The sequence below is a fragment of the Orcinus orca genome, chromosome 13 (genome assembly GCF_937001465.1).
Source record: "Orcinus orca chromosome 13, mOrcOrc1.1, whole genome shotgun sequence".
In the NCBI taxonomy this organism is placed as follows: Eukaryota; Metazoa; Chordata; class Mammalia; order Artiodactyla; family Delphinidae; genus Orcinus; species Orcinus orca.
In genome coordinates, this window is record NC_064571.1 from 7,229,010 (window position 1) to 7,685,597 (window position 456,588).

The 456,588-nt window shown below is 39.2% G+C and overlaps 9 protein-coding genes, 1 long non-coding RNA gene, 1 other non-coding gene and 1 pseudogene across 72 annotated transcripts; 7 read left to right on the top strand and 5 right to left on the bottom strand.

The window, feature by feature from the left end:
* The first annotated feature begins 2,054 nt into the window (after positions 1-2,054).
* On the top strand, positions 2,055-86,307 carry REV1 (REV1 DNA directed polymerase). Of its 8 annotated transcripts, none has more exons than XM_033401797.2 (24): positions 2,057-2,274; positions 10,607-10,678; positions 25,843-25,903; positions 27,237-27,363; positions 40,091-40,259; positions 47,133-47,285; positions 50,025-50,728; positions 52,884-52,991; positions 54,477-54,593; positions 59,045-59,153; positions 64,283-64,411; positions 66,884-67,038; positions 69,224-69,343; positions 74,608-74,828; positions 75,101-75,273; positions 79,781-79,883; positions 81,186-81,348; positions 81,578-81,783; positions 82,977-83,210; positions 83,898-84,018; positions 84,644-84,864; positions 84,972-85,128; positions 85,412-85,514; positions 85,898-86,307. In XM_033401797.2, exons 3-24 carry the CDS (start codon positions 25,853-25,855, stop codon positions 86,007-86,009), a joined length of 3,756 nt encoding a protein of 1,251 aa, XP_033257688.1. In that variant the 5' UTR covers positions 2,057-2,274; positions 10,607-10,678; positions 25,843-25,852; the 3' UTR covers positions 86,010-86,307. The 8 variants fall into 8 exon arrangements, 7 of the variants coding, with proteins under 7 accessions (XP_033257688.1, XP_033257690.1, XP_049552161.1 ...); XM_033401799.2 differs by having other exon boundaries at positions 59,048-59,153; XR_004475639.2 differs by lacking the exon at positions 85,898-86,307 and having other exon boundaries at positions 2,055-2,274; positions 84,997-85,128.
* Positions 86,308-86,500: 193 nt separating this feature from the next.
* Positions 86,501-155,814, bottom strand: EIF5B (eukaryotic translation initiation factor 5B). Of its 8 annotated transcripts, none has more exons than XM_033401790.2 (26): positions 154,055-154,294; positions 149,624-149,674; positions 138,378-138,412; positions 131,620-131,745; positions 131,434-131,518; positions 130,088-130,763; positions 128,766-128,983; positions 128,207-128,357; positions 121,865-121,960; positions 121,070-121,159; positions 119,409-119,483; positions 114,879-115,162; positions 105,651-105,758; positions 105,363-105,473; positions 102,922-102,989; positions 102,217-102,358; positions 95,083-95,214; positions 94,487-94,669; positions 94,181-94,342; positions 93,540-93,671; positions 92,263-92,394; positions 92,079-92,155; positions 91,793-91,957; positions 90,218-90,356; positions 88,332-88,493; positions 86,501-88,005 (listed from the first exon to the last, which is right to left on the bottom strand). In XM_033401790.2, exons 1-26 carry the CDS (start codon positions 154,277-154,279, stop codon positions 87,898-87,900), a joined length of 3,933 nt encoding a protein of 1,310 aa, XP_033257681.1. In that variant the 5' UTR covers positions 154,280-154,294; the 3' UTR covers positions 86,501-87,897. The 8 variants fall into 8 exon arrangements, with proteins under 8 accessions (XP_033257681.1, XP_033257680.1, XP_033257686.1 ...); XM_033401789.2 differs by having other exon boundaries at positions 114,879-115,165; XM_033401795.2 differs by lacking the exon at positions 149,624-149,674 and adding an exon at positions 134,129-134,172 and having other exon boundaries at positions 114,879-115,165; positions 154,055-154,147.
* Positions 155,244-167,810, top strand: TXNDC9 (thioredoxin domain containing 9). Of its 3 annotated transcripts, none has more exons than XM_033401806.2 (5): positions 155,244-155,388; positions 158,414-158,632; positions 160,381-160,499; positions 163,198-163,452; positions 165,792-167,810. In XM_033401806.2, exons 2-5 carry the CDS (start codon positions 158,444-158,446, stop codon positions 165,907-165,909), a joined length of 681 nt encoding a protein of 226 aa, XP_033257697.1. In that variant the 5' UTR covers positions 155,244-155,388; positions 158,414-158,443; the 3' UTR covers positions 165,910-167,810. The 3 variants fall into 3 exon arrangements, with proteins under 3 accessions (XP_033257697.1, XP_004277803.1, XP_049552174.1); XM_004277755.4 differs by having other exon boundaries at positions 155,249-155,406; XM_049696217.1 differs by lacking the exon at positions 155,244-155,388 and adding an exon at positions 155,634-155,651.
* Positions 164,499-287,532, bottom strand: MRPL30 (mitochondrial ribosomal protein L30). 26 transcript variants are annotated; one of them, XR_007470974.1, is made up of 19 exons: positions 273,865-274,011; positions 269,427-269,504; positions 267,913-267,993; positions 258,257-258,403; positions 257,975-258,048; positions 257,713-257,896; positions 245,743-245,822; positions 242,848-245,602; positions 227,832-227,975; positions 222,687-224,955; positions 221,214-221,508; positions 219,907-220,198; positions 211,726-211,891; positions 210,105-210,999; positions 207,228-207,442; positions 204,708-204,793; positions 197,848-198,061; positions 191,638-191,750; positions 164,499-165,359 (listed from the first exon to the last, which is right to left on the bottom strand). XR_007470974.1 is itself a non-coding variant. In XM_012535957.3 (6 exons), the coding sequence occupies exons 1-6, from the start codon at positions 273,937-273,939 to the stop codon at positions 257,764-257,766; spliced, it is 588 nt and encodes a 195-aa protein (XP_012391411.2). In that variant the 5' UTR covers positions 273,940-274,011; the 3' UTR covers positions 257,674-257,763. The 26 variants fall into 26 exon arrangements, 1 of the variants encoding a protein (XP_012391411.2); XR_007470973.1 differs by lacking the exon at positions 191,638-191,750; XR_007470971.1 differs by lacking the exons at positions 164,499-165,359; positions 191,638-191,750; positions 197,848-198,061 and having other exon boundaries at positions 204,210-204,793; positions 242,848-244,680; positions 245,501-245,602.
* Positions 175,946-176,052, top strand: LOC117195840 (U6 spliceosomal RNA). The gene has a single exon (XR_004475716.1). It is a non-coding gene; the product is annotated as a U6 spliceosomal RNA (small nuclear RNA).
* Positions 209,140-216,038, top strand: LYG1 (lysozyme g1). Its single transcript, XM_033401807.2, has 4 exons — positions 209,140-209,267; positions 212,117-212,183; positions 215,248-215,415; positions 215,572-216,038. Exons 2-4 carry the CDS (start codon positions 212,141-212,143, stop codon positions 215,670-215,672), a joined length of 312 nt encoding a protein of 103 aa, XP_033257698.1. The 5' UTR covers positions 209,140-209,267; positions 212,117-212,140; the 3' UTR covers positions 215,673-216,038.
* Positions 236,836-242,816, top strand: LYG2 (lysozyme g2). The gene is given in 8 exon segments (XM_049696231.1): positions 236,836-237,023; positions 238,287-238,434; positions 239,350-239,356; positions 239,429-239,485; positions 239,488-239,628; positions 240,510-240,644; positions 242,011-242,068; positions 242,070-242,816. Coding segments are annotated over 8 exon segments (792 nt in total). The 3' UTR covers positions 242,128-242,816.
* Positions 274,331-284,927, top strand: MITD1 (microtubule interacting and trafficking domain containing 1). Of its 3 annotated transcripts, XM_033401805.2 has the most exons (8): positions 274,426-274,564; positions 277,076-277,127; positions 280,591-280,692; positions 282,315-282,451; positions 282,535-282,621; positions 283,673-283,788; positions 284,540-284,600; positions 284,702-284,927. In XM_033401805.2, the coding sequence occupies exons 3-8, from the start codon at positions 280,644-280,646 to the stop codon at positions 284,795-284,797; spliced, it is 546 nt and encodes a 181-aa protein (XP_033257696.1). In that variant the 5' UTR covers positions 274,426-274,564; positions 277,076-277,127; positions 280,591-280,643; the 3' UTR covers positions 284,798-284,927. The 3 variants fall into 3 exon arrangements, 2 of the variants coding, with proteins under 2 accessions (XP_004277805.1, XP_033257696.1); XM_004277757.3 differs by lacking the exon at positions 277,076-277,127 and having other exon boundaries at positions 274,338-274,564; XR_007470967.1 differs by lacking the exons at positions 277,076-277,127; positions 284,540-284,600; positions 284,702-284,927 and adding an exon at positions 283,182-283,420 and having other exon boundaries at positions 274,331-274,564.
* A 4,772-nt stretch (positions 287,533-292,304) lies between the features above and the next one.
* On the bottom strand, positions 292,305-316,169 carry LIPT1 (lipoyltransferase 1). Of its 3 annotated transcripts, none has more exons than XM_049696216.1 (2): positions 316,056-316,169; positions 292,305-293,529 (listed from the first exon to the last, which is right to left on the bottom strand). In XM_049696216.1, exon 2 carries the CDS (start codon positions 293,526-293,528, stop codon positions 292,407-292,409), a length of 1,122 nt encoding a protein of 373 aa, XP_049552173.1. In that variant the 5' UTR covers position 293,529; positions 316,056-316,169; the 3' UTR covers positions 292,305-292,406. The 3 variants fall into 3 exon arrangements, with proteins under 3 accessions (XP_049552173.1, XP_033257694.1, XP_004277806.1); XM_033401803.2 differs by lacking the exon at positions 316,056-316,169 and adding an exon at positions 298,514-298,658; XM_004277758.4 differs by lacking the exon at positions 316,056-316,169 and adding an exon at positions 293,725-295,546.
* Positions 303,178-316,170, bottom strand: C13H2orf15 (chromosome 13 C2orf15 homolog). Of its 2 annotated transcripts, none has more exons than XR_004475659.2 (2): positions 316,056-316,170; positions 303,178-304,337 (listed from the first exon to the last, which is right to left on the bottom strand). It is a non-coding gene; the product is annotated as a chromosome 13 C2orf15 homolog (long non-coding RNA). The 2 variants fall into 2 exon arrangements; XR_007470990.1 differs by having other exon boundaries at positions 303,178-304,340; positions 316,056-316,164.
* Positions 316,171-317,263: 1,093 nt separating this feature from the next.
* Positions 317,264-423,332, top strand: TSGA10 (testis specific 10). 16 transcript variants are annotated; one of them, XM_033401817.2, is made up of 20 exons: positions 317,264-317,333; positions 329,491-329,619; positions 339,512-339,727; positions 347,006-347,071; positions 348,098-348,265; positions 348,841-348,996; positions 354,608-354,778; positions 354,868-354,945; positions 356,112-356,263; positions 379,435-379,550; positions 382,211-382,365; positions 386,309-386,364; positions 387,490-387,658; positions 391,229-391,339; positions 394,860-395,045; positions 403,051-403,260; positions 415,348-415,550; positions 417,750-417,854; positions 418,032-418,181; positions 422,644-423,332. In XM_033401817.2, exons 5-20 carry the CDS (start codon positions 348,215-348,217, stop codon positions 422,666-422,668), a joined length of 2,094 nt encoding a protein of 697 aa, XP_033257708.1. In that variant the 5' UTR covers positions 317,264-317,333; positions 329,491-329,619; positions 339,512-339,727; positions 347,006-347,071; positions 348,098-348,214; the 3' UTR covers positions 422,669-423,332. The 16 variants fall into 16 exon arrangements, with proteins under 16 accessions (XP_033257708.1, XP_049552170.1, XP_033257700.2 ...); XM_049696213.1 differs by having other exon boundaries at positions 317,277-317,333; positions 329,491-329,577; XM_033401809.2 differs by lacking the exon at positions 317,264-317,333 and adding an exon at positions 317,444-317,593.
* LOC101284103 (60S ribosomal protein L13a-like) lies at positions 323,475-324,142 on the bottom strand (annotated as a pseudogene).
* Positions 423,333-456,588: the final 33,256 nt, after the last annotated feature.

Below are 456,588 nucleotides of genomic sequence, written 5' to 3' on the forward strand. Positions count from 1 at the left end.
CCCCATGTGTGGGAGTCCAGAGTAGACATCTCAGCTGCTTTACCCAAAGGTCAGGCCAACTCCCCTTAGCCTGGGAAAGACAGTCCTCATGAGAATAAATGGAAGTAAATAAATGAGTGAATGAATGTAGGTGATAACAGAATATTCTAGAATGGGCGAAAAGAAAACTTTAGCAAAGATTCTGGGGTTTATTCTTTATCTCTCTTTTTATCCTATTGTATCTAGAGAGCAACCTGATTTTTTTTTTCCCTTATCAGAGCCTGCCTACTAATTTGCACTAAAATGCAGTTAATACTGTCTTACTATATTCTGTAAAGGTGTTGCCAAGGTCAGTTAGCTCAGCGTCTGTGTTTCTTTCTTGAGAAAATAAAGAAAACAACAATAACAACAACAAGAACCTTTGACTCAAATAGGAGTGTGAAAAAATTGAAATACGACGGTATTTTTTCCAGTAGAGTCCACAGATCGTTCTTCAATTTGAAAATCGAGTTTTGCCATTTCATGTTAGTGAAATACTGACATTTAGAGAGATGCATTAAAAAAACATAATTAAGGGCTTCCCTGGTGGCGCAGTGGTTGAGAGTCCGCCTGCCGATGCAGGAGACACGGGTTCATGCCCCGGTCCGCGAACATCCCACATGCCGCGGAGCGGCTGGGCCTGTGAGCCATGGCCGCTGAGCCTGCGCTTCCGGAGCCTGTGCTCCGCAACGGGAGAGGTCACAACAGTGAGAGGCCCGCGTACCGCAAAAAACAAAAACAAACCAAAAAAAAACCCCATAATTAATAAGGGGCTGCCACTGTTTTTCTGTGGCATCTCAGCAGATGATACCCTGATGTTGCAGCTGGCAACTGTTTGTGAGTCTATTGAAATGACGCTGTTTGTATTAAATTATGACGTTTCAGAAAAGCATGCAACGTGATTTTGTAGGGTTAGAGACAAGAATACTGAGGTTGAAGTGCATTTATAGAAGTCTATAAAGTGGCAAAAACGAAGGGGCTCGAAAAAAGAAACAAAGTCATTTGAATATTCTCTAAATTACCAGTAAACGAGCCTCAGCTCTGCAAAATCAATTTTGAAACGAGTACTAATTGTTTACTACGCACTTGCAAGTCTCTCAGGTAAGGGAAAAAGGGGGAAAAGTGTCAAGCCTTTGCAGGGAGGTTCGCTTCATGTTTGTGCATTACAACAATAAAGACTATTATAATAGCGATGTGGGATCTCCAGGCAAACCGACATTGCCAAGAAGGGGAAAATGGTCCTTAGGGAACAATTGTCTTTTGCCAGAAGGCCCTCAATTAAAATTGCATTTAAGCACGCATAATGTATGTTTTTTTGTTTGTTTTTACAGTAGTAGCAAATTGCTTTCGCGTGTTATCCCAGTGCTGCATGTGAGATGGGACACCTGCCGCAGGTTTACGAATATCCAGGTGCAATGGAGGGCGGGACTCATCGCGCAGGGAATGATGTTCACGCCCCAGAGCTGGCAACGCTTAAACCCCGCGGCGCAGCGTTCATTCCCACTAACCTCTGTGGGCCTTGATTCCCGGTCGCTCCCTGACACAGCAAAGTGTCAGTTCACGTGTGTCCCTTCCTCCACTAGATGTCACTGTAAGTCAACCGCTCGTGGCGGGGGACCTGGGTGTTTTACGGATCTTTCAGGGTTATTAAGCATGGTGGGTCCCTGAACTAGTGTCCTCCCGGACTGGGGAGTGCAGCGCGGGGCCGGGACTCGCAGAGATGAGGACAGCGCATCAACCCTAGCGGGAGGCTCGCAGGTCTCGGGGTGCAAAGCGGGCGCCGCGCTCCTCTCCGCCCCGCGAGCGAGACGGTCACGTGCAGCGGAGGCGCTGACTCCCGAGGGCGGGCCTGGGAGGGGCGCCGCGCCCGCGGTTCGGGGTCGCCCGGGGTAGGAGCGAGGTGGGCGCTTGCGCAGCGCGAGCCGGGGCCGGGACCGCCGTGGGCGGGGAAGGGCGGGGAGGAGCCTGGGAGCGCGCCGGCCCGCCGGAGGGGGAGGGGCGGGGCGGAGCCGCGGCGCGCGCGCCCGTTGGAGGGGGAGGGACAGAGCAGCCACCGGGCGCGCTCAGGGCGGCCGCCGCGAGCTTGGGGCGAACGTGGACCGCGGCGCGGCGGTGTGACTCCTTACCCGGCCCTTCTCCCCGCCCCCGGCGAGGGCACCGTGCGGCGGCAGCGGCGGTGGCGGCGGCGGCGCCGGGGCCAGCGAGGCCGGAGGAGGCGGCCGTGCCCGGGCATGGTGGTCTGGGGCAACGCGAAAGGTGAGCGACCCCCGGGCCGGCGGCGGGGATGGGGGCGGGGTGGGACCGGCCTCGCGTCGCCGGGCGGCGGCCCGAGCGCGGGCGGCCTCAGGCGGGGCGGGGGCGGCGCGCCGGCCCGGCTCCCGCGGCCCTTGGTTCGCGGCCTGGGCGGCCCGCGGCGCCCGGAGCGCGGCCGCTGCCGGGTTATGTAACGCGTGACCTCCCCTTCCCCCTCCGCCATGGCGCAGCCGGCCCGCCGCCCGCGCTCGGCCGCCCGCTGAGGCGCCGCGCCGACGACTCGCGCCCGCGGCCCTGCTCGCCGGCCCCGCTCGGACCGCGCCATTCATTCATGCGCGCGGGCTGCCGGCCGGGGCCACGCGCTGGATGCTCCGCCCGGCCTCTCGCCGCGGCGTCTTCCCCGTGACCCCGCATCCCCCCACCCCTTGCCCCGCGTCGGATCCCGGCATCGGTGTCGGACTATCCGAAGGCAATTTTTACTCACTTATTTTTTCCTTGTTACTTATCTGTTCACTGATATGCAGAGCTCCTTTCCCCAACTGTCCTGGCAAGTGCCCGTTTCCCACTTCACTCCTTGTGAAAATGATTCAGCACCTGTGCAGACGGAAAGGGCCCTTTCCTTATGTTTCCCTGCTCTTTCTACCGAAACCCAGTTTGTAAAGAAATACCTTAGTGTATCACTCATTAGTTGACCCCCCACCCACCTGATTTAAAAGAAAAAAATTGCAGGTGGTGTAAGCCTGCTGTTTCTATCTTCTACATCTTTTCAGGTCACGTCCAGCATAGAAATGGTATCATTTAAGTGAAAATAACAAGACTAGCACATATCATCAAAGGGCTTGTAACTAACTGGTAAGGACTTGATGTAGCGATTCTTAATTCTGTTTGTCTCCCCGGCCTCTCCACTATCGTCTTCCAGAATTAGCCATTTCCGCTTTAGGGTAGGACATAGAATAACCTTGGTTCTTCCTGTGGACTTCGCGGTAACCCGTCCTGTGGGGTATACCGTTTACCTGCTTTGCAGACTTCCATCTCAGCTTTCCCACGTAGCCTTGTCTTAGCCGGAGCAGGTACTGCGGGCGTGTAGTTCCCTCCCTGTACTTCCTAGACTCTTGGAAGCGCACCTAGCGTCCCTCTTTTTCCAGCGATCCTTCCCTGGTCTAGAAGGATCTCCATTCACTTCTTAGGCTGTTTTTTTGCCACTTCTCATGTGTTATGATGATTATCTTTTTATCCGTATCCTCTTTTTCTCTATCTCCAGGTCTTTTGTGGGCAGAATCTGTACCAAACTTGTCATAGAACATTACTCCTATTTCATGGTAAACAATACGTATTTAAGTTTTTTTTTTTTAAGGCAGGAATCACTCTTTTAGGACTAATTTCTTTGAAACCTCAAGTAGTAAATATGTTTTCAAAATAATGTGTTTGAATATGTAAGATCACTCCATTTTCTCCAACCCCAACTTCAAAACTCAGATTCTGTGTAAGAGAAAGAAACCCGTCCCCACCAGCAACAAGCTAGTCACTAATAAGAGAGACTACATGTAATGTATATTTTATAGTCCTTTCTTTCATAGCTGCTGTAGTAGGAAGATAAGAACTTCAGAGTTAGATGTAGATTTAAATTCTAGCTCTACCCATTACTAGCTGTGTTCTTGGACAATTTAAGTTACTAATATCTCTGATTTTTTTCTCATTTGTATAACGAAGATATTTCCTACCTTGGGTAACTGAGGATTAAATGAGCTCTTAAATGTAAGGCATCTAGTGAGTCCCTGGTACACAGTGGTGCTCCGTAAATACAGATTCCCTTTGGTATACCTTTTTATTGCAGTTCACAGTCTAGAATGAGCTGGGATGTGCTGAGACAAAGCATAAGAAAGCTAATCACAAGAGGTGATAGGTACCTCTTCTTGTCTCCAAATAAATGAACAAGCCCTAAACTAAGGAGCAGTAAAGCTCTTTCTGCTTCTCAAGAATGTATGAGTGTATGTGACATATTGTAATAAATCCTGGAGTGTATTAAATAGAACATTTATAAATGAAGGAAATACCTTTTAATCTTACTTTCCTTCTATAACAGCTCCCACTAAAGCATTAACATGGATATTAAAAAGAATCTATGGGACATGAGGAAGGAGGAATATTAAAAAAGTCTTTTTCAGGGGCAATTAGGTTGCATGCTCTCCTTTTTAGTATCTCATCTACTTATGAACAGTACGGGAATCCTAGTCTGAGTTCAAGTATGTCTCCCTTAGACTGTTGCAACAGTGCCTTCCCCGGTGTCCCTATTTCTGTCGCTCCCTTCCCAACTGATCCCCACATAACAGAATGATCTTTTTAAACACTTTTTTAAATCTTTTTAAATAAATCATATTGTCACTCTCTTGGTGAAAACCCTCCAAAAGCTTCCTTTTACCCTTAGAATTGAATCAGAACTTTTTGCCGTTTCTCGAACAAACCGAACTGTTCCTCTCTTGGGGGTGTTACGCTTGCTGTTCTTTTAGTTGGGCCACCCCTTCCTCCTGGTGGCTATCTTGCTCAGATGTCATCACATCAGAGTGATCTCTTTTCTGATCCCTACAATAGAAGCCAGCCCCTCTCTCTGTCACTTTTGATTCATTTTGCTTTATTTCTCTTCACAGCATTTATTACGAGGCAGAGATACACTCTTCACTCACTTACCCATTTCTCCCATAAGACTTGTTTGTTCCAAAGCCTCTCCCCCCCTGGAGGGCAGAGGCCTTGTCTGACTTGTTCATGACCCTGTCTCTGGTGCTTAGAAGGGTGCTTGGCACATAGTAGGCTCTCAGTAAAACTTAAGTGAATTAAGTGAATGAGTGGTATAGTTAATTTAAACATTAGTTCTGGAGGCAGACAGCCAGGGTCAGAATCCTGGCTCCTACCATTTACTGATTGTGTGGCCTTGGGCTAGTTAATATCTTTTGGTGCCTTAGTTTGCTCATCTGTAAGATGGGACAGTAATACCTACTTTTTACGATTATGGTAAGAAATAATTGAGTTAATGTATATAAAGTTCTTAGAACAGGGTTATTTCACAGTTTTGAAAACCAGTACTTGAAATTAGCTTGGAGTATTCACTTAGGACTTCGTGTTTTTGTGTGAGATTAAAAATGCAAGCATTGAATTTTATCTTTACTACTTTTACTGAATTTTTCTGGCCACCAAAGTTATATTTATGGAACTCCTTTTTAAAATAAATACATTTTGTGGATGTCTAGAACGGATTAAAAAATAAACTGCTAAGAATGGTGACCGGTATTCGGTCTTAATGTGTAAGTCAGCTTTTTTTTATTTATTTATTTTTTTTGCGGTACGCAGGCCTCTCATTGTTGTGGCCTCTCCCGTTGCGGAGCACAGGCTCCGGAAGCACAGGCTCAGCGGCCATGGCTCACGGGCCCAGCCGCTCCACGGCATGTGGGATCTTCCCGGACCGGGGCACGAACCCGTGTCCCCTGCATCAGCAGGCGGACTCTCAGCCACTGTGCCACCAAGAAAGCCCTAAGTCAGCTTTTTTATTCTTAGATCTGTGGAAGATGCTAAGAGTGATTATCTCAACAGCTGCCCACGGGAGTGGCTTTTATATATTTCCCTTTGAAGTTCAGCTAGAGATGTAATTGTGGTGATGAAAGGACTTGCTGGAGGCTGAAGACAGGAAAATCCTTGAGATACAGTTGAAGTATGAGTCCTGTAGTAGTTGGGAAAGGAAAGATGTTTTACCATCTTTAGTGTGTTCAATTTCTGCCTTCTTTCATTATGGGTTGCCCACCCCCAAACTGTATTCGTAGAAACTAAGCTGCCTGTGGTGATTGCCCTTGCATAATACCAGTTATCTTTACTTAGTCCACTGGTCCTTAGTAAAATGCCTCTTTGTAGGAGCATTGTTTTATTTCATTTCTCAGTCTGAACTTTAGTCAATAGGATCCTAAACTTCGGGCCTTAAACTTAAAAAAAAAAAAATCACAATACTGCTCTGTGTAACATTTGTCACAAAGTTTAATAATAATTGCTAAATCATTAAATATTTACTGTTGTGTCAGGCTCTTTGCTTAGTGCAGGGTCTCATTTAATCTTCACAACCACTGGGTCAGGTGGACACAGTTTTAAAGAAACAGATTTAGAGAGATGATGCTAATTGGGCAGGTCACACAGGTGAGAAGGAAGCCAGGATTTCAGTCTGCTTCCACCTGATTCCATAACCCAAGGTCACATCCACTTTGCTATGAGGCAGGTCGAAACAAGGTTTCTGTTTGGAAACTTGCGTTGTGTTTCATCACGTTATTTGTATGTGTTGTTCTTCTTTACTACTGGCAGTTTTATAGTTTTATGGCTGTTTTTTCTTTTCTTTTTCTGTCTTGTTTTTTGGCTCTGACTACGACAGATCTTCCACAACTTAGAATGGAATTACTTTCAATTAAACCCATCGTAAGTTAAAAATGTTGTAAGTAAAAATGCATTTAATACACTTAACCTACTGGACATCATAGGTTAGACTAGCCTACCTTAAACGTGCTCAGAACACTTACATTAGCCTATAGTTGGGCAAAATCAAGTAAGACAAAGCCTATTTTATAATAAAGTGTTGAACATCTCGTGTAACTTATTTAATACTCTACTGAAAGTGAAAAACGGAATGGTTGTAAGTGTATCAGTGGTTCCTCCTCCGGGTCGCGTGGCTGACTGGAAGCTGTAGTGCTGCTCCTGCCCAGCATCACAAGAGAGTACTGTACCGATATCTCTGGCTCCAGAAGAGATCAAAAGTCAAAGCACGGTTTCTGTTGGACGTGTATCACTTTGGCACCACCATAAAGCCGAAAAATTGTAAATCGAAGCATCGTAAGTTAGGAACCATATACTATATACTACTATATACTACTATATATACTACTACTACATATACTACTATACTTAAATGTCTATTTTTTATGAGTGTGAAACATTTTAATAGGTTGATGATATGCAAAATCATTTTTTCCTTATTAAATCATTAAAAATAAGTCAGCATCACGTGTGTCGCGGTAGGTCAGCTTTGTAATTAGTTTGAAAAGGTTTTGCATATAAATAGAGGTGATGCCTCAGATTTAGGAAAACATGAATGTATTTAAATTTGCTTAAGGCTAAAAGAAATTTCAGGTAGCAAGTAAATACATGTGTTTCTGCCGATCATGGAGCGAATCTTTATTATTTTTGTTTTTAGTAAGGAAGGACTCATTGGTGTGGAGCGTTTTTACACAATGCTAAGTTTTAATGATTTTTGACATCTACTTGTGACACTTCAAAAATATGAAGAATATCTAAATTATGAGTTGTTGACTTCTCAACACTTAAGTAGATTCAGAATGCCAGTGCTAGGATGAACCCTATAGATTCTGTAGGCCATGCCCCTGTATTTTCCCTGAGGAAAAATGAGACCCAGAGAATCATCTGATGATCGAGGAGAAACAGGACCAGAATCTAGGGTTTTGTGGGGTGGGTTTGTTTGTTTTAATACTGTAAAGCCATTTTTTCCTCTGCTACACTAAACTGCCCCCTTCATCATGCAGGGTAAGACCAGCGTATGCTTAGTATCTTATGTTCAAGAGGGTAGAGAATTGAGCGATATATTCATGTAAACTTGTGATTTAAAGTCATGAGGTTTTTTTTTTAATCATTGGATTTAAAGTAATAGAAACGATTCTGTAATGTAGTTAGAAATTATGCTTTCTCATTCTCGTAGGCCGGTAACTGTCTTATGCACATAGGATGGTTTGACAAGCTTTTTAAAGACCTGATCTTTAAAGATCAGATCTTGTGGCTTTATCCTTAAATTAAAAGATTAGTTAGGGATGGGCAAAAAAGTTGGTTGTGATGTGAACAGTTTTTACTTGAGCCCAGTATCTGAGTAACCAAAATGTTGTCTATTGCTTTCAGTCATGCCTGATCAGAACCAAGACTAAAACGAGCTCTTGGTAAGTTTAGTCAGAAAATAGTAGCTGAATTTTACATTTTCTAAACTCCATCATTTCTACACTTGAGATTGCTAATATGTTTTTATCATTTAGGCACTAGTCTTAGTTACATAATTGAAATTATGATTTAGATTCCTTACTCTTAAATGCTTTTCATCAAATTTCTCAATTTTATCTTACAATAAGCTGTATTTCTAGATGACTTACTGCCTATTTAAGCCTTTTTAATATAAATTTATTTATTTATTTTTGGCTGCGTTGGGTCTTCGTTACTGCACGCAGGCTTCTCTAGTTGTGGCGAGCGGGACTACTCTTTGTTGTGGTGCGTGGGCTTCTCGTTGCAGTGGCTTCTCTTGTTGCAGAGCACAGGCTCTAGGCATGCGGGCTTCAGTAGTTGTGGCACACGGACTCCGTAGTTGTGGCTCGCGGGCTCTAGAGTGCAGGCTCAGTAGTTGTGGCGCATGGGCTTAACTACTCCGAAGCATGTGGTATCTTCTGAGACCAGGGATCAAACCCGTGTCCCCTGAATTGGCAGATTCTTAACCACTGCGCCACCAGGAAAATCCCTATTTTAAGCCTTTTTAAAAATTTAAGCTGGACGATCCTGAATTTTAAAAATATTTTAACAATTTCTTCTTTAACATTTTTGAGAGCATAACCAGAAAAGTCCCTTACTTTTTCTAATGCTTTATGCCTTAAAAAGTGCTTTTGCTTGACTTTTTCTCATTCAGCTCCCATAGAGTCCTGAGAAGAGAGGTAGGGCAGTATCTCCTATTTTATAGGCACAGTGTGATTCTGGCATTAACCACCCAGTGTTAGAACAGACATCACAGGTTAAGGGCACAGTCCACCAGACTCCCCTTACTTCAGGTGCCAGCTGCAGGCTCCAGGGCTTCCAGGCCACTGCACTTCTCACCAACTGGCCACATAATTGGGAGTTCCCACAGCCCCCTCAGACTTGATAATTTGTTAGAGTGACTCACAGAACTCAGGAATGGGCTGTACTTAGAATTATCGTTTTATTATAAGGGATACAAACCAGAACCTGCCAAAGGAAGAGATATGCAAAGAGAGGTCTGGGAGGGTCCCAAACATGATGCTTCCATGTGCTCAGGACACATCATCCTCCTGTATTGGTTTATGATTACCAACCAGGGACGTTCACCCAAGCCTCAGGGTCCAGAGTTTTTATTGGATTTTTATTACATTGGCACGATTGATTGAATCATGGGCCACAAGGTCGAATTTCATCTCCAAACCCCTTCCTTTTCCAGGAGGTCAGGCTGATAGCATATGGCTCAAAGCCAACCCTCTAATCACTTGGTTGGCCTTTCCAGCATGGCTAGCCCCATCTTGAAATGAGGGGCTTACTGGGAGTCACCTGTTAATAAAAAGATGTGTCCTAGGGGTCCACCATGGATAACAAGGAGACTCCTATCAGTTGTGAAATTCCAAGGGTTTAGAGTCTCCCAAGAACCGGGGACAAAGGCCAGCCAGCCACCCTGTTCATTAGAGAACAGTAGCTGAGGAGGTGAGAACAGATGCACAATTGTTACAGTTCAAACTAGAACACACCTCTGTAGTGGTAGCTCGGAGATCTCCAGTATACTAAAGATTGGAGCAGGTTGCATTTCAGTATATTTATGTATGTAGAAAGGTTGCCTTCTGTTGAAAATTATAGCGTTTTTTTTATCGGTATAATAGTATTTGAAACCTGGGTTGATGTTCATTTGAGTGAAATATTTTATTTATGTAAATTGTGTTGTAGGTAGGGTTATAAACTACATACTTTTTGGTATTTTTTTAAAAGCACAATAATTTCGGCTCAAAAAGTTTGATTTTGGTATTTCTTTTTGAGTTTGTAATTTTAGGCTTAGGTTATTACTACTGTTAACTGAAAGGAAATCTAAACTTAGGTGGAGGTGTTGATAATGTATTTGTTGTTAGAGCTGTAAAAATGTTGTAGTAACTTAGTTGCCACTTTGAATTTTAGATCCTGAGTTGAAGTTACTAGCTGTTCAAGTTTACAGTGTTGAAGGTTAATAATGTTTTTTTGCATATCGTTTATGCCCAGTAGAAAATCTTACTTCCGATTGTCACTTAAAGGTTATTACATTCTCTTGGAGCTCACTGAGTGTTTCTCAGAATTAGCGTCTATTAATTCAGGCATAGAGTGCATTAAGAAGTGTCTGTTGAAGAATGTAGCATCTCCTTAGAATGTCATATCATCCTAAAAAGTAGTGGGTTTTTTGTTGTTGTTGCTTTTAATCTATGATGGGGGGTTCTTGGCATGAAGCGAGGGAAGCGAGGCCAGAAGGTAATGCAGTGGCAGTTTCTTCAACATTCTACTCTGTTTTCACTTGCAGTTACACTTACCATAAGGATTTGTGAGAAAAGAGATGCGTGACAGATGGAACTGATAGCAGATCTAGAAAAGAGTGAGTTTGACCATATTTTTTGAATTGCAGTTACTCAGAAGGATTTGTTTTTAGTTATACGCCACCATGTATGCCGGTTTACCTTGTGAGTTTGGAGATCTAATGCATTGTGCGGATGCAATACATGTGATGGGGACTGCTGCCGAGACAAGTTAATAAATCTTGGTGTAGATGAGGCTGGGGAGCCAGAACCTTTCCCATCAGTGTGCAGCCATCCCATCCCCCATCATTTATATGCACAAGTTCACACTTCCTTTCCTGACTTTCACAAAGGAGGGTTCAAACTTCTTAGTATGATATTCGGGACATTCCCTCAGCTACCTTGTTAGTTCATCTATCACTGTCTCTGTGTCAGCCCCAGAATGTTGCCTTAAACATCTTTTTCTCTTTTGTTTTTGCTCGTGAATTTCCTTCTTCTTGAATTCACCCCCTCACTCCCCTCTGCCCGTTCAAATCCTACTTATTGCCCTCAGCTCAGATCCACCTTTTCAGTGAAGCCTTCTTGGATCTCTTCTCCAAGGGGAGCTTTACTGCTGTCTTCTGTGTGGTCTGTTGTGTTTTGTCGGTGCCTCTAATGTTGGCTCCTGACTGTAGTCCTATGCACATCTTTCTTCTCTAACAGGTAGCTTTGGATTGCGGTTTACACTTTACTCATCTTGAAAACTGAAAATTACAGTAAATACTCCGTGAATATGGAGTAACCTGTTAGATCAGACCTGGGATTTGCGGGGAGAGGGAGTGGGAGGCAAAGGACAGGAGACATCTCCCTCCCAGACCAACTGGGGAGTTGCCTTTATGCCTGTTGTGAAATTCTTTCTACTAGTGCACATTGTAACAGCATTCTTTCTACATAGTATACTGTCTCATTACCTCTGAACTTCTCCGGTCCTTGTCTCTGTTCTTGGTGACCACTCTAGGTACACCACAGGCAGAATTGGTGGTTCTCAAAGTATGTGCCTCACGCCAGCAGCATCGGCATTACCTGGGAACTTTTTAGAAATACAAATTCCCAGCCCCACTCCTGACCTACAAAATGAGAAACTTGGAGTTGGGGCCCAGCAGTCGGTTTTAACACATTATTGACCAGAGACGTATCAGTACATTTTTAGAGAGTGATGCAATTAACATCACCATGCGAAGTTGTTGGAGCTTAAAATTGATCAAAGGTTCATTATACAACTTAAGACTGTCATTATGATTCACATTTTGCTCCTTTAGGTTTTTGTTCCAACCTTGTGTATATTATAAACATAAAATTTTCAAAAATGACATATTGCAAAATTTTGAGTGAAGAATTTTTCAGTGAATTTTATGCAGACACATTCTCTGATTGTCCGAGCAACGTATATACTAATGTCTCAGAAGATGATAGTTCTTCAGAATATAGTTCTGATTCAGACGATGTGAATATTAGAGCAACAAAAAGACAAAAAAACCTTAGTGATTGATTCTGATACAGAAAGTGAAAATGAAGCTCACGATGCTGGAGAATGCTCCTTTTCTTCCACAGAAGAGTGGATTGAAGACAACATTTCACAAAAATTAGAAGACTTTACAGGTGTGTCGGGTGTAACTATTGAATGTAATAACGCACAAAATGTTAGTGAGATAACAGAATTAATTTTTGGCCAGCCAAAATAAAAACTGCCGGGCACAGGCATTAGATTCTGCAAAAATCCCCTGGTCAGTAATGAGTTTAACAAGCCCTCTAAGTGATACTGGTGAAGACTCAAGAATGAGAACCGCTGCTCAGGATACAGCCCCCTCTTCTTTGATGTTACCTCCTTTATTCTCCAGCTGAGTTCTGTCCCTGTTTACTTGTGCTGTGGCCTTTGGAGTCTTTGATTTATTGCAACCTTGAACTTTTCTTCAGTTAACCCTTTGGCTTTCCTATGAGACTGTGCTGCCTCTCCTTAGTGAAGATCACTGGCTTTTTACTCCTTATAGATTCTTTCTTTATCATATCATCTCCAGAATAGTCTTTTCTTTTCCTCTGTAGCCTGATCCCTACTTTTGGACATGCTGACTTTGAGATGCATGTGGGACATCCTGGTGGAGATACTTAATGAGCGATAGGAGTTCATGAAGGTGAGGGAAGGTGTTGGGAAGCCAGTTCATCTTGCCGCACCCTGGAAAGCCAGAGAAGGAGGTTCTTTGTACTTTATTAAAATGGTGTCTTCATTTCCGTTCCCATCTATGGAAATCTATAATTACAGGGAAGAAAATTATTAGTGATTCTTTTAGAACGCCTCCTTCCGCTTGTTTTCAAATGACTGATTTTGTTAGATCAGTCATTTGCAGTGGGGGAGGGGTGCGTATTTTCATTGTTACGAATAACCAAGAGGATAAGAGAGAAATTTGTTATATTAAATTGTTTGGGATAGAACATTTGCTTTTAATAAGATCAGCCTCAAACTGGGACATTACAGATGTTATGCATTTTCAGTTTTAATACAGGTTTCCCCTGCTACCTGGACGTAGAGTGTTCCTGTGAAACCTTTCTTAAGCCGAAATGGCCAAAAGCAAAGAAACCATTACCGTAGGACTCATCTTGCTAGCGGATGCACAGAATAAACCAAGATAAAGCACAGATGCTCACAGTGACACAGTCCAAAACCATGGGGGCTTGATGCTGAGGTGCTGAGCAAGGTTCCTGGGCAAGGACTGGGCGGTACCAAGGTGCTTGGGGAGGACGCTCCCTCTGCAGCAGCCTGCTGTAAGACAGGCTGAATGCTGCTTTTGCTTTGCCCTTTTTGTTTTGTAAAAGTGAAAATCTTCTTGGGGTTTCTTTTGGTTAGCGGAAACGGGGACTAATGTAGGTCTTCCATAAGAGCGAAGTGGTGTGAAGTAAGCTTTTGAAAAGTGGAGGATGCCTGTGTATCTAGACATTTTTCTTATGTATCTTATTGCTTGTCTCTCCTTTTATTTCTGCGTCGTTTATTGAAATAACTGACTCTAAGTCATAATATGAAGACAGTGAAATGCACTTAGGTTCATTAGGGTGCAGGCTAACCAGGTACCAGGGTGCAAGGCTGTGACAGAGACTTGAGAGCGCAGTGATGCAGAGAGTGAAGTAGCTCTCTCCGCTGTGATGGGGGTGGCGGTTCACAGCTGATGAACTACTGCTTGTTTTAGGTCATTCGGGGCCCAGGTTCCTTCTGTTTGCTTAGCCATCCGCTAGGGTATTGTCCTTATTCTCTTGGTTGAAGCCAAGTTACCTCACAGCTGCATTCCAAAAAAAGTAAACAACTTCCTTTAAGGATAGATGGCACAGAATTTTGTATACGTTACTCTGTTCGCATCTCGTTGGCCAGAACTTAATCACGTGGCCACTCCTGATTTAAAGGAGCTGAGGAAATGTAGCCTCTTGGCAACCCTGCTCCCCACTAAGAGGGGGTGGGAGAGGTGTTCTTTTACTAAAAGAAAGGGAGACTGAACACTAGGGGACAGTTGTCATTCTGCCACTCCAGAGTTTGGGGATCCCCAAGACCACCCTCACGTTCAGTAATTCACTAGAAGGACTCAGAGCTCTTGAAAGCTGTTGTGCTTGTGGTTATGATTTATTACAGTGAAAGGTTACAGGTTAAAACCAGCCAAAGAGAGGCATGGGGCACACAGGAGAGGTCCACGTGTGGAACTTTGAGTTGTCCTCACCACAGGAATCTGGGATGGAGGTGACTTCTGTTAATGACAACTGACAATGCCCATGAAGTATTGCCAACCAGGGGAGCTCGCCTAAGCCTTAGTGTCCAGGGTTTGTATTGGAGTTTGGTCAAATAGATGAGGTTGACCTTCTGTCTCCAGCCTCTCAGAAGGTTGGTAGTGCATGGTCCGAAGCTTCCACCGTATATCACAAATCACATTGTTAGACTATCTGGAGTGACTCTTAGCCCCTAGATAAACAGACATTTGTCAGGCAGGGCGTTCCGAGAGCAAAGGCCAGACCCCTCTTTGAGCAGGGTTAATTCTTCACTGTATAGCCACATCTGTGCATAGCCTTTGAGTTTTTTTTAACAGAGTAGCATAATATGTGTACTTTCATCTTAAAAGCCTTTTTAAAAAATGGATAGATATATAGAATCATACATTTAAAAAACTGCAAGAGACTAGGGTTTGTCAGGTCCACCTCTATCCACAAATGAAAGAGCTAAGATCTGACTGCTTAAAAGGTCAGTTAAAGTTGGTAGTGTCTCTGGGTCTCTACTTCTCATGAATATGGACGTGTACAGTTGGGGTCTAGATGCAAGCTGTCTGTTGGACCTGTTTCCTCCTTAGTCCTTCTGTCACGTGTATGGCAGCTACTGTTTCTGACCCAGACAGGTGCTAGGGTCAAAGCATCTGTTTTGTTGAATTGTATTAGGCTGGTTCAATTCAGTAGGAGTGTTCTTTTCAGGAGTTTATTATACTGATAGCATTGTTCGTTTCTCCACTGAAGATTTGGAGACATAGGTTTGTACAAGGTAAGTGTGATTTTGTACCACAAACCAGCCGTGCAGCCTTATCAGATATTTTATCTTAGCCCTTCCATCGTAGAAGGCGCCTATGTGCAAAATAGCTAGTATTTGCCCTGCCTACTCCATGGATGTGTTGTCAAGATAAATACGATATGTAAGGACCCCTTGGAAAAATAAAAGCACTATGGAAATGTAAGATATAGTGGTGTGTTGAAATTTTTAAAATTTAAATGTTAAAAATTTAAGGAGTACTGAAAAAAAGGAAATGTAAAGTGTCAGTCAACAGGTGAATTTTTTAAAAGAAGGTGGGAATATGGTAATTTTCCCTTCCCTTTTTCTGTTTCCTGCATTTTCTCAGTTTTCTGCAGTAAACATATAGTGCTTTTATAAATCGAGAAGGAAAAACTATTTTTGAAAAGGAACACTTAACAAGACTGAATACCGAAAACACTCAGAGCAGTGTATAAACACAAATCATGAATTTGGAGGGTAATAGAGAATGCCTCAAGAAAAGATAGATCAGACTCAGTTCTAGAAAAGGCTTCAGTACCCACATGTATAATTTGTTGTTTAGAGAGTGCTGTGTATGTTGTAGCCCCTTTTATTTGGTGGGTTAAAGTTCTTTGAAGTCTGTGTTTGTTTGGTGTTGATCAAAATGGTATCATATAGTACAGGAATTGTTTAACTGTGCATAAAAAATTGATAATAGGAAAATGCTTCAGTATACTGAAGGTGAAGAGACCAAGTTAAAAAAATTTTTTTAAGGGTTCTATTACACTAGGAATAATGTTTGGTCTAAATATTTTGACATTTTATTTTTATATGTTTTTCAAAGGTATTTTAAATACATGAAATACATGCTGTATTATGATATAAACTTGTCAGCTAGGTTTAGAATCTCTAAAAACCAGTATATGGTGAAGACAAAAGATTGTTACAAAGGCACAATAATGCCCTTCACACCGGTGTCTGATTGTTGTTTTTAATACCTTGGTGAAAGTCTCTTCAAAGTCAAAACCTGACTACTATGTAGGTGGGTCTAGAAGAAGGTTCTGATTCCCTGGGTTTTGAGATTCAAGAATCTCCATTGTGCTCTAATAACTTCAGTGGTCTGAGAACTATAGCCTTAGACAATGATGGTCTCTAAGGTTGAACCAAAACAAAACCTCAAAACAGCTGTTTATCTGGTATTGAAGCCTTCAGCATTTAAGGACAGATGAGAGCCCAGTGGAGCAGCTTTGTTAAACTTTGTCAGTGACTGTGTCCTAGCACTTCGTTTACTTTGTCACTCATGAGGAGGATACTTGGCCCTAGTAAATTCGTTTTGCACATGGCCTCCCACTGCCCTCCCCAGGAAAAAATCCCAGATGTGCTATACAAGTGTCCTGGAGAAGGACAGCCTGCTTCTGAGCTTTGTATCCTAAGTGGACATCCCGGTTACCCCCTTCCCTGCAGCTAACCAGTCCCTGTGAACCCAGTTGCCAGTGTCAGAGTCCTTTTTTTAAACTTTCTTTATTTTTAAAAATACATTTTAAAAAGTTTTAGTTGTGGTAAAATGCATATAACATACAATTTACCATCTTCACCATTTTTAAGTGTGGCATTAAGTATGTTCACACTGTTGTGTAACCATCACCACCATCTGTCTTCCCAGAATGCTTTTCACCTTGCATAACTGAAACTGTACCTGTTAAACAGTAGCTCCCTGCCCTCCCAGCCCCTGGCAGCCACCCTTCTGCTTTCTGTCTCTGTGAATCTTACCACTGTAGATACCTTATATAGGCGGAATAATATGGCATTTGTCTTTTTGTGACTGGCGTATTTCACTTAGCATAATGCCCTCGAGGTCCATCCATGTTGCAGCATTTGTTGGAATTACCTTCCTTTTTTTTTTTGAATTTTATTTTATTTATTTTTTTAGTACTACCTTCCTTTTTAAGGCTGAATATTGTTCCACTTTATGTATATACCGCACTTTGTCTATCCATTCATCCATCTGTGGACACTTGGGTTGCTTCTGTCTTTTGGCATTTGGGAATAATGCTGCTGTGAACATGGGTGTACAAATATCTTGAGACCTTGCTTTCAAGCCTTTTGGGTGTGTACCCAGAAGTGGAATTGCTGGATCATACGGCAGTGCTATTTCTAATTTTTTGAGGAACCACCATAGCATTTTCCATAATGGCTACACCATTTTACATTCCCACCAACAGTGCACAAGAGTTCCAGTTTTTTCACATGCACGTTAACACTTATTTTGTTTTTTTTGGGTTTTTTTTGATTGTAGCCATCCTAATGGGTATGAGATGTTATCTCGTGGTTTCAATTTGCATTTCTCTAATGGTTAGTGATGCTAAGCATCTTTTCATAGGCTTAATGCCCATTTGTATATTTTCTTTAAAGAGATGTCTATTTAAATTTTGTGTCCATTTTTTAATCAGTGTATTTGTTTTTCATTAAGTTGTAGCACTTCTTTATATATTCTGGATATTAGTCCCTTTTCAGGTAGATGTTTTAAAATATCTCCTCTCATTCTGTGAGTTGCCTTTTGCTCAGTTGATTGTGCCTTTTTGATACACATTATAAAATTTTGGTATGGTCCAATTTATTTTTTTCCTTTGTTGCCTATGCTTTGGTGTCATCCAAGAAATCATTGCCAAATCCAATGTCATGAAGCTTTCTCCTATGTTTTCTTCTAAGAGCTTCATAGTTTTAGGTCTTACATTTAGGTCTTTGATCCATTTTCAGTTAATTTTTGTATATGGTGTACGTTAAGGGTCCAACTTTATTCTTTTGCCTGTGGATATTCAGTTTTCCCAACTTCATTTGTCAAAAAGACGGTGCTTTCCCCCATTGAATGGTCCTAGAGAAGTCCTTTTAAATACACAGGTCCCTGGGATGGGTCATACCTTAAGCCAGTTATTAAGCAGTTTCTTAATTGTTAGCAGAGAATTGACAGCTAACTAAGGTAGAGAAGGAGGCCCTGAAGAAGGAAAAAAGAGGTGTTGAGCAGCGATGTGGTGGGAGCTGCAAGTAAACTTGCTTTATTGTGGCCTTGCCTGGTGATGGTCTGTGTGGCTGCGCGTGCTTTTCTCTGCATTTGTGGAGCATTCATGGATGAGTATGCTACCATAATATGCACATTCATTCTTCCATTGTGTATTCATTTCTGTATTCCAGTTCATTCAGCAACTATTTCTTTTTTTCCTGATAAATTTTTTTTCTTGTTTACTTTTATTTTTTTTAACATTTTGAAGAGTGTGGCCCATTTATTTATTTATTTATTTATTAACATCTTTATTGGAGAATTGCTTTACAATGGTGTGTTAGTTTCTGCTGTATAACATAGTGAATCAGCTACACATATACATATATCCCCATATCTCCTCCCTCTTGCATCTCCCTCCCACCCTCCCTATCCCACCCCTCTAGGTGGTCACAAAGCACTGAGCTGATCTCCCTGGGCTATGCAGCTGCTTCCCACTAGCTATCTGTTTTACATTTGGTGGTGTATATATGTCCATGCCACTCTCTCACTTCGTCCCAGCTTGCCCTTCCCCCTCCCCGTGTCCTCAAGTCCATTCTCTACGTCTGCATCTTTATTCCTGTCCTGCCTCTAGGTTCTTCAGAACCTTTTTTTTTTTTAGATTCCATATATAGTTGTTAGCATATGGTATTTGTTTTTCTCTTTCTGACTTACTTCACTCTATGACAGACTCTAGGTCCACCCACCTCACTACAAATAACTCAATTTCGTTTCTTTTTATGGCTGAGTAATATTCCATTGTATATATGTGCTGCATGTTCTTTATCCATTCATTTGTCGATGGACACTTAGGTTGCTTCCATGTCCTGGCTGTTGTAAATAGAGCTGCAGTGAACATTGGGGTGCATGTATCTTTTTCAGTTATGGTTTTCTCAGGGTATATGCCCAGTAGTGGGATTGCTGGGTCATATGGTAGTTCTATTTTCAGTTTTTTAAGGAACCTCCATACTCTTCTGCATAGTGGCTGTATCAATTTACATTCCCACCAACAGTCAGCAACTATTTCTTAAGTAACTGTTAAATGAAGATAAGATAAACCCATACATGTACATATGACTAGATTAATGAGACTGAATAAAAGCCACTCACTTTCATTACTTAATTAATAGTCAATATACTTGAGAGTTATGAATATGAAAGCAACAGATTAACACTGACGAATATGTATTTGGGCATTTTCTGGGTATGTAGTGGGAATTTTTCTGGTGTGTGATGAACTGTTCAGAACCTTACAATGTTAATAATTCTATTACAAATAGATAAATAGGACTTTAGCATGAAAATGATTTCTCTTGGTGATTAGTATCATTCTGTGGGGAGATATTAAAATCTACCAGTAATCATAGTAAAGAAGACAGAATGAAGTTCTTTTTAGTGGGATTTGACTAACCTCTTAAGATGCACATTGGAAGTCCAGAGTGAACTGGTGACAGTGCGTGCCAGCAAATATGAAATTGAGTTGTGGGAAAGTGTGCATCAATAATTTCCATATAGTTTTTAGTAAGCAGGATCTTCCTGGCACTCTTCATAGCATTTTGAACATCCCTGTGGAGAGCATGAGAGAGTCAGGAAATCTTTTGCATTGTGGGCACCCAGGGCCCCTGGGCTCACAGAGCTGCTCTCCTGTTTGCCTTGCACTTGTCTCCTCTGGCAGCTGCTGTTCTGTGTAGACATGGGGGGGCGGGGTGGGACTGCAATGATGCCTCTCATGTGGTGTCTTTCTAATTTCATTACTTGAGGCCTAATAGGTATAGGTGCGTTTAGCTTAGTACCTTTCAAGGGCTGGGACATATCCAGCACATTTTGTAGAGTCACATATAGGAACACAGAACAGAGCCGAAGTCTTTAGACTTAGTTTTTAGTTCATTAGTTTTGGTTTCAGTCTTTTTTTTTTTAATTAATTAATTTATGGCTGCATCGGGTCTTAGTTGCAGCACACAGCATCTTTAGTTGCAGCGCGCGGGCTCCAGAGCGCGTGGGCTCAGTAGTTGCGTTGCACGGGCTCTCTAGTTGCCCCACGGCATGTGGGATCTTAGTTCCCTGACCAGGGATTGAACCGTCGTCCCCTGCATTGCAAGACGATTCTTAACCACTGGACCGCCCGGGAAGTCCCTCAGTCTTTTTCAATTTGAGCTTTTTCTTTTAAGACTACCTTAATCAGACCCCAAGTAATCTGAAACTTATAAAAGGAGGGTTGCTAAAGTTGCAGTGGGTTTAGGGAGTGGAACCGTCCCTGCTTGCTGTTTTTACCCCCAACTCTTGTTTCCTCCCGCACATCCACCCTGACTACAGTTCACAGCCCGTGGGATTCCGAGGAGCACTAAGCAGACTTTGTTTTGTAGCTGAGGAGTCCACGGTGCTTTTGGACTCATCCCAGGTCATGTAGCCAGGCAGCACAGTTGGGCTGGCATTAGAGCCCAGGTCTTGAGTCACTGAATCTATTGTGTTGTAGACCAGAGGTAGCTTATTTAAAATAACAACGTTTGTATTTTATAGTCTTCAAACGGTTTCCACATAGGTGGTCTCATTTGATTTTCACTCTGTGGCCTAGCAAGGTAGATTTGTATAGTAGTAGCTAATGTTTATTCAGGGACTACCCTAAATACTAGTAGGAATCAGGGTACTTTTGCATACATGAATTCATTTATTCATTTTTTTAAACTAATTTTTAAAAACCCAGAAATTGGCTTCTACATTAATGCTTGGATAAGACGAGGTTAGTAGGTTATCTTAGGTTATGAATTACCGTCTCTGAAATGTTTATCACTTTCCTCAAGGCCATCTCGCACTGTGGAACTAGACTGGGAACCCAGTCTGCAAGAGTTTCATCTGAAAACTAGAAGGCAATTTTTATTTGCAAGTCTGGCTTGATAATTGGATGGCTGTTGTTAAAGGGCATTCTCTTTTTAGTGAGCAGGGTTAGTCAAGAGGACACATTGTAATTCGGAACATTGTGTGGGGTTATGGTTGTAACCCTAACCCTAACTGAACTATCTAGCATCTGCTGTTGGACAGAAGAAAGTTACACAACTGATGTCATCCAGCAGTGACAGGGCTGATGAATTGCTACTCCTAATATTCAGCAAAGACCAGTTTTACAGTTAGGTTTTTACCCCTAATCCATTGTCATAGGCCATCTTAATCTACATATAGATTATTTAAATGGATTTGATAGGACAAGCTGCCTTAAATCTTCTCTGGGATAAATTTTTAAAAATATAAATAAACATGTAGAACATCAAAGTTGTTACATAATCAAATTTCTGAAATTGAAGTACATTACTAAAGTATGTGAATATAGTAGTTTTAATTTTTTATGTTTAGTTTCTGAAAATAGTTCTTCAGTATGTCTTGTGTAGAGCACCAAGGGCAACTCTAGTAGTCAACTACCCAAATGTCTGATAGTGAGAGAGCCGGATAAGATAGTAATTGAGGGCTTCCCTGGTGGCGCAGTGGTTGAGAGTCCGCCTGCGGATGCAGGGAACACGGGTTCATGCCCCGGTCCGGGAAGATCCCACATGCCGCGGAGAGGCTGGGCCCGTGAGCCATGGCCGTTGAGCCTTCGCGTCCAGAGCCTGTGATCCGCAACGGGAGAGGCCACAGCAGTGAGAGGCCCGCGTACCGCAAAAAAAAAAAAAAAAAAGATAGTAATTGAGACTCAGAGAGATGGAGATTTACCAGAGATTAATGAAGCTAGTTAGAGGCAGAGCCTGGATTAGAAATAAATCCCTCACCCCTAGTCTTTTATTCATAATCTTTTGATTCACGTATGCTGTGTATTATGCTACAAACAATAACAGATTGATTGTCATTGTAGTTTTATTCAGTCCGTTTTTAACATTGATTTATCCAGATGTTTATTGTTTACCTTGTTGGGTTTTTTTTCTGTATTTTTGATGGTTCATCCAAGAGAATTTTCCTTCTATCTAAGGGATATCCTTTAGAATTTCCTTTAGACAAGTTTGCTGGTGGCATTAACCTCTTTTTATTTGCCTGAAAGTGCCTTTATTTCATCTTTCTTGATTGAATATTTCTCTGGGTTTAGAATTCTAAGTTAGTAATCATATTCTTTCAGCACTGTTGTCTTCTGGCTCTGTTGTTTCTGTTGAAAAGACAGCTGTCTGTTTAATTGCTGCTCCTTTGAGTATTTTGATGGAATCTCTGATTTTCCTACCCATGGCAGCTTTTAAGATTTTTTTTTCTGTCTTCAGTTTTTCATAGTTTTACTATTATATGTCTAGATATAGATTCTATTTTTTCCTGTTTGGGGCTCATTGGGCTTCTTGAATTTGTGGCTTGATATCTTTAATCAGTTTTAGACTGTTTTAGTCATTATTTCTTTAAATATAACTTCTGTTTTTCTCCTTTTTCCCTCCAGTTTATTTAAATTAGTCTTTCTCGTGTATCCCCGGTGTCTCTTCTCCCATCCATATTCTCCATCCTTTTGTGATTTATCTGGACATTTTCTTCTGACTTATTCCAGTTATGTTTTTTTTTTTTTTTTGCGGTACGTGGACCTCTCACTGTTGTGGCCTCTCCTGTTGCGGAGCACAGGCTCCAGATGCGCAGGCTCAGTGGCCATGACTCATGGGCCCAGCCGCTCTGCGGCATGTGGGATCTTCCTGGACCAGGGCACGAACCCGTGTCCCCTGCATCGGCAGGCGGCCTCTCAGCCACTCAACCAGGGAAGCCCCCAGTTATGCTTTTATTTGTTTTTTGGTTTTTTTTGGTTTTATCTATTTATTAAGTTCTTAATTTCTAATATTGTATCTTTCAATTCTAGAGTCACCGTTTAGTTATTTCTAATATTTTCCAGTTCTTTACTGATATACTGAAATTTGTCTTTTCCCTCTTTGAGCCAGGGTAAGCTTGATTAATTTAAAGTCTACCTTAAATTCCGTATCTGGAGTCTCTGTAGGTCTGTCTGTTGTTGTTTCTTTTTTCTGTTGGTTCATGTGATCTTTCTTTGTGTGCCTGGTGATTTTTATTTGTGTACTAGATACTATATTTGCAAACTCATTTGTAGAAATATATGAAGTTTAGGAAGTTGTCTCATCCTCAGAGGATCCACATTTCCTTCTGCCAGGTGCCATGGGGCACTCATGGGGCAGCCTGGGGTCACCTGGATCTGCTTTCGGAGACTGAGATGACCTGGGGCAGGATACTCTGGTCGGCCTGCCTCCAGTTTACTCTGATCCTGGGGTCCTACGCCCAGGTGTGAGAGCTGTGTCCTAGGAAGAGAGCCCTAGCTGTCGTTGCCTTAGCTCTGTGTTTGTTCTCAGCCACTCCTTGAGAATTGCCAGATTTCTCAGAGGGAAAGGGTCTCCCAGTTTGGGGAGATGATGTGAGGTGGCAGGTCTCCTCTGTCATCTGCTGAATCTTGGCTCAGTGATTTTTCATCGTTTGCTAGGCCTTCTGTGTCTTGAGGCAGTTTTTTAAAACTATGTTTTGTCTAGCTTTCCTCCTCCTCAGCGGGAGGGTAGGTCCAAATTACCTAGTTCACTGTTTGTTATGGGATTTTCTCAAAAGTAGAATTTGAATGTGTAAAATGAAATATGTTTATTTCTTTTTTCCTTTTCTTGATCGTAATTGAATCCTGCACCAATAGGAGTTTGCTGTACATAGGTCAAATTATATTCTTTGAAATTGGATGAAATTACATCTTCAGTCCTTCATTCCTTTCACTTTTCAAAACTTTAAACATTTGGCTGGGATAGCTCTTTTACTTTGGAAGGGGGAAGAACCTTTAAAACTTTTTTTAAAAAATGATTTTGTTTCATACTGGTCTACCCTCATTAAACTATGGATAAAGATTTTCATATTGGCCTTTTGCAATAGGTACCTGGTAGATCTTAAATAAATGAGGCTTTTAAGTAGATGGCCAGATGAATTAAACTTTTTAAATGTATTTTGTTCTTTAATTTATGTTCATTTAGCAGATTAATAGTTGCAGATAATTTTTGTGAGTGTGCATTCTTTTTTTTTTTTTTTTTTTTTTTTGCTGTACGCGGGCCTCTCACTGTTGTGGCCTCTCCCGTTGAGGAGCACAGGCTCCGGACGCGCAGGCTCAGCGGCCATGGCTCACGGGCCCAGCCGCTCCGCGGCATGTGGGATCTTCCTGGACCGGGGCACGAACCCGTGTCCCCCGCATCTGCAGGCGGACTCTCAACCACTGCGCCACCAGGGAAGCCCGTGAGTGTGCATTCTTAATGTACAGTGGCCAGAATACCCACACTCTTTACTTGTAAGAGCAGATGTGCAGAGTCATAGTTTATACTGAAGTCAAGAACTGTGTGTTAACACATTTCCCAGACTCCTTTAAGATAAGGGAGAGGTCTTGAGGAACTGGACAAAGTGAGCCTCTTGAAAACAGAAGAAGTATTGAACAGCACTGATGGCAGTCCTGGGACTCAGGGTGAACACATTGGGTAGCCATGCCCTTACCTTCGTCAAACTTAAAAAGGCAAAACAAAGCAAAGCAGCCCTTCTCTCCGCCAGCATCCACAGCACCTGATCAGGGTTAATCACTTTGCCTCCTGTTCTCAGCCCTTTCCACCTGCCCCTTGTCTCTCTGTTGGACTCAACTCTGACTCTCTCTGCATGTCTTTCAGTCACCTATTAAGAGTAGACAGTAAAAATTCATAGTTAATATAAAGTCAGCAAGGAGAAATTATAAATCCTGTATATACTAAGAATAGAAATATTTGAAAGAAAATATCTGCTGATGTGTGTGGATAAAGTGTGGCTATCTTAAGATGTTATTCAATAAAAGATTTTTTTAAAGCATATCAAAGCCAGTTTATCTTGGATAACGTATAAGCCTTCTCCAGTGGTGTATGGTAACCCTTTGATATTAACCTATATAATTATTAGAAGAAAAATACTTAATTGGAGATCATATTAATTTTGTGAAGAATAATGCAGCCATGTCCCAAGATGTAGCCATTTGGGTTAGAAGAATTTGACTTCACAAGGAATTTCATATAATGCCTGCTTTGATTTATACCTTGTTCACCACTAAGCCAGCTGACACTTGAGATGAGCCATTTTGGTGGCTTCATGGTATAGTTGGTCATGTGTTGCCTTAAGGAGAATGCCAGAGTTACCAATTTATTATTGGTGATAGTCTTTCTGCATCATGTCCCCTAGTTGCTTTGATTGACTTCTTTTAGGATTTTTGCATAATAGATGAATTACACTATGACTGTACTCTTAAGTGTGCAGTATGTGATAGCAAAGACAGAATTTAAGAGCCATATTATAGGGCAGTGCATGAAGGAAAATGTTTTCTTAGGTTCCATTAACATTAATGTTAAGTAAGCACAGTATGTTAGTTGGATTTGGTGATGTTTTACGTAAGATGGTGTTAGGATTGATGGCCAGAAATGCATAAAAGTTTTTCCTGTTATAATTAAAATTTAAAATAGTTATAATTAAAACCTGATACTTAGCTGTAAGGAGTTCTGGGGGGAACAAATTTCACTTGTGAAGCCAGAGAATGATATGCTTTGGAAAAAGTTTCCTCAGTATGATATTTTGAACTTTTATGAATTGAACATTTGAATTTATTTTAATTTCTCATTTTTCTTGATGTTGAAATAAGATATCAATTAGTAGTACCTTTTGTCACGAAATTGATATATTTCTTTCTTCCCCTAATACAGAAGCTCCACCATGAGACGAGGTGGATGGAGGAAGCGAGCTGAGGATGACTGGGAAAAATGGGTGTGTTTTAAAAGAATAAAAATAATTATATTGAACTGTCTAGGTATTTTTCATTCTTCTTTTAGTTTATAATGTGGTTGAAGGCATTTTCTAAATTGTAAATCACTTTAGACACCAACTCTGTGTTTTCACAGTGTATTGAAAGCTTAAACTTTGAGAAATTTTGTCCTGAGGAAATAAATGTTCTGGTGCACAGAATTTATTGTATGATAATTTTATTGCAGCATTGTTAATAATACTGAAAAACATTAAAACGTAGATATCCAGTAATAGGGGATTATCTCTATACCGTGGAACAGTGTACACCCATCATTTAGCTGTATATTTCTTAAGCTGGCAAGATGGCCTTAACTAAAAGGGTGTATTATAAAGGACTGTTATTACATATGATCCTATTTGTGTAAAACCTCTGTGTTCTGAGGCACAGAAATAACTTTGAAAGTAAGATCCCAAAATGTTAGCAATGAATGGGATCATAGCTAATTTAAATTTTCTTAAAATTTTGACAGCATGTAATATTTGAGTAATCAAAAACAATGAAGTCATTTCCATTTTGGAAAAAAATATATACCACTTCTAGACACCTACAGCTTTATTCTAAAAACCTTATTGATAAAGTAAAATTGATAGTCTTAATCGATTAACCTTAATTATTTCGACGTTCAAGAAAGGTGTGGCTGAATTCATAGATTTGTCAAGGTCTTTAGCAAAAATAATAATGTTTTTATATTCTTTTTGAGGTTGGTGTTATGAATATTAGTAGTACTACCAGATAGATTGATTAGATCCAGAATTTAGCCACTGAATCACTTATTGTATTCTTATCTACATGTATGGAAGCCTTTACTGGTTTGTCAAACTGCTTCATTTTACTTGAATTTATTAATCTTAAGCTTCACATACACAGAAGATAGTGGAAGCCAGTCAAAATATATTCTTACTGACCACTTGTCAAATTTTTAATTGATTTAAGCTTTGGTATAACTTTTGCTTGATTTTGTAGATAAGAACAATATTTTGTGGCATTACACTTATTAACCTTGACTTACCTTTTCCCTCTTTTAACGGAACTTTTACCATTGTAACAATGTGATAGAATTATTAAACATTGAGTTGACAGAGGGAAAAACTCTCCCTTGACCTGCCTGTTTTATTGCCTTGCATTATGGTTCATGTTTATCATTATACCTTATGTCATCCTTATACCTTGGTTACTAGCACAGAGTAAGGCCTTTTTATTATTTTTTTTTTAATATAAATTTCTTTCTAAAAAGGGGAGGGTGGGAAGAAAAATAAAACTTTTGTGATTAGCTTACCTTTTCTTTAATTCTAGGGTGGGTATATGGCTGCCAAGGTCCAGAAACTGGAGCAACAGTTTCGATCAGATGCTGCTATACAGAAGGACGGAGCTTCATCTACAATTTTTAGTGGCGTCGCCATCTATGTTAATGGATATACAGGTTGAGTACTCTTTACCTTTTAGGTACCCCATTTTGGCATGTACTTTTATTAGGATTGGGAGCGATTTGTTTTAAATTCTGTTTTTAATTATTTATTTTGTATATAAAAAAGGTAAAAGTAAAACCCTCTGCTTAGATACCCCTCCTTCATGTTTCCTTTCCCTCCTCCTGTGCCTGCCATTGTCTTATTTTAAATTTTAACAAAGCAGATAGTTTTTTAAAGTCAAGTGAGTTTTAAAATGAAAAATTAGGATCCTCCTGCTTAAACAACTCGTTACACGTATGGGGCTTGTCAACTGTGAGCTTCAAAGAGGGGGATCTGGTAGGGCCACTTCATTGGTGAATCTTCAGCTGTAATTATCCAGAGGTCCTTTTGGGCTGGTGGAGGAGGGGGTGGAGTGTGTGTGTCAGATTTCCCAGACTCTTGCCTAGAGAAGGGTGTAAACCCAGCTGCTGGCATCCTGGTTGCCAGGAGGGAAGGAGAGGGCCAGGAATCTCACTGTTTAGGGAGTAGAGTGCCATTTAATCTCCCTGCTGTGTTCTTTCCTCCTCTCCATCCCTTCTCCCCTCCTGCTGTGCCTGTTGTCATCGAGTCCAGTATCTGGAAGGGACAGGATCGTGTTTCATTGTGAGTTGGAGAGGAGTTCTGGAATTCTAATTCACAGTTTCAGCCGTGAGCTTCCTGTTTTACAACCTGTCCACAAGCCCACTCTTGGAGGTGCCCAGTGCCTCTGTTTTCACGAGTTTCTCTTGGTTTCACTGGCACCAAGCAGTGTCTTCTGGGTCTCCACACAGCCAGCTCATCTTTCAGATCTTATCTTTCTCTGATCTGCCCCGTCAGTTACCACTTGTCTGTTGGCTGTCAGATTTTACTGCCAAAGTTTTCTTTTTATTCTCTTGAGGATTCCTCTCCTCTTAAGATCATTTTCTTGTGTTTTTTGAGGTGAATGGCTATAAATATTTGTGTTGGTCGGTTAACGGTATTTCCTCCCCACTTCTCAGTCGGCTGATACCCGCTCGTTTTTAGGGTCTCCGTTTAGCACTCCCCCTCGGTTGTCTGATTGTCTTGCTACTGGTGGGGGTGGCTTCTCAAGGTTCTGTGGGGCTCTGGCTCCTTGTATTTATTCACATCTTGGCATTTATTACATCTTATTGTAGTTGCCTGTTTACTAGACAAGAGCAAGAGCTTCATTTCCACATTTTCATTACTGTTGTGTCCTTGGTGCCTCTACAGTGATGGGTATAACCACTCAGGGGGTACTTGTTGATTAAAGTTAAGTTTTAATTTGGCTGATACAGTTGCCTGGTTGAGTTTTAGCAGGTGTGATTGACAATTTAGTCTAAGAATGTTATCTTAAAACGAATGGTGGTGCAACTTTGGGAAAATTCACATGCACCTTTTCTACTTAGGCATCTTAGAACGTTCAAGCTCCACAGACCTTCCTGAGATGCATGATAAAAGATTAAAGGTGTTAAGAAATAAACATTGCTTGTTACATCAGCAAGTTTCGGAAGTCCCCAGTTTTCGAGGGCACCCTTATTTACATAAGAGGAAGAAAAATAGATTCTTTGTGTGAGGGAGAAAAAAATGAATATTGTAGTAATCATTACCATGGTTGAGAATCTGGAATTCTAATTTACTTTCATCACTAATTTTTATGTGACTGTAAGACATTTTCTCTTTTGGACCTATTATTATCCCTATCCTTTTCTTTAAGGTAGAGATAATATTAATTTTTATTCTTGTTATTGTTAGGATTACATTGTAATTCTTTAAGTAAAGTTCCTTTATGTTGAATTTCATAGGGACATGCAAGTTGTGGTGGTACAATTTTTTAGAAAAATTTTCACTTTTAGTGACTACTTTTGAAGCTTTATAGATAAAACAGAATCTAACAGTCTCTGTGATAAATCAGCATGAAAAGAATAGTGCTTTAGATGCAGGGAGACAGGTGGGGAATCCTGTGTTGTTGTTGGTTCTTACTCGTGCTCCCCATAGACTTTAACTGATGTTCCAAGTTTTCTTAATTCCTTTAAAGCTCCTAGTTCTGCCATCTGAACTTCTCTTTGGTAACCCACATCCCTTCCAACACAGTTAACTTTGAACTTGAGTTTAGAGATAAGATTCCCCCATCTTCTGGCTACTCTGCCTCTGTTAACCCATTCTCTCATCTCTCTTTTTCTCCCAAACAGCATCTTTTCCTTTCGAAGGTTAATAACTTCTTTGCCTTCTAATTAATTTTTAATTAAAAAAAAATTTTGACTGTAGAACCACATGCAGAAAAAATAGAGACCATGAACCTTTGCCCAGTTTCCCCCAATGTAACATCTTATAGAGCGGGGGTCCCCAACTTCCGGGGCCGCAGACCGATAACCCGTCCGCAGCCTGTTAGGAACCGGCACAGCAGGAGGTGAGTGGCTGGTGCGCGAGCGAAGCTTCATCTGCCGCTCCCCATTGCTCGCGTTACCGCCCGGACCACCCCCCAGCCCACCCCTCCGTGGAAAAACCGTCTTCCACAAAACCAGTCCCTGATGCCAGAAAGGTTGGGGACCGCTGCTCTAGAAGATGGTGCTGTATCAACCAGGAAACCGACATTGATACGGTCAAGACACAGAACCTTTTCACACAAGGATCCTTCCTGCCTCCCTTGTGGAGCCATACCGACTCCCCTTCTGCTCTCAGCCTGGCAGCTACTAGTCTGGCCTCCATTCCTCTACTTTTTTCATTTCAAGAATGTTACGTAAATAGAAGATACAGTATATAACCTTCTGGGATTGGCTTTTTTACTCAGCATAATACACTGGAGAGTCATCCAAGTTGTTGTGTGTATCAGTAGTTTTTCATTTTTATTCCATGGTATGGATGTTCCACAGTTGAACTGTTCACCCATTTAAGAACTTCTGGGTTATTTCCTCTTTTTGGCTGTGAACACGTGTGTACAGGTTTTTGTGTGAACATAAAGAGTGCAATTGCTGGGTTATATAGTAGTTCCATGTTTCGTTTTTTTCTAAGAAACTGCAAAACTGTTTCCCAGTGGCTGTACTATTTACATTCCCGCTAGCAATTTATGAGTGATCCAGTTTCTGTGTCCTTGCTAGCATTTAGTGATTTTTATTTTAAAAATTTAATAGGTATGTAGTAATATCTCTTTGTGGTTTTAATTTGTATTCCAGTCGCTCCACATCCCCACCAGCATTTTGTACAGACAGGTTGGGTTTTTTGTTTGTTTTAATTTAGGTATTCTAATACATGTGTAGTGGTATCTCCTGGCGGTTTTAATTTGCATTTGCCTGATGGCTAAAGATGTTGAATATCCTTTCCTGTATTTATTTGCCACCTGTAGATCCTCTTCAGTGAAATGTCTGTACATGTCCTTTGCCTGTTTTCCAATTGGATTGTTTGGTTTTTTACTGTTGAATTTCGAGGGTTCTTTATATAATTCTAGATACTACTCCTTGTCAGATACGTGGTTTGCAGATATTATCTCCCAGTCTGTGGTTTGCCTTTCACCCTCTTCACATGGTCTTTTGCAGAACAGAAGTTTTTAATTTTGTTGGGGTCCAGTTTATCAGCCTTTCCTTTTATGGATTGTGCTTTCAAGTCAAAAGTCTTTGCTTAGTACTAGATCCCAAAGATTTTCTCCTATTTTTTCTAAAAATTTTATAAGTTTATGTTTAATTTTTAAGTTCATGGTCCATTAGAATATTTTTGTTTGTTGTTTGTGGCCTGTGGATATCCATTTGCTAGCACCATTTGTTGAGAAGGCCATTCTTCCTGCATTGGATTACTTGTGTACTTTGCCCAAAAATCAGTTGGGCATATTTGGGTGGGTATGTTTCTGGGTTCCATGTTCTATTCCATTGACATATGTATCTGTCTTTTCACCAGTACCACATGGTCTTGATTACTGTACCTCTGTACTATATAGTAAGCCATAATACTGGGTACAGTGATGATTGCCATTTTATTCTTCTTTGGAAAGGTTGTTTTAGCTATTTTCTAGGACCTGTGCTTTTCCACATAAATTTTAGAAGAAGCTTTTCTGTGTCTACAAAATAGATACCTTGCTGAAATTTTGATAGGAAGTAAATTAATCCTCTATCTCAATTTAGGGAGAATTGACATCTTTACTCTGTTAAGTTTTCCAATCTTTGGACCTTTCATCCCATTTTACTCTGTGTTAATTAATTCAACGAATATATTTTGTATGCTGCTTGCGTGTTAGGTACTATGTTTGAACAGAGATGACAGTGATGGAGAATGTGGATTTTGTGACAAAAAAGTAATCTCTGGGCATTAGACGTGAACAGAGCCAAGTGGGTGGCAACATAGAAGTAATTACCTTTGAGGGTTAGAGTGATTACTTCATAGAAGAACTGACTTTTTGAACTGGTCTTGGATAAATAAGGTGTTTTTTAGACGAAAATGGGTAAGGGCGTTCTTGTCCTAACCCTGACCTCCATTTTCACCTTTATATTCTCTAATTTTGGTCAACAGGATTATTCTGATATTTGAGATTTGTCTTTGTACTTCCTCTTTCCTGTGCTGCTGTTTGTGCTCTTGCTTCCCTCACTTCTGTGAACTGGAGTCATATTCATCCATTAAGACCCAGTTAAATTAGATTTGCCTCCTTCCTTAAACTGGTCCACAGAATATACATTTCATAGCATTATTGCTAGAAACATTTACTTTTGACACCTGAGTTTTGTCTTGTATTGCCAGGTCTTACTTATGTGCTGAGTTTGGGGGAGTCCGAAAGCCCGTTGTGTGTGGTGACACTGGCCGGATGTGGATCAGAGAGAACACTGTGGGGCCTCCATTAGCTCCTCCTCCAGGGCTTCATCCCTCGGAGCTCTGTCAGATGTTGCCTTCTCCAGGAGACTTTCCCTGACCAGCCTTATGTAAAATACATGTATCTTGCCCCCCAGTTGTTTTCTAATCCCTTATCCAGCTTCATTTCTCTTCATAGAATTTATTTTCTCCTGAACTGGTATTTATCTGACTTACTTTCTGTCAGCGCAGTGAAATAAAAGTGCTGTGGAGCACAGCCGAGAGTGCCAGGGCCTAGAAGCCTGCCCGGCACATTGTAAGATTCTCAATAAATGTTAGTTGAGCCTACAAATGAATAACAGAGTTCTGTGTTTGTACATTAAACACAAAATGTGTTTGATGTTTGAATGTTAAAATGTGTTCACTCATACACTAATTCAACTCAGTTTTCTTAAATGGGTAGTTTTTTGTTGTTTTTTTTTTTTTCGGTACGCGGGCCTCTCACGGTTGTGGCCTCTCCCGTTGCGGAGCACAGGCTCCGGACGCGCAGGCTCAGCGGCCATGGCTCACGGGCCCAGCCGCTGCGGCATGTGGGATCCTCCCGGACCGGGGCACGAACCCGTGTCCCTTGCATCGGCAGGCAGACTCTCAGCCACTGCGCCACCAGGGAAGCCCAAATGGGTAGTTTTTAAATAAGAAATGGGCCACACTCTAGGCTTACTGAATTGTAATCTCTGGGAAATAGGCCCTGGGCATGTTTATTTTGATGAAAGCTCTCCGAGTGAGCTAGTGCTTCAAATCTAGGGAGCGGTAATTGCTCTTCTGTGGAGTTGGATCAGGACAGTGAATATGGAAAGAGGCGTTCTGGTAATTTCTGCTTTTTCAGTAGGTGGATAAGAGACCAGGTCTGGTGACGTTGGCACTGCTGAAGTTTGTGGAAAAGCAGGGCAGGCTTGCGTATGATTTGCAAAATGAAACAAGGGGATATACAAGTATAACAGACTTATATCTGAAGTGGTAGGGATTTGTTTGAAAACGTAACCTTAACATTGATAATTTTCTGAGCATGTGAATATGGTGAGTTAGGAAAAGAGTCCATTTAATGCTCTAATCTAATTTTTTGAAATGGATACCTTCCAGGAATTATTTTCTACGAATATATACATAGCATCTCCTCCTATTTCCTGTGAGACTGATGGTGTGAATCCAGGGATGTAGGAATTTAACCTCCTACATGGGAGAGACTTACTGTATTAATTTCTACCACCCCCTGTAATTTTGCCTGTGTCTGATAGGTACTTGCACCTGTTAGGTACTCAAAAATGTGTTATTTAGGCTTTTGAGACGTTTCTTTGCTTTTTACTTGGTTGAGTGTATGTGGCTTTTAGTCGAATTTTGTAAGTCTGCTGTACTTAGGGAGAAGAGGGGAAGAGAGAGTAGGCATGGCTGCTGGAGAAAGAGTATTGGCCAGGGGTCAGAAGACAAAGGGGTCTGCACAATAGCTAGGTGATTGTGCACAAGTCCTCTAATTTTCCTCTATTTCCTCATCAGTAAACTATGCTAAATTATCTTTCTAATTTATAGGATTGTGAGACTCAAATGAAATAATGAAAGCTATTAACTACTGTAAGACCAAAGGAGGTATAAGCAGCCATTGGCTTACTTCTTTCTAGCATGTATGTGACACAGCCAAGATTTAATCAAGTTCTTTGGACATGCAGGATGAAACCGTACACATGATGACTGTTTTCTCAATAGAGATCTATCAAGGAAAGCTTTTGCACAAGATTTTAAAACTTTGTTTATAGAATGTGTTTTAACCACATGAGCAAAACTCTTTTATAAGCTGTGTCCAGAGACGTCACAGTGGTCTTCAGTGGCTGTTCCGATGTTATGTGATGGCGTTTGCTGTGGTGGAATTTCCCATGTGGAGCTTTTAGGCCTAAATCGTGGTCCAGTGTTTATTATGTGCCTTTTACCTTTTCTGTGCTTGCCTGTCTCTTACTTTCTGTGGTTGGTTTTAGTTAATGCTAAAATTTGATTGCATACAGAATATTCTCGAAGAATGTTCTGTAAAATTAACAGTAGGAGTATTATGGACCATGAGTGTTACAGATTTGCAAAGCTTTCTTTCCAAGATATCTGTAAGTTTTTAAAATTGCACAGTCCTATTCAGTGAGAAATACAGTTTAAGTAAAAATTATTTTTTGTTGATCCAATGTTCTTTGATGTATCTTGTGTTTTGTCAAGAAAGGATACATGTAACATAGAAAAGAAAGGTGTATATGTTGTTCAGCCTATAAGATGCATTTTAGAACCTGTTTTTAGATCTATTAAAACTTGAAAATGTTGCCGTGTTACAGTCCTCTTTTATCTGAAGTTGGTCTCCTTTATAAAATCCTCATTCAGGATGCTGAGGAGCTAAGAATTTTGGTTTAAAAGGATGTTCCATTGGGATTTTGATTTGCATTTCTCTCAAGATTAGTGATGTTGAGCATCTTTTTTTTTTTTTCTTTTTTTTTTTTTTTTTTTTGCGGTACGTGGGCCTCTAACTGTTGTGGCCTCTCCCGCTGCAGAGCACAGGCTCCGGACGCGCAGGCTCAGCAGCCATGACTCACGGGCCCAGCCGCTCCGCGGCATATGGGATCCTCCCAGACCGGGGCACGAACCCGTGTCCCCTGCATCGGCAGGCGGACCCTCAACCACTGCACCACCAGGGAAGCCCAGCATCTTTTCATATGTTGGTTGGCCATATGTATATCATCTTTAAAGAAATGTGTATTCAGGTCCTTTGCCCATTTTTAAATTGGGTTATTTTGTTGTTGTTGAGTTGAAATACTTCTTTATATATTCTAACTATTAACCCCTTATTAGATAGATGATTTGCAAATATTGTCTTCAGTTCCACAGGTTGCTTTTTTACTTCTGTTTATTGTGTCCTTTGATGCACAGAAGTTGTGAATTTTAATGTAGTCTAACTTAATCTGTTTTTCTTTTTGTTGCCTGTGCTTTTGGTGTCATATCTAAGAAATCATTTCCAAATCCAATGTCATGAAGCTTTTCCCCTGTGTTTTAAGAGTTTTATAGTTTTAGGTCTTACATTTAGGTCTTTAGTCCATTGAGTTAATTTTTGTGTATGGTATAAGATAAAGGCCCAACTTCATTCTTTTGCATGTGGATATCCAGCAAATGTGTTTTTTAATGACCTTTTCCCCCCACTGATGTTTTCTGTTCTGTCACTACATAATCAACATTTGAACATTGTACCATGACATTTTTGGTCTTCATTTGATGAAGATGCATCATTTGCACCTTAAGTTGGTTTCTGTTCTTTTCATTAGCACATGACATTTAAAGCAGTCCCTGACAGCACCAGTACCTTCATGAACAAAACCTGTGCAATGAAATCATGGTTATCCAAATTATCGAGAACATGCTTGTTTTTTGTTTTTGGTAAGGATAACATTGAAATGACTATAATCATCTCACAGAGAACTTGTGGTGCCAAGACTCTGTTGTTGAATTCCAATCTTGGAATCACCAGTGGTGAGCATTAAGTGAGATGAAGTATGGAAAGTACATGACTGGAATAGGTGCTAAATTAATGTTAATTTTCTTTCCTCAGTTCCTTTTACCTGCTTATGATTATGAAGCAGTAAATGACAGTTTTATTTTGTTCTACAAAGAGGTGGATGTTTTTTAATAAAATTGATATATATATTGGTGCTACTAGAATGAGAGTGTCTACTGACTATTTTTTGGCTGCGTTGGGCCTTCGTTGTTGCGCACGGTCTTTCTCTAGTTGCAGCGAGCGGGGACTACTCGTCGTCACTGTGTGCGGGCTTCTCATTGAGCTGGCTTCTCTTGTTGCAGAGCACAGGCTCTAGGTGCACGGGCTTCAGTAGTTGTGGCACACGGGCTCAGTAGTTGTGGCACGTGGGCTCAGTAGTTGTGGCGCACAGGCTTAGTTGCTCCTCGGTATGTGGGATCTTCCTGAACCCGTGTCCCCTGCATTGGCAGGCGATTCTTAACCACTGAGCCACCGGGGAAGTCCCCTTTGTCTGGTTTTGGTATCAGGATGATGGTGGCCTCATAAAATGAGTTCAGAAGTGTTTTTTCTTCTGCAACTTTTTGGTGTGGTTTCAGAAGGATAGGTGTTAACTCTTCTTTAATTGTTTGGTAGAATTCACCTGAGAAGCCATCTGGTCCTGGACTTCTGCTTGTTGGGAGTTTTTAAATTACTGATTCAATTTCAATACTAGTAATTGGTCTGTTCATATTTTCTATTTCTTCCTGGTTCAGTCTTGGGAGATTGTTCCTTTCTAAGAATTTGTCCATTTTTTCTAGGTTGTCCATTTATTGGCATATAGTTGCTCGCAGTAGTTTCTTAGGATCCTTTGTATTTCTCTGGTGTTGGTTGTAACTTCTCCTTTTTTCATTTCTGATTTTATTGATTTGGGCCCTCTCCCTTTTATTCTTTTTTTTGCGGTACGCGGGCCTCTCACTGTTGTGGCCTCTCCCGTTGCGGAGCACAGGCTCCGGACGTGCAGGCTCAGCGGCCATGGCTCACGGGCCTAGCCGCTCCGCGGCATGTGGGATCTGCCCGGAGTGGGGCACGAACCCGTGTCCCCTGCATCGGCAGGCAGACTCTCAACCACTGCGCCACCAGGGAAGCCCTCTCTCTTTCATTCTTGATGAGTCTGGCTAGAGGTTTATCAGTTTTGTTTATCAGCAAATGCTTTAATCTTAGGGAGAGAAAGTAAGTAAACTGTAGATTCCTGACTGGCCAGATGTTCAGTTTCCACTATTGTATGTGAAGTCATTATGATGCTCTAGTTTAGTTTCTGTGATCCCTAGCCCCTGAAAACCTTCAATTATGAATTTTGAATTAATTTTGTTTGAAAGTTGTTTTCATTTCTCTTTCCAGTGCGCTATCCAATTTGGTAGCCACTAGCCATGTGTGTTAATAAGCATTTGAAATATGACTAGTCTAAATAGAGGTGTGTTGTAAATACAAAATATATACTGTATTCTGGAGACTTAGTATGAGAAAAAGAGTGTGAGATATCCCAATTTTATATATTGATTACATGCTGAAATGGTAATATTTTGGACTTATTGAGTTAAATAAAAACATTAAAATTATTTTTTTACTATTTTTAATGAGGCAATTAGAAAAACTTATATATGTGGCTTGCATATGTGGTTAACGTATTTTTACTGAGCATCTCCAGTAGGTGCAGTCAGTAACAACAGATGGATTCTACGCTGTAAGCATTTAACAAGAAGTAATCAAACCTGGCATGTCTGTATGTGCTTTGTTAGCTTGCTTGCTTCTTCGTTTTGTAAATATATTTTATTGAAGTATAGTTGATTTACAATGTTGTTTTAATTTTTCCTATACAGCAAAGTGACTCAGTTATATATATTCTTTTCCATTTTGGTTTATCACAGCATATTGAATACAGTTTCTTGTGCTATATAGTAGGACCTTGTTGTTTATTCATCCTATATATACTGGTTTGCAATTGCAAGCTCCCAATCTTTCCTTCCCCAACCCCCCTCCCCCTTGGCAACAACAAGTCTGTTCTCTGTGTCTGTGAGTTTGTTCCTGTTTTTAAGATGTGTTCATTTGTGTTGTGTTTTAAATTCCACATAAAGTGATATTATATTTATCTTTCTCTTTCTGATTTACTTTGCTTAGTATGACAATCTCTGGGTCCATCCATGCTGCTGCAGATGGCATTATTTTGTTCTTTTTTATGGCTGAGTAATATTCCTCTGTGTGTGTGTGTGTGTGTGTGTGTGTGTGTGTGTGTGTGTGTGTGTGTGTACCACATCTCTTTATCCATTCCTCTGTTGATGGAGATTTAGGTTGTTTCCATGTCTTGGCTTTGTAAATAGTGCTGCTGTGAACATAGGGGTGCATGTATCTTTTTGAATTCTAGTTTTGTCTGGGTATATGCCCAGGAGTGGGATTGCTGGATCATATGGCAACTCTATGTTTAGTTTTTTGAGGAACCTCCATACTGTTCTCCGTAGCGGCTACACCAGTTTACATTCCCACCAGCAGTGTAAGAGGGTTCTCTTTTCTCCACATCCTCTCCAACATTTATTGTTTGTAGATTTTCTGACGATGTCCATTCTGACTGGTGTGAGGTGGTACCTCATGGTAGTTTTGATTTTAATTTCTCTAATAATTAGTGATGATGAGCATCTTTTCATGTGCCTGTTGGCCATCTCTATGTCTTCTTTGGAGAAATGAAAACTACAGGCCAATGTCTTTAATGAATATAGATGCAAAAATTCTCAACAAAATATTAGCAGACCGAATCCAACAACACAACAGATCATATACCATGACCAAGTTGGATTCATCACAGCGTCACAAGGATGGCTCACCATACACAAATCAGTCAGTGTGATACACCCCATTAACAAAAGAAAAGTCAAAAACCACGTGAGCATCTCAATAGATGCAGAAAAAGCGTCCGATAAAATTCAACATCTGTTCATGATTAAAAACTCTTACCAAAATCGGTATAGAGGGACATATTTCTTCTTCTAAAGACCAAAACTCACTGAATTAGATAGTTATTATAATAAAAGTACTTATTTAAATACTTGGACCTGTATAATTTGTGTTTAAAGAAAATCTGTTGCTTGAATAACAAAGTAGATACACAAGCCTCCTGTGGAGGCCACCCCCAGCCTCACCCCCAGGTACAGCTGTTGCTAGGAGAAGTGTGGTACAGAGTTTCCCTTAGATTAATAGGTGAAAGAAATAGAGAAGCTATTGAAAATAATTAGTTTCATGTGATACTAGTAATGCCTGTCATAACATAACTTTAGTGAGTCAGACATTTTTTTATGGGAAAGCATAAACCACATTGATTCTTGTTTAAGATATTTTTCTATAATTTTATTAAGAATAAAATAATCTGAAACAAAATTGGGGGAAAAAACAGTGCTTCTTGGTCTGCAATTCTTATTTTGTTTTGGTTAACTTTATTTTTTGGCTTTGATACAAGTTCGTATTAGGAAACGGAGTAAAATTTTTTTAACTTTTCTTATATTTTTTATTTTATTTATTAAAAAAATTTTTTTAAGCCAATCATCTTTTTACACATTTTGAAAGAAACATTTATTTATTTATTTGTTTGTTTGTTTATTTATGGCTGTGTTGGGTCTTTGTTGCTGCATGCGGGCTTTCTCTGGTTGCAGCGAGAGGGGGCTACTCTTCATTGCGATGTGTGGGCTTCTCATTGCGGTGGCTTCTCTTGTGTGGAGCACGGGCTCTAGGTGTGTGGGCTTCAGTAGTTGTGGCACGCGGGCTCAGTAGTTGTGGCTCGCGGGCTCTAGAGCGCAGGCTCAGTAGTTGTGGCGTACGGGCGTAGTTGCTCCGCGGCATGTGGGATCTTCCCAGACCAGGGCTCGAACCCGTGTCCCCTGCATTGGCAGGCAGATTCTTAATAACTGTGCCACCAGGGAAGCCCTTATATTTTTTAAATAAAAGTTTAAGTTATTAAGCTTCACAGGAGTAAAGTCTAATAAGCTCTACAGTAAGTGTGCTCATAGTAAGTATTTTTAAACATAAGATAAAAATGTCAAGGTCAATATAGCTAAATGTGGTTGAAATTTTTTAAATATTTGCTCTATTATCAGTATTTAATTCATTACTCGAGGTGCCTATCTGCTTTTCTGGGCATTGCTTGGCAGTAGATGTTTTTGTGTTGGTTGACTGTGCCTTTAGCAGCCAGGAGAGTCGGATGTGCTAAGGCAAAATAGCTCTATCACTTCGTGATTTTCCTCCCAACTTTGCTTACTGGCAACACAGCCAAGGAGAAGGTGTACCAGTGATACGTTCTTTAAATCATCCTGTTTAAGGGATTGTTCAGCTAGGGCTCTACTTTCTTCATGTAAAACTTTTAACATGTTTTATTATTAATTTTACAGATCCATCTGCTGAGGAATTGAGAAAGCTAATGATGTTGCATGGAGGCCAATATCATGTGTATTATTCCAGATCCAAAACAACACACATCATTGCCACAAATCTTCCTAATGCCAAAATTAAAGAGTTAAAGGGAGAAAAAGTAATTAGACCAGAATGGATTGTGGAAAGGTAAGTTTAATTTTTAATTAAATTAATGAGTTTTAAAAATTGTAATACTTTTTCTGTTATAAACCCTTATCTAACTTGTATTGCCTCTTGTATTGCCTCTTAAGGGTGGAGAGTAATCCATGTCTTAAGAAACACCACTGTGCTCCTTAGCCTCGCGTGATGATTCAGGTGGCCTGGGGTTTGATGTTAGTGTTCTTGCAACGTCAGCTCCCAGGAATTAAGGGAGATGACTCAAGTGAGCGGCAGGAAGCAGCGATGGGAGGGGTTGACAAAGCATGCTGTTCACTCAGCAAATATTTGTGCACCTGTTACGAGGAGGCAGTGTTCTGTGTACTTGGGAAATACATCAGTGAGCAAAACAGAGTCCCTCCCCTACCTCTTGGAGCTTACATTTTATAAGGGGAAACAGATAATAAACAGTATATAAGTAAATTTATGTCGTATGTTAAAAGTCAGTACATGCTGTGGGGGAAGAAGGAAGATCAGGATAACGTGCACCCGGAACACTAGGAGTGGGTGGCAGTTTGCAGTATTATTAGTACCTGTTTTTCAGTTAGTGTGGCTCCTTGGCTGTTGGTTTGGAATTGGCGTGTTGTAAATCAGTGCTGGCCATTCATACTAACTTCCTAAGGTTAAACATGTCATCTGGAACCTTGGTGATGAGCCAGAACTTGAGTGATTCATATATAATACATATGAGTGATTGCTAGATTTATGAAAGTTAAAAGTGAAAGTGTTTAAATCATAATTTTATGAATAGATTGTAATCAGTATATGAGAGAATGGTCAGACTGTATAATGGAGTGTTGATGAAACAAACTTAGAAATTATGTTTTTTTAAGTCAACTGCCGAGCTTTTTTCTTATCCTATATTTCATTAATTCTGACACCTTCCATTAATTTATTCAGTAGATTTCGAATTGTTAGGTTTCGGGACTTCCCTGGCGGTCCAGTGGTTAAGATTCCATGCTCCCAGTGCAGGGAGTGTGGTTCCGATCCCTGGTTGGGAAACTAAGAACCCACATGCCACGTGGCACGACCAAAAATTTTTTAAAAGGATAATTAAATAGAACTGTTCTGTTCCTCTGTATAGCAGATATAGCAGCATAGATTCGTGAGAGGCAGTGTATTATAGTGGAAAGGCTGTGCTTGAGCTCTGGAGACATACCTGGGTTCACATCCCAACTCAGCAATTCAGGGTCCCTGTGATCTTGTGTAATGGGAATAGTTACGCAGCCATTCTGAACCGTGTTTCCTCATTTGTAAAAGAAGGCTGCTGTCTACCCGCTATGGTTATGTGACAACTAGGAATAATTTGTGCAAACTACCTAGCACAATGCCTTGTGCGTTGTAGAGGCATAAGATGTAAGAAGCTACTGTTGTTATTTTATTTTTATTCCATAAGCATCACCGAGTATCAGAAAATAAATTCCAAAAGGTCAAAGTGCATTTGTCTTCCGGAAAGCCAAATATTCTTATAGATTAGGGTTTTTTTAAGCCTTGGCAGATTAAGTTGAAGGTCCATCCCTAGAACATCTTTGTGCTATGTTCCCAGGACCCAGCCACTGTCCATTCATTATATAGGATTAATGAACCTAGCTTTTAGCTGTGTGTCTTCTTAAAAGTAAATTGTGAAGTTTTCAGTATAAGAAGTTAGTATCATTCCAGAGTGTAACTGTGTGTTGTCACTTAAAGACAATCCTTTCATTGTGCCGGGGCAAGGATTTTGATCTGGGGATATTACTTTGGCTTTGGAGGGGGTGGGGGAGATCCATGGGTAAGGAAAGCGGTGGTGAAAAGAGCTCTTGCTGGGTGGGACTTGACTTGCTTAGAAAATGGTGGTCTTCATTACAGCTCTTGCTTTATACCTGCTCTTCTTTCTTGTGCTGAATGCTGCTAGAGAGATAATACAATAAAAAATGCACCTGAGACAGTTACAAGTTATAAAATACACCTTAATGGATTTTATTTTAGTTTGAAGTCAGGCTTAATTATCTGTTTTTAAATAACTGAAGTGACTTCGTTTTTTTCTTTACTTTTTTTTTTTTTTTTTTTTTTGGCGGTACGCGGGCCTCTCACCCTTGTGGCCTCTCCCATTGCGGAGCACAGGCTCCGGACGCGCAAGCTCAGCGGCCATGGCTTACGGGCCCAGCCGCTCTGCAGCATGTGGGATCTTCCCGGACCGGGGCACGAACCCACGTCCCCTGCATCAGCAGGCGGACTCTCAACCACTGTGCCACCAGGGAAGCCCCTGAAGTGACTTTGGAATCATGGTTATGTGGCTTATTTGCTTTATGTTGTATATGAGAAGGCAGGGCTAATACGGTTAACTGATTTGCCCAAGAATTCAGAACCCAGATTTTCTGACTCGTATTTGGGTCTGCTCTTTGCCATTTAATTAAATTGTTATAGGTGAGTTGACCCATGTGGAAATGGTTCAGTCTGGGCTGTACCCTAATACATGAAATAAATGCCCAGTGTCTACGATGTCATAAGCATGGGCTCCTCCACGTTAAATCACAGTGCTGTTTTCTTTCACACTCTAATCCCAGTCGTCTTCATCTTTTCTCCTTCTCAGCAGTGTTTTAATGAGATTTTATTATACTTAAAAATTTGAACATTATATTAGCCGTTTAATGGATCATACATGATATTCTCTTCTATAATTAGTTTTCCTGTTTTTAGTTTGAGCAGTTTGAAAAGTGACTACCACTTATAAGTGTGCAGGATGATTACTTTGCTTTGATTAGAATTCCCTGGTGTCTGTGTAGGTGCCATTAAACCTGAGTTAATATAGGCATGATTATGGGGTCATGACTTCTGAGAGGCAGGGGAGTCCTTTAATGAGAAGCCTGTGTGCGTTAGTTTAAGGTCTGAGATTGTTACTGAAGGCCTTGCTTTGTAAATCTTATGTTTGTATATAGTACAGTATAGTATAAGTTAGTGATTTTCAAATTTTTCTCTTAATCCTTTTCTTCAGACAATTTTACACTGAAATTTGAAGTGTGACGTAGTTACGGAAGCTGCTGTGGTTCACCTCACTGCCTCATCGGGCCCGAGCACAGCTGAAAACATGGTCCTAAGTTATTCCGAGTCCATTTTGTTCTCGTTGTTCATTTTGTGTTGAGTCTTCGGTGGCGTGGGAACCTGCCTCCTCTGGTTGGATTCTCACGGGCTCTGCTGTGAGATGAGAGGGTCCAGTTGTCGCCAACTCGGTTCTTCTCGTGGGGGGTGACTGGCTCCCAGTGAGTGTGTCCTTTCTTTCTAAGCTCCCACCTGTAACGTTAGCACGTTTGTCACACACTCGTGATGCTCTGAAGATCTCATACTTCCTATGGACTGAAACTTTGTTTCTAATTACACTCAGTGTCAATATTAGTGCTTACTCAACTCAAAAGTTGGTTGCAATTTTATCTCATGATTTTTTTCATTCCCCTTATTTTTTTGTGTGTCTTGCCTCAGTTTATTCTTCGTAGAAAATGTGTGTGATTCTAGTTTCTGGTATAGATTTGACTTAAAAAAAATTAATCTTGAGTCGTTTACTTTTTTCTCTCACAGTACTAAAGAATTCTCAAATTATTTTTACTTGGCCAATTAACCAGTACACATTTCAGTCTCCCCGCCACCCCATGACTTGTTGTAGGTAATATTTATTAGAAAATAGAGTCTTGGTCTTCAGGAGCTAAAGAATGAATATGAATAGCTTAACTCTCTCAGTATCTGTAGTAAAAATTAAAAAGCAATCTGGACCCTGAAGGATAAAGAGCAAAAAGTTATATACATATGTTCATAGCTGTTATTTCCTTTTCTGAGCTTGTGGGATCTTGGTGAGTGGTTGGAAAGTTTGGGTAATGGGAGAGGTGGTGGCAAAGCGAATTTTAATTTTGAATGCATAAAGAATAATGTTTGCTTAATGGTAGAATAATAGGCAAAAACAGCTCAGTTTGTCCTTAGCACATAAGTAGATCCTTTCTTGCCTTAAATCCACTTTTGAATGAGGAAGAAGGATAGATGCGTGAATGGATGGGCAGATGGGTATACAGTGTCAGATATGGTTTTTCTAATAGAGAACGACTGGGATGTTGACTGGAACCATACAAACATTTGATGTGCAGAATTACTTCATCTAAAGAAGATGCTATTGCTACAGTTACAATAAAAAGTTTGGAATAGAAATTTAGTGACTTTTCTTGTATCTTAATTTTTGTAAAATCTCCCAGACTCTGGTTATAACTGGCCGTGTAAATTCATTTTCAGCATAGGAAATAGGAAATGATTTAAAGAACAAAGTTCTGCTGTAGATAACTTTACTGGGGCTATAGGACAAACCAAGAGTTACAACTCCTTAAAGGAAGTGAATATCTCACATGCAATGAGTATGTGCCTGATACATTGTATAGAATGTAAGCTCTTTCATATATATCAGAATCTACTTTCAGTGTACGTGGGAAGAAAGCTCAGTATATAAAGAAACCATGTAGTAATATATTTTGGTAAAGTGAAGCTCCATTTGGTTTTGAAATATGGGTTTTGATGTTTGGCTCTGTTTGTTTGTTTTTTTTTTTTGTAAGAAGAATGGTAGAAAATATAGAATACAGCTCCTTTGTGCTTAGGATAAACAGTGAAATTAGAAAACGTTAGAAATGAATCCCTGAGAGACTTTGTAAAAGAAGATCTTTTAAAAATATACCATCAGATAATGTTTCTCTCCATATATCTGTAGATGGATAAATGGATAAGCAGGGATAATTAAGAATGTACACAGATGTATAGTGGTTTGGGCTTGAAATTAAAAGAATTTCTTGTCTAACGTTACTATAGTGCACTGGGCTTTAGTTTCTTTTACTGAGCATCTCTGAGGATGTCTGATTAGAGACTGCAGTATTTAAATTGGCTCTTATTTTATATCAGTCTCCACGGACTTAGTTATGTAAGCCTTAAGTTCTGGGTGACTGTTGTTAGGAGTCGTGTATGATCAGTTTAGAGAGCACCTGTAGCGTCTGGGTCACCCAGCAAGCTGTCAGTAGGATGGGGGAAGCCAGCATGATAATGGGGCGTGTCCTGGCTTCATTGCACGTTGGTCTTACTTCAGATGTGCAGCTGACATATTGAGCACAGTTTCAGTCTCCACTTACCCCTTAGTTACAGCTGTGCTGTGTGTCATGAAGGAGGCAGAAGGCTAACGTTAGGGGTAAGTCCCTCTGCTTCTGAGTGTGGGAGAGCAGGCAAGATAGGTAATAACTAAGAAGACAAAGGTCCATAGCCAGGCAGTTAAGACCAGTTGCTAAAGGAAGTGAAGTTAGTTTGATAAAAGAATAAAGTAAAATTCACTGTGCTCTACACCTGAAACTAACACAACATTATGTGTAAATCAACTGCACGCCAATAAAAACTTTTTAAAAAGAATGAAGTAAATTAATAGACGGTCTAATTTTAGGATTTTAATTCTAGTATTTGAATGTAATCTGTAATCTTGATAAAACTGACTTTTAGCCTGATGGTAAATTTATTTAGGTAAATGAAAATTGAAGCGTGTTGTCACTAGTATGTTCTCAACTGTCATAAATTAGTAGTTTAGCATATTTAGTAATTCCGCCTAAAGTTGAAGGCAGTTTAGGTGGGATTGTATATTGATATAATTACATAAAGGACATAGTCTATAATATGGTATAGTTTCATTTTTAGGGTATGTCATCAGTATGTTTTTCTGTATTCACAATTGTTGACTTAATATTTTAGATTGGTTTTGTTTGTTTTAAGCCAGTTCAGTCTTTTTTTTTTTTTTAAGTTCTGTGGAGTGTGCTTTGAGAAAATAAAAATGTCAAAACTCTTGGATTTGTCAGATAATAAGAAAAGTATTTTACTGTATTATTTTTCTTCTAAATAATTCAAGGATGGCTTTCTTAATATATATTTTAGGTTTAAAGCCACACATGTGCTTTGAAATATTTCCTGATACTTAAGGAGCCTGTTTTAAAATTTGGATGTTAGCCTAAGCATATTAGTTGGCTGTTTTAAAATTTGAGTTTAAAATGGTATTTTTAAAGATACAGTAACCATATGTGTAACTCAGTTTATTAGAAAGCAAAACTCAGTTTCATCGAATCAGTTTTAGTTCTGAAGTATAATAGGCATTAGGGAGTGTCAGTTAATCTAGTATTATAATACTGCTGTTCCCCTCGTTTTTACAGGTGGTGTTTGATGCATATATAGTGAGCATTTGGAAGACGATATATAGATATATATGATAGCTTCTGCCCTCTCAGAGTTCTGTCTTCAAGTGGCCTTGTCTCTGTCACTCTTACACACATAAGATAGTATAAATTATTTGTTAATCTTACAGTTGAGATTCTTTATTTTGTCCTTTTATTTTACAGTTTTTCACATTTAATAGACCTAACATGAATCTTGGGAATTGGGAATCCTCATCCAGTTCCCTTATTCTGGAAAAATTTAATATGTGAGATAGGATTTGAGAAAATCTTGATGATTCTGTGTGAATTTTGGGAGGGGGGAAAGATTGTGGTTAAATATTAAAGTCATGACGATTACAATATCGACTAGTCCAACTCTGTGCTTGAAGTTTTTCTCATCCTACTCTATAGTCTATTTTCTTTTCCTCAACATGACATGGTTGGCTACTAGTTTTTAAAATTTCAGACCTGTCTTTTCATGGGCAGAAGGTCTCATTCTTAAGTGTGTAATAAGTAAGGTTGTATTAGGACCACTAAAACAAAGGGAAAAGGAATAAACTAGGAAAAGAGATGGCATGTTGTTGGTGAAATATTCCTGTCATTGAGAACATTCATTTTTTGTGAAGCTCCTTTTCCCCAAGTATTAAACTCTTAAATTGGTGTTACTTTTTTATTTTAGCATCAAAGCTGGACGACTCCTGTCCTACATTCCATATCAGCTGTACAGCAAGCAGTCCTCCACGCAGAAAGGTCTCAACTTTAATCCTGTGTGCAAACCTGAGGACCCTGTACCAGGTCCCAGCAGCATCACCAAACAGCTCAACGACAGGGTGTAAGTTTGTCTAGGTTGGGGGAGACTACACAGCTGGTTTTTAGCAGTGAGAACGGCCCCTGCTCTGCTGAAGATAGAGACAAACATAAAAACTGGCTATTCGTCTATATTAATCCTGTTGAAGTACAGGCGTGCATGTCTTACCTAAAAATTATTTTTATCATGACAGTTTCATAAATAAAATGTAAACAAGAAAGCTTTTCCACTCTCATTAGATTCCCATGTTAAACCAATGGATCTTAAATTATTAGAAGTAAAATGTTCCATGGGTTTTCATGGCAGTAACTATTTTTGACACAAGTAATTTGCCATAGACTATTGCTTTCTCAAAAACTGAACTAACTACTCCAGCTAAAGTTTTGCTGTGTGCTATTGCATAGAAAGACAGGTAATGAAAACGTTAACACTTTTAGGTTATTTTTGAAAAATTCTAAATCAGTAACAATTCTAAATAGGTAAATATTTCATATCAATTAAAATTTAGTTGATGACCCTCAAGGTTATAGAGTTAGAGGTGAATCTAGACTTTATTCCATGTGTCTGATTTTAAAAAATATTTTGACTTAAGTTTTAATTGCAGTAATCCTGGGTAAATTGGCTTCACAGTTAATTGGTGTGTTGCCTTAACTTGTGTATCAGGTAGTAGTTCATTATCATGGTTCATTATCATTAGCCTTCCCCTTATTTATTAAATTGTTTGCTTTGGGAGTTTGATAATATTTTTTCTAAAAGACCAGGAGTCTAATTAACTTGGGATGATCCAGTGTCACTACCTTCTGTAGTTTTGTTGTCATTTGTTCTTTAACTTATAGGTTCACTTATAAGTGTATTCAGTTGTTTTTCATGTTACCTAAAACATTTAATTTTGTTTTTTTAGTACCATCAAGGTGTACAAATAATATCAGAAAAGCTTCTGAATATACAACTTCATTTTTTTCTTCACTAATAAAAGAAAATACATATGTGTGTGTTTTTTTGAAATTCTTCTTTGTGTTGATTTTAGGAAGAATTTACCTATTAGATTTAAATTATTGATCCATTTATGCTGTTGCCTAGTGAATGTATATCCACTCGTGATATATTTCTAGTACAGCTACTTTATAAATGTCCATTTGGGCTGAAACACCGTAGTGCAGAAAGAATGGGTATGAGCAGTATGTTTTCTGCCAGTGTGTGCATTTCTGTTGCATGTGTTGCTAGTAAAAAAACCTTAATATTTATGACATAGAAAACTAGATTTAAGACTTTTCTGACTTTACTTTTGTTGCTTTCTGTGTTCTTTATTTTTGGCATGTTCAGTGCATTTAATAAATTTCTTTGCAATTCCTTTATGTGACTTTTTGCTCCCTTGCTCTCAGTCTCAAGGGCCAGACTTTCTCTGACACATATCAAATAAGGTTTTCCTTCCTTCCTCTCTTAATCGTTTCCCGTTGGTCATCTTTTCCTCTTTCACTGGTGGGATCATCTTTGAGGACAGGACCTACTCAGACTTGGCTGTCAGATTCCATGAGTTGGTCAGCCAGAGCCAGAGCCAACCCAGGAATGGCTGGTGCTGTTTCGCATCCAGCTCATGCGTGGTTTGCTGTGCAGTCAGGCTGTCATGACTAATGTACCCAGTTGGTATTAGGAGCAGGAACTTTAGGTTAAACCTGGTAATGCCGTGGTAATCTCACCTGTGCCTTGGTGCTGCATGTGGCACCCTCATGTGGAGCCTGAACTGTACTTGGACTAATGCTGTGGACTTTTCTAAGTAGAATGAATTACTGCTTTGTAATTCAGATTTTTGTTTTTGTTACTTAGGTGATTCTTTTGAATGCAGATGAATCTTGTCTTTATTACAGAGCATTACCAAGCAGACATCTAGAAGAGCCAGGATGTGAATTTAATATAACGTTTGTCATAGTTACTGCATTTATAAACGTGTCATCAGGACACTTGGTCCAGATTGCCTTGGACCTACCACCCTGGCATCTAAATAATGCTTTTCTTAGAAATGAAATGCTAATTCCCTTGTCAATAGGGCGAACATCCTCATTTTTCTAGGTATGAATTTTATTGAATTAACCATACACATTGACCTTTTTTTTTACTTTTTATCTACTTGTGCAACAGTTTGACCCTGTTAATGGATTAGTGAATATAGTCTGTCAGTCATTTCCTGGGGGAAAGTAAGGAGCCTCAGGATTGTAGCAGTACTGGATTTAATGTGTTGAACAGTGCCTTACATAAAACTGAAAGTAAAAAGAGGAGTAAGAATTCAGATAAGGTTTCTTACCCATTTTTACGGGAATTAATTCATATTGTATTAATTTAGCAAATACTTACTGACTACCTAGTAAATGCCAGACACTGTGCTACAAACTGGGTATTTAAAGCTTACAGATTACAGTTAATTTATAGTGGGAAAAATAATTGAAAAGAGTTTCTTGGATTTTTCTTCAGTCTGAAAAAGATCCAATTCTATTTTCTTCTCTGTGAGTCTCTGAAATTAAACAAAAACAAAAACCTGAAAGGCTGTTAATGTGCTAGAATTTTCCTAGTTACCTTGCTCCTTCAGTTTAGCAAAGAATTATCTTTTATTAGAAGAGCAATAATGAAAAAAAAGTTTGTGGCTTAATCATTCAGATTTGGTGGAGGGAATATTAAAGTGTGTACCACTAAGATAGCGTTTAAATGGAAAATTGTTTTAGCCTGAAAGTCAGACATTATTCATTTAAACAAATTTTTTTCCTGCCCTAGAAATCACATAATTAAGAAGATTGAGACGGAAAATGAAGTCAGAGTCAATGGAGTGAACAGTTGGAATGAAGAAGATGCAGATAATGACTTGGGTTTTGTGGAGCCGGAGCCCTTCTTCCCAGGAAGGAAACAGAACGGAATTCCGCATCCCAGAGATGGCAGTGCCGTTTGCAACGGACACACTCATAGCTCTAACGGTGCCTTAAAGACACAGGACTGCTTGGTGCCCAGGGGCAGCGGTGTTGCCAGCAGCCTGTCCCCCGACCCTGCCCATGAGGAGGAAGCAGCCGAGAGGAGCGGCGGCGGCTTCAGAGACTGCGCTGAGCAACAGTCCCAGCAAAGCACCAGAAGCACAGATGCTCTGCGGAATCCGCACAGAACTAATTCCTTCTCCCTGTCACCTTTGCACAGCAACACTCGAGTCAATGGTGCTCACCACGCCACTGTTCAGGGGCCTTCAAGCACAAAGAGCACTTCTTCAGTCCCTTCACCGAGCAAGGCGGCACCCTCTGTGCCACCCAGGCCCTGCCGCTTCATCTCGGACTTCTACTCTCGCTCGAGACTGCACCACATTTCCACGTGGAAGTGCGAATTGACTGAGTTTGTCAATACCCTGCAGAGACAAAGTAGTGGTATCTTTCCAGGAAGGGAAAAGTTAAAAAAAATGAAAGCAGGCAGGTCTGCATTTGTTGTAACTGACCCAGGTAGATACTTACTAAAATCGTTTTCTTAAGAAACAATCATGCTTGATCATTTCGTTCTTAATCTGTCACCGGTATTCTCGTCAATACTAAGGTCTTGTAACATGGAAGTCTCTAGGCATAGCAGGTTATGTAAGTAACAGTGAGTATAACAGATGACAGAAAGCTTTCTTACTAAAAATTTTCTACAAAATTAGATTTGAGTGTGGCTAAGTGAACATTTTTAGGTAATTTAAATAGTAATGAGGTTGGGATTCTGAGCATTCATTCCTCCTGTAGACCTTATCAGTTGTTGAAGTTTTGAACTGTAAAATATAGCATATTTTATATTCAGTGCTTAAACTCCTGTAAGAATGAATTGGTTTGGTAAGAGTAACTGTTAATTTTTAAAAGCTTGCGTCATAATGATTTATCAGTAATTAAATAACTTTGTCATAATAGCTATTATAAGTATAGTGGTAAGCTTTTAGTGAGGTTAAGTATTTTCACATATAAGTAGGTTGGTTAATTGTATTTTGTTTTTTAAATAGTTTTCTTGTCATCAAAAACAAAACCAACAATAACAGGCTGTATTTCTGTGCCTGTCATTATAAATTGGTATCTGGTTTGAGGTTTTAGTTGCTTTTTATGGATTAAATGGGTTCCCCCTGGGGCGGGATCTCAGAGATTATCTAGTATTACCCTTTAATTTATAGCTGTGGAAACTGAGGTGCAGAGAGAAGCTCATGGTTCTCTCACAATGTGATAGAACCTCTCCATGTGGGTTTTTTCTGTTATGTTTTGCTGTGTTTGATGTATTCCAAATGCTTTTTGTTATTTATGAGATATTTCAAAATAATGTTATAGGTATTAGATTTTCCTTTTATCATGCCTTGGCCTTGTTACCTAAAGGTCGTTTAATTTTGAAAGCTTCAAAGAGCTATTACGGATCAGTTATATGAATGGGAATAAGATGAGAGATTTTTATGTTGTATGAAAGCATTCAGTAGGCATTTAGTATATACATTCTGTATGACTTGAATCTTTAAAACCATTATTTTGAGTTGTTTACATTATGTGTGTATAATACTTTTATACAGCAGACTTATAATTGTTAAGGTTTATTTTATAAATGATTTCTCGAGGGAATATAGAGGGTAGCAAGGAAGTCCCTGGCTTTGGAGTTAGGTAATAGCCTGAGTCCACATCCTGGCTCTGCCACTCTTACGATGCAGAGCATGTGAGTTCACCTCTCTGAGTCTCAGTTTCCTGTCGGCACACAAGTGATAGTACAGGCAGAAAATAGGCACAAAGGTCCGGTGCCCTGCACCTAGTGAGAACAAGGTAAACTCTTTCACACTCACAATTTGGTAAATAGAGTTGTCTCAACATTTTGGGGAGTAAATGTAAGTTTTTGGAAGCCTGTTATGAAGATTAACCTCAGTACTGTTGTTCTTAAATCTAGCAGAGGAAAATTCCTTTATGAGATCATCACTTTTTACAAGTGTGGTGGCTTATGGGGCTCTGAAATTAGACTGCCTGGGATTGAATTCCAGCTCAGCCTCTTACTGGCTGTATGACTCAAGTTATTAATCTGCAAAATGGGGATAATAAGCTTACTTCTCTCATAGTGTTGTTGTGAGAATTTAAATAAATTAATACATGTGAACCTCTTAAAACAGTGCCTGACACCTACTTACAGAGCACTCGATAACAGTAGCAGTTTTTACTGCTGTCTTACCAAGGAATGTTGTTACTGCATAGAATAGTAATCATCTAAAGTAACTTAGGTCTGTGGAACTAAATATATGAAAACATCTTTATACATTTTTATAAACCATTCAGCCCACAGAAATAACTTGGAGATAAGCATTTAGACAGACTTTTAATTGGAGACTTGTTAGAATATAGACTAGGAAAACATGATGTCTTCACAATTGATTTTAAATTCTGTTTGGAAACTAAATTTGTATCTCTGAATTATTTCTAGAGCCAAAGAAACTGAAATTTGATTTCTCTTGAGGTGATAGAAGTAATCTATTATAGAATCTGTATTTTTTTAAAACTTTATTCTGCTTGTAAGCATTTAAAAATGTAATTTCTAAAATTAACCAGACCTGATTTTTTTTAAAATATTAAAAACTAGTTTGGGGTTTGAACATTCTGTTTTTCCTTCCAGGAACTATGTCAGTATTGAGTTCACCCAGACCTCAGAGCTGTATAATGCATGTTGATATGGATTGCTTCTTTGTGTCAGTGGGTATACGAAATAGACCAGATCTCAAAGGTCTGTATTCTCGTTTATGTATTAAGAAAACTGATATACTGTTATAGACGTTTATTCTAAGGGGTCACAAAGTATTCTTTAAGAAATATTTATTCTCATTTTCCTTGGCAAAATCAGTTCCTACTTCCAAATGTTCCGGACTCCATTATCAAGAAAGAGAGGGAAATTAGAAAAGTTTTTTCCTCCCTGTAGAGGCCAGGCCTTTAGGGAAGAATATTCCTCTTCAGCTGAACATCTAAGACTAATGTAGATAGGGACCTGCTTTGGGCATTTTCTATATTTTTAATCTATATTTATGATTACGTTGTCAATAAATGGAGATTTTATGGTAGCATATGTCTTTGCACCTTGAGTCACTATGCTTTCTCTTGAATGAATAGCTTGATTAACTGTCCTGATGCTAGGGAACATTCCCACTTTTTGATTGTAGGGTAATTTTGTATTATTTACTTTATTTTTTTTTAACATCTTTATTGGGGTATAATTGCTTTACATAATTTTGTATTATTGAATATTGCTAAAATATGTTGTCATCTGTGCAGTCTTTGTTTTAATGGAAATTTTAGGTATTTGTGACCTAGTCAATACTTTTGAAAATATTTATTCTCGATTTTTGAGAGTTCTGTGTCCAAAAGAGATAGCTGTTAGTACTGTCTTCTGAGAGTGAATTTTCCCCTTAAGGAAAGCATAGAAACTGCCGGGGTTAATACTAGGGCTTTATTTTTATCACGGGCAGTTGCTGCTTCGGCTCCGATAGGAGTGTTTAGACTGTAAAGAGTTGATTTTAGCCCATGAGTGACTTTTTAATGCTTTTTTTTGTCCTCACAACAAATGCATTCAATGAAATACATGCATGTATATATATACACTATATATATACACACACATACACACACACACATGGATTATCCATGCTATTGCTTTACAAAGTTAGAGTTATCTTTTAACACAAACACATATAAGGAAATGATGCATGAAAGATATTATAACTAAACCAAAAATCTTGGGACTATATGTTCTCACCTTTGATTATATAGTAGGTCAGATTGTGATTCCTCTACATATACATTTAATTCGTTTTTTTTCTTGCTGTAAAAATAAAGGTTAGTTTAGATGTTACCTTACTTTTCTGATACCAGAAATATTAAAAATCTAGATACAGTTAGTTTTTCTTTCTCTCCCCACCCTGCCAGTCTGAATCTAGGATCTGAGTTGCCTGTTTTCTACTGTAAGAAACCAGACAAAAACCATAGAAAGCTATGATAGTGTTGCTTTTAAGTTGAATAAATGCATCAAAATTGCCATAAATAGTTTACTTTTGGGGGGGTGCAGAGAAACATCAATAGATGACTTTTGCATAGCGACTGATAATCTTCAAAGATTTTGGCTCTTTTAGGGATTAATGCCTAAGTTAAAGCTAAAGAGAGATGTCTTATTTCTTAAGTGTTAGTGTTCCTGTACTAAGCTTTTATTCTCTCCTTACAGGCAGGCCGGTGGCTGTCACAAGTAACAGAGGCACGGGGAGGGCACCTCTGCGCCCTGGCGCTAACCCCCAGTTGGAGTGGCAATGGTACCAGAATAAAATCCTGACAGGCAAAGCAGGTACAGATAACGAGCCCTCTTTGAAGTCAGAGTGCTCCTGTTGAAGACTTCTGGATTTTGCTTTGGTATTGTTGTTACAGAAATAAAAGCAGAGTTGAAATAATTAGCTTTTTCAGTCAAGGGTTTCAAGGGTGTCAGTGACATCTTAAAGCAAAATCCGAATGCAGTACAAATGAGTGGTTTAATAGTTACGCTTTGTTGAATTGGATAACGATACTTTCCTGGGAAAGAGAGAGAAGAATGTTTTAAAGGGTGTGATTAGTTTGCTTTGTATAAATTTAGATTGGGGATGAAAATCATGGACATCGTTCTGTGGAAGCCTCTCCACTTGAAAGTTAATTACTTGTTGTTTGGTCACGGATCCCAGTAAGGGCACTAAAGTTTGTGTTGCCGAAGATGTGTATGAGCCAGTGGAGTGAGAAACAGTAAGGCTTTAATTTACTGGAATGAGAAGATAAGTGCCGGCAGTCATTCCCCATATCTTTGTTGAACCTGTTTCATATGAGAAACTTTTTTCTTGCCTCTCTGGCTCTTAAATTTTGGCTATTAGTAAACAAAAATCATAAATTATACTAATCACAGTGCTGTTAAGATTTTCATGTTTCTCCCCCCCCCGCCTTCATTAAATTCCCTGAGAAATATTTACTTAGAAGTGAAATTATTTGGCGTTGATCAGTTTCCTCATGAATGTCTGGAAAGCCAAAATTTTTTTTAATTAGTTTTTCAAAAAAATGTTAATCAGGAAACAGAAATTAGATATGCAGTAGAATGGAAGGCATGCAGTTAAATTTCGTCCCAATTATTTCAGGTCTCTAGTTTTCAGTTATAAAACTTTGGGCTTATTTTAGAAATGCTCTTAATGAAATTAAGACAAAAGGAAAGCCAGTAGACATCTCTGAGAACCTTTTCGGGATTACATTCCTCTTGCTGGTTGTGTTCATCTGTTTACATGCTATAGGTACAAAGGAAAATAATTATAGATACATCTTTATGCTTCACGTGTACCTGTATTCTGCAGATTTCCTAAAGCTTTTCCCGGTCATTAAATCTTTTAAGAGAATTTTTAGGATTCTAGCGTTTTGTGTGAAGTGAGTAGATGTTGAGGTTAGGAAATACTGAGCTTGTTGAGATTTAGTTACTTTATGGTATTTGACAATATGGGTAGTTTCTTAAGTATTAGTAGTTTGGTTTGGGGGCAGGTTGGTTTTTCTTTTTGTCTTTTCTGTGTGGTATCATTTTAAAGATGAAATCTAAAATTCTGGAAAACAAATAGTAGCTTAAGGGAATGCACAGTACTTGTCACGCATTGGGCACTCAGTAAAATATTGGATGAACATTAAAGAGGGAAGAATAATACCCTGTGTATACCGTTCATAGCATCTCTCGTTACTCGGTGCTCAGAGCTCCTCCCATGGGAAGAATCTTGTGTTTGCACACGTGCCCTTACTTTACAGTCTATATCTACACATTCCTTAGAGCAGCAGAGAGCTGGTTCTCTTCTGTCTTTCCTCGCATCACAAATGATCTGACCATAAACAGTTTATAAACAGAATTCTGGCATTGGTTACTTAATTGTGTTCATCAGTGTAGCCACTGGGTTTTCATAACATTGTAATGACCTTTTATAACTCACATTCCCTCTGCCTCTAAGTGTGAGTGGTAAACCAGAAGGTATATATTAGGAGAAGTATTGAAATTTCACTTGCCATTGAAAACTGTCAAAAATAGATTTTCCTATCACTAGAAAAAATGAATATGATACTTTGTATTTTATACTCTCTCTTTAACTTGATATCATTCACTTTTATGTACGTCCTAAGCCTTTTGACCCATTAGGATCTTACCAAAATATTTGCTACATATAACATGAATAGATTGTCCTCTGTTACAGAGTTTGGTTGCAGCTAGGCTTATACTTGGAACTTGTTTTTTCCATGCTTTTGTTCCTCTTTCCTTGTTATTCTCTGATCTTTCTTTCTCTGGCTCCTATTATTAGATATGACACCAAATTTTAAAATATTGAGGAGCAGTTTAGGAATTAGAATCTTTGCCTTCTGTAAAGTAGCTTTTAAAAAAAATTCAGTTCGGATGTTTTGGATTGTATGTCTAGGCAAAGTATTAGAACAAATAGCATCTTGAGCCCTTTATCGCAACTTAGTTTCTTACCTGTCATATTCAGAGATTCTTTGTCTAATCGGACTGACGTAACCAGGGCTCTCCATCCCTGGCTTCTTTGGCAGCCGCTTCCTGAGCAGTGCTTAGCAGCGAGCCTTCTCATTGACGATCTTGAATTTGGAATCCATTTATACTCAGAATTTCATGGTTGGGGCCTTTTCTCCCTTCCTGAATTCCAGAATGCAGACGTCTCCTATCCCTTCAACAACTTCAGTGTTCAGTCTAAAGAACAACAGTTTTTAAAATCGTGTTAGTCATAGATTTATTCTCAGCGATTTCTTTTTCACAGACTTGGGTCCTGGCCTCTGATTTCTCCAACCGTTCCTCCACATTCTCCATGTGCCCGTCTAGTTTGTCGAGTTTTGATGAGCAGTTCTCTACTTTGCCCTCCAGTGAGGACAGTGTGTCCCTGCATTTCCCTGAATCTCCCATGAAGCAACTCACTCCGCTCGTGGAGGGACCACGCACCCTGCCGCGCTGTGGACCAGGTCAGCCCGCCCAGAGGAGAGAACGCGAGGTGCCACCCCAGGCAGGGCGTTGGGAGCAGGGACCACAGACACTGTTCTCACCACAAGCATGACTTTTCCGTGATTTTCAAAACAAGTTCTTAGGTTGTTTAGCCCTTCGAATGTAAGTCACCTGACTCCCCATAACTCACAAGGCATAACTCACGGGTGCACCTTTGAAAGGCAGCTGGTTGTGGCCGTTCAGGCTTCAGCTCTTCTTTTTCGGTTTAGTAGCAGCCCCTGTTGAACTGTGATACTGACAGCCCCAAAATTCTCACAGATTTTCAGCTTAGAGTAATGGGATATTTAGCCTTCCAAAACCCTTCAGAACACTGGGCTGTCTGCTCTGTGTTCTGTCTTTAATTTGTCCTGGGACAGCTTCTGTTAGTCACAGTGTATCAGAAATCATGGCTCAGATTGTACACTCTGCTGATTTTATTTTGGACGCAAGTGGAATTTGACCCCATTAACATGCCAATCCTCAGAGTTTGATTCGCACTTACACTTCGTATGCATGGGTGCCAGAATCCAGAATTGCTCGTGTGGGTTTCCTAGTTGGGTGAAAGCTGGTGATTACTGAGGTCAGACCAGGAAGAGTTGTTACAGCTCGTAGAGCCGGACACCCTGCCGTGTTTACCTGCTGGTGCTTTACTTGGCTGATTTTTTTGTGGAACATTATGTCTCTGAAATAAATAGATAAATACTGGGTTTATTAGTTACGTGTTGTTACACTGTGCTCTAAATAGATTTGTCTAGAATTAGCTGAAGTCCTGTCGTAGTCTTATTTTACTGATTGTTTGTTCAGAATAGTAGAATTATGACTGAGAATTGATGTTTTTAAAGCATATTCTTCTTGGAACTCAGTAGTATCCCAAGAGACATAGCTGAAGTTGTGTTTTCATCTGTTTCTCACTGGCTAGTGATGTCACGTGACGTGCGGTCAGTAGGCTTTCTAGACTGAGTGCCTTAATATTCTTGCGTGAATCTGTCAGTTTGGTTTGGATATTAAGACTTATTTGTGAGCTCTACTCTTTAGGCTAGAGTTGTAGTCTGTAGAGCAAGTGATAGTCTCATCTCACTTGAATGTTTTTAATCGCACATGCATTGTTAAGCCAAAAGTAGAATTTCCTGAAAGGGGGGATATGGGATAATACTGTGAAGCTCTTTTACGTGATGTGTGTTCAAAAGAAAAAGCTTAGATTTAGGATGGAACTTCTTATGGTATATGACCTTTTAAATTATTTTTTGATCAAATGACTTGTAGGAAGGAATTTGATGTTTGTTGAAAATGTTGTTAATTAGATTTAAATTTTGCAGATAGTTTTTAAGAAACAGCAAGAACATTCAGAGAAATTTACTGTATTTCCCACTAACTGCTTCCCATTCCAGAGAGCTGTGTCATCCTTTTGAGGCTGTAGGAGGGGGTTTATCTTCCTGATCACTTTTTTCATCCTTGTCTGTCTCAACAGACTTAAAGGGATATTTTATACTTATCTTTTGGTATATGGTTTTTAAAACTATTGTTAAAACAGAACTCTTTCGATTTATTATAAGTTTATGTCTGACTGCAGGTGAAGAATGTACTGGAAGCAAACCATTTTAGAGTTATAGATTTTCTTTTATTAAATAAGGGGATAAATGTCAATGGAGATAACTATATTTGGAATTTATTGAACATTTATATATGAAAGGACTGGTAAACAAATTTCTTGAATGAAAGTTAAGGAAAATCAGTTTTTAACACACAATCATTAAATTTTATTTTTAAAGCAGAAATACCAGATTCATCAATGTGGGAGAATCAAGATTCCGCACAAACAAATGGAATTGATTCTGTTTTGTCAAAGGCTGAAATCGCATCTTGTAGTTATGAAGCCAGGTATGTAGAAATTAAGGGTGTTGTAATACTTAATGAATAATTAATTTACTTAATCATTTTTATATAATCTTTTGAAGTGGATTTAGACATGCTGGTCAAGCCTATGACTTAAATGTTAGAAACATGTTATGGAAAGAAATCTTTCTAGCCTTAATCCCTTCAGTTTCCTTTTCTTTCCCTTCACAAATGCTAGATAACTTCAAATAAATACCTTAGTGTCCTGATGAACCAGTGGGTCCTATGGTGGAAACCAAAAGAAGCTGGACATTGTTGTTTTTTAAACCATTGTCTCTTGAAGTATAGAATTAAAGAATTAGATATTCTTGAATAGGGGAGGGCCTTAATGTCATCTACTCTGATCGTTCCCTTTTAGCACCAGGATCCCTTGTTATTTAAACATCCTAATAGTATTTTTTTTTTTAACTTATGTTAAAACTTGATTGCCTGTTAAGTTATAACTAAACAGTTCCATAATGGCATAACTAATCATCTCCTCACTTAAAGTTGCAGTTGTCAACCTGTTAGCACTAATCCTAATTACAACCAGCTGTTTCAGTACTAAAAAAACAGACATATGTATCATATGTTCCTCATACTTTAAAAAAATTGTTTTTTAAAAATCGATTATTATAGTTGTAAAAATGGAGTAATAATGAAGTGATTAATTTTTTTTTTTTTTTGCGGTACGCGGGCCTCTCACTGTTGCGGCCTCTCCCGTTGCGGAGCACAGGCTCCGGACGTGCAGGCTCAGTGGCCATGGCTCACAGGCCCAGCCGCTCTGCGGCATGTGGGCTCTTCCCGGACCAGGGCACGAACCTGTGTCCCCTGCATCGGCAGGCGGACTTTCAACCACTGCGCCACCAGGGAAGCCCCCTGAAGTGATTAATTTAAAAGAGTATTCTTTATTTTTTCTTTCTTTATAACTGAACACAAACATTTTTACCTTTATAGCACAGCAAGCATTTATTTACACATTGTTGGCAAGTGTTAAAGTATTTACTAATTATAGAAACAGAGTCAAGTCACATCAGCTACATTTTTCAGCCTTTTTTTTTTTAGATAGTGTCTTTATGGCTTAGTCATTCATACTTTTAAAAAATTGAGTTACAATTGACATGTAACCCTAACTGCATACAACGACTTGATATATATAACATTTTTCAGTCTTGATTTAAAGTTGGGGTTATTCAAGCAAGTCCAGTCTGAACAAAAAGTATCTCAACACAACATCATCTATCCAGAGCAGTTGGCTTAAATCTTGCCAATTATTTTATAAAAAGGATATTTAAGAAAAAAGGATTATATTCAGACATGCATAATTATTAAAAATTTTTTTATATAAATTTATTTATTTATTTTTGGCTGTGTTGGGTCTTTGTTGCTGTGTGCAGGCTTTCTCTAGTGGCGGCAAGCGGGGGCTACTCTTCGTTGTGGTGCACGGGCTTCTCATTGCAGTGGCTTCTCTTGTTGCAGAGCGCAGGCTCTAGGCGCGTGGGCTGAATTCAGTAGTTGTGGCACACGGGCTCAGTAGTGTGGCTTGTGGGCTCTGGAGTACAGGCTCAGTAGTTGTGGCGCACGGGCTTAGTTGCTCCGTGGCATGTGGGATCTTCCCGGACCAGGCCTCGAACCCTTGTCCCCTGCATTAGCAGGCGGATTCTTAACCACTGCGCCACCAGGGAAGTCCATAAAATATTTTAAATTATTTTCTGTTTATGACTTGTCAGACTTTTACTCCTGAACTAACTTCGCCTTTCTCATTGATAGAATTATGTTTTAATCTTTTTCATTGTTAGTTGTTAATGTAGCCAAGGAATTGAACCTTACTTTAATGAAAGAGATACGTCAGATCTAAATACATTTTGCATTATTATGTTTTTATTAGCACAGGCGGTTTAGAGCTGATTGTATGCTGTGCTCCGTAGGCTGGTCTTTTCCCCCTGCTGAGTTACAGGCAATGCGCTTATGATGACTGGCATCGTGTCCTGTATCTGGAGGGTGTGATGAAACCCAGAAACACATGCTCAGTCTTTGGATTTTGCTGTTGGTGAAACGGAAGCGCCGCCTTTCCATACTGCCTCTGCAGGATCTCCCTTCTCTCCCAGCGGCCCAGGTTGGACGCTGGCTGGAGAGTGAGCACCAAGGCCACCTCAAAGTTAGAAGCACTGCCAACTCCTGGTGGCTTTCAAGTCCAGTAGCCACAGATATGTCTGGGCTCGGGCCTCTGTTGGTGTTTGGATGGTGCCTTTGTATTGTACCACAGATGGCGATTGTCAGGCTGAATGTGTCACAGAATAATTGGGGTGACGATATATGAGGGCCAAATGCTGTGTAGCAAGCCATTTGAGTGTTGCTTAGAGGGCACATGTTTATTTTAAGGAGATGCAGAAAGTGATGAAAATGAATTTGTTTTAGTTGGCGAAGAAAAACATGAAACCCACAGCAATGGGGTTTTTGTCCTTTAATTGTAATTTTTCATTTTCTAGAAGGCTATTCCTGATGAAGGTCTCTTGAATACCCTTTTGTGTGTGTGTGGCTATCTAATAGTTATATTTTCCTTAAGTGAGAAGTTTTTTTTTTAAATAAGTATATTCACAGTTGGATCGGAGACATGTTTCTGGGCTTGGCGTGGGGACTGTGTTGTGGGCGTGGTCATCCCAGCTTTAGGCACTGGTGAGTTTTCAGTAGACATAGACTTTATAATAACGGGGTCAGCAGAGGATGGAACGTGAACATGAGACGGTAGAAGTCATAGGAAGGTAGAATGTGTATATGTAGGTCGGAATATGTACTCATACTTACCATAGAGAACTAGCTTTATACATAGTAAGTTAGAAGGTGAATAATGTAGACAGATAGGTAATGATACACAAATATCCTAGAATCATAAACTTTTAAGAGCAAATCATTTCTAAACCTCTGTTTTCACGTGCTTTTGTAAGGACACTTTACAGTCCTTAATTGGTATGGATGTCCTTCGGTATATTGAATTGACAGTGACAGTGATTTACTGGTTACTTTTTTTTAATATTATCTAATGCAACACCAAATACCGTTGTCTTGAGCATACAGCACGTGGAAGAAGGAGTGTGCTGCCTTCACTTTAAACCTGGGAGTAAACTGTTTCTGCAGCTTATGAAGTACTGGTAGTCTTTGCTGCCTGGGACTTCATTTGAGAGGAATAAATGTCACTGTAGTGAAGTTATTTCAAGCTGTTTTGTAATTGTCTTTACTCATTTATCTTATTTTATTTTATTTATTTATCTTATTTTATTTTTTTGGCTGTGCCGCATGGCTTGTGGGATCTTAGTTCCCCAACCAGGGATTGAACCCGGGCCCTTGGCAGTGAGAGTGATGAGTCCTAACCACTGGACCGCCAGGGAATTCCTACTCATTTATTTTATATGAAACAAGTCTAATTTTCCAACCACCAACTCAAGGTCTTTTGCTTCCCTTAGTTACGGGAAGCCTCTGAGGTTTACCCTTTTTTTGTTCATAACTCCCTTACAGTGTCTAGTGATCCCTAAACATTTCTCCATGAGATGTAGGTATGCATGAGTACATAAGTTGATGTATTACATTTTTCTAAGTAATATGTCCCTGAAATTTTTTGTGTAAGTGAAAACTTTGAAAATGAACTTATTGTAAATATAAGAGTATTGTGCTTACAGGAATTATGTAAGACATTCCTTTAAAAATGAATAATTACCTTTAATTTGTAAGTTTAGCTTTTTTACATGCTGAAGCTATGTATCTAGCATTACTGGAACGTTTCAGCTTGTTTATGCACTTCTCTGCAGACTTGTGAACTCCTTTGCACACACTTCCCTGCCTTATGAACCAGGTCCGTCACCTTGAATCTGTCCTCTCCTAGGCCAGTGCAGGTCATCCTCGTGGATGTCATGGGATACGCTTTATTCACATAGTGCCCGAGACATAAATTTTTGTTAGATGAATGAAAGCATTGTTTTCTTCACCATGATTTGTTAATCATCTCTTCCTTTACTGTCATTTTTCCCTCTTATTAGATATTTCTCATCTACTCTGGGCTTTGCAGTCTGATGATCTATTATTGTTTTTATATACATTAAAAATGCATGTCATTTTGCATTTCTTTCATCTGAATGGCTTGGCGGAGTCTTTTCCTTCTTGGCTCTCTGGTGGTCTGGGATGGGCAGGCGCCACAGGCCTCTGTGCCACAGGGCACACCTCCGTACTAAGTGAGCACTGAGTAAATATTTATTGGGTGGATGTATAAAGTAACCATTTGATGTATTTACACCTATGGGTATGTAATCTGGGGAAGCATTGCTTATTATTATCTGCTTGTGTTTTTACTGTAAGATTTTTTTTCGATTCATTGCATAGTAGTAACATGGAATTGTACTCATTATGTATAATTCCATGATTACAGTTTTGTGCTGAATGCTCCAAATTACCACAGGTAAGTGGGGCGTGGAGACACGCAAAAGATTTGAAATTTACCATTTTCAATTAGGTCCCTCAAAGTTCTGGAACCCTGGCCCCTGCCCAGAGTGATGTCCCACCATGTCCAATGCTGTTGGCATCTCAGCCACTGTGGAGCCACCGCAGGAGCTTGGAATTGGTCAATTGGGAATTGGGTGGTAATAGGATGAGTACACTGTGTCTGTCTGTCGCATAGCGCTGTTCTGTGTGGTTCTGCTGTTTATATTCTTTGTCTTTGGGGGATTGAGCCCTGGCCAAACCGGGCCCCGTGTGAGTGGAAGCAGACCGTTTTGACAGCACGCTCCTGCTCTGCGGTGGTTGTGGTATCACCGACGTGTGGTATGCTGGCATCTCTGCACAGGCGCCAGAGGTCTGAGTCTCAGGAGACGTCTTCACAGAGGCAGGAGCCAAACCTGGCCTTTGAATAACGTACTTGGGCACATCTGCACTTGTCACTTACACGCATCAGACAATCTTGTCAGTTTCCTTTTGGGGGAAAACAAACCTGTAAGTTGTCTTAATGCCTGTTTTTTACCCCTCATGAAAATGGAGTTAAATGAAAATTGTGTATCAGTGGCTTGGGGAGATACTATCAGTATTTGATACTTGATTTGGCATTTAAAAATTCCTAGTCTAACCTCCACTGTATTTTGTTCTTTCTCTAGACAAGTTGGCATTAGGAATGGAATGTTTTTCGGGCAAGCGAAACAACTTTGTCCCAGTCTTCAGGCTGTCCCTTATGATTTTCACGCGTATAAGGAAGTTGCACGAACGATGTATGAGACACTGGCCAGGTACACTGTGTGCTGCGCTCACGCTCCTGTCTGTTCCTTTACTGCTTTTACCTAATGTTGAAGAGAGAACAGTTTCCCCAGGCCTGTCGGGGTCACTTTTGCTGGACGCTCCTCTCTTCTGGGAACCTGCTCCTCTGCCTTCGGGTGTCACGGCCCCCTCTCCTCCCCACGAGCACCTCCCGGAGCAGGGCTCAGGCCTCAGGGACGTGTTTGCACGGCTGGGATTGTTCAGCTGCTCCCTGGTGGTGATGTCAGTCTGATTCTGTGCCTGCATGACTTCTCGTCAGCGGTTCCAGGTTTCCCTCCGTGGAACCAGACAGCTGAAGGATTGGAGTTTTTAACCTGGTTATTCTCTTTTATTACATTTGAATTATGGTTTTGTTTAAAATGAGAACTATACGTTAACAAGTAGAGACCTTGTCAAACCCTGTGTCCTCTAAGATCATTCGGGACGCCAGAAGTTAGCTTTCATAGAAGGTTCTAGCAGTACAGCTGGCGCTTGCACAGCTTGGGGTGGTGCGGTGCCGTCCTCCGCGCGGTGGAGGGCCACGTGCCGTGGCAGCTGCCCGCTGCGCCCGTGGCTCCTCCGTGTCGGGGATCGCGTAGCGCTCCAGTGTTTACTGCTGACAAAATCCAGGTATACATGGTCCCGTGCAGTCCAAACCAGTGTTGTTCAAGGGTCAGCTGTAGTTTCAAGGTGGGTGATTAGTTGGCTTGAGAAAAAGAGATGTAATTTTTAGAATATTTACAGTGTAGGTATATTGAATGTTAACTCAAAACTTAAAATTTTAGATAAGTATATGTCAGGCCCTGTATACTCTACAGCTGGAGTTGGCATATTTTCTCCATAAAAGGCCGGATGAGGTCGTTGTCCCAGCTGCTCAGCCCTGCCGTGGACAGTGGCAGCAGTCACAGACGAGGTGCGGGTTCGGCTCTGCTCCCTTCAGTCTTTATTCACCAAAACAGATCTCTAGACAGCAGACCAGGGTCCGCCAACCCTTGGGCTGTGTTGATGTTCTAAGGGAGGTTCTTGCCTCTATCTTCACTTCTTCCTCTCCTTTCTTAACACGTTATTTTGAACACCTGTTTATGGAGTATCTACCAAGTGCAAAACACTGTTGATGCTGCCAATCCTATGAGAGTGGAGTCAGATCCAGGCTCTGCCTTTGAGGAGCTTACTTTAGCAGGAGAGAGAAACATAGAGGGGCAGGTGAAGTTATCTGGCATCAGTCTGTGGACTTAGGGCTGAGTGACAAGCCAGTTACAATCACAGCTGTCCTTAAGACCCCAATGTGGGAATGTCAGTGTTACCAGGTGGAGAGAATGCTTTTCAAGTCCTGTCCCAAAGCTGCGGTCAGTAGCAGCGCCGCGTGTGGGCTGGGAGCAGGTGGCTGAGCTGGGTGCTGCGTGTTCTGGTTACGGAGGCCCTGGAGCGGGCAGCCAGCCTGCACCTCGGATCGGGGGGTTTGGTGGACGCTATCATATAATTTTAGTGGGTGAAGACATTGTTAGTGGCACGTGGCTGTTCTTCGGGGGAAAAAATTCCTTGTTCTCCTTCCACCTTTGGAAATCCTGCCTCTGCTTCATATTCTCCACGCCTCAGAGCAGCTTTCATATCAGGAATAGCCTTCTGCTCTTGCAGATTTCTCTCTGGAGTTAAGCCTAACAAAACACTCATTTCTTAAATGATTATTGATAGTAATTAATCTGATTCGTAACCTACAGTAAGGTGTAGTGAGAGGCGAGGCCTGGCCCTCCTGGTACTTTACCAGGTGGATTATTGACGATCCATTTCTGGTCCTGAGGCCTCTGCTGGCCTTGTGATTCACATATTTAATTAGCATCAGAGCCACGTGGTGATTCTTCTCTTCCTTTTCCTCTTCTGTGGAGAATTGAAACAGTCCTTTGTGTGAGTAGATCGTGACCAAACAGCAGCAGCAGTCAGAACCCAGAGCATTTCCACGTGCAGGGGGTGTTGCTGGCGTCCCGGACAGGCATTTGGGTGACTGGCCACCATCATATCCTGCTGTGTTCTGGGCGTTTTTGTTTAGGAGACTGTCAATTGCTTGTTTGATTTGTGTGATATTTCTGTTCCTCAAGGATTCTGGTAAATCGTGTTTGAACATTTTTGAAATGAAGTGTTGTGACAATTCCAATTCACTTACTACTTTTCAACTATTGAGAGGTTTACAACAGTATTCTCAGTATAGGGAAACTGAAATGGTCATTTCTGTTGTATTTTTGGTAGTTAATATGGAAAAAAAGAAAACATTGATTAACTTTGCAGTTAAAAGTTAAGTGACTAAATAGGGGCACTTGGGCCAGCTCAGGTAAACTGCTAATATTTTTAGCCTTTTAAGTCTTGTAAGGAAATGTCGAAGAGAGATACCATAGGAGAGCCTATTGTGCCACATGTGGCTGCTTGATGTTAAGCTGGGGCTGTGATTCGTTGCCTTTGCTCTGTGTTGGCAGCTACACACACAGCATCGAAGCTGTCAGCTGTGATGAAGCTCTGGTAGACATCACTGAAATCCTCGCAGAGACCAGGCTCACTCCTGACGAATTTGCAAATGCTGTCCGCACGGAAATCAAAGACCAGACTAAATGCGCTGCCTCTGTGGGAATCGGTTAGTAGCCAGCGTATCTTGTACTACTCATTTTCCTCAAAGCAGTGCCCTGGGATCATTGAATACCGCTTGATTTTTAGGAGTGATTTTTAGGTTTCGTTTTTATCACCGTACCGCATAGGTCTCCCACTTCTGAAACAGTTCTCGGCATGGCTCACAGTTGGGCAAAGCATGAGATGAAAGTGTTGGAAACGTAAGTAAATGATAACATCTTTGGAATAAACAAGTTGGGATATTTCTTGTTCTTCAAAAATGGGGAATATTGGATGCAATGTATGTCAGCAGTATTTTTTTCAAGTGAACAGAGGCGGTATTCAAGGCAGTGCAGTGTGAGTGGGGTTTGGAGTTCCATGCTGTTGCGTCTTGTGGTAACTCAGTTACTTTCTGAAGCTTCCTGGACCACTCAGCCAGCCCTGTCTTCACTCTCTCGGGGCCAGAAGTTGCTGTTATTGACTCGTCCACACACACCCCCCATTATCCCCTCCCCCCACCTGTTCTGTTTTGTCTCTAAGCCGTGTTTGCTTCCTCAGCCCTTCACATCATTGGTCCTCCTCTTGTCGACTCTCGCAGCTGTGTGCTCTGGAGCCCCCGCTGTCACCCTGAGCTTCCCCGTGTCCCTCCTGTCTGAGCGAGCCCAGTGCCTCTACCCATAGGAGATCTTTACTGGGCACCTGTCCCGAGAGGAGGGCAGGGCGTGCAGCCCCACGCAGGGCCTCGTGCAGGAGCGCCACGTGCAGGTCTGAAGGCAGAAGCAGGAGTGAGGGGAGATCCTCGGCCAGAGCCTCTCTTGGGGTCTGTGTGTGAGTTTGATGAGGCTCTCTTGGGGTGTCTGGGGGTGTCTGGCGTGGGTGTGAGAGGCGCACCCCCAGGAACTTGCTTGCTGTCTTTAGGGATTAACCAGCCCTGGGAGGGCAGGCCCTCCCCGTCGGAGGGATTTTTAAGATGTCAGAACGTCATAAGCTGCAGAACATACAGAGCGTGAGGAACACATTAACAGCGTCCCTCCGGTTACGAGCAGGCTGCCCTTCGGCTCCCCGGTGTGTGGCCTGCACTCCCTTCTCAGCATTCGTTTAGGACTTGCCTTCTGGAGTCCACTGTCAGGCACAGGTTTAGTTCTTTGTTGTAAATTGTATTTATTTTAAATTTACAAGTGGGATGACATGAATATGTCCTTTTAAGTTCAAGCACATAATTAAGACAAAAATCCCAAATGATGTTTCCACTTCTCAGCCCTCTTTTCTTCAGAACTCACCACTTTTATCATTTTAGTGTGCCTTTCCAGTACTTTTTCTCTTCATGAATATCTATACATTTACCCTAGGAAAACACACTGTTTTTAATGTAAGTCTCCTGTAAAACTAAGATATGTGCTTTATAGAAGTCTTCTGTAATTCGTGGAGATTTTATTCTTTACACAGAAGTTCATCTGACCCCATTTAGGTATTTCTCAGATGCCTGATACCTTCTCGGGCTCCAGTAGCCTTCTCTCTGCTCTGCGTTAGTTGTCTGTGTCCGTTCACACACCTTGGACCTCGCTGTCACTGTCTGTCTCCTTTTTTAAGACGCTCATACCCTCAATTTCTACTCCACGTGTTCTGATCATATAGTGAGACATCTGGTTCTTTGGGCTTCTCCTCCCCAAGTCCAATGGCATTTCTTTGGCCTTATTTCTACCCAGCGTGGATCCATTGGTTGGTAAAATGAGGGGCTTCCCTGGTTTTCCAGTGGTTAGGCCTTTGCGCTTCCACTGCAGGGGGCCCGGGTTGGATCCCTGGTCAGGGGACTAAGACCCCGCCAGCCAAGAACAAACAAACAGATAAACATTGGTTGGTAAAATGAACTGATGGCTGGTCATTGCCCACAGTTCCTGTAAACCTCCAATCTTAGATTAGGACTGTTTTCTCTATTCCTTTACCTGGGTAGGAGATGTTGAAATGTCACGTGTTTTGGAACAGAAGGTAACATCTGTCCAGGAACCATGCTGGTTATAATCTGTAATACTTAACAGAATTCTGCCAGTTTTGTACTGTGTTTGAAATTATCAAAGTTGCACATTATTTTCGTTCTCTTTAGAAATTTGATAGGTAACCTGTCTCTAGATGTCTTTGTTAAGAAATTTTGAAAGTAATTGTGAATATTTCTTGAATGACTTCTTTCTTTCCTTTTTTTAAAAAAAAATTTATAGGTTCTAATATTCTCCTGGCTAGAATGGCAACTAGGAAAGCGAAACCGGATGGCCAGTACCACTTAAAACCAGAAGAAGTAGATGATTTTATCAGAGGTCAGCTAGTGACTAATCTACCAGGTAAATACAAGTCGTTTCTTTTTAACTTTTATTTATTGTAAGTATTCATTAGTGCTTTTCATAGATGTATAACGTTTCTTTCTTTTTTAAAAAATGAATTAAAAATTTTTCATCTTTTATTGAGTGCCATGGGAAGCAAAATTTAGAACTCCACAGTGAATATCCTGCAGTTGATTTATCGGAACCTTAATGTAACAGTTTAGTTTTGCCTCTCATGTGTTTTACTTTAAGTATTTAAGTATTTCTCAAGTACCAAGATCAAGGAATTCTAAGAAGTCATACTTAAAAGAATATGATGAAATTGACTTTTGGTCCTTTAAATAAATCAAAATTGAAATAGTGTACTTCTAGACCCAAGGTAAAGTTTTGAAAATCGATTCCCCTATTTACAAAATTGTCCTTCCAAACTAGTGATACTTTTCTGAGTTTACTAAACAAATAGTTTTTAAAGTAGAAAATATATAAACCATATTAGGAAGAAGAAAACCTAAAATGAAGTATTGTATTTTGTTAACTCAGGCTGAAGTAAAATGCCCAAAAAGGCATACCTTTCTCACCTAATGGGCAGGATGCTTAGCCATCTTACTTTCTTGTGTAGTGTGGCTAGCTAACCTAGCGTGTAAAAACCTTTCTCTTTGGAGAAATCAAGTATAATTCATTGTAACTGGAAAATGGTTGCCATTTTGGGGCCTTGAACAGATGTAATTTTTGTGTGTAGGGCAGTTCATTTCACAATTAGTAAATATCGAGACTTGCTTTCTATGGTAGGTACCTCTTTCTAAGAAATTTCTCTAAGCCATGTAGTAATCCAGGATACCATTTCAGATCATCCTCTCCTGTTTTTATAAAGCAGCCTGCGTTAGCTTCACAAAGCTCCCAGGTGTTTGTGGTGGGAAAGTTCAAGAGAGTATACTTTTGGTGAAAGGTTTTCTTTTTATTCATTTGTTGTTAAAAGTTTAGTGGTATTTTTAGATGCATGTTCTTAAGCCTAAGAAAAGTATATCTGAACAAACTTAGAAATTTCTGTTATAGGCCAAAATTATTAAATGACCCAAATGCCATTTTATGATGGGTTAGTTCTGAAGCCTCCTGACTCCCTAGTAAATAACATCCAAGAATGTGGTAGTATCAGAAATGTGAAATATGACATTTTGATGGTCAGTTTGAGGTTAAATTTGAAGAGTAACCTTATAAAATCATGCTAGCAAATTACCTTATTAGACAACACAATTTAGGAGTTTTAATAACATGTCTTATTGCAGTTTTATATAAGAAGGAACCAGTGTATTTAAAGTGCATGTGAAATTTGAGTTCACAGTTACCATTACTTGGCATCTTTATTAGTTTGCTGAGGCTCTGCCATAACAAAACACCACAGACTGCGTGGCGTAAACAACAGCAGTTTATTCCCTCAAGAATCCTGGGGACTAGAGGTCCATGAATGCGCTGCCAGCGTGTTGGGTTTCCTCTGAGGTCTCTCTCCGTGGCGTGTAGGTGACCGTCTTCTCCCTGTGTCTTCACATGGTGTTTTCTCTTTGTGCGTCTGTGTCCTGATCTCTTCTTATGGGGACACCAGTGATATTGGATTAGGGCCCACCTATATGACCTCTTGTTACCTTAATTACCTTTACGAAGGACCTTTCTCCAGTTACAGTCACATTCTGAGGTACTGGGAATTAAGATTTCAGCATAGGTATCTTGAAGAGACACAGTTCCGTCCACAGCACCATCTTTATACTGCATCATTCTTGTAAGTTTTTTTTGTTTTGTTTTGTTTTACATAGAAACAGAGAGGTTTTAGTTTTAGTTCCTTGACCTAGTCATCTTACCTGTCACCTTCATTTGCTTCCTGGCTGGAAGGACTTTACTTTTTGAAGGGCACATGTGGGTTTATGTGTCCCGGTTGAGTTCTTAGGCACAGCTTTGAAGTTCCTAAGAGAACCTTGAAATCTGGGGGAGATGGGGGCGGCCAGGATGGGCTTCCTCTGGCGATCCCCCTGCTCCTCTCTCCGTGAGAACCAGCTTGTAGCCTGTGGCCACCCAGAATTGTTGGAGAGATTTTCATGTGTAAGACTATTGACTTTTATAAAAATCCCCAAATTTATTGTCAGGAAGATTTAGAACATTTCAGTATGTAAAACGTCAGCCTTTTCTGTTGTTACTCCTGCCCTGAGATGGTAACGCATCTCAAGTACGAGCTGCCCTCTGAAAGCAGGCTCCACACGCATGCGGGAATTCTTACAAGAAGGAAACTTGTTCATCTTTGTTAAAAATTGGTCATTTCCCAAAGATAGTTGAAAGTGAATACATGGTGACTATTAACATTTTGTGGCACGTGCTTTGAGTAAGTTCTGCTCTGTAACCAATAACCAGAAGCGGGTCCATGTTAAACGCGCCTCCCTGCTTGTCCCCCGCCAGCTGCTTCTGTCCCTGTGTGCCCTGCCCGGTGACTGAGCACACGGCGTGCCTGGCACACAGTCATTACAGCCGCGTAAAAGGGGAGCACATGCTAGTAAGTTTATGAAGGCACCCCAGAGTAGTGACTGCATGTTGTGCTAGCATACAGATTACCAGCGAGATCTGTTTAGCTAATGAAAGAAAGGACTGTCCCCAGCAACCGTTTAAATGCGGTAGCTCTTTCCACTGTTTCTGTGGCTCTTCGCAAGGCTTTCCACCCTTGCTTGTAGGACCTTCTGCCCCTTGTCCATCCTTTGCTGGGTGTGTGAACCCACTCTGAGGTTTCCAGCTCTTTCTTCTCGTGTCAGATAAGCACCGCGGCCGTGTAGGTGTACATGACCATCTACACTGTCCTGATATGGGAGCCACTAGCCAAGTGAAGCTAGAACACTTTAGGTTAAATTAATTAAAGTTAAATAAAATTAAAATTCATCTTCCCAGTTGTACTGCCCACATTGCAGTCAGTGCTCAGTTAACCACATGTGGCGGGTGCCTCCTGAATTGGGCAGCGCAGAAGAGAACAGTTCCATCACCACAGAAAGTTCTGTTGAACGGTGCTAACTTAGATGGCAAAGGTTGATTCTTTGGAACTTGACTTTTCTGCGTCTCTGGACTGTCAAGGTCCGGGTGCCGGGAGGAGGCATTCCTGGCTGTTCTTAGCCTGGGGTCATGGTTCCCCTTCAAGGACAGATGCCACATCTTCGTCCAGTGGCTTCTACTGGCAGCTTCCACGGCTTCTTCAAGGAGAAGAGAGTTTTCTTCTCTCCTTCTCAGAACCTTGGTTCTACGCTGCACATTTTCCTTCATGTTTCCCTTTCTAGGTGGCTGCACTCAATGTGACTCTCAAGACCCTGTTACTTCCTCCTTAGAGGGGCCTCCTTTCCTTAAAAACGCTCACATGAAGCAATCAAACTAGCACCCATTCGGGGTCTTGGTGCTGATTCCAAGCTAACTTTTCCCCCCTGTGCAGACGTCACAGGGGTTAGAGGTAGACCATCCATATGCCTCCATCCCCCACTCAACTTCAGGCCATTCCATTCCATTAGGTGAGCTTGTGATGGAGAGGAACCTCTCTTCTTCCCTAGAGGGCAGTTCAGTTAGATTAGGTTGATCGTGGTTAAGTTGGTGAGATTTAATGTAATAGTCTTTCTTTTGTACCTCTTAGTGAATAATAATTGTGTTCTGGTATACTCAAGAGACTCTCAAAAACCATAGGTTTTCCCCCTGCCCATCCCAGTACACACAATTAATGCAGGATTATTGCCTCTTGCTGATTTTGCAAATCAGGGAGAACAGATCGGCTGCCCAGATTTGTCAGGGAAAGAACATGATCACATCTTGAGGGTGGGGAGTTGCAGCAATGATGGAACGGAAAAAAATAGAGACAGAAAGCATTCCCTGAACACGAACAGCTGCGTAGAGCGCCTCTGGCTTTGGCCACCCTCGTATCTGATTTGTCCCTTTCGTTGGGTTCCTCCTCCCCATCTTGAAAAATACTCCAGTAGGTTTCACTTAGAATTTCGTCTTTTTGTGAATGGTCTTCGTCTGGAGGGTTCTCTTGTTGTTAACTCAGACTCTGCTATTCTTGCTTGTTCTCTGTTCTGAATTGAACTTGAAAATGGCACAAATGGGATACAGCACCCTTAACACCTTTCATCTGACTTCCATTAGGGGACAGATTTTCTTGGGTTAAACTTGTCTCGCCCACCTCTGTGGTCATAGACCTTTTGTAAAGTTGACCACCTCCCTCCTAACCGTGTGTCTGCATAACTACTCCAAGAGGTTCTCCTGGCAGAACCTGGACGAGAATGCTCCTTCCCCCACTAGGGCCACTCAGAGAACTGGAGCCAGAAGTAACAATAAAGGTGACAGATAGGCGACCCCAGACTCCACTCTGAGCCCCCTGGTAACATCCTACAGAGGGCCAGACCGCAGTCTTCCTCACTGATGGACAATACTGATCTCATGGTGTGGAGACCATTTTAATAAGAGTTTTAGTTCCCCCAGGTTACTCTTAAATCACTTTCCCAGACATGTGTACCTTCGTTAAGCTTTTGGGCACATGGAGAGCAACAGAGCTCATGAGCATCATTTGGGCGAGGCTCTAACCTTGCATCTTGCAGACGGTGACGAGGGGCTGCTGCACGCTGGCCCAGCTGCAGGACACTGACTGCCTTTCCAGGGAGATGATCTTTGTTGGTAAAAGACATCTGTCTGTCCTCCCCTCGCTGCTACTTTGCTCAGGAAGCTTCATCTCCACGTCACTTGTGCCACTTTGTCCAGTATGAGAGCAAGCGACATGTGGGCTTGGACCTCTGTCATGACTTCTTGTTCTAGTTCCCATTCAGAGAAAATGTGGCCAAACCATTGAGAAGTTTGGTCCTCACCAAAGTCATAGTAGAATCCCTAACATTCCTGAGTCTCCTAGTATGTCTGTAAGTCATACTATAGTAAACGAGTCTGTAACTTAGTTGATTTTGTAAATAAGATAGAAAACTTTTTTACTCAGTAATAAATAAAAATAACATTTTTTTGGAGAACTTACTTAGTCATACACACTTGAAAAGTTCTGGTTCACCTATAGGTAGAGTCCAAATTGAGAAGTAGCTTCTAAAAATAAGTTTACTAGTATGATTTGCACCAACCAAAAAAAAAATTCTTAATCTATGAGATGCTTCAGTTATGTCACTTCAGAATTTTAAGGGAGATTATTTTAAATTAGTTGTTTGTGCATGAATAGTTATTTCATAATGCTCAATTGTTTTTAATAGCTTATATGCAGAATTAAAGAACTGTCCCTTTCCTAGGAGTTGGACGCTCAATGGAATCCAAGTTGACATCTTTGGGAATTAGAACTTGTGGAGACTTGCAATATATGACCATGGCAAGACTCCAGAAAGAATTTGGTCCCAAAACAGGTCAGATGCTTTATAGGTTCTGCCGTGGTTTGGACGATAGACCAGTTCGAACTGAAAAGGAAAGAAAATCTGTTTCAGCTGAGATCAACTATGGAATAAGGTTTACCCAGGTACTGCTCTCTTCACAGGTTTTACCTTATATTCTTTATATTTTCACATAGTCCTGTCTCTCCAACTAGACCATAGACTCTTGATGCTTGAAATTAAGTCTTAAAACTCTTGCCGTTCCCAGAACTGGCAGAATGTTTGTTTTTAAGTAGACAAGAGCAGGGCACTAAATCATATACATGTTTAATGTTGAAAGTTAATCTACTTGAGAAGAATTGTTAGGCATGTAGGAAAATAACATGGAGGGTATTTTTTTATGTTTGTCTTTCTGTAGCCAAAAGAAGCAGAAGCTTTTCTTCTGAGTCTTTCAGAAGAAATCCAACGGCGACTTGAAGCTGCTGGCATGAAGGGTAAACGCCTGACTCTCAAAATCATGGTACGAAAGCCGGGGGCCCCTGTAGAAACTGCAAAATTTGGAGGCCATGGAATTTGTGATAACATCACCAGGTAAGCTTATCTTAAAAAGGATATTGTATACTGATGTTTCAGTGCAGGTTATTACAATTAATGGAAAATGAAAAAAAACAAGGAAGAGTATGAATAAAAATCTGCAAAACGCTGATGTTCCTGGACGTTCTGCGGAGCCAGGTCTCAGCTCAAGGCTGTCAGAACTACGTTGACTTGCCAGGTTCCAGGCCAGCCTGTCTGTGTGTCCCTGACCGGGGCAGACTGTTCTTGGGGTCTTGAGTTCAGTGCAGGGACAGAAAGGGAGGCGGTTGTGGACTTGGTGGAAGGGTCTTGCAGGGAAACGTCAGTGTAATAATTCAGAAAATGATTTCAATGAAACATGTACTTCATTTAGGGAGGTATAATTTCTTTTTGTGAAAAGATTAATCAGATTATGGTAGTCTCTGGAAACTGGTAGAAGGCATTTTAAAACCCTGTTTTTTTTATGTGAGGGCTGCTAATATAAAACTGCATGTAAGATTTGTGGCCAATATGAAAATACGTAATTTTGTATGCCATTTTATACTACACAGCACACTGGATTTCAAAGTTTTGGTTGATTGACAGATAAAATACAGTGTAGTAGTTTCTTCTTGCTGTCTGTGCATTTTAAAATATCTCACAGTTTCTTAGAACTGTATGTTGTGATGCATTCAGCAGTACCTAGGGGCTCCCTCTGTCTAAGCACAATAAGAAAATCAGCCTTCGTTTAATCCTTTTTGGAAAATCTAGGTATTCCAAAAATCTAAATATAGCATTAAGAAAAACTGGGATTTTAACTGTACTTTATTTCCCCCAATTCAAGGATAATATTCAGCTTTTTCGGTAAGCACATATCTGCTTGCTGTTATTGGTATTTGTTCATTTTTGTCCTAAACTTTTAAAAAAGTTTTATTTTGAAAAATTTAAACATGTAAGTAGAGAAAACAGTGTAATGAACCCCATGTACCCTTCACCTGATCTCCACAATTGCTGGTGGGCACCTGCACCATCGTTCCTCTCCTTCCCCCTAGTTATTTTGAAGCAAATCTCAGATACAGTATCATTTCTTCCACAGATATTAACACAGGACAGTTCAGAAATCTGCCTGCATTGCTGGCAGTAAAGTATACATTTTGCCAAGCACTTAAAATAAATATCTTTGGATGAGACATCATAAGGCATAAATAGCACGTGATTAATTGAAACAAGTGTAATTTTGTAAATGTAATAAGATGTAGATCAATTGTAAGCCATTAATTTAAGCCTAACGTTTTGGTGGTATTGTAACTGCATAAGAAATGCTTTAGGTGAGAGCTTATGAAATATTATAATACTGATCCTGTATTTCCTCTAATTCAGGGGTTGGCAAACTACTTCCTGTGGGCCACATCCAGCCTGTGGCCTGTTTTTACATGATTCATGGGAGCTAAGAATGATTTTTATATAAGAGATTGTAAAAAATGAAGAGTAGGTGAAAGAGACAACAGAGTACAAGCTGTTTTCCATCTGGCCCTTCCCAGTAGTAGTCTGGACCCGTGCTCTAGTCAAACTGAAGTCCTGTGTGGTTTAGGAAACTCGGAAGTGTATAATTACTCTGTAATCTCTTGTAATTGGCCTTAATCAAAAGCTGCATGGCAATCACGTGACTCACAGGCACATTTTGATACTGTCATCGAAACGACAAAGTTTAAGTTGCATTAAGTCAAAGAGCCACGTGTAGATTGAGATCTGTGGCTTGATTATCACTTAGGAAAATTTTTCTTACAAGTTTTCCTTTTGGGAAAAGACTTCTTCCTTCTTGGAGTTCTTTTCTGTATATGTGCTTTTAATCTGAATTGTGTGTGTGTATATATATGTATATTATATATATTTAAAAGTGATAAACGAAATTTGAAAAGGTCAAATACAGCTTCCAGTCCTTTGCACCTCTCCCCAGCTCCGAGCACCATACTTTTCAACCTTTTTGTGGTTTCTTCTGATATTTACATCCATATTTCTAGATATATACTTAAACTGCTCTTTCTGTCTTGAGTCTTGCAGAACGTTTGCCTGACTTTCTACTGTAGAAGAGGGTCTTCTCCCTTCTCTCCTCCACTGCCTGTTGCTCTTCTCCCCAGACGTGTTTCTTTCCTTTGCCCCCAGTCAGGTCGGTGGGTTTTGGTTCAGTCACGCTCCACTGTCCCATTATTATGACATGTACATAGTGTACATAGCTGGTCCATATTGTCCACTAGGATCACATTTTCTTTCCTCTTGAATATGTTTCTCCTGGAGTTAGAGTATCTCGTTTTGCTTGCTTTTTTGTGAATTTGCCACTGAGTTTATCCCCAGACTGCCTTCCACTGTGACTGTGTTTTAACACATCAGCAAGTCTGTTACTGTGATCTCTTTTCTTGGAGGCCTTTCTCTTGGGGCCCCCAGCCTGCTACTCCGGTCTGAATTTGTTTAAGTCTTGCTGAAAAGTTGGAGTCGTGGGGTGTCCCTTCTCTGTGTTGGATCCCTGTTTTCCTAGATCCCTGGTCTCATATCTTGAGAAGGAATTCATGGGTGTAAACCTGTCTATCCTCATGCCCAGTGGTTTGCTGACTTAAAGGTTATAAACATATCTTAGAAATCATTTTTCCTCATTTAAAGGCTCCATTGTCATCATCTTTTCAGGGTTACTGTTGAGAAGTTCACTGCTCTTCTGATTGCCTGGTCTTTATAGGAGATCTGCTCTTTCTGGAACTTTCAGGATCTTCTCTTTATCACAGGTGTTCTGGGATGGTATCAGTTTGTCTTCGTGCCAGGTACTTTGCCGGTATTAAATTTACCATTTCTATCAATACTAACATTTTACATTGGAGTTTTTGAATTTATTCTTTGGAAGATGCAGAATTATCTCTTACCTCTTAAAATGTTCTTCTACTCCCAGTGTCAGTCTGTTTCTCTGAGTTCCTTTTTTCCTGTTTTGGTTGCTGCCTTTTATATCAGAGATTTTCTTCAAGCATTTATCTGTCTCACAGTTCTTGGCTGTTGTATGTGAACTGCTGAAATGTTGTGGGAGCCTCTGGACTCATAGCGGGACACGCAGACCAGGGGGCTTCACTCTGGGAGGGCGGCTGGAGGGGCTTGGTCTTTGGTTACCACAACCAGCTGGCAGTGTCTGTGGTTCTTCCTGTGACATGTTCCACCCAGGGGGTGGGTGAGAAGATGGACCGGTGACAGCTAGTGTTCTGGTTACTCAGGAGGAGAGGGGTCTGGGAGGAGAAACGGGTGTACTGTGCTGCTTCCGAGCGAGGGGCCTCGCTCGTCCTCTGCTGTGCCTGACCCCCCTGTAGCTTCTCTGTGTCAACATTCCCATCTCTGGGAAGCTGTCCAGGAAGGAGGATGGCCAGCTGTGAGAGCCTGCTTCCCATGTATTCTCTCCCCCTCCTTTCAGACGTATCTGACACCTCTAATTGCTGAGCTCTTCTGAGGTTCTGTAGCATAAATTGGCTTATCTCAAAGTTGGTGCCTTGCTTTAGGCATTTAGCAGGCATTTGAGTATTCTAAATTATGGCTGACATTTTTCCTCTACTCTTGTCTTCTGTCCTTTTTCTATCTTTTAAGAGTTTACACCTTTCAAAAATAATTTCAAGTCCATTTAGTGTTGTTTTGGAAAGAAATGAAGATAAACACGTGTTTAAACCACTATGGCCCACTACAGATCTTGCTTTTAAGTTACTCTCTATTTATCTGTGTGAAATAAATTTAAGGTAATCATTAGGTAACAAACCAATGGAAATTTTTTGCAAATGATTTCCTTAAAGAAATAGGTACTTTTCATAGATAAATAGATAATGTATTCATAGTACTGAGAAAAGAGAGTAAATGTAGTCTTGGGCACCTGGTATTGCTGGCACGTTCTCTGGCCCCCTTGAGGAGTTCTTACAGATGTAGAAATTGCATATTGTAGTCTCTCTGGGTTTTAGACAGGGCGCCACCATACTTCCTTCCTCAGAGGTGTCCACACATTTCTGTATCCGCATGCCCATGTACTGGGCATATTCACATGTTGAAAACAGAGTCAGGAGAATCCGGGAGATTCATCTTTCTCTTCTGAATATTAACCATACCTCAACAAAGATAATCTTGCAACCTAAAACATCTCTGGGAATCTAAAACGTTGTATTTACTGCTCAGGCTTTAGTTGCAACATAATATGCTTATATTTGAATATACATTAACTGAAATACATTTCTTTAAAACATTCTTCTCAACTTATTTTTGGTTGACCAGCTCTCTGAAAGTCCCAATGTTCTTGACGATTTTTCTTTTCCCACTTGTTGCCAATGTAATTAATTTAGCATTATTGGCTTCCTTGAAGGAAGACTATATCTCCTGCTTTTTTAAGGATCATATTTAATACTTTAAAATTTAAACTTTTTGATAACTTGCTTTACAACTTTAACTCTTTAAACCGTTCCATACTACTGAGGTACCAGGGAATACATATGGAATGTAGCTTTTGTTCCTTTAAAAAAGTTAGTTCTATCACTTACAGGACTGTGACTCTTGACCAGGCAACGGATAGTGCAAAAATAATTGGAAGGGCTGCACTAAACATGTTTCATACAATGAAACTCAACATATCGGACATGAGAGGGGTGAGTAGTAACATATTAAAACAGGATTTTCTGTAATGTTGTTCTTATTTGAGGGTTGATCGGAGGGTGGTCATGGTGCCGTTCAGGGGGTTTATATGCAGCTTTTGCAGCTCCACTGATGAAATACAAGAGAAACTGAAAAACGACTTTCTCATCTGAGCTGGTCTCCTTATTTAAGAATTCACATTTGTTCTGAAATCTGTTTTCTGCTTAGAATAGTAAGTATCATATCTTGAATTTTTATAGTGCCTTTCTTTTAAACAACCAAAGACCTATCTTAACATGCGTTATTTGCTTCCTGCTCTGGTTCCCGCAGAAGGAGACGGGGCTGGAGGGCGTGTGAAGCTGCAAATGTTTCTTGACCTTTAAGGTTCTTTTTCATCAGAAGTTTGTTCTGATGTCTGATAAACGATGATCTAGAAGGGAGAGTTTACCATGGGCACGTGAGGATGCATGATCAGTGAGAGGGCATCAAAAATGTGAAAGCCTTCATTTTCTTAAAGATTAACCTTTGTAGGTTGTGTGTGAGTAAAGGATGGTTACTCGCTTGGTATGGGTGTTGTGGAAGGATTAAAAAGTCACTAAGCCGGCCTTCCCTGGTGGCGCAGTGGTTGAGAGTCCGCCTGCTGTTGCAGGGGACACGGTCCGGGAAGATCCCACATGCCGCGGGGCGGCTGGGCCCGTGGGCCATGGCCGCTGAGCCTGTGCGTCCGGAGCCTGTGCTCCGCAACGGGAGAGGCCCGTGTACCGCAAAAAAAAAAAAAAAGTCACTAAGCCAACAGTGATGATCCTCCTCCCTGGAGTACTGTCATGGGCAGGGGGCGGTGCTTATCTGTGCGGATACCTGCCGCGTACCCACTGCCCACCCTACCCCCACTCCCGGTTTTTATTGACAAAAATGATAGGTAAGGTTGCAAGTAGACTGTCCCCTGGTTAAATTTTGTTCAAGTTTTATTTTAAAAACTTAATTGGGACTTCCCTGGCGGTCCAGTGGTTAGGACTTGGCGCTTTCACTGCCGTGGGCCCGGGTCCAATCCCTGGTCAGGGAACTAAGAGCCCACAGGCCGCACGGCGTGGCCAAAAATAAACAAACACAAAAACTCAATCGATGACTTCAGTGGGTACAGTATTCCACTTTTTTGGAGTTCCTGATTTTGAAGAGATAATGTTTGGGTAGATTAGATACTCTAAAATTGAGAGTAGCTAGTATAGGTAGTATAGAAGTTGTTTTTGTAATAAATTGTATAAAAGGCTGTTTGAATTTAACTTTTTTCCTAGAAACCTATTTTATTCTGGTTCTAGGTTGGGATTCATGTGAATCAGTTGGTTCCGACTAATCCAAACCCCTCTGCATGTCCCAGTCGCCCGGCAGTTCAGTCAAGCCACTGTCCTGGTGGGTCACACTCTGTCCTTGACCTCCTCCAAGTTCAGAAAGCTAAGCCTACGGAAGAGGAGCACAAGGAAGGTCAGTGCTCGTCAGCGTGGTTCTCGTTTGGAGCTTATACCATCCGGAGTGGGAAGTTAGTGTACAGGTCGTCCAGCCTTGCTGCCTGTGACTCTCAGAAACACCCTGACATTCTGAATTATGATGAATCAGTAATAAAGCCTTATCTGTAATGGATTAAAGTGCACCCTTCCTCCCCTCCCTCCCCCTCAGCGAAGAGGCTATTTTACGTCATTTCCTGTGTTTTCAGTATTTCTGGCTGCTATGGATCTGGAAGTTTCATCTGCCTCTAGAACTTGCACTTTCTTGCCATCTCTGTCTTCACATCTGACATCAAGTGTCAGTCCTGTTACTACTAGCAAAGCCGAGTCCTCAGGGAAATGGAATGGTCTACATTCTCCCATCAGTTTAAAATCAAGACTTAACCTGAGTATAGAGGTCCCATCACCTTCCCAGGTATGTATTTATAGTTGTAAATATGATGTCAGTGCAAAAGTAGTTTTACAGTAGGAATGATGTTTTTAAGTTATCAGTACAGCCAAGAAAGGGAGAAAGGGCAGCTTGACAGGGTGGATCATGGTGTTAGTTCCAAATGGGAAACAAGTTCAGGGCAAGATTGTGCTTTTGCAAAGATTTGCGACTCTCGCGGGTTGTAAAACATGGATGAGAAAGCCCGTTCTGTGAACTGCCACTGTCGGCAGCCTCTGGACCTCCCTCTCACAGTTGTGATCACATGGACACAGCTCTGGTCAACAGCACGGCTTTGCTGCTCATTAGTAGAGGCCTTTTGTCAAAGGTTTCTCTTGCATGATTTGCAAACAGTTCTCTCTATAGGGTAAATGATTTTCCTAACACCAGCTATTAATTCCATTGGTGTGGTCTGTAAACGTGGTATGCTGTTGGCATTTTTGCTTCTTGGAAACTTTACATAGCACTTTAAGCTCTGTTGGGAAAATCAGTTTTCTCTGTTCCCCTAAGTGGTGGGATGTGCTGGCTGTGAGGCCAGGGAAAGGGGCGATTGAGAAATGCTTGCACTAGGTCCCTGGTGCTGGCGAGCTACCCCAAAATGGTGGCTCCTAGCGAGGTAAGACTGGCCTACCGGCGTATGGTAATTGCTTGTTTTCAAAGGGATGGATGGGCAGAGGATTCTAGTGTGTAGGCTGGAGAGTTGAGCTTCTGGAATCCCTTTTTCCTAGCTTGCTGCTCAGACGAATATAATTTATATTTGGGGGCAGACAGTCTCCTGTCTGAAAGGTAAACAAGCCTCTGACCCAGGACTCTTGACCTCATCCCAGAAATGGACATGCACCTTAGGCACTGGCCACTTCCCCTGGGCAAAGTTTAAGATTTGAGCTTGACAAGGGCCCGCCTGTCTGTTCCTGTGCAGGAGGTTCAGTGAGGAGATATGGCTGAGCTGACCCTGGGGTACCGGCCAGGGGCCTGCCCTTGTCATCTCGAGTCCACACATGACCAGCCAGGCATCAGTGGCAAAAGACCAAGATGTTTCAAAAACGTGCTGGTTTGGGGGTGGCTCTCCTAGCTTAATGATCTGCACCTTGTGTTCACTATCCATGATGTTGCAATGGAAAGGAAGGTGGGGCATGAACTCTGGAAATGCATCATCTCAGCATCTGTCTGGTGTCTTACAGCTAGATCAGTCTGTCTTGGAAGCGCTTCCACCTGATCTCCGGGAGCAGGTGGAGCAAGTGTGTGCTGCGCAGCAGGGGCAGCCGCCTGGCGACAGGAGGAGAGAGCCCGTAAACGGCTACAGCACAGGGGTGTTGCCACAGCCAGCTGGGACAGTGTTGTTACAAATACCGGAACCTCAAGAATCTAACAGCGATGGGGGAATTAATGTAATAGCCCTTCCAGCATTTTCACAGGTGAATTGAATTGAGGCCCTTCTACCATAGTGTGAATATCCTCGGCCATCTGGCTCCCAGCTCCGGGCACTTCTTTTCCTTTTCTCCTTTGCCCCTTAACCTCCCAGTGGCTGACTCCGTCCCTTGGTGGAGGAGGGATGGCCTGTCTCCGCATCACCTGCGGGACACAAACTGACAGAGCAGCCAAGTATGGACAACAGAGGGCAGAGAAGAGGGAGGCTATGGGGTGTGGGCGCTCACAGCTTCCACCCCAAAGACAGAAACACTCTGTTTCATTGGCCTGAGAAGACCCTGGGCCACACTCAAGTGCCAGGGTGAAGATGTGTAACCGTACAGTAGGGACAGTAACACAATCAGAGTTTGATGTTTAAGAAAAACATGACATGTGCACCTGTCTTCTTGCGTTTTGCTTCTCATTTCCTACTAGTGCTTCTTGCCCTGGTTGTTCTGCACAGTGTTTTTGTTTTGTTTTTTTAATTAAGTCAATTCACATTCAAAGCTGTATTCCTTATTCTCACCCTATAACCTTGTGAGGATTATTTATGAGCTTTGACACTGAGGACCTAATTCATACAGATCAGAAAAGTATGATTTGAAATAAAGTCTATTTTGTGAAAAATATAAACCAGCCGCCTATATAGATAGAGTCAGCTCAGGTTTGACTTTGAACTTTCTCTTTTCCACCAGGTGGACCCTGAGGTGTTTGCGGCCCTTCCAGCAGAGCTTCAGAAGGAGCTGAAAGCAGCCTACGATCAAAGACAAAGGCAGGGAGAAAACACCCTTCACCCGCAGCAGGCCAGCACATCCGGTAAGCTTTGCAAGTGACACGTAACAGAAGTGAAGATGTGAGACATGAAACTGTTGTTTGATTGTTGTAGTATATATATATGATGGCCCAAGTCTTTAAGCTGTTAGTCATGTTCAGTGCTCTTCACATCAGGGGAACGGAACTAGTACGCAGTACAGGTTAAGTGCTGTCAAGAGTCCTAGGTGGATTTGTATCTGTAGCTTCTTGACTTAAAAGTCTGAACAAGCTATTACCCAGAAATCTTTTGAATTGATTATCTGTCAAGCCAGTTGTCCTTTGAGACCGATCCTTCAGAGGATGTAGGTTTAAAGCCCAGAATGTGAAGATGGTTTCTGAACATGTGTCACAAATACCACATTTAAAATGAAAACAGAATACTGCCCTGCTGAACTGCTGGAAGGAATTCGCCTGTGAGTTTTCATTGACTGCTGCGAGCCCCGTATAGACTAGCAGGTCCCAAATGTCATCAGTAAGTGGCTGAGCAACCCTAGGAAATGCGGGGCCACCTCAGGGAGGCCTGTGCTGTGTGCGTGCGTGTGTTCAGGGCTGCTCTTGGGAGGAGGAAGGGGCCCGTGCTGCTCTCCAGGCATGTTGTGTTGAGGATCTTATGTCCATCTTCTTTTAGTGCCAAAGAACCCGCTACTGCAGTTAAAACCAGCAGCGGTGAAAGAAAAGAAAAGAAACAAGAAAAAAAGCTCCATCAGTCCCCCCAGAAAGATTCAGAGCCCTTTGAAAAATATGCTGCTTAACAGTCCTGCAAAAACTCTGCCAGGGGCCTGTGGCAGTCCCCAGAAGTTAGTTGATGGATTTCTAAAACATGGAGGTCCTGCCCCTGAGAAACCTCTGGTAATTTCTTTCATGCTTTTTAAACTTTGACCTTCTCCTTCCATCGGATGTTTATGTACTCGATGTTATGTAAATATAGCACTTTCTATTATTTGTTTTCTTAACAGGGAGAACTCTCTGCTTCCACTTCAGGTGTTGCTGGCCTTTCTGGTTTGCAGCCTGAGCCGTCTGCGTGTGTTAGACCCCCAGCACCCAACCTAGCTGGAGCTGTGGAATTCAGTGATGTGAAGACCTTGCTCAGAGAATGGATAACTACCATTTCAGGTTGGCCTGGCTGGTACTGAGATGTGATGTCCTATGACTACAGAACATGAACTCAGCTCTGTAGAGGAACTATTTTCCTAAATCGAATGAGCGTAAACCAGCCCCCCCCCCCCAACCTCCTGACCTCTGTGGGCAGCTCGGAAAGGTTCCTTACCACAGCCCACTCGTGTGGCAGCTCTGAGTCACTATCGTAGCACATAGTTTCCTTGGTCCCTGCAGATCGCTGCCCTTTCTCCTTCAAAAGCATAAGTTGGTCCTCATTTGAGATTTCTCCCCTCTCTAGATCCAATGGAAGAAGACATTCTGCAAGTTGTGAAATACTGCACTGATCTAATAGAGGAAAAAGATTTGGAGAAACTGGACCTAGTTATAAAATACATGAAAAGGTAACTATTCGGTGCTTTTACCCAAAGGGAAAAAAAGACAGCATGTCTGTCACCACAGCTACTGGAGGGAGGTGATGAGCCAGCTGTGCCCTTTCTGGCCATCAGTTACGGTATGGTAACTGCTCTTCAGCATTACTGAAAAGGGAAGCCCTGTATTTTGAATGCCAGAGAAAGAGGTGCCGTAACATTGACTGGGGAGCATAAAACGGTCAAAACGACGAGATGCTCCTCCTCTCAAGGTTTATAGAGTTTAAACCATAGAAGTACGTTTTTGAGTGTATTTATATAGAGACGTTAAAACCCTAAATATCAAATATATGTTAAACAAACAGATTCTTGAAGGAATGGGTCTTCCCTGATCGCTCGTCTCTCCTCACCTGCAGGTTGATGCAGCAGTCGGTGGAGTCGGTTTGGAATATGGCATTTGACTTTATTCTAGACAATGTTCAGGTGGTTTTACAGCAAACGTACGGAAGCACATTGAAAGTTACATGAACATTACCAGGGAGCCTGCTGCTCTCCGCTAGCTGTGCCATAAGTGCTTGTGAGGTATTTGCAAAGTGCATGATAGTAACGCTCTGAGTTTTATAATTTTAAATTTCTTTTTAAGCCACGTGTTTTGTACATTTCTTTTCAATAAGTGCCAAATTTGTCAGTATTGCATGTAAATAACTGTGTTAATTCTTTTACTGTAGCATAGATTCTGTTTACAAAATGTTTGTTTATAAAGTTTTATGGATTTTTACAGTGAAGTGTTTACAGTTGTTTAATAAAGAACTGTATGTATATTTTGTACAGGCTCCTTTTTGTGAATCCTTTAGGAAGCAAATCCTGAACTATTACGGCTGGACCGTTACACGCTTCATGCTAAGCTTTGAAATGCCTGAGGGGGCCCAGACTGGTGTTCTACTTGTTCCAAGCAAGGGTAAAGAAAGCTTCCAAATACTCTGATCACGCCTGACCCAAAGCATGAACACAGGAACATGTTAAGAAAATCTTCTTTACTTCTTCCAAGTGGAGGAATTTACATATTTTTGAATTAGAACACACACACAATTGAAGATTAAGTTTTTCCTGGGAAAAATTATGTCCCCCAGATGGTTTAGAGGTTTTGTCTTTGCCTCTACTGGCCCTTGAGAAACTTCAATCATAATGAAGAATGGTCCAGATTTTCAAATGTATATAAAAGTATTTTTCTATGCTATATGTTATGCCATAACACTTTAAAAATATTTTATAATTCTATGCCAGTGAATACTCAGGAACATTTTCTTCCAACACCCCACACTGACTTCATTCAACACTGCTATAAATAGGTAGTCAGATATTAGGGATCTGCCAGAAGAATTACTCTGATGCTAACAGATCTCTTACCTCAGGGACCCACTTCCCACATTCTTCAGGAAAACCATAAGAAACTAGCTTCAATCAATCAATCAGACTAATATGAAGAAACCACTATGATGCCTCTGTAACAACTCAGTGTTTACACTAAAGTCCAAACAGGTAATCAACACCCTATTGATTGTCTCATCAGAAAATGTATGCATGATGGAATTTGCTAGGACAAAATAGACCAAGATGGAGGTATAAGAATTCCTAATGTTAACATGTGCTGGTACACAAGGTATGATAGTTAATAAAAATAGTTTGAGAGAACAAGCTGCACGGGGATGGAGACTCGCAAAAGAGCAGCTACGCTGACATGAAGCCTAGCAGAGCTCGCGGGTCAACGTCTGGGTTCTTTATTGGAGTTCAGAACTGTGCTGATTACAGTGGACTCTCACGACCACACAAGCAGTAAGTAGCAGCCAGTTTTGCTTTACACCGTGGTTTCACACAAAGCAGATAAATACCAGAACACCTAATCTTCTATCTTAAAAAATTCCTAAGGGCATATGGCAGAAGAACGCATGGGGGGAAAGAAAAAAAAACCACCACTGTGGGAAGGGTATGCATAAATAAGTATTTCTTACCTCAAAAAAGTCCCAAGTATCAGAAAATCTGCAGAAGCTTGGTTAATCAAATACTGCAGTACTGATTTAATCAGTATAAAATTGAAAGAGCTTTAGATCTGTAATAAAAATCCAAATTTGGGGAAGGGCAACCTTTAAAACAGCAGCCAGTAGAGGAGGACTGGGAAAGGTGTGGACGAGTGCGCAGGCACGCCGGAGCTGTGGGGACGTGTAATCGACCACTGTCAAACCAGTGTAAGTTTCTTGGTTTCTCATGGAAAACATCTTATACGCCTATTTTTTTTCCTTCTATGCTTAATTAGTTCATCAGTTTTCAGATAGGTCCATTCCATTTTTTGCCTTGTTTTTCTTGGTAGTATTACAACATCATTTTGCATTTATTCCAATTCCTGACCCGTGTGGAAAAATTAGATGATTTCAAATACTTTCTTCAGCTCCACAATAAGCTGCCAGTCACTCTTCTGCATCTCGTCTCTGAACCAGTCTTTGAGGGCGTCGATGGACTGCCTGCTGATCTGTAAGGCCCAAGGCACACAGTGAACAAAACAATGTAACAAGTGCCAAAGAGGAGCATGTGGCCCCGGAGTTTGTTACCAGATCCTGCTCATCACAGATGGAAAGCTCAGGCAGAAACTGCCAAAGCAGAGCCTGCCTGCCTGCATTTTCTGGGAGCAGAATGCCAGCACATCTGTTTGCTGGGGATCCGACCTAGAGTCCTAGCGGGCACTCTGTCAGGAGGCCAGGCTACAGGCCAAGCCCTCAGCTCCTGAGTAAAGGCCATCAGAAGAGCCGACGGCCCCCTTTCTTAAAAGGGGCCACTTTTGCTGAGTGAGATACTTACCTTACTGACGATAATATCTGTAGCTTCAAAATGTCTTCCGTACATTTTGGGAGATTCACCAGGGATGGGTTCTATTTTGACACAGACTTCCTGTCCTTTTTTTGCAACATCCACTTGTTTATGGTTTACTTCAATACTTGTTACTATTCCAATGTCAACAAACTGTAAAGTAATAACAGAAACTACGATGTGGGCAGAGGAATCGTGGCAGTCACAGGCGCCCCAACTGGACAACTGATGTAACTGGAGCGAATGAGCCAGCTGCAGAGCCTGGGCCCTGGGCCCCTCTATCACCTTGGTCTCTGGGTCTCTCCGCAGTGTGATTTTTCTCACTGGAGAACTGGGGGTGATACCACCCCACCCCGTCTGCCTTCACAAGATGGCTGTGAGGACAAAAGGAGGTCGCTCGTGTGCTTTGGGACACGTGGAAAGTGCTCTGTCCATCCGACGTGTTTCCACCCTGCCCTTCCACATGACAGCTCCCAGAGTAAGAGAGGCCAGCAGGCACACAAGTTCTGAGTCAGAAATGAGCTTGGGGTGATGGGGATGCAGGCAGAGAGGCAGGGACCCGTTGTGTGGGCCCCGGCGGCCATGCTGAGAACTCTGCTGCTCATTCTGAGGATGCGACCTGACCTCAGTCACAGTCTGGGGAAGGCAACAACAACAACATCCCACTCTGCTGCCTGGGCAGCGAGAGTAAAAACAGGTAACCTGGTTTGGCCGAAGCCACACAGGCGATCACTGCTGTCAGTAAGTGTCCTAGCTTAGCCACTGGCAGAGAAGCATGACTCCTAGAAGCAGTGAGTCACAGCACTCGGAGGACGTCAGGTGCCGTCTCCCACTAAAGGAACCAAGTCTGGGGCAGGGAAAGTCCTAGACGAGCCTAGAGCACCTTACTGCACCACAAAGGAAGAAAGGGCCCCAAGTGCTATGTGCAAGGACACAAGGCAGCTTGAATGGGCTCCCAGTGACCAAACGCTGGATAACGGGGGTCTCAAAAAAAAACCCGGCGTGTTTCAGATACCTAATGAAAAGGCCGGGGTGGGGGATGGTTCTTTACAGAAGCGTGTGGGAAGGGGGATCACAATACTGCCACCATCCATGTCATAACTACTCAGGCGAGGACTGTCAATGGTGGTTAAAGCCGCTGGGAAGCTCACAGGGACTCTCAGTGCTCCAGGTGACTGAGTCAGTACAGCGGGCGAGGATCTGTCTCTGATGGCGATGCTGAGCTGACAGCACCTTCTCTGATCACCCAAGTTTGCACTGCGACAGTGACAACCCGTGTGACAATTCAGAGGCACGCAGGAGCACCTGTGTGCACAGTATCCTTCCCAATCATTCTAACTTGCATCTAGTCACAAGGGAACAACCAGACAAATCCAAGCTGAGAAATCATCTGTGGAACTGCTTTAAAAAGAATGGCAGACTGTTCATCATTGAGACTAAAACACTAATAACCAAATGCAGTGCACCTCGAAGGAGCCCTGGGCCAGGTCAGCAAGCAGCGTTACTAAAGACATTTGGGACAATTGGTAAAAAGTGAATGTGAACTGTGAACTACAGGATTTTATGGAATTAATGTTATTTTCTCTTAGCTATGATGCTAGAGGAAAGACATGAGTGTCCATTATACTATTTTTTAAGCTTTCCCCAGACTCAAAACACCAAAAACTTTTGAAGGGCAATAATTCTGCAACTTTCATTACCTGAAGCACTGACACCAGATGCTTGAGAATCAACACTGATTAAGGAACACTGATACTGAATTTGTATAAATTACAGGAGGTGACAAGCTCTGCTTGATTTCAGTTTTTTATCACTCTTGACTCCCAGAACTGCTTTAAGAGATGACACACTTTCTAAAAAGTACAACCAGAACTTACATTTTTGCTAGGCACGCACATGGGTGTCCCCTGCTTCACCTGGCCTGCTTCCACAGTCACACCCATCACTATCGGATCTCGAGAATTGAAAATAAACTGAGGCAGAATTTTTATCTTGCAGGGAAATACTGCTATGTGTCTAAAAGGAAAAAAGAAAACCCAAGAATTTTTAAGCTTACAAAATCACTTCGAAGCATAAAAAAGCAAATGCAGGTGAATATGAGGCTTCTTCTCCCCTCAGCTGAGGGCAGCAGGAAGGCCACACATCGGCGCTCAGGGGTCCCTAGGGTGCTGCATCCTCTCTTCATCCTCCTCCCTCCCCTCAAAGCAGCTGCATCACAGGAGCACGTTGGGCCCAGACCAAAGGCTGAGCCCCGCCCCTGAAGATGGAGCTTGAGTGCCTCGGTGGAATCCACCATCAGGTGTGTCCTGGGGCCCGTGTGACGCCTATTCTGAGGACCACACTGGTATCAAACCACATCCTCCTTTTCTCTACCACGTTCCCAAATCAGTTGATCCAAAAGGACACTATTTCTGTGCTTATGAAGCATATGCTTAGAATGCTTTAATGGTTTGTAGCATTTTCTTAATCAAACTTCAGTCTTTCCCCTTCAGGTTTCATGATCTAAAGTGAGCACACCTCAATCTAAATCCCAGTATTTACCAGTCTGCTTTTAAAATGTACTTCAGACTGAGCCGTCCCTCCCTCTGGTCACGCTGGTCTGAGCCTCCACCACGTCCTGCCTGGACTACGGGGGCCTCCGGACAGGCTCTAACCAGCAGCCCCCTAAACCCCGCCTGTGGCCTACGGGGTCCTACAGGATATGGGTGCTGCCAACTTCTCTACCGCAGCTCCTGCCACCCTCCCCGAGGGTCACTGTGGCTGCCTCCACCTCTGAACACGGCCCTGCTGGCCGGCGTTGTCCTTCCACCTGACACCTCCCGGGTGTCTGGGCGGCTCGCTTCACTCTCCCCAGCTGAGCTGCCTCCCCACCACACTATTAACCACAGCTCTCCTCGCCTTATCTAGGCCCTGCCCTACTTCATCCTGCGCTTATCCCAACTTCTCATGTGTTCTTCACTTGTCTTCCCCTAAGCTCCGAGAGGCAGGGACCTGGTCAGGTCCATTGACAAGGGCTCCCCAGCACCACAGGCTCTGTCAGGTTTGCTCGAGGAATGACACCTGCCAAGGAATGCCTCGCCTCCTTTCTCTTTCTAATTTTCCACACTCTCACGGTGTTACCTCTATTCCATGCAACCCCAGATGAGGAACTCCAGCAAGATAAAGTCCCCAGATGTAGCAACTACTCACCCATTAACGCAACCTAGGTCTGCCAAGTTAAAGAAAATTAAAAACTAAGCAGAAATGTTACAGAGAGGATTCGTTCACACACTGCTAGAGTGTCTCAGGTGGGCCAAATCTGTGGCGTATAACACACCACCTGAGGATGCAGCTTCCGGGAGACGAGCGAGTGCCATGCTTCTGTTGTTTACACACCTGGCTGGTATTTGGAAATCCTCAAATAATCAACTTTATTACCAAAGATCCAAAGTAGGTAAAAATCAGCAACTTACTTAAATTCTTCTTGTTTCTGTTTCTTGTAGTCTTGTCTATATTTCGTAAAGGCATCAAATAAATGATAAATAATTTCTGCACTAAAAATTCTAACTCCTAAACCGTCAGCCATTTCTTGCGCATCCCGTTCAATTCTCACATCAAAGGCCAAAATTACTGCATACCTAAAAGGTTAAAACACATCAAAGATCATTCAATGAAACACAGACCATGTCATAACAGTTCTACTAAAATAAAATAGATAGGCAACATAAAAGCCTTTACAGCAGAAGAGAAATTACTTACTGAGGATCATGTTCCAACATCACCGAAGCCTTCATAACATCTTTTTTATGGACTGGACCAATGTTAATTCCTGCATACTGTAAAAAGGGAGTTTCCTAGTTTAACTGCCTGTGTTGGGTAACAGGAACAGCGCCATAAACTATGCCGACCACTGACTCTCGTGGAGTCGGGTACCATTACTTACGGGCACTTCTGATGTTTTCAGAAATTCAAGTAGAGCTTCCAAAGATCCCAGTGTAGATGCCTGGACATAGACTCCTTTCTCTTCTAATTTGATAGCATTTAGTGTCTGCTTTAACTCATGGATCAGTTCATCCTTGAAAAAAGATTACATTTGACAAGGTTATAAATACACCTCTATCTCAGCAGCCTAGAATTAAACTGTTCCTGTTTTTGATTAGGTGTTCATCTGAAAATAAGAAACCAAGGCTTAGGACGGGCAAGGCATGGCAGAACCTGTACGGGAAAGGAAGGAGAGATTTGGCGGCCATAACTGAGCTGTATCCCACTTCACCTCTGTCTATGTTAGGTTTACTAATGTCGAAATATGTTTAACCTCTGCACCACTTGGCAGAGTAGATGGGTGAATGAAATGACGTGATAAATAAGAATCTTCTAAATTTAAATAGTACTACATGAATGTAATATGTTACAGTAGCCCAAAGGTATTTAATGATGAAATACCCTAATCTCAGCAGCCCTTTACTCCATCATCACTCCTTTGAAGGTGAAGAGATTTTGACCAGAAATAAGTAAAACAACCATGTCGATGCCATTAAAGATGTACAAGTCCACCCATACTCAAGACTGGCCACAGGGATGCCTGCCCTGTTCTCATAGGCCCTAAGGGGGCCGATTCCCTGGCGACAGTGACTGGGTGCTGCCTAAAGAATAATGGTCCCAGCATAGGACAAGAGCCATGTGCTGGGAACAGTGGTATCTTCTCTTTGGCAAGAGAATAAATATGTCTCAATGTTTGCTTTTGTGAAACTCCGCTGGGCTCATGTGTGCCATCTGTTCCTGAAAATAGGCAAACAGGCTTTAAAATGACTCCTAAAACCTAGTAAGAGATTATTTTAGTTCCATCTATATAGCTGAGTATCTTTAAAAAAAAAAAAAAGGAATAAACTTCTTCTAGCTTCTGGTTCATTTTTTATTTAAATAAAATGTTCTAACTTGAATATATATAAATTATCATTTATTCATTGATTTCAGGGTTAATTTCTATCATTTCTTTCTACTTACATTTGTCTTCATTGTTCTTTTTCCAGTTTCTTAAGATGCTAATTCATGATTATACAAAGTGAAATAATTTAAAAGCATCAACTGTTTGTTAAGAGACCACCAGGTAAGTCTTCACAAAGACAAAGATGCCCATTTTATTCATCATTCTTAGCGTGTGCTCTACTGACACAAGGTACAACTCAAAACAGCTTTGGAGGAAAAAATAAAATAACTTACTTTAAGAACTGGGATTTCATCTTCTTTATAAGCCACGAGGAGGGGTAAACCAGCCAATGTTTTTTCCAGGTCTTTTCCAAGAATCTTTACCCCCTGAGCTGCTTCTACTTCTTTATGCTTTTCATATTGGTTCTACAGAGATCAAAACATTTGTTATCACATTTATTTGAAAAGTGGTTAATGGTAGAAGACGATGTAAGACGATACTGTCATGACCTTGGGACAGGGCAAGATTTCTTTAAACTAGATACAAAAAGCAGTAAGTGCAAATGGAAGACTGATAAATTCAACATTAAAGTTAAATAATTCTGTTTCTCAAGCTACTACAGAATGAGTAAAAAGACAAGTCACAGAACAGAAGGTGCATACAAACCAGTAACATACTAGTAACTAGCTACCAGTGTAGAACGAAAACAATGTACTTTTGATTTTTATGAGAAACTTAGTTGGTAAACAAGGACTTTCACACATCTCTACTCTGATGGATGGTCCCTCCTGTATGAAGACACCTAAAATAAAACCAGTGAAGGGTGTGTGTTGTGTATTAAGCCAGGTGGCTCTTGAAGTGAGGAAACCACCTCAGTAGAATTTTTAAACACTGTGCAAGTCCACACGTGCCAACGCTTACCACCCTGACTTACCTTTACTCTTAACTCCTTCATAGGAGGAGGTAATAGGAGGCCTCGAATCTGAGTGACAATGGGCCCTTCTACTCCGGGAACAATAATTGTATCTCCTTCCTTCAAACGCCCGTTGATCAATATTACATCTATAGTGGTGCCCATTCCTGGGAGAGCCTTAACCTAAGAGACATTTATTGCAAAGGGAGTGAAATATAGGCTACAATGCACCATGTTGAGATTAAATCTAAATTAGTAGACATCCCCACCCAAGAACCCTATTTGGGGGTTGGTGGGGGGAGGAATAAACTGAAAAGCTGACAGTACCTCCATCACCTGTGCTCTCAGCTCTTCACAGTGTGCAAGTCTCTTATTCAACATGGTCTGAGTTAACTCGACAAGAAGGTAGATCAGACTTCCCATGCCATCACCAGTATGTGCAGAGGTAGGTACCAAGGACACAAAAGTGCGGGGATCTTTATTCTCATAAAACAAAGCTGCGTTCAACCCCTAGAGACATAAAAAGCAAAGTCATTCCCACAGGCCGAGTGGTGGAAGGAGGTCTCCAGAACAGAAATGACTAACTAGAAGCTGGATGAATAATGGCTCTTCATTCTGAAAAATCCTCAAAAACACTTAGATCATGTATATCCTGGAGGTATTAACCATATCGCAGAAAAGTAGTTTCTTTCCAAGTCAATTTGGTTTTTCAAAGTTAAACATTCAGACTACAAAGAGAGGTCTTGAAATAAAGATTTTAAAAGGAAAAGGGAGAAGGGAAAAGAATGAAAATGCTAATTGCCATTAATAGGGGAACAGAACCAGTATTAATGAAAATAGTGACTTAATTATAAAGACAATGTAAAAGAAGAAAAAATATTCTATGATATAGTCTCTTCGTAAAGAAGGGAAAGCTTTCTTACCTGCTGTGCAAATTCCACAATAATAGCCTTTGCTCGCTCCTCAAATTCATCTCTTGTATTCTTTTTCTGCTTCTTTAAAGTAGCAGCCACATCACAGTCGGGGCTCTTTTTCCAATCATACAACCTATCAATCTGGAAAAGTATTTTTCGTAAGAAACATCTCTAAAGCATTCACAACACTCAGGAAGTTAATTAAGGTTAATTTAAAAGCTCCAGAAAATTCCAAATGCATATCACACATATCTGGAAGAGTATTACTTTCATTGCACCAAAAGCCCCTCAGTCTGCTCAACCGCACCCCCTCTTAAATGTGAAGTGCCACACTGCCTACCAGCCTCCAGCCAGTTCATGGGAGGCTGCCATTTCCTGCAAAAGATGAAAAACTAGAATTATCCTGGGAACATTAACATATGTTGGAATTCCAAAATGGTTATGTTAAGTAGTATGCAGGAAAAAGGATTAATTACAGCCAAGTACCATCACCAGGAAAATGACATGAAAAATATAGAAAATAATCTATTTTCCTTCACTTTTCAAAAGATGATAAATGGGTATAAAGAAGATTATTTAAGAGTAAAACAAAAAGGCATAATATATTGGCTCATTCTAGGGTGATAATATAAAAAAGCAGACCAATCTGATTGCTATCAAAAAGGAAAATCAGTAAGTAGAAACAGACCCAGAAATGACAATGATGTTATATAATTAGCATACAAGGGCCTTAAAATAGTTATTATAAATATATTCAATGACTTTAAAGGAAAAACATGTAACTTGTAGAGCTAAAAAAAAAATATATATATATATATAATATGAAATGAAAAAAAATAAATCACTGGATGAGCTGAAGCAAATTACATATTGCCAAAGATCAGCAACCTTGAAGATAAAGCAAATAAAAACTATCCCAACCAAAGTAGGTAGAGAAAAAAGGATGGAGAAAAGAAAAATCTTCAGTCACTATGAGACAATATTAAGAGGAGTAAAGTCCTAGAATTCTATCAAACACTTAAACAAGGAAAGAGTAAGAAAAGAGAGCAGAAAAATAACTGCACAAGTAATGACCAAGAACTTTCTAAGAAAGTCAAACTCAAGTGGGATAAATATAAAGAAAACTATTATATAATCTCACTGACAAAACTCTTAAAGAAAAAGTCTTTTTAAAAGCAATCAAAAAATCCCACATTACATACTGGGGAACAAAGAATGAGTAGAGATAGAAGCCAGAAAATGAAGATGATGAAGGAAAAAAATATTTTTTAAACCTAGAATTCTATATCAAGTAAAACTATTCAGAAAATATTTTGACCTAAATGATAAATAAAAACACAGTATGTCTAAGCAGTGCTTTTAAGCATACCTTTAAATGCTTACATTAGAAAAGAAAAAAATATCTGAAATCAAATCATCTAAGCTTCCATCTTAAGAAACTGGTAAAAGAACAATGAAGACAAATGTAAGTAGAAAGAAATGATAGAAATTAACCCTGAAATCAATGAAATACAAAACAAACTAGAGAATATCAATAAAACCAAAAGCTGGTTCTTTGAAAGACACAAATTTCTACACAAATTTCTATACTGACAAAAGTAAAAAGCCTAAATAACCTAAACTTAGCTTAAATTCCATGCTGATGGTGCTTTACTAGTGAATCCTATCAAACACTTAAAGAATAATATCATTTCTACACAAACCCTTTCAGAAAACAGAGGAGGAAATACTTCTCAACTCATCTTAGGAGGCCATTACTCTAATAGCAAAACCAGACAAAAGATATTAAAAGAAATCTACATACCAAAATCACTCATGAAAATCTCCCCCCCAAAATTAGCAAATCAAACCCAGCAATATATGAAAAATATATCATGACCAAGTGGGATTTGTTCCAGTAACGCAAGGTTGGTTTAACATTTAAAAAATCAATAGTAAAGAACAAATGGTGCTGGAACAACTGGACGTCCACAGGCAAAACACTGAATACAGACACAGACCTTACACCCTTCACAAAAAAATTAACTCAGAATCGATCACCTAAGTGTAAAACACCAAACTCTAAAACTCTTAGAAGATAACAGGAGAAAACCCAGATGACCTTGGCCACAGTGATGACTACGGAGATACAACACCAAAGGCATGATCCATGAAAGAACTGATGAGCTGGACTTAATTAAAATTAAAAACTTCTGTGAAAGAGAGTCAAGAGAGTGACATTACAAAGCACAGACTAGAAGAAAATATTGGCAAAAAACCACATCTGGATAAAGGAATGGTATGTAAAGTATACAAATAACTCTCAAAATTCAACAGTAAGTAAACTAAGAATCCAATTTGAAAATGGGCCAAAATACTTAACAAAAAACACCTCACCAAAAAAGATATAAAGATGGCAAATACATACATGAAAAGATGTTTCGCACCTTTTGTCACCAGGAAGATACGAATTAAAACAAGATACCACTACACACCTATCAGAATGGCCAAAATCCTAAAGCACTTACAATAGCAAATGCTGGTGAGGATGTGGAGTGACGGGAACCCTCATTCACGACCGGAGGAAATACAACATGGTGCAGCCACTTTGGAAGACAGTTTGGCAGTTTCTTACAAAACTAAACATTCTTACCATACGGCCCAGCCATCGTGCTCGTTATTTACCCAGGAGTTGAAAACTTATGTGCACACAAAAGTCTACAGCAGCTTTATTCATAATTGTCAAGACTTGGAAACAACTAAGACGTCCTTCAGTGGGTGAATGGATAAACAAACAGGTTCATCTAGACAATGGGATTATCATTCAGTGCTAAAAGAAATGAACTATCAAGCCACAAAAAGACACGGAAGAAACTTTAATCCATATTACTAAGTGAAAAGATAATCTGAAAAGGCTACATACACACTGTAGGATTCCAGCTACATGACTACTCTGGAAAGGGCAAAACTATGGAGACAGTAGAAACATCAGTGGTTGCCAGTGGGTGGGAGGTGGGCGGATGAATAGGCAGAGCACAGAGGATTTTTAGGGCAGTGAAAAGGCTGTATAATTCTATAATGGTGGATACATATTATGATACATTTGTCCAAACCCACAGGATGCACCACACCAACAGTAAATTCTAAGGTAAACTACGGGTTCATCAATTGTAGCAAATGTACCACTTGGGTGGGTATATTGATAATGGGAAAAGCTATGAGTGTGGGGGCGCGGGGGATATATCAGAAATCTCTGTACTTTCCCCTTAATTTCTCTGTGAATTTAAACCTGCTCTAAAAAGTGACATGTTTTTTAAATAGCAACAAACTTCTCACACCCTCAACAACATGGATGAAGTCACAGAAGCATAATGTTAAATGTAAAAAGCCAGACACAAAAGAACATATTCTGTCAAATTTGATTTACATGAAGTTCAAGAAACAGGCAAAACTAACCCATGGGCACAAAATTTGGAACAGTGGTTGCTATGAGGGGCTGGGGATTGACTGGAATGGGGCATATTGGTACTTCTCGGGTGATGCAAAGTCTGATGTCTTAATTTGGGCTGTGTAACAAGGATGTATATACATTTAACAAAACTCAATTTCACACTTAAGTTCTGTGCATTTCACTGTATATAAATTTTACCTCAATTTTAAAAATAAGGATATAGCAAATTTACAGAAAGCATAAAAATATTTATGTCACAGCTTTTCCACCTGGTAATAATAATTAACCTGTTTTGAACCCTTACTTTGATCAGATACTAGTCTTAACACTTGACATGTTTTATCGCCTCTAATTCTTACAAAAATCCAGTAATGCTCTGTTTTGCAGGCAAAAAGGGGCTAATTAAGGACCCTCTTTATACAGTTTGAAGTGCCAAAGCCAGGATATGAACCCAAGATTCAAACCCTGGAAGCCAAGCTCTTAACCACTGTCCCACTCTGCTAACTCAGAGCTCCTAGGATGTAGTTTCTCTGGAGACAATAACGAAACTAGAAAGAGCAAGTGACTAAGGTAGTGCCTGCAGAGGAAGAGCAGACTGAGATCCTGTTAGACTGTCATCTTCACTAGAAACGTTCTAGGAATGAAGAGCAAATGGAGATTTCCAAGATACAACGAAGACTGCAATCTTAGGGTCACCGTGCCTGCTTAATCCAGATTTGCCCACCACTGGCAAATCCACACTCAAGTCAGAGGTCAAAAGCATAGGCCTGTAGAGAACTCCTAAGGGAGGATGTGTCTGCGTTTGAACAAAGTAACTATAACTTTAGAAAATAAATGAAGATTTGAAAATGACCTTCATAAATTAGAGAAACTGGATTAAACACAAACAGTTAAACTCCTAGAAGAAAACAAAACTAACAAAATGAAGTGGAAGGAAATGGTCTACTAGGTGTGTACACTGTATAATAAAAGACTCGGAAACTTATAAGCTCAAACTGAATTAAAGCAACCCATGAAATCTTCTCTCTCCAAAGTTAATACAGTAGTTGGAAGTAATACATGCCAAGTGCCCATTACCTACTAGGCACTCAGTAAATTCTTGTTATTGCTATTTAACAGGATTCATGACTTAGAAAAGAGAGAAAACAACCCTATCTCTGCAACTGGTACAGATCAGAGCTTAATGAGAATTGTCATCTCTCCTTTAAAAAAAAGTGACAAACTTAGAAAGGGTTCAGTTTACAAAGGTCTTCTAGTGAAGCTGTGGCTGGGAAGAAGGCTTAGTAGTCAGTCTCCTCTAGATTTGTCCAAACCCACAGAGTATACAACACCAAGAGTGAACCCCAATGAAAACGATGAACTCTGGGTGATAATGATGTGTCCAAAGGAGGTTCATCAGTTGTAACAAATGCACCTCTTTGGTGGAGGACACTGGGAACGGAGGGGGTTGTGCGTGTGTGAAGACAGGGGTATACCGGAAATCTGTACCTTCCCCTCAGTTTTGCTGTGAACCTTAAAGTGCTCTAAAAACAATAAAGTCCTGATAACAAAAAGTAAAGCCCCTCACCCCCACAGCAACAGCAATTCAGGCTGTTACCGAATAAAGGAGAAAAACCACATAAGCATATCAAGAGATGCAGAATGAGCATCTGACAAAAATCAACAACCATTCCAGACTTAAAAGAAAAAACAATACTAAGCAACCTAGGAATAGAAGGGAAATTCCTCAGTTTAATAAAGTGCATTTACATCTGACATTATACTTAATGGTAAGTATGGAGAAGAAACAAGGATGTCTGTCACCACTTTTATTCGACATTGTTCTAGAAGGTCTAGTTAGTGCAATAAGGAAGAAAAACATTTATAAATTGATAAATTGATAAAGGATACAGATAAGGGAAAAAGTGTAACAGTTTTTATTTGCAGATAACATAATCACGTATATAGAAACTCCCACCCGAGCTACAAAAGCTACTAGGCCTAATCAGTGAATTTAAAAGGTCACAAGATAATAAAACTGGAGCATATTGTCAAGACAAAGTAAAGTAAAGTAAATGTAGAGACAGACATCATGTTCACTGATTGGAAGGCTCAATTTTGTTAAAATGTCCATTCTCCCAGAATTTATCTACAAATACAACCCCAATAAAAATCCCGGAGGGAAGAAACTAACAAGCTGATTCTAAACTTTATATGGAAATTCAAGGACCCTGAAATAACCAAAACAATTTTGAAAAATAAAAAGTTGAAGAACTTAACCACCACCTGCTTTCATGACGTTATTATGAACCTGCAATAATCAAGACAGGGTAGCAGTGGCACAAGGACAGACATATAGGTCAATGGAAGAGAAGAGAAATACTAAGAACAAACATGTACCTACATGGTCAATTAATTTTCAACAAAGACTGCAAAGTAATTCAATGGGGAAAAGAATAATCTTTTCACAAGGGGTTTTTGAAGTAGATATACATTTGGAAAAAAGTTAACCTTGACCCTACCTTACACCATGCACAAAACTAACTTAAAAACATCATAGATCTAAATGCTGAGTATCTAGAAACACTGGAGAAATTTTTCATGAACTTGGGGTGGGAAAAGATTACTTATATAGAACACAAGTGACAAATTATAAAAAAAAAAAATTTCTCATAAATTGATTTTGCTAAAATTAGAAGTTTCTGCTGCTCTTCCAAAAACCTCATTAAGAAAATGAAAAACTAAGTCCTTGACTATAAGAATATATCTGCAATACACATAACTGACAAAGGACTTCTATTGACAATATAAAGAACTCTTAAAACTGAATTAAGACAACTAACAATCGAATAAAAATGAGCAAAGGATTTTGAATAGATACTTCAGAGAGACAGAGATGGAACAAGTACATGAAAAGATGTTTGATGCCATTAGTCATCATGGGAATGCAAATGAAACCAGTATACTTTGGCACTACACACTCATTAGAATGGCTACAGGTAGGGTTAAGTGTTGGCAATAATGTGCAGAAACTGGAACTCTTCCAAATTGTGGGTTAAAAAATGTAAAATGGTACAATCTCTTTGGGAAAATGTGTCATTTTCTCATAAAGTTGAACATATACCTACCATATGACCCAGCAATTCTATTCCTAAATATTTACTAAAAGTAAAGGAAAATAAACGTCTACACAAAGACTTGTGTAAAAATGTTTATAGCTGCTTCACTAATAACCTAAAATTGTAATCAATCCAAGAATCCTTCAACAGGTAAATGGATCAAGTGTTAAGATGTATTAGCCAGATGATGAAATATCACTGAATAATAAAAAGAAACAACCTATGACCTATGCAACAACACGGATAAATTTATATTAACATGAGTAGTGAAAAATGCCAGACTCAAAAGATTATACACTGTATAATTCCATTAATATGAAATTATAAAACAGGCAAAACTAGTCTATGGCAGCAGAAAGAAGGCTGGTGTGTTTCGGGGTGCAGAAGGGGCACACTGACTGTAAAAGAACATGAGGGAACATTCTGGGAATATGGAGGTAAGTCTATATTCTGAATGACGGTGGTTAAATGTGCGTATAATTTTGTCAACATACATTGAACTGTACACTTAGCGTTAAGTGCATTTTCTTACATGAAAGTTATACAACATTTTTTTAACCACAAAAAAATAAGAAGCATATTTTCACAACTTAATTTTTCAGAAGGAGAGTTTACCTTATTGAGTGCAACAATGAAGGGACATTTTTTAGATTTCAAAAGGTTGATAGATTCAATTGTCTGGGGCTCCAAACCGTGCATAATATCAACAACTAAAATGGCAATATCACAAAGAGAGCTTCCTCTGTTTCTCAGATTACTGTTGGAAAAGAAAAAGATGTATGAATAGAAATCTTGCAATTAATACTTTTATTTTAAAAACTTAAAATTTTAATTTCTTTGTAAAACCTAAACAAAAAAGAACAAAATGAAGTACATGCATTAAATTCAAGTGCCATTAGCCCTTAACTTGCCAAATGCTTATCTGACAGTGAATTGACATCAGTTGGAATGACTTAGTTCCAGAAGTTACTCCATTATTTCTGCCAATTTTACTGACCAAGTTTTTTGCGCTAAGGAACATAGCCAAGAGGTAACAGGACAAAATTCCACCTGTAATGGGTTTCATAGGAGATAGACCAGGTATGTATTAGGATTTGCTCTTTCAAAGTGGAAAAGACTTCTCTCTACAAAAAACAAGTATCCAAATAAAGTACTACTAAATCAGTGAGGCACAGATGAGGATTGGCAGTTACAGGGAGCACAGACCTCAAAACAGTACCCCAAGACTAGCGACTAGTTAGAACTCCTCACTCACTGAACTTTGAGACTTAATGGTTTCAAGCAGTTTGCCTGATGACAAAAGACACAAATCATTCTTACCTGAAAGACTCATGCCCCGGAGTGTCAATAATCAGCATTCCTGGAATCCGTAAATTCTCTCTATTAAACTAGAAAAGGTGGGGGAAAGTGGAGAGCTTAACAAAGCCAAAACAATGAAAGCTTCTTTACAAAACAATTATTCTGCCATGAAAACTTCAACATCACTTCCTTTTCCAAATGAACTGTTTTAAAACTGTTTCAACCAGCAAAGCACAACAGTTAATGTTTTCATTAATATAAAAAGGAATTTTTCAGAAAAAAAACTGAAATGAGAAAATATTCCCCTTGTTAAAGTTATATAACTGATGTAGTCTAAATCTGAACAGATTATTAGTAAGTGACATAGTAAGTGACAAATGACAGAGTAGTCATCCGAGAGTGATTATTTATAAAAAGCTGACACAGAAGAAGAGGTTCTCCGTATCTGGAAAATGTATCCGGTCCAATTTTAAAGCAATTCTAAACTCTGAAAAATATCTCAAAGCATGTTTTAAAGAAAATTTACCACATCAACTTAAAATATTAAAGAATAAGTTCATACCCTGCTTTATTCAAATACTATCCTCAACACTTGATTTTCTGGACAAAAGCACACAAATGAATGGAAACAACATTACAACAAGGCAGATATGGACGTCCTCCTTTAATCTAAAGAGTAGCACTGACCAACAAATCTCTCTCACACATACACACACAAAACTTTTTTCTTTGCTTATCTATACTTTTGTCAATCTTCAAATGATTTTCCAAAATCTTATCCAGGGATCTAGGTCAAAATGATTCAAATGCAAAACATTTCAATTTTGCATTCTGGTGGTCTTAGATCAAAATTCACCATAATTATCTCCACTTCGCTGTCTGGAATACAAACAATATAATGACAATTGCCATATAAAGGTTATCCTGAGAACTTTCATACAGGCCTAATAAAAATCATGCTTTTTAACTATGTGCTAAAATAACACCAGAGTTAGAGTCTGGAAACTGGTGGAATAAGCTGTTATAAACTCCCCAGTGACTAGCACAGAAAAGTAACAGATAGAAACAACCAAAATAAAATTTAAATTACAAATTCAGAAAACTGTAATTCAAGAAAACTGTCTTAAAATAAAGATTTTAAACTACATACTGAAATGGAACACCATGTAACTGGAAAACTGACCCAGAACAACCAAAAGCAAGATGCAAAAAGACTACATAACTTTATACGAGGATGAAAACCAGCTTGTAATCAAACTTGCAATGCTTTATGTCAGAAGAAATTGGAGTAACAGTCAAGATACTTAAGGAAAGAAAATGTGAACCAAAGATTTTACATGTAGCCAACTAACTTTCCAGGATGAAGGCCACAAAGTAACTCTTAAATATTTAAAAAACTCAAGTAATATTATTCCCATTACTCCTTCTTCAGCAATCTACCAGAAAACAAGCTGCATAAAACAATTTCAAACACACAAAACAAAAACTGAGTGATAAGCTCACAGACCCTTTCTATACACAGAACTGAGACTAAATAAGGAATGAAGAGAGATACCAGCATGTAATAATGTGCTATGTGTTACATCAGACAGCACGATGTAACCAAACACAAATAAGACTACTAGAACCTGTATCAAAAAGACTCAGAAGCCAATCACTGGGCAAAGATGGAACTATCTCAGCACAACAATAACTGAAATGGATTAAAACACGGTAAATAGGGACTTCCCTGGTTGGGCAGTGGTTAAGAATCCGCCTGCCAATGCAGGGAGCACAGGTTCAAGCCCTGGTCCAGGAAGATCCCACAAGCCGTGGAGCAACTAAGCCTGTGCACCACAACTACTGAGCCTGTGCTCTAGAGCCCGCGAGCCACAACTACTGAGCCCGTGCTCCGCAACAAGAGAAGCCACCGCAATGAGAAGCCCATGCACCACAACGAAGAGTAGCCCCCGGCTCGCTGCAACTAGAGAAAGCCCGTGAGTAGCAATGAAGACCCAACAGCCAAAAATAAAAAAAAATAAAAAGGTAAGAAAAAACACAGTAAATATGTTGAAATCCATGAGTTTATAATAATATAATAGCAAACCAAACCAATCACTCTTTATTTTAAGAGCTGGTTAATAAAGGTGAAGGATCAGGCATTTATTCTGCCTTTCCTCCACATCCCATCACTCAATGACCAAATAGTAGATGAGGACTCTATAGAAGTAATCAGATGATGGGACTGGAATATCAACATTTAGAGATTACTTCACTTCATAATAGTGACTGCCTCTTGGAGCAGGAGGGAAGGAGGACTCCTACAACATTTAATGGTTTATGTCTTTAAAGATGGCGTGTGTTAATTATGAACGGTGAGCATATGGGTCTGTTATACTATTCTGTTCTTTTTTCTGTGTTTGAAATAATTTATACGTTAATTTTTGTCAGAGATTAAAACACATGAAATACAGTGTACTTACATTTTTAATCATCTTCGTTTGTTCATTAATAGCTTCAAGAGGAACATTGGTGGCACCAATCTGCTGCGTAATACCACCTGCCTCACCATCTTGTACATGCGTGTGACGGAGCTGGGATAAGATGGCAGATTCAGATTCAAATTTCAAAATGCAAAAAGAAGCAAAAGCAATAAGAAAACAGCAGCTTGTAAACAGAACTGCCCATGTGTGCTATGGTTTCTATTAGCTTTTTATAAGGTATCATTCACTTATTCAAAAAGTTATGTATCAATGCACACATTTTCTTACTTTATCTAGAATTTTTGTCTTCCCTGTGTCCACATGTCCAAGTACACAAATAACAGGAGCTCGTAGCTTCTCTGTATTTACGTTTTTACTATGTTCAAGTCTCCGTTTCTAGGAATAAAAAAAAAAACACAAAATTAAATACTATTTCAAACACTCAGTACCATCTTCCTTTAAATTATTTTGCCTTTGCAAGGGAATGCCACAACCTGCATACAGGTTTTGCTGCTTGTTTTGCTGCTTTAACTACATGTAACTGCATTTTACAATGTGAACTTTACAACCTTTGGACAAGGAGACACCTGTTTATAAGAGATTTCTGAGCAGCACTACTAATTATGAATAAGAATGGTGTAAAGTGTTGGCTCAAACTTTCTGAACACTTTTGCACATGGTTAATTTAATGGAATATAATGAATAGAAAAAGGAATGGATCATTTTGTCACACTTACTATATAGTACAACCTCTAACTTACGTGGAGGTTTACATAGAAAGAGGTATACACTAGCATTCCAACACTTTCATTAGAACTTAAGAATTGTTAAAAATTTTAAAGCAATATATTTCAAAGCTGTATCCAGTGTACAAATGCTATGTCTTTTCAATTAGGACATGGTTACTGCAAGCTTCAGCCTGACACATCCAAATGACACTTCCTACCTTCCTAAGTAACCACTAAGCATGAGAAAGCCTGTCCTTGAACTACAATGTATTTACTGTATCATTTATTTCTAAATACTTCAGCTTTCTGAGAACCAAACAAAACACAAGCTAGCAGTTCCTCTTTAAAATGACAGCCTTTGAAGTACAGTAAAGCTGGCATTCAAATGAAATAACACTTTTCACAAAAAGTCTGAAGCAATGTCATTTACAAAACTATCACTATTTTCCATCTAAAAAACCGTTTTTCTAAGAACTCTTTCATTTCTACCACGACACTGATTCTTTCTATAGAAACTGTAATGAAAAGACATTTTGGAATGTCAAAAGTGAGACGCAAGTATTTACTAGCGAAGAGTAGTACACAACAGCGTCACAACATGTACGACTCAAAAGCAAACGGGACCTTAGTTAGAACTTGATATGGTTGAAAACTGCCTTTCTCTCCCATACTTGATGAAATGCTGAAATTTTCTGGAGGGCAATGTAGTATATATAGACCGCGACTCAGAAATTCTACCTCTAAGTATTTGCTCTGAAGCAATGACAAGTATACAGAGATGTACAGGTGTACAACAGTTTGCTCACTGGAGTATTTATAATAGCAAGAATCAGTAACCACTTAATCTTTAGTGGAGGATTTCTTAATGAGTGTTTCCAAAACCCCAGGGCTGATACCTATCTGGTTGCATAGAATCATATAGGTATCCTATCCACAATGGAGAGTCTTACTTAGGAAGTCTGTGGTGAATGTCAGAAAATTATAGTATATAGCAAGGTTTCAGAACCATGAAGTGTGTTATGGACTGAACTGTATCTTTTCCAAATTTATACACTGAAGTCCAAACCCCCAATGTGACTTATTTGGAGATAAGGCCTTTAGGAGGTAATGGAAAGGTTAAATGAGGTCCTAAGGGTGGGGCCCTAATCCAATAGAGCTGGTGTCCTTATAAAAGAAAATCAAAAATCTTTCTCAGCACTTACAGGGGAAAGGCCATGTCAGGACTCAGTAATAAGGTAGTCACCTGCAAGTAAGGAAAAGAGTCCTCACCAGAAAACAGCCCTGCTAGCTCTTGAATCTTGAACTTCTATCCTCAAAAACTGTCAGAAAATAAATTTCTGTCATTTAAGCCTCCCAGTTTGCAGTATTTTTGCAGTATTTTGTTGTGGCAGCCCAAGCAGACGGATACAAAGTTAAATTAGGATCCTTCTATAAAATGGAAGACAATATGGAGCTGTTAAAAGGTGTTGTGAGGCAGGACTTCTTAAATGATGGAATGAGGAGGCTCAGCAAGTCCTCTCCCTAAAAAGAAAAGATAAAACTAGACAAAATTGTTGAAACAGCCACTTAAAGACTCTAGAAATTGGCCAACAGCATATAACAAATTGAGAAACATTTAATTCAAGAAAATCTACTGACCATCAATAAGAGCAACTGTGGAGTTTCAGACTGGAGTTGCTCCATCACACTCCTCTCACTCCCACAGCTCCATGGGGCAGAAGTGATATGAGAGAGGGACAGGGGATTTCACACTGTAGGGCACTGCCAAAACCAGGAGTGACCCCAATGGCAAACAAAGAGATAAAACTAAAATCACAACTAGACTAAGGCCTTGATACTGGTGAGACAAGAGATAACCAGGAAGATCAGTCAGACATTTAACAGGGAGGCTTGTGGAACAAGACTGACAAACCAGGCTTTGATAAGATACTACTAATCTCCGGTGGTCCAGAAGGCTGTGCCCCTTACAAGGTTGTCAGAAGAGACAAAGAGGTCCTTGGTCCTCTAACAAGAACTTAAAAAATGAAAACAAACAAAAACAAAGAAAACAAAACTGAGAAGAGGCATCAGCAGTTGCATACAATAGAAGCCAAAGACATAACAGAATTAGTCCACCTGATTCACTAGGCAAAAAAACCAAAAAACCCAAACTACCACATTTGTAGGAGCTAACAGAATTCAGAGTGGTCAACAGAAACTACCTCTGAGAGACCCAGATTTTGGACTTATCAGACAAAGACTCAAAAACAGGGAACCATGTTGAAAGAAAAGTGTGATGATGACTCATCAAAAGAGGACATCAATAAATAGAAAAAAAATTATAATTAAAAAAAATAACTTGAACATTTTGGAGTTAAAAAGTTCCGTAACAAATTTAAAAAGTCACTGAAGGGGCTCAACAGTAGCTATAACCTGGCAGAAGAAAGAATCAAAGAACTTAAAGATAGATTAATAGAAATTAAACCGGAATGAAGAAAAATGGACAGAACCCTGAGAGATCTGCAGGATACTCTCAAGTGCACCAGTGGAGTTCCAGAAGGAGAGGAGACAGAGAAATAGGCAGAAAGAATATCTGAAGAAATAATGGCAGAAAATGTTCAAAATTCGACAAAAAACATCAATCTACACATCTAAAAAACTCAATAAACTCCAAGTAGGATAAATACAAAAGATAGCCACACCAAGACACAACCTAGTTAAATTGTTAAGAGCCAAGATCAAAAAGAAAATCTTGACAGCAAGAGAAAAATCACTCCCTGTGTAGAAGGGAACCCAAATAAGAGTTAACAGCTTAATTTTAATCATAAGCAATGGAGGCCAGAGGCAATGCAGTAACATATTCAAAGGACTAAACAAGAGAAAAAAATTGTCATGCAAGAATTCCGCATGCAGCAATATTATCTTTAAAAATGAAGGTAAAATAAAGAATTCCCAGACTTAAAAAGACTAAGGAATTCACTGCTATAAGATTAGCATGATGAGAAATATCACAGAAAGTTTATCAGGGTGAAATGAAGTGACACCAGATGGTAACGAAAAGCCACATGAAGAAAAAAAGGGTGATGGTAAAAGATGATTATATAGGTAAATATAAAACACAGTAAAAATTACCTTTTTCTATTTTCTTCTCTTAAAGGCTGATTTAAAAGATAACTTCAAAAATAATTCTAAAGTTGTATGCTTGATCTTATAACAGATAAAGATGTAACAAATATAACAAAGATCAAAGGCAAGGCGAGGGAGGTACTGGAGCTATACTGTAGCAACAAAATGACACCAGCAGAAACTCAAATTCATAGGAAGAAATAAGGAATACTAGAAACGTTAATATTTAGGCTAATATTAAAGACTATCAATATATTTTTCTCCTTTCTTCTCTGAATTCCTTTAAAAGATGTAAGATCAAATAAGACATTAATAGCACCACTGTTTTATTGGGTTTGTAACATTTATAAACATAATATATGTAACAATAATACATAATATATGTAACAATAATAGCATAAAGGAAGAAGAAAGAAATAGATCTATATTGGAACAAAATCTTTTTTTAACTAGAATTAAGCTACTAATAATAGAAAATAATAAGTTAAGATACATATTGTAATGCCTAGAGTAACCATGAAGAAAATAACTTAAAAAAAGAGAAAGACCCAAGAGACATGCAATATGTAGAAAACAAATAGCAAAATGAGAGAAGAAAATTCCATCACATCTATGACAACTTTTTTCCATTTCCTTTTTCTTTTGCCCCACCAAGTGGCTTATGGGATGTTAGTCCCCCAACCAGGGATTTAACCCAGGCCCTCAGTAGTGAAAGTGCAGAGTCCTAACCACTGGACCAGTGGGGAATTCCCCATAACAACTTTAAATGTGAATCAATTAAATGCTCTTAAAGGCACATTGTGTGACTGGATAAAACAGCAAGATTAAAGCACATGCTGTCAGCAAGAGACACTTTAGAGTCAAAGACACAGACATAAACTGAAAGCATTAAGACTGAAAAAGACATACCATGCAAATGATAACTATAAGAGAGATTCATGGCTATGTTAATAATACACAAAAAATGTTATTAGAGACGAGAGACATATCTGTATCCTCAAGAAGATATAACAATTATAACCACATACAAACCTAACAGAGACCCAAAATATATAAAGAAAAAACTGAAAACATTGAGGGGAGAAATAAAATTCAACAATAAATTTGGGAACTTCAATAGCCCACTCTCAATAATGGATAGAAAAACTATACATAAAATGAGCAAATGTATACAAAATTTGAACAGAAGTATCAACAAAACTGACCTAACTAACACCAGACCCACCAACAGCATAATCCACATTCTTCCTAAGTACACAAGAAACATTCTCCAGAAGAGACCATATGCTAGAAGATAAAACAGGTCAATTACTTTAAAATGACAGAAACTATACAAAGTATGTTCTCTGACCACAATGGTCAGAATTTAGAATTAACAGAAGGAAAATAAGGAAAATCCACAAATATTTGTAAATTATAACAATACACTTCTAAATAATGCATGATCAAAGAAGAAATAGTAAAAGTGAGATTAGAAAATCTGAGTTGAATGAAAACCAAAAGTCAAAATTTGTGGGATGCAGCTAAAGCAGTACCTTAGAGGGGAAATCTGTAATTGTAAATGCCTATATGATGTGGAGAAGAAAAGAATGGTCTCAAATCAATTATCTAAGTTGTCACCTTAAGAAATTAGCAAAAGAGGAAACTAAACCCAAAGTAGAAAGAAAATAATAAAGAACAGAATAAAAAATCAACTAAAAAGAGAACAAACAAAAATAAAGAAAAATCAATGAAACCAAAAGTTGGTTTGAGATGCTCAAAAACATGGAAAACCTTTAGCCAGACAGACCAATTAAAAAAAAAAAAAAGAGGAGACAAAGATCACCAAAATTAGAATCAAGAGGAGACACCACTACTGACCTTACAGAAACTTAAAGGACTGTAAAAGGATGCTATGAACAACTTTATGCTCACAACTTAGATGAAAAACAATAATCAGAAACTCAAAAATTACTGATAATGACTCAAGATGCAAAAGAAAATGACAATACAATAAACTGAATTAGTAATTTTAAAATCCTCCCCCCCCAAAATGCTTTATTGATGAATCCCAACAAACATTCAAAACAGGAAATAATATAATCCTTCACAAACTCTTGCAGAAAGTAGAGAAGGATGGAACACTTCCCAACTAATCCTACAAGGTTAATATTAATCTGAAATCAAAGCCAGAGAAACACATCTCAAGATAAGAATGTTACTGATCCATATCCTCATAGGTATAGATCACAAATTCCTCAACAAAATATTACAAACGACATCCAGTACCATATAAAGAGAATTATATACCATGATCAAGTGGGATTTATTTCAGGAATGCAAGGTTGGTTGAATACCAATTAACATAATACATCATATATCAATACAAAAAGGGAAAAACCCATCTCAATAAATATACAAAAAGCATCTATCATCCACTCACCAACAGAAACTCACCACAAACTAGGAAAAAAAGGGAATTTCATCAAACTGACAAAGGACATCTGTGAAAAACCCACTGCTAATATCATAGTTAATGGTGAAAATCTGAACATTTTCCCCCCAAATACTGGGAACAAGGCAAGTATGTCTGTTCTTACCACTTCTATTCAACAATGTATTGGTCTAGCCAGGGAAATAGGGCAAAAAGAGAGAAATAAGCAGCAGTAAGTTTGGAAAGGAAGAATTAAATTGTCTTTGATAGATGACATGACACTGATTACAGAAAGTCCTAAGCAATCCATGAAAAATTACTGGAATAAAAAAATTTCAGTATAGTTGCAGGATACAAAATCAATCTATAAAATCAACTGCACCTTTATACTGACAATGGAAGATTAAATGAAGTGACTCCATTCACAAGAGCATCAAAAACAATAAATATACTTGGCAATAAATTTAACAAAAGAATCATAAATCCTATACTCTGAAAACTACAAAACACTGCTGGATGAAATTTTAAGAGATATAAATAAATGGAGAGACAGCCTATTTCCATGGATTGGAAGATTTAATATTAATAAGATGGTAATTCTCCACAAAATTGATCTACAGATCCAATGCAATCTCTATCAAAGTCTGAGTAGACTTTTTGCAGAAACTGCTGACCCTAAAATCTGTATGGAAAAGCACGTGACCTAGGATAGTCAAAACTATCTGGAAAAGCAAGAATAATGTTGGAAGACTTACATTTCCCAATTTCAAAACTTACCATAAAACTATAGTAATCAAAAACAGTATGGTACTGATGTAAGAACAGATATACAAATGAATGAAACAGAACTCAAAAGTCGAAAAATAAACTCTCACATTTCTGATCACTTGATTTGTCGAAAATGACAAGGCAACACAATGGGGGAAGAGTAGTCTTTTAAACAAATGATGCTGGTTAAATTCATTAAAAAATGATGTTAGTCCCTTACATCACACCATACAAAAAAATTATCTTAACATAGAGTTAAAGATACAAGAACAAAAAGTATAAATTTTTAAGAAGAAAACACAGGGCAAAATATTCATGATCTTGGGTTAGGCAAAGATTTCTTCAATACGACACCAAAGGCATGCTCTAGTAAAAGAAAAATTTAATAAACTGGATGTTAACAAAATTAAAAATTTATGCACTTCAAAAGAAACTTAAAAAATGAAAGGAACTCTTACAACTTAATAATAAAAAGACAAATTCCAAAATTTAAAAATGGACAAAAATTTGAATAGATGTTTCAACAATGAAGATTATAGGAATGGCCAATAAACATACAAAGAAATGCTCAACATCATGGAAATGCAAATTAAAAACTGCAATAAGATATACTACTTCACATCCTTTAGAACGGTTATAATGGAAAAGCAGACAGTAACAAGTATTAGTGAGGATGTAGAGAAACTAGAACCCTCAACTGATAAAAATTTTCAGTTGCAGAGCCACTCTGAAAAATAGTTTAGTAGTTTCTGAAAAAGTTAAACACAAATTTACCATATGATTCAGCAATTTCACTCCTAGGAACATATGCAAAAGAAATAAAAACATGTTTCCATGCAAAGATTCATATAAGAATGTTTATAACAGTACTATTCATAATAGCCAAAAAAGTGGAAAGTCAAATATCCTTCAACTGGTGAATGGACAGTAATAAAATGTGGTATATTTGTGCAACAAAACACTATTTGTCAGTAAAAAGGAACAAAGTACTAACAGAGCAACAACACAGATGAATAGGCTTAAGTGAAATAAGCCAGACACAAAAGACTACATATTATAGGATTGCATTTATAATGAAGTTTCCAGAGAAGACAGCTCTCTAGAGACAGAAAAACAGATTAGTAGTTGCATGGGGCTAGGAATGGGGAATGACTGCAAACTGGCACAAGGAATGTGTCTGGGGTGATGAAAATATTCTAAAGTTGAGTTGTGGTGATGGTTGCACAACTCTGTAAATTTACAAAATGTCACTGAATTGTACACTTAAGATGGGTCAATTTTATGGTACGTAAATCATATCTCAACCAAGCTGTTTAAAAACTGTTGAGCTAAAGAAGCCCATAGCATATTGTTATGTGGAAAAAAATATGCATCCACAAAATTTATTATCTAATTATTAATGAATTTTTTTTTTAACATGAGGCTGATAAACAGATTCATTAACAAGGGTAGTTCTTGTTATCTCACTGGGGAGTGAGATAATGGGGGAACTTTTACTTTCTGATTACACCCATTCTGTTTGTTTTTAAATCATCAAACACAGTACACAAACTGTCTCTCTTACACATAGGTATACAAGGGAGTTGGCCTGAGTAGGTGCTGTGGGGAAGAAGCAGAGACACGTGCAGGAGAAGGGAGGGGATCTAGTGGGTGGAGACCAGAGATACTGCTCAACATCCTAAAATGAAGAGGACAGTCCCCCGCAGCAGAGAATTATTCAGCCCAAAAATGTCAACGGTGCTGGGGTTGAGAAACCCCAGTTTACAATAATAGACTTTGTTAGTCCTTTAGAGATTCAGAAAATCTATTCCTATCTAGACTTTACAGAAGGAAAGGCAAATACTGATATATAGGTATTAAAACAAAAATTAAAAACTAGAATTACATATGAAGAGATTAAGAAAAGGAAAGCTAAGAACAGTTTTTAGCTTTAAAATAGTTTAGCATCCTCAAAGCAAACTAAAGTAGTTTTTAGTGTATTATTTATGCTAAGCTGACATAACTAAAGAAAACTTTCTCTTGAAGCCTAGTAGAAGTAGTAGTAGAAGTCTACCTCATTAAGTAGGCCAAACAGTAAGCCGGCTAGGTATGGGAACTTGACTAAATATTGATAGAAGCCTCATTAACCCACCAGATTTAAACAACTAAAGGGATCAGATGCCTCAGAATGACTAACCTAAATACATAAGGCAAAAACTCAACTAGAGGGCATAAGCTCAGAATACCTCTGTATACCGATAAACTGTCAAAGAGCACATTAAAATTTGGAGGAAAAAAGAAAAAAAAGATGAAGCAGTCACCATTCTGTCTTAGGTAAGAGTGAGGTCCTTGGGTTAGACCACTGTTAAAGACCTATTATGTCTCCACAAAAACCAGACAAAGATACCACTCCGAGACTGTATTTTTAAAAGTGCTCCTCAATAAAAGCCTTTAGTTGTATAGTTCTAATGTTCACAGAGGAGTGGGGAGGAAAGGAGGAAAGAGAAGAGGAAAAATAAATACCTCAATCCTCCGTTTTGCTTTGTCGTAAGCCCGTTCTTCTTTAGTTCGATCATCATCAGAGTCATACTCAGATTCCGAGCTCACTTCTTTACTTGGCTTTTTAACTAATGTTTTCCCCACATCCTTCTCATCTGACATCTTTTCATCTTCTTCATCGCCTTCACTGCCTTCACTGTCTCCTTCTTCTTCCTCTTCTTCTTCACTCTCTTCGTCATCCTCCTCCTCCTCCTCTTCCTCCTCTTCCTCTTCAGGGTTTTCTTTTACTTCTATATGCACCGTGTTTCCTACTTTCAGGAAAAGAGATTTTGAAATAAATGAAAGTTAACAATGAGATTTCTATCAAGATAGAGACCTTAAAGGGAAAATAATACTGAACATGTACTAAATAAGGGAGTAAAATTTTTTTTTTTTTTGGGGGGGGGGTATGCTGGCCTCTCACTGCTGTGGCCGCTCCCATTGTGAAGCACAGGCTCCGGACGCGCAGGCTCAGCGGCCATGGCTCACAGGCCCAGCCACTCCGTGGCACGTGGAATCTTCCTGGACCGGGGCACGAACCCGTGTCCCCTGCATCGGCAGGCGGACTCTCAACCACTGCTCCACCAGGGAAGCCCAGGGAGTAACATTTTAATACAGCATTAATTCCAAATTAATGTTTTCATACATCATAAATGCAAAGTGTTTGTCTACATTGCTACAATGAAGACTGCCACTTAACAGTAAAAACCCAATGCATTAACCATACTTCAGCTAATAAACAAGAAAAACATTACTAAGCTAGGATACAAGAGAGGACAGAAACCCAAGGAGGTGGACACGATGCCTAGTACTTTGTTCCCCCTGGGGTCATTTGCGGATCCTGGAGGAGGCAGCTGAAAAGCTATGCAGCTCTTAGTGGCCCCTCAAAGCTTAGGGGTCCAGGCATTGGGAGTTCAGGCCTACCAAGGATTTCCATGGGGCGAGGGAGATGGACACTGGGTAATACCCTTATTGTGGGGTGAAATCCTGAAAAACTGTACTGTAGCAGTAAGGATAAACGAGAAGTAAACAGGGCCTCCCCATTATTGGCATATCACCTCCAGATCCTCTAAATTCCACATGTGGAATAAGATGACTCTATATTGCTAGTTCACTCAGACTCCTGGTAGATGTACATATAAATTCTCTCTGGGGGAAGAAAACACCAACCTTGACATCAAATTATTTCTACAGTTGCAAACAATTGAGGAGAAAATTAATGAACCAGAACACAGATCAGAAGAAACAATCTACAATGAACCATGGAGACTCAATAGGTAAAAAATACAGAAAAGAGGAAAAGATACAGTGATAGAGTAAGAAGGTCTATCATAGGCTTAACTAATAACCCTGAGAAGAAACAGTGGCTCTTAACACTGCAAAACTAATAAAAACATATAGGCAGAATAAATAAAAACAAAACAAACCTAGCCACATCATAATAAAACTGATGAAAACGAAAGACACATGAAAAATTTAGGCTGGCAACCTGACTTTTAAACAGCAACAATAAAAGCCAAGACAAGGGACTAATATCTTCAAAGTATTAATAAAATTACGACTAAGAATTCCTCATTCAGTTTGTCACCTTCAAGAATGAAGATGAGATAAAGATATTTTCAGAAAAGCAAAAATGGAATGTCTCAGTAACAGATTCATACTGAAGGAAATTCTAAAAGGTATTCTTCAGGCTGGAAGAAATGATCCCAAATAAAGGTCAGAGGTGCAGGAAAAAAATGAAGCACAACAAAAGCTAAGAATGTGGGTAAACTTAAATATATACTGACTGCTTTTTAAAAAAAGCTATTATGGGGTTTAAAACAGAGAATTAAAATTAATGAGAACAATGGTATATAAATTGAGAATTGGTTAAATGTTGTTTATGTATTCTTTGGTCATTACATTGCCTGGAAAGAAGATAATAGTAGACAGTGATAGTTCAAAGATCCATGTTAGGCCCAGTCGGAGGGCCAAGGAGCACTGGTCCGGGTTGGGCAGAGCGGGGGAAGGCAGGGTGCAGCCGTTGTGCGGCGTAGTCCCCCAACCTGCTGCCAGCTCTGTAGCCTGTCAGGCCCCAGCACTGTCTGCTGATCTCGGGCTGGAGCCATGGGGGTGCTTGGGGGAGGTTTAACACTAAGGGTATTCCCTATCGTGGCTTTTAAAGGTCTTCCATTTTCTCAGATTGCTTTCTTTTCATCCCTCCGTGCTGTTCCCGCACCCCTGGCAAGGACCTACCTTTCAAGGTCCCCCTCAAGTGTGCCCCTCTAGAAGTCTTTTACAGCCCCTTCCTCACCCCTCATCCAACACACTTAGGTGTCTCCTTTGGGCCCCACAGAAATGTCTGCACACCACTGTTAGGGCTTCGCTCCTTCAACAACGAAACGTGTTTATTGGCGCCTGTTATTTGCCAGGCAGAGTTTTTAAATTTCTGCATTAGTTTCTGTCTCTCATCAGATTTGAGGGCAGGAGCCATCTTGTTATGGAATCCGTAGAGGGAGAGGGGATGAGGCAGGCTTTGGAATCAGGCCCAGGCGGCTCCAGATGCAGCTCCACCACTTAAGGACAGCTGCCCGCCCTCTCACAACTTTCCTAACCCCCTCAGCCCCTCTCAGCTTTTGTGAGGATTTAAAAGGCATCTATCAGGAAGCGGGGGGCGGGGGGGGGATTACATAGAGCAGTTGCCCACCCATCCATTTATTCTTGCACAGATCCTTGTTTGAGGTGTCTAATGTGCAAAGCACTGCCACAAGCATTGCAGGGAACAGAGAAATCAAGTCCTCATCTTCTAGTGGGGCTGATGTGAGAGGAGGAGATAAGGACTGGGAGGAGGAATACTGGGTGAGAGGATGGAGAGAAAGGGGGAAAAAAACAGATCCACGTGAAAACTCTCTAGAGTAACCACTAAAAGTAAGCAGAAAAGTACAAAACTTCCAAGCTCATGAAAGGAGAAAAAATTCAAATAATCCAAAAGATGGTTAGAAAGGAGAGAAAAAGAAAAAGAACAAGAAGAACTTAAGAAGAACTTAATAAGATGATAAATATATAATCAATATACTTTATTAACTCTATCAAATGTTAGATGTAATGGGCTAAGTACTCTAGGTAAAATATAAAAATTGACAAACTGGATTTAAAACCTCAACTATATGCTGTTTAAGGATATAGAAAGTGTAATAAAGACAGAAAAAGATCATGTAAATTAAAGCTGGCATAGCTATTAATATCAGATAAGGTAGACTTTAAGGCAAAAGACATCACTAGAAATAAAACGATAAAACAGTTATTTCATCAGAAAGATATAAGATTACATTCATCTAATAACATAGCACCAAAATATATAAAGCAAAAATTAATATAACTCATGGAGAAACAGACAATCTACAAGCACGATGGGAGATTTGAACACACAACTCTCAGTGAGAGAGAAAAAGCACACCAGAAAAAAAACTCAGAACAGAACATAAGTGGTGAAAATGATCAGCAAACTTAACTAAATATAGGTAACAAGTCACCCAACTAATGCAGAATATAAACTCTTTCCAATCACATATGAAACATTCATAATAATTTACAGCCCAACAAATGGTTGGTTAAGTCGACATATTTCAAAGGACAGAACCATGTATTTTTCTGATCACAATGAAGTAACAAAGATATGTAAAGTCCTCATTTTCATAAATTAAGAAATATACTTCTGGGCTTCCCTGGTGGCACAGTGGTTGAGAGTCCGCCTGCCGATGCAGGGGACACGGGTTCGTGCCCCGGTCCGGGAAGATCCCACATGCCACGGAGCGGCTAGGCCCATGAGCCATGGCCGCTGAGCCTGTGCATCCGGAGCCTGTGCTCCGCAACGCGAGAGGCCACAACAGTGAGAGGCCCGCGTACGGCAAAAAAAAAAAAAAAAAAAAAAAAATATATATATATATATACTTCTAAACAAAGCACAGGTGAAAGTTAATATATCAAAATAGAAAATTTAAAATATCAACGTATCAGACCTTACAGAATTTGGCTAAAGCCAGGCTTAAAGAAAAATCTGTAGTTTTAAAAAACGACTGAAAAAACAGAGCCAAATATTCATTTCAAAAAGTTAGCAAAAAGCCAGCAAATTAAACCCTAAAAAAGACAGGAAGAAATGACAAAAACACTTTTTATTCATAGTGATTAGGAACTAAACAATTCGTTTGTATTATCTTTGTATTACATTCAAAGGTTCAAGAGGTTTTTTTGGTAGGCTAGCTTTAATAACTTATCCCCATTTGTAACATTATCACTCTGAGAAAAAATGTATTCTAAAGCCTAAGCAACTATCTTACAAATGACTTTCTGAAAAACCATTTATTAATAAAATCAGGATCCATATGAGGACTTAGGAACCATGGCAATGGAGAGAGCAAGACTGGTCTCTATCCCCAGGAATGTTCATACAGCTTTCATCATCGGGAGACTATTTCTTTAATATACACACCTCCAATAACCACTGGACTTATCAATGAGTGCTTACGAGCTACTCACCTGTTTCTCTCTCCTCATCACTAGCCATAGCTTCCCAATCATCCAATCCAGCATCCTCAGTTTCTTCTTCCTCTTCTGTAAATAAAATTTTCATTAAAGACACAGAATATATCTAGACAGATAAGATTGCTTTTAGAAAAATAAAATTACGTAGAAAACTATCCTGACATAAAGAAATGTTTTAGTTATGCAAAAAGTATGTACACAATTTCATTACCTTTGGAACTAGTTTTCAATATACCTACCATGTTAAATCCTCTACTATTACTAAATGCTTCACAATTTCCTCGTGTTCTGAATACACTATATTAAACTTAACGCAGATTTCACATTTGAGGTAATTAAAATATTAGCAACTCATTGAAATGTTCCTTTAGATCTTGAAAAGGGTAAATGATGGCATTCAGTTCTTGAGGATAAAAGAAATTTCACATATATCTTCTTTTTGATCTTCAACCTATACTTTATACAGAAGAATGTACTGTTTATTTTGCTTTAACCTCTACAAATACATATAAATACAACTTAAATTACATAGTTGGAGGTACAAATCTACACTTCTATTCCAGTTGAAAATAAGAACAGTACATTGTGCTTACAACCCAAAAAATAGCCAGAAAAGTATAATTTTGAATTTATAGACTTTAAACTCTCATTAACAAAAATGATTCTTTTTACTGAAATCTAATCAAGCAAAATTATTCTCAAATGAAAGGAAGATGAGATTGGGACACTGTAGTATTTTTTTCCCTGTCATAATTACTATTTGTCAACAAGTTTGGACACGCCTTCTTGAGGAGGAAATGAGTCAGAAACACATACCCCTAACTCCTCCTAAATTAGCAATTCTTTCTAGTGCTACAAATATCACCTAAAATAGGGAACTGCTGTTAAGTCTATCAATGTGAATTTCTCTAATCTCATCCTGTTAAGCTGAGGTGTGCCCAGGAAAATGATCCTTTTTATATTGAGAATAGGAGGGGAAGAAAAATAGGATCAGTTAATACCTTTCACCAGTGTGGGTCAGTCTTAACATTCTCTAAAGCTGCTCCCATTCCTGTCTTTAAACACTGGAGATTCTCCTGATTTTACAAAACATACATTTAGCCAGTCTCTGGCTCTCCTAGCAACAGCTATCTCATGAATTAGAACAATGTTTATCTTAAAGAAAAAAAAAATCCAGAGATTTTCTCCAATCTCAAAACACACACACAAAATGAGTAAGTTGAATCCTCTTACTAATTTAGTAAACAGAAGCTGACCTCTATAAAGATTTTAAAATGCCCATTTTTATGACTCTTAATAAAAGTTCTAATTAAAAATGCTTCCAATTTGCTTCTGAAGGATTAAATAAAGAACTTTAGTTCTTCTTGGTACCGCTTAAGAATTCTGACCCATAAATAAAAACATCAGAAAAAATCCAAATACCTCTCTCTATCCTCTCTAAAAAACATTTTACCAACACTATTGTAAAGAACAAAAGTGATTCAAGTCTCACCTCTACACTTTTTACAGTGGAAATGAAATGATTTAGAGAAAAGAAAGAACTATGAAGAAGGCCATCCTGCCAGACATTTGGTTTCCCCAAACTAACGATAACCAAGACAACTTATGACACATCAGTGATATTTAACAGGAATTAATTAGTCAACACTACTGACCTGGTTCAACAGGAGGTGGTGTCTCTTCTTTTTCAGGTACTCCTTGTTCCACAACTTCTACAGCAGCACTTAATTCCATTGGTTCACATACTGAAAAAAGGAACAGAAACCAAGTTAACAATACTTTTCAGTGCATAATTTCTGTTAGGATACTCTATTAAGTACTGAATAAAAACCAGTAGTACAACCTAAATTCTTTAGCAAGTTTAGAAAACATTTAAATATCAGCTATGCGTTGTTGTTTTTTTAAAGAGGAAACTAGTTTTTCTTTCTGCTCAAGAATAGAATGTAAAATTACAGAAGGTTGAGAAGGGAACAGAAAACATAAGAATGATAGTTGTGCTTTTCAGAGTTAAGAACAGTTATTCATAGCATAGGATCCACATTCTTCAAACAAAAGTACTTTTCCATTAACCTGTCATTTGAATACGTTGAGAATGATAATAACAAGAAACAAGGTACAGGAAGTAACTTTCAGTATGCAATTCTGATTTGCTGATTTCTTTTTAAGACTTCTGAGAAAAAATGTATTCTAAAGCCTAGGCAACTATCTTACAAATGACTTTCTGAAAAACCATTTATTAATAAAATCAGGATCTATATGAGGACTTAGGAACCATGGCAATGGAGAGAGCAAGACTGGTCTCTATCCCCAGGAATGTTCATACAGCTTTCATCATCGGGAGACTATTTCTTTAATATACACACCTCCAATAACCACTGGACTTATCAATGTGTGCTTACGAAAAGGCAAACAAAACTGTTTCTAAATCACAGGCTATTTTGTATGCAAACCTTTATTTTCCAGCTGCTGTGGTGTTTTTTTCTTCTTTTTATCTTCATAAATTGGCCTTTTCTTTGGCAAAGAGTCTTTTGATGGCACTTCAACACCTGAGGGATAAAAATGGAAAATTTCAGGGTTTATACTACTTGCTTGTCAACTAAGAAATACTACTTAAGAAGATAACATTTTATTCACCTCAGAGATGCATACCCTAAAATATAAAGGAACATTCATGGAAAACCCTCTTTTGTAATGTAAGGTATTTTAAAATTTATATACGTTTAAATTCCATTTTTTTGGTGTCCAGTTCTATGACTTTTGACAAATGCACGTAGTTATGCAACCACCATCATAATGAAGATGCAGAACAGTTCCATCACCCTGTGCTGCTCTGGGAAGTTAAACCCTATTCACATCCTTATGCCCCTGGCAGCTACTGATCTGTTCTCCAACCCAAAACATGTGCTCTTTCCAGAAAGTCACAGAAATAACACTTTACAGTCTGGCTATCATCATAATGGATTTGAGTCATCCTCGTTACTATATGTACCAGTACTTCATTTCTTTTTATTGCCGAACAGCATTCCATTGTATGGATGTACCACAGTTCCCTTATTCGACAGACAGCTGAAGGACATTTGAGTTCTAGTTTTTGACAATTATGAATAAAGCTGTTAGGAACACTTGCATGCAGATTTTTCTGTGAACATTTCTCTGGGGTAAATACTGTGGAGTGGGAATGATGGGACATTAAGATAAATATGTACAGTTGACTCTTGAACAACATGGGCATCAGGGCTGCCAACTCTCCGCGCAGCTGAAAATCTGCATATACCTTATAGTCAGCCCTCCGTATCCATGTTTCCTCCATATTCATGGTTCCGCATCCTCAGATTCAACCAATCACAAATTGTGTAGTTACTGTAGTATTATTGGAAAAAAATCCACCTATTAAGTAAACCCACACAGTTCAAACCCGTGTTGTTCAAGGGTCAACTGTATTTAAATTTGTAAGAAACTGCCAACTGTCTTCTAAAGTGGCTTTACAATTCTGCATTCCCACCAGTAATATATGAGAGTTCCAACTGCTCTTACCAGCATTTGGTAAAGACAGATGTTGGGTTCTTTTAAATTTACATATTCTAATAAATGTGTAGTGATATCTCACAGTGGTCTTAATTTGAATTTCCTAATGATGTCGAGCAGTCTTTCCATGTGCTTATACTGAATAGTTTCTTGGTGAAGTGTCTCTTCAAACTTTTGCCCATTTTTAAATAGGATTGTTTTTCTCATTGTTGAGTTTCGAGTTATCTTTATATATATTTTTATGCACACACACACACAGTTATCACATATGATTTTCAGGTATTTTCTTTGAATTCTCTCAATGGTGTCTTTTGCACAGCAAAAGTTTTTAACTGGACTTCAATTTTATAATTTTTTCCTTTTATGGATTATGCTTTTGAAGTTGTAACTAAGCACTCCCTGCCTAACACAAACTCACAAAGATTTTCCCCTATGTTTTCCTCTAAAAAAATTTTTTTTTTTTGTGGTATGCGGGCCTCTCACTGTTGTGGCCTCTCCCGTTGTGGAGCACAGGCTCCGGACGCACAGGCTCAGCGGCCACGGCTCACGGGCCCAGCTGCTCCGTGGCACGTGGAATCTTCCTGGACCGGGGCACGAACCCGTGTCCCCTGCATCGGCAGGCAGACTCTCAACCACTGCGCCACCAGGGAAGCCCTAAAAGTTTTTAAGTTGTATATTTTATATGTAGATCTACAATCCATTTTGAGTTAAATTTTATATAACGATTGAGATTTAGGACTAAGTTTTTTTGTTTTGAGGTTTTTTTTTTTTTACACAATGTCTAACTGTTCCACTATCACTTGTTGCAAACATCATATTTTATCTACTGAATTGTCTTTTCCTATGACAAAAAAAAAACCCTGACCATACGTAGACTCTATCTGTTCTATTGATCTATTTGTCTATCCTTTTGCCAGTATCACACTGTACTGATTACTGTTTTTACAGTTAGTCTTGAAATCAGATAGTGAGTCCTCCAAGGTCTGTTCTTTTTCAAAAATACTTTGGCCATTCTAACTCCTTTATCTTTTCATACACATTTTAGAAATAGCTTATAGATATCCACAAAATATTCTGCTGCAATTTTGATTGAGATTGCACTGAATCTACAAATCAGTTTAGGAGAACTGATATCTTAACAACATCAAATCTTCCAATCCATGAATGCAACATCTCTCCATTTACACAGGTCTTCGATTATTTTCGTCAGTGTTTTATAGTTTTCAGCATATAGATTCCACAAATACTAAGTGTTTCAATTACTTTTATGTGGGGGGTACTGTAAATGGTACCATTTTTAATTTTTACTGTTAATTGCAAGCATATAGAAATACAGTTGATATTTGCATACTGGTCTTATCTATAATCTTGTTAACCTCACTTATTAGCTGTAGGATTTTGTGGGGGGGGTAGATTCCATGGGATTTTCTATGTAGACAACTGTCATCTGTGAATAGACAGGTTTACTTCTTCCTTCCAGTCTGCATGCCTTTATTTCTCTTTCTGCCTAATTGCCTGAGTTAGGACATTCCAGTGCAATGTGCAATGATTGTGATGAGAGTGGATATCCTTGCCTAAATCACAATATTAGTGTTTATTAGTATTCAGTCATTCACCAGTAACTGAAAATTGTTGTATGTTTTTTGTAAATGTCTTATATCAGGGAAGGAAGTTCCCTTCTATTCTCAGTTTGTGAATTTTTATTATACGTGAATGGTGAATTTTGTCAAATGATTCTTTTCCATCTATTGAGATGATCATGTAGATTTTCTTCTTTAGTCTATTAATATGGTGAACTATTTATTTATTTTTAAATACTGAACCAACCCTGCATTCCCAGGATAAAACCCACTTGGTCATGATAGATTAACCCTAAATATAAATATACGCACATAAACATAAATATTTATATAGTTGACCCTTGAATAACAGGTCTGAACTACACAGATATTTATACTCAGATTTTTTTCACTAAATATGTATTATATTATAGTACTAGAAGATCCACTGCTGGTTCAATATGTGGACGTGGAACCGTGGATACAGAGGGCCGACTAGAAAATTATACACAGGTTTGTGCCTGCATGGAGAGTTGCCCCTAACCCCTAGATTGTACAAGGGTCAACTGTACTGCTGGAATCAAACTGCTAATATTTTGTGGAAAAATTCTGCATCTTTGTTCATGAGGGATATTGGTCTGCAGTTTTCCTTTCTCGTAATGTCTTTGTCTCACTATGATATAAGGGCATGCTGTCCTCATAAAATGAGTTGGGTAGTTCTGGAAGATAATGTTCATAACTAGCAATATTTCTTCCCTAAATATTTGTTAGAATTCCCAAGTGAAATCATAGAGGCCTGGAGTTTTCTTTGTTGGAAATTTTTTTTTAACTTAGATAAAATGTAAGTAGATATAGGAGTATATTTTTTAAACAGGTATAGGACTACCCAGGTTATGTATTTCTTTGCATGTTGGTTGTTTGTGTCTTTTAGGGGAATGTGTACTTGCTATATGCTTAGTAGTTACAGGCTAAAGGCTATGGAACAGACTAAAAAGGTAACCTGCTACACAATTCAGCGTAATTATCCGAAAATATCTGCAGATACACTAAGAACACATTTTGAGCTCAATTAATAAGTTTTATATTATTCTAGGTAATGAATGTGGTAAATAATATTTACCTAACAAGGCAGCTTTTAAAGATATGGTGAGACGTAGCATGTAGTATCTTTTCAATGAATGCACTTGTGGAGGGCCGTCAATGTCAGGTTAAGAAGTTTGGACACTTTTATTAACAGACAATAGGGAACCCATAAGAGGGCAAAAACTGAGCAACACTATGAAGAATAAGAAAAGAGACTAGGGCCAGAGATGCTACTTGAGAGACCATCTCTTCCAAGCCTGTCCTAAAGATTGATGCCAAGTTCACAATTTTAAATAATTTTCATCTAAACTTGTAAATACAAGTCAAGCTACTCCATAAAACAGCATTTCTGAGATTGGCAAATTACTCCCTACGTGGTCCTATCCCAATTTCTCCATGAGTGCTTCTAGCCTGTCAGATAGCCACAAGTCAAATCTGATATTTGGGTGCTAGTTGTACTCGAATTTGTTCTTTACTTTTGTTTTTTAAAAAGCTATATCCCCAACTGAGAATAAGACTTTCTGAAATCTAAGTACTGTGTTTCTCTACATTTACTGCTCCCAGCTGACCATATAATGCATAACAAAGAGCTGGTCACACAGATCAATTAAATCTCAGTTCTAGGTCCTTGGACAAGCTGTTAAAGTTTTCTGAGTCTCCATTTTTTCATCTATATGATGGGAATGAAGATATTTATGAGGAAATAATGTCAAAGGTAACATCAGGTATATACTAAATACATAATACATGGTAGCTCTTACTTTAATTATAGCATAAGCACCAAAATTACTATAATATAAAAATCTGTGGAACGTAAGGACAGGACATTAAGAGAGGTCCCAAAATATTCTTCTCAAAGGAGCAAAGACACTATTTTAAATCATCTTACCTGTCAAAAACATAAATGATTAAATGCTCAGATTATGGTCTCTAAACTAAAAGGAACCAAGGTTCCCTGGGTAAACAGTTGATTTCAAGGTCTAGAGGAGAAAATGTGCAAGATGAGCCTGGGATATCTCGTGGTGTTAGAAAGCAAGGAAGAGGTCCAAGAATACAGTAGTCAAGTGAAAAAGTCACAGGGACCAACCTGAATGACTTCCTGCTAGCCAAAGATGGTATAATTTGAGTATCAAAAACATAAATGGGGCTTCCCTGGTGGCGCAGTGGTTGGGAGTCCGCCTGCTGATGCAGGGTACGTGGGTTCATGCCCCGGTCTGGGAGGATCCCGCGTGCCGCGGAGCGGCTGGGCCCGTGAGCTATGGCCGCTGGGCCTGCACGTCCGGAGCCTGTGCTCTGCGGCGGGTGAGACCGCGGCAGTGAGAGGCCCGTGTACCGCAAAAAAAACCAAACCAAAACAAAACAAAACCATAAATGACTTTAGGAGATGAAAACATATCAATTATATAAAACTCCATTAAGATAAAATGATATACATCCAACGCAAAATTAAATTCTAAATTTAATACTAAACCTCCACTGGTCACCTTTGGAGGTTAAGGGGACATCAACTTATTATTTTACAAATTAGTAAACAAAGGGAAAGAATTAAGCATATACCCTGGTTTTCCTGCATGAACTGTATTTCAGGGAAAGCTTTTCTTTAGAGAAAGATTCTAGCTAATAAATGCAGAAAGAATGACAGACTATCACAATTCTTTAATTCCTAACAAAGTACTGGATATAGGCAATGATCACCAATTGGAATTAAAATTATTAGATGAAAAGTCAATGAAGAACTTTTCTAATGGACAAGGCTGCCAATAGCTAAACTCACTGATCAATCTTGACATCACCAGAAGGCAAGCAGATCACGTGCCTCCTCACATGAGGCACTTTAGGTGGTAAAGCACCATTAAGAAGTAGCCAAACTGCTAGATCTAAAAAATTACAAGGTATAGAGAAATAAGTTAGCCAACACCAGGAGAATGCAAATAGACAAATCCAGGATAGGAGAAATTCTAGGAAAACATCCAGTATCTTCAACAAATAAATCCATGCCAAAAATAGGGGTGGTACTGGTATCAATGAGAGACAGACATTATCAACCAAATACAACACATGAATTTAATCTGGATCCTGATTTGAACAAATCAATTATAAAAGACATTTTGGAGATAAGTGGAAAAAACTAGACATGGACAACATCAAGATATCAAGGAACTTTGTTTAATATAATAATACATACTACACTTATATTAAAAAGTAAAATGTCCTTATCTGTTACGTATACACACTAAAGTAAAATGTGAGTAAACCCATAATGGCATCTGGAATTCACTTTCAAATACTCCAGGGGAAAAAAGTGGGTGGAGGGGGGACAAAACAAGAATGGTAAATGGTGATAACTGTTGAAACTGAGTGATGTCTACACGGGGACTCATTTTACTATTTTGTATTTTCATTTACAGACATACTATCATTTACACACAAATTTTTACCACAGTATAGATGTCATCTCCCTAAATAATGAAATTATCTCACCTATTCCTTATATTATTATTGGACTTTTTCACAGCATTTTCATAGAATTCTCCTTCTGATTCAATTCTCCTTTTGACCATTATAGAGATATAACTGCATGAGAGAAGTTTCTAGAGCATTCAGTTAATTAAGAACACCACCTACCCTGAGCTTGTAGAAGTTTAAGGGTAGCTTCGGCTCTGGCTCTGGCTTCTCTCTGGGATTTAGTTAAAAGTTTCCCTTCTTTTTTCAAGCGTTCTTTTCTTTCCTTTTCTTTTTGCTTTTTCCTTTCTCTTTTTTCTTGTTCCAATCTTTCCTATAAAAGAATATGCATCAGACAAAAATTGTATTAGCTTAATGAATTACAAAATTTAAACATAAACAACCCAAATTTCTAACAAAGCTCTTGAGATACATGCAAAGTATTATGTTAGGAGCTTCCAAATGAAAGTACTTTAAATGTTGTACATAATGAGTATTAATTAGTATCACGTGAGAGTCGACTATGTGTTGGCAATGATGCACAAGCAACTCCTGTCTGTACCTGAGGAAATAAGGTAGGATTTTCTCTACCCCTTCATCTTATTATTTATATCTGAACAATAATGTAACTGAAATACCATACAACTAAGAAATTTTTAGAATTAGAAAGCTAGAGATATTTTACGAGAAGCGGATTTAAGTAAAACACCAAGTCAAAGTCAGCAGCTTCACAATGACATACCTCTTCTTTACGCTTGGCTTCCAATTCTTCAAGGCGTTTTATCCGTTCTTCCTCTTCTCTCTTCTGTCTTTCCTCTTCTTCTTTAAGCTTAGCCAGAGCTTCCTGCATAGCCTTAACTGTGGCTTTGCTAGGTCCTTTTTTCTTCTCTTTTTCTTTTTCTTCCTTTTCTCCTTTCTTTTTCTTCTTATCTTTTTTCTTTTTGTCTCCTTCATTGTCATCTACCAAAAAAGAAGAGAGGCAAAGAATATTTTTAAAAGTTGTTTCCTACGGCAATGGTAAGCAAACCCCAGAGTGCAGGAACCATAATGGGCCAGGGCTGATGCCAGCAGCAGGCTAAGGGCTTTGGATATCTAGGCCCCCTGAGCACTTGAGTAACCAGAAGAGCTCCAAACAACCCAGCTGGCCTCCTTAGAAGCCTACAATGCTGGTGCTACTCTGAGTTGTCCTGAGGGATTCAAGAAGATGTGAGGATCCTGTCATCAGGGAGAAGATATACAGTACCTAACGTATCTTCTAAATCCATGGTGTCTGAATTCATAAATTCTGTAGCTAGTTTTGCTTCTGTAAGAGGGGGATGATAAGAATGATGCCTACCTTAAGGGGACAGACATTAGAAGAATAAAATACAAAAATATAAATATATTCCAAGAACTCTATAGCATTATGCTAAAGAATTAAAGATTATGAAGCTACTTTCTTGATGGTTCTCCTCAAACATGTCCAGACAGTAAAAATTTGAGTGGTTAAAAAGCTATGTCAATTTTCCCATTAGAAGTTTTCTAGTCTAAAGAAAAATTATATAAGTCATTTGATCTTTGTTTCCATTCTGAATAAGGGGGAAATTTAACTAGAAAGCTTCTTTTTTGCTAATTGGTTCTGGTACAAAAAAGTGCCTCAGTATTGCTTAAAAGATGTTAACTAATTTCAGCATGTTACTTTTCCATTTCATAGACCAAATTAGGTTTTTAAAAACAGGAAAGAATTCAGATATTATCTCACACTGAGGCATCAAAAGGAAGAGTAAATTTTTCATTAGGCAACTTCCAGCCTTCATGAGCAGCAAAAAACTGTTTTCCACGGTGAAATTCCGTAAAAATCCTAGTGTGTGCACAAATCATTTGAAAGATATTTTATACTACATACATAAATGTTTAACAGTGAAAATCAATTAAAGGAGTACTTAGACCTAATTTTAAGTTTCTTACAATTTAGTACCTTTATAAGCAAGGACAAACAACAAAATGACTTTGGGGCATAATAATCAAAACTTAGGCTGATTATGAATCCAAGCCTTTTGCCCTTTCCTCGATATTATTACCAACCTTCTGCAGCTGTGGGAGCCTCTCCTTTCTCTTCAGAGGCAGGAGGTGCTCCAGAATCAAGAGTCACTTTGGATTTTACAGCTTCCTCTTCAGATTTCCTTTGAGATTCTTTTGGTTTACTCTGATCCTTTTTACCAGATTCTAGCTCTTCTTTTTCTTTCAGCTTCCGCAGTTTTGCCTTTTCTTCATCCCGCTTTTTTCTCTCACGCTCTTTCTTTTCTGCCTTCTTTTGAGCCATTGTCTTAATTTTGAAGGAGGAGTCGTCATCTTCATTCCCACTCTCTACATTAGGACCTGGCTTATTTTTCTGATTCTTTTTCTGTCCTTTCCTGGACTGCAAAACTTCATCTGATTCATCACCACTTTCACCAGAAGAATGTACTCTCATACAATCTTTAATTCTTTTACTGTTATCCTCATCCTCTTCTGACCCCTCCTGCTTCTTATTCGATTTTTGAGCTTTCCCTTTAGCTTTTTTGGAGAGTTTACTAAAATCATCATCATCATCACTCCCAGAGTACATTTCCATTTTGGGTTTTGCAGTCTTTTTTGATTTTGAATCTTTATCTTCCAATTCTTCACTATCATTATCTTCAAAACTTTGTTTTTTGCCTTTCTGTCCTTTCTTTTTTTTATCTTGTTTTGAGGTGAATTCATCTTCATTATTTTCTGTTGGCTAAAAAATTTCCATTGTTAGAAATATTAACAGAGTTATACTTTATTTTTTTTATTAATTGAAACTCCTCAAAGTCATGTACTTCGTTAAGTACACATGGAAAAATTATCGAAATAATTTTAAAATAAAGTTGTTTTTACAAGAATATAAAACTCAAGCAAGTACCAGAAGCTAGCCTAGGCCTCAGGTACATCTCATAATCACTGTAAATTTCAGAATCCAGGCACTCTGAAGCAAACACTAATCACCAGTCCACATTTATTACCTTCTTCAAATGGCATAAAAAGCCTAAGGGGAAAATTGAAAGAAAAAATATCCATCCCTCTCTCATTACTCTGAGGCTTATCCAATTTCAAAGGATGGAAAGAAGTATCAATAATATAGAAAACTGCGGGTAGAGTTGGGAAATGTTATATTTCCAAATGTACCAATTTTATAAATAGACAACATATCACAAAATACCTTTAGATTCCCAAATAAAGCATCTCTATATTTGTGAAAGGTTTTAAAATGCATTATTGATTCCCTAAAAACTGTTTTCCCCCTTTGGCATCAAATTTTATGGAAACTTTTAACTAACACATATATGTTGCTCAAAGGTTTCCAAAAGCAGTCCCTAAAACTGGAGCTACGAAGAAGCATAAACAGGTAACAACAATCTGTATTTCACCTTTGCTGTAGTAGTTTCTCTGTCAGCTTTGATGCCTTGAGCTTCCCAAGACAATTCTTCCAGTTCTTTCAGGATATCATCTTCACTAGAAATGGATTAAAATATATTTTGAGGTACTGAATTAGTTTAATAAGTAAATCTAGTACGAAAGCTAATAAAAATCAAATATATTTAAAATATACTTACTCAAAATCTTGCTTTTTTTTCTCCTTTTTCTTTTTCCCCTTTGCCTTTTGAGGTTCCTGTTCCTTAGCAGCACCAGCTCCTTCTATTTCTGCAGCCAAGGCATCGAGATCAATGTCATCCTTGGCACTTAAATGAAAACACAGAAGACCTAAATGTTACTCCAGAGCAAAATAATCTGTCACATTCACTTACAGAGAATTTTTTTTTTCACTTTAGCCTTTTTCATGCATTAGCAGCCCACTGAGAAAAATCACTTGGCAAGTTCTTTCATGACAACACTTGAGTTATAACTACTCATAAGCCTCTCTGTATCTGCTTCAATAAAGTTTGAGTTACACTCAAACCCAGAAAGAGTTATAATGAACAGCTCCAGGAAGAAAATCTAGGTAATCAAGAAAAGGAAATTCATGCTTGTATTCAAGTAACCCTAAAAAAGAAAAAAGAAGAAAGAAAGGAAAAGAAAAGGAAATTCACTTTTGTTGATACCAAAGTTTTTTTGTTGAGTGTCTGAATGGAATTATTTATAAAATGAAGAAAAGTTAAAAGAGAAAAAGATTCTTATTATTTGATTATCAATAACACCTAAATCTTTGGAAACCTTTGCATTTTTACTTGGAATAGCAAAAATTTTAGAGCTGAAAGGGACTTTCATCTAGTCTCTCATTTTACCAAAGGGAAAACAAGATGCACAAAGTTTGAATGCTTTCAGCAAAACATCACCACACATCCAAATCTAAATAAATTAGGAATGATTCAGTAAATAAAATACCCCAAAATCCAGAACCAAACCTGGTCACAATCTTTTACATTCCTGGTTTCATTTCTGGTTCCATCCCACAATGTCCTCCATCTACCAATATTACTTGGAGTAATAAACCAAACTAAGTTCCAGTTAAAACCTACAGAAAACAAAGGAGGTCAGTCTGAGATGTACAAGTAGAAAAGGTGTACGAATTCAAATAAATGATACAATCAGAAAACAAAGACCTCACGCAACAGAGCCTCCACTGGTGGATGCCTTGTTGTGAAGATGCTTCACTTCAATAAAGATAATTCCTAATATGATAAACATAAAGATTATGTAACAAGACACGGAGGACACAGAATTTATCCTCAAGGAGCTTCACAGAAGAGACAGAGAGAGAGAGAGAGCAAACGAGTAAAAAACCAGAAATTGCAAAATGCTAAATGCCATGAATTAAAGGAATTTAATGCTTTTACAGGTGACCAGAATTGAAATGTGTTCCCTTTTGTCCTACATTTTAGACAGTGTATTTAAGGGGGATCATAGAATACTGAACCACTGTACTGGTGGTGACTTCCCAAAGCACCAAATCCAGAATGAGAAAGTCAGACACTTCCTAGCAGAGGAGAAACCTAGACCCAAGTTACTGAAGGAGAAAAAGGAGTTAACCAGGTAAAGAGAGTGCATATATCAGACACAATGAGCACAAAAACCTAAAGGTAATACATGTATGGTGCCTCAGGAGGACTCATTAAAAGGTATCTGAATCAACTGAGAAGCTTTTTGTAGGTTACTGATTTCTTGAGCCCACTCAAGCTAGGGAACCAGAAACTGGGGGTCGGAGCTAGGCAGCGTATTTTTAGCAATCTTTCCAGGTCAGATTTGAATGGTTTTTCTTTCTTTATAAATGAAGAAACTGAGGCACAGAGAACTTGTCCAGGATCACACAAGGCAGAGATGGGATTTGAACCCAGGAAGTTCTGATTCCGAAGTCAAAGACAGTAACCCTGCTGGCATAATCAAATTTGCATTTCAGAAAGCTACCTCTGGTATAAATGATAGGGCAGAGTCCCAACTAGTCAAGCAGCAGGAAAAGGTAGGAAGCTTTTCTAGCTAATTGGGATGACAAACACACATCTGACTTGCAGCAGTGGCAGGCAAGATGAAGATATATGAGTCAGATAAATACTAAGGAGATCAATCAGCAACACAAATGACCAACTGGTTGTATATAGAAAGGGGGAGGGAAGAATCAAGGATAATTCTCAGGTCTCATCAGGTAACAGAAACCTTAGTCTGGCCCAGCATCAACCATCCGGCCCAGCAGCATGAGATCAACCAGTACCATCTCCAAAGGCAGCTCTGCCAATATTCCACACTACAGCAGATTCCGAGACAGGGCGACAAGGGAAGGTAGTTAATGATCGATGCTTGGCACCTCACCTCCAAAAACTTGCCAGTCCTCATCTGACTCTATTCACCTCATAAAAATAGTCTGTGATTTGCTATACTGCCACAGTATTCATTAACAAACATCTCCAGAATAACAAAACATTGGACTACATCTGTATGCTGCTGAGTTTGAAAAGCTCTTCTGGCTAGTAATAGAAATTAACAGCTTCTGAGTGCTTACTGTTTATCAGGAATTGTGCTGACCAATTATTAGACATACTGTATGTCATTTAATCCTCAAAACAACTCTATTAAATTAAGCTTAAAGATGATGATACTTTATAAAAGGCATCCAGCTAGAAAGTTACATACCAGGAACTCAAGCCCAAATCTGACACCAAGATTGTACTGACTTCCTAGAAAATGGGAAATACAGTAATCAAGTTTCTGAAAATTATTTGACACAGCTACAAAATATATCAATGATACAACAACATGCTTAACAGTCTTACCTACCATGGTTTCTAAAGTGTTCTTTCAATGTGTACTGAACTTCCTACCCCTGATTCAAGAGAATGTCCTAAAATGTCAACCATATTACAAAAGTTCATGAAAGTGACACATAACATCAGTTATTTAACTTGAGACTTTTATACTCTACCTACATTTCAGCCCTACTTTTCTACCTACCCATTACATACTACAGCTTAAAGATTTCAGTAAACCAAGAGTCAAATCTACAATCCAGTCATGCTGATAATGAAAGCTTTAAAACCTTTAAGGAATGTGTAAGAGTATTTTTATGTAGGTACATCTTTCTGCAGATCATTTTTCCTTTATCAAAGCTACAGTATTCTTACTAATATTTGCCCTTCCAGCCCCAATCCTTTATTCTAAACTTACTGCAGACTTCCAGAAATAAAAGGCAATTTTCTATGGTATTCAACTCAGTGTTTTCACAGGCCACATTCCTCCATCATCAGGACAGAAAAAATGTTATAACTTAATGGCCTTTAAACAGTGAAGGTATTGGGACTTCCCTGGTGGCGCAGTTGTTAAAAATCTGCCTGCCAATGCAGGGGACATGGGTTTGATCCCTGCTCCGAAAAGATCCCACATGCCACGGAGCAACTAAGCCCGTGCGCCACAACTACTGAGCCTGTGCTCTAGAGCCCTCACATCACAACTACTGAAGCCCACACGCCTAGAGCCCGTGGCTCCGCAGCAAGAGAAGCCACCGCAGTGAGAAGCCGATGCACCGCAACAAACAGTAGCCCCTGCTTGCCGCAACTAGAGAAAGCCCATGCACAGCAACAAAGACCCAATGCAGCCAGAAATAAAAATTAATTTTTTTTAAATGAAGCTATTAAAAATATTGCATATGTAGTTTTTTTAAGAAACAGCCAAACTACTTTCTAAAGTGGCTTCACCATTTAATATTCACAACAACAATGAATGGAGATGTGTATTTTTTCCACATCCAGTATTTAGTACTTTTCCACAACCAGCCGGTATTTAGCATTATGGCTACTTTTCCTTTAAGCTGTTCTAATAGATGTGTGGTGCTATCAAGGTCTTCCTTTGCATTTCCTTAAAGGCTAGTGAAGTTAAACATTTTTTGGTCTACTTTGCCATACATATACATTCCGTGAAATGTGTCTTCATATCTTTTACCCTTTTCTAATTGGATTGATTTTCTTTTAATGTTGAGTTTTGAGAACTCTTTATATGCCCTTTATGAGTCATCAGTCAGATATGTGGTTTACATATACTTTCTTCCAATTTGTAGCTTGTCTTTTCATCCACTTAACAGGGTTTTTTAACCAGAGCAAAAATTTTCAATTTTCATGAGGTACCATTTATCAAGCTTTTTCTTTATGCTTTTGGTGTCATGAAAAAGAACTCTGCACCAACTCATAGGTCCTGAAGATTTTTAACTATGTTATATTCCAAAAGTTGGGTATTTTAATGTTTTGTATTTTGATCTTTTGCCTATGGTTATCCAACTGCTCCAGCAACATTTCAACTATCCATCCTATATACATAAAATTGCTTTTGCACCTTTGTCAAAATCCACTTGGCTATACTTGTATGGGGCTATTTCTAAGTCCTCTATTCTGCTCTATTGATTTATGTCTTTCCCTCTGACACTAATAAACTGTCATGATTAAGGTAGCTACACAAAAAGTCTTGAAATCAGAGTGATTGCTTTTATTCTTCTTTTTCAGAATTGTTTTATCTATTATTAATTCCTTCAAACTTTTCAAATAAAATTTGGAATATTCTTGTGTGAATTTACAAAAAGAATCTTGCTGTAATTTTTTTAATATTATTATTTTTTTAATTTTTGGCTGTGTTGGGTCTTTGTTGCTGTGCACGGGCTTTCTCTAGTTGTGGTGAGTGGGGGCCACTCTTCATTGTGGTCCATGGGCTTCTCATTGCCGTGGCTTCTCTTGCTGCACAGCACGGGCTCTAGGAGCGTGGGCTTCAGTAGTTGCAGCACACGGGCTCAGCAGCTGTGGCACACAGGCTTAGCTGCTCCGCGGCATGTGGGAACTTCCCGGACCAGGGCTCGAACCCATGTCCCCTGCATTGGCAGGTGGATTCTTAACCACTGCGCAACCAGGGAAGTCCGTCTTGCTGTAATTTTAATAGTAACTGCATTAACGGTATGTGAATTTAAAGAAAACCAACATCTTTATTATGTTGAGTTTTTCAATCCATGAACACCATATTTCTCCATTTATTTAGATCTTCTTTGATTTCTTTCATCAGTGTTTTGCGATTTTCACAAAATTCGTATTTAATTTTTAAAGTAATCTGAAGTGGTATTTTTAATTTCTGTTTCTACATACTCATTTCTAATATACAAAATGTGACTGAATTTTTTTATGTTGATCTGGTATACTGCAACCTTGTTGAACCCACTTATTAGTTCTTTGCACTAAGCAAGGAGTTATGATTTGAAATTAAAAGTACAACCCACCCCCCAAAAAAAACTAGACTTCATCAAAATTTAGAATATTTGCTGTGCAAAAGACCATATGAAGGGAATTTAAAAAAACAAGCCACAAAGTGGAAGAAAATATCTGCAAACTACATATCTGAAAAAAAACCTAGTATCTAGACTATGTAAAGAACTCTCAAAACACATCAGTAAAAACCCAAACAATCCAATTAGAAAATGGACAAAAGGCATGAAAAGACATTTCACTAAAGAGTATTTACAGATGGCAAATAAAGGATGTTCCACATCAATAGCCATTTGGAAAATGCAAATTAAAATCACAATGGGATATCACTACACCATCAGAATGTCCTCTCCCCAAACAACAGTGGTAATAACCAGTGTTTGCTGAGGATGAAGAGGACCTGGATCACGCACACATTGCTAGTGAAAATGTAAGCTGGTACAGCCACTCTGGAAAACAGTCTATCATTTTCCTGGAAAACTAAAAATGTACTTACCATATGACCCAGCAATTGCACTCATGCACATTTATCCCAGGGTAACAAAAAATTTATCTCATGCAGAAACTTGTAGACAAATGCTTGTAGCAGCTTCATTTGCAACAGCCAAAAACTGGAAACAACCCACATGTCCTTCACAATGGGTGAATGGTTAAATAAACTGTGGTTCATCCCCATTCCATGGAATACTATTCAGCAATAAAATGGAATGAACTATTGATACATGCAACAACTTGGACGGATCGCAAGAAAATCAGACTGACTGGAAAGAAGCCAATTCCCAGAGGTTATATACATATATGATTCCACTTATAAAATTTTTTATTTTCAAAAATTCATATAAGTACAGAAAAGATTCATGGTTACTAGGGTTTAGTGAGAGGAGGTGCACAGAAAGGAGATGATTATGGTTACAAATGAACAACATGAGAGATCCTTGCAGTGATGGTCTGTATTTTGACTGTGGTAGTGAATATACAAATCTGCACATGTGATAATACTGTATAACACTAAACACAAACATACACGTGTGCTAGTGCAAGTGAAACTGGGAAAATCTGAATATGATCAGTGAACTATATCAGTGTCAATATCCAAGTTGTGATACTGTACAGTTTTACAAGATGTTATCATTAGAGGAAACCAAATAAAAGACACAGGAATCCCTCTGTATTAATTCTTACAACTGCGTGTGAATCTATAATAATCTTAAAAGTTTAATTAACAAAACTGAACACTGTTTAAAGGAGAAGGCAAACCTCAAACTGAGGAAAAAAAATGTTTGCAATACATATATCTGATGAAAGATTTGTCTATAATATATAAAAAAATTCCTATGACCCAACATTAAAGAACACAATTTTTAAATGGGCAAATGATTTCAACACTTAACCAAATGAGATATAATGATGGGAAATAAACACATGACAAGATGGTCAGTAACACTAGCTAATAAGGAAATGTAAACAAAATCACAATGAGATGCCACTACACAGCCACCAGAATGACTAAAATGAAGGGCTGATAATATTAAGTGTTGAGAGAGGATGTGGAGCAACTGGAACACACCTCAAGAGAGAATGCAAAACTGGCACAGCCACTTTGGAAAAGACAGTTTGGCAGTTTCTTCAAGTTAAACATACACACTTACCATATGACCCAGCAATCCCACTCCCAGGTATTTACCTAAGAGAAACGAAAACATATGTCCACACAAAGACTTGTACTCAAATGTTCACAGCAGCTTTATTCATAATCACAAGAAGCTGGGAAAAAAACCCTAAATATCCAACTACCAGATAATTCATAAACAAATTGTCATCTACCCACACAAAAGGATACTACTCAATGATAAAAGTAAAGAATGTTACACACACCAACATGGATGAATCTCAAGAGATTATTTCACGTGACACCCAGCCAGCCAATAAAGGCTACAATCTCTATGATTCTAGTTATAGGAATTTTTAGAAAAGTGAAAACTACAGTGACCCCCCACACACACACAAAACACAAAAGCTACAGTGATTTTTGGCCAGAAAGGACTGCCTACAAAGGGTCATGAGGGAACTTTTTGGGTTAATGGAAATATTCAGTATCATGATTGTGGTGAAAGAAGCACAACTGTATAATTTATCAAAGTTTATTAACTCCACACTTTAACTTTGTGTATTTTATGTCAATTACACCTCAAAGAAGAGAATTTAAATTTCTAGGGATACTATAAAAACGGATGAGAAGTTACAGAATGGATTTATCAGTTTACTGAAAACAGTTAAGGTTAAAATTACATATACCTAATATAAGTCATTTTACCCATTTTTATAAGTTATGAAAATAAGAATCAACATATAATATTTTTATAACACCTTAATTTCTATTAACACAATGTAATATGTAACTAAAATGACATTACTGTGAAGGAATCTTTTAAAAACATGGTATTTCTTTATTAATTGTATGTAAAAGGCATGTGATCAACTTTGGTGCTTGGCTTTTTGGAATAATCAAAAATCATGCATAAAAATAAAAAATGAGACACTTCACTTTGAGATCAATACACTAAAGCCTTTTAAATACACATAATATAACCAAAAAAAACGTTCGTTGTAAAGAAGTAAAAGAAAAATTAACCTGTTTGCAAATCTCCTCTCAACTCCAAACTGGCAAATTTTATTTATTAATGACAGACATTTTCCACTAAAAAGTTGTCTGATTTAAGTTCTACAAGAACATAGGAAATCCAACCCTTTCCCAAATTATTCCACAATTCAAAATCTCCAAGCTTCCTAGGATTCTCTCCTACCAACCCCTCTTCTCCAATGTCTCTTTATTTTTACCCTCTGAGGAGGTCTTACATCCTGGCTCAAAATTTCTCTGACACTGAGAGGTGGGGGTCTATGCCCCTCCCCTTTAATATGAGACTGTGTGACTGTTTACTCAACAGAATATGGCAGAAATGATGTTACAGTTTCTAAGCCCAGGCCTTGTACTTCCGGGCTCTTGAGACATTCACTGCCAAGCTAATGAGGATGTCCAGGCCACATAGAGAGGCCAAGGATAGGTGTTCCAGCTGACGTGCCAACCAACAGCGACTATCAACCACCAGAAGTGAGTGATGTGCAAGTGAGATAGCCTTTAAGATGACTCCATCACAGTCATCATTTACCTGCAACCACATGGAGACCTCCAAGCAAGACCAATCTGAGCTCAGTCAACCCTCAGAACCAAGAGAGACGATGATTTTTGTTGTTTTAAAGAACTAAGTTTGGGATGACCTGTTATGATACAATAATAACTGAAGCACTCACATATTTCCTTCTGTTCCTAATGGATACCAGGGCCTACAGAAGTAGAAACCACACCAGTCCTTCTTCTCTCCCCACCAACTTGACCAAAAAAATTGTTCGTAATCTATAAGTACTGAGGGAAGACATGGTGATATCTAACTCTTTGCACTTTACTTTGGTTTCTGCTCCTCCCCTGAAACAGGCTCAATAAGAACAAACAAGAGGAAAAACATAAGGAGGAATCCCATTCTTTACTCCTAACTATCCCAGCAGTGCCAGTAGCAACAAAGGAAACAGGGAAATCTAGTCCTGCCTTCTCCATAAGATGCCTTTTGGCATCTCTTTTCCTCCAACCTCCATCTCTTCTTACCCAGCACTCCTTGACAACAGTTACATATACAAACAGGAAAAACAAGACGAAAGAGGGAAAAGCCCAGCAGTCATTGCTCCTCACTAGCTCTCACCATTTGCACCACAGAACCCAACAGTTCTCACTCCCCACTCCCTCAATGGAGTTCTATCTTAAGCACCACAACCCATTAATAAATTCAGAGGTACCCAATCATGTCTTTAAAAAAAAAAAAAAAGCCCTCCGAGCTTAAAACTTCCTTATGAACTGGGTCTTGACGTCTTTAAAAGGCATGTGAAACCATACTGCATTGTACAATGCAAGCAAACAGAATGTATCTTATTACCTTCCACAAAATTCAGCCTAATTCTCCACTTTCTAAATACCTCATAGTTGAAGCGGTAAGAATACAAAAGCAAGTATAAGCGTCATCTTGTAGACCTCCAAATATATATAATCTAAGTTCACACATTTTTATGGATTCCAATGTGTTTAACTATAAAATCAGTTCAGGGCAGCTTTGTCAAACCAGAACGAGTACCCTCAAAGGGGGCAGGTGAGATGGGTTAGGAGGGGGAAACGCAGGGTTGTGGGTAATTTCAGAAGACTGAAAATTCTCCCCAGTAACTTTTATCTGTTTAATTTGTTTTAATTTTAATACGATAATAAAGATTTAAGATGAACATTCCATGAATCATATGGATAGACACTTTATCACAGTTCACTGTCATAGAATATCAACCAAAGCTTTTGTTTACAAACCTCCACTAAGTTGTTTCACATTGATGAAAAAGAGCAGAAGCAGACTTAGTATGTAAATTAAACATTTTAGCCAAGAGAAGGTGCTATAAAACAAAGGTGAAAATCATTAGTTCATACTGAAAAAGATTAGAAAAATTGAGTTCTTACTAGTATATGCATGCTGAACTCAAAAGAAGTCCATTATAGGAGGCAATACTTTCACAATAAAATAGTGATTTAGATCCTGCTACTCAAAAGAATAATTCCAAGATAAGCAGCATTAGTATCACGTCGTTAGAAATGCAAAATCTTAGGTCCCACCCAAGACTTACTATATCAAAATCCTCATTTCAACAAGACCCACAGGTGAATCACATGCACATTAAAATATGAGAAGCACTGGTTTAGAATCAACAAAACACTATCATTCACATCAATACTGCAAATTTGAACTTCAAAAATTTTTATATTTGTTACTGTTTGATATAAGTGTATTTAGGGTTTCATAACTGCCTAAGAGGTAAGTTTATACTTAGTTTTGGGCCTGAAGATATATATATAAGCAATATTAACAATTTAAGTCAACATTCTCAATTAACACCTTAAGGACACAAGTTATGTTCTAAATTAATTGATTAGACTGAGCACTTCCGACACTCACAGATAGTGAACTCATAGTCTTTGTATTCCATAAAAGTAACTCTGGTCCTTAATCACTGTTAAAGGATTCTTCCCACCTAATTTCCTTTTGTAACACCTGGCATAACCAAACAAATATTAATAAAATTTTGATGCAGGTAACCACTCTCAGGAGAGGGTACTTCTCACTTGCTGAACAACATCATCATTAGAATGGTCTGGCTGCACCTGTGTGCAGGCACTAGCTAAGCAACTGAAGATCTTGGATACTCTTCATCATCAACCCTTGCTTCTCAAGAGACAGAAACATACAGCACACTCCCATTCCTTCCAATCTGGCTTGCTCTCCTGACGGCAGATTTAATTACAAAGGGATCTGGAAGACATATGTAATAACTTTAGGAGGCAAATTTGAAATCTCAAGGGTAGCACTCCCATACTTAACCTAAACTTCACATTCTCCCTTCATCTCCTCACTGTATTATCTGTGCATATGCCTATTTGCTATATTAAAACGTAAGCTCCTTTGAGAACAGAAAACTCCTTTTTGTGTGCTCAATTCACCTCCCATTTTAAAAAATAAATTTATTTATTTTTGGCTGCACTGGGCCCTTGTTGCTGCATATGGGATTTCTCTAGTTACGGTGAGCGGGGTGGGGGGGGCGGGCTACTCCTCACTGCAGTGCGCAGGCTTCTTATTGCAGTGGCCTCTCCCGCTGTGGAGCACGAGCTCTAGGCCTCAGTAGTCATGGCACACAGGCTCAGTAGTTGTGGCACACGGGCCCAGTCGCTCCACAGCATATGGGATCTTCCCAGACCAGGGCTTGAACCCGTGTCCCCTACACCGGCAGGCAGATTCCCAACGACTGCGCCATCAGGGAAGTCCCCACCTCCCTACCTTTTACAACTAGCAACCAGCAGGGAATGTAACACATTCTTAACAGGCACTATTAAAGAAAAAGCCCTATTTTAGAATGGCAACCACAATTTTCATACAATTAGAAAGGCTCACCAGTTTCATCACTGAGGCTTAATAAAAACCTCATCTACCACCATAACAATTACTATATTTTGATCGTAGTAAAACTTCCAAATTGAATTTTCGGAAACAATAAATTCAAACACCAGTTTAAAAATCCCACTGAGAGAAAACTACAGCTACATTTTATTTACCTAACACAGACAAGGATCCTTTGTATGTGAATTTTCCAAATGAATGGAAACGTACCATTCTTTAAAATTCATATTTAAAATGTAAATCTTTCTTATAACTGATTATGTAACCCCCTGAAATATTTACAAATGTCTGGGGTTGTTTCAGTACAATGGGGAGAGGGAAGATGAGAGTGGGTAGGATGCAGATGAAACAAGGTTATCTGTGAATCAGTAATATCTGAAACTGGGTGATGGACAGGTGTGTTCATTAAACTATTCTTCTATATACGTTTGAAATTTTTTATTTAAGAAAATTTACACTATAGTAACCAAAACAATGTGGTACTGGTATAAGGATAAACATAAACATCAAAAGAATAAAACTGTCCAGAAATAAATCCATTCATCCATGGCCAATTGATTTGACAGTGGTGCCAAAACCAATCAATAGGGGAAGAAATAGTCTGTTCAACAAATGGTGCTGGGACTATATCTCCACACGTAAAAGAATAAAGTTTTGGACCCCTACCCCACACTATCTACAAAAATTAACTCAAAATGGGTTATAACCTAAATGTTAGAGCTAAAACAATAAAACTCTTAAGAAGAAAACATAGGTGAATCTTCACACCCTGGCATGACTTAACAGTAGATTTTTAGATACAATACCCAAAGCACAAGCAACAATAACAAAAATTAGGTCAGCTGGATTGTATCAAAATTTAAAAACTTTTGTAAAAATGATACTATGTCAAGACAGTGAAAAGACAACCCACATAATGGGAGAAAATATTTACAAATCATGTACCTTATAAGGATCAAGTACCCTGAATATATAAAGAACTCTTAAAACTCAAGCGAAACAAGCTAATTTAAAAATGAGTAAAGGACTTGCACAGACATTTGTCCAAAGATATACAAATGACCAATGAATACATAGAAAGATGTTCAACATCATTAGTAACCAGGGAAATGCCAATCACAATGACAATGAGACACCACTTCACAATCGCTAGGATGGCTATTAATGGAAAAAAAAGGAACAGAATTGTTGGCAAAGATATGAAGAAATCAGAACCCTTGTACATTCTGGTGGTGCTGTAAAATGGTGCAGCTGCTGTAGAAAAGTTTGGTGGTTCCTCAAAAAGTTAAACATCGGATGATCTACCACTTCCACTCCTAGATATATACTATACTCAAAAGAACTGAAAACTGGTACTCAAACATCTAGACACAAATGTTCATAGCAGCACTTTTCACAATAGCCAAAAGGTGGAAACAACTGAAACATCCATCATCAGATGAATGGATAAACATTATGTGGTATATATACACAGTGGAATATTATTCAGCCATAAAAACAAAATGAAGTACTGATATATTCTGCACATAGATGAACCTCGAAAACATGCAAAATGAAAGAACCCACACACAAAAGGTTATACATGGTATGATTCCATTTATATGAAATATCCAGAATAGGTAAATCAAAAGACAGTATATTAGTGGTTGCTAAGGGCTCAGAGGAGGACAGAAAGGGAAAGTAACTGCTTAATGGATATAGGAACTCCTTTGGGGGTGATGAAAATGTTTTGAAACTAGACAGAGAAGACTGAACAACACCGTGAATGTACTAAATCTCACAGAATTGTACATTTAAAATGGTTACTTTTATGTTATATGAATTTAGCCTCAAAAAAATTTCACAAGGGCTTCCCTGGTGGCGCAGTGGTTGGGAGTCCGCCTGCCGATGCAGGGGACGCGGGTTCGTGTCCCGGTGCGGGAGGATCCCACATGCCTTGGAGCAGCTGGGCCCGTGGGCCATGGCCCCTGAGCCTGCGCGTCCGGAGCCTGTGCTCCGCAGCGGGAGAGGCCGCAGCGGTGAGAGGCCCGCGTACCGCAAAAAAAAAAAAAAAAAATTCACAAAACTGATTACGTGTTTCATACCAACCTGAATGGGAGTAAACTAATATAATTTAGCACTTCAGTCATCATTCAGGAGTGACAAGTTTGTAGGCCTGCAAAAGAATTTTGTTCTTAAACCAAACAACACAATGCCAACTGCTACTTACAAGTCTCTCTAATAACTCCCCTCCATTCTAATTACCAATAGGCTGAGATGACCAAGTTGTGAAAATTCTAAGCTCAGAGTGAGAACGTGAAAAGAAGACTTACACAGAAAAAAAAAAAAAAAAAGAATAACTTTAGCAGATACCTATAATGAAAGTGTGACTTTTAAACATTGTGAGCTACACCACAATGAAATGCAGGGTGAACCTCCTCTGCAACCTGGTTTGAAAAGCCATTGTAGAGTTGGAAATCTGAAATATGAACTGGATATTAAATATAAGAGAATTTGTGTTAATTGCACTAGGTGGGATAAGGGTATTATGGTTACATAAGGAAACATTTAGAGAGAAAATGTCAAGATGTCTATAAAATAAAATACATAAAGCAAAAATGAGGACAAAATACTGGTAATGATTAAATCTAGGTGATGCGTATATAAGAGTTCCTTATACTATTCCTTCAACTTTTCTGTGTGCTTGAAATTTTTATAATAAAAAGTTAAAATTTTAAACTTTAATCCCAACATTTCATTTTTTAAGACTTATTAGCTACTAATATGTCTGAAAGAGAAAATCACTTCTCTTAAATTCCTAAGAGAACAATGGATAATCCAGTAAGTATGTGTCTTTTTTCCCCCCAGGTTCATTCCTGACAAGTAATGCCTTCAAGTAACATCCAACCTTAAGTAAAAGGTCACTGACCTGAAGTGGGGGATTATAAAACAAAATACCAGACAATAGTACTACTGTCCTTGTACTGTTTTACAGGACTTTAAATATTGACTTTGTATATGCAAGGTATAAGTCAAACCACTTAAAAAAAAAATAGAAACAGCATGTATAAACTCTAACCCAAGATAAGAAGGGGGAAAAATAGAAACAAAGCATTGCAGAATTGGCACAAATAAAAAACAAACCAGGATGGCTGAAATAAGATCAAATATATCATTAATCACAAGCAATGTGTAAGTAACTTTAAACTCTTAAAGGTGTTATCAAATTGGTTTAGTAAGAATTCAATTTTATGCAGTTTATCCAAAGACCTCAAACAAGTACATAGAAAGGTTAAAAGTTAAAAAAAAAAAATTAAATCCTCAACAAAACACTAGCAAACCAAATCCAAGAACATATAACAAGGATTGCACACCATGACCAACTGGGATATATCCCAGGATTGCAAATTTGGTTCAACATATGAAAATTGATTAATGTAATCCACCATATATAAATGGTATAAGACACAAAAACCACATAATCATCTCACAGATGAAGAGACAGCAATGTAACAAAATCCAACACCCATTCACGGGGCGGGGGGCGGGAGGGGGGGACACACCTAACACAATGCGAAAAACTGAAAGCTTCCCCCCCCATCCCATGATCAGAAACAAGAAAAGAATGTCCATTCTCCCCATTCAGTACAACACTGTACAGCAGGATCTAGCCAGAGCTTAAGGTAAGATAAAGAAATAAAAACCATTTAGATTGGAAAAGAAGGAGAAAACTATCTGAACTTGCAGTGGCAGGACCACGTACATAGAAAATTCTAAGGAATCCACATACACAACAAAAAAAATTCAAGCTAATATATGAGTTCAGTAAGATTGCAGAACAGATCAATATATAAAAATCAACTGTATTTAAACTGTGTACTAGCAATAAACAATCTGAAAATGAAATTAAAAAATAATTCCACTTATGATAGCATAAAAAAAATTAAATGCCTCAGAATAATTTTTTAGAAGAGTTGCAAATGTTGTACTCTGAGAACTACAAAAAATCATTGAAAGAAAACCTGAAAACCTAAATAAGTGGAAAGACATTCCATGTTCATGGATCTCAAGGCCTAACATTGGCAATACTCCCAAAATTAATCTACAGAAGAAATCCAATCTCAATCAAAATCCCAGCTGCCCCCCCCTTTTTTTTTGCAGTAATTGAGAGATTCTAATTGTAAAATCTGTATGGAAATGCAAGGAACCCAGAATAGCCAAAACAATCTCAAAAAAGAACAAAGAGAAATCACACTTCCCAATTTCAAAACTTAATACCAAAGCTGTAGTAATCAAGATAGTGTGATACTGCCATCAGGATAGACATACAGATCAATGGAACAGAACTGAGAGTCCAGAAATAAAATCCTACATATACGGTCAATTGATTTGATCAAGGAATTAGAGGAGTAATAGTCTTTTTTTTTTAAATGGTGCTGGGACGATTGAATATCCACACGCGAAGAATGAAGTTGGACCCCTACCTCACACAATATAAAAAAAATTAACCCCAAATGGCTCAAAGGTCTAAATGTAAGAATTAAAACTGTAAAACTAGAAGAAAAATAGTAAATCTTCATGACCTTAGATTTGGTGATGATTTCTTAGATCTGACACCAAAAGCACAAGCAGCCAAAGAAAAAATAGATAAATCGGGCTTTTTAGAAACTTTTGTTCTACAAACGACACCACCAAGAAAGTGAAACAACAACCTCCTATGGGAGAAAATAATGACAGCCCAGAGAATGGGAGAAAATATTTGAAAATCGTATCTGATAAAGGATTTGTATCTAGAGTATATAAAGAACTTATTCCTCAATAATAAAGAACTCAATTTTAAAATGGGCAAAGGATCTGAATAGACAGTTCTCCAAACAAGACATACAAATGTCCAATAAACACATGAAAAGATACTCAACATCTTAAGCCATCATGAAGTGCAGACCAACCAAAAGTCACAATAAGATACCACTTCACACCTACTAGAATGGCTATAATCAAAAAGTCAGATGATAACGAGTGCTGATGAGGATATAGAGAAACTGAAACTCTAACACACTGTTGGTTGGACTATAAAATGGAGCAGCAGCTTTGGCAGTTCCTGGAAAAAAAGTAAAACTACTTGGCAGTTCCTAAAAAAGTTAAACATAGAGTTACTCTACGACCCAGCAATTTCACTCCTAAGTATATACCCCAAAGAATTGAAAACACAAGTCCACACAAAAACTTATACACGGATTTTTTTAGCAGTATTATTCGTAACAGCCAAAAAGTGGAACAACCTTGAATCCATTAACTGATGTATGGACGGGTAAATAAAATGTGGCACACCCATACAATGAATTCTTAGAACATGTGATTCTAGACTTAGAAAAAATTCCAACTACTGCAGTATCATCAATCACATCTATTAGTTTCATCAGAGCTCAGTACCCGAAACCTAATGACACAAATTTAATTAACACAGTACTTATTGTATTTTCAGAGACTGTTTATATAAAGTTTACAGTACGAAGGTAGTTTCAAAAACAGAAAAAACAAACATTATTTTAAATCTCAATAGAAAGTATCTTTCTATCACCAAAGGGAGATTTGAAAACCAATGATTCTAAACAATGACTGCTACCTGGGTGAAAAGTAGGGACTCCTCTGAAAAAATATACCTGAAATTTTATATACCATGTCTGAAATGGGAAGGAATGAAACATTAAATCATCACTGTTTTCACTTTAAACAGACAGGCTATGAGACAGGCAGTTATTCAACTAAGGTTAAGTGAGAAAATTTTTTTAAAGGAATTCTGGCACTGATTGACCTATGGACAACGGCAGTCATTCTTCTATTCTCCCTCCTTTGTTAAACTGTTCCTCTTTAACAGTTGCTTCACCAGTAAAGATCCTTTGGGAAGTCTACATTTTGGAGTAGCAGGATTTCTTAAATCAGCTAGTGCAGCACAGTTTAAAAAAAAAACAAAACCACAGGTTCTGAGGTCTGGTTTGGCTTAACAGCTGAGAGGCTCTAAGCCTCAAGCACATTATGCTAAATCTGTTTCCTCTTCTATATGTTATAAAGTAGTTCTTTTATCTTTATACCTTTCCCTTCCTCCAGATTCTCAAACTGGTTACAGCATAGTTATTTCTTCTACATTAAGTGTCTTCATTATTAAAATTATGTAAATACTGTGATTACTGCTAGAGCAAGTAGTATACTGTGATTATTTCAATAGTTCAAAATACCTGATTTGAAATTTCTTAACAGTACATATTTGACACAAGGCATAAGTTAGAAAGGGAGGGAAAAAGGAGTCATTTGTGTGTCACTAACTAAAACATTTGAATGCTGCTGTAATGTCTCTAATTTTTCTCCCTGGTCTCCCGCTCTGTTATATATTATCACAAACTAATAACCAAATCGCAATTAAGGCCTCATCCTTTAATAACAGCTACTTTTAATAATAAGAGAGAGTTAAGTTGGTCAGACCATCTTGAAAAAAAGTTTTCCTACATTAACAGCAACCAAAACTATAAGACACCTAGGAATAAACCAAACAAGAAATATCCTAAAGGTTCAACCGAAGAAAATAAAGTTTTACTGATAATTAACCAAATAAAGAAGCATGTCATGTTACTAATTTGTTCATCACTACATTTCAGCACCTAGAACAACAGCTGGCACTTAACTGCTTAAACAGACAATATATTTCTTGAAGGGAATGATTCAATACCATAAAGATGTAAGTGTACCAAATAATCTAAAAACTTAATGGGACTCCCAATTAAAATCAGTCCCAACAGACTTTTAATAGACCTTGATAAACTCACCTATTACATAAGAAAATTTAAAAATCATAAGTGGGTAAAATATCAAGAGCATGAACATACCCACAAATGTCTTAAGTTGTCCTCTGAGTGCTTCTCAAACATTCTAAGCACCTGTTGGACAAACATGAATGGCAGTCAAAAGGCTTGGGAAATGTCTCACAAATGCCTAAATCTGGTTTAGGAATTCCTAAATAAACAGTTCTCAGAGTAGTTCCCCCCAACACAATTCAGAGGGTCTAAACTAATTCAAGGGGTCAAAACTATTTTCAACATAGTACTACGAGGCTATTAGCCTTTTTTTCATTCTCATTTCCTCATAACTGTACAGTGGTGTTTTCCAGAGGCCACACGATGTGTGATATTGCTACAGGTTGAATCACAAGCAGACAAGAATCAAGCTATCTTCTACTAAGCCGGATAGTAAACATTTACAAAATGTTTACCACCACTCTCTTCATAAATTTTTGAAAATGATTATTTAACAGTGTTATTTATGTTAATGTGATGTTATTTTTACTTTTAAATCAATATATTTAAAGAACTTTTCAGTTTTAATTTGTAATATGGTAAGTACTGATTGACCTAACCCACATAAACAAAAGCCTTTTGGGTTCCTTAGTAATTTAGGAGAGTAAGGGGGTCCTAGGACCAAAAAGTTTGAGAACTGCTTTTCTAACCTAAGCAGACACTCAGTTCCTCAGTTAAACAACGCTTTGCCCAACGTATAGATCAACTGCCAGATTGGAATAAACTTAGAAGGCTAAGTAAAGCACAACTAGTGGGCAAGTAACATCAAAAGTAGCTACACTGGGATCCCCTGGTGGCGCAGTGGTTGAGAGTCCGCCTGCCGATGCAGGGGACACGTGTTCGTGCCCCAGTCTGGGAAGATCCCACATGCCGCGGAGCGGCTGGGCCCATGAGCCATGGCTGCTGAGCCTGCGCGTCCGCAGCAGGAGAGGCCACAACAGTGAGAGGCCCGCATACCGCAAAAAAAAAAAAAAAAAGTAGCTACATCAGCTCCCCAGAGATCACCAGTAGAGAAGGCAGAAGAGGTTTCTATAAGCTAACAAGCTAACAAGTTTATCATCTGCTTTCTTATTCATGTATGGCAAACTACGACTTCTTCCCGTCCTTCCACATATTGATTACCTAAAGTATCAATCTAGGAACAAGGTAAACCAAGAGAACTCTCAGATTATACATCTTTTTTTCTTTTTTGATCTAATGTATGCAGATAGTTTATTATTAATTCAAATATATTCAAATGAGAAATAAGTTCCTTTGTTGAACTAGACTATTTGAACTGTTTGCCACTTGGACTACTGCCTCTCTGGGATGCTTTAGAGTACCTGCTATGCTCACAGCTCCTCTGGACAGGTTCCTTAAGCAGATCACCATGCTTTCTATCCCAGAAGAGGGACCCGATACCCTGATCATACCTGGCTAGGATGAATATCTGACACCAGGACAAAAATCTAAAACGTAGGCAGCTGTCTCAGAGATAGCCAGAACTCCCCCAAAAGGAGGAATTTTGCCAAGAATAATAGGAGCATTATGTGTAGTTAAAAACAAAGAGCTACTGTACTAACTCACCACCAGCATAGAGAATCATAGCTGAAGATACCTGTACTCAATCCTGAAAGACCTCCTAATTCCTGAATGACATCCCCACCTTCATGTCTGACTGTGAGATAGGTGAAATAATGATCTTCCTTCCCTCTATATCCTTTGTGAGGGGGTATAGATGTATTAATCCCATTTATTAAGGTAATATACCACATTCCTTACAACCTGAAAAATATAACTACCACACTTGGGGGATTAAAAAAAAAGGATCAGAATGAAGAATTGGAGGCTAATTGTGAAAAACTAGATAATCAGGATCATTTTTTCTCTGCACACATCAATAAGAGAACATTCATCGTGTTATATAAATGGAAATGGTAAGACATTGCTACAACACACAAGATCCCATAAGATATGGTCCCATTATGTAAGCTGATTACTGGGAAGGTTATAGGAAGAAATGAAAATATTGGCCTTATATTTTGTCTATATGATCTGTGAATATTGAATCCTACCCCAGTCAACTGAAAAAGGCAGGAAAACTGAACACCTATCAAAATCTCATTCTCAGAATTTCACAAGTTGAAACAAGATTCTAGAACTCAATGTTTAAACAAAGATCAGTCACTGATAAAACATATGTAATCCAAATAAAATTACTCAGATTAGATAGTAAAATCTAAATTTAAATAAACGCTGAGTGGCTAAAAATTTTAAATGACAATATAAGGATTAAAACACTCAAGTATTTTATGTTTTTTCCAAGAACTGAAAAGTGGCTCAAGGCCTTAACTTGATAGCTAATAAGCAGGTGCTCATTTCTCACCCAGTTCTTCCTGAGCAGAAACATGTCTGGCTTAGGACAGCTCAGAAGGGAAGGAGAGGTGGGAGGAGTCCACGAAGCATTAAAAAACAAACAAAAAAATTTGCTATTGGCTTATGAGAAAGTGTGTTTTTCCATTACACTGCCACCATTTTTCCTTCAATACGAGACAAAAAGTAAACACTGCAGATTTAGTCGGAAAGGAAAAAAACCCAGTAGCATTCTTTCTATACTAACAAACCAATCATTTAACAGGCTCTAGTGTTTGCAATTTAAACTTTATGTCATCCAGGAAAACCTTTATGAATTAGGAAAAGACTTTCACTTTTCTATAAAAATACACACACAAAAATAAATCTCTCCTCTGAATAGCTTTTGTCCAATGTGAAAGAGCTTGAAAAAGAAGAACTGTAGCTAAAATAACATATACATAAATATTTTTTAATCTAAAGAACAAACTTCTGTAATTCTGATCCAAACAAACCAATTGTAAAACACAAAATGAAAAAAAACCCCACAAAACATAATTTTAATTAGAATCAGTGAAAACAGAAAACTGACTAGACAATTGATAATATTTAAGAAATCACTGCCAGTATTCCTTAGGCTTAATGATGACATTGTGATTGTGTCTTATGTTGTGTTCCTGTGGTTGTTTTTTTCCCTCAAGTATTTATCTTTCAGATACACCTGAAAGATTTACACATGAAAGGATTTTGAGAGTTCTTTACCATATCCAGCAGAGATGAAACAGGGCCAGTCATGTGACAACAATGGTCGAAGCTGGGTAACTGGTACAGGAAGCTTTATTACACTCATCTCTATTTCTTGTATAAGGTCGAAGAAAAAAAGTATCCTAGGCACCAAAACATCCTGTCAAAAGCATAGAAATTTCTCTCCCACTAAATCACCCCAGAATTCTGCTTCTTTCTTCTTATTTATCTGCTTTGATTAACAATAAGTTCTATTCTTGAAACCAATTAACTTCCTCCAATAGACCTGTAACTGAAATACAAGACTCACCTTGGTGTCTTTTTAACGCCATTCATCAGATAGGTGAAGGCCAGTGAGGACACAACCCAGGATTCCAACTCACAACTGGTAATCTGATTTTAACTTCAAGACCACAAATCCGTTTTGAGTCAAAATGAACTATCACAGGTTGTTTTTGTCTTTTGAATTTCTCTTACTATCCCCAGTATTTGAACTAAGTTTGGTGAGTAGTACAGAAGGCTGAAAAGTAACAAATGTTCACTCCCAGGAAGTAAAACCCTTTCAATGAAAAGGGGTAAAGAACTCAACCGAATATGACACCCAGAAATGTTCCAATAATCTCGGGGTACGCAACTCTACATACACCCTTACGCTCCCTAGCCTCAGAAGTCTTTTAAATGGTTTAGAAAAGACCGACCCTGGTTGGTTTGTTTCATCTCCTCCTCCTTTCTTAGGGGAGGTGCTAGAGAGCAAAGAAATGACCAAAAGGCCGGAAGAAGGAACGCGAAAAGCATGGAGTCTGGACAATCAGCCCTTAAGTAATTGAAAGCTGTACCCAAATTAAATGAAGTTAAAGGGAGCTTGCTGCTACGCTCCTCCCGGTAACTCCAAGGCACCTGAGCGGCTCAGAGAGTGGGAACACCTGGCTGGAGACAGAGCGGATCCCAACTCCCTCTCTCGCCAAGAATTCATAGATACAAAGACATAAAAAGAACTCTTCCTGACCCCCAGCAAGAGTAGCGCCACGAAAACAACTCCCAACCTCCGAGCCACGCTGGCTGAGCCGGCCCCGCGAGGCCGCGAGCCCTGCCTCGCGGGGCCTCGAACCCCAAACGACTGCCCCGCTCCTCAGGCCGGACACCCCTTCTCCCGGGCCGGGCGAGGGGCAGCAAAGGGACGGAGTCTCGGCTGGGAACCCGCCCGCCGCTGAGGCCCTCCGCGCCCGCCCGGTACTGGGGTCTCGGGCCCGCGCCACCCACTGTGGGCCCCGGACGGTGCCCCGCGGGACCGCTCTCGAGCCTCGACCCCGGTCCGCCGCGCGCCCACGGGACCCGCGCGCCCCCCTCAGCCGCGCCGGCCGCCGCCGTTGAAACCCCGACACCGGCTACCTGTCTTCGCTCTTGTTTTTCTGCTTCTTTCCCATCGTGTGTCAGCGGCGCTCGTAGCCCCAGCCCCTCTATTCGGTCTCTCACAGACCCAGTGTCCCCCGACCGACTTCGGTCTCCGCTCGGCTCCGTCCCCCGCCGCGGTGCCGCCTCTCGCACCCGGCTCTCCACAGACCCGCGCACTGGGACAGGGCACATATGGTGTGAGCTCCGAGTGCGCAAGCGCATCGCCCCACCGCCTCGGCGTGTGGACGCAGGGCGCGGCTCATTGAGAGCTGCGCCTCGGGTAGAGCGTCTCCAGTTGACCCGCCCGCCAGGCAGGAGCCCGAGCGCCCCCTTTCCGCAAGCGTCAGCCGTGCACCGACGCCTGTGCGGTTTCCAGATTCTAGAACCCGGAGGTGGACAATGAGGCTGAAAATTCCACCGTCAGCCTTCTCCCTGTGGGGAACGCAGACTTGGGGAATCGGATCTCAGTTCAGGAGTGGACTTTCGGTTTCCCTTCCACCTTTAACCTCTGTCCCTTTGTACTCTCAGCTGCGTGAAGTTCAGTAAAGAACCACAATGAACCCCTGGTTAGCTGTCCAGGTGTTCCCAAGGGAGATAGAGAAATCCAGCACAACATGAGTCCATGACTTACCAAAAAAATAAATACATAAACCAAACAAACCAGAAATCATAAAACAAGGACACACCCATTAATTCTGCAAAATAGATCATAACCTTTACATTCAAAGCGAGAGCAAGTTCTAAAGATGTTTGTCAGGGAAGTCGCGAGGGAACCTATTAGGGTTGTGAAAGTGTTCTATATCCGGATCTGGACGATGACACTACGAGTGTTAACTATGTAAAAACTATGGCGTATAAGTTATATTTCAACTTTTTTTTTAAAAGGGGAAACGTTCAATAAACAGATGGAAACGAAATTGGAGTGTCACTCCTGAGGAAGACAGTAGCTATTTCATTTCTGATGTAACATTATGTCAGAGCCTAAGAACGTCAACTCCAGGCTGAGCACTAAGAAACTACAAACTCCAGCATACATCGCTTCCTCGCTCTCTGGGCTGTTTACACGGAGGGAGGGAGAGGTTGGGCCACCTCGGTTCCGGGCGGTGGGGCGGGGAAGGGTGGGGGGGAGCGCACGCGCAGAAGCGCTCACCGCACGCACGTCCCCTCCCTTCCCCCCCTCCACTTCCTGGGGCGTCGCAGATTGTATCGCGTGAGAGCCGCGGCCAATGAGGAGGCAGAAGTGACGGCCGCGCCCCAGTCCCCCGAAGCTGCTACGAGGCTGAAGCCGGAGTGGATTGCTCTTCTGGAGAAGCTGGTTCCTCACTTCTCAGGTATCACCGAGAGCTCAGGTGAGGCAGAGAGTGGTGTGAAAAAGCCGGCCATGCATCTCGGTGCTAATGGACTGCTCAGCCTCCTGCCTGGGCGGGGGAGGGGCGCGGCTCGGGCGAGGGTGTCCGCGCCGCGGAGGAAGCTTTGGCGCATGCGCCCCGGGAGGCGTTGAAGCCGGGACCACCTCAACTCTGCCCTCATCTGTCTCCGGGGGCGCAGGGAGTGGCGAGGGTACTTTTGGGAAGCGGCTGGCGTGCAGTTAAGGGTGAGGCCCCTGGTTGTTTTGGCGGGTGCATGCCGGGGGATCAAGGAAATGGTTAGGTAATTTGAGGACAAGTCCCTGCTCACCATTCAGTTGAAATGAAAAAAAGAAGCTTGTTTGGGGAATGAAGTTCCCAGGATACCTGCACCATCTCCTTTCCCCCTTTCTGAATGCGGTGACCAGCACCACCTGCCCGCAGAGCAGCCCTTGTTAATCGTTTCTCCTCCCAGTTATCCAAGACTTGAATTCTGAGCTCAGCCTATAAACCTCTAGGGATAAGCAACCGCTACGCCCCCGGTAAAGAACAGGATGTGACATGCAAGTCAATGTTTAATGTCGAGTTTTTGCCTCGTCTGGCCCCAGTCCTGAGTCACAGCCTTACGTTTTTTTCGGGAGGTAGAGAGTGTGAAATTCATTTGCTACATTTGAAATACGGCTCCTTTAAAATTTTATAGCGTTTATGAGGAAGTTACATTGTTTTTTTCCTAACCGGAAATACTTTTGAAACTTAACGATAATTTGAACAAAAGTTACGCACGTTCCTTCAACAGTTGACAAACATTTTTTGTGCATCTGCAGTGTTCTCAGCACTGCTAGCTCCAGGAATACAAGGTGAAATCGAGTATGTTTTTTAATTTATTTATTTTTGGCTGCGTTTGATCTTCGTTGCTGCATGCAGAGTTTCTCTAGTCTCGGCGAGCGGGGGCTACTCTTCGTTGCGGGGCATGGGCTTCTCACTGCGGTGGCTTCTTGTTGCGGAGCACGGGCTCTAGGCACGCAGGCTTCAGTAGTTGTAGCACGTGGGCTCCAGAGCGCAGGCTCAGTAGTTGTGGCGCACGGGCTTAGTTGCTTCGAGGCATGTGGGATCCTCCCGGACCAGGGATCCAATCCATGTCCCCTGCATTGGCAGGTGGATTCTTAACCACTGCGCCACCAGGGAAGTCCCCAGTATGCTTTTCAAAAGCTTCTTTTCATGTGTAGAAAAATGGAATCAGAAGCGAAGTTTGCAAGAAGACTATTTCTCTTCACTTCGACATTTATAGAGGGTCTGGTGGGCCAGGCTGCGTGTCTGAAGCTGGGTGAATAAGCTCACAAGTTTATTCAAATTTTTGAAAGTGCTTCAGTAGTGGTTGCAAATGTATCGCATAACTAATTGAGATGCAACAGCCTCCTGCTTTGATAGGCAAATTATAAATTGAAATTCAGGGCTACCCATAAAACATTTGATTTTCTACCAGCAACAATAATACATTTCTTCTAAAATATGTAATTGAAATAGATAACAGGGACCTACTGTATAGCACAGGGAACTCTATTCAATATTCGTAGTAACTTAAATGGGAAAAGAATTTGAAAAAGGATACGTGTATATGTATAGATGAATAACTTTGCTGTACACCTGAAATTAACATTATAAATCACTATATGCCAATATAAAATAAATATGTAATTGAGAGAGATCTTCCTTTCTAATCTGAATTAGATTTTTTTAATATTCATTTATTTATTTATGGCTGTGTTAGGTCTTAGTAGTTGCGACATGCGGGATCTTTCGTTGTGGCATGCAGGCTCTTCACTGCAGCACAGGCTTCTCTCTAGTTGTGGTGCTCAGGCTCCAGAGCATGTGGGCTTTGTAGTGTGTGGCACACAGGCTGTCTAGTTGAGGCATGTAGGCTCAGTAGTTGCAACTCGAGGGCTTAGCTGCCCCACGGCATGTGGGATCTTAGTTCCTCGACCAGGGATCGAACCCACGTCCCCTGCATTGGGAGTTGGTTTCTTTACCACTGGACCACAAGGGAAGTCCCTAGATTCTATTTTTAAACTCTTATCTTACATAGAGGTTTGATGGAAAAATCAATATTCTTTTTAATATTTGTAGTGTTATATTGTTTGACCTCAAAGTTAAGAACACTGAGTGTCAGTGAATCAATACCAGTATCAATCTTTGTGGCCTCATAGACTTTATTAGGTAATGGGAGAACAGGAATGGAAACTAAAGCTTAGGGAACATCAGGCAGAGTTCTTTACATAAGTTGTAATGAGCTCTCTTCGGAGCTAAACGAAAATCATTTAGGCAGAGATGAAAAATATGTCTTTTGCTCAACTCTGCTCTATGTTGAAGCAAAGTTTGGCGTGTATATGTGTGTGTAAAACCTCACTGCAGTTAAACTTTATCTTGTTCACAGTCATTTCTGCTTTTCTTCCCTTTTCCTTTGGTAAAGAACACTGTCAGTATACAGCACTAGGTTTAATTTCGTCATTCCTTTCTGGTCTGGCGATGGTCTTAAAGATTTGTCTTTGCTTTAGGGTAGTAAAACACAAACTAAATCAAAAGCACCTAAACTTTGGTCTAAATCGTTTTTGAGGAGTGTAACTATAATCCATTGAAAATTAAATTTTAAAACATTTAAATAAAAATTCTTAACATGACGTGCTTGGTTGTCAGCAGAACACTTTGTGGACTACAAATTATATACTTGCTAGCATTTTTGAAACTAAGAGAAAACTGTCTTATTTTTTTTTTTTTTTTGTGGTACGCGGGCCTCTCACTGTTGTGGCCTCTCCCGTTGCGGAGCATAGGCTCCGGACGCGCAGGCTCAGCGGCCGTGGCTCACGGGCGCAGCCGCTCCGCGGCACGTGGGATCCTCCCGGACCGGGGCACGAACCCGCGTCCCCTTCATCGGCAGGCGGACTCTCAACCACTGCGCCACCAGGGAAGCCCCTGTCTTATTTTTTTTCTCTAACTTTGTAAACCTTCTCCCCAGCATCAAGGCTGAACTGTACCATTTAGAAGAATGGAAGCGAATGCATCTGTTGAAATGTTTTCAAAAGTCCTAGAGAATCAGTTGCTTCAGACAACCAAGCAAGTGGAAGAACATTTGGATTCGGAAATTCAGAAACTGGATCAGATGGATGAGGATGAGTTGGAACACCTCAAAGAAAAGAGACTCAAGGCACTGAGGAGAGCTCAGCAGCAGAAACAAGTAACCTCTCTGCCCTGCTTTCTGAAATTGCTCTAACAGTATGCTTCTAACAACTTACATATACCCGTGCTGCAGTAGTCACTTGTAGTTCTTAGGGTGGTTTGACCTCAAAGTACCTAATGCCATTAAAAATTTGCCCAGAAAAAAGATTTGTTTTAAAGACACATTCAGAATTAGCCTGACCAGTGTATTAATCCACAGTCAAGTACAGGAAACACGCGCCCAGGATAATCTTCTGAGTTCAGATTTGTGTGGTTGAGGAGAGAGTGGATGAGGAAGAACCCTGGGAGGAATAGGGGTCAGTGGGTTCCCTTTCAGGTGGAGTTATGAGAAAGCCTGTCATAACTTAGCTGTGCTCAAAGCAAATGCGTCATTAAGGAGTGTATTTGACAGTTTATAAACTCTTTATGGAAGCTTTACCAAAGAAATAAGGAGAAAAATATCAGGGCCTCCGGTAGGTCTCAGCTCAGTGTAAGCCAACATGAAATGTATAGATACCAAAACTGGTGACGCAGTCTCGGCCTTGTTAGTGTAAGTCCAGGGATGGCACTCCTGCCCCTTTCTAGTTGGACCACTTCTGGAAGACTGTTCAGAGGAGGACAGCCAGAAGATGAAAAAGTCTAGAAGTCATTTCATAGGAGAAAGTCAAAAGCAAATGGAAATGCTCAATGTGAAGCAGGGAGGACATAGGCGATGTAGGATATTTGAAGGGCTGACGTGAAGGAGATTAGAATTTCTCTTTCTCATCTGAGGTCCAAGCTGGGCTCCATAGCCCACTGTTCTGGATATACTGTGATTCAGTGTGAGAAGACTTTTCTAAGAACAGAGAGTACATATACAAATGTTTTTTAAGCACACCTGCCAGACACTGTTGTAGTTATTGTCACGTTGTCCATTCACAGTAACTCAATGAGATAGTTGCTTTATGATCTCCACATTACAAATGAGGAAAGTGAGACTCAGAAAGGGCAGTGATTCAAGCCCATGCCTTCTGCCTGCAAGTCCAGTCCTCCCTTTTATTAAAACCAGCTCCTGAGAAAGGAAACAAGCTTCCAGTTGAGGGGACCAGCTTCCTGCCACAGGAAAGGTTCAAGAAGCTGAAATGTCTATCCGACATGGATGATAAGGGTTGATTTGTTGATTTGGGGAGTTGGATTAGGTGACTTGCGGGATCTTTGTTTCTGGACACCACGTGAAGACAAACACCTTTTTCTTCCCAGGACACTACCCATTGGTGGCCAGTACAGAAGAGGTTTGCTGTCTCTGAGTTAGTCATCAAAAGCAAACAGGGCTCCCGAGCTTCAGAGCTGCAGTACCCGCCCCCTCCCCAAAGACGGATTGGCTTTATCTCACAAGCATTATTTTTTAAAGCTATGTAGTAACTTAGATCAAATGCTTCTGACTTTAATAGTTTCAGTGCAAAGAAATTAAGTAGATGGTTACATTCTAAGTCTCTTTGTAGTCTAAATTTTTACTTTCGAAGTTCTAAGAAAACGTATGTTTTAAGTTACCAAGACAGATAATCATCTTAAATATGAGCCATGCTGTGGAGATAGTCACGGCCCACAGACTGTATTTGCATTGACACTAGCAACATAGGAAAGTACATCACCGAAAGGAATTCGTTTCTCTCTAAGATAAAGTCAGCTTGATTACAAAATACTATATAGTGATTTGGACATAAAATATAAAGTGATATTGAAAGAGATATTTCAAATGTGTGATATTTTCCCTTTTCTCCAAATCAGGAATGGCTTTCAAAAGGACATGGGGAATACAGAGAAATCCCTAGTGAGAGAGACTTTTTTCAAGAAGTCAAGGAGAGTAAAAAAGTGGTTTGCCATTTCTACAGAGACTCCACATTGAGGTAATTTGTTTCCCTCAGTGACTGTTCTTGAACATGATGAGATTGTTGAATAGAGATACACTGACTTAATAGAGAAATTAAGAAAAATATAAAAGGAAGTAATTCCTAAGTTGTCTCTTTGTACTAGAATTATATTAAAGTTAAGCAGTCATTAAAGATTAACTTAAAAACCAGTGTCATACAAAAGTACAAACTATAGAAGATCAATATTTCCATAGAAATGGCTATTTCCTGAACTATATTTTCACTAGCTAATTTTTAAAACATCTTAGAAATGAACACTTTAATTTTTTTATCAATGCCAAAAGAATTCTACTTTTGTCCCTACTATTATGATACAGCCACAGTGTTGGAAATGGGGCCAACACCTGAACACCAGCTTTGAATTCAGTCACTTCTCAACTTGCAATTCACCGGGAGACTGTGGCTTGACCAAGTCTTTCACCTGAAGCAGAGTTGCGGCACCAGGCATGGCTGGAAGGACAATAAAGTGATTTCTATTAGACGAACCCAGGTCTGCCAACCTCTCTTTGGAGGCAGATCCCTCAAAGTGAAAATAGCCCCAGAAGAGGTTACATCTTAAACCAGAAGACTCAAGCCTTTTTCTTTTTAGCCCCCAAATTTGAATACTTGCCAACATTTAAGTGTTGGCAAAAAAACTTTTAAATGTTGGCAACTAATCAGATTTTAGAATTTTTTTTTAAGTATCAGATAACTTGATAACAGACCTAGAATTGTATGAAAGCAATTCACTGATGCCAAGTAGCTCCTGCCCCCCTTAGACACACACTCCAACGCAGAGTCTCTGTTATTCCCTGGGATCCCAGCCCTGCCCTCTTCTCGCATTTCCAAAGCCTGCCTGGCCCTTGTCTTTACCTCATCACCCAACAACGTGGCTATTACTTAACACCTTTCAGGGACTGATTGCCTGGGATTTATTGACTAAGAAAATAAAGATGAAAGAAAATAACTGAGATGATGAAATCTCCTATAAGGGAAAGTGGGAAAGGGATTAGGAAGGTAAATAGAAGATTGATATTATTTGTCCACTTATTTATTAGATGTCTCTGCCCACTAGATTGTTAGTTTTGTGAAGGCAGAGGGTTTGCCTTTGTGTCGTGTGGCCCACTGTGCTCTGGGTTCCTAGCCATAGAGCAGCACTGACTACACATAGTAGGTACTCAGTAAGTATACTTGATGGATTTATAAACAGTGCAGCACCAGCAGTGCTTACCTTAAAACAGAACTGAAAAGTCAAGTTCTGAAATGAGTTTGAAATGAGATGATAGAGATATAGATAGGTAGATATCAAAGTTTCTAGCACATAGTACGCTAGATACTTCGTGTTGTATAAAATCCTGGAGCATTCACAATCACCGTTGGAGGTAAGCACGTATAATTCCTGTGCTTCATGCGTGGACACTAAGACTTGGAGAGATTAAGTGACCTACCTAACGTCACTCAGCTCCTAAATAATAAAAGAGGATTTGAACCCGGGTTTTAAGCCTAATGCTGTTTTAACTACACCATAACTACTACTTCTGGATTTTTAAAAAATGGATTAATTGACAAGTGGGACACAGACCTATTTAAAATAGATTCCGTATTACTCCAGTAAAACAATGGAGTTGATTTTTGTACAAATCTTCAAGAAGGTATTTCTCAAAATGATTTGTCACTTGTTTGGAACTTCATTCAAAAACAGCTTATTCCCCTACCATTTTTCACTAACATCCCATTGCTGCAGTACGTGGGTGACATATAAAAAGAATCACTCAGGTGATGATGCATCAAGGGTATAAGAAACTCCGTGGACCCAAACCTAACTCAGGAAAAACTATACCAAGAAGTACCCAAAAAGCCTACTAGTAAAACCAGCTATGAAGCGTTCGGTGTCTTAGTCATCGAAAGCAGTAGTTCTCAAACTTGGCTGGGCATGAGAATCACTTGCGTGTTTCTCAGCTCAGCTCCTAGAGAATTCTGATTCATTTGCATATTTTAAAAGTTGACTGTAATAATCACCTCTGGGTAAGAACTACTGCTCAAAAGATTATTACAGTAGTCTTTCAGAAACACTAGAGGGTTGGCCGGTTTAAAATATAATTTAAAGAAAAGATCGCTTTCCACTCTTCAGGTGGCTTAATAAAGGTTACTGCTGGTATTTTTCATACCGTAATGACCATATTTGTAGCCCTTAACCTTGATACGCTGCTCACTAACAGAGTTGCACAGTTGGAAGGGTTCCTTCTCAGTGACACCATTCAGTCTTTCTTAGTGACTTCCGAATGTGGCCCCACATGTTCCCTTCTAATTCTGAGAACTGTCTTCCCAAGTTCTGTCAAGTTCAGATTTGTCACCTATGAGATGCCAGGAAACATGCATAAGGGAAATGACAATTTTTTTATTCTTAACCATGAACATGACAGCTTTGTGAACCACTTAAGGCATAAGTTGAATACTTCGTTTTTTATAAGTATCATTAAGGGAGATCTGACTTTCTAGAATATGATATCATGAGAGGTAGAAAAAGAGGTACCTAACCTGTGAAATGGAAATGAGGTTATCTGATCGAAGCATAGGTTGGCTGCCAGATTATGAGATTCAGAAAAACTAAAAGCTTAGATGTGCCTTAATATTTATTTTGAAAAAGAAATCTGTTGTTTTTAGCTTTTGATTTTCTATGTGTTGTCACTTATAGGTGTAAAATACTAGACAGACATTTGGTGATACTGTCCAAGAAACATCTTGAGACCAAATTTTTGAAGCTGAATGTGGAAAAAGCACCTTTCCTTTGTGAGAGACTGCATATCAAAGTCATTCCCACACTAGCACTGGTGAAAGATGGGAAAACACAAGATTTTGTTGTTGGATTTTCTGACCTAGGAAATACAGATGACTTCACCACAGAAACTTTAGAATGGAGGCTGGGTTGTTCTGATATTCTCAATTACAGGTAACTTTTAGTAAACTATCAATTTGTATTAATTCACATAGCCAGTTGATTTTTTAGAGAATTTTTTTATGTTAACATTTATTTTATGGAACTAAGATCTTTAAGCTGAGATGTAGAAAAATTTTCACAAAGGAAAAGCATATTTCTTAAAGTGTACATTAGCACGATCTTACAGCAAAATCAGAGTTATAAATAAAATTGATCTTGGATCTTGGAGTCCATCTAACTATAAAAGTTTTCAAACTAACAGAGCCTATGGAATCTAATTCTCTGTTAATCTGGAAACCCAAATGACACTCCAGAAGAATTGACTCCTTCCTGATTTAAACGAGTTTAATCAAATTGATAATGACTTACATGAAAAATCTAATGTTTGAAAGTAGATATTCCTGTATCACTTGTAGAATCTGATAAAACGTATAAAATCTCATCTCTATGCTTAGCTTAAATTACTTACTCTGGGAAACAGTCTCAGAAAACCATCTGTTGATAAAATCCAACTTCCATTTTCCGCTTATCTCTTTGTCCACTTCTCTAGACAAGTAATTTATCTAATTCCACAAATCGGAGCATATCGTCTTATCTTTTGGGCCTGTTTTTGATTTGCAAAAATAACAGGTGAAATTTTCCAGTTATTCCAGTCAGAGTGCCTTTTGATAAGTAGAAACCTCGCTCATCTTTTTACTTCCCTTCCTCCTTTATCTCTGAATCTCTCCTCCACATGCATAAATCATTCCTACATTGTAGTGATTGATTTTGGAGTTTTAGGTTTTATTTTCTTAATATTAAGTAAAATGTTAATATTAAATAGAATTATTTTGAAGTGATTTCAAACTTTAAATAAGTTGGAAACTAGTACAAAGAATTCTTGAATTCTTGTATATCATTGACCCGTGTCCCTCAATTTTCAACATTTTATCTTTGCTTTATCGTTCTCTTTCTAGATATATATGAACTTTTTTTCAGAACCATTTGATTGGACGTTGTAGATATATTGTCTCTTTACTCCTAAATGTTTCTGTGTGCATTTCCTAAGAACAGGAACATTCTTATATAACCACAGTACAATTTATTAAAACACAAAATACAGTTTACAGACCTTATTCAAATTCCACCATTGTCCCAATAATGTCCTCCATACTGGAAAAATGGGTTCTGTGTACTTACTATGTATTTTTAGTTTCCATTAACCTGTAGCAACTTGTTCCCCTCCTTTGTTTTTCAATACTTTAACATTTTGGAAGAGTACAAGCTAGTTATTTTATAGAGCATTTCCCAGTTTGTTTCAAAGTTAGATTCAGATTCTGCGTGTTTTCCACAGGTGTATTATGGAAGTGATGTTGTATTCTTTCTTCTCAGTGTACCATATCAGGAGATATATGATGGTTTGTCTCATTGCTGGTGGTGATGACTGTGCACTGGTTAACCAGTTGTCCACCAAGCCAACGGGTGATTTAAGGAAGAACTTCTCCAGGCCCCACATTAACTTACTTCTTCATTTATCTGTATTAGAATGGGCTGTGGATTCTTTTATTCAGTGGGTTATAGTCTGTTGCTGTTATTATTTACTTTGAAGCTCAGATTGCCTCAAATTTGGCCAGTGAGAGCCTTTCATACTGGCTTCTGTGTCCTTTTGACACATCCCCATAATTCTTTGAGCACTTTCTTTCTGGTGCACGTAAGGTCTTTTAGGGGGCCTCGTGTTATACTCTCCATAGGAACTGGCTTTTTCTCCGAGACACCATGGTTCCTTTCAGTGGCAAATGATATTTCAGAACCAAGATCTAGCTGCTAGGAATATTTCCAGATATTTTCGAAATATTTTTCAGGCGTCATGAAAAGAGTTCCATACTAATTCTGGGTTAATGATAATGAATTCCATGAGTTTTGTTGATGTCTATAGAGATCTAAGCATTAAAAGATGTTAAATAGAATCAAACCAGTCATAACAGGCTATCAAAAATAGAGCATGGTTTTCCTGTGTCATTCTCAGGAAAGAATCTAATACAGATTCAGCATACCCAAAACAGATAAAAATAACTGATTTCCTTCTATGCTTTTTCAGTCATAAATTTTGTTGGTGCACCCCGTGAAATGTTAATCAGTAATTAATGATAAGAAAATAAAACGCTGATCTAAAGCATTTAGTAGTACATAGTAAGGTTTAAAACTGTTAACTATCAGTGTAAATAATATACCTCTTCCTTGACACCAACATTTTAAAGAAAATTTTACTCTATTCCTTGTGTTACAGTGAGGATAGATTTTTGTGCAGTTTAGTATACCAGCTGTACTAAATCATACAGAATAAGTGTTTTTCAAATTTGCTTTCTTTTTAGTGGAAATTTAATGGAGCCACCATTTCAGAGCCAAAAGAAATTTGGAACAAACTTCACAAAACTGGAAAAGAAAATTATTCGAGGCAAGAAATATGATTCTGACTCTGATGATGATTAATTCTTTGTAAATCGTCTCCTGACTTCAGAATTAGATGTGTTTTCTAAATTCTGTTGATTTCAGTACATTCGTCTCCTAATGGTCACATTCTAGAGTTTTATGCAGTTGCATCACATTGAAAAACATCTGTGATATTTTCTGTGTGGAGCTCGTGTTTAAGTTGAGGAAAACTTCTGAGTTCTAAAATTATCTGAGTCGGGTCTGGATTCTCTATTTTTGAGATTGGTTTTATCACAATATGATTCTTACATTTTTATACCATTCACAATTGTGTTTTTAATCTACTGGATTGGAAATAGAAATTCAGCACACTATTCCAGGACTAATTCTTACCTAGCATTATTTACTTTATAAAGAGGTCAAGTAACATTTACTGGTGTAACAGACTGCACTTGTAAATGATTAGAAACACTCTTTACTTCTGGAATATAAGTAACTTAAAGAACTGTATTTATTCTGTATGCCGCATGGTGTTGTTGAGTCAACTGATGGCAACAGAAAGCTTTTTCAGGTTGTGAACATACTGCCTTATTTAAAGGGTCTTGATTGCTTATATTTTAAGACATGTATTAAATCAAGAAGCACTTTCGAAATAGCAACATGAGGAGACGTACAGACCCCTCAGTGAAACAATCATAACTGGTAAATATTTTTTTAGAAATTAAAGTCTCTGGAAATTGTCATAAGAGCACACAGCAAACAGAAACATTTATCCAAGAAAATACTCAATCCTGGTAAGAATAGTGAGTCTCTGTGGTATTTGAACCATGAGCCTGCACCCTTCCTCCCCTCATCTCCCAGTCTTGGCCTACAGTTTATCCCTAGGAGGAGCAGACTGCTAGCATCTCTCATTCCCCCAAGGTCTGTGTTGCAGAAGCTCTGTTGCAAGCAGCAGTAGCAAAGAGGTCTGAGCCTGCCTTCCTCCACCCAGTCCCCACTTGTAGCACAGAATATCTACCCCAGGAATACTGTTTTCTAATCACTGTTGCCCTGGCATACTCATAAACTAGAGCAATAGTGATTAGGGTGGAGGTTCCATGGAAGGAGAGGCAAGCAGAGAAGATCAGGGGCTACCACCCACTGCTTTACTTACAGACTACTCCTAGCAAAGCCAGCTACTCTCCCCATCCCCAGTGCTGGGGGAGTAGCACAGAGGTTCTGCCCAGTGGGAGAAGCAGGCTGTAAAAACAGCTTCCATAGCATTCCCTAAAGGGACTGACTTTATTTAGAACAGAGAGAAGTTGAAGCATAAGGATGCTGCTGCAGACAAAGGAGATTTCAGGTGGGGTTGGGGGTGAAGTAAGAGGAGCCTGGGATCTCCAGGTTAGCAAAACAAGCAGAAAGGAAGGCTAGTGAGAATTTCAACAGAGAATGAAAGTGGAAGTTCAGAGTAGCCCTACAGTTGGAACAAACCTCAACAACTACAAAAACCTAAATTCAATTAGATTGAACTGTGTGGCAATTTATGTCCCAGGACATTGTCAAATAATAGAGAGGTCCACCAGCAATTAGTGGATGTTAACAGCACAGCGTGATAACAATGGAGACAGACCAACTAGAACTCTTGCAGGGACGGCAGGGAAAGAAACAGCAAGAGAGCCTTGCTAAAACTGTCCTTGGGGTTGAGGGGAGGTGTCAGCGACACTGCCTATGCCCAGGCGACGTACTGCAACATCAGAGGCCATACAATTCAGGGTAAGTGGACTTAGCCAAAATGGTCCAGCTAAGTCACTAACCATATAAGCAAACAAGCCCTGGAGAAGGGAGTATGAGTCTCCAGAACTGCTGTATTATGTAAAATGTCCAGTTTTGAACCAAAAAAATAAGATCTACAAATAAACAGGAAAGTGTGACTCATACATGGTGGGGAGAAAAGCAATAAAAAAAAATTTTTTTAAAAATTGCCTTTGAGTGGGTCCAGGTATTGGAAGCAGACAAAAACCTCAAAGCATCTCAATATATATATACATACATACACACATACACATACTAAAACCATGCTGAAGGTAAAGGAAGGTATAATATTCCTTCAAAGAATATTAATGGAGATAGAAATTATTTTTAAAGAACCAAATGGAGATCTCTGGACTTAAAAAGTATAACAACTGCAATGAAAGATTTATTAGAGGGACTCAACAGTAGCTTTGCAGTAGAAAGCCAATGTGGGGATTAATCAATATAGATAATGCAGTCAGAAGAACAGGAAAAAGAAAAAAAAAACAGCTTCAGAGAAATAGGGAACATCAACATATATGTCATGGAAGTGCCACAAAGAGGAGAAACTAGTGAGTAGAAAAGTTACTAGAAGAAACAGTGCCTAAAAATCTCAAGTTTGGTGAAAAGCATTAATCCAAGAAGGTCAGGTTCTGAAAATAAAAGGATCCACACCCGGACATACCAGAATAAAAATGTTTAAAGACAGAAGAATCTTGAAAACAGAAAGAAAAACCACTAATCATGTACAAGGAAACCACATTAACAGTTGACTTATTAGAAACAATGAGGACCTAAGGCAGTGGAAGGACATGCCAGGTGCTAAAAGGAAAAAACTCAACCAAAGAGTTTATGTCTAACGAAACAGGCTTTCAGAAATGGAGGCAAAATGACACAGATTTTAAGAACTCATTCCCAGGAAACCCACCTTACAAGAAATGCTAAATGATGTTTTTCTATCTGAAAGGAAGTGAGACCCCACAATTATTCACACCCTTACCAAAAGTCAATGCCAATTAAAATGTAAGAAATTATAAAAGACATGTAACAACTTATTTTCCCTTCTTTCGGCTGATATAAAAGCAATTGTACAAAACAATATACATATATATATAATTGTGGTGTTGCACCTATAACATATGGAAACGTATATTTGCATATAACACCATAAAGCAGGTGGGAGCAAATATTTCATACTTCAATAATGAAACAACAGAAAGCTAACAAGAAATTGTGAATTAAAAGGTTAATTAAAAAAATCTAAAAATATATTCAGCTACTTTAAAACAAAATTATAGAAAGTATTATATGTTTAACATAGTGATGCAATGTGGGTAACAAATGCTATACAGCTAAAGTAGATTCTGACAAGATGTATACTGTAAGTCCTAGGGTATCCATTAAGAAAATAATTCCCAAAATATACAGAAAAATATTATTAAAGAACATAAAATATTACACTAGAAAATATTCACTTAAACCAGAAAAAGGAGAACACAGGAACAAAGAAGATGTAACGTATAGAAGACAAAAAGGTAAAAGGACATGTAAACCCAACCATATACATAGTAACAATACATGTGAGTGAATTATTACTCATGCCTAACAATGATTAGGCAAAGGTTGTCAGACTGGATAACAAAAACAAGACTCAACTATATTCTGTCCACAGGAGACACACTTTAAAATCAAAGGTAAAACTACAATGAAAAAGCTATACCATGCAAGCACCAGTCAGAGAACTGGAGTGGCTAAACTAATAGACTTGAAAATAAAAGCTTATTACAGATAAAGAGGGTAATTTTATGATAGAAAAGAACCTGTCAGGAAGCTATAACAGCGTAAACATCTCTGCACCTCACAACAGAACTCATGTTCTTGACAGTTCTGTATTTTGCTGCAAGAATTCTGAAGCAGAACTTGATAGAATTGAGGGGAAAATAAGACTATTCAGCAATACTAGTCAGAGACATGACCCTGCCTCCCCTTTAAATAATGAATAGAAAAACTAGTTAGAAGATCCACAGGGAAATAAGACTTGAACAGCACTATAAACCAACTACTTAACACATCTATAGAACATTCACACAATAGACAATTCTCAAGATCACATGGAACATTCTCCAAGATAGACCATATGTCAGACCATAAAAAAGCCTCAATAAATTGAAAAAATATTAAAAGTCGTAAAAGGTATGTTCTCTGACCACAATGGAATGAAATAAAGACAAAACTGAGAATTTCAAAAATATGTAGAATTTAGTGAACTCTTAAATAACCAATGAGTCAAAGGGAAAGTTCACAAGATAAATTAGGAAATCCTTTGAGATATATGAAAATTAAAATGCAACATACCAAAACTTACGGGCTGCCACTAAAGCACCATTTTCAGGGAAATTAATAGCAGTAAACACCTATATTAAGATAAAAAGATCTCAAGTCAATGATCTCCCACCTTAAAATACTGGTAAATGGGAAATTTATAGTAGCAAACACATTTTAAAAAGAGGGAGACTTCCAGTTTCGGGTCCAGCATGTAAGAAGCTTGGAAGTCACCACTCCATCCTAACAAGTAAAAAGCTGAACAAACTGAAAAATCAACAACTCTTCTTACGTCCATAAGAGAAGTTAGGTCACAGGGAAAACCACTGTTCCTAAAATTAGACAGACCAACAGATAATATAGAGAATTACAATTTACTGGAGCAGCAATCTCCTTGGGAACCAGTGCCAGGGTAGGGACACCTCAACTATAGTTTGATGAATTTCTGGAGGCTCAGTGTGGACAAGTCAGACTTAAAACCTCCAGGGGAACTCATTCATCAGGGGAGGGGAGACCCTACACTTGTGAGTGTTATCTCCGGGATCTCTACTGGATTCTCAAAATGAATGTCAAAGAAAAATCCCGTCATGGTTCTGTCGGGGGGAAGGGAAAAGGAAGCATTTAGAAATATGCCAGAGCATTCTGTTCTCCTTAATAAGGTCTGGCCTTCAGACCAAAACCTAACTGCCCTGGGGAAGGGAAATACCCAACCCTAGTCCCGATTTACCATCCTGTCCCACCTAAGAGGTGAGGAGAAAAAAAGCATGAGTGAAGTTCACCATCCAGAAGCACAGGCTCACTAGAAGTCGGAGACATGATCATAGGAATAAAATGTTTTTGCTCCTCCCAAACCTTATCACAACACTACTAAAGGCCTGTTTCCAACAGTTCCTCTTACCCAGTACATCATGCTCAGCTATCAAGAAAAAATTAAATGACAACAGTAAAAAACAAAAAAAAACCCCACAATTTTAAGAAACAGAGCAAGCATAAAACCCAGACTCAGATATCACAGGGTGTCAGAATTATTAACTAGGATTTTTAAAACCATGATTATTATGTTAAGGGCTCTAATGGATAAAGTAGACAGCATACAAGAACAGGTGGGCAATGTAAGCAGAGATACCTAAAGTTTAGGAAAGAACAAAATAGATACTAGAGATCAAAAAGACTGTAACACAGATAAAGAATACTTCTGATGGACTTATTAGTAGACTAGTAGACATGGATGAGGAAAGAATATCTGAGCTTAATGATATTGCAATAGAAACCCACGAAACTGAAAAAGAGGGAAAAAAGGGGAGGAGGGCTAAAAAAAAGTAAGCAGAAAATCCAAGAACTGTGGGACACCTATAAAAGGTGTAACATAAGCATGGTGGGAATACCAGAAGGAGAAAAGAGAAAGGAACGGAAGAAATATTTGAAACAATAATGACTGAAATTTTCCCAAAAATTGATATCAGATACCAAACCATGGATCCAGGAAATCTCAGAGAACACCAAGAAGGAAAAATGCTAGACAAAACAACACAAAAACCTTCACTGAGGCCTATCATTTTCAAACTACAAAAAATCAAAGATAGAGAAAAAAATCCTGAAGGAAGCCAGAAGGAAAAAATACCTTTCACTCTTCTGTAGGTAAGTTAAGAATTACAGACTTCTCCTCAGTAATCAGGTGAACAAGAAGAGAATATAGTGAAATGAAAATGTTGGGAGAAAAAAGCCCACAAAACTAAAATGCTGTACCCTGTGGCATTACCCTTCAAAAGTGAAGGAGAGATAAAGGCCTTTTTGGACAAACAGAATTGAGGAAATATGTTGCCAGTAGACCTGCCTTGCAGTAAATGTTAAAAGTTCTTTAGAGTGAAAGAAAATAATGTAGGATGGAAAATTGGATCCAATAAGGAAAGAAGATCAGAGAAGGAATATGTAAAATAAAGACTTTTTTTTCTTAATTGTTCTAAAGATGACAATTTGTTAATAAGAGCAATACCTTATTCGTCTATGTATGCTTGTGTGTGTACACACATATGCTTGTGTATGCTTATGTGTAAGTGAAATGAATGACAGCAATGATGCAAGGGATAGAAGAGAGGAATTAGGATTATTTTGTTATTATAAGGTATTTACAGTACCTGTGAAGCAGTACAGTGTTATTTGAAATTGGATTTGGGATTAGTTGTAAACGTATATTGCAAACTCTACAGCAAACTCTTAAAAAAAATAGTATAACTAATATGCTAGGAAAGAGAAAATGGAATCATAAAATGTTCAATTAAAGCCACAAATGACAGAAAAAATGTGGAAGACAAAAATAGGGACAAAGAACAAAAAAAATAGAAAAACAAATATTATAACTATTAACCCAACTATATCAATAGTCACTTTAAAGATTAGTGGTATACATATGCCGATTAACAGAGATTGTAAGACTGGATTTTTACAAAAGACCCAACTGTGTTGTCTACAAGAAACCCACTTTAAATATAAAGACACATATAGATTAAATGTTAATCTTCAAAAAGATATACCATTCTAACACTAATCGTAAAGAAACTGAGACTAGCTATATTAATTGCAGGCAGAGCTGACTTCAGAGCAAGGAAAGTTGTCAAAGATAGAAAGGAGACTTACATAATCTAAGACATGACAATTTAATTTGCATGTGCATTGAAACATCAGAGTATGTGAGGCAAAAAATCAGACAGAACTGCAAGGAGAAATAAGTGAATCCACTATTATCATTGATGACTTTAACACTTCTCTATCAGAAATGGAGAGATCCAGCAGGCAGAAAAATCAGTAAGGACATAGTTGAACTCAACAGCACCATCAATCAATTAAGTATCATTGATATCTATAAACTACCTGATTGAACAACAGCAGATTACACACTCTTCTCACATGGAACATTCACCAAGATAGAACACATTCTGGGCCATAAAATACACCTTAACAAATTTAAAAAGTAGAGATCATATAAATGTCTGCTCTCAGACTACAGTGGAATCAAAATAGAAATCAATAACAAAAAGATAGCTGGAAAATCCCCAGAGATTAAACAACACATTCTTAATAACACATGAGTCAAAGAAGTCTCAAGAGAAATGTTTAAATATTTTCACTAAATGAAAATGAAAATACAATTTATCAAAATTTATGGGATGCACTACTATATATAAAATAGATAACCAACAAGAGCCTACTGTATAGCACAGGGAACTCTACTCAATACTCTGTAATGACCTCTATGGGAAAAGAATCTAAAAAAGTGAATATATGTATAAGTATAAATGATTCACTTTGCTGTACAATAGAAACTAACACAACTTTGTAAATCAACTATACGCCAATAAAAATTAATTTTAAAAAATGTATGGGATGCAGCAAAGGCACTGCTTAAAAGGAAACTTATAGTACTGAATGCATATATTAGAAAAGAAGGTCTAAATAAATCATGCACCTTAGGAAAGTTGGACAAGAGAAAATTAAATCCAAACAAGCAGGAAAAAAAGAAATAATAATTATTAGAGCAGAAATCAATGAAACTGGAGGTAGGAAATCAATAGAGAGAAATCAACCAAACCAAAAGCTGGCTCTTAGAAAAAAACAAATTTGATAAACCTCTAGCCAGGCTAAGAAAAAAAGAGAGGACACAAACTATTTTACAGAAATGGAAGAGGAAACATCACTACAGATTGTGGACATTAAAAGGATAATAAAGAAATAATATGAACAAATCTGTCCCTGCAAATTTGATAACCTAGGTGAAATGGACCAATTCCCTGAAAGACACAATCTGCTAAAACTCACACAAGAAATAGATAAATCTCAATAGGCCTCTTTCTATTGTATTATAAAATCAACAACTACTAATCTTCCAAAACAGAAAGCACCAGACACAGATGGGCTCACAGGTGAATTTCAGCAAACATTTAAGGAAGAAGTTACACTAATTCTATACAATCTTTTTCAGAGGATGGAATCAGAGAGAATATTTCCTAACTCATACAATGAGACCAGCATTACCTTAACGCCAAAAAAAAAAAAAAAAAGTACAAAAAAATGACAGACCAATATCTGTCATGAACATAGATGCAGAAATCCCCAACAAAATATTAGCAAATCAATCCAGCAGTGTATTAAAATAATCATACAGCACAACCAAGTGAGATTTATCCCAGGTATGCAAGACTGTTTCAATATGCAAAAATCAATGTAATCACAGGCTAAAGAATTAAAATCACATAATGATATCAATGGATACAGCAGAAAATGCATTTGACAAAATCCAACACCATTCATGATAAAAACTCTCAGGGAACTGAGATTAGAGGGGAATTTCCTCAATTTGATAAAAAATATCTACAAAAACCTACAGCTAATATCATACCTAATGGGAAGAAGTTTGAAGTTTTCCCATTAAGATCAAGAACAAGGCAAAGATGTCTGCCCCTCCCACCTTTGCTTTTCAACATCATATTGGAAGTCCTAGCAAATGCAGAAAGAAAAGAAAATATACACAGATTGAGAAGGAAGAAGTAAACTTGTGTTTATCTGTAGATGACATAATTGTGTAAAAAATCTGGAAGAATTGACAAAAACAAGCAAATGAACAAAATAAAAAACCCTCCTGGAACTAATAAAAGTTTATAGCAAAGTGCAGGATACAAGGTTAATACACAAAAGTCTATTGCCTTCCTATATACCAGCAATGAACAAGTAAAATTTGCAATTAAAGACATATAACCATTTACATTAGTGCTCAATGAAATAGGCAAATCTAATAAGGTATGTACAAGACTTGAGGAAAACTATAAAACGGATGAAAGATATCAAAGAAGAACTAAATAAATGGAGAGATATTCCATGTTCAGGATAGGGAGACTCAATACTGTTAAGATATTAGTTGATATATAGATTTATAGGTTCAACTTGATTCACGGATTCATGAATTTAATTCATAAATTCAACACAATCCAAATCAAAATCCCAAAAACTTATTTTGTGGATATTGACAAACTAATTCTCAAGTTTATATAAAGAGGAAAAAGGCTCAGAATAGCCAACACAATAATGAAGGAGAACAAAGTTGGAAGACTGATACTACGCAACTTCAAGACTTATGATAAAGCTACAGTAATCAAAACAGTGTGGTGTTGGTGGAAGAATAGACAAATCAATGGAATAGAGAGCCCAGATATAAACCCATATATGTATATGTATGTATGTGTGTGTGTGTGTGTGTGTGTGTGTGTATAGTTAACTGATCTTTGACAAAAAAAGCAGAGACAATATAATGGAGCAAAGATAATCTTTTCAACAAATGGTGCTAGAACAACTAGACATTCACATGCCACCCCCCAAAAAAACCCAAATCCAGACACAGACATTATACCTTTCACAAAGATTACCTCCAAATGGATTTGAGAACTAAATGTAAAACACAAAACTCAAACTCCTAGAAGATAATATAGGAGGAAACCTAGATGACCTTGGGTATGGTGATGATGCAACACCAAAAGCACAATCCATAAGTGAAAGAATTGATAAGCTGGCCTTCATTAAAATTAAAAATGTTTGCTCTGTGAAAACAAATGACTCTTAAAACTCAATAATAAGAAAACCAAAAACCTGAGACTTCCTGGGGCGCAGTGGTTAAGAATCCGCCTGCCAATTCAGGGGACATAGGTTCAATCCCTGGTCCAGGAAGATCCCACATACTGCAGAGCAACTAAGCCCGTGTGCCACAACTGCTGAGCCTGCGCTCTAGAGCCCACGAGCTGCAACTACTGAACCCCCGTGCCACAACTACAGAAGCCCGTGTGCCTAGAGCCTGTGCTCCACAACAAGAGGAGCCACCACAATAAGAAGCCCACACACCACAATGAAGAGTAGCCCCCACTTGCAGCAACTAGAGAAAGCCTGCATGCAGCAATGAAGACCCAATGCAGCCAAAAATAAATAAATAAAAATAAATAAATTTATTAAAAAAAAAAAAGTGCTCGCTTCGGCAGCACATATACGAAAATTGGAACGATACAGAGAAGATTAGCATGGCCCCTGCGCAAGGATGACACGCAAATTCGTGAAGCGTTCCATATTTTAAAAAAAAGAAAAGAAAAAAAGAAAACAAACAACCCAATTAAAAGATGGGTCAAACACCTGAACAGACACCTTACCCAAGAAGACATACAGATGGTAAATAAGCACACAAAAATATGTTCCACATCACATGGCATGAAGGAAACACAAATTAAAGCGATGAGATACCATTACACACCTATTAGAATGGCCAAAATCCAAAACACAGCACCAAATGCTGGCAAAGATGTAGAGCAAGCGGAACACTCTTTCATTGCTGGTAATAATACAAAAGGGTGCAGCCAGTTTGGAAGACAGTTGGGCAGTTTCTTACTAAACTAAACATACTCTTACCATATGATCCAGAAATTGCACTCCTGGTATCTACCCAAATGAGTTGAAAACTTATTTCCACACAAAAACCTGCACATGAATGGCTATAACACCTTTATTCATAATTGCTAAACTTGGAAGCAACCAAGATGTCTTCAGTAGGTGAATGGATAAATAAACTGTGGTATATTCAGACAATGGAATAGTATTTAGTGCTAAAATAAAATGAGCTATTAAGCCATGAAAAGACATGGAGGAAACTTAAATGCATGTTAGACAAAGTGAAAGAAACCAATCTGAAAAGGTTATATACTGTATGGTTTCAACTTTATATGACATTCTGGAAAAGGCAATATGGAGGCAATAAAAAGATGAGTGGTTGCCAGGGATTAAAGGGGAGGGAGGTATGAAAAGGTGAACCACAGAGGATTTTTAGGGCAGTGAAACTAGAGATCTTCCTAGACTTAACAACAGGGTTACATCCTGATATTTTCAGTTCATGGTGGGTTTAAGTCGAAAATGCATTTAATGAACCTAACCTATCTAACACCATAGCTTAGCCTAGCCGAACTTAAATGTGCTCAGGACACACATTAGTCTGCAGTTGGGCAAAATCATCTAACACAAAGCCTATTGTATAATAAAGTGTTGAGGGCTTCCCTGGTGGCGCAGTGGTTGAGAGTCCGCCTCCCGATGCAGGGGACACGGGTTCGTGCCCTGGTCTGGGAAGATCCCACATGTCGCGGAGCGGCTAGGCCTGTGAGCCATGGCCGCTGAGCCTGCGCGTCCGGAGCCTGTGCTCCGCAACGGGAGAGGCCACAACAGTGAGAGGCCCGCGTACCACAAAAAATAAATAAATAAATAAAGTGCTGACTCTTTCATACAATTTATTGAATACTGTACTGGAAGTGAAAAAAAGTGAATGATTGTATGGGTACAGATGGTTATAAGTGTATCAGTTGTTTACCCTAGTAATCATGTGCTGACTGGAGCTGTGGCTCACTCCTGCTGCCCAGCAACACCAGAGAGTACTGGCCAGCATACCACTAGCCCAGGAAAAGATCAAAATTGAAAGCTCGGTTTCTACTGAATGCTTGTTTGCTTTCGCACCATTATAAAGTCAAAAAATCATTAAGTTGAACCATCATAAGCCAGGGACGTCAGTGTTCTGTATGATACTGTAATAGTGGTACATGTCATTATACCTGTATACATTATACATTTGTCCACATCCATAGAAAGAGCAACAGTAACAATGAACCCTAATGTAAACGATGGACTTTGGGTGATAATGATGTGTCAAGGCAGGTAGGTGATCAATTGTAACAAATATGCCACTCTGGTTGGGAATGTTGATAATGGGAGGGGCTCTGCATGAGTAGGAGCATGGAATATATGAGAAATCTCTGCACTTTATACTCAATTTTCCTGTGAACCTAAAACTGCTCTTAAAAGTGTATATTTTTTTAAAAAGGGAAAATCTCACATTAATAAGCTAACTTTACATCTTAAGGAAGTCAGAAAGAAAGACAAGCTAAACCCAAATCTAGCAGAAGGAACTAATGAAGATTAAAGCAGAGACAAATAAAATAGAAATTTTTTAAAAATAGAATTGATGATACCAAAAATGGTTCTTTGAGACTATTAACCAATTTGGCAAACTGTTAGCTAGATTGAGAAAGAGAGAAAAGATGAAAATAACTAATATCAGAAATGAAAGTGGGGATATTACTACTGACCTTACAGAATTAGAAAGGATTGTAAGATATTATGAACAATTATACACCAACAAATTAGATAACCTGGAAGAAATAGACAAATTCCTAGAAAATGCACAACTTACCAAACCACCTCAATAAGATATAGAAAATCTGAACATACCTTTATTGAGTAAAGAGGTTGAATTAGTAATAAAAAGCCTTCCAGGAAAGAAAATCCAAGACCATATGGCTTTGCTGGTGAATTCTATCAAACGTTTAAAGAAGTAACACTAGTCCTTCACAAACTCTTCCAAAAAAAGAAGAGGAGGAAACAATTTCTAATGTATTCTATTAGAGGTCACATTACCCTAATACCAAAGCCAGACAAAGGTACCTAAAGTACAAAAAAAACTGCAGACCAATATCACTTATAGTTGCAAAATCCTCAATAAAATACTAGCACATGGAATTGAACCACATATCAAAAGGATTATACACCATGACCAAGTAGGATTTATTCCAGGATGCAAGGATGGTTCAACATAAGAAAATCAATATAATACACCACAGTAATAGAACAAAGGAAAAAACTCACATGATCATCTTGATGCTGAAAAAGCTTTTGAAAATATCTAACATCCTTGCAGGATAATAACACTCAGAAAACTAGGAATAGAAGGGAACTTCCTCATTATGATTCATGTAAAATCTCAAAGCTAACTTCATATTCAACGGTAAAATTTTCTCCCCTAATAGCAGGAACAAGACAAGGAAGTCCACTTTCTCATCACTGCTATTCAACATTGTACTGGATGTTCTTGCCAGAGCAATTTGGCAAGAAAAAGGAAAGGCATCAAAACTGGAAAGGAAGAATCAATCTACCTCTCTTTACAGATGATATGCTCCTATAAATGCAATATCCCAAAGAATACACAAATAGACAGAAAAAACCTACTACTAGAATAAATGATTTCAGCCAAGTTGCAGTTTACAAAACAAACACACAAACTCAGTTGTGTGTTGACAATATACTAGCAAGGAACAATCAGTAAAGCAATTAAGAAAATAACACCATTTACAATAGCATCCAAAGAATAAAATACCAGGAATAAATTTATCCAAGGAAATGAAATACTTGTACACTGAAAACTATGCAACGTCACTGAAGTAAATTGATATTTATTTTAAAAATTGAAATACTTCAAGTTCATGAATTATAATATACAATATTGTTAAGATGGCAATACTATCAAAAGCAATCTAGAGATTCAATATAATCCCTATAAAAATTCCAATGACCTTTTTTGCAAAAATGGAAAAAACCAATTCAAATTCACATGAAATTACAACTCAACAACAAAAGGCAAACAACCAATTTATAAATGGGCAAAGGACTTGAATAGATATTTCCTCAAAGAAGATACACAAATAGCCAACAAGCACATTAAATATGTTCACCATCATTAGCCATTAGGGAAATGTAAATCAAAATCACAATGAGATACCACTCATACCCACTAGAATGACTATAATTAAAATTAAAAGAGAACAAGTGCTAGGATGTGTGTGGATTGAAACCCTTGTAAATCACTGGTGAAATGTAAAATGGTGTAGCTGCCATGGAAAACAGTTTGTTGGTTCCTCAAAGCATTAAACATAGAAATGCCATATGACCCAGCAGTTGAACTCTTAAGTATATTCCCCAAATAATTAAAAACAGCTATGCAAACAAATGTAAATGCATGTTCATAGCAGTATTATTCATAACAGCCAAAAGGTGGAAACAACCCAAATGTCCGTCACTGGATGAATGGATAAACAAGTTGTGATACATGCATACAATTCAATATTACTCAGACACAAAAAAAGAATGAAGTACTAACACATGAAACAACATGGATGAACCTCAAAAGCATTATTCTAAGTGAAAGAAGACAAACACAAAGCTACATATTTTATGATTCCATTTATATGAAGTATCCAGGATAGGTAAATCCATAGAGCAGATTGGTAGTTGTGAGATGGTCGAAAAAGAGACCCTTATCTACCATTTGTTTTTCCTTTTTTTTTCTTGTATCTTTTGAACCTCTGTGTTGAATCCTTTTTGACAATTTTTTTTTTTTACTTTTTAAAAATTGAATCGTTACTGAACAAAAAATATATATAATGAAAAGGAACTATACTGGAAAACCCACTGTGATTGGGACAGAAGCTGAATATTAGGGGATTTTAGGAATGAAATGAGACAGAAGGGGAAAAGTAAGGGATATGAATAATTTTAGAAAAACTTAGAAGGGACAGGAAAGCCACTCTTCAGGTTGTCAGTAGCAGGCTGGACTGTTTTCGCTGATGAGAATCTGAGGTACCCTGCAGAAGTCAGGACAGCCTCTAACATGGACTCTGTCTTCCCCACCACTTAGCTACATAGCTTGAACATTTTCCCATATCAGTACATACAGAGCTACCTCTCTCTTTAATGAATGCAAAGTATTCTATTGTACAGATGTTTCATATGAAAATGTTTCCTAATCAGGCACATGTGAAAGAGAAAACCCTCTGGACTCCCCTCTTTTTTTAAAAAATATTTATTTATATATTTGGTTGCACCAGGTCTTAGTTGCAGCAGGCGCGCTCCTTAGTTGCGGCTTGTGGGCTCCTTAGTTGTGGTATGTGAACTCTTAGTTGCAGCATGCATGTGGGATCTAGTTCCCTGACCAGGGATTGAACCCGGGCCCCCTGCATTGGGAACACAGAGTCTTAACCACTGCGCCACCAGGGAAGTCCTGTGGACTCCCCTTTCTTTTTAACACACCCCCAAATCTTTATTTTATGAAGGACTTGCCCTGTGTCATCAGTTCCACAAGAAATAAAATGTGGACTGCTCTGGGCCAGCAACCTCAGCAATGTTCTTTTTTTTCTCTTTCATAAAAGAAGAGGAAACCAAATCTCTAAATGAGATCTCCAAGTAAAAACAAACAATATTGAGCAAAGTACCAGGTTTTCTGAGCTCATAAAATGTAAAGCACAGATTACACATTATGAAATAGCCTTGAGAGCTATCTTAACTTTTTAATTGTCTGATAAAAAACATGACTGAATATACCATTCCCACTGAGAAGTCAGAGGCTGGGAATGAAAATTCCCACTGACTGCACTCAGGACTTCAGCAGGAAGTCTGCCCATGAGCCTCTGGGAGGCTCACCTGAAGATCTTTCCACTGGGCCTGCAGGCACCCCCCAATGCCCTGAGTGCTAAACCCACACTTCCCCCCACCCCCAAGTCTGCAGGTGACTCTTTGTGTTTCTGAGTGAAACACAGAACTGGCAATGGCCAGAGTGTTCTCAGAAAAATCATACCAGGGTCTGTTGGCAAGAGAGAAACCACAAACTTGAGTGGTAGTGCCACTTTCTGGCAAACAAAGAGGTTTCCAAAGGTCAACCTGATGAGTTGTAAGAACCAGAGAAGGCATGAAAGCTTAAAAATTCCACCACAAGAGGGAATAAGGAGTGTGGAGCAGATGTACCCATACAAGGTCAGAGAAAATCTAGATATAACAGGACCAATGAACCCACCCAAAGGCAACTGGTACAGATTTGAGGGGTTCCACTACTTCAGTGCAAGAGCCACAATGCAAACCTCCAAGGAACATGAGAAATATCATCACCAAAAGAAAACAATCCTCCAAAAACTGAACTCAATGACATGGAATTTTGAGATCTAGCTGATAAAGAGTTTGAAATAGCAGTTTTGAGGAAACTCAAGTGAACTACAAAAAAACGCAGAAAGACAACTCAATGAAATGAGGAAAACACATGAAAAAATGAGAAATTTAACAAAGAGATAGAAATCATAAAAAAGGACCAAACAAATTCTGGAGCTGAAGAATTCAATGAATAAAATGAGAAATGCAATATGAAATATCTACAGCAAAGTAGACCAAATGGAAGGTAGAATAAGTGAGCTAGAGGATAGGAATTTTGAAATAATGCAGTTAGGGGAGAACAAAGAAAAAAGAATGAAGAAGAATGAAGAAAGCCTACATGATCCATGGGAATCCATCAAATGTACAAATATTAAAATAATTAGTATTTCAGAAGGAGAAGAGGGGGAGAAAGTGGTAAAAAGTTTAAAGTAATAGCTGAAAAATTCTCAAACTTTGGAAAGACTTGGGCATCCAATTCATGAAGCTAATAGATCACCCTATTTTTTCAATGAAAAAAAAAGTACTTCTGTAAGATACACTATAATGAAAATGTCAAATATCAAAGAGAATCTTAAATGCAGCCAGAAGGAAAAAAAGATTATAACCTACAAGGAACCCCCCATTAGGCTATCAGTGTATTTCTCAAAAGAAACCCTACAGACCAGGAGAGAGTGAAAATGGCATATTCAAAATGTTGGAAGAAAAAATTTCCAACCAAGATAATTTATCCAAAGTTACACTTCATACATGAAGGAAAAAATAAAGGCTTTTCTAGATAAACAAAAACTGAGGGAGTTATCACCACTAGACCTGCCTTGCAAGAAATGCTGAAAGGAATTATTCAAGCTGAAATGAAAAGATGTTAATTAGTGACATGAAAACATATGAAAGTATACAGAACACTGGTGGATATACAGTCATATTTAGAAAACTCTAATTCTGTAATAAGGTGGTATGTTAACCAGTTACCTATAGTACAAAGATTATATGAAAAGATTATTTTAAAATATATAGTTATATATTTTTGTAGCTGTATCTACTATAATTTGTTAACGAATATAAAATATAGAAAGAGGTAAATTGTGATGTCAAAAGTGTAAAGGGAGGGAGTAAAATTTTGGAACTCCTGTGTGTGATTGAAGTTAAGTTGCTATCAGCTTAAAATGAACTGCTTTATTTATGTTTTACATAAGCCTCATGGTAACCACAAAGCAAAAACCTATAGGAGATTCACAAAAGATAAAGAAAGGGGAAACAGAGCATATCACCATGGAATGACCAGCTGACAAAAGTAGGCAGAAACAAGAAAAAAAAATACATTGGAACTACAAAACTGTGAGAACTTATTAAGATGGCATTAGTAAGTCCTTACATATCAATAATTACTCTAAGTGTAAGTGGATTGAATTCACCCATCAGAAAGGTACAGAGTGGCTGGATGGATTTAAAAAAATATATGACCCAACTATAAGCTGCCTATAAGAGACCCACTTCAGGGTTAAGGACACACATAGGATCAAAATGAAGAGACAGTAAAAAGTATTCCATGCAAGTGGAAACCAAAAGAAAGCAGGGGTAGCTATCTACCCCTCTATCACACAAAACAGACTTTAAGCCAAAAGAGGTAATAAGAGATAAAGAAGGTGATCTTATATGATAAAAGGGTCAATTCATCAAGAAGATCATAAATATATATGCACCCAACATTGGAGCATCTAAATATATTAATCAAATACTGACAGATCAGACAGGAAAAACAGACAATACAATAACAGCAGCAGACTTCAATACCCCACTCTCAGCAATGGAAAGATAATCCAGACAGAAAGAAAACATTGGACTGGACTCATATATTAGATGAAATGGACCTACAAAACATTTATAGAACATTCCATCCAACAGTAGCAGAATACATATTCTACTAAAGAGCACAAGAAATATTCTCCAGGATAGATCATATGATAGGTTACAAAACAAATACTAGCAACCTTAAGAAGATTAAAATTATACCATCTTTTCAAACCACAATGGATGAAACTAGAAATAAAAAACAAGAGGACAACTGGAATGTTTATAAGCATGTGGAAACAACACATTCCTGAACAAGAAATGGGTCATAAAGAAAAAAAAATCTCAAAACAAATGAAAATGACAACACAACACATCAAAATCTATGGGATGTTACAAAAGCAGTTCTGAGAGAGAATTTTATAGTAATAAATACATATATTAAGAAGATAGGAAGCTCTCAAATAAACAACCTAACTTCACACTTCAAGGAACTAGAAAAAGAACAAGGAAGCCCAAAGATAGCAGAAGGAAGGAAATAAAGATCAGAGTGGAAAATAATGAAATAGAGAACAGAAAAGATTAACAAAACTAAGAACTCAGTTTTTGATAAGAAAAATGAAACTGAAAAACTTTTAACTAGACTAAGAGGCTATTATGAATACTTACATGCCAACAAATTGGGTACCTAGAAGAAACAGATAAATTTCTAGATACATAGAGCCAAGACAATCAGGAAATAGAAAATCTGAACAGACCAATAATGCAAGTAAGGCAATTGAATCAGTAATCAAGAGCCGTCCAACACAGACAAATATAGGACCAAATAGCTCTACTGGTGAATTCTACCAAACATATAAAGGAGAATTAATGCCAGTCCTACTCAAACTTTCAAAAAATAAAATCAAAGAAGAATCACTTCCAAACTCATTTTATGAAGCTACCATTACCCTGATACCAAAGCCAGATGACACTACAAGAAAAAACTACAAACCAACATCCCTTATAAATATACATGCAAAAATTCTCAACAAAATATTAAGAAATCTAATTCGACAACACATTAAAAGGGTGATACACCATGACCAAGTGGGATTTATCCCTGGGATGCAAGGATGGTTCAACATATGTAAATCAATAAATGTGATACACCACATTAATAAAATGAAAGATAAAAATCATGATCATCTCAATTGATGCAGAAAAAGCATTCAACAAAATACATTTTTTTCAAGATAAAATCTCCACAAATTATTTATAGAGGGTATGTACCTCAACATAATAAAGGCCATATATGACAAGCAAACAGCCAACATCATGATCAGTGGTGGAAGATTGAAAGTTTTTCCTGTGAGATCAGGAACAAGACAAGGATGCCCACACTCACCACTTTTATTCAACATAGTACTAGAAGTCCCAGCTAAAGCAATTATGCAAGAAATAAAAAGGCATTCATTGAAAAAGGAAGTGCCGAGATTGGCTCAAGATGGCGGAGTAGGACGTGCTCTCATTCCCTCCTGCGAGAGCACCGGAATCACAACTAACTGCTGAACAATCATCAACAGGAAGACACTGGAACTCACTAAAAAAGATACCCCACATCCAAAGACAAAGGAGAAGTCACAATGAGACGGTAGGAGGGGCACAATCACAATCAAATCAAATCCCATAACTGCTGGGTGGGTGACTCACAAACTGGAGAAAATTTATACCACATAAGTCCACCCACTGGAGTGAAGGTTCTGAGCCCCACATCAGGCTTCCCAACCTGGGGATCCGGCAACGGGAGGAGGAATTCCTAGAGAATCAGACTTTGAAGGCTAGTGAGATTTGATTGCAGGACTTTGACAGGACTGGGGGAAACAGAGATTCCACTCTTGAGGGGCACACACAAAGTAGTGTGTGCATCGGGACCCAGGGAAAGGAGCAGTGACCCCATAGGAGACTGAGCCAGACCTGCCTGCTAGTGTTGGAGGGTCTCCTGCAGAGGCGGGAAGTGGCTGTGTCCCACAGTGAGGACAAGGACACTGGCAGCAAAAGTTCTGGGAAGTACTCCTTGACGTGAGCCCTCCCAGTGTCTGCCATTAGCTCCACCAAACAGGCTGGGTAGGCTCCAGTGTTGGGTCACTTCAGACCAAACAACAAACAAGGAGGGAACTCAGCCCTGCCCATCAGCAGACAAGCAGATTAAAGTTTTACTGAGCTCTACCCACAAGAACAACAGCCAGCTCTACCCACCACCGGTCCCTGCCATCAGGAGACTTGCATAAACCTCTTAGATAGCCTCATCCACCAGAGGGCAGACAGGAGAAGCAAGAAGAACTACAATCCTGCAGGCTGTGAAACAAAAACCACATTCACAGAAAGACAGACAAAATGAAAAGGCAGAGGGCTATGTACCAGATGAAGGAACAAGATAAAACCCCAGAAAAACAACTAAATGAAGTGGAGATAGGCAACCTTCCAGAAAAAGAATTCAGCGTAATGACAGTGAAGATGTTTCAGGACTTTGGAAAAAGAATGGAGGCAAAGAGCGAGAAGAAGCAAGAAATGTTTAACAAAAACCTAGAAGAATTAAAGAACAGACAAACATAGATGAACAATACAATAAATAAAATGAAAACTACACTAGAAGGAATCAATAGCAGAATAACTGAGGCAGAAGAATGGATAAGTGACCTGGAAGACAGAATGGTGGAATTCACTGCTGTGGAACAGAATAAAGAAAAGACAATGAAAAGAAATGAAGACAGCCTAAGAGACCTCTGAGACAACATTAAACGCAACAACAGTCGCATTATAGGGGTCCCAGAAGGAGAAGAGAGAGAGAAAAGACCCGAGAAAATATTTGAAGAGATTATAGTCAAAAACTTGCCTAACATGGGAAAGGAAATAGCCACCCAAGTCCAGGAAGCACAGAGAGTCCCATACAGGATAAACCCAAGGAGAAACACGCGGAGACACACAATAATCAAATTGGCAAAAATTAAATACAAAGAAAAATTATTGAAAGCAGCAGGGAAAAACAACAAATAACATACAAGGGAACTTCCATAAGGTTAACAGCTGATTTCTCAGCAGAAACTCTACAAGCCAGAAGGGAGAGGCATGACATATTTAAAGGGATGAAAGGGAAGAACCTGTTACAACCAAGATTACTCTACCCGGCAAGGATCTCATTCAGACTTGATGGAGAAATCAAAAGCTTTACAGACAAGCAAAAGCTGAGAGAATTCAGCACCACCAAACCAGCTCTACAACAAATGCTAAAGGAACTTCTCTAAGTGGGAAACACAAGAGAAGAAAAGGACCTACAAAAACTAACCCCAGGGCTTCCCTGGTGGTGCAGTGGTTGAGAGTCCACCTGCTGATGCAGGGGACACAGGTTCGTGCCCTGGTCCAGGAAGATCCCACATGCGGTGGAGCGGCTGGGCCCATGAGCCATGGCTGCTGAGCCTGCGTGTCTGGAGCCTGTGCTCTGCAATGGGAGAGGCCACAACAGTGAGAGGCCTGCGTACCGCAAAAAAACAAAACAAAAAAACCCCAAAACTGTTAAGAAAATGGTAATAGGAATATACATATTGATAATTACCTTAAATGTGAATGGATTAAATGCTCCAACCAAAAGACACAGGTTTGCTGAATGGATACAAAAACAAGACCCATATATATGCTGCCTACAAGAGATCAACTTCAGACCTAGGGACACATACAGACTGAAAGTGAGGGGATGGAAAAAGATATTCCATGCAAATGAAAATCAAAAGAAAGCTGGAGTAGCAATATGCATATCAGATAAAAGGGACTTTAAAATAAAGGATGCTACAAGAGACAAGGAAGGACATTACATAATGATCAAGGGATCAATCCAAGAAGAAGATATAACAATTATAAATATATATGCACCCAACATAGGAGCACCTCAATACATAAGGCAACTGCTAACAGCTATAAAAGAGGAAATTGACAGTAACACAATAATAGTGGGGGACTTTTAACACCTCACACCAATCGACAGATCATCCAAACATAAAATTAAAAAGGAAACACAAGCTTTAAATGTCACAATAGACAAGAGAGATTTAACTGACATTTATAGGACATTCCATCCAAAAACAGCATATTACACTTTCTTCTCAAGTGCACATGGAACATCCTCCAGGACAGATCACATCTTGGGTCACAAATCAAGCCTCAGTAAATTTAAGAAAATTGAAATCATATCAAGCATCTTTTCTGACCACAACATTATGAGATTAGAAAACAATTACAGGGAGAAAAACGTAAAAAACACAAACACATGGAGGCTAAACAATACATTACTAAATAACCAAGAGATCACTGAAGAAATCAAAGAGGAAATCAAAAAATACCTAGACTTTGTTATAAAGCAGAAACTAACACACCATTGTAAAGCAATTATACTCCAATAAAGATGTTAAAAAAAATACCTAGAAACAAATGACAATGAAAATACAACGATCGAAAACCTATGGGATGCAGCAAAAGCAATTCTAAGAGGGAAGTTTATAGCAATGCAAACCTACATCAAGAAACAGGAAAAATCTCAAATAAACAAGCTAACCTTACACCTAAAGCAAGTAGAGAAGAAGAACAAGCAAAACCCAAAGTTAGCAGAAGGAAAGAAATGATCAAGATCAGAGCAGAAATAAATGAAATAGAAACTAAGAGAACAATAGCAAAGATCAATAAAACTAAAAGCTGGTTCTCTGAGAAAATAAACAAAATTGATAAAACATTAGCCAGACTCATCAAGAAAAAGAGGGAGAGGACTCAAATCAATAAAATTAGAAATGAAAAAGGAGAAGTTACAACAGACACTGCAGAAATACAAAGCATCCTAAGAGACTACTACAAGCAACTGTATGCCAATAAAATGAACAATCTGGAAGAAATGGACAAATTCTTAGAAAGGTATAGCCTTTTAAGACTGAACCAGGAAGCAATAGAAAATATATACAGACCAATCACAAGTAATGAAATTGAAACTGTGATTAAAAATCTCCCAACAGGTCTTCCCTGGTGGCACCATGGTTAAGAATCCTCCTGCCAGTGCAGGGGACACGGATTCCAGCCCTGGTCCGGGAAGATCCCACATGCCGCGGAACAGCTAAGCCCGTGCACCGCAACTACTGAGCCTGCGCTCTAGAGCCTGTGAGCCACAAATGCTGAAGCCTGCGAGCCACAACTACTGAAGCCCGCGTGCCTAGAGCCCATGCTCCATAACAAGAGAAGCCACTGCAGTGAGAAGCACGCGCACTGCAACGAAGAGTAGCCCCAGCTCGTCGCAACTAGAGAAAGCCCACACACAACAACAAAGACCCAATACAGCCAAAAATAATAAATAAAATACATAAATTTAAAAAAATCTTCCAACAAACAAAAGTCCAGGACCAGATGGCTTCATAGGTGAATTCTATCAAACATTTAGAGAAGAGCTAACACACATCCTTCTCAAACTCTTCCAAAAAATTGCAGAGGAAGGAACACTCCCAAACTCATTCCATGAGGCCACCATCACCGATACTAAAACCAGACAAAGATACTACAAAAAAAAGAAAATTACAGACCAATACCACTGATGAATATAGATGCAAATATCCTGAACAAAATACTAGCAAACAGAATCCAAAAACACATTAAAAGGATCATACACCATGATCAAGTGGGATTTATTCCAAGGATGCAAGGATTCTTCAATATATACAAATCAATCAATGTGATACACCATATTAACAAATTGAAGAATAAAAACCATATGATCATCTCAAAAGATACAGAAAAAGCTTCTGACAAAATTCAACACTGACTTATGATAAAAACTCCCCAGAAAGTGGGCATACAAGGAACCTACCTCAACATAATAAAGGCCATATATGACAAACCCACAGCAAACATCATTCTCAATGGTGGAAAACTGAAAGCATTTTCTCTAAGATCAGGAACAAGACGAGGATGTCCACTCTCACCACTGTTATTCAACATAGTTTTGGAAGTCCTAGCCATGGCAATCAGAGAAGAAAAAGAAATAAAAGGAATACATATTGGAGAAGAAGAAGTAAAACTGTCACTGTTCACAGATGACATGATATTATACATAGAGAATCCTAAAGATGCTACTAGAGCTAATCAATGAATTTGGTAAAGTTGCAGGGTACAAAATTAATGCACAGAAATCTCTTGCATTTCTATACACCAATGATGAAAAATCTGGAAGATAAATTAAGGAAACACTCCCATTTACCACTGCAACAAAAAGAATAAAATACGTAGAAGTAAACCTACCTTGTGAGACAAAAGACCTGTTTGCAGAAAATGAAAAGACACTGATGAAAGAAACCAAAGATGTTACAAACAGATGGAGAGATATACCATGTTCTTGGTTTGGAAGAATCAATACTGTGAAAATGACTATACTACCCAAAGTAATCTACAGATTCAATGCAATCCCTATCAAATTACCAATGGCCTTTTTCACAGAACTAGAACAAAAAATTTTTAAATTTGTATGGACACACAACAGACCCTGAAGAGCCAAAGCAGTTTTGAGAAAGAAAAATGGAGCTGGAGGAATCAGACTCCCTGACTTCAGACTATACTACAAAGCTACAGTAATCAAGATGATATGGTACTGGCACAAAAACAGAAATAAAGATCAATGGAACAGGATAGAAAGCCCAGAGATAACCTCACGCACCTATGGTCAACTAATCCATGACAAAGGAGGCAAGGATATACAATGGAGAGAAGACAGTCTCTTCAATAAGTGGTGCTGGGAAAACTGGACAGCTACCATGTACAAGAATGAAATTAGAACACTCCATAACACCATACATAAAAATAAACTCAAAATGGATTAGAGACCTAAATGTAAGACCGGACACTATAAAACTCTTAGAGGAAAACATAGGAAGAACACTCTGACATAAATCACAGCAAGATCTTCTTTGATCCACCTCCCAGAGTAATGGAAATAAAAACAAAAATAAACAAATGGGACCTAATGAAACTTAAAATCTTTTGCAAAGCAAAGAAAACTACAAACAAGACAAAAAGACAACCCTCAGAATGGGAGAAAATATTTGCAAATGAATCAAGGGACAAGGGATTAATCTCCAAAATATATAAACAGCTCATGCAGCTCAATATTAAAAAAACAAACAACCCAATCCAAAAATAGGCAGAAGACTTAAACAGACATTTCTCCAAAGAGGACATACAGATGGCCAAGAAGCACATGGAAAGCTGCTCAATATCACTAATTATTAGAGAAATGCAAATCAAAACTACAACGAGGTATCACCTCACACCAGTTAGAATGGGCATCATCAGAAAATCTACAAAGAACAAATGCTGTAGAGGGTGTGGAGAAAAGGGAACACTCTTGCACTGTTGGTGGGAATGTAAATCGATACAGCCACTATGGAGAACAGTATGGAGGTTCCTTAAAAAACTAAAAATAGAATTACCATATGATCCAGCAATCCCACTACTGGGCATATACCCAGAGAAAACCATAATTCAAAAAGACACATGCACCCCAGTGTTCATTGCAGCACCATTTACAATAGCCAGGTCATGGAAGCAACCTAAATGCCCATCAAGAGACGAATGGATATAGAAGATGTGGTACATATATACAATGGAATATTACTCAGCCATAAAAAGGAACGAAATTGGGTCATTTATAGAGATGTGGATGAATCTAGAGACTGTCATACAGAGTGTAGTAAGTCAGAAGGAGGAAAAGAAATATCGTATATTAATGCATATAGGTGGAACCTAGAAAAATGGTACAGATGAACCGGTTTGCAGGGCAGAAATTGAGACACAGATGTAGAGAACAACCATATGGACACCAAGGAGGGAAAGCGGGGCCAGGGGGCTGGTGGTGATAGTGGGATGAATTGTGATATTGGGATTGACATATATACTCTAACATGTATAAAATGGATAACTAATAAGAACCTGCTATATAAAAAATAAAATAAAATTCAAATATTCCTAAAAAAAAAGAAAAAGGAAGAAGAAAAATTGTCAATATTTATAGATGATATATATTACCTCTTATAAAGAAAATTCTGGGACTTCCCTGGCAGTCCAGTGGTTAACAATTCATGCTTCCACTGCAGGGGGCACTGGTTCGATCCCTGGTTGGGGAACCAAGATCCCGTATCCTGCAGTGTCGCCAAAAAAAAAAAAATCCTGAAGAGTCAACCAAAAAACTGTTGGAACTATATGAAATCAGTAACATTGCAGGATACAAAACAAAGAAAAAAAAAACCCAACATACAGAGATCAGTTATGTTTCCTCTGATAAAGGAAATCAAAGATTATTCAAAGAATGGAAAGATATCCCATGCTCTTGGATTGGAAGAATTAATATAGTTAAAATGGCATACTACCCAAAGCAATCTACAGATTTTTTTTAACATCTTTATTGGGGTATAATTGCTTTACAATGGTGTGTCAGTTTCTGCTTTATAACAAAGTGAATCAGTTATACATAGCAATCTACAGATTTAATGTGATCCTTATCAAGTTACCCATGACATTTTTCACAGAACTAGATCAAATAATCCTAGCATTTATATAAAACCACAAAAGACCCAGAATTGCCAAAGCAATCCTAAGGAAGAAAGGATAAAGTCTGGAGGCATAACCCTTCCAGACTTCAGAGTAATCAAGGCAGCACGGCATTGGCACAAGAGCAGACATACAGATCAATGGAACAGAATAGAGAGCCCAGAAATAAACCCAAACACCTATGGTCAATTAATCTTCGACAAAGGAGGCAAGAATATACAATGGAGAAAAGACAGTCTCTTCAGCAAGTGGTGTTGGGAAAGCTGGACAGTCACATGTAAATCAATGAAGTTAGAATACTCCCTCACACCATACACAAAAATGAACTCAAAATGGCTTAAATATAAGACGTGACACCATAAAACTCCTAGACGAGAACATGCAAAACATTCTTTGACATAAATCATAGCAATATATTCTTAGGTCCATCTACCAAGGCAGAAGAAATAAAAGAAAAAACAAATGGGACCTAATCAAACTTAGAAGCTTTTGCACAGCAAAGGAAACAAACAAAAGGATAATCTATGAACTGGGAGAAAATATTTGCAAACAATGCAACTGACAAGGACTTAATTTCCAAAATACACAAATAGCTCACACAACTCAATATCAAAAAACCAGGGCTTCCCTGGTGGCGCAGTGGTTGAGAGTCCGCTTGCCGATGCAGGGGACGTGGGTTTGTGGCCCGGTCCGGGAAGATCCCACATGCTGCGGAGCGGCTGGGCCCATGAGCCATGGCCACTGAGCCTGCGCGTCCGGAGCCTGTGCTCCGCAACAGGAGAGGCCGCAACAGTGAGAGGCCTGCATACCGCAAAACAAACAAACAAACAAACAAAAAAAAACCAAAGAACCCAATCAAAAAATGGGCAGAAGACCTCAATAGACATTTCTCCAAAGAAGACATACAGATAGCCAACAAGCACATAAAAAGATGCTTAATATCTCTAATTATTAGAGAAATGCACATCAAAACTACAGTGAGGTATCACCTCACACCAGTCAGAATGGCCATCATCAAAAAGTCTACAAATAATAAATGCTAGAGAAAAGGAAACCCTCCTACACTGTTGGTGGGAATGTAAATTGGTGCAGCCACTGTGTAAAACAGTATGGAGGTTCCGTAAAACACTAAAAATAGAATTACCATGTGACCCAGCAATCCCACTACTGGGCATAAATCCGGAGAAAACCATAATTGTAAGAGACACATGCACCCCAGTGTTCACTGCAGCACCATTTACAATAGCCACGACAGGGAAGCAACCTAAATGCCCACCAACAGATGAATGAATAAAGAAGATGTGGTGTATATATATACAATGGAATATTACTCAGACATAAAAAATGAAATAATGCCATTTGCAGCAACATGGATGGACCCAGAGATTATCATACTAAGTGAATTCAGACAGAGAAAGACAAATATTATATGAGATCGCTTATATGTGGAATCTAAAAAAAAAAAGTACAAATGAACTTATTTATGAAGCAGAAACAGACTCACAGACATGGAAAACAAACTTACGGTTACCAAAGGGGAAGGGGGGAGGGAAAAATTAGGAAGATGGGATTAACAAATATACACTACCATAAATAAATAGATAAACAAGTATTTACTGTATAGAACAGGGAACTGTATTCAACATCTTGTAATAACCTAGAATGGAAATGAATCAAAAAAAATATACACACACATCTATCTATCTCTCTCTATATAAATAAAACAAAATCACTTCACTGTACACCTGAAACTAACACAATATTGTAAATCAACTATACTTCAATAAATAATATTTAAAAATCAGTTATGTTTCTATATACTAACAATGAAATATGTGAATAAGAAATAAAGAAAATTATCCCAGTTACAACAGTATCAAAAACAATACCTAGGAATAAATTTAAGGAAATGAAAGAGCTGGACAGCAAAACCCAAGACTTTGATGAAAGAAATGGAAGACAGTGTGAAAAATGGAAAGAGATACTATGTTCATGGATCAGAAGAAATAATATTGTTAAAGTGTCCATACCACCCAAAACCATCTATAGATTTAATGCAATTCTATCAAAATTCCAATGACATATTTCACAAAAATACAAACAACAATCTTAAAATTTTTATGGAACCACATAAGACTCTGAACAGCCAAAGCAACCCTGAGAAAGAAGAAAACTGGAGGTATCACGCTTCCTTGTTTCAAACTATACTACAAAGCTATAAGAATGCTATCACGGGCTTCCCTGGTGGTGCAGTGGTTGAGAGTCCACCTGCCGATGCAGGGGACACGGGTTCGTGCCCCAGTCCGGGAAGATCCCACATGCCGCAGAGCGGCTGGGCCCGTGAGCCATGGCCGCTGAGCCTGGGCGTCCGGAGCCTGTGCTCCACAACGGGAGAGGCCACAACAGTGAGAGGCCCACGTACCGCAAAAAAAAAAAAAGAATTATATCAGTATGGTGCTAGCATAAAAAACAGACACACAGACCAATGGAATTGAATAGAGAGCTCAGAAATAACCCCCTGCATGTACGGTCAACTACTTGACAGGGGGTCTGAACACTGAGTGGGGAAAGGATAATCCCTTCAACAAATGGTATTTCAAAAACATGCAAAAAAAAATGAAATTGGATCCTCACCTTACGCAACTCACCAAAATAAACTTGAAATACTGTTAAGTCCCCTACAGATGAATCTTCAAGTTGTGAACTTTCAAAGATGGGAATGTGGGGGCTTCCCTGGTGGCGCAGTGGTTGAGAGTCCGCCTGCCGATGCAGGGGACACGGGTTCGTGCCCCAGTCTGGGAGGATCCCACATGCTGCGGAGCGGCTGGGCCCGTGAGCCATGGCCGCTGAGCCTGCGCGTCTGGAGCCTGTGCTCCGCAATGGGAGAGGCCACAGCAGTGAGAGGCCCGCGTACGGCAAAGATGGGAATGTGCCCAGAGAAAGGACGAAGAGAGACAAGAGGAAGAAGTAACTGAAGAACCGAAGAGATTCATGACACAGAAAATGGCAAGGGGATTTTCTTTATTTGAGGAGGCCCTGTTTGTTTTTGAGGCACAGGACTCCAATGTAGAACGGTATATGAAGGTTGCAGCAGCCGTTCAGAATGCAATCCAGTGCTACCATGTCATCTATGACGAGAAAAAAAAAGCTACCACTCAGACATCACTGGATTGTTTTTTCAAGAGGGCAGATGGACTTGAATCCAGCAAGGAACTAGAACATGTGCCATCCACATCTGGCGTGAGTGAAATTGCAGCTTGCCCTCCATCGCCTATTGCTGACAATCCTTCAGCTCTACCATCTCCCACCTCCTCTCCCTCCTTCACTCAGTAACTCTTGTCTGTTCCCTTGATGCCAGCCCCTGGATGCCAGCAGTTGTACTGTACTGCTGTACTTTTCAAGGTACTGCATTGTAAGATTTTAAATGTTTTATTTTTTGTGTTTGTTGTTTATGCATTATTTGCGTGAAAAGTATTAGAAACCTATTACAGTACATTACTATATAGCTGATTGTGTTAGTTGGGTACCTTTGGCTAATTTGTTGGACTTACAAACAAATTGGACTTTATGAATGTGCTCCTGGAATGGAACTTGTTTGTATGTAGGATTAAAGGCTTAAACATAAGATCTGATACTGTTAAACTCCTAGAAGAAAACATAGGGCAGAAGGTCCTTGACATTATTCTTGGCAACAATTTTTTTGAAGAGGACACCAAAAGCACAAAAAACAAAGGCAAAAGTCAAGAAGTGGGACTACATCAAATTAAAAAGCTTCTGCATAGGGGCTTCCCTGGTGGCACAGTGGTTAAGAGTCCGCCTGTCAATTCAGGGTACACGGGTTCAAGCCCTGGTCCAGGAAGATCCCACACGCCGTGGAGCAGGTAAGCCCGTGTACCACAACTACTGAGCCTGCGCTCTGGAGCCCACGAGTCACAACTACTGAGCCTGTGTGCCACAACTACTGAAGCCTGCATGCCCAGAGCCTGTGCTCCACAACAAGAGAAGCTGCCGCAATGAGAAGCCCGCTCACCACAAAGAAGAGTAGCCCCCGCTTGCCGCAACCAGAGGAAAGCCTGCGCGCAGCAATGAAGACCCAACACAGCCAAAAATAAATAAATAAATAAAAATTAAAAAATTAAAGAATAAAATAAAATAAAAAGCTTCTGCACAGCAAAAGAAACCATCAACAAAATGAAAAAATAACCTATGGAGTAGGAGAAAATATTTACAAACAATATATCAGATAAGGGGTTAATATCCAAAATATATTTAAAAAATCATACAACTCAATAACAAGAAAACAAACAGTCCAATTTAAAAAATGGGCAGAGGAACTGAATAGACATTTTTCCAAATGTCCAAAGAAGACATCTGAGTGGCCAAGAGGCACATGAAAAGGTGCTCATCTCTAATCATCAGGGAAATGCAAATCAAAATCACAATGAGGTATCACCTTATACCTGTTAAATTGGCTATCACCAAGGAGACAAGAGATAACAAATGTTGGCAAAGATGTAGAGATAAGGGGACGCTCTTACACTCTTGGTAGGAATGTAAATTGGTGCAGCCACTATGGAAAACAGTATGGAGTTTTCTCAAAAAAATAAACATAGAACTACCATATGATCCAGCAATCCCACTTCTAGGTATAGATCCAAAGGAAATGAAAACAGGGTATCAAAAACATATCTGTGCTCTCATGCTTATTGCAGCATTATTCACAATAGCCAGGATACGAAAGCCACCTAAGTGTCCGTCAATGGATAAAGAAGATGAGATATACACATATACCTTATATACTATGTATACAAACACACAATGGAATATTATTCAGCCAGGAGAAATAAGGAAATCCTGCCATTTCAACAACATGGATGGATCTTGAGGGCATTATGCTGAGAAAAGCCAGACAAATATTATAATATATGATATCGCTTACATGTGCACTCTAAAAAAGCCAAACTTATTAAAAAAAAAAAAGAGTAGAATGGTGGTTACCAAGGGCTAGTGGGTGGGGGAATCTGGGAGATGTTAAAGGGTATAATCCTGGAAGTAGAAGATGAATAAGCTCTGGTGATCTAATACACAGTACAGGGATTATAGTCAACAATTCCTTATTACATGAAAGTTCCTAAGAGACTAGATCTGAATTGTTCTTAGCACAAAAAAAGAAATACTAAGTATGTGACATGATACAGATGTTAGCTAAAACTATGGTGGTAATCAAATTGCCTCATATAATTGTATCAAATCGACACATACACCTTAAACTTACACGATATTACACATAATTGTTTGTTTGTTTGTTTTGTTTTGGTCATGTAGCATGTGGGATCTTAGTTCCCTAACCCACACCCTCAGCAGGGAAAGCACAAAGTCCTAACCACGGGACCACCGTGGAGTGGAATTCCCATAGTATACATAAATCATATCTCAAGTTTTAAAATTTAGAAATAAAAAAGAACCGGAAACAGTCGAGACAAGCCCCTTCCTCTCAGGCAAAGCCACACTCTTAGAAAGATTTCGGCAAATGACGGCTGAGAGCCCACAGAAACTCTACAGCAGTGGGGCTTTCTTTTGCTTTTTGCAGTGGTTCTTAACTTTGGTTGCATATATCAGTTTCTTGTTGCTGTTGTAAAACTTACCACACACTTGGTGGCCTAAAACAACAGAAATATATTACCTTACAGTTCCGGAGGTCAGAAGTCCGGGGCTCTCACTGCGCTCAGATTGAAGTGTCAGCAAGGCTGTGGTCTTTCTGGACGCTCTACAGGGAATCCATTTTCTTGTCTTTCCCAGCCTCTTGATGCTGCCTCATTCCTTGGCTCGGGGCCCTTTTCTCTCTGTCTTCATGAGCGTCAAGGCCTGATAGAGTCTCTGACACTGACCCGTCTGCCTCCCACTGTCACATTGAAAGACCCCTGTGAATACTGGATCCACCTGGATAATCCAGAATATTCTGCCTATTTTAAGGTCAGTTGATGAGCAACCTTAATTCCATCTGCTGCCCTGATTCCCTTCAGCTGGGTAACATACATCCAGAAAACAGGTCACAGGTTCCGGGGATTAAGATGCAGCCTTCTTTGGGAGGCCATTGTTCTGCCCACCACACCTGGGGCGCTTCAAAAAGTAATGATGCCTGGGCCCAACCCCCAGAGATTCTGAGGTAATTGGCCTGGAATATGGCACGGGCATCTTGATGTTTTTAAAGCTCTCCAAGAGGCTCTAACGACCTGCCATGGAAAGCCACTGCTCCAAAGAAATAGAATATACATGTGCATCTAGCATTGTCCTAGATGTTTTTATTATTTATATACCATTTAACCTTCCCAACAACCTGTTTTTACTTAACAACTGTTAAAGTAACCTGATTAGGCCCAAGATGGAGTGGTTCCTGCTACTTTTCTGTGTTCAGCTCTCCCGTAAAAGGAAAGGTCAGGTCACCCAATCAGTGCTTGCCTGCTCAGCACAAGTTAGCTAACCTGCTCCAAGACTTTCCTTTGCTCCATATAAGGGAATAGCCCTGCTTTTACCAATCAGCAAATGCCCAGGATAACTTCCTTGTTCCTGTTTACTTTGGTCTATAAAAATCTCTCACCTTGTACGGTTCTTCGGAGCTCCTTTCTATCTGCTAGACTGGAGACTGTCCGATTCGTGAATTGCTTCATGAATTGTTGAATAAAGCCAATTAGATCTCTCAAAATTTATGATGGTTGGATTTTTCCTTTATGACAACTAACATCTATAGGTCAGGCATTGTGATAAATTAATTGTGCTAATACTGTGGTGACATTTTACAGATATTTTCTCTCAAGCAATCCCCACAACAACCCTAGGAAACAGGTACTGTTTTTAGCCCCATTTTACAGACAAGGAAACAGACTCAGAAATTTGCCCAAGATCATGTGGCAGAAAGCAGTAGAACAAGGAGTGACTCCCAGTTCTGTCTGACTTGTTGTAATATCTGCATCATTTTGCTACTGGATAATAGAGGTAAAAGAGCATTTAGAGTTTCGACTCACAAGCAAAAGGTGTAAATCAGATATTTAACATTGAAATTCCAGGGGGGCTATAAACTGTGATGAACTCTAGAAGCTATAGATATGACCTGAGGAGTCTTGATACAGGGGGTCTGTGTTTAGAGAAGTAGAAATAGGTTCATAACCAGGTACTTTTAAATGGTCTTTAGTGTGGATGGGCCAGGTTACATTTCATGATTTATAAGCCAATACTGAGCTTAACTACTTTTTCGTGCATTTAAGATCAAACAGAAAACATATATATATACACACATATCTTTACTCCTTTAAAAATAGAGCCTCCCTGATTTTTGTTAGGGATCCACATCATAAAATCAGCCAAACTGTAGCTTAATTTCCCAGTAAAGCAACACTTATCAGCTTTTGGTAGTTTTCTTCTGGAGAATTTAGAAGATTCTCCAGGCCTTACTGGGAAGGCCCGACCCTTCTAAGTCATTTCCAAACGCCCCAGTGGCCACATTCATGGCTTATTGCTCTTTTTTTTTTTTTTTTTCCAGCACGTAGGCCTCTCACTGTTGTGGCCTCTCCTGTTGCAGAGCACAGGCTCCGGACGCGCAGGCTCAGTGGCCATGGCTCATGGGCCCAGCCGCTCCGTGGCATGTGGGATCTTCCCGGACCGGGGCACGAACCCGTGTCCCCTGCATCTTTAACACTGTGGGCACCCAAGGTTCCCCAGATCTCCATCTTTGAAGGAAAAGGGGAATGAGCGACCATGAAAACACCACCAATGGGGTTTGTGCTGTGTGGTCATGGATCATCTCTGGAGGGCCCATGGCTGCGAGGACTGGGCAAGGTGGCCAGTTAACTGAACCTGGCAGCCTTACACTGGCAGTACAGGGCACTGACCACGAGTCTGCACTGGAAATCATCCAAGCCTGGAATGCAGCTATACACAATGTGGATGGGTCCTAGCAATATAATATTAAGTGTGAAAATAAGCTTTAAAAAAGTACCTTTTAGGGCTTCCCTGGTGGCGCAGTGGTTGAGAGTCCGCCTGCCAATGCAGGGGACACGGGTTTGTGCCCCGGTCCGGGAAGATCCCACATGCCGCGGAGCGGCTGGGCCCGTGAGCCATGGCCGCTGAGCCTGTGCGTCTGGAGCCTGTGCTCCACAGCTGGAGAGGCCACAACAGTGAGAGGCCCACGTAAAAAAAAAAAAAAAAAGGTGCTTAAAAAAAGTACCTTTTGGGAATTTCCTGGCAGTCCAGTGGTTAGAACTCAGTACTTTCACTGCTGGGGCCTGAGTTTGATCCCTGGTCAGGAACTAAGATCCTGCAAGCCCCGTGGCATGGCCAAATAATAAATAAATAATAAAGTACCTTTTGGAAAATATATTAATGTGAAAAAAATTTCCTTTCTTTCAAAAGCAAGTGAATGAAGGACTTTGCTTCAGGGAAGGTAGAATAGACACTCTGCTCCCTACTTTTCCCTCTAAGTACAACTAAAAACCCTGGACCTTATATATTTTAAAAAACATTTTGCAGCAACATGGATGGAACTAGAGATTATCATACCAAGTGAAGTGAGCCAGACAAAGACAACCATCATATGATATCACTTACATGTGGAACCTAAAAAAGTGATACAAATGAAATGATCTACACAACAGAGATAGACTCACAGACACAGAAAACAATCTTATGGTTATCAAAGGAGAAAGTTGGGGGGGAGGGATAAATTAGGAAGTTAGGATTAACATATACACACCACTATACATGAAATAGATAACCAACACTGACCTACTGTATAGCACAGGGAACTATAGTCAATATCTTAACAACCTTTAAGGGAAAAGGATCTTTATATATATTCTTTTATATATATTCAGCTATATAAATATATATATGCATGTGTGTGTGTGAATCACTTTGCTGTACACCTGAAATTAACACAATATTGTAAATCAACTATACTTCAGTTAAAAAAACCAAAAAACAAACAAAAAAAAACATAAGAAAACTGTAAGGTTGAGAGAAGAAGGCAGACTGGCTCAGGACCTGAAGAATGACATGGCAGTGAGTTCCCTGGGTTTTGTTTTCTCTTGCTTTGTTTTTTTTTTTCCTTTTGTTTGTTTTTTGCTTCATATATGCTAGACTTGAAGTTGAAGAAGCCACTAACCTGGGAACACCTAAGGGCCCAGAAAAAGTCCCTCCCCTCCCCCAAGAGACCTCAACAGAAGCCTGCTGTGTCTAACCAAAGGACCAGGAAAGGAGAAGCCTAGCAGGACAGACAAACTTTAGACGATCACCGCTCAAGTCTATCCAAACACCAGAGGCAAAACTGTGGCCCCACCCCCAGCAACAGAGGCTGAACGGGGAGCTTAGACTTCCCCCCTCGCCAGGCTGTAACAAGGGGCCCCAATTCCTCCCTATGCTGTGGTGTCAGGAAGGGAGCTGGTACTTTCATCCCAAAGCAGCTAATGAATGTCCTGCTCTCATCGCAGTGTCACTGGGGACCAAGTGAGGAACCTGGACTTCCACTACCACCTGGCAGTAATAAGCACCTCTCTCCAATAGAGGTGATTCTGAGCAGGTCTAATGGAGAATCAGGACTTTACCACCCAGAGGTAATGAGGCCACCTGCACCCAATGCCAGGGGAGCAGCAGGGCACCCTTAATCTGCCCAGCTGGGGAGATGTCAACGGAGGCCTGGTTGGGAACCAACCCCCCACCCCCGCACAGCAGTAACGACACCCACTGGGTGTCAGTGGAACTGAGTAGAGAGCCTGAACTTTCACTCCCACCTAGCAGGAAAGACATGGCACCTCTCTGGGGCTTCCCTGGTGGTCCAGCGGTTAAGACTCCGAGCTTCCACTGCAGTTGGCATGGGTTCAATCCCTGGTCAGGGGAACTAAGATCCCGAATGCCACGGCATGGCCAAAAAGAAAAAAAAAAGGACATAGCACCTCTCTCTTCCCCTGTTGGACCAGTGTCAGAGGGAGCTAGCTAAAAGAGAAGGTTTAAATAAGATCCAGAGTCTCATAACATAATACCTCAAATGTCCAGGTTTCAACTAAAAATCACTCATACCCAAAACCAGTAAGATCTCCAACTGAATGAAAGAAGACAATCAGTAGATGCCCATACCCAGAAGACAGATGTTAGATTTCTCTGACAACGATTTCTAAATCCTTCAACAAACAATTACAAACACCCTTGAAACAAACAAAAAATTAGAGTCTCAGCAGATAAATAGAAAGTCTCAGCAAAAGAAAAAAAATTTAAAAGATACCAAGAATCAAATAGAAATTTTAGAATTGAACACAATTACACACTCATTTCCACAAGTCGAGTGGATGCCATAATAATATTATTTGGGGGAATCACAAGATAGAACAGCCAATCCTTGCGTCTCAGCCTAAGTTAAACTTAATTCAGAACCAGTGGATGGGAAGCCCTAGCCAGCTTTGAGCACACTCCTTTTGATGCAGACACAAGGCAGTTATTCTCAAGGGATTATCTGCAGACCATAGGACCTTCTTATTCCCTTTGGTTGCTCATGTAGCTACTATTTCAGAAGCCCTAGATGGCTTGGAATTATTGGCTGCTAATGAGGAGGGCCCAAGACTCAGGTCTTCATTTCTCAAGGCCACAAATCCTACTACTTAGAGAAGCCTCCATCTCAGATTTTCCAGGGTCACCCCGGACCTGATATTGGTGACTCCATGACCTAGGCTTCCCCCGTGATCTGATGTTGGGTAACAACCCCTGGGAGTTCCATGCTCTTCTATAGAGACTGGATAGAGCATCCAACATCCTCCATTCCTGAATGCAAATCCCCAAGGCACAGGACACAGTGGTCCATTCCCTTACCTGACCAATGGCATTCCCTGACCAATGGCAATCTCCTCAGCCTTGCCAGGGAAGCATCATACCCCTGGGATCCCAGCCACCACCGGAGGCCAATCACCTCTCTACAGCCATGGTGGGCCATTGTTCCCCACATAATAGGCAAACTTCTGTGTCCTTGACTGATGCTGAATCCCAAATCACGGTACTCCCAGAGATTCCATTAAAGAGAGGAACTCTGTCCTCTCTGGGGAGTTCCAGGACATAAAATTGTAGGCAAACAAGTCTACCTAACCTGACCTGATTAGGTCATCTGAGTCATTTCATTATTGAGGATCACAGTTTCCTCAACTGTAAAATATGGGTAATGATTACGCCTGCTTCATACATCATAAGGACACTCCTATAGCATGTGTGAAAGTATCTGATACCCTGGGGAGTGATCGACCACTGTGAGGTCTGACGGGGTGATCCCTTGGGCAGGTTTCCACATTTGGGATATTTGAGACACTGCATGAGTCACAGCATCTACGAATTTTACTGGTTCCTGAATAAGACAGTTTTATTGGTCTCACACTTCTATGCCTGTGGACAATAAAGAACTTTACTTAGAGTTACTTCATCAGTTTGTTTCAGGGTGGCTAATGGATCCTATGGAGTTTTATGGTCTGTACATGAGAGGTTGGATGTTTGCTGCAGGGGGGAACCAGCAATTTAGCCCCTTGGCCCAACAGAAGTCAGAAAAATATCAGTAAATACCTGGCAGTGAGCTTCTTGAGGGCAGAGGTTGTGTCTTATTCAACTTTTTATTCCTGGCATAAACCCAGTGGTTGGCACAATGTGGGTACTAAGTAAATACTTATTTAATGGACAGACAGAAATATTTTAAAAGGAATACGGTTGTTACTTGCTTCCTGGAATTGCTTTTCTCCATAGTCAGCCTAGGCATTTATTATTTGCCTTGTTTTTGTATTGTATTTGTTACACGGGGTCAATATTTTATTTCACACTTATTGGAGAAAAGGCATCATGTGAATATAAATAGAAAATATACAAAAGTACCTATGTCTGGTTCATAATTCAAATCCCCAATTATTCTTTTTCTTCATGTAAACTAGAAGTAATCTGAAACAAATTAAAGATCCAGCCTTCATTCATAGATCATCATACTTTCAGGCAAAAGTAGTTTCAGGTCCATGTAATAGAAGTTTTTGACAATTGAAAAGTATTTCTCTTGGAGATTTTATTAGGTGTAAGAGGAAAGCCAATAAGAGACATGCATTTACATGTCTAAATTTATATAAGTACTCGCATGTTTATAAATTGGTATTAAAACACTGCTCTTAACACACAAGGAGATTTCACAACTTAGGGATGTGCCAAGCCAAAGATTAAAAAGGAGGAATGCAAAATAGAAGATTCCCCCCCCTGAAAAAAGCAAACATGGTAGAACCTCTCAATGAACTGGGGTTTGACTATTAAGAATAAGTCAATTCTTTCTGAACCCCAGAGCTGGCAGGAGGCGTCTTGTGAGCAAGATTGATCAAAATACTCCTCTTCTTCTGGCAATCACTGACAAGAAAAGCAGCAAGGCTTTGAGCTTTCCTTTCAGCAACCAGCAGTATATTTAGACAAGGCACCTTTTTCCATCTGATAGTTTTAGGTAGTCAAACTTTTGCCATGCTGAAAATTCAATCGTATCTTTCCACTGTCACATTGACCTTAATGAAAACTAGAAGATATGGTCTTTTGCAATGAGAATGCTTGACTACATGTAGACTTCTGTTTCTGAGGATGGCATCATAGACTGTGAAAAGAAATAGAAAAAATCATCCACAAATTCTGTGTTCAATGTATGAAAAAAATCACATAGATTTTATTGTTCCTGGTGTTTTGAATAATCTATGATAAAGAGCAGTGATAAGGCTTATATGACTGTAGGGTCTCTTGAAATGAGTATGAAGGTTCTATAGGTGAACATCTGATCAGATCAGTTCCTTCGTTTTTAGAAAAACACTAACGAGAGCTTTCCAGGATGTGGAAACAGGAAAGCCCTCTTCAGCTTGCCCACTAAGTGAGTGTAGGCTGCACCTGGTATCTGTGGGGTACATTCTGTTAGACTGCACCTCAAGCCTGTGTCTGGGACCAGCCTGTGTGTCCTTCCTCAGGGGAGGGCAAGAAGAGCTGCCAGGTTTTCCCCCGGGAAATATTAGCAGAGCACAACACAGCATCTGCCCTATCCAGCCAGCCACCTCTTATAAAATGCCACAAGGAGCATTCCTGGACCCTGACGTGCACAAAAGTACATATCTGTCATTTTTTCTGCAGTGTCCAGGAGGCTTTTTGGAAAATGCCCTCTTAGGTCATGAGGATTCTTAGGGTGGGAGGAATTAGAAGTCATCGAAGAATCAGCAGGGTCCGTGAGAAGCCACTTCCCAGAGACATGAATAGCAACCAAAGACAGGAGCTCCACTCAGGACTGACAGTGGTGGAAAGGTCAAACACTGAGTAGGGCAGAGACTGAACAGAAGAGTCCAGGAAGCCCCTGACTAAAAGAGACTGTCCATAACTTCAGGACCAAATGCCACCTGGAGCAGCATCTAGGGGGAAACAGGTTTGGCTCTTAGCCTAAGCCTGGGTTCCTAGCTTGGTCCCTCCATTTGTCCCCTTCCTGGCACGGAGCTTCTAAAACCCTCAGAATTTCCTAAGTGATGAGAACCATAAAGTTGTCTTTTGCTATTTTAATGAAAGCCCCTAAGGATGGGGGCTGGTTGCCAGTGGAGCCAATCTGGTGATTTTAGGGTTGGAACTTTCAATCCCACCCCTCTACTTGGGAGGGGAGAGGGGCTGAAGCTTGAGTTCAGTCACCAATAACCAATGATTTAATCAATCCTGCCTCTGCAATGAAGCCTGCATAAAACCCAAAAGGAGAGGGTTCAGAGAGCTTCTGAGTTGGTGAACATGTGGGGATGTGGGGAGAGCAGTCCCAGAGAGGTCATGGGAGCTCTGCACCCTTTCCCCATCCCTTGCCCTACAGCCTCTCTTCCATCTGGCTGTTCCTGAGTTATATCCTTTGAAATAAATAGGTAATCTGTAAGTATAAGGTTCTCTTGAGTTCTGTGACCCATTCTAGCAAATTAATGGAACCCAAGAAGAGGTCATTGGAACTTCCGATCTACAGCTGGTAGGTCAGAAGCCCAGGTGCAACCTGGACTTACAACTGGCTTCTGAAGTTGGAGATGGGGGTGGAGGGAAGTCTTATAGGACTGAGACCTTAATCTTTGGGATCTGATACGATTTCCAGGTAGATAGTGTCAGAATTGAGTTAAATTATAGGACTCACAGAACTGCTTGGGGTGGAAAAAAACACACACCTCAGAATTGTTGTCAGAATTGCATGGGGCAGGGCAGGGAATCTCTTCAGCTGTTTCTAATATTTAGTCTCACTTAAGAACAGGCGCAACAAGCTTTCTTTTCAATACCCGCCCTCACCCCCACTCCGCCCCAGCTTCCCCACTGAGTGTCCGCCAGGTCTTTGAAAGGGAGGTTGTCCACACAGAGCAGCTGAGGACTGAATGAGCCTGAGGGCACTGGTGTGCGTCATTTCCGTGGAGCTGTTGCCAGGCAACATCCTGGCTGCCAACCAGGGAAGAAACTTCCAGGATGCTCATGTGCGTCCTCGGCACTGGGTTTGATTGGCCCTGGTGACGTGGTGTTTTTGCAGATGGGGCCAGGGCCTTCCCGAGTTTTCACACACTCTAATAAATTTGAGTTGTCGTTGGTGTGTGCTACACCTTGGTAGACAAAATAAAGAGAAAGGATTCCACTGTTTGGTAGGGACATGGTTTCTAGTGGGGTACATTATTTATCTGCTTTTTATCCCAACTCTGCCAACAACAGAGAGGAGACCAGCATTCTCACACCCTCTCCCCAAATGTAAAGTTCAGGAACTCCTGGTCTCTGGGTCTGGATCCTTGCTCAGAGTGCCCTGTCTTCTCGTAGCCTCACCATCTACGCCTTGGGGAGTGAACTAGGAAATCCCAGTCCCCAAAGTCTGAGCTGCAAATACGGAGTCAGTGACTTCCCCAAGTCATAAATATCCTTTGGTTCATTTATTCATTCTATCAACATCTACTGAATACCTCTTATGTGCCATTTAGGGGATACAGGAAAAAAGACCCAGTCCTTGCTCTCAAGATGTTTTCAGGCTGAAATACCTACCAGGCAGCATGGAAACCAACCTGGGACGCGGGGCTGGAGGACCGATCTGAACCTCGCTGGGTGAGACTGAAGATTCTTCATGCATTGACGGATTCAACAAATATTTACCGCACACACACAACGTGCTAGGCTCTGATCTGGTCTCTGAGGACTCAGTCATGAATGAAGCCGCCAAGTTCACTGCTCTCACACATTCCAGGTGTGGCAGGGCAGAGGACCCGGGAGAAGGCAGGGGCTGCAGAGGAGACAGATTAGCAACAGGTCAGCCAATGCGCAACCCATTTATTCCATGGGTTTTATTGCGATCTCATATGTGTTGGGCAGGGTGTTAGGTGCTAGGGTTGTAAAGACAAATGACACACAGTCCCTCGGGGGGGGGGACACACAATGTCCCCGAGGGCATTTCTGCCAGAGGGAGGAGCCTGTCCATAGGCAGAGAGCAAATGACGGGGCTGCTTGGGGGAGATCAAGCCATTCAGCAGAGCTGCGGCCTAGGGCGTGGTGGTTGAGGAGGCTCCTTCTTTTAATTGTGGAACTCATCCCTTGGGCAATCTGGGGCAAGGAGTCCTTCCTGGAAATTTCATATAAACCCTCTTGAAGTATCTATTGGGGTAGACATTTAGGAACAAACTGTAGGCATTAGAGGTGTATAAAAGAGCATCATTCAACCTAAGGTGTGGCTCTGCTTGCCTGAAATACACATGAAGAATAAGAGTTTCTAACATTCCAGATTCAGTTCCTTCCACCCTCCCTCCCTTCCTCCCTTCCTTCCTTCCTACCTGGCCCCATTCCCAGAAACTGGTGCAAATAAAAACAAGTGTAGGACTAGAAAATGTCAAAATGAATATAACTAGGATCTGCCCTCTGAGGTGTGGCAGGAAACAATATTGCTTAATGTTTGCAAAATGTCAGGACGTTCTTGAATAAAAGGCCCTATATAAGTTCAAAGTCTTTATAATTATTTGATGATTACTATAATTTATGATTAATTTATAATTACTATAATTACTATAATAACTATAATTTATAATTACTATAATTGATGATTACTTACTAAAGTAAGACAGTCATAAATCTCTTAGTAAGAGGGTGAGGTCAACACTTTTTGAAAGAGGCAGCAGGCCAGGGACTCTATATAAGGGGTGATGGGCCGATGGTCTCTAAGGACAAGAACTCACTGAAAACAGGTGAGCGGTGGAACTCTGCTCAGGCCTATTTAGCATGAAAAATCCAGGATATGGTGATCAACTGATAATGACTGTGTCTCTGCTGCTAAGTAAATAAGAAAAGTTGGAGTCAGAGAAAACTCAAGAACCTTGCAAGGAAAACACAAGTTATAAAAGATTATGTAGATGATAGAATGATTTTTTATTTATAATACTTATACATGTTTAGATTTCTTTTAATTTAAGTATATAGTTACTTTTGGATTTGTGAGCATGGGCGAAAGAAAGAATGGGAGAACAGAAACATGTGTGCATTTAATGGGAACTGTTATAGGCCATATGAGATGTGTTTTTTGTGAATTCAAAGCCAAAGGACAGAGGTGTTTATGTTTTTCCAGATGTAACCTCTCCCCCACCCTCAGGCTCCCTCCTATTTCATTAACCCCACCCACCTTAAGTGACGCCTCTATAACAAACTCCTATCTTCTCTGGAGGCTGTGAAAGATCTAAGGCCAACAAGTCTAACAGCTTAAACTTGGCAGAGTCAAAGGCTAGAAAGGCTTCAGGAGTCTTGCATGGAAGAGAGGCCATGGTCTCTTAGATTTGATCTTTGTTCAGAACGGGATATTCCTGGGACAGTCTTCGCACTGGGAGAGGAGCCTTCCTGGAGTTCCCAACTCTGGGAATCCCAGATGGGCAAAGTGAGGAAAGCAGGCACAGAGGTCGAAGGGAGAGAAGGAACTCCTTCCCAGGTTTCTCTCAACCAGGAAAGGATTTGCCTGCAGAGAGTGAAGAGAGGTGATCGAACCTTCCAGGCTGGCAATCCTTGCTCACAATCCAAATTCAGTAAATATATATTTTCATGGACCATGTGAAAATGCAACTCTGCAAAAAGTGAGTTTAAAAGGAGCCTTATATCTGACTCTAGAAAGTTAGATTTTTCTCAAGAAAATGTGGTCCTAGTGGCAGAAACATTTTATGTATGTGGCTGTCATTGCTGTTGTTTTCATTTAAGGGCTGTTGGTGCACAGCAGTCTGCGGGGCAATGCTAGGGTGTGTGTGAGGAGGGAGAGCATGAGGGGATATGGCTAAGATGTGATGCTACTGGAAAGGCCTTTCAGTCCATAGGGAGCAAGCAAGAAAGCTGAGTTAGCAATAAAACCAGGGTCAGGGTGACAGTACAACGTGGAGCAGAAGAGACCTGCCTGTTGTGTGTGTAGAGAGCAGTCCTCAATCCTTCCAGGACCAAGTGGGGTGGGGCACGATGGGGCAGGGCCACCTCCATCTCCCAGCACCTTAGGATGTTAACACGGCAACTTTTCCAGGCTGGTCGGAGGACCCTAAGGACCTAGGATGCCTGTGGTTCAAGGTTTGTAGGGATAATCTGGGAGAACATTCATGGAAAAGGAATGGGGGTTCTCTTGTGAGAGAATTACAAAGAACAAAGACCTTTATTTCCATCTTTTCCAGAAACATTGTTTAACTGAGGAGGAAATAGTCCATGACACCTTACAAATCTAAACACTGCTTTGAGAATTACAAAGTGCTCAGTGGAGGCAGGGTGCGTGGAGGCCACCAGGAACCTGAACTGGCCCCAAGTGGTGTTCAGGTTGTCAGTTTCCAGCGTGCCCTCCACCTTGACACCCCCATGCTGTCTGTCACAGTTTTGCTCTCCAGAAAGGGAGAAGAGGGATGCTGTGCTTGGCATCATGAACACAGTGCTGGACTGACCTGACGTTTTGATAATGGTTCCAAGTGTCTGAAGCCACAGGGCTTTGACCGGATCGGTCCTGGGTGACCGATGGACTCTCCCCACACAGACTCCAGTGACGCCTCAACACTCCCTTCTGAACATAGTCTCCTTTTTGGCACCTGGAAAGTTGGGTCACAGAGTTTGGGTTCCTTCGATACGCTACGTTGATGTCTTATTGTCCCTTCTTGCTCTTTCCTGATGTAATTGAAAAAAAACAAACAAAGTAACTCTGTGTTCCTAAGTCATTGGCACATGTATTTACACAGACTCTTTTCATTCAAGTGCTTACGCAATACAGACATTTAGCTCCATGCCTGGAAAATGAAACGAGCTTTCATGTTGCAATAAAAGCTAAGTTTTTCCACTTGTGTTTCCAAGAAGAATTTTTTTCCCCTGGAAAAGCAGTACAAAGAGTAAAATGCTCCGGGCTTTGCATCTGGTTGCAAGCAGTCCTTTTTTCGGATGGGTCCTTTCCATAAAGCCAGTGAGAAGCCTCTGTAAATATACACTTTCATGAAACTATGAGCTTTTCCTGTACCTACATGGCTCTTTCTCTGCTCTTTTTCCTGGGACGGAGTGTCCTCTCTCATTCAGTGCTAGGGGCTCAGTGGGTGATTCCTGTTAGGTGATTGAATCTGAGAGTTCCTGTAAACACAGCTAAAATGCAAAGTTCCTGTATCTTTCTGGTGTTCTGGACTGGGCACGGCATTTTCTACTCAACTAAGGGAAATCAGATAGACTATCTCAATGTTGTAGGGAAGAAAAACAAAAAGCATGGCTTTTTGTTAATTCAAATGACTTCCTTAATACCTCTTCTTCATCTTGACATATTCTCTTCCTGGGTGTTTGGAAGGAACCACCCACAATACTAACCTTCAAACAAAAGAGATGAGAAAAGCATTATGAAAGTGCCGAGTACATATTTATACACACATCCCACTTGTAATGATAGTAGTAACTCAAAAGGATCGTAGCCAAGCTCCGCTGACCAAGGGAGATGATGGGAGCAGCCAGCAGTAGAAGGGGCTCGTGGAAGGTGGAGGCTTTGGGGGCAGGTGGCTGGCTCCTCAGACATCCCCTGGGGTCAGCGGCAAGCTATTCTGGGTGGCATTTGTATATTCATTTGGTAGCTAGTGGGGGAACCAGGGCTCTTTGTACACGAGGAAGGTGATTAGAGGAATAGCTGGGATGAGAAAGTATTTGAGAGCAAGTGCTTGATGGTGACCAGTTGTCCGATCTCTTGTCTGCTGACCCCCTTATGAGTTCAATCCTGGACCCCTATCATGACCTGACTTCGTGAGGATTTGACTTTGCTGGTGGAAATAGCCTGTTTATTGGTCTCCCCAGGCTCTGGCCCAGGTTTGTTCCTGCCTAGGAGTCCTACAGAGGGAGAACGGGAAACATAGCTCAAGGTGACCAAAGGGGTCTGAGATTCCCAGGCTGGGGGCTTAGAGCAGTGGGGAATGTCTTCCAGCTCCTTCTTCTAACCAAAGCAAAGATGGCAAGGCACCCAGGAAAGCGTAACCTTTCCTCTTAACTCAAGGAAAAAGAACCCAAAGTAAGAGAAGCACTGATAAGAAATTCTACTTTTGGTATTACCTTTTGATAATGAAGAGGCTGTTGGGATAAGGCACATGCATCAGAAACTGGCTTTTCAAGATCTGCAGTCAGATCACCATATTTCTCAGTGTTGAGAATCAAAGTATCTTGGTTTCTTGAAAGAACCTGTATTTGGTAACTCGACAGTATGTTGAGTCCCTGTGGGCTGAGCAGGAGTCTCGTCATTTTTAAGCTAATTAAAAGGATGGATGGAGCACATGTCCTGCTCTGGCTTATTTCATTATGATTCAAATAATTAATTTTCTTAGTTCAGACAGGGGGACACACATTCATTCTTTTCACACTTTTCCATAGAAACACTACCTAATGTTATGACAACAATTGATATCTTCACATCTTTGAGCTAATTTCTATTTTAAAATCATTTTAGGATCCGTAGTGCCAAGTCATCAATATGTCTGTGCTGTGGCTACTTCTGGGCCTTCTTGCCTTTACTAGTGAGTGTGTTGCATTTTTCCCAAATGACCTTGGAGATGGGAAAGATAAGCATGGGAACATAGTGGTACTTCTGATACTTAAAACTGCAGTGGAAAAAAAAAATGCAGTGGAAAATGTTCTTTTCCCCCCCAAGCTGTTCAACAAATCCTGGAGTTGCTAACAGCCACTGACAAGCAGCCTCTTGCCAGGTGCCTCACAAAAGGAGGGGGCTCTGCAGAATGTGGGGTGGACTTACAGAAGCATTGCTTGGGCCAGACTGTAAATCCATACCATTGAAAAATGCTCACTGTTCCTCTATAAAAATTCTTTCACCAGAAATATTTATTGAATTTATTAACAGACCATATAATTCTACAGAAGCATTGACGTGATTTACCAATGTAAAACTAATGTAATTCAATACAAAACTAGCAACACTGGGATCAAGGAGATGGGACTCAGCTAACCACTGAGGCTGACATCGTTGCCATGCTTGAATTTCAGATTCGGTCCTAAGGTTCCTTGCAACTGGGGCAAAGAGGAAAAGGCAATTTTTTTTTTTTTTTGGACAAAGAAAAGTAGGAAGCATAGTTCCTCAAGAGAAGCAAATTTTTTCCTGGCTCTGAATTCTAAAAACTTCTCAGATAGGGCCAGCCTTACATTCATTCCTTTCTTTCTTGAACCATCCATTCAACAAATATTTTTTTAAATTTTACAAGGAATTTTGGGACTATAAGGAACTTTGGGTGAAGGAGACAAGATGGCAGAGTAGAAGGACATGAGCTCACCTCGTCTTATGGGAACACCAAAATCACAACTAACTGCTGAACAACCATCAACAAAAAAGTGCTAAAGATACCCCACATCCAAAGACAAAGAAGCCACAATGAGACAGTAGGAGGGGTGCAATCATGATAAAATCAAGTCCCATACACTCCAGGTGGGCAACCCACAAACTGGAAAATAATTATACCACAGAAGCTCTCCCACAGGAGTGAAAGTTCTGAGCTTCACATGAGGCTCTCCAGCTTGGGGTCTGGCAATGGGAGGAGGAGCTCCCAGTGAATCTGGCTTTGAAGGCCAACAGGATTTGATCACAGGAATTCCACAAGACTGGGGGAAACAGAAACTCCACTCTTGGAGGGTGCACACATGGTCTTGTGCACACCAGGACCCAGGATAAAAAGCAGTGACCTCATAAGAGACTGGACCAGACTTACTTACTAGTATTGGAGGGTCTCTTGTGGAGGTGTGGGGGGCAGCTCTGGCTCACTGCAGGGACAAGGACACTGGCAGTAGCAGTTCTGGGGAGTACTCATTGGTGTGAGCCCTCTTGGAGGCCGCCATTTTCTCACCAACACCTGGCTCCACGCTACAGCCTATAGGCTCCAGTGCTGGGATGCTTCAGGCCAAACAACTAACAGGGTGGGAACACAGGCCCACCCAACAGCAAACAGGCTGCTTAAAGTCTTCCTGAACACACAGCTGTCCAATAAACCACACCCCCTGACACATCCCTGCCCGCCAGAGGGACAAGACCAAGCTCCACCCACCAGTGGGCAAGTACCAGTCTCTCCCACCAGGAAGCCTGCACAAGCCTCTTAGACAGCCTCATCCACCAGGGGGCAGACAGCAGAAGCAAGAAAAGCTGCAACCCTGCAGCCTGTGGAGGAAACTGCAATCACAGAAAGTTAGACAAAATGAGATGGTAGAGGAATATGTTCCAGATGAAGGAACAAAATAAAACTCCAGAAGAACAACTAAGGGAAGTGGAGATAGGCAATCTACCTGAAAAAGAATTCACAGTAGTGGTAATAAAGATGATCCACAATCTTGGAAAAAGAATGGAGGCACAGATCAAGAAGATACAAGAAATGTTTAACAAAGACCTAGATGAACTGAAGAACAAACAACAGAGGTGAACAATACAATAACTGAAATGAAAAATACACTAGAAGGAATCAGTAGCAGAATAACTGAGGCAGAAGAACAGATAAGTGAGCTGGAAGACAGAATGGTGAAAATCACTGTGTTGGAATAGAATAAAGAAAAAAGAATGAAAAGAAATGAGGACAGTCTGAGATCTCTGGGACAACATCTAATGCACCAACATTCACATTATAGGGGTCCCAGAAGGAGGAGAGAGAAAGGACCTGAGAAAATATTCAAAGAGATAATAGCTGAAAACTTCCCTAACATGGAAAAGGAAATAGTCACCCAAGTCCAGGAAGTGCAGAGAGTCCCAGGCAAGATAAGCCCAAGGAGGAACATGCCAGGACACATAGTAATCAAATTGACAAAAATTAAAGACAAAGAAAAAATATTAAAAGCAACAAAGGAAAAGCAACAAATAATGTACAAGGGAACTCCCATAAGGTTTTCAGCTGATTTCTCAGCAGAAACTCTGCAGGCCAGAAGGGAGTGGCACGATATATTTAAAGTTATCAAAGGGAAGAACCTACAACCAAGAATACTCTACCCAGCAAGGCTCTCATTCAGATTCAACAGAGAAATCAAAAGCTTTACAGACAAGCAAAAGCTAACAGAATTCAGCACCACCAGACCAGATTTGCAACAAAGGCTAAAGGAACTTCTCTAGGTGGAAAAGAAAGGCCACAACTAGAAACAAAGAAATTACAAATGGAAAAGCTCACCGGTAAAGATAAACATACAGTAAAGGTAGGAAATCATCTGCACACAAATTTGATATCAAAATCAGCAATTGTGAGGACAGCACAAACGCAGGATATTGGAAATGCATCTGAAATTGAAAGACCAGCAACTTAACACAATCTTGCTTACATACAGACTGCTATATCAGCAGCACTGAAAGAGGGCATCAGACCGGTCCCTACGCTACATCTGTCACCTCTGTTTTCCAACTCTGCCTCTTACCATTACCCTGAAAACAGCTGTGAAATGTCTGCTCGTCCCTTCCTTTGCCTAAACTTGTAGCTTTACTATTTATCCTCAGGAAGATTGAAGGTGGCGATGGTTCTGCCAAAGGGCAGGAGAGAAAAAGGGAAATGAAAAAGTAGCCCTGAGCCCAGGAAGCTGCATCACCCTCTGCCTCTCTCCTTGCAGGACCCTGGCCTTCATGCCCCACCTCCTGGATCAGCAAGGCCCAGGTTTCCCAGATGACTGAGGTCCTGACTGTTAGAATCAAAGAAATCCAGAGGAGGTTTCCAACCTGGACCCCTGACCAGCACCTGAGAGCTTTGTGTAACCCATGGGTTGGTTTCCCAGCATGGAGTGAATAGGTACAAACATAATTCATTGCAGCAGATTCTCCCAAACCTCAGTTGCCTCCTAAAAAGCAACTAGGAAAGAGAACCTGAGTTAACTGCTGAGCACCCTGCCACAGCGAGGGGCTGTGGGCTTGGCATTAACCCATCTCACAAATTCCAGGTGGACTCTGTGACTACACCCGAAGCAGCCAGGACCTGAGCTGTGACTTCTGCAATGGTGTACTTGCACGAGCCAAATACTTCAGAAGACAGGGCTTCTAACGCTTCAGCTCAGACCCAAGATCATTATTGTGCAGGCAGCTTCAGCTGTTACACAGATAAAAGTAGCCAATGAGGGCTTCCCTGGTGGCACAGTGGTTGAGAGTCCACCTGCCGATGCAGGGGACACGGGTTCGTGCCCCAGTCCGGGAAGATCCCACATGCCGTGGAACGGCTGGCCCCATGAGCCATGGCCACTGAGCCTGCACGTCTGGAGCCTATGCTCCACAATGGGAGAGACCACAACAGTGAGAGGCCTGCGTATCGCAAAAAAAAAAAAGTAGCCAATGAGGCCAGTAATTCTGAATCTGAGTTTGACCCAAATGTCATCAAAATAACATGAATCACATTAAAGAATTATTATCTGCATTTTGTGGTCTGGTGTGTGCAAATAAAAGGCTGTGTCTCTTTAAAGGTATTTCCATGGATGTGAGCTGTAATGTGGACTTCTGTGAAATGAATCCTGTGTCTCATTGGCTTGCATTGTCAGACTTAGCAAATAAAAATATCGGAATCCCAGTTAAATTTGAATTCCAGATAAAAAATGATTTTTTTTTAGTGTAAGTCCCATGCAATATTTAGAACACATTTATACTAAAATATTATGTGTTGTCTATTTGAAATTCAAATATAACTGGGCATATGGTTATTTTAGGTGGCAACTCTATCACTGATTTCTTTGATAAAAATCATAGTTTCAAATTTTAATTGAAAACTTTTGATGAGAAAAAGGGTAAGAGGGTAGCCAGTCCTATCTGCTGGGGGGGGGAATAGTTTTGCAAAAGGAGGGAAGGGCACAATCTTTATAAAAATGACATAGCCACTGAGGACACGACAAAAACTGGTTAGAACCAACTAGGTCCAAGATGGCAGAAGGTTCGACTTCCAGCAGACTTTGAGCCTCATTATACGTTCATTGTAATACATTAGCTAAATGACATACCCAGGGGTGCCATGACTGTTCTGAGGCCAACCATAAAAGGCCAAAAAGTGGGCAGTGGCCCAATTCCTGGAAATCTCTGCCTTTTCTCCAAAATAATTGGAATAATCTTCTCACTCATTAGCCTATGAAATTACCCAGCCCATAAAAACTAACCACACCATATTTTGGGGTCTCTCGTCTTCTGAGATGGCCCACACTCCGTGGAGTGTGTTTCTCCCAGGGCTGCTCTCACTTTCTGAGATGACCCCCATGCCCTGTGGCCACTCTCACCTTTTGAGACGGACCACATTCTGTCTATGGAATGTGTACCTCTCTAAATAAATCTAATTATAACCTATCACTTTGCCTCTCACTGAATTCTTTCTGCGATGAGACATAAAGAACCTGAGCTTCATTAAGTCCTGAGACCAGGTGTGTGATCTCTAAAAGACAGTGGGATGGTGAAAAACTGAAAGCATTTCCACTAAGATCAGGAACAAGACAAGGATGTCCACTCTCACCACTCTTATTCAACATAGTTTTGGAAGTCCTAGACAGCAATCAGAGAAGAAAAAGAAATAAAAGGAATACAAATTGGAAAAGAAGAAATAAAACTGTCACTGTTTGCAGATAACATGATACTATACATAGAAAATCCTAAAGATACCACCAGAAAACTACTAGAACTAATCAATGAATTTGATAAGGTTGCAGGATACAAAATTAATGCACAGAAATCTCTGACATTCCTATACACTAATGATGAAAAATCTGAAAGAGAAATTAAGGAAACAATTCCATTTACCATCACAACAAAAAGAATAAAATATCTGAGAATAAACCTACCTAAGGAGGTGAAAGACTTATACTCAGAAAACTATAAGACACTGATGAAAGAAATCAAAGATGACATAAACAGATGGAGAAATATACCATGTCCTTGGACTGGAAAAATTAATACCATGAAAATGACTATACTACCCAAAGCAATCTACAGATTCAATGCAATCCCTATCAAACTACCAATGGCATTCTTCACAGAATTGTAAAAAAAAATTTACAATTTGTATGGAAACACAAAAGACCCCAAATAGCCAAAGCAATCTTGAGAAAGAAAAATGGAACTGGAGGAATTGGGCTCCCTGACTTCAAACTATACTACAAAGCTACAGTAATCAAGAAAGTATGGTACTGACACAAAAACAGAAATGTAAATCAATGGTACAGGATAGAAAGCCCAGAGATAAACCCATGCACATATGGTCACCTAATTTATGACAAAGGAGGCAAGAACATACAATGGAGAAAAGACAGCCTCTTCAATAAGTGGTGCTGGGAAAACTGGACAATGTAAAAGATTGAAATTAGAACACTCCCTAACACCATACACAAAAATAAATTCCAAATGGATTAAAGACCTAAATTTAAGACCAGACACTACAAAACTCTTAGAGGAAAACATAGGAAAAACACTCTTTGACATAAACCACAGCAAGATCTTTTTTGACCCACCTCCTAGAATAATGGAAATGAAAACAAAAATAAACAAGTGGGACCTAATTAAACTTCAGAGCTTTTGCACAGCAAAAGAAACCATAAACAAGATGAAAAGACAGCCCTCGGAATGGGAGAAAATATTTGCAAATGAAACAACAGACAAAGGATTAATCTCCAAAATATACAAACAGCTCATGCAGCTCAGTATCAAAAAAACAAACAATTCAATTAAAAAATGGGTGGAAAACGTAAATAGACATTTCAATAAAGAAGATATACAGATGGCCAAGAGGCACATGAAAAGATGCTCAACATCACTAATTATAATTATCACTTGAAATGCAAATCAAGACTACAATGAGGTTTCACCTCACACTGGTCAGAATGGCCATTATCAAAAAATCTAGAAACAATAAATGCTGGAAAGGGTGTGGTGAAAAGGGAACCCTCCTGCACTGTTGGTGGGAATGTAAATTGATATAACCAGTATGGAGAACAGTATGGAGGTTCCTTAAAAAACTACAAATAGAACTACCATATGACCCAGCAATCCCACTACTGGGCATATACCCTGAGAAAACCATAATTCAAAAAGAGACATGTACCACAATGTTCTTTGCAGCACTGTTTACAATAGCCAGGACATAGAACCAACCTAAATGTCCATCGACAGATGAATGGATAAAGAAGATGTGGTACATATATACAATGGAATATTACTCAGCCATAAAAAGAAATGAAACTGAGTTATTTGTAGTGAGGTGGATGGACCTAGAAACTGTCATACAGAGTGAAGTAAGTCAGAACAAGAAAAACAAATACCGTATGTTAACACATATATATAGAATCTAAAAAGAAAAAGGTTCTGATGAACCTAGTGTCAGGGCAGGAGTAAAGATGTAGACATAGAGAATGGACTTGAGGACATGGGGGTGGGGGGAAGCTGGGGTGAAATGAGAGTAGCGTGGACATATATACACTACCGAATGTAAAATAGTTAGCTAGTGGGAAGCAGCAGCATAGCACAGGGAGATCAGCTCAGTGCTTTGTGATGACCTAGAGGGGTGGGATGGGGAGGGTGGGAGTGAGGCTCAAGAGGGAGGGGATGTGGGGATATATGTATGTATATGGCTGATTCACTTTGTGGTACAACAGAAAATAACACAGTATTGTGAAGCAATTATACTCCAATAAAGATCTATTAAAAATATAATAACAACAATAAAAGCACCATCTATACACCTACAAAGAAAAGAAAAAAAAAAAAGACAGTGGGTTTGAGTTCCAATCTGAGTTGTGTGGTTTCAGTTTCAGGAGAGTCACTTTTAAACTTTGCAGCATTATCTTAACCCTAGGTCTCTCTGACATCTAAGTTTACCTCTTCCTCTCCTTCCCTGAACCACAATCTCCTACGTCCAATTTCCCCCAACTCAGCTAAGCTGTCCCCTTCTTTGGGGCACTTAGTTAAGACTGATACAGTCAGGCCACCGGAGAGTGATTCCTCAGTTGGAGCTGCCCTCAAGGATATTGACCACTATACTGACAAATTATTTAATTCTAGGGGTTGTACGCTATAAAAGTAATTAACATCCCATTCTATCAACACTTTACAGAGTGTCATTCTAGAACAACTATCATCATTTCAAGCAAAAACTTGTTTTGGAAGTGACTGTCTCACCATATATGAAGCACTATGTCAGAGTCTCTGCCCTCAGGAACTGTTATATCATAAATTTTGGCTGGGAATAGCAGCCAGCCACACATGTGCACAAGGTACAGATGCAGGGCGGACATCAGGTGATTGTGTAAAGTGCTTACCTTCTGTGTTAGGGGCTTGTGGAACCTGCTCATGACCATCATGACCTTGAACTCCTGGGCTGCTTCCTTCTTGTCTCCCCACCGTCTGTCTTCCAAGACCCACTTTCAAGGCTGAATGCAGTGAAGGGATCCTCACTAAGGACAATATGACTGAGAAGACCTCAGGAATACACCTTTGGAGATTTCCATTTCCCTGGCACAATGGCAATGGACTGGGAGGCACTGGTTACGAGTCCACGTGTGAACCAGTTGGGTAAAGTCCTGCAATCACCAGGGCAGCCTCACGCAGCTTCTGTATTCGGATAGGGTAGGGGGTCCCCGGAGGAAAAGAACCAGATTTCACTTTTCTTTTTTTGACATAAGAGAAACCATTCTGGCCCAAGTCATTTTGTGATCTAAGCCTGGCTGCAGTGCTTGCCCTTGAACAAGTCATGAAGCCAAGGAGGACCCTGTGGGGCTCCTGGGCACGGAACCCTTTCAAACAGCTGCTAATCAGGGAAGGGAAGGGATGCAGAGACAAGGGAGGAGCAGCCAGGAGACAACAGTGCAGCCTTGCGGCAGGTCCTGGTTCTGTCTCAAGGGATATGCATAACAGTATCTTTGAGCTCTTCTGCGTAACTAAAACCCCCCCAAAATGGAAAATGCTAACTACTTGATGAAGCATTCTTCAGAGAAGATCAGGAGACCAACTGAGGCCAGATTAAAGAAACCACAGAAGCTCAACAGGAGAAACTCAACCACAGAAGCTCACCTGAGACCAGATTAAAGGAATACAGGCCCTGCACACACCCTGATCCTTATCAGCAATCCTGTCCTTGCACCATTGCTATAAAACTCCTCACCAAACCCTCCTGGGTTGGGACACACAGTTTCAAGGGCAATAGCCGGTTCTGTCCCCCTTTGCCTGGCAAAGCAATAAAGCTATTGGCATAGCCTTTGAGGATAAGACATAAACTGGTTAGAACCATCTAGGTCCAAGATGGCGGAAGATTTGACTTCCAGTAGACCTTGAGCCTCATTATACACTGATTGCAATATTGATACATTAGCTAAGTGACACACCCACAGGTGCCAGGACAGTTCCAAGGCCCGACCATAAAAGGCCACAAAGTGGGCGGTGGCCCAATTCCTGGAAATCCCCACCCCTTCCTTCAAATAGTTGGAATAACCCTCCCACTCATTAGCCTATGAAGTTACCCAGCCCATAAAAACTAACCACCCCATATTTCGGGGCCATTCTCGCCTTTTGAGACAGACCGCATTCTGTCTACGGAATGTGTATCTCTTTAAATAAATCCACTTCTTACCTATCACTTGGGCTCTTGCTGAATTCCTTCTGGGATGAGACATAAAGAACCTGAGCTTCACTAGATCCTGAGACCAGGTGTGTGGTCTCAATTAAACGACAGTGGATTCTGGATTCGAGTCCCAGCCTGTGGGTTCAAGTCCCAATCTGAGTTTTGGTGGGTTTGAGTCCCATCTGAGTTGTGCAGTTTCAGCTTCACCATCAGTCCTTTGCAGCTCTCCCATGTTGCATCTCCCCATTTTTCACATTTTTAGCTTACTCCTTTGTTTATATGGAGCACATCCTCCAGCAGCTTCCTGAGAAAAGTGAGTGGGAGGTTAATTTTTTGAGGCTTTTCGTGTCGAAAGTACCTTTTTTTCTACTCTCACATGAATTGGTGATTTGGCCTGGCAAAAAATTCTAGTCTGGAAATAGTTTTCTTTCAGAATTTTGAAGGCATTTATCCCTTGGTCTTCTGGCTTCTAGGAGTACTCTTGAGAAGCCTGAGGTCATTTTGATTTTAATCCTTTGTATATGATATATCCCCCGTTCCCTCTAGAGTTTATAGAATCTTCTCTTTGTCACATGTTTGACATTTCACAATGATGTGCTTTGGTGAGATTCTGGTTTTGATATATGGAATATTAGCCATAAAAAAGAATGAAACCTTGCCATTTGTGACAACATGGATGGACCTACAAGGTATTATAAGAATATTAGCCATAAAAAAGAATGAAACCTTGCCATTTGTGACAACATGGATGGACCTAGAAGGTATTATAAGGGAAATAAGTCAGACAGAGAAAGACAAATACTGTATTATTTTGCTTATATGTGGAATCTAAAACAAAACAAAACAAATGAAAAAACATAACAAAACAAGAGTTATAGAAACAGAGAACAAACATGTGTTTGCCAGAGGTGGGAGGGGTAGGAGGTGGAAAGAAATAGATGAGGGAGATTAAGAGGTACAACTTCCAGCTGCAAAATAAACGAGTCGCAGGTATGAAGTGTACGGTGTGGGGAATACAGTCAATAACGATGTAATGTCTTTGTATGGTGACACAGCATAACTAGATTTATTTTGGTGATCAGTATGAAATGTATAGAAATATCAAATCACTATATTGTGTAATAAGAACTAACATAGTGTTAGTTCAATTAGGTCAATTATACTTCAAAAACAAACAAGCAAACAAACCCATAGAAAAAGAAACCAGCTTTCCAGATTTGTGGTTACCAGAGGTGGAGGTAGGGGGTGGGCTGGGGAGGGGGAACTGGATGAGGATAATCAGAAGGTCCAAACTTCCAGGTATAAGGTAAATAAATACTAGGGATATAAGGTACAGCATGAGAAACGTAATTAACACTGCCGCATGTTATATATGAAAGTTACCAAGAGTAAATTCTAAGAGTTCTTATCACAAGAAAAAAATTTTTTTCTATTTCTTTAATTCTGTACCTATATGAGATGAAGGATGTTCATTAAACTTACCGTGAGAATCACTTCATGACGTATGTAAACAAATCATTATTCTGTACACCTTAAACTTATACAGTGCTGTATGTCCACTAGATCTCAATAAAACTGGAAGAAAAAACAAACAAACGAACAACAACAACAAGAACTCAGTCCCATTCCCAGGTGATTCTAATGTGTAGCCAAGGCTGAGAATTATTGCCTCACAGATTCTCCAGAATTACCTGAACGAAATAGGATGCTGATAGGTGGTTTTGTGTAGCCATCTGAAGACTCTTAAAGTCTCCTCTCGCTTTTCAGGGCTATTTAAACCCAGATTCCTGGGACTTCCCTGGTGGTCCAGGGGTTAAGACCCTGTGCTCCCAATGCAAGCGGCACAGGTTCCATCCCGCATGCCGCGCATGGTGCAGTCAAAACAAAAACAAAAAAACACAAAACCCAGATTCCTCATTGAGGTGTGCACCACTTCTGGCTTAGCTGGGCAGATGGAGCTGAGTCCCCTTTGACTTGCTGAGTCGGCCTATCCAGCCAGGGTGAATCTATCCCGCTTCCCCCTCTGTCAGCCCCCCCTGCAGCCTTCTCTACCTGCTTTCCCATGCTGCCTTAGAGCAACCTCATGGGGACTTTTTTCTTTTTCAGATATTGAAGCAGTGCCCAATCAAAGCAACTCCACTTCTCTTATGTTTGACTTCCCTATGTGACCTGAATCTGTTTTTCTAGCACAGACCAAATAGACATTTTATACGTCCAATAACTTATTTATATTTCTTGTGATGGGGAAATGAAAAAGGGGAATACTTAAGACCCTGAGTAAAAGCTCTTTGAGAAGACAATATGAACCAGAGCCCTCAAATTTTTTGCTCCAGAGTGTGAGATAGTAAACGAGCAAAACTCCCAGTATCCCCATGTTATCAGGTCACGTGGAGTAGAATGAACCCGGCCTGAACACACGGGGCACTAACAAAACATCTCATCACGTGGGTGCTGCAAAGAGCCAGGCTGTTCCTCCATGAGTTCCCACCCTCCCAGAAAACAGTGGAGGCTGCTGGAATTGATAAAAGGAACTTGGTTAATGGCTTCACCTCAGGCATCTGACAGCATAATCATGCACTCTTTTGTGTTGTTTCTCCCTACAGCCTAGAAGCTCTGAATAACTCAAAAGAAGGATTTGTTCTTATTTCTGGGGAAAAAAGAAAAAAACCAGGACATATGTACAGGCACATAAAGGAATTACTTTATGTTGCAAACACAAATGAAACTTTAGAGAATAAAGCTAGATGGGGGACTTCCCTGGTGGTCCAGTGGTTAGGATTCTGCGCTTTCACGGCCACGGCCTGGGTTCAATTCCTGGTCGGGAAACTGAGATCCCGCAAGCCGTGCAGCGCGGCCCAACAAACAAAATCTAGGTGGGACTGGGTTGTGACTTTCTGCGATCTTGAAAGCAGGTAGCGTTTTATTCTCTCCTCGTGGTCCCAGGGGAGCCAAGAACCAGTTCACCGGAGCAGAGTCACTGGTCACAGCTGGCCGGCTGCTGAGGCACAGATCAGGCCGGACACGCTGGGGAGCTGCCAAGAGGACTGGGATCCTCCCATGTCCCTGCTCCCCACCCAGTGCACGCGTGTCCCCGACACTGCATCCTCCTTCCGGCTTGCGCTGCCCACGCTGTGAACGGTGCTTTCTCAGCATCTCTATGTATAGCCTCACTGGCGGTGACCAGGTGCTTTTTATTTGACAGGGATCTCAATGTAAATTTTTGTTAACATGTAAACAGAGGTAGAATGAGACAGACGTTTAAAAGGGGGATATCTTACAAAGCAAGAAAAATGTCAGACCTGTTATTTATTGTGTCCAGGTCTTAATTTCTTTTTTTATTTTATTTTTATTTATTTATTTTTTTGCAGTACGTGGGCCTCTCACTGCTGTGGCCTCTCCCGTTGCGGAACATAGGCTCCGGACGCACAGGCCCAGCGGCCACGGTTCACGGGCCCAGCCGCTCCACGGCATGCAGGATCCTCCCGGACCGGGGCACGAACCCACGTCCCCCGCATCGGCAGGCGGACCCTCAACCACTGCGCCGCCAGGGAAGCCCCGGGTCTTAATTTCTAAAGGTGACTGAGTGATGACAGAGTGCCATCGTAAGAAAAACTGAATGGTACTTACCGTTCCCCTAGAAACAAGAGGCAGGCCCCGCAGCTCAGGGCCACGCCAGAAACGCCAGGTTTTGGTCGGGAGGCCGAAGACAAGGGCGAAGGGAGGGCCTGAGTCAAAGCCTCCAAGGGGGTTTCTGTGGGAAAGGCAGCAAGGAAGGGCAGAGGAAACAGTGTAGGATTGGCTAGTTTGCATAATTTCTGTGGGCTTTGGTCTTTAGACGTGGTCTCTAGTTGCCTGGAATCTGGCCTTGGGATAATTTAGGGCCGGGGAAAGATTGGCTCCACGTGCGTGAATTAGGTAAAGGTGGTGGTTGAGGAATAAGGGCTTGGATTGGTTGCTGTGTGTGTGAAAGGCATGCTCCCCGCCGAGCCATTTGCTTTCTCAAAGAACTGCTAGCCCTGGGAGGAGCAGTCTTTCTCTGGCCAGCAAGCTTTTTAAGATGTCAAAACGTCATAAAATACAGAAAATAGAAAACATGATTAATACACTATTCAAAACAGCCCACTGCAGACCAGCAGCATCCCCAGCATCACTGGGGAGCTTGTTGGAAATACAGATGAAGAGTGACCAGTGCACAATAAGCATGCCATGAGGGTTTGTGAATGAATAAGCCTGTAGAGGTGGTTCTCAAAGTGTAGTCCTTTGACCTACAGCCTCACAATCCCCTCCCTTATTTAAATGCAATTTCTGGGTCCTCAGTCCTGGCCTATTAAATCGGAATTTCCAGGGATGGGAACCAAGCAATTGCATTAGAGAAATGTATCGATTGATGGATTAGGTAATATTCATGAACTTCACAATTCAAGATACGAGAGGGTATATTATGAGAATTTTCTACCCATTCCTGTCCTCTAGCCACTCAACTCCTCTATCCAGAAGCAACTAATTTTACCAGTTCTTGTCTATTTCCTCAGAGATATGTTATACATATGAATAAATATTCATACAATATTCTCATGCTTTAACAATTCCCCCACAGCCAGAGGCACACTATACACACCTTAATGTAAATTATTTCTATTTAAATATAATTTACATAAAATGCTTACATACACTTTAAAGAATAATAAAATGCACACCCATCCACTTATCTCTCAGGTAAAGAACTAGAACCTCACTGCTGCTAGGGGAATCCCCAAGGAGCTTCTCCTCCATTACCGCCAGGAGGATCGTGGACTGAATTTTTGTATTAACCACTCTTCTGCTTTGCTTTTTACTTTTACAAACCATGTGTGTATCCCTAGATGATACATCATGGAGTTGGGCCTGCCTTTGAACTTTATATCAATGAAGTCATTTTGTATCCATCATTCAGTAAGTTGTTCCTTTTACTCAATATTGCTTTTGAGAAACAAACAGCTTGATGCCTATGGCTGTAATGTATTTATTTTCACTGCTGTCTGGGATTCCATTTTGTATGTATGTGACACAGTTTACTTATTAATTCCACTGATGATGGACATTTGGATTATCCAGACTTTGCTACTATGAGCAATGCTGTTACGGCCATTGTTGTACAGGCCTCCTGTTCCGCGTGTCAAGTTTCTGGAGCTATGCTGTCCAGTACAGTAGCCACTAGCCATATGTGGTTGCTAGGCACCTAAAATACAGCAAGTCCAAGTGCTGCAAGTCTAAGACTACTCACTGAAGACTTGGTATGAAAAAAATTCTAAATACTTCATTAATAATGTTTTTATATCTATTACATGTTGAAATGATTAAAAAAATTTGGATATATTGGGCTGAATTAAAATGTTATTAAAATTAATTTCAGCTGATTCTTTTTACTTTTTAAATGAGCTATTAGACAATTTAAAATTACATATATGGCTTGCATTTATTTCTACAGGACAGTGCTGATCAATAGGGTATTTATCTTGTTGTAAAATTGCTGGATTTAATACTGGGTGATGCCAAAGTGTTTTGTAAAGTAATTCTAGCCATTGCACTTTCACTGGTGATGTATGAATTCTCCTCTTGCCACATACTCCAGCATTGTCAGGATTTAAATGTTTTGCCGATCTGGTGTGTGTGAAATGTTATTACATTGTGGTTTGCGTACGCATTCCCCTGATCACTAAAGGTGTGGAACATTTTGTCATGTTCATTTATGGTTTTTCTTCTCAGCTCTTTTTCATTTTTTATTTCAGTGCATCTCTTTTTCTTTTTGATTGATAGAAATTATTTTGGGTGCTAATCCTTAATCATTTCTGTGTCATGCAATTATCTTTTTTTGTTTCTAACATTTTTTTCACTCTTTTTGATGTAAACTTTTGATTTTTTTTTTTCTGGCTGCGCCACGCGGCTTACAAAATCTCAGTGTCCCAAACAGGGATTGAACCCAGGCCACGGTAGCGAAAGAGCCGAAGGCTAACCCTAGACCACCAGGGAACTCCCTAAACTTTTGATTTTGAAGCAGTCTCAAATTTACAGAAAAGTGGCAATCTCAAATGTACAGATACTGCAAATAACTCATTTTTCCCTAAACCATTTGAAAGTTGCCAACATGATGTTTCATTATTTTTGAATATTGTAGTGTGAGGTTTTTACAAACAAGAACATTCTCCTACACAGCCACAATACAACCATCAACATGGTTATCAAGGAAACGCTGTCTGGCAGCATTTTGTCCAGTTTTTCCTTGTAATCTGAGGGTGAGATAGGCTGTAGTGGGCTTATGCCATCTGAGTAAGAACGAAAAGCCCTGAGAGCTTTTTAAAATTACATTTCGTTGTTGCTGCAGTTTACAAATGCAATTAACATATATTTTTTCATTAACATCAGATGCATAAAATAGATAAATCATAAACCTTAGTCTGTGAAACACGTCATTAGTCCATTTGTGGCCTTCCTCTATTATTTGTTTATTTTTAAAATACAATGAACACTTGTGAACCCACACCAAACTCAAATATCACCAATAACTGACAGCTACCTGTGTGTTCTCCTATTCCATCCTCTGCTTTCCTCCCAACAATTACCCTGTATGCCTCAGGGTGTACTCCTTACCTTAGAGATGTATGCTTTTTGCCTCTTTTAAAAATCATCAACTTGTCCTCTCCGGACCTTCTTTTACCTTCTTCATATCTTCATGTATCTTCTCTATTTCTACTGCTTTCAGTAGCCCTTCCATATCTTTTGTGATTCATAAGGCTGTAGAAGAAAAGTTTATTTTTCTGTTCTTAGTGCTTTTGGATGATTTCCAAGAGGAAAAGGGAACTGATGACTTAATGGAGTCATGTTCAAACTAGAAGCTGCATTTTTGAAAATCTCCTTAAGTGATTCTGATGTCAATTGAAAATGAGAGCCAATTTTGTGAAGATGATCCAGAGAAAGGTCATGTATATTGAGTCAGAAGCAGGGTGGAAGGGGAGCGGGTGGATAGCTCCACTGTGAGGTCAGTACAAGAGCAGAGCTCAAGGGAGCCTAGAGCTGACCTGACCTGGCATAGAGCACAGCTTGAAATACCCAAAAACGTCTTCTCCACAGATTCAAAAATATCCTGTGTTAGGCTACTCCTTTGCCTTAGGGCATCAAAGCCTATGTTAATAGTCATCATTTAGAACTGTGTTGTCCAACATGGTAGCCACTGGCTCCATGTGGTTATTGAGCAGTGTGGCTAGTTTGACGTGAGCTGTGTTGTGATTCTAAAATACATAGACTTAGTATTAAAAGAAGGTGGTAAAATATCTCAACTTTTATACTGGTTACATATTGAAATAATATTTTAGATGTATTGGGCTAAATAAAATATACTACAAAAATTAATCTCACCTTTTTCTTTTTACTTTTTCAATGTGGCTAATAGAAAATTTTAAATCAAAGTTGTAGCTCATGTTATATTTCTGTTGGACAGCACTGGTCTAGAAAGCCTCTGAACACAGAACTCCAAACAGGTACAATTTCCAACGGGACTGGGAGTGAGTATATCGGAGACGGTGGACAGGTAGTGAGCAGTGCCAAAATTAAAGTGGGCCTAGGTGACCCTGAAGGGGTGGTTTGTTCAGCCGGGTGTTAAATGAGGGCATTAAAGCCTGGCTGTTGGAGATAACAAAACAGGTAAATCACTGAATCCTGGAATTTCATGATTAAACAACGCTTTCAGGTTCATCTGGTCCCGTAAATGATGGGAAGGAAATCCCTGGACTCAGCATCTGAATGTTTGGGTTCTAGTCTCACCTCCACCATTTACTAGCTGGGAGGGCTTGGACAAATCATTTAATCTCTTTTCTTGTATGTATAATGGGGGAGATAAAATCTGCTTGACCTTTCTTGGAGGGTTATTTCAGGTTTTTTAACTTATTCAAAAGCCCACTTAAAATTCGGAAGCACTGTACAAATATAAGATATTAAAAAGACATTGCCTACATCACAATCCTGGCTCAGTCCAGCTCAGCAAGAGTTGTTGATAATTTTCAAAGTGGACAGTTACTTTCTAGATAATTTGGCATTGAACATATCAGCGCCTTTGTGCTTATATCTCTACAGAGAAGCAATTCCTTTCTTCAGTTTTCATATGACTAACAAAAGACTTGGACCCAGACTGCAGTGTAATAACGATTCCTATTTTTAAAAATGAGAAAAAAGGGGCTTCCCTGGTGGCGCAGTGGTTGGGAGTCCGCCTGCCGATGCGTGGGGCGCAGGTTCGTGCCCCGGTACGGGAGGATCCCACGTGCCGTGGGGGCGGCTGGGCCCGTGAGCCATGGCCGCTGAGCCTGCGCGTCCGGCAGCGCGAGAGGCCACAGCGGTGGGGAGGACCGCGTACCGCAAAAAAAAAACCCCAAAAGACGAGAAAAAAACAACCAACCTCAATTGGGAAAATGAGACTTTTCTCACCCAATTTAGAAGTCTGATAATAGGAAATTTTGGTGGAGAAGCTCCACTCATCATCCCCTGCTCTAGAGGGTAAATGTGGTGTAGCTGCTTTGAAGAGCAGCTTTATAAGATCTGGTGCAGCTGAAGATGCAATTCGGCTTATTTTCCATGACTGTACATACATACGCTTAAAACAAAATTGGTAATATTCATCAGTGCCCTTTAATAACCTGCTTACATAAAGAGCATAACAATATGTCATGAGCATTTCTTGTTGTTAAACAAGAAAACTTATTATTAAAAAGCCTCCAGCTGAGGCCTAACATGTTCCTCTCTCTCTGCACCTCAAGGGGCCTCTGGCCTGATTAAAAGTAACTGGAACCCTCTGCACACGCCATCCCAGGGTCGCACACACCTGAAGGCCCCCACTGCCAGTGAAGAGGCTGTGTGCCTGATTTATTCCTCTCACCAACCGCTCCCCACCCCCAAATAATCCTGCCCTTGATTTCGCTATTACTGAGGAGCACTTCCAGTTCCCCTAGAAATGAAAACTGCAGAAGGCAGGGAACAGGGAGTGATCAGGAACAGGGAAGGGCCAGGGCAAAGCAGGTTGAGGCTTGCACGTTGCTGGCTGGAGTCCGGGGTCAGGAGAGAAGACCAGGTGGAACAGAGGAAAGCCCCCCTGCTTTCTCCCTGTTGACGCCGAGGTTGCTGAGCCAAAGCCTAGCATTTCAGCGCCTCTGAACGTTTATGGGCTCCAACCTCAGCTACTCTGTATCTGGACCCCAGTAATCTTTCTGGCTCTCTTGTCAGTTCTAATCCTCCAGAGTGACTTTTCCAAATTTTCTCCATTTCCTTAAGCCTCTAATTCCACATAATTTTTACTCTCAGCCCACGATTTGGCCTCCTGCTTCAGAGGGATTAGGAATCATTAGAGAACTCTCAATTTTCTCTCATCGACTCTATAAATTGAACTGCATTGCTATCCAACTTCTTCCTCTCTTCCTCCTGCTACAATGGAAGGGGTGTTCCCATTCCTGCCTCAGGCCAGTCTCTATGATTTTGAACTCAAGCCTTTTACCTTACCTGATCACATAACGCTTCCATTCCCGAAAACCTCAATACCTTCTACAGGATTTAATATTCCGAGTCACTCCCAGCATAAACCCTAACAAAATGGCCTGACCCAAGTCTTTCTCCAGATGCCACCCCAGCTTTTCTCTCCATCACAGGCAGAGAGAGCAACTATGACACAGTTCTTAAAAATTCAGACTTCTCTTTTCTCCTTTTCAAACCACAAGGAAACTTCAAACAAATCTACTTCTAGATGTAGTTGAATGTGGGTACCTGACTCGACCTAGGGATGGGAGTTCTCTGATTTGTTTGTTAATCTGGGTATTACTCCGTAATACAGCTATACCACAATTGTTAATCCATTCCCCTACTGACGAATTTTTGGAGTGTTTTCAGTATTGGCCTGTTATGAAGCAAACTACTATGAACATTCTTGTACAAGTCTTTGGGAGACATTTGTTTTCACTTCTCTTGGATAAATGCCCCAAAATGGAATGGCTGGGTCATAGGGTAGATGTATGTTTAATTTCATAAGAAAGTGCTAAATAACTCTCCAAAGCAGTTATACCATTTTACAGTCCAACCAGAAATGTACAAGAGTTCTATTTGCTTTATATTCTCACCAACTTTTGACATAGGCAGTCTTTGATTTTAGTCGTTTAAGATAGTATGAAATGCTATCTCATTGTGGTTTTAATTTGTATTTCCTTGATGTCTAATGATGTTGACCACCTTTTCATGAGCTTTTTGACCATTTGTATATCTTCTTTTCTGAAATGCTGGTCACATATTTGACCCTGGAAGACCCTGGAAGTGGTGTCTTCAGCAGGATATGGCATTTTACCTACTGTATAGTAGATTAAACCCCAAACAAGAAAAGCATACGGCAGTTCAAGCCAGGCATTAAAATATCTTGAAGTTACGGGCTTCCCTGGTGGCGCAGTGGTTGAGAGTCCGCCTGCCGATGCAGGGGACACGGGTTCGTGCCCCGGTCCGGGAAGATCCCACATGCAGCGGAGCAGCTGAGCCCGTGAGCCATGGCCACTGAGCCTGCGCGTCTGGAGCCTGTGCTCCGCAACGGGAGGGGCCACAGCGGTGAGAGGCCCGCGTACTGCAAGATATATATATATATATACATATATATATATATATGTATATATATATATACATATATATATATATCTTGAGGTTAAATTAAACTTTTTAGTGAAAGTTGTGGAAGGGCTCCCTTCCACTAGCCATTGTTACCAAAGTGCCTTGCCATGCAATCTCGGGCAGCCCCTTCATTCTATAGGCCATGCAGTAGATGCCTGGGCTGTGTGTGGCTATTTCTGGTATTGTTCTTCTCCTGTCCCACCAGGCAGGTTACAGAGTTGCAGCAATAGCCCTTGATTGTCCTGCCATATTTCCTTCCTGGAGGAAATGAGGTTTTACTTGTTACTTCCTATCCTGTAAGTCAACTCTTCATTATTTTTTCTGAAGCCCCGCGGATAAATAAATGAACAAATCAACAACCAGCTAACCCATCAGGATCTGAGAGCAACCCCATCATAATAACTGGCATCTGTAGGAAGCACAGCAGTTTATAACATGCTTTCACATATATAATTTATTTTTATCTTCAAAACAAAGTCATAGGGCATCACTATCATGGCCTCATTTTACAGATGAGCCCAACTAAGGCTCAGAGAAGTTAAAGGAGTTACCCATGATAATCATCCTTGGCTGTTCTTGAGAAATGGAGAGCTGTGGCCAGCCTTCACACATGGCAACATGGTGGAAGCAACCCCATGTCTATAACCACAGACTAGTTCTGGGAGGGAGGTGAGAAGCCACCGCAATGAGAAGCCCGTGCACCACAACAAAGAGTAGCCCCCACTCACGGCAACTAGAGAAAGCCTGCGTGCAGCAACAAAGACCCAACACACCCATAAATAAATAAATAAACAAACAAATAAATAAATTGTACCTGAAAAGGATATGACTTTAAGTCTCTGTCATCAATGACTACAACTCTGTTATCAGATCAGTCTAAGGGGCGGGAGGACACTGGGGTTAGGAAATAGAGAGGCAGCACAAAGAAAACTGGAAAATTTACTGGACTTGCCAGAGGCCTTTGACTCTTGTCTCAGACCTGGACATCACTGTGCCACAATAATGAGTCCCCCAACTGTGGCCCCCACCGGGCCCCAAACTATGAGTGACAGCGACCAGAACCTGGATCGGAGAGTCTTCTGACAATTACGATTTAAAAAAAAAAGACGCTTGAGTTTTCAATTTACTATATTTGCCAGCCATTTACATTATTTGGGGAAATTTTGAGGCCACTCTTGACACGTGCAAAGTTTAAAAATTTCATTGGCAGCATTCGTGTCTGCCATGAGTCACCCAGCCTGACAGGGAAATCTGGAATTATGGCTGAGACTAACAAGCAAGCAAATGACACCTCTTTCTTTATTGTCCTTGTCAACACGAAAATGGTTGATGAATCGGGTCTTAAATTTAAGACCTGGGTTTGCATATGATAAAGGTCTTCTACTCTTCACCAATTGCAAGATAGAGAGGAAAACCAGAGAAAATTCACTTTGAAAGCCACCTTAAACACAGGATGACTTGCATGGCAGTTGTGGGTTTTGGGTATTTTTAATTTTATTTATTTTGGGGTCTGCATTCCTGCGTGAGGGCTTTCTCTAGTTGCGGCGAGTGGGGGCTACTCTTTGTTACAGCGCGCAGCCTTCTTATTGCGGAGCACGGGCTCTAGGTGTGCGGGCTTCAGTAGTTGCGGCACATGGGCTCAGCAGCTGTGGCTCGTGGGCTCTAGAGCGCAGGCTCAGTAGTTGTGGTGCACAGGCCTAGTTTCTCTGCGGCATGTGGGATCTTCCTAGACCAGGGATCGAACCAGGCCCTTGCATTGGCAGGCAGATTCATAACCACTGTGCCACCAGGGAAGCCCCGCACTTGTGCTTTGGATGAGAACAGAAACGCAGTGCAAGTTTCCACACCTCTCCACTCAACCTCCCATATTTATTCCCTCTTCTGGATCAGGATGCACTTCACTCACCAACTCCAGTAGATGGTTGGAGCCGGAGGAGACCTCAGCGATCATCTGCTCTCATCCAACTTTTTGACTCCATAAGTGGGAAAATGATGTCTACACTGGTGGTTACCCTCAGCTGGTTAGTGGCAGATCTGAGACTGTGAGCCAGGTCTCTAGACTTCCAGGCCAGGGATCTTCCTGCCATACCCCGCTTTTGGAAGACTGATCGAAGCAAGCTGTCTGTCTGGAACCGGCGTACATCTTGGCTTAAAGTCTGTTGCTGAGCCCATTTAGATGTGAGGAGTGACTAGAGTCCTCACCTCTAGTGCCAGGAACCCCAAATGTATCATGACTCACCAGAGGCTACCAGACAATTGCTATATTGTAAATTCTGAGAGGCAGATAACTGATTGGAAGGGGCAGGAGGTCAGGGGTCTGGTCACAGAGTTCCATTTGTACAGCAAGGACATTGCTTGCATATAGATTGTATTTTTATTTTGGGAAGCCTGGAGACTGATGGAGATTATAGTAGGCGACAAGGTCCCCTCAATCCCCTCCTGACAATATCAGTACAACTCACGTGCATAGTCATTTTTGGCATCCCTAGGAAGAGATGGAGAATCACTAAGTAAATTACTTTCAAATGTCAAAAATTACTAAGATCTTCACATGATAGTACTTGTACTTAACCATCCATTGTGTCAGTAGATTGTAGTCATTAAGAATTAGGTTTTAGGGAATGTAAATTGGTGCAGCCACTATGGAAAACAGTATGGAGGTTCCTCAAAAACTAAAAATAAAATTGCCATATGAGCCAGCAATCCCACTCCTGGGCATATAGCCAGAGAAAACTAAAATTCAAAAAGATACATGCACCCCGGGGCTTCCTTGGTGGTGCACTGGTTGAGAGTCCACCTGCCGATGCAGGGGACACGGGTTCATGCCCCGGTCCAGGAAGATCCCACATGCAGCGGAGTGGCTGGGCCCGTGAGCCATGGCCGCTGAGCCTGCGCGTCTAGAGCCTGTGCTCCGCAATGGGAGAGGCCACAACAGTGAGAGGCCCACTTACTGCAAAAAAAAAAAAAAAAAAGATACATGCACCCCAACGTTCACTTGCAGCACTATTTGCAACAGCCAAGACATAGAAACAACCTCGATGTCCACTGACAGATGAATGGATAAAAAAGCTGTGGTACATATATACAATGGAATACTATGCAGCCATAAAAAAGAATGAAATAAAGCCATTTGCAGCAACATGGATGGACCTAGAGATGATCATACTAAGTGAAGTAAGTCAGAAAGTGAAAGATTCACTTATATGTGGAGTCTAAAATGTGACACAGGGAATTCCCTGGTGGTCCAGGGGTTAGGACTCTGTGCTTTCACTGCCGAAGGTGGGGGTCCAATCCCTGCTTGGGGAACTAAGATGCTGCAAGCTGCCAAAATAAGTAAGTAAGTAAATAAATAAAATATGACACAAATGAACTTACCTATGAAACAGAAACAGACTCACAGACATAGAGAACAGACTGTTGGTTGCCAAGGGGGGAAGGTGCTGGGGGAGGGACGGTTGGGGTGAGCAGATGTAAGCTTTTATATATATGATGGATAAACAACAAGGTCCTACTGTAGAGCACAGGGAACTATATTCAATATCCTGTGATAAACCATAATGGAAAAGAATATATATATATGTATAACTGAATCACTTTGCTGTACAGCAGAAATTAACACATTGTAAATCAACTATACTTCAATAAAATAAAATTTTTAAAAAAGAGCTAGGCTTTAGAGTGCAACCAATCTGGGTTCAGACCTAGGCTATACTCCTTACTACTATTCTACCAGGCCTACTGTGCAAGCTCAATGCATGTTAGCTACCATTGTTATCAATAGAGAAGATATAAAGTGACAAAAAGCCACTGTGGATTCAGTTGATTCATATTCATCTGTATTTAAAAATTACAACAGCATCTACCTGAATGACTGGTAAATATCTATGACTGGAGTTATTTATTCAGGCCACAGACAATGTTTTGTGTGCAAATTAATTGATTTGAACCTGTTACAGTAATCACTCTGCTGGGTCATGGGTCCATGGTGCTAGTACCTCTGATGTTGTAGAAGAGCATGGATTTTGGATTCTCACAGTCCAGGGTCAAATCCCAGCTTCGCCATGTCCTACCTGTGCCATCTTTGACAAGTTGCTTAACTTCTCTGCGTCTCAGTGTCCTCATCTCTAAAATAAATGATAATACCTCCCTCACAAGGTTGTTGGGAAGATCAAGTGATACAATGTCCACAGCAACCTAATGGACGATGGGTGTCAAATAAATGTTCATTTGTAGTCTCACAACTTGGGCAAAGCTTCATAATCCACAACACTTTGAAAACCATTACTTAAATTGCAGAGGACAGGGACTTCCCTGGTGGCGCAGGGGTAAAGAATCCACCTGCCAATTCAGGGGACACGGGTTTGAGCCCTGGTCCAGGAAGATCCCACATGCTGCGGAGCAACTAAGCCCGTGCGACACAACTACTGAGCCTGCGCTCTAGGACTCGTAAGCCACAACTACTGAAGCCCACGTGCCTAAAGCCCATGCTCCGCAACAAGAGAAGCCACCGCAATGATAAGCCCGCACACTGCAACAAAGAGTAGCCCCCGCTCGCCGCAACGAGAGACCCAACACAGCCATAAATAAATTAATAAATATATTAAATAAATTGCAGAGAGCCTGGACATTAAGACCTTCATACCTGGAAGGACTTGTAGCCCCACTATCTGAAAACAGGGAGAAGAATAAAGTAAGCTCCACATTCAACAGTCCTATGTTTTATTATTTCTTTTATTCTCTAGGAGCATCTAAGGACAGCTTCAGCCTCTACCTAGTATCTTTCACCTAACTTAATTCTTGGTCTACTTCTCCTTCTCCCTTTCTTGAACTTTCTCCTTACCCTTAGCCTGGAAGCCCCACATAAGCCCCTGCACTGGGAGGGCCATGAGCACTGTGTCAGCGTGCTGTTGCCACTGTCACTGGTGGAAGCCTAGGTGTTCCTGAGGGCTACCCTGGAGCAGCTGGACCCATGCCAAACCCCTTCTTACAGAGCGGCACTGACCGTGGCGTTGATGGTGGTGGTGGAACAGGTCCTGATAGTCGAAGCAGGATCATCAGTGGCTCAGGACATACCCACCCTTCTTCCCTGGAATGCAAGGCTGGAGGCCACTTAAAAGGGCAGGCTGTTCTGCACACAGGAAGGCAGTCCGGGCAGAAGTGAGTGCAGTGGGGGAGAGCAGAGATCAGCTTCTGGAGGGCATGTTCTCCTAGAAGGTGTGGTTTACCCATTGCCAGGGAGCTGGGAAAGTCACTTGACTCCGGGCCTCTGTCTTCCCTGTCTCCTGCTCAGTCTCCCTCACATCTCTGTTCACTTGGTGGATGAGTGGAAGGACATGTACAGTCATGGAAATTTCTCACCCTGCTGGTAGGACCCGTGTCAGATTCCCTCCTCTCCTCTGGGAAATGCGCTTTGCCTATTTCGAAAATATCTCTTCCGCTTCCTGTTTCTGGAGCTGCACAATGTGCTCCGTCTCTTCCTTTAGACAGAAGTTTGAAGAGAGTCCATCCTTGAAGAAATTTTCCTCCTTGGCCAAATCCTTTTTTACCATTTCCTCAGGAAGTTTGGGAAACTGGCACCCATGTTCCCAGTCCCTGGCTTCGCACTGACCTCCCAAGAGCAGGCAGACACTCCTGGATCTGCTTGTCAGAGGCAGAAGTGGAGCAAGGAGCCAAGGTCACCCATTGAGATCACGTGACATGTTGCTATGGGAATCATGTGAGAGTGGAATGAACAAAGAACAGAAGGCGCAGCATTGCAGGCAAACAACCAATCCAGGAACGGCAGCTGCTAGTATTTCCTGTTTATTTATCTTTTTTAGACTAAGTATCTGTTTCTTGTTCTCAAATTTAGAAGCTGTTTGCCTAGCACAATTTTAGATACCCAGAAACAGTCCACCAAATATATGCCTCCAGTACACCTTGGGGGTTCATTAGATTAATTAATAGTGGTTAATATATGCTTTGAAATCCTTTTATTAAAAGGGCCACCTAAATCCCAAGTACCATTATAATCAGGCCTAATGAGGTCAGTGGTTTAAAGAGGGTTTTAAAGCATATATAAAGCTCCTCCCAGATCAGTGGTACAGCATGAAGGTGAGAAGAGGCAGATGAGTCTGCATGCTGGCATTTAAAAGCTCCTCCACAGCGGGAGAGCCACACTGAAGGCAGCAGATTGAAGCCAGGTGCTCGGAGATCTGCTAATGGATTCTCAAACTTAAACCTATGTTTTAGGGATAAGGCCACCACTTTGTAAAATCCTGACAGGTTGCTGCTGAGTTCGGAATACCTTCTGGTGAGCCATTCTGGGGGTCTTGGGGAGGGGCTTGGGGAGGATTAAGCCTATGGCTTTGCCGTTGGTTGAGTGATGTTCGTGAGAGCAACTCCGAGCAGTATTTTCTCGCAGGCTTCACGTGAATGATCCTTGTGCCCCGCAGGCACTTCTGGGGGCTCACGCTCCTTCACCCTTTCAATGAACCCTCGCCTGCATTCCTGCCTGTACCGTGGCTGCTATGGTACCATCATGACCATGGAGACCTCTGCTGCTACCTGTGATATCACCAGGGTAATTGCTGGCAGTGAGTGTGAAGCCAGGCAAGCATTTGGCTAGCCCCCTTTCATCATTTTCAGATTCTTTCTTAGGAAGGAGCTCAATTCTGAGAAGTTCATTATTATAGTAGTAATATCAAAATTAAAACTGAGGGAAAAACAGAATCCTGACTCCCCTATCAAGCTGCTGCTTTTCACTTTCCCTTCATCCTTTCCAAACCTGGTCGAGAGGTGTTTATTTCTACATATTGAAATGATTGCTTAATTAAAATATCAAATTCTGGCTTTGTTTGTTCGTTTGTTGTTGTGTCGACTTCAGGTTACAGCGTGAGCATTTTAAGCAACGCTCTCTGTACGTCCTCTCTTGTGTAATTCTGTTCCGAAGTCTTCTTCATGTTGTCTCAGTATTAGCATATCAGAGCTGGAAGCAACTACAAGGTCAATCTAATCCTACCTTCCCAATTGACAGATCAGACAACTGAGGCTCAGCAAGGAAGAGAGACTTCCCAAGGGCCCAGGGCTAGGTAGTGTCAGACCAAACTCAAACATAGGTTGGCTGATTTCTAGTCCAAGAATTTTCCCAATGCACCAGATGTGGCAGAAAAGAGAACAAGAAAAAGCAGAAGTGGTATCCATCTGGGGCTGAGGACCTTTCTGGGTTTATGCAATCAGAGACCAAAAAATGTCCTAAGGGGCTTCCCTGGTGGCGCAGTGGTTGAGAGTCCGCCTGCCGATGCAGGGAACACGGGTTCGTGCCCCGGTCCGGGAGGATGCCACATGCCGCGGAGCGGCTAGGCCTGTGAGCCGTGGCCGCTGAGCCTGCACGTCCGGAGCCTGTGCTCCGCAACGGGAGAGGCCACAACAGTGAGAGGCCCACGTACTGCAAAAAAAAAAAAGTTCCTAAAATGGTTGTCCCAAGCCTGTGGGCCACAGTCAGAACTGTGGCTAACTTATTAAACTTTGAAAAAGGGGTCTGTTCTGGAGTGGAGGAAACAGTTTATTTTCTATTGGTGTAGGCATCCGTAGTTTTGAAATGTTTGCTGAGATGGATTTGAAGGTCTTCAAGTCTTACAAATTCTAATCAAAGAAGTCAGGCTGAGGCACTGCATGGACCCTGCTCTCACTGCAGCCATCATTTCCAGAGAAAGCCATGGCGGAACCATCCGGCAAGACGGCTGGGACCACAAAGGACTTAAATTTGGCTTGACGCAGGTACTCAGCTAGAAACTTTCAATCGGCCCCACTTCATCCTTCCTCACAGAAGCTAACCCAAACTGGAAATGTATCTGCATTTATCCTAGGCTTCAAAACACGGGTACCTGCGTAATTTCCACTGGGATTTCTGTAACATGTCAAGATATACCAGTTATTGGATATCTTTTTTTTTAAGTATCTTATGAGTTTTGTAATGACAATTTGTAATTAATATTATGCAATGTACTTAAATTGAGAAAATCTTATAAAGGGTACTATTACAGGTATCCCTTTGAGGTTCATGAAATAGTAAATTGCATCTGTGTAGATCAAAACATTATAATGAAACCCTACTTGAACCAACTTGTCCTTTAGGCAAATTGGAGGAAGGGGACCAAATTATCAGGATATTTGCTTCCAGGTTTTCCCCTATTCTATTCTATTCTATTCCATGCCACACAGCTTGAGGGATCTTAGTTCCCCCACTAGGGATTGAACCCAGGACCCGGCAGTGAAAGCACTGAGTCCCAACCACTGGACCGTCAGGGAACTCCCCCAGGCTTTATTTTAAATTGTCTGAGAAACCGAGACTTCTAGCCTTCCAATTATTTTTGACTGCAAATATCTAGACTTTGGGTGCTCATTATTTGTCTTGAAACAACTTTTTTATTTTTTTTGAGTGCTTAACTAAAACTATGCTACATCCACTTCTCCCAAATCTTACTGTATTTCTCTGATTCTCTTTTCTGTGAAAGGACTTGTAGAATTGATTCTGCGGGAATAAAGAAAAGGGATAAGGCCAGTGTCTATGACCTTGAACATAAGGAGGAGAAATCAGGACAGCAGAAAAATGTGTTACTCCATCCAGATGTTGACATTCTTATCTGAATTTTCTAGCTTGATAAAAAAAAATCCATCGACCTGTTGGTACCTGGGACAGCAAAGAACACCGTTTGCAGGCTGTTGGGATTCTCACAGACAGAATTAAGGCAAACCAGAAAAAATTCCCCACGTGGAGTGTGGCTCAATACCTCAAAGGTAGGCCAGTGCTTTGTTTAGAAGAGCAGTGTGTGAGAGCCCAGAAGGCCCTGTGTACCTTGGGCCTCCCTGGGCCTGTGCCCACAGGGTCAGCAGTGGGCCTGGGAGGACCCCTAGTGTTCTCTGAAGCACTGAGTTCCTTGGAGTGTTCTTCATGCCCAATTTCCATTCCCCTTCTGCCAGATGTTGGGGGTTCTTGTTACATCTCATTGGTTATTGAGCCATTGAGTGATACCTTGAGAGTTAGTGTGATTGTTTAAAAGAATGTTTGCCTTCCTCTGATGGGTTTTTTTCCCCTGGTGCAAGAAGCTTTTACCCACTTTCTGAATTTTTTGAACAAATTTTCACTCTCTGAGCATCCTCAGTGACACCAGGGCTTTAGGTACCATGATGTGTCCAGGTGGAAATCCCTGCTAGGCTGATCACAGACCCCCTCAGGTTCAGCATCTCCCAGACTGAACTAACTCACTAGCCTCTCACTACAAACTTGCTTTTTCTTCTGTATTTTCTGCCTCTGTGAAAGGCACTATAACATACCCAGTCATCCCAGCCAGAAAAAAACATATTTTTTTCTTAGGTTCTCTGGTTCCTTCTCCCTTCACATCCAGCCATACCACTTCTTAGTAAGTCTGCCTCCTATAGGCCCATGGTATGTATATACCTCTCTCCTTTTATGGCCTTAATTTCAAATAAACAGTTTTACATTTTATGGCCTTAATTTCAAATAAACAGTTTCTATTTTCTATTTCAAGGTCCTTGAAGGCAGGGATCAGGACCAGGGGTCTTTATCTCTAGACATCCGAGCAGAGCACAATTATGGTAAACACATGAGTAACTACTGAAGATTAACCTTCTAGGGGATAATACACATATGCTCAAACATGCATATCGCACACATACACCTACAAAGGAATGAGTATGTCTCGAGCATCATTGTGCAGTGTGCGCTCAGTGTGGCACACATCCTGGTCATAGGAGGTGCTTAAAACATTTTATTGAATGAATGAATGAGTGAATAAATGAGTGAGTTCTTGAATGACTGAGAGAATGTTACAAGCAGTTTTAGACTGAAGATTTACTGGGGATCTAGTTTCGCCAGGCCTGCACTAAATAAGAAGCAAATCTGACTTTTGCAGCAAGAAAAACAAAAGTCTTCAGAAAAAGAGAGAGAGAAGGAAAGCAATCTGGAAGTTTTTCAGTGATTCTTGAGGAAATGGATCCTTTCAGGAGGAGAGGAAGGGGGGAAAGAGGATCTGGGACTGTCTGCTTTGGAAGATTTCCCTGGAGGGCTGACATCCCGGGAATGCTCATATCTTATTTCTGCTGAAAGTTAATCTTTCAATCTGAACCTCTGATTTCATCTCAGGTGGTCTCTCAGCCTTCAAGTCAGGAACTGAAGCCACTGCCACCCCCGCGGACATAGACTGACGTCATCAGTGATACTATAGCTTGAGCTAAATTCTATAAGAGACACGGCTTCTAGGCAAAGCTCTGTGGGTGGGCCAGGTTGGCAGGTGCTCAGATAGCCCCTCTTCGAGGGTTTGATATGGTTGTGTTGTACCCAACACTGGCAAAGGAATGGTTGCACTTATGACAGAAAATTCATTTCTCACTTTTCTTCATGCAAATAAGCATAAAAAAAGGAAAATCTACCCAGTTCACATTACGGTTCCCATGAAATATGCATAAACATATGCATAATTATTGTGCAGTAAATGTAAATGTCATAGTAAGTGACATATTCTTAAGAATAAGTCCACATATTGCAGCAAGGCCTCATTTTAGCCCATGATTTCTTTTCTTTACTTTTTTTTTTTTTTCTTGGTTATACCACATGGCATGTGGGATCTTAGTTCCCCAACCAGGGATCAAACCCATACCCCCCTGCAGTGGAAGCGTGGAGTCTTAACCACTGGACTTCCAGGGAAGTCCTAGCCCATGATTTCAATGCCCACCCACTCCCTGTCTTACCAGAATTGCTAACAAGAAGAGAGCCTGACCTGAGCCTTTGTCCTTTTCCTAGTATCTGCTCAAGCTACTAGGGCTTTGCTTGTGAGGAATGCCTGACTCCCAAGCCGGTCAACCTGGGAGGCCATGGAGAAACCAGGCTGGAATTCTAGCTCCCTGGGTACCTGAGAGCCAACTGTGGTGAAGCTGATCTTCCTCAAGGGACGTACACCGTGTCCCTCAGGCCCACACCTACCTCTTTTGTCTTCTTCCTCTTGTTTGCTGAAGATCCAGGGACTGGCTTCTTTTCTTCCCTTTTCAGTAGTTGCTGCCACACAGTCTTTCAAGAGGTCCATTCTCCACCAAACATGGCTGAAGATAAGCATATAGGAGCCAATTTTGTTATTGTTCTTTAGGTGTAAGTAAAATTAACCAGTTCTGGAAATTTTAAGCAGTAAAAGGAAATTACCGAAAGGCTATCAAAAAGCTCCCAGAGCCAATGAAAGGCTCAAGGACAAGAAGAGTAACCAGGCAGCTCTGGGGTCTGGGTAGCAGGAAGCAGTTGACCATACTTTATAGCATCCCTACTGCACGAATGAATTAGCACTCTCACTGCGTAAATGAACTCCAACGACCTTTTCTCCCATCCTTTCATCATTCTGCTTCACTTCTATAGTTCCGGGAGAGACTGATGGACTTACCTGGGATCATATACACACCTACAGGCTGGCTGCTCTGCTTTTTGGTCTTGCCCAGACCACCCACAATGGAGAAGAGACATTCTTCCAGAAGGAAACCTGATGCAGTTTGTGGCTTTACTTCCATACTCAGGAGAAAACACAAATAATATGTTGGAATGTAAAGCTCTCAAAGTCCCTGCCGATATGGCCCCTGCTGGGCCTTTAGCTCCCTTCAGAGATGTTCAATAAATGTTTCTACACATCACTTCTTTTTCTGAGGAGGAATCAAAATCATACCCACCTACCTCTGAGCCCCCTTGGAGAAAGCCAAGTAAACCCTTCCCTGCTCAATGACCTCTCAAGCCTACCTGCAGATTTCACCCAGGCAGAACTGGGACCCCTGTGTTTCACTGGGCAGAGCCTATGGTCAGATGGTTAGGCAGCCCTGCAGCATGTAGACCAGCATCTTTTATGACTGGTTGAGAACCATGCTGTACCAGTTAAATACTTTGATTATTATCTCTGCATGTGGGCAATCCAGGACATTCTTTAGATGTTCACTTTGCTCAAGAATGATTTCTTCTGTGGGAGAAATCACAGCATGTACTCCATCTAATTGCCAACTCCTTCAATGTCACTACTAAAGCAAAAAAGTACACCCAGGTGAGATAATTTCCAAATAATTTGAAAAACAAGAAATAGTATGATGACTCATACTCTGAATCTATTCCCCCAGTATTCTTTTTATGACTGAGATACCAGATGTTCTAGAGGAGAGTCAATATTTAAGGTGTCTTAGTTTGGTTCCCATAGAAGCAGACCCTGAAACAACTTCAGGTGCAGGTGGTTTATTTGAGAGGTTCAGGGAATGCTGATATGAAGTGGCTGGGGGATACAGGGAAGGGAAGAAAGCCAATAAAATGTGTGTCGTCAAGCCGGCTACCACAGTGGGCACTGGAGCTCAATCCTCCAAGCAAACACTGAGGGATTGTGCAAAACACACTGCAGAATTATTATACACAAGGGCCAAGAAGCTGGGGTATTTATACATCAACTTCTAAGAGCCATTGACTGGGGTATCTGCCTGTTGGGAGGAGAGCAGCTTAATTCTTTGCTCCTCTGGTCTTCCATGCAAATAGGTGGCACACTTTTCAGAACTTCCAAGGGAATGAGACCGTTGACACCGAGATGCAGATCCTGGCAGATGGAAATCAGCTGAGCATCCTGAAATGTCTAGGGATGTAGGAAGGCCCCTGCTTGGGTGTGGGGTGCAGAGCATCTCTTTTCTCCACTCTTCAAAACATTTCTCTTCCCTCCCTCTAGCCTAATACCCCTTAATAACTTCACGCTTTTAAAAACAAATACCTGGAACAGAGGCTGACCTCAGTCAAAGGAACACAAAGGAAGGCCTGGCCAATGAGGGAGAGAAAACACAAAAAACAAAACACAAATTAAAGTCTCAGAGGAATTATCATGCCACGTGGACATTCCTGCTGCTTGGGTTCACTCAGTAGGTTCCTCAAAAAAGCTATGCTGTTTACTTTTAGTAAGATGAAAAGTTAAAACTTGGATGAAGCTTTGAAAATGTGAAGGGCAGAAAGGGATGGGAGAGGCGTGGTTTCTGATTGTGGCTTTGAGCTTGAAGCACCTGCCTGACCCCCAGGCTCTGGCGTCCTGAGATGAGCTGCACACAGGGAGCGAGCGGAGTCTGGGTATGGACGGTTTGCTGCTCATTTCTGTTCCACCTGCTTGTCTTTCTTTGCTGGTTGTCTGGGGGTGAATGCCTACTTGACTGACAAGCTCTAATTTAAGAGCAGCAAAGAGTAGCAACCCCACTCCAGGGCTTGGCTTTGCCAAATCCATCTTGAATGTAGGAAAAATAGCTTTTCTCATTTTTAAAGAATGAAGTAAGTCGCTGTAGGCTGTTCGCTGTAATTTGAAACCGGCCAAACTATATGGAGGGTTCTAGGAGCCACGACTGTGAGCATGTCGTCTCACCTGTTTGATCACACCAAGTCGACGCCATGAAAAGCTACGGGTTTGGCTTCTCTTCGTGGCTCTACCTGGCTCCGTTCCTAACCACATCCTCTTCTATCCTGCCTAAATTTCTCTCCAACCATGTCCTTCACTCCGTCTCTCACACCCTGGTCCTTCCTTCCGCAGGATCTCTGCTCCCCCACCTGCTCCCCAGGTCGTCTGCCCCTTCTGAATTCTTGGGTCTCCACCAACCTCTCCATTGCTGAGGCTCTGCCATGGGCTTGGCGTCCCCTCCCGCTGCCTCCATTTCCCAGCCTTCTGTCACTACTTCCTGTTTCTTTCCCGCACTGCATTCTAAAATGAAGACAAAGATGTTTTACAAAGTGAACTCTTAGTTATCGTTATTATGTGTTATTTCCAACTTAAGGAATTGGAGCCAGAGAATCCGGGTTAGCATTTTCACAAGTAAAGAACAAAAATTCCTTATCACTTACATCTTTGAGGATTGTTTGAAGTTCTCTCTAAAGAGAAGAGTCCCCTGCTCGGGTGTCCTTTGAGCTTTGTGTCCACGGATCTAAAATAAAAATGATCAGATAGAACAATGTGTTTCAATATGTGTCCTTATACTTTATGAAAGTTATAAAAGCATAATAATTAGGTTAAATTTGATGATGTACACACATTTTTACTTTGATTTTCTTGCAAGAATATAATGAACTGATCTTGGGGTTGTCCTGGATTCTAGAATGTTTTGTCAGAGTATCTTAGGGGAAGAAGATACAACTTAAACGCAATACAGTTCTGAAGGTATTGTTGTGGGGTTTATGGGTGAAGAAAACACAGCTTTCCTCACAGCTGCTCAACACCATGGTGCTTACAAAGACTTTCCCCTAGGTGCAGTGCATGGGTTGTTTTAGTTTTTTGTGGTTTTTTTTGCGGTACGCGGGCCTCTCACTGTTGTGGCCTCTCCCATTGCGGAGCACAGGCTCCGGACACGCAGGCTCAGCGGCCATGGCTCACGGGCCCAGCCGCTCCGCGGCATGTGGGATCTTCCCGGACTGGGGCACGAACCCGTGTCCCCTGCATCGGCAGGTGGACTCTCAACCGCTGCGCCACCAGGGAAGCCCGGTTGTTTTAGTTTTTATCTGTCTATCTGTCTATGCTCTTATTTACAGAGTAGTGCTAAGAGGTAGGGTCTGTTCTCATTTCGTCTCATTCTCAGCATACTTTGAAGACAGGTGAGGATCATGAGGCTGTGGAGTCTGTGGATGGTTCTGGGTCTTGGGGTCTTCTTGGGGGATCTGGGGAGAGTGTCCACTCTGGAGATCTCAGGACGTCTTGACTATCATCACCAGCGAAGACCTCTGAAAGGTCCTGAGGTCCAGTACCCACAGTGAGAGCAGAGTTGGAGGGGGAAGTTGTGAGAGCCACAGGTATCTTCGGAGTATGGAAGATGCATTCTGAGAAGAGAGAAGCCTTCTGCTCAAAGAAAAGCCAAGAGCTGAAGGTTCACCCGAGAGTGCGTGCTCTGTGGGAGGTGGCTCAGCACGGGGGTGGGGGTGTGGTCAGAAGGACATGAATTAGACCAGCGTATGGAGTACATCCATTAGGGAATAAGATTAATTTACCAACATTGATCAATATTCAATGAGTGAATCCGCCTGCATACCTTTACTGATAAGACCCCTTTGTACGCAAAGCTGCTGTTGAAACAACAGGAGAGACCGATAGAGGACCTCCTTAATGGCAAAGTACATTAAATTATTAAAACTCACGATGATGAAGAAAACTGAGCCATAGCTGCTGTAGGTACGATATGGACCGTTTCGCTTAGACGTTCTTTGTTCTGTGTGCAGCTTCTTCCCTTTTCTGGGCCTGGCCTCAAAGTCTTGGCCTGTTCCCTTCTGGTGCAATGTGGGGGCCTGGAGCTGGGTCCAGAAACCTCCATGTGACCACTTTGCCGGAATTCCCAGTAGGCAAGTTCGGCCCTGAGGAGAGCAACTCTGCCCCGGCCAACACACACTCTCATTTCTCTGCCTAATTTTCAGCTGGTGTTTGAGAAGGAGGGAACTGGATGGGTGTTTTGGTGATCTACACAAGTTCGAGATTAAGGGAGCATCAGTGATAACCTCCCAAAGAGGGAAAAATGATCTCAGGTGTGAATAGTAACTATCGTGTTTGCACAGGGGCATAAACATTTTAGGCACCGGACACCCCAAGTCAGCACACAGATATGAGTCCACTTCGCAAAACTTTCAAATCAAGTCTTTCCCGTGAGATCAAATTCTTACGGACATGGCAGGGTTATGGATCTAATTCAATTGCATAATCGCTCAGGAAATGAGCCCTACTCTGGGGGCAAGCCCAGTGCTAGCAGGCGTCATCTGCCTCCCAGGTGCTAATAGTCTGGAGAGTAAGGAGGCCTACTTCCCAAACTAGGACGTCAAGGAATCTTAAAATTCATTGCTTTCCTCAACACTTTGGCAAAAGTAGGGGCCAGTCCAAGGTTCACCCCAGCAGCCTGGATTCACTGATAGCCTGGGCCTTAATATGCTAGGGGCAGAGGTCAAATGGTATAAAAAGGTTAAGTGGCTGTGTTCATGTCTGAAGGAAACATACTGTCACCATTACTAGCAATAAAAACAGTGATAGCTACTATCTCTGGGTACTGAATCAGTTGCTTTACATTTATTTCATTTAATTCCCATGATAAAAGTGCTATTATCATCCTCATTTAATGGATGAGAAAATGGATAAGACACAGCAAAATTAACTTGCCAAGTTCCCACAGCCAGTACTAGGGTTTGAACCCAGGGATGCCAGGCTCTGTAGCATGTGCCCTTAATCCCCGTGATGTCCTATGTGTGTAGTAACAGTGTTCTGTCTGCATCATGGATTCCCCAATTCCCACCTCTGCCCTCACAATTTCTAGTTGACCCCATAAGGTACGTACGTGGCTGATTAAATCTGCAGTATCTGCAGTCTGCAGTAACGCAAAGGGATCAAATGTTGGTTGGAAATTATTTCTTTCTCTGAATCTTTTCTTCCCTCATACGCCTCCTTCATTTTGTATGTAAAACAAAGGCCTACTCAGTTTCAGACATGTATAATGTGGCTAATTCTGAAATGTAAAATACAACAGCTTATAAACCCAAAGAAACCTTGTCCTCCCCCAACCCCTTCGATCAGTCACCCTGGAAACTTCCAGCATAATTTAAAACATTCTTCTTTTGGAATTGCCTAGGAAGCAATTTTAAATTATCACCCATGAAGGCAGATTACCTGTGAAGGTAGATGTGATACCTGGAAACCCCCAAAAGTTCTTTGGAGTCACATGCTGCAAAAAGCTAACACACAAAGAACCAGGTGATTAACCCGGGCAAGGTTGTTTTCATTCAAATGTAGAGGTTTAATGAGCCTGATTTAACTCAGATGGACACCACACTGGCCCAAAGGAAGAATTTCCAACCTGGTGGACTAAGTAGGATCTTCCCAGGGTGTTGACTCTGAAGAAAACATACTGAACTTTTATCATGGGAACTGAACGAGGAAATAAATATAAAGCAACTGATTCAGTGCCCAGAAACAGTAGCTATCATTGTTTTTATTGCTAGTCATGGTGACAGTATGTCTCCTTCAGTGCCCTCATGCAGATGGGCTCTTTAAAGCAGATGACATAGAGCACATACATCAAAACTTTCTTAATTGCACATCGCTACTAGTGAAGAATTTTTTTAAGGATACCCGAATATATTTGTTCATTTTACAAATTTCCTGTATCCTGATATTTTACATACGTTATGAAATATTACAAAAATATAAATTTGAAGGATTCGATGAGAAAACAAATGGAAACAGAATTTCCAGGACTTATTTCCCTCACCCCAGTGGACCACGCTCTCTCCCTTGGGTATGCAAACTCCATTTTGGAGACAGCACCCTCTCTCTTCTCCTGTCCTCCGGGGTCACTGCCTCTGAAAAGACTGAAGCAAAGGATCTTCGAAGGATGTTAGCCAACAAAGCCAGCATCCAAGAAGCTGGGAAATGGTTTTGTGTGGACTCAACGACCATTGCGGCCATCACCTCCTCCTGGGAGAGCCATGCTGGGCGGGTCCTCAGAGATGCCTGGGGAGATACAGGAAACGGATTTGGATTCGGGCTGATGCAGGTAGGACAGCAAAGCCGTGCAGGCTGGTTCAGTTGACTGTTGGATTTTGGCTGTAAAACATCACAGGAGGTTAAGGGACTGTTTTATTTTATAGCATGAAAATGATCCCAACTCGTACTCTGTGGCAGGTTTTAAGTGGGCAAAATGTGCCTTTCCAGGTCCCCTCTTTCAGGGCCTCTGCCCTGCACCTCTTCTACCCAATCCCAGCTCCCTCCCTGGGGCACCACCTCCCTCTGTGCTCCAGACAGGCTGTTGCTCCCTGAGAACCATCACTTTCCCACTTGCTTCCCCCATCAGACTGAACTGATGACCTGAGGAGAGCAGAGAGTGGCTTGGAGGTAACTTTTCTGAACAGCTGCCCCTTCCCTGGGTATTCCTGAAGACTCAAGGCCTTAATTCGATGACTGCGTTCCTTTTTTTCTTTTATTCATTTTAGTTCAGTTTTTTTCCCAGTTTTATTAAGATACAATTGACATACAACACTGTCTGTTTAAGGTGTACGGCATAATGATTTGACTTACACATACTGTGGAATGATTAAAAAGTTTAGTTAACATCCATCATCTCTTACGGATGCACACACACAAAAAAGAATTTAACGTGATGAGAATTTTTAGGATCTACTTTCTTACCAACTTTCAAAATACATCAACAGCAGTGTTAACTCTAGTCATCACATTGTACATTACTTCCCTAGTACTTGTCTTACAACTGGAAGTTTAGGCCTTTTGACCACTTTCATCCCATTCCCACTCCCCCACCTCTTGCCTATGGTAACAACAAATCTGGTCTCTTTTTCTATGACGTTTCTTTTTAGATTCCACATATGAGTGAGATCATATAGTATTAGTCTTGGTCTGACTTACTTCACTTAGCAAAATGCTGTCAAGGTCCATTCATGGTGTTGGAAATGACAGAATTTCCTTCTTTTTATGGCTGAATAATAGATATATATATTGAATATATATATAATGTATGTATGTATATATATACATGTATATGTATATCTATGCTACATTTGGTTTATCCATTCATCCATTGATAGACACTTAGGTTGTTTCCATGTCTTGGCTGTTGTTAAATAATGCTGTTATGAACGTGGGGTTACAGAATAGACCCCCAGAGACAAAGTGGTGTCTAGTTGGGGAACAAGAGCATGCTCTGGTGGGAGCTGGGGAGATGGTCCGCTAGGACTGTGGTCCAGGGGCCAGAAGGGCTCTGGTGTCAGAAACAAGCCCAGGGTTGATGGTGAACAAGGGGGAAGTGGGGAGGAGGTGGGTCTAAGGACAGAGAAGACCCTGGTAGCCAAGACGAAGAAGCCGGTGGGGATGAGTGGGAGTGAAAGAGGACAAGTGACAAGTATGAGGACACAGTGGCCAGGAGACTCCGGAGCAAAGTGGTAAGGCCAGCTGTGGGGGTGGGAATGCCAGTGAGAATGGAGGGGCCTTGGCAGAGAGGGCCCTGGCGGCAGAACAAGAGCCAGTGATGCGGTGGAAAAGTGTGGTGGGGGGCAGGGCCCGCCGGTGAGGAGGGAGACAGTGAGGGAGACCTGCCCGGAGCCTGGACGGCTGCAGTGAAGGGAAATGGGCCTGTGGAAGGCACTCCAGCAGAGGCTGGGAGACCTTGTAGTGCCCTCTGAGAAGGTGGAGGCTGGGGTTATGGGGGCTCAGAAAGAGGACCGTGAACGCTGAAGTGGGCACAGAGGATGCAGTATCTTCTCCAAGCTCCCCAAATAGCAGAATGCCAGCTTTGGAAGACAACCTGTATGTACATATATGAAAACACCTCACAGCCAGGATAACGACACACAGTGTGGTGACAGTTGCCCTTATCAAGGAGCTTGCCCGGAACTCCCTGGGGCTGCAGGGGACAGGGTACAAGCCTCAGTTAGGGCGGAACAGGGGCAAGGTCCTGGCAGGGGTAGCGGCACCTGACGGTTTCTCCTGTCCTGTTTCCTGCACCCCATTTCTCACCAAGGCTTTATCCCACATTCTCTTCCCTAGAGATTGCCCTGACATGTCAGGCCAAGCTGTCCTGAGGCCCTGGAATTGTACCAGCCTTCCTGGGAAAAAGGAACACAGAAAGCAGGGAAGTGATGGACCTCCTGCACAGAAGAGAAAGCAGGACTGGCACCGCTTTTTGTTTTTTTTTTTACAGCTTTATTGGAGTATAATTGCTTTACAATGGTGTGTCAGTTTCTGCTTTATAACAAATCCACTTGAGTTTTTTTCTGGCAAGCTCTCCAGGCTGGGAAAACAGCAGACTGGGTTACCTGTGGTGAAGGAAGGAGCAAAGAGATACTCTAAGGAGGTCGAGGCTGAGTAGAATGATCCTTAGCAGCTTAGACCCGAGAGCCACAAGAATTAGTATCGGGAGTGCAGGCTGGCCACAGACCACCAGACACACCTGGAGCTGGATAAGTTCCCTTTATTGCATCTCAGGAAAAGTCCTTTGGGGAGGACTTTAAAGGATCTGGGCTCTTATTAGATGATTTTGATGAGTGTTCAAAGAAGCATGGTTTGCTCTGGATTGGATGCTGTCAGGAAAAGAGAGATGGCTCTATGATTGGTGTCTTCATGAATCTCATCTAGAAGGTGAGAGGAATGAAGCGAGGCTAACGCTGTGTGATGAGAAGCAGCAGGCCCCACATTACCCAGAAGAGGGGACATGCCTCATTTTTCCGGCTTGAACAATGCTTGTGTTTTCGTCTGCGCTCGGATGTGATTACGGAGCGAGCTTGTCTTCGCCTTGATCCATCAGTTACAGAGCAGCTTCATCTGATGTTGGTGACCTGTGAAATTGCTTACGTTCAATAGGAAACACCTGTCAGTGCTGGGCCGGCTCCTAGACACACGGAGGCTTCCCAGGCCAGCTCCTGGCTGTCACAGCTGCTCCTCTCTGATGCCCCTCTTCAGCCAAAGGCAGACAAAGTCAGACCACAAGGCATCAATCCACGACGTCCAGATTTTCACTGGTCAAGATTTTGTCAGTTAAGACCAGGAGGATGTCCAGAGGGCATAGTCTTTGTTGGACTAGGGCCAGTTGTAGGATGCGTTGTTGAGTCACCTGATGTGCCGACGGCTGCACCGCAGCATTTAAGTTTTTGGACAGGATACACTGAGCAACTGTAACACAGGCAATGACCAGAAGCAAAAGGATCATGAGTCTTGTGACAAGACTTAAAGCCAGGGTCCCAGATTATAAAACCCAGGCCATGAAAACATGTCCCAGAATCCAGCTGGGTCTTTTAGAGAATCGGATGGATTTTTTGTTTATCCTAATATCCACAGTTGTGCTTGCCCTGTAGTTCATAAATGCAGCAAGAAGTACAAACTACCCTCCACCAGCTTAGAGGCAATCAAGGTGTTCAAAGGGGCCTTGAGCATCCTGTCCAGTCTTGTCAGAATCTTGTCGGGATTGTGTTGTTGGCAGGTAGGATGTGCAGTGGAAAAATCCTCAGTGGTATCTTGAAAATTACCCTACTAATGCTGGTTCAATACTATTGCCAATTTTTCTCTGCTTTATGGGTAATATCACTACTTTTTGATATTTTTAATATCACAATATTTGCTAAATTTCACTTTTTATCACGGTCACCTCCTTACATATAGAAAAGCATGTCAAAGCTCTTTAATTCACTTTCAATGTTATAGGGGCTCCTGTGATGGGCATTTGTTTCTAAAGCATTTCAATGTCATGGACTATCTCCAAATCATCTACCTATCCTATCAGTATATTTACTTTTGTGATTTGGCAGATCTGGGAGAGGGCATTGAATGGACACAATTTTTGAGAAAAGCTTATAATTCAAGGGTAAATTTGAGTCTGATGACACTTTTAATTTTACTTTCTAAGTATGAATAATCTACATACACAATTAAATCAGAGTTATCCAAGGGAGTCTTCAGAAGGTCAGTGCAGGGTATGCATAGTTCCCTGAGGCAAGCAATTATGGGCTGTTCCTTTGTGGGAGAGGGAAGGAGGTGGCTGGGTTTAGGGAGGGGCAGTGATGCGTGACGGAAAAGCACCAGTACTTCCTAGGTTAGGTGACTAGCTGAAAGATGCCGAGAGCTTACTGTCAATGGAAGAATCTATACAGTACAGCATGGGAAACCATTAAGATGAGTGGAGACCCCAGAACTAAACCAGCTGAAGTTTTCACACTTTTGTTGTCACTGCTGTGGTTCTTAGACAAGATGGATATATATATGTTTTGGCTACTGGAGCTAAAGAAAGACTGAAATAAGCAAAGGGTCTCTGGTGATTTCCATTTAACTGAAGCAGTTCCCTAGTGCCTGTTCAGATTTATAATAAAAGGAAAGGGGGTGGGGCAAGGGGAGGATCTGTGAATCCAGAACAATGGAGGAAACATTTGGAAGACAGTTTTATTGTACCAGTCTTTGTGTCCAAGGACTATGTTTCTTTTAACTTGAAAAACATATTCATTGAAAGATATTTAATAGACCTTACTTATATATAACTAACCTAGGAAGATCAACTCCTTTTTTAATTTGTCAGGATTGTTTTAACAGTAAGTTTGGTAGGGACTTCCCTGGTGGCGCAGTGGTTAAGAATCTGCCTGCCAACGCAGGGGACAGTTCGAGTCCGGGTCCCGGAAGATCCCACATGCCGCGGAGCAACTAAGCCCATGCGCCACAACTACTGACCCTGCACTCTAGAGCCCGTGACCCATAACTACTGAGCACATGTGCCACAGCTACTGAAGCCCGTGCGACTAGAGCCCGTGCTCCACAACAAGAGAAGCCACCACAATGAGAAGCCCACACACCACAATGAAGAGTAGCCCCTGCTCGCCGTACCTGGAGAAAGGCCGCGTGCAGCAACGAAGACCCAACGCAGCCAAAGTATAAATTAATTAATTAATTAAAAGAAAATAAGCTTGGTAGACAAAAATTCTCGCAATAGAATTGAAGTTTGGAGAACCTTTGGACAATCATTCCTATTGCCCTTACTTTTATGTGGTTAACAGCGAATCTTTATTTATGCCATCTAATGGCCACTTTAGAAAATCCACAGATAGTGCAGGCATAAAATTCATCCTAACAATTTTATTATTTTGAATCTAGGTATGATTTTGGGAAAGGCAAAATCAAGACTAGTTTTTATAGAAGACAAGATATGTGATAAGTACCCCAAAATAGGAAATAATTTGATGAAAAATACCTTAGTTTACCCAAATTCTATTTTTACTTTTATTTTACATTATTCATGCACAGATTGTAGTAATTACTAATATACATTTATATGCAAGTATTTAGGCATGTGTAAATATATTTAAGACATTTAAAGCTTATATTGAATACCTATAGATTTAAAACATAATTTATCAGTATATTAAATACAAAATGTACATATCACTAAATTTACCATGTTAATAAGCAGAAAATCATATCCATTATGTTAAATACATATTTGTATTTCTCTGTAATTACTGTGCCTGGTATAACTGTTTATATTCTCTTGAAGTGATCAACTATTTTTCTTTTCTCCAGAAAATAAAGAAAATTAGAGAACAGAGAATGAATTGTTTGGCTATTTTTTTCTCCATGAGCACTCATTTCATATCATTTTAATAATTTTGAGGGAAAAAGAAACATAATATTATTCAAAGGCATTTTCATCATTTGTTAATGGATTGCCATTCTGAGAAATAAGGGTAAAAATTTTATTTAGTGACTAATGTTTTGTATCAGTTTCTTATTTAGAAACTGTCCAGACTTCCAGTTTTAATTAATTGTTTACCAAGGTCTTAAAGCTGAGAAAAGTTTAAATGTATAAAATAGATTTTGACACATATACATAAAAAGAGAGCGACAGATGGTTTAGACAGTAACTTGGACCCTTGATATTTTTATCAAGCTGTGTGATCAAAAAGCCAGTACTTAATACTCCTCAAAGTATAGAAAGGAAGGAGAGGATATTAAATATCCTCTATATCACATAAAATCGTCTTTTATTTTTTAATGAAAAACAAGACAAATAATGTCTGCATGGAGGGTTCTTCACTTTTTTGTTCTTTTTTGCTCTAAAGTACCTCCCAAACATACAATCTTGCTCGTGTCAAAAGCTCCCTAAAATGGCCAGTGCAATTCCAACTTGTCCTTGGTGAAACTGTGACAGTTAGAATGATAAGCATACTAGTTAGTACTGTTAACAAGAAAAGATGAAGAAAACATGTGTTTGGCCTGAAAGAGGCACCATTTAGATTGAGAAGACCTTGAGAACTGGAATGGCCCTTAAAAAGAGTGCTTGGGTAACTTTTGTCTCCCCTGAGCCTGACCAAAGGCCAATGGTCACCAAGGAGTGGCCAGAAAAACCTGAAATAAAGCAATTCTCTGAGACACAAAGACAGGACAGAAGAAGTCCTTGTAAGGTTTGAAATGATGGGAGGCAAAGGAGTACCATTCTGGGGAATCCCCTGGGTGCAACTTAAGGATGGACTGACTGGGTTTGGCAGGTCGACTTTACAGAGGCCTCCCTGATCCTGGCCCCTGGTGGTCACACCTTTGTGGAATTCCCCTCTTCCTTGAGTGTGAGCTGGACCTGTAACTTGCTTCTAACCAATGGAATGCAACAGAGGAGACAGAATCTAGGCCACTGCATTTATATGATTATCTAAGAGGGTAGCACCCATCTTGCTAAAGTCTCTCACTCCAGTATTGGTTTTGAAGAAACAACTTGCCATGAATTTTATAACCACAAGGAAATGACTTCTGCCAACAACCTGGGAGAGCTTGGAAGCAGATACCTGCCCTGTTAAGGATCTGAGGAGAACCCAGCTTTGGCTGATGCCTTTTTTGAAGCCTTGTGAGACCCTAAGCAGATTAGCGGGCTAAGCTGTGCCCAGAGTCCTGACCGAGAGAAACAGCAGGGTGATGAGCATGTGTGGTTTTAAGCGGCTGAGACTGTGGTAATATGTTACGTGACAACAGAAAACAAATGCTCTAGCCTATGCTCACCTCCCTACAGGCTTTTCCTCTTCTGGGCAATTTCACTTCTAAATATCCAACTTATCATTCAGATATTTTCCTCTAGTCATGAGCAACAGGTTAAAATTACTTACCAAAACTTTATGAGACTCTTTGGGTAAAAATTAACCAATGGTCTTTTCCCCGTTTTAAACATTAATATTAGCCTAGTAAAAGAGGCAGCAAAACATTAGCAGGGGCTGCTTTTATCAATATTTATACAGCTGGCCTCAATCCAACTCCAGCAAGGACAGCTTCTGTTGAGGCATACAGGTCTCTCTCCAGTTAGACCCAGCCCTTCGAAGTTAGTGTCCTTCTGCTTTATATCCTCTCCAGGCCGTACATATACTGGATATTCAATAATTGTGGAATTGAAAGTGTGATTACCCTGAAGCTTATTAATTAATGATATCTGGCTTCACTTCACACAGCACTTCTACGTGATGCCAAAACTCTATGACAGGACAGATGCTGGGACCATAGGCAGTGAGTATGCCAATGTCACTGCTGCCTGAGCCAAATTTTACGAGACAAGGAAAATAAAGGGCAGCGAGAACTCTGAGTCCTCAGCATCAACTTCAGTTAGCTGCCACAGAATTTCCCGGTACTGAACCTCTCTTAAAATTCTTACTTCTCCCCACCCCTCAAGGTATCTGAAATAGAATAAAAGGAAATAAAACAACTTTTCCTAAATGATTTCTCCCTTCTCTTTTTTCTTTTAAATAGCAACCTCAACTGTTGGCAGAGGTTTCTAGGAATTCAAGGAACATCAATAAAGTTTAGGCCAAATGAGGTTTATAATTAGAAAACAGATACTATTTTGGGTATTGAATTTAAGGATAAAATGAAGCCAAGTCCACATACCTATTTATAGACACCACAGCACAGAGCAGCCGGTCCAGCTGCACCCAGTGTCTAATGCTTCTGGCTGAATCTCTGCTCTCCAGGGGAACAGACTAAGCTCCTTTAGGGCAGGGACCACATTCTGGTCAGCTCTGGATTTCTCCAACACATAACACACTCTTCACTCAAAGGGCCACTCATAGAATGTGATGAATTCAATTAAACGAGAAAACATTTTTTTTAAAACGTTAACGACGATTGCTAAGGTGACATCTGAACCCACATGTTCAAACATTGCCATCCTTACCCATTTTCCAGTGAAACTACTGGAGGGAAAGGGGACAGAATTAAACCAATTAATAGCACTAAAACCTCCAAGCCTACACCAAGGAAGAATCACACCATGTTTAGCCAGTGAAAATGACTAGAATTTAAAACATATTTTAATGAGAACACTTTCTCACCATCTTGAAATAGAAATGACTTGCACTTTTTACTCTGAAGCCGCGAGGCCATCAGGACTTTTTCACTTCCTGGTCCGTGGGGTTCTGAAGCCACCCCACCACCAGCTCTCCAGTGCTCTTGAGGCACGTGCTGGACATGTCCTCCTCTCTTGGGAGACCCTGCGGCAGCCTCAGGGGCTTGATTCTGTGACATAAGGGAATGCTTTTAGAGCTATACTAGGTAACACGTTTTAAGAAACTGCTGGAATAACAAACAACAAACCTTATCAAATGTTTAACCACTTTCAGTTTTGCATTCACCGAAGGGATATTCTTGTGAACTTGAGGAGTATGTGCCTACAAACAAAGGAAACAATGTTATGGATCAATTTCAAAAGCACAGATGGTCCCATGTTACAGGAAAAGGTTCAGGTGTAGGCTCATTCTGTCTAAATCAAACTTCCAAATATATTACGGGAAATCATACATTTAAACAAAAGTTTTAAAAGTGGAAAATTTAAAGCAAATTTAAACAACACTAAAGATGACTAAAATAGTTACGTACTTTCTGTAACCCAAGCATCTTTATTATATCTTTCTCCCAATATGGACGTCTTTTTGTACTTTTTATTCTGGTAACAATATGCAGTTTATGAGGCTGCTGGGGATCCCCACCATATTTTTCATGATCTTCAGGTGAAGGTTGAAAAACCTGGAAAGGAAGAATTATAAACGGTAAATTTTCAATTTCCACAGCTTCTAGGTGCTTCCTTTATTTTTTTTTCCTTAAAAAAACTTCAAACAACTACATAATGATTTCATCCCTAATAGTTTATAATCCTCACCTTCAAATTGAACATTTCTACCAGTCTGATTACTCAGGTAGATGGAGTCTAAGAATTTCATACTCTAAGAAAAATACCACACAGGTAAGGGTTTGTTTTGTTTTGCTTTTATTAAGAGAAAAGCAGGAGCAACCAGATGACACTAAAGAGTTCAAATGTCAAGAGAATATGTTGCATTATATGAGCTGGGCCTTGGGCTGCACCCCCTCCCCCATTCAAGTAGGGGGACAAACAAAAACTTACAATGACAATAACACATGAGTATTATAAAAAGTACGTATTCACTGCAACCCCGAATAAGGATGTTATGTATAAGACTATTTGTAATACTGAAATTTTTTTTTTTTTTTTTTTTGCGGTACGTGGGCCTCTCACTGTTGTGGCCTCTCCCGTTGCGGAGCACAGGCTCCGGACATGCAGGCTCAGCGGCCATGGCTCATGAGCCCAGCCGCTCCGCGGCACGTGGGATCTTCCCGGACCGGGGCACAAACCCGTATCCCCTGCATCGGCAGGCGGGCTCCCAACCACTGCGCCACCGGGGAAGCCCAATACTGAAAAATTTAAAGGCCACATCTATATTCCTCAAGAGAATAGCTAAATAAATTATGAGGCATACATTCTAAATAAAACTAAAAATAATATAACTAAATAAGATATGATGCAAATAAATCATGATGAATCCTACTGGCTATAATGCTACCATTAAAACAAATAAAGTTTACTATCTTTGTAAGTACTAACATTGAAGGTCATAATATATTGAGCAAGAAAACCAAATTTCCACACCACTGTGTAACAGGATCTTGTATTTGTTTCATCTACACCATGATGAGTGTGTATATATGATATATTCTGTAACTACTAATTCTAAGAATATGATCCTAAATTCTATTTTTTGTTTTTAACATCTTTATTAGAGTATAATTGCTTTACAATGGTGTGTTAGTTTCTGCTTTATAAGAAAGTGAATCACCTATACATATACATATATCCCCATATCTCTTCCCTCTTGCGTCTCCCTCCCACCCTCCCTATCCCACCCATCTAGGTGGTCACAAAGCACCAAGCTGATCTCCCTGTGCTATGCAGCTGCTTCCCACTAGCTATGTATTTTACATTTGGTAGTGTATATATGTCCATGCCACTCACTTCATCTCAGCTTACCCCTCCCCGTCCCCGCATCTTCAAGTCCATTCTCTATGTCTGCGTAGTTATTCCTGTCCTGCCCCTAGGTTCTTCAAAACCTTTTTTCTTTTTAGATTCCATATATATATGTTAGCATACGGTATGTGTTTATCTCTTTCTGACTTACTTCACTCTGCATGACAGTCTCTAGGTCCACCCACCTCACTACAAATAACTCAATTTCGTTTCTTTTTATGGCTGAGTAATATTCCATTGTATATATGTGCCACATCTTCTTTATCCATTCACCTATTGATGGACACTTAGGTTGCGTCAATGTTCTGGCTATTTTAAATAGAGCTGCAATGAACATTTTGGTACATGACTCTTTTTGAATTATGGTTTTCTCAGGGTATATGCTCAGTAGTGGGATTGCTGGATCATATGGTAATTCTATTTTTAGTTTTTTAAGGAACCGCCATACTGTTCTCCACAGTGACTGTATCAATTTACATTCCCACCAACAGCGCAAGATGGTTCCCTTTCCTCCACACCCTTTCCAGCATTTATTGTTTGTAGATTATTTGATGATGGCCATTCTGACTGGTGTGAGGTGATACCTCATTGTAGTTTTGATTTTCATTTCTCTAATGATTAGTGATGCTGAGCATTCTTTCTTGTGTGTGTTGGCAATCTGTATATCTTCTTTGGTCTACTTAGGTCTTCTGCCCATTTTTGGATTGGATTGCTTGTTTTTTTTGATATCACACTGCATGAGCTACTTGTATATTTTGGAGATTAATCCTTTGTCAGCTGCTTCATTTGCAAGTATTTTCTCCCATTCTGAGGGTTGCCTTTTCATCTTGTTTATATTTTCCTTTGCTGTGCAAAAGCTTTTAAGTTTCATTAGGTCCCATTTGTTTAGTTTTGTTTTTATGTCCATTTCTCTAGGAGCTGGGTCAAAAAGGATCTTGCTGTGATTTATGTCATAGAGTGTTCTATGTTTTCCTGTAAGAGTTTTATAGTGTCTGGCCTTACATTTAGGTGTTTAATCCATTTTGAGTTTATTTTTGTGTATGGTATTAGGGAGTATTCTAGTTTCATTCTTTTACATGTAGCTGTCCAGTTTTCCCAGCACCACTTATTTAAGAGGCTTTCTTTTCTCCATTGTATAGTCTCACCTCCTTTATCAAAAATAAGGTGACCATATGTGTGTGGGTTTATCTCTGGGCTTTCTATCCTGTGCCGTTGATCTATATTTCTGTTTTTGTGCCAGTACCATATTGTCTTGATTACTGTAGCTTTGTAGTATAGTCTGAGGCCCAGGAGCCTGATTCCTCCAGCTCCGTTTTTCTTTCTCAAGACTGCTTTGGCTACTCGGGGTCTTTTGTGTTTCCATACAACTTGTGAAATTTTTTGTTCTACTTCTGTGAAAAATGCCATTGGTAGTTTGATAGGGATTTCATTGAACCTGTAGATTCCTTTGAGTAGTATAGTCATTTTCACAATATTGATTCTTTCATTCCAAGAACATGGTATATCTCTCCATCTGTTTGTATCATCTTTAAATTCTTTCAACAGTGTCTTATAGTTTTCTGCATACAGGTCTTTTGTCTCCTTAGGTAGGTTTATTCCATGGTATTTTACTCTTTCTGTTGCAATGGTAAATGGGAGTGTTTCCTTAATTTCTCTTTCAGATTTTTCATCATTAGTATATAGGAATGCAAGAGATTTCTGTGCATTAATTTTGTATCGTGCTACTTTACCAAATTCATTGATTAGCTCTAGTAGTTTTCTGGTAGCATGTTTAGGATTCTCTATGTATAGTATCATGTCATCTGCAAACAGTGACAGCTTTACTTCTTTTATATTTGGATTCCTTTTATTTCTTTTTCTTCTCTGATTGCTGTGGCTAAAACTTCGAAAACTATGTTGAATAATAGTGGTGAGAGTGGACAACCTTGTCTTGTTCCTGATCTTAGGGGAAATGGTTTCAGTTTTTCACCACTGAGAACGATGTTGGCTGTGGGCTTGTCATATATGGCCTTTATTATGTTGAGGTAAGTTCCCTCTATGCCTACTTACTGGAGGATTTTTATCATAAACGGGTGTTGAGTTTTGTCAAAAGCTTTTTCTGCATCTATTGAGATGAGCATATGATCTTTATCCTTCAATTAGTTAATATGGTGTATCACACTGGTTGATTTGCATATATTGAAGAATCCTTGCATTCCCGGGATAAACCCCACTTGATCATGGTGTATGATCCTTTTAATGTACTGTTGGATTCTGTTTGCTAGTATTTTGTTGAGGATTTTTGCATCTATGTTCATCAGTGATATTGGTCTTTAATTTTCTTTTTTTGTAGTGTCTTTGTCTGGTTTTGGTATCAGGTTGATGGTGGCCTCATGGAATGAGTTTGGGAATGTTCCTTCCTCCACAATTTTTGGAAGAGTTTGAGAAGGATAGGTGTTAGCTCTTCTCTAAATGTTTGATAGAATTCACCTGTGAAGCCATCTGGTCCTGGACTTTCGTTTGTTGGAACATTTTTAATCACAGTTTCAATTTCATTACTTGTGGTTGGTCAGTTCATATTTTCTATTTCTTCCTGGTTCAGTCTTGGAAGGTTATACCTTGCTAAGAATTTGTCCATTTCTTCCAGGTTGTCCATTTTATTGGCATATAGTTGCTTGTAGCAATCTCTCATGATCCTTTGTATTTCTGCAGTGTCAGTTGTTACTTCTTTTTCATTTCTAATTCTGTTGATTTGAGTCTTTTCCCTTTTTTTCTTGATGAGTCTGGCTAATGGTTAATCAATTTTGTTTATCTTCTCAAAGAACCAGCTTTTAGTTTTACTGACATTTGCTACTGTTTCCTTCATTTCTTTTTCATTTCTTTCTGATCTGATCTTTATGATTTCTTTTCTTCTGCTAACTTTGGGGTTTTTTTGTTCTTCTTTCTCTAACTGCTTTAAGTGTAAGGTTAGGTTGTTTATTTGAGATGTTTCTTGTTTCTTGAGGTAGGATTGTATTGTTATAAACTTCCCTCTTAGAACCTCTTTTGCTGCATCCCATAGGTTTTGGGTCGTGTTTTCATTATCATTTGTTTCTAGGTATTTTTTGATTTCCTCTTTAATTTCTTCAGTGATCTCTTGGTTATTAAGTAGTGTAATGTTTAGCCTCCAAGTGTTCGTATTTTTTAGATTTCTTCTTGTAATTGACATCTAGTCTCATAGCTTTGTGGTCAGAAAAGATACTGATACAATTTCAATTTTCTTAAATTTACCAAGGCTTGATATGTGACCCAATATATGATCTATCCTGGAGAATGTGCCATGAGCACTTGAGAAGAAAGTGTATTCTGTTGTTTTTGGATGGAATGTCCTATAAATATCAACTAAGTCCATCTTGTTTAATGTATCATTTAAAGCTTGTGTTTTCTTATTTATTTTCATTTTGGATGATCTGTCCATTGGTGAGAGTGGGGTGTTAAAGTCCCCTACTATGATTGTGTTACTGTCGATTTCCCCTTTTATGGCTGTTAGTATTTGCCTTATGCATTGAGGTGCTCCTATGTTGGGTGCATAAATATTTACACTTGTTATATCTTCTTCTCGGATTGATCCGTTGATCATTATGTAGTGTTCTTCTTTGTCTCTTATAATAGTCTTTATTTTAAAGTCTATTTTGTCTGATATGAGAATTGCTACTCCAGCTTTCTTTTGATTTCCATTTGCATGGAATATCTTTTTCCATCCCCTCACTTTCAATCTGTATGTGTCCCTAGGTCTCAAGTGGGTCTCTTGTAGACAGCATATATACAGGTCTTGTTTCTGTAACCATTCAGCCAGTCTGTGTCTTTTGGTTGGAGCATTTAATCCATTTACATTTAAGATAGTTATTGATATGTATGTTCCTATTCCCATTTTCTTAATTGTTTTGGGTTTGTTATTGTAAGTCTTTTTCTTTTCTTGTGTTTCCTGCCTAGAGAAGTTCCTTTAGCATTTGTTGTAAAGCTGGTTTGGTGGTGCTGAATTCTCTTAGCTTTTGCTTGTCTGTAAAGGCTTTAATTTCTCTGTCGAATCTTAATGAGATCCTTGCTGGATAGAATAATTTTGGTTGTAGGTTTTTCCCTTTCATCACTTTAAATATGTCCTGCCAGTCCCTTCTGGCTTGCAGAGTTTCTGCTGAAAGATCAGCTGTTAACCTTATGGGGATTCCCTTGTATGTTATTTGTTGTTTTTCCTTTGCTGCTTTTTTTTCTCTTTGTATTTAATTTTTGACATTTTGATTAATTTGTGTCTTGGTGTGTTTCTCCGTGGATTTATCCTGTATGGGACTGTCTGTGCTTCCTGGAGTTGATTGACTATTTCCTTTCCCATATTAGGGAAGTTTTCAACTATAATCTCTTCAAATATTTTCTCAGTCCCTTTCTTTTTCTCTTGTTCTTCTGGGACCCCTATAATTTGAATGTTGGTGAGTTTAATGTTGTCCCAGAGGTCTCTGAGACTGTCCTCAATTCTTTTCATCCTTTTTTTCTTTATTCTGCTCTGCAGTAGCTATTTCCACTATTTTATCTTCGAGGTCACTTATCTGTTCTTCTGCCTCAGTTATTGTGCTATTGATTCCTTCTAGAGAATTTTTAATTTCATTTATTGTGCTGTTCATCTTGTTTGTTTGCTCTTTAGTTCTTCCAGGTCCTTGTTAAACGTTTCTTGTATTTTCTCTATTCTACTTCCAAGATTTTGGATCATCTTTACTATCATTATTCTGAATTCTTTTTCAGGTAGGCTGCCTATTTCCTCTTCATTTGTTTGGTCTGGTGGGTTTTCACCTTGCTCCTTCATCTGCTGTGTGTTTCTCTGTCTTCTAATTTTGCTTAACTTACTGTGTTTGGGGTCTCCTTTTTGCAGGCTACAGGTTAGTAGTTCCCATTGTTTTTGGTGTCTGCCCCCAGTGGCTAAGGTTGGTTCAGTGGGTTGTGTAGGCTTCCTGGTGGAGGGGACTGTTGCCTGTGTTCTGGTGGATGAGGCTGGATCTTGTCTTTCTGGAGGGCAGGACCATGTCCGGTGGTGTGTTTTGGGGTGTCTGTGACCTTATTATGATTTTAGGCAGCCTCTCTGCTAATGGGTGCAGTTGTGTTCCTGTCTTGCTAGTTATTTGGCATAGGGTGTCCAGCACTGTAGCTTGCTGGTTGTTGAGTGGAGCTGGGTGTTAGGTTTGAGACGGAGATCTCTGGGAGAGCTCTCGCCACTTGATATTACATGGAGCCGGGAGGTCTCTAGTGGACCAATGTCCTGAACTCGGCTCTCCCAACTCAGAGGTACAGGCATGACACCTGGCCGGAGCACGAAGGCCCTGTCAGCCACACGGCCAGTTACGTGGGGAGTTTCTTGCCTTTTGGGAAGTCTGAGGTCTTCTGCCAGCGTTCAGTAGGTGTTCTGTAGGAGTTGTTCCACATGTAGATGTATTTCTGATGTATTTGTGGGGAGGAAGGTGATCTCCACATGTTACTCCTCCACCATCTTGAAGGTCTCTCCCCTTAATTCTAAATATGATTCTAACAATTATATATACATGTGTGTATATTATATATATTTATTTATCCTTATTTGTATAAAGGTGTCAAAAACATTAGGTCAAGAGTCATACCTCTGGGGAATCAGACTGAGGAAGGCCAAAAAAAAAGATGGTACTTTAATCAAAAAGGATATTATTCAATCATTAACTTATCCACAGAGGGTTCACATTACATTGCTAAATGATGAAAGCAGCTGGAGAAGCATTATAGGCAAGATGATGCACATCTTCAAAAATATTTAACAGAAAAGTATGTGGAGGGTGTTAGCAGTATTTGCCTCCAGGTGGGTAGGATGAAGGGTATTTTTCTAGAAATTTTGATGGGGTAGGTGCACCAAAGAAAAGGAGAGAAGAATTAAAGAAATGGTGTGAGGAGCATGAAATATTCAGGAAAAGTAAGTGGTTCTGTGTGACTAAGGTAGAAAAAAATAGGAAAAGCAATGCAGGGCGAGAAGTTAAACTAAGCTTAACTATGCTTAGTCTTTAGAAATTCCCAGAATGGATATAAGGTTATTGGAGGTTTGAAGCAAAATGACATTTCAAAAATAGATTCAGAAAGAAAACTCTTTCAAATGAACTGGAGGTGGAGACTGATACAAGGAAACTCAGGAAGCACTTAGAGCCATGGTTTAAGAGTCTGAATTACAGCAGCTGTAACAGAAAGAGGCTGATTTGGGGACTTCAGGTAATAAAATAGATGGATTTGTGGTGGGTGAGGGAGAAGATAGGGTTGAGACTGACTTAGAGCTTTCTAGTCTGGGAAATCAGGTAGAGGATGGTAGCATTAACTGACATCACTAATACAGGACAAGCACTCTCTTTTAGTTTGGTTGTCTGGAGGACAACCTCATTTGTAAGACAATGAGTCTAATTTTGGATAACTTGAAATACCTACAGGTTATCTAAGCAGCAAGGTCTAGAAACTACAGGAGAATATAGGAGTAAGTTCAGAAGATAGGCAAAGAGCTGGAGATGCAAATCTCAGAGTCATATCTATAAAGTTTAAAAGTTTTCATGCTCACTACAACCAGTGATCAAAATCACTCCCCCCACATTTTAAACAAATGCTAACATCTGTATCTATCATTTCTTCCAGAAGTTTACAGTCTAAGAAACATGAAAACATGTAAGACAATGCAGTTGTGGACCATGACTTGAAAAAAAAGAGATTTCTGATAAAAGAACATCAAGCACATTAAAGGTATCTAAATAGTCAATGGTAATACTATTTTAGCTTTTAAAAAAATCAGTGGAGAATGGTGGTTACCAGGGACTAGGGGGAGAAGGTAGAGGAGTTACTGTTTAATGAGTACAGAGGTCCAGTTTTGCAAGATGAAGCATTCTGGAGATGGTGGCTGTGATGGTCACACGACAATATGAATGTACTTAATACCAGTGAAATGTACACTTAAAAATGTTTAAATTTTATGTTGCATGTATTTTACCACAGTACAAAAAAATTGGAGAAATCAAAATAAAACAGAAATCTACTGAGGGCTTAGTCAGTGTTTTCTAAAAGAATCATAGGTAGACACAAATCTAGCAGAGAAGAAGATCCAAATTAGCAATGGCTGATAGAGAAAGTGAAAACCAAGAGCCACACAGACAGTCTGAGCAGGAGGAAGAAACACTGTTTTCTCAGGACAATGTTGATATGAAAACACAAAGTATCAAGGGAAAAAGCCATAAGCAGGAATAAACAGATTCTGAGACCAAAACCCAGTACTTAAAAGGTCAGTGGCACATATTTATTTTAAATAATCATTTACATAAATCCTACTATGTTTAATTAAAAAAAATTTTTTTTATTTTTAAACTTTTTATTGGAGTACAGTTGATTAACAATGTTGTGTTAATATCACGTGCACAGCAAAGTGAATCAGTTATACATATACATATAGCCACCTCTGTTTTTAGATTCTTTTCCCATATAGGCCATTATAGAGTATTAAGTAGAGTTCCCTGTGTTATGCAGTAGGTTCTTATTAGTTATCTATTATATATAGTGTGTATATGTCAACCCCAATCTTCCAATTTATCCCTCCCACATAAATCCTATGTTTTAAACTCTACACTTCTACCTATACCCGCAAATAATTCAACATGAAAGTTTTCAATATTACAAAAATCGGTACCTTCAAAACATAATGTAACAGGGAAGAGAGAATTCTGACTCCATGTTGGTTCTGTTTCTTTTACTTTAATCTTTGCTTTTCGTTGCTTTTGTTATAGCTGTAAGCATAGATAATGGCCTGCCACAAGGAACCCTGCCCCTCTGCCTGTTAAACTAAAAGGCCTTTGTTCAGCTCACAGACAGACATTCTGACCCTGACCACCTGTGAATGGCTACAGAAAAGAAGAAATTAACACATCCCTTCCCCATGCAGGTCGAGGGAGGAGATTTTGCAAGACAAATGGCCTTTTTACTTTACTTCCTCACCTCCTCCCCCTGTCTGTTCTATAAAAGAAACTGGCATCCTGACCCCAATAAGATGGTTTTTGGGTACACTAGTCCGCCATCTTCTCGGTCTGCCGGCTTTCCAAATAAGAGTCGCTATTCCTTGCCTCAACACCTCATCTCCCGATTTACTGGCCTGCCCTGCGGTGAGCAGAATGAGCTTGGACCCAGTAACAGTAACATGTTTTTCAAAAACAGTAACGTAAAAACTTACTTTATCTGGAATTCTTGACTTCGTAAATTTGTGACGAATCCAATCTGTACGAACAAGGGGCTCCACACCTTTTGTCACCATCTAAAATATGCCATAAAACATTTGATTTTTAGAACTCTATCTAGTGCAGAAATCATAACCTACCAATTTTTAGGTGACAAAATCTGTTCTCACCTAACCTGTAATTATTAAACATTTATCTCAGCCCCCTAGCTGAATGAATACATCTCATCTTACCACTAACATGAAGAAAAACACATTAAATATAAACTTCTAGACCAGCAGCTGGCAATATTTTTCTGTAAAGAACCAGACAGTAAATATTTCCAGCTCTGGGGCTACACAGTTTCCACAGCCAAGTCTCAGCTCTGCCGCAGCAGGGCGAAAGCAGTTGTTGACAATATGTAAACAAATCGGTGTGGCTATGTTTCAATAAAACTTTTACAAAAATAGGTGGTGGGCTGAATTTGGCTTGTAGGTTGTAGTTTGTCAGTGTGCTCTAGACAACATACGATAATTCAGCTTCAGCAATACAGTGTAAAAGAAAGCCAAAATGAGTTTCCAGTTTTCTTTCTAGTCCCAAGAATGCCATCAACTCCTGTTTCCTGTCTCTTGTTCCCTTTCTACAATCTTCCAGTCGTGTTTCTCTCAGGCTGCAGAAGAAAAAGGATTCACTGCTAATCCTTCATACCAGGAAACTCCTCTGGGTGGAAAATAATCATTCCCTTCATGCCCTCCCTGTACTGCAGAGATGGTATAAACAATGGGAGAATAAGCAGGAGGGAATTGGGGGTTAGGGGGAGACTGGTGAAGGACATGGGCTTTGACATACCAGGAACATTGGGCCTCTAATCCTGCTCTGTACTTACCAGCTGTGACATATGAGATACTTATCCTCTCAGAGGGTCGGTTTCCTCAGCTATAAAAAGAAAATAATACTTACCAACCAGGATTAATCTGAGGTTAAGGTAAGTGTGTAAAGCACCTGGCATTATTATTATCTAAAGGCAGCAGCAGGTCCTATCTAGACTCTGGACCTCATGAATAGATTAGGCTGCACCACTGAAATTTCTAAAAGAAAGACTGGAAGGAAATACATGAAAGTACAAACATTAATGGTCTCTGGGAAACTGTTTCTCTTCTTTCTGCTTTTCTACATTTTTCTAATTTTCTATTACTGAAAATGGACTCTTCATAACTGAAGGAAAAAAAAATCTAAAACTTTCAAAAGATTAAGGTGGGCCATGGGGAATCAACACTAGCCATTTTTTACCAGCATTTTCTCCAGAAAAAGGTCTTTTGTGATTTCAGATCTTTAGGGATAAAACAGCAGATAAACCACAAATAAAATTAACGTTCAACATTAAAAAAGTATATATATATATATATATATATATATATATAAAGAAACTTAAAATTTTAATTTGCCTGTATGTTTTGTTAATTAGAAAAGAGAGAAAAAGTTCTTAAGGAATAGGAAAAAAAAAAGATAATTCTTGAAAAGAAATACTTACTTGTAGTCTGCCTGGGGGCCTCTGAACTATTGAGCGCAAAATCCCTGCCATGAGTGTGGTGACTGTTCTCCTTAGGGGCTGTGAGAAGTAGAAAACAGATCTGTGGGTCAGGTATGTCTTAGAAATGGATAGCTCAAACTGAAAAACTGGATGAAGTTTAACAGCAAAATCTTGATTGTTTTAATACACTAAGGACAAGAATTAAGTTACAATAGATGTTTTATTGAGAGTTCAAGAAAACCATAGGAAGTAATTATACATTAACCATATCCCATTTTCACCAAAGAGTTAAATTACACCCTAGGCTGATTCAACAAAAATAGGCAATGGAGGTTACTATCATTTAAAAAATCTTCAAGAGCGAGGGCAGATTCTATGCTTTGCTATAGAATCAAAAAAAAAAAATTAAAGAGCTGGAAGGGACTGAAGAAATCCAAACTCCCATTAGGACTGACAACGCTCTTACTTTATTTATGAGGAAAATGAATCCCAGAGAGTTCAATCATTTACCAAAGGTCATCCAGCTTTCAAGAGAGTATATGGTCTGGAACCCAAACCTCCTAATACCTAGTCCAGCATATTTTCACTAAATCATAACACCCTTCTGTTAAATAAAGCAGAATGTTCTTTTTTGCTTATTTATATTTTTAGACTATTCTTAACGAACATGCATTGCATTTATAAACTAAAGGTCATGTTTATTTAGACACAAAACAATTATAGCGTACCGACTTAAACTGAATGCAGAAAGATTAAGTTCATGAACTACATGTATATTTTGGACAGGTTACTTAATTTGTATGTTTCAATTTTTCCCCCCAGAGAACAGAAAAAAAAATAATACCTATCTTGCAAATGAATTACTCTGAAAACACCTAAAACAGTACTTGGCACATAAGAAGCCCTCAATAAATGGTAGTTTTTACTATTATAATATCATTAAATTATTACAAAGCTATAATAAGAATACCCTAACATGCCAAAATAGGGCAAGTACTGTATTTCAGTGCCCACCAGATTCTGGCTCACTCGAGCTCTGCAGGTCTTTCCTGTGGTGTGGACAAAGCAATGAAGCTACTGGAATCAATGCAAGATGTCCCATTAGAAGGGCCTGACTTCAGAAAAAGTCTCAGCAACCGAACCAGTCTCTCAAAACTAATTACGTATCAGTTTTAGAAGAGTTAACTACTATATCCTTACGCCCTGAAAACAAGAATTTTGTCTTGTTCATCTTCTACTCTCAGCATCTGGCACACCATCTGATGGACAGTAGGCACCCAGTGTTTGTTGATGAATGTCTGAATCAGTTAACGGGTTAGATCCATGGTCCGCTCAACTCAGAATTCAGAAGTACATCAGAATTTCATAACTGCCATTCTGACTTCAGACCTCAAACATTACAATACAGCAGAGCAATTTCTAGTTCACATCATCCAGTTTGCTTGGTTGGTTGTTTAGATGCCTTGTATCAAGGCTTCTTTAGAAGAGACGCTTAATCCTCCGTCCCTCCCATCAAATAGACAATGCTAAATTATTTTCTCTACCATACTCATTCCTCCCAAGTTAAGCGTTAGGTACTAACCCAACTTATTTAGCTTCACTCTTTGTTAAATCTTTCTCTTATCACTTAGATTTCAACAAGAGCCTCCTAACTGGCCTTCCTGCTTCTATTCTAACTTCCCCAAGGTCTTTTCTCCACAGCAGCAATCATCTCATTAAGTCCGAAATCAGATAATGTCAACTCCTCCGCTCAAAACCTTCCAATGAGCCAGGCTTCTCATTATCAGAGTAGGAGGTTACACACAGGCCAGAGAGGAAGGCTACAATGATCCATGTGATCCAATGACAGAGGATTAGTGTTGGAACTCATGTTTAGTTTAATATAGATATGATGGATAGAGAAATAATTATAGATACATATACACACATGGGTTAGCTCTGTTAGCCAAGAGGACCTAAAGGCAACGGCATCCCGGTAGCGATGAGCATGCCCAGTGCCCAGATCTTAGTTTCTAATGGCATTCTCTAAAAAAAAAGAACCAGGACTCCTTGGAGAAATGGCTGATTATATGGCTGTAGCAGGGAATATATAATGATGAGTCTGGAGCACCTAGTGCTAGAAAGGAACTACTCAAAAAATCAAAATGATGGGGGTATGTCAAAGGGACCAGAAGCCAAATGAAAGAGCTCCCAGTGGCTACAGCTGAAATAATATGAGCAACAAAATAAGTAACAAAGTATTGGCTTATAATCCAAAACATAAACTAACCATGAGTCCATACTGATATAAATAGATGAATAAATTAATTAATGAGGGAGAAGAAACAAATCTCCCTTACAGAAGAATTTCAAATAATTTATGTAGACACTCCCCTCTCAAAGAGGTGGAGTAAAGCTATCAACCCTGAGGCATGGGCTATGCTTAAACACTTGCTACCAGAATATAGTATAGAAAGGGGGGAAATACCGTTACATTAGAGGAACCTAACAAACACTGTGTCATCGAGGTGATCAAGATTAACATCAATTGTGATAAAAGTCAAGCTGATAGCATGTATCCTTGATATGATGGAATGAGAATGGCACTTCACCTCTATGTCTTCCTTCCAAAAACCCCTAACACTTCTCTAACAGAAAAATATCAGACGAACTCCAATTGAAGGACATCGTACAAAATACTTGACCAGTACCTCCTCAAATACCTGACTGCCTCGAAACTGTCAAGGTCATCAAAACCAAGGAAAGTCATAGTCAAACTGTCATAGTCAGGAGGAGCATTTGACAACTAAACACAATGTGGTATCTTGGATGGTATTCTGGAACAGTAAAAGGACATCAGGTAAAAACTAATAAAATCTGAATGAAGTATGACCTTTAGTTGATAACGTATCAATATTGGCTCATCAATTATAACGAATGTACCATACTAATGTAAGATGTTAGTAAAAGGGGAAACTTGGTGTGGGGGGTATGTAGGAACTCCATACTATTTTCATAACGTTTCCATAAATCTAGTTATTCCAAAATTAAAAGTTTATTTATTACAAGACTGAAAAGCTCCAATGCCTCTCCATTTCAATCAGAGTGACAGCCAGTGCTAAACCCCCGCCTTGAGGACACCACCTCCATACTCTTGGTCAATCGCTACACACACTGGCCCCGTTGCAGGTCCTGGAACCTGCCATGCAGGTATACTCCCCTGACTGGCTGTTCCCTCTACTGGAATGCCCCTGATATCCACATAGTTAACTCTCTTACATCCTTCAATTTCTGGCCTAATTCTCATCTTCTCAATGAGTTCTACCCTGACTCCGTTATTTAACATTTTGACCCACACTACAATTGTCAGCACTCCCAATCTCTCTTACTCTCCTTCATTTTCTTTCCATAGCATTTAACATCTTCTAACATAATTTAATTTTTTGTTAGGTTTGTGGTTTATTGTCTGTTCCCACCCAACAGCATGTTGGTTCCACAAGCACAAAGATTTTAAAATTTTCTTTTGTTTTAGGCTTGCTCTGTCTATTCACAGATGTATCCCAAGCATCTACCTAAAGCAGCACTGCCATGTAGCAGCCACTCAATTAATTCTTGCTGAATGAATTAAGTGTCATTTACATACTTCAGAATGTGTGACAGTCAAAAGTTGTAAGTTTCAATAAAGGTTATTCTTAATAATTAGGCACATAACTCTTGGACCTTGAAGCAATTATACTGTCTTTCACCGTACAATTAAGTTTCTCTTGCAAAGACACAAAAGCAGGAAAATAAATGCACCATATGAGAAGGATGATCCCATTTCCGTTAATTAAAAAAAAAAAAAGATGTCTGTGAATGTGTGTGTAAACAGAGAAAAACTCTGGAAGGCTATCAGAGAAACGTTAGCATACCCAGGGAGAGGAGGGCTGGCTACCAGGGCTATTTCCGCCCCTCCCCGACGTCCCACACCCCCGTAATGTCTGATAGGTTTGTTGTTGCTCTTTTACAATGACCATGCGCGTAACTGTTCTTTAAAAAAAACTAACTCCTTTTCTAAAGAGACACAATGGTAAATGGGGGGGGGGGCACTACTGAAAATGCAGAACATAGGATTTCCCTTTCAATAAATCGACATCTCTGAAGGCAAGAAATGTCTCTTGAACTCCTAATGCCTTCTAAGCAGGCGTCCGAAGTGCCTCTTGGAATAAACAAAACTAAACAAAAAACCGCGGAAAAAGCAGCTCTGGGTAGGTGGCGATCAAAACGCGGTTGCAAAATCACGGCTTTTAGTAAAACGGTAAATATTTTAACTGCCAACTTCAGAGGATTTACGTTCTAATATGCGGCAATTTTTAAATTTGGCAATTTTGTATCTCCATCAACAATTCAAGTTAGGCTGACCCCAGAGGAAAGCCGAAGTTATGCATAAAGCAGAAGCACAGAAAATGTTAAAACATACTTGAATTCCCTTTCCCGCCAGACTGCCCAGCCGAGGCGGCTCTGTCCTCGAGCTCCAGGAGGCGGGGCTCCACATGCCGCGTCCCGGGATTCCACAAACTGGGAAACGGGATCCAGCCGGCCAGTGGCTTTTCGGGAGCCCAAGGGACAGTACCTGGACGTAGTTCCATTCAGGTTACTGTGACCCGTAAACACAGAATCGAATGGAGAAAATCAATCCGCATCTGCATAGGGTTCCCAGATATGTACTCCTGGAAAAAATGCACTACTTTCGGCCACTCATTTCCCACTCACCAGCAATTCCTAAATGTCTTTCAGCCTGAAGCTCACCACTCAGGGGAACCGGAACAGAGAAAGGACCCAGAGTGCCACACTCAAATCCGGCCTTCACAGTGCACACACCCTGGCATTTTAGTTCCGGCCGAGTCCCTCCCACTCAGGCATCATAAAAAGAGAGCGCAGGCGCATTGGAGTCACGTGACCGCTCCCGGCAGCGCTGCAGACCCGACAGCCTAGGGGGAGGTTGGGGCGGAAGCGAGTTGCGGGCATTATGGCGGGGTCTCTCCAGGGCCAGGACTCTGGAAGCACAGCTGCAGTCACTGTGATAAAGCGGGCGTTGGAACTAGAGTCCGAGTCCCGGTACCCGCAGGCTCTGGTGTGTTACCGGGAGGGAATTGATATGCTCCTGCAGGTTCTGAAAGGTGAGCAGTGAGCCGGGGAGGGAGGACTAGAGGAAAAGGAGCTGCAATCTGCTGTGTCTGGGCGGGAGTGAAAGATTAAAACGCTTACTGTGCACAGCGAGAAAGCCTTAAAATACAGAACGTAGGGTAGTCTACAGGACAGGTGGACTGATTTCTTTGATATCTTTAGTAGATTAATGTTGTCAATAAAAGAGGGATTCCTATCCTAGAATTTTAAGAGACATAACCAAATGTAATAGATAAGCCTTGAAAGGACTTGGGTTTGAATGAACTGTAAAAGACGTTTTGGGATCAAGTTGGAAAGGTTGAATATGGATTGGGTAGCATTAAAATTAACATTGTTAGGCAGTATGGTATTTTTCGAAATCTGTTCTTAATTTTAGAGATGAAGCCTGAAGAAGTGTTTGGAGAAGAATTGTCATGATGTCTGAATTTGATTTTACTTTAAAAGAAAGTTGAAGCAAATATGGCAAAATGCTAACAATTTTTAAATCTAGGTGGTGGGTAATAAGGGTGTTCGTTACACCCTTTTCCTTACTTTTCTCATTAAACATTTTAATTAAAAATTTTTTTTTTTTTTTTTTGGCCGTGACCCGCAGCATGTGGGATCTTAGTTCCCGGACCAGGGATCTAACCCGCGCTCCTGTATTGGAAGCGCGGAGTCTTAACTACTGGACCGCCAGGGAAGTCCCTTCATTAAAAGTTTAAAAATATATATATATTTTTAAATTAGAAATGGGTATACTGACATTCGGTGTGAGAAATGTATAGGATTGTGAGAGGAGACAGTTAAGACTTTCTGTTACATGGTTATTCAATGTTGAGAGGTACACAGATAACCCTTAACACCCCGTACAATCCCTGGTAGGTAGTAAACACCTAGTAATTATGTATTAAATTGACTTAAGACCAGCCCCTGCTCCCCAGCCCCTGGGGCTCTTAGTCTGGCCTCAGATCTCCTCTCTGTGCTTTTTAGCCTGAGTGTTTCTGATTTGTTTCAGAAGCTTTGAGATAGTAGAGGCTGCTTTTCAATGTTCAGCACTTTTCTCAGAATGGTAAAACTCTACCTTGGGCAGGGACCATAGGATGATGATGATGACGGTGATGATGGTGATGATAATGAGAGTAACATCATTTGTAAGTGCTGAGTGCCAGGCAGTGTGCAGAGCACGTTAAAAGCATGATCTCAATTCATTCTTACAATTGCCTTATGAAGTAGGTGATGTTATCCTCATTTTACAGCATAAAAAATAAAGTTTGCTTTCCAGTTCTGCCACAATTGGTAGAGTCACAGCTGAAACCCAAGGCTTTAAAGACTCTACTATACTGACCCTCAGAAAGAGAGATGGTGTACATTGTTCGACTCTGAAGCAGCAGCATCACAGCAGTTCTGCTCCTCTGTGCTCCACTGATCCTGTGGGGCTTAGAGAGACAGTGACGTGATCTTGCAGGTTAAGATGTAAATGCAAATAACTCTAATACAGGGAAGAAGTGCCAGGAGCCATAATGACAAGTGCAACGAGGATTTAAACAGTTAACAGTCATTGGGGGATGGAAAGGTGTGGGTGGCTTTTGATAGGGGTTTTGGAGGGATGAGTAGAATTTCAGAAATTCAGCTGAAAGTGTTCCAATTCTGTCTGTACTGTTTTACCAAACAAGTGGCATAGGTCTGTAGAGAAAGAGTGAGAAGTAAAGATTAAAGGTAGACTGGGGCTTGGAGCACACTGCAGATGGCCTTGGCTGCCAGATTTTAACTCATTCCATTGACAAGGAGAAACCATTTAAAGTTTTTACAAAGGAGTGACATAATTAAAGTTGCATTTCAGGGCTCAGCTCTCTTAGGAATATGCTTTTCTCCCAAATATTTGCATGACCTACTCCCGCTCCTCTTCCAGGTCTTTACACAAATATCACCTTATTTGTGAGGACATTCTCTGACCCCCAGTGTAAAATTACAACCCCCATCCCAGGACTCCCTTATCCTTCTTCCTTGCTTTATTTTATTTAATAGCGCTTACCACAATCTAACATACATGTTTTACCAATTTATTTATTTATTTTAAATCCATTCATCTGTAAGTGAACACTTAGATTGCTTCTACCTTTTGACTATTGTGAATTTCCCATTGCTTATTTATTTATTTGGCTGCGTTGGGTCTTTGCCACTGCGCATGGGCTTTCTCTAGTTGCGACGAGCAGGGGCTACTCTTTGTTACAGTGCGCGGGCTTCTCATTGCGGTGGCTTCTCTTGTTGTGGAGCACGGCCTCTAGGCACGTGGGCTTCAGTAGTTGTGGCACGCAGGCTCAGTAGTTGTGACTCACGGGCTCTAGAGCGCAGGCTCGGTAGTTGTGGCGCATGGGCTTAGTTGCTCCGTGGCATGTGGGATCTTCCCGGGCCAGGGATTGAACCCATGTCCCCCTGCATGGCAGGCCCCCCTGCATCCCATGTGCCACCAGGGAAGTCCTACCAATTTATTTTTATTGTTGTCTTTCCTCTCATTTGAATGATAGGGGAGGACTTAACTGCTACGTCTCCAGTGCTTAGAACAATGCCTGGCATGTGGTAAGTTCTCAGTAAATATTTCTTGAGTAAATGAGTGAATATGGCAAGAGCGTAGGAGAGACATTAACCTGAAGATACTGAAGTCAAGCAGACCAACTAAGGAGCTCCTGCAGAAGTCAAGATGAGAGGTGATAAGGGCCTGAATGAACCAGGGGGGCAACACCAGTATTAGGAAAGGGAGGGGACAGTCTGGACATTGAATTACTGGCACTGGCACGTGATTAGATGTTGGAATGGGAATTGAAGATGGCTGTATGATTTCAAGCCTGGAAAACCAAGGCATGTTTGAAGAATGGGTCTATAGTATCAAACTCTGATCAAGGATGATGATTAAGAAAGGAGTACTATATTTGTAGAGGACAGGGGAAATAGAGTATATTTATAGGCAGGAGCAAAGTAACAGTAGAGCTTAAGAAAAGAGATGTTAGATAAAATGTTCTAAAGGAAGCTGAGAGGGAGGTGTATGGAAAAAATTATGTAGATGATAATCATATTGACATTTATTGAGTATTTCCTACACGCAGGTCTCTTTCATAATTAATCATCTCCACAACTCTCTAAGGTACTGTTACTCTTTCTGTGCTACAGATGAGGTTGCAGAGAGGTTGAATAACTGGCCAAGGTCACATAGGCAAAAGTGACAAAGCAAGTTTTGAACTAGAACAGCCTGACTCCAGATGCTTTGCTGTTAGCCACTTTTCATACTGCCTCTTTGTAAAGAGTCCATAAAATGCTGAATCCTGACGAAAAGTTCAAAGTTTTTGAGTTTAGAGGAACATATATCAACGTAGTGGAAGAGTATGAGTTCTCATATCACCTTAGGACAAAAAACAGGATTCTCCACAAGAGATTTATGGATGATATATGGGTGTATTAGGATTTTCTTATGCTACTGTAGTATAGGCATGAGAAAGTGGGGATCTAAATGATATTAATTTTGGCAGTAGAAGAACTTGAAAGGGAAGGATTTCAGTAATTATATGGATATCAACAAAGGGTTGGAAACAACTTAAATGCCCCTGGGTAGGAGAGTGGTTACATAAACCATGGTACAGCCAAACAATGGAGTACTATACTGCTGTAAAGAGGGTTGAGCAAAATCTTTGTGAAGTGATATGGAGTGATTCCCAGGATATATTGTTTAGTGAAAAGGACGAAGAGTAGCTATAGTATGGTAACCTGCATGTAAAAACAAAGATATAAGAAGATTTTCATGTGTCTCCTCATTTGTTGAAAAGAAACACAGGAAGGATAAAACCAGAAACTAATGAAATTAATTACTTAATATGCGGTGGGTGGGAAGAAAGGAGAAATGGAGTAGGGTAGCAGGATGAGGAGGGAGTGAATAACTTCTCTAAGTTATTCAATTGTTATACATAAGGGAGAGCGAAAGAAATAGGTAACCTAAGCATCTTTGGAAAATAGTATTTTGGCTGTATTCTGTAAAGTTAAAGACAAAGTGAACAGTATACAAACATTGTATTATTTTAATCGGTAAATTATTTTCTCACAACGGTATGGGTTAGGAATTTTCAAACTATTTTATGTCTATACTAGGCTTGAAGAAGCCAGTAAATATATTGTGGATAATAAAAGAAGTTACAGGTAAGGAAAGGAGGAAGGCTAGAATGAACCCTATGGGATCAAAGTAATCAGCATGAATTCATGGTTTTTAATATAGATACAGATGGACAGACATAGAAATAGAGTTGTATGTGTGTGTTAGTAAACCTCCACGTACTTTCTACCTGCATTGACGGAAAGGGTCTAGAGGTAGTGTTAAGACTCCCTGAGTAGCAGTGAGCACAGTTAGTACCCAAAATATGATTTCTTGATACCATTCTCCAATAAAAGGAACCAGGTCTCCTTGGAGAAATGGTTGATTCCAGGGCTGGGGCAAGGAAAATAAAACATTTTGCACCAAAAATTAAGGAAGTGCTCAAAAAATGATGGGTTATGTCAAAAGGACAAAGGAGCCAACATGATGGAACTCTTAAAGCCAACACTGATAAAATTTGAGCAAGAAAAGATTGATAGTATTGGATTACAACCCATAGAATAAAAGATATATCCATGAGTCCATATTGATATAAATCAATAGTTGAATAAGTAAGTAGATGGGAGAGCAGAGACAGCTCTTCCTTACAGTGGAATTCCAATTAATAAATTAAAGAGGAATGATGGGAATAGAAAATCACCATTTGGCAAACACTGCAGTAATAATCATTGCAGGCAAAGACCATCAACAGATGCTAAAATTAGCGGATGAAGAGTGGAGAGAGACAGGATATCTTCCCACAAGATAGGGATTCCATACAAAAGAGAAAATAGTGATTTTTGCAGTGGAGAAATCTGTGAACTCCACCTTAACCAAGTGACCAAAGTCAGCGTCACCAGGAATAAGACACATCAACATCGTGTACCCACTGAGAACGGTGCAACACTTCTGTGATTTTCTTGCTAAAAAAATGCATAACTTCAGTCTGTCTAATCATGAGAAAACACGACAGCCCCAAATGAGAGACATTCTACAAAATAACTGACCATGTACTCTTCCTAAATGTCAAGGTCATAAAAGGCAGAGACACACTAAAGGAACTGTTACAGATTGTAGGAGGCTAAAGAGACATAACAACCACATGGTATGTGGGATCCTGGACCAGAAAACGAACTTTCCTACTAACTTTCTTTAGGTTTGTAGATGAACTAATAGTGTCGTGTCAATGTTAAGTTACTTACTCTGATAATTGTACCATGGTTGTGTGATATGTTAATACTAGGGGCATCTGGGTGAAGGGATTCTGTGCCATTTTTGTAGCTTTTCCATAAATATATAGTTAATTCAAAATAAAATGTTTTAAAACTCAGGGTTTAAAAATAAAATTATAATGGAAAATAAAAGCAGTATTAAAAGGGAGGAAGGAAGGAGCCAGGAATTGATTTGGTGACTGGGGGTGGGGCTTGGAGTAAGACTTTATTGATAATGTATATTCAAAAATACCTTCCATTTTTGGGGTGGCTGGGAAAATGATTCAGCATAAACCATAAAGGGGAAGTCTGGAACAGACGCTGGTTTTGTGGAAGAAAGATAGATATTGTTTGCTCTCTTTTGATTATGCTTAGATTTCAAACTTATGGGTAATTAGGACAAAATAGTGCTCAGACTCAGTGACATCAATAAGCCACCTTTGTTTCCTCACCAGAGTTGAAGTCTCAGCAGTGAGACATGGTGTCTGAGTCCCCACTCCTAAATAAAGCTGCTTCAAGTGCTTAGTGAAAAAAATGAAGGCCCTGCATGATCAAGCTAAATTTGGGCCTATTATTTGTGCATTTTAGGACCAAGACAGACCATGCCAAAGAACAGGAAAGCCGTGGAAAACTTGGGAAATGGGAAATACTGCTTGTACCAAATAGGAAGCCTGTTTTGAAACTTGAAAGTGTATTTTTTATTTTTAATTTGTAGGCACCAAAGATGTAACAAAGAAATGTAATCTCAGAAAAAGAATTTCTGACTACATGGATAGAGCAGAAAACATAAAGAAATACTTGGATCAAGAAAAAGAAGGTAAAGAGGCTGTTTCGGAGAGTATGTGTATGTGCTCTTGTGATAAAGCCCATTTCACCCAGTGTTTCTGGCTGTGCCCTTTGGAGCTTGCAGGTCTACTCTGCATTTCCATTCGTCTGTACACAAGCTGTTCTTAACCTTTTTCTTCCCTGGTGGGGGGAAGGTGGGGCTCAGATACCCTCCTGAGAATCTGAGGACAGCTCGACGTACTGCAGAACTTTGCATGCTATTTTAAGGAGTTCATAGATCCCCGTGAAGCTTACGTGTAGACTCCAGTTTAAATAATACTACAGAGGAATACTGAATATAAATCCTGTATTTTATTTGTATTTCCCTTTATAAAATGACCGAAATATTAAAGTAGCTCAAGAAACTCCTGGGACTTCTTTGAGATTTTCGTTGTGAGTCAAGACATTTCAGGAGTTAGGTATTCCTAATGATTAGAGGTGCAGGAGGTATGGTTCCCTATTTATAACTGGTTCTCTACTCAATGAGGATCCAGTTTACAAACATATAGAAACAAATGGCCATTGCCACCTGAAGTGCACGGCTGCTGCTTTCTACAGTCAGTGGAACTACTGCCCTCAAAAAACCCAGTGCCCCCGGCCCTCAGCTGCTCTTTACTCCAGCCCTCTCCCCACCTCTTCCTGGTATTCTGTACTAGCACACACCCTGACTACCCCCATTGAGGACCTCTGTTGAGTGGGAATAAAATTGTTTCCTTCACCCCAAATTGAAATCCACAATGCAATTTCCCTCTAAAACTTGGATGAAATATAGTACCATCAGCATTGTGGTTTGAATACTGTGGGTTAAATTAACCTGTGTGGCTAGCTTGGCTTGAAAACCGATGCACGGTTGGTAACGTTCTATCTTTGGAACTATTAGGAACAGAATCCAAACTACTGGTTTTCAAACAAGGTTTAAAAGTGCAACCACCATATAAATTAGGAACTACCATTAAGGGTCATATTTTTAAAAAAAACATAAAGGTCTTCGATAACTTATTCAATAATTAGCCATTTTGGATAAACACAAACAATGGAACTACCCTGCTGACGCTGTGGCATTCTGGGCTTTGGCTTGGGTTATTAAGAAGTACTATAAATTTCTGCTTAACACAGTCTCTACAAGTTCTAAGAAAGACTCCTAGACTCCATATTATTTTGCATTTATATATTTAATACTTCAGCTATTCAGTTGCAAGACATAAAAAGACTTAAATCTGAAGAGAAGGACCAGATGGCCACTGACTCATAGCTTGTGGTTCTACTCATGGTGGCAGGAATATTAGATATCTTTATACATATGGTTCCCTCTTGAATAAACTGCCTGGTCTATAGGATTTAGTTCAAGAACCTGTTCCAAGAAATCTCTGGACTTTCCCACTTGCCCGGCCTCCATGAAGGCAAAAAATCCCACATGGAATTTACCTTTGCGGGTGTAGCATCTTGCAATGTGCCTGGCATGGAGTAGGCATTCAAAAATGTTTGCTGACTGCACGAGTTAAAAAAAAAAATTAACTTGTATCTGATGCTGATTTATTACTGGATACAAATATAGTATGTATAAAAAGAAAGGAAGTAGTCCCTGGTTTTATTATGGAAGCTTGTGTTTTGTAGCTGGAAAATATCACAAGCAAATTAAAATAGAAGAGAACGCAACAGGTTTCAGTTATGAGTCACTTTTTCAAGAATACCTGAATGAAACAGTTACGGAAGTTTGGATAGAAGATCCTTACATTAGACACACTCATCAGGTAGGTGAAATGTACTCCCGTACGATGAAACGTTATTGTTTTAAATGTACGAGTTAGTAATAACGCCTCCTAATGTCTTTCAGCTGTATAACTTCCTTCGATTTTGCGAGATGCTGGTTAAGAGACCATGTAAGATAAAAACTATTCATCTCCTCACCTCTCTGGATGAAGTAGGTATCTGAAGGCATTTACTGTCTCTTAACGTCATGAACTTTACTCAGTTGCAGGGTGTAGTTCGAGGCAAACCTGGACGTCATGCTTCAGCTAGAGCTGTTTCACTGGGAATGAACTTATTCTCTAACAACCGGCATAAAACACCTTGGGGAAAATGCTGTTGATTTCAGTATGTCATATCTTGTATTTGGCCACTTTGCTAAACTCTCTTGTTCAAGTAGTTTCTCAGTTTCTTGGATATTCTATGAGGCAATCACACTGTCTGCATTATTGACAATTTCTGTCATCTTGATTTTGATTTAAATAGGAATGCTTCTAAAGAATTCATATTTCTAGGATTAATTTGAGAAGAAGGAAGCCCCATCTGAATAACGAAACAGCACCATTAAAATACATTTTATTTATTCTTTAATTGAATATAGGTTTATTCACTTTCACTTCCTTTTACAGAAAAACTAAAGATATCTGGGTTTATTAGTAAACGAGTCCTGTGCCATGCTGAGAAATTTACTATGAAAAAACATGCATCTCTAGAAATTATAAAAAATATTTACAGGGCGCTTCCCTGGTGGCGCAGTGGTTGAGAGTCCGCCTGCCTATGCAGGGGACACGGGTTCGTGCCCCGGTCCGGGAAGATCCCACATGCCGCGGAGCGGCTGGGCCCGTGAGCCATGGCCGCTGAGCCTGTGCGTCCGGAGCCTGTGCTCCGCAACGGGAGAGACCACAACAGTGAGAAGCCCGCGTACCGCAAAAAAAAAAAATATTTACAGATTTGCCAAGCCACAGAATGCTAAGGTAATAAAACACATTTTAGCAGATAGGACAGAGTTGTGTTATGTTCACGTTAGAGAAAAAAACAATTATTTTGATAAAAACAGTTGCTCTTAAACTACTTCATCTTCTTTGGTTGCTTGTTTGCAATAATGGACAATGAAACTAGTATAGAATCTTTTCATTTTAATTCACCTATGATACACATTGCATAGTTTAGGAATAATTTAAAATATTAATAACTGAGGCAAAAAGTTGTATTTTTCCTATTAACAGGGCAGTGGGAAAGAACAGCAAAGTAGTGGCCTGGAAGAAATAAGAGAGTCACTCAGGAATCATGGAGTGCAGTTGGAATTAGAATACTCTTCTGTGATACACGACCGGGAAATTAGGTTAGTGTATGGTAATATTTTAATTTTTATGCAGTTGAAAAATACTTATTTTTATTTCTCATAATAAGTTATATATAATTACAAATAATATTCAATTTAAATATTAAAGATTTAAATAAAGCTCAGTTTTCATATCTTTTCACTTTTGAAGAAAAAAAAAATCTGGCTTATTTTGTCCTGTATGTGAGTTTCCTATTTCCTAATGGAATAAAATTTACATGTTCTGTGTCATGTGAGAAGAGGAAGTACTTTTCTGTCATTCAGCTATACACAGTGTTATGGCATTGGGATAATTTCCTTTTCTAGTGATACTAATATTTATTTAATGTGGTTTTACTTCTCATGGTCTTTTAAATATTCTAGTAGACATGACAGGACGCTGTGTCATGCCTGCCAGGGCTCCCCCTGCTTATGTCCCCCACCTCAAGGCAGGGAAACCCCTGAAACATCACCACAGTCTGCCTGAGTACGCTTGGAAGCCACTTCTTAGCAGAACTGGGAAGCTTTATCAGTAAGGTGAAATTCAGGAGGAAGGTTTAATTGAATTGTTAAACTCTTTAGCAGCTAATGGATGTTTCGTTTCACTGTAGACACAGCCCATGGGTAAACCCAGGTTTGGTTCAACTCTTGCCACTGGAGGAAGTGATTTTATTTGTTAGGGGGAAATTTAGCTGACACTTAATACATTATAATTTTGGTCATTGTATGACTTAAATGTCTGGAATGTAATATTATATACTAATTTCAATAGGTTCAACAATGGATGGATGATTAAGATCGGAAGGGGACTTGATTATTTTAAGAAACCACAGGTAGGATATAGTCTTATGAGTGACTGTGTAGCACTCTTTTTATTTTAACAAAATGGCTTTGGTCCTTTTTGTTAAAAAAATTTCTTTTCTTCTCTTCTTAGAGTCGTTTTTCCCTTGGATATTGTGATTTTGATTTAAGACCATGCCATGAAACAACAGTGGACATTTTTCATAATAAGCACACACAAAAAATATGATGGGTAGTAGCTTAATTTACATTATATGTTTCTATTTTAAATGAATATTGGATTTTTCTTTTTTTTTTACTTTGGACAGATCATTCCTGTAACGTAAGAGTTTAACAATAAACTTTTACATTTCTACTAATTTATGGATTCATTGTTCAGTTGTGTGACCAATCCTAAGTATTTTTATAAATACATTGCTCAGTAGAGTTATAGTGTTTCAAGTCATATGGTTAATTTAAACATTTTACCAGATTTTCTCTATTTGACTGTTGGAGAGTGAATCAACACGTAATGAGCACCTATTAAGAAGATGAATTAGATGCTTTAATCTTGCCCCTGGGAATGTAGGGTCCAGCAAGAAAAATCATGAATTAGAGTACTCTTAAGAGACAGATGGGCTTGTGGGTCTAACAACCAGAAAAAAATAACCACCGATAATTTCGTTACAATTAAGTGTCTTTAGCAGACATTTACCTATTTACATTTACATATATATATATATATATATATAAATGTTTGGGCATAAGAATGGACAAATAAGTCACTGAGACAGAATAAGGAATCCAGAAACACACCTGAGAGAAAGTGGATGTGTGTATGGGCACATAATAGATAATAAAGGTCTTTCAAATTAGTGGGAAACAAGTAGACTGCCAATAAAAGTTTGCAAAAGGTAACATTAGATCTCTACCTTATGCCACATAGAGAAATTATTCTAAATGGGTTAAAGAGCTAATGAAATGAAATATTCAAACACTTTTTTTTTAAAACTCCACTGAATGTACTAAGCATAATACAAAACCCAGGAATTATCAAGGAAAGTAAAGAGCACATGATCATATAAATATTTAAAACTTGAATAAAGGGAACCATAAAAAAGTTAAAAACATATGAGATCAAATTTACAACATATAGGAAAAGGGTTAATAGTCCTAACATACAAGGAAGATTGCCACATTTTCAGCAAGTTTGACCTGACCAAGGATTTGGTCCTTTGAGCAATCTCTCTCTACTGGGTTGTTCCTGCAGTACATACATTCCCATCCAGATATACCCTGTTTCTTTGTTCTTCATGAACAAATTTCTTGGAGTTCTCTATACAGTTTTTTCCCCTTTCCTCACCACCTATTCACATTTCAATTCACTTCTATCTGGCTACCCAGTCACTCCACTGAAATTGTTCTTATCAAGGTCAGCAGTGACCTCCATACCACCATATCCAATGGACACTTTTTAACCCTCGTGTTACTTGTTTCAGGAGTATTAGACCTAGCTGGCCACTCCCTTTTTTTTTTTTTGTAATTTTTTTTTTATCATTGTGTTCTGAATTCACAGCATTTTAAAATTTATTTATATTTCATTTTATTTATTTTTGGCTGCATTGGGTCTTCGTTGCTGCACACGGGCTTTCTTTAGTTACGGCGAGCGGGGGCTACTCTTCGTTGCGGCGAGCGGGCTTCTCATTGCGGTGGCTTCTCTTGTTGTGGAGCATGGGCTCTAGGCGCACAGGCTTCAGTAGTTGTGGCTCGCGGGCTCTAGAGCACAGGCTCAGTAGTTGTGGCGCACGGGCTTAGGTGCTCCACAGCATCTGGAATCTTCCCGGACCACGGCTCGAACCCATGTCCCCTGCATTGGCAGGCGGATTCGTAACCACTGTGCCATCAGGAAAGTCCCTGGCCACTCCCTTCTTGAATCTCAACTTCCATGTAACACACTTCGCTTCTCCTCCACCCTACCTTTTAAATATTGGAGTTCTCCTAAACTAGGTACTAGGTAGTAACCATTTTTTTAGTAGGAACTTGTATGGGGAGGTCTTCCCCTATAAGAATTACACTTGTGGGGCTTCCCTGGTGGCTCAGTGGTTGAGAGTCCACCTGCCGGTGCAGGGGACACATATTCGTGCCCTGGTCCGGGAAGATCCCACATGCCGCGGAGCGGCTAGGCCCATGAGCCATGGCCGCTAAGCCTGCGCGTCCGGAGCCTGTGCTCCGCAACGGGAGAGGCCACGGCATTGGGAGGCCCGTGTACCACAAAAAGAAAAAAAAAAAAAAGAATTAACACTTGTGGGAAAAAAAATAAATAAAAAAGAATTACACTTGTGGCCTGATAATTAGATGTTAATGTGGCTGCAGCTTTAGGAACTTGACCTAGTTGTGTGTACCTTCCATGTTGGCTGGGGGAGGAAGCACTATCAGGTGTGAGGAGATGGACGGGGCAGGATCTGCCAGACCAGGACTCCCACCTTCTCCCCTTTTTCAAAGGTGTGTGTTCTGTTCCAGGTGTAGTACCTGGATGGGTCTGGTTTGCAGCAGGACATCAGCATCCCAGTGGAGAATGAGTCATTCCTCCTCATACAGGGATGCAAAGTAACTCACCCGTCTTGGTGGGACGTCCCTTTACAAATCCCATTGCACACTCCCCTCCCAGGTGTGACGGGGCTTGGTGTTCTCGGCAGCATAGCACGGAGATCCACAGTGAGAGGGAAATGGCTGTCTCCTGCAATTTCCATACCTTACTGTGGGTATTGTGTGTCTAAGCAAGGGTCTCCCATGTGGCCTGTGGGGCAGCAGGCCCTACTGGTTGATCACTCAAATGTCTTAAAGCCTGGGATAGTACTTTAGTCCATCTGGCCAAGGTGGTTTTTACCTGTTAGTAATTCAATCTGCTGCTTTAATGTTTCATTCTTCCTTTCTACCGACTCTGCTGGTTGTAGCTTGTAGGAGAGACAGAACCTCCTTCAGTGTCATGTTCCTTCACCCAATCTTATGTTGACTGAAAGAAAAAGGCACAACATAAGAGTTGTTAGTTTCGGTTTTATTCGGAAAACTTAGTGAGGACTATAGCCTGGGAAGCAGCCTCTTGGTAGCCCAGAGGGGACTGCTCCCCAAGACACAGGGGAAGAAGCCAGTATATATGTGATTTTGGCTGGGGAAATGGTGCAGTGAAGTATACATCTCAGTAAAAGGTTAGTGCTGGTCATGAGGAACAGATATATTAGTTAATGATGTTAGTGCTTTTTCTATGTATGCAAAGATGCAAGAATCTGGGTTCTCTAAAAATCTTCCTGAGATATATCTATCTAAGGGGCCCGTTTTTCCAAAGCATATATGTTCTCATCCTGTTTTTCGTCCTGAATTCCTTTCAGGGTGCACCGTCAGTCAGCGACTGCAGTGGCTAATGACTTGATCCTTGTAGAGCTGGATGGTGGGCAACATTCTTTGTTCTGCACTTGCATATCGTGACCTTTAAAATGTGACTGCCCAGTCACTGTCTATTGGACAAGGGTATCCATAAATGGTACTCAGCTTCTCTAATGCCCTTACGGTGGCAGCCTGCTTTGCATGGCAACAGGGGAAAGCTTGAGTGAAGCCAGACCTGGTGGCCTCCTGGCACAGGAACAGTGGGCAGAACTGTCCTCCTAATCAGAGGTTAGGAGCCTCTGATTGCCTGGGTCCAGTTTGAAGGACAACTGGCGGTCACATCCTCTTGATGGCCTCCTCCAAAAGGTGGGCTCCACCTCCCACCAAGATTTGTAAGTTGGAGGATTCCCCAAACGTAGGGGACTTGGATGCTAAACACTTTAAACTTTAGATGAATTACACAAGTCCACAATTATCCATTTTCATGATATACGATACTATCTATATGCTGTCAACTCCTATTAAGCTAAGACTTCTCCTTGGAATTCTAATCTCACATATTCAGCTGCCTGTTTGGCATTTCACCTGGCATCTCAGAAACACACAAGCATTTCAAACATAACAGGCCCCAACTGAACTTGATACACACTCCCCCACTGCTCCCGTGTACCCCCATCCATCCAGTTGCTTAAGTAAGAAATCTAGGCGTCATTCTTGATTCCTCCCTCCCCTTCATCCTCATATGCAGACATGCAGAAAGTTCTGCAGAATCGACCTGCAAAACATGCCTTTAATCCATGTGTTCTAGGAATGCTCGTCAGATTTCCCTTTTAGAACCTGAAGCCCTTAACAGCCTTCACCTGATGTCATCCTCTCTCTCGAGAAACAAAGGGTATCAGAACATCACGGCTGCTTTATTGCACCAAGAACATCATGTCAGGATTTTTATACCTTTCTTAGAAAATAATTTTCAGTTGTTGTGACACATGTAGTGCTTAAAAACGGGCCCATGAACAACCCCTTCAAAATTGTGTTTACTTGGTATTTAATATTGCAAAAGAACAATGGGGCCTGCCCGTGAAACCTGCCTCAAATGAAGAACATTTAGCCTGGCACCTGTGTTTGTCCCAGGAGCAACTTGAAAAATCCCCTTCCCTTACCCTGCTCCCATTTTGAGATAACCAGCTGCAGCAAAACCCTGTGTGTCCACCTCCGCTCCCCACAATCCCTCAGAAACAAGGATGGGATCTGGATCCACTGAGATACATGAAAGGAGAAGATCTCCTAAGAGGACTGAAATTAACGTGATAGCCAAACACTGGGTTACGTTGTTTCAGGTGAAGATGTCTGAAGGTCTCTGAGTCCTGAAACCCCTGTTATGGGTTGAATTGTGCAAACCGCAGCCCCCCCCACCCCCCCACAAGAAATTCACACGTTGAAATCCCAGCCCCTGGTACCTCAGAATGTAACCATATTTGGAAATAAGGTCTTCAAAGAAATAAGTTAAAATGATGTCTTTAGGGTGGCCCTAATGCAATATGACTGGTGTCCTTATAAGAAATGGACATCTGGACACAGATACGCACACAGAGGAAAGACTATATGAGGGCATAGCAAGAAGGTGCCACCTGTAAACCAAGGAGACAGGCCTCAGAAGAAATCAAACCTGGGAATTCCCTGTCGGTCCAGTGGTTAGGACTTGGTGCTTTCACTGTTGGGGCCAGGGTTCAATTCCTGGTCAGGGAGCTAGGATCCCACAAGCTGCCGGGTGTGGCCAAATTAAAAAATAATTTTTTAAAAAAAGAAGATGACTTTATTTTTTCTTAAATTCCATACATATGTGTTAGCATACGGTATTTATCTTTCTCTTTCTGACTTACTTCACTCTGTATGACAGACTCTAGGTCTATCCACCTCGTTACAAATAACTCCATTTCTTTTTATGGCTGAGTAATATTCCATTGTATATATGTGCCACATTTTCTTTATCCATTCATCTGATGATGGACACTTAGGTTGTTTCCGTCTCCAGGCTATTATAAATAGAGCTGCAAGAACCTAGGGGTAAGACAGGAATAAAGACACAGACCTACTAGAGAATGGACTTGAGGATATGGTGAAGGGGAAGGGTGAGCTGCGACAAAGCAAGAGAGAGGCATGGACATATATACACTACCAAACGTAAGGTAGATAGCTAGTGGGAAGCAGCCACATAGCACAGGGAGATCAGCTTGGTGCTTTGTGACCGCCTGGAGGGGTGGGATAAGGATGGTGGGAGGGAGGGAGACGCAAGAGGGAAGAGATATGGGAACATATGTATATGTATAACTGATTCACTTTGTGATAAAGCAGAAACTAACACACCATTGTAAAGCAATTATACTCCAATAAAGATGTAAAAAAAAAAAAAGAAGAAGAAACCAAACCTGCTGTCACCTTGATCTTGGACTGAATAAATGACTGTTGTTGTTTTAAGCTACCAAGTTTTGGAGTGGTTTGTTATGTAGCAATAGATAACCGGTGAATCCGGATTACTCTCCTCCCTGCTCCACTTCTCATTCCTCAGGGCTCGGCTTCAATGTCAGGTCCCTGATCGCTCTAGCTAGGGAGCCCGTATTGTCTAACTGCCTGGACTTTTCTTTCATACTTTTCTCATTTTGTAAGCATTTACTGATTTCTTTCCCTAGTTTTAAAAGACTCAAGTCTTGACCTATTAATGGGTCATAAAGTCAATTTTTAAAAGAAATAAAATTGAATATAAAATATCAGATAAGTAAGTAGTAAAGGATAAGCATCGTATTGTGAAACTTGTTAGGTATAGGCAACATATGTGTGTGCTGGTGCACAATATAAAATACATTTTTTACTCCAGTTTTTAAAAAGTTTGAAACCACTGCTCTAAACTGTCAGTTCTTAAGCTCAGTGAGCATGTCGCTTTCACTCACCATGAACATCCAACAACTAGCAAAGTACCTGGCACAGAGTAGGCACTCAATAAACATGTAGGAACTACTGTAGAAATAAGAGGAGTATGTGAGTGAACTGTAGAGACAGGAAATGGTTGGCAGTGGTGGTACCCTTTGAAGAAGTATGACAATGAAGTGATGGAGATAACAGTAAAGCCTTGAGCAGGAGTCTTCGGGAAAGGGGAGACATGAGCGTGTCTATTCACTAAGGCTAAAGATCCAGTAAAAGTCGAGAGAGAGTTAGGCAAGATAAAGGAGATAAATAACTGATAGTACAATACAAAGCACAAACAGGCTGGAGAGGAAAAAGCCACCAGCCAATTCTCGAGCCAATTCTTTGAGATTGAATGAAATGAGAAAAGTTGAAGTAGAGAACACGGGGGGCGCTGAAGGAGCTCATTTCTGAAAGCCTCCACTCTCAAATTATAAATCAAGGTTTGTGACCAGATTAAGAGTAATGGAATTCTGAGCTTAGGAAGAGTGGGAACATTTACGAATAAGGCCTCGGAAGAATGAGGGCGAGTCAACGGGTGAGTCGAATCTGGTACCAACAGAACAAAGAAATACAAGTTGAAAACTATGTGAATTTTCTTCTATGGGGAGGGGGAAGGGTGAGCTGTGACGGGGCGAGAGAGAGTCATGGACATATACACACTAACAAACGTAGTAAGGTAGATAGCTAGTGGGAAGCGGCCGCATGGCACAGGGATATTGGCTCGGTGCTTTGTGACAGCCTGGAGGGGTGGGATAGGGAGGGTGGGAGGGAGGGAGACGCAAGAGGGAAGAGATATGGGAACATATGTATATGTATAACTGATTCACTTTGTTATAAAGCAGAAACTAACACACCATTGTAAAGTAATTATACCCCAATAAAGATGTTAAAAAAAATAAATAAATCGCTCACTCTTAAAATGAGGAAAAATTAAAAAAAAAAAATGAATTTTCTTCTAGCATTGCCTGCCATCTGGGTATAAGAGTGGAAATCAATTGTTGGGAAAAAAAAAGGGTGGCTATGATAGGTCAAGAGAAACAAATGAGAATGCTGGTAAGAAATGGAATTGAAGCAAGAGACTGAGGAAAAGTTATTGGCTTAGAAAAGTGCAATAAGCTTGATTTAATGGGAGAGGACGGAAGGATAAGGAAACAATGAAACGGGAGAATTTTAGAGTTTAAGGTATCAGAGGTGGCAAGAAGCTGGGGTTATATTCCCTAGAGGTAAGAAAGAGAACGGACTCTGAGGTCAGAGTGTCCCATATGGTGTACAACCCCAAGATGGTAACAGAGGAAGGAGGTGAAATACAAATGCAGCCAGGTATTAAAATCAATAAAGACAGAGAGAATCTTAGACATCAATGGAAAATATGGACTAGGATAGGTGATAGACAATTTCAAATAGGGAGAAGTTACTGAAGGAGACTAGATCTTTTTTATTTTAAGAGACAGACAATGCACTGTAAACATTTTTAATTCTGTCATTGAAACTGTCAATATTAAGAAATTTACTTGGAATCACATTATTCCCTTAATTTTTTCACAGAGCATATTCCATTTACTGTGTAGTTCATCATCTTCTGGACATGTTCTATGTAATATACTTGTAAGCATAGTCGTTTCAATTGGGCAAAATTTACTACCAATAAAACCTGAATTTAACTTGTCACGTATTTCCAGCGGCAACCAATGGTCAGGTGCTTCAATATTACAGATTTCAATTCTTCCATTCTTTATGTCTATGAATACTTTAATTTCCAAGTGTGAATGTTCATATAACACACTGAAGGAAGTGTTTACACTGAACTTTGGAGTTTTGCCATATATCCACTCCCAGGTCTGTAGTTCTTTGGCTCTGCTGTTTATTCCAGGAAACAGCGTCTCGTCTGTTGGGTTTATCAGGTGAATGTGATTATCGATTTGATGAGATGTAGCATACTCTGTGGCAATAGCATTTATCACTACTTCGCAGGTCAGGGTGGGATCTTTTTCCATAAGATTTTTTACTAAGGCAGGTGTGCTCGCAGTGGCAGTACTCCTGACCCCTTGGTAAGGGCTCTTCAACAAAGATGACAAGAAGGTCCCATCGGTACTGCATAGCAAAGTGCAGTGGTGATAAGCAGCGGTCTGGCCAATCCTGGAAGCTGTTCCTGAGATTTTAAACTGTCCATCAAGTAAAAGGTCAAACCTTTTGGTAGCCCGCACATCCAGCTGCGGCTGGACAGCCTTCAGAGCTTTAACAACTAATTTTAGATTTTCCATCCTATTGTACTTTTTTTTGGTTGTAAAAAAAGTCAAGTTGATGTTACCCATATCATGGTAGACTGTTCCTCCTCCACTTCTCCTCCGAGCTAGTTTTACACCTCCTTCTCTCATCAGATTCAGGTTACATTCCTGCCAAGGGTTCTGATGCCGACCAATTACAACAGAGGGAGAATTCCTCCAAAAGAAAAGAACCGGCTTGGCTTCTAGATTCATATGGTCATGGATCCAGTCTTCTACAGCCAGGTTTTGGTAAACATCATTGGAAACTGACTGTAAAATGAGCCCACTTTTAACTGTGTCTTTAAAACCAGCTGCTGGGACCTTGAGGTTACCAAGTAACTGGAAGCAATTCTTCATTGAAAATGGGATCAGCATGCTTTTAAAAATGGAAGACAAACAATGATGGAGAAAAAGAAAATTAAATTCTAGTTTGTAGCTATCAGTTCTTGGTTATTTAATCCAAACTTATTTAAGTATCCGGTCTGGTTGCTTTTCTTGCCTTTTAGCCTTATCATTAGTCTTTAGCAAAAATTGTACAACAGAGTACTCAAAGGAAATAAATGATACAAACCTCAAATTGTTTTAGTTGAAATGGAATAAGGGCACAGATTTTTCCAATAATAAAACTGAAAATACATTATGTAATATATCTCAGAGACAAACAAATTATTTTGAATTCACAGGTAATACACATTATTTGAGAAAAATGAGAAAATACAGACAAGCAAAAAGAACAAAATAAAAGAAACCATAACATGACCACCCGGAGATAATCCCAATTAACACTTTAGTGTGTACCCATTTTTTTATGTGCATGTGTAAAATACACACACACACTTTTCCCCACCAAAAGTGGAATGATACTCTTATTTCATTCAATGTTAAACATATTTTTACATCGGTTTTAATGTCGTGTTACATTCCATTGTCAAGATACACCACCGTCTACTCAACCAATCTCTTAGTTTGTAAGTTTAGACTGTCTCTAGTTTTTCTATGTTATCAACAATGTACTCATGAACATCTGTCTGGAAAGCTTTAATTATGTCCTTGTAGTACTTTAAAAATAATTCCTATTTAATTTTGAGATACATGTTTACTGGCAGCCTGTTTTATTTAGATCAATATTAAATTAGGATGGACCCCCTGAAGTCAGGGGAGAGGTGGTCAGAGTAGCAAGGTTAAATAGAAAGGCTAGGAACAATTTTATTATGTTTTGACACTTTACACATTATTTGTGTTAGCAGTGCTGATGAAAAGGCTGAAAATACTAGCTGTAATAATGAAGTATTTTGACTAGTTATGGTTGTAAAGAAACCATTCTATTCCGATTTCGTTTCTTAGAATGGTCATAATTTTCCTTTAGGTTAAAGACCTGGGAAGGACTGGGTTATTAAAGCCCAGAACTAGGCCCCATTCTCTTGTAGTTACATCCTAGATGCACAATTCCTAGGGTAACAAGTCTTCGTATTTTCATCACTCTTGATATATCTTGATAAGTTATGCTACAGAAAAGCTGAACCAATTTACACTCTTTCTATCTAGAAAGGTCAGGAGAGGTGTAACAGAGGAAGGGATACTTGAACTGAGTCTCGAAATCTGATGATTTTTACCACGTTGATGGGAGTAGCATGTTCCAGGCAAATGCAAAGACAGAGAGTCCTCCAACAGTAAGGCATGTCTTGGGGACTCCCTCCTCAAAGGAGTTCCACTACCAGTCTTCCAGCTCCACTGAAACCTTTGGCTGTGCTGTCCTAGGAAGCCTCTGCAGCCAGATGCCGTTTCTTTGGTTAAACTCTTTGTTCTTGGTTCTGTTTGACCAAATTTGATATCAGTCCCTCCTTCACTAAACAAATGTTTATGGAGTGCCTACTAGGCACAAGGTAGAATAAAGAAGGGGAGGAGACAAATTCATGTAATTCTAAAGCATTTGGCCTTTTTCTAAAAGCAGCTGGATCTAGTGAGGTGTTTTAAGTAGGAAAGTGTTAAGTCAGCCATTATACAAAACTGCTTCTGCTGGCAGTGTTGAGCATGGATTAAAAACAGATAGACTAGGGGCAGAGAGACGGTTTAACCGACCCATGCAGTTGTCCCAGTTAGAGATAATGAGGGCCTGAACGAGGGTAGCAGACACTGAGAAGGGATGGACATGAGGACATTAAGGTCACAGACTGGTCCTTGCCTTCAAGGAACTCACTATCTAGTGGGAGACACTAAAAATCAAGGAAGGTGATAATTAAAATACAGTGTCAGGGCTTCCCTGGTGGCGCAGTGGTTGGGAGTCCACCTGCTGATGCAGGGGACATGGGTTCGTGCCCCGGTCTGGGAAGATCCCACATGCCACAGAGCGGCTGGGCCCATAAGCCATGGCCACTGAGCCTGTGCGTCCAGAGCCTGTGGTCTGCAACAGGAGAGGCCACAACAGTGAGAGGCCCACGTACCACACACACAAAAAAAAAATACGGTGTCATAAGTGCTATGACAGGGTAAGTACATTAGAAGGCCATTTAACCCTCTCATCATTGGAAGTGACATTGAAGTTGAGACATAGAAGGGGTAAGGAAAAGTATTCCAACAAAGTACAGTAGCTTGGAGGAGAAGAAGACCCATTCAAAGAATTTAATTCAATTGGCTGGTATTTAAGAGTGCAGGAATGGGGAGCTGCAAGAGATAAGGAGGCAGAAGTAGAGATCAGATTATGAAGAGACTTAAAATCCAGTTAGGGACTTCCCTGGCGGTCCAGTGGTTAGGACTCTGTGCTTTCACTGCAGGGGGCACGGGTTTGATCCCTGGTCCAGGAACTAAGATCCCACAAGCCTCGGGCCTAAATTAAAAAAAAAAATCCATGTTAAATACTTGAACTTCACCCTGAGGGTGATGAGGAGGTGCTGAAGAGTTTTACAGATTTACACTTCAGAGACATCGCCTAGAGATTTAAGCAGGGAGAATCTTGATATCTGGTAATTGGTTCAGTGAGGGTGAGAGAAAGAAGTCAAGGGTCCTTTATGGTATGATTACAAGCCAGCATTCAAATCCCAACTCTGTCTCTTCCCAGCTAAGGCAGATTAGTTGACTTTTCTGTGCCGCAGATCCCTTATCTGTAATATGTGGGTAACTGACAGGACTCATATCAGGATTAAATGAACTAATACATGTAAAGTGCTTATAAGAGTGCCCAGCACATAGAAAGTACACAGGATGTTAGCTCTTTTATTAATTTTATGCATACCCTGACTTCTGGCCTGGGAAATGGGTGGAAAGAGATGACATTTCCTAGGACAGATTTCATAGGAAGAGGAGATACAGGGTGAAGATAACTGGTCCGTTTTGACTGCATTGGACTTAAGAGTCTTTGGCTACCAGCAGCCAATGGCACAGAGCTGAAGAGATGGTAACTAAGGGCTCCAGAATTGATCCAACTAATGTATTAATAGTGCTCAAAATATCTGTATTCATCCAGGCATTGTGGATACGGTGTGAGTGAAACACAGTAAAGATATTAATTCAAGAGATCTTGCATCTACTACGCAACAGGCATTGTTCTTGGCACTTGGGATTCATCAGTGAACCAAATCAAGGAAGGTGATGAGGACCATATGAAAAAGGAAAGGGAACATAGGAAATGTGTATGTGAGAGGAACTGGGCTGCTATTTAATTTATTATTTATTTATTTATTCATTCATTTATTTTGGCCACGAGGCATGCGGGATCTTTGTTCCCCTACAAGGGATCGAACCCATGCCCCCTGCAGTGGAAGCACCAAGCCTTAACCACTGAACTGCCAGGGAAGTCCCCAGGCTGCAATTTCACATAGGGTTGTCAGGCTAGGCTTCATCAAAAAAGTGACCAAAAAAGCAGACTAAGTCAGAAAGAGAAAAACAAATATCGTATATTAACGTATATATGTGGAATCTAGAAAAATGGTACAGATGACCTTATTTGCAAAGCAGAAATAGCAACAGAGATGTAGAGAACAAACGTATGGACACCAGGGGGGAAAGAGGGGGGTGGGATAGATTGGGACTGACATATATACACTACTATGTATAAAACAGATAACTAATGAGAACCAACTGTATAGCACAGGGAACTCTACTCAATGCTCTTTGGTGACCTAAATGGGAAGGAAATCCAAAAAAGAGGGGATATATGTATACATATAGCTGATTCACTTTTCTGTACAGCATAGACTAACACAACATTGTAAAGCAACTATACTCCAATTAAAAAAAAAAAAAAAGCAGACTGAAAGTCGAGGGAGTTAGGCTAAGTGCCTACTATGTGCCAGAAACTGTTCTAGGCACCTGAACACACAAACAAATAGGACCCTGTGAAGAGGTAACATTTCCTACTAAGCCTCGTAGGACAAGAAAGAATCACACAAAGAGTGAGAAAAAGTGGGAACCCAGGGATGTCTGAGAAAACCTGAATGCCAATTTATTAATTTACAAAGAGAACTATAGGCTATCAACCGGATATTCAGATCGGCCTGTCCAACTACTCTCTCATCACAAGTTTGCTTGGTGAATACTGAATCCGGACAAAAGGATGGAGTTATATGACTTCAATGTCTGGTGGAATGAGCCTTGAGGAAAGCGCCTCTAAGCTCCTGGGCTCTGGAGAGACCCCACTGTTAACGCCAGGACACCCTGTCTCTCCCAGAGGAGGCCTGGAGTCATCCGGTCAGGCGCACCTCTCTTTTACTCCATGCTTCAAAAACAGATCAGACCGCCAGCTGCATGATGTACCGTCTTTTTTTAGTTGTCAGGATACTGTCAAGTTCTGAAGGCCTGATAAAATTTTGTCTCTTTAACTTTGCATATCTCTACTCTTACCTTTTAATTATTAATTTTTTATCGTTTTTTAATCAGAGGACAATCATATTTCCATGTTCTGGGAGGGACACTTAGCTACCACCACTTTGAATTTACCAAACCTGCTTCTCCATCATCGAACAGAAAGCAAAAAATAACAGGATCTCACCTACCCTCCTAGGCAGGCCCAGCTCCTTCAAAAAATCCTCCCCAAGTTTTATCTTGCCATCTTGCCACCTGTCTTAGTACATAACTTATCCAGTCTCAGGACAGCCGTGTGCCTGTTTGATTTCGCCTTTTTGGTTCTCGGTGGGCGCGCACGGGGCTGGCACCCAACATGTCTAATTTTTTGACCCTCCCGTGTTGCGGATAATCCGTTCCTAACCGTGGAGCTACGTCTTCCCAAGCTCTGACAGGACACTTCAGGGCCTGCAGCGCCAGCCCTGCGCACCGCCCCAGGGTCTCAGGTCCCCGCCCGCTGCCTGACCTCGTGGGCCCACGCTGCCTGCCCCGCCCCGCCTTGCCACGCCTCCGGTTTCACGCACCTGAGGCTTCCGGTCGCGGCCAAGCAGCGCGCGGGCCCGTGGGGGAAGGACGCGTGCAACCCGGAGTCCCGTCCTGCTGCGCACGCAGCCGCCCCGCCCGCCGCCCCGGCCCGCGGGGGGCGGGGCACCGGAAGCGCTACGTAGGGGCGGGGCCGGGGGTTCCGGAGGGTCTTTACGACCGGCCGAGCTGGCGCCGAGCCAGAGGAGAGGCAGGGACGCCGCCCACGTTCGAATAATAGTATCAATAATATCGAAAGTCCTAGAGCCCCAGGGCAGATGGAGGTTCCCCGCGTGACAGCCCAGAGCGTTAGCGGGGAACAGGTAGGAGCGGGGTTGAGTCAGTCTGGAGGGGAGCCCGCCTGGTACCCAGAGCAGTCGGGTCGGATGTTCTTTACTGAACATCCAGGCATTGCGCGGGGCTTTGCACGTCTCATAGTCCAAAGGGCAGGCAACTCCACTTGGAAGGGGACGAAACTAAAATCGGTTTTAAAAGATAAATGGCATTTAAAGGAATAAACGCTGGTATTCCCAATACAGGGACAGGTAGGAAGGAGTGGGTCGGAGAACAAACACACTGAGCGCAATGAACGTTACCACTCGGGGTGTCCCTCGGTGCAGCTGGCAAGAAAATCCTTGTGGCTTAGCCAGATGGGAAATTCCCCCGTCAGGCAAAGTTCCAAGTAACTATAGCTGCGTAACAAACTGCCTCAAACGCCAGTGGCTTAACACAACGATTTATTCTAACATTTATATGGTCAAGGCTTGCTCACGTGGCTTCCTTCATTCAGCACAGGTTGGCTGAGCGGGGAGGTCCAGGACGGCCTTATTCACGCCTTTGGCGGCTGGTGCTGGCTGGCTGATGGGGCACCTCCGTTCAGCGCTAGCCTTGGAAGGAGCACTTTGGCCACATTCTGTTGACCAAAGCACCAGCAAAGGCAGCCCAGAGTCAAGGGGTGGAGAAATGGACCCCACCTCTTGATGAGAGGAGCCCAAAGAATTTGTGGTCATCTGTTTCAGGCTTCCACAGAAATCAATCTCTCTTTTGGCTTAGAATAGAAACCATCAAGACTTGCATCTTGGAGTAAGAAGCATCCAGTGTTCACAATTTGGTGATGCCGATACAATGACCAGGGCTCCATATAAAGCTACAATAAAGACACACAGTGGCTCCTTATTTATTTACTATTACCCTCTTGAAGTCACTCTAATTAGTCTTTCTTGGATTATGCAGGTGGGAATGGATTCTGTGCAGTTAGTCCCAGTAGTTTTCCAAGTTATCATTAAAAAGAGCCAGGCAATTCTCTTGCCCTTTGCTTATAGTACATCTTTCTAAATTCCATTTCTCTGGAATCTGACTGAGGTGGTACAATTTCCCCCCCCCCAATTTCCTACCGAAGTGTTTTTCAAGAATGGATCCGTCCTCCCTGCTCCTAGACTTCCACCCTGTGGTTATCTTAACCCCTCTCCTACTTCTTCAGCTTCTCCACTGGATCCTTCTTCTGCTGACACTCAAACACGACCTCCATCTCATCTTCCATCTCTCATGCTGTCTACTCCCCTTCAGAGTTGAGCTTCTTTGTGGAGTTGCTACACATCCAGTATCCACTTCCTCACTTCCCATTCGTTTTTTAACCTACTCCAACATAGATTCTGTCCTGGTGTTCCATCAAAAGTGCTTTTTGCAGGGTGAGCAAAATGGGTGAAGATGATCAAAATGTACAAACTTCCAGTTATAAGATAAGTAAGTCCTGGAGATGTAAATGTACAGCATGGTGACTATAAAAATACCGTACTGTATACTTGAAAGTTGCTAAGTGAATATATCTTAAAAGTTCTCATCACAAGGAAAAAAAAAAAAACTATGTGTTGATAGATGTTAACTTCTTACAGTGATCACTTTGCAATATATACGAAATCATTATGTTGCACACCTGGAACTAATATAATGGCATATGTCAATTATACATCAATTTTTAAAATTTATTTTAAAAATAATAAAATTCTTTAAATCATTAAAAAACTATTCAGGGATGATGGAGAATTAGGTCAGCTACTTACTCTCAAATGGTTGGGAGGAGAGGGAAAGGCCTTTGTACCATGCTTGCAACTTTGTTGTAAATTTGAGATTGTTTCAAAATAAAAGGAAAATAATATATGTTAGGTGTCTGGCATTGTAATAAAGACTGTGAGCACCCCACCCAGGTCCCCTTTACCCTTAATTCATCATCCATTCTCCAGCTGGTGTGAATGAAGGAGCTAGCAGGCACAGGCACACCAGAGTGATTCACCCTGCACCCCTGCCCACCAGCCTCCCCACTTTGGCTTGGAGGTGGCAACCGATGCCTGACTGGCCTAGCGCTGCAATAGTCCCACCCCTTGCCTCAAAGTGGGACAACTCTGCAGTATGATCCCTCCAGAGCACCCTGTGAGTCAGGCCATGAATTTATCTGAGTGCTCATTCTTCATTGATTCCTTCTGCTTCCCTGACTCCCTTACAGGCTTACCTTAAAGAGCACACTCTCAAAAATCATGTGCATCTGGGTCCTTGTCTCAAGCAGCTTCTAGGGAATCTCAACTAAGCCAGTTACACAACAGCTCAGTAAATGATAACTATTATTACTGGCATCAATGACAACACCATTAGATGCAATACCAATGCATGTATTATAGGTCTTATAGGTATGTTGAATCTAAGGTCTCCTAACATCCTTATTTCTCCTGAACTATATTATTTTTATATGGAAACTTTCTCATCAGAAACAACGGTAGAACTCTGAAAAATGTTCACTTTAGGATTCTTCTTGTAGAATTCTTCCATAAAACAAATAAACACCTAAGTGAGGCTGTTGTTCTGATTAAACTTATTCCATTCTACCCCTTCCAGGAAGTATTTGTGGATTTCCATTCCCAGGTGTGCTGCTAAAACTATGGCTTCGCTTGGATTTTGGGATTCCAATTCTCTGATGTCTTAGCAGCAATAGTTCTCAATCAGAGTAATTAATGCTTGCATTTGTTATCATCTCAATGACTGGATTGTGCTACAACATTTGACATCCTGCAATGCCTGGGGCATCACATACAATGAAGGACATCCCAAATTCAGTGTCCAACACACTATCAAATGTCCTGTTGGACATTCATGGAGGTGAAAAAACAGTCTGTAAATATTTGAACCAAGTCCCTATTAAAGAAAAAAGTGGTTTTGCTAAGGTCACTAGTGCCATTCATGTTGCTAGATCCAGTGGACCTTTCAAGTCCTCATCTACCATTTCAGTTGACTGCCTCCGCCTTAAAGACTTCTGTGGGCAATCTTGACATTATCCTGTCTTGGTTTTCCACCAACTCTGCCAACTCTTCAGTCCCCTTAGCCAGCTCCCCCTGCGCTGACCAGCTCCACCAACTCTGCCAACTCTTCAGTACCCTTAGGCAGCTCCCCCTGCGTTGACCAGCTCCACCAACTCTGCCAACTCTTCAGTCCCCTTAGCCAGCTCCCCCTGTGCTGCCCAGCTCCTAAGTGTTGTAGTTGCTTTATCTCACACTATACATCCACCATAAGCAACCTCTTTCGTTCCCATAGCTTTAGATACCATTCTGTATACAACTTCACAATTTGTATTTTTTCATTCCATACATAGGACTGTCTGCCTTAGAAACAGGTATGCCCAAAACCCATGCTCCCAAGCTCTTTCCCCCAGGGAACCTCCATGCATCTAGCGTTTTTTTTTTTTTTTTTAATACTAGAAATCCTTTCATTTTCCTCATTTCTCACTTTAAGACCATCAGTCTGCCCTGCCAAACTTCACCTGGACTCTGTCCCCTTCTCGATATACCTCGACCATCACCATCACCTCACTTGGACAACCATGTCCCTGCAAAAGCTATACATGTCACGTCCTCAGAGAAGTCTTCCTAGTTCCCACAATTAAAAATCAAGTGTAGGGCTTCCCTGGTGGTGCAGTGGTTGAGAGTCCGCCTGCCGATGCAGGGGACGCGGGTTCGTGCCCCGGTCCGGGAAGATCCCACGTGCCGCGGAGCGGCTGGGCCCGTGAGCCATGGCCACTGAGCCTTCGTGTCCGGAGCCTGCGCTCCGCAATGGGAGAGGCCACAACAGTGAGAGGCCCGCGTACCACAAAAAAAAAAAAAAAAAAAATCAAGTGTATGTGTTATGTCTCCTGTCTCTCTGAAATTTAACTTTTTCTTCATGGCACATCACAATTTGTATCATATAATTACTGTCTGATGTTCTACCTTCCCTGGTAGACACACAGTAAGCACTATGAAGGTAGTGGTAATTATTCACCACTGTACCCTGAGCACCAAGCACAGTGCCAGGCTAGGTGAACAAATGAATGATTTGTGTATTTTTTCTCTCCCAAAGAATTATATTCTATAAATGATAAAGAGCATTATCTTAGTGGCTTACATCCCATTCAATGTTTTTTTTTTTTTTTTTTTTTTTTAACTCTACAAATACGTGACATCTGTTTGGTTTTTTTTCTGATTTACAAAATTTTTCTTCTCCTAAAAGAAGATGCCTTTTCCTCTTTGAATATGCCTTTTTCCTTTATGAATATTAAGGAGATTACTCAATTGAGCATTAGAGATCACCAGTAAATATTAAAGTACAGGAAAATGTTCAAACCATACATAATAGAAATATTTATAGGTCACTGTTTGTCCAGACACAAATGGTTTTTAACTTCAGCTTACATTACTTGGGACAATACTGCTGTTTCAAACTACTAGATGTTTTAATAAGAATGGCAAACTGATATATACAAAACAAGAATTTTTTTTAACAACTAGGCTGTTTTATTATATTAAATATTGGTGGTATAAAATGGTAACATCTGCAAGATAAATTATTACACTTAGAAAAACTATTTTGTGAACTCTGCAATGAATTCCACGTGGGTGAAAAAAAAGTTTTAAAAGGATGATTTGAAATGTGAAATGCTTCTCAAGGTACGTAATTTACTGGTCTTTGAGTTTAGCTGCCAGTGATCTTTAACAGAACAGACATGAAAAAATGCAAGAAGATAAAGTATTCTAAAGCAAAATCCCTAACTGGAATTTCAACATACAAAATCAGTACACCAGAAATCATATGAAATACTGATGTCAAATTATTTGGGCACTGTTTTTTGGGTTTTTGATCACTTGTTAGAGAAATACATTATAATTAAAATGTTTTGGTGCCATTTAAATACTGTTACACAAAAACTCTGATTTTTTGACAAGGACAGAATGTAATACCAGAGAAATCTTCTTTGAATTTTGGAAAGCTTCTTCTCTCTAAAGCAACTTTTCTGAATATGTATCATCAAAAAGTGCAATCTACAGTGATTCATAAATAGTGAAAAATAAGCAATCGTCTTCCTTCATTTTGTTAGGTTTTCATAATAAGGTTACGTTCTCATTCAACAGGCCCTCTTAGTCAAAACCAATTTTTGGTTTCTTTGGTAACATACACAAATAACTTCATTCCACATCTATCATTTCTATTCCATCACTTTCTTTAACATACACCACTGAACCCAAGGCTTTCTCCGAAAGAGATCCTGTGCCAGTATCTTTGCTCCTTGTAAAGTTTTCTTGGTTTGTGTCTTCTAATCTTATTTTCTTGGTGTTTTGAAATAACTGAGTCACTGGTTCCAATTTGCTTTTCTCAGTGCCTTGCATTAAGTGATCATCCACTTTTGAATCCATACGCATAGCAGATACCTGAGTAGCAGATTTACTAAGAGAAAATCCCATTGGGACAGCTGAATAGAAATAGTTTGCAGGTCCCTCTTTAAGTAGTGGAGACGTTTCTTCAACTTGACTGCTTGGGGAAAAAATTGTTACAAGTGAATACAGCGGGAATTTCAACTAACTTCATGGCAATGTTTGTTTTAATGAAATTTCATGGTGATGATGCCAAAAATATAAAGTAAAATCGTCTTCCACCTCTCAGTGTTTACATTTTCTTTGTGGAAGGGTTTGCAGGTTCTACAGATTCTCCGAAAGTCTTTTTATTAAAAGGAATTTACTAGATGTTACCTTTCATCACCTTGCAGAAAATAATAGAACTTCTCTACTTAGTCCTGCCTATCATTCTTATTATCAAAAACTTTTAATTTATTATTAATGGATTAAAGAAATAATTACTGAAGGCCAAACACTCTGCTAGGTGTTCTAGGGGAAAAAAAAGCTGCCCAAACAACTGTAAACATTTACACACGTAATAATACACTATCAAAATAATGAAGGAAAAACTGACAGAAATGAAGGGAGAAATAGACAGTTCTACAATAATAGTTGGAGATTTCAAAACTGAACTGTCAATAATGGAGAGAACAACCAGACAGGACACAAGTAAGGAAATAGAGGATTTAAACCACACAATAAACTGACTAGAGCTAACAAACACATGCAATACAAAAAACCCAACAACAACAGGATACATATTCTTCTCAAGGGGACATTTTCCAGGATAGACCATATGTTAGGCCACAAATTAAGTCTCAGTAGATTTAAAAAGATGGATATCATACAAAGTATGGATATCATACAAAGTATCTTCTCTGACCACAATGGGATGAAGTCAGAAATCAACAACAGAAGTAAAACAGGAAAATTCACATATTTGTGGAAATTAAGCAGTATACTCTTAAACAACCAATGGATCAAAGAAATCACAAGGGACATTTTAAAAAATACTTAGAGATGAATATAAACAAAAACACAACATATCAAACTTACAGGATGAAGCAAAATCAGTACTAAGGGGGGAATTTATAGTTATAAATACTTGCATTAAAAAAACAAGAAAGATCTCAAATCAACAAACTTTACAGCTTAATGAACTAGAAAAAGAAGAAGAAACTAAACCCATTACTAGCAGAAGGAAGGAAACAATAAAGACTAGAGCAGAGATAAATGGAGTAGAGAACAGAAAAGCAATAGAGGATAATCAATTAAACCAAAAGTAGTTTTTGAAAAGAGCAACAAAATTGACAAACTACCTCGATGGACTGAGAAAACTCAAATTACTAAATCAGAAATGAAAGGGGACATTACTACTGATTCTACAGAAATAAAAAGTATTATAAGAGAGTGCTATGAACAACTGTATGCCAACAAATTGGATATCCTAGCTGAATGGACAAATTCCTAGAAACGCAAAACCTACCAAGACTAAGTCGATAAGAAACGAAAATCTGAATAGACCTATGACTGCTCAGACCATTCAGTGGGGGAAAGGGCAGCCTTTTCAACAAAATGTGCTGGGAAAACTGGATATCCACACGCAGAAGAATGAAGTTGGACCCTTACCTAATACCATATACAAAAACTAACGCAAGATGGATCAAAGACCTAAATGTAAGACCTAAAGCTCTAACTCTTAAAAGAAAACATAAGTCAAAATCTTCCTGATGGATTTGCAATGATTTGAATACACCACCAAAGGCAGAGGCAACAAAAGAAAAAATAGACAAGTTGGAACTTATGAGAATATATAAATTTTGTGCATTAATAGACACGAGACTATAAAGGCAACCCACAGAAGGAGAAAATATTTGCAAACCATATATACGATAAGGGACTAATACCCAGAATATACAGAGAACTGAATCTCAACAACAACAAAATAATCCAATTCAAAATTTGGCAAAGGACTTGAATAGCCATTTCTCCAGAGAAGATATATGAATGGCCAACAATTACATGAAAAAATGCCCACCATCACTAATAATTAGGGAAATTCAGATCACAGCTACCAATTAGATACAGCCTCACAACCATTAGGATAGCTACTATTAAAAAAAAAACAGAAAATAACAAGTTTTGTTGAGGATGTGGAGAAATTCAAACCTTTTTTTAAAAAAATTAATTATTTTTGGCTGCATTGGGTCTTCATTGCTGCGCACGGGCTTTCTCTAGTTGCAGCGAGTGGGGGCTACTCTTCGTTGTGCTGCACGGGCTTCTCATTGTGGTGGCTTCTCTTGTTGCAGAGCACAGGCTCTAGGCACGCAGCCTTCGGTAGTTGTGGCTTGTGGGCTCTAGAGCACAGGCTCAGGAGCTGTGGTGCATGGGCTTAGTTGCTCCGCGGCATGTGGGATCTTCCCAGACCAGGGCTCGAACCCGTGTCCCCTGCATTGGCAGGCGGATTCTTAACCACTGAGCCACCAGGGAAGCCCGAAATTCAAACCTTTATGCACTATTGGTGGGAATGTTCAATGGTACAGCTACTGTGGAAAACAGTGTGGCAGTTCCTCAAATAATTAAAAATAGAATTACCATACGATCCAGCAAACCAACTTCTGGGTCTTGAAGACATATTTGTACACCCATGTACAAATAACATAAGCTATTATTCACAATAGCTAAAATGTGGAAGCAACTCAAGTGTCCAACGATGGATCATAGGTAAGCAAAATGTTGTATATAAATATGATGAAATATTCAGCATTAAAAAGGAGGAAATTCTGCAATATGCTACAACGTGATGAACCTTGAACACATTATGCTAAGTGAAATAACTCATAAAGACAAATACTGTATGACTCTACTTACATGAGGTAGCTAGAAGTCAAAATCATAGAGACAGAAAGTAGAATGATGGTTGCCATGGGGAGGTGTTGTTTAAGGGGTATAGACTTTCAATTTTACAAGATGAAAAGAGTCTTGGAGATAAATGGTGGTGATGACAGCACAAAATTATGAATATATTTAATACACTGAACTATACACCTAAGAATGGCTAAGATGCTACATTTTATGTTACATGTATTTTACCACAATACAAAAAACTAAAGAAAAAAAAAAGATGTCCAATAAAGAAACAGTACCTTTTATTACCAATGCCCAATCTGCTTAGAGAGATGAGCATGCAACATGGAGGGAGGGGCTTGGAAAGGTTGTGAAAGGAGGGGGCCTACGTCAGGGTTGGGCTTTGAAAGATGGTCGGGAATTTGGTAAGCAGAGTTGACCAGGATGGCAGAAGGGACCAGAGCTTGTTACAGAACAGTGATCTACTGAAGAAGCTCTAGCAGCAACTTGAGATCTGGAACCCACTCCACAGCTGTGAATGAAAGCACTTACTCACCTTTTAGAATGTATTTCTTTAATATTTAGGTAATGGAGTTATCTTTTATGAGTTTACAATTCCATCCCCATCAAGCCCTAATCATTTACTGACAGAAGATTTCTAAAGATATCATCTTGAAACCTTGTTTATCCATATTCGTGATTGAATATCAGTGTTTAATCTGTAACAGAACAGAGTCCAGGGTCTACAGTAGTAACCTAAACATAGTAGTTAATCAAATGTTGTTAGTATAACAAATACCTGTTTCTTAGATTTGGAAATTGAAGATGAATTTTTTTCTCATCAAGTGAATATCCAATACTACCTTCAAATGAGTAAAAGTGAGTTTATTCTGTTATTTGGTTCCTCCTCTTTGATTATTTAAAAAGGAAACACTCCTCTCAAAAATGTATAAGTTGGGGCTTCCCTGGTGGCACAGTGGTTGAGAGTCCGCCTGCCAATGCAGGGGACACGGGTTCGTGCCCGGGTCCGGGAAGATCCCACATGCCGCGGAGCGGCTGGGCCCGTGAGCCATGGCTGCTGAACCTGTGCGTCTGGAGCCTGTGCTCTGCAATGGGAGAGGCCACAACAGTGAGAGGCCCACGTACCGCAAAAAAAAAAAAAAAAAAAAAAAGCATAAGTTGAATCTAATCATGAGGAAACAATCAGATAAACCCAAATTGAGAGACATATAAAATAAATAACCCGTACTCAAAAATGTCAATGTATGAAAGACAAAGAGAAGTTGAGGAACTGCTCCAGATTAAAGGATACTAAAGAGACATGATTTCCAAATGTAGTCAATGATCCTGAATTGGGAGGTGGGGTGGGCTGGAACGTGGAGGAAATGTACTACAAAGGCCATTTCTTGGACAATTGGACAATTTGAATATGGATGGTTTATTAGATAATAATGTTGCATCACTGTTAAATCCCCTGATTGGGATAATTGTATTGTGGTTATATTAGTGAATGTCCTTGGTCTCAGGAGATAACATGCTGACATAGGGGTAAAGGATCATATCTACAACTTGCTTTCAAATTATCTAGTGAGAGATAGATACAGAGAGAAAGTAACATATGCAAAATGTTAATGACTCTAGGTGGGAAAGGATAAAAAATTCTTCAGTATATTATTTTTGCTAAACTTCTATATGTTTAAAACTTTTTCAAAATACAAAGTTAAAAAAAAAATTAAAGGGACTTCCCTGGTGGTGCAGTGGTTAAGACTCCGCACTCCCAATGCAGGGGGCCCGGGTTCGATCCCTGGTCAGGGAACTAGATCCCACGTGCTTGCTGCAACTAACAGTTCACATGCCACAACTAAGGAGCCCATGTGCCACAACTAAGGAGCCCGCCTGCCACAACTAAGACGTGGTGCAACCAAATTTAAAAAAAATTTAAAAGAAAATACTAACAAAACTATAAAACATACCACATTTGAAATTGACAGAGGGTAAAATAATGGTAATGTATATAATTACCCACTAGCACATTAAACTTCACTCTAACAGAGGGACTGCGAAGGAATTAAATGCAATAGGTTAGATTTGGCCCTATGAGTCTCACCTTAACTTCTCTGGGATTTTGAGGACAGGAAGGGAGAAGAAGTCTATTGGGGGCCTCTTTGACCTAGTATTTCAGTTGCCATTCAAAGGAAATCTTGTATGCATATGGAAGAATAAAGATCTATAAAGAGCTAAATAAATTTGGACATACACACACAAAAAGCACAGAGACTTGCCTTACCAGATTTTAAGATATGCCACAGGGCCTTCCCTGGTGGCTCAGTGGTTGAGAGTCCGCCTACCGATGCAGGGCACACAGGTTCGTGCCCTGGTCCAGGAATATCCCACATGCCGCAGAGTGGCTGGGCCCTTGAGCCATGGCCGCTGAGGCTGCGCGTCCGGAGCCTGTGCTCCACAACGGGAGAGGCCACAACAGTGAGAGGCCCGCATACCGCAAAAAAAAAAAAAAAAAAATCTTCCAACAAACAAAAGTCCAGGACCAGATGGCTTCACAGGTGAATTCTATCAAACATTTAGAGAAGAGCTAACACCTATCCTTCTCAAACTCTTCCAAAAATTGCAGAGGAAGGAACATTCCCAAACTCATTCCATGAGGCCACCATCACCCTGATACCAAAACCAGACAAAGACACTACAAAAAAAGAAAATTAAAGACCAATATCACTGATGAACATAGATGCAAAAATCCTCAACAAAATACTAGCAAACAGAATCCAACAGTACATTAAAAGGATCATACACCATGATCAAGTGGGGTTTATCCCAGGGCTGCAAGGATTCTTCAATATATGCAAATCAACCAGTGTGATACACCATATTAACTAATTGAAGGATAAAGACCATATGCTCATCTCAATAGATGCAGAAAGAGCTTTTGACAAAATTCAACACCCATTTTTGATAAAAACTCTCCAGAAAGTGGGCATAGCGGGAACCTACCTCAACATAATAAAGGCCGTATATGACAAACCCAGAGCAAACATCATTCTCAATGGTGAAAAACTGAAAGCATTTCCTCTAAGATCAGAAACAAGAAAAGGATGTCCACTCTCACTATGATTCAACATAGTTTTGGACGTCCTAGCCACAGCAATCAGAGAAGAAAAAGAAATGAGAGGAATACAAATTGGAAAAGAAGAAGTAAAATTGTCACTGTTTGCAGATGACATGATACTATACATAGAGAATCCTAAAGATGCTACTAGAGCTAATCAATGAATTAGGTAAGGTTACAGGGTACAAAATTAATGCACAGAAATCTCTGACATTCCTATACACTAATGATGAAAAATCTGAAAGAGAAATTAAGGAAACACTCCCACTTACCACTGCAACAAAAAGAATAAAATACCTAGGAATAAACCTACCTAAGGAGACAAAAGACCTGTATGCAGAAAACTATAAGACACTGATGAAAGAAATTAAAGATGATACCAACAGATGGAGAGATATACCATGTTCTTGGATTGGAAGAATCAATATTGTGAAAATGACTATACTACCCAAAGCAATCTATAGATTCAATGCAATCCTTATCAAATTACCAGTGGCATTTTTTATGGAACTAGAACAAAAAATCTTAAAATTTGTATGGAGACACAAAAGACCCTGAATAGCCAAATCAGTCTTGAGGGGAAAAAACTGAGCTGGAGGAATCAAACTCCCTGACTTCAGACTATACTACAAAGCTACAGTAATCAAGACAATATGGTACTGGCACAAAAACAGAAATACAGATCAATGGAACAGGATAGAAAGCCCAGAGATAAAACCACGCTCCTATGGTCAACTAATCTATGACAAAGGAGGCAAGGATATACAATGGAGAAAAGACAGTCTCTTAAATAAGTGGTGCTGGGAAAACTGGACAGCTACATGTACAAGAATGAAATTAGAACACTCCATAACACCATACACAAAAATAAACTCAAAATGGATTAGAGACCTAAATGTAAGACCAGACACTATAAAACTCTTAGAGGAAAACATAGGAAGAACACTCTTTGACATCACAGCAAGATCTTTTTTGATCTACCTCCTAGAGTAATGGAAATAAAAACAAAAATAAACAAATGGGACCTAATGAAACTTCAAAGCTTTTACACAGCAAAGGAAACCATAAATAAGATGAAAAGACAACCCTCAGAATGGGAGAAAATATTTGCAAATGAATCAACGGACAAAGGATTAATCTCCAAAATATATAAACAGCTCAATATTAAAAAAACAAACAACCTATCCAAAAATGGGCAGAAGACCTAAATAGACATGTCTCCAAAAAGACATACAGATGGCCAAGAAGCACATGAAAAGCTGCTCAACATCACTACTTATTAGATAAATGCAAATCAAAACTACAATGAGGTATCACCTCACACCAGTCAGAATGGCCATCATCAGGAAATCTACAAACAACAAATGCTGTAGAGGGTGTGGAGAAAAGGGAACACTCTTGCACTGTTGGTGGGAATGTAAATCGATACAGCCACTATGGAGAACAGTATGGAGGTTCCTTAAAAAACTAAAAATAGAATTACCATATGATCCAGCAATCCCACTACTGGGCATATACCCAGAGAAAACCATAATTCAAAAAGACACATGCACCCCAATGTTCATTGCAGCACTATTTACAATAGGCAGGTCATGGAAGCAACCTAAATGCCCATCAACAGATGAATGGATAAAGAAGATGTGGTACATATATACAATGGAATATTACTCAGCTATAAAAAGGAACGAAATTGGGTCATTTGTTGAGACGTGGATGGATCTAGAGACTGTCATACAGAGTGAAGTAAGTCAGAAAGAGAAAAACAAATATTGTATATTCACGCATGTATGTGGAACCTAGAAATATGGTACAGGTGAACTGGTTTGCAGGGCAGAAATTGAGACAGAGATGTAGAGAACAAACATATGGACACCAAGGGGGAAAGCGGCGGGGCGGTGGCAGTGGTGGTGTGATGAATTGAGCGATTGGGATTGACATGTATACACTGATGTGTATGAAACTGATGACTAATAAGAACCTGCTGTATAAAAAAATAAATAAAATAAAATTCAAAAATTAAAATAAAAAAAGAAATTGTAAACAAAGTTCAGAAGACGGAGAAAGGACTGGAAGATGTGCTGTCCAAGCTGACAAGGGATTTATAGCTAAAATATAACAAGAACAACTATGAATTAACAGGGAAAAAGGAAACCCATTAGAAAAATGGGCAAAGGATACAGAGACATAATTCACCGACTGGAGAATCCCCAAAAGATAACGTGTGCATAAAGTGATGCTCAGACTTATTACAAATCAGAGAAATGCAAGTTTGCTACCATCTGAATGGCAGATAGGTGGGTAGCACCGAATATTTAGTCGAATGCAGGAAACCTTGTGCATTGCTGATGGAGTAATTTTTAATTCCTACCTCACATTCCAAATCCAATCCTTCAGTGAATCCTGTTTCTGTTTCTACCCTTGCCTATGCCTCCCCACTGTTTGTTCTTCTAACTGTATCTGGAATGAGCCTTTTAAAACATAAGCCATATCACATCCATCCTCTGCTCAACACGCTCTAGTTACTTCCCATCACAGAGTAAAGCCAAATTCTCTACCTAACAAGTCTCCAGCTGTGGTAGGCAGAAGAATGGTCCCCAAAGAAGTCCACATCCTAATCCCCACAACCTGCGAACGTTCTGTTACATGGCAAGGGGGCATTAAGGTTGCCAATCAACCTACCTTGAGGTGGGGAGATAACCCTGGGCTAATTGGTGGCTACGAATATAATCACAAGGGTCTTTATAAGTGAGGGCGAGGGGAACTCCCTGGCGGTCCAGTGGTTAGGACTTGGCACTCTCACTGCCAAGGGCCTGGGTTCAATCCCTGGTTGGGGAACTAAGATCTCAGAAGCCACTCAGTGCAGCAAAAAAAAGAAAAAAGAAGAAAAATTGAGGGAGAGACAGGAATGTCAGTGTTAGAGTGATGACTGGCCATCGCTGGCTTTGAAGATAGAAGGGGACCACAAGCTAATAAGCAAAGCGGGCAGCCTGTAGCAGCTGGAAAGGCAAGAAAACAGATGCTCCCCTAGAACCTCCAGAAGGAATGCAGCCCTGCTGACATCTCAGTATTAGCTCAGTGAGATCCGTTTTGGATTCTAACCTCCAGGACTGTAAGATAATAAATTGGTGTTGCTTAAAGCTACCACATTTGTGCCAAACTGTTACAGCAGCAATAGGAAACAGATACACCAGTAACATTCTATCATCCCAAGCTCTTCTCCTCTCCACTCTGCCCCCCACCCCATGACCTCATTACTGTTCCTTCAGGACATGCTTCAGGGACCTCTTCTGCTTCAGGGCCCAGGCACTGACAGTTCCCTCAGGCTGAAGCAATTTCTGAATTGCAAACCACTTCTGATGGGGATGATTAGTGGAGATAGCTGACTTCTGCTTCTGTCCAGGATGGAGTAACATGGACCAGATTTATCCTCATGCCTTAAACATCTTAAAAACAGACAAAACACATGAAGCAATGGTTTTTAGATACTGGACAATAGGTAGTACAGGAGAGTGATCCCTAAGAGAAAGGAGATAAGGTTAAGTCTTATAAGTGCTCAGGGCCTGGAAATTTTAGGCTTCATCACAAGGAAGGGGAATCCAAATTGAGTCTGGCCACTTCAGTGAACTGTGAAGACAGACTTCACTTCAGAGTTTGCAGAGGCCAAGATGGCTAGAATTTGTGGAGAGAGGGGAGAAGTGCAGTGAGAGAGCGAGCTCCAGAGATCTGCAGAAGATTCCCCACAGTTCTTTGGCTGAATACTGATCAGTGTATGTGTGTAAAAAAACTATTGAGCCCTGGGGAAAACAACACCAAAAAGGAGAAGGCAGAATAGTTCTTAGAGCCTACACAGGGCCAAGAATAGAGTTCTCACCAGTCAGAGTAGAAAGAACTCTTAATACACTGGTCATTGAATAGAGTCCTCAGAAAGGTATTGCCTCAGTAATGGGGTCAAATTAGCCCTAAATAAAGACTATTTTGGACCTAACAAAGCTTAAAAGCAAGCTTCTAAAGCAGGTCTGTCCAACAGGACTTTTTGCAATGATGGAAATATCCTATATGGATTGTCTAATATAGTAGCCACTAGCCACGTGTGGATGTTGGCAGGCGAGAATTCTAATACAGAACGACCGATGCAAGCTGGATGTTGGAATTTGAAATATACAGAATACAAATGAGGAACTAAACTTTAAATTTTATTTAATTTTATGAATACAAATTCAAATAGCTACATGTAGCTAGTGGTTACTATTTTCAACAGGGCAGCTCTAAAGGATCAAACTGTTTCCAAGTAAACTTGTTGCATCTCAGAAAAAAGCCTAAATATATTTAAAGAAAAACCCAAACCCAAACCTCCAGCACCCAACAATGTCAAATCTGCAACACCTGGCAGCCAATAAAAACTCACCAGGCATGAAAACAAGCAGAAGAATGTGACGCATAACCAGGAGGAAAAAAATCAGTTAATAGAAACAATGCCAAGAATGAGACAGATGATAGAATTAGTATACAACAGCTATTTTAAATATATTCCATATTTCCCAAAGCATGGGCATGATGAAGTGAGAAATGAAAGACATTTAAAAAAAATCAAACTGGAATCCAGAGATGAAAAATACAAATCGGACATGAAAAATATCATGGATGGGACTAACACTGCCAAAGGAAAGAACAGTGAGCTTGAAAATATATCAGTACAAACTATCCAATTAAAAAAAAATGAACAGAGCATCAGTTAGCTGCAGAACAGCAAAAAGCAGCTTAACATGTGTATACTTTTTTTTTAAGGGGACCAGGGAGGTACCGAGGAAGAAAAAAGGTGAAATAGAGGTTTTTGTAGCGAAGCTTGTGAAATGGAGAAACCCGATCTCGGACTTGCACAGGAGTATCTATTACAAGGGAGAGAGCTCAGGTGCTATAAAAGGATTAGGTGGGGCAGGAGGGGGCACTCAGCACTCTTTGGGTTTCCACAGAGGGAGGAAATTTTTCACTTTCTTGGGCTGAGGGAGGAAGTCAACAGTCCTTGATAGGAAAAGAAAGGAAACTCTTTACGCCCTGGTCTAGCTTTAAAACGATCTTTTCCCTACATTCTTTTTTTTTTTTTTTTTTTTTTTTTTTTTTGCGGTACGCGGGTCTCTCAGTATTGCGGCCTCTCCCGTTGCGGAGCACAGGCTCCGGACGCGCAGGCTCAGCGGCCATGGCTCACGGGCCCAGCCGCTCCGCGGCATGCGGGATCCTCCCAGACCGGGGCCAGGGAAGCCCTTCCCTACATTCTTTCCAAAGACTCTTTAGTAACATCTACGTGGCGTACATAAATGCTTAAACTCTTCTAATTTTTTCCCTAAAGGAAGTACTTTCCTACCACCTATATTAACAATCCCCTTCTCCCCACAAGCCTTCAACTCTATCTTAGAGTTTTGAGGTTTGTACATTTTTCCCCATTTCTTTTCAATAATGCTAGATCATGAGAACATTTTATTCAAAATAATCTTAGTATTTTAAGAGGAAATGAGATTATACTTTGTTTTCCCTAAAATAACTTCTCAATGGTCTTTGAGAGCTCATGCTTCTTTGTAACTTATTTTATCAGTTAGGTATAATTATATTTCACAGGAAATGTATCTCTTGGGACCTCTGACTTCTTTATCTAAAATAACAGGGACACGATTTAATTTTTTAGTATCTAGCTATACTTACAAAGTATATTATATCTGAAAATATGAGAAAATGTACTGGCACAAATAACAAATAAAATGTACTGGCATAAAAAAATCAGAGCAGAGACTGGAAAAACATATGGCACATATTTAAATGCACTTCTGTGAAATTCGTTCTAACATAAAATTTATGCCTGTCAAAATACATTGTGGGAAAAAAATGAGTACTCACCTGGCAAAAACAGGAAGCGTTAGTCTCTTGAAATGTGAGATTACTTTTGAAAGACACAGGCGAATACTATACCAAGATCATCAGAGAACAGCTATGAAAACCTAGTTTATTTCATCTGTAGGAAAAGACAGGGAGATAAAGCCACCTTTAGAGTTCAGAAGTCCTTGGGTTACTTAAGAAAAGTGGAACATGTTAAACATTAAGAAATGTTTAAAGGACAATATTTCTTTTCCAGCTGAGCTCCAAAAATTTGGCAGAATAATGCAATTCTCATTCTTTTCCCCTAAAAAGTTCATTTCTTCATTTTTAGGTAATGTGGTCAATATTAACATAGTTGGATGGCCAAAAATAATATTACACTTGGTTAACCTAAATGAGTGTTCCCAGACTGAAGCCTCCTATTTGAGAGGACAAATTTAAACGGTATTAAACAGGAGCAGAATCTGTACAATATTAAATATCAAGTGATATTTCTTTTTTTTGTTAACCATGATCAGTTTTTCTTCAAAGGGGACTTGGAGAAGGCCTGGATTGTGGAGAAGGCATACCGGTCAGGAACCTGCGCTGTCATCACTAGTTCTGTCACACCCAGATTCAACCCAGACTGGATGGTGCCTGGCGGACGGGGCTCGGGGTCCGCAGGCTCCCCAGCTGCGGGTGCTTACCGCAACAGGACGGTCTCTCCCCCGAGGCTGCAAGCAGCAGCACCCGACCCGGGAGGCTCCCCGCAAACAGGCCCCTGACTGCGGACCGAGAGCGCACCACCCTCCCAGCGCCCAAGAGCAACTCTGCGGAGTAACGAATTCACTGAACGTGGGTCCAGAATGGTACCCGATCCCTGGGGAAAATAGCACAAAAGAGCGGCAGCAAAGCAGCAGGTGTCCCAGAGCTAACTGAAGGCAGCCGGAGGTAAATGGAGCCCCGCGCATGCGCATTCCACTCAGGTGCGGCCGCCGCCCCCAGGGAGTAAGGAAAAAGTCTTGGAAAAGGGGATAGCGGCTGGTTACTAGGAGACGGGACTCTCGGAGGGGTAGTCTAGACGCTGCGTGGGCGTGCGCCTGCGCGGCGCGGATGAACCAGGAAGAGGCCTTATCCTCAAGTGCCCTGTAAGGCGGACAGGAGGACGTACGCGTCGCTACGTGCGTGGGTGTGCGCGCGCGGCTTGTAGTCCCCGCGAGAGGGAGGGTCGAGCCAGGTACGCGTGCGCACAGGGACTTGGGGCGCGCTGGACGGAAGCGGAGCAAAGGCTCCGGGGAGGTGGAGGACGAGTCCCCTCAGGTACAGAGCGTGAGGGCGGGGCCGACGGCGGCGGAGGCCGGCGCTAACCGTCCCCGCCTCCTTCCTGCCGGGTCCCGCCTCCCTCCGACTCCCGGGGCGGGGCCAGGTCGATTTGGGATGGGAAGGGAGAGGAAAGGGGCGGAGGATGGAGAACTCGAGGGGCCTGGATCCCTGATGGAGGCGGAGTCCTGGCAGTCGCCAGGATGAGCTCCGGGGAGGATGGCAGGTCCAGAAGCCCGGGGAGGGACCCGCAGCCCCAGGTAGAAGCGCGGGGATGCGCCGTGTTGGGGTAAAAAGCATCTCCTGGGCCAGAAGGCCTCTGAGAGGGCAGCTGCAGGGGGCGGGTGTGGTGGGTGTTCGGGGCTGAGGGCGACCCCTGAGGTGGGTATTGGCTGCTGGAGCCGCTGTTAGGGGCGGTAGCCGGCGGAGTTGCGGTCCAGGGAAGCCCGCCAGGAGCAAACTTTGCCCGTGTTGTCGTTTCTTGGGAGCTTAGGGTTGAGCCCAGTTCCTATGGTGACCGCCTCGCTGCCTACCGCGGCTCTCCGCTTGGTCGTTGCGGGGATTGTTCTGTTTAGAAACGCTCTGGAGTGGAGCTGAGGAATTTGGAAGCGAGAGATTTGGGAGTTCAACCTGGCTCTTCCTGACTCCCAGCCTCTCACTTTTAAGCCACTTTATAGACTTGGCGAGGTGAAGGGCCGAGACTACGTAGTCAATTGCATGAAAATCTCATATAATTACAGTAGAAATTATACACCAGAAGGGCAGGGTACGCTGGCTTTCCTTGGAAAAAGTACTTGAGGTTTAAATTGAATAACTGCGGCGATCAGGGAGCTGATACCTAAACACGCATAGGAATACACTTTTTTTTTTTCTTTAAATAAAGTCAAGGATAGCGATTTCAGGAAACGTTACATAGATGACACAGGGTCTCTGTGTTTGTTTTCCTTTTTCCATTTAAGGCCATTATATCTCACGATATTCGTTGTTTTAAATTTCCTCTAGTGGTTTTCAAAATTTCAAGCACACTTTTTTTTTGTTTTTTCCTAACCTGTAAGGAAATAAATAGAAGAATAATCGGGTTGCAACTAGAAGAAAATAGTTTAGTTATAACTATGAAAGGAAAGGGTTACATTGCTCAGATCTGCCTCCAGGATAAAACTGATTTTTGTTTGTATGTTAATTGATGAATGAGCTAAGCCATTTAGTCTTAATTAGTGGGTAGTAACTAGGAAGATACATTAATTATATATTTATTTTAAACAGTATACAGTTTAGCATTATTTAATGGCAGCTTCCAAAATAAATCTTGTTTACCTTCTGAAAAAAATCACTGCTTATGGCCCAACAGATGTAGACATTCTCTGACCTGTCTGTCTTCTTCTTCAGGTGCTTCTTTTTCCATTTGTTTTAGGATTATTTGCTTTTTTTTTTTTTTTTTTTTTTTTTGCCGTACGCGGACCTCTCACTGCTGTGGCCTCTCCCGTTGCGGAGCACAGGCACTGGACGCGCAGGCCCAGCGGTCATGGCTCACGGGCCCAGCCGCCAGCGGTCATGGCTCACGGGCCCAGCCGCTCTGCGGCATGTGGGATCTTCCCGGACCGGGGCACAAACCCGTGTCCCCTGCATCGGCAGGCGGACTCTCAACCACTGCGCCACCAGGGAAGCCCTACGATCACTTGCTTTTAAAAGTACTCCACATACAGAGGCAGTTAGAGCAGGTGGTGTTATTCATTCCCTTTTCCCATCACATGCTCCTCCTTGTTCCCTTTCATGACTTCTATGATAGCCACTTCCTTGCTTTTCCTTGTAGTTTCACCATCTTTGTATGTGACCATGCACTTCCTAGTTTGGCTTGTTTTTGAACTTTAGGTAGATGGGATTGTACTAAGTTTTCCTTTGTATTTTGCAAAGTTTGCTGTTGTAACAATGTTACTCAACATTGTTTTTACGATTGATCCTTTTTATTGCTTGTAGTTAGTTTGTTGTTTGGTGTTCCATTGTAAGAGTATACCACAATTTACCTACTGTTGGTGGACACTAGGGTTTCTATGTTTTTTGGTGAATATGAGGAACACTGCTGTGAATTTTCTTGTACACATACCCCATGATAATCTCTTGAAGTGTGCTGGTTGGTAAGGTAGTTCTGTTTGTCTTAGTCATGCTATTTATGTCAGTCTGTATTAAATTCCTTTGGTTCTGAAAAGCCTCTTGACAACAACTCTTTGACCCCCTTCTTATGTTTCCAAGAGGAACTGATAAATGATTCTTCTCCTAAGGCCATTGTTTTATGCTCCTTAAAAAGGGCAAGTTATTTCTTCACGGTACAGTCTGGATTGACGAGAACTGAGGAGCTTTGGTTTGGATGGAGTGACTGGAGAGATTATTTCTTTTTAAGAAAGGTTAAACAAGTGACCTTACTGTTTTGTTTGAAGTGAATTTCCAAAACATATATTCACTTATTTTTTATAAATACAGAACCCACCTCAAAATTATTCATAAAATTTTATGTGGTTTTCTACATCCTTCTCTTAGTGAAGCTATTGCCTCCTACTTCAAAGTGTCTTTCAGTCTAAACTTTTGGAGACAGTTTTCTAAAAAGAAAACAAGTTGACCTTTTGTGGAACCAGATTTCAAAATCCTATATAAGATACTCCAGTATTTTCAATTATTCTATCAAAATATTCAGTAGACGTTTGTTGAGCACATATTATATTTTGCTCAGCACTGATGATACTTTTTAGCATGTGATCTCAACTCCTGTTTCACTGAAAAATTAAAATTCTGCCAGGCAGGAACTTCTTCAGATTTCTACCCCTTCTTATCTAAATCGTTAGCTGACCTTGCTTTTTTCTGTCTTGTCTCAAAGGACAGTGCGCACCCTTTACCTGGGTTTTCTCTTACTAGCTTATTGGCCTTTCTCCTTTAGTTAACATTAACCCATGTCTTAGGAATCGTCATTGTGTTTATACTGGTAAGAATTTTTAACCTGGAGTACAAGAAATTTGGGGAGTTCTTGAACCCCCTGGAATTGTTTTTAAAGTTTTGTATGTGTTTGCATTTTCCTGGGGTAACGACCTAGGGCTTTTGCTTAATTCTGAAAGGGGTCCTTGATATAGAGGAAATTAAGAAGCAAGTTTTTCTCCTCTTCTGTTGGCCCTTCAACAACCCTGGTCTTTTCCCAAATTTTGTTCTTTCTTCTTACAATCATGCTTTGTAAAAGAAATCTACACTTTCTATTTCTTTTTCTTCACTACTCATTCATTTGTTTGTCCTCCTACCATTGAAACTACCTTGTTTGAATCATCAAAATTCATTATTTGGGAAATGTTTTATTGAGTACCAACTTTGTGCTGGGCACTCTTCTAGGCATTAGGGATATAACAGTGACTGGACAAGAGCCTAGATCACTTGGAGCTTACATTTGGTGGGGGGTGACGAACAATAAACAAATGAAGAAATAAGTGATATAATTTCAAATAGTGTTAAGTGTGATAACCTAATGGGCGAGTGAGTAGGAGAGAGGCTACTTTAGGTAAGAGGTTGGGGAGGATGCTCTGATATTTCAGCCAAATTGCCAAGGGTAAGAAGGAGCCATTCATGTCAAGGGCTTGGGGGTGAGAATGTTCCTGACGGAGGGAAAGCAAGGGAGGAGGCCTCAGAGTGGAATGAGATTGGCACAGTAGAGGAACAGAAAGAAAACCAATAAACCTGGGGGGTGAACAAAGAAGAGAGTAGTAGGTCTATTTAGGGAAGTGAAGGCAGGGGCCAAATCATGTAGGACCTTAAAAAGTTTGACTTTTTTTAAGAAAATTGAAATCGTATCAAGTATCTCTTCCGACCACACCGCTATCAGACTACATATCAATTACAGGAAAAAAGACTGTAAGAAATACAAACACATGGAGGCTAAACAATGCACTACCAAATAACCAAGAGATCACTGCAGAAACCAAAGAGGAAACCAAAAAAATACCTAGAAACAAATGACAATGAAAACACAACAACCCAAAACCTATGGGAGGCAGCAAAAGCAGTTCTAAGAGGGAAGTTTATAGCAATACAATCCTACCTCAAGAGACAAGAAACATCTCAAATAAACAACCTAACCTTACACCTAGAGCAATTAGAGAAAGAAGAACAAAAAAACCCCCAAAGTTAGCAGAAGGAAAGAAATCATAAAGATCAGATCAGAAATAAATGAATAAGAAATGAGGGAAACAATAGCAAAGATCAGTAAAACTAAAAGCTGGTTCTTTGAGAAGATAAACAAAATTGATAAAACATTAGCCAGACTCATCAAGAAAAAGAGGGAGAGGACTCAAATCAATAAAATTAGAAATGAAAAAGGAGAAGTTACATCAGACACTGAAGAAATACAAAGCATCCTAAGAGACTACTACAAGCAACTCTATGCCAGTAAAATGGACAACCTGGAAGAAATGGACAAATTCTTAGCAAGGTATAGCCTTTTAAGACTGAACCAGGAAGAAATAGAAAATATGAACAGACCAATCACAAGTAATGAAATTGAAACTGTGATTAAAAATCTTCCAACAAACAAAAGTCCAGGACCAGATGGCTTTACAGGTGAATTCTATCAAACATTTAGAGAAGAGCTAACACCGATCCTTCTCAAACTGTTCCAAAATATAGCAGAGGGAGGAACACTCCCAAACTCATTCTACAAGACCACCATCACCCTGATATCAAAACCAGACAAAGATGTCATAAAAAAAGAAAACTACAGGCCAATATCACTGATGAACATAGATGCAAAAGTTCACAACAAAATACTAGCAAACAGAATCCAACAGCACATTAAAAGGTTCATACACCATGATCAAGTGGGGTTTATCCCAGGAATGCAAGGGTTCTTCAATATATGCAAATCATTCAACGTGATACACCATATTAACAAACTGAAGAATAAAAACCATACGATAATCTCAATAGATGCAGAAAAAGCTTTTGACAAAATTCAACATCCATTTATGATAAAAACTCTGCAGAAAGTAGGCATAGAGGGAACCTATCTAAACATGTAATAAGGCCATATATGACAAACCCACAGTCAACATCATTCTCAATGGTGAAAAACTGAAAGCATTTCCTTTAAGATCAGGAACAAGACAAGGTTGCCCACTCTCACCACTGTTATTCAACATAGTTTTGGAAGTTTTAGCCACAGCAATCAAAGAAGAAAAAGAAGTAAACGGAATCCAAATTGGAAAAGAAGTAAAGCTGTCACTGTTTGCAGAAGACATGATACTATAAATAGAGAATCAAAAAGGTGCTACCAGAAAACTACTAGAGCTAATCAATGAATTTGGTAGAGTAGCAGGATACAAAATTAATGCACAGAAATCTCTTGCATTCCTATTACTAATGATGAAAAATCTGAAAAAGAAATTAAGGAAACACTCCCATTTACCATTGCAACAAAAAGATAAAATACCTAGGAATAAACCTACCTACAGAGACAAAAGACCTGTATGCAGAAAACTATAAGACACTGATGAGAGAAATTAAAGATGATACCAACAGATGGAGAGTTATACTGTGTTCTTGGATTGGAAGAATCAACATTGTGAAAAAGACTATACTACCCAAAGCAATCTGCAGATTCAATGCAATCCCTATCAAACTACCAAAGTCATTTTTCACAGAATTAGAACAAAAAATTTCACAATTTGTATGGAAACACAAAAGACCCCAAATAGCCAGAGCAATCTTGAGAAAGAAAAACAGAGCTGGAGGAGTCAGGCTCCCAGACTTCAGACTATACTACAAAGCTACAGTAATCAAGACAGTATGGTTCTGGCACAAAAACAGAAATAGAGATCAATTGAACAGGATAGAAAGCCCAGAGATAAACCAATGCACATATGGTCACCTCATCTTTGATAAAGGAGGCAAGGGTATACAGTGGAGGAAAGACTGCCTCTTCAATAAGTGGTGCTGGGAAAACTGGACAGCTACATGTAAAAGAATGAAGTTAGAACACTTCCTAACACCATACACAAAAATAAACTCAAAATGGATTAAAGACCTAAATGTAAGGCCAGACGCTATAAAACTCTTAAAGGAAAACATAGGCAGAACACTCTGACATAAATCACAGCAAGATTCTTTTTCTTCTTTTTTTTTTTTTAAATTAAGAATAAACAGTCAATTTTATTGGGCTCAGACTAAGAATCCATGGGTTTTGAGGACCTCTGTGAATTTGTCAATTTTCTTCTCTGTGTTCTTTTCGGCCTGCTTCCATAGCCTCGTGAGCTGCTGCTTTTTCCAGTAGTGGATCTTGGCCTTCTCCTTTCTCTTCTCCTCAAGGGTGGCTGTTACTGCCTGGTACTTCCAGCCAACCTGATGAGCCAGGGACCCTAGGTAGGCAAACTTCCACATAGGCTTCAGATGCACAACCTTGAGGGCGGTAGGAACCACCATCCTCTTTTTCTTGTCATAGGGTGGCAGGATCCCATCAAACGCCTTGAGGCAGTTTAGAGCGGCCTGGCCTTGATTGGTCTTATGGGACAGCATGCCTTGCACTGTCTGCCAGAAGATGCGGCTGGGGGCTCAGAAGTGGTAGGGGGCTGTGGGAGAGGTTGGTGTTCATCCGCTTGCAGAGGAATGCCAGGTACTTCAACTTGTTTCTATAGAAATTGCCAGAAATGTTGATGCCCTCACAGCACATAACCACCACCTTTTGACCCAGAAGCACCTGCTCGGCCATCATGGCCACCAGGCAGCCCAGGAGATGGCCTTGGCCATCAAGAACCAGGACCTGCCCCTCCGCCATCTTTGGCAGCTGCCTCCAAGATGCTTTTTGACCCACCTCCTAGAGAAATGGAAATAAAAACAAAAATAAACAAATGGGACCTAATGAAGCCTAAAAGCTTTTGCACAGCAAAGGAAAACAAAAACAAGATGAAAAGACAACCCTCAGAATGGGAGAAAATATTTGCAAACGAAGCAGCTGACAAAGGATTAATCTCCAAAATATACAAGCAGCGCAATATCAAAAAAACAAACAACCCAATCCAAAAATGGGCAGAAGACCTAAATAGACATTTCTCCAAAGAAGAAATACAGATTGCCAACAAACACATGAAAAGATGCTCAACATCACTAATCATTAGAGAAATGCAAATCAAAACTACAGTGATGTATCACCTCACACTGGTCAGAATGGCCATCATCAAGAAATCTACAAAAAATAAATACTGGAGAGGGTGTGGAGAAAAGGGAACCACCGTCTTGCAGTGTTGGTGGGAATGTAAATTTATACAGCCACTATGGAGAACAGCATGGAGGTTCCTTGAAAAACTAAAAATAGAACTACCATATGACCCAGCAATCCCACTACTGGGTATATACCCTGAGAAAACCATAATTCAAAAGAGTCATGTACCACAACATTCATTACAGTACTACTTACAATAGCCAGGACATGGAAGCAACCCAAGTGTCCATCGACAGATGAATGGATAAAGAAGATGTGGCACATATATACAGTGGAATATTACTCAGCCATAAAAAGAAACAAAATTGAGTTATTTGTAGTAAAGTGGATGGACCTAGAGACTGTCATACAGAGTGAAGTAAGTCAGAAAGAGAAAAACAAATACCGTATGCTAACACATATATATGGAACCTAAAAAAAAAATGGTTTTGATGAACCTAGGGGCAAGACAGGAATAACTACGCAGACATAAAGAATGGACTTGAGGATGCGGGGACGGGGAAGGGTAAGCTGAGATGAAGTGAGTGGCATGGACATATATACACTACCAAATGAAAAATAGATAGCTACTGGGAAGCAGCTGCATAGCACAGGGAGATCAGCTTGGTGTTTTGTGATCACCTAGAGAGGTGGGATAAGGAGGGTGGGAGGGAGAAGCAAAAGGGAGGGGATATGAGGATATACGTATGCATATAGCTGATTCACTTTGTTATACAGCAGAAACTAACACAACGCTGTAAAGCAATTATACTCCAATAAAGATGTTAAAGGAAAAAAGAAAAAAAATATATGAGCTACCTTTGTAGGCTAGAGATTAAAGTAAAAAAAAAAGTTTGACTTTTATTCTGATTTCAGTGGGAAGCCATTGGAGTGTTTTGAGCAGGATCTCATTATTTTAAAATGATTGTTTTGATTTCAGTTTGGAAAACAGGTTGCAGGGAGCAGCAGTAGAAGGAAAAAGACCAGTTAGGAGACAATTGCAGTAATCCATGTGGGAGATGATGGTGACTTGAACTAAGTAGGTGATAATAAAAGTGTACAGAAGTGGATGATGGATTGGGGATATATTTTGGAGGTAGATCCAAAGGGCTTGTTGATGGATTTGATGAGGTTCAGGAAAAGAGGAAACAAAGACAACGCCTTGGTTTTTGACTTTGATCACTGCACAAATGACAGTGACATGGGAAAGACTGGGAAGGAACATGGTGGAGGCAGGGTTGAGAGTAGAAGTGCAGGTGGGGGAATTGAGGTCTGTTTTTTTTTTTTTTTTTGTGGTACGCAGGCCTCTCACTGTTGTGGCCTCTCCCATTGCGGAGCACAGGCTCTGGACGCGTAGGCTCAGCGGCTGTGGCTCACGGGCCTAGCCGCTCCGCAGCATGTGGGATCCTCCCGGACTGGGGCACGAACCCGTGTCCCCTGCATCGGCAGGTGGACTCTCAACCACTGCGCCACCAGGGAAGCCCAAGAGGCCTGTTTTAACATGTTAAGTTGTGATGGCTTTGGACATCCAATAAACAATATAATGTGTTAAGTGCTCCAGTAGGGATATGTTCATAGTTTGGAGGGAACATGGAAAATATATGCTAAGTCTTTGGGGGGAAGTAGAAGTCAGAAATACTTTTTTGTAGTCCTGTATTCCCTTAGCATACATGTATGTGGCACGAATCATACTGTACTGTAATTTCTGATTTGTTTTGGACTTCCCTAGATTCATTGAGGCTTGAGATTGTAAGTTTTTTGTTTTTATTTTATTTTATTTTATTTATTTTATATTGGCTGCATTGGGTCTTTGTTGCTGCACGTGGGCTTTTCTCTGGTTGCGGTGAGTGGGGGCTACTCTTCGTTGCGGTGCGCAGGCTTCTTGTTGTGGTGGCTTCTCTTGTTGGGAACACGGGCTCTACGTGCGCAGGCTTCAGTAGTTGTGGCACACGGGCTCAGTAGTTGTGGCTCGCGGGCTCTAGAATGCAGGCTCAGTAGTTGTGGCGCACGGGCTTAGTTGCTCCACAGCATGTGGGATCTTCCTGGACCAGGGCTCGAACCTGTGTCTCCTGCATTGGCAGGTGGATTCTTAACCACTGTGCCACCAGGGAAGCCCCTTGAAATTGTAAGTTTTTATTTGTTTTCTATCTTTCTAGCTTCCCAATCTAATATTGGTTCATCCTTATCCTAACTGTTTATAAATTTGTTTGGTAAGTGAATAAATGTTACAATCTGATAGTATGAACTGAAACAGTGATAGTAGTGATGGAAGAAATGTGTTTGAGAGAGATTTTAGTGAAAAGATCAGTAGGACATGACGGCCAATTAAATAAGTTGAGTCAGTGAGAGGAATTAGTAATAATAGTAATTGTAAATAATAATAATATATATATAGCAGTTATTATTTATTGCCAGGCACTGTTCTAAGTGCTTTACATATAATAACTCATTTAATCCTCACAACAACTCTATGAGGCAAGTACTGTTTTCATCTCTATTTTAGAGATGAGGAAGCCATGGCCAGAGAAGTAACTTGCCTGTGGTCATGCAGCTAAGAAGGGGCAGAACAGGCATTATGAACGGAAGCAGTCTGAGGCTAAAGAACACGCTCTTAACCACTATGCTGTGTTGCTTGCCTGTTGAGAATGATTGTGATTCTAGCTTGGGTGTTTATGATGACAATTTGCTGCTTACAAAGTACTTTACTTGCGTTCTCTGAGATCTGTACAGGAACACAAGTTCCATTCAAAGCTCCATCTAGAGATCACTGGAAGGTGGAAGATATTCAGGTAGCCTGAGGTGGAGAAACTGGCATGCCAGGCATGGGCATTTCAGATACACTGATTTCTCTCCCTTTTTATTGCCTCCAAAGTTAGTGTAGGGAAAGTCGCAGCTCTAATATGATGGCTCACAATTGTCAGGTAGACTCTTGGTCTCTCTATACTTCTGATTTCTAGACTAGACTGATAGTAAACGTGACTGTTCATTTTACCAAAAAGAAGAGGGAAGGTTCCATTTTATCTGCTTTAGTACACTGCTTCATTATCAACCTCTACAAATTTGTATTGACACCTTCCTGTTAGCTAAAGAACTGTGCAGATTGATGGAATAGAGAGCTCTAGGATATTATTTGTTAAGATTCTAATAACTGTGTGAGGAAGACATATCCAGAAAAAGTAAATAGCTACATAAATTGTTCTATTACCAAGATATTTGGATGTCTCAATGAAGAGGTGATCACCGTTCGATGGAGAAGACAGAGAAAACCTCCTAGAGAATATGGAATTCAAGCTGAGCCTTAGAAGTGTCTTTACTTCAGTGGAGAAAAGAGTGAGGGCAAAGCTCATGAACAAAAGATAATATGTTTCTGAATGTATGTATAAAGAAGGTGTAGAATAGTTTGTCTTTAATAGAGGGGTTCTTGGAGGTGTCAAGTAGGAGGTAAATTTGAAGAAGTAGGAAGGGACCAGATTATGAAGAACTGTATGCTAGGCAGGTTTAGATTTTAGGTCCTTGCTATTCAAGGTATAGTCTGTGTGCTAGCCAAATAGGGATTGCTGAGCAGCTTTTTAGAAATGCAGTATTTCAGACCTACTGTGAGTAATAATCTCATTTTAACAAGATTCCCAAATGATTCGTATGTTTACTAAAATTTGAAAAGTACTGCTATAGTGAGGAGTCATTTGATTCAGTTATACTTAGTCACATGTTTATAACTAGGAACACATTTTTCAACAGAAACTATGTAAGAAGTGGTAGTTAGGATTTCAGCCTAACCCATAAAGGCCTAAAACGATTCATAGTTAGAAATGCTGTGTGAGATCTAATGCTGAAGTTCCAGGAGAGGCAGGAATTGCTGGACTGGAGAACAGAAAAAGCAGATTTGTGTCTTGTTTAGGGAAAGGGAAAAAGGGAAATAAACCTGTCGGACCGTTAAGGACTGGGTTGTACAGGGCGTTAACACAAGGTCAGTGATCCTGAGCCTTAATTTCCCAAGCACTAGATTTTGGAGCATAGCATCTGTGTTGCTTTGCTTGTAGCAAATTCTCTCTTAACGTAATGGTAGCCTTGATTCAGAGAAAGAAAAATTATTTCCTTAAATTATACAGTTTCTAAGATACATAGTCAAGTAAAAAAAGCACAGTGAAGAGTAGTATGTGTAGTATGCTAAAGTGAGAAATCTTTTAACACTGTTACTTTGCACATGTGCAAATATGTATGTAGAAAAATTCTGAGAAATGGAATTATTTGTAAAGAAGCTATGTGCATTTGTAATGTTGCTAGATTTACCCAGTTGTTCTCCATAAATACTGTGTCAATTTACACTGCCACAGAATGCTAATTTATATATCCAACTTTATGATTTTGCCAATGTGATGGTTAAAAAATGGTATCCCAGTGTTGTTTTAATTTGTATTCCTCCAAATGGTGAGATTGAATATCTTTAAATCTATTTAAAAGCCATTTCTGTGAAATATCCATATTCTTGGCCAATTTTTATATTAGGGTATTTCTTTTCCTTTTTTTAATTATAGGAATTATTTATATATTAGGGAAATTAGCCCTTTGTGATATGGGTAGCAAACCTTTTTGTTAATATACAAAAATAACAATAAACAGGTAGCTAGTGAACATCATAGCCCTGGAAGTAGACCACTTAATTTGCTGCTGACCCATATTCCCTTAGATAGAGTGGAGTATGTCTTTTTTGAAAAGCATGTTCAATACTATAGTTTCATATTTGGAAAACACACAGAAGTTTTATAATATAAAGTTTTAAGAAAGTAAACGTTGATGAAGTCCTTTTAGCTGGTGGAACAGGTTAAAAACAATTTTTTAATTGAATGTTGTTAATTTTCAAAATTATGATTGTTGTGGGAAATCACAAAGCTGTTTTAAACCTGACTGTCTCTATATTATTCCCATTCCTTCCACTAGGTTACCACCAAAGAACATGATTTTGATCTAGGGGCTCCAGTTTCTGAAGCTGAAAAACACCAGAATATTCTCCAGCTAGAACAAGAAGTGAGAAATCAAGACAAATTCATTTCTTCACTGAAGTTACAGGTTACATTTAATTTCTCTGCATATTTCCCTAAATTAATTTGGGATGGGGGCCTATATTAAAATAAGATAGAGAATAAATACCAATTCAGTGCTCATTTAAATTGTATGGGTCTAAAATCATTCCATTTTTATCTTAACCATTTTGAAACACATAGATTCAGAGTTAGTGAGTGAAAACTATATCCCAGGTGTTGTATCAGATGCTTTCAAGTACATAATCTTACTTAATCATCCCAACTTTGTGAAATTGTGATGTTATTTCCATTTTACCAATGTGGAAGCCCAAGTTCCAAGAGGGTAAAGAATTATGATATTTGACTAATGAGTGACAGAGCTAGGATTTCTCTGAACTCCCACATTAGCTAGAATTTGAATCCAGTTCTCTGAACTCCCAAGTTCATTATTGTTTCTGTTCTCCTGGTGTCTGACCTGTGGTATAGCTATTAATAAAGGCTATTAAAAGAAACTTCCTCTTCTAGGAAAATGGAGTAGACTTACTTTTCCTTACTCTTCCCAATAAGTACAGCTAAAAACCCTGAATATTATGTATAAAACAAGCATAAGAACACTCTGAAAGGTGGGAAGAAGGAAGACTGGCTAGAGACCTCAGCACACAATGAATGTTAGGACATGTTAGGGAGTTCCTGGTTTTTCTTTTTGTTCCATATATCCCAGGCAGAGTACTGGAAAAACTGGCAACCAGAAATCATGGGTGCAGATTTATAAAGGTCTCAGAAAAGCCATCCCTTTCTAGCTGAAGGACTAGAAATTGGGCAATCTAGCAAGGCAGATTACTCTTAGACAAGAACTGCCCATTTTAAGCAGACACCAGGGAAAAAAACTAGCTCCATTCCTGCCAGCAAAGGCTAAGAGCCCAGACATCCACCCTTCTCATGCTATAACAAAGAACCCCATCCTTCCCTCATCCCCCCACCCTGCCCCACAAGGCCCCCATCCCACCAGGGTGGTATCAAAGAAGGCTGAGTGGGGAACCAAGACTTTTGTGTCATTCAGGAAGTAAGGAAGTCCCCAACCCCATATTGTCAGCAGAGACCACATGGGGAGCCAAGAAGTCCACTGCCACCTGGTAGTAAGAGGTGCCCCATTTCCTCTTTGCTGGGATGATATCAGAAGAGACCTAATGCGGAGTCAGAACCTTTACCACCCTCCAACAGTAACAAGTCCACCCACCCACAGTGGCAGTGGAGGATACATGGGAGCGGTAATAAGGAGCCTCCATTCTTCCAGCTCTGGTGATATCAGCAGAGGCCTGGTGGGGAGCCCGAAGTCCCATCCCTGCCTAGCCGTCACGAGGAGCCCCACCCTTCCCAGGTGTCACAGGAGGCCTAGTGGAGAAATTGGGCTTTTACTCCCATCCAACAGTAACAAGGCAGTGTCCCCCTTTTCTTGCTGGAGCGGTGTCACAGGAAGCCTACTGAAAGATAAGAGTCAGTGTCTTAGACTATGAGGTCTCAATAAAAAAAAAGGAAAAAACACTCCTCATCCCAAAAATCAGGAAGATTTCAACCTCTATGAGAAAAGACAATCAAGAGATGCCAATACAGAAATGAATCAAATATGACAATTATCTGACAAGGATTTTAAATTAGCCATCATATAAATGCTTCAACAAGTAATTTTGAGCATGCTTGAAACAAACAGATAAAGTACAGCCAAGTGGAATTTTGGTAGCAAACAGGCTGTTGGAAATAAAAGATATAAAGTAGAGGCAAGTGGAATTTTGGTAGCAAACAAGCTGTTCTTCAGTAGGTGAATAGAATAAACAAACTGTGGTATGTAATAGAATATTATTCACTGATTAAAAGACATGAGCTATCAAGCCATAAAAAGACATGAAGGAACCTTGAAAGGATATTGTGAGGTGAAAAAAGCCAATCTGAAAAGGTTACATACTCTGTGATTCCAACTATACGACCTTCTGGGAAAGACAAAACATAGAGACATTAGAAGATCACTGGTTGCCAGGGATTTGGAGGGAGGAAGCGGTGAAGGGAGCACAGGGGATTTTTAGGGCAGTGAAACTATCCTGTGTACAGTAATGATGGATACATGTCACTGTACATTTGTAAAAACCCACAGAATCAACAACCCTAAGAGTGAACCCTAATTAAACTCTGGATTTTAGTTAATAATAATGTATAATGTTGGCTCATCAATTGTGACCAATGTACCACACTAAAACAAGATGTAAATAAGGAGAAACTGGGGTGAGTTGGAGGGGGGAGAAGGGGTATGTGGGAACTCTCTGTACTTACTGGTCAATTTTTCTGTAAACCTAAAACTGCTCTAAAAAAAAGTAAGTTCTATTAAAAAATACATGGGAGAAAAGACTTCCAAATTATGTATCTGATAAGGGATTAATATCCAGAATATATAAAGAAATCCTGTAACTCAACAACAAAAACCCCCAAAACAACGCAATTCAAAAATGGCAAAAAACTTGAATAGATGTTTCTCCAGAGAAGATATACAGATGGCCAATAAACATGAAAAGATGCTCAACATCACCAGTCATTAAGGAAATGCAAATCAAAACCACAATGAGATATCACTTCACACCAATCAGGACCACTATTATCAAAAAGCAGAAAATAACAAGTGTTGGTGAGGATGTGGAGAATCTGGAGCTCTTGTGCATTGCTAATGTAAAATGGTTTAAGCATAGTACAAAATTTTGGCAATTCCTCAAAAAGTTAAGTATAGAATTACCATGTGATCCAGCTATTCCACTCCTAGGAATATCCCCCAAAGATTAAAAGCAGGGACTCAAACAGATACTTGTACGCCAATGTTCATAACAGCATTATTTATGATAGCCAAGAGGTGGAAACAACTCAGATTCCATTGATAGATGAATGGATAAACAAAATGGGGTACGTACAAACAATGGAACATTATTCAACCTTAATTCTGAAAGGAGACTACAAGATGGAAGAGCCCTGAAAACAGTGTGCTAATTGAAATAAGCCAGGCACAGAAGGACAAATATTGTATGATTCCACTTATATGAGGTAGGAAAATTCATAGATAATTATTTAATGGGTACAGAGTTTCAGTTTGTGATGATGAAAAAGTTCTGGAAATGGATATGGGATGGTTGCACAATGTTGTGAATGTACTTAATGCCATTGAATTTTACATTTAAAAATGGTTAGAGTGGTAAATTTTATGATGTTCTATTTTACCACAATAAAAAAGTTTAAAAAAATACAGTAACTGAAATTAAAAACTCAGTGTTCTCAAACAAAAACATGAAGAGGAGGAGAAAAGAATGAATCAGTGAACATGAAGATAGAAATAAAGAAATTACCTGATCTGAACAATAGAGAGAAAATAGATTGAAAAAATGTGAACAGAGGCTCAGGGACAGGTGGGAATATAACAAAAGATCTACATTTGGATTGTTGGAGTCCCAGAAAGAGAGGTAAGAGAAGGTGGGGCTGAAAAAATATTCAAAGAAATAATGGCTAAACAGTCCCCAAATTTGGCAAAAGACATAAATGAAAGAAGGTGAGTGAAAAGCTACCAGGAGTCTCCCAAAGAAATCTACACTGAGATACTTCATATTCAAACTGAAAACTAAAGACAAAAAAAATCCTGAAAGAAACAATTCATTATTTATAGGGGAGCACCAATTCAAATGGCAGCAGGTCTGGAAATGAGATCAGAAGGAAGTGGCACAACATTTTTCAAGTGTTGGAAGAAAAGAACTGTCAACCCAGTGCATATTCTGTATTTAGAAAAGTATGAAGGGAAAAGTAAGAAATGAAGGGAAAATTAAGATATTCTCAGATGAAGAAAACTGAGAATTTGTTGCCAGCAAAGCTACCCTAAAAGAATATCTAAAGGAATTTCTCTAACAAGGAAGGAAGTGATAAAAGGAGTAGTCTTGGAAGAATAGGAAGGAAGGAGGAACAACATATAGAGCAAAAATATGGGTAAACGTGATCGAATTTCCTTTTCTACTTTTCTAAATTATGTTTGTCGAATGTAGTTCTCAGTGCATGTAGAGGAAATATTTAAGAATTATTTTATTAATAAAGGAGGGTAGAGGGACGTAAAGGGAGGTAAGGTCTCTGCACTTCACTTGAACTGGTAAAATGTAGGCTGTGATAACTTATGAACATACAATGAAACACCTAGAGCAACCACTAAAAATCTGTAAAAAGAGTTATACTCAGAATTGCTATGGATACCTCAAACTGGAATTCTAAAAAATGTTCAAGAAACCCAGAGGAAAGTGGGTAAAACAAAACAGAAAGAAAAATTAAAAAAAAAAAAACACAACAGAAAACAACAGAAAAGTCACACTTGAATCTTAACATAAAAGTAATTACATTAAATATATGTAATCTAAATACACCAATTAGAAGCTAGAAATTGGCAGAGTGGATTAAAAAACCATGACCTAGCATTATGCTGTCTATAAGAAATTCACTTCAAATATAATGATATAGCTAGGTTGAAAGGCATTCAGACCCAAATGAAGAAATAAAACTATCCCTGTTTATAGATGACATGATCTTCTTCCTGGAAAATCTCATACCATCTACAGTGTAAAAACTAGAACTAATAAATGAGTTCAAAAGGTCAGAATACAACACAAACATACTGTATTTTTGTTTTAAATTTATTTATTTATTTATTTTTTGGCTGCGTTGGATCTTTGTTGCTGTGCGCAGGCTTTCTCTAGTTGTGGTGAGCAGGGGCTATTCTTCGTTGCGGTGCACGGGCTTCTCATTGCAGTGGCTTCTCTTGTTGCAGAGCACGGGCTCTAGGTGCCTGGGCTTCAGGAGTTGTGGCTTGCGGGCTCTGGAGCACAGGCTCAGTAGTTGTGGCACACGGGCTTAGTTGCTCCGTGGCATGTGGGATCTTCCCGGATCAGGGCCCGAACCCGTGTCCCCTGCACTGGCAGGCGGATTCTTAACCACTGCACCACCAGGGAAGCCCTGTATTTTTGTATATTATCAATTAACCGGTGGAAATCTAAATTAAAAATTACATGCCATTTACAATCACTCAAATAGAAAATGGAATCCTTAGATGTAAATCTAACAAAATAAGTATGAACTCACATTCTGAAAACTACAAAATGCTAATAAGAGAAATCTAAGAAGATCTAAACAAATATTCAGGGATTGGTAACCTCAACATAGTAAGATATCAATTCTCTCCAAATCTATATCCAAGTTTAATACGATTCCCATCAAAATCCCAGCAAAGAACAATTTTGAAAAAGACCAAAGTGGAAAGAGTCATTCTCCTTGACTTAAAAACTTAATATATAGCTACAGTAATCATGACTGTATGGTATTGCTAGAGGGACAGACATAGATCAGTGATACAGAATAGAGAATCCAGAAATAGCCTTACACGAATACAGCCAAATGATTTTTTTTTTTTTTTTTTGCGGTACGCGGGCCTCTCACTGTTGTGGCCTCTCCCGTTGCGGAGCACAGGCTCCGGACGCGCAGGCTCAGTGGCCATGGCTCACGGGCCCAGCCGCTCCACGGCATGTGGGATCTTCCCAGACCGGGGCACGAACCCGTGTCCCCTGCATCGGCAGGCGGACTCTCAACCACTGCGCCACCAGGGAAGCCCGCCAAATGATTTCTGACAGAGGTGCAAATGCAATCTGATGAAGAAAGGTAGTCTTTTCAACAAAATGTGCTGGAGCAATTTGATATCTTTTAGGAACAAAAATGAGCCTAGACCTAAACCTCACACCTTATACAAAAATTAACTCAGAATAGGTCATAGATTTAAATGTAAAACATAAAACTATGAAAGTTTGAAAAGGTAACATAGGAACAAATCTTCAGGACCTTGGGCTTGCTGAAGAGTTCTTAGACATGACAGCAAAAGTGTGATTCATAAAAGAGAAAATAGATAATTTGAATTTCATCAAGATTTAAGTCTTTTACTTTGTGAAAGACCCTGTTAATAGGATGAAAAGATAAGCTACAACCCCTGTTTCTGTCAAAGGAATCGTATCTAGAACATGTGGAGAACTCTCACAACTCAACAGTAAAAAGCAAACAATCCAGTTAGAAAATGAACAAAGAATATAAAGACATATTTCACAGGAGGATGTATTGTTGACAAATAAAAAGATGTTCATCTTTTCTAAACATCAGGGAAATGCAAATTAAGACCATGATGAGATAACAATGCACACTGTTAAGAACAGTTAAAATAAAAAATAGTCGTGATACCAAATGCTGGCAAGGATGAGGAGAAACTGGATCACTGATACATTCCTGGTGGGAATGGGGAATGGTACAGCTACTCTGGAAAATAGTTTAGTTCTTAAAAAACTAAACATACATTTACCATACAGCCCAGCAATTGCACTCTTGGGAATTTATTCCAGAGAAATGAAAACTATGTCCACTCAAAAACCTGTATACAGTTATACAGTTGTTCATAGCAGCTTTATTTGTTATAGTCCCAAACTGGAAACATCTAAAACTTCCCTTAATTGGTGAATTATTAAACAAACCGTGGTAATCCATACCATGAAATATTATTCAGCAATAAGAAGGAATGAACTGTTGATCCACATAACAACTTAGATGTCAGGGGCACTGTGCTGAGTGAAAAAGCCACCGTCAACAGATAGCATACTGTGATCTCTATCACATGATTCTATTTATGTAACATTCTCAAAATGGCAAAATTATTATAGAGATCAGTGGTTGCTAAGAGTTAAGGGTGGGGAAGGAAGGCTGTGACTATACAGGAGTAACGGGAGGGTGATCTTTGTGGTGATGGAATAGTTCTGTGTCTTATTGAGGTGGTAGTTACAGCATTTTACACGCGATAAAATGGTATAGAACAATAGGCACACGTTGTACCAATGTCAAATCTCTGGGTTTGATATTTTACTGTAATTTAAGATGTAACTGTTTGGGGAAACCAGGTTAAAGGCACATGAACCTCTGTACTACGTTTGCAACTTCCTGTGAACCTTTAGTTATTTCAAAATAAAAAGTTTTTTTTTTGCAAGTTTTTTTTTTAATAAAAGCTACTTTTTGAGTACCTATTGTCTGCCAAAAATTTTACTTGAACTTTTATATCTCTCTAACTACACCCTGAAAATTGTAGGTATTCTCTCCATTTAACAGATGAAACTCAAGAAGCTTCCATTTATTTTTTTCTGAAGTCAGATGCATCTCTTAGGATCAAGAAAATATGGTAAATTGTCCGAGGTTAAGTGACTGGTGAGGAACTGCAGCAGGATTTAAACCTGTCTGCCTCAGTCCAAAGCCCACATCCTTTGTAACCTCCTCTTCTAAAGTACTTGTGTCTTGGAATTAAGTAAAAGTGGGGCTTGATGTCAAGGTGAGGGAAGTGTTCATTTATTTATTTATAATGTATTTGTTTTATTCATTTAATAATTGAGCATCATGTGCTAGATATATAATAAATGATACAGAAAGGAGAGGTATGTTGATACAGAAATTAGAGACATGATCCCTTTAAAGTCGCTTAGAACTTAGTGGAAGGGACAGGGAAACAAATGATTATAACACATCTTATAAAATACTAAGATAAAAATATATAAGAAGCTGTATGGGAGCCCAGAGAGGAAAAGCATGTAACCTTTCCTGGTGGGAGGTCAGGAAACATTTTTAGCATGTTCTTGTTGCTCAGAGACGTGGCACTGTTGAAGCCATGAACAAAGACAAAAAGATAGATAAATTGAAGTTTGTTTATCCCTATAGTTAAAAAAAAAATGCTAGTAATGAAAAGAGGTAATAAGAGTGCGGGAAAGTAAAGAAACAGTGAAAGCATGGATAAGAAGAGCAAACAGGAAATCATTGCATGGTTTCTGTACTAGTTGCTAGAGGTGAGCTGCAGATTTCTTTAAAATTACTACAGGCAAAAGCAACAAGGAAATTGTAAAGTAATTCACGGTACAAAGAATAAAAACAAACCAGGTATACAAAAGAAGCACATGTTTTTCTGAAATTGAGACCTGAGCGAAGTTTTCCCTGAGGAATCTTTTTTTTTTTGTGGTACGCGGGCCTCTCACTGTTGTGGCCTCTCCCGCTGTGGAGCACAGGCTCCAGATGCGCAGGCTCAGTGGCCATGGCTCACAGGCCTAGCCGCTCCGCGGCATGTGGGATCCTCCCGGACCAGGGCACGAACCAGTGTCCCCTGCATCAGCAGGCGGACTCTCAACCACTGTGCCACCAGGGAAGCCCCCTGAGGATTCTTATAGAGAGGGTTCTGTGATATAGTATATAACATTTTCAATAAATTTCCTAACAGGTTTTAAAATGAGTTTAGCAAGTTTCTTACAGCATGTCTAGAGCTTAGGTGTATATTGGAGATGGTGGAGAGGGCTTGGACAGGGCAGTAGGCCTGGGACCACAAATGGTATTTGTTCATCTTATTCTCAGTGTAATGAAGCACCATAAGGCTACAGGAATTACTTCAAATTTGCATTTTCAAAGAATTTTTAGCTGTAGTTGGGAGAATGCCAAAAAAGAAGAGCGTAAGAGGTATTGCTGAAATTCAGCCTGGTTGTGATAAAAGGCTCAACTACAGAAATAAGTGCATTTACAGTTTGCCTTTTTGCTTTTTAAAAAATTCTTCAGGTTTTTTTTTTGTCTCCTGGTTTTGACAATTTAAACTCTTTTCCTGTAAATCTCACAAGTTAGTGTGCCTTACAAAATACCAAAGTGAGAATTGGATTAAAATAATGGCTTTTATTGTGCTTCTTGAGTATAATAAATGTCATTGTGGTATAGTTAGTTATATATAATTCATGACCTTTAGGATATTTCTTTATATAGTGACAAATAATAAAGTTTATATTTTTAAAGAAAACTTTGTTGATTTTGATGGTTTGGAAAGAGCTCTCTCTATTTACTTGAAAAGGGCAAGGTTACAGCAAAAATAATGTTAGAACTAAGAATAATGTTACATAAGAGATTTAGCAATTTTAGATGCTCTTTAAAGACCAAGACTGTTTTTTTCTTCTGTCTTTTCACATCTTGCACACACAGTGCCTTGAATATAATAGGTGCTCAATAAATATTTGTTAAATATACAGTGAGAGACAAATCCTGTGGAAAAGGGCTTTGTGCCACCCCTTTATCTCAGATATTTCTCTTACGGCACTTAATATACTGTATATGTATTTCCACAAGTAAACAATACATTCTCTGAGGCAGATAGCTAACCTATCTTTGTATCTGTTGAATTTAACATAGTTCTTGACGTATTATCATTATTCAATCGGTATAACATATCTTTTTTCCTTTAAAGGCATTTGGATACCTTCGTGATAGAAAAGGCCCTTTTCTTCATCCATTGATGGTTTGATAGTGGGCTAGGAAAGAAAGCTGTGGTCCTCTGCATAAGTCAGCAGATACTTGATTGATTTGGTATTTAGCTTAGTCAAGTAAGTTACTGATACGTTCAAAAGGACTTTTCTAAAGAGTTAACATATTTTGATGACAGTAGTTAGAAACTTAATTCTAAAGAATGCCTAATTGATGATATTAATTATTTAAATTAAATAATTTCAAGACTGGTTTCTTTTCTGCAGATATAAATATTTGGCAATTTTTCTAATAGTTTTGTTAAATATCAACACTAAGTGTTTTTTTTGTTATTAAGCTGTAAATTGTTTTGAGAATTATAGCTATAAACCTTTAAATTTTCACTTAGTATATTTTTTTCAGATAGGTAACACAGTCACATGGTACAAAATTCAGAAAGTAAAAAAAGATATATAGTTAAGTCTCCTTGCCAGGGAAGCAAACCTCCCTTCCTGAATCTAGTCACCTAGTTGTTCTCCTCAGAGGGAAGCTAAGGAAATAGTTTAATTTGATGATTTTCTTTCTACTTGTAACAGATTGAAGATCTCAAACAGACAAATCATGGCTTGGAAGAATGTGTTAGGAAACTCTTGGATGGTAAGGAGGTGGTAAGCAGTCAAATAGAGGATTTAACCAGCCACAATGAGCATCTTTGTCAAGAACTGATTAAAATTGACCAACTAGCAGAGCAACTAGAAAAAGAGAAAAAGTCTGTGGTGGATACTGCCAACAAGGAACTTGAAGAAGCAAAGGTATTAGATTGATCACTGATCAGGTTTTTTTTTTTTAATTGAGGTATAATTGACATATAACATTATATTAGTGTACAACTAGTGTACAATTATATTCAGGTGTACAACATAATGATTCAATATTTATATGTATTGTGAAATGATCACCACAAGTCTAGGTAACATCCAACTACTGATCAGGATTTTAATTCTACTTTAAACATCATATAGTTATTAATGCAGTGGAAAAAGTGGCATTTTCATTTACATCATTTGAAAGTTTTTTAGATTTGACATTGTAATTAAATATCTATTCTAAGGATTAAATTGTTTTGTGTTTCACATTTTATTTCTTTTAAAAATTTTTACCCAAAAATTTTCCTAAGTAATATGTAGTCATAGTAAAAACTCAAAGCAATGGGAATGTTCTGTATATAGAACATTTCTCTTTCTCCCTAATCCTTTTTTCCTCTGCAGAGGTATCTACCAACAAGTATATATATATATATTTCCATTCTTCTTTTCTGTTTTCACACATATACAATTTATTATAATTATATAATTATAATTTACACATTCACACTTTTAAAAAAGGTGGGTTTTTTTTAACCAAAGCTTTTAAATTTCTATGTAGTCAAATTTGTCAATCTTTACTGAATTCTGAGTTTTGATCTTTTATTTTTTGAGGTCCCACCCCCTTTTAAAACATTTGAATGAGACTTCCCTGGTGGCGCAGTGGTTAAAAATCCACCTGCCAGTGCAGGGGACACAGGTTTGATCCCTGGCCCGGGAAGATCCCATATGCTGCAGAGCAACTAAGCCCGTGTGTCACAACTACTGGGCCTGCGCTCTAGAGCCCACAAGCCACAACTACTGAGCCCGTGTGCCTCAACTACTGAAGCCCTCGGGCCTAGAGCCCATGCTCCACAAGAGAAGCCACTGCACTGAGAAGCCTGCACACCGCAATGAAGAATAGCCCCTGCTCACCGCAACTAGAGAAAGCCCACACGCGCAGCAACAAAGACCCAATGCAGCAAAAATAAATAAAATAAATAAAAATTTAAAAATATATATTTGAATAGACTTTATTATTTTAGAGCAGTTTTAGGTTCATAACAACGTGAAGCAGAAGGTAACAGAGATTTCCCATATACTCCCTGCCCCCACACATGCCTAGTCTCCCCCATTATCCACAATCCCCCACCAAAGTGGCACATTTGTTACATTTTATGATAAAGAATTGACATATTGGGACTTCCTTGGTGGCACAGTGGTTAAGAATCCGCCTGCCAATGCAGGGGACACAGGTTCGAGCCCTGGTCTGGGAAGATCCCACATGCTGCGGAGCAACTAAGCCCATGCATCACAACTACTGAGCCTGCACTCTAGAGCCTGCAAGCCACAACTACTGAGCCCATGTGCCACAACTACTGAAGCCTGTGTGCCTAGAGCCCATGCTCCACAACAAGAGAAGCCACTGCAATGAGAAGCCCGCTCACCACAACAAAGAGTAGACCCCGCTCGCCACAACTAGAGAAAGCCCGTGCACAGCATCGAAGACCCAATGCAGCCAAAAATAAATAAATAAATAGATAAATAAATTTATTAAAAAAAAGAATTGACATATCATGATCACCCAGAGTCCATAGTTTACATTAGGGTTCACTCTTGGTGTTGTACATGCTATGGATTTGAACAAATGTAAAATGACATGTACCTACCATTATAGTATCAGAGTAATTTCACTGCCCTAAAAACCCTATCTCCACCTAAGGTTTTTTTTTTGGGGGGGGGGATACGTGGGCCTCTCACTGTTGTGGCCTCTCCCGTTGCGGACCACAGGCTCCAGATGCGCAGGCTCAGTGGCCACGGCTCGCGGGCCCAGGTGCTCTGCGGCATGTGGGATCTTCCCAGACTGGGGCTTGAATCCGTGTCCCCTGCATCGGCAGGCGGACTCTCAACCACTGCGCCACCAGGGAAGCCCTCTCCACCTAGTTTTGAACCTTGTTTAGGAAGGCCTTCTCACCTCAAGAACTACAAGAATATTTTCTACAGTTTTCTTTAAAGAATTCTTAACATGTATATTTAAAGTTTTAATCCTTCTGGAATTTCTTTTTGTTCTAGTATGAGGTATGGTTGAATAGTCCTTTCTTCAGTCACTGATTTAAAGCGCCATTTTAACAGCTACTGAATTCTTGTACGTGCATGGATATGTTTCTGGACGATTTGGTTTCATTGATTCATTTGCCATCTTCTATGCCACTACTGTATTATTTTAATAACTATAGCTTTATGATATTTTGATAAACATTTTATTTCTTGATTAAATTTTAGTACCCTACCATGACCTTTAGAAACTAGGAATTTAAACACTACTATAAAATGAAGACTTTGATTTCTCATTGTTGTCTGATGGCTTACAGGCAAGACACATGGTATATGTGAAAGCCAGAAAACAACCTGTTGAAATTTTAAGTGATAACATGTGCTTATTCATCTTGATTTTATTAATCACCAAATTAGTAAATTGTGTCTGTAAGATGGTAGTTTCCCAAAGCTAATTGTTATTACATGTTATTTCATACACATCCTTTTAATATACTCTTGGTAGCATATATAATATAATAAAGCATATATTATTATATAATATAATAAAATAAAAATATATTATTTATTATAATAATTTAATAAAGCATATTATATGGTACTCTTGGTAGCATATGATAAAGCACTTAAATGATCAGGCTATAAACCTAAGTGTTATTGAAGACATTATTTGTTACAGTAATTTGAAACCTAAGAGCCTAGTTAATGAGCACTAGGATGGTATTTGTATACATACAGTAGCCTCACGTATTTAGAGCGTGTAAAGGATAAGTCTGTATTAATGAAAAGTCTGAATAATGGAATATTTAAATACATGAAGTTTATTACTTTAATATAAGGACACAATCTTCCCGGAAGAAGATTGTGTTGCCTGGAGGAGGTCCTTAGGAGAACTATTTGAGAGAGTAGATAAGAATGATTTGTTTTTAACTTGCAAATTATTTATCTTGTAATAGTTGTTACCAAAGTATTTGAAGGGTATTTAAAAGTAACTTAACTATTTTAAACATTCTCAACAAACTTTTTTGTTTGTATTGTTTCTTTTTTAATAATAGTTATCATTCATTCACAGTTTAATGGTAAATTGAGTTCAGTCTTAATTATAAAAATTGTCAAAAAACACTGGATTGATGTTTTATTATGTCTTTTTTGTTTTCTTCTTCAAATTTAAAATTAACAGCACTCCTTCCCAGACTGTGGGAAGCCTAGTTGGCCAAATTCCCATAAAGAGAATGCCTGGTTTAGAAGTCATCAATTTTAAAGGGTTGTTAGGGTCTGTGTTCTAGAGAGAGAGTGAGTACTCTTTGAGGGTGAATCCTCTGCTATCAAAAGGAAGAATTTCAGGAATGCAGAACATCTAAAATAAAAGAGCTAGGATTTACCTAAAACTGAAAATATTAAATTCATAGATGGAAATTCTGCCTAGCTCCGAAAAGAGTGTTTCTAGGAAATAGATATCCATATATATATGATTTGGAATGTTTGGTGTATTCGAGAATTGGAAAGCTATTTGTAGAAGAGGTGGACTGTAGTCTTAGGATAGAGATAACATTGCTGATGCAGGGAAAACATTGGAAAGTTAATAAAGAGAGGACAAAATGGAAATAGGTCCTTTGTGTTGGTAAAATGCCCTGAAATGAAAACACCAACCTCAGTGAGGGGATGTTCCAGGTAGAATGGGGATTAGAAAGATGCGTGAAAGGTGCTGGGAATGTGAATACCAATGCGTGTTGTTATCATCATGAAGTCATTGGGTGTACAGTTTAGGCATCCAGTCACTGGGGAGAGATTCCTTATCTGATTTGTGAGATGAGACTTGAAACAAGAGAATTTCTAATTTGAGAGCTGAGAATGTTTGGGTCCCTGTACTATTTGAGATTATTCTTTAGATATGTGGAGGTAGAGTCTGAGGCTAAAACTGCTGTTTGTCTAGAATTGAGATAGTATTAAATTTATTTACTCAGAAGAGTTTACTTTTAGTCATATTTTTAAAGTCCACTGAGTAACTTCTTCCATCATTCATTCCATGAAAATGTTTTGAGGATTTGCTATTGTATTATCTATCACTATGTAACAAGTTACCCCTAAATCTTAATGACTTCAAACAACAAACATTTATATCTCACAGTTTTAAGGGCAGCTTAACTAAGTAGTTCTAGTTCATGGTTTCTCAGGAAATTGTAATCGAGGTGATGGCCAGGCTGCAGTCATGGCTTGATTGGTACTGGAGGATTTGCTGTTAAGATGACTTATTCAGATGGCTCTTGGCTTTTGACAGGAAGCTTAGTTCCTTGACATGTGAACCTCTCCCTAGGTTGTTTGATATATTCTTTTTTTTAAAATATAAGTTTATTTATTTATTTACTTTTGTTTGCATTGGGTCTTCGTTGCTGCGCGTGGGCTTTCTCTAGTTGCGGTGAGCGGGGGCTACTCTTCATTGCGGTGCGTGGGCTTCTCATTGAGGTGGTTTCTCTTGTGGAGCACAGGCTCTAGGCACGCGGGCTTCAGTAGTTGCGGCACGCGGGCTCAGTAGTTGTGGTTCTCAGGCCCTAGAGTGCAGGCTCAGTAGTTGTAGCTCGTGGGCTCTAGAGTGCAGGCTCAGTAGTTGTAGTGCACAGGCTTCAGTAGTTGTGGCACGTGGGCTCAGTAGTTGTGGCTTGCAGGCTGTAGAACGCAGGCTCAGTAGTTGTGGTGCACGGGCTTAGTTGCTCTGCGGCATGTGGGATCTTCCCAGACCAGAGCTCAAACCTGTGTCCCCTGCATTGGTAGGCGGATTCTTAACCACTGCACCACCAGGGAAGTCTCTTGATTTATTCTTTATGGCATCTGGCTTCCCATTGGAGCCAGTGATCCAAAAGAGACAACAAGGAAGAATTTCCAGTGCCTGTTATGATCCAGTCTCAAGAGTTACATACCGTCACTTCCACCATATCCTGTTCTTTAGAAGTGAGTCACTAAGTATAGACCACACTTAAGGGGCAGAGAAATTAAGCTCCATCTTTTGAAGGAAAGAGTATCAGAATTTTGGGACATATTTTAAAGCTTCCACAACCGTAAGCCTTCTTTGATCTTTCCTTCTTGAGTTGTTATCATTCATAACTTAATGCAGTGTTTCCCAGATTACTGAACACAAGTTTGTGAAATATGAAGAAACAGAGTTGCAATTTTACCGTTACTATTTCTTCATACAGTTTATATTTTTAATTAACATGGGGCCATTATTGGACTGGATCTCTTGTAGCTCTTGTCATTACTATTACTTTGTATGTGATTCGGTCAAAAATGCTTCAGAACCTACTATGAGGAAGACAAGGCGTAAAGCCTGTATCAGTTTCTGACCTACACCCCCAACCACACATGCTTATTCCCTCTCTCTCTCCCTGATTCATTTTTCTCTAGCACTTTCCTACTACTTTCCTCCTCCTTCCCTCTGCTGCAGCCACACTGACCTCCTTACTATTCCTTGGAATTTAGCAGACAATCTTTTGCCTTTTGCTATAGCTGAATGTTCTGCCTGGAATATTCTCCCGAATTTTTACATGGTTGACTCCCTCAGTGAGGACTTCCCTGATCACCCCCTTTAAAATTCCAGCCTATTCCTTCATAAACACTCCCAATATTCTTAAGGATATTGCTCTTTTTTCTAATGTAGTATGTAATTTATTCGTTAGGTTTATTTTTTGTTGTCTATCCAGCTGGAATGTAAGCTGTCCAAAGGCAAGGATCTTTGTCTATTTTATTCCCTTTTTAAAAATCTTAAGTATAGAACAGATGTGAGTACTCATTATATATTTTTGAATGACACAATGACTATCTGATATATACTTTACCTATTATCTTTTATTTTTCTCTTTTCAACGAGAATGTAAGCTCCATGAGGGTAGAGGTTTCTGTCTGTTTTATTCACTGCTATAGCCAGCAAATAACACAATGTCAGACACATAGTAGACACTCATTAAACAATTGTCAAATAAATGAAAGCACTGGGCTGGCATCTTTTCATTTGAGCCAGTTATAAGTTTGTTTTTCAGAGTGGAATAAGCATTAATGTTTTTATCTTTATAAAAGTAATACATATTTTTTTAATAGAAGAGTATAATGAAGAAAATAATATGTACTGTTAATCACACCTTGCTATACCTAGACATAATCTATCTTGCGCAATTTACTTATTGGTTATGTGCCATCTGTATCTAGGATATGTGTGTATGAATTTATTTTTTACAAGAATGTGTCATACTAGATAAAATTTTTGGCAGTGTGAGTTTTTATACTTAATATATATGGACATCTTTGCACAGAATTCAGTATAGATCCATTTTTTTTTACTGTCTACATAGTAGTACACATTAAAGCATTGAAAAATTATCAAAATTATCCAAAACTATATATAACCTTATCCAAACTGTATGTAAGTTATATTCTATACCATAACACCCCTTAGTATATCATAAACTAAAATATAACTGCCAGAGAAATCTTAGAACTTTGGTCTAAAGAACAAATGAGAAGGAATAATTGCAGAAAATTCAAATTTAAAATATAACAGGAGACATTTGTGATTAGAATAACAAGGGGGAGGTTTACGAATTGAGAAATCCATTAAACTAATATGCCAACTTTTAACAAAGAGATTTACAGCTTTACATAAAAACATAGTCACTATTCTCCAGGAACGTACAATCTAGTCATAGACTAGATATATGATTGCAGGTGGCTATACTGTAAGACTTTTAAGACAATGTTATAAAACTGATACAAAAAGTATTTTGTGGGTTGGATTGAACTAAACTATTAAAAGAATTCAGAGGAAAGAGCAATCACTTCTGACTATGGTGACTTGGGAAAACTTATTCTAGTCATTCTTTTGACTCTTCCGCATTATCATCTTCAAAATTATAATTAGTATTAACAGTTTGTTCCAGTTTATGAGGAGCAATTTGACAAAATAAAATCAATTAGTATTTTATACAAAACATTAGACAATTTAAAGGAACTGCTTCATTTCATTCTAGGTTCTTTTACCATCAAAAGTAGGTAAACATAAGAGTGGATTATCTTTTCTTTCATAAAGTATTCACTGTCTGCATGTTTTTATTTTTAAGCAGCTCCTGTTTTTGACGCTCTCTTTCCAGTGAAATCAGTTTAAACATTTTACACCTAAATAACAATTTTTTCTGTCTTGTTTTTCAGATTGAACTCATTTGCCAGCAAAATAATATAATAGTATTGGAAGATACAATAAAAAGACTCAGATCTGTAAGTACATTTTTCATAAATATATATTAAGGAATCATTTTTATTCTGTTAGTAGGACAGCAAAAATTGTACATATGTTTTGGCTCTCATGCATTTTGTGAACAGTAAAAAATGTTTGTTTTCTAAAATCAGCACTCTCTGCTTGATGCCCAGGGGTACTCCCATCCGTAAGAGCGATGCTATTCTTGCTCTATTTCATCATTACTTCTTTCTTTCCTAGAGCTGGAGAGAACTTTTGGTTGGTTTTATTAATGCTCTTAGCTGTTACTTGATTAAAATGACGGCTGTGAGTAATTTAATTCTCAAAATGTAAGATGTATTTGTGTACACATTTATTCCTCTTAATAATAAATATTTTAAAGTCAAATGTTGTTACTTAGTTCTGAGTAATATGTTCTCTTTAACAATGTGAAATGAAAATTGCTCTGATTAGACATTTTAGTGTTATCATTTAAAATATTTGAAACATCCTCTCTAAAATATCTGTACTTTTTTCCCAATAAAGTATTGGTAAAATAAATATTGTAAAACAAATGTTTCTAAATATATTAAAGTGAATGGAAATGCACTTGAAAGTATATACATGTATAGAATATCCAGCATTCATTTAATTTATTCATTCATTGAATGATTATTGAACAAAATTGAATGCTATGAACAGGTGCTTTAATAGTAGCATACAAGTTTCTCTAAGCAAATTAATTCCATTTTTAGGATTTGTTACTAGATCTGATACAAGAAACAATTCTGGCCTCTCTGAAATTTCTTTACTATTTTTTCTTCAAATTATTGAGTAAATGTAGGGACATTTTCAGTGAAATAAAAATACACTACATTCAGAAATGCTGGAAAAGAAAGGTGTCTAACTGCTTTTTAAAAAGTATTGATGAATTATTATTTTTTGAATTATTTTCAAAATACCAAATTTATTATTTTTAAGGATCCTGTTTGCTTTCAACTTTCATTTAGAAAATGATGCTATAGTTTAGCTTGAAATAATGGCCTAATTTTTTCCTCCTTGGCAAGATAATTTTAGAGACTGAAAAAGCACAAAATAAATCTCCTTCCAGACTTGATTCCTTTGTCAAAACTTTAGAAGCAGACAGAGAATACTACAAGAGAGAAGCTCAAAATTTGAGAAAGATGATCAGAAGTAGATCTAAAAGCCCAAGACGCCCATCTCCATCTTCCCGGGTAGGTTTTGGAAACTTATAAATACTTTGGAGTTTGTTGCTCAGTGACTTTTATTCTTTGATTTATCTAATCTGGAAATAATTCCTTTTAATTTGGCATGAATTGGTATACCAACGAGGATGGGATACAGAGCTCTCTTTGATAGCACAGTGGACCGTTGAAATTGGCCTTTATCCCCAGCATTAGTAGTGGTTGGGGGTAATCATACAAATGTGGAGCAATTTGGGATGAAGTTGTTTAAAAGAGAGGCAATTTTTAAACTTTTTTCATCATTTCATTATATCGTCATGTTTGCTTAACTAGAGATCGTGTGCTGCCATCAGTAGCACCTTTCTATCAGTAACACATGTCAAAGAATAATTTCAGATTTCTTTTTTAAAAAATTTTATTGAAGTATAGTTGATTTACAATGTTCTGTTTAATTTCTGCTGTATAGCAAAGTGACTCAGTTATACATATGTATTCTTTTTCATATTCTTTTCCATTTTGGTTTATCACAGGATATTGAATATAGTTCCCTGTGCTCTACAGAAGGACCTTGTTGTTTATTCAGATTTCTTATGTAATAATTGTAGGGTACAAAGTGTGATGTAGAGCTTTTGAAGACAACAAGAGACCGTGAAGAGCTCAAATGCATGCTGGAAAAATATGAGCGTCATTTGGCAGAAATTCAGGGTAATGTCAAGGTTCTCACATCTGAGAGAGACAAGAGCTTTTTTCTGTATGAGCAGGTAAACTTATTTATAAGTAAACAAAATACATAAATACTAACAATTCTAGAGATAGGTAATTCTTTAAGTTCTATGAGAATGCTTAAATCTGTCAATCAAATTAATCTAACATTTGGGAATTGCCTTTGTTCTTATGATATTCTTAATGAAATGTAATGTATTTGTGTATGTGTACACACACACACACACACACACACACACACGTTATCCCCGTATCCGAAAAAGCTCATATGCATGCATCGGAATAGTCTGATTTTTGGAATAAGAAATGGGGAAAGTGTTAAATGATAGGGTGTGGTGAGTTCAAGGTAAAAAATTTGGACTTGGGGGTTAAAAAATACAAACACATCACTTTGATGTACTGTCAGTCACTTTAGGAATTGCCATATAATTTAATATAGAGAGTAAAATTAGTTTGTAGTTTATCTCTATTTTTAGCTTAAGATTATATAACCCTTATTAATCAAATGGCTTCTTGACTCAACAAATAAACCCCAAACATCACCAATATAATTTATTTTAAAAATATCAAATTTTATTAAGAATTATAGCTACTAAGTGCAGGGTTCTGGACTTGCTACTCTAAAAGATAGAAAAAATAAACCAGACACTGTTTTATATGTTTGCAATCTAGTTGGGGAGATAAAATATATTATCTTGTATTTACTTTTTGTTACTTTAGCGTAAGTAGTCTAGAAGATACTGTAAGAAATAAAAGAGGTGAGTACTTTTAGTTATGGTTATCAAGATCTTTGCTAGACGATGTGGAGTTTGAGTCCTGAAGAATGAATGGGGTTTCTTTTATCTTGAAAGGGGTAAGAAAGAACATTCCAGACTAAAGGAATGGTATGAAGCAAAGGATAAAGGTGGGAAAGTCAGTACATAAATGGATCAGTTTATGACTAGAATAAAAGTATATGTCAGTGGAGTAAGGGCTTGAGAGGTAGACTAGACTAGAGCAGGAGTCTGAAAACATTTTCTGTAAAGGCCCAGATAAGAAATAGCTTGGGCTTTGCAGGCCATGTGACTTCTGACACAGCTATTCAACTCTATTGTTGTAGTGTGAAAGCAGCTATAGATAATATACAAATGAATGAGTTTGGCTGTGTTCCAGTATAATTTATTTATGAACACTGAAATTTGAGTTTCATATTCTTTTTACCTGTTGTGAAATATTCATCTTGTTTTGATTTTTTTTAACCATTTAAAAATATAAAAAACATTTTCAGCTTACAGAGTTACAAAAATAGGCAGGCTGGATTTGGCCTGTGAACTATATATAGTTTGCCAATTTCTAGACTACATGGTAGAAGCTGTTCAGAGGGCCCTATAGGAGGTTTATACTTTGCTTTCTTATAAGCAATGGACAGTCTGTTTGTTTTTTTTTTAAAGTGGAAGAAATATGATGAAATCTACATTTTTACAATTTTAATCTGGTAACAGTTCTTTATTATCTCTTACGTAATCTTTCTATGTTATCATCTTATATAACAATTTCTCCTTCAGGAGATTTGGAGGAGGGGGAAACCATGGACTCTTTTTTTTTTTTTAATTAATTAATTTATTTGTTTATATTTTTGGCTGCATTGGGTCTTTGTTGCTGAGCGTGGGCTTTCTCTAGTTGCGGTGAGCGGGAGCTACTCTTCATTGCAGTGTGTGGGCTTCTCATTGCTGTGGCTTCTCTTGTTGCTGAGCATGGGCTCCAGGCGTGTGGGCTTCAGTACGTGTGGCATGCACGCTCAGTAGTTGTGGTCCACGGGCTTAGTTGCTCTGTGGCATGTGGGATCTTCCCAGACCAGGGCTCAAACCCGTGTCGCCTGCATTGGCAGGCGGATTCTTAACCACTGCACCACCAGGGAAGTCCCCATGGACTCTTTAGAAGGCTGTTAACAGTAGTCCATGCATGAAGCATTAAGGGACTAATCTAGGGTGCGATCAGTGGAAATAGAGATAGGGACAGATGCAAAAGACACTGAAAAGGAAGACTTAACAAGATTTGATTTTAGCACAAACGAGGGACAAAAGGAGATCACTGAAGTTCTGTTTTGAATGACTGAAGAATTGTGGTAATAGAAAAAGAAACAGGAAGGTCACCAGTGGTTTGAGAGAAAAGATGTGTTTGGTTTCAGAGAGAGAGAGTAAGATGATGGCGGTACATCAGGTAGTAACTGCCATCAGGCAGTAAGAAATGTGGGACTGGAGTGGGGAGAGAGGCAAGAGCTGAGTATGTAGATTGAGAAGTCGTCTGTTTTGAGCCTTCAGAATGGATGAAGTTTCTGAATGAGAAAGCTATAAATAGAGTAACAGAGAAGTCAAGATGGAATCTTGGGAAGTTTTATTCAATTGGTAGAGGATCCTTTGAAAGAGATAAAGAAGACAGGAAACTAAGGCAGAACATTGTTATACGCCCAAGGAAGGAAGGAATCTCAAGGAGATTGTTGAAGGCAATGGCAAGTGTTGCCGAAATATCAAGAACAGGAACTGAGAAGTGTTGCCATTAGATTTGGTGAGGTCATTACGTGAAATTCTGCAGAGTGGTGGGTGTGGGAGCCAGGTTAGACTGGGGAGAGAGAGTGGGAGGTAAGGAACAGTCAAGATGTACAATCCATGGCACTAAAAAAAAAACCCTGTCAAAGGAAAAAGAGACATTTGATGGTAAATGGGGCAGCAGGATTTAGTGACAGTTTTTCAAGATATGGGAGTTGTGTGCATGGTTGAAGAAGTAGAGAAAGAGTCAGTGGAGAGGATGATATTCAAAAAAAAGTAGGATGTGAAACAAAAGTAGGATTCAGAAAGTAGGATATGAAATCATCTGTAGATATAGAATAGATTTGGAACCCGAGGATGGTTGTTGAACAAGTGTGTAAAGAGTTTGTTGGGTTGTCAGTAAGGATTGATGGGCCCTTCTGTCAGGGTAAAAGTAGCCAGGACATGGAAATGGCATATACATTTTGGAGAGAAAGACTGGAACGCTATGATATTTTTTAAACCAGTATTCTACCTGAGTTGTGCTGCATTCAAATTTATCACAAAATGGATGGAGTAAACCCACAGCCAACATCATTCTCAATGGTGAAAAACTGAAAGCATTTCCTCTAAGATCAGGAACGAGACAAGGTTGCCCACCCTTGCCACTGTCTTTCAACATAGTTTTGGAAGTTTCAGCCACGGCAATCAGAGAAGAAAAAGAAATAAAAGGAATCCAACTCAGAAAAGAAGAGATAAAACTGTCACTGTTTGCAGATGACATGATACTATACGTAGAGAATCCTAAAGATGCTACCAGAAAACTACTAGAGCTAATCAATGAATTTGGTAAAGTAGCACGATACAAAATTAATGCACAGAAATCTCTTGCATTCCTATACACTAATGATGAAAAATCTGAAAGAGAAGTTAAGGAAACACTCCCATTTACCATTGCAACAAAAAGGTAAAACACCTAGGAATAAACCTACCTACGGAGACAAAAGACCTGTATGCAGAAAACTATGAGACACTGATGAAAGAAATTAAAGATGATACAAATAGATGGAGAGATATACTATGTTCTTGGATTGGAAGAATCAGCATTGTGAAAATGGCTATACTACCCAAAGCAATCTACGGATTCAATGCAATCCCTATCAAACTACCACTGGCATTTTTTACAGAACTAGAACAAAAAATTTCACAATTTATATGGAAACACAAAAGACAACAGCTAAAGCAATCTTGAGAAAGAAAAACGGAGCTGGAGGAATCAGGCTTCTGGACTTCAGACTATACTACAAAGCTAAAGTAATCAAGACAGTATGGTACTGGCACAAAAACAGAAATAGAGATCAATGGAACAGGATAGAAAGCCCAGAGATAAACCCATGCACATATGGTCACCTTATCTTTGATAAAGGAGACAAGACTGTACAGCAGAGAAAAGATAGCCTCTTCAATAAGTGGTGCTGGGAAAACTGGACAGCTACATGTACAAGAATGAAATTAGAACAGTTCCTAACACCATACACAAAAATAAACTCAAAATGGATTCAAGGCCTAAATGTAAGGCCAGACATTATAAAACTCTTAGAGGAAAACATAAGCAGAACACTCTATGACATAAATCACAGCAAGATCCTTTTTGACCCTCATCCTAGAGAAATGGAAATAACATAAAAGTAAACAAATGGCACCTAATGAAGGTTTTGCACAGCAAAGGAAACCATAAGCAAGACGAAAAGACAACTCTCAGAATGGGAGAGAATATTTGCCAACGAAGCAACTGACAGAGGATTAATCTCCAAAATATACAAACAGCTCATGCAGCTCAATATCAAAAAAAAAAAAACAACCCAATCCAAAAATTGGCAGAAGACCTAAGTAGACACTTCTCCAAAGAAGATACATAGATTGCCAACAAACACGTGAAAGGATGCTCAACATCACTAATCATTAGAGAAATGCAAATCAAAACTACAATGAGGTATCACCTCACACCAGTCAGAATGGCCATCATCAAAAAATCTAGAAACAATAAATGCTGGAGAGGGTGTGGAGAAAAGGGAACCCTCTTGCACTGTTGGTGGGAATGTAAATTGATACAGCCACTATGGAGAACAGTATGGAGGTTCCTTAAAAATCTAAAAGTAGAACTGCCATATGACCCAGCAATCCCACTACTGAGAAAACCATAATTCAAAAAGAGACATGGTTCATTGCAACACTATTTATGATAGCCAGGACATGGAAGCAACCTAAGTGTCCACTGACAGGTGAATGGATAAAGAAGATGTGGCACATATATACAATGGAATGTTACTCAGCCATAGAAAGAAATGAAATTGAGTTATTTGCAGTGAGGTGGATGGACCTAGAGTCTGTCATACAGAGTGAAGTAAGTCAGAAGGAGAAAAACAAATACCGTATGCTAACACATATATATGGAATCTAAAAAAAAAAAATTGTTCTGAAGAACCTTGGGACAGGACAGGAATAAAGATGCGGATGTAGAGAATGGACTTGAAGACATGGGGAGGCAGAAGGGTAAGCTGGGACAAAGTGAGAGAGTGGCATGGACATATATACACTAAAATGTAAAATAGATAGCTAGTGGGAAGCAGCTGCATAGCACAGGGAGATCAGCTCAGTGCTTTGTGACCACCTAGAAGGGTGGGATAGGGAGGGTGGGAGGGAGACACAAGAGGGAGGGGATATGGGGATATATGTATACATATAGCTGTTTCACTTTGTTATACAGCAGAAACTGACACACATTGTAAAGCAATTATCCTCCAAATAAAGATGTTAAAAAAAAAAGTCTAAAAAAAAATAGATGGAGTACCATATATATTTCTTAGTAAAACACTGTCTCTTTCATTGACTGCTTCCAAATTAATTTTTTTTTAAATTTTTGGCAAAGACATTGTAAACCAAGCTTCTATTTGTAGACATTCATTTACATATGGGGGAATCATTTGCATTTATATGTGTAAACTCATTAAAGAATTATACCATTATCCTGCCGCATGCATATTAATATAGGTTTGCATTTTAACTGGCTGGATATAAGATAGCTGTATTTATTTCTGTTCTAAAGCTTGTTAAATAAAAGTCTATCTGTGTATTTAAATAATAGGCACAGGAAGAAATTGCCCGACTTCGACGAGAAATGATGAAAAGCTGTAAATCTCCTAAATCAACAACAGCACATGCCATCCTCCGGCGGGTGGAGACTGAGAGAGATGTGGCCTTCACTGATTTACGAAGAATGACCACAGAACGAGATAGTCTAAGGGAAAGGCTGAAGGTTTGGAAGAATTTTATCTATACGAGCATTTGTGAGACACCATGCAGTGACATTGAAAGCGCTCTGTTTTGTTTTTGTTTTTTAAACAGATTGCCCAAGAGACAGCATTTAATGAGAAGGCTCACTTGGAACAAAGGATAGAGGAGCTGGAGTGTACAGTTCATAATGTAAAGAAAAATCACTTTTGCACTTTCGGCTATAAACTCTCAGCGGTTCCCCCCTTTCCCCCTTTTCTGTGTTCAGAGAAGTTGGTTTTTTGTTCTTTGTTTTTTTGTGGTACACGGGCCTCTCACTGTTGTGGCCTCTTCCGTTGTGGAGCAAGCCTCCAGACACGCAAGCTCAGTGGCCATGGCTCACAGGCCCAGCTGCTCCGTGGCATGTGGGATCTTCCCAGACTGGGGCACGAATCCATGTCCCCTGCATTGGCAGGCGGACTCTCAACCACTGCGCCACCAGGGAAGCCCCGAGAAGTTGGTTTTTTATGATAGTGTTTGTAATCCTAATATATTTATGGTAGTATGTATGGTGTAAGTAGTCACTTTTTCATTATTTATTTCCTTCTAAAAAATGTGAGTGAGGTCTTTTTTTGTGTTAGGTTGCAAAGTGTGTTCTTTTAAATAAACCATTAGGGATGCATTCTAAGGGATTTTAGCAACTTTGTCATCTCCCTGTTTCATTAACGATAACATTGCCAGGGGTAGAAAAACTGGCTTATTCTACCTAAAGAGTAGCTAGGGTAGAGAAAATTATAATGAAATGGCAATTAATGAAATGTATTTAAACTGAATTTCATTGTGAAGCATCACCTTTTTACTAATCAAGGATTTGAGATGCTATGTATATATATTTGAAATGTTTTTACTATATAAATAGAATTAAGGGAATTCAACTTTCTTTTAACCAAATTTAATTGATTATATTTCTGAATTCATCTGTTTTATGTTGTTATAATGAGTTTTAGAAAAAGCAGTAGACAGGAGAAAAACATTATTTTTCATAATCCCACTTTATATATGTAATTTGTTAATGCTGAGCAACAAATAAGAAATCCTTTTGCAGATAAGCTGTGTGTGCTATAGTCCAGCTGAACCAGACTGAAAATATAGATGTGTATACTGTGATAGGCTTTATGGAAAAGCTGTGCAGTGGCTTGTCTGAGTTCCTGCTCCATGGTCGCCTTGTCCGTACAGCCTCCTGCAACGTTTAAGTCTAATCTGATCATCTCATTGTGTGAATCTTATATACCGGTTTGTACAGAGAAAGGATGTCTCTTTAGGAAGATTACTGAAACGTTTTTAGTGATGGCAGTAACTTTGTCATTCTGCTTGTATAGCTTGATGATGAACGTATGGAACAAATGTCAAATATGACTTTGATGAAGGAAACCATAACCACTGTGGAAAAAGAAATGAAATCACTAGCAAGAAAGGCAATGGATACCGAAAGTGAACTTGGCAGACAAAAAGTAGAGAATAATTCTTTGAGGTAAACTCAATTACCATTAAACAACTAATAGTTTAACTATAAATAATAGCTCTGCTTTTTGTAATGTATTTTATAGTGATAATTAAGTTATTTGTTGACTTTATTTTCTGAGAGGATTATTATGAAGCAGTCATAGACACCTTAGCAGACATTAAATGATTTCCTGAAGGTCAGTCACAGACTGGGAATGCCACACTTAACTAGTAATCTTAATCTTATATTTGCAGAAGGCCTCAATGTTTGGCTGAAATAGCTTTTACACAGCCCTCCTGTGTAAAGAGCATATTTGACTTTGGTATTTCACTGCTTAATTTATTTTTTATTTTATTTATTTAGTTTTGGCTGCATTGGGTCTTTGTTGCTGAACGCAGGCTTTCTCTAGTTGCAGCGAGCGGTAGCTACTCTTCGTTGCGGTGCGTGGGCTTCTCATTGTGGTGGCTTCTCTTGTTGTGGAGCATGGGCTCTAGGGCGTGCGGGCTTCAGTAGTTGTGGCGCGCGGACTCAGTAGTTGTGGGGCACAGGCTTAGTTGATCTGTGGCATGTGGGATCTTCCCAGACCAGGGCTCGAACCCATGTCCCCTGCATTGGCAGGTGGATTCCTAACCACTGCACCACGAGGGAAGCCCTCACTGTTTTATTTACCTTATAACTTTAGTTATGTTCTGGGATCTGAACGATATAAGAAAGCACAAAGCACCGGTTTGATAGTAGCTTAGGAAAGGGGTAGTTTAGCATGTAATAAAAGCCATAGTAGAGAAATAGGAATATGTAATAGAACTTCTATTAATTGAATGCTACGTACTGTGCTTAGCACTTCTACATATTGCAGAAAGGTAGCAGAAGATATTCCAATTGAAGCAACCTACAGGCAATGACGTAGGGGAATAAGTGTTTGAAGACCTCCATGTTAATGCTTTACTTGTAGTATCTATTGATGTGAGAAATAGACATTCTACAGATTCAGTAAGGTTGAATTTCAGTGCATCTATGAACATATGAAATATAATAGTTCATATGAGTATGAAGTATATTATTAAATCTACAGATAATATTTGGTTCATATGTGAATTCCCAGAATCCCCTCTTTGGTCTTTCACGGGTCTGTGGTGCATATATTGGAATCACTTGTCAGGACAGAGAGTCACTTAAATTTTTTCCCTTCATTTATTTTTTACTTTCCTGCTTAAAAGGATATTGCAAGCTCAGGTAAAATAAAAATAGTAATAAAATAAGAAGGACAACAAAGAAAACTTTGGAAAATAGAGAAAAGCATACAGGAAATTTAAATCACCCATGATTCCATAACCCAGGGAAAACTATTATTAATATAGATCATTTTTCTAACCAGAAATAGATCTATCTGTGTGTATAAAAGCTTTCTATGTAATTGATATCATCCTATATTAAGTTATATATTTGGCCAATTTCACTTAATTGTATACCATAAACATTTACACATGTCATTAGAAATTCTTTGAAAGCATTATCGTGGTTTATTAAAATATTCTAACAGATAAATGTACAATAAGTTAGAGGTTTTTTTGTATACAGTTTTAACAGTATTATTCAAGTTTAATTGATATATGTACAGTAAACTACACATATTTAAAGTATTCAGTGTGGTAAGTTTTGACATGTGTGTGTACCTGTAAAACCGTCACCACCCTCAAGATAGTGGCCCTATCTATCACTCCACAAAGTCTTCTTGTACTCCTCTAACCTCTCCCCTACCCTGCCCTCCCCAGGCAACCACTGATTTGGCTTCTATCATAGAGATTTGTTTGGATTTTCTAAAATGTTGTATAAGTGAAATCATACAGTATATATTCTTTTGTTGGGCTACTTTCACTCAGCATCATTATTCTGAGATTTATCCATGTTGTCACATATAATCAATAGTTTATTCCTTTTTATTACTGAGTAGTATTCCATTGTATGAATATACCACATAAATATTTCAGTTGCTTCCAGTTTAGGCCTATAACAAATAAAACTGTTATGAGTATTCTTATATGGGTCTTTGTGTGGACATATGCTTTTATTTCTCTTGGGTAAATACCTAAGACTGAGTCATATGATGGATATATGTTTAACTTTTGAAGAAACCATTAAACTGTTTTCCAGAGTGGTTGTATTATTTTATTTTACATTTGCACCAGCAGTGTGTGAGTGCTAGTTGTTACATATCCTCACCAACACTTGGTATGCAGTATCTTTATAGTTTTAGCCATCCTAATAGGTACGTATTATGATTTTGATTTGCCTTCTCTAATAACTAGTAATTTTGAGCATCCGTTCATGTCCTTATGTGCCATACATATATCTTCTTCAGTGTCTGTTCAGAACTTTTGCACACTTTTATTGAGTTTTTTATAGTATTAAGTCATAAACATCCTCTCTATATTCTAGATAAAAGTCCTTTGTTAGGTACATATATGTTTGGCAAATATTTTTTTCCCAGTCTATGGCCTGCCTTTTTATTTTCTTAAGTGTCTTTTAAAGAGGAAATGTTTTTGATTTTTGATTAAGCAAAACTTATTGATTTTTAAAAATTTATATCCAGCTTTTGTGTTCTTTTAAAGAAATGGTTGTCAAGCCTAAGATGAGATTTTTCTCCTGTGTTTTCTTCTAGCAGTTTTATAGTTTCAGTTCTTAAATTTAAATCTATGCAAGTTAATTTTTGTATATAGTACAAGGTGTAGCTCAAAGTTCAGTTTTTTTGCATATGGATATCCAATTGTTCCAGCACCATTTGTTGAAAAACTTTCCTTACTTGTCTACACTGAATTGTTTTGTACCTTTGTAGTAAGTCAATTGTCCATATATGTTTAGGTCTGTTTCTTGATTATCTATTTTGTTTGGTGGATCTATATATATCTTGATGCCAATACAACATTCCTGATTCCTTTTTTTTTTTTTTAATCCTCAAATTAGGTAATGTTAGTCCTCCAACTTTGTTCTTTCTCAAAGTTGTTTTGGCTATTCTGGTTCCTTTGCATTTTATTTTAATTTTAGAATTAGCTTCATAGTGTAAACACAAAAGCCTGCTTGGGGATTTGATTGGAATTGGGGAAAAACTCCCACTCGTGAACACTTTCCATTTCTTTATTTAGGTCTTTAATTTCCCTCTGCAATGTTTTATACATATAGATCTCTCATTTCTTTTGTAAGATTTATCCCTAAGTATTTTCCATTTTTTGATGCTGTTGTAAGTGGAATTTTAGAATTTCACTGATTGTTTATTGCTTGTATATGAAAATATCAATACGATTGTTTTTAAAAAATAAACTTTGTATTATATAACAGTTTTAGATTTACAGAAAAATTGTGAAGATAGTGAAAAGTTCCTACGTACCTCACACCCAATTTCCTCTGTTAATAACATCTTACATTAGTATGGTACATTTGTTAAAATTAATGACTCAACATTGATACACTATAATTAACTAAAGTCTGTAATTTATTCAGATTTCCTTAGTTTTTCCCTAATGTCCTTTTTCTGTTCCAGGATCCCATCCAGGATATCACATTATATTTAGTTGTCATGTCTCCTTAGGCTTCTCTTGGCAGTCTCAGACTTTCCTTGTTTTTGATGACCTTGACAGTTTTGAGGAGTACTGATCAGGTATTTTGTAGAATATCTCTCAGTTGGGGTTTGTCTGATGGTTTTCTCATGATTAGGTTGGGTAATGTTTTTGAGAGAAAGATCACAGAATTAAAGTGCCATTTTAGTATACACAGATACCCAGGGTGTCATGAGTACATCTTATTGATATGATTCATTACTGTTGATTTTGACTTTGGTTGCCTGGCTGAGGTAATGTTTGCCTTATCCAGAATGTCATATAATTGAAATCATACAGCACATAGCCTTTTCAGACTGGCTTCTTTCACTTAGTAATGTGCATTTAAGGTTCATCCATGTCTTTTCATACCTTGATACCTCATTTCTTCCCATTGAATAATATTCAGTCATATATATGTACCACATTGTGTTTATCCATGCATCTATTGAAGGTCGTCTTGGTTGCTTCCAGTTTTTGTCAGTTGTGAATAAAGCTGCTATAAACTTTCATGTGCAGGTTTTTGTGTGGACAGAAGTTTTCAGATCAGTTCAGGAAATACCTAGGAGCACAATTGCTGAATCATATATAGAAAAACTTATTTAGCTTTGTAAGAAACTGCCAAATTCTCTTCCAAAGTGACTGTAAAATTTTGCATTCCCATCAGCAGTGAAGGAGACTTTCTGTTGCTCCACATCCTTGTCAGCATTTGGTATTGTCAGACTTTTGTATTTTAGCCATTATAAGTGTGTAGTGATATCTCATTGTTTTAATTTGCAATTCTCTAATGACAAGTAATGTGGAACATCTTTTCATATTGCTATTTGCCATCTGTATATCTTTGATGAAGTGTTTATTGTTTAAATGTTCTTAACCAATTATAATTCTAATGACTTCCGCTTTAGATAAGCAGATCTCAGTTGTAAGTCTCCTAATTTGCCATACTTTTCAGTTTTTGGGGTGGTGATTTGTCTTGCAACTCACTACTCTGATATGTCCATGAAAAGTCTTTGATTCTCAGCTTTTTCATCTTTATTTCCCCCATAACAATGGGAATGATGGCTCCTAAGCTCTTTACATGTCAGGGCTAAAACCAAAAGTCCTACAATTTATTTTTATTTATCCAGTATTCTACAACGATGCTAAATATACCTTTTAGTTCTAGTAGCCTTTTTATAGATTCCATTCAATTTTCTACATAGATAATTAGATCATCTGCAAATAAAGACCCTTTTACTTGTTCAAGTTGCATGCTTTTTTTCCCTTTATTTTTCTTGCCTTATTGCACTGGCTAGAACATCCAGTGATTTGTTGAATGGAATTGGTGAAGTGGACATCCTTGTCTTGTTCCACATCTTAGGGGAAGCATTCAGACTCTCAATAGTTGGTATGATGTTAGCTTCATGTTTTTCCCAGATGTTTTCTATCATAATGAAGAGGTTTCCTTCTATTTGTGGATTACTGAGAGTGTTTTTTCAGGAATGGATGTGCTTTGTCAGATTGGTCAGGGTATTATTATACTTTTTATAAATTTCTGGTCTCAGTTAACTAATGCTTTGTTTAAAATATTTTTCAACTCTAATTTTATAAATGAGATTGGCTAATAATTTGCCAATCTTGGGGGTTTTTTAAATCAGATTTTGGTATCAAGGTAATATAAACTTTATAATAATCTTTCCAATTCATTTTGTCTTCTTTCATTATCTGGAATAATTTATTACTTCCCAGTGAAGCCAATTAGGTCTCAAGTTTTCTTTGAGGGAAGCTTTTATTTTATTTGTTTAATGGAAAAAGGGACAATCAAATTTCTTCTTATGCCTTTCAAAATATATATTTTTGTGGCATTTGTCCATTTTCCCTAAATTTTAAAACATTTTTAGAGTAATGTTGTATACAATATTCTATCAACATTTTACCGTCCACAGAATCAGTAGTGATTTGCTCTTCTTCTAGTCTGTTATTAGTCTTTTCAAAGGACCAATTTCCCTATTGTTTGTCTTATTAGTTCATTAACTTCTGTTCTTTATTATTTCCTTTCTTCTATTTTCTTTAAATTTATTTTCTATTTTTTAATTTCTTAAGGTGGATGCTTACATTTATTACTTTTAAGTCTTTTTTCTCATATAAACATTTAAGGCCATATATTCTCAAAATATTTCTTTTAATGTAAGCTATAAGTTTTGGTATGTACTTCTTTCTTTATAAAATATTTTCTAATTTCCATTATGACTTTTTATTTGATCCATTGGTTATTTATAAGTGTGATTTTAAATATCCAAAAAACATAACGAATTTTCCCTTTGTGATTGATTTCTTGCTTAATTACATTGTTTTGTTAACATACTGTTAGATTTAAAATTTCTGAAATTTGTTATTCTCTATTTTATGGTCAGTTTTTGGTAGTGATCTGTGTATACTTGAGAAATTATAAATTCTGAAATAGTTGGTGCATTGTTTTTGTCCCTTTGTAATCAGATTTGTAATCATGTTATTCAGATGTCCTATATTTGTACTAAATCTTGTGTCTCATTTACAGGAATTTCACTGAAAGAGTTGCCTGAACTTCTGGCTCCAATGTCTCACTTCTTGTTTTCTCTTGAACCTACTATAATCTGCCTTTCTCCCTCACCATCCTATCAAAACTTCTTTTCAAGGTAATATTTACTTTCATGTTGCTCAATGCAGTGGTCAGTTATCAGTCTTCATTTTATTTGACCTATCAGCAACATTTGGCAAAGTTGATCACTTACGTTCTCTTTCTCTGCTCCTTTAAACACATGTTCATTTGGCTTCTGAGATACCATGCTCATTTGATTTTCTTTTTATCTCTTGGGTTGTCCTATTCAGTCTTTCCTGATAGTTCTTCCTTATCTCCTTACCTCCAAATGTTGGAAGTGTCCCTGAGTTCAGTCCTTAGACTGCTTCTTTTTTATATCTATACTCATCCTTAGGTGATCTCATTCACTCTCATGTATTTACTCTTGACTCTCAAATGTGTATCTGTAGCCTGGACTTCTCTGTTGGACTGTAAACTTGAGTGTCCAACCACATTCTTGTCATCTTCACTAGGATGTCTAATAGGCCTCTCAAAATTAACATTTCCAAACTGGAGTTTCTCCACCCTTCCCCCTCTGACACACACAAACCCAAACCCGCTCTTTCAGTCTTCTCATCTCAGTCAATGGAAACTCCATTCATACGGAAACCTTGAAGTGATCCATGATTTCTCTTTCATATACCCATATACAATCCAGTTGATTTTGTCTGCAAAATGTATCCAAAAGCTGAGTGTTTCTCACTACCTCTATTGCAACCTTACTGTACTGAAGGATATTTTTGCTAGGTAGAGAATTCTACAGTTTGGGAATTATTTTTATTTTAACACTTTGATGATATCCTACTGTCTTCTGACTTAAATTATTTCTGCTGAGAAGTCAGCTGTCCATTTATTTTAATAGGTCAATGTCTTTATAACGCACTCACATTTATCATAGATTTCATATATATGTGTACAAAAGGCAAAGAATTATAATGAACCTATGCATAGTTAAAATACCATTGTCTCTGTTTTCCATTTTGTCAGTTCATGAGAAAAATTTTAAGTTTATCCCACATGTGAACTCCACTCGTTAGAAGTTAAGTCCTGAGCACAGTTCAGCACATGCTTAGGTTTCTATAACTCTAAACTGAGGTTCCACAGTGTTCAGGTTGAACCAGCCAGAAAGAAATGTATCTATTGCTGTTTATGTTTCATTGCTAGTGAAAAAAAAAATCTCCAGGTTTCAAAACCAATACTTATTTTCTGTGTTTCTATACTGCTTACACGAACTTTTCTTTCTAAACAGGTATATTTTAGTAGTAGAAGTTCTTCTGTTTGGATTTTGATGTCAGATAAATCAACACTTCTAAAAAGCTGGAGTGTTGTCAGAATATTTCCTAGAAGCATATCATTTTGAAAAAAAGGTCTCTATGTCTGCATTTGTACATCAAACATCTCTAGGCCCAAGAAGTTAGAATATCCCATGGAGTTGAATGATCGATAGAGTTATCTGTTACTAAAAAGTTAGTTTGGGTCTCCGTGTCCAGTGATTCTAAAACTGGTTTGGTTTAAATTTGGATATTTGAAGCTAAAAATATTTCAATATTAAAATCTAATCTAGATGACATGATATCCTAGAAAATCCAAAAGAATAAACAAAAAAATCTGGAACTAATAAACATTTATAACAAGGTTGCAGGATACAAGGTTAATATACAAAGTCAGTTGCTTCACTATTTATTAGCAATGAAGAAGTGGAATTTGAAATTAAAAGCACATTTATATGAGCACCCCCTCCAAAAGAAATACTTAAGTTAAATCTAATAAACTTTGTGTAAAATTTATATGAGGAAAACTACAAAACTGGTGAATGAAATCAAAGAAGAACTAAATAACTGAAGAGATATTCCATATTCATGGAAAGGAAAACTCAATATTGTCAAGATGTCAGCTCTTCCCAGCTTGGTCTACAGATTCAGTGCAATTCTGATCAAAATTGCAGCAAATTATTTTGTGTATATTAACAAATGGATTCTATTTTATATGGAGAGGTAAAGAATTAAAAGATACTGAAGAAACACAATTGGAGTACTGACACTACCTGACTTAGGACTTACTGTAAGACTACAGTAATCAAGACAGTGTGGTATTGGCAAAAGAACAGACAAACCAATGGAACAGAATAGAGAGCCCAGAAATAGATCCAGATAAATATAGTCAAGTGATCTTTGATAAAGGCAAAGGCAATACAATAAAGCAAAGACAGTCTTTTCAACAAATGGTACTGGAAAAACTGGACATCCATGTGCAAAAAAACCAAAACACAACAACAACAACAAAAAAAATCCCAAAACAAACAAAACCCCACCCATACACAAAGAAACAAAGAATCTAGACAGAGTCATTACACCTTTCATATTAACACAAAATGAATCATAGGCCTAAATGTAAAATGCAAAACTATGAAACATCTAGAAGATAACATAGGAGAAAACGTAGATGATCTTGGGTATGGTGATTACTTTTTAGATACAGCCCTTAAGCACAATCCATGAAATAAATAATTGATAAACTGTACTTCATTAAAATTAAAGACTTCTACTCCACACAACACAATGTCAAGTAGGTGAGAAGACAAGCCAGAGACTGGAAGAAAGTATTTGCAAAAGACACCTCTGGGGCTTCCCTGGTGGCACAGTGGTTGAGAGTCTGCCTGCCGATGCAGGGGACATGGGTTCGTGCCCCAGTCTGGGAAGATCCCATGTGACGCGGAGCGGCTGGGCCCATGAGCCATGGCCACTGAGCCTGCGCATCTGGAGCCTGTGCTCTGCAACAGGAGAGGCCACAACAGTTAGAGGCCTGTGTACCTCAAAAAAAAAAAAAAAAAAAAAGACATCTCTGATAAAAACTGCTATCCACAACTCAATTTTAAAAAGACAACTCAATTTAAAAATGGTCAGAAGAATTGAATAGACATTTTTCCAAAGAAGACATACAGATGGCTAACAGGCACATGAAAAGATGCTCAACATCACTAATCATCAGAGAAATGCAAATTAAAACCACAATGAGATATCAGCTCATACCTGTCAGAATGCTCATCATCCAAAAGACCACAAATAACAAATGTTGGGGAGGATGTGGAGAAAAGGGAACCCTTGTGCACTGGAAACGGAAATTGATGCAGCCACTATGGAAAACAGTATAGAGGTTTCTCAAGAAACTATTGATAAAAATGGAACTACCATATGACCCAGCAATTCCACTCCTGGGTATTTATCTGAAGAAAATGAAAATAATAATTTGAAAAGATACATGCAGGGGCTTCCCTGGTGGTGCAGTGGTGAAGAATCCGCCTGCCAATGCAGGGAACACGGGTTCGAGCCCTGGTCTGGGAAGATCCCACATGCCGTGGAGCAACGAAGCCCGTGTGCCACATCTACTGAGCCTGTGCTCTAGAGCCCGCATAACCCAAATACTGAAGCCCACGCACCTAGAGCCCATGCTCCGCAATAAGAGAAGCCACCACAATGAGAAGCCCTCACACTGCAACAAAGAGTAGCCCCCGCTCATCGCAACTAAAGACCACATGCAGCAATGAGGACCCAACACAGCCATAAATAAATAAATAAATAAAATTAAAAAGATAAAAAGAATGACTATAAATCAAAAAAAAAAAAAGATACATTCAGCCCAGTGTTCCTAGAATCTTTATTTACAGTTGCCAAGATAGGGAGAAAACCTGTGTCCATCAACAGGTGAATAGATAAAGAAGATGTGGTATATATATGTCTGTGTGTATATATATGTATGGGAATATATACATATATATATTCATGAATATGAATATACAATATAAGAAATTTTGCCATTTTGCCCTTTGTAACAACATGGATGGACGTGGAGGGTATTATGCTAAGTGAAATAAATCAGACTATAAATGGCATAAACCTTTAAAAATTGTGAATCACTATGTTACACACATGAAACTTATATAATATTGTACATCAACTGTACCTTAATAATAGATAGATAGGTTTTCCAAAACATACAAAGAACTTTTAAAAAACTCAACAATAAGAAATAACCCACTTAAAAAATGGGCCAAAGACCTTTACAGACATCTCACCAAAGAAGTTATACAGATGGAAAATAAGCATATAAAAGGATGTTCCACATCATATGTCATCTGGAAATTCAAATTAAAAACAACAATGAGATACCAATACATATCTATTAGAATGGCCAAAATCGGAAACACAGTAAATGCTGGTGAGGATGTGTGTCAACAGGAATTCTTATTCATTGCTGGTGGGAATTCAAAATGGTACAGTCACTCTGTAAGGCTGTTTGGCAGTTTCATACAAAACTAAACATACTCTTATCATATAAACCAGCAATCATGCTTGTTGGTATTTTTTTTTAACATCTTTATTGGGGTATAATTGCGTTACGATGGTGTGTTAGTTTCTGCTTTATAACAAAGTGAATCAGTTATACATATACATATGTTCCCATATCTCTTCCCTCTTGCATCTCCCTCCCTCCCACCCTCCCTATCCCACCCCTCCAGGCGGTCACAAAGCACCAGGCCGATGTCCCTGTACCATGCGGCTGCTTCCCACTAGCTATCTACCTTGCATTTGTTAGTGTGTATATGTCCATGACTCTCTCTTCCCCTGTCACAGCTCACCCTTCCCCCTCCCCATATCCTCAAGTCCGTTTTCCAGTAGGTCTGTGTCTTTATTCCTGTCTTACCCCTAGGTTCTTCATGACATTTTTTTCCCTTAAATTCCATATATATGTGTTAGCATACGGTATTTGTCTTTCTCTTTCTGACTTACTTCACTCTGTATGACAGACTCTAGGTCTATCCACCTCATTACAAATAGCTCAATTTCATTTCTTTTTATGGCTGAGTAATATTCCATTGTATATATGTGCCACATCTTCTTTATCCATTCATCCGATGATGGGCACTTAGGTTGTTTCCATCTCCAGGCTATTGTAAATAGAGCTGCAATGAACATTTTGGTACATGACTCTTTTTGAATTTTGGTTTTCTCAGGGTATATGCTCAGTAGTGGGATTGCTGGGTCATATGGTAGTTCTATTTGTAGTTTTTTAAGGAACCTCCATACTGTTCTCCATAGTGGCTGAACCAATTCACATTCCCACCAGCAGTGCCAGAGTGTTCCCTTTTCTCCACACCCTCTCCAGCACGTATTGTTTCTAGATTTTTTGATGATGGCCATTCTGACTGGTGTGAGATGATATCTCATTGTAGTTTTGATTTGCATTTCTCTAATGATTAGTGATGTTGAGCATTCTTTCATGTGTTTGTTGGCAATCTGTATATCTTCTTTGGAGAAATGTCTATATAGGTCTTCTGCTCGTTTTTGGATTGGATTGTTTGTTTTTTTGTTATTGAGCTGCATGAGCTGCTTGTAAATTTTGGAGATTAATCCTTTGTCAGTTGCTTCATTTGCAAATATTTTCTCCCATTCTGAGGGTTGTCTTTTCGTCTTGTTTATGGTTTCCTTTGCTGTGCAAAAGCTTTGAAGTTTCATTAGGTCCCATTTGTTTATTTTTGTTTTTATTTCCATTACTCTAGGAGGTGGGTCAGAAAGGATCTTGCTGTGATTTATGTCATAGAGTGTTCTGCCTATGTTTTCCTCTAAGAGTTTGATAGTTTCTGGCCTTACATTTAGGTCTTTAATCCATTTTGAGCTTATTTTTGTGTATGGTGTTAGGGAGTGATCTAATCTCATACTTTTACATGTATCTGTCCGGTTTTCCCAGCACCACTTATTGAAGAGGCTGTCCTTTCTCCACTGTACATTCCTGCCACCTTTATCAAAGATAAGGTGTCCATATGTGCATGGGTTTATCTCTGGGCTTTCTATCCTGTTCCATTGATCTATCTTTCTGCTTTTGTGCCAGTACCATACTGTCTTGATTACTGTAGCTTTGTAGTATAGTCTGAAGTCAGGGAGCCTGATTCCTCCAGCTCCGTTTTTCGTTCTCAAGATTGCTTTGGCTATTCGGGGTCTTTTGTGTTTCCATACAAATTGCGAAATTTTTTGTTCTAGTTCTGTGAAAAATGCCAGTGGTAGTTTGATAGGGATTGCATTGAATCTATAGATTGCTTTGGGTAGTAGAGTCATTTTCACAATGTTGATTCTTCCAATCCAAGAATAGTATATCTCTCCATCTATTTGTATCATCTTTAATTTCTTTCATCAGTGTCTTATAATTTTCTGCATACAGGTCTTTTGTCTCCTTAGGTAGGTTTATTCCTAGATATTTTATTCTTTTTGTTGCAATGGTAAATGGGAGTGTTTTCTTGATTTCAATTTCAGATTTTTCATCATTAGTATATAGGAATGCCAGAGATTTCTGTGCATTAATTTTGTATCGTGCTACTTTACCAAATTCATTGATTAGCTCTAGTAGTTTTCTGGTAGCATCTTTAGGATTCTCTATGTATAGTATCATGGCATCTGCAAACAGTGACAGCTTTACTTCTTTTCCGATTTGGATTCCTTTTATTTCCTTTTCTTCTCTGATTGCTGTGGCTAAAACTTCCAAAACTATGTTGAATAACAGTGGTGAGAGTGGGCAACCTTGTCTTCTTCCTGATCTTAGTGGAAATGCTTTCAGTTTTTCACCATTGAGGACAGTGTTGGCTGTGGGCTTGTCATATATGGCCTTTATTATGTTGAGGAAAGTTCCCTCTATGCCTACTTTCTGGAGGGTTTTTATCATAAATGGGTGTTGAATTTTGTCAAAAGCTTTCTCTGCATCTATTGAGATGATCATATGGTTTTTCTCCTTCAATTTATTAATGTGGTTTATCACATTGATAGATTTGTGTATATTGAAGAATCCTTGCATTCCTGGAATAAACCCCACTTGATCATGGTGTATGATCCTTTTAATATGCTGTTGGATTCTGTTTGCTAGTATTTTGTTGAGGATTTTTGCATCTATGTTCATCAGTGATATTGGCCTGTAGTTTTCTTTCTTTGTGACATCCTTGTCTGGTTTTGATATCAAGGTGATGGTGGCCTTGTAGAAGGAATTTGGGAGTGTTCCTCCCTCTGCTATATTTTGGAACAGTTTGAGAAGGATAGGTGTTAGCTCTTCTCTAAATGTTTGATAGAATTCACCTGTGAAGCCATCTGGTCCTCGGCTTTTGTTTGTTGGAAGATTTTTAATCACAGTTTCAATTTCATAACTTGTGGTTGGTCTGTTCATATTTTCTATTTCTTCCTGATTCAGTCTTGGCAGGTTGTGCATTTCTAAGAATTTGTCCATTTCCTCCAGGTTGTCCATTTTATTGGCATAGAGTTGCTTGTAGTAATCTCTCATGATCTTTTTTATTTCTGCAGTGTCAGTTGTTACTTCTCCTTTTTCATTTCTAATTCTATTGATTTGAGTCTTCTCCCTTTTTTTCTTGATGAGTCTGGCTAGTGGTTTATCTATTTTGTTTATCTTCTCAAAGAACCAGCTTTTACTTTTATTGATCTTTGCTATTGTTTCCTTCATTTCTTTTTCATTTATTTCTGATCTGATTTTAATGATTTCTTTCCTTCTGCTAGCTTTGGAGTTTTTTTGTTCTTCTTTCTCTAATTGCTTGAGGTGCAAGGTTAGGTTCTTTAATCGAGATGTTTCCTGCTTCTTAAGGTGGGCTTGTATTGCTATAAACTTCCCCCTTAGAACTGCTTTTGCTGCATCCCATAGGTTTTGGGTCGTTGTGTCTCCATTGTCATTTGTTTCTATGTATTTTTTATTTCCTCTTTGATTTCTTCAGTGATCACTTCATTATTAAGTAGTGTATTGTTTAGCCTCCGTGTGTTTGTATTTTTTACAGATCTTTTCCTGTAATTGATATCTAGTCTCATGGCGTTGTGGTCGGAAAAGATACTTGATACAATTTCAATTTTCTTAAATGCTTGTTGGTATTTATCCAAAGGAGTTGAAAATGTATGTCCACACAAAAACCTACATACAGTGTTTATAGCAGCTTTAGCCATAATTGTCCAAATTTGGAAACAACCAAAGTCTATTCTAGGACTCTGAGCTGGAGATGACAACTGTATGTCAGATCCCATATTAACGTCATACTGAGAACCCTCACTATCTGATTTCTGGCCAGACAAATCACCTGATAACACATTTTCCAAAATCGCTTTAAAAATCTATGATTTGGTTCTGATTCTGTCATTTTGTGAAGGAAGCATTCTGTGCAGTGAGGTTTATAATAAGTGCAGATTTCTCATCTTGAATTTTAAGTCTTAGAATCATTCTGAGGTAACAAAGCATGAATTTCAGCCTCTGCTAATCAAACTGTTGCTTGTAATATTATTTGTTAAAATGCTGAGTGGAAACTATAAAAAACGATCACCATACATTACAGCTTGGTTTTTCAGTGCTGTCGTCTGTAGAGTTTTCTATTTCACTGGTTTGAGTTTCTCTGGAGAGTCTACTTGATTATAACCAACTATGTGTAAGAGCATTATTTTGAGTGTCTCTGAATGAGTGTCTCCCTTAGAAATGACAAAAGTGTATACATCTGAGCTCTAATGGAGAGTGCAACTTGAGAACTAAATGGTAATTTGTTTTGAGAATAAGACCATACAGAGAAATCAGGGGAATCGCCCCCCATGGCAGATCCCTGATTTTTAACACCTCCTACTAAGGCTGCACAGAGGGTTGGTTTTAAGCCCCAAAATAGGCATTTGATAAAAACCATGTTAGATAGCTTAACCAAAGCCCCTTTGGGCTTCGGTAAAAGCAACTCCTAAACATATCTTGAACAACTTTCCTGAGTGCCTGTTTTCTCATATTGGAGTTAGAAGAGTCTGCAAAAGAAGCTACCAGCTTTATTTCTAAAGTTTCTATTTCTTGAATGTCTGTTTTCGGTGTGGGTTTATTGGTCAGTGATTTAAAGGTCTAATCTGAGAACTTCGGATTATGAATGTAGTTTTCCATTTTTCCTTTTTCTTATTAGGTATATTCTTGTGTTGTGCAGGGGTCTTATGGCTATTTGGGAAGATATGTGGCTGCAGTGCAGTTTAACAGGATAAGGACGGCCACAGTGTAAACCGGAAGGTTTTGCCACATCCTCCGCTTGTCTTTTCTGGACTCATTCATTATCATATGCATTGATATACTTATTATTGCAATATATTTATGGCTCTTATATTAGCATCCATTTTTTAAAGAATTTTTTAATGGAGTTGATTTACAGTATTGTGTTAGTTTCAGGTGTACAGCACAGTGAATCAGTTATATACATATACATATATATATTCCTTTTCAGATTCTTTTCCCTTATAGGTTATTACAAAATATTGAGTATAATACCCTGTGCTCTACAGTATGTCCTTGTTGGTTATCTATTTTATACATAGTAGTGTGTATATGTTAATCCCAACCTCCTAATTTATCCTTTCTCCCACCCCTCTTTCCCCTTTGGTAACCATAAGTTTGTTTTCTATGTCTGTGAATCTCTTTCTGTTTTGTAAATAAGTTCATTTGATCATTTTTTTTAGATTCCACATACAAGCGACATCATATATTTGTCTTTGTCTGGCTTACTTCACTTAATATGCTGATCTCTAGGTCCATCTATGTTGCTGCAAATGGCATTATTTCATTCTTTTTTATGGCTGAGTAATGTTCCATTGTATATATGTACCACATCTTCTTTATCCATTCATCTGTCGATGGACAATTAGGTTGCTTCCATGTCTTGGCTATTGTAAAGAGTGTGCCAGTGATCATTGGGGTACATGTATCTTTTCACAGTACGGTTTTCTCCAGATATATGTCCAGGAGTAGGATTTCAGTATCATACTGTAGCTCTATTTTTAGTTTTTTAAGGAACCTCCATTCTGTTCTCCATAGGGGCTATACCAATTTACATTCCCACCAACAGTGTAGGAGGGTTCCTCTTTCTCCACACCCTCTCCAGCATTAATTATTTGTAGACTTTTTGATGATGGCCATTCTGACTGGTGTGAGGTGATACCTCATTGTAGTTTTGATTTGCATTTCTTTAATAATTAGCGATGTTGAGCATCTTTTAATGTTCCTGTTGGACATCTGTATGTCTTTGGAGAAGTGTCTATTTAGATCTTCTTACCATTTTTTGATTGTGTTGTTTATTTTTTTGATATTGAGCAGTATGATTAGCATGCATTTTAAAAGTGTTTTACAAGAAGAAAGCTAAGAAAATAATCCGTCAGGGCCTTTGAAGGGATTCTTCTTGGACTACAGTAGAATTTAACTATATTTTAAAATATTTTATTACTGTTGATTTACTATGCATTGGTGCTTTTTTTCCCAGATGCATACTAAATGAGGGTTATCAGGTAGGATCTTGTAACAGTCAAGTATAGTGCACAGAATGTTGGTCTCCGTTGTCAAGGGCAGCTCTCCACCAAAAGCCAGATAAGTACCACTGTAAATCCTTGCTGCCCTGATCCTATAACCCAAGGACACAGTGGTGGTTCCCCTGATAGCTTCCAGGGCAGCCAAACTGTTTTCCAAAATTGTTTTACCATTTTATATTCCCACCAGCCGTGCATGAGAGTGCAGTTGCGTTATATCCTGATCAACATTTGATATCATCTGTCTTTTTACTTTAGTTATACTAGTGGGTGTGTAGTATCTGACTATAGTTTTAATTTGCTTTTCCCTAATGATCAGTGATATTGATTATCTGTTCATTTACTTATTTGCCATTCATATATCTTCTTTAGTGAAATATCTGTTCAAGTATTTGCCCATTTTTATTGGTTTGTTTATCTCTTTATCATTAACTTATAAAAGTCCTTTATAGGGTCTAGATACAAATTTTTTGTCAGATACATGTTTTGCAAATATCTTGCCCCAGTATAGAGCTTGCCTTTTTATTTTGTTATCAGTGTCTTTTGATGAGCAAAGACTTTAAATTTTGATGAAGCACAATTGAAATTATTTTTCATTTATATCATGCTTTTTGTGTTCTATTTAAGAAATCTTTGCCAAACCTAAGGTCACTAAAAATTTTTGCTGTGTTTGCTTCTAGCAGTTTTATAGTTCTACCTCTTACATAAATGTAAGGTCTGTAATCCTTTTTGAATTAATTTTTGTGTAAAGTATGAGATAAAAGTAGAGGTAGTTTTTTTGTTTGTTTTTTGTATATGGGTATCCATTAGTTATTTGTTAAGATTATCCATTCATCCACTGAATTGCCTTGGCATCTTAGTGAAAAAATTGGTTGACCACATATGTGAGTCTGTTTCGGGACTCTATTCCATCAATCTATTTCTCCATCTTTATGCTAGTATCACTCTGTCTTGATAATTGAAGCTGCATAATTAGTCTTGAAATCAAGTACTGTTAAGTCCTTCAACTTAGTTCATTTTCAAAATTGTTTTGGCTGTCCTAGATCCTTCACATTTTCATATAAATTTTAGGATCATCTTGTCAACATATACAAATTATTATTGGGATTTTGCTTAGAATTATGTGGAATCTACAGATCAGTTTTGGAAAATTAACTATGAACAATATTGAGCCTTTTGATCCATAAACAGAAAATCTCTCTCTATTTATTTAGATCTTTTAAAATTTCTCTCAACAGTGTTTTATATTTTTTCATTGTACAAATCTTGTACACCCTTTGTCATATTTATACCTAAGTATTTCACATTCTTTATGCTATTATAAATGCTTTTTAAATTTCAGTTTCCTATTGTTTTTTTGCTATTACAAGCAGACCTTGGAAATATTGCATCTTCTGTTCCAGACCACTGCAATAAAGCAAATATCACAACAAAGCAAGTCACATAAATTGTTTGGCTTCTTAGTACATATAAAAGTTATGTTTACACTATACTGTAGTCTCTTAAGTGTGCAGTACCATTATGTCTAAAAAACAATGTACACACCTCAATTTAAAAAGACTTTATTGGACTTCCCTGGTGGCACAGTGTTTAAGAATCCGCCTACCAATGCAGGGGACATGGGTTCAAGCCCTGGTCCAGGAAGATCCCACATGCCATGGAGCACCTAAGCCCATGCGCCACAACTACTGAGCCCGCGTGCTGCAACTACTGAAGCCCGTGTGCCTAGAGCCTGTGCTCTGCAACAAGAGAAGCCACTGCAATGAGAAGCCTGTGCATTGCAACAAAGAGTAGCCCCCACTCACCGCAACTAGAGAAAGCCCGCACACGGCAATGAAGACCCAACGCAGCCATAAATAAATAAATAAAATAAAAAGACTTTATTGCTAAAAAATGCTAACTATCATTTGAGCCTTTAGCAAGTCAATCTTTTTGCTGGTGGAGGGTTTGAAATATTTTGAAAATTACCAAGATGTGACACAGAGACATGAAGTGAGCAAACGCTGTTAGAAAAATGGTGTTAATAGATTTGTATGATGCAGGGTTGCCACAAACCTTCAATTTGTAAAAAAAAAAATTGCAATATCTGCAAAGTGCAGTAAAGCAAAATGCAATAAAATGAGGTATTCCTGTGTAAGAAACAAAATTGATTTTTGTGTACTGCTCTTGTATGTTGCAATCTTGCTAAAACTCACTTGTTAAGATAGTTTTTTTTGGTAGATTCAGTAGGATTTTCTACATAGATTATCATGTTGTCTGTGAATAGAGAGTTTTGCTTCTTCTTTTCCAATCTGAATGCCTGTTTCTTTTTCTTGCCTTATTTCTCTGGCTAGAACCTCTAGTATAATGTTGAATAGAAGGATGAGAACAGTCATCCTTGTTTTATTCTTAATCTTAGTGGGAAAGCATTCAACCATTCACCATTGTGATGTTTGCTGTAGACTCTTTGTAGGTGCCTATTATCAGATTGAAAAAGTTCTATTCCTAATTTGCTGAGAGTTCATATGAAGAGTGGATATTGAGTTTTGTCAGATGTCTATTTTGCATCTATTAATGTGGTCATATGGCTTTTTTTTCTTTTTTTTAGGGTGTTAATATGGTGAATAACATTAAATAATTTTAGATTGTAAACCAACCTTGCATTCCTGAGTTAACTCCACTTGGACATGATGTATTATAGTTTTTCTATATCCTTGGATTTGATTTACTAAAATTGGTTAAAACTTCTTATGTGTATGTTTGTGATTTCTCTCAAAAGCATTATATTGATAGTTTTAGCTTTTATATTATGTCTTTTGTATGTGGTGTGATGTAGGGGTCAAGATTCATTTTTTTCCCCACATGGCAATTCAGTTGTTCCAATACCAATTGTTTCTTTTCCCCATTATATTGCTTTTTGTTGAGAATTAATTGACTGAATAAATGTGAGCCTATTTCTGGGCTCTCTATTATGGTTTCTATAGTAAGTCTTAAAGTCAGGTTTGGTAAGTCTTCTAACTTTTCATCTCACGTTTTCAATTTTTTTTTTTTTTTTTTTTTTTTTGCGGTACACGGGCCTCTCACTGTTGTGGCCTCTCCCGTTGCAGAGCATAGGCTCCGGACGTGCAGGCTCAGCGGCCATGGCTCATGGGTCCAGCCGCTCAGCAGCATGTGGGATCTTCCCGGACCGGGGCACGAACCTGTGTCCCCTGCATCAGCAGGTGGACTCTCAACCACTGCGCCACCAGGGGAGCCCTCATGTTTTCAATTTATTTGTCATTTTATACTTCATTCTGAGAAATATCCTCAATTGGTCTTTCAGTTTGCTAACTCATTGATCAGCTATATTCATTCTGCTATTTACACCATCTGTTTTTTTTTTCTTTTAATTTCATCTATTACATTTCTCATACTTGTCACATCTGTTTTTCCCCTTGGTTCTTTTTTCATATTGCTGATATCTTTCTCTTTCTTTTAATATGTTTATTAGTCTAATTAAAAATTTTTGATCTGTTTCTTCTAATATATCTGCTATTGCTGGATTCTGTAATCAGTATATTTTGTTTCTTTTGAAATGACTTGTCTTTTCAAATGTCTTGTCATTTTGGTCTGTGAGCACATTTTTCCATCGAGATATAAGTTATTATGTCATACAGTCCTTTGGGGGGAACAGCCTCATTGAGTTCACACTATGGGGGATGGAAGAGTCCTAAGATGGGAGAGACACCATAAAATTGCAATAACATTTTGTCTTACATAACATCTGCTTTGTCAGTTTTTCACCTTTTGCTCCCCTGGGTGAAGCAGCAGTAGGAGGCACTCCTTAACAACCTTGGCTGCATATTGAAATCAAATAAGGAACTTTAAAAAAAATAGTGATTCCTAATTCCCACCCTGAGATTTTGTTTGTTTGTTTGTTTTGCGGTGTGTGGGCTTCTCACTGTTGTGGCCTCTCCCGTTACGGAGCACAGGCTCTGGATGCGCAGGCTCAGCGGCCATGGCTCACGGGCCCAGCCACTCCGCGGCATGTGGGATCTTCCCAGATCGGGGCATGAACCCGTGTTCCCTGCATCGGCAGGTGGACTCTCAACCACTGTGACACCAGGGAAGTCCCCCCACCCTGAGATTTTTATTTATTTATTTTAGTTGTGCAGATTGGATTTGAGAATTTGTTTTACTTCTTAAATTTAAAATAATTTAGGGTGAAAGGAAGTTGCAAAAATACAGAGAGATTCCTTCACCCAATTTCTCCCAGCTATTACATTTTATATAACTATAGTACAATATCAGAAGCAGAAATTGTCACTAGTTCAATGTGTATGTATAGTTTTGTGTACTTTTATCATTGTATTCCATGGTATGGATGTACCACAGTTTAACCATTCATCTATTGAGGGACATTTTGATTGTTTCTAGTGTTTAGCTAACACAAATAAGGTAGACCTTATGTATTTAATGTAATTATTATATGTTAGGGCTCAAGTCTCCTGTTTTATTTGTTTTTTTGTTTGTTTCTTCCCTTTGTTTTTCTTATCTCTGTTTTCTTTTTCCCACCTTTCTGTGGGTTACTTGAACATTTTTAAGAATTTCATTTGGATCTATCTTTAATACTTTTGAGTATCTCTATGTAGATGTTTTCATTGGTTGCTCTAGATATTACATTATACACACAGCCTACGGGTGTCACATTTTATCAGTTTAAATGTAGAAATCTTGTGTCCTTTTAAATACTTTTACCCTCCTCCATTTATAATTGTCTTAATAGATACAGCTTTTTTTTTTGGCTCTACCCATGATTTACATTCCCTCAAAGCTGCTGTTTATGTTTTTCATTGATGTTTCTTTAGTTTAAGATTTCATGTATTATATGAGCCATTGTTTCTTTGAATATTATGTTTATTCTCTTGTGGAATTTTTATTAGGTGAATATTGGACCTTCTCATTCTATTCTTTATGTCTCTTAAACTTTATTTTGTATTTTTTCTATCTTTTTTTTCTGTGCTCTATTATAGGTAATTTCCTCTGATCTGGCTTTTTTTTTTTTCTTTCTATCTTACTAATTGTCTCTTTAGCTGTGTCTATTTTGTTCTTAAACTTGTCATTTGATGTTGTCCTTTTAAAAGTTTTATTTCAGTGACTTCAGTTTAATTTCCTGAAGTTCTCTTTGGTTCTTTTAAAAATCTGCTGGTTCTTTTTTCTTTTCATTGTGTATTCTATTACTTATGTTATGTCTTAGTATTTAAAACTTTTTAAATTGCTATTTAATAATGCTATAATCTGAAGTTCTTTGGGATTTAATTTAGTTTGTGTGTATTTTGACTCCCACTAAGTTTGGGTTGTTTCTTAATGTGTTTTTGAGATTGAATTGTGAGCTCATTTTCAACAGACCTTTGTCTGAGGTTTAGTTTGTGCCTGAGTTGAGGACATGTCCCTCCAGAGAACTTTTATTTCCACTGAGTGTTCTAGATTATATGACCATCCTGGAACCAGATTTTATTTTGATTTCTTATCTTGAGGTTGAGAATTCCCAATGAAGACTTTTAGTTATTTTTGTTACCCTGGCCCTAGCAATGTTTGGCAAGCTGATTTCTTCTAGTCCTCTCCAGTAATAGTGTAGCCCTTAGTGGCCTTATGGTAGAGGATCTTAATTCTTTTTTTTTTTTCTTTTTTGGCCATGCCACATGGCCTGTGGGATCTTAATTCCCCAACCAGGGATCAAACCTGGGCCCTCAGCAGTGAGAACACAGAGTCTTAATCACTGGACCACCAGGGAATTCCTGGACCTTAGTTCTAATACTTGTGTTGCAGCCATCTCTGTGGCCTCATCTTCTGTTTCTGAGTTAAAAGGCAAGACTCTAGGCCACAGAGACAGGCAAACCCCAACTTTATCTAACATAACATCAGTTCATTGTCTTATTGCTCTGATTTGGCTCCAGGGGACTTCCCTTACAAATCCTTCTAAGTTTTGCTATACATTTAAAAGGATGCTTCTTACATCATATTTAGTATGTGTAAGTGTTTTGTGGTGAGAGGACTTTCAGATTATCTAGCTTCCATATTTCCAGAAATTATAGTCTGTTTACTTATTAATATTTGTTTATTGACTGTGAACTCCATGAGACCAGGGCCACTGCCCACCTAGTTCACCATAGCTTCCTCAACACCTAGTGCCTGGTACATACTAGCCACTTAATAAATGTTTGTGGACTCAATGAAATGCTATTCATTACAGATTTATTTGTAATAGTGAAAACCTGAAATGAACCTAAATGTCTAATATTAGGGGAGTACTTAAGTAAATGGTTACTGCTCATATAAGGTTTTTCAGCCAAAAAATGATAATTTGGAGGGCTGAATAATAAGACTAAAAAATATTAAAGATTAAGTGTAGGTGGAAAAAAATCAGGATTCAGTTTTGAATTTAGAATATGGTAACTTTAAAATACGTGTAGCCAAAAAAATACAAACTAATGAACACCAAAATGCTAATAGTTGCTTATGTTGGAGTGGCGGATTGAGTATCCCTTTTTATCCTTTATATTTCAAACCTCCTATAATGTGTTTTTATAATGAAAATACTAAGAAGAAAAAAATGTACATTAGTATTCTTAAAAGTTTTTAGATTTAAATACACTAAAAAGTTGATAAAACAAAATTTCAGAATTAGTTTCATTATTAAAATGTTTACAGACTTTTATATGAAAACACAGAAAAAGATCTTTCTGATACTCAACGATACCTTGCTAAGAAAAAATATGAGCTACAGCTTACTCAGGAGAAAATTATGTGCTTGGATGAAAAAATTGGTGAGTTGTTTTTTTTTCCCTGATGTTACTTTTTTTTTAAAGTCTGGTTTAAAAAAAGTTTTCTTCTCTTCAGTTATAACATAGATAAACTTAGAAATATGCCCTTAAAGTTTTTTAGTCAGAAATCATGGGAAAATATATTTTTCTTTGATAATAAAAATTTTTACTTAAATTTAGGACCATAAATACTTAGACATGGCTTCATATTTTTCAATGAAGAAATAGCTAAACAAAGCAGCAATACTTTGTAAATTTATGATGATCAATTTTGAATTTATAAGTTTTTGTATTATATGTCATGCCCATAGCAGTTGTAATGAAATACATTACATATATACTATCTATGGTGGAAAGTGTACATATATTTGGCTATATCTATGGTATCACTTGAGTTTATAAAGATTATTTTTATAAAGTCTCCTATTATTGTTTCTTACCAGTGATCTTTATGAAAATATGGTTATAACTTTAAAGTAAAATTTTGGTCAAGACTATAAAAGAGCCCATTTTAAAACAATAAATATTTTTAAGGTTTACTATTATGCAGTTCACAAATATCTGACATAAGCAATTAGGTGGGTGGAGGTGCTTTTTATTGAGACAGGAAGTATTAAAAGAAAATATAAAAGGGGAAGATTGAAGAACTCATTTCTGGATATTTTAAGTTCAAGTAAAAAGGTAGGGCAAGCAGGTAAATAGATAAGTTTGTATCTCAGATGAGAAATCTAAGCTAAAGATATACATTTGGGACACATCAGCATATAAATGATATTTTAAAACCATGAAATCACCTAGGGGAAATATAGAGAATGAGGAGAAGAGGATCCAGGACTGAGTAAGAAGAAGCCAAAGACATAGGAAGAAAACCCAGAAGTGAGTGTCATTTTGGGAAGCAAGAAAGCAACATGTTTTAAAAAGGAGGATATGATCAATTGTCAGATACTTTCAAGAAGCTAAATAAGATGAGAATGAAAAAACATTGATTGGATTGGCACATTGGAGGTTTTGGTAGCACTGACCCCCCCAAAAAGTTTGAATTACAGTGTTAGATGTGGAAGATGGGGTAGGTTGACGAATGATTGGGAAGTGAGGAGGTAGAGACAGGAGAGAATAGAAGTCTTAAGAAGTTTGGCTATTAAGAGTAGTAGAAAAATGGGGTGGTAGCTTAAGTGGGATGTGGGGTTGAGGATTTTTTTAAGCTAGGATATACTAGTTGTTTTAGAGTTTATTTTATGCCAATGGGAATGAACTCAGATAACAGAACACCCAAAACATGTGGTTTGCCTGGAAAAGGGATGTGATGTATTATATAAATCACCTTCTTGGCATATGGGATTACGTCTCTTAGTGGTGCACTGGGTGGCCCTTGGTGGGCATTTACTTAGAGGTCTAGTCACACAGAGCTTCCTTGGTAGAGCTCTAGACCAGTGGTTCTCAAACTTCAGTCTTTACCTGGAGAGCTAAACCTCACTGAGCTGGGCTCCTCGAAGTAGGATACGGCCAGGGCTTTTGTATCCTTACCAATTTCCTCAAGTGGTTCTCAAACTTTATTGTGCATTAGAATCACTTGGGAGGGGTGCTTGTTGAAACATAAATTGGTCTGCCCACTCAGAATTTCTAATTCAGTAGGACTAGGATGGGACCTAAGAATTTGTATTTCTCACAAGTTCCCAGGTGCTGCCAATGGTGCTGGTTGAGAAACCACAATTTAGAAACCACTTTTCCACACCATCTTTCAGTCCTTCAACAGTGACATTGGCTTGCCAGCGTTCTTACAAATCAAATCAGACTTCCTGGGATGATTTTTTTTCTAGGAATTTTTATAACACTACTTTAGAAAAACCAAAATACTAGAAGATATTTGACTCTGAAGATGACTTAACTGGATATTTTATTAAGATCTGTTAGTTACCAGCTTACATCCAACAGTGATTCTAAGCTAGAGGGAGGTGAAATTAGAGGGGGGAAAATTGATAGTCCACGTGCTTCATCCACACACCCTCCCTACCCCACCACACATCCTACTTTGAGAACTTGTTATAAAGAACTTTCCTTTGCTGTTCTTTTTTTAAAAAATATACTTTATTGAAGTATAGTTGATTTCCAATGTTGTGTTAATTTCTGCTGTACAGCAAAGTGATTCAGTTATACATATATTTCTCTATATATATTCTTTATCATATTCTTTTCCGTTATTTTTTTTGAATTTATTTTATTTATTTTTTTATACAGCAGATTCTTATTAGTTATCTATTTTATACATATTAGTGTATATATGTCAATCCCAATCTCCCAATTCATCCCACCACCTCCCCCCACACCTCTTTCCCTCGTTGGTGTCCATATGTTTGTTCTTTATGTCTGTGTCTCTATTTCTTCCTTGCAAACTGTACCATTTTTCTAGATTCCACATATATCCTTTGCTGTTCTAATTCAAATGTATTAATTGTGCTTTTACATTTATATCATTTAGAATTTCATGATTAACCTTCATTTTTAATCACTAACAACAAAAGCCATTATTTATTTGGGATACAGTACTTTATATTTAGTCATTGAATATAATATAGGATAATTTTCTTTGAAAAGTATTTCACTCTGCTTGAACTGGAAAAAAATTTATCTTGATTAAAACAATGCCTTTATGATTACACATTTAGATAATTTTACAAGACAAAGTATTGCCCAGCGAGAAGAAATCAGCATTCTCGGTGCAACCCTCAATGATCTGGCTAAAGAAAAGGAATGCCTGCAAGCATGTTTGGATAAAAAATCTGAGAATATTGCATCCCTTGGAGAGAGTTTGGCAATGAAAGTATGTTCTGACAACCGTGGTTTAAAAGAAATGTTTGAACTTGAATCTGAATAAAATAATAGGATTTTCTCAATTTTTTCCTAGAGAGCTAAAATTTTAAAATCTGATTTTGAAATATTTCAAGATAGTCTTAGGAAATATGTGTTCAAATTCACTAGCTAATATTTTGAAATAGATTTTTCTTTCATCACTTTATGATCAACATTCACTAACAATAACTAATTCAAATATCAAAATGTAAAGCATAATAAGAAAAAAGCAGTGAGACTGATTTCTTTTTAAAAGCACACCAGAACTTACGTTTTCAGGTAGCCACCTTGGGAGGCAATATGTGTATTTCATTAAAACCACCTTTGTAATTGTATTCAGAACTGGGGCACGTTGTTACATCATCCTTAGCCTTGAGAGTGGATCACATGGAACTGGTGAATAAAGTTAGATGATAAGCTTCATCCCACATTTCTGTTGTTCAGACAACATCAACAACAACAAAAAGGTGTTCTCAAAAAGGCAGGGATATATTGACCCCCTTTTCTAGCTCATAAGCTGATTCTGAAGGCAATTCCTAAACTGTTTTCCACAAATGTTTTAAGCAAAGGCAGCATCTCTGGCATAAGGTCTTTCCCCTCTCTAGGGGAACTAATTCATTCATTTATCCAGCCATCCATCCATTCAACAAACATTTATTGACATGTACCAGGAATTATGTTAGAAACTGAGGTTGAGTGGGCATACCTTCCAAAGGCCTATGGTATAATTCAGAGAAAGATAAAGAAAGAGCCTGTTATGATAGAATGTGCTAAGTACCATAATGACGTATGCACAATGTATGAGTGAAGTTTGTCAGAAACATACCTGATTCAGCCTGGGGGTTGGATTAGGGGAGGGAGAAGATCTAGGAAGCCTTCCACACGGTGATGGTGCCTACACTGCCCTGAAAGATGACTAGGAATTAGCCAAGAAAAGATTTAGAGAAAGGGGACAGTGAGAGAAAGAGTGATCCAGACAGGCAGAGCACTTTTTAGAGAAAGGGTGATCCAAACAAGTAGAGCAGATTATATGAAAGCCCAGTGGCTCTCATAAGAGAATTTCATGAGATTTCTTGATAGTTTAATATGTCCAGAGAATAGAGTGCAAAGGGGAGTATGGGGGGATGAAGGGGGGGGCGGTGGTAAAAGATGAGGTGGGATAGATAAGCAACAAATCAGAACTACACATGATATTGAGTTTAGTTTCCATCATCATGGACATAGAGGAACATTGAAATAATGAAAATGAAATGTTACAATTAGATCATTAAAACATTATCCTAGCCCTTGTTAATCTACATAAAAGGTGGATTGTAGGGAAATGAGAGTAGTGACAAGGACACTAGTTAGGAGTAAAATGATAAGAACTGTATTAGGAGAGTGGCAGTATCCATGAGAGAAATAGACAACTCTAGGAAGTAAGACTGACAAGATGCGCTTTCTGACTTCAGAACCAAATGAATAGTTCCTATGTGTGAAGTAGGAAACACAGGACACAGAACAAGCTTAGAGAGGAAGATTATTGACATGCCTTTGGGACATGTAGTGAAATATTCATAGGCTCTTGGATTTTAAGGTTTGGAGAGAAAATTGAAGTTAATAGATTTGGGAATCATAAGCACAATTGAAGTTATCAAAATACATGAGGTAGTAAATTTTGGCTTTTAACTTGTTGAAAAGTCTGACTCATTATAGTTAATACCTTTTAATATTTTTGAAATTTTATGGTATTTTGGGGGGTGGGATTTTGTTTCTCATTATATTCAAACCACTTTTTGAATAGTTAAACATGATTTTCTTTAGAAACAAATTACTCAATTCTTTCTGAATATCTGTTCCTTCTGTTATATCTTGTATTTCACATTTCTTCCATTCTACTAACTGTACCAATATTATCTTTTCCTTCACAAAGAATATTGAGTTGCAAGTCTATTTCAAAATTAAGAGTTTTGTATAGGATTATGAATGTAAACGCATCCATCCTATAAAAGGAAAATAACTGTTTAAAGCAGTGTTAGACATTCAAAAGAGGAAATGTTCTCTAGAGTGATATTTCAGAGCTGAATTTATAATGCCTTTCAGTGAAAAGCAGTAGTTTTATAGTTTAATCTGGAGATCACAGAAATAAATTACCAAGGAAAAGTCTATATTATAGTGAATAAGGAATTTTTACTGGTAATCATAGTTTTAAAAGATGTTCTACTACCTGCTACCAATTAAAGTTAGAAAATTCAATAGCCAGTTCACCGATTTTTGAATCATAAAAGCCAGAATTATTTGTGTAAAATTTTAGTTTGTTTCTTTTTTCTGAGTAGATTTATGACCATCCTGTCCAGGTTGAATTTTTAACAATTAACTTGAATCTATGTCACTGGTTGGACAGACGTATTGAGATTGTACAAGGAATATCAAATTGATAATGATGGCATAAATTTCAACAATTTAAGAAATAGTACTATTTGGGTCATATTAAGAGAAAAATAGGCTAAGAGGATATATTATTGGATACTATACAGTAATTTTGTTGCCCTGGATACTTTACAGTGTTCTTAGAGAGTCTTTCAAGATGAATTTCTATTGATAAAGGAAAGTCCTTTTTAGGCTTATAAGCCATGTTTAAATTTTAACCAAGGAACTTCTGTCAGAAACACTAGAAGTTCAATGAGCTTTTCAGAATTTATTTAGAAGTGTATTAAGTTATATTTCGAAAGCATGTATAAATATTCCATTTTAAGTGGTATTGTCTCTCTGAGTTTTTCTTCCATTGGCTTGTGCTTCTTAAAGGGGTTTAACAGTTTTGCTAATGGATATTTTAACCATACTTCAATACCCATTACTGCCAGATGTGGAATCTGTACCATTCTACCAGAAAGCAGAATGGGAAACCAGAGATAAAAATACCCTAGAGAGGAGCACGTGAATAAAGGAAGATCACGTACACACACACACACACACACACACACACACACACACACACACCTGTCTCTCTGATGAAAAAACAGCACTAGTTGGGAAATACAGATTTAGTTTTTCATCTTGCTACTTGGTTACTAAGGATTTGAAAATTTAAAGGGCAAAGTGAAATCTAGGTATTTAGTGAAAGAATAATTTTCCTTTTTTAGGACTAATGTTAGTGCTAAGAACCTATGTAAAGTATCTGTAACTAGTTCAGGATCAGCGAGTTTTTAAAGGAGGAGGTGTGGGAATGGTATTGATGGCCTTAAGATATTCCCCCTCATTTCAGTCTTGATTGACTCCATTAATTCTACTTCTTCACCGTACCCTTGAAAAGGAAGAATAGCAATTTATTTTTTTATACCTTTGCTCTAGGCCTAATGCTTACCTCCTTGTTAACTCACACCTAAAATTAATCATATACTTTTATAAGTAATTCCATTGGAACAGCTTTTTGAAGATGATGTTGATGACATATATATATTATACTTGGTCAAAGTTATTATTCTTAATAACTAAATTCAGTTTTACATGATTCACTTTCCTGGGTTTTATAGCATGAAGAAGTGAGGAAGTGAATCAGTCCTATTCCCAGTATAGAACACTACAATGCCAAACCATTGGTTTTCTTCCAAAAACAGGGTGCTTAAGGGGTTCTTGTGTTGCTGGATAACTGCACAAAACATCTTTTAACAGTATTTGATATAATGATATCATATCAATATACTTAAGTATAGTCTTTGCTTAAATGAGCATAATCTATTGTTTTTATCCAGTACGTATACTCACACTGATATATTAGGCTTTAGTTTTAAAGTGTAGCAAAGAAAAATAGAATATAAATGTTTAAAACCAAATGGAAATCCAAAAGGGAGGGGAAATTCTTTTAGTTTATTCAGTTTTAACAGAAATAACAGTTTAAGATAATTTTTTATTTAATACTTATATTACTTTTCAAGGAAAAGACCATTTCAGGCATGAAGAATATCATTGCTGAGATGGAACAGGCATCAAGGTAAGTCACTTATTCAACAAAAATGTGAGCACTTATTGGGGGCAAAGTACTATGTTAGGTATTGTACAAAGATAGTAAGAAACAAGGAGCTTAATGTTATATGTAAGATGATAACTCTCTAATGTTGAAAGGAGGCCTAAGTCTGTTTAGGGAAGTAAAGGGAGGATACTCTGTTTGCCAAGGAAAGCAAAGAGAAGGCATTCAAGGTAGAAAGAATAACAAAGCCACAAAGAACCACAGATCATGTTCAAGAGCCTCTTGAATGACAAGTGAGTGAGTGTGTTGGAACCCAAAGTGTAAGGGGAGAAATGAAGGAGAAGAGGCTAGGTAGGCAGGCAGAGGCCTGTGTTACAGACAAATGAGTCTGTGGGCAATGAGAAATCATTAAAGAATTTTGAGATTTTTATGCCGGAAAGATGAGCTAGACTGCAGAGGTGATGATAAATTGGTGTTGGGAGTTTGGAGGACAGGAGTGTGGTGTTTGTAAAGGAGAAAATCTAGGAAAATGCCAGGTTTCTGTCTGGGGATGAATACTGGACATGATGAACCTACGTGAGAAAAGATTTTTCTTTGAAGAGCTTTTGAGATGTCCTTATAAGTATGTCTAGTTAGCAGTTAAATATAAGGGTCTAGAGTGTGAGGGAGAGGCTGAGGCTGGGGTGATCATTTCAGAGTCATCTGGGTGTAGACAGGGTTGGGAGCCACGGATATGAATAGGAATTGTCTGAGCGAAGGGGTAGCGTGAGAAGAATCAGGAGGCTAAGGGTTAAGCTCTGAGAACCATTCATTTTTAAGAGGGCAGGAGAAGAGGAGCCTGCAGAGGAGACTAAGCCATAGCAGCTAGAGGTAGGATGAAGTCTTTCTTATACTTGAATGTCAGAAGTTTTGAAATGCTTAACAAATCATTGACTACTGTGTATATTTGGCATCCTTGTTTATAGTGAAATGTTGGCAACACAGAGGAACTGCAGTGCACTATCTCTGCAGTGTTTCTTCCTACACATTTAAATGTATTTAAAACTTCTTCAAATGTTTTCATGCTAACTGTCTATCTTCTGTCTTGTGAAAATTTGTTATTTTCTGGTAAAATGTCTCTTCTTATGTACTATTTGATTTGTGGAATAGACAGTCTACTGAAGCCCTAATTATGTGTGAACAAGACATTTCCAGAATGCGTCGGCAATTGGATGAAACAAATGATGAGCTGTCTCAAATTGCCAAGGAAAGGGATATCTTGGCTCATGAGAATGACAGTCTCCAAGAACAGTTTTCTAAAGCTAAACAAGAAAACCAGGTATACTTGTTCCTACAATCTTTTTCTCTGAGAAAAATAGGTATTTCTTCTGAGACATAACCCTCATTTCATTTTGTAGAAAAGCTCAGGCTTTGGAACTAGCCATTTTTTACCTTTATTACACAGAATATGCCACATAATTTCTAAATGAAATTTTCAGACATATAGTTTAAATATCAGAGAAAAGAGGGAACGGGGATATAATAGATTTGCATTAAACCTTAGGAAGTACTTCCTTAGTGAAGGATAAATATTTGAATAAACCAACAAATGAAGATAACCTTCCGAAATTTTTAAGAAAAGCATAGATTTATTTGATGGACTGTTACTCCGTTTGAATATGAGTATACAGACCATGATACATTATTTGGTCCTCTCTAGCACTGTGATTCTTTTTAGGAAAATTTCTCTTTTAATTACTTGCTCTCTAAGCCAGTACAGTTCAGCTTTATACAGAGCTCTCATTACCAATATCACTTTTAATTTTAACATTAAAAAATTCTACTTGGGGCTTCCCTGGTGGCGCAGTGGTTGAGAGTCCGCCTGCCGATGCAGGGGACACAGGATCGTGCCCTGGTCCAGGAAGATCCCACGTGCCGCTGAGCGGCTGGGCCCGTGAGCCATGGCCGCTGAGCCTGCGCGGCCAGAGCCTGTGCTCCGCAAGGGGAGAGGCCACAACGGTGAAAGGCCCGCGTACCACAAAAAAAAAAAAGAAAAAAGAAAAAAAAATTCTACTTGGAAACTTTCTTCCCCCTTTAAAATTTTTGGTCCAAATAATTTCCCTTGCTTTGCTATCACTCTCAATGTGTTCAGTTTGCATCATAAAAGTCTGTATTTTTTTAACTGTTAAATATTTTAATTTACATACTCAGATATAAAGATGCAAAACTTGATTAATTATTAAAAAGTTGCCTGAGGTGTTAAAGTACTTTGTTCAAAAATTAATGAATAATGGGATCCTGGAACAGAAAAAGGACATTATGTAAAAATGGAAGAAATCTGAATAAAATATGGACTTTAGTCAATAATGTATCAATATTGGTTCATGAATTGTGACAAATTTACCATACTAATATAAGATGTTAATAGTAGAGGAAGCTAAGTGTAGGGTATATGGGCACTCTCTATACTATTTTAATAACTCTTCTATAAGTCTAAAACTATTTTAAAAGAAAGTTTATTTTTTAAAAGTTAATAGCAATAAAAACAAGAGATGTGAATTTATAGGATCTACTTTGTGTGCTCTATTTATAGCTAAAGCAAATAGGCTAAAGGTAAATATAACTTATATTTATGAAAATTAGATTAAAAACTCATATTTACCACCCAGAGTTACCCACTGTTAATGTATTTTTTACTGATTTTCAATGTACTTAAAAAATTTTTATACTATCTTTTACATGAACTTTTTAATGTAGCTGGGATAAAACCACATAGCACTTTATATCATGTTTTGTTCTACATGAGAAGACAATAGAGTGGAGTGTTTAAGACCCACATGAGTTCAAGTCCCCTGCCTGGCTGTGTGATCCTATCATTTAACTTCTCTCAGTTTATCAACTGTAAAAATGGAGAGTAGATGAGAATATGCCTGGCAAGAATGTAGAGTGTCTCGCATAATCACTAGATAAATATTTTTTAACTGTTACTAGCTTACTGTAACATCATAGTTGTTTGTTACACCTTCATAAACATCTTTTATAATCAGAAGAAGAAAATTAGTATCATAACAATATACAAATGTTCAAGAATAGTTTTTTCCTTTGTTTGGGTCAGAGGGCCCAAGAGTAGAAGATGGATCCCTCTGTGGACTGCAGGTTGTTTAAAAACTCATATCATATTGCCAACAAACACATGAAAGGATGCTCAACATCACTAATCATTAGAGAAATGCAAATCAGAACTACAATGAGGTATCACCTCACACTGGTCAGAATGGCCATCATCAAAAAATCTACAAACAATAAATGCTGGAGAGAGTGTGGAGAAAAGGGAACCCTCTTGCACTGTTGGTGGGAATGCAAATTGATACAGCCACTATGGAGAACAGCATGGACGTTCCTTAAAAAACTAAAAATAGAACTCCCATATGACCCAGCAATCCCACTACTGAGCATATACCCTGAAAAAAACATAATTCAAGAAGAGTCATGTACCACAATGTTCACTGCAGCTCTATTTACAATAGCCAGGAGATGGAAGCAACCTAAGTGTCCATCGACAGATGAATGGATAAAGAAGATGTGGCACATATATACAATGGAATATTACTCAGCCATAAAAAGAAACAAAATTGAGTTATTTGTAGTGAGGTGGATGGACCTAGAGTCTGTCATACAGAATGAAGTAAGTCAGAAAGAGAAAAACAAATACCGTGTGCTAACACATATATATGGAATCTAAAAAAAAAATGGTTCCGATGAACCTAGGGGCAGGACAGGAATAAAGACGCAGATGTAGAGAGTGGACTTGAGGACACAGGGAGGGGGAAGGGTAAGCTGGGGCGAAGTGAGAGAATAGCATTGACATATATACACTACCAAATGTAAAATAAATAGCTAGTGGGAAGCAGCCGCATAGCACAGGGAGATCAGCTCGGTGCTTTGTGACCACCTAGAAGGGTGGGATAGGGAGGGTGGGAGGGAGACGCAAAAGGGAAGGGATATGGGGATATATGTATATGTATAGCTGATTCACTTTGTTATACAGCAGAAACTAACACAACATTGTAAAGCAATTGTACTCCAATAAAGATGTTAAAAAAAAGAAAAAACCCATATCATAAAAGATTTGGAAGGCAGAAACCTTAAAAAAAATTTCTTCCTCAATACCACGATTTTAAACAAATTGAGTTGTTTTTAGTGTTTTATCCTGATTTTTTTCAAATATACATTAACATTTTTCTCTGTTATTAAAAATTATTCCAAACATTTCTCATGAATTCATAGTATTCTGTGTGGTTTTACCATACTGCATCATTCACCTAATGTGAATAAATATTGTCACATAGCAAATAATGCCTTAATAAACATTCTTTTTCATTAAATTTTATAGATTGAGTTTCAAATTGAATCAAACGCTTATGAGGTTTCTTTTTTAAATTAAAAAACCTTCTAAGTGGACATGGGTATCGTGAATACCCAAGTATCCATCTCCCACCTTTAACAAAAAGTAACATATTTTTGTCTTTCTTGTTTTTATGAGCTTTTAAAAATGTCTCAGGTCATCACCAGGTAGCAGATCACAGATTTGCTTTTCTCAAATTTACATTTACTCTAATAATACATGGAAACGCCCATTCCTTACCATATCTTTGATTACTAGTAAATTTTAACTTTTTTCAAGTATTATCCACTTATGCTTCCTTTTTGTGAATTGTGTTTGGGTTCTTTGCCCATTTACTGTTTGGACTCTTGTGTTTTTCTCACTGTCTTTATATGAGCTTTATATATTAGGTATATTAATTTTTATTTATCATATTTACTGTAAATATTTAAAAATTTATGGTAGTTTTGACACAGAGCAATTTTTAATTTTTTGTAGTCAGATCTAACTGTCTTTTTCTTATAGGCACTGTCTAAAAAACTGAATGATACTCATAATGAGCTTAATGACATTAAACAGAAGGTTCAAGACACTAATTTGGAGGTTAATAAACTGAAGAATATATTACAGTCCGAAGTACGTATATATATATTTCCACCTTGGCTCGAGACACTTGAGTTTTCACTAAAGCTGTTGATTGATTGCACTCATAGGGACAGCTGAATCAAGTGCATTTCTTTAAGGCATAACCTATTTTAATGTTGACAGTTACGTGTTAACTATATATTTAGAATGTCACCAATGTCCAGAAGGGTAACTCAAGGATACAACCCTTTTATTTGCCACTTAGCCATTTTAGATAAGCAGAATCCTCCTAACTGGATGAAGAACAAGGGGCCAGAATCAAGTTGGGCTCACTTATATTTGGAAATGGTAGTTTACAGTTACAAACCTTTGACAAAAGAGGCTCCACCTGACTGTGTAGCAGATCAGAATTGATCTCTCTGTTGTGGAGCCACCTGTTTCCCAGGACCAGAGGGCAGATGGCTCTCTTCTCCATTTCTCTGTTAGTAACCAGTCGACTAGACACATGTTGACTGGTATGTCTGATATCAGATGATTCCCGATAAATTTGGGCACATGTGTGACAACCCTGGAATAAAGAGACAACTAGACCAAGGATGTTAGGTATGTCCATCTGATAAACTATTATATAAAATAGTGTTGGATTGACTCCTGTAATAGGTGTGGTGTTACCTACTTACGTAACAATCAAACCACTAATAGGAATTCCTCCCTCAAACAGTTTTCCTCATCGTATTTAACATATCATTTAATTTCAGTCCATAAACATATCTTGAGCATTTATTTATGGTGTACATAAGACCATTCAGGACTTTGAGAGGTGAGAGATTCTAAGGACTCCTGAATTGCAACCCTTGTTTTCAGGCAGTAAGGCAGCAGCCTCATGTTGCCAAATCAGGTGATTTCCTACCCTTCTTGAGTTGAAGGTGCTAGCAATGTAATGTCATAAATGGACAGAAGCTTTGGAGTCAGGTAGGTCTGACTCTTCCTCTCACTAATGCCATGGACTTCTGTAGGCCACTCAACCTCCCTCAGTCTCAGTGTCCCATCGGTAATTGGGAAGAACACCCAAGTGAGTAAGATACGCCTAGCACAGTGAGCCGTCTAAGTCTATTCTGGAATAGGGCAGAATATAAATAAAAGACTATCTGAACAACATTTAGCGTAGTAAGCTTTCAGTCGGTGTTAGACACTTTTTCTCCCTAGCCCATCGCATTACCTGAAATTCCACCATTAGGGATTGGGGCTTTTAGATTCTGGAATTGTATTTTCAGACATCACACATCAAACTCCTCTCAGCTTTTAGCATCCTCATGTGAGTTCTTTTTTGAGACTCTGTTTCACAACATAGCTGGATGGATCCAGGCACCCGCCTGAGAGAAAGGATCACGGGTCCATTTTGGTAGGGAGGTTCATTAAGGATTGTCGAGTACTTTATTCATCACCCATCCATTCAGTGTGCAGTATGCTGGGCGCTGAGGTGACAGAGTTGAAAAACTGCGAGGAAACAGAATGGCATCCCCGGCAGTGGGGACAACAAGTAGAGGGGGGAAAAGTAGGTCCTGTAGCTAGAGTGGAATGTGAAAGTGGGTGGTAATAAAGAGGTAAGAAGGATATGTCTGAACTGTGTTTTTAGGAAGCTCTCATTACAACATACACAGAAGTTATTTGAAGAATTGCCTTTTAGAAAGATTGTTCAGGAAATGTTGGAAAAAGAATAAATCAGAAGGGTAACAAAAGAGGGGGAAGAGCAGTTAGGAGAGGGGAGGGTGTAACGAGCCCAGTGGTCAACCAGAGGGAACTGGTGGGGAAGCACCAGAAAGAGGGAAAGAGATCTGCAAAGAGAGAACTGGAGAATACCAAAGATCAGTTGCACTTTCTTTATAATGTTGCCCATCTTGCACCCCACACTGCTCTGGCTGCTTTGGGCAGGTACAAAAACGGGTAAACTGGTTGCCGGCTGCTGGGAGGGAGGGCACTAAGTGGTTAGAGGGCAGAGAGACGTTTTAATGCAGGCTTTTTCGCTGCTTAAACTTGGACCCATATATTACCTAGTCACAGAGCCAAATTTAATATAAAAATGATTTCTACCTTAGAAAACTGAATTCAACATAAAAATGGTTCCTATCTTTGAGGAATCTGAGGGGTTATTGGGGAGATGGTACATCCACAGCTAATTACATAAAGCTATAAGGCTCTTTTAAGAGAATGACACACAATAAGTGCTACAGAAAGTTAAAGAGGGTAAAAATTAATGTGGGTAAAATTCAGTTTATGTATATTATATCATGTAACTCCCAAGTACATACTCTGTACAAAACTGTTGTTTTTAGTACAATAATAGAAAACACACATCAGATTCCTACCGGCACATTTGGAATATCTGAATCTTAAAAGCCAATACAGTAGTTTAGTATGTTAACTTGTTAATAACAGACTTGGCAAAGATCCTTCATATTGGTCAAGGTACAACCAGACCACAAGGTGGCAATATTAACTGAATTTCAACCAGTCTCATGATTAATCATATTTCTGAGAAAAAATCTGATTTGAAAGCTTTATACAATGCGGTGTTGTTTATTGTAATTTGCCTTATACAATTAGGTGTTGCTCATTCCAGTGTTTCTGAACTGTTTATTAACAGGTAGGAGGCAAAGAGATCTAGTGCCTTTTTAACAAATTACCAGAATTATAAATGATTTTTTAGAATGAGTTGGCCAAACCATACTACTAAAATTATATTTTTAAAAGTAGCTTCATAATTATTACTCCGTATAATGTATTATTTGAGGAGCTGATTGTTTTCCTTTAGAAATGAGATCCTACTTTAGTCAGTCCATCATGATAGAACTTTATCATGATAGGTTCTAACAGTGGTTCTATACTGTATGCCCAGTATGTACATGAATGTATATTTGTGAGTAGTGTCTATTGGCATAGGTTCCATATTTTACTTCTGAGCAACTTCAGGCAAGTTATTAGAAGAGTGAGCAAAAGTGAATTATAGAACAGTCCATGATCGAGGAAATTAAGGCTGGGGTTATGAATGAAAGGCAGGAACCAGATAGGAAGCATGCCAAACCAAGAGAATTATCAGAAGCTGACGCTTAAGATACGCAAGCAGGCAGAAGCTCTATCGCCGTAGTACAACCCAGGAGAGCAGTCAGGAACAAGGGAATTACACAGATACAAAAGGTCAGGTCGAGGCAGAAGCTCGGAAACCAGACCAGCAAGTAGTCAGCAAGCAGCTATAGGGAGGCAATGAGGATTTTGTTTGAACAGAAGCAAGTAGAAGAACATATTCATTGAGGTCTTGAAGATAAGAGTGAAAACTTTACTAGATGAGTGAGTGTGACTCAGGAGCCAGGGCAGATCCTGCTTCCATTCCCTTCTGTTAATTACAGGATGACCAATTTTCTAAACTGAGAGTAGAGATAGGAGTCCTTGAGATTGTGGTACAGTTGGTCATCGTGGCAAGTAAATTCCCAGTGGCCTGGCAAATAATGTTTAATTTGCATCACATGTTTAACATTTTACTCTCCTAAAGTAATACCTAAGATTTGCTTTTTAGGAATCTGAGAACCGGCAAATGATGGACCAACTCCGAAAAGCCAGTGAAGATGCTGAAAACTGGGAAAATAAGTGCCGTCAAGCAGAGGCAGATAACAGTACCCTCAAATTAGAACTTATCACTGCTGAGGCAGAGGGTAACAGATTAAAAGAAAAGGTAGATGCCCTCAACAGAGAGGTCGAGCAGGTAAGTTTGGTAAAATATGCTTGTAGTACATCCTGTATCATATTTAAAAGAGTTTTGTTTGGCTTTCCGTAAATTAAGTGTATAAACAAACACTTAAGTTATTTAAATATACTGAGAATTGTAGTCTGTTAACTGTTCTCCGCTCTGGTTCTCTAATCTCTTACCTACTCTACAACTAGAATAATCTTTAGCTTTTTTGAAAATTAGAAACTATATCAAGCATACAAAAACAGTGCCCTCCCCAAAAGTAATATAAAAGACCCACATATGCCCATCTCCAAAGTTGAAGGATGCTAACATTTTGCCATATTTATGAAGAATATATTTATTATTTAAATAAAGTCTCTCTTTATTTAAAAAAACAAAACATTGCAGATACAACTCCTCATCCTTTCTTCTCCTCCCTCCCTAATGGTTGGTATGTAGAACTTTCATGTCAGTTGTATAACTCTTTATCATATGTTTATACTTTTTCTACATATCTGTCACCCACAAATGATGTATTTTGTGTTTTGTGTGCTTTAAGTTTTTTTAAGTGATAATACACTGTAGGTATCTATTTGCAATTTGCCTTTTTTGCTCAATATTATAATTTTGAAATGTATCTATTTTAATACATAGAGTGTACATCTAAACAGTTGCTTCTATAGTCATTGAATAAAATATTTTATTTTTAAAATTCATTCCCATACTAAAGGACATTTAACTGTCTTCACTTTTTCTATAATAAAATGCTGCAACCAGCAGCATTTGGTAAAAGTTACTGAGGTAAATAGGCCTTTACTGTGAAGTTTTGTGTTTATCTGTCTATGAGTTAGGCTATGATTACTGTTTACTGTAGCCGTGCATGTCAGAGAGGCTAAAATTCCTTCTGGTCTCCTTCTTTGTCTCCTCTATTGTCTTTGGGTTCACTTAAGAGACTCCTTAAATAGAGTCTGAACCTTGTAGTTCTTTCAACTGTGACCTCCTGTTATTATACAGGAGCCCTGTTGATGTGGTAGTGAAGTGTAGGTGGAGGAGACGTGTTCTATTATCCTACGATTAGGTCTTAGTCTTTTAGTGGGCACGTGCCCCTGGGATGCGACCTTCACAAGCGTTTCTCAGTTTTTTTCTCCCTTAGATGAGGTAGAAAGGCTTGAGAGACTCTGCGTCAGGTACTACCATCCCTCCACATTGGTTAGGCTCTGGTACAACCATGTTGGTTATGCTGTCACAAAATCATCTCCTTTGAGGGCAGACCTTTGTCAAGAAGTACAGAATCCTGTGGGATTATTCAAAATGGTTACTTTTCCCCTCACCCTGCTAGAAGCATGAGGGGATTTTTCTCGGATATTAATCCTGAAAACCCAGTGGGCTCCAGGAGGTAAAACTAATAAAAATGTGGGGTTCTCCTCAGGCTGGGAGCCCAGGAGGATGTATCTCTCAAGCTAGTTCATGCTCAGTCTCTAGCAGGTGGTCAATTACCCTTTAAGAGTCGCTACCGGTTGCTAGCTCCAACGGCAGTTTCTCCTCCTGGTAAGCTGCAATTCTCTGTATTTACCTTTCTCTATATTTTGGGTGCAGTGATTCATTTTATGTCTTCAATTCTCTGATAGATCAAAGAGGAGTTGTTTATTGTCATATTTTCTGCTTTTTTTGTATTGTGAGCATGGGAGTGATGATCTCTAAGCTGTTTACATGTTGGAACAGAAACTGGAAGGCTGCTTGTTTATATGATTAGAGACTGGCTGGATTATTTAGTGAAATCTCTTTCTCCCCTTTCCCCTTGAAGTGTGAAGCCTCTGATGTTTCTCCTCAGAGGTGCAGCCTTGAATGCGTCCACAGTTACCCTGCAATGACAGTGGCTTTGGAAGGGCCTTTTTTGACTCTCTTCCTTTACTACACTCAGCTGTTAAGCCCAACTAATATCTGGCTATTTGCTTTATTGTTTTCAACAGTGCCCTCAAGCACAAATTGCTTCATAGACTGATTCAATTAAATTTGGGTTGTTTTACAGGGATAGCTTTTGAGGTCAATGTTTGAGTTTTTTCTGAACCCGAGAACATTCTTTTTAGCAGTCTCTTCCCCTAATTTTCGCTGGTAAACTAGCTGACCTATGGTGGAGCTTGTATCTCTTAAGAGTTTACCATTCTTTTTAAAATTTCTTTTCAACATAGCCTTGAAGTATTTTCGCTGTACCTTCCATTGTTCTTGAGAGTGCCTTAGACTTGAATTTTCCTATAGTCAGTTGTAAATGAAGTAAAGTTCCTTTGGAAGAATTTAGGAGCTTCCTGCTTTAAGGCCTCTCTCTCTCCCTGGGCAAAATCTCTGAGCCCTGGCTCTAAAGCTGGTACGGGGACAGTGGTGCAGTTCTCTTGCAGTGACGTGCCCACTTTAGGATCTGGGCACTTGGAGGGGATGGTGGGTATATGGCTGTAGCCTCTGGCCTTCTCAGCATGCCTCTCCAGGTATGGAACCTCTTCCTTATGAATAACCTGTGTCAAGGAGAATCAGAGCCACAGTGTTCTCAGTATGCCACAAACAAGATAGAACCTCCATCCCATGTGGAGAAGCTGGTCAGAATGCCTCCCAGACATTGTTGCCAGAAACTTGGCCTCTGAAATAAGTAGCTGTTGGAGTGGCATGAGAAATGCTGATAGCCTGCCTCTCCTGGGAATACACTATAGTTCTTGACTGAGTACTGAGGGGAGAGGGAGCATTGTTTTTAGCTGCACCCACCTGGAGTGGAATTTCCATCGTGCTGAGCTGGGTGTGGGGAGAGAGGGTCATACTTCAGATGCCACGGACTTTTCCTGTTTTCTCCCAGTTTTAGTTGGTTTTCTTAAAAGTGTTTCTTCATTTACTGTATGTTCTTAAGACCATTTCCAGAGACTATTTAAAGACCATTTAAGGTTGCTTTTTTATAGTTTTCACTACTTTCACTGGTTCTATGGAGCTGCTCACACTGCCGTGCCAGAAATGGAACCTTATTCTACACAGTTGATATGTTTTCATTTTATTTTATGTCAAAATAATTTTCTGATTACCCTTATATTATTTTGTGGTATTGTTTAATTTTCAGTATTTGGAGATTTTAAAAAAATACCTTTCTAGTTATTGATTTTTCAGTCTTTTACATTTATTGAGACTATGGCTAGCATATGGTCATCTTTCTGGGTTTTCCATGTACACATGAATATAACGTGTATTATTTTGTTGTTGGGTAAAATGTTCTATAAATGTCTATTGGGTCAAGTTCATCAATAGTGTTTTTCAATTCCTATCATTACTGAGTTTCTGTTTACTTGTTCTACCAATTATTGAGAGAAGAGTGTTGAATCTCCAAACATATTTGTGTATTTTTTATTTCAGTTCTGTCATGTTACTTCATGTATTTGAATCTGTGTTATATTACTTCTTAATGAATTCATCTCTTTATCCATTGTAATGCTTCTCATTCTGTAGTATACTACAAGTAAGTAAGTAAGTAATACCTTACTGTAGTATACTACAAGTAAGGTATTAATATAGCCACTTCAGACTTCTTTTAATTATTGTTTGTATGGTATATCTTTTTCCATGCTTTTGTTTTTAATCTTTCTATGTCTTTATGTTTAAAATAGTATTCCTTTAGACAGCATATGGTTGGATCTTGCTTTTTTATCCTGACTTACATCTGTCTTTTAGTTGTCTTTCGGCCATTTATATTTAATGGAATTATTAATATAGTTGTGTGTAAACCTACCATGTTATTGTTTTCTATTTGTCCCACTTATTTTTTGTTTCATTTTCACTCTTTTTCTGCCTTCTTTTGAGTATTTTTTTTTAGTGTTCCATTCTATCTCTATTATGGCCTTATGAGCTGTACATCATTATTTTTTTCTGCTGATTATTCTGGAGTATAGACCATGTATCTTTTTTTTTTTTTTTTTTTTGCGGTATGCGGGCCTCTCACTGTTGTGGCCTCTCCCGCTGCGGAGCACAGGCTCCGGACGCGCAGGCTCAGCGGCCATGGCTCACGGGCCCAGCCGCTCCACGGCATGTGGGATCTTCCCGGACCGGGGCACGAACCCGTGTCCCCTGCATCGGCAGGCGGATTCTCAACCACTGCGCCACCAGGGAAGCCCTAGACCATGTATCTTTTAATTGTCACAGTCTACCTTCAAATAATAGATTACTTCTTAGTACCCCTTTACTTCCCCCTCCCATTCTTTATCCTACTGTTCCTCCATTTTTCTTCTACATATATTGTAAACCCCATAGTACATTATTATTTTAACTTTTAATAGTTATCTTTAAAGAAATTAAAATATGAAAGACATTTTTATTCACCCACATATTTACTATTTCTCATGCTCTTCATTCCTTTGGGGAGATCCAAGTTTTCATCTACTATAATTTTCTTTTTGCTAGAAGAAGTTCCTTTAAACATTTCTTCTAAATAAAGTAACAAATAGAAAAAAATTTAACAAAAAGTAAGTAAAATAAAATAAAGTGGTAAGAGCTAAGTTCTTTTCAACTGAGGGGGAAAAAACCCGTTTTTTGTAGTACGTTGGCATTGAATTCTCTCAGGTATTGTTTGTTTTAAAAAGTATTTATTTCACCCTCATTTCTGAAGAACCTCTTTTTTTTACATGTCTTTTATGTGTTTATTTTCCTTACACACTTCCTACCCCACTGCTGATTGGTTTGGCAGTTATATGTTCTCAGTCTCTTCTTTTGGTAGTTAAAATTGTAATATGCATACTTAACAAAGTCTGTTGTTAGTATCTCCAACCTTTCTCCTAAACAATAATATATGGTCCTGAGAAAATTTGAATACTGAGCATAAAACTACTGCTTACTAGATCTTGTGCCCTCTCTCTTATTTTCTCTTTCACACAAACACACATACACCAATCTTTTATGATACTGTTGTGTACTATTTTAGTTCCACCTTGTTTTTATATTCTTAAAAATAAATCATTACTATTGTTCTTATTCTTTGTCAATCCTTATTTGTATCTACCCATATGTGTACAGAATCCTTCATTCATCGTTGCTTCTTTTTTTTGTCATGAATATATTAAAAATCATCTGCTTTAATCACTGTAAATAACTCTTGCTCAAAGAACCTTATAAATAATTGGTATGCTTGTTTCAATATCAGTGTTGTTTGTTTTTGTCATTGTTATATGACAATATTGCTATCCTTGATCCTAAAACCTTGTGATCAAATCCAGGAGGGTTGACTTTAGGTGATATTAAGGGCAATAGTGATCAGGGCCAAGAGTTTGGTATAAAACATGCTCAACCCAATTCTAAAAATCCAGTTCTCTGCAGAACTTTGGTAAAATATACTTAGCAGAATATATGTTACTGAAATTTGGGATTTCCTAAGGATACATTTTTCACTTTTTCTAAAAGGAAAACATTTTTGAAGACATTTAATATGTGTTCACATGTCTGAGTAAATTCATTTATATATTAAAACTTGTTCAAGTGTAAGGAAAAGAGATCTACTCCAGCTAGTTCAAGAAAACAGGAGTTATTGTAAAAACACAAGCGGAACATGTGGGAGAAAGGATTTCATGGGAACTCTTAAGTCCTAAATCTGCCAGGAATGGAGACTAGAGGATCGTTTTGTGATAGAAAGTAGCTCTCAAGACCTCCACAACCCAGCCAGAAAACGTTCATCTTTCCTGTTGTGCTTCACTGTGAATTTCAGGGAGGTGCATCTGCTTCTACAGAAGGACTCTGAGTTATCATTGGCATGGAACAAACATTATGTTAAAGTTTAGAATTGTGTATGGCAGGGTAAAGTCAGACTCCAAAATTGGGTGAAGCCAGACCAAAGTTTTCAGCTTCTTACAGAAGACATTTTTTTTTCTCTATCCAGAGACTAGGTCAAGATAAACTTTTGGTTGTCTCTTTGTGAGGTTGAGTGAATTTTTTTTTCCTGGAGCCTCCTTTCAAGGGTCCCAGATTATATGGAGATCTCAATTCCAACTCTCCATTAGTCCTAAATTCTTGTCTCCTAGTCTTACTTGAGTGTGTTAAGCCATTTGCCATTACTGGGTCTTCCAACCCCCAACTCTTAGCTTCAGACCTGCTCATTTGCTCCTTGCTCTGGTTTTGTTTTCTCTGTTTTTGGCATGTGAGAATTTCTCTTTCTTACCTGCAAGTTCAACTATGAACTGCAAAAATAATTTTTTATTCTGTTTTATCCAGATTTTCCTCTTAGCTTAATCAGCTATTTTACTAGAACCTGAAACGTCCAAAGCATTCTTCTCAAAACACAAAACCGATCACATAACCTACTCTGTAAGATCTGTCAATTGTAATAAAGACCTGAATTTTACATGGCTTACTAGGCTCTATTTTGTAAATTATGTACCTTTTCAACTGCACCTCCTATCACTCTTCCCTGTAGTCTCTGGGCTCTAGCCATACTAGCCTTCTCTTTGCTCTTGCTTTGCACTTAGCATCCTCTGATTTGAAAAGCCACCCTCCCCCAACACACTGTATATCTACTCACTCTTCAGATCTCAGTTCAAGTGTCATTTACTTAGAGAAGACTTTCCTGATTTCCCCGATCCCATCAGTCTAGGTCACTTTCCTGTGTTCTACACTTTTTTCTCTAGAAATATTTGCTCAATATATATTTACATATTCATGTGTATGATTATTTTATTAATGCATGATTCCCCCATAGTCTGGAAACTTCATGAGAGCAGAGACCATTTTGCTTATCATTGGATATGCATCAAGGCACATTGACTGGAACATAGAATATACTCAATAAGTATGGAATGGATGGGCGGGTGGGTGGATGGATGGATAGAAGGTTGTTTGAAGAATGAGTGAGAAATTGAGTGAGTGAGGAAGGAAGGGAGGCAGAAAGGTAGGAGTGAATTGTGGCCAAATAACTTATTCTAGGAGCAATTTTTTGTGCATTGTACTTGTAAAAACGCTTGTAAAAGCAGAAACATTTCTTTATTTGTCTCTCAGTTCTGTTAGTCTCACATAATAGCAAATACTCTGTAGGTGGCAGTGCACTTACATAAGACATTTTTCTGAAAAAAAAAGGGGCGGTTTGTGGAATTATCTTGAACATTTGAAAGCATTTATATAACTTGACTCTCATATTACAGTTTTAAAGACATGCTCTTATTTTCCATAATGTGGATGTGTTCTTGATTTATACTTGCCCGGAGTCTTTTTCCCTCAGAGGTATTAGTAAGTGCTAGAGAGTTATCAGCTCTCGTTTTATGATATTATGATCCATATCAGCATGCCATTCAAGAATTAGAAAATGGGTATTGTGAATGAAACAGTAGACAATGTTTTGTCTTTAACAATAATAATATTTATACTGTAGAATAATTGGAACTATGGCAAATATAGACAGAACTACAGGCCAAACGTGTATATCTCAACTAACTTTGGGGATGAGACTTTTCAATTGTTTTCTAAATACATTGAAAAGAATGACCAGGGACGTCTCTGGTGGCATAGTGGTTAAGAATCTGCCTGCCAATACAGGGGACACGGGTTCAATCCCTGGTCCTGGAAGATTCCACATGCCGCGGAGCAACTAAGCCCGTGCGCCACAACTACTGAGCCGGTGTGCTGCAACTACTGAAGCCCGTGTGCCTAGAGCCCGTGCTCCGCAACAAGAGAAGCCACTGCAGTGAGAAGCCCGCGCACTGCAATGAAGAGTAGCCCCCTCTCACCACAACTAGAGAAAGCCCGTGTGCAGCAACGAAGGCCCAACGCAGCCAAAAATAAATAACTTTATTTAAAAAAAAAAAAAAAAGAACGACCAGTTGACCACTTTACTCCTGGATTTTATATATAGAAATTTGAAGCCCAAATTTATCTTTCCCAGAATGTTTTGTGCACATACTATTGCCACCTATATCATCTAAAGTTCCTTATAATCTAAAAGTACTATCATTAAAATATTTGCCCCACTTTGTTTTCCATGCTGTAGGTTTTTTTCAAGTTAAAAAAATACATATATATAATAATTTTGTCCTTGCAGCACTTAAATGCAGAACGGTCTTACAAGTCTCAGATTGCTACTTTACATAAGTCTGTTGTAAAGATGGAAGAGGAGCTTCAGAAGGTTCAGTTTGAAAAAGTGTCTGCCCTTGCAGACTTGTCTTCCACAAGGGAACTTTGCATTAAACTTGACTCAAGCAAAGAACTTCTTAATCGACAGCTGATTGCTAAAGATCAAGAAATAGAAATGGTATGTATTATGTTTTTAAATGGTTCTTTTAATATTACTATAAAATTACCACCATTTTCAAAAAATGAACTATTTTTTAATAAAATATTACATCAAGCCATGCCTTTCAACTTTAGATTTTATTTTTAAAGTCCAAGAAATTAATTTATGCTGTGTTCCAAACAACTCAAGACCATAACAGAAGCTCTTCCTTTGAGTGTGTAATTTGCATTTACTTTTAGCCAAAAGAAGTATAAAACACATTGACATATCAATCAGCAAAGAACCATGAGGCTGAGGTTTATCTAGCAAAATAATAACTTTAATGATATCCTTTTAAGCAAAATTTACTATTTGGCTGAGTTCTTTTAAACTGTAATTCACTTGACTGTGTCTACCACGTGCCTGACATTGTGCTTGCCACTGTGAATATAATGTTCAAAAGATACAGTCCCCTGCCCTCAAGGGCCTCCTGGTATTGACATACAAATTATTTGGGGTGAATATTTTACTAGTAAGGAATACTCAAGTTTTCAGAGAGGGAATTCCTTTTTGGCCTATGGGTGTCAGAGAGGAGTTCACAAGGGCAAACTACTGAACTCGGAAGTGATGAGGCATCCCATTCAGAGGGAACAACCACTTAGGCAATGGTCTGAAGTTATAACTAAATTCTTGAGTGAGTAGTAAGTCATTTGCAATGGCCAGGTGGCTGAGATGCATCTGGAAAAATAGATGGAGCCTGAATCCTGAAGGGATATGTATTCAAGTTGCATAGTATAATTGAAATGTCAACACATTTTGGTTATATGTTGATACACATACACAAATACACCATAACCAAAAGGATTAGTAATCTTTAAGCTTTAAAATTATTACCCTTAGCAGAACTAAATATAAAATCGATAATGATTTATATTTATTTTTTAATCTTTTAAGGATGTTTACTACAGGTTTTGTTGCTTACTTACTAGTCTTTAAATATTTTTTCTCTTATTGTGTTAAAATACATATAACCTTTACCATCTTAACCATTTTAAAGTTCAGTGGTTTTCACATTGTTTTGCAGCCATCACCACCGTCCATGACCATAACTTCTTTCATCTTATAAATCTGAAACTCTATACCTATTAAACAATAACTCCCCGTTCTCTCCTCCCTGCAGCCCCTGGCAACCACCATTATATTTTCTGTCTTGGTGATTTTGACTACTCTAAGTAACTCACATAAGTGGAATCATACGTATTTGTCTTTGGGAGGCTGACTTATTTCACTTAGCATAATGTCCTTAAGGTTCATCTATGTTGTAGCATATTGCAGAATTTCTTTCCTTTTTTTTTAATACATCTTTATTGCAGTATAATTGCTTCATAATACTGTGTAAGTTTCTGTTGCACAGCAAAGCGAATCAGCCATATGCATACACATGTCCCCATATCCCCTCCCTCTTGAGCCTCCTTCCCATCCTCCCTATCCCAACCCTCTAGGTCATCGCAAAGCACCGAGCCGATCTCCCTGTGCTATGCTGCTGCTTCCCACCAACTATTGTACATTCAGTAGTGTATATATGTCAATGCTACTCTCACTTTGCCCCAGCTTTGCCCTCCCACCCCATGTCCTCACGTCCATTCTCTATGTCTGCCTCTTTTTTCCTTCCCTGCAACTAGGTTCATCAGTACCATTTTATTTTATTTTTTTAGGTTCCATATATATGCGTTAGTGTATGGTATTTGTTTTTCTCTTTCTGACTTACTTCACTCTGTATGACAGACTCTAGGTCCATCCACCTCACTACAAATAACTCATTTTCGTTTCTTTTTATGGCTGAGTAATATTCCATTGTATATATGTGTCACATCTTCTTTATCCATTCATCTGTTGATGGACCCTTAGGCTGGTTCCATGTCCTGGCTATTGTAAATAGAGCTGCAGTGAACATTGTGGTACATGACTCTTTTTGAATTCTGGTTTTCTCAGGGTATATGCCCAGTAGTGGGATTGCTGGGTCATATGGTAGTTCTACTTTTAGTTTTTTAAGGAACCTCCATATTGTTCTCCATAGTGGTTGTATCAGTTTACATTCCCACCAACAGTGCAGGAGGGTTCCCTTTTCACCACACCCTTTCCAGCATTTAATGTTTCTGGATTTGTTGATAATGGCCATTCTGATCCATGTGAGGAGATACCTCATAGTGGTTTTGATTTGCATTTCTCTAATAATTAGTGATGTTGAGCATCTTTTCATGTGCCTCTTGGCCATCTGTATGTTTTCCTTGGTGAAATGTCTATTTAGTTGTTCTGCCCATTTTTTAACTGGATTGTTTGTTTTTTTGATATTGAGCTGCATGAGCTATTTGTATATTTTGGAGATTAATCCTTTGTCTGTTGTTTCATTTGCAAATATTTTCTCCCATTCTGAGGGTTGTCTTTTTGTCTTGTTTATGGTTTCCTTTGCTGTGCAAAAGATTTTAAGTTTAATTAAGTCCCATTTGTTTATTTTTGTTTTTATTTCTGTTACTCTAGGAGGTGGGGTGAAAAAGATCTTGCTGTGGTTTATGTCAAAGAGTGTTTTTCCTATGTTTTCCTCTAAGAGTTTTATAGTGTCTGGTCTTACATTTAGGTCTTTAATCCATTTGGAGTTTATTTTTCTGTTTGGTGTTAGGGAATGTTCTAATTTCATTCTTTTACATGTAGCTGTCCAGTTTTCCCAGCACCACTTATTGAAGAGGCTGTCTTTTCTCCATTGTATGTTCTTGCCTCCTTTGTTGTAAATTAGGTGACCATATGTGCGTGGGTTTATCTCTGGGCATTCTGTCCTGTACCATTGATCTATATTTCTGTTTTTGTGCCAGTACCATAGTGTCTTGATTACTGTAGCTTTATGGTATAGTTTGAAGTTGGGGAGCCTGATTCCTCCAACTCTGTTTTTCTTTCTCAAGATTGCTTTGGCTATTCAGGGTCTTTTGTGTTTCCATATGAATTGTAAAATTTTTTGTTCTAATTCTGTGAAGAATGCCATTGGTAGTTTGATAGGGATTGCATTGAATCTGTAGATTGCTTTGGGTAGTATAGTCATTTTCACAGTATTGATTCTTCCAATCCAAGAACATGGTATATTTCTCCATCTGTTTATGTTATCTTTGATTTCTTTCATTGGTGTTTTACAGTTTTCTGAGTACAAGTCTTTCGCCTCCTTAGGCAGGTTTATTCCTAGGTATTTTATTCTTTTTGTTGCAATGGTAAATGGGAGTGTTTCCTTAATTTCTCTTTCTGATTTTTCGTTGTTGGTGTATAGGAATGCCAGAGATTTCTGTGCATTAATTTTGTATTCTGCAACCTTACCAAATACATTGATTACTTCTAGTAGTTTTCTGATGGCATCTCTAGTATTTTCTATGTATAGTATCATATCATCAGCAAACAGTGACAGTTTTACTTCTTCTTTTTCCAATTTGTATTCCTTTTATTTCTTTTTCTTCTCTGATTGCTATAGCTAGGACTTCCAAAACTATGTTGAATAAGAGTGGTGAGAGTGGACATCCTTGTCTTTTTCCTGATCTTAGTGGAAATGCTTTCAGTTTTTCACCATTGAGTATGATGCTTGCTGTGCATTTGTCACATATGGCCTTTATTATGTTGAGGTAGGTTCCCTCTATGCCCATTTCCTGCAGAGTTTTTATCATAAATGGGTGTTGAATTTTGTCAAAATCTTTTTCTGCATCTATTGAGATGATCATATGGTTTTATTCCTTAATTTGTTATTGTGGTATATCACATTGATTGATTTGCATATACTGAAGAATCCTTGCATCCCTGGGATAAATCCCACTTGATCATGGTATATGATCCTTTTAATGTGCTGTTGGATTCTGTTTGCTAGTATTTTGTTCAAGATTTTTGCATCTATATTCATCAGTGATATTGGTCTATAATTTTCTTTTTTTGTTATATCTTTTTCTGGTTTTGGTATCAGGGTGATGGTGGCTTCATAGAATGAATTTGGGAGTGTTTCTCCCTCTGCAATTTTTTGGAAGAGTTTGAGAAGGATGGGTGTTAGCTCTTCTCTAAATGTTTGATAGAATTCACCTGTGAAGCCCCCGGTCCTGGACTTTTGTTTGTTGGAAGATTTTTAATTACGGTTTCAATTTCATTACTTGTGATAGGTCTGTTTTTGTTTTCTAATTCTTCCTGGTTCAGTCTTGGAAAATTGTACCTTTCCAAGAATTTGTCCATTTCTTCATGGTTGTCCATTTTATTGGCATATAGTTGTTTGTAATAGTCTCTTATAATCCTTTGTACTTCTGCAGTGTCAGTTGTGATTTCTCCTCTTTCTTTTCTAATTTTATCTGTTTGTGTCCTCACCCTGTTTTTCTTGATGAGTCAGGCTAAGGGTTTATCAATTTTGTTTTTCTTCTCAAAGAACCAACTTTTAGTTTTATTGATCTTTGCTATTGTTTTCTTTGTTTCTATTTCATTTATTTCAGCTCTGATCTTTATGATTTCTTTCCTGCCACTGACTTTGGGTTTTCTTTGTTCTTTTTTCTCTAGTTGTTTCAAGGGTAGGGTTAGATTGTTCATTTGAGATTTTTCTTGTTTCTTGAGGTGAGATTGAATTGCTATAACCTTCCCTTTTAGAATTGCTTTTGCTGCATCCCATAGGTTTTGGGTCGTCATGTTTTCATTGTCATTTGTTTCTAGGTATTTTTTTATTTCTTCTTCGATTTCTTCAGTGATCTCTTGGTTATTTAGTAGTGCACTGTTTAGCCTCATGTATTAGTGTTTCTTTACAGATTTTTTCCTGTAATTGATTTCCAATCTCATAGCATTGTGGTCAGAAAAAGATGCTTGATACAACTTCAATTTTCTTTAATTTTCTGAGGCTTGATTTGTGACCCAAGATGTGATCTATCCTGGAGAATGTTCCATGTGCACTTGAGAAGAAAGTGTATTCTGCCACTTTTGGGTGGAATGTTCTATAAATATCAGTGAGATCTAGCTGGGCTATTGTGTTATTTAAAGCTTGTGTTTCCTTATTTATTTTCATTTTGGATGATCTGTCCATTGGTGTAAGTGGCGTGTTAATGTCCCCTACTATTACTGTGTTACTATCGATTTCTCCTTTCATGGTTGTTTGCATTTGCCTTATGTATTGAGGTGCTCCTATGTTGGGTGCATAAACATTTATAATTGTTATATCTTATTCTTGGATTGATCCTTTGATCATTATGTAGTGCCCCTCCTTATCTCTTGTAACAGTCTTTATTTTAAAGTCTACTTTATCTGATATGAGTATTGCTACTCCAGCTTTCCTTTGATTTCCATTTGCATGGAATATCTTTTTCCATGTGTTCACTTTCAGTCTGTATGTGTCCCTAGGTTTGAAGTGGGTCTCTTGTAGACAGCATATATATGGGTCTTGTTTTTGTATCCATCAGCCAGTCTGTGTCTTTTAGTTGGGGCATTTAATCCATTTACATTCAAGGTTATCATCGATATGTATGTTCCTATTACCATTTTCTTAATTGTTTTGGGTTTGTTTTTGTGGGGTTTTTTCTTTTGTGTTTCCCGCCTAGAGAAGTTTCTTTAGCATTCGTTTTAAAGCTGGTTTGGTGGTGCTGAATTCTCTCAGCTTTTGCTTGTCTGAAAAGCTTTTGACTTCTCCATCGAATCTGAATGAGATCCTTGCTGGGTAGAGTAATCTTGGTTGTAGGTTTTTCTCTTTCATCACTTTAAATATATCCTGCTACTCCCTTCTGGCCTGCAGAATTTCTGCTGAAAAATCAGCTGATAACCTTATGGGGATTCCTTTGTATGTTATTTTTTGGTTTTCCCTTGCTGCTTTTAATATTTTTTCTTTGAATTTAATTTTTGTTAGTTTGAATAATATGTGTCTTGGTGTGTTTTTCCTAGGGTTTATCCTGTAGGGGGCTCTCTATGCTTCCTGGATTTTGGTGACTATTTCCTTTCCCATGTTAGGGAAGTTTTCGACTATAATCTCTTCAAATATTTTCTCAGACCCTTTCTTTTCGTATTCTTCTTCTGGGACCCCTATAATTCAAATGTTGGTGTGTTTAGTGTTGTCCCAGAGGTCTCTGAGACTGTCCTCAATTCTTTTCATTCTTTTTTCTTTATTCTGCTCCTCTGCAGTTATTTCCACCATTTTGTCATCCAGCTCACTTATTCGTTCTTCTGCCTCTGTTATTCTGTTATTGATTCCTTCTAGTGTATTTTTCATTTCAGTTATTGTATTGTTCATCTCTGTTTGTTTGTTCTTTAGTTCTTCTAGATCTTTGTTAAACATTTCTTGTCTTTTCTCAATCCGTGCCTCCATTCTACTTCCGAGATTCTGAATCATCTTTACTATCATTACTCTGAATTCTTTTTCAGGTAGATTGCCTATTTCCTCTTCATTTATTTGGTCTTGTAGGTTTTTACCTTGCTGCTTCATCTGTGACATACTTTTTGCCGTCTCATTTTTTTTTTTTTTTAATGAGTGGGATTGTGTTCCTGTCTTACTGGTTATTTGGCCTGAGGCTTCCAACACTGGGGTTTGTAGGCTGGGTCTTGGTGCTGAGATGAGGAACTCTGTGAGACCTCACTCTGATGAATATTCCCTGGGGTCTGAGGTTCTCTGTTAGTCCAGTGGTTCAGACTAGGAGCTCCCACCACAGGAGCTTCAGCCTTACCCTGGGCTCGTGAACAAGATCCCTCAAGCCACATGGGGCAGCAAAAAAAAAAAAAAAAAAAAATGAGAGAGAACAATAACAAAGTAAAAAATAAAATTAGACTAGGAAACTAACAGATAGGTTAGAAAGAATATAAAAATAAAAATATAGATGAATCAACAACCAGAAGGTACATCAGTACCCCAATAGTAAAAAAGAGGAGGGAAAAGCAAAAAAAGCGGTGTGGGGAAGACCTTGGCTGTGGAGGGCAGGGCCTAAGCAAGGGTGAGGTTTGGGCAGTGGGTGGGGCCTATGCTTAGGACCCACAGGGCTGGAAAAGACCCTGGGGGCTGTGGGGGGTTGGGGCTTAGGCTCTAGGAACAGAAGAGGCCCAGGCATGCCCCCCACCCCTGGTCTTAGAAGGCAGGAAACCTTACCTGGCAGCCCAGCAGGCTTCCTGGGCTTGAGGGGGTAGGGCAAATGCCCTCCTCTCCTCTCCTGCTCTTCCCGTCTGGGAGGGCCCCTCCCACCTGCCTCTCCTGATCTCCCCGGCCTCCCTCCCTATGTCCCCAGGACCAATGAGGTGTGGGCGGCCTTGGAGGGCAGGGGACCGGCCTGGGAGCTCAGCAGGCTCCCTGGGCCCGAGTGGGCAGGGCAATCATCCTCCACTCCTCTCCTGCTCCTCCTGGATGGCCTCTCCCACCTGCATCTCCTGATCTCTCCAGCCTCCCTGCTATGCCCCCAAGGATGCATGTGGCCTGGATCGGGCTTTGGATAGGGGAAACCAGCTTGGGAGCTCAGCAGGCTCCCCGGCCCTAGTGGGCCAGGCGATGGCCCTCCGCTCCTCTCCCTCTCTTCTGGGAGAGTTCCCCCCACCTGCCTCTCCTGATCTCCCTGGCCTTAGGGGGCACGGATCCTGTCTGTCCTCCACTTCTCCTCCCCCCTCAGTCCCCCTACATCCTACTGGTTCACTTTGGGGTTCCTCCCATCTCCTTGGGTGTCAGAGTCCCCCACCAGCGGCCAGCAGGCACCCTAGTTGTGGGGAGAAGCTAACTCCACGTCTTCCCACACTGCCATCTTGACTCCACCCTCTCTTTCCTTTTTAAGGCTGAACAATATTCCATTGTGTGAATATACCACAGTTTGCTTATTTATTTGTCAGTTTGTGGACACTTGGGTTGCTTCCATGTTTTAGCTATTGTGAATAATGCTGCTATAAACATGGGGGTATAAATCTCTCTTCAAGATGCTGCTTTCATTTTGTTTGGGTCTCTACCCAGAAGTTGGATTTCTGGATCATATGGTAATCATATGGTAATTCTATTTTTAATTTTTTGAGGAATCTCCATACTGTTTTCCAAAGCAGCTGTACCATTTTACATTCCCACTGACAGTGCACAAGTGTTCCAATTTCTCTACATCCTTGCCAACACTTGTTTTTCAGCCTTTCTTTCTCTCTTTCTCTTTCTTTCTTTCTTCCTTTCTTTCTCTCTCTCTCTACCCCCCTCCCTCCCTCCCTTCTTCCCCCAACCTCTCTCTCTCTTTTGCTAATAACTATCCAGATGGGTGTGAAGTCATCAGGCTAATTCTCATAGTATTTTTAAATACTCCTGACATAAATTTTTTTGCCTTAGAATTTAGTTATTTATATATTTATGTTTATCCCCATAATAAGCTGTATTTCAAGTGCAAGAACTATCTTATTTATCTTTGTATTTCTTCAGCTGTACTATGCATATAAGGGACAGTCAAATAATTTTTCTAAGTTAAACTTTTGATTTTGAGATAATTGTAGATTCACATGCAATTATAAGAAACTATACAAAGAAATGTTGTGTCTCCTTTACCTGGCCTCCCCCAATGGTAACATCTTGCAAAACCATAGTATAATATCTCAACCAGGCTTTTGACATTGTTTCAGGCAAGATATGGAACATTTCTATCACAGGACCCATCATGTTGCCCTTTTTTAGCGCTATCTACTCCCCTCCTATCCACAACCTCTCCTTAACCCCTGGAAACAAACAGCTAATCTGTTCCCCACTTGTACATTTTGTCACTTCAAGAATGTTGTATAGATAATAGAATCATACGATGTGTAAACTTTTGGGATTGGATTTTTTCACTCAGCATAATTCTCTGAAGATTCATCCAGGTTGTTGCATATATTAGTGGTTCACTCCTGTAATGTAGTTTGTTTAATCATTCATCCTTTGAAGGACATCTGTTATTTCCAGTTTGGAGAGAGAGAGATAGAGAGAGAGACAGAGAGAGAGAGAGAGAAAGACAGAGAGAGAGAGAGAAATTAAAGACCCAAATAAAAGGAAAGACATCCCACATCCATGGATCAGAAGACTTAACACGGTTAAAATGGCAGTACTACCCCAAATTGGTCTACAAATTCAATACAATGCGTATTAGAATGCCAGCTGGCTTCCTCATTGAAACTGACAAGATGACATAAAATTAATATGGAAGTGCAAGTGACCCAGAATAGCCAAAACAATCTTGAAAAAGAAGAACAAAGTCAGAGCACTTCCCAATGTCAAAACTGTCTATAGTAATCAAGACAGTGTAGTACTAGCATAAGGAAAGATATATAGGTCAGTGGAACAGAATTGAGAGTCCAGAAATAAACTCTTACATTTGTGGTGAAGTGATTTCCAAAAAATTGGTAGCAATACAATTTAATGGGGGAAGAATAGTCTTTTCAACAAATGCTACTGGGACAACTAAACATCTACATGGAGAAGAATGAAGTTGGATTCCTATCACGTACCATATACAAAAATTAAATTCAAATGTTTTATAGGCCTATATGTAAGAGTTAAAATTATAAAACTCTTAAGAAGAGAACATACAAATAAATCTGTGTGACCTTGGGTTAGGTAATGCTTTTTTAGAGTCACATCAAAAGTACAACAGAAGAAAAAATAGATTAGAAGGACTTCATCAAAATAAAAAACTTTTGTGCTGCAAATGATATCAACAAAGTAAAAAGACAATGCACAGAATGGGGAAAACATTTGCAAATCATATATCTAATAAGAGATTTGTATCCAGAGTATATAAAGGACTCTTGCAACTTAGTAATAACCCAACTCAAAAAATGGGGAAAGGATCTCAATAGACATTTCTCTATAGACACTACATAAATGGGCAAAAAGCACACAAGAAAAGATGCTCAACATCATTAATAATCAGAGAAATGCAAAGCAAAACTATACCATTTCATAACCACTAGGATGGCTATAATTTACAAAAGACAATAGCAAATGTTGGCAAAGATGTAGAAAACTTGGAACCCTCATACATTGCTGGTGGGAATGTAAAATAGGCCTCTTTGGAAAACATTTTGGCAGTTCCTCAAAATGTGAAAAAATAGGATTACCGTAAAGTCCAGAAATCCCACTCCTATTTATCAAAGAAGAATGAAAACATAGGTCCATGTAAAAATGTATACACAAATGTTCTTATCAGCATTATTTATAATAGCCAAAAAGTGTAAATAACTCAAATATTCCTACATCTATGCAAGGGAATATTATTTGGCAATAGAAGTAATGAAGTACTGATACCTGCTAAAACATGGATGACTCTTGAAAACATTACACTAAGTGAAGGAAGCCAGTCCCATAAGACCACACACACATTGTATGATTCCATTTATATGAAATGTTTAAAATAAAGCAGATCATAGAGATAGAAAATAGATTAGGGATTGTCTAGGGCTCGTGCTGGGGTAGGAGTGGGGGAATGACTGCTAATGTGTGCTGGGTTTCATTTGGGGATGATGAAAAAGTTCTCACAATAGGTTGTGAGATTGTGGTATGATCATACAACTCTGTTAATGTACTAAAAACCATTGACTTGTACAATTTAAATGGGCAAGTGGTATGGTATGTGAATTATATTCCAATAAAGCTGTTACCAAAAATGTGACGCTCCATTTTATATTCCTGCCAGCAAGGTATATGAGATTGCCATTGCCCATTTTAATGTTAATCAACACAAAAGCTAAGAAATTTGCCAGTTCGATAAACTACAACATTGGTTCACCTGAAAGAGATTTTGCTCCCCAGGAAACACTTAGCAATGTCTGTAGACATTTCTGACTGTCACAACCAGGGTTGGGGGATGCTGTGGATCTCTGGTAAGTAGAGGCCAGGGATGCCACTAAACATCCTGTAATGCATAGGGCAACTCCCTACCCCAAATAAATGTCCAACCCAAAAGATCAGTAGTGTCAAAGTTAAGAAATCCTAGACTAGAAATACCGTCTTGATTCAATTTCTATTTCTTTGATTATTAGTAAGGGTAAGTTATTCTATATGTTTACTAATTAGCTGTATCTTGTACATTTTCTGTTCACATCATTAGTTCATATTTCTCCGCAGTTTGTTCATCTTCCTTATATTAATAAGATATTAACTATTTACTGAGTTTATTTTCATCTGTTTTTTCCCTCGTAAATTTTGTTTCTTTATAATGAGTATAAATATGTTTTTCTCTACAGTCAGACATAATTTTTTAATTGTATCTAGTCTAAAAAGTTCTTCCCCTACCTGCCCACCCCTTTCCTAATAATTTCATTTTTATTTAACTTTTTTTTCTTAGGGTTTTATCTTTTTACATTTAACTTTTTTTTTTTTTTTGCGGAACGCGGGCCTCTCACTGTTGTGGCCTCTCCCGTTGCAGAGCACAGGCTCCAGACACACAGGCCCAGTGGCCATGGCTCACGGGCCTAGCCGCTCCGCAGCATGTGGGATCTTCCCGGACTGGGGCATGAACCCACATCCCCTGCATCGGCAGGCGGGCTCTCAACCACTGCGTCACCAGGGAAGCCCAACATTTAACTTTTTTAATGCATATGTAAATTATTATAATATGTATTATGAGATAAGGAATAATTTTTTTCTAAATAATGTCTGGTTTTTCTCCTTTTGAAGAAACATTTGGCTTATAGAACGTATTTTAGGCTCAAGATAACCTTCAAAAAGTGAAGTTTTCCACAGGACCATGCAAGAGAGGGAATGTGCAATTACTCCTTATCTTTCTTAACTATGAAGCGCGATGACATTCCGTCAGGAAATTAGGTGTTTATAATTCACCCAACTCAGGACAAAGCAGTAGTTACAGATACTACCATGTCAGTCTTGCAGAAATAAGAAATATCAAAGCTGGAAATGGAAATTGTTTGAAGTTTGAGATTAATAACTCTTTACTTAAATTAATGAACTTTCTGATATTATCAGAGAGTTGGGGAAAGTGATACTCAGTGTGTGTGCGTGTGTGTATCTGGTAAGAAGGAGGACACAATTTCTAATCAAGAAATTAAAAGTGGTTGTCAGTTTATAACATAATACAGACATTTTATGAGTCTGATAATACATCAGTTAAGTGAACGAATAGGAATAAGTATAGGTATCTTCCTATTATTGTACAGATGGAGAATGAGTTGGATTCTGCTCGTTCTGAAATAGAACTCCTCAGGAGTCAGATGACAAATGAGAGAATCTCCATGCAGAATCTAGAAGCTTTGCTGGTGGCCAATCGAGACAAAGAATATCAGTCTCAGATAGCACTTCAAGAAAAAGAATCTGAAATTCAGCTTCTTAAAGAACACCTTTGTTTGGCAGAAAGTAAAATGTGAGTTGGTTAGCAATATGATAACATAAAGTCATATTTCTAAAGTTTTGGTACTTTATAGATTAATAGAATTTCAAAGCTGGCGTTTAGACAATTTAGTGTCATAATTTGCTATTAATTAAACTGAGGACCCCAAATATTGTGATTTGTCTAAGATTTAGTACTTATTTCTATTATATGTTTATCTAAATTTATCTAAATTTAAGTTTAACCATCTTTGTTGATTGTTTGGGTATAAATGAACACCTACTGATCTAACATATTGCCTTTAGGAAATAACCAGATTAGAAGAAATTAAGCACTTCTGAAACCAGAAGAATTTTTCCATTTATGGACCCACCTGATAGTGCTACCGTCTTTCCATTTGCCACATAATATTTCCCTATGTACCTGTAAGTGTATGCTGGTTACCTGGAAGAACTGCTGCATTTACAGAATGCTGAAGACTTCCCCCAGAGCATTGATTTTGACTTTTTTTTTTTTTTTTTTTTTTTGTGGTACGCGGGCCTCTCACTGTTGTGGCCTCTCACTGTTGTGGCCTCTCCCGTAGCACAGGCTCCGGACGCACAGGCTCAGCGGTCATGGCTCACGGGTCCAGCCGCTCCGCGGCATGTGGGATCTTCCCGGACCGGGGCACGAACCCGTGTCCCCTGCATCGGCAGGCGGACTCTCAACCACTGCGCCACCAGGGAAGCCCTGATTTTGACTTTTTATTTTAAGAATCCCTAATACCGTTAGCACCTTATTTACAAGACTGGAGGATTAGGTGGAAATGCCTGCCTGCATAGTGAATATTTTATTATTAAACATAGTGAATATTTTATTATTAAAATATTAAACTAATATTTTATTATTATTATTATTTTTTTTTTTTTTTGCGGTACGCGGGCCTCTCACTGTTGTGGCCTCTCCCATTGCGGAGCACAGACTCCGGACGCGCAGGCTCAGCGGCCATGGCTCACGGGCCCAGCCGCTCCGCGGCATATGGGATCTTCCTGGACCGGGGCACGAACCTGTGTCCCTTGCCTCGGCAGGCGGATTCTCAACCACTGCGCCACCAGGGAAGCCCTAATATTTTATTATTAAAATATTTTATTTTTAAACTTAATATTTTATTATTAAACTCACTTCTCACAAAACTTCATGGGGACCTTTAGCCTCTGTTCTTATCTGTCCAACCTATAACACTTTTTCATCCAGCCTCAACTATGCCCTCCCATCCGAGCAGGGGACGTGGGGAAGGACAGGAATCATGGTCTCAGTAATCAGCTACTTGTAGGAGCCCCGACTAAGCAAAGGCTGCAAAGCCAGGGCCCGTTTCCTTCAGAAACTGATTTTAGGTTTTGGCAGCTGTGATTGAGTCATTCTTTTCAATCACTGCAGCTGGGCTTTTGGGGTACCTTCAACCAGTTCTGCAGGATCATTTCCTCAAGCCGTAGATGGAAATTGCCTCAGTGAAATGTGCCGACTCTCCCACCTTAAGGGGTACATTCTGTTTTAGACTGGCTGGTGAGTAGTATCAAGTAAGCTTGATAAAGTTGTGTGTTCTTAGTCTCTAAATTTTAGACTCCAGCAGTCTGTAATGCAGTCCTGAAAGCCAGCAGATAGGATAGAATGTTCTGTGCAAGAAGCATTCACCTCTGTCATCTGCCTCATGGTAGTGTGCCTTATCACAGGGTTTTTGAGGCAGTGTTTAGCCCTAAGGAAGATCCTGTTAAATTGAAGAGATTTTGTTTTTAACAGTAGATATATCAAATTTCATTGCAAGTATATATAAGGCATTTGGTCAATTAAATGTACATATATACACACACATTCATCATGGTGCTAGTGAATTCTAGTATTATATGCACTGGAATATGCACCTAATACCTTAAAGTACACTTGTAAAAATGATCTGCAGTAAATAAGTAATATAGGTAGATAATAGATAATAGTACCCCTCTAAACATAAAGAAACTGAAACAGAAAAGGTTTAACTAATTGAATGGGGCTGGGACAGCTTAGGCTTTTAGTAGGCTACTTTGCACATTTACTACATCTAAAGCTGGCATATTTTAGATGCACTAATACATCTATGAAAATGACAATTTTGCTTGGATCCAGCTGAGAAACCATTGCCAACATGGTTTCATGTACTCTAGGAGTCCTAGCCATATTTTACCTGTAATTAACTGTCACTCACATTCTTTTACACAGGGCCATCCAGAGTAGAGATGTGGCCCAGTTCAGGAACGCCATAACGCAGTTGGAAGCTGATTTAGACATTACCAAGAGACAACTAGGGACAGAGCGCTTTGAAAGGTAAGTGTGTCTCTATGCCACGTTCAGCCTGGAAAGCATTGTTCCTTGGATAACCACAGATTTGGGTTATTTCATGATGCTTAGATTTTAAAGCATGATTTGAACTATAGTTCTACGACAGTGTTAATAATGTCGCTGGATATAAAGTTTAGTAAAAGTCTCACTGTTTTGCTTTAGGGAAAGAGCTGTGCAAGAACTTCGCCGCCAGAATTACTCAAGTAATGCTTATCATTTGAGTTCCACAATAAAGCCAAATACAAAATGTCACTCACCAGAACGTTCTCACCATCGATCTCCTGACCGAGGCCTGGATCGATCAGTAGAAGAGTAAGTGGTTTAAGGATCCATTCTTCGGGAACCATATAGCAATAAAAACTGAATATCTGAGGGGGTAAGAAAACTCTGTAACAGTCTACCATTAATAGTGCTATTTAAACATCATTACATAATTAGATATGTAGACATAAAAATAAAGTATTTTGATAATTAGTTTTATATAAATATGTTAAAGAAAGGTCTATTTTATCTAATGTCTACATAAATTATATTTTTAAAATCTGATTTTCTTTTTTTTTCTACATCATACAGTTTTTTCATATACTTTCATTGACAAAATATTGGCTAATTATTACAGCACCATAAAATACATATACTTCAGGAAAATAATAGGCTACTTTTTCAGAGGAAAATATTTTAGATATATTCTTGTATGTCACAAATTTCGTAAAAACATTTTTATTTAGAAATAATCTCAACGTTACAAGAAGTTAAAAAAAAATAATACAAAGAACATCTGTGCAACCCTTTACCCATACTCACTATTATTAAAATTTTACCGCATTTGCTTTTTCTGTGTTTATGAGACAACACATGCTGTCTCATGCACTCACATTCTTGCACTTGTTCCTCCCTCTCTCTCTCTCTTCTATCACATTATCTTGCTAAATTCTTTTACTTTTTCATTAAGTTTTGTAATTGAATCTTTAGGGGTTTCCAGATATACTATCATGTCATCTGCAAAAAGAGATAATTTTATTTCTTCTTTTCCTATATGTATCTCTTGAATTGTATTCTCTAGTTGACTGCATTTGCCAGTATCATCAGAATAATGATAAATAGCTGTAGCAAAAGTGGACATTCTTGGGGCTTCCCTGGTGGTGCAGTGGTTGAGAGTCCGCCTGCCGATGCAGGGGACACAGGTTCGTGCCCCAGTCCAGGAAGATCCCACATGCCACAGAGCGGCTGGGCCCATGAGCCATGGCTGCTGAGCCTGCGCATCTGGAGCCTGTGCTCCGCAACGGGAGAGGCCACAACAGTGAGAGGCCCGCATACTGAAGTGGACATTCTTGTTTTAATTCTGACCTGTGGTGGGAATGCCAGTGGGGTTTGCCCATTAAGTAAGATACTGGCTTTAGGATTGAGGTTTATATGTTTTATGATATTAAGGAAATACTACTCATTACTATTTTTTCAAGACTTTTTATTAGGAAAGGATGTTTTTGTCAAGGGCCTTTTTATCATCTATGAAGATATGGTTTTTCTCTTTAGAACTATTAATATGTGAATTATATTAATAGATTTTCAAGTACTGAACCATCTTTGAATTTCTGGCATAGCCCCTACTTGGTCATAGTATATTATTTTCTTGGTGTTCACTATTTCATTTATTTTAGATCTGTGTATCAATATTCGTAAGTGATATTGGTCTGTAATTTTCTCTCTGTGCTATTTTTATCAAGTTTAGATATAAATGTTATATTTGTTTCAAAAAAAGAATTTGAAAATCTTTTGTTTACCGTGCTTTGAAACAAGTTATATAGTTGGGGATTATTTGATCTCTAAAGATTTGGGTGAGTTTACCTGTCAAACCATGTGGCCTTGGTTCTTTTTTTTTGTGGGATGTACTTCCTTAATAACTTTTTCTATGCTTCTTTTTTTTTTAAAGCCTTGACACGACTTTTTTTTTTTAATTTATTAATTAATTTATTTTTGGCTGCGTTGGGTCTTCATTGCTGCACGCGGGCTTTCTCTAGCTGCGGTGAGAAGGGGCTACTTCGTTGCAGTGCGCGGATTTCTCATTGCTGTGGCTTCTCTTGTTGCAGAGCATGTGCACTAGGTGTGTGGGCTTCACTAGTTGTGGCACACAGGCTCAGTAGTTGTGGCTTGCGGGCTCTAGAGCACAGGTTCAGTAGTTGCGGCGCACGGGCTTAGTTGCTCCACGGCATGTGTGATCTTCCCGGACCAGGGCTCGAACCCATGTCCCCTGCATTGACAGGCGGATTCTTAACCACTGCACCACCAGGGAAGTCCTCTATTGCTTCTTTGGAAATTGGTCTTTTTAAGCTTTCTATCTCTATTTGCCTAAAAGTTATCTAGGCTTTCAGTTATCTAGGTTTTCAAATTTATTTGTACAGAAGTAACCAATGCAATATCTTATAAATTTTAAAATTTCTTCTGTATCAATAGTTATATCCTTTGTCATTTCTTATTTGTATGTTTCGTCCTTTCTTTGTTGATTACCTTAGCCTATGGTTTGTTTACTTTGTTCATTGCTTCAAAGAACAAGCATTTTGATTTATTGATTTAATCTGTTTTTCTTTCTTATTAATTTCTGTTTTTATTTATATTATTTCCTTCCTTGTGCTTTTTCATTTACTTTGTTGGGTTTTTTTCCCTAGAGTTTTGAGTTAGAAATTTAATTCATTTATTACCATTCTTTCACTTTTATTGATGTAGATATTCAGAGCTATGAATTTTTCTGTGATCACTGCTTTAAATATATCCCATAGATTCTGATATATGGTGTTTTTGTGATCATTATTTTTCATAAATTCTGTAATTTCTGTTTGTATTTTCACTTTTACCCAAGAGTTATTTGATAGAAAATCTTTTAATTTTCAATGAGAAGAGCTTTTTTGTTTGTTGGTTTTGGTTTCATTTTTAATTCTGAGTGTTATTGCATTGTGATCAGAGACTATTGTCTATAATATTTCTATTTTATGGACACTACTGATTTTTTTTCTACTTTACTGCATGATCAATTTTTGTGAACAGTTCATGTGCACTTGAGAAGATACATTCTTTCTTATCAGAGTATAGTGTAATATATCTAAAAGATTTGCCCTTTTAATTTTTAGTTCTTTTATAATGTCGTTTAATTTTTGTTCACTTGTTTTACTAAGAATGGTGTTTTAAAACCTATTATTAGTATGTTTTTATTTCTTCTTATGTCTCCTATAAATTTTGTTTTATATAGGTGGTTTGCTGTTTTATTTGTGGCATAGATATTCTGAACTATCATATCTTTATTGTGAATGTGGCTTTTATGAAGTGTTATTTTCTGATGCGTTTAATTTTTTTGGAAGGAGGAAGGACTTGACGCCTGCTTTGTCTGGTATTAGAGTTACAAATCCTGTTTCCTTATTGTCTCCATTTGCCTGGTAGATCTTGGTCCATCACTTTATTTTTAACTTTTTTGAATCACTGCATTTTAAGTATCTCACTTCTATATAGTATGGATTTGAGTTTTGCTTTATGAATCATTTTGAAATTTTTTTAAAACAGGTGAATTAAGCTCCTTCATTTTATTGATATAACTTAAATTTGGCCTCAACTCTGTCATATCATCTTATGTTATGATAACCGCGTTTACTATGTGATATTTACTCTATTTGATTATTCTTCTTTGCTTGTGAACATTTCTTTTGATATTCAAGAAGTTTTGTGTTTCATTATAATGGTTACCTTTCTATTAATACTTTTAATAGTACCCTTAAAGTACCCTTTTTAAAAAATTTTAACTTTTTGCTGTTAGTTTTAAATGGTATCCTTTGACTGCCACCTATTATCCAGACAACAGTCAATGTACTTAATTTACTTTCCCCGAACCACTGATCTGTTTCTTGTTCCTCTAGTGTTGCCTTTTCAAGTTGTCATATAAATGGAATCATGTGTTAAGTAGTGGCTGACTTTCACTCAGCACTACATATCTGAGATTTATCCGGCTTGTTGTATGTATCAGATATTATTGGATATTCCTTTTAACTGCTGAGTAATATTCCATTGTGTGACTGTAACACAGTTTTGTTTTGCTTTGTTTTACTTTTTATTATTTTGAAATCATTACAGCAGTCTCACAGGTAGTTGCAAAAATAGTACAGATAGTCCCACATATCCTTCCCCCAGCTTCCCCAATGGCAAGCCAGGAAACTGACATTGGCATAATTAACCAGTCTATAGGCCTTATTCAGTTTTCGCTAGTTTTTACATGTGCTTGTGTGTGTGTGCAGTTTTTTTACACAGAGAACATATGACATCACTACAGTCAATATTCTGAATTGTTCCATCAGCCCCGAGGAACTCATTCCTTCATGATACCCTTTTATGGTCACAGTCCTCTCGTTCTCCTCCCTATTCCTGAGCAAACACTAATTTCTTCTCCAGCTCTATTATTCTGTCCTTTTGAGAATGTTGTATACATGGAATCACACATGGGATGTAAGTTTTTGAGACTGGTTTTTCTCTCTTAGCACAGTGCCCAGGAGATCCATCTAAGTTGTGTGTGTCAATAGTTCATTCTTTTTTATTGTTGAATCCATAGTATTCCATGATATGGATGTATCACAGCTTGTGAAAACTGAGTGAAAAAATACATTGTATCTGTTTTCTTACACAGAAGCTGAGGGAAAAATCCTAAGTCTTACCAAATTAATATTAGAACACATTTTTTTATTCATCATGAAATCATTGAGTTGAAAATATTAATCTATAATTTTTTTCTCTCTTATAGGAATCTTTGCTATAGAGATTTCTGACACGTGAAAAGATTCTTCATATCCTTGGGAGAGGTCAAAGTTTCAAACTGATTTTTTTCTTGCTATATGATTGCATTTATCTTTTGAATGCTTGACAATGTTAAATGAATTTATTAACGTTGTGCCTCTGAATCTCTGTTTTCATGTGCCATATCGCAGTGATCTGAGATGACTTGTAAAAAACAAAAATGCATATGTCTCTTTCTATCCATACAGTAATAGTGAGTGTAAAACCTGCTTACTTCACTATTGAACACTGTTATGTTAACTCTCCGGAGTAAATAAAGAAGATTATAAAAAGGGGGAAAAGCGTTTTTACAAAACTGATTTTTTCTTTGTGATTTATGCTTTCATGGCTGGACAAGTTGTGCCACAATAGGTGCAGTGTACCAATACTGGCCTGGGACCCCATATTCCATTTTGGAACCAACGTGACATTAACTCTAGGCCATAATCTAACTTCAAAGCAGTAGATAGTACGAGTGTGTCAGGGTTTTTAAATACATAGTGTTGTACCACTAATTAACATACATTTTCTACAATTGTTTACCCTTACTATTTTTAGAAAGGTAGGTGATGCTATATCTGTCAAGAATGTAAAAATTTTTAAAAAGTCTGTATTTTTAATATGTTTTTCTTTAAAATATTAAAATACTGCAGTCAACTTAATTGCCATTTTATTTATTTATTTTTTTGCCTGTGGCAGCTGTCTATAATGTAGAGTACCAAGTTCAGTGGTGTTTCCTTATTTATTCCTTATTTATTCCCTAAAATCTCCTAAATCTCTTACCGTTTCTGTCCATAGACTTTGATTTAATGCTGATATTACAGTCTGAACACTACTGGTAAAAGCTATTTGTACTCTTGCCATTTTAATAATTTTTAAAAAGCCCTGTCATTAATAGTATTCATATGATGCAGACAGTTTCTCATTTTATAGAGTCACTATTCATTATGACTACAGTAATGTAGGATAGTGCCCCGATTTAGGTCTTGTTTATGCATTAGCTCTCTAATGTTTTTCACCAAATTTATGCTCTATATTCACTTTACTTTGATTTTTAAAACCCTTGAGGTTTACACAGCTAGTTCAGGACAGTTATTACAGATTGGTTTTAAAAATTGAATAATTAAAAATAAGATGTCTTTTTATAAACATGTTACAGAATAATATACAAAAAGTTTTTCTTGCTGGTATTAAATAATATACCAATAGATATGCAAAATTAACCTCTGCTAGGTAGCAAAGCATCACAATATTCATTTTAGTCTCTCCACCTCCTAGAAGAGCTGATAAGGAGCTGAGTGTCACCTGTTGCGTGCACTTAACATATATTGGGGTTTTTTTAATTAATTTTTATTGGAGTATAGTTGCTTTACAATGTTGTGTTAGCTTCTACTGCACAGCAAAATGAATCAGCCATACATTATACATATATCCCCTGCCTTTTGGATTTCCTTCCCATTTAGGACACCACAGTGCATTAAGTAGAGTCCCCTGTGCTATACAGTATGTTCCCCTCAATTGTCTACTTTATACATAGTATCAATACTGCGTATGTGTCAATCCCAGTCTCCCAGTTCCTCCCACTCCATCCCTTTCCCCCTTGTTATTTGTTCTCTACCTCTGTGTCTCTATTTCTGCTTTGCAAATAAGGTCATCTATACCAATTCTCTAGATTCCAAATATATGCATTAATATACAATATTTGTTTTTCTCTTTCTGACTTACTTCACTCTGTATGACTCTCTTTGATATTGTAAGTGTAGAGGGCAGTATGAGGGAGAGGGGCGTGACAGAAATAGAAATGAAGTATGTCAGAAAATATTTCCATACTTGATTAAAAGTATACTGTACTTGACTTGTGCCATTAATTGCAGAATACTTAAAAGGAAAATTATATGGTAAGTATAAAGGGGCCAACATTATCCAAAGGTAGGGAAACCTTAAGTATATTCTATGCTAAAATTCAAAGAAAAGATGATTTCTTATGGTAATATATATTTTTAATTAATTAATTTAATTAATTTGGCTGCATTGGGTCTTCGTTGCTGTGCGTGGGCTTTCTCTAGCTGCGGCAAGTGGGGGCTACTCTTTGTTGTGGAGCACGGGCTCTAGACATGTGGGCTTCAGTAGTTGTGGCACACAGGCTCAGTAGTTGTAGCTCGAGAGCTCTAGGGTGAAGGCTCAGTAGTTGTGGTGCACGGGCTTAGTTGCTCCACAGCATGTGGGATCTTCCTGCACCAGGGCTCGAACCTGTGTTCCCTGCATTGGCAGGCAGATTCTTAACCACTGCACCACCAGGGAAGTCCTTATGGTAATATTTAAGAGCATTTATGGTTTTATTTTATTTTATTTTTTGTTAGTTTCCGCTTTAGAACAAAGTGAATCAGTTATACATATACATATATCCCCATATCTCTTCCCTTTTGCGTCTCCCTCCCTCCCACCTTCCCTATCCTATCCCTCTAGGTGGTCACAAAGCACTGAGCTGATCTCCCAGTGCTATGTGGCTACTTCCCACTAGCTATCTATTTTACATTTGGTAGTGTATTTATGTCCATGCCCCTCTCTCACTTTGTCCCAGCTTACCTTTCCCCCTCCCCTTATCCTCAAGTCCATTCTTTAGTAGTTCTGCGTCTTTATTCCCGTCTTCCCCCTAGGTTCTTCATGACCATTTTTTTTTCTTAGATTCCATATATATGTGTTAGCATACGGTATTTGTTTTTCTCTTACTGACTTACTTCACTCTGTATGACAGACTCTAGGTCCATCCACCTCTCTACAAAAAACTCAGTTTCGTTTCTTTTTATGGCTGAGTAATATTCCATTGTATATATGTGCAATATCTTCTTTATCCATTCATCTGTTGATGGACACTTAGGTTGCTTCCATGTCCTGGCTATTGTAAATAGAGCTGCAATGAACATTATGGTACATGACTCTTTTTGAATTCTGGTTTTCTCAGGGTATATGCCCAGTAGTGGGATTCCTGGGTCGTATGGTAGCTCTATTTTTAGTTTTTTAAGGAACCTCCATACTGTTCTCCATAGTGGCTGTATCAATTTATATTCCCACCAACAGTGCAAGAGGGTTCCCTTTTCTCCACACCCTCTCCAGCATTTATTGTTTCTAGATTTTTTGATGATGGCCTTTCTGACCAGTGTGAGATGATATCTCATTGTAGTTTTGATTTGCATTTCTCTAATGATTAATGATGTTGAGCATTCTTTCATGTGTTTGTTGGCAATCTGTATATCTTCTCTGGAGAAATGTCTATTTAGTTCTTCTGCCCATCTTTGGATTGGGTTGTTTGTTTTTTTTGAAATTGAGCTGCATGAGCTGCTTGTAAATTTTGGAGATTAATCCTTTGTCAGTTGCTTTATTTGTAAATATTTTCTCCCATTCTGAGGGTTGTCTTTTCATCTTGTTTATGGTTTCCTTTGCTGTGCAAAAGCTTTGAAGTTTCATTAGGTCGCTTTTGTTTATTTTTGTTTTTATTTCCATTTGTCTAGGAGGTGGGTCAAAGAGGATCTTGCTGTGATTTATGTCATGGAGTGTTCTGCCTATGTTTTCCTCTAAGAGTTCAATAGTGTCTGGCCTTACATTTAGATTTAATCCATTTTGAGTTTATTTTTGTGTATGGTGTTAGGGAGTGTTCTAATTTCATTCTTTTACATGTAGCTGTCCAGTTTTCCCAGCACCACTTATTGAAGAAGCTATCTTTTCTCCACTGTACATTCCTACCTTCTTTATCAAAGATAAGGTGACCATATGTGCGTGGGTTTATCTCTGGGCTTTCTATCCTGTTCCACTGATCTATATTTCTGTTTTTGTGCCAGTACCATACTTCTTGATTACTGTAGCTTTGTAGTATAGTCTGAAGTCAGGGAGCCTGATTCCTCCAGTTCCAGTTTTCTTTCTCAAGATTGCTTTGGCTGTTCGGGGTATTTTGTGTTTCCATGCAAATTGTGAGTTTTTTTTTGTTCTAGTTCTGTGAAAAATGCCATTGGTAGTTTGATAGGGATTGCATTGAATCTGTAGATTGCTTTGGGTAGTAGAGTCATTTTCACAATGTTGATTCTTCCAATCCAAGAACATGGTATATCTCTCCATCTATTTGTATCATCTTTAATTTCTTTCATCAGTGTCTTATAGTTTTTTGCATACAGGTCTTTTGTCTCCTTAGGTAGGTTTATTCCTAGATATTTTATTCTTGTTGCAGTCGTAAATGCAGTGTTTTCTTAATTTCACTTGCACATTTTTTATAATTAGTGTATAGGAATGCAAGAGATTTCTGTGCATTAATTTTGTATCCTGCTACTTTACCAAATTCATTGATTAGCTCTAGTAGTTTTCTGGTAGCATCCTTAGGATTCTCTATGTATAGTATCATGTCATCTGCAAACAGTGACAGCTTTACTTCTTCTTTTCCGATTTGGATTCCTTTTATTTCTTTTTCTTCTCTGATTGCTGTGGCTAAAACTTCCAAAATTATGTTGAATAATAGTGGTGAGAATGGGCAACCTTGTCTTGTTCCTGATAGTAGTGGAAATGGTTTCAATTTTTCACCATTGAGGACAGTGTTAGCTGTGGGTTTGTCATATATGGCCTTTATTATGTTGAGGAAAGTTCCCTTTCTGCCTACTTTCTGCAGGGTTTTTATCATAAATGGGTGTTGAATTTTGTCAAAAGATTTCTCTGCATCTATTGAGGTGATCATATGGTTTTTCTCCTTCAATTTGTTAATATAGTGTATCACATTGATTGATTTGCATATATTGAAGAATCCTTGCATTCCTGGGATAAACCCCACTTGATCGTGGTGTATGATATTTTCTTTATTTTTTTTTGCGTTACGTGGGCCTCTCAGTGTTGTGGCCTCTCCCGTTGCGAAGCACAGGCTCCAGATGCGCAGGTTCAGCGGCCATGGCTCACAGGCCCAGCTGCTCTGTGGCATGTGGGATCTTCCCGGACCGGGGCACGAACCTGTGTCCCCTGCACTGGCAGGCGGACTCTCAACCACTGTGCTACCAGGGAGGCCCGGTGTATGATCCTTTTAATGTGCTCTTGGATTCTGTTTGCCAGTATTTCGTTGAGGATTTTTGCATCTATGTTCATCAGTGATATTGGCCTGTAGTTTTCTTTCTTTGTGACATCTTTGTCTGGTTATGGTATCAGGGTGATGGTGACCTTGTAGAAAGAGTTTGGGAGTATTCCTTCCTCTGCTATATTTTGGAAGAGTTTGAGAAGGATAGGTGTTAGCTCTTTTCTAAATGTTTGATAGAATTCGCCTGTGAAGCCATCTGGTCCTGGGCTTTTGTTTGTTGGAAGATTTTTAATCACAGTTTCAATTTCAGTGCTTGTGATTGGCCTGTTCGTATTTTCTATTTCTTCCTGGTTCAGTCTCAGAAGGTTTTGCATTCCTAAGAATTTGTCCATTTCTTCCAGGTTGTCCATTTTATTGGCATATAGTTGCTTGTAGTAATCTCTCACGATCCTTTGTATTTCTTCAGTGTCAGTCGTTACTTCTCCTTTTTCATTTCTAATTCTATTGATTTGAGTCATCTCCCTTTTTTTCTTGATGGGTCTGGCTAATGTTTCATCAATTTTGTTTATCTTCTCAAAGAACCAGCTTTTAGTTTTATTGATCTTTGCTGTTGTTTCTTTCATTTCTTTTTCATTTATTTCTGATCTGATGTTTATGATTTCTTTCCTTCTGCTAACTTTGGGGTTTTTTGTTCTTCTTTCTCTAATTGCTTTAGGTGTAAGGTTAGTTTTTTTGAGATGTTTCTTGTTTCTTAAGGTAGGATTGTATTGCTGTAAACTTCCCTCCTAGAACTGCTTTTGTTGCATCCCATAGGTTTTGGGTCGTCGTGTTTTCATTGTCATTTGTTTCTATGTATTTTTTGATTTCCTCTTTAATTTCTTCAGTGATCTCTTGGTTATTAAGTAGTGTATTGTTTAGCCTCCATGTGTTTGTATTTTTTACAGATTTTTTCCTGTAATTGATATCTAGTCTCATAGCATTGTTGTTGGAAAAGATACTTGATACGATTTCAATTTTCTTAAATTTACCAAGGCTTGATTTGTGACCCAACATGTGATCTATCCTGGAGAATGTTCCATGAGCACTTGAGAAGAAAGTGTATTCTCTTGTTTTTGGATGGAATGTCCTATAAGTATCAATTAAGTCCATCTTGTTTAATGTATCATTTAAAGCTTGTGTTTCCTTATTTATTTTCATTCTGGAATGATCTGTCCATTGGTGAAAGTGGGGTGTTAAAGTCCCCTACTATGATTGTGTTACTGTTGATTTCCCCTTTTATGGCTGTTAGTATTTGCCTTATGTATTGAAGTGCTCCTATGTTGGGTGCATTAAATATTTAAAATTGTTATATCTTCTTGGATTGATCCCTTGATCATTATGTAGTGTCCTTGTTTGTCTCTTGTAATTGTCTTTGTTTTAAAGTCTATTTTGTCTGATATGAGAATTGTTCCTCCAGCTTTCTTTTGATTTCCATTTGCATGGAATATCTTTTTCCATCTGTTCACTTTCAATCTGTATGTTTCCCTGGGTCTGAAGTGGGTCTCTTGTAGACAGCATATATCTGGGTCTTGTTTTTGTATCCATTCAGCCATTCTATGTCTTTTGGTTGGAGCATTTAATCCATTTACGTTTAAGGTAATTATCGATATGTATGTTCCTTTGACCATTTTCTTAATTGTTTTGGGTTTGTTATTGTAGGTCTTTTCCTTCTCTTGTGTTTCCTGCCTAGAGAAGTTCCTTTAGCATTTGTTGTAAAGCTGGTTTGGTGGTGCTGAGTTCTCTTAGCTTTTGCTTGTCTGTAAAGATTTTAATTTCTCCGTCAAATCTGAATGAGATCCTTGCTGGGTAGAGTAATCTTGGTTGTAGGTTTTTCCCCTTCATCACTTTAAATATGTCCTGCCACTCCCTTCTGGCTTGCAGAGTTTCTGCTGAAAGATCAGCAGTTAACCTTATGGGGATTCCCTTGTATGTTATTTGTTGTTTTTCCCTTGCTGCTTTTAATAATTTTTCTTTGTATTTAATTTTTGATAGTTTGATTAATATGTGTCTTGACAGGTTTCTCCTTGGATTTATCCTGTATAGGACTCTCTGTGCTTCCTGGACTTAATTAACTATTTCCTTTCCCATATTAGGGAAGTTTTCAACTATAATCTCTTCAAATATTTTCTCAGTCCCTTTCCTTTTCTCTTCTTCTTCTGGAACCCCTATAATTCAAATGTTGGTGCATTTAATGTTGTCCCAGAGGTCTCTGAGACTGTCCTCAATTCTTTTCATCCTTTTTTCTTTATTCTGTTCTGCAGTAGTTATTTCCACTATTTTATCTTCCAGGTCACTTATCCATTCTTCTGCCTCAGTTATTCTGCTATTGATCCCTTCTAGAGAATTTTTAATTTCATTTATTGTGTTGTTCATCACTGTTTGCTCTTTAGTTCTTGTAGGTCCTTGTTAAATGTTTCTTGTATTTTCTCCATTCTATTTCCAAGATTTTGGATCATCTTTACTGTCATTACTCTGAATTCTTTTTCAGGTAGACTGCCTATTTCGTCTTCATTTGTTAGGTCTGGTGGGTTTTTACCTTGCTTCTTCATCTGCTGTGTGTTTCTCTGTCTTCTCGTTTTGCTTAACTTACTGTGTTTGGGGTCTCCTTTTCTCAGGCTGCAGGTTCGTAGTTCCCATTGTTTTTGGTGTCTGCCCCAGTGGCTAAGGTTGGTTCAGTGAGCTGTGTAGGCTTCCTGGTAGAGGGGACTAGTGCCTGTGTTCTGGTGGATGAGGCTGGATCTTGTCTTTCTGGTGGGCAGGTCCACATCTGGTGGTGTGTTTTGGGGTGTCTGTGACCTTATTATGATTTTAGGCAGCCTCTCTGCTAATGGGAGTGGTTGTGCTCCTGTCTTGCTAGTCGTTTGGTATAGCGTGTCCAGCACTGTAGCTTGCTGGTCATTGAGTGGAGCTGGGTCTTGGCATTGAGATGGAGATCTCTGGGAGATTTTTGCCATTTGATATTATGTGGAGCTGGGAGGTCTGTTGTGGACCAATGTCCTGAAGTTGGCTCTCCCACCTCAGAGGCACAGCCCTGATGCCTGGCTGGAGCACCAAGAGCCTGTTATCCACACGGCTTTTGCACCACCCTAGTCTCAAAGCTCCCGCCCCTGCTCCTCAGGCTGGGGGCCCATCACATTTATTGTTTTAAATGAGATTCTAATTGCTTGAGGTAAATGTGTAATAGCCTATTGATATGGTAAGGACACAATAGAAAAAATGCAATAAAATACAGAATGCAAAAACTATACCAAACATATTCTTTCTTTGATGACAAAGAAATCTCCTGAAAAAGAGCTCTCAGTTTTGCAAAGTCATGTTTAGTACAAAGCATCCATCCACTCTTGCTGAGGTAAGCGTGTTTTAAAAGAGGATTATTAACCCTCTGAGTTAAATATCTCATAGGCACTGAGTCTTGTTACGTCTAAACTCAATTCAACAATGTTTCCTCCTTGTAGTCTCTACCCTGGTTTCCCACCATGGAGTGCCACACCAGCCACTAAGTCAGACACCTGAACCCTGAGGCCAGATGCCACACCAGGTCACTCCCTTCCCTTCTCACTCCACACATTCTGTCAACTTAAATGTCACTTCCTACTATGCAATATTGCTGAAAAAATTAAAGACCTAAATATGTGGAAAGACATCTGGCATTCATGGATTGGGAGGCTTAATATTCTTAAGAAGAAATATTCTCCCAAACCGTCTTCTGATTAAATACAATCCTTATCAAAACCCCAATGGAGTTTATTATTATTATTTTTTTTTGCAGAAATGGAAAAGCCAGTCCTAAAATTCTTATGGAATTACAAGGGACCCAGAGTAGCCCAAGCAGTCTTGAAACAGAAGAACAAAGTTAGAGGATTCACGTTTCCCAATTTCAAAACTTACTGCAAAGCTGCAGTAATCAAAATAGTGTAGTACTGGCATACAGACAGACATAAGGATCAATAGACTAGAAGTGGTTTATTCTATTAGCACAGAAATAAACCCATACATCTATGGTCAATTGATTTTTGACAGGGGTTCCAAGACCATTCAATGCAGAAAGAACAGTCTCTTCAACAAGTGGTGCTGGGGGCTTCCCTGGTGGTGCAGTGGTTAAGAATCTGCCTGCCAATGCAGGGGACACGGGTTTGAGCCCTGGTCCGGGAAGATCCCACAGGCCGTGGAGCAACTAAGCCCATACGCCACAACTATGGAGCCTGCACTCTAGAGCCCACGTGCCACAACTACTGAAGCCTGTGTGCCTAGAGCCTGTGCTCGGCAACAAGAGAAGCCACCGCAATGAGAAGCCCACGCACCACAACAAAGAGTAGGCCCCGCTCGCCGTAACTAGAGAGCCCACGCACAGCAATGAAGACCCAATGCAGCCAAAAATAAAATGTAAATAAAATAAATAAATTTATTAAAAAAAAAAGAAAAGAAGTGGTGCTGGGACAACTGGATGACCACATGCAAAAGCATGAAGTTGGATCCTGCCACACACCACATGCAAAAATCAACTCAAAGTGGATCATATACTTAAGAGCTAAAGCTATAGAACTCTTTGAAGGAAACATAGAAGCAAACCTTCATGACCTTGCATTTTACAAGGTTTCTTAAATATTACTAAATGACAAACAACAAAAATAGATAAATTGGACTTCATCAGAATCACAAAACCTTGTACATCAAAGGACAGTATCACGAAAATGAAAAGCAGCCCAAGTAATTTGAGAAAATATTTGCAGATCATATATCTGATAAAGATGTCATATCCAGAATATATATAGAATTTTTACAACTCAACAACAAAAAACAGGTATGCTTTCATACTTCCATCTAATCCATTCTTCACACTGTAATCAAGAAAGTTTTCAAACACAAATATGCTTACTTCTCTCTCTCCGCACACGCACGCTGTGAGTACCAAATTTATCATTAGACTAAAGTCCAATCTCTTCAACATTGCCTTTACAGACCTCTCTGTTTTGTTTTTTTTTTAATCTCTTCAACTTCAACTTACCTCACCCCCCCCACCTTACAATTATATATTATAGTTATTCTGAATTGCTTTCAGTACCTTGAACAGTTTATGCTCTTTTATCTCTCGGCCTTTGCACATGCTGTTTCCTGCCTGGATCACTCCTTTTCCTCTCTCCTATTCCCCTCCCAGCCTGGAAGATTCTTGTTTGTCTTAACATTGTGTCCTCAGCACCTAGCACAGTGCCTGGCACTGATGTGTGCTCAATATTTATTTCTAAAAATGAAATCCTTTTTATTTCTTGCTAATTTCTGTGTATTTTTCTATTCATTATTAATTTCACTTATCCCATGTGTTCCATTGCATTCTTTTTTTTTAACATCTTTATTGGAGTATCCATTGCATTCTTATTGTATCTTCTTGTTTGTGTGTCATACCTGCTAGACTGTGAGCTCCATGAAGGCAAGAATAGTCTGGTTTATTTATCATGGTACAGACCATGCCAGACTCATGGTGGTTTCCAGTTGATATATATTTACTGAAAGAGTATAAAGCATAGGTGGTTATGATCATAGGTTCTTAAGTCCCACTGCTTGACCTTACGTCATGTTTCTACATAGCTGTGTACTTGGGCAAGTTAGCACTTTCTAAAGTGCTAACTTTTTGTTTTCCTTATCTGTAAAAGGTATATTTATAATAGTACCTAACCCAAAATAGAATCATGTGGTTTAACTGAGATAATATATCTAAAGTGCTTAGTTTCAGTACAATGCCAGATGTACAGTAGGTGGTCAGTTGATGTTTTTATGATTTGTTGAATTAATAAAGAAATCTATAGGTTTCAGTATCAAGAGAGAAAACTTGCCTGGGGAAAGAGATTTGTTAGTCCTTAGCAGGTAAGAGATAGGAGATCAAACGAATGAAAAACAAGATAGGGAAAACGAAAAGCAGTTTAGGAAGGGAAAGATTAATCATGGTTTACCAGGTGGCTCAATTGCAAATAGTACTTCGCAGACATAATAATGTAAACACTGAATATAAATCTAAACAAAATGAATTAATGAGAGAATGAAGGAATTGGAAAGAAGCAATGTGTAATGAAGGCCTTGGAAAGAAATAAAGCTAAATTCTCTTCCTTTGTGGTGGTAAGTCAATAGCTAATGCCTAAAACTGAAAAGTCAAGAAATAGTGATACAAGTTTGTTATTTAGAGAAAGGGATACCAAAACAATCAGCTAAAAGAGGTAAAACTGGTGGCCTCTGGGAGGGGAAAATGCACAGGTGGAAATAAGGCTGGCTGGAGACTTTCGTCTTAATAACCTTGTGGAACTATCTGAATCTTTTATAATTTTGATTAAAATTAAAACAGAATGTGTAAGTGTTAAGTTTTTATTTTGTTTTAAGAGAGAAGGTGAGAAACAGATCAACAGCTAGAAGGCTTTTGAAGTCTTCTCTAATCCCATCAGCCCTAAATTAGTTTGCCCTTCTGACCTCCCCTTAAAATGTTTACCTTTTTTAGGCCTGTATCACATAATGCCTTGTATTACACCTATCTGAGTAGATGTTTTATAATAGACTTTGAATATTTTGAGGGAAGGGAACATAGTTTCACCCACTTTTATCTTTATCCCCAGCCTTCTCCTGCTCAAAACAGTCCTTTGTACATCACAGGTAGTCTTTAAATATATGTTGAATGGGTTAAAGTGTATTTAGCTAGGTTCCCACTTCATGTGTTTTTGCTTTGTTTCATCAAATACAATACTAGGATCCGGTTTTTAAGTTATTCCATCTCTAACCATGCTGAAAATGTAAGTGGGTGCTTAATAAATGCTAGGGTGATTCACAGGTGCAGAATCAGATCTCTAGATTTTGAACAAGGTAAGATTGATCAGTATGCCAAAACTAATTCTCCGAAACAACCTTGTTGTTCTAATGTGCTAGAAACATAAACTGGCATGCACACCCTCTATACAGTCTATTTAGTTATCTTCATTTACTTAATGTCCTTTCCTTTATTTGTACACACCAGGGTCTATTTGTTTGTAGTGTTTTCTGGTGCTGAGAATATACACATTTTGTTCCAGTCCCTCAAAATATTTCCTTTGAGTCAAAGCTCTAGTTCCTCCATCCCCCCTTCCTTCTTCCCTTGCTCCCTCCCTCCCTTTATCCTTCCTTTTAATAGCTTTATTGAGAGATTTACATGCCATACAATTCACCTATTTAAAGTATATAATTCGATGGTTTTCAGTATATTCACAGAGTTGTGTCACCATCGTCACAATCTAATTTTAGAACATTTTTGTCACCCAAAAAGAAACAGCATTCCCATTAGCAATCACTCATCCCCCATTCTCCACACACTCAATCCCCTGCCCTAGGCAACCACTAATCATCTTTCCACTTCTATGATTTGCCTGTTCCAGACATTTCACATAAAAGGAACCATACAAACATGTGGTCTTTTGTGAATGGCTTCTTTCACATAGCATATTTTCAGGGGCTTTCTATGCTATAGCAGGTGTTGGTGCTTCTTTAATTTTTATTGCTGAATTATGTTCCATTGCATGAATATACTGTATCTTATTTATCCACTCATGAATTAATGAACACTTTGTTTCCACATTTTGGCTATTATGATAATACAATGAGCATTCATGTACAAGTCTTTGTGTGGATATGTGTTTTCTAACCTCACGGGTAGGTACCTAGGAGAGAACTTTCTAGGTCATATAGTAATTAAGGAATTACCAATCTGTTTTCCAAGCAGCTGCACTACTTTACATTCCCATCAGCAATGTATGAGGGTTTCAATTTCTCCACATCCTCACCAACACTTGTTATTATCAGCCTTTTTTTTTAAATAGCCATCCTAGTGGTTGTGAAATGGTATTGTTTTGACTTACATTTCCCTAATGGCTACTGATACTGAATATCTTTTTATGAGTTTATTTGACATTTGTCTGTCTCCTTTGGAGAAGTGTCTATTCAGATCCACTTCCCATTTATTAATTGTGTTATCTTTTTATTATTGTTGTAAGTTTTCTTTATTCTAGATATTAGACCCTTATCAGATGTATGGTTCGTAAATATTTCTCCCATTCTTTAGGCTGTCTTTTCACTCTCTTGATGGTATCACTTGTAGTACTAGTTTTTAATTGATCAAGTCCAATTTATGTATTGTTTCCTTTTGTTAGGTGTACTTTTTGGTGTTGTATCTAAGAAAACATTGCCTAACTCAAGGTCATGAATATTGATTCCTATTTTTTTCTGAGAGTTTTATAGCTTTAGCTCTTAAGTTTAATTCTATGATTCAGTTGGAATTACTTTTATGTACAGTGTGAGGAAGGGGTTTGGGTTCATTCTTTCGCTTGTGGATATCCAGTTGTCTGGGCAACATTTGTTATAAAGACCATTCTTTCCCCCATCAAATTCCCTTTGCATCCTGATGAAAATAAATTAACCATAAATGTGAAGGTTTATTTTTGGACTCTCAATTCTGTTCTATTGACCTATATGTCTCTCTTTATGCTGGTACCACCCTGTCACAATTACTGTAACTTTGTAGTCAATTCTGAAACCAGGAAGTGTGAGTCCTGCAACTTAGTTCTTCTTTTTCAAGATAGCTTTAATTACTTTAAGTTGCTTTTATTTCCATATGAATTTTAGGATCAGCTTCTCAACATCTGCAAAAGAGAGTACCTGGTTTTGATAGGAAGTGCATTGAATCTATAGGTCACTTTGGGGAGTATGGCCATCTTAACAATATTAAATCTTCTGATCCATGAATATGTGATATGGATTCTTTAATTTCTTTTGACAATGTTTTGCAGTTTTCAGTGCACCTCTTTTGATAAATTTTTTCCAGTTTTTTTCCAGTTTTATTGAGAAATAATTGACATGTATCACTGTATAAGTTTAAGTTATACAGCAAGATGGTTTGATTTACGTATATTGTGAAACGATTACCAAAATAGGTTTATTTAACATCCCTCATCTCAGATAGGTACAATAAAAAGAAAAAAAATATCTCCTGGGGCTTCCCTGGTGGCACAGTGGTTGAGAGTCCGCCTGCCGATGCAGGGGACACGGGTTCGTGCCCCGGTCCGGGAGCATCCCACGTGCCACGGAGCGGCTGGGCCCGTGAACCGTAGCCATTGAGCCTGCATGTCCGGAGCCTGTGCTCTACAACGGGAGAGGCCGCAATAGTGAGAGGCCCGCGTACCACACACACACACAAAATCTCCCTGTGAGGAGAACTCTTAAGATGTACTCTTAGCGATTTTCCTATATATCATGTGGAAGTGTTAACTATAGTCATCATGTTGTACATCCTTAGTGTTTATTTATCTTATAACTAGCAGTTTATACCTTTTGATTACCTTTCCTCATTTCCCCCTCCCCCAACCCTTACCTCTGGTAACCACAAATCTGACCAATTTTTCTATAATTTGTTGGGGGAGGTTGGGGTTTTCGGTTTTTTGTTTTGGTGTTTTTTAGATCCCACATATAAGTGAGATCATTCAGTGTTTGTCTTTCTCTGTCTGACTTATTTCACTTAGCACAGTGCCTTCAAGGTCCACCCATGTTGTCGAAAATGGTAGAATTTGCTCATTTTTTAAAATGTTTGAATGTTATTCCATTGTACATACATACCACATTTCTTTATCCATTCATCCGTTAACGGACACGTAGGTTGTTTCCATGTCTTGACTTTTGTAAATGATGCTGCTGTGAACATGGTGCAGATCTTTCTGAGTTAATGTTTTCATTTGAATATATTCCCAGAAGTAGAATCACTGGATCTTATGGGAGTTCTATTTGTAGCGATAAACTTTCAGTGTATTTCAAAGGAGATTTTTCTTTTATTTCCTCTTTTTTTAAAAAAGGGTATTTTGCTGTATCTACTAATGAAAATAGAAGAATGAAATGATGGTGAGTTTAGTCTATTGATGAGGAGTGAAAAGAATTAGGTCTTTGAAAAGAACATGCACTTGATGGGCACCCAGATTCATGGATAATAAGAGTTCCTTTCTTTGGACTGTGATTGGAGAGCTCACCTTTATTACTTTCAGTTAAGGTGGGCAGAGATGTGGCAGAGAGAGTCAAACAAGAGCCAATGAAGCCAAGGAGAGAAATTTTAGAGGCCCCGATGCACAGGGAAGTTCTCCTTGTGAGAAAGGTCAGCTTTTCAGCTGGGAAACATGCTCCTGGTATCCTTTCTGAGCCCCTTCTCTTTCTATAAGTCTATGATTTAATGTTGGGGAAAACCTACTATCCTTTTTTTTAAAATTTAGGTATAATTGACATATAATGTTATATTAGTTTCAGGTATACAATATACTGATTCAGTATTTGTCTACATTGTGAAATGATTAACACGGTAAGTCTAGTTAACATCCATCACCATACCTAATTTCTTATGATGAGAACTTTAAAGATTTACTCTTAGCAATTTTCAAATATGCAATATGGTATTATTAACTGTAGTCACCATACTGTATATTACATCCCCATGACTTATTTATTTTACAACTAGAAGTTTGTACTCTTTGACCCCCTTCATTTAGTTTGCCCACTTCCTCCCCAGCCCACTGCCTCTGGCAACCACCAATATGTTCTCTGTATCTACGAGCTCATTCTTTTGTTTTTGTTTTGTTTTAGTGAGATCATACAGTATCAGTCTTTCTCTGTCTGACTTATTTCACTTAGCATAATGCACTCAAGACCTATCCATACTGTTGCAAATGGCAAGATTTCCTTCCTTTTTACTGCTAAATAATATCCCATTGTATATACATGCCACAACATCTTTATCCATTAATCCATCAATGGACACTTAGGTTGTTTCCATATCTTGGATACTGTAAATATTGCTGAAATGAATATGGGGGTTCATTTTCATTTCATTTTCTTTGGATAAATACCCAGAAGTAGAATTGCTGGATCATATGGTACTTCTATTCTTATTTTTTTTAGGAACCTCCATATTGTTTTCCATAGTAGCTGCACCAATTTACATTCCCACCAGCAGTGCACATTCCTTCCTTTTGTCCACATCCTCTCCAACACTTGTTATCACTTGTCTTTTTTTTGTTTTGGAAGATTTTTAATCACAGTTTCAATTTCATTACTTGTGATTGGTCTGTTCATATTTTCTATTTCTTCCTGGTTCAGTCTTGGAAGGTTATACCTTTCTAAGAATTGTCTATTTCTTCCACGTTGTCCATTTTATTGGCATAGAGTTGCTTGTAGTAGTCTCTTAGGATGCTTTGTATTTCTGCAGTGTCTGTTGTAACTTCTCCTTTTCCATTTCTAATTTTATTGATTTGAGTCCTCTCCCTCTTTTTCTTGATGAGTCTGGCTAATGGTTTACCAATTTTGTTTATCTTCTCAAAGAACAAGCTTTTAGTTTTATTGATCTTTGCTATTGTTTTCTTTGTTTCTGTTTCATTTATTTCTGCTCTGATCTTGATCATTTCTTTCCTTCTGCTAACTTTGGGTTTTGTTTGTTCTTCTTTCTCTAGTTCCTTTAGGTGTAAGGTTAGATTGTTCATTTGAGATTTTTCTTGTTTCTTGAGGTAGGCTTGTATAGCTATAAACTTGCCTCTTAGAACTGCTTTTGTTGCATCCCATAGGTTTTGGATTGTCGTGTTTTCATTGTCATTTGTATCTAGGTATTTTTGGATTTCCTCTTTGATTTCTTCAGTGATCTCTTGGTTATTTAGTAACATATTGTTTAACCTCCATGTGTTTGTGTTTTTTACGTTTTTTTCTCTGTAATTCATTTCTAATCTCATAGTATTGTGGTCAGAAAAGATGCTTGATATGATTTCAATTTTCTTAAATTTACTGAGGCTTGATTTGTGACCCAAGATGTGATCTATCCTGGAGAATGTTCCATGCACACTTGAGAAAAAAGTGTAATCTGCTGGTTTTGGATGGAATGTCCTATAAATATCAATTAAATCTATCTGGTCTATTGTGTCATTTAAAGCTTCTGTTTCCTTATTTATTTTCATTTTGGATGATCTGTCCATTAGTGTAAGTGAGGTGTTAAAGTCCCCCACTATTATTGTGTTACAGTTGATTTCCTCTTTTATAGCCGTTGGCAGTTACCTTATGTATTGAGGTGCTCCTATGTTGGGTGCATATATATTTATAATTGTTATTTCTTCTTCTTGGATTGATCCCTTGATCATTATGTAGTGTCCTTCCTTGTCTCTTATAACATGCTTTATTTTAAGGTCTATCTTATCTGGTATGAGTATTGCTACTCCAGCTTTCTTTTTTTTTTTTTTTTTTGCGGTACACAGGCCTCTCCCTGTTGTGGCCTCTCCCGTTGCAGAGCACAGGCTCCGGATGTGCAGGCTCGGTGGCCATGGCTTATGGGCCTAGCCACTCTGTGGCATGTGGGATCTTCCTGGACCAGGGCATGAACCCACGTCCCCTGCATCGGCAGGTGGACTCTCAACTACTGCGCCACCAGAGAAGCCCCCAGCTTTCTTTTGATTTCCATTTACATGGAATATCTTTTTCCATCCCCTCACTTTCAGTCTGTTTGTGTCCCTAGGTCTGAAGTGGGTCTCTTGTAGACAGCATATATATGGGTCTTGTTTTTGTATCCATTCAGCAAGCCTGTGTCTTTTGGTTGGAGCATTTAATCCATTCATGTTTAAGGTAATTATCGATATGTATGTTCCTATGACCATTTTCTTAATTGTTTTGGGTTTGTTTTTGTAGGTTCTTTTCTTCTCTTGTGTTTCCCACTTAGAGAAGTTCCCTTAGCATTTTTTGTAGAGCTGGTTTGGTGGTGGTGAATTCTCTTAGCTTTTGCTTGTCTGTAAATCTTTTGATTTCTCCATCGAATCTGAATGAAATCCTTGCCGGGTAGAGTAATCTTGGTTGTAGGTTCTTCCCTTTCATCACTTTAAGTATATCATGCCATTCCCTTCTGGCTTGTAGAGTTTCTGCTGAGAAATCAGCTGTTAACCTTTTGGGAGTTCCCTTGTATGTTATTTGTTGTTTTTCCCTTGCTGCTTTCAATAATTTTTCTTTGTCTTTAATTTTTGCCAAATTGATTACTATGTGTCTCAGAGTGTTTCTCCTTGGGTTTATCCTGTATGGGACTCGCTGCGCTTCCTGGACTTGGGTGGCTATTTCCTTTCCCATGTTAGGGAAGTTTTTGACTATAATCTCTTCAAATATTTTCTCGGGTCCTTTCTCTCTCTCTTCTTCTGGGACCCCTATAATGCGAATGTTGTTGCGTTTAATGTTGTCCCAGAGGTCTCTTAGGCTGTCTTCATTTCTTTTCATTCTTTTTTCTTTATTCTGTTCCACAGCAGTGAATTCTGCCATTCTGTCTTCCAGGTCATTTATCCGTTCTTCTGCCTCAGTTATTCTGCTATTGATTCCTTCTAGTGTAGTTTTCATTTCAGTTATTGTATTGTTCATCTCTGTTTGTTTGTTCTTTAATTCTTCTAGGTCTTTGTTAAACATCTCTTGCATCTCCTCAATCTTTGCCTTCCATTCTTTTTCTGAGGTCCTGGATCATCTTCACTATCATTATTCTGAATTCTTTTTCCGGAAGGTTGCCTATCTCCACTTCATTTAGTTGTTTTTCTGGGGTTTTATCTTGTTCCTTCATCTGGTATATAGCTCTCTGCCTTTTCATCTTGTCTGTCTTTCTGTAAATGTGTTTTTTGTTCCACAAGCTGCAGGATTGTAGTTCTTCTTGCTTCTGCTGTCTGCCCTCTGGTGCACTTGTCTTTTTGATAATAGCCATTCTAACAGGTATGAGGTGATATCTCATTGTGGTTTTGATTTGCATTTCCCTGATGATTAGTGATGTTAAGTATCTTTTCGTGTACTTGTTCATCATCTGTATATCTTCTATGGAAAAATATCTATTCAAATCTTCTGCCCATTTTTTAATCCAATTTTTTGTTTTTGCTATTGAGTTGTATGAGTTCTTTGTGTATTTTGCATACTAATCCCGTATCAGAGATAGGATTTGCAAATATTTTCTCCCGTTTGGTAGGTTGCCTTTTCATTTTGTTAATGGTTTCCTTGGCCGTGCAAAAGCTTTCTGTGTTCTAAATTTCTTCTTGCTGCACTTGCAGGAAATTTTGCATCTTACACTTACACATTTAGTAAAATGAAGACCAAATTTCATAAAGGCTCAACAAACAAGAGAAGATAAAATATAGAAAATATACCATTTTGTCCCTAGGATGAAGAATTATTATCTTATGTTTACTTTGCTTTTGGAGGTAAGGTTAATTACAGGTAAGGTAACATGAGCTGTTATCTATTAAGACAAATACAGTGTCCTGTTTTAGGTTTAAGGGGAAAAAAATCTATCTTCTGCTTGCTGCCTCTTTATATGTGTTTTGTTGAGCTGAACTTAAACCAGTTTTATCTCAGTAGGAAACAGACATTATAGTAATTATTAATACATTTGCATCATCTCTTAGGCTATAGCGTCTGATATAATAGAGAGGCCATTTTGCAATATTCTGAAAGAGAAGACTTCAGACTCCTTGATATGGCAGAAATCCCTTCCGCTTCCTCAGTTTTCTTAACAGGCTATGGAATCGCAGGGATTGCTATTAAAGGACCAGTTTCTTTAATGATGTTTCCATCAAAGGCAAGGCAATTGGAAGTACGCCTAGCTCAAGGGCAGCTAATTAACTCCATCTGTGCATGTCTGTACTTCAGGATAACAGCCTCTAGACAAACAGACCTATGGTTTGGCTTCCTACTAATGAGAGTGATGGAGAGAATCAGGAATATGCCTCGCGGTCATCTTGTTTTCAGAGGAAAGTGTTTTTATCTGTATTTAAGTGTAACCTTCATTTGATATTTACTTTCATATAGTTCTTCCTGTTTTTCTTTCATTGTACTGTTGCAGCATTTTTTGCCAATTCACACTCAAGTACCAGTGACTTTGATAGAGTAGATGTTCAATAAATATTTGCTGAATGAACAAATGAGTGAAACCTACTTTTTATAGTCATCAGGATGAAAGGTTTGCCTCAGTACTTCCCTGTAGCTCCAAGAACTCACTGGAACTGCGCTCCAGTGCAGGCAGCCTTAATCTATGTTTCCCTCACTGCAGCCAAACGGCTGGTAAAGACTCTGCTCGGCTGAGGGATTCTCTTCAACTGCATTTACATTTTTGAAACATGGCCCACTTCTCTCCACCTTCTAAAAATTTCTAGCTAAACAAAACACAGCTTTAATGCATTTATGTAGTTATTTATAATAATAATTTCCTCAGAAAAAAGCAGACAGTGGGTTTTTTCAGAAGCGAGTTAAAGGCAGATCTGAAGAAGATGGTCACAGGTGGGAAAAAATTCAAGATCTTTTCCTTAGCAGCCCAGAGTTGTAAAATTCAATAATCAAGTTAATCCATGATGAAACAAGTCCCTTTGACCATTTTCAGGACTTCCATTTGGAAGTGGACAGTTAATCCTGGGCTTCATAGGCATTAGTACAAGGACTTGATTGCCTCTATTAGAAAAAAGCTGTATTGAATGACTTAAAAAAAAAACCCTTAATAACTACACAGACTAGTGAAAACTTTTTATAATAAGTAATTGGAAGTTATGGGTTTATGTATAAACTCACAGAAATTTATACATTATGTGTCCACATAAACCCAGGACTTTCAATTTCCTATTGCAAAAAAATTTCCATGTGTTAAAAAGTTCTAAACTATGTTTATGATCAGAATTTTACACTTGCTGTGGATTAAAAAAAAGATTTTTTTCTTCCAATTCTGTACCTTGATTGAATTTTGGCTACTGCTATAACTGATCTTCATTTGATTATTGCAGCCCCCATTGTAGCATCTTTCAAATCCCTCTGCTTACCTACAAACCTCAGTCACTTGTGAAGTTTGAATTGTTCAGAGACAAGGATTTTCTGCAAGTAGATCAAAGATAAATGACTTCAGGTTTCACTAAGCTCCCATCTGGCAGTAGGTTAGCCTTTAAAGGTTTTGAAATAAACACCTTCACTGGGGCAAGTGGTTAATTCATACATGAAGCAATAGAACAGTATCTCCCTTTATAGCAGTGAATGGCAGATTGACACAGGTAAATTCTGATGAGAAAGAATGAATAGGAATCGTCCATTTGAGGAGTTTCCACAGATCATCAGAACTAGACAGGGTAGACTGTTGTCCCTCTGTGTGTTTCTCTGTGCTTCTCTCTTTGTGCTCTGTTGTTCATTGTCTCAGAGCTCTCTGGGGTAAAATAGAGCAGACATCTCTGGATTCTACAATGAGAAGTAGGACTTTTTCTTTTCTGGCAAAATGTCTTTGTGACCATGATCTTATAGGATCATAAACCTGATATTGTGATATGCCAGATACACTGAGAAAGGCTAGAAAATGTCACCTATAGGGATAAGGGAAGTATTTGATCCCAATTTTCTGTATTTCATTATTAGAAAAATCTAGTCATAAAAAAAATAAAATCTTAGCAGTACTTCATAGAGTGCATTTTTGGTGGTAAAGTATAACCACGTAGAAGAGTACAATGAATTATCACAAATACCCATAAAACCACTGTCTGGCTGGGTCAAGATCCAGGACATTTCCAGCATCTCAGCAGTTTCCCTGGTACCCCGTCCCAATCACTCTTCCTGTCTTGCCAAATAACCAGAGTCCTGATTTCTAAGACAAATAGTTCAGTTTTACCTATCTGGAAACTTTTTATAAATGGAATCCTAGGGTATGTATTGTTATTTCCTTTTTTTTTCACTCAATATTTTGTTTCTGAAATTTACCCATGTTGCTAAATGTAATAATAGTTTCAGGGTTTTTTCATTTTCATTGTTGTGTATTATTCCATTTTACAAATATGAGACTAGTTATTTATTATTTGGGCTGCTGAGACTTCCCTGGTGGCGTAGTGGTTAAGAATCTGCCTGCCAGTGCAGGGGACACAGGTTCGAGCCCTGGTCCGGGAAGATCCCACATGCCGTGGAGCAACTAAGCCCGTGCGCCACAACTACTGAGCTCGCACGCCTCAAGGAGAGAGCCCACGTACTGCAAACTACAGAGCCCACACGCTCTGAAGCCCACGTGCCACGACTAGAGAGAAGCCCACATGCCACAACGAAGACCCCACGCCGCAACTAAGACCTGACGCAGCCAAAAAATAATAATAAATAAATATAAAAAATAAAATAATGTCCAATTTATCAGTTATTTCCTCTATGGATGTACATTTTTTTCTGTCCTATTTAAGAAAATTTTTCCTACCTGAAGTTTGCAATGGTGTCTCATATTTTCATCTATAAACATTATTTCTTGTTAATTTTACAACAGTCCATCTGGAATTGACTTTTGTGTAGAATTGAGGAAAGTGTTGAGATTTTAAAAATTTCATATAGATTTCCAATTAACTCAGCACTATGTGTTGAAAAGACGTTGTTTTTTTTAACATCTTTATTGGAGTATAATTGCTTTACAATGGTGTGTTAGTTTCTGCTGTATAGAAAAGTGAATCAGCTATACATATACATATATCCTCATATCTCCTCCCTCTCGTGTCTCCCTCCCACCCTCCCTATCCCACATCTCTAGGTGGTCACAAAGCGCTGAGCTGATCTCCCTGTGCTATGCAGCTGCTTCCCACTAGCTATCTATTTTGCATTTGGTAGTGTATATATGTCCATGCCACTCTCTCACTTCGTCCCAGCTTACCCTTCCCCCTCCCCGTGTCCTCAAGTCCATTCTCTATGTCTGCGTCTTTATTCCTGTCCTGCCCCTAAGTTCTTCAGAACCTTTTTTTTTTTTTAGATTCTATATATATGTGTTAGCATACAGTATTTATTTTTCTCTTTCTGACTTACTTCACTCTGTATGACAGACTCTAGGTCCATCCACCTCTCTACAAATAACTCAATTTTGTTTCTTTTTATGACTGAGTAATATTCCATTGTATATATGTGCCACATCTTCTTTATCCATTCGTCTGTCGATGGGCACTTAGGTTGCTTCTATGTCCTGGCTATTGTAAATAGAGCTGCAATGAACAATGTGGTACATGACTCTTTTTGAATTCTGGTTTTCTCAGGGTATATGCCCAGTAGTGGGATTGCTGGGTCATATGGTAGTTCTATTTGTAGTTTTTTAAGGAACCTCCATACTGTTCTCCATAGTGGCTGTATCAATTTACATTCCCACCAACAGTGCAAGACGGTTCCCTTTTCTCCACACCCTCTCTAGCATTTATTGTTTGTAGATTTTTCTGATGATGGCCATTCTGACTGGTATGAGGTCATACCTCATTGTAGTTTTGATTTACATTTCTCTAGTGATTAGTGATGTTGAGCATTCCTCAGAATGGGAGAAAATATTTGCAAATGAAGCAACTGACAAAGGACTAATCTTCAAAATTTACAAGCAGCTCATGCAGCTCAATATCAAAAAAACAAAAAACCCGATCCAAAAATGGGCAGAAGACCTAAATAGACATTTCTCCAAAGACAATATACAGATTGCCAAGAAACCCATGAAAAGACTGTCTTTTCCCCATGGGTTTGCATTACTACTTTGTCCTATGAAGTGCCAAAATAGGTGTGTCTTTGTTTTTGGACTCTCTATACTATTTCACGGGTCTATTTTTCTATCTGACAAATACCTCATTGTTTTAATTACTGTATCTTTACAATAAAGTCTTGCTATCCACTATAGCAGATCCTATCATGTTATTGTTCTTCTTCAAAAGTATCTTGACTCTTTTTCTTGTGTATTTCCATATAATTTAAAAATCATTTAGTGAAGTTCCGTATAAACTTGTTATGATTTTTAACGTACTAGTTACATCAAATTATGGATACATTTGGGGAGAACTGACATCTTTCTAATACTGAGTCTTCTAGTCCATGAGCATATATTTTTCTATTTATTTAATTTTTCTTGGTAATATTTCATAGTTTTCTGTGTGAAGGTGTTGATACACTCATTTTAAAATATTTTTAGGTATTTGAATTTTTTGATGCATTTATACATGAATGTGTGTCATTTTTAACTTCTTGCTGACGTATAAAACTTATTTGAATTTTGTATTTTGACCTTGTACTGATTTAGCAACCTTGCTAAAAGTCATTTATTCTTTCTAATACTTTAGCAGTAAATTCTTTAGGACCCTGCATATTCAATCATATCATCTGTAGAAAAAACCATTTTTATTGTCACAATACTTGTACTTCTAATTTTTTCTGGATTTAGTGCATTGGCTAAGACCACCTATATGAAGCTGAACAGAAGTGGTGATAATGGATATTTTTGTCTTCTTTATAATCACAAAGGGAAAGTTTTCAGCATTTCACCATTAAGTATGATACTTGCTGTGGGTTAGTGGCCTTTTTTTTTTTCAAAGATACTATTTATCAGATTAACAAAGTTAATTACAGTTCCTAATTTGAGAGATTTAATCCTTGAATGGATGTTGAACACTATCAAATGTTTTTCTGCATCTATTTTGATTATCATATTACTTTCTCCTTTATTATGTTGACTGATTTTCAAATATTAATTTAACCTTGTTCTCCTGGAATAAAGTCAACTTGGGTTTCACATGGAACCTTTTTATATACAGCTAGATTTGATTTGCTAATATTTTATTTGATAAAACTGAATGAAATTGAGTTGTGTAAAATTTCATCCTCATAATGGCCTTATCAGTTTTTGGTATTAAGATTAAGTCAGCCTCAAAGAATAAATTAGGAACTTTGTATTTTCTGGAAGAGCAGTATAAGAGTGAAATGATTTCTTCCTTAAATGTTTAGTAGAATTACATTGGTGAAGCCCCTGGGCCTGTAGTTTCCATTGTAGGAAGGTTTTCAATTACAAATTCATCTTCTTTAATAGTAATAGGACTCTTCAGATATCATTCTTCTTAAGTCAGTTTTAGTTATTTGAATTCTTTTTTTAGGAATTTGTCCATTTAATTTAAACAAATTTTTAGACATAATATTGTTCATAAAATCCTGCAACTATCTCTTTCATGTAACAGGATCTACATACCCCCTTTTTCATTCCTGATGTTGACTATTTTTGCCTTCTTTCTCTTGTTTTTTTCAAAGTCAGTCTCACCGGGAATATATCAGTTTTATTAATCTTTTCAATTTCTGGCTTTGTAGATCCTTTCTACTGTGCTTTTTGTTTTCTATTTCACTAATTTCTTCTCTTTTTTTCTATTTTCCATTTTGGGTATAATTTGCTACTATTTTGCCTAGATTCTTTTTTTTTTTTTAAAGATTTTATGAGCATGGCTTTTAATTTATTTATTTTATTTTTGGGTGTGTTGGGTCTTCGGTTCTGTGCGAGGGCTTTCTCTAGTTGCGTCGAGTGGGGGCCACTCTTCATCGTGGTGCGTGGGCCTCTCACTGTCGCGGCCTCTCTTGTTGCAGAGCACAAGCTCCAGATGCGCAGGCTCGGTAGTTGTGGCTCACGGGCCTAGTTGCTCCACGGCACGTGGGATCTTCCCAGACCAGGGCTTGAACCCGTGTCTCCTGCATTGGCAGGCAGATTCTCAACCACTGTGCCACCAGGGAAGCCCTGCCTAGATTCTTGAGTATGGATGCTCAAATTGTGTTTTCAGTCTTTCTTCTTTTCTAACGTATGTGTTTTGAACAAGTAATACTTTTCCACTAAGGCAAAGTATTTAGGTGTATCTCACAAGTTTTGATATGTAATATTTTCATTCATGACTGGTTAAAAATATTTTCTGATTTCCATTGTGATTCCACTTTGACCCACAGATTATTTTAATTATATTTCTTAATTACCAAATATTTAGGGATTTTTTTATTATACACATTCTTGTGTGTGTCTAGTGGCTTTGATTTGCATTTCCCAAGTATATAATTTGCAAATATTTTGGTTACCTTTCTATTTTCCTTTAATTTATTGGGATTCTAATGTCCGTTTACGGAACAGAGGTCTGGTGACATCTATGATATGCTATGAAATTCTGATATGAGGAGGTAGTTTTGGAAGCAAAATTCAGTGGTCTAGCTGTTTAACGGCCAACACTTCCAGAAAATCCTTTTATGCAATATTTATGTAACCTTTTGTATCCAGGAACTAAAGGAGCATACTTTATATGCATTCATACAGTTCTATTAAAACATATCTGCTACAGTGGTTTCTGTACAATATGGTACAAAGAATAAAATATATTTTTAAAGACTTTTTGTATATTTTACTTTTAAGTAAAAGTTACTTAAAAGTGTAACATTTAGGGCTTCCCTGGTGGCGCAGTGGTTGAGAGTCTGCCTGCCGATGCAGGTGACACAGGTTCGTGCCCCGGTCTGGGAAGATCCCACATGCCGCGGAGCGGCTGGGTCCGTAAGCCATGGCCGCTGAGCCTGCACGTCCGGAGCCTGTGCTCCGCAACGGGAGATGCCACAACAGTGAGAGGCCCGCATACCGCAAAAAAAAAAAAAAAAAAAAAAAAAGTGTAACATTTATCACTTTTTACTTTCTTGATGGTGTACTTGGAAACACGCAAGTTTATAATTTTGATGAATTCCAACTTCTCTTTTATCACTTGTGCCTTCAGGTGTTATATATAAGCAATCAGTCCTGAAATCAAGGTCACAAAGATTTACCCCTGTGTTTTCTGCTAAGAGTTTTATAGTGTTAGTCTTACATTATGTCTATCATTCATGTGAGTTAATTATTGAGTACCACACTGTCGATTTCTTTAGCTTTGCTGTAACTTTTGAAACTGGGAAGTGTGAGTTCTCCATCTTTTTCAAGATTGCTTTGGCTGCCCTGGGTTGCTTGTATTTCCATATGAATTTTAGGATCAGCTTGTCCTGCTGCAAAACAAAAAAACAAACAAAAAAAAACAAGCTGGGTTTCTGATAGGCACTGCATTAAATTTGTAACTCAATTTGGAGAGTGTTGCCATGTTAAAGATACTAAGTCTTCTGATCCATGATCATGGGCTATCTCTCCACTTACTTAGGTCTCAATTTCTTCCAGTGATGTTTTTCAGTTTTCAGTGTACAAGTCTATGCTTCTTTTGTTAAATTTATTTCAATGTATTTTATTACTTTTGATGCTATTGTAAATGAATTGTTTTCTTAATGTCATTTCAGTGACATTTTGTTGCTAGTGTATAGAAATACAATTGATTTTTGTATATCGATCTTGTACAGTTCAACATTTCCTGAATTTTTTTTAATTTACAATAATTTTTAGTGAATTCCTTAGGATTTTCTATCTACAGGATCATGTCATCTGCAAACAGAGATTGTTTTACTCTTCCTTTCAAATCTGGATGTCTTTTATTTCTTTTATTTGCCAATTGCCCTGGCTAGTACTTCTAGTACAGTGTTGAATAGAAGTGGTGAGAATAGATACTTTTGTTCCTGATTTTAAGGGGAAAGCATTTAGCCTTTAATTGTGTACGATGTTAGCTTTAGGTTTGTTACAGATGCCCTTTATCCCGTTGAGAAAGTTCTCTTCCATTCCTAGTTAAGTGTTTTTATCATGAAAAGTCCTGAATTTTGTCAAATGCTTTTTTTTCTACTGAGATGCTCATGTGGTATTTGTCCTTTATTCCATTAACATGGTTTATCACATTGATCGATTTTTGTAAGTTCAACCAACCTTGCATTTCTGGGTAAATCCCACTTAGTCATGGTATGTAATCCTTTTGATATGTTGCTGGATTAATTTTGCTAGTATTTCATTGAGAACTTTTGTAGAATTACACATACCCCTGTGAAATGGTGATAGAGGCAGGAAAACCGTAAGCAATACTAGCCACTGACATCCTTGAAGGGATTAGTTTACGAGCATGTTGGTTTATTAGCTGAGGTGTATAGAAGGGGTACCTTTGAATTGGGCCTTGTCTGCAGAAGGCAGGCCTGGGGCATCTGCAGGATAGGTCTCTGAGCTGGAAGAGGACTCGAAGTGCACAAAAAACAAGCTTCACCTACATCACAACTTCGCATGGGTCAGCATTTCAGCACCCCTTATGCCATTTTCTATAGAAGCAACACGGATCAAACAATAGGCAACTAGATATAAAAATACAGTCAATAAAAATTTTCACATATACATGAAATAAATCAGACTCACAGACATTTAGAATGGGAAGAGATCGTAGAGATGAAAGTGAAATGCGGAACAGCTGTTTAGAGAGCTATCATGGCAGCAGAGACCCTCCCATTTCTTTGAAGGACATCTCCAGATCTACCTAAGGCCTCAAAAGGCCATACATCATTCCCACTTTCCTACTTTTCCATGGAAACAATGAAGAAATTATTCCTCATCCTACTTTCACTCCAAACACTATTTTTAGTGTTACCATTTGCTACAGAAACATTCCCTTCATTCTTTCACCTGAATGTCATATCATTTCACTGACAGAGCCACGGAAGAGCTGCTCCAGCAGTTAGCAGAAGAGGGTGTATGCTTCGGGTACCAAACTGCCTTATGAACATGTTTTTGTTCATAACTCAGGCAAAAAATAAGGAGCTGCCCAAACAGTGTCAATAAGAAAACCTTTCTGTGATTAAAAAAAACCTACATTTCCTTTTTTACTGTTTGTTTATTTATACTGTATTTGTTATTTACAGTCTATCAAATGAATAAGATGCTGCACTCCTACTAAGTGAATAGGAGTGTTGCTCATTTGTTCTACTAAGAAGATAAGTTTTCCATCAGAATCTTCTGGTGATTTTCAGAGACTGGGAGACTACAGAATCAGTGAGATGTGAGCAGATGCTGTAACACACCTGCCTTTCGCAAAGCACAGCCAGCAGCGTGTAACCTTGGGCTAGTCACTTTCTAGTCCCCCATAACGTGAGGTTGGAGACTCTGATCTTTAAGATCCTGGACAGATCTCACCTTCCAAGCTGGAATTCCAGTCACGTAGCACACTGTGCTGGGGAGGCAAGACAAGCCCCAGGAAGCTTCATCTAAATGAAAGTCGTGAACTGCATGGGTACTCAGAAACACAGCAGTGTGTTCATTGGCAGAGCTGATCACTCTTATTCAGTGCCTTGCATTTATACTCCCACATTTGTTCTCCTTGCTTCTAAATTAGTCAGTGTAAAGACTTTCAAAAGATTAGCTGGTTTAAAGCCACATTTGCAAAAGGAGCTATGTGGGCCAGCCCATAAATCGGATCCTTGCTTGCTTTATCTCTCTGGGATAAAACCAAAAGAAAAGAAAAGTAGAGGTTTAGACTTTATAAGCGTAATGAAAGTTCTCATTTCTCTTACCGAAAATATTATTCCATATAAACACAAAATCAGCATTGTTACGGATATTGTTCCAAAATAATCTTCCAGCTTCATCCCCGGTCAGGAAGCTGATGTTTTTGGATAAGAAATTCTTGTTAGGTTAGAGGAAGGGTTAAGTATGAAGGCTCAGGATTTTATGGAAAATGACATTACTACTGATAAGAAAACCAACAAAACTATGATTTTTAGATGGTGTAACAAGAGAATGCACTTTTTTTAAAAAGAGGGAATAATTAAAAATAAATCTTACGAAATTGGGGCAGGTTAAAATAAAACTGAAAGTATTTTTGAGTTCTCAGAAGATACTGTTGTGGACATTCCTGAAAGGCCTATAAATTGCCGAAGGGTATTTAAATGGCTGTCCAAGGCTCTAAAATTTCAGACTGTCAGCATCTGGCATTTGTCCAAAAAAAAAAAAAAAGTGCCTGGGAGAGCCTTAGTTAAGAATCTGAATCCTACATTGAATGATAATTTCCATTTAAAATATTAAGCTTATTCAGCTAGGATTGAGCCAAGGCATGTCTAATGGGGTCTCTGCGATAGACTGTGCCAGGGAGTGGGCATGGAGAAATAGACTTTCCAGCTATAAGTCAAGGGAATTCTAAAATAAATTCCATATTCATTTCCTATTGTTGCAGTAACAGATTACCACAAACTTAGTGCTTTAAACAACACAGTTTAATGATCTCACAGGTCTGGAGGGCAGAAGTCTGCTATATGTCTCATTAAGCTAAAAATCAAGGTTTTGGAAGGATTATGTCCCTTCTGGATCCTTGAGGGGAGAATCCATTTCCTTGCCTTTTCGAGCTTCTAGAATCTGCCCACCTTCCGTGGCTTGTGGCCCCTCCCTCCACCTTCAAATTCAGCACTACTGAGCTGAGTCTATCTCATGCCGCCACGTCTCTGGTCTTCAGCTGCTTCCCTCTTCCCTTTTAAGCACCCTTGTGATTACACTAGACCCGCCCAGATAATCCAGGAAAATCTCCCTGTTTTAAGGTCAGCTGCTTAGCAGACTTATTTCCATGCCCAGTAACTTTGATTTTCTATGGAAAAAAAGGAAGCAGACCATCTGTTTGGAAGAGTGTGATGGGGGCTGAGAACACGTGGTGCATGAGAGCAGTAAGGGCTAGTTGCTGTGGGGAATGGGAGAAGAAGCTGCCCAGAGAGGAATGAAAGTATTATCCAATTGTGTCATTAAGGCCTTACAACCTAAGAAGCCTTCATACCCTGTGATTAATAGAGCCTCTGACTCATTCACAGCCATTGACCCAGGAACTCCTCTCTGGATCTCTCCTAAAGATATAATTATGAATGCAGACAAACTATGGACACAGATATTTGTCAAAGAATTTTGTATCATACTTTCAAAGGAAAACAATGCAGTAGAGAGATGGTATTTGGTAGTAAGTACTAAAGTTAAACTTACTATATATGTCCTATGACCCAGGATTCCACTCTTGGATAAAACTGAGTACTTATGCCCACCAAAAAACATATATGAGAATGTTCATAGCAGATATATTATAATATCCCAAACTTGGAAAGAATCCAAATGCCTAAGAAGAGTAGAAGGGGTAAGTTATGGTATATCTATGCAGTGGAATACTACACAGCAATACAAAAGGAATGACCTGATACACAGAACATGGATAAATCTCACAGACACTGTGTTGAATAACAGAAGTCAGATACAAAAGAAGACATACCGTATCAGTCTACATATGCCTGTTCATGAGCCTTAACAACACAGATCACTAATCTATGGTAACAGTGTGGAATAGTGGTTAGCTTGGGTATGTGCACTGACTACAAAAAGGCACAAGAAAGTTTCCTGGGATGCTAAGAATGTTCTAGATCTTGATGTGGATGATGGTTGCATGAGAGAAATGATATGTAACCGAAAATTCAAGCTGAACACAGAGATATGTGTCCTTTAGGTCCGTTATACCTCAGAAAACAAACCAAACCAAATCTTGTCATCAAAAACCACTGCCAAGATTTAACCCACCCTGAAACCCTAAGATTGTATGAAATTTATCAACCATGATAAACTTCTAGCAGAACTGTGACCTCCCAGCCCCAGCCAACACTAAGCCAGAATTACTGAATATCCCTACCTCACTAAACCTGAAATACCTTCCTACAGATCAATAAACTGGCCCAAAAGGATAAATAGTTTCTAACTTAGGAAAAAACATTCCATCAAGGAAAACAGAGTGCCCTGAACTTGTTCTGAACGTAAGTCCAGCCTTTCAATCAGACATCTATTTTACAAAAAAATTAAGATCGTAAAGATTTATGAGAAAACATTCAGAACCACTGAAATAAAGGTGTGACCTCAAAGCAGAGCCTCGTGACCCTTGTGATGGTCGTGAAAATAGGTAATCACTACTTAGAGCAAAAATGCACAAGCTGCTTGATTGTGTGGACAAAAATGTACCTGCCTGGGTGTGTGGTGGCAGACGATGCCATGTAAACAAAAGACAAGGAAGGAGGACCTCTGACAGTGAGGCAGCTCAGTTCCACCTCTGTCACCAAGGCTCACCTGGGCAACGGGCCTGCTGTCATGAGAAGGTTGACATCTTTTTTCTCCTAGTTGGTTCCTGGCTGGTCCTTGGATGAAATCCTCTGCCCAGGTAGGGATACCTGTGCCTGATGGGGTCTGTATTTTTGGAACCCAACGGAAGACAGGCAGGCTGAGAGTCTTATGAAGACCCAAGAGCAGAAGGCTGGGATGAAGCCCTGTCCTGCAGAAGGGTCTCCTGGGTACCAGCCTGGGCTAGTGAGCCTGGTACCTTTGGCGAACCCCTCTTCAACCCATCAATGACAGCCCTCTGGTCTGACTAAATGATGATTCAGGAAAGAGGAGACTAGACTTAAATACTCTTGTTTTCTGAGATCCCAGAAGCTGCCTCTTCCTGAGTGTGGGCGAGGGTGATTCTCCTTCCCTTTTTAAGCTAAAAGGTGTTTTCAGTTTGCAGCGTTAGATGCCACTTATAGAAAGGCAGCCTGTTCAGTGCCGAGACTGCAGACTGTGGGTTCAATCCCTGGCTCTGCCACTTCCTTCCTGCCTGACCTTGGGCACCTCATTCCTCCACAACAGGGAGACGATGGCAGTGCCTTATCTGTAAAATGGGATAATAGCAGGTCTTAGCTCAGGGCTCTCCTGGGGACTGAATGGTTTAAATGAGCGACGAATTGTAAATGGTTTAGAACAGCACCTGCAGTTTGATAAAAATGTGTTCCCTGATCAGGTGCCGTATATTTAGAGGTAGCACAGACTTTTCCTTTTGCCTTGGCGGTGAGGTTCTCCTTCCCCGGGAGGAGGTGTTCAGGGATAGATGAGAGAGATTTTCTGGAGTTCCAGAAAAAACAAACAAACAAAACCAAAATGCAATCCTATGCTCGTAGCTTTATGGTTGTCTGTGCAGGCTTCCAGAAACTCCACGTGGAGACTATTTCCTTGGAACCTTTGGCAAAACTTCACTTTAGCCATTTCTCATCCTGGCTTCAAGGTTTGGTCCAAGAGGCATTATGGAGGTGAAGAGCTCCCTCGAAGGCTGTGTGGAGGAGCCCTGGGGACTGGGTGTGGGGAAGGGACATTCTTCCTTTCAACACTTTTAAAGCATGAAGGTGCTTGCTCTACCAGAAGCCGGTAACTTCCCATTTTCCTAACCTATTCACAAAGCTCCTCACCACTTTCTATTGTGGGTGTTGACACCGTGTTCTTTCCCAGCCTTAACTAATCACCAAGAACTTTGGGTTTTGTCCCCTCAAAACCTCCAGGAACTTCAAAAGCCCCCCACAGCACACACACATAAAGCCAGAGGTTTAAGATACTCTGGAAACAAATGAAATCCTTAGTTAGAAAGGGAATTTATGAAGTCAATAAATATTTAGTTATAACAAAAAATAAATGTGATTTTGAGGAGCAAGAAACAGAGGCTCAAGGTGGGAGAGGAGAGAAAGGAGTGTAGATTTGTTTGTAGTTGCTCAGTTTAGTCTGACGGTTCTGAAAAAAGCAAACACACACCCCTAACAAAGTCATTGTCTCTGGCTGTCACGAGTCACCTGTCCATCGTGAGGGCAGGTTGTTACTTGGGGGGCAGTAGACTGATCCACAATATATTTTCGTTCCTTTCACACAGGGAATTTCAAGCATTTAAGGGCAAAGGGGGATTTTAAGAGAATGGCTTGTACCAAAGGGATTATAGGAAAAAAAATTTTTTTTGAGAAAACCTCTCTTTATGTGCTCAAGTAAATGAGATCTGTCCTTAGCCTCTTTTCCCTGCCTTTGATTCTTGTGTTTGGGATTTTGATCCCCTTTAAAGCCAGGGGTGGGGAGAGCCCCTTCCAGGCTTCCACCCTGGCTCTGCTGCAGATAGTGGTACAAACGCAGGCTTCTCCAGTCCTCAGCGTACGCAGGGAAAATCCCCAAACCCACCACCCCAAGATGTGGCGCGGATTCCGGGCGTGTCCCCATATAACGGCGCTGAGATAGCTGATGATTCAGATGTCGGCTATCACTCGAGTGTTACTCCGTGATGCTAGCATGAGCTCTGCCAGCTAGCATGAGCTCTTCCA

Coding starts and splice junctions, on each gene's coding strand:
- EIF5B (XM_033401789.2), bottom strand. CDS start 154,279: ATGCGCTTGCGCACTCGGAGCTCACACCATATGTGCCCTGTCCCAGTG. Junction 131,746..138,377: donor TGGGATTGCTGGGTCATATG/GTAAGTGTGTAT, acceptor TTTTCATTTAAG/TGCCAAGGATGACATTGATC. Junction 90,357..91,792: donor CAGAAACAAGAAGAATTTAA/GTAAGTTGCTGA, acceptor TTTTCCTTTTAG/ACACATAGCAGTATTTCCCT.
- LIPT1 (XM_049696216.1), bottom strand. CDS start 293,528: ATGCTGATCCCATTTTCAATGAAGAATTGCTTCCAGTTACTTGGTAAC.
- MRPL30 (XM_012535957.3), bottom strand. CDS start 273,939: ATGTGGAGCCCCGCCTCCTGGAGCTCGAGGACAGAGCCGCCTCGGCTG. Junction 267,994..269,426: donor GGCCCCCAGGCAGACTACAA/GTAAGTATTTCT, acceptor GGCATATTTTAG/ATGGTGACAAAAGGTGTGGA. Junction 258,404..267,912: donor AGTCAAGAATTCCAGATAAA/GTAAGTTTTTAC, acceptor CTTCCTTTCCAG/GTTTTTCAACCTTCACCTGA.
- TXNDC9 (XM_033401806.2), top strand. CDS start 158,444: ATGGAAGCGAATGCATCTGTTGAAATGTTTTCAAAAGTCCTAGAGAAT. Junction 158,633..160,380: donor GAGCTCAGCAGCAGAAACAA/GTAACCTCTCTG, acceptor TCTCCAAATCAG/GAATGGCTTTCAAAAGGACA. Junction 160,500..163,197: donor TACAGAGACTCCACATTGAG/GTAATTTGTTTC, acceptor TGTCACTTATAG/GTGTAAAATACTAGACAGAC.
- REV1 (XM_033401797.2), top strand. CDS start 25,853: ATGAGACGAGGTGGATGGAGGAAGCGAGCTGAGGATGACTGGGAAAAA. Junction 81,349..81,577: donor GGAAGAGGAGCACAAGGAAG/GTCAGTGCTCGT, acceptor CTGTGTTTTCAG/TATTTCTGGCTGCTATGGAT. Junction 81,784..82,976: donor AGGTCCCATCACCTTCCCAG/GTATGTATTTAT, acceptor GGTGTCTTACAG/CTAGATCAGTCTGTCTTGGA.
- LYG1 (XM_033401807.2), top strand. CDS start 212,141: ATGTCTGTGCTGTGGCTACTTCTGGGCCTTCTTGCCTTTACTA. Junction 212,184..215,247: donor GGGCCTTCTTGCCTTTACTA/GTGAGTGTGTTG, acceptor CTCTCCTTGCAG/GACCCTGGCCTTCATGCCCC. Junction 215,416..215,571: donor GGTTGGTTTCCCAGCATGGA/GTGAATAGGTAC, acceptor CACAAATTCCAG/GTGGACTCTGTGACTACACC.
- TSGA10 (XM_033401809.2), top strand. CDS start 317,537: ATGAGCTCCGGGGAGGATGGCAGGTCCAGAAGCCCGGGGAGGGACCCG. Junction 403,261..415,347: donor AAGATCAAGAAATAGAAATG/GTATGTATTATG, acceptor ATTATTGTACAG/ATGGAGAATGAGTTGGATTC. Junction 415,551..417,749: donor TGTTTGGCAGAAAGTAAAAT/GTGAGTTGGTTA, acceptor TCTTTTACACAG/GGCCATCCAGAGTAGAGATG.
- MITD1 (XM_004277757.3), top strand. CDS start 274,414: ATGGCGGGGTCTCTCCAGGGCCAGGACTCTGGAAGCACAGCTGCAGTC. Junction 274,565..280,590: donor GCTCCTGCAGGTTCTGAAAG/GTGAGCAGTGAG, acceptor TTTAATTTGTAG/GCACCAAAGATGTAACAAAG. Junction 284,601..284,701: donor ATTATTTTAAGAAACCACAG/GTAGGATATAGT, acceptor TTCTCTTCTTAG/AGTCGTTTTTCCCTTGGATA.